Source organism: Lissotriton vulgaris, chromosome 5, assembly GCF_964263255.1.
Source record: "Lissotriton vulgaris chromosome 5, aLisVul1.2, whole genome shotgun sequence".
NCBI classification, from domain to species: domain Eukaryota; kingdom Metazoa; phylum Chordata; class Amphibia; order Caudata; family Salamandridae; genus Lissotriton; species Lissotriton vulgaris.
The window spans coordinates 599,783,415-600,353,376 of NC_141693.1; the positions used below are offsets into that span (position 1 = coordinate 599,783,415).

The following is a 569,962-nucleotide window of genomic DNA, read 5'->3' on the forward strand; positions in this document are numbered from 1 at the left end:
ACAATCCTGTGTAGGGCTTCTCCGAAGTTTGGGCAAACTAGCTTTGGATGTTTGAACCGGCCTGCCCAGGTCGGAGAGAAGCCCGGCCAAGATTCATTGGACCCGTGCAGCGTTCTGGGACGCTGCACTCTAAGGGACAGGAAAGTCGTGTGGAGGAAGTCCTACGGTGTAAGACGCTGCATTTGGAAGTTTACACTGCCCACTTGGGTTCTAACACTTTGAAAATTTCTTCGCTGCTAGGAGCAATCAGAGACAATGAAATATACAAACCACAGAGACCAGAATGCCTGGGGTGTGCCCACGCCCCTCTTTTGGTCACGAGGTGGCAGATTTGAATATTACTACGTGAGCCAGTAGCAGCGGATCATCACAGCCTCTGAAGAAGTGCGCTTTGTGCATGAAACGCGTCAGGCAGTCACACTGGGTGAACAACTCTTTCCAGCGCCTTGCAGCTTTCTCTAAGATACACAGATATGAACAATCCTGTGAAGGGCTTCTCTGAAGTTTGGGCAAACTAGCTTTGGATGTTTGAACCGGCCTGCCCAGGTCGGAGAGAAGCCCGGCCAAGATTCATTGGACCCGTGCAGCGTTCTAGGACGCTGCACTCTAAGGGACAGGAAAGTCGTGTGGAGGAAGTCCTACGGTGTAAGACGCTGCATTTGGAAGTTTACACTGCCCACTTGGGTTCTAACACTTTGAAAATTTCTTCGCTGCTAGGAGCAATCAGAGACAATGAAATATACAAACCACAGAGACCAGAATGCCTGGGGTGTGCCCACGCCCCTCTTTTGGTCACGAGGTGGCAGATTTGAATATTACTACGTGCGCCAGTAGCAGCGGATCATCACAGCCTCTGAAGAAGTGCGCTTTGCGCATGAAACGCGTCAGGCAGTCACACTGGGTGAACAACTCTTTCCAGCGCCTTGCAGCTTTCTCTAAGATACACAGATATGAACAATCCTGTGAAGGGCTTCTCTGAAGTTTGGGCAAACTAGCTTTGGATGTTTGAACCGGCCTGCCCAGGTCGGAGAGAAGCCCGGCCAAGATTCATTGGACCCGTGCAGCGTTCTGGGACGCTGCACTCTAAGGGACAGGAAAGTCGTGTGGAGGAAGTCCTACGGTGTAAGACGCTGCATTTGGAAGTTTACACTGCCCACTTGGGTTCTAACACTTTGAAAATTTCTTCGCTGCTAGGAGCAATCAGAGACAATGAAATATACAAACCACAGAGACCAGAATGCCTGGGGTGTGCCCACGCCCCTCTTTTGGTCACGAGGTGGCAGATTTGAATATTACTACGTGAGCCAGTAGCAGCTGATCATCACAGCCTCTGAAGAAGTGCGCTTTGCGCATGAAACGCGTCAGGCAGTCACACTGGGTGAACAACTCTTTCCAGCGCCTTGCAGCTTTCTCTAAGATACACAGATATGAACAATCCTGTGAAGGGCTTCTCTGAAGTTTGGGCAAACTAGCTTTGGATGTTTGAACCGGCCTGCCCAGGTCGGAGAGAAGCCCGGCCAAGATTCATTGGACCCGTGCAGCGTTCTGGGACGCTGCACTCTAAGGGACAGGAAAGTCGTGTGGAGGAAGTCCTACGGTGTAAGACGCTGCATTTGGAAGTTTACACTGCCCACTTGGGTTCTAACACTTTGAAAATTTCTTCGCTGCTAGGAGCAATCAGAGACAATGAAATATACAAACCACAGAGACCAGAATGCCTGGGGTGTGCCCACGCCCCTCTTTTGGTCACGAGGTGGCAGATTTGAATATTACTACGTGAGCCAGTAGCAGCGGATCATCACAGCCTCTGAAGAAGTGCGCTTTGCGCATGAAACGCGTCAGACAGTCACACTGGGTGAACAACTCTTTCCAGCGCCTTGCAGCTTTCTCTAAGATACACAGATATGAACAATCCTGTGAAGGGCTTCTCTGAAGTTTGGGCAAACTAGCTTTGGATGTTTGAACCGGCCTGCCCAGGTCGGAGAGAAGCCCGGCCAAGATTCATTGGACCCGTGCAGCGTTCTGGGACGCTGCACTCTAAGGGACAGGAAAGTCGTGTGGAGGAAGTCCTATGGTGTAAGGCGCTGCATTTGGAAGTTTACACTGCCCACTTGGGTTCTAACACTTTGAAAATTTCTTCGCTGCTAGGAGCAATCAGAGACAATGAAATATACAAACCACAGTGACCAGAATGCCTGGGGTGTGCCCACGCCCCTCTTTTGGTCACGAGGTGGCAGATTTGAATATTACTACGTGAGCCAGTAGCAGCGGATCATCACAGCCTCTGAAGAAGTGCGCTTTGCGCATGAAACGCGTCAGGCAGTCACACTGGGTGAACAACTCTTTCCAGCGCCTTGCAGCTTTCTCTAAGATACAGAGATATGAACAATCCTGTGAAGGGCTTCTCTGAAGTTTGGGCAAACTAGCTTTGGATGTTTGAACCGGCCTGCCCAGGTCGGAGAGAAGCCCGGCCAAGATTCATTGGACCCGTGCAGCGTTCTGGGACGCTGCACTCTAAGGGACAGGAAAGTCGTGTGGAGGAAGTCCTACGGTGTAAGACGCTGCATTTGGAAGTTTACACTGCCCACTTGGGTTCTAACACTTTGAAAATTTCTTCGCTGCTAGGAGCAATCAGAGACAATGAAATATACAAACCACAGAGACCAGAATGCCTGGGGTGTGCCCACGCCCCTCTTTTGGTCACGAGGTGGCAGATTTGAATATTACTACGTGAGCCAGTAGCAGCGGATCATCACAGCCTCTGAAGAAGTGCGCTTTGCGCATGAAACGCGTCAGGCAGTCACACTGGGTGAACAACTCTTTCCAGCGCCTTGCAGCTTTCTCTAAGATACACAGATATGAACAATCCTGTGAAGGGCTTCTCTGAAGTTTGGGCAAACTAGCTTTGGATGTTTGAACCGGCCTGCCCAGGTCGGAGAGAAGCCCGGCCAAGATTCATTGGACCCGTGCAGCGTTCTGGGACGCTGCACTCTAAGGGACAGGAAAGTCGTGTGGAGGAAGTCCTACGGTGTAAGAGGCTGCATTTGGAAGTTTACACTGCCCACTTGGGTTCTAACACTTTGAAAATTTCTTCGCTGCTAGGAGCAATCAGAGACAATGAAATATACAAACCACAGAGACCAGAATGCCTGGGGTGTGCCCACGCCCCTCTTTTGGTCACGAGGTGGCAGATTTGAATATTACTACGTGAGCCAGTAGCAGCGGATCATCACAGCCTCTGAAGAAGTGCGCTTTGCGCATGAAACGCGTCAGGCAGTCACACTGGGTGAACAACTCTTTCCAGCGCCTTGCAGCTTTCTCTAAGATACACAGATATGAACAATCCTGTGAAGGGCTTCTCTGAAGTTTGGGCAAACTAGCTTTGGATGTTTGAACCGGCCTGCCCAGGTCGGAGAGAAGCCCGGCCAAGATTCATTGGACCCGTGCAGCGTTCTGGGACGCTGCACTCTAAGGGACAGGAAAGTCGTGTGGAGGAAGTCCTACGGTGTAAGAAGCTGCATTTGGAAGTTTACACTGCCCACTTGAGTTCTAACACTTTGAAAATGTCTTCGCTGCTAGGAGCTTTCAGAGACAATGAAATATACAAACCACAGAGACCAGAATGCCTGGGGTGTGCCCACGCCCCTCTTTTGGTCACGAGGTGGCAGATTTGAATATTACTACGTGAGCCAGTAGCAGCGGATCATCACAGCCTCTGAAGAAGTGCGCTTTGCGCATGAAACGCGTCAGGCAGTCACACTGGGTGAACAACTCTTTCCGGCGCCTTGCAGCTTTCTCTAAGATACACAGATATGAACAATCCTGTGAAGGGCTTCTCTGAAGTTTGGGCAAACTAGCTTTGGATGTTTGAACCGGCCGGCCCAGGTCGGAGAGAAGCCCGGCCAAGATTCATTGGACCCGTGCAGCGTTCTGGGACGCTGCACTCTAAGGGACAGGAAAGTCGTGTGGAGGAAGTCCTACGGTGTAAGACGCTGCATTTGGAAGTTTACACTGCCCACTTGGGTTCTAACACTTTGAAAATTTCTTCGCTGCTAGGAGCAATCAGAGACAATGAAATATACAAACCACAGAGACCAGAATGCCTGGGGTGTGCCCACGCCCCTCTTTTGGTCACGAGGTGGCAGATTTGAATATTACTACGTGAGCCAGTAGCAGCGGATCATCACAGCCTCTGAAGAAGTGCGCTTTGCGCATGAAACGCGTCAGGCAGTCACACTGGGTGAACAACTCTTTCCAGCGCCTTGCAGCTTTCTCTAAGATACACAGATATGAACAATCCTGTGAAGGGCTTCTCCGAAGTTTGGGCAAACTAGCTTTGGATGTTTGAACCGGCCTGCCCAGGTCGGAGAGAAGCCCGGCCAAGATTCATTGGACCCGTGCAGCGTTCTGGGACGCTGCACTCTAAGGGACAGGAAAGTCGTGTGGAGGAAGTCCTACGGTGTAAGACGCTGCATTTGGAAGTTTACACTGCCCACTTGGGTTCTAACACTTTGAAAATTTCTTCGCTGCTAGGAGCAATCAGAGACAATGAAATATACAAACCACAGAGACCAGAATGCCTGGGGTGTGCCCACGCCCCTCTTTTGGTCACGAGGTGGCAGATTTGAATATTACTACGTGAGCCAGTAGCAGCGGATCATCACAGCCTCTGAAGAAGTGCGCTTTGCGCATGAAACGCGTCAGGCAGTCACACTGGGTGAACAACTCTTTCCAGCGCCTTGCAGCTTTCTCTAAGATACACAGATATGAACAATCCTGTGAAGGGCTTCTCTGAAGTTTGGGCAAACTAGCTTTGGATGTTTGAACCGGCCTGCCCAGGTCGGAGAGAAGCCCGGCCAAGATTCATTGGACCCGTGCAGCGTTCTGGGACGCTGCACTCTAAGGGACAGGAAAGTCGTGTGGAGGAAGTCCTACGGTGTAAGACGCTGCATTTGGAAGTTTACACTGCCCACTTGGGTTCTAACACTTTGAAAATTTCTTCGCTGCTAGGAGCAATCAGAGACAATGAAATATACAAACCACAGAGACCAGAATGCCTGGGGTGTGCCCACGCCCCTCTTTTGGTCACGAGGTGGCAGATTTGAATATTACTACGTGAGCCAGTAGCAGCGGATCATCACAGCCTCTGAAGAAGTGCGCTTTGCGCATGAAACGCGTCAGGCAGTCACACTGGGTGAACAACTCTTTCCAGCGCCTTGCAGCTTTCTCTAAGATACACAGATATGAACAATCCTGTGAAGGGCTTCTCTGAAGTTTAGGCAAACTAGCTTTGGATATATATATATATATATTCACTGAAAAAACCATAGGTTTCACACCAGTTATAGTTAGGAATTAGCATTTAAAAAACCTATGAAATTCACTGAAAAAACCATGGGTTTCACACCGGTTATAGTTAGGAATTAGCATTTAAAAAACCTATTAAATTCACTGAAAAAACCATAGGTTTCACACCAGTTATAGTTAGCTGGAAATTTTACTGATATAAAACCATTGAAATTCCCACGTTATAGTTAGTCCGACTCACTATAACTTGCGCGTGCAATGCACTGCTGATGACATCACATATTACATCACTCATGACATGGTCAGTGACATCACTCATGACATCACTGATGACACCATCCTTGTGACACAGTGACAGACCTCCTCTCAGTGTAAAGTAACCCTTGAGACACATATTCAAAAATAGAAACTGAAATTTTTAAAAAATGGACATACCTATATCAGTCACAACAAGCACTTCCACTATCTATATACACATCCACTCATTCACCAACAGTTCTATATAGTCACTCATACATATACTCACTCATCATATGAAGAGATACACCTATACATCCTGTTACACACCGACATTCATCCAAAAGTTACTCACACACATATTCACACGTGCAAATAAACTATTGAACAACCATTTATTTGAATATAGAGTTATACACACACTTCCACCTTACTTCTATTGAAAATTACACATATTTATTCTCTTAAACAATCACTTATAGAAACACATACTTATTTAAACAGGAAATCTTACAATCTCTTACTCTCACATATACTCACTTATATACATCAATATTCATATATTCTAGATTAAAACATATGTAGTTACTGATAAAGACACTAGTGAGACAGTCATTCACTCACTAACAAACACATATAGACACTCATCCACCCATACAATCCTGTACATATGCTGTCTTCAAAACACATACAAACAAAGAGTCAGTCACTCATGCATCTATGCGCTAAGTAATACCTCCATCAAACCATATAGACACTCATACTGATACTAATAAAAATAACAAATAACCCATATACATACGCATGTAGCTACTTATCAACACATGTAGCCACTTATACACAAAGTGAAACACTAATATATGTATTTAAATATTTAAAAATAACTCACTAATATTTATTTTTCAGAAAGACACATATTCACTGGATGGTGTCATCAGTGATGTCATGAGTGATGTCACTGACCATGTCATGAGTGATGTAATATGTGATGTCATCAGCAGTGCATTGCACGCGCAAGTTATAGTGAGTCCGACTAACTATAACGTGGGAATTTCAATGGTTTTATATCAGTAAAATTTCCAGCTAACTATAACTGGTGTGAAACCTATGGTTTTTTCAGTGAATTTAATAGGTTTTTTAAATGCTAATTCCTAACTATAACCGGTGTGAAACCCATGGTTTTTTCAGTGAATTTCATAGGTTTTTTAAATGCTAATTCCTAACTATAACTGGTGTGAAACCTATGGTTTTTTCAGTGAATTTCAAAGGTTTTTTTAATGCTAATTCCTAACTATAAGTTTCACTTTATAAATAAGACTGTTAGCACTCTAGTTGTTCTTTTTAACACTCTGGTACATTCTGTCATTGGGCTACAGTTGGGCTACATCTAGTTGAATTTTGGGCTACATTTACAATTTTTGATCTCTGGTGGCCATCTTTGGGCTACATTGGGCTACTTTGGGCTACATTTGGGCTACATTTTGGCTCTAACATATATTAAGCCCAATGTAGCACAATACATATTTTTCTAAAGTTAATGTTTTTTACAAACCCCTTCAGAATAGGGCTACCTGTCCCTACAATTATCCCATTTTTTTTTTTTTTTTTTTTTGGAGAGCGCTCCCGGAGCGCGCCCCGGGGAGCGCCCCGAAAAGCGTATTTTTAAAAAGCGCCCCGGGGCGCGCTCCGGGGAGCGTCCCGTGAGCGCCAATATCGCAAACAAAAACATGATTGTGACGTATCGCGTAGCCGCGACCGCATGATACGCACGGCGTAAGCGCACCCGGAAGTACTCGAGCGAATACGATCGCACAACGTAAACTTCCGGCGCGCTTACGCTGCGCGACCCGGGGCGCGCCCCCGGGCGTGCCCCGGGCGCGTAGCGTAAGCGCGTCGGGTCATGTGAGCAGAAAATAACACTTTTCATTGGTTCATAACAGTTTTAGTTTCATAATGATGAAGCCCCTGGTCTTGTGACCTGAAAATAACACTTTTCATTGGTTCAGGACAGTTTTTTTTTCTAAATGATGAAAGACCCCACCTTTTTTCCTTATTCTGACTTTGTCCTTTGACTGAGGAAGACCTGTTTGTTGCTCTCTCTACTTTTTTGCTCCAAATAATGGCTTCAGTAGTAGCATCAGCTGGTGCATCTGCCCCACCACCACCACCACCACCACCAAGAGGACCAGCTCCAAATTATATTGGTGGTCAAGAACAGGAGGAGGAGGAAGAGGAAGAGGAGGAGGGGAGAAGAAGATGGCTGCCAGAAGAAAATACACCTTACAAACCCAAACCACACATTGTTTGGCAGTTTTTTTCAATTCCAGAGGGGAAAAAAAAAGGTGAATGCGCCCAAGGTGACTTGCCTCATCTGCAATGATGAACTTTCACGGGGCAACCCAAACAAGAAATATTCTTTTGGTAACTATACCATGATTCGGCACATGACAAGAAAGCATCCAAACAACTACTCTCGTGCAGAGTTCCGGGAACTGGCCAGTAACCTCCCCCAGTCATCAAGGACCCCCTCCCAAAGAAACCAACCCACTTCCTCGGAACCAGAAACATCCGAGGTGATGCCTTGCATTCAGCCGAGATTTGCTGATTTTAAAATTACTTGTACTGCTTGTGGCAAGCTTATCTCCTATGGGGAACAAAGTGTTAAGCTCATCGTCCTTGCAGGTGATAATCACAAGTGCCCCAAAAAGAAGTAATTTTTTGGGTTTTTTGTTTTTTTGCTCCAGTTGAGCCAGTTTCAATTCCCTTTTTTTGTTTCTCCCCCTAAAAAATACAAAAAAAATATAAAACTGTTTTGAAAAGCCAAAAATAGTTCAAAAAGTTCAAAAAACACAAAAAAAATATAAAACAACAAAAAGAAGAAAAAAAAAAGTTCTTTTTAGAACTACCTCCAATTTCTAAATCAAAACTTCATTTTTTGAAAACTCTGTCACCTTTTTTCATCATAGTGCGCTCCCCGGGCCGCTCCCCGGTGCGCGCACCGGGCGCTTCCCCCGCGCAAAACGAAAAAAAAAAAATATTTTAAATGCCCCGCGGGGCCCTTTTATAGCCCCCACATCAAACCTAGGGGGTCAAGGGGGGGTCTACCCTGCTCCCTTATGGTCATTTCCCTCTTTGTTTTGCCCACCTCTCGTGTCTCGATCCTACCGAGACACAAGATGGCGGCCGCTCCGGACTGTTTAGAATGTTTACAGACAACTGAGAGCCAATCAGCTTTCTGCGCGCAAGTCGCGTGGCGCGCCTGGAGCGCTCTCCGGTGCGCGCACCGGAGAGCGCCTATAGATATATATATTTTTTTGAACCTAAATTACTCAAAATCCACTGCAGCACATATCTTGAGACATAGCAAAGGCACATCGGGCTACCAGTCCCTACAATTTTGCCAAGTTTGGTGCAAATCCATTCAGCCGTTCGGGCTAAAAGTGAAATCGACCGCCCTATGGAAATTAACATGGGGAAAACGCGTTTTGGGACCCCCCTTTTATCTTGGCCCCCGCTTGACGAATCCCCCCCAAACTTTCAGGGAAGGACCGGGGCGCCGCGAGGCCATTTTCAGGCAGATTCGTCAACGGGTGCCAAAGTTATTCCAAATAGAATTTTGAGATTTAACATTGAAAAAAATCCTAACTATAACTACCTACTGGCGACCGCCAGTAGGTAATATATATATATATATATATATATATATATATATATATATATAATGTACAATACATAGTTTTCATTACTTATTTAATGTTCTATGTATATAGGTGTACTTTAAAAAAAGAAAATGTGTTATGACATTTTTGAAATACTTTTAATTTGAAAATTTAACTTTAAAACAATTTTTAGTAAACAAATGCACAACCAACATAACATATAACCTAATGTAAATGTTTAATAAAAATATAAACATAATTGTAAATAAAATACAGAAATAAAAAAATGAACACACACACACACACACATATATATATATATATATGTTTTGTGTGTATTATATAAAATATAAGCAATTCATTCACATTTGAAGGAACTTCAAAAATAATACAAACAATACATTGATATGGAGCTGGGTTCCTGTTGGAAACCAGATCCCCTTGAGCTCTACCTACAATACATGACCTTCCCAGCCTATCAGGGATGCATCCACTACCACTGTTAATTCTGGGTGGGAAAAGAAGAGTGGCCTTCTGTTGCGCCAATTGCATTTGAGATGCCACCATTGGAGATTGTGAGCCATCTTCTCTGATTTCTGGGTGACATCTGTCAGATTTCCTTGCTGCAAGGCCCATCGGAACTTCAGATTCTAAAGCAGACCCTGCTTATGCCACTAGGTTTTGGGCACAACTAAGGATATTGGAGACGAAGAAGCTTCAAAGTTGTTCTCAACAAGATCAAGGAGCAAGGCTGAAACTTTGGGATTAAAGCCCAAATGTCCTTGATGAGTTGCGGCAGAGGAAAGACCATGAACTGCACCATATCTAGGAAAGTACCAATGATTGGGAGACACTGAGAATGAGTTAAGTGAAACTTTGGCTTGTTGATACTGATACCCAATGACGTCAGGAGGGTCACTATTTTCTTTAGGTGGACTATGACTGACTGTGACCAGCCTACCTTCAACAGTCAATCATTGAGGTAGGGGAAAATTGACAATTCCAACTTCTGAAAGTGCTCAGTGACAATCGATATAACTTTTGTGGGCACCCATGGGTGCTGGTGATGTGGAAGTTGAGCCCAGCAAACTGAAAATGCTCCTGGCCTACCTTCAACCACAGGTAATGTCTGGGGGTCTGGGGTGGGTAGATGAAAATATCTGTCCTGCCGCCCAAGAACACCATCCAGCATTTTCAATTTGTCCTTTTGCAGTGCAAAGCCCAAAATAAGCCACATCGAGTCAGAGTCAGGCTAAATAATTACCAGTTGCAATTTTGTAATCTCATAACATGACATCGGTCAAAATCGGGGTGATGTCAATACAGTTTCTGACATCTGAATCAGCATTGGATTTTCTTCCAGTACCAGAAGCATCTATACTAGTGTCGAAGTGGAAGGGCCTAGTGCAGGTCCCTGAGCCAGTATGGAAGTCTGTACCAGGGTCAATAATGGGCCCAAAATGGGACCCAAGGGGTCAAATGGCATAGAGGACGTATCTGCCCATGTTAACCTGACTGGGGGTCCCTGTGGTTCCTTGATGCACTAGGGGTAGCCGAAAGTATGCCAACAATCTGCAGCATGACCTCCTTGAAGACCTCTAACTGCTGCGGTGTTGCTGATGACCTGTGAAAAGTGGACGCACCTGGATTCATTGGTGAATTTGGCTCTGAAACCAGAGTCTGAGAGGGAGACCGACTCACTTCATGAATCCCTCTCATCTACTTTTTGGATATAATGTGGGTGAATGTGGTTAAGTCCTGCTTCTCATTTTATGTTTGCGTTTGGACTTTGATTTGGATTACAGAGCTCTCGCAAATGATCTCAGTAGTGGGTACGACTCCACTCCTGTGACATGGAGCAGGAGCATGACTTACATGAAGGCTGCCACTTCTTCTTATGGTCAGCAATGTACACCATTGCTTCTCAGTCGCGTATTGCCTTCAGGTGCATGAGGGCACATTTATCGCACTTCTTTGAGTCGTAGGTTGAGCAAGCAGCACCAGAGACCCACATGGTGCGGGTCGTGATTGGCATCTGTTTTCTACAGTGACAGCACAGTTTAAAAACTTGTCATTTTATGAAGGGCCATTGTTCCGTAGCACATTGTATTTATTTTAGAAGTCATCAGGGCACCAACTATGGGGCAAAGTCTTGGGGACCTGTGCTGAAAACATGGCAGGTAGGCATAGCTTTTTGGGTAAGTGCTGCGCATTACCTTGTACACACTGAGAATACCACACTGGTGAGTCACAAGGTTGGGGACATACCAGGCAGATGATGCTCATGCAAAGTAAATGCAAGTTATGCGAGAGCAAACTGAAGGGGGTACAGGGTAGCGAGGTAGGGATGTCAGAAGGGGTTGGAGAGTAACGCTTGTTTCACAAAACCAATGTCAAATACTTGGGTAGGCTCAAATACAACAGGAATCTGCTACTGTGGTTTCCAATGCGCTGGTCCCAAATGCTGTGCTGAGAGTCACACAAAATGGTGACCTTCAAGCGCAGCTGCCTTACTAACTCATATCATTTTTTACAGCATCCACTCCTTAGCAATGGAAAAGAAGTAGTGGTGACAAAATAAGAGGGGCACCAGTCACAGATGGAAAGAAATCACAGCTTTGGAAACTGATGACAACATACGCTGTTGTCACCCACAGCCAGCATGTACAGAAGTGCCTCTAAGAGTGGGCAGGGCAGTATCCTTCCTAACTACCAGGTTGGGGTCAGGTACATTATTGTCCTTTCATTATGTTGAATTATTCCAGGAATTGTGCTCAGCAGCTGGGATCTGTATAACCCCTACAAAGTGCAATTGGCATTGGGGGAGCATAGTTTACAGAAGTCAAGAAAAAGCATACATTACCAATTCATAATGAGATGCAAGCATTTTGACAGAGTCCCTAAGAAAACCCAACCACCATTATCAGTCTGCATTCAAATTATCAAAGTGCATTCCACCTGCTCACCTTAAAAAGAAAATGTGAAAAGACATGAGAACATAGTTGGATGTGATGGAAGAAATGGGAACATAACATCATTTTATATACAATTTAAATAAAATATAGAAATAAAAAAATTTAATAAAATGAGCATATATATATATATATATATATATATTTGTGTGTGTATTATATACAATATAAACAATTCATTCACATTGAAGAAACTTCAAAAATATAATATTAACAAACCCTATAAACAAAAATGAATTTAAAAATGATATAAATTCCTGTTTCATCAACTGTAAGGAAAGTGCTAGACTTCAGAGGGAATAGATTTACTATTCCCACACCAGTCAAAGAAACAGTAAGAAAAGTGTTAGACTTTGCAGGGGTTAGATTTACTATTCCTGCTGCAGTCAACGCAACAGTAGGGAAAGTGTTCAGTGGTTGTCCTTTATTAAAACTACTTCCAGGGAATTGGGGCGTCCGGAGATCTTTACAAACCCAGAGGGTCTATTAAAAGCTGATCTAAAATGGGTGAAAGTCAATTTCGCTAAAATCAGAGAGCAGGAACGGGAAGCGCTGCAATTGAGTAAACCCACGGTAAGGGAACATTACTTGTTAATCTCGTCCTTATCGAATCAACCATACCTTACCATTGTAACTATACCTTTCCATCGCTGGTTGTTGACGAAATTCTGATTTAATCAAATCCATCTGTTGTTAACTGACTCGTAAGGGTGGTGTAGGCCCGAGGACGCTGCCCCCTGTGAATGTGATGGGCTTTCAATCCAAGACACAATGCACTTTACACTCTTTTGTGCTTTTTACAGCGGTGGTAGGAAAAAGTTTATTCTTCCTCTTTTAAAGGATAAGAGATTTTTACAGACTAAGCCAGCTTTACTTTATCTGCAATTAATGGAACTTCCTTTGGTTATGTTTGGGGTTGCAAATTTCTTTGTGGTAGCTGTTCGCAGTAGGAAACTTAAACTGGCGGTCAAATCGGTGCCATAGTACCTAACGCATCAAGTAACAATGTAGTGATGAACTGAGCTGTTTTTAATGTGGAATCACATTTTTAACTTGTTTTTATTATGAAAGGATGTAACATCTGGCACTATTTTATTATTGTATAGCATGCTTTTATGAATTTTATTATTCGAATAAAGTGAGTTTTGACTTGACTTGACATGTTTCTAAATAAAAATTAAAATACAAAATGTATAACTTTAATAACATGTATAACATTGATATTGTTATACCCTACCCCTACAAAACAATACCAGCTTTACATATTACATTACTAATAAACATATAACAGTTCACCTACACATTAAATGAATTAAAACACTAAATCAATTAGACAAATAAAAAATTAAACAATTTAAGTATTTGCCGATCAATTGTCCATCTAAATAACATTACAAAAGAACCATTAACATTTAATAAATTTGAAAGGAATTAGCTTCCCACCATTTTCCCCTATAAACTCAACAACTTGCTTCTGAATTATTTATTGCTATAAAGATAATACAATTAAAATATAAATGTACATAGTCGATTCCCTAGTAGCATTGCATTTGAATTTATCTGCCAAGGTCAGGCATAGGAATAACAGAATTTATGGATGCTGATACTCACACTTTAATATGCCGCAATGGAAAGGGCTTTGAGAACATGCATCCCCACCATATTGTACCCCAGCTCTGCCCGGCCGGCAATCGTAACTTTACGTCCGCCGCGATGCCGCGCCATCATAATATCCCGGGGGTAAATCAGGTTGAGATGGCATGCTGATCGCCACCGCCGGCATGCAGACCTTATGAGGACTTGGAGCAATCGACCCGAATATATATATATATATATATATATATATATATATATATATATATATACATATATATATATATATGTATATATATAAATATATAAATATATAAAGTTTTTTATTTCACATTTATATTTGGTTGTCCACCAGACATCTACATGTGTTAATATACTCAAGTTATAGAACAGTGACCAGATAGATTGGGGTAACGAGAGAAATTCATCTCATTATGCAACGGGTTACCAAGGAGACCAGAGTAAGCTGGCTAGATATATACTTGCTGACACACATCTACTACCAGTATCCACCCCACAGGCATCTGGGGATGATATATGTCATACACAGGATTTTTCATGTTTACAATAAATCAGGATTAAGCTGACAATGCCAATTTGCACAATTTGATATGCATTTGCACTTTATCGATACTTCGATATTAGAAGGATTATTTACCAAATTGTTTACATTGCGTATTTTGCACAGATTATATGAGTCTGCCCATTACATGAAATGTATATCCAAATAGTACCCATGTTCTTTTCCCTTAAACGTATGGTGGGTACTGCGAGTTGTACTTGTGTATATAGAATTTTTTAATTGCAGGATATGCTTGAGAAGAACTTCAGGTACTGGTGATGTTACTCTTGTGGATTGACATTGATGACTAATTTCTACAGAAAGCACGATAAATCATATTTATCATTAAGTCCCATTGGAGTAATCGTGTTAAGGTAAAAGTCTTTGGTGATTAACAATACCTGGTCTTATTGGTACCTGTTCAATGACAAAGAAACGTAGTTGTGAAATAGTATGTTTTGATTCTCTCCAATGATAGACAAGTGGTGATGTTAAGTTCTCATTACGTATCCTGCTTTTATGCTCTGTGATTCTTGTTTTAATTTTTCGTTGTGTTTTTCCGACGTACAGTCTGCCACAGGGGCATTTAATGTCATATATGACGTTTTGAGTGTTGCAATTGCTAGTATGTTTGAGGTTTATCTGTTTTCCAGTGGTAGGGTGGCAACGTTTGCCAAGAAATACGATGCGATGCGGGGCGTGGCCCCTAAACCTCCATCCAAGCCGAGATCAAGCAGGAGGCATAAAGAACAAACAGACTCCTCGAACTCCGCTCTAAGCTCGGAAGTAGATACCGAGTCAGAATCTGAACGTCGCAACCAGGCCAGAGTAGCCAAAACCATCTCCCGGGCAGGAAATACGTTTTTTATGCCAGGAAAGACTACAAACACTAAGGCTCCGCATACGGCAAAACTACACAAGCGATGGGCAAACTACAAGCGACGGCAGAGGCACAGGACGTGGAAGAGGAGGAGGATATCAAAATTTAAAGAGGGGCAGGGGACAAGGGTCTATACATAAATGATGGCAATCAGTTCAAATAATCAAACAATTATTAATTTGACTCCCCTCACCCTCACTACCAACGTAGAAAATATCCTCAATTTGGGACTGAATTTTGCACCACCATGCAATTTCAATTACCCTGCTACCAGATGTGACCTGTACAAGGCGGTTAGAAAGCTCAAACTGCGCACATTTTATGCCCTCAAACCTAAGACCAAAGGTCTAACACAATCATCTAATGCGATCGGCATTATGAACATCCCGGGAAACCCCTTGCTCAGAGGACATTGCTGAGCTATGGAATACAGAAGGGGCAGGATATGAGGAACAACACGTGAAACCATACAACATTGGAGTGGTAGATGACCTTGGTAATCGTAATTCGGCCCTGACCCCGTTTAAAACTCCTTCAGTGTTTAATCCTATTTTGCCACGCGATGCAATTGATATCTTTCACGAGAATACGGTCAAACAACTCAAAGACCTGCATAGGAACACCTGCTCACTGAAAAGGAAACATGACAAGCAGACTCTACAATATGAAGCCCTTGTCTCCCGCCTTGGTAAAGAAAAGAACATTGTCATTCGTGGAAGTGACAAAGGCGGCAACATCGTCCTCATGACCAGAGGAGATTATGACAAAGAGGCATACCTCCAATTTAATGATCGGCAGTGCTATGAAAGAATCAATGTTCAGACACTTAACACTATTAAAGCCGATTACCATCGCAAATTGTTGAGATGTAAAACCACCAAATAATTTCTGATGCTGAGTTCAAGTATTTAAAGGTTGAGAACCCTGTAACTCCACTTATCTATTTTATACCCAAAGTACATAAGGATGTCAGGAACCCCCCTGGCAGACCTATCATCTCAGCCAGGGGTGGTCTATTGGAGCGCACATCGATTTACATTGACTATTTCCTACAGGGATATGTGCGTTCACTTGAATCCTATGTACAGGACACAGGAGATTTCTTGCAGAAAATCCAGCATATTAAATGGGTGGAGGGGGATTGGCTGATGGCACTGGATGTCACATCCCTCTACACCAGCATAGTACATTCAGATGGACTAGCAGCTGTTAAGCATTATCTATCTCGGCGCTCCCACCTGTTCAATGATCACAATACTATGCTTTTACAGATGCTGGAATTCTGCTTATCCAATAATGTATTTATGTACAATAATCTCCTCTACCGACAGCTACAGGGAGTGGCGATGGGGGCCAGCTTTTCTCCGAGCTTCGCGTGCTTGCACATGGGAGCCTGGGAGGAGCTGGTTCTCAAAACCACACATCAGCAGACACTTGAGTCCAACATAATTGGGTGGTATCGATTCATCGATGATCTGTTGGTAATTTGGAGGGGCAGTGAACAACAAGTCAAAAGATTTATCCTTGACATCAATGTCAATGATTTGAATCTTACGTTCACTGCAACATTGAGTCAGGAAGCTGTTACCTTTTTGGATACGGAGATTTTAACGGAAACACGCAGGGGAGATGCGGTAGCCACTAATCACCTCCGCTGACACGGCCTCTGAGGAGATGCAAACAGCGGCATCGAAACGCGTCAGGCCATGGACTTCAAAGGGATATTAAGCTGCCTGATTGGTTTAAATAGAGTTGTTACTCACCTGCAGTGCTGCGCGGCCTCAAGCTTCTGGGCATTTTTGGTTACATATATATATATTGTATCACCTTTAATTTTGTTTTAAAATCATAGCAAAATTATCCTAGGTATAATAGAAATATTTGGAGCATTTTTTTTAGAAAAGATGTTGTTAGATAAATATGCATAATGTTTCTTCAATGTTTATTATTCAACCATGTGACTCGGACCGGGGTGTGCATTTAAATGTCAATCTCACGTAGTCTGAACTACATGTGATCAAGGCCAGCTTGGCTGGCCAAAACGCGTAATGGCAGGTTGTGGGAGCATTGAAGCAGAAAATAAAAATAACTCAATCACTGCCATTGGAGTTCGTGTTTCTCTCCTTCGCCGTTTGGAGGTTGTGGAGTTCTTGGATCTCGTGATTTACAACGCAGTGGTGTGTCTGTCACTGCTCACGAACCCCTTTGCCGTAAGCAGGCCGCTGACTTCAGCAACTCTTTGGATTTCTTTTTTCCGGGAGGAAATTGTGCAAGGCGGCCCCCTGAGCCAAAATACGGATGCCAGCATACCTCAAGTGAAGCGGCGGAAGGGCTGTGCCGTTCAACACACCCTGAGCAGCTCCTAGAGGCAGCGACTACATCCGACATTAATCTCAGGTGGCGAGGTTGTGATTGTATTCAACACAGCAGCTCTTCACGGACGGTGAGTACTGCTGTGTATCTGCCGTTTCTGTGGAAACAACCATGTCGATTAACAGCATGCGAGAACGGGAGACCGAGGCTGAAGAACTTTTTAACAATGTAACGAATAGTACAGCCAACTGCAGCAACATTAATGATAATATTGGGAGAGAGAAGGACAATGATGTGAAATCCTTGTTAAAAATGCTTGAAAAGTATCAAAAAAGCGAGATGATGAAATGGTGGGAACAAATCTCACTACAGAACTACGAGGAAGCAGGTCGCATTCCCAGAGGTTTAAGGATCATGTTAGCCCTGAACTTTGAAAATGTCAATCCCAACATGTTATCTGACTGGGCAACCAGTAACCTGGAAGCGTCCATGAACCTGGTAGGGATTTTGATCAAATACGCCTTGATTGACCGGGAAAAGCTACTCAAACAAATTGAAGAAACCATAGAACAATTGGCGAAACTAAATCAGGATGAGTACATCACCAAACAGAGAAAGAAGATTGATGAGCACATCAAACGCCAGCAGGACCGGATCTAATTAAGAAAAATAAGAAAATTCAATCATGACAAAGAAGACTACGACCTGAGCCAAATATTCACCTTCGCCTGACAATATGACAATGCCAGACGGAAGCAAGCAGAAAACATGCAAAAAACCCCTTCCGTAATGGCACCTGATCAAAGGGCAAGCCCGGCAGCGGAAATATTAACATCCGATACCGCTTCAATGACTAGTGACAGCAACTCAGAAATGGCGGGTGACCAAGGGCGATCTAAAGACACTGTCACAATTATACTAAAACAGGGGAAGAGCTGTATTTTTTAGCCGAGGACCGCCGTCAGACCCTGAGGCTGCGGAATCCTCTAAATGCACCAGGGTCCAGAGAAACAAAAGGCTTAGAGAGAGGCGCAGAGTCAGAGGCGCCAAGAAACAAGAAAACACAATGGCGAAGGCGCTAGAGGACAATACTATCATCAATCTCTCTAAAGTAACTCTCACCAAAGCAGAAAATCAGTTGCTTGCATTGGGACTTTCGTTCTGCTCGGAGAGCAATTTCAACTATGGGAAAACAAGAGTGGACATCTTTACTTACATTAGAAAGTTGAAATTGAAAGAATTCTTCACGATTAAAGGAAATAATGAGCCGACGCAACAAGATACAAGTTCATACGTTCCTACTAACAGCACCAATAATTTACAAGCTTCTGATGCTGCACTCCTCATTGTCATGAATGATTTAAGCAACAAATATGAGGAGGCACCAGATGAGGATTCAACAACATTTTTACAAGAAAAACTTGCTAACATCATCCCAATCCAACCAAGTGCTGGCAAAAGTCTGTTCAAAGGAAAGTCAACCTTCATCCCGATTATGCCGAAGGACGCAGTTGATATAATCCACGAGAGGGTGACGGAGGACCTAAAGAATCTACACTGTATGGTATGTGGTACTAAAAAGGAATTGAAACATCATGACCCTACGTATAAGAACCTCATGTCAAAGCTTAAAACCAATCATGAAATTATTGTTAGTCAATCACACAAGGGGGGAAATATCATTATTTGGTCACGTAAAGAATATGTGATGGAGGCCAAAAGACAACTCAATGATCCTTCCCGTTATCAAATGCCAGCTATGGCAGAGTTTAAGAAAGCCAAAGAGTCCCTAAAGAATCCTTGCTTAATTACAAAAGGCAAGGTTTAATTTCCAATCAGGAATATCTGTTTTTACACAATGAGTTCTCGACCATCCCATATTTATATCTGATTACGAAAATACACAAACAAGTCAAGCCCACTCCGGGACGACCCATTTCTTCGGCAATAGAGGGGGTCAGTGAGAACATAAGCAGGTATGTGAACTTCTATTTGCAACCGTTTGTTCAAGATCTTCCATCTTATCTGAAGGACACAGGTGATTTCCTTAACAAATTGGAAGGCATAGGATGGAAACAAGGGCTGCTGCTGATTACTCTTGACATCGAAGCGCTGTATACCAGCATTGACCATCAGACTGGGATAGCAGCAGTCAAACATTTTCTCGACACCAGACCACTTAACTTTCATTCTCATAATTTGATGCTTTTAGAACTCATTAAGTGGTGCTTGTTCAACAATTATTTTACGTTTGGCAAAGAGCTATTTTTACAAAAATGAGGTGTAGCCATGGGATCCTGCTTCTCCCCAAGCTATGCATGCTTGCATGTCGGCTTGTGGGAGAAGCAGGTTCTCAAAGGAACTCATGCTGTGATTTTTAATACCAGAATTGTCCAATGGTATAGATATATAGATGACGTGTTTTTAATTTGGAATGGCAATGTTGGGAGAGCTCAGGAATTTATTGAACTTCTCAATGACAATGTTTTGAATTGGAAATTTACATAACAAATCAGCGATTCAAGTGTAGAATTCCTTGACACTACAGTATATGTTGAGGGAAACAGTATTCAAACAACACTACACAGAAAAGTGACGGCAGGTAATACGACCTTCCATGCCACCAGTAGCCATCCTCAACACGTCATAAATAGGATCCCCTATGGGGAACTTCTCAGAATAAAAAGAATTTGCAGCACAGTAGAGGACCGAGAAAAATGGTCGGCCGACCATATTCAAAGATTCAAAGAGAGAGGCTATAGTGACACGGTACTCAATGAAGCATGCAAGAAAGCAAAATTTAGGTCCAGAGAGTCTCTTCTAACAGGGAAAACCATTTCCAACGAGGCAGATTTTGCATCTTCCGGTACATCTAATATTCACACCACCCCTAGATTTATCACTACTTTCAGTAAACAACACAAACAAATCAGGGGCCTTATGAATAAAAATTGGCCAATTCTACAAACGGATGGGGTTCTGGCTCCTACCTTACTTATCAGACCCACCATTGCATTTAGAAAGGCCAAATCTATGAAAACAGACCTCAATAATGACAGTACAAATGATTTGAGTAAGAGTACTTGGCTTAAACCTAAGAATGGGTTCTTTAACCCGTTGTGTGCTCATGACGAGCTCAGCTCATCATGAGGCACAGTTGAGCTGCACTCATGACGAGCTGAGCTTGTCACGGCCGTTGGAACGTTCGCACGCGGGGATAATTTCCCCACTGTGCTGAACGTTCCAAAATGGGTGCGGTCGTGACAAGCTCAGCTTGTCATGAGTGCAGCTCCACTGTGCCTCATGACGATCTGAGCTCGTCACAAGCACGGCGGCGCTGCGCGCGGCCCCCCTCTGCCCCATACAGCAGGTGAAAACGCCCCATAGCCAAGGGGTTAAATGCTCCACTTGCAGGGCTTGCAAGTTTGGTGAAAACAAGAGCAAATAAAAAGTCCCATTCAGCCCCAATGAAAGACCCATTATAGGACATTTCAATTGTCGCACGGAATTTGCGATATACGTCTTGTCATGTACATGTGAACTGTCATATATAGGAAGTACTAAACTGCAGGCACATGTACGTATTTTACAGCATCTTTGGGCAATTGTCAACAATGATTCCAGCTATCCGATGGCAAGGCATTTCAAAAATACACATGGAACAATCTTAATTGTTTTAAGTATTTCGTGATAGATGCCATTCCCCCACTACGGAGAGGGGTTAATAGAGAAAAACTGCTAAGACAGCTGGAATTTAAATACATTTTGAAATTCAACAGTAAGGCCCCTAATGGTCTTAATAATAGTGAAGACCTTCACATCTTTTTATGAATTTTTGCTGGTTCAAGTATGTACTCTTTAGTCTCAGAAAACATAGCATGCCAACATTTTACTTGAAGTCAGAGACATCTGCTGGAACTCATTTCCCATTATTCTATATAGGGCGACAATGTGCACGACAGCCCCTTTTTTAAAATTAGTTTTAGAAGATTGTTTTAAATGGTTTCTTTGTGTATCAAGGGAACATTCATGGCAGTCTTTTATCAGATATGCTTTATTTTAATATGAGCGCCTTTCATTGTTGAATCCGAATAATCAAATTGTTAGTTTGTATCTTAGATTATGTGACGAACATACAAGCATTACTATTTGCCATACTCTTTATCTATTGTAGATGAGATGTCCACTCCATGAATTTCCAGAAGTTTGTTGATTGTATCTCCGGATAGGAAAGAACACACTGGGATAACAGATTAACATTCAAATAAGCAGACCAGACCTCCTTGAAAATATACGATTTTTTAATACCTATTTGCACTTTAATTCACAATTTTTTTCATGGTGTTGTTGAAATATGCCCGTCATATACACTGCACCCTTCCCTTGGCTTAATAACCAGGAACCTGTTGTGGGCGTATTTTCCGGAATTCAATTGAGAACTGCGAATTTTGCACATTTGCAATTTTTGTACTTGCATAATTTGCACTATCTTCAATGTATTTTATACTGTAATCTACAAGAAAGGATCATCAGGATCCTTTCCATTACTGCGTCTTGCACTGTACTTGCGTATGTTGCACAGTTTTTTTGCACATCTTGAAAATGTCCTTTTAGCGGGAAGACATCTTGGGTCAGGAAGAAAAAATGACTCTGGCAGATTAACAGTATTTTGAAATGTTTATATTTGGCACTACCTTTAATTTTGTTTTAAAATCATATCAAAATTATCTTAGGTATAATAGAAATATTTGGAGATTTTTTTTTAGAAAAGATGTTGTGAGATATATATGCATAATGTTTCTTCTATGTCTATTATTCAACCATGTGACATGGACCGTGGTGTGCATTTAAATGTCAATCTCGCGTAATTTGAACTACATGTGATCAAGGCCGAAACGCATAATGGCAGGTTGTGGGAGCACAGAAGGTGAAAATAAAAAATAACTCAATCACTTCAATTGGAGTTTGTGTTTCTCTCCTACGCCATTTGGAGGTTGGGGAGTTCTTGGATATATATATATATTTTTTATATCAGCAATGCCCATTCCTTAGTCCCATTTTCAACAGTAGGTGGTTTGTTTTACAGAAGGGGCACACTAGGAGGCAGAAACCTGATAAAAGGGGTGTGGTGGTGGAAGTGGGGAAGAGGGAGGGCCGAGGGTAGAGATGTGCAGAGAGTCTGAGGAGGACAAATTTTAGACCTACCCCCAGGTGCATGCTCCTACATTTTAGATCTTGCAAACGTTCCCAAAATCACTGGGAGGTGATTGTGCTGTCATAAATTTTAATGATCACAGGTTGGTAGGGAATTTATTGGGAACACTACCAAATACCTCCTCTTTTGACTCACAAATGTTTGTATAACCTTTGGGATACTTTTACAGACCTGCGAATAAGATTGCCCACATAATGAAGGAAGGCTGACCTACAGCTCCCCGATTCTTCTATCTTGGACCACCAGAGCCTGTTAGACACGAAATAAGGACCAGTATATTGCTTGCTTTATTAGAAACGATCAGTGACGTGATTGACTGGGCACTGAACCAGAGGTGGCCGACGAGCCACATTTATTGCTCCAAGGGATTATAAGTATGTAGAAATGAGGGAGGAAGGCACCCAGAGGTTAAACTTTATTACCTGGACTGTTACAGGCATAAGATCAAATTTGACTAACCATAATTGGGTGAACATAGTGTGAAAGTATGATATTTTATGCCTTCAGGAGACCTGGGAAACAGGCCCCATTTTTCTAGCTGGCTATCGTTCCTTTCTAACTCCAGATATCCCTCCTAGGGCAGGTCGAGCGCGAGCAGGCCTAACAACTATGTTGTCAAATTCATTAAGAATAAAGGTTTTTGAAGTTTTTTAATAAATCTCCTTTTTTCCATATACTGCTATTTGAAGGCAATATTGATTGTGATTGAATCCTAATCAACTTTTATAATAAAAATGTTGGCGTCAACATGCCAGAGGTAGTTGGTCATTTGCAATCCTAAAGGTTTACAAATTTTATGAGCTGCAGACTTCAATGCTAAGAACTGTAAAAAATTCTGATAGTGCAGTGTGTGGCCTAGTTGATGATTAGGGGGAGACAATTCCTCATTTTATCCATAATGATTTTGGAAATGCTCTTAATAGGTTATTATAGCCTCTGATCACCAGGAGAAATGGTTTTAATTTGAAATTGGAAAAGGTTAACAAAGATAATGTCTTCCCTTTGATAGTGGCCCAAATGCAGCCAGAGATCTTGGAGTGTTTGGAACTCAATCCTAACACATCAGAAGCAGTGAGAGCTTTTGAGGATCTGCTAGGCCATATAAAGCAAAACCTAATAAGGCCATGGTCAAAGACCAAGCGACCTAGTGTGTGTTGGTGTGACTTTGATTGCTCAAAGTCCTTAAAATGGCTGCATGCAGGATTTAAGCAGTGCCCTAGAACCTCCAGTGAAGGATTTGCAAATACAATATTGGAAATCCCAGTATGCTAGAATGAGGACCCTGAAGGAAGAAGCATGGGAGAGTTTGAGATCAGGAGCTGTTAGAAAAAATAGTTGGGATTTTTGGAAAGTGATAAATGCCCAATTTAAAAAAATTGAGAGTGACATGTCTCTAGATCTATATGTAGCAAAAGAAGATTTGGTGGAACATTTTAAGAATATTTTAGGGGCTAAAGAGATTGAGGAGAGCACCTTTACTATCACACAGGTAGCTGACCCTTTTGGTAATTTTAAATTTGATCTATCAGAGATAAATTATGGTTTGGAACAGTGTAGTTTGGACAGGGCAGGCGGCCAGATGGGGTACCTATAGATTTCTTTTTTGTTCATCAAGAGTTGTGGGAGCCGTTAATAACAAATATACTAAATGCCATTGTGAATGTGGGCCCACCAGACTCATGGAATAAAACATCATAATCCCTATCCACAAAAAGGGGGACAAGGCCCTGCCCATTAACTACGGATCCATATCTCTGATAGATGGCACAGCTAAATTAATGGGAAGATTATTGTTGAATAGGCTGGAGGAGTGGGTGAAGGAACAGGGTATTTTCCTAGCTTCACAGTACGGTTTAAGGAAGTGGAAAGGGACCGTAGACCAATGCTTAAATTTTAACCCGATCGTAGAAAAACATACAGTGGCTAAGAGAGGTCAACTATATATGGCCTTCATGGACCTCTTAGCCGCTTATGACTGTGTTGTTCATACCAAACTATGGTCCATTATGGAATCGAAGGGAATAGATGCGACCTTTATATCCTTTGTTTTCTAAATGTATGACCAGGCATCTGCATGCATTCGGTGTGGAAGGAATAGGGAACACACAAGGGCATTTCAGATCATGAGGGGCATCAGACAGGGGTGTGTCCTCGCCCCTTTATTGTTTTCAATCTATACCAATGAGGTGGAGGCCGCCCTTATTGGGTCCACCTCTGACGCCCCGTACATTATTTCAACCCCTCCTTCCTATACTTTTATACACTGACTACTCGGCGTTAAACGCCAGAACAGGGCAAGCACATTAGATCTTGATTGAGGCTTCCAAGACCCTTGTGGAAAATTTGGGCCTAAGAGATAATGAAGACAAAACCAATTTATTAGTAACAGGAGGCCGCCCAAAGAAACTATCACCCTTCCGTATAAATAAGCGAAGACTAGAGGTGGTGGACACTTTCTCTTGTTTGGGGATACTCTTTGATTCTAAATAAACTTGGAATCATATGATAGATAACAGGGCCCTGTTCGTGGAATAAAAATACAACAGCGATCCTGACATTTATTAAGAAAGTAGGGTCCAGGCCCATACCTGAAATTAAGAAAATATATTTAGCTAAAGTCATTTCTGGGGCCACCTATGGGGCTGGAGTTTGGGGCCTGGTGCCTACTCTGTCCCTACAGCATACTAAGAATGGATATTATAAAAGGCTGTCTCAGAGGAAATTTGAGCTTTGCACCCAGTCAGTCAGTCAAATTTACTTTATTCAGTTTATGTGCAAACCGTAAAAGCATACTAAAAAGACATGTAATGTCAAAAAGAGATATAAAACCACAATTTTACATATTAAAAAATTTGTTAAAAATTATACCGATATTTAAATACATAAAAGCAGCCGGAAAATGCAGTTTGGGTAAATTACATCTGGACACAACAATGAGCTAAAACATATATAATTTGAGCTTAACTTATTCTCCTTATGATTCTAACAGCTGCAGATAGGAAGTTAGCAATGTTATAGATTTCCCATACATTTGTAAGCATCTGCAAATATAATAATGCTGGCTTGGCTTGCACAAAACCCTTGTTACCTAAAATCGGGAGAAGAAAGCGCTTCCGTATACAAGTGAGGTGTTCACAAAAAAACATATAGTGCATAATGTCCTGGCCAGAGAAATTGTCACAAGTACAAACTCCAAGGTATTCAACCCTCTTCCAACCTGGGGAATCACCAAGGAGAAAATGAAATTGATCTAATCTAAATCTGATCAATAAAAAAACGGTGATTAATATTAGTGTCCAGATATGGTTCCATGGACAGGGTAGTTTTTCGTAGTAGGTGATCCCTAACTGTCGCCTTTTCCAACTCCCTTTCTACTCTACCCATAAAGGCTATTTGCAGATAAGTTTCTTTCGTCCATTTTATATCTCCCCTCAATAATTTCTCTGGTGAGTTATATAATTGAGCCTACCCAACTCTTCCGTTAGACTTTGGACATATTTAAGCCAAGGAATACAGTGCTCACGATCAAGTGCCATACAATCTTTCAGAATTTCATGATTTAGCACTAGTTCAGGGTTCAGCCAAGTCGCAATCCATTTTAACAAAGGTGCCACGGCAATTGAGTCTTCAACAAAGCCAATTCCACATTCCTGATGGACAATGTAATTGGCTGTTGATTGCGGGACAGATAAGATGTTCCTAAGGAAGCTGTCTTCGACCATTTGTACGATCTTCACATTCTTGATGCCCCATAAGTCTGCCCCATAAATTGCAAGGGAAACACATTTGGCTCTGTATATTTGAAGAAGGGCCTTTATAGGCCTGGCTCCCAATTTGCAAGCAAAACCTAAAACAGCCAATGTAGCTCTAGTCAAAACAGTTTTTTTAGCTAGAATTTGAGATCCCCAGGATCTCTGGTCATCAAATAGAACTCCTAGATATGGAAATGTTGAGACCCAGGTTAGAATATTCCCCTCACAATGAAGAGTTTTGACCCTTGCGGTTCTCCGACCAATGGCCATTACATGAGATTTAGAGAAATTAACACTCCGGTCTAATGATCTCATGAATGCCGCAAAGGAATTTAAAAGTAATTGGAGTCCTACCGCAGTTCAGGCTAAGAGGGCGTCCGCATAAAGCAGTGCCGGGATCATACGTTTCCCAGCACTGGGGATATCTTTACATGAGGCACATAAAGTGGAATCCAAATTGTTAATGTAAAGTGTGAAGAGCAGGGGCGCCAAAACACACCCCCGCCTAACACCATTGACAATAGATATTCCTTCAGTACAATTGCCCAGTTTATCATACCTCACATTAGCAATTAGATCCCTATGCAAGTCCGCTAGGAAGTGGACAATGTTTTTATCAACCCCTAAAGTCAGAAGTATAGTCCACAGTTTGGACCTGTTCACTCGGCCAAAGGCCGAGGACAGGTCCATAAAGGCCAGAAAAAGTGCACCCTTCTTGGCAACTGTATATTTCCCAACCAATAATTGCAGATTAAGGCATTGGTCTATTCTGCCCATCACCTTTCTGAAGCCATACTGCATAACAGAAAGTGTTCCTGTCTCCTCGAGCCAGCCGGTTAGTTGACTTAATACTACTCTTCCTAGGACCTTAACTGAAGAATCAATAAGAGATATGGGGCGGTAGCAGCTAGGATCCTCTCTGTTACCTTTTTTAAAAACTGGGACAATAACAGATTTTGCCCATGTATTAGGCAGACCAAATTGACAGGCATTGACAAAGACATTATACAATATCTTTGACCATGTCTTAATGTCAGATTTAAAAAGGTATGCCGGCACTCCGTCCGGGCCGGGGGCTTTATTGCTCGTCATTTGAGTTATTGCCTCCGATACCTCTGACTCAGTAAGGGATAAGTTGTATTGTTCGATGTTAAGGTCCAGGTTGGCAAACATGTCTTCCCTCTCCATAAACTTGTTTAAAATGACTATGGCAACCCTGTTCCTGAATACCACAGTCAAGTTTGCAGTTGTGCATTTCGTGCACCCATTTATTGAAGAAACAAATTACCTCTTACAAGCTATGGATTACAAATGGTCATCCATGGAATCTCGCATTACCATGATGGAGCAACAAGTTGATGAACTACAAAATGTATCCACCAAAGTGGTCGCCTTAGAGAGGGAGGTCCTTTCATTAAAGAAATCAGCGGAGGACCTTAAAAATCGAAATAGGCACAATAATCCTCGCTTGTATGCTCTTCCTGTAGGTTTGGAGGATGATGACCCTGACCTCTTCTTCAACAACTTCCTCCCAAAGCTTCTTGACCTTCTTGCATCTACAAATCTGAATATCCAAAGAGCTCACATGCTGGGCCCTCGCTTGTCTTCGTCATCTGCTCTTTCCACGCCGCGAGGGGTGATTTTTCTATTTTTTTAATTTACGGACTTGCTACTAGTCTTGAATGCAGCTAAACATAAAAAACAGCTTGTCTGGTCAGGCTCTAAATTGTTTATCTCCGAAGAGGTTTCTTTATCAACAGCTAAACGACGGAAATAATTTATTGATCTCCGGCCAGCTTTAGGTACACTTGGGGTGAGATACGGACTATTTCACCCCTGTTTATTCAAGGTGACTTTGCAGAACAATACTTCTACTTTTGATGATCCGGCAGAACTGAGGAAATTCATTCATTCACACTCCACGACGTAGATGGACATTTCTGGTCCTCTTTCTGCTACGTCCTCCATACCCTGACTTTCTTACCTTTCATTACGTGATGTGGCTCAATTTGCTTTATCTGATGCTTTCTTTCTTTACTGGTTTTTGTTAGTAAGTGTTATGTAACATGCTATTCCTGGTTCTCATTTGTATCTTCTCTCCCTCTATATCTCTGCAGGTATTTATCTTCTTTGACTTACCTCTTTATCCATGTCCTATTTGTTCCACAAGTTCCCCGCTGTGGTGCTTCCACCCTAGTTGGTTGTGCCGTCTTCTCCCTTGTGTCGCCACTCCTCATATTTTTCTCTTGTCTTCCCTTAGAAGGTACATAATACAGTCATTAATACTGTTATTTTCTCATTTGCATTCCTAGTTGAGACTATTGGATGTCATGTACTGTCTTTTCTTACTATCTCTCCTGTTACTCTCCTTCTTTTCCTTCCTTTTTTCTTTCTCCTCTTCTTCTCTACAACACTCTTCTTTTCTCTACTGTTTAATTTGCCTATGGCTTTTATGGTTGATTGTGTTATTCAATATATTTATCAATATAACATTGTTGTTGCTTCACTTGTTCAATATATATCACTCATTCTTGCGCGTTTAGAGTTGTTACTTGGAATGTAAAAGGATTTAATAATCCTATAAAAGACAAAGAATTATCTCTCATTTAGCTTCCTAGAATCCTGTTTTAGCTTTATTATAATAAACTCATTTGTCAGTGTCTGAGGCTCTTAAACTTAAACTCAATTGGGTTGGTTCAGTTCTTGTTTCTCCTACCACCACTAAGAAAAATTGCATTATTTTATGCCATAAAAAGTTGAAAGTTCTGTTATATTACAAGAAATTGACGCAGACGGTAGATTGACTTTAGTTAAATTATTTATTAATGATAGTATCCCTTTAACCATTTTTAATGTTTATGGTCCAACTCAACCAGATTATTTTCTCTGGCCTACTATTACAAATAAGTGCTTGTGACAAAAAGATGATTTTTATATCCTAGGAGGTGACTGGAATCAGATAATGGACCCCTTTATTGACCTTAAGTCTCAGGTACATTTTGTCCCTCACAAACAATTTCACAGTACCATTGAATAGTCACATTTTGTAGATGCTTGGAGATTATGTAACACAGACCAAACAGAATTTTCCTTTTTCTCCCCTCCACATGGTTCCCTAACCCGATAGGATTATCTTGTCCTATTGAAACCTCTGGTTCAAAATCTCATCTCATCTTCAATTGAACCTATTTTGATCTCTGATCATGTCCCGGTAATCGCTGATTTTGACCTGCTCCCTTTGCAGCCCAAATCCTCCAGATGAAGGTTTAATAACTTCCCGTTACAAGACCCAGTCTTCCTCCTTCTTCTCTTTTGCTCAGGAATTCTTCTCTTTCAATGACGCTCCTCCTGTCTCTTGTGCCCTAGTGTGTGGCACTTTTAAGGCTGCTGCTCGTGGTTTCGTCATAGACTTTGTTTCTAGGAAAAAGAAACATACTCTTTTGCAACATAAAGCCTTACTTGATAATATCAAATGCTTGAAACATCAATGTTATACCTCCTCATCAGATTCACTTCTGCAGGAAGCTGGATTTTAATACCATTTCTACTGACAATGCTTCCTCTATTCTTCTTCGTAGTAGCGCCCGATACTATGGAGGCCGTAATAAGGTGGGTTCTCTTCTAGCTAATTACCTCAAATCTAGAAAAGAAAGAACTATTATAAATTCTATTTAGTCAGAAGATGGGAAAACTCATCCACAGGAACACCATCCGTCTCACAACCAGCACCGACAACACCCTGACCAGCGCCGAACACCTGCATTTCCAGATCCACACCAACCCGAACACCACCCTCAGAGGCACCCTGATCTACCGACCCCCTGGACCACGCACACAATTCAGCGAGGACATCGCTGACTTCGTCAGCCCGCATGCCCTCCCCTCCGCTGACTACATCCTCCTGGGGGACCTCAACTTCCATCTGGAGAACAACAACGACCGCAACACCAGCACCCTGCTCGACAACCTCGCCAATCTTGGACTCAAGCAGCTGGTGTCCACCCCCACCCACCTCGCCGGACACACACTCGACGCAGTCTTCTCTTCCAGCACAGACATCGACTTCAGCCACGCCACAGAGCTTCAATGGACGGACCACAGCTGCGTCCACTTCACCTTCAAGAGAACGACGACCCACCACCACCAGCAACAGGCCGCCCGCAGAAGCTGGAACAAGATCACAGCAGACCAGCTCGCCACCTCCCTGAGCCTGCACCCTCCTGCCAGCTCAGTGAACCCCAGCCAGGCCGCCGACAACCTCACGAAGTGGATCAGCATCTGCGCGGACGAGCTCGCCCCGCTGAGGACCCCGACCAGCAGACCCGGCAGCAAGAAAGCCCCGTGGTTCACCGACGAACTCAAGAGCTCCAAGAAGAACTGCCGAGCCCTCGAGAAAGCCTGGAGAAGGGAACCTACACCGGACAACAAGACCTCCTTCAAGCTTGCCACCCAGAAGCACCACCAGCTGATCCGCGCCGCCAAGAAAACAGCATTCAAGGACCGGCTGGACAACAACGCACACAACTGCAAGGAACTCTTCAACATCGTTAAAGAGCTTTCCAACCCCAGCGCAGGAAACAACGACATCACCCCATCGCAAGACCTCTGCAACTCCCTCGCTTCATACTTCCACAACAAGATCGCGGACATACACAACAGCTTCCACAACCAACCAACGCACACCACGACCGAACAACCACCCCCCACCACCACCCTCCACGCCTGGACCCCGATCAGCACCGATGACACCATCCGCACGATGAACTCCATCCACTCCGGATCACCGACCGACCCCTGCCCTCACCACGTCTTCAACAAAGCCGACGCTGTCATCGCACCCCACCTGCGAGACATCATCAACACATCCTTCGACACCGCCACCTTCCCTGAGAGCTGGAAACACGCCGAACTCAGCGCTCTACTCAAGAAACCAACAGCGGACCCCACCGAACTCAAGAACTACCGCCCCATCTCGCTCCTCCCGTTTCCAGCCAAAGTCATCGAGAAGACCGTCAACAAGCAGATGGCCGCCTTCCTCGAGGCGAACGGATCCCTCGACCCCTCACAGTCCGGCTTCCGAGCCAATCACAGCACGAGACCGCCCTCATCGCCGCCACCGATGACATCCGAGCCCTGATGGACAATGGAGAAACAGCGGCCCTCATCCTCCTAGACCTCTCCGCGGCATTCGACACGGTCTGCCACCGCACCCTAGTACAGCGCCTCAGCAACATCGGAATCCAGGACAAGGCGCTGGAATGGATCGTCTCCTTCCTCGACGGTAGAACACAGAGAGTCCGCCTACCACCGTACAAGTCAGAGGCCTCCGAAGTCATCTGCGGCGTCCCTCAAGGATCTTCGTTGAGCCCCACCCTCTTCAACGTCTACATGAGCCCCCTCGCGGCCATCGTACGCAAACACAACCTCAGCATAATCTCCTACGCCGACGACACCCAGCTGATCCTCTCCCTGACCAACGACCCCGCCTCCGCCAGAGCCAACCTGCACGAAGGGATGAAAGAGGTAGCCGAGTGGATGACGACCAGCCACCTGAAACTGAACTCGGACAAGACGGAGGTCCTCATCCTGGGTTCATCACCCTCCGCCTGCGACGACTCCTGGTGGCCTCCTGCCCTGGGCACCGCACCCAAACCGACAGACCATGCACGCAACCTGGGCTTCATCCTGGACTCCTCCCTCTCCATGACCCGGCAAGTCAACAACGTCTCCTCGGCGTGCTTCAACATCCTACGCATGCTACGGAAGATCTTCTGGTGGATCCCCACCGAGACCAGGAAGACCGTCACCCAGGCCCTTGTCACCAGCCGACTGGACTACGGCAACGCCCTCTACGCCGGTACCACCGCCAAGCTCCAGAAGAGACTCCAGCGGATCCAGAACGCCTCAGCCAGACTCATCCTCGACATCCCACGAACCAGCCACATCACCGGACATCTGAGAGACCTTCACTGGCTCCCCGTCAACAAAAGAATCACCTTCCGCCTCCTCACCCACGCACACAAAGTCCTACACGACCAAGGCCCGAGCTACCTCAACAGCCGGATCAACTTCTACGCTCCCAAACGCCACCTCCGATCAGCCAACCACGCCCTCCCGCCGTCCCCCGCATCCGAAGAGCGACTACAGGAGGAAGGTCCTTCTCCTACCTGGCCGCCAAGACCTAAAACTCCCTCCCTCCCGACCTGCGCCTGACCCAAGACCACCTCTCCTTCAGGAAGAAGCTGAAGACCTGGCTGTTCGAGCAGTAGCGGCACCCCCCCCCCCCCCCCCAGCGCCTTGAGACCCTACGGGTATGTAGCGCGCTCTATAAGTGTCACTGATTGATTGATTGATTGATTGAAGGACCATGACATTTTAGACGAACGTGCCTCCTTTTACGAAAATGTATACACTCCGGAGTCTCCTGCATCGTCCGTTATTATCGACTCATATCTCGGCAATGTTTCTCCCTCTTCATCTTCAGGTCTTTATTTTGATACTCTAGATTCAGACATATCGATCCAAGAGATTACTAATTTCTTAGGCTCATTAAAGAAAAACAAATCCCCTGGCCCAGATGTTATTTCAGTCGAATTTTATCTACATTTTTCCAGTATCTTGCTCCCAAAACTCTTTAATCTCTTTCAGTACTTTTGCGCTACTGGTGCAGCAAGTGGCACTTTCCTTGAGGCTTCCATTTGTCTTATTCCTAAAGAGGGTAAAGATCCAAAATTCAGCAAAAATTACCGTTCTATCTCTTTGATAAATGTAGATAACATTTTTGATAAAATATTGGCATTAGACCTTGAATTGCTCTTACCTCATTTAATTGGCCCAGAACAATGTCGTTTTGTCAAAGGCAGACTAACATCTGATAATTCCCGATGATTCTTTAATGTCCTAAACAAAGCCTCTACTTTGCCTTATCCCTTAGCTGCAATTTCTATTGATGCGGAAACAGCTTTTTTCTAGAGTTGATTGGTCTTTTTTATTTAAATCACTCAGAAGGCATGGATTTGGGCCTGAATTCATTTATTTGGTTTCTTTATTTTATACCACACCTACTGCCTCTACTGTCGTCAATGGTCTTATTTCAAAATGTTTTTCCCTTCATCGTGGTGTTCGACAGGGTTGTCCCCTATCTCTTCTTCTTTTTATCTCTGGAACCTTTTTTGTCTTGCATTCGTCACAACACTTCTATTTCTGGGTTTCTATATGGCGACCGTCATTTGAATATCTCTGCTTATGCGGACAATATTTTACTTTTTATATCCAATCCAGAATCTTCTCTTCCCCCTTTAGTACAAGAAATTTCAAATTTCTCGGCAGGTTACAAAGTTAACTCAGATAAAACTGAAATTCTTCCTATAATCAAATATTGCTCTAAACATCATTTTGACCTCACAGGATTTTGCTGGAATACTTAACCACTTGGATGCTAAGCATCTTCTGGAACTTCTATGTAATTTCCTTTGAAATCAATGGAAACTCCATGACGAGTTACCCTTGTCATTAGCACTGAAGGGGTTAAAAAATGAAATACTTAGGAGTATGATTTACTAATTCTATTCCGGACTTGATCACTATAAATATGAAAGAAATTCTAGATCGGCTTTCCAAACTACTTTCTTCCTGGAATCCTCTTTTTCTTTCCAAGTGGGGTCGTCTTGACTCTATTAAGATGATGGTTACCCCTATAGTATTAAATGTTCTTTCAATGCTCCCCGTTCATATCCCATCTTTTTATTTCAAAAAGCTAGATTCCCTTCTTTCTAAATTCCTATGGAATAGTAAAAAATCTAGAGTTTCTTTATCTCATCTTAGGAAATTGAAATCTGTTGGTGGTTTACATTTTCCAAACTTTAGATTATTTCATAAGGCCTTTTGTATTAAACAGGCTTCTTATTGTCTTCATACTGATATGTCCTCTCTCACTCCTTTATGGGTCAATATTGAACATTGCCTCTTCTCCCCTTTCTCTTTTTCAGATATCCTGGCTTTTTCCGCCAAAACTAACCTCACATCTCTCCCACTGTTTAAACACACATGCTCATTACTATGACCCAATTTACAACCAAAGTAAATTTTCAGAAATGCATTTTTACGTTCTCCTCTTTGGCACAATCGCTTTCTTACCATCAACAACAGACCTTTATTTTGGAGCGCTTGGAGATATAAAGGTATCATTTGGATTCATTATATCTTTGATGGAATCTCTTCTTGTTCTTTTCCCCAGTTTCAAACCACTTTTCAATGTCCTCTTTCGTTTTTACATAAATTTATATTATAGATGGAAACCATCTTAGAATTTTTTTATTCTCTTCCCCCTGAAGACTCCGTACATATGCAAAATCCACTTATAAAATTGTTATTGTTATTTCCTAAGGCCTCTCTTATCTATACATTTTTCAACTCTGCTGATCCAGAACAAGCCTAATCAAAGTTGGAGCTTGTATGGGAAATGAGAATGGAACACTGATTTTTGGAACAAGATCTGAATCAGATCGTTAAAAATCTCCAGATCTGCATCCACCCCTCAATCTATGTTTTTTATGTATCATACATTGTATTTTACTCCTTTCTCCATTGCTACTTTTACACACTCTGATAACAAAACTTGCTGGTCCTGTGATTATCCATTAGCTGATTTATATCACCTCCTTTTTTCTTGCCCTCACGTAGCCTCATTTTGGTCACAAATTTGGTCTAAGGTCTCAACTATTATCAATCTCCACACCCCCATAACAAATACCATTCTCTTCATAGGCAGTCTATCAGAGTCACTTGGGTTGATGCCTCATGAACGCTTCGACCTTATGTTAGTCTTAGCTTTTCAGCAGATCACATTTAATTGGAAATGCTCAAACAAACTCTCAGTCAAATCCTGGTAGAACAATTTATGCCATTATCATAGGTTGGATACCGCTTTTGCATCCTATCATAATTCACGGAAAAATAGAGATATATTTTGGTTACCACTAACTGTTTACTTAAATAAAATCTCCAATGTTCAGATATCCTGTAATTGTTCTGAAAATTTCCAGCCTCCATGATTTTTTCTGCTCTATGTCTTTGTCTTTATTCTCTTTTTCTTTTTCTAAAATATTTATTATTGTAATCCTATTTCCACATATCAACCTATATTCCAATTTCTCCGCTACATATTTATGGATATTTGATTCTCAGTTGTAGAATACATTTTATGTCTTCCCTCTTTTTCCCTCTCTCCGCCGATTTCTGTTTTCCTTATAAATCCTAAAAGTTTGTAAACAGCTTTCTACTATTTTTCATGGAATATTTCATCCCATGCATTCTACTTGTCCTTGAATATTGTTCTGATTTTTGCCCAATGTTCTATAATATAATTTATCTCAATAAAGCTTATTAAACTTGAAAAAAAGGCCTAGTAATCTTTATGGCAACATGCTTAAGACAGGTTGGTTATCCAATTGATACAATTATGCCCAAAAGAATGGTGTAGGTGAAATAAAAGTAGTGCACTACTTTCAATGGCAGAGGATACTGTCTACCACTGGACAAATACCATTCATGATCAAGGAAAGATGTGGAAGAGCAATCAAGGATGGCAGAAACAACTGAACTACTCAATCTTCAAATGACTCAGAAGCCATGACTTCTGCTGTTCCACAGGAAGGCAGAATTTTGATCCAGGTTCATTTCCTGGGCCCTTCTCTTTATTTTAAAGGCTCCAAAAGGCTAATGAGCAACAGCTTTGTAAGCTCTAGTCAGATCATGGCTCAGACCCTAGACAGAAAAGCATGCTAAATTGCTTAGTAAGTTGCCACCCTTTAAGCGCAAGAAAAATCTGAGTACCAAGTCACCTCTTTATCTTCACCCCTTTATGAGACCTCAATACTGTCCATAGACCCCAGAGACCATACTTGTTTTTCTAGTTTGCATGAAAATGACTAATTATGTCCTTCTAGAATTTTCTCCTAATACAACTCCCCTCTCCATTATTATCAGTGAAATGACATTTCAGGGTAAAAAATAGGCAACCTAGTAAAAAGATGAAACGCTGTGTCCATTGTGTTTAATAGGATATGGGCATTGGAAATATTTTGAATTTGTTCAGTCTTAGACCAGCTTTTGTCCCACCCCCATTAATTTCACTCTCACCTCCTGAAAGAGGCCTCGCAAAACAGTACCAGCTAACAGGTGTTGCTTAGTGTTCTAGACAACTTCTAATTGAGCCTCACTGCATGCCGGCTCCAGTCAGTAGATTGTGTTGAATCTGGTGGATATTGCAGCTCAAATCTGCATTGAGAGACTGGAGCCTCTGCCTGTCTTGTTCACCTAAGAATTCTGAGAAAAAGCAGACTGCACACTCCCACTTCAAAGTTTATTGCATTGCTTCTGTCTAATTGTCTTGATTCCTGGGCAATTGGTCCAATTCCTGCTGATCCAAAGTGTCACAAATTCCTTGCTGCAAGTATTAAAACAAGTTTAAAAGCCCATCTCATCAGCATGTTTGCACCAATATTATTCCAAGGCTAAAATAAGATATGTTTTATTTCTATAATGTTTTTATTGTTTTTTTTGTGTTCTTCAACACTAATGCCAGTTAGGGGCTTCACTATGTGACTCATTTGATTGTGCTGACTCTTATGACTTATTTGTTATTTTCCTTTGGCAGCAGGTGTCAGATTTTGAACATGCTCAAATGACCCACTGACCCTGATTACTCATCTCTTTGTGCTGACTCTAATTACTTACACCCAAGTGGTTTTCTTGATTTCAGAGTGCTTCTCCGGTCTTCTAAAGATCAAAGCTGCACGTGTTTCCTGACACTCTGCTCTCTTCTGCTTGCTTTCAGTACCCGCTCACCTTCTTCACTTTCGGATAAGATACCATCTTCTGGGACTCATGCAAAAATCCTTCTGGCGAATTGGGAGAAAAACAGCAGTCTAGTAAGGTGGGGAGTTGGGGGCACGTTTAGGTCTGCACTAGTGGTTGGTGAAGTGAGATCAACCATCCATAGCACAAGAGACATATTGGGAACTAACTCCTTGAAAACAACTGTTACAGCTTTTGATTCAGGAGAATCAAGAACTTTGTGGTATTTAACATAAAATACTATAATACTATACTTTGCTCTATTAGCGGGAATAATCAGTTTTTTCTTGTGTGAAATGTAAAATCAATATTTTGTGAAAGCGGAACTAAGAATTACTGACTAACCTTTTTCCATCCAAGTCTCCCTCCCTGCAATACCCAACCTAACTTCCATTCCCTACCCCGCATTTGGCCACATCAATACTTTGGTGAAATATAAAACTCATAGTTGGTGTTGCCAGAAGGAGGGCATTATGAGAGCATCACTTCAGGAACCAGGCCCGACGCAAAGTCTGCATACCTTTTAAGATATCCAACACAATCTGCTTTTATTGACATTAGAAGTTGAAGTACGCTGAGCCCTGCCAATTTGGAAAAATTAAAAAAAAACCCTGACACATCAAGGCTGGTAGCAATGCTTTATTTATCAGAGAAAATCAGTTCTCCCTGTTAGAGTTATTTAACACCTGTAAGTTTGATAAAGACCATCGCAATTTGCATATTTTGCATTCCTTATTTGTTTCTAAGAGCTACAGAAATTTCATATTACGGCTCCTTAAGTGCTCAGCTCCAACGGGATACAGGAAAGAACAGAGGTACTTGAATGGTCAGACTAACAAGGAATAATACAATCAAGAAATATCCTTTTTTTTATTATGAACAACTTTTGTCAGTATGTTAATGTAAGCGTGCCTGAACAGTTTTATAAACTTCTGTGCATGAAAAAAGGTTATATTGGCGAGGAAGTTAAATTGCCTACCTGTGCTATTATCCTTGCTACACCATTTAAAGGCTCTGTTTGGTCTTTGGAAAAGAACTTTGGGGCATATTATCAAGAATGGTGTTAAAATTGTCGCCGGTTTAGCGGCAGAAAACTGCAGCTAAAGCGGCAATTATAGGCTTGATAATATGCCCTGGAGAATTCCAATAGAAGCCCATGTTCACACCAGAACATGGACTTCTATTGGAATTCTCAAGGGCATATTTTCAAGCTCATAATCGCTGTTTTAGCAGTAGTTGTCTGCCGCTAAACCAGCAATAATTTTGAATGCAGTTCTTGATAATATGCCCCTTTGACATAATTTACAAGCCTGGAGAAGAAGAAAGTTAGAACTGTATTCCCAAAGAGTCATGCTGACATCGTAGTAAAAGTCAATATTTTATAGGATTCATAAAAATCACAGGAATTCTTCTGAAAACATCTGATGGGTGCAAATCAGCACAAGTGCTCACATGCACATATATTTAACATGAAGAAATTGCACCGAGTTTACATTTATGCCTGTCGAAAAGGTAATGGTCTATGAAGAGCTTTGTGGAGACATGATTTTCCCCAAATTCTTCTCCAATGAGGGAAACTCATTACCTGGGCATATGAACTTGTGAGATTCACTGGATTTTCTTATCAATTGGGCCGCTTCCATCTCCATGAATTGATCTGGAACTTGCCTGTAGGAGAGTAGGATCTGCTTCTTACAGTTACCTCCACTTTTTGCTGATGTTTCACTGTTTTCGACTTAGACTGACTAGGATCCTGCTATCCAAGACCCCAGTTAAGCTGCTTTCTCCTCTAAATTGATTGCATGTACTTTAGGTACACTCCAGATTGAATACTGGGGTACCCTTATTAGTCCCTAGTATATGGTACACTATGTACCCAGGGCAAAGGTACTCCAGAGGCCTCCCAGGTGCTGCAGCATATGGTATGCCACCCCTGAGAGACCATTCAAACTGACACCATAGGTATGCTACTGCAGCCTGTGTAAGGTGGTGCATGCCCCCCTTACTAAGATATAGGTTCACTATATCTATCCTATATCACTGCACATATAAACCTATCATTCACCCCTACGGCAGGCCTTATCAATCCTAAAGAAAGGAACAATAACAGGAGTAAGGCCCGTTAACCCAGATGAGACCGGGCACAATTTATATCAAACACAATGTCTCAGCTGGACAATATTAAAAACATGTCAGTTTAAGGCAATGGTATCAATCACAAATGGGGAGGGGAAAAGAGGGGAGAGGGAGACTACAACATTGGAAAAGAAGGTATGGATAAACTATAATTTCATAGTAGTTGGGAAGCACTACAGTACATAAATACAACATGACCATAACACACAAAGTGAGCACTGTGCTTCAATCGTAACGTTTGTCAGTTGGGAACCCCTGATATCAGTTATATTTCATGGCATATCCCCATTTTGTTGTTGGAGACAGCAATGTTGTCACTAATTCATAGTTTGATGTGAACTTCATGTACAACACCTACCTAATCCTTAAATTGTTGATAGTGTCTAAACCTAAGCCTTCCAGAGGTAATGGCCAATCAAGAATCCTACATATTTCCTTATCGGTTGGTCCTGTTATTATCCTGTAGGACCAGTGGTGGCTGGTACCCTAAACATTTGATGAGGCAACCACCTAAATATTTAAGGTACCAGTCGCATATGATTACAGACCTTTACAGATCTTTGTCGAAATCGGAGACCCTTGTGTGCCTAATGCCTTTGAGCACCACCTGGTCATAAGTAACTGGAATTTGTCTTTATTAACAAGCAAAACATCTCTTTTTATCCTGTGCCAGCAACTTATCTCACATGGGAACCCATCTCACGACATGGCTGCACGTGGGTGGAGCACTCAGCAGGCAGGTGTGTTTACCCCCGAACACCCACAAATCCTGTTTTACAATCAGCTGACGTAATTGTATAATCAGAACTAGAACCAGTTTGCACCACCACTTAAGAGTCTAGCTATCGTAAGTGCATCAGGTGAAGTGGCACTGAGGCTATGTGTGAAAGGGGCCTATTAATTCCTGTTTTTTCTGTCTTTCATTACCCCACCAAACTAAATGCGGCCATTACCTTTCCTTGTATCATTGTTCCTAACGCCTTTGCAACTTCCGTCAGCACAGACTGTAATCAACCAACTACACAGTTCCATGGTCCATGGCATGTCAGTGGATGTCCAGCAGGTCTGACCAGTGACATGTGCAGTAAGAACAGCACTCATACTGCCAGTGACTTCCATTTACACAGTGACGGTGGCCGCCTACCTAAAGTAGGACGGTGGCCACGAGTGGCAGAGGGCGGTGGGTTGGGGAGGGGAGGGGGTGAAATAAAATAAACATTGAAAAAAACAAAGACTTACCTGCTGCTATGCTCCACTCACGCCTCTTTGCTCCTCTCGTCGCCGTCGGACCAGAAGGGGATGGGGCATCTAAGTGCGCATGTGTATTTGGCTGGCCTGGGATGGCCGAGCAAGCACACATGCACACATATGAGTGCACAGTACTCCTCCCAGCCTTAATTAAGAATACCTTTTGCCAGACCTTCCTTGTATACTGTAAGAAACTGGGTTGTTGGTTGAATGGGGTGTTCACCATGTTCAAGCAACAGCCACATTCCCTGTCAGGGTAATTCATAAAAGTCACTAAATTAACCTGTGCTCAACCCTCATGCAGCTTGGCACAAAAGCAGTCAGGCTTAACTTAGAGGAAATGTGTACAGTATTTATGCAACACTCAAACAGTAGTAAAGAGAAAACAACACATTACAAATCCAACACCAATTTAGAAAAATAGAGTACATTTAAATAACATATTTAACACCGAAACTACAAAAACCCAGTTGTTATTTGGACTAATGCTTTTTTTAAATTTAAGCTATAAAATAGCACCTAAAAGGTAAAAGCGACAACTGTGGACACCTAGTCGTGCAACACTGGGTCAAAGTTGAAAAATATGGCCAGGTGTGATGAGTGGAAGTCGGATTCAAAAAGTGGGTTGGGCCTAGTCCGTGTTTACCTACGGACTTGAAAGAAATTTCGACAACAGTCTTGGAGAAGGTTGATGTTTAGCTTGGCAAGACTTTAGGCAGCATCCAAGGAAGAGGGGTCATTGTCGGGGAGAAGCTGGATAAAATTGAAGACAACATTTCTTCATTTGGACTTAGTCTCTTTTTTGGAAGTCGAAAAGCTCTGGCGGGACAAGGCTGGAGGCTGTAGCTGACAAGAGCTCTACGAGGCGGATACCCCTTTGACAAAGGACCACTGAATAGGATTTGTTGCTACGGAGAAGAATGTAGTGGGACCTGCCACAAGCTCAGACCGACCAGAGATGCACCTTTGGCAGATACGCGAGCAGGTTGGTCCCAGTCGCCTCTTGGTTCTCAGAGAATTAGCCACACAATTTTAAGGCCCAAGCTTTAGATTTGGGCTATCTGGGCACCTTTACCACCATAATTGAGGTCCCAATGGAGGGGCCCCACTTGGGGGTTTGGGACTAACTCAGGCTGGGTCCAGGTGCGGGTTCAAAACGGTTGAGCCTTTTCTGTCCGTGAGGCTTTTATCAGGAGGCTAGCCAACTAGCCTTGGGATTCACTTTGGCAGTCCTGGATTCAGCAGTATAACAGGGCTCAAGAAGCAGGGCAGGCGCCTAAGGGTTCAAGGCAGTATCTAGTCAGCAATGCAGTCCTTCCAGGTGCTGCAAAGCAGTCTTGTGAAGTACACAGCAGGCCACAGCACAAGGCAATCATCTGAGAGTCCTTCTGCAGGCCCAGAATGTGAACTAAGAGTCGGTCTGATGGTGCTATTTTTATATTTTTATATCTGGTGCCTTTTTTGAAGTAGAAACAGTTTTCATAGAGTTCTCTTTGAAGTGCTTGAAGGTTTTAGAATAAAGTTTCTCAGACACCGGACATGAAATGCTTACCAGTTCCCCATCAAACTTATTAGGTCTCAAGTAGGCAAAAAGGAATTTAGGAGACTTTCTCTACCAAAAGTACACAAACAACCTTTTAATTACAATGCACCTTGCTATATGTGCTACTTGGTCCCTAACTGGGGGATGATATATATGCAATAAAAGGGGAGTTTAAGGTTTGGCAAGTGGGGTTATATTGTTAAGTATAAAACTGCATTCAGACTGCAATGGCAGACCTTCGACATATTTTAAGGACCTACTTAAGTTGGTGGCACAATAGGTGATGCAGGCTCACTAGCAGCATTTAATTTACAGGCCATGTGGAAATGGTATACCACTCTACAAGAGACATATAAGTAAATTCAATATGCTAATAACGTTTAAGCTAATTTTACCATGTTTCAAGGGGAGACCACAAGCACTTTAGCACTGGTTAACAGTGGTAATGTGCACAGAGTCATAGAGCCAACATAAGCTAATTTCAGTAAAAATAGATGGGTAAAGGAAAATGTTTTAAGGGAATACCACACTAAGGCTGAAAGGTTTAACAAATGTCACACCTCAGGTGAAAGTGGGGAGAACTAACCAACTCCATGGACCTCTCATCACTAAGCCGGGAGAACATAGACAGACCAGCAGCATTGGAGTGGTCTCAACCAGGGCGGTGTTCTTCCGTCAAGTCCATATAGTCTAGGTAGATGGACCACCGCAACCGTTTTGGATTCTCATCCCCTCATATGCATGGGCTATTTGAGGGGCATATGGTCTGTCTGAACTTGGAAGTGAGTTCCAACCAGGTATGGTCTCAGCTTCTTCAGTGCACAGACCACAGCAAAGGCTTCCCTTTAAAAGGCACTCCACCTCTGTTCCCCCAGGAAGTTGCCTACTAGAGATGAAAGATACAGGTTGGTCTAGGCCCTCCTCATTCAGCTGTGATAAGACTTCCCCAATGCCATACTCTGAATAACGTGTGCAGGATAAAATCGTAGGAAACGTCAGGGGACTTGGGCACAGGGGCTGTGCATATGGCCTGTTTGAGGGTGTCAAAGTCTTTCTGACAGGCCTATGTCCTGATTATCTTCTCAGGCTGCATCTTGGAAGTCGGCTCACATAAGTGGGCATCAATGCTGCCATATCCCTGAACAAAACTCCTGTACTAACCATTGAGGCCATCTTTTTATGTGTTGTTTGTATCAGTTTGTAGTTCCCTAGCCTGATAAAGATCCCATACCTGTATCATGTTATAGGCCTTCTCTCTTCTAAATCAAGATTAAAAAATATAAAAAGAGTATTCAAAGCGCTCCCCTCAATAACATATAATGATCAAACAGGATTTATGAAAGGAAGGTTTCGTCATATAACACCAGACTTCATCATGTATTATCAAATTATAAAAACTTTAGGGCTTATAGCAATTTGTTTTTAAATCGTTACATTTTTTCCAACTCTGCTGAAGCATTCTAAAACATGGTTCAAAACGTATGTTAGATCATATAGCTAGAATGTATGTTAATAATTTGACATCAGATTATTGTACACACGAACAAGCCAAGGATGTCCTCTATCCCCATTATTATTTGTATTTGCAACTGAACCTTCTTTGTGTTTAATTCATAATTCCACACTGAATAAGGACATCACAATAGAAAATGTTAGTTCTAAAAACCTTTGTATTTGTGGATACATTATTATTGTACCAATGTCTACATTACCGCATATAATAAACTTTATAGACCCATATTCAACAGCCTAGATACATATTAAATGTTTTTAAGGCACATTTTTACCAGTAATAGTATATTGTATCCTCACATGATGCCTGATTCTGGCATTTTGTAGTGCAGTTGCTCCTTAAAATATTAGGGTATTTTTTTAAACTATCAAAGATACTGTAAATAAAAACTGTGATTTGAAATTTTGCAAAAGAATTACAGCTAAAGTAAAAAAAATGGTCACCTCTCGCTATCACTTGCTGGGGCAGAATTGAAGCAGTAAAATACTGACAACTCCCCTCCCCCGCCCCAAGTACGGGATTTAATTTTAATCCTAACTGTGCAATTTCCTACTTACTATTTACACCAACTGATGAACTCATCTTGAAATGTATTTGGAATAATTAAAAACTAGAATATGCAACAATGATCTTAAACAATGTACAATTAAGGCAGGATTAGGATTGCCAGATGTATCTAAATACCATTTGACATTTTTAGTAGCAAACAGTGTGTTATGGTCACAAGATACTCACTTAGATATAGAACCTAAATGGCTTACTATAGAAAAATTCTGGTTGATCCTCTTCCTTTAATTGTTTTATACACCCTCTTTCTTACATGTTTTTGTACCCCTATTATCAGTGTGACACGATTAGCACTATTAATATTTGATTCTTGTTTTCATACTAATATTGCTTGTTCCAAAGAAATTTAATTTTTTATAACCCTCATTTGAAGTTTAAGAAAAAATTCTCTTTATGGACGTCGTGGAGTAAAGCATGCATTTTACTTTTCCATTGTATTTGCCAAACGAATATCTTTCCTTTTTTTTAATTATATAAATATGTACACTATACTAAATGGTTTCCCCCTGGCATCACTTGTTCTAAAAGTTCAGTGTCTATACTATCCTTAGTATTTCTGAGAAAAGAAAAGTTGTTAGATTTTCCCGTTGAACAATGGCAAAACATCTGGTTAGATAATATTTCCTGTTCCTCGTTATGAAACTATGCATTTTATTTAAATGCTTTTGCACACCGGAAACAATGTATAAAGCTAATTTGACTGAGTGTTTTTTATGTTGGCATTAAAATGCCACAATTGGTACATTGAGTCATATATTATTTGTTGTCCAATTCTAAATCTGGAAAATAGTCCAAAACATACCCATTTTTGATAGCATCACCTTTTTCGTTACTGTTTGTAAAACAGTAATACCTATCAATTATGAGTAATGATACAATTACTAAAAGGATATATAAAACATAAAGTCAATAACATTACAATGTGATCCGATATTATATTTAATATAATTACCAAAGAGGTTTCCAGAATAATTGATACTCGGGGGTAACTACATTATTTTGCTATAGAGACATTAAAACGTGTTCTGAAAGAAAGCCCATGACCACAAAGGATGAATAGATAAAAGATCAGTACTTTTTAAAATTCCAAGTGATGAAATGAAGAATTTAAACATTTTGGGTTAAGTTATTTATAACGGAGAGATCAATAATACATATTATATCCCATTCTATCCAGCTCTTTATGCCCACGAATATTTTTTTTTATTTTATGTAAAGCTAGCTTTAATTATATCATGTTAGTAAAATTGTATACTTGTTAATTATTCTATGCTAAACCTTGTTATTATTCCGTATACATGTTTTATATGTGTCTGACACATTGATTTATTATATTAATGCAATAAAGAAATTTGAACTTAAATACGTGCTGAAATTGTGGGAAAAGGCACAACGTACCCCAATTTTCCTCTGGGGTGAACAAAAAAAGAGACGTAACCGACAAATCATAAAAACAAAAAAGAGAGAAGATTTATTTCTCTTGCACACACAAACACTCTCTCTCTTAGGCACATGTTGTAATTGTTTTGTTAAGTATTGCTGATGTACATCAGATATCTTTAAAATATATAAAATACACTTGCATAAGTGGCAATGTTCTAATAAGGCAAAAGAGGTCTGAATTGTGTATTTTGTGTACATATAAATATTGCATGCTATCATTTACACCTGTTTATGTGAAGTGAGCACAGTAGGCCCACGTTCATGACACTTCTGATGTAATTTCGTGACCCTTCACAATAAATTATGTATTAACAATGATTATTTTGGGCCCTCCCTTGGTCTTATGTATATGTTAAAGAAATGCATCTGGGACTTATTTGAGAACTTTAATTTTAACCCCAAAATATCTTTTGAGCCAGTGAACACGGTTTCTATAGTTGCATTTATGTTCATTTTTCTACAAATTAAAAGCCCACCTGACGGTCTCCCTCTTTTTGACTGTAGGGCTTCTATACTAAATGTTCTGTACCCTTTTTAGGGCGAGGCCTGCGCCACTTCGTCAGAAGTGGGCGGAGTTTCGAAGCCCTCTTGTAAGGGCTTGCAGAAAAGCAGTTGAAAAATTCCAGACATTCCATTATGCACGAGAGTTTTCATGGTGTTTTTGTGGCATATGCTTTGCGATAGGTCCTGGCAAGGCTGTGTTATAGTAAGGCAGCACGCCATAGGCCGTAGGAATTTCTCAATCTAGACTTCCTCCATATTCTGCGCGGTCACGTGCAGGGGAGCGCAATTATTTATCAATTACAGCTGTCAGGGGGTCCAGGTAATGGAATCCAGATGTTCTGGGCGCGTTCACCAGTCTGCAGTGAGTGGCGCGCATTCGTGCTTGTTCTGTGTTCTCCTTCTACCAAAGACATTACTCGCGTTTCCTCTTGTCATGCAGATCTGGTTTTCTTTACTGACTACAGCTGTGTTTATATAGACGGTGGCTTCAGTTGTGCAGCAGGTGCAGTGGCACCAGTGTGGTGTAGCTATCATTAGTTGAGCAGGGGCAGTGGCACCAGTGTGGTGTAGCTATTATTAGTGCAGCAGGTGCAGTGGCACCAGTGTGGTGTAGCTATCATTAGTGCAGCAGGTGCAGTGGTACCGTGGCTGGTAGCTACCATTGTGCAGCAGGTGCAGTGGCACCAATGTGGTGTAGCTATCATTAGTGGAGCAGGGGCAGTGGCACCAGTGTGGTGTAGCTATTATTAGTGCAGCAGGTGCAGTGGTACCAGTGTGTGGTAGCTACCATTGTGCAGCAGGTGCAGTGGCACCAGTGTGGTGTAGCTATCATTAGTGCAGCAGGTTCAGTGGTACCATTGTGGTGTAGCTATCATTAGTGCAGCAGGTTCAGTGGTACCAGTGTCTGGTAGCTACCATTGTGCAGCAGGTGCAGTTGCACCAGTGTGGTGTAGCTATTATTAGTGCAGCAGATGCAGTGGTACCAGTGTGTGGTAGCTACCGTTGGTGGAGCAGGTGCAGTGGTAGTGTTGCTTAGCTATGATTGTGCAGCAGGTGCAGTGGCATCAGTGTGTGGTAGCTGCCATTGTGTAGCAGGTGCAGTGTTATCAGTGTTACTTAGCTATGATTGTGCAGCAGGTGCAGTGGCACCAGTGTGGCATAGCTATCATTGGTGCAGCATGTGCAGTGGTACCGGTGTGGTAGCTACCATTGGTGGAGCAGGTGCAGTGGTAGTGTTGCTTAGCTATGATTGTGCAGTAGGTGCAGTGGCACCAGTGTGTAGCGTAGTTACCATTCGTGGAGCAGGTGCAGTGTTATCAGTGTTACTTAGCTATGATTACGCAGCAGGTGTAGTACCACCAGTGTGGCGTAGCTACCATTGTGCAGCAGGTGCAGTGGCACCAGTGTGGCATAGCTACACTTGTGCAGCAGGTGCAGTTGCACCAGTGTGGCATAGCTACCCTTGGGCAGGAGGTGCAGTGGCACCACTGTGGCATAGCTACCATTGTGCAGCAGGTGCAGTGGCACCAGTGTGGTGTAAGTATCTTTGGTGGAGCAGGTGCAGTGGCACCAGTGTGGCATAGCTACACTTGTGCAGCAGGTGCAGTTGCACCAGTGTGGCATAGCTACCCTTGTGCAGAAGCTGCAGTGGCACCACTGTGGCACAGCTACCATTGTGCAGCAGGTGCAGTGGCACCAGTGTGGTGTAAGTATCTTTGGTGGAGCAGGTGCAGTGGTACCAGTGTGGCGTAGGCGTAGCTACCATTGGTGGAGCAGGTGCTGTGGTACCAGTTTAGTGCAGCAGGTGCAGTGGTACCGGTGTGTGGTAGCTACCATTGGTGGAGCAGGTGCAGTGGTAGTGTTGCTTAGCTATGATTGTGCAGCAGGTGCAGTGGCACCAGTGTGTGGTAACTGCCGTTGTGTAGCAGGTGCAGTGTTATCAGTGTTACTTAGCTATGATTGTGCAGCAGGTGCAGTTACACCAGTGTGGCATAGCTACACTTGTGCAGCAGGTGCAGTTGCACCAGTATGGCATGGCTACCCTTGTGCAGGAGGTGCAGTGGCACCACTGTGGCATAGCTACCCTTTTGCAGCAGGTGCAATGTCACCAATGTGGTGTAAGTATCTTTGGTGGAGCAGGTGCAGTGGTTCCAGTGTGGCGTAGGTGTAGCTACCATTGGTGGAGCAGGTGCTGTGGTACCAGTTTAGTGCAGCAGGTGCAGTGGTACCAGTGTGTGGTAGCTACCATTGGTGGAGCAGGTGCAGTGGTAGTGTTGCTTAGCTATGATTGTGCAGCAGGTGCAGTGGCATCAGTGTGTGGTAGCTGCCGATGTGTAGCAGGTGCAGTGTTATCAGTGTTACTTAGCTATGATTGTGCAGCAGGTGCAGTGGCACCAGTGTGGCGTAGCTATCATTGGTGCAGCATGTGCAGTGGTACCGGTGTGTGGTAGCTACCATTGGTGGAGCAGGTGCAGTGGTAGTGTCGCTTAGCTCTGATTGTGCATCAGATGCAGTGGCACCAGTGTGTGGCGTAGTTACCATTCGTGGAGCAGGTGCAGTGTTATCAGTGTTACTTAGCTATGATTATGCAGCAGGTGTAGTACCACCAGTGTGGCGTAGCTACACTTGTGCAGCAGGTGCAGTGGCACCAGTGTGGCATAGCTAAACTTGTGCAGCAGGTGAAGTTGCACCAGTGTGGCATAGATACCCTTGTGCAGGAGGTGCAGTGGCACCACTGTGGCATAGCTACCATTGTGCAGCAGGTGCTGCTTAAAGACTCACAGTGAGCCATAAACAGCACCACTGCTGCAATGCTAGTGCACGTTCTTGCACAGGAAGGAATGAACCATGTTGTGCATTCCTTACTGTGCAGGAACTGGTGGTGTAAATTTACTAGGGGGCACAACATGTGCCCCCTTGCATGCACCACAGTGCACAGGGGCAGGACCTCACTGCCAGCAGTTACATGGGGGAAGAACCTCGATGACACAGTTGGCAGTGAGGAAAGTTGTAATATCCTTGGCAGGCCTCAGGGCACCACCAAGCATATTGCAGACCTCAGACCACCGTCGGACTGCTAGAGATTGTTGTTTCCTGGCAATTATGGTGGTGCAATGGCGGTCTGACTACCAAAGTCCTAATAGTAAGTAAGTAAGTAATGAATGAATTTATTGTATAGTTAATAAAAACCATTACAAAAATAAAAATGCATTAGTTTAAATTTGGTCAGTATACATGCCTGTTTTAAAAAAACATTAATAACTATTTATATTCATAAAATATCAGATGTAAGAATATTACTGAACTACATTATACAATTTCCTATTCGTTCTATACAAAATAGCTCTTATTTCAGGAGCTCAATATCAAATTACATCGGTCCATTTGCTAGTGTAAAATGGTTCGCACAGCTCTTCCTACTCAAGATCAAAGTTGATTTGGGTCGATCTACTGCGAGTTATGTGAAGCCATTGAATGGCGCGTGACGGCTGGTGCAATTACTTGCGTGAGAGTAGCAAAAGTTCTTATAGCCTCTTAACGTTACGTCTTGATCTGAATTTTTAACAACCCTTTTCAATGACACCTCTTTTGCTCTCAAAGTTCATAACAAACTTGACTGATCTGCAGATAAATTGTGGATCCGCTGTACACAAAACTTGTATAATGGCAGTTTGACAAGTACGTATTCCATGGTCATTAAATTTTTCCTTTATCCAGCGCCGTCGTTCCTCGTCCAAGTCCTAATAGGGTGGCCAGACCGCCAGTGAGGTGGTGGCTGGACCACTATTGCCACACCCCCACGAGACAGCCTCTTAATCAGGGCCTTAGTGTGTGACGTGTGGTCTCATATTCATGTCAAAGCAAAACTACAGTCCCCAAAATCCAATGGATTGCTCACTCAAACTATACAAGTGGCTGAATGTGATGTTCATGATCTACCACTCAGATGGAAGCTCTGTCGGACCATCATTTTGTATTGGACACAGCGGCGGTTCTACCATGGGGCATTTGGGCGCCGCCCCCCCTGCTTTCTTGCCGTGCGAGAAGAAGACAGAAACAAATGGTAGTTATTTATTTATACCTACCATTTGTTTCTGCCTGCCCTTCTCGCACGGCAGGAAAGCAGTCAGCAGAACAGAACTTCCTTGTTACTCGAGCCTCAGGGCAGGGGGGAGTGGCTTGGGGGAATGGCTTGACCAATGTTGTTAATACTGTCTGTTTGGACAGCCTGAGAGGCTGTCCAAACAGACAGTATTAGCAACAGTGGGCAAGCCGCTTCCCCCAAGCCACCTCCCAATCTCCGCTCTGCAGGATGCAGACTAGGAAAAATGACGCGGTTAGGGCAGCCGGCCGAACCAATCAGCGCCGGCTGCCATGGAGGGAGGGAGGCTGCCTTCAGCCTTCAGTGACGACGAGAGCCCACACGACCATGTCAGACGCAGCAGCGGCATTCTAAATCCAGGACGGCGGGAGTCTGCAGTCTCGGGACGGGACTCGAGTCGGGAGTCAGCGCGGGAAGCCAAGGTAAGTTTTTTATATTTATTTGCCATTTGCCAAACATGTGTTTTGCTTAGCTCACGCGATGAGGGCTAAGCCTAAGGCGTCGGGACAGGAAACGCAGACAAAGGATAGCCCTTGTAGCCGTCTTTCTACAGTACAGAGTTAATGTGACTTGACGAGCACGCCTTATCAGATGTGCGCACACTGGGGCAGGGTTTGCGCGCTTCAGGAGTGGTTCAATTTATCTAACAAATGCCGTGTGTTTAGGATGGGGCAGGATCTTTCAGGGTTGGGTTCATCATGTGAAACCGTGGCCCTAACTTCCTATTGTGCTGTGCAACTTGAGCGGCGAATAAATAGGTGCCATCTACAGGATTAGTACGAAACACAGAACCCGTTTAGAAATGTATAATTGTTTGTAATAAGGCCCTCAGGTAGCAGGCGAACAGGGAGTGTGGGGCCGGCGGGGAGGTGCGCCCAGGAGAGTGAGTGCTCTGCTACAACCACGAGGAGGGCAGAGGCGAAGACGGGCCAGAGAGGGAAGAACGAGGGTGTCTGAGAGCTGCACCTCTCTTGCAGCATCCGGCACCAATCATTGCAAGAGGATCAAACAGCGGGCAGAGGGGACCAGGTGAGGAGAGTTTCCTTACCCCTCAACACCCCTTTCTGGGTAGCTGGCACCCTGTGCTCTGTGGCAGAATCTCCACCAACACTTATATGGCAATATATAAATGGGCGGGTTGAAGGTAAGGGGTTCTCAGCAGCCTTTATGAGTGTCTGTCAGCCTATTTTTACCCAGTGCGGCCAGCCTACTTGCGCGGTGTGGCTGTGCCTTGCGTTGTAAAAGTACGGAGGTTAGTAATAGGTTTAGGGCTGTTTGCTGCACTAGGACTTTGTAGCTGTGTTCAGTTGTGTGCTTCCTGCAGCGTTACCCTTTTTTAGCTGCAAAACAAAACACTTTCTCCTTTCTCAGTGTCAATGTCTGGTTTGATATTTAAGTGGCAGCGCCTTGTTAAAAGACAGGGTAATGGAGGGTACGTGAGCTAGTATGTATGTGCATGTGCAGCATTATACATAATAAAATAAGCATTGTTCTGTATGTATGCTGTGTAGTAAGATTCAGTGTTATCTGGACTGGTGCTGTGCATGTGTTGATTTAGTTGCAGTGTAGCTACAGGAAAATAGTATCTCTCTGTTGTATAATACAAGATAACAGATCTAGTATCATCCTGATTCTTGGTGCAGCTTAAAGTACATAAACGCACCTGCGGTGTAATGTAAGCCCCCTTACGCCATGTGCTGCATTAGGGCCAGCACACTGTGGGTTCTTGGAAAGCTGCTTGCTGTAGGAGTATTAGGGCCCCCTCCTCTCCTCGCCATATTTTGTGGAAAGGCCCTTGACAGGGGAGTGAATTGTGTTACACATTCCAATAACGATGCAAAGATTTCAAAGGCAAATTTGCATTTTGCCTATGGAGCCTTCCGTATATAAATCAACATTTTCGAGCTTTTTTTGTAATTTGATTTGAAGTAGTGAAAGCTGGTCAGAATTGTAGACAGTGACATTCACATTTGAAGCAATTGAATTTGCCTTCTGTGGATTTTCAGATTGCTCTGGGGCGACATTTCCATTTCCATAGTTTCAGGTTACTCTACAATTTGCATACTACAGTAACTGTTGAACATATTAAATGCAGTTTAATTTGGGACAGTTTTTAATGTGTTTAAATAGTTCAAGACCACACGTTCACAATTGCTTTATAAACCTCCTTCCTTTTTCAAATTTGCTTTGAAATGCACAATTTGCCACTGTATTCGTCAAAATTTTCTCTGGGGAAGAAACCCCAAACACCCTTTCTGTTGGTCACCCTTGCGCACTTCGCACGCTCGCGATGTAAGACTCATACGCAACTTTTACGCCCTGCCACTTTCAAATGTCACCAGCCGCCACTGATTGGACATGAGGCTGTTGATGGAAGACGCATAGCATTTTTGTAATAGCAAACATGCTGCTTGCGAACTAGAGAGCACATTTGGGCAAACTGAAGCATTGCATTCTACTTATATTATTTCTCCAACTGTTTTAGCTCTATGGGGGAAAAACAAATAAATAACCAGTTGTTTCTCAACCGTCAAAAAATATTAAAAAAGCTATATAATTATACTGCTTTTTCGCCCAAGTTTTGCAGAGAACATTTTTATCGATAACACTAAATCAAAAACCAGCGACCTGACCATTTCAACTGCAACAAAAAGATGGGAGGCAAAGATGGGTAAGTTTGTATAACCAACAAGCTTGTGAGACCAGCTACAAATCCTGTGTACCTGAAACCAGCATCCGTGGGAAAGGATGACAAATTCTGAAAAGTAATTTCCACTAATAAGAATTCCAATGATAATGCTCTTACCAATACCTGTAGTCCAGAGAAATTACAGCACAGCTCTTTCATTGGAAGACAATGAATGTCATACCAGCAGAATTTCCCAGTTGCCTCTAGCTGTAAACATACCACTCTTTCTGGATTGCAGTCCACTAGTAACTAAGGGCATAACTGAAAGTTTGGCAGATGGGATAATCTGTCAAAATAGGGTGGTTATCCCTTGCACTGTATTACAAGTACCTTAGGGCCTCATTATGAGTTTGGTGGTGCGGGAGTGGGACGGCCCCACTCCCACACTGCCAAACCAGTGGTGAACTGCCCACCAGATTATAGTTTATTCCTGTCTGCCAGGCGGGTATTTGTCATTCCCACAGCGGTGCCTATGAAACCGGCACCACAATGGGAACGTCAAAACCAGTACCTATACAGCTGGAGTGCTGGAATCCATACCTTGCAGGTACTGGGATGCATGCACAGAGGGGGCACAACATGTGCCACCCTGCATACACCCCATGGAGCAGAGACGCAAGGAGGCCCTGTAGGGCTCCCTTTGTTTCCTTACTGCCATGAAAAGCGTGACAGTGAGGAACTTGTAATATGCTTGGTGGGGCCGCAGCAGCCTCGCAAAGCATTTTGTGTGTGGCCTCAAGACTGCCGTGCCATAGCCTGGAAGCTCTGAACACTGCCGTTGCAGTGGTCTTAGGCAACCCGACTGCCTGGGTCATAATAAGTCAGAAGACTGCCACCACCGCGCCTCTGCAAGTCTGGCAGTCTGTGGACCACCAGACTCATAAAGAGGCCCATAGACTTTAATGCACTGGTAACACAGTGGATGGGACATCTGCCACGTTCTTGGGAAGTTTCCCATCTGCCAATCTTTAAATAAGGCCCTGTGTTTTAGGCTGCTGGTTTGCTTCAACATGAGATTGTAATACTAGAGCAATAACAGATAATAAGTATCACAAGAATGATCATAGATCGAACAATTATTTAAATATGTATTTTATTTTTGCTGGGCAAGACAAATGAAGAGGGAAAACACTTCGGACAAATTTTACAAATGCACAACGTACTTGTTATCTTAAAAATGTATTTTATACACACAGAAACAGAAGTTGTTATTAAAGGTATTTAGAAGATAGGTTCCAGTTCAAACCGTTCTCTAGCATCTCTGCTCCAAAGTAGCATATTTATCCATCATTATAAATAAGAGAGGGCTGGATGTCTCTGAGTAGTATTGCAGAAAATACATAATTAGAGGTAGAGTTACTAACCCAACAATCCATCATCTATAGTAGAAGCTGCCACTAAGATACTAAAACACTAGTTAGTTCTTTATAAGCCTTTTATGTCTGCTAACAAAGCTCATAAATCACAATACAAATGGTGTGCAGTCTGCCAAATGAGTCGAGTAAAGTCAGGGGCATGGTTAACATCAGTGCAGCAGAGGCACAGAGTTGAGGGGGGGACACAGCAGCCAAAATAAAGCTGGCATTTACCACTCAAGAGGGAGTAAAGTGGCACATTTTCCTTTCTGGCAAGGGTCTGTTTCAACCTTGCTAGAACACGGAGTACAGCGAACTAGACAGAATAAGGTGACTGATTAAAATATGGGGAAAGAGACAGAGGGAGCAAGGGAAATAGAAATAACGAGGATGAATAGCAAAGTTAACACCACGTAGGAGATGGAAACAAGAAAGAAAGCTGAGTAGATGGTTTGGAACAAGAAGGCAAAGGGAAAGATTTTGGAAGGGAGGGTGAAAGGAAGAAGAGGAGATGGAAGGGAAGGAGATCAAAAGGATACCTGGGTGGAAGAATGAAATGATGGCTTGATTAAAGATACATGGAATGGTGGAAAGATTAGTGATAGTATGGCTAGATGAATGGGTGGATTGAATGGTGAGAGGGTGAATGGAAGTGTGGATGAAACGATGGACTGATAAAAAGGTGAGTAGGTGGATAAAAGGGTGGTTGCAAGAGTAATGGATCGATTGGTGTATTGAGGATGGAAATATGAATAAACTTTCTAGAGAGGGACTGGCTTGATTTACTCAGTGCCAATAATGATATAGCTCAGTGTTGAGGACTTTTTTGCTACAGCCTTGTTTAGAGGTCTTCATAATTATAGTTCAACACCAATGTTTGAAGGGGAGGAATTGTTCGACTCTCACCAATACAGGACTAGGGTGTCCTATTGGAGGCAACTGCAGTGTTTCATATGACGTGCACACATATGAATATCCTGACTTAATAAAAAATGTACAACCGTATAATTTAAGTGTTCTTAATAAGCACAAAGCAATTGGTGTCAGGAAAGTACTGAGAGTCCTCACTCTACAACATATAGAGCTCTTTCTGGAGGCCCCAAGTCAGAATGCACCTGCTTAACAACACTAAGCATCAGAAGGCAAACAACTTCCTAACAGCTCTGAAGATTAACACATACTGGCCAGAAGTGCAGTTGGTGGCAACATAATACATGTGTTTTCAATGAGGGAACATGTCTAAGGACAGGAGGTGGAACTGCTTATCAGAATTGATATGGTCTCCAAAGCAGTACAACATTAACACATTACTTCTAAAGGACATGCACGGGGACAGGTATTTTCTTCACATGATGCAAAAGAAGTGTTATGCTTTCTGGTGCAAAGGAGACATTTTGTAGCTGAAACATTATTTCCATGATTCATGTTTTTTGCTAAACACAGGAAAACCTGAAATCTACAAATTCACAATTATTTAACTGTTACCCATTATTATGACACCATCTCCTAGTCATATGTATATTTTCGTCACTCAGTGATATGAAAAGCTGCATCCTGATTTAATACCATGGCATTGTTCCCATTAGGGTTTGCAGTAAGGGAATACATACATTAGTTCCACTGAACTTTACAGTATTAATATCTATTTTATATGCTAATCCTAAAAAATATGGCATGGATCTCAGTATCCTTGTTCAACATTGCTGATTTAAACGGACACCTCATTTGGCTTTCTTACTCATGTTCATCTGTTCATCAAAAACAACAGCGCCCATATCAAACATTTGACAATGTTTATCAGTGGCATGGTCTCCCGAAGTAGACTATATCCATACATGAAAGAAAAACCTGCCAGGAGACAGCAAATGTTGCAAACACTTTCTACTACAAAGAAAGCACAATTGCCAGTCTAAAGTACCTGAACAACTCAAGATACAATTCTGAACAGGTATATTTGGGGATGGCTTTTTAAAGAAAAAAACAAAATGTGGTAATTACATTCATTAGACAAACTCATTGAAATACATTGCTACCTATAAAGTGATGCATTTTAGATGTTTGCATTCATCAAGTCAACAACCACAAGTAGTTCAACTTGGAGAACACATACAAAGCTGGACACACAAGATTCATATTGATCAGTGGAAGAAGACTGTCCAAGCAGGTGTTGAGACACTGTAGAAGAGGGTCATCTAGTAATACTTAAAAGCCAACACAAAGTAGACTTTGTTAGGACAACCCTACAATCAGGGTAATCTTGCTCAGTAAAATGTAAAAGTGGCAAACTGATGATAACATCACATAAAAAAAACAGTGCAATGACAGGGTCACACAAAAATGTTGTAGTGAGCGAGTGCACATTTGGCAAATGAACACATACACTAGTGATTACACTGCTTGAAAGGGTTGCATGTCAGAATACAGTATACAGAAATATCCTCTGGCAAATTTCCCGCTAAACGTTGCACACTAGGGTTGCATTGCAGAGTCAACTTTTGCTCCCTTTGCAGACGATGGTTAAATGTAAGAAATTAATTGCATGGATAGGTGTATACCAAGCGAAAGTGTCGTTCAGAAGGTTAGGCATGAATTCTTGTGGTTTGCTTCAACATGTCATCCCTCAACATAAATGACTAGGAGGTGGTTGTTGGTACTGGAGACCTTTAAACATTACTATGTGTTTTTTACATATTGTCCGAGACAGTGCATGAGCGTTCATTTGCGAGGTCTCTGGGGAACTAAACAAGCATCTGCAATGCAATAGGTCTCACATTTACGAAAGTTTGAACTACATAGTAAATGACATTGCCTTTTATTCATGTTTTGGTTTTTAGAACATAAATAAAAGGCATTGTCATTTACAATGCCAATAGCTTAAACTCTCGCAAATGCGTGACCTATTGCATTCCAAATGCTTGTTTTATCCTTCAGATAAATTAAAGAGCATTTTTTCATCACATGATCTTCCTGCAGTCTTTTAATGGGAGCTGAGTGTAGGGTGAAGGGCTTATTTTAATAAATTTATTAGGACAAAGTTGGGAGCACCTCCCTTCTTCTCTCCACATCGCCTTTTACATCACATTTTTTCTCATTCTTAAGGCTTATAACCATTCCAAGATCCTTCCTGTGGGTTCTCCTTCGTTTGCAACAGAGGTTCTGTTGCCCCCTTTCCCACCCCTAACATCAATGAGAGAGACAATAACACCCACTGAAATAAGGCCCTTTATGTCGGAATGTGTTTTCCCAGCAAAAATATTACAGAATATTTTTGACACTGTTTTACTGGATGATGTTGTACAAAATATCATCTTTAAATGGGCAAGACCAAAGATACAAATTTACTGACCAGGTCAGAAATATCTACTAAAGATGTAGGTAAAACTGTGAGGCAATAGAATATTGTGGAAAATATCGGACAGTTTCAGGTTTAAGTATGAGCAGGGACACATCTATGAAAGCTAGTGTAGACCACAATTGAAGACAGTAGTAGGTTCCAAGTTCATGATTAAAAAACAGCATTATCATTTCCACTGAATAAATAGTATGAACTGATATTGATGTGGAGTAGTGGGATGGTCGATTTTAAAATAAGTCTAGGGCTGGAATTCTGTCCCTCACTTTGTATACAATGATTGTTCTAAAGAGTTACATTTGCTGCATTGGGCGCAAATGCCAGAGTGCTGTAGCGTGTGGAGATGGACACTGGTCTGGTGGTCGCTGGAGCTTTCAGTTTAAAACAATGTTGGCGGCTCTTGCGGCTTCTCATCCTCACTCAGTAGGACCTTGCACATATCTGAGTTTGCGCGGTGCAGTGGAAATTCTCTTCCTGGGATAATGGCTTTCCTTCCTTTACACACCTTACTGGTCACATTTCTCAATGGGAATGATTCCACCAGGGTAAAGATTTCTCTAAAGAATAAATAAAAATCAAAAACAACGTTAATAATCTATTTTATAAACAAACATGTCTAATATGCACAGTTACATTGTCCGATGGGGCTCAAGAAACAGTTTAGACCTTGCTTAACTTTGTAGCGGCGGATTAGTCAATACAATGTTGCTCAACCTCTCATCAGCCTGGATTTTGGTACAAATTACATGAAGAGGGTTAAAGAGGCAACCTTGACTTTTCTGTCATGCTGCTATAGAATAAATGTTGGTTTGCCGTCTACAAACAAATTTCTATTTCCTATCACTAATGTTTTTCTTAGCGAGAGATTAAAACACAACCTTGACCTCAACCTGAATCAAGTAAAAGAAAATTACAAGCGAAATTTAAGTCAATCTCATTTGACGATATTTTTCTGTAAGATGCTTCTTGTTCTCACAAGATTTACTTGTCTAGTTTTTCAGATATAGACGTCTAAAAGTATTCTATTTTTTCCCAACCAGGACCAGATTCTGTAGGTTCAGCGATGTTCCCGACTGCTTTGTAATACATCACGTTTGATCAGGGGCATACAACTAAGTTCAGAATCATTATTTTAAGGGGTTGAGCACGTCCTATTTGTGTCATCCTTGGGGGCTACCTAAATGTTAGTAAATTTGTTTTACTCAAAACACTGGAAGGACAACAAGGAGAGAGACAAGGTGTCTCAAGAAGAAATATGTTGCTATAGATTGGTTAAAAAAACACTTTATACAGAATGACTGAAAGCAAAACTTGAGTGCACGTATTTTTGTTCAATTTAATTTACTGTGTGATTTTTGGGAAAACTAGGCAATTGCATACCATTACTAGGGGTACGATCTGGGCGTATAGTGAAGTAAAAATGCTGACAATAATTAGTAAAGGTCTATTGAGGCAAATTTAGGATAAACTATTGCAGGATTTCATGCATGATGTATCCTGTTAATCACACTACGAAAAACTGGAGCAATTTGTTAGCTGTTATTTAAGAGCAGGGAAGCAAGAAATTGATGCAGGGGCTAGAGGTTGTGGCGAATATACTGATCAATTATAGGATTTTCGAAAGAAAGCATCATTATATTTCACCACAAAAACCTAGTGCTATGTATAAAACAAAAAATGAAAATAAAAACAATGAAAGCTATTAAGACCTGAAAACAAATTAATGGTAAAAACTGGGTGTTCTAGTTGGGTACTCATGTTTGTGAGACATCAATAAAGCCAAAAAGAGCAGGACAGGGGGAGGACTTCAATGACAATGAATCTACTATGTTGTGTTCTTACTTACAGGATTCAAATGTAAAAAAAGATGAGTTCAGACGGTCACTCCAGCAATGCCCTTTGAACTTACCAAGATCTTTGGATGTCATTTTCACACCAATGCTTAAGTTATTTGTAGCCGTCAATGAAATTTCATATTTACTGAGAGGCTGTATGTTAGTGCTATGGTTTAACAATTGGGCTAGGCGTGATCAATAAAGCTAACTTTTAATAAGTGGTTTGAAAATTAACAATTTCTCCATTACAAACACAGGCTTAAGAAGTAGAATGTCTGCTCTACACAATGCAGTGGCACTTGTTGGAAAGGCTGCTCCGTCGACATGGGAGGGACTAGTGCAGGTGCATTGCACAATTGTGGACTTTGACACATGAAATTATGGGCCTAATTTGGATGTTGGTCGGATCTGTCTCCGACCGAGTTCAATGCAGTTTCGGAACGAACTGACCTAGGGTCGGCGGTCCGAAACTGCAAATTACGATGCGACCACACATGATGTGGTCTCAGACGACCATTTCCCTATGGGAGCTTGTACGGCGGTTGGAAACTGGCAGCCACACAAGCTCCCATAGAGAAATGGGTGTTACTGTAAATCCCTGCATGGTGCCTGCCACACGGTGCAGAGATTTACAGGGGGGCACCATAGGTGTCCCCTCGGCACCCAACAGGAAGTGGCGGAAGAAGGGGGGCCCTGCTAGGGGCCACCAAAGCCGCTTTCCATGCCGGGCTTTTCATGTCGGAAAGCCCGACATGGAAAGCCTGTTGAAAACCAACATCATAATCTCGACGTAGAAAACACAGTCAGTACGGGCTTATGCGCCAGGTCCGACTGACCGATCGGCTCCTTGAACCTGTTAGAAACCAGTCAGATTGACTGGCCGGTTTCAAACCCGACCACCATCATTGTAATATGGAGGTCGGATTTGAAACCTTGTATGTGTCGACCGACAATAAAATAGGCCCTCTGTGTTGTGTGGGCCACATGGACAAGATTTTTTAGGGTCTCTTCACCACCTTCTCCCTTTTTGGTGCACTGCTTATGAATTTATGGTCAGTAGTGTGCAGAGGTAAGGGGTGAGAGTACCTGCAGAATTCAGTGTGCTGTGTCAAACCCATCACTTATCCTAACTATAACCCTCAACCCAACCCATTCCATACACAAATCTAAGCCCTAACTTTAAAACCAACTCTAAACCTATCCATTACCTTTAATCCTTAAGTTAACCACCATTACAAATGTATTGTTCAAAAATCAAAACTATTTTAAATTACTTTGAGAGCCAACAATTTTTGTTAGTGAAAACCATATTAATGGTGTAAAAAAGGAGCTCAGTGGTAAGCAATGAAATTCACCAACCGATTTAATTCAATGATTGGTGCTATTCTCGGTTTCAATGTAATAATATACTGGAAACTAGAATCTACCCTCTGGAGAGAACCCCTCAGTAAGACAAAGAGAACTTCAGATGAGGCCCTTTGAAGGGTGCTTAGCTTGTTGCCAGAATGGCATTAAACTCTGCATGGCATTAAATTCTGCCTGGTATGGTAGAATTACACTCTAAATCAAACCTCTTCAAATTAATTAACACTGATAATAGGACTTGTCCCACTAACATAAGCTGTGAAGCCAGATTCGATGGGACTCTATAGCCTAGCAAAGGTGAGTAAAATGGATCTGAAATGTGCAGTAAAAAGAGAGTTGGTTGTGGCATTGAATAAATAACATTTTGGCATTGAATTAAAAAGTGCAAAAACAGTGGCTAACTTACAAAATGAGTTGGATTCAACCTGTACCTCAACAACAATGACTAACTAGGCTGAACACCTATTTGTATTTTCATTTTCTGTTGAGAGGACATGTGGCCTGACAGTTCAGGCTGGATGGCCTCTAAAACATAACAACCAAGACAGTTCCCCATAGGGTTGCTCGACGTCTACTGTAGTACAGTAAGCAAAAAGAGATGGACTCCAGTCTCAGGTCATTTCCAGTGAATAAGGCCTTTTCAAGCATCCAAATTATCACTTTGTATTGTTGTAGCATACAGTATCTACCATTTAGTCAGGGGCCCATACATTTGAGGCTTAATCAGTTATATCTGTGTGAAGTCACAGGCTCCTGGGATAATTTGCTATTGCGACAGGTGCGGGTGACAGAAGAAAGGACAGGTGTTACATTGTTTATATGAAGGGAGGACACAACCCGGTAGGTGTCTTCAGACATTTTATTAGATAAATCCTACACCAACCGAGATCAGCAACCGCCACCCTTAACCCCCAGCAGCAACTGTCCTCCTCGAATACCTTTGAGACACAATTCCAGGATGACCATGACTCTACATAGAACAGATGACAGTTCAATATTCTAAGCACAACGCACCACTTATCCACTCACTAAACAACAACAAAAACCTGTACAGCAACCAAACCTGAATCACACATGAAAATGTGCAATTGGCAGAAAATTATGATACATAGTACAATTTCATCAATGTTACAAGAAAGAAATAACAATAACTAAAAAGTATAAAAATAATAGGGAAAATATACATGACATTAAGTGAACAATGAAACATGCTACTAAAACAAAAATGGCATACTTTAAACACCACATAGTCTTTCCAATAGATGAGTCTGGCTAAAGACCTTATGGAATGTCTGGGAAATATTCTTGGAGCATGATTGCAACAATGACTAAATAGCGAATTGCTGTGCTCGCATTTACCAGGGATCAGACTTGCCTCAGACTAAACCCATCAACGGTATTGTCAGAATTTCCACCATTCTATTTCACCAATCTAGATATAGGCCACATGTCACCATTATCCAGCCTAACAACATTTCTCATTACTAACTTAATGTTGAATGGACCCATGTAACTTAACTTACCCTTTCGCACAAATTCCGGCTTCATTGCTGATGCCATTTCACCCACCAACCATGGTAGAAACTTTGTACAATTATTTTTTATCATTGTTCTTCTTGTACTTGCTCTGATAGACATCTCTCAACAACTTTCCCTCACTTCTGACTTCATTCATTTCTAACTCTTCATCCAATCGTCTCAATCCTTGAATCGCTCCACTCATCCATGCTGGATTCAACTACATGTTCTAAACTCTTCCTCTCATCCAGAAGAAAGGTGACTTGAATGTTTCACTCAATACATCTGACAAAGGCCTTCTCATTTACACCATGTTTTGCATACAGGAATTCACCACTTGATTCATGTGCTCAGCAAGATTGTTCATTTGGAGAGAATGCAACGCCGTCTTGAGATGAACTATAGACAAATCGTTCAGAAACTTCTGCAACTCTTAAGATGCCAACTGAACACCTTTGCCTAAGACAATTTTAAGAGGGACCCCTTCACGAACAAACTCCTCCATTAAGAAGTTGATGACAACTCTGATGTCGATTGAGCTCACACATTAGGTCACCACCCACTTGAGAATATAATTTACTAATAGTATCACATATCGTTCATTGGGAGGTAAAGGATAGAAGGAACCATCTCCTCCCTAAGTGGCCCTCATGCAAGAGATTCATGATTTTATCTCTTATACCTCTGTGTGGAATAACCCTATTATCGCTGAACAGTTCACTTCCAATCCAACTCAGTTCTTCTTTTGCATTCCAAAATCACCTTATTGCTTCTGATAAAGATGTGAACTCTGCCCATCCCTTAGCTGTGAACTCTTTGAGTTCCCTAGTCTCCTCATTACACTCCCGTGCCACCCACCACCCCTCTTTACTTATAGCACTTTCACTAACCCAGATAATGTGATCAACATCTGAAATCATCTCATCTTTGTCTAATGGTAATCTGGATAGGCAGTTCGCTACCAGGTTCTTGGAACCAGCAATATACTCCACTTGGAAATTGAATTCACTGAACCCCTTCATCCACCGCTTAATCCTGGCATCAGCTCATTATCCTTCCTAATGACAAATACATGAACTAATGGTCTGTGATCAGCCCTAAACACATATGACATTCCCCAAAGATAGAACTTAAAATGTTTGATTACCCATTCACACACCAATACCTCCCTATCGATGACAGAATACTGCTCCTCCGCATCCTTGACCGAATATGACGCTAATGCTATGACACATTCTTCACCATTACACATTTAAGAGTACTGCCCCTAGCCCTTATGGGCTGGCATCTGTAGACAAAATGTTTTTTTAGATACATCAAAGAGCCCCAGGGTGGGCGTTCCATCAATACAGTTCTTAAAGGCTTCAAAAGCCTCCCCACACTCTTTAGACCATACAAATGTCTTTTTTTTTTTAAAGTATGTTTATTATTGCAAGAAAGAGCAGGTTGCATTTACATAACGAAAAATATCAAAGTATACTTTAGTAAACCATTCAATTAATTCCAGAGAAATGAAAGAATAAAAAACATATGTAAAGGTTAGAGGAGAAACAAATACATTTTAACGAAACAAATAGAGTCTTTAACACGAAATACAAAATCACAAATACGTTTGGCCTCATTTTCAAATAAAAGTTATGTAGTTAAGTTTTCAAAATTCAAAAAATTGTTTCCAAATCTTTTCCTTTTTTTTGCCCGCTTTTGGGCCTCTGTGTTTTGCTAGCGTGAGTTCCATTATTCTTATTTCGTTTACCAGACTATACCATTCTGATATATTTGGCGGTTCTTTAGAAATCCATGATCTTGCTATCACTAACCTAATACACGCAAATATTATAGTTATAAGATCTTTATACAAGCAATTAACGTCTTGAATGTCCAAAAGCACCAAATGTGCTGAAAGCAACGGGGTATTAATTTGTTTACTTTTTAAAACATCGATTATACCTTCCCAGTATGTAAGTAGTTTTGGGCAAGAAAACAGCATATGTTCTATTCCAGCTGCTGTCAAATCACATTTCGAACATTTTGTTTTCTCAGTTACTAAATTGCCCTGTGTCCAACTGAAAATTCTTTGCAGAATGTAGTATAGTTGTGTGATTGTTCTATATGATTGTAATCTTAAATTAGAGGAGTGTACTATACAATTTATATGTGATAATGAGGTTGCGATCTGCACCGAATTAATATTCATGCCAAGTCTGTCTGACCATTTAGACGCAATTTTAGTACTATCATCATATTTGCCACGTGACAAATGTTCATAACCCAAACTGATAAGTCATTTTGTTCTTTCAGAGTATAAACATTCTAAAGTATCTGATTGTGTTACTTCCATTATTTTCATTTTGCGTATCAAGTAATCTCTTATCTGTATATATTTAAAATATATATCATTTGTTAGGCCAAATATGATTTTTAGTATGTCAAAATCCAGAAAGCCATTTGGGCCATATAAATCCCCCAAAGTACTAATACCCCTTTGAATCCAAAGATTTCCTGTCCCATCTGAAAATATATCGGGAAGTCCTGGGTTGCCCCATAGTCTAAGTTCAGCATTAAAGAATGAACTTTTATCTATAATCATAATTTGATCCCAAATCTTTTTATTATGTTTAGCCGTCTTAAATTTAACACGTTTGAAATAGTTAGGATCATGTAAGCGAAATAAGAATTGATTACAATCTGGTCCCAGCATGTATTGATGATAAAATAGTGAATTCTCATTTTTCATCAAGCTTCTTATGCGCCGAAAAAAGGTTGCGAGAAAGTATAAATTGAAATCAGGAAAATAAAGAACCCCCTTTTCAATTGGTAATTCCAGACGTTTCATTGCCCTACGTGCTTTTTTATATCCCCATAGGGGCCATACAAACGTCATATCTCTTTTTCAGTAAAGCACGGATAGGCAGAATCGCACTGGAAAATTGGGTATAAATTTGCATTAAAACTCCACCAAGGAAAGATCTCACTTGGTCTTTGTCTTGTGGGGCTGGCGCTTTAAGGATCAAGTCAACCAAATCCAGTTTGGGTTTAATACCCTCAGCAGAAATGGTATGGCCCAAATACGAAACAGCGCTGACTCAAAATTTACATTTCTCTTTCTTCAATGTTAGTCAAACCACAACCAATCTCTCTAACAATTTCACAAGTGTACTATCATATTCACTCAGATGTTTTCCATAAATCAGGATGTCATCCTGAAAGAAAAATATGCCCAAAACACCCCCAAAAACCTTCTTCATGATCCTTTGAAACCATGAAATGCGGATGCTAAACCAAATGGCATCCTGATGAAACTGTAAGCCACCAAAGGTGTGATGAATGATGCAAATGCCTTGATTTGTCATATAATTTAACTAGATGATATGCAGATGAGAGGTCCATGACACTTAACACCCCCAAGCAAGCTTAAATCTACAGAGATGTTGGGAAGAGGCGGACGATCAACCTAAATGTGCTTGTTTAAATCTCTGAGGTCAACACACATTTTGATCTGCTTGCCCCGATTTTTAGGTGCCAATACAACTGGAGCAAGCCATATCAAGGGTTAAATCTCCTTGATTATGCTTTCCTCAATCAATCTGCTGATCTCTCTCTTCTAAGGCTTCACCATGAGATTGGGAACTTTTCAGATTTGGTGAATACAGGGAATAGCGTTTTTCTTTAAAATTATTTCGTGTTTTTGAATATCTTAATAAGACCCACTTTAACACTGAACTCGCTTGGGAAACATTAAAGAATGTCACCATAATCTTGCTTCACTGATACAACCATGACTGGTTGAAAGGCACTGGAATTCAACTTTATCCTCATAGCATGTTGGTAATCCCAACCTGATAAATTGTCACCCTAGTCAGCCACATACTCTTTTCCCAAAGTCTCCTTGTCCATAAACATAATCCTCACGATGGCATACCCCAAAACATCAATCTTGTTACCTCCATAGCTTACAGGACTAATGTCAGATGGGAGTAGAGAAATGTGTTAACCACTAAACTCCTCCTTCCAAATTTGAACACCCACCATGGTATAAGGTGAACTCGAGTCAGCTAGAAGGAATTCAATTTCCCTATAATCTAGCTTAATGTAACACTTCAGCATCATCAAGAGACCCACATCAACTTCACTGGGATTGGGCTTAATGATTAAAACTATCTTAGTGAGATCTTCACTTACTAAATTACCAGCCTGACGGACCCTTGTCACCCTTACAATCATGGGCATAGTGACCCCTTTTTCCCCATTTCCTGCAAATAGAATTCCTGGCATTGCACTGAAAACTATTTGGAGAGTGGCCTGGATTGCCACATCGATAACATTCAATTTTACTATTCTTTGCTTCCTTATTAATACCAATTTGTTTCACTTCGGATCTAATTTTATCAACATCTTCAGCAATTTAATTTATTTCAATATTAGCAGAATCACTCTGCAAAGGGGGAAGTATAACAGGCATCTCATCCACCCACGTGTTTGTGCTCTCTATTCTTTCAACAAAAGAAATAGCCACTCTGAGATCTGATCTGAGGTTTTTATCAATAACTTCTCTTCAACCATGATAATATTGGTGCCTCTCAAAAACTGATCCCTGATTAGCGAATTGGTTCAAAGATCAAATTCACAAGTGCGTGCCAGTGTTCACAAGCAAGCCACATAGTTCCCCACACTTTCACCTTTCCCTTGTGTTCCTGAAAATAAATAGTGGTGCTCCACAGAAACGTTGATCCTTGCCTCAAAATGTTTTCTAATATTAATATAGATATCTCAAAATAATCTCTAGGTTCTCCTGCATTGTAAATGTAAATGTATAGGCATTTATATAGCGCACTACTTACCCGTAGGGTCCCAAGGCGCTTCGACCGCTGCGAAACCCTTCCTGGCTTCCCTGAGAGATGGTCCCTTAATGGGTATCTCCAGGGTGAGACCAGGCATCCCCGGCGGTCTGGTGGGGCCGTTAGTGAAGATGAGGCAAGCTAATGCCCAGAGTTGCCGAGTGTGATCGCTGATCAGAGTGGGCACCGAGGTGAGAGAATTATCGAGTCCGCTGACCCTGGTCCAGAAACCTGCCGCGCCGGGAATCGAACCCTGGTCCCGGGCCGTCCTCTGCTCTCGGGTCTGCCGCCTCTAACCAGTGAGCCACACTACTTCACTGGAAGTGGTTTCAAGGCTGTCATAAATATTGTGACGTTCCACTCCTAAACTCTACATAAGAACTCATTGTTTCCTGGCATGAAACTTTTCACCCCCTATGGTTATAAGCTATGAATCACAACATTTTTCCATCCCATTTCTTCCATAGTATAAGCGGTTCACCTTTATCAGATAAAAACACAGAAGGTCAAGGGATACAGGCTTCTTCCATCTTAGAATGATGTGAAGGTTGAAAGATGTAAAAGTTCAGAAGGAATATGCTTAAAAGATAGGAGACCAATTTAAATATACATGGTAAATGAGTCACCTGTTGAAAACCAACAGTAGTGCTAAAAGATAATAACTCGTCTAAAAGAAAGAGGATAGCGGATAATCACAAGCACCGTTTTCCTTATTCCCAGTAAAGTCACCAGTTTCTCCGAATGCTTGAAAAACAATCACCCAACTCAAGATGACTGCTCCAGGATCCTTAACTCAGGCTACATCCATCGCACGTGTAACAACGCAATGTCCCAAAGCAAGATGGCTGCTACATTGCACGTCCAGGTGATGCGACATCCCTTGTGTGAGTGTTGACACTGCCGCTGTGCAGTACACTACCCCTGAACAAGAGAGGAAACTGGTTCTCTGCCACGCTCTGGCTCCGAATGTGAGCAAAGGCTTCAATTGTGCCTCGCACTGAGATTAAGGCATGCGCATGTCAAGCCACTGTGCAGCACACTACTTCTGAAGCGCGAGCAGGGTCTGACTCTGGGAGAGGTGACACATGTTGACTCTAAAGCCTCAGGGAAGACTCAGTGGTGACTGCGCTTGCCAAATTCTACATTTCTATTCCAGTAGCATTCCACTAAGATGTACCTAGAAGAGATGGCAGACCCATCGTCAGGCAGCGAATGTTCAGCAGTAAGGTGGGGGATTTTCTTCAGGTTCCACAGGAGAAGTTGTTGTAGTTTCAAATGTCAGGCTCCTCCTATGCTCCTTGTCACCAATGTTATGTCATTCGCATGAAGGGAAGGCAAGACCCAGTAAGTGTCTTTTGGCATTTGTCAGATAAAACCTACACCAACCGATATCCACGTCCTCCAGCTTTAATCCTTAGCACCAACTGTCCCACTGGAATTCCTTGGAGACAGCATTCCGGGATGACCAAGGTTCCACATAGAACAGATGACAGTTCAACATTTTAAACACAACACAACAACATACTCACGACTGAGCTATGCAGAAGAATATTTTTTTCAATATTAGGAAAAGGATTTCATTGTTACAACTCCAGAAACAAATTAAACAATCCCTAACTTCAGGCACAATGAAATGTTGTAAATGTGTACTTGTAAATATATGGATTATGTACTCAAAAGTATTTCTTACAAATCAAGGGTATTTTAGAGTTCTAATGTTGACATAGTGCTGGATGAACTAAGATTAACTATGTTTGAGTCACTGTTCGAATTAAATGTGCCATCAAGAGCTTTCACCATAACAGCACTCAGGATATTTGATTAAACATTTTCAGGAGGCCAAGGGCAGCTAGTGGTTGCTTGGTTCAAATTGGAACCACCAAAAACAGCCTCAGTGTGTTTTTAACACAGAAATACAATACCAGGAAAAACGTTTTCTGGATAAGTGTTAATCTCCAGCAGAATCTAAAAAGGAATGAGATAAAATAAAACTACCAGAGACTCCCTACAGTAACAAAAGAAACTAAATGTTAAAATGCTTGCAATGGTCACACCATATCACTTTGACAACCACATTAACTAATAAACACTTAATAAATATTGGTGAATACCAGGCTTAGATAATACTTTGAACAGTATCATTACAAAAAAAAACCTCTCATTAAATTTCAAAGTGGACATACCATGTGGTACCACGTTCCCTACAACCCATGACAGCTGTATATAAATGCACATGGCTTGAGCAATCTCGTAAAAGCTTTAAAATATATAGCAACTGTAGCTTAAGTCATCAAATGTACATGCAACCAAATACATATTGGGAGCACAATTAAGATGCTCAAAGAGAGACTACAAGAACACTTCCACTCTAGAATCTTCAGAAATGAAGAGGTCAGATACCCTCTGGGAAATTGCTATTTTAACTATCATAGTAAGGAACATAAATGTGAACTTCAATCCCCCTGCCACTGCCATGGTTGAATTCTAACCTCAGAGATGGAGGCAGAATACTTATGCTCAGAAAAGTTGAGCCAAAATGGATTGCCAGATTAAGATCAGTAGATATGAGACAGGGCTTGGCTATGTTGAAAGTGGTTGCTTTCTATGAAAGCTCCCAGCAATGGACCGCAGATACACAATGACAGCTATCATCAGGGCATTGAGGCACTCTCAAAGGTGCAGACCCAGATGTGGAAGGCTGGAGAGGGTCTGGCGCCTCTATGACCTTTATGAGAACTACTGTCCCACCATTGTCCAAAAGAAGTGCTTAGGTATGGCAAACATCTGCACTGAGCCCTGCCTTAGCACCTACATTACTATTAGGAGCGTCTCTCTCTGTTCATTACAAGCAGCACTAGTGTTATCAATGTCTTATTACTACCTAGTCACCTTGGTGGTTGTTCCTTCTCCTGATCTTACGAAGACTTTGAGATGAAGATAAATTATTTCTCTCACTAGCTCTTGAGAATTGCAACATTATACTGACCAAAAACAATCATGAATACTAGTTAGTGAGTCCACGGTCTTCAAACAGAAGACCGCATGTCTGTCTCACAAACACCAAGGCTGCTGCTGTTCTCAGTGGCTATAACGGATGGAGAACACTCTTCACCTACAGATAGGGATAAGGGCCCAGGTGTTATGCTGGACCCCCCCTCACAAAGAAACTCAAACATTAGTATGACCAATGGAACCCAAGGTCACTGAAAAGTCTGAAGAAGAAAAGTCGACATGCACAGGTATTTAATGTACCCATCTAGACATGGCAAAGAAAGGCTAACAGAGGTGGAGAGGAGACTAGAATCTACGCCGGACTGGTGTCAGGAATTTTGGCACTTGAGACACGAGCTAACAGACACACAAGACAGTCCATTTAAGGCATCCCCCCAAAAAGAAGAACAAGGCTGCATGCTGACCTACATGGTAGCCTTCATCCCTCAGCTGTTTGTTATCACATTTCTGCTGCGCAGAAAAAGGAGGGACCCCCTCTGGAAGAGCAATAAAAGGTCAGGGAGAACAGAGGAAATACATAACCATCAAAGCAAAAAGTCTCCCTCTGACCTACAGTTATTTTACAATGATATTATTTCCCTTTTCATATGTGAGCCGTCCAAAAACTATTCAAAACACAAGCCAAATCATAAAAATATATTTTTAATTTCTTTTATCAAAACATTTTTTGTCATTTTATTCTCTTTTTTTAAATATATATAAATTATTTTTCTCTTTTTTACAATTACAGAAAAGCAATACATAAATTATTCAAAATCAAGATGTATATAAATAAAAGATCAAAAAGACATAGTAAACACAACACATATTGACCCCGAGAGAGGAAACACTCAACAGACTCACACAAACACTTTCATACCATGTAACCACTTTCCCCAAACACACATTCAATCAGTCTGGGAGGATCTGCTACAGAGTGACATAGTAGTTTCCATAGACTATATCCAACAACTGCACAAGGCATGATCTTGATCAGGCTCTAGTCAAACACATTTCTGCAACACCTAGAAATCCAGAGAGCCCACCGTATACGCCCAAGCAAATCGGATGGAGCGAATACCACCCACCCAGTAATGGGTCCATTTTGTTATCAGCAGCAAGCAGGAGCCATACTACAGGCTGCATGAAAAAAGAATGGCACGATTATCCTTGAAAACATAATCCACATCTCTACAGACTTTTCATTCAACACTAGCACAAAAAGGAGACACTTCATGGTACTACTTCCATATCATTAATGCTGGGATATCAACTATGGCCTGCTATACCCACCCCATAGACTGCTAGACTACATAATACTGTGATCCACAAGCCTTTGAATCCACCTGCATGGAGGTGTCTTTATCTACCACAGACACTGTACAAGACAATACACCTCATTTACATGATGACGGGCTTCCGCCAATGGAGCAAGAGGATGAGTCACAGGGATGGAGAGTCTGTCCAAAATGATGGACTCCCTGACTCAGGAAAGGGAAATGTGCAGATGGCAAATGTTAACCACCACAAAATGAAAGACTGAAGACTTTGAGATAGGCAGTCGCCCCAATTTTAGCACCTAAGGCATCACTGTGATGCACTATGTCCAGACAAAGACCTGCAAACTCTTCAAACATAACTTCATCTATATGTTTAGTGGTTGCACTTTTTGCAATACTGATCTTCAGGTTAGATCTACATTGTCTATATTTGTACCGACCTACCTCTGTTGTGAAGGCCTGTTGACCACCTTTGAGGATATTGTGGGTTTATCCTCTGGTTGAAATTGGCTGGTACATAGAATCCCTGATATAGCTGGGAGGTAAACAGGAGGGAGATTTGTTCTCCCTTCTGTTACCTGCAACTGGACACCATCTGAATAAACCACACATGGAACAACTCAACCACTCATGCTCTTGCCTCTTTGCTATTGTTCAAACTCACAGTCAACCACTTACATGTCTAGTGGGATGCAGTAGCCTCAAAATGACATTGGGAAACCGACCTGACATTCTCTGCCCTTTTAAGCTTGGGATGAGTTGTCCCACAGAGTCAGGATTTAACCCATAGATTAGGGTTAGTGTAGGCCCCATATATATGGAAGAGATTATCCACATCTCCCCCTTCTTTATTTTCACCCACTATTGGTCTTTTATTGCTACTCCCCTCTTTTTCCACATACTTGCTACCTTACTAACTACTATACTAGAGCACGCCACCCATATGGTCAGCTTCCACAACCTCATTGGCCCCTGTGCCCATGGTCTCCTCTAGGAAGATTTGAAGCCTCTCTCATTTTATTACGCACAACACAATTTTTAACTTCTTGTGTGTTAATATTATTTCACTTTCAGTTCCTTTATTTCGATAACAGATATCATAAAAGCATCAAGCAACATTTTTAAAAAGGTAAAATTAAATGAATGCAAATTGTTGTGTAAAACATAGATAATCTGAGAAGTCTACTCGGCCATATTATTGATATTGCTACAATCCACTAATCTGATGCTGAAACAGCTAAATTCTGAGATGACTGGGTAGAAGTTGTCATCAGTAATTCCATATGTTCAGTTTGGAATCCCGTGGTGGAGATGTGACAATGAGAAAATGTGGTCTGATGTAGTGAGGCGATTCTGCTCCACAAATCTTTGCCCCAGAAAGTGCTTAAGTCGTGGTCTAACCCAGAAGATCGCTATGTCTTTGCTATACTCAAACTCTTTGACACATTCATGGAAGTTGGCTCAATCTACATCCCTAATGTTTCTAAGATGATCTTCTGACTGTCCAGAATCCTTGCAAGATTTTGCTTAGTCTATCTGGTGCTAGGTCGAGATTGGATCCCAGCTTTAGACTCCCTCGTAGTCAGAGCAGAAGGAACAGATGCAATGAAAGTGGCAGAGCAATAGTCCAAGATGTATGGCTGAACCACAATCTGGTAAATGTCTGCTGACTTTAACACACAAAAGACAAGACTATGTGTTCCTCTCTTAGCCCACAGCACACCATCATACATTACTTCTAGTTTCCGGTAACAGTACTACTCCATGTGACCCTGTGTTGCATACTGGTGGGATCGTTTGATAGCCCACTTGGGACACGACCATGGCCGTATAAGTACCCCCCATCCCTATGGAGATTGCAACCCATGAAATATCAACAGCTGATGACAAAAGAATCTTAAATTGCATATCTGGGTGTTCAGGCAAACAATGAGACTTCAGTCACCATGGTGCAGCTGCTGTGAGTTGCCTGCAAAGCACCTTGGGGAGGCCTTAACATAGAAGACTCATATAGAATTAATAATATTCCAATATAGATCAAATCAGACATGACAAATTAGTTAGGGATCTCACTCCGCAGTAAAATGAACAGCTAACAACTTCAATATTGTGTCTGCTGATATTGGAGAAGGTAATTATCAACTAATTTTTCACTGACCAGCAGAACGTGCTCTGATCGAAGTATGGCAGCAACACCATGAGTGTGAGGAGAAAACTGGAAGGCTACTTGCTTTTCAGCTGCACCTGGGCAACTCTCAATCGACTAAAGTGGCTTGTGCATGACGAATCGAGGTGCTGATGCACCCAGTTGAGATCTTGGACCTTTGATTCATATTACGAGTCTCCGCGCAGCTCTCACCCACTGGCTAATCCCTCAGAATCCCCTCCTCTTTTTCCTGGACCTGGCTTCTTTTGTTTCTCTTTCAGGAATTGCGTTGGATCTCCTTCCAAGATTTGTCCAGGAAGGTGAGATTGCACTAGCTTTTAATACATATAGACTCAATGTGTGACACTTGGGGAGAATTCCGCTTACATTTTCTGTCCCTTCTGCCGGGATACCCATTGCTCCTATTTGTGTTGGTTATTGACCTGCACCTTCATGGCGATGTTTTTAATGCCATGTATTCTGATATATTGAAGACACTGCTCAATAAAGAAGTATGGCAAAAAAATCTGATGAATTAAACTAAACAGATATAAAACCCTGCTACAAGAAATAATAATATCCAATTTACATTTAGCGCTTCATACAGCACTTATACTAATTCTAAGCATTTTATATATCTAAATTTTATATAAAACAAATCCCTTAGATGGCTAAGATGGCCGCTGAAGTGGAGCCCTAGTGACGAGCTCCGGGGCTAGGGATCTCCAAGTCTGGATTAAATCCCTGAAGAACCCCTAAGCACGTCCTGGGACCAAGCGGAATCTCTGCTCGATGTTTTGAGCTAATTCATAGACCAAACGCACACAGACAACTCAAGACGCAGAAGGGAAGCTGTTACCTGGTCAGAAGACGAAGCTGACTCCCCTCTACGGACTCCGTGGACGACCGACCCTTCACGACGCAGAACACCAGCAGCGGAGCAAACATGGAGATCCAACTTTGCATCGGATCCGAGTGAGCCTGTGGACTCCGAAGAATAATCGGCGGCGGCTCCTGTGCCGGTGAACGCAGACGGGCCATCGCGGGAGGCGGAGCTAGGTGACCGCGCGGACCGGCAGAAAAGGTAGGATCGCCTGCTCCCCCAGCGTGGCCCCACCAGCGGATATAGCCCTGAGACTGCAACCACACGAGAATAAGCACAGGGATAACGAGGACACTGTAATTGATGAGAAACGAGAAGCGGCTCGCCTGGCCTTAAAATGGCGGCCGCTTAGGACGAAGTTAATTCACACGGCCAAAGTGATCTCGCCAATCCCAAACCTCGGGGCATGGACATAGAAAGAGGTCTGGCACCACGAACCAAGGAAGGAAGACAGCCCGGACCCTCCGAACAGACAAGGAAAAGGGACTTGTTAATTCTTAGAATCGAAATGGAAATAGGACTGACGCTGGGATCAAGAGAAAGGAACCCAACTATGTGTGAATACTAAGAGGGAAAGGATTAAGTGAAGCAAAAACGAACCAACCAAGCCCCAGAAATAAAAGTGGAAATAAAGAAAGGACCAGGAAAAATAAAGAAAGGACCAAGGAAATAAAAAGAAACTAAACAGCTGCAAGGAAAAAGAGAGAAAATCCTACCCCTTCTCAGGAAATCGTCTGGGAGGGACTAGGCTACCGTCTGATACTGATTACTCATCTCTAGACAACTAGCTCCCACGAGTAGGGATAGTTAAGGAATATAATTATTTAATTAATCAGCATAAATTGCAACATAATAATAACGTCAAAGAACTGATTGGAAACTATACCTCAAAGAAAATCTATACCTTACATCTAGAAACTACAGCTCTGAGTTACGTGATTTCTGGATCCCCTGGATACACCAGCTAGGGACTACTCAGTGCAAACTGTCTATAAGCCCCTACAGTCCCTCATTGTGAAGCGAAAATGGATGGAGGATTCCTAAGATCGAATGGATTCAATGCAAAGAGCATAGATTACCCGTTAACTCTATCCAAAAATGCTGCCAAAAAATTCAAACACAATACTCTGAGAAAAAATCCGGACATGCTGTTCTCCGACCCATACTTCGATACAGTCAAAGGCATCATGATGAACGACCTGATTTTCTACACTGACAAAACAGCTAAATGGCGTAGCGCCCTGACAGAAATGCTGTTCACTAAAACTATAAAAAACATACCATATGGCACAAAAATAACAACCTCATTAACTAAAAGAAGTAGTACAGATTTATACATTACTATGTACAAAACGGGAATAGTATTGATACAAGCAACCAACAGAGAACTCAAGAAATTTGAGATAACCTTCCAAAACTTAAAGAAATACATAGAAGGACCAAGCTACCAACAAAACTTGTCATTACCAGATGACACACTTGAAAATAATGACCCTAATACGAGAGACACCTTTCGAATGGAGGACCAGATCAACGAAATCGGTAACACCGGAGATTCAACAGAAAACACGAGGGCAGTACCAGAGAACAAGATAGTAATGACAACGCTGACCACTAGCCCTCGAAATAAAGAGAAGAACCAGGCCCCAAGGAAAGAGCCGTTGCCGCTAACGCACAACTCCGCCGCGCCTGAAGATTGTACCCCAGCTCCAATCGAGTCTCTTTTGGAAGTTAACAAAATGAAGAAGGTTGATGATATTGACCCTCTCCATCCTCCCTCGAAGATGAGACTTGAGCCCCAGAGACCTCTATCCACTAAAACACCCCTTACATCCCATAACATTAGAAGTAATGGGGACACCTCTCATAGAACCTCTTATAGAACCAGAACCTATAACCAAACCAAGGTTACTAAGAAAAGATTTGTGGCAATCAGAACAGATTATTCACGAAGAAGAGCAAACTCTAATACCAATCCAGCCATGGCTATCTCACATACGAAATCATCCCGAACTCAGAAACAACTCAATGAACTTCAGAAACTCGTAGATAACCTGGGACAAGACTCGTTGAAAATCTCACAGACAATCGGAAAAATATGGGAGATGGCGATAAGTACGCACACCAAGGTCTCACACATCCAGAATCTGGTACTCAGACCCAACAGACCTAACAGGACCAAGCCTGTGTCAAATGAAGAAGCTCTGGCTTTACTCCGATCTTATGAACAACCGGCCCGGAGTAGAGAAGAGTATATCAATGTAGTACCAACTGACCCCAACAGAACATCCAGAAAGAATGACAGGATAGCAATTCACCGAAATTTACAACAAATTCAGCTAACCGCACCCGAATTTGATAATGGAAAAGGCGTAAAATCTCAGAAACCCCTGAATTGTCTACTACTTAACTGTCGCTCGGCAACTAAACATGCATCAGACATAGCTGCCCTCATCATCAATAAGGAAATTGACTTGGCCATCCTCACGGAAACATGGCTCAATGAAGCATCCTCTCCTACCATGGACCTCTTAATACCACCACAATATAACATCGTCAGATTAGACAGACCAAGGAATGTGGGAGGAGGCATAGCTTGCATCCACCGCTCAGAGATCGAGGTCTGCCAATTCCAATCTGACCCCCTAGAATCCTGTGAATACCTTGGTATCAACGTAAGAACACTAAATAATCAAAGCTGCGCCTTGCATGCATTCTACCATCCACCAGGTGAGAATGCAAAGTTCACAGAGCAACTGATGGAGATCATAACGACCTACTCTAACGCGGATGCCAATAACATATTCCTAGGCGACTTTAACCTCCACTGGGATGACGATAATGACAAACTGGTCAACTCGCTTAAAGAATTCCTCAGTGAGTTAAAACTTATACAAGCATGCAACCAACCCACTCACTCACAAGGAGCGACCTTAGATTGGATTATTGCAAGAAAAGATGAGGTATCAATCCTCGCTATAGACCCATGTGACTGGTCCGACCATCACACCATAACATTTACGATACCGACAATGAAAAAGGGTAGGACCGGGCAACCACGCAAGCTCAAAAAATTGATCCGAGACACAAAAGAGGCTAATATCGAGCTACTGGTTGAAAGGTGTGAGAAAGATCTGAAACCACCTTACAATAAGCAAAATGTAAATGAGTTGACGAATCACTACATAACCGCGATCGGTAATATTGTCAATGACACCATGCCCCAAAAACTGAAAAAAGTTTCAGAGAAACCAAAAAATCCTTGGTTTAATGAGTCATTGAACGAGGACAGGCGCAAACTGAGAATGGCTGAAAGGAAATGGAGACAACATCCCTCCTCCCCGGAGCTGAAAGCCCTCAGGAAAACTAGGAACGAATACAATAAAAAGATACTCAACTCCAAAAAAGAATTTATTAGATCTGAATTGGACAGTGCCACAAACAGACCACGAAAACTCTTTGAGATTTTAAAACAACAATCAAACAAACTAGCCAAAACGGTTCAAGAGAGTACAAAAACTCCCATAAGCTGCGAGGAATTCTCCTCATTTTTTACGGAAAAATCCAAATTGCTAGAGGTTGAACTCTCAAATGCAGCAACAAACCTCATGACCCTTCCTCCACCTAAAAATGAGACCAATGTCTCGACAGAAAATCTCCAAACAAAAAACAAGGCAAAATGGGACACATTTGAATTATATGACCAGGGAAAAATCGCCAAAACGCTGGCGGAACTCAGACCGAACAACCATTATCAAGACCCTCTACCGGGAAAGTGTGTAAGAAAAATCAGTCACACCCTAGTCCCGATCTGGACCGAGATAATAAATGCCTCACTTGCACAAGGAACCCTCCCGGACTGCCTAAAAACAGGACAGGTAGTACCCATCATCAAAAAACCGACAGCGGATGCAACAGACCCGAACAACTATCGACCAGTAACCAACATCCCTCTACTGGCCAAACTCATTGAGAAATGCGTACAGGGCCAGCTAAGTCAACATATCGCAAAATTCTCGCTACTTGACGATTGCCAATCAGGATTCAGAACAGGACACAGTACGGAGACTGCGAACCTGCACATTGTTGATGACGCCCTACAAGCCTTAGACCAAAATCAAACATGCCTATTAATCCTCCTAGACCTGTCATCAGCATTCGACACGGTAAAGCATAAAGTGCTAATGACCAGGCTACAAAACAGGATGGGTCTGACCGGAAACGTGCTGAAATGGTTCAATTCCTTCCTACAAAATAGGACTCAGAGATTCTTGGTGAATCAAGCAATCTCTTCCCCGAGCCCCAACGTAATCGGGGTCCCACAAGGCTCAACGCTATCCCCAGATCTATTCAACTTGTATGTTGAACCTCTCACTGAGATTCTTCAACAATCACAGATATCCTATCACATGTATGCTGACGACACCCAATTATACATAAAGATCGCCTCCCTTGAGGACATTGACCTAATGAACAAAACACTAAAGAGAGCTCTGCAATGGTTAACAATGAACCATCTGAAACTAAATGCTCAGAAAACAGAATTCCTGCTAATCTCACCGACAAGGAGCCAATCGGATGTTAAGGAATGGATTAAATTGGTGACGGCGCTAAACTGCGCCCCGACACTAGTCAACTCAGCCAAATCACTAGGAATTACGCTAGATGAAAACCTCGACATGAAAAACCACATTAACTCAATGGCCAAGAGCGCCCGCTTCCACTTAAATTACCTAAGAAAACTGAAGCCCTTTATCTCAGAATCGGATCTAAAACTGGCTATCCAATCACTTGTTATCTCGAGGATCGAATACGGCTGCACCACATTAGCTGGCCTACCGAAAACATCCACAGCACCACTAAAAGCCTGCCTCAATGCAGCGGCAAGACTCATCACGGGAACGAAGAAATTCGATCATATATCTCCTCACCTGAAAGCTCTAAACTGGCTACCCTACGAAGCCAGAATTCAGATGAAGATGGCCTGTATTACACATAAAGCGGTTCACCACAACACGCCTAGATACCTAGCCAAGAAACTTAAGCTATCAGGAGGTAACAGAACAACCAGAAGCGCAAGAGAGCTCCTATTGCGACCAGCCTTTTTCCGCAAGAAAAAGACCTACAACAGAGCATTCTCTGGAGCTGCCCCCAGAATCTGGAACTCACTCCCGCCAAGCATCAGGAAGATTCAAAATACATTATCATTCAAACGAGAACTTAAGAGCCACCTGATGAGTAAATTCCCTACATAGAGAAACTTACTGACTACTGAGACGATCATTTACGCTCACAGAGGAGTGTCCGCTTCATGAATATTGAAGATCATTACGTGACATCTGATTGTGTCCATGTTCAAGCCTCGGCTTGATACATACTGCTACCTCATATACTTGTGAATTTATAACTATATCTCACAGACAAGTCTATATTACCTCTACCTCACCTTATTTATTTATCCACACTATCCTGATATGCACTGGAATACCTTATAACCCTACCTCACTGAGCTTGGTTTGAGACCAATGCTAATTGCACAGAAATTAAGTTCTTATATATCTAAGCATGTACGTTCATTATTTTGCCTTCTACCTCATATATATTTTGTTGTTATTACTGCTATTACAATACCCAGTTGTTATTCTTACCTGTTAAGCGCTCTGATACCCACGGGTCTTGTACGCGCTATATAAAACACTATAAATAAATAAATAAATAAATAAATAAATAAACACAAGACTGGACTGGCCATTGCCTCTCTAGCACTTCCCCAGTAGAATGCAAAAAGAATAAATAAGGTATACCACACGGGACAAAAATAGTATTGTGTTTGGCAATTGCTTTTACATTCTATATCTGAATTAGGATTTAAGTAGGGTGCTTAGTCTAGGGTTCGCCATCCATTCCCTTATGGAAGCCATGGAACCTGAGTGGCTGTGATGTATAGCTGAAACATGTTGACACTAAAAATCACTACTATATGTTGGTAGGGAAAGTAACAAATCACCACACATAATTAGGGTTCTGTGGAAGAAACTATACAATTTTAATTGTGTGAGTGCATAAGTACATCGGATCCCAGTGTACATCAAGAGCTCCCATATACTGGTTAAGCCTGCCCCAGTATTAATTGTTCTAGGATGAGACGAATCATCCTATGATAAAGCATGCAACGAAATGTGGGTGAGGATTTTTTATCTTAAAAGAAAAAGGACCCTTTTTCACATCTGGCTCTTTTGCTTTATTTGTGTATGCTGTAGGATAGACCAGTGATAGGCCTCTCTCGCCTCTGTGGGGTTTAGTTAGGAATGAAGTCTAACCCTGCATAATTTTTCATTAATTACCTATTTCTCTGCACTATTGGAGATATGCTTGTTAACTCTGGCACAATTATAGTCCATCATTTACATAATTGTTCCCATTATAGGTTTCCTTATGGCTATCTTTGATATTATAGGAGCCTATGTTTGCCATATTGTAGCCCTTCGTGGTAACGTTCTAATTATCCTTGGCAAGCCTTTGCCATACACTTACCGCAGTCATGGCTGATTCTGGCTGGTCTGGCTACAAAATCGGCCTATCTTTGGCTAATTATTTCCATTATTCTGGGTATCTTTGATGTAACACTGGTGAAAATCTTTACCATATGATATAAAGCTACGATATATGAGCATGATAAATTTACATGGCAGGCGGAATCTGTCTAAGTGTGCCATTACTCTAGGTGGCAGGTGAAATAGTCATGTAGATGCTTGCAGGTCGAAAATGTTTTACAAAGAATGAAAATCAAGTATTTCAGGATATAAGTCTAGTTTGGTTGTGGGAACGCCGCGTTTCTGTGTGTGGCAATTTATTTATCAAAAATGATTATGTTAAATTTCATGGTGAAATGTCTACATTTGTAGAAACTGGCATGATAATTTTTCAAACAAAATGACTGCATTTTTAAATAAGGTGATATTGGAGCAAGAACTGCTGATATTGATTCTTTGGTTCTAGGGCACATCTCTCTTGCCACGGTTGTCGTTTCATGATTTCAAGAGGTATTTTATAAAATGTGCTGATGTCTTTTACGATATTACAACTACTGCTGCTGTCTGAGCCCTAAGTAAGCAAGTTAGGTGTAGCATGTCTGATATTTGATTCTGTAGTTTATATGTAATTGACCATTAGCTTTGCTGTGTGAGCATGAAACATTTATCTAGCTCTGCTACAGGCAGCTTGAGACTTGTTTAACCTTTGAATTGCTCTAGATTCCCTTTCCATGTCTGAGAATCTACTTGGGAGGGTTTAGACAAAAAAACAAGCAAAGAATGATGCTGTACAGGCATTTGAAAAACAATAGCCACATTGACCTTGTATAAAAAGATTTTATTAACTTTCTTTATTGCATACAGCTCTTCAGCCAAATGTTAGGGGACTTTACACTACAAACATCCACAATTTTGTCACCATTTGTTTAAGGTATTCCTGGGATCGGTGTGTCTCAACACCACTGGAGAAAGAGAAAGCCTGTCTGACACTCCACAAGAGCATTAAAATACTTAGAAAATCCTTATAATCTCTGTATTTTTTTTACACAATCTACGTGAAAATTATGCTTAAAATGACCAGTTTGTCTCTCGATTTTTTCTTTCTAATTTCCTCTGGGGATAACCCCCCTGAATCCTCCTTTGGGGTCAGACTCACTCATTTCCATGGGTTGGTCAAATTCGAGGAAGGAATTTATGAGTCACTATTTTCAAAGTTCACCAGCCACCACTGAGTATTAGTAAATTTAACATAAGAATGATTTTTCTAATGACGACAGCTCTGCAATAATTCATTTTCAGTTGTCTTAATCATTTACTTTGAAGGTTGAGCGTGGCTTGGTATTGAAGGAAGTGCCCTTTGTACAATATGACCTTAACGCCAGAAACCAGACATTAACTGGCGACGCTCATGTGCCAAAGCCCAGTTCTTAGCCAAGGGACTATTATCGCCAGCCGAATCTGCTAAGTGCGGGTAAACCAGCCAATGTTGTCACAAAGTGTTGGAGGCGGCGTAGAAGGGACTTACTCCAAGTGATGCTTTATCGAGCAAGAAATACAAACATACGTATTCTGTTTTGTCTGAAACATTTGGGAGATGAACTGTTGGCAAGCGATTATAGCATAAAACTGCGCTGGGAGAGCGTGAGAGATAAGGATTGTTTCTTTCTGTGCAGAGGGTCGTGCCTGAACTCAGTTCACCGCAATTCAAGGCTTCCTTTAAACTGCTGCTAATCTTTCTCTCAGACGGAGCAGCCTCTCAGTACACCTCATGCAATGGCGTGATTTCAGCTGGTAAGTAATAAACTGAAGAATATCAGAACTAGTCTTATTTAGGGAGTGAATGTAAAGCACTGTGTACCCTGCAGTTGTAACCAGCCATTGCATGCCATCGTGTTACCAAAATAGGGGGCAGTGTTAACTAGGTGGGGTTATCAGGTGTTCTAGGGTATTACATATGGGACTATGAGTGTCCACTAAGAAATTATGAATTATTGGGAGAAGTGGTCATTTTGATCCCAATGTCCGTGGTTATTTCTCAATCCCACTTGCATTTCATATGGAAACTCCATCTACTTCCAGCAAGTGCAGTACAGATCCACAGATTTACCACCAATCAGATCACTCAAATGGGGCTTGCAACTCTGTTACTGACATGATCCACATTAAAAGGCCACATATGAAGAGTGGTACCATTTCACATTAATGACCGAATCTAGCAAAGAATCACAAACTGAAAATGAGGGACGTAATCTCAAAATGAACGAAAATAATGAAGTTTATGGTAGCAGGTGGTCTGCAGAAAACATTTACCTGAGTTTGAAGCTCGGAGAAAAGTAAGGGAGATAAGCTGAAAAGCAGCGTCACACAAAGGGTGATAAAACTCACACAAATGCATGTGCAACGTGAAACTGAATGTAAATGTAAATGTATTGCGACTTTTATAGCGCACGTGTCACCCGAAGGCATCAAGGCGCTTGCCTTGGGAACCCGTCCTGGCTTTTTCCCTGTGAGATAACCCCTGCTGGGCATCCCCAAGGTGAAAGCCAGGCATCCCGCAGCGGGTGGGCCGCCGTAGTGGAGATTAAGCAAGCTATTGCCCAGAGTTGCAGCGTGGGACCCCATGATTAGAGTAGGCACCGAGGCGAGAATTATCGAGTCCGTGGACATTTTTTGGCTCAGGACCCTGCCGCGTAAGGAATTGAACCTTTTCCCGGGCCAGACCTCTGCATCAGGGTCTGCCGCTCTAATCAGTGAGCCACACTCCTCCACTGAATCCTTCTTGAGATCTAATTTAAATGATACATATTGATACACCTTGATGACACAAACAGTTCGGTTGAATGCTAATTTAAACAGTAAAGCCTGATCGGAAAGGGATAAATAAGTGCACAAAGGTAAAATCTCAGTGCGCAAGTGTGTACTAAGGGAAATAAAATAGGTCCTGCACTTGCAGCTCTCCCAACCTCGCAGAGGCATCGCCGGCTATGCCTATAGACCTGTCTGCCTCTGTGCTTAGCTATGGTTTCCTCGCGTCTGCTATAGATGACAGCTGTGAAGTAACTGTGATGCACGGTGTAATAAAGTGACCCGAGGCAATGCACAAAAGAAGCGACGGCAGTACACACAGAACTCTCGAAACCCGTATTCTGCATATCAAGCCTCACTTACTCTGACTAGACATGAGGTAATGCAAGGGCATTACACAACGTCCTCCTTACGAACAACAAGAATGCACTCAAACACAACGCCAACCACTTAACACACCTTCATTCAAACAAATGAAAACACAACAGAAAGGTATCCTTAGCAGCTACGTGTAATGTGCATCACCCTGATGCACATAGGTAATACAACTCAGGAATATGCATAAACCTTTAACTAGGGCCATAAAACCTAAAACACCTGGACCTCGTTACGATGTGGGAGTTGAGCGGAATTCCAAACGGAATTCCCCTGTGCCTGATCACGATTGGCCTTGTGGTTTCACACTAGGATTTCCCAGTTGTGGGAAAACAGGAACCTATTTTACTGGCTACAAAAACTGGCCTGTAAAGTCTTTTTAGGCTTTTGCTGTAAGAGCAGCCAGGCCTTGTACCCCGGCCCTACCCAACCTCCTTCTCAGGAAGGGGTGAGCATGGATTTCTGCTGCACCTGCTAGTCTTCCACCCTTGTCCAGCCTCTGCTGCACAGAAGCCCCTGTTCCAATTACTTACATGCTCACAGCAGGCGGCAAAATGGGAGCACCCAGCCTAAAGAATTGGGAATTCTGCTTGGCTTATCGCCCGGAAAACCTGGTTTGCAGTTATTTCCCAAGCCATAGGGTTAACTTGCAATTGCATGGTACTGGTGAGGTGTTACAGGGGTGACCAGTGATTTCAAGTGCAAAGGCTGCAACTCACAAGTACCATTCTACTCGTAATAATGGCTCTGGTGTTGAGAGATAACTGCACACAGAAATGTAACTTACAGTAAAACATGAAACCCATTACCAGTTAAATGTAATTACAAACTACCACTTGCGCTAAATCATTAAACAAAAATACCTCACGGATAAATATTGGCGCAGCCTTCACAGAGACTGTAGCAACCATCTGATGAGGAAAATCTGCAGCACCTAGAGCACCTTCCTTTTAAAGTAGGCCGACCATACTATAAAATACAAGCTCTCTGAAATATCAATTTCCTGAGAATATCCTTTCTGAGATGAACCTCAAACTAGTGTTATCCATTCATCCTTTGCTGACAAAACTAGATGTGGTAGATAACAGGTGGGTAACACTAACTAACTTTTAAGATGCCAGATTTACTTTGCTCACTCAGCAAGAATACATGCAGTGTCAGAAGTCTATGGCCTCGGAGTCCACATCCTTCTCAATGATCGCCTTCCCCTTCATGGCACTCAGCAGAACCAGCGCGCATGCAGAACGTGTGTTTAATAAGGTTGCTAAGGCTACAGTAAAGAGTATTGCATTGCCTCAATATAGCTACATGGCCACTGATGGGAAATCTCTATTCACAACCTTCTGATGTACAAGTGACTGGAGCTTACGTTGTAACAGTCACTGGAAAGGGTTTCAATGTGAAATCGCTGACCTGCTCAATGAAATCCTATAGTACACATGCATAGATCTCAAGGTGCCACATACATGTGCACAGTGCAGACCTGTCCCCCTGCGCTGGCCAGTGTACCATTTTCTATACCTATCCTGAAGGTTTCCTTCCATCCCAAACTAAGCCTTTTCACTAGGCACTTCCACCTGGCAAATTTCTTCCATCTTGGGGCCAAGCACCTGTTTGTCTTGCAAGCAAGCGATCCTTCAGACAATTCTACAACTAACTCATATTATTCTACAAGCAGGAAGATCCTGGTAACATCGTGCAGATAAAGATGTACAGATACATTCTTGGAACTTTGGGCTACATGTGCGAAAGTTAGGAATAGCGATTGTCTAATTGCGATTCCCTGAGAAGCATAATTAGGAAATCGCTATTCCTAATGTATGAAACTCTTTTGAGTTTCATTAGTGATTCATAGTGGGTCACAAATAGGCCCACCTCATGAATATTAATGAGGTAGGCTGAAATTTGTGACCCATTAGTTATCGTAGCCACCGTGAGTGTGGCCTGCTGGGGTCAGCAGCCCGCCATGTCTGTGACTGCTTTTAAATAAAGCAGTCTTTTTAAATGGATCCCATTTTCCTTAAAGGAAAATGAGATGCAATTAAAAAGAAAAAAATGTAACTTGAAAGTTTAATTTTTTAAGTTTAGGTGCTCTTAAAACATTTTTTTACAACCATTCTCAAAGAGGAAGGGGTCCTTTTCCATTTGCATATGGGGTACCACCAACTTCCAATTGTTGGTAAATTGCGAATATTTTGCAACCACATTGCAGTCGCAAAAATTCCGCACATACCATTCCAATTCGGTATTAGGAAGGGGCTCTCTCAACCAGCCCTTCCGAATACCAAAATACAAAAGCTAAATTGCGATTTGGTAACAAGTTACAGAATCACGCTTTGGGTTTTATACATCTGTGAATGCATTTTTGAGGCCACAAATGGCATCATTCTGTGAAAGCCCTACCCAAATCCCGATTCTGCATAGGCAAGGCTAGACTTACATCTGCTCAGAGTCAGGATACCCTCCTGTGTGATATTGCACTCTGGAAATACTCATAACATTACATGATGTATGCTAATGATCTGTTCAGGTTCAGTTAAGGCCAATTTCTTACTCTACTATCCACAAAGCCCTGGTGTTGTATTTGGGGGTCATCATTTTCAGCCATACAGTCAGTGTGACAAAGGGACCTAGGGCACGTTATATAGAAGTTACCACTTTGAATTCCTGAGGTTTAAGTCACAGATATTAACATACTCTAAGACAGCTAACACAGTACTTGCAATCATCCCAGCGGGTGCTAGTCTTCTTTCCCTCTCTTCTACAACCGTTAAATGGCAACTTCTGAAGAGCACACAGAACACTAACTAGTACACAATCTGCAGGCCAAGGCTCACTCAATCTTAACCCCTTCACTGCGGCGGCTATTCCGCCGCAGTGCTAAGGATGGGGGGGGGGGCGGAAATATGGGGGGCGGAAATATGGCGGGCGCATGCTGGTGACGGAACCGCTCTGGCACCAGCGTCAGTTGCGCTGTGCTTATGACGGAGCGGTTCCGTCATGGCCCCGCCCGCTCAATAGAACGCTCAGCGCAGGCGCGGAATTCGCGCCGCGCATGAGCGTCGGGCGGGCCATGACGGAACCGCTCCATCCTCAGCACAGCGCCACCGCAGCTGATGACGGAGCGGTTCCGTCATCAGCAGGGGAGGGGTTAAAGACATGGATAGAACCCCCCAGGAAAGAACACGTTTCTCTCCTTGCACAGATACAAAGTGTAACTGAGTTTGACTTTATGACATCCAAGACAGACTGCCACAGGCTTAGGGCTGAAATAAGCATGGCGCATGAATGAATGGTTAGATCTTCACATTAGGATATGAATCCAACAGCCAGTGGAGTGATACATCTATCTGGGTAGCCAATTCTCGATTATACTATAAACAGATCCACCATAATATGTGATGCTATATGTCACATTAATAATTGCAACTCTATATCAGACAAAGGGCCTCACTGCAAGATCCCATTTAATACTGTTAAATGTCTATGCTGTGCTACATAACACTTTTTAAAATAAATAAATAAATAAAATTCATAGGTTAAACTTTAATAGCCGGCAACACTTAACTAAAATTATGCTTGTGTGGCTCACTCACGGATTAAGCTCATTGGTTGGGAACGGTATGCTTATGGCGTGAGGACAGGGCTAACATGCTTAAAGAGCCATCAGTATCTTTTTGAAACAAGGTGGCTATGCAATATAATTGGATTATAAGGCTTTTTCATGAGTGATTTATACCAACACTGGGGGGGGTTGTGTTAGATAGGGGTTTTATAAGTAATTTTCTGCAAACATATATATATATCTATTATACAGTCATGCTGCCCTCAAACCGGCTAGAATTTAGACTGTGAACCTACAATGACCTCTTAATATGTCCACTTATACTGCCATGCTAGGCTAAAAAATAGTAGTACAAACATGGAAATAAGACAAGACAGAAGATAAATGCTTTATCTGCCAAAGGAACGCAGCGTAAGTTGCCCTGAGAGGCAAGTTGTCCTTGCCTTGGGTTGAACTCCTACCTACCTGGCTGAGATCCTGGTACCTGACCTAAGGATAGTAGCTCCTGACTCACTTCTGGGACTGTGAACTGCTGTGGAAACTGCAAACTGCTGAGGGAACCTACCTTCTGAGCCTGAAAAGCCCTAGGAGAATACAGGGTTTGTATACATAGAAATCTGGAGCCAACTTTGAATGGTTCCATTTGCCTACCTCGGGTAGAAGACCTGACGTAGTCTGGCTGTGCACATGCACTGTATTTATGGAACACAGACCAAATGAGTTGGCAGAAAATAGTAAAATATTGCTGCTACAACCATTTAATTGTCACTGAGAGCATTTTAATTGATAACAGAAATGTTATTCTTTGCAGACCTTCTTTAAAAGCCACAGGGGACATTGCAGTTCCTTAGATAACAACGATACAGCTTCCTCAATCAGTAGAGCCTTGTGTACCTGAAGAAAATAGGTCTTAGAAAAATCTGTGCAGCAAATTGAATGTGATTAATATGATTGAGTAATAAACAGTTTTTTAAATGGATTAAGTGTGTTTTGCATGTTCCTTCTTGCCCAGTCTGCACCCCCTGAACAGAGCACCACATGCTGCCTTCAGAGTAGCTTGTTTCTTTTTTAAGTCCTTGCAGATGCATTACCTCATCGTACCTCCCTCGCTTCCCTTCCTTACAGAATTGAGGCATCCCTGCCTCACCAGACACCCATACCCACGTGATTTGTCACATGGGGACTATATATATAGCCCCCAGCCCCCTCATACCTGCTGTAATACCAGATAGATCGAAACCACACCAAAAGGTTGGCCTGGACCATCAGGGAGGGAGGGAGGGAGGGATGTAAGTAAGGGAAGCGAGGGAGTAGGACTCAGAGTAATACAATTACCGGTAAGTAATTAAAGCATTTGAGACTTTCATTCACATATGGAGGACTTCAGACCACTAACAAATTCCATTCAGAGTGTATATGTGGGGTCAGGGAAAACAGCTGCAAGCCCATACTTAGCATTCCTGGTACCCCCATATTCACTCAATGTAGCCTAGATGACAGGAAGTGCTTTTTTTGCTACATGTTTAGGGTTGAGTCTTCGGGTGCATGCACCAGTTTATGCGTTTTGCTTGCGATTCACTGCTGAATACAGAAAAGGGCCTGGAGCTGTCGCATGTTTACCATTTGTGTGCTGCAGCTTCACTCTTCATTCCAGTGTCCCTAATTGGCTAAATAAGCCAAAACGTCACTTCCGATCCTTGCAGTCGAGCAACGGCCAAGCACAATTAATTCAACTTAATCAGTGCTCGTCCGCTGCTCCTGACGCAATTGAGGTACTATTTCTTCCTCCCTTCTGCCCCTGTTAGACAGCTGCTTTCACATATCCTGTACTCCATGCCTTTTGCCATTTATTATCTACAAAGGAAGCAAACATTTTTCTCTCATTTCTGTTTCCCATTTTGAAAGAGATTTATACAGTTTTTAAACGTTCATAGGTGCTAAACGTGTTTTCATGATGTCTTTAGGCCCTACTGTAATATTTTTTTATTTCAGCTTTATTAAATAGGATCATGTAGAGTTTCAAATTCGCATTGGAATATTGCTAAGCCACTGCAGACCTACTAGACTTGAGAATAGATTATTCTGTACATCGCCTACCTGAAGCGAGTAGTGTTCCCATGCATGGGTATTTTCAGTTGTCTGAAACACCTGAATATGACCCACAATGCATTTTTGTGAGGCCATATAAGGCCGCACTTCTCCATCTCTGATGCTCCATCCTGTAAAGTAATTCTCAATTTTCTGCTGGACGATGGTAATATATACAGATCAGTGATTAGGTCTGATATGTCTGCGGTCCTCTGTGCCATCATCCCTTGGCTTTTTCATTTTGTGAAAAACTCTTGACAATAGCCTACAATTAGGCTTTGAAATGATCAGAGTTGTTTACAATAAACCAGATCCTCCTTTTATTAGGCCCTGGAATTTTTTGTTAGAGTTTTGTGAACTCCTTCTGCGATGGATTATTGACTATACATGGGTACTCACAAACATTTTTCCAGGGGCCAAAAAGTTTGGTCTGTGGTGTGACCTAGAGCCACATTGATGCCAGCAGGGTGGTGGTTTGGGGGTAGGGTGAGAGGGGCAGAGCATGTATATCTAGTGAGTAAATTGCACAATGTGAAACCAGAAAACCTCGAATCAGTCCTGGCGATCTCATCGATCCACTAGTGTGATCCTAGGCCATTATTTTATTTCACTTCTCCTCCTTTTTCTTTAATATCACATGTAAGAGGACCTCAAAATACATGACTTTAGGATGTGTGCTATCCAAAACCATCTACTGTGTTTGATTAAATAAACTATGTTATTCATGTATAATAGCAAAGCCACTCAAAGGATGAACATAACCCCTGACTGCCTCTTAGTTTACTAAAGTCATTGTTGTTTGAGTGGGGGGGAAGAATCAATGGTGCTAAATGAATGTTTGAAAACGATCTCTTTTTAGCTCGAAGACTACCAGACAGCACAGCGGCCTGGTTTGCTAAAGACATCTTGGGGACTTTCAGAAAGTTGACCTAGGAATGCATTCTCCCTGTTGCTTATTATTGGGTTTGTAACTCACATTTGTAGGCTTTCTATTTGCTGACTTTCTTTTCTTTAGTATATGCAGCTCGAGTTTGTATCTCCCATTGCCAAATTCTTGTTTACTGTATTCTTTCACAAACTCACTTTCTGTAATCAGGCCTTTAAATCTTGTTCTTATCTTGTTACATTTGATGTGGTTTCATAGACAGATATTGTCATGGTATTAATGTGAATTCAGTTTGGCTAAAGAAATTGTCTTGATCCCAGCACTGCAGGCAGAGGGCGGGAATTTACTTCATAATTTAGATCAGACAGGATTCTGGCATATGCAAGCACATAGCATTAATTTGCAGCATTTAAAAAATGTCCAGAATATAGCAGTGAAATATTCAGAACTACTCTATGCCACTGCACTCTACCGTATACCACTACACTCTACCCTCCACCACTTCACTCGACTACACTCTATGAAACAATCTATTCTATGCCAATATAATGTACACCACTCTATTCCACTCCACTCTACACCACTGCACTCTACGCTGTGCCACTCTATGCCACTGAAGTCTACGCCACTCTACTTGAAACCCATGCACTTTACGCCAATTCACTCTACACCACTTTACTCAAAACAAATGCACCCTTCTCCGCTGTACCTAGGCCAACTACTTTGCACCACTGCACTTAATGCCACTATACTGATTAACCAGTCGCTTCGGGAGGCACGTGTCCCACTTTCTTGGAAGCAGGCACTTTTACTCCCCTTGCTCAAGAAGCCTACTCTTGATGCGGCGCTTCCGGCCAAATATCGACCCATTTCCCTCCTGCCTAGTTTGGCCAAGGTTTGCGAAAAGGCAGTCACCTCGCAGCTTATTAACTTTGTGGAGAAGGCGGGTCTGCTCCACCCGGCGCAATCGGGGTTCCGTGCCTCCTATAGCACGGAGTCAGCACTGTTGGAAGTGGCCGAAGCTATTCGTGACTGCTTGGATGCCGGCGGGAGAGCAGCTCTGGTGATGCTGGATCTCTCGGCGGCATTCGACATGGTCCCCCACTCCCTCCTTCTCGGGCGGCTCACTGCCATCGGCATTGCTGGCACTGCTAGGAGTTGGCTCAGATCCTTTCTGGAGGACAGGTCACAACAGGTCTGGCTGCCCCCGTGTGCCTCGGAGCCCATCCCTCTGTCCACCGGCGTCCCGCAGGGTTCCTCCCTTAGCCCTCTTTTCTTCAAAATCTATGTGACTCCCCTGGTTTACCTGGCGGAGTCATTGGGGGCTAAGGTGATGGCTTACGCGGATGACATGCAGTTACTGTTTACCTGGAAAAGGGGTGAGGACTTGGTCAGCACTGTGCAGCGGTGTCTCTCTTCAGTGTTTCGTTGGCTGTCTAATGCACAGCTTAAGTGCAATGAAGAGAAATCCGAAGTGCTCTTGTTCGGCCGGTTCCCTGCGGACTTTAGAGTCACCCTCTGGCCATCTGACTTTCCGCCCCCCCCCAGTCTGACCAGGGTCTAGCAAAAAATCTAGGGGTCTGGTTTGAGGAGAGCCTTAATTTTGCGACTCACGTTAAGAAACTCACAGGGACTTGCTTTGGCATCTTAAAAACACTGCGAAAATTTCTCCCTCTTCTGCCAGCTGGTGCCAAAGAAACGGTTGTCCGGACACTTATCCTCTCCCGGCTTGACTATTCTAATGCTCTCCTGGTGGGATGTCCGGGGTATCTTACCAGGAAGCTGCAGGTAGTCCAAGGCAGAGTGTGCGGGCCCATCCCCGCCTCCTACACTGGCTCCCAGTTGAGTCTCGTTTTAAATTTAAAATGTTGTCCATTATCCAACGGGCTATGTATGGGCTGGGCCCATTCTATCTTCAGAAGCGCTTTGCCTTCTACACGCCCTCGAGTCAATTGCGGTCTTCTGACCAATTCCTTATACAGACCCGCCGGTTCAAAGGCCACCGGCTGGGGGGCTGTTCCTTCCCTCGCAAAGCTGGCTAAGCCTGGAATGAGCTCCCTCTTGCCCTTAGGATGGTCTCAGACCCGGCAGTTTTTAAGAAGAAATCGAAAACGCTGTTGTTCTGATGCCTTTTTCTCCTCCTGACGTTCTGATTCTTCAGCCGGTTCTGTGGTAGGCTTTTTTGGTAGCAGTGCCGGGATACTTTGAGTAGCTGTGCGCTCTATAAAACTAGTATAACATAACATATACGGTAAAACATTCTACTCTGTGCCACTGTACTCTATGTCACTGCACACTAAGTTACTCTACACAATTGCACTTTACATCACTGCACTCCACGCTACAGGAGAGGTAGGGCTCAGAGGTTAAGTCCCCGGCAGCAGCCCAGCACCCTGTGACTCGGGGCTACAGCTCACTTAATCTTCCTGAAGGCCCCCAGCACCTTGAGACCCTTGGGGGTGATTAGTTCACGCTTTACAAATACGGGGATAATTATTCTACTCTGCACCATTGTACTCTGTCACAGCTCTCTGCACCACTGTATGACACTGAACTCTATGACACTGCAGTCTCACACTCTACTCTGCATGACTGCACTTTATACTTCTGCACTCTATGCCACTCTACTGTACTTTATGCTATTATACTGCACTCTACAGCCTTGTACTCTACAGCACTGCACCACTCTACTCTAGGCCAATGCACTCTACACCACTCTATTCTGCATCACTCCACTCTTTGCCACTGCACTCTAACCTGCACCACTCCACTTTACTCTGCACCACTCTACTCTACGCCACTTCACTCTACGTCACTCTATGCATCAATGCTCTTTCCACCACTGAAATCTACACTACTCTACTCTGCATAGCTCCCCTCTATGCAACAGTAATCTACGCCACTCTAATCTACTTTGTACTACTGCACACTGAAACACTGTACTCTACACCACTTCACTCTATTCTCACACAATCTACTTAATGCCACTGCAGTCTACCCCACTCTGCACCACTTCACTTTATGCCAAGCCTCACTATGCCACTCTATTCTACACCCCTGCACTCTACACCAATTTTCTCAAAACCAATCCACGCTACGCCACTGCAATCTATGCCAATCTACTGAGCACCACTGCTCGCCACTCTACACCATTGCACTCTGTCACTTTACTCTGAATCACTCTAAGCTACTGCACTCTGCACCACTCTACGCCACTTCACTCTGCACCAATTCACTCTATGCCACTCTACACCACTGTACTCTTAAGCAGTGCACTCTCTGCCACTGAACTCCATGCCACTTTACTTAATGCCACTGCACTCTACTCTACTCTACACCACTCCAATCTACTGTGCATCACTGCATTCTGATGCTGCACTTTACGCCACTTCATTCTACACCTTTCTATTCTACTCTGCACCACTCTACTCTATGCCAGTGCACTCTACTCCACTCTACTTTGCACCACTGCACTCTTCATCACAGCACTCAAGGCCACTCTATTCTGCACCACTCCACTCTACTCTGCAACACTGCACTCTACACTAATGCGCTCTACCCCACTTTTCTATGCCATTCGCTTTACCCTGTACCACTGCACTCTACACCACTTCACTCTATGCACTTTACTCTGAAACAATATACTCTATGCCACTGCACCCTATGCCACTATATTCCACACCACTCCACTCCACTTTATGCCACTGCAATCAATGATGTGCTGCTCTACCCTACACCACTCTACTCTATGCCACAGCCCTCTACCTTGCACCACTCCACTCTGAAACAACCTACTCTACGCCACTGCACTCTAAGCTTCTGCAGTCTATGCTATGCCACTGTACTCTAAACCACTGCAACCTACCGCATTGAACTCTGCATCACTTTACTCAAAACTACTGTACCTAAGCCAACTACTTTGCACCACTGCACTTCACATCACTATACTGTACAACTGTTTACTCTATGCCACTGCACTCTACGCCACTGTATCCTATGTCACTCTACACCATTGCACTCTACGCCACTCTATTCTACTCTGCCACCACTCTACGCCAATGCTCTCTGCCCATCTCTGCGCCATTCTATGACCCTGCACTGTGACACTCTACTCTGCATGACTGCACTCAGTACCACTGCACACTACTCTTGACCACTCAACTCTATGCCACTTCACTTCCCTCTACACCACTGCACTCTACACAACTGAACTCTACACCTCTGCACTCTACGACACTCTACTCTGCAACGCTCCAGTCCACTCTGCACTACTCCAGTCTAGCCTGCACCACTCCACTCTATGTAACTGCATTCTATGGCATTTTACTATATGCCACTCCATGCCATTGCACTCTACCCCACTGCAATCCACTCTCCACTTCTCTACTCGATGCCACGGCACTCTACGCTAATTTACATCAATGCACTCTACACCACTTTACTCAAAACTAACGCACTCTACGCCAATCCACTCTGAACACTGTCTTTTACACCACACCACTCTTGGCCACTCTACGACACTCCACTCTATGATGCTCGACTTCATTAAACTCTGCTCCACTGACACTCTGCCCCACTTTATTCCACTCCACTTGACAGCACTGTACTCCACTCTATGCCATTCTAAGACACTACTCCACTCTACAATGCTCTACGCAGCTCCATCAATGCCACTTTACGTCAGCCTGTTCTATGACACTACTCCACTTCGCTCTACGTCACTCTACTCCACTCTGAATATCTACTCCTCTCTATGCCACTCTACTCTACAACAACCTACTCCACTATAAACAACACCATCTATGCCACTCTACTCTGCTCTACATCACTCCACAATATTCTACCCCACTCCACTCTATGACAGTCTACTCAACTCTGACACTGTACTTCACTCAGCTTCCATTCGGACACCCTAGTCACTCAACGACACTCCACAAGAATGTAGGCTACTCCATGACACACCACTTCATTCCACTCCATGCCACTCTGCTCCACTGTACGCCATTTCACGCCACTCCATATCACTCAACTCTACTCCACTTAAAGATACTCCACGCAATGCCACTTTCCTTTACCCCAATAATTTTTAGGCATGCTGGACAGCAACCACACTTATGTGCAACATTGCAAAAACATATTGATAAAGCCACTAGCTCTTGCATGGACGAGAACTACTAGCTTTGCCAATGCTTGTTACAATGTTAATGTGAATTCTTTTAGGCTAAAGAAATGGTCTTATTCCCAGCATTGCAGGCACAGAGCGGGAATTGGCTTCATAATTCAGAACAGACAGTATTTTGGCTTTTTGCAAGTATGTAGCCTTAATTTACGGAATTTTAAAAATGTCCAGATTATTGTAGTGAAATATTCAGAACTTAAAATTTATTGGAGAATCACAGATCAACAGTAGTTTGATACATAAAACTAAAAGCTTGAAGGCTACTGTTTATCAAATTTCATTCTGGAAAATTAACCCATTATGTATTCAAAACGTAATAAACAAACACTGCTAAAGTCAACAGGTATGTTTTTAACGTGAAAACGCACAAAAACACAACTATTAAAAAATGCTGTTTTTATCCATTGCTTTCAGTATTGCTGTTTATTAATTGAATATGACAAATGGCATGATGATTGTGCGTACTTATCCGAAGCAACATAGTCTCTCCTGCATTACAGTGAAAGGACTGTGGGGAAGACAGAATGATCCGTCAAATAACCTGTATCATGAAGTGCGACAGTAATATTCATGTGGGTTGAGACTAAGCTCATTTTGTGGATATTTAAAGGAATTGGTAACAATAAGTCTAATGACAGCTGCACTCAGAAGCCAGAGCTAAAAAAGAGCAGGAACTAATAATAACTATCGCCCTTGGGTACCCAGAATACAAAAGATGGCACATAATGAGTTCTCATGGCAGGTAATTCAAACAAGTAAAATTCAGCTCTCACAGTGTACATATTTTAAAATCCTGCAAATAAGAGCACCCTTTACAAATGTAAATGTATGTATAGGCATTTATATAGCGCACTACTTACCCGGAGGGTCCCAAGGCGCTTCGACCGCTGCGAAACCCTTCCTGGCTTCCCTGAGAGATGGTCCCTTAATGGGTATCTCCAGGGTGAGACCAGGCATCCCCGGCGGTCTGGTGGGGCCGTTAGTGAGGATGAGGCAAGCTAATGCCCAGAGTTGCCGAGTGTGATCGCTATCAGAGTGGGCACCGAGGCGAGAGAATTATCGAGTCCGCTGACCCTGGTCCAGAAACCTGCCGCGCCGGGAATCGAACCCTAGTCCCGGGCCGTCCTCTGCTCTCGGGTCTGCCGCCTCTAACCAGTGAGCCACACTACCTCACAAATCAGAAAATGATACACTTTTAGTATGTCTCCTGTGTAGCATAAAACTGACTGAGTTTGGCAGATGGGATATTCCTTCATAACACGACGTATATTCCAGTCCTCTGCATGACACGTAATATAGTGGACAGGACATCCAGCACGTTTGTGACAGAGTATCCCTTATGCCAAATTCTACATTAGGCAGTGAGTTTTACGTTAATTATTTAATTCAAAATAAGATTTTGAGGGTGCATCAAAAGAAGACGATTGGTGACACAGCATGAGAGTGGTTAAACGCTCCTGTAAGCATAGGAGTATCCCACTCATTCCAGCACATGAGGAAGGCAGAAGAGAGAATGTAACTTCTCTACAGCACAAGAGTCAGAGTAAGCTCATGTGCATGTGCACACAAAAACACAAACTTCAAGTGAAAACGGAAAACGTTAAATGTCACAAATGTGGCCTTAGTAATGATCAATGAAATTTAAGAGGACGAGAAAAGTGGCAGCAACACAAATATATAAAAAAAATAAAACTCAAAAATAGTCTAGAAAAGTATAGCAAACAATTTGACTGCTTCTCAGTTTAGTGGTCTTGTGCAGTGCATATCGAAACATCACAGTAAATAGGGAACAAAAGTGCGGACCCTTGTTTGGTTTACGTTCACAAGCACTCTAAATCAGAGTTTGCAACTACAAACAGAAGTTCCCTATGTATTCAACGCGTTTTCAGCATCAGTAAAATTTAACCAACTCCTAAAATGGGACAGCACAAGGATACTGGGATTTGGAGGGCATCCCATATAAACACTGCATCCATACCCTATGAATCAATGGTTTGCAACCACAATTTCAGCTGTGAAACCTTGAAAAGTTGCAGACTTCCAAGTGGAAAGCTAACTCATTCACAAAAGGGAAAAGGGATCTGTTTGGGTTCCTCCCCATTGTGAATGGTGGAAAAAGTTTCTGGCCTAGTGGTCAGTTGTCCAGGGGGTAACTGCCAATTCTCTAAGAAATGTTTCAAAAAAGCTGTTTTAAAAAAGTTTCTTAATTAAAATGCAATCACAGACATGGTAGTATGCTGGCCATTTCAGGACACCCTTCCTGTGATTGAATCCAATCAGAGTGAGTTGGAATTTACAAACTACCTAATGAACATTTCGATATTTACAAACTACCTAATGAACATTAATTATATAGGTCAGATTGAGGCCCACTCTGATTCGGATTTTTACGAACTGATCTATTATTACATGGGTCAGGTCACAACTTCCATACTGTGCCAAACTGTGACCTGCAGAATGCCACATCTGGCCGAGGTTCGATAAGTACTTATGGATACAGTATAATCTTGACACCGTCACTCACCCCCCTCCCTTCCCCCTCCCGCACTATGCTGTTGTGTGCAGTAAATTCAGAGTCTTACCTGTAAGGAAGTGGTTCTTGAAAGAGCTGGAGGCAAATTTGGGCTGGAGAGCCAAAAAACTTAACAATAGTGTTGAAGTTGAGAGATGTTTCTGCCTCTGTCCGAGTCTTCACATGAGCTTGATAAAAGGGGGAGCTGACCTCTGCTCTGAAATCTATTACCAGACCAGACCTGCAAGCAGAAGCAGAAGAATTTTTTTTAAACTTTATATGGCACAAAGGAAAGTGAAAAAGACCCCATTTGCCACCACTAGGAAATGAAAACATATGTATTATTTCATGTCAGTCTTCATTAGGCGGATGCACATCTGGGAATTGTTACTGACATAGTGGTCTCTAAAAATCAAGCTTCACCATTAACACCTTATTTCTTCCTTACAGTCCAGCAAGTTATGCACCCGGTGCTTAATTTGTATATAAACGAATGAATAAATAAATGTAGGAACCCAAAGTTTTTCCTGCCAGCCCATCTCCTTTGTATTCAAAAACTGGGGTTGCTGATTTCAAAGGATTTCACTCCTTCTTTCTTCCTTCAATTTGTGCTTCCAATCTCCTTTTCTCACTTTTGCACTGAGTTTTTCGTTCCTGCTTCCTCTCATTGCCACGGTTTTCCTCTTTCGCTTCCTCCCTTTTCTACTTTTTCGTACTCTCTTGCTCTGGACCTAAGTTTGATGAAGAAACGTAAGAGCCAGTCACAAAGTGTCGCCCATCTGGGTCCAAGTGCACACATACCGCACTTGTTTAGGCATAGTTAACCCAAAACACGTTTTCTAGGCTGCATTTCTGATTAATATACGATACAGCACGCAGAGTATTGTGCTGTAAAGAAAGTCTTAACTCACAGCAAGGTATTGTCCATTGTGCAAGAAAGGTCGGAGGGTCATTTAAGATGACGGCACTGAGCAGTAAAACTCAATTTAAATGGTTACTTAACGGAACTGGCTAACAGTTCTGCTTTGTGTTAAAATGGGCGCCCTGAATGACCCGGCGCCAGCCATCTAGCGCAGTCTTGGGCACAGTGACACTCTCCTGCGTTTGCTTCTGCGTTCTCTGTTGTGACTTTTCTACAGACAAATACGCGTTTTTATTGTGACTCGACTTTGACCTAAAGCAGAGTAGTGCAAATTGTATGTACCCTTTTATACAAGGGAGCACAATACCGTTCTATGCTGCTTCTTAGTGTCCGCCTGTGGGTTCTTATGGCCTGGATGGAAAATTACCAGACATTTGACCTCCGAAATGTTACGAAAATGAGAATTTTGCGAAGATTGCAACAGGGAAGAACGTATGTAAAACTACAAACCTCACAGAAGATGCAGTGAAGCAAGTCGAAGTGAACCCGGCTTCGTTGTAAAGTGTTCTCTCGCCATTCCTTTTTGTAGATTTAGATTAGGTTTAATGGTATACGTTTTAGCATTTATTGATTATGCTCCCATAAGAGTAGCACCTGGACCGAAGAATATCATTAGTACCATCTCATAACGACAGTGGGAAGACACAAAAGCAAGCATCCATTAGTTGCTAACGTAGGCAAGTACTACACACATCATATTTTTAATTCTGCACACCCCAACCAGATTTTACCAACGACCAGGAGGCGCAGCTGAACCTAGAGGGAGGGCGGTTAACCCCCCTCCAAAGGGCCCAATCAGGAAAGATTGGCGTGATCACAAGCATGGCCTAAAAGATTACCGGGTGAAGCAGTCCCCAGCTTTGTCGCCGTAGGAGTGCTCTGGTCAGGAAATTTCATTCAGGCTCACTGCTGCTGTTTCAATGATTCAGGATATTAAAATATTGCTTGAGATTTCCGACAGTGGTGCAGTTAGTAAAAAAGGTACATGGACAACGGGGGTCGGTGGAGCCACCAAATTGCTCAAACACCGCTAAAAGGTTTCGTTGGTCAATGGAGTTTAGGGTGGCTGAGAACCTAAACCTCATCCCATCTGACAGGCTTCCGTATCACACATGATGAGGTCAGGGAGACAGTAATTCAAGAGCTGGGTCACTTGTTTGACCCTCAACGGGCGAGGATAAGTAGAATCAGTGATGAAATATTAGTGGCAATGTTGGCACCAAGACTGGAAATAATCAGAACCATATAATCAGGAGCTTTATTCAAACGTGTTTGGTGGAGTTCTTCCGTTTAGGAAGGGATAGACGGGACAAATGCAAGGTGTGAGCTAGGTTACTTACAATATCTGACAGAATATGGACCAACCTGGCCATCATCAGACAGCACCCTGTGGTCCAGATCACCTGGGTATATTACATTCGGACCACAGGAATCACAATGGGGTACATCAGGGCGCGAGCATAGCATAAATGAACAGTGGCCATGAGCCATTCCAAAGGTAAAATAAAGACTGCCGATTAGGTAGTAGCATTGAGGTGAAGGCACAAACCGGTAACTAGAGCAGGAAGCAGCTGAGCCCAAAAAACACAGGGTGCCTATTGGTCAGCTTAGTTTGAAGTGGCCAATCGGCGGGGGCCCAGGGTGCATCACTTGGTTAAAAAGGGCATGCTCCTCTACCCCCAAGAGTCATGTGTCTTCACCTTAGATTCTTTCCCCAAGGATTACACAGTTGACAGGGTTCATCTGTCTAGCAGACGTTAGATAGCAGTGATCCTTTCAATAGCATGGGGGCGGGGAAGGTGCAGTCGCAGTGGTGAGGAGCATGTGACAAACACCCATTGGGAAGGTAATAATGGGAGCAGGCAGGAGCTAAGCCCGGAAATACGCAGGGTGTCGAAGTCGTCAGCGTGGTTTAAAGCGACCTATTGGCAGGGGGCCCCTGGGTGTGCCACGAGGGCAATAGTGTACCAACTGATGAGGTTAATGAACTGCGCCCGTTTAAACACCATAAAAGGTCTTGGTGTACATAATTTATGGGAAAGAAGGAACCGCGGAGGGCCTGTGAGTTGGTCGTATAGCTGGTGGGGGTGGGTTAAACCATTTTGAATTGAAGGGGAAATCTGTGAGTGTCAATTACATTGCACAAGCCACAGCTACAAATGTCTCTCGGCTTAATCCCCCCCGTAAAAGGACAAAGAGGTGGAGGCAAGAAGGAAGCACCTATAATGACTGTAAAAATCTTAGACCTTGATTATGAGTGCTTGGGAGGGGTCAGTGATAAACACACCCAACAAAATCCAATTTGCCTGGGATCAGAATGTATCCAATGTGATGATTATCACTTATGAAATATTTAGCCCTTTCACAATGAGTCATTGCAGTGTTTTTTCCTACTATAATCGCAATATCTCTGATTATTTGGGCAGGTTTGATCTGCTGACATGCAGCTTGGAAAATTGAGGGGAGCTAACTTTACCACTGTGGGAAAATATGTCGTGTGGTGCAACTTAGAAGCACACATAATTTGGACCACAGCACTAACAGATTTTGTGCAGGGGTTGAAATTGTGATGAGGACCATAGTGATTTTTATATGAAAACTTTCCCATCCAAGTCACAGAAAGTTAATAATGTATTTACGCAATGTGCAATTCCTACAGAATCAGCATATAATACCTAACTTTTTGCCAATCCCCTGTTCGCAACTAGCTTTCGTATCAACTCCCCAGCAAATTGTTCACACAGACGCCTGAAGTTCTGCCAAGCCATGGGTGACCTTATCAGCTTACCTTGATCTTTGGGTAGCTAGTCATTTTACCACTGCTTGAGACCTAAAAATATTGGTGAGCACTTAAAGAAAAATATGGCGCTGAGGTGTGGGGCTACGCTAATTGTCTACCCTTATAAGTAGACGGAAATCAATTGTGTAGACACCTCCTCTCAGTACTCCCTTTTACCTCGCATTTGTCATGTTGAAGTTAGTCTCCCCATTTAGAAAGTGTTATCTATTTGGATTAATCCTCATGCCTATTTAAACAACTTGACCGTTAGAGATTGTTTATCGTGTAAAAAAAGGGCTGAAAATGTCTTAGCGAGCATATGTTAAACACTACTAAAGGGCTAAAAGTGCCTTGGCCCGTATATGTTAAATAGAGCTTAAAAGAGTGGGGATGGGTCTCCCTATTTGAGAACCTGTTCTCAATAGGCAAAGAGGATTAATTACACGTCAAGCATAGGTTTTTAGAAAGAAGGCATTGAATGAGAGAAGATGTGAAACTTAGTTAACCAACTGTGAGGCTTTTTGATACCCTGAAATCTGTTAATGATATGGAGCCCAATTTAATGCATTAGGAGAGGCCCTTATTATTCAAGTTTAATGTTATGTTATGTTATATGGACTTGTACCGAGCACAGATACTCTGAGGAGTGTCCTGGCGCAAGCCTGAATAAGGTCAGAAACAGAGTCGAATAATACAACTAGAACAGAAGAGTTTTCAGCTTTTTATTAAAGATCATAGGGTCTTTGACACCCCTCGATGCCAATGGCAGAGCATTTCATGCCTGCGCTGCCAGCCGGGCAAAAGAGCTCCCGCCATGCCTTTGGCGATTCAATCAAGGAATCTGCGCCAAAAGTTGGGAAGAAGAACGAGCTGTCTCGCCGGAGTATAGAAGGCAAATCTCTTCTGAAAATAAATGGAACCCAGACCATGGAGGGCTTTGTGGGCAATGGATCATATTTTAAATTATATTCGAGCCTCCGCCGGCAGCCAATGCAGAGATCGCAGATGAGAACGCACACTACACTTGCTGGAAAGGCCTAGCAGGAGTCGGGCAGCCGAGTTTTAGATCACCTGCAACTTATTCAAAATATAACCCGGAATGCCAGCGTACAGTACATTAGCGTAATCGAGGCACAAGAGAATTAAAACGCGAACAACATTTTCCTTCGCCGATTTAGGCAGAAGAGGAAGAAACTTCCTCAGAGACTTCAGGATGGTAAAACAAGAGCCCACCAACTTCTTAACCTGCGATGAGAAGGTCAGGTTCTCATTGAACCAGGCCCCGAGATTATTAACAGAGTCACCCTTAAAGCTAGGTAGGGGAGAACCTGGTGGCCATAATTTCTCTCTCTGAAGTCCACAGGGAATGCGCTCGCTGTACAAGAGGATCTCTGATTTCTCCTCATTGCAGCTGTTACAATCCAACATCTCCTATTCTTACTTTATGGCAACACCATAGCTCTAGTGTCTGTGTTTGTCCTCGAGGTGGTATCTCGGATCCGTCTTTCTTGCAACTTATCTTTTTGAAGAACAAATTGTATAGACTTTTATAAAAAATAAAAAATAAACATACATTTACTAAATGCAGACCTGCATTATGTTTTGTTCAACTGTTGAACTATTAGGAGATCTTTTATAGGGAAGGATATTTTTTTAAATCAACTGCACATTGTCATAATTCTATGCTTTTTCAATTCTATGTCAGACCACGGAGGCTCAGATTATGCTTCTCTTCACTTTACTGGCAAAACAACAGCCAATGAAAACTTTAAGCATAGCATAACCCTGAAGGACAACCCCCTCTTCAGTATGCACCAATCATATAACACAAACTGTTATAAATGTCTCCACAATAACGATAACTTCCTCTTTCTTTGCTGTTGCAGCAGCAAGATAAGTACATTTCATTTCTCAATCTTGGGGAATTTGGGGGTATCTTTATCTGAATTGATATCACTGTATTTATTTCTAGCACTGTTAGCACGTTTGTCAGCAGGCGCGCGCGTTGGCGCAACTTTCTTTGCCGATTTTGTTGTTTATAAATCGCGGGGTTAACTCGGATTTAAGTATCCTTTTGTCTCAGGCTCCCGTTGTGGGTGGTGTTTGCCGCTTTTTAGTGCTCCGGCGCCTTGTGGGCTCAATCCGGCACACTTGGGGAACAGTCCTATTTTTATGCCCATGCTCCGCACATGCGCGATAAGCCGATGCGAGTACATTTACCAATCAGCTCTTCGCGCATCAGCTGGAGTGGGCTGCGAGATCCCCGGTCCCTTTGAACGCCGACCGGAGCGTTTACGGATCTGGGCTCTGCCCTAGGGGAGAATAGGGGTGGCTCCCTCCACTTCAAGTATATATTTCACTGAAAGTTTTGGCACATAGCTGTTAGTTGGCTTACTGTACTGCTTTAGACACAGTTTAGTGTTGTGCTTTAGGATCAGTTTCAAGATGCCTGCATTTATAAGAAAACTCCAGGGTTTCCCCCCCTAAAGCTTCTTCAGACCTCATGTAGCAAGATGGCGTACTACACCGAAGAGGAAGATCGGGGGGTGGAATTTAATGAATATGCTGATTATGAGGAACCCGAAGGGCACCTTATGGAGGAGCAGTTGGTTGAGGCCCTGTTACCCACGTCCATGGCTCAGTAAACAGGGTGCTAATTAAGGCCTTACAACCATTTACCAAGCCACTGAAGAACTATGGCAAGAGAAAGTTTGGTGCTTCGCAAGGAGAATCCTCAGGTCATACCTCAGTGGAGGTCCTTGCTCGGATAGCCCGTAATGTTATGAATGACCATGGCTATATGGGGTCCCTCAAGTCTAATAAAGCGGCGACGACGCAAACGGGGGACTCAGAGGAATCTTCTCCTACCACACCTGACACATCGGATTTGGATAGGGAATCGCAGGCCTCACGACCGGTGACGAAATGGAAACGTAAGTCCCACCATGTGGAAAATAAACCGGTCAATAAAAACCTTTTGTTCTACCCCAGAAACATTATACAATTGAGGACACTGAGTGGCTTCCCTGTGTCGAGGTGGCACATTATGTACAAGAAAATCTCCGGAGAGGTTTTGAAAACTAAGTCAGGGCTACCTTGCGCTCTGAATGTCCCAGACCATCTTTATTGGGAAAAGTGGCAGACATTCCGGAAATTGACCCAAACATGGCCACTTTTATGAAAAAGTTTGCCAAAGACCCCAAAAAGGGACTCGACCAGGCTTGGAGGGGCTGTCAGGATAAACTCCTTGACGTAACCGGTCCCCTGACAAAGATCTTAGATGCCGAGGTCATGGCCAAAGACTCCAAAGCTACATTGGACCCCACAGAGGTTCTGGAGTGGGCACAACGAGCTATGTGTTTCTTAAGGAACGCAAATTGTGCTCTTTCGGCGGAACGGAGAAGGTCTTTCCTTATGCGCATTGATCCTCAACTTGCGGAGATGACGAAAACAGGACCAGGCACGCTGGCCAATGGCATGCTTTTTAGGGACAAATTTGTGAAAGAAATGGGGAAATATGTGAACCCATTCTCCGCCCTGGATAAGGCTCAGGCGAACATCAAGAAAGTATTCCCTACTGGCCTTTTTAACAGGGCCGGACGCTTCAGGGGTCGAGCGACATACCGAGGATTCAATCAGACCTCTCGAGGCTTCATGCAACGTGGCAGAGGTGGTGCACAGCGCTCAAAATTCTACCCTACCCGCAATCGCGGGGACAGAGGGAGACAGCACAGAGGTTGCAGAGGACAGAATAATTCTTCCGGAGATACCTCTTACTCAGGTAAAGTTAATGCATGCTGGGGACACCAAGGTGGGAGATCGGATTTCTTTGTTCCACCACAGGTGGGAGACTCACACTATTTCCTTGGATCCTTCAAACAGTATCAGGGTTTTAGATAGAATTCAATGCCTTACCCCAGCAAGTTCATATTCCGCCTCCACTACATTTTTCCCGAGCAGAGATGTCTTTTATGGACGACGAGGTTCAGTTACTGCTGAAAAAGGGGCTGTCGTGCAAACTACTCCTCATCCGTTGGGTTTCGTAAGTACAATCTTTCTACTGCCCAAAAAGGACAAAGTATTCAGGCTAGTGCTCAATCTGAGGGAATTCAACTCCTGAGTAGTGTATCGCCATTTAAAATGGAAGGCATTCACGTGTTAAGAGACATCCTTTTGGAAAGGGATTGGATGGTGCGTCTGGATCTTTAAGGCGCATACCTGGCAGTGCCAATGTTTCCGCCTCATCGGAGGTTTCTGCAGTACCAGTGGAGAGACCAGCAGTTAAAATTTTCAGCCACGCCCTTTGGTCTCTTCTCCCCCCCTTGGTGTTTCACCAAGTTACTAAAACCCGTACTCTAGAACCTGAGAGAACGGGGTGAGACTTCTAACTTGTTTAGACGATATTCAGATTATGGCACAGAATATGGACACAGTTCTTCTGCATCTGAACTGGACGGTCCAACTCTTACAAGAATTGGGCTTCGTCATCAATGCACAGCAATCTATTCTGATTCCGACACAATCGTTGGAATTCCTGGGTTTTCAGGTAGACTTGATTACAGCTCAACTACTATTGCCACTGAGAAAGAGAGTAGCTATCAAGAAGGAGTTAAGGAGAGCACTTGCCTCTCCGAATATATCTTTGAGGACGCTGGCCAGGTTGATGGGCCTTCTTGCCAATTCAAGCAAATTTCACGGGACCCTTACATTACAGGGCACTTTCAACGTTTGAAGATTCTACATTTACGCACAGGTCTGAGTTATGCAGAACAGATTTTGATCTCCAGAGAGGCCTGGACCGAGATGAATTGGTGGCTGGAGCACATGGATGCATGAAAGGGCAAGGCCATTTTCGCAGCTAGTCATAGAATCCGATGCCAGCAGATGGGGCTGGGGAGCCCGATTCGGCTCGGTGGAGACTGTGGGTCGGTGGTCCCAGGAGGAACTGAAACTCCATATCAACTGTCTAGAACTTCTTGCAGGATGGTTTTTGATTCGGACACTCTCACTGCAACTGGCGAGTTGCTGTATTCTACTGCGAATGGACAATGTGTCAGCAGTAAGGTACATCAATCGTCTGGGGGGTACGAGGTCTCGTCTTCTGGTATAGATAGCCAAAGACTTTTGGCATTATTGTCTGGCCCATCATGTACAGGTGACGGCGGAATACATCACAGGTTATTCCAATGTGGTAGTTGACTGGAACTCCCGATTCCTGTGGGATGCCAGCGATTGGAGACTGCATCCCTCAGTATTCAAACAACTGAATCACAAATGGGGTCCATGTTTAGTGAATCTATTTGCGTCCAGACTCAACACACAACTACCTCAGTTTTACAGTTGGTGACCAGATCCTCTGGCGATCAGCTCAGACACATTTTTTCAATCAAGGACGATGGGCATTCTATATGCCTTTCAACCTTACGTCATGATTCCAAGGATATTGGCACAGGTGCGACGACAGAAGGCGAAGGTGATACTAGTCTCACCATGTTGGAAAGCGCAGGCCTGGTTCCCGGTGACTCTAACCTTGTTGTGTGCACTTCCACTGCGACTGCGGTCATTTCCAGAGATTCTGGAGGACGCTCTGGGATTACCTCATCCGTTGGTGATGTATGGTCAATTGTCCCTCCTGGCGTGGAGACTTTCAAGCGATGGTGGCAAGTGCCTGGAATTTCACAGGAGGCTTTGTTTTTCTCATCATAAGCATGGGCGCCCGCAATCCACAAACAATATTAATAAGCCTGGCGTAGATGGGTTAGTTGGCGTTCTGAACGGCAAGGAGATCCCTTGGGATCCGGTGCCCATTTGATAGTTAATTTTCTTTCAGAACTTGTGGTGTCGGGCCTGGCATATCGGACAGTTAACAACTTTCGTTCAACTATTTCAGCAGGTCATCCACATGTGGATGGTAAACCAGTGGGGAAACACCCCCTGGTGTGTAAAGTGGTGAGAGGCATCCATTTGGTTAACCCTCGACACCCAAGTATTCTGTTTTGTGGGATATTAACGTAGTGTTACGTTTCCTTAAGACTTGGCCAGCTAATGAGGGGTTATGGCGTAAGCAACTGTCATCGAAGCTTACGATGTTATGTCTGGTATCTATCCTGCAGTCGTGTCTTGGACGTTCGTGCTTTGGATATAGCAGGTAGAGTATTTATTCCCGCTAGAGTTTTGTTCACTATCTCAAAGAGGACAAAGACACATTCTAGATGTATTTCATATCCTGCTTTTCCTCATCATAGCAAGTTATGTGTGGTACAATGTTCAAAATGTTATGAGGATTGCACTAGAGAATTCAGGAATGATGTTGCAAGGCAATTGTTCATTTCACTACAGAGACTTTGTCGCCCAGTCACTGCAGCAACTTTAGCCAGGTGGGTTACTTGGCTTTTACGGCTAGCAGGTGTTGATACTTCAATGTTTGGAGCGCATTCTGTTAGAGGAGCGATGGCTTACAAGACCTTTTATACTGGCTCCCATTTACAAGATATTATGACTGCGGCAGATTAATCCTCTGACTCTACGTTTAAAATTTTTTATCAGAAACCTATGGTGGATGTGCCCTCAAGGGTTCTGGAACAACTTTAAACTAGCATAATCTGAGCCTCTGTGGACTGACATAGAATAAAGAAAATTCTAGCTGACGCGATAAGAATTTTAAAATCTATTAAGGACACAGAAGAAAGGATTATCCCGCCCAGGTAATTGGATGATGACACTATAAGTGATAGATTAATTATCGCAAGATTGGTAAAAAGTTCATGTACTGTTCATGATGATGACTTGGTTTTTCTTCCCACCCGTTTGTTGTTATTGGAAGTATGTTCATTGTGACTATTGAATAACATGTTTGTTATGGACAACATTGAGGTTATGAATGGCGTATTACAAATACTATTCTCTTTGCAGGAGAACAAGGCAAACATACTTGAAGGATCATGATGAAGTTCACTGGAAGTCTCGGATATGGAGTAAACTGAATTGGGGATGTTTATCAACTTGGTTGAGATTGACAGGAAGAGTTCCTGTGTTGAAGTTGGCTTGGAGTCGATGATGGAATCGGCAGAGTTCAGAGTTTGTCAGTTAAGTTATGGATTGTGTTGAAAGGTCTTTGGAGACATTTATAACAGTGTGTGTTATATGATTGGTGCACACTGAGGAGGGGGTTGTCCTTCCGAGTTATGCTATGTTTTCATTGGCTGCTGTTTTGACAGTAAAGTAAAGAGAAGCATAATCCTCGCCTTCGTGTCCCTAATAGAATTGAAAATTCTTGTTGAGTCAGCTAGAACAATTTTTATTCACTTTAATTGGACTATTCTTTATGCACTGTTATGAATGCCTTTGACTTTTGAATAAAGTTACTGAACTAAAAGAAACTAAACTGTGCAATTTTGGGTTGGAGCAAATCTAATACGAGTAGAAAACTATTGTAGTGTAGCTGCCTGTAGGAAAGCGAGAAATGTTCTACTCACCACTATGCATCCCAACTCAAATATGAATATTTGCCTACCTAGGGCGAGACAAACTGGAGGTGTGCACAACTGTAATGATAAAGGAGGCCTGTCACACTAATTATTTTAACTAGAAGATCTCGAGTAGAACCCTAGAATCCTGGGAGCTCCACTGAAGACAGAAGAGACAGCATAGAGGAAGAGTGTCCACAATAGCTAGTATAACCTTCTGCTCCAACGTTCCAAGACTGTTTTTTCTGTTTCTCCCTGCCTAATTTAGAACCCTCTATCCTCAGTAGGAAAAATATTCTGATGGCACGATAGCTAGTGATCAATTTGTAAAAGAAGAAGTGCAGGGGTCTAAAATTTTACTCAAAACCCCACGGCCGGCGCTATCAAATGCTGGAATGACGAACACCAAGGCTGTGAAGTCTTGAGTCCACCTCATGCCTCTTTCATCCACCACCAGACCCCACTTGCCCCTTTATTCCATCTTTTCATCCCTGCTTGATTCCTCTCCTACCATTACTCGTCTTTATCTTCCTGTTTCTTTCCTCCTTTTGTGAGGAGAAATAAGTACTGGTCTCGAAACAGAAGAACTAGTAGTCCCTACCTGCAATCACTGGCTCAAATTAACACAGTGGTGCTTCTGAGGAGGGATACCCCTCGTTAAAGGCAATCTTCCTCGGTATAGACCCTGTTCCTAAGCTTGAGCCTATAGCTGAAGCAGAAGACGTTCAGCAGCCACTATAGCCCTTAGGGATGGTGTACAATACAATATCAGATGCATTTATAACGTTTTTCCACGTGTCAAGATCATATGCAGTCAGTCTCTTAAACATGCACATTTGAAATTGCCCTTGAGTGACATACTTGGTTTTGATGCTTGTTCTGGAATCTTGGTCCCACAAACTGACATCGACGTTTGCAAAAATTTCCAACCCAAGTCCACCTTGAAATTCTGCTGTTGCTTGTATTCCAGACTGCAATTGAATCCCCTGCCAACAACAAATAAAGTGAAAATGCAATTCACAGTTAGAAAAAAAATCTGCTTTGTATTGGGTGTTAGTGCATACAAATTATGATACAACATATAAATACATTATTTTGCATTTATACTTTGTGTTTTTTCTTATGGCACTGGCCAGGTTCTGGATGACAAATCAATAAACAGTAACTTACAGTAGTGGTGTCCACGCAGGCAATCAAATAGCCAAAGGAGAAAATTATTTTATACAGGTATGTGCGGCAAAAAAAAAAAACTGTGACAAAATGGTGTCAAAAGAATAATAACATGTTAGAAGGATAGAAACAAGGCAGCAACGCAGAGTGTGTAGACAAAAGATTGAGGAAGGGGCAGGGTAATAACCTTTGTGGACACTTTTTAGCTTGTTAAAGTGGTGAAATTCATAACTGTGTAACAGGTGTTGGTAACAGATGAACTTTGGAGGCATTTTTTGAAGTGTTTATTCAGATGTACATAAATTTGGATAGTCAGAGGATGAGTGTCTTAGAGAGCCTCTCTCTTCATTAATTCTGGACTTTATTACAAGGGGCCTCATTTATGAGGCTGTGCGTCACTTTTACGCTGCTGGTGCGTCACTTTTTGTGACGCACCAGTGGCGTAAAAAATGCGCCTTGTTGCGCCATATTTACAAAGTGACGCATCTAGGTAGATGCGTCACTTTGTAAACCCCTGCACCCTATTATACCTGCACCAGGTATAATGTATGCAAGGGGGCTGTATTGACCCAAGGAAGGGTCGTAGAAGTGGCGCAGTGAAATCTATGAGATTTCACTGCACCACTTTTAGGATGCTGTTGCGTCAAAATCTTGCGCCTGCCTCACAGGAGGTGTAAGACTGACGCAGGCCCTTTCACATGGGGCCTGCCCCATGTGAAAGGATACATTGCTGGAGTCACTTTTGTGACACACTCCAGCAATGCGCCACTTTGGCGCCATACAGATACGTCAGAAATACTGGCGTATCTGTAACTCCTTGCGACATGATGCGTCATATTATAAATATGACGCGTCAGGAATGTCGCAAGGAGTGCGCACTTACAGGGAAGCATCACTGCTTTCATGCAGTGATGCGTCATTTCTCATGAATGAGGCCCAAGGAGTTTAAGAACGTGGAATCTCGAAAAATAACATGATTTCTTAAAAGGATCATAGACTTGAAAACTCTAGATACCAATTTCGGTCTAAAATTCATTCTGGAATAACAGGTATTTCTACAGTGAGGACCATAAACGATAAAATATTTTCTGGTTTGTTAGCATGACAGAGATATAAATGCAAAACACAAATATAGACGACAGAATAACCATTCAGCTAACCAAGTATCATATTTAATCGTATGGCACCAGAAAACGTGCGAACCCCTTCAATACACTCTATACCAAAGAGAAACTAATCATAGTTGGTTTTGGGATATGAGTAAGACAGACAGAAATGCTTTTTGGGAATAAACTATATTTGGTTTGGAACTAGGTCTTAAAAATGAATAACAATTATCATCTATAGACATTTATAACCTCTTGTTTTGCGGTTCAATGTTATTAATGAAAACTCTGCTTGGTGCACGAAACTGATGTTTCTAAAACATATGCGGGCCTAATCAAATTAATGCCTGTTATTTGGAGACCAACGGGGGCATCACCAGAGAACCTTGCCTAAGCCCTGTAAGCCCAGACACCACGCTCACCTGCCTGCTCTCCCCCGCCGCCGCACCAGCAACCGCGGCCGCCGAGAGGGGGGAGCACCAGACCAACAGGGACTACATCCCCCAGGATCCCTTGCTGGGACTCGGGGGACGCCGCCTGCGCGGCGCGGCAAAGTAATGCTGCAGGCGGCGTCCCCCGAGTCCCAGCAAGGGATCCTGGTGTATGTAGTCCCTGTTGGTCTGGTGCTCCCCCCTCTCGGCGGCCGCGGTTGCTGGTGGGGCGGCGGGGGAGAGCAGGCAGGTGAGCGCGGTGTCCGGGCTTGCAGGGCTTAGGCAAGGTCCTCTGGTGATGCCCCCGTTGGTTTTGGTCTCCCGCTCCTCTGCAGGAGCGTTGCGGCTTTATGCGCCTCAGGGCGCGGCAAAGTAATGCTGCAGGCGGCATCCCCCGAGTCCCAGCAAGGGATCCTGGGGGATGTAGTCCCTGTTGGGCTGGTGCTCCCCCCTCTCGGCGGCCGCGGTTGCTGGTGCGGCGGCGGGGGAGAGCAGGCAGGTGAGCGCGGTGTCCGGGCTTACAGGGCTTAGGCAAGGTCCTCTGGTGATGCCCCCGTTGGTTTTGGTCTCCCGCTCCTCTGCAGGAGCGTTGCGGCTTTATGCGCCTCCGGGCACAGCAAAGTAATGCTGCAGGCGGCGTTACTTTGCCGTGCCCGGAGGCGCATAAAGCCGCGACGCTCCTCCCGCGTCGCGGGACGTGCGTGGGCGACGCCGGGCTGAGCCCGGGCAGAGGGCGGGCCGTCTGTGGCCGTCAGAGGCCGGAGGAGGACGGGGCGGGCGCACCCCTCTAACATCTTGATCTAAGGTACATTATCCACCCTTGACCACCTTATCTTGCAGATGAACTGTGGAATATTGACACTATTGTATTGTTTCGTATATGCGCTGGGAGCGCCAGTATATTGTCTTATACTTTATTGTATTGAGCTGCTTTTTCTCTGCTTTGTGTGCGGCTCATTGCATCTTTGGCATTAACAAATGAATGAATGAATGAAAATTGCACTTGTATAGCGCTAAACTACCCGGAGGCCTCGCAGCGCTTGTGACTGATTGCTTAGTGCGAGCTCAAGGTAGTTCAGCAGGTTTTGACATACAGGTGCGTTTTCAGGGCTTTCCTGAAGGACATGTGGTTACTGTTACCTGCCAGAATAGAATGGCTATCTGACTGTATTCTGGGGCTGGGTTATTGCACCAATATCTAACTCTAACATGTCTCCAAGGGGTAGCCGCAGTAGAACTGCAGCCGGGGGAGGTTCAGTGACTGGCCCCATAGACAACTTTATAATTAGGGCCAATGATGCCATAGACCAGGGTATTTTACTTCTGGAACGCAGGGTCTTACAAGACCTAGTTCAAGCTAAACGCTCATCCCTTGGACTTATCGCATCTGCCCCCACACCCAACCAGGCTTCGCTCAGCAATATCGGACCCCTAATTGACGTTTGCGCAGATATACACACTATTCCAAATGAGGTTAACTTAACCGTAAAGGAAAGCGGCCACGATGCCATGATGCTTCGACTTTGCACTTCATAACAATAAGTTGGACCCATAATACTCCGGCTAAGAAAATATTACCTCATCAAAGAAAGTACGAAAAAATCTCTTTGAATTACGGGACAACCGACTATTGTTTACAAGATACTTGTCTCAACACTTGCATAACTACGCTGAGAAAGGAATTTACATACAATTCCCTTAGAGGAAGCATCAGACTAGACAGGAAAACAGTGACTAATCGGCCCTGAAGAAGTCTGTTTGGACGAAACGCGTAGGCACTGGCTACAACATTGCTTTTATGAAGAAAACATTTTGAACAGAATAAAAAGACTACTCAACTATTGAAGACTCCCTAACTTACTTGGATGAAATATTTGGAATGTTGTAACTATATGGTGTTATATGCTGTTTAACCATAATAATTTTTCGTTAGTTACTAGAACGATAAAGAAATAGATCGTTTCCATACATTTGTAGAGTGCTGGACATTGTGTGAAATTGTGTTGTTTGAGACTTTTTAGTCTCAGGGAGACCTAGGGGTCTGGATCTCCTGTCCTTAGCACCTAAAACTCTCAGATATCTAAGTGACACTAGTGGATAGGTGCAATATCTCACAGCCTCAAACCCCTGTGCTCTGTGTGTTTTGTACTATTCCAAATGAGGTTAACTTATCTGCCTCAATACCATTGATAGACTCTGATACAGATATAAGCATGGACTTGGAGAAAACCCCTGATCTGAATATTAATCCTACCCCAGAAGTAACATCAGCAGATAGCACAAGGCAATTAAGAGGTAGACGGGAGGGTGCTATCCAGAAACAAATACCACATGCACCAAAGTCCTGAATTTCAAAGGTTAGGAAACAAGGGTTGACCAAAAGAAAGACTAGGAAAGGTGCCAACTCTTGCCTAAATACAAGTAGGACAAAGGAGACTATCGAGGAAGAAGATAGCGAGGAGCGTCAAGGGGGGATGCAAGATAAGGATGGCAAATTTGATGCCTATACTGCAAATGATCACATGCTAGAAAGACTGGGTGAGCTACTTAGCATTTATTTGTCCCCTATAGAAAGTAGGCTCACCCGCATAGAAAAGCAACTAGCTGAACTAAGTATTCCCATTAAGAACTTATCTAGAGAAGGCGCCCCTATTCGTGCATCAATCAAATTAAGCTCTACTAAGCCTGCCGGCATTAAACCAAGTAATCCCCAAGCGCCTACCACAAACACAGTGCATAAGCCTCCGCAGGTTCCAGCTAAAGGGACCACTACTGACCAGTTAGCACCGAACCCCAATATCATTAAAGTAGCCTCAGAATCAAGGAAGGATCAAAATACTAAACAGTCGAAGGGGATTTCTATGACCCAACCACATAACCCTCCGAATAGTTTACCCATGGCCCAACCTCCCCAAAAAACCACAAGTCCGGTTCCCTCACGTATTAACTTACCACCTGAGTGTGGGGCATACGTGTTGGTCCTAGTTAACGTTTCGAAATTAAGGAAGGACCAAGAAGAAACCCCTACATCCCTTAAAAACAAAACCCTACACTGGTTGATTGCAAACTGCAATTTTCCTATAGAAGGGGCAAGGGAGATCAACCACACTCAAAGAGCGGGCTGGATAGGCCCACTGAGGAAAAAGTTTGAGGGAGACTGTGTAACAATAAGTTTCAAAAATCCCCAATGGGCGGAGAAAACACTTGCTAGTGCTCCATTACCCTCACCATGGGAATTCACTACTACTCTCCTTCCACTAGGCTATTTTTATAGACACTTGATATCTCCCAAACAAAATATGATAAATAATTTTGCCATCCAAAAGCAGGATTTGAACTTTGGAGCTAGGGTCAAATCACCGCTTTTTTCTCAAAATCAAGATTTTAATTACCCAAACGGACATACATTGTGACATCAGGCCCCAATTGCAGTACCTCTTCATTATCCTATGCATTATCCGCAATTCCCAACAATGCCCCAGCACGACTATAGAGAAAGGCCTTACCCAGTTATTACCCCAAATCTATTCAAACCAATAACTGAAGCTAGGCCATTCTTTAACATCCCTACTCACAATCGGTTCGAATACTTCTCTAACTTAGATGAGCAGGACTGACTGGACAAAATGGCTAAAAGTAATACCATTAGCCAAGTTATAAATAACAGCCCTGTGGACCAGCCAGTACTAACTGAAGAACGTCCGGTCCCGAACACTCCTGCAAACAACATGACCACCAACAGTACATTATCTGTTGCTGTTAACATCATCGAGAATAAAACGGGGAGTATCGGGAGTAAGCCTAGTAAGTGTCGCAGTACCCATGGCCTATCAATTCTCAGCTGGAATGTGGCAGGACTGGAATCTAAGCTTCTGGACCCCGCATGGGCCAAGATAATTGACGACATTGATATTCTCATGTTTTAAGAAACGTGGGCTGTAGGGAATTTATACATTGAGGGCTATCACTGCTTCAGCATAACATCACCCAAACCTAGTTTTGGTAGAGCAGTGGGTGGTTTGTTCATCGGGATTAAGATCCTGACAGGTGGTTGAATTAGAGACCTGCATAGCGATAACCCAAATCCTAGAATTTAAGTTAAAGTCAAAGACCACGATTTATTTAATCAATTTTTACAATAATGATTTTTATCATGTACCGAATAAGAACTTCTTGGCATTATCAAAAGCCTTAAGTAAATTGGAATGTTTTTTATTATCAGACACAGAATCAGGGATTCTAATAGGGGGTGATTTCAATGCTAAATTAATAAAGAGAAATGGGTTTGAGAACGGGACTTACCAAGATCAAGCCGAACGCAGGGGTACTGAATTATCTAATATATTAACTGAATTCGACCTTGCTGACGCTATGAGAGTAGGGTATAGCCCCAGTTCCCCTTCCGCCCCAACGTTTATAAGTAGGGATAGCAGCTCCATTATTGATTATATATTCATGTCACCTCTGCTAACAGATTGTATAGTAAAAACTTCTGTGGTGGTGACAGCTTTCAGTGACCATAATCCACTAATTGTAATTTTGAATCTCGCACCGAGCCCAATTTTTATGAATTTAAATGGTGCAAGGGACATTACACCATCAATTGATGGTCTACGATTAAAATGGAGGGGAGTGGACTGTGGGGCAATTCTAGATAAAGTACAAACGTCACACCCGCAGCTGATTGAGTCTTGTATGTCCCCAAGCAGTAACTACGACAAGATAATCACTGATTTTGAAGTACTCTGCTCCTCCATAAAAACTTTCTTGTCAGTCCCACTACCCAAGGAAGGTAAAGAGCCAAGGTGGTTCGATTCAGCCTGTTCCTTGGCAAACAGGGAGCTAAGAAAGGCACTTTCTGCTAAACCTAGGTGCAAAGTGACCGTTCAAGCAGCCAGGAAACATTACAAAGTTAAAATATCTGAAAAGAAAGGCTAATCTGCTATCTGAACAGTGGCAATTATTGGTGACTAGTGCAAATTTGGGTGGTAGCGGCCCTTTCTGGGCCGCCGTTAGAAAAACGAGAGAAATGGGCAAGAAGCTTAACCAAATCAGTTGTAATATTACAAGTGATGCATGGGAGACTAATTTCTCAAAAATGTATGCAGCCCCACCTGAGGAACACCGTATTTCTAATTCAGGACAATTGCGTGGTTTACAGATCGAAGCTCATGAAGTCAAAATAGCCATAAAAGAGAGTCTGGGAAACAAGGCGCCCGGGCCCGATGGCCTTCCAATAGATATTATCAAGCATAACGCTGACTTATGGACACCTATACTTCTCAATGTCTTTAACAGCCTACCATCAGCAGCTATGCCGGCCACATGGGCAACTAGTATTATCGTCCCAATTTACAAAAGGGAGATAGGTCAGAACCAGCTAATTATCGCCCAAACTCCCTTTTGGATAATACTTTAAAAAAATTGGGACGTATAATCTATAATAGAGAACTTGAATGGGGAGAAGATGCAGACTTCCTGGACCCTTGTCAGATGGGATTCCGGAGCAGGGTAGGAACAGTTGAGCAATGCCTGAATCTGAAATTAACAATTGATAAGTACAGCATTGCTAAATCATCCCCTACCTACCTCGCTTTTATGGATCTCTCATCTGCTTTTGACTTGGTGAACAGATCTAAACTTTGGTCAATTTTATCACACAATGGCCTTGATGACACCCTTGTGAGATTCCTTGCCTACCTACACACCGATTTGAAAGCACAAGTACGAATCGGGATGGGCGGAGAAGTTTCAGGAGCCATTGATATAGGTAGGGGGGTGAGACAGGGGTGCGTTTTAGCACCCCTGTTGTTCATCATCTATATTAATGGTTTATCTAATTGCCTGAAAAAAGTCACAACAGATGTTCCGATAATCTTAGGGAAACCCCTACCAGTGCTTCTATATGCAGACGATGCGGTGCTTATTGCCCGCACACCAAATGCTCTTCGTCTGCTTGTACATACTTTTGTTAATTTCATGGAGGGTCTGGATTTGAGGGTCAATTTTAAGAAATCTTTTATCATGTCCTGTGGTCCTGGCAAAAGGAAACTCAACACCATACAGATAGGTACAGATAAATTAGAATCTGTTCCTAAGTTTCCTTATTTAGGGTTGGTTTTCGCTGCGAACGGCTCATGGAGTGGGCATTTGGCCCACACCACAAGCAAGTTCTCGAAAGCCACCAATTCTGTTTTGAGTCTTCCGCGCCCAAAGAAAATTGGTGCCACCAAGGCTATTTTAAAGATTTTTAAATTACAGTGCTCACCTGTTGCCTCGTATGGAGCTGAGGTCTGGGGGTCGGGAAGCAGTCATTGTATACAAAGAGAGGAAATTCGCTTCTGCAAAAAAATGTTGGGTGCCCCTATCTCATCCTCTGATTTTATTTGCCATAGTGAATTGAATCTTCCGTATATAAGTGACTTCATTAGAGCCAGACCAGCACTTTTTTGGATCAGAGTCTGGGGGAATAATGCGGCCGTCCTCACACAAAACATCATAAAGGACTGTTTAAATTGTGATCATGGAATGGCTATTCCTTGGCTCCTAGAAGTTTCTAAATCCCTTATTGCAGTGGATAGAGGCAATTTGTTTACTGATCCTATGTCAATTGAAATCAAGGATAAACTTGAGGTCAAAAATGCACTGTATGCACTTTATAACACTGAAAGGATAGGAAGAGAATTGCAGAAATCAAGTGTTGCAAAATACGTAGGGTACGAACTTTGTAGTCAACCCCTCCCGAATTATCTGTCCCTTCCTATGACTAGTTGGGAGAGATCACTTTTATTTCGCTTAAGGGCGGGTACAGTAAAAATTTTGTTGTCTTTCCCTCTGGGGTATCGCCATAGTGCTGATTTTAATCCATGCACCTGTGATGGTGTTAGCACACAAGATGATTTGCACTTCCTATTCTTTTGTAAATTTTATCTTAGATTTATTAAATGGCTCTTAACTCCATATTTTAAGAAAAACAGACCACTCTCACTTAAAGAATCGTATAGTATACTGATCTCCCTGGATACTGATGAATTAATTTTTCGCACCAGCACTTTTTTAAGATCGGCTATACGAGTGCGTAAAATGATGGAAAATCCCTGAAAATAGAAACTAGTTTTATTGGAGCTTCTCGCACTTTACTGTAACTGTATGGAACTCTATATCTTTGCACTATTTTGTAATTATATGAACCTTATATTATGAAATATTTTTCTACTTTTTTTTTGTATGTTTGTATATTTTAATGAATTGCTGTTTTTATTGCGGTACTTTTATGGAATTCGAATAAAGGTCTTTTGAACTTGAACTTGAGCCTGTTATTTGCAAAAATGTATCGCGCCTACCTCAAACCAATGCTATGTATTTAGCAATTTCACAGGGAACTGCGGAATCTATTTTAATGAATTAGTTATCCTGTAAAATTGTATATGTGGGGCAAAAAAAGTAGAGGACTTGGTGACTCCCCTTTAGACCTGCCTAGGAACATACGCAAATAGGGGGATTTCAAGAGAATGCTCAAATGAAATACTTTACGCAAACCAGGGCTGCACATCCTCCTATGCAATAACCAGAGAGTCTCTGAAGACGTAAGGGATTATTAATTGTGTTGATATCCGCCGAAAAATCTAAGTCTTTGGACTCTGACATCGCCTCCATCCACCTTCTTCTGCAGTTCGCCCACAAGATAAACGGATAATTAACTATGTGCTCATGACTGGCCTGAACACAGAAACGTATTATGTTATTTTACATGATAATAGCTTGTAATTTTACAATACATTTGATTGAATCAGTTTGGATAGACATGGAAGTTTGGGAAATAGGTGATAACTGCACAAGTTGGATGGCTACAAGGGAGGTTTCTTCAAGAGTGGTCAGCTGACTGGAAGTTTCTATTTATCAGAAAACATACTTAGCATAATAGAGTAAGAAAAGATTTCAACTTTCACTTGGCCAATTGTAAATACCAGGGTTAAAAAATCCTTAAAGGAGGAACGGGGGAGGGGGGGCATGGGCTTTGATGTGACCCATAGGTTGACATGATCAGGATTTATTTGGCTATTTCTTTTGTGTCATTGGCTGAAAACACGTCTAAAGATTATGCAACCTTGTGAAATATAGCTGAGAGATATGGTTATCTCTAGGCTACATCATATAGGGCCAGAGGTATCATCATTGTATTTTGCAAGACCTTAATAGTGAATTTTACCGATTCGCTATTAAGGACTCGCAAAATGCAATGTATGTAGGTTTCGCAATTTAAACAGTGATTCCTACGCAGTCCTTATTTGTGAGTCGCAAATAAGGAAGGGCATCCCATTCATTTCTATGGGTCAATCGGTCCATAGAAATGAATGGGATTTGCATCCGCACTTCGCGAGTACCCAATGGGTACTCGCAAATTGCACATGCAATTTCAAGAGTGCAAGGGTGCCAAAAGGACACCTTGTTGCACCCCTGAAATATGCATGTGTGCACATGTGGCGCACATACATGCCCTAAGAGCACCACGTGGTACTTTGAAAAATGCAAAGAAGTGCATTTTTCTAGGAAATTACCACCAACTTGAAGTTGGTGGTAATTTGCGATTCCTTAAGGCCAGATCACAAATTTTGGGTGCTTTCAGAATTGCATTTAAGGAATCAATACCTTAAATGAATTTGCAAAATAGGGAATTGCTAATTTTGCGATTCCTTATTTTGCAATGGCCTTTTGGGATGATACATCCCAAAAGGCATTTTCCCGTTTTTGAACAGGAAAACCCTTGATGCATCTGGCCCATTGAGGTTTATTTAACATGTAGTTTCAGTTCACAAACACTCTCTGGGCATGATTCACAGAACTAACTTAAGACAAAATCCTAAACTTACTACAATTTTGCTATTCACAGAAGGTCCTTACTCATTTTGGTATTCACAGAATACACTTACTCATTATGAGTAAGTGCCTTCTGTGAATACCAAAATAAGTAACTTACTCATTTTGAGTAACTTACTCATTTTGGAATTCACAGAAGGCACTTACTCATCAGTAAGTGCCTTCTGTGAATACCAAAATGAGTAAGTGCCTGCTGTGAATACCAAAATAATAGTAAGTTTAGGATTTTGTCTTAAGTTAGTTCTGTGAATCGGGCCCTCTATACATTATTACTCTTGAATTGTCCTCAAATGTTGAAGGATCTTACTTAATAGAGCAGTGCCTGGTAGAAAGTTCAATTTCTGAAACTTTTTGATAATGGACTAGACAATTGGTGTTAAAGTTTTCTGAGACTAAATTACAAAGGGAAGGCTGGGTTATCAGACCATGTTAGTTTAAATAGAGTACCAGCACCAATCAGATCAGAAGGCAAGAAGATTGGATCTAAATTGTCTGCTGCCTTGTACATGGGAAGTGTATTTTCCTGAAGCAGATTAGTCGAAGGAAGTTGTCTGAATAATGCTTGTTTGAGGTGCAGTGGGGTAGTTCTAGCCAAAAAGCCAAAGAGTAAAGTCCACAAGAAAATCCAAAGGCTCTAAATTTTAGGTAAAAATGAATAAGAGATCCAGGAGTGGAGAGTTACCAGATAAAGCCATGCCCATCATGTAGTATCCCAAAAGGAATCTAATAGATACAAATTTGGATATAATACCCATCTCAAACTTTTCTAGGTCAATTATGTTTGCAAACATGATGTGCTCAGCTTTCCTTTGCTTTAGAACTAGGTTTGTGCTTAACAAATACCAAAACCACATACCTATTCAAGAATCAGTTTGCAATAATGATCACAAACAGTGTAAAATATGGACATGAATTTATAGCTCATGTTAAGATTAGCTAATTGTGTAAATTTTTATAGTTGTGAAATTGCATTTGTGGGTCAGACGCTAGATGCATCTGACTACAACAAGGACTGTTCACCTCCCACTTCTAACTTTCTGTTCCTAGGTTCCCAGGACCTGCCAGTGCTTGATTTGAGCCGGTGGTTTCCGATGCTCGAACCCATATGCAACATTGTGTAATTGTTTTGTTACTTGGTTGTACTGCTACTCTGTAAAGCGCTGTGATTCCTCTGGGTCTAGCCAGCGCTATATAAAATTCTTTAAAATAATAATTTAAAAAAATAAACACCTGTACTTGTGACAGTCTGCCACAAGGTGGTGCTGTCTGGCTAATTTAGAGAGGACCACAACAACAGTCAATTATCAGTTAAATATACATTAAAATGACTATTACCTGCCACACAAGGCAATCATATAGCTTTGGGGGCCTAGAATAGTCCGAATAGTCACACTTGTGGGAGTGTTATGGTTGGAAGTTGTGTTGTTACTATCATTGGCAGCATGGCAGGGACAATGTGTGGTGCAAGCTGCAGTGGCTGCCTGACGAGAGCCCTGGCACTTATTTAGTAAATAACTAAGCACTGCCCAACAATGCAGTGTTTGAACGTGGCCTGGCCTAGCTGCATGTACACTGTGCCCACAAGGCATTCTGAGAAAGGGGCAAGGGGTTCCCTTCCAATATCCTAGCTGGCCAGATTTTCCAACTGAATCGCACAAACTTCAGTTGGCAGGAGCCCACTTCCCAAAGGCCAGAACTTCGGAGTATAAGCTGAAGCTCCAACAAAGCTCACTAAAAACTTCTTTGAGCTAGACCTGGGTGGGTCTGCTGCTGATGCAACTTCTGGAATGTGGAGCTAGGTGCTGCCTGTTCCTTTTGGCTGGGAAAAAGCATGCCACAGCTCTGTTGTCCCATGTGTCCTGTATGAAAGCCCAAGAAGATATGTTGAATTTTTATTAAATATCTACATGTCGAAATTTTTAAACACTATTTAAATCTACTTGTTGTGTAAAGAAATTCACCCGCCCCAACTTATTCCCTAAATCAGTTAGATGGGCTAACACAAGCACATCACTTGTTGTTTTTAGGTCAAGCATTCGAGACCTCTTGTATATACTTTAGTATATACTTATCTTGTATATACTTTGGTATATACTTATATGTGTATGTACTTTATGGGCTCCGGGGATCAGCCCTAAGACTTGTCTGCTTCCGCTTAGGGACTTTTTGTTCTGTTCAACAGCCTCTATTTAACTTTCGTGATAGAAAAGGATCAGCAGAGGCCAGTAAAATACCAGAATCACTTTAGTATTCTCTAGATTCCAGTCCACAGAAATTGTCTTCCATGAGCACCCGTACACAATATTATTTTTTTCAAATCTTGTATTTTCAGTTATATGACCACCGAAGGCCCCGATTTTATATTAAAAACAGAGCTTTGGACCATACCATTTCTCACTGAAAGGCAATATTTCCCTCCATGTGTTCCCATACCCGGCGTGTCACGCAGTTTGGTGCTTACTTTCTCTCTATGTTAACCCCTTGGCCGCGGGGGTAATTCCCCCGATGTGCTGGGGGGCACGCACAGCGCCCCGGTGCTCGTGACGAGCTCAGCTCGTCATGAGCCACGGTGGCCGTGAGCTCATGACGAGTTGAGCTCTTCACAGCCACACCTGTTTCTTTGGAACGCTCAGCACATCAGGGGAATTAGCCCCGCGTGCGAGCGTTGGAGCCGTTATGACGAGCTCAGCTTCAGACTGGAATCTGAACCTGTGGTTAGGACATTAACCCACTCAACTACTCCACAAGTATCTAAACCAGTGACCTACATATTGCACATGGTGCGCAAATCACACAGAACTCTGCAAATGAGCCCATGCAGCATCTAAAATGTTTACCTACAATGTGACAAAACATTGTTTACTTTTCTGCACGTTTTCAATACTTTATTTCCCTTTCTTTCCTTCTGTGATTCAGAGGCCTCGAGGTTCTTGTTTAATTTAATTTTTGTTTTTTTTATTTACATTAGTTTCATCACTCTTTTCTTATATTTCTCTTTCTCTCCGTCTTGGACAGACACTCACCGCTGCACAGACACACACTGCATGTATTCCACCTGCTTAGAAAGATACACGCACTCTGCATCAGATTCACATTACCCACAGACTTCCTATATATGCTTCCAAACAAGTCCACAGCCCCAGTGCTCGGAGCTCCCGCAGAGGTTGAAGGGCAGGGTGTGCAAGTAGAAACAATGAGGCACATCAAAGCAGTGCATGCAGAGGCTGCCGACAAGGGAGATGAGTGCATGGGAGATAAGACCCAGGCACGCAGTCGCCTAGACAGAAGTAGGTGCTCTGATATTTGTTCACTTGAACAGACTGCCGCATTGGGGATGCATGTGGATGAATATCTGGAGAAGAAATGTGTATGCAGTTGCATATTGATAATTATCTGATTTTGGAGATTAGAGGACAAAAAACTACTGTCTCAAACGTTGCGGTGCTCACCTGCTAGCTTTGGGCTTCGCCCTTGCTGGATCAGTGCACTGTCTCTGTTCACATTCCTCCTTAGCCTCTTTAAATGCACAAAAAGTGCCTCTAAAGATGCATTTAAAAGACACCAGTTTTACTGCAGCCACAGCAACCACAAACCCTAGGAACAGTTCTGTCCTTCTTTACCATAACTTATTGTCTAGTTGTACTTCAGACAAAACGGACATTAAGGCCTCTTGCCACCTAAGGAAAACTGTATGTCTCAGGCATCGTGAGATGCAAATTTCCAACCTCAGCCATAGCCAACACAAGCAAAGGCATGGGGCCAGATGTACAAAGGTTATCTGGGGGCGCAAATGGGTTTCTGACCCGCTTGCGCCCGCAAAAAACCTGTGGCCCAAGTAATAATCGTATTTTACGAGTCGCAAATCAATTTGCGACTCGCAAAATAGGATTAGAGACTTGCTATTAGGAAGGGGCGTTCCAAGGACGTCCCTTCCTAATAACGACTCCTTAAGCTATGTATGAATGTTTTGCAACCGCAATTGCAGTCGCAAAACACTCATAGTTTACTACCCTTCTCAGAAGGGTGATAAAGCACTCGCGAACCGGAAGTGGTCCCCTGGTGACCCTTCCAATTTCTGAAGGCGTGCACAAATAATTTTTAAAGGCAGGCAGTGGTCCCAGGGACCACCGCCAGCCCTTTAAAAATGAAACTGAAAAGTTTCATTTTTATTTTTTAAATGCACCCCATTTTCCTTTAAGAAAAACGAGCTGCATTTACAAACAAAAAAAAACGGGTTTATTTCAAAGCAGTCCCAGACATGGAGGACTGCTGACCCCAGCAGGCCACCATCCCTGGGAGTGCCAGCCATTCCTAATGGGGTCGCAAATTGCGACAGCCTCATTAATAAGCATGAGGCATGCAATTTGCAAACCCATTGGGAATAGCAAACAGTGTCTCGGGTCTCGGGCACTGTTGTGCATCCCAATTAGTGAGTCGCAAATGTGATGCAATATGCGACTCGCTAACTGGCGGGTTGAATATCTGGCCTTTGGACACAGTGCCAAAAAGGTTTCTCCATCCCTCCAGAAATCAGATGTCTGCCTGAATAATCTGCTTGAAGACATGCAGCTCCATGGGGTGGTGATCCTTTAGAGCACACTGCCTCCCTGTGATACCACGGATTGTCCTTATATATCATCTGCTCCTGCTTTGCTTCAGAGGCTGGAAACTCTGTTCACCTGAGTAGCCCTTTGCCTCCTCCGTGTACAAGGTACCCTCCACCCCTCAGTATCTGTTGACCATGAGTCTGTAGGGCGCACAGGTTATGAGTTATCCAAACTCAAGGGACCACCAGCCTCTTAACTCAAACAGTGAGAGAGGCTTATCTGTCCAAAACTCACAAATCACATTCCTCAACTTGAGACATTTCTCCTTTCACATGCAATTACTGTTACACTGTATTTCGATTGCCACTGTGTTTCTCCTTGTTTTAGCCTCGTTTCGGTGTGCTTGAGAGCAACAGAATCTCGAAAAGTAAGGTGTGTGAATTCGTAAAGTAGCACAGTTTTGGTGGGAGATAAGCAGTCCTCCATTTTACAGTGACTTGTCCATGACAGCAGTGTAATTGTGAACGTCACATGTGTGTAAATACTGTTTAAGATATTGCATCTTTATACTAAGGGTATTATTTTCTTTTTGAGATCTGTTCCAGTGTTACCAATTTTCTAATGATCACAAATAGTATAAAGTGCTTTATCCTGTGGTGCTAGTTGGACCACTGTGAGTCTGAGTTAGTGTTTGGTGGACAGAGTATTCTATCACAAACGAGACAGAGTACCCTGTCCATCGAATCCTCATTACATCCGCTCTATAAAGAGTTGAGAGAATGTCAGTTTTCCAATTGTGGTGCACCTGTTGGCTCTGGGGCCGGAAAATACTCTAAAATTAGGCTACCCACCTTATTTATTTAGAACAGGTGATCTGATGTCTTTTTTCTGTTCTGTACATCACTACTAGGTCAAATCTGGCAATCAAGAACAGAGAAATAAAAAGAACCCCAACACCCTGGGAAAAATCACCCAGGGTATGGGGACTAATATTTTTTTTCATTTTTATCGAATCAAATTTCCTCTCTGGGAGTTTTTTTTCTGAAAAATATAATTTGTATGTATTTGGATGACTAAAAGGCAGCAGTCCTGCACCAAACTTTCAGTTTTCTACGTAGGAGCCGCCATGCCAGTGGATTGTGTGAACACACAGAGAACGCTACTGGGTTGGCAGTGAACGCAAAACATGCTGGTCTTTGTCCATCAGAGAGGCTGACGTATTTTCCTCGACTACCTCAGCGGACATAGGAAAGATTGCCAAGGCCTAAACCAGCCTCTATGTTTCACTGCATCACTGGTTGTACAGTGTACTGTGACTGGTCCATACTTTTACTACGTGACCGCCGTTTTGACTTTATCTGTAAGCATATACTGAAATAATAAAGGGCTATTTCCTTTTTAAAAACTCACTGGCTGAACAATCACACCTATTTTGCCACTCGGATGTGATGACTGTACCTAGACTCATCCCTACACTTCTTTCTTTGAAGGAGTTTCGGCTTCTCGTTCTATCAATTTGGAAATTGAAGGGAATGGCCATTTTGGGCCAGTTACCCAGAGTCCTGGATGATTGGAACACCAGCATTATCATGTTAGTTATCCCTCCAACTACATGGATAAAAGAAAACGTTTAACAGGCTGCATCAGTGTAATTGTACACTATAATGAAAAAACTGCGTTGTCCTCTCTTCTGTGTGCGGGCATCACTACCCCAGGTCTAGTTTCAGTAGGTTTCTAGGCAGTTCATGCAATTGGGGAGCAGCCCTGGATGCACTCTTTTCAGATGTAAAGCTTGTGAGGTCCAAGACACCACTCACCTTGGTTCCAAGGACACAAAAAGCCCTGAACTTTCAAGGACATGACAATTTTCAGGCCAATCATGTTTTTAATGATAGAACTCTTACTGTTCCTAACCATAAGTCCATAGGATAACACACAATATCATCTGTCCAGCTTTTCAAATTCAGTTTAAGCACTTTCAACTATTTTTCTTTGTTTATCCAAGATCTGTGGACATTTGAAGTTTGAAAATATTTCTGCATTAATGTATCTGTTATGCAGACAACAGGCGAAGTCGACATATTCTGTTTCCACTCCAAAATCCGTTCATGATTACACTTAAACAACTGTTTAAATTACTTGCTATGTAACCTTTTCAAATTGGCCTCCTTAAATGTAAAGTTCTCTTTGTTTGCACTGCTCATTCCATATCACAATATTAGATGTTCACTAAGTTTAAACTCAAGCAAAGTTTAAGCTGCATTCCTGACAGAAAAACCAAGTTAATACTATCCTGCAACTGGCTGTGCCTCACCTGCAGATGGTCAACCAACAAGACATTGCCCTCAACGATGCTGGTGGGTTCTCCACTATTTGCGAAGATCTTTGATACTAAGTCCATGTATCCTTTGAAGAAAACAATTGGGCGTAACTGGACATCAAATAAAATGGCCGACATTCCAGCCATTACTTCTTCTCCCTCGCTTCCTTCTTCTTCTTCAGCTCCTCCTCCTCCCAAGAGTGATTCAAGACCACTTGCTTCAATCGATACCTAAAATAGAAATGGCGCAGGATTAGCAGGAAACCAATGCCTACTGTGCAGCACAAGGCGCAATGTGCTCCAAAGCTCATGGCCATGTCCAGAGGAGACTCTTGCACTACACTTCGGGTCACAGCAGATTCTATTTAAATATATTTCTCAGCGCTTGTAAACCACTAAATATCACTTTCCACGTTCATCAGGATTCAGACTTATTAGCCTCATCAAGAATACTCATCTCAGGCCAAAAAGATTAGTGCTGCTTTGATGGTTTAGTTCAGACGTAATGTTTTAAGACATATGCATTCTTCTTCACTTTAACATCACAAGATTCCACAAGATTACACGTCACTGGGTTCCTTCCGCGACAGTGTTAGAATTTGACTTAACTTTTAAAAACCCAATTGAGCAAAGAGTTGCAATTCGATCACTAATTAAGAAATTATAAGTACCCAATTTGACTCAATCCTTTTCAATCTTAGTTCAGGAACCAAGTTGCATTAGAAATGATACTGAGGTGGCTCTCGTGTGGGTTGGTCACATTCTACTTTTATTCAGAAGTGTAACACATTTTACAGACGAGGTGCACAAAAAAGACGTCTGGATGCAAGGCACTGAATATGTTTCATTATTTCAATGTTTATTTGAGTAAACTAGAAGGATAGCTGAATGAGCTGAAAGTTTGCAGCTTGAGCAACGTGGGGATCGGCAGGTCATGAGTGTGAATGCCGGCAGGGCAGACTCAGCCTTTTATTCTCTCGAAGACAGGTGAATGGACAAAAGTAGCATCTGTTATTTAAAGAGTTTAGAAATATCAGTGTGAATAAAACTCTTGTCAACTTTCTGCCGCAGTCCTTCTGCTCCAAGCGCCTTGTAACCGCCTGGTGTAAGTGCGCTGTATAAATAATTTTAACATAACATAACGTGTGTTATGAAGCGCTATATACACACACAAGTTATTATTTTTAAATGGAGAGATCAAGCATTGCCACCCAGCTGAGATGAGCATTGAAAATTTGTCATATGGTTTTTAGTCGATTGTGGTATTTCTGTTCAACTGCTAGTGTTAGTCGCAGCAGCACTCTGAAATATATAACATAATCAAAAACTCACTGGCTGTCATTTTATTTATTTTCTGTCTACACTAACTTTCGGTTGGTTTGTGACAATGAAGCTCACATGTAAAGAGGCAGTTGGTAACGCCCACACTTTTATAGCTTGTTGTGGGTGTGCGTAGACCATGTTATGTGCATCAGGCAATAATTATGGCCTTATTTCCTATGCACACTGTGGTTTTAAGAAATATTGTGTAGTTTTATTGTGCTCTCCCTAAGACATTTAACGTCTTCTAGAGCACGGGCACTGTAAACTAATGTAAGGGATTGTATAATAATAGTAGTAATAATATTAATAATAATAATAATAATAATAATAATAGTAATAGTAATAATAATAATAATAATAATAATAATAATAATAATAGTAATAATAGTAATAATAATAATAATAAAAATCTTCATAAAGGGATTCAAACCTAATGCCCAACGACCTGTCACAGCTGGCAAATATGGGCCTAGATTTACAAGAACCCTAAATTATTTTCAAAGAAGTTTAGATAGATGCCCATACAATTGGAGAACACTGATTACATAGTTTACTGTATGATACATGGGGTTCCTGCAACGGCCTCTGTAGCAGGTGAACGGTCATGTCCCCTTGCAGCCAGGTTCATCCTTCTGCTCCCCTTCGTCATCCCCATGGGAAGATTGTGCATCACTGAGACCACATCAATTGAGGGACATGGCAGTACATGCAGAGTATGACCAGCCCCCACCGTTGTACTAAACTTACGTATGCTAGGGGTAGCCTTGCTGATGCTGAAGGGTATGATAACTCAGTCACACATGACAAGTGGTAAGACTCCCTTCACTCCAGGGCCACTGTTTTTTTTGTGTTTCAGTTTTGTGAAAAATTAAGAAGGCCCACCAGAACACTAAGACATGGAGGTCCACCCAGGACTAATTTGTGATGAAAGTGTCTCTGCTCTTTCAGAGGAACAACTTTCATCAGAATTACACTGGGAAACTGGCAATGAACCCTAAATAGGGCTGCCAGCAAGTCTGCTGCATGGTGGGCTGGCGCAAGTCTTCAAGGTGAATCAACGTGTGACCTCTGTGGTCTAACTGACCCGGTAAGTCTTTGCTCCACCTTTCTATCCCAGTCAAGGAAACCCATGTGGTTAAGGAAGCTTTGGATACAAAGCCATATTCTGAGTGGCAAAAGTGTAGGATGCAGATGGATGAGGGGCAGCTCACTCATATTCAGGCTTCAAACAACGTTTTAGGTGAACATAGCTCTCAGTCTTCAACGCCCAATCCATGCCTGTTTTCAGGTGTAATAAATAAATGTAAAGTTTGCATGGCTCTTGGTTTTTTCATATATTGGTATTTTAAATTGCATTGTGTTCTCTTCTGATGCTTATCGTATTAATTACAGGCCATGTCCCATTCAAACACATTCATCCTACCTTTAGGCCCCACTGAATAAGTAATGAGGGACATCTAGTCAGTGTGTTGAACCTTACTGGGAGGACCCTCGATCAAAAGAGGAAGTTACTTGCCTTTGGTACCGCTCCTTCTGGTGGAGGTTCTATCCAACTCACCGTTTGAATATTCCACAGTCATCAGACTGGATCCATAACATTTTCAACAACACTCCTGAGCACCTGTACATGCTGTTGTGTTGCTTTGCCCTGACATTGTTCCACTCCGGAAGTGACATACCAAGCAGCATATAAGTGACATGCATATGCGCCAAGATCCATTGCTTTCTAGGCTGTCCGCAGCCCCAGATGCCTAGCCCATTAACAGATTGGTTTTGACCACTGTACAAATCTCTTTTTAAATGAAAAAAAGGAGCCTAGTTTACTGAAAGTCAAGGATGGGAGGGTTGGGGATTAATCTGCGGTTAGATAGAGTAGCGTTACAGAAGGGAAGTAACTTGTTCTTCTGTTACATATTTCTAACCGTGGATTCCTCTTAAGTAGCTATTAAAGCCGTACCCTCCCAGTGATCAGTCTCTGCACTGGCTCAGACCAAAAAGTCCTGCAAGATCGGGCGGGTAAAGTTTTCTTTTCGAAAAACCTGCATGTCCAAGTAGTGCTTTCTGAACATATGAAGGGTTGCCCACGAAAAGGCCTTGTAAATTTCCAGAACAGGCATTACGCATGCCAACACAGTGGTAGTGGCCTTGGCTTTGGTGGACTGAGCTCATAAGCCTTCTTGGACTTGCTTCTCTACTAACATCTAGCAGATTGTGATACAGAGATTGATGTAAAAACTGAGAGATCTTGTAGGCTCTAGCCAATGGAGTCTTTCCTCCTCCTCAAAGGGATGAGGTGGAGCGAAGAACACCAGAAGCGTGAGACTTTGCCCTGTAAAGAAAGGAGTCACCACTTTTGGGAGATAGGAGGTCGGGTCATCTTGAAGACCAAGTTATCTGGAAATAATGTTGTGTACAAGGCAGGCTTTAACATTGGTGGCGCCCTGTGCGACAATGTCTACTGGCGCCCCCCCAATGACCACCTCTACCATGGATTCCCTCACTACCACTCTTTAACATTGCCCCTCAAGTTTCCATAAACACTGTCTCTCTGATTCATTTAGTTTTGTAGCACGACTCATATCAGTGTAAGGCATCAAAGCACTTTACATCACTGTCAGCGGGTCGAGAGCTGTCCTGCAGGTAGCCCAGTAACAGACTTTCCCTCTCGCCTACAGGACTGGGCTGGCCCCTTTAATAACTGTTTGAGCTTGTGTTTCTTTGTATTAAACGAAATACCTGCTCTGTTGTGAATAAACAACACTGACCCTAACATTTAGTCTTGGCTCCGTCCCTCCTTGTAACCAAAGGTTACAATCACACATACATTGCACATAGACAATCATATATGTGTAAACCAGTGTATTGGAAAGGTTACATCAGACAGGACTACAAGGTATAGAGTAGGAGTAACATGTCATCGATACTGGTAGGGAATTTAGTTTAAGAGTCCTTATTCTGGAAAAGCACGAATTCTGGATTTAAAATGTAACACCATTGTTAGGGGTTCTCTTTAATAATAAGAATTGTTTTCTATCCAAATGAACCCTTTTGGCAAGATTAGGATAATGAAAGACTTGACAAAAAACACATAGCTCTAACATATATTTTGCCGTTTACATGCAGCTCTTTGATGACAGTTATTAGCTCGATTTTTTATATTATGATTTTGGTTTACGTGTCAGAAGGAGCTCTCTTACAGAAGCAGTAACCCACTTACCTATTTACATTATATGCAATTTGTTATCTTCATGGTACATGTTCTTAGCAGCAGGCATTTTAACCCGCTGCTCTACTTTTGGATGAGTCAAAACTTCCACTAGACAAACCTCCGTCTCTTTCCAGGAAGACGATTAATCACCAGAGTTATCTTGACATTTTAATTTATGCCTGAAATTTGCTGGCGGCTCGGAACACGGCAGCAGGTGCTTTTTAAATTATAATACACTTGCAAAAAGGTCACCCCCCCCCAACTTGAGTCAGCGCCAGGCGGGGTGGCACTGATGGCATTGCCGTAGAGCCGGCACTGGTTGTGCATGTTGGTTTGAGAGACAAGGCATGGCGTTTAGAGATCCCACCAGGTGGTATACTACCAGGAAAATCCGCTGGTGTTCTAATCACTTCAATAAGTGCAGTGCCTCCTAACGCAGGAGGCACTACACTTACCTCTATCCTGCTTGCTGCAGTACTACAAGGTGGTAGTGTTGTCCATGGGCACCTGCAACAGTCTCCCTCCCTTTGATTGATGACAGGAAGACTTTCAATGCCAAGTAGATGGCCTGCAACTCTAGGAGACTGATGTGGAGCTGAGCCTCCTCCAGAGACCAGATGCCTTTGATCTTCAGCTCTCCCAGATGGCCTCACCAACATAGTAGTGAGGCATCGCTCACCACTGTTAGCTCTGGGTGGGGTAAGAAGAGGGGTCTGTCGCTAATACAATCTCAGTCCAGTAGCCACTACTGAAGGTCATGAGCAGCCTCATCCGAAATCTAGGTGTGGTCAGAGAGATCCTTCTGATGCTGTGCCCAGTGGTACCTCAGAACCCACTGAAAAACCTGCATATGCCACCTAGCTTGCTTGACCAGCATGATGCAGGAGGCCATCAGTCCTAACAGCCTCAGAGGTATCCTCATTCAGATCCAGGGCAGAGGCTAAAATATCTGAATCAAAGCACACATTTACTGGACTCTCTGCTCCAGGGGGAAGCCACAAAAGTACACCTTCTTCAGAGCAGTTCCAATGAAAGGAAGCATCTACAAAGGAGTCAGACTTTGACATGATGAAAGTGAACCCCAAAGATGGTAAGAGATCTCCCGTAGTCCGGTAGTGGGTGACGACTACATCGGATGAGTCAACTTTCAACAATCGGTTGTTAAGGTAGGTGAAGACTGAAAACTGTGACCTCCAAGATGTGCTGAAAGCACCACAATCTTTTTTGTGAACACCCAGGAGGACCAATGAGGCAAAAGCGGAGACAGTGAACTGAAAGTGCTCCTGTCTCAATGTGAACCCTTGATAGCAACTGCCTGAAGGAAGAGGATGAAGAAATAAGCGTCCAGAATGTACAACTTTAACATCCAGTGTCAAGGGTAGGAAAGACTAGGGTTAGAGTGAGCATCTTGAATTTGTCCTTCCTCAGGAAGGAGTTGAGGGGGAGATGATCTAAAATAGAACAAAGGCTTCTGTCCTTCTGTAGCACAAGGACATAACAGGAGTGCCACCCAGTTCCTTCTTCAGAGCCAAGAACCTTCTCTATGGTCCCTTTGGACAGTAGGGCCTGCATTTCCTGCTGCAAGAGATCCAGATGGCCATCTGTCAGCTGCTGTGAGGGTGGTGAGAGATGTTGTGGGGTGAAAAAAAGGAAAGTGTGTTACCCCACTGGGCAACTAGCAGGATCCACTTGTCTGAACAGACTGTTTGCTACCCTGGAAGAAAATGCAGGCTGGATGTCCAACTGGAAGGGCACACTAAAGATGTTTTGTGGCTGTTGCAGTTGGGGTGGCAGGGGATTGAGTTGATTGATGCCCATTCATATGTCTGTGGGTACCCCAGCCTCAACCGTGAAAAGGCTGTTGAGTCAGCTGGGCTTGCTTGCATAGACTGGTGGTACTGAAAAGAGGGAGTGAAACTGCTTGCAAAACTGACGCATTGGTGCAGACAGGCCAAAGGAGTGCACTGTGTACATGATGTCTTTAAAATGCTCGAGGGCCGAGTCTGCCTTCTCACCAAAGACGTGACAGCCATTGAAGGACATGTCCAATAGGGAAGATTTGACATCCCCAGAAAAGCAGGAAGACCTCATCCAGGCATGCCTCCTAAGTGTCTCGCTGGTGTCAACTCCCCAACCAAAGCAATCAGTAGCATCCAACCCACAGTGCATATTGAATTTTTCTGCATTACAACCACCCCAATTGGGATGTGTAAGTGTGGGACTCTGTAAGAATATTGGTTATGATCTCCATAGTAGGCAATTTAAGGTGAAGAACTTCAGCCACTCTTCGCATCAACACTGCAAAAGGGGGGCTTTCTTCCATAGGCAGCCCTGGAGGAGAGACTAAACCAGAGTCCGCAGAAGTATCGAGTTCACTTGCATCGTGAAGCTCATCATACCAGTTGTCCTCAGTGTATGGTTGAGCAGATTCCTTCCTATCATCATAATAGTGATTATCTGTGTATGTGCCAAAAAGATTGTGGAGTAACTGTGCCCTTCTTTGAGGCAAGTGCAAGGTGTCAGAGTCTGATGGTTGCCTGAAGGCTTGGCCAAGTGGGATCACAGCACAGCCTTGGTCGAAATGGAAGCATAGTCAGGTCGGAGACAAAGAGGTTTAGTGTTTTACACTTTGACTTCCAGTATCAATGCTCTGGAGAGGTGGTGTGAGAAGAACCCCTAGTGGAGTTCTAGTTGGAGGTTCTTATGGTTCATAAGAGCCTTGAGGCGCATCAGAGGGAGCCAGCAGCCAGCCGAAAAGACGAAGAATAGTTTTGCTGAACTCATGGATATACTGCAAGGCCATCGAGGGAGATGGAAACTCTGGTTACCCCAGGTTGAGAGTCTGAATCGACTCAGAGCGAGATCGAGTTTGGGAGACTTAGTCAGATGCATGTTTACCCCTTGACGCCTTCTCAGGGTTTCAGGAGTGGCAGGAAGGGGAAGAGTCCAGCTTTTTTTTTTTTACTTACTCAAGTACTTCTACCATGATGAAAATCTGCTGCAGGAGAGACTTTAGCAGTGGAAACGTGACCTTTGATTCAACCTCAACCAGTCCGGGCGTGGAGTCTTCCCTTGCTTGGAAAAGTAGAGCTTTGCCCATGGTCGCGGGTGGTCTTCATTCATCATGGGAGAAATTGTGCAGGTCTTGGAGTCGTAGTCTGACCGTTAGAACTAAAGATAAATCTGGTGGGGATCAGTCCAGACATTTGCTTCCCACAGTTACTGCAAGGTAGGAACCCTGTGGTTTAAGAGGGTGACATTTTGTCTGTGCAAACACAGACTCCTAGGGAATATTCAAAAGGTTAAAATTATGCCTCAGAATATCCCTTATTCAACATAAATATAAGAGCATACATTGCCTCTCCTTGGGCATTCACACTTAGAGATAGTTGGGGAAGGAATTGTGCCACATTTTTCAATCAGGAGGGATGAGTCCCCTGTTTTACAGCTACAAGCAGTGAACAGGGTATTCTTAGTATGAGGTTTTTAATGTACATTTTTTTGGGTGGGAACTTAATTTTACCTTTGCAAATAAATGCCCAAATTATTAAGTATCATGGGGTCTGATGATACAGTCTTGTGTCTTCACTCTTGCCTGATTAATCCAGGGATCTGGAAAAAAAGATCTGAAAGTAGTCCTATAATGTAAATGCCTAAATATTTAAGTAAATGAAAGGTGTGCAATTATTTGTAACATTCAGACATGGTGCTTTAAACTCCAGAGGCCTGACACCAGCACAACGTCTTATTTGAAGGCTTGGTTGGTACGTCAAGTGAGTGCTAAATAAAAAAGCAATGTCTTGAGAGCGCCCAAGACGAGCAATATAAAAAGAGGAAGCCTTGAAAAAATCTGCATGGGAAGGCAGAACTACATTTTGTTATTGGTTCTAAAGATCCAAAATGCCCCAGATGTCGCTGTGTTCAGGTGGATATTCCACATATGGTATGGACTTGTCCAACGATTCAGACATACTGGGCGGCGGTCCTAGAGGACCTGAAGAGAATAACAGGGTGGACGATTTCCGTGGATATGCGCACTTGTCTCCTCGGTTTAATTACCTGTGACCCTAAACGCAAGACAAGCAAGCGGTTCCTGGTTTTGGGGCTTATAACAGCTAGGCGGCGCATATCGATTCACTGATTAACCCAGCGAGGGCCGCTGCTGGCAAACTGGAAAACAGACTTCAGAGAGTGGGAACTGGCCGAGGAGGGGCATATGCGTAGCACTAGAAGAGACGACAAACTACCTGAGGTGCTGCTGGTGTGGGGGATGATGATCCAGGAGATAGAGGGACATGCTCCAAATTCCACACAGGAAAACACTCAAGATAATGGACGGAATGTTGCACAGTGGCAAAAAATTCACCCCCAGTCACAGATCTGTGTTTAATCCATCGTTATTTTGCTAACCAAGCCACCCCAGTTCAGACATGGCCATATGCAAATCAGTCTTGAGCCTGTGCCTCATGGGAACAGCCCAGACCGAACTGCCAAGCCATGTCTTCTGTGGTCCGGAATCAAGCAACCTAGGACCGGTTTCTGGCTATCCTCCTTCATCAGCCAGGATAGCTTGACTCCAGTGGCCTAGTGAGCACGGGACCCACGTCTGGGCATACCCTTCCCACATAGGGTGACCAGTAAAACACACAAGATGATGCACGGAATGTTGCACAGTGGCAAAACATTCACCCCAGTCACAGATCTGGGTTTAATCCATCGCTATTTTGCTCACCAAGCCACCCCAGTTCAGACATGGCCATATGCAAATCAGTCTTGACCAAATTCACCAAATTCCACACAGGCATCACTAGATGAGGAACATTCCACTAGGGTGGTGACCCACAGTCAGGAGGGGAGGCATGAGGAGACCCAAGGCTGATCTTAAGATAAATGGACCTCGAGTTGGTTAGACCCGGTAAGGGTGGGGTGGGGTGGGGTGGGGTGGGGGGTTTGAAGGGTTTTGGGGATTGCCTAGTTAAAGTTTGGAAAAAATGTCGGAATGGAAAGCATCTTCAAGGGAAAGTATATATCAAAATTCTTGCGTTTATTATTGGAATGTTCATTGTGTCAACTATTGTCTACGATATATGTAATTGTATATGAACATGGACAATACCTTTGGAAAAAAGTAATAAAGAAGTTTATAAAAAATAAAAATAACTACATTTTTTATCTCTGCGGGTTGAAATACTAATTAGATTGTTTGGTAACTGGCTGACAGTATTGTTGCAATGAGCTTCCAATAGTCGCACATTTACCCTATTCACTCTCTTGAAACAATCTGAAAATTGTGAACACTATCACTCCCGCTCTATTTACTTACATTGAAAACAATTCCCACCCAAAAAACAGACAAGAAACAGACCTGTGCGGCTCGGAGGGGGTTGTCGTGGCTGAGAATCGAGAAGTCGGAGAGGCTGCGCCTCAGGAGCCCGCTCTCGGTGTAGAGCAGCTCTAGACTGTAGGTGCTCACCATGTCATCTGAGGCTGAAAGAAAATGCAAAGAAGAGTACAATCAAAGCCAGGCATACACAGCAATCTTTCAACCAGGTAGTACATCTACATTATTTCTCAACTTTCATGCTAATTGACCATTTTATTGACCATTTTACGCACATTTAAATTTTACGGCTTCGAGTGATGGAAGCCTACTTTGCAAGACGGCTTCAGATTTCAAATAGATAGAGTTATAGTACCTACCAGACTTTGCTGTTCCTGAGAACAGAATGCCTCATGCACTGCAAGGAAAGCACTCCATAAGAAGGGGATCGACACACTCAACACTGAGTCAGACAGCATCATAACGATTAAGAGGAAATATTCCTTTAGGCTAACTCAAACGAGAATGCCAATTTCAACAAGAAAAGAACCAATAGAATCAATAGGTAAGCGGGCTGACCCAATACCCCTCTTGGTATATTTGTCTGTTACTCATGACGTGAGCTCTAGCACACCACAGCAATATCTCCTTAAAATGACTGCAAACAAGTATTGGCAAAGCCAGTAGGTCTGGGTTTTATCTGCTAAAGTATTCAAAGACAGAGGTGCAGAAATGTACGTTTGGGCATGCCTTTGGAGGCATGTGCTAGCATATGAAAGGTAGAGAAGGTAAAGCATAAAGTAAATTGTTTTGTGTTCTTGAAGAAAACATGGTTTCTCCATTATAAATATTACTGGACCTGTTCCTGTAGTGACTCATTAAGGACTACATCACACTCCAACTTTATCTTGACGTACTTATTCATAAACACAGCACTGATCTCTGCACAGCTATCCCCATCCAGGTTGATCTTCCAGCTGTCCTTTTTCCCTAAATTTTGTATCTAGCAGAATTATACACTCCCTAAACTGCTCATTCTCCAGTGCTCATACGTTTCTTCTTCCAATAGTGGCATTGAGGTATTGTTGCTGTTCACAACATCGCTTTCCAAGGAAACCACCCATTTCACATTTATCCTCCCGGAGGAACCCTGCTCCACCACATCCCCTCCATTTACATGCTGTTTTTTATTCGTTCCAATAATTCCACTAAAATATTGGATGTCGACCACACAATCCTTTTCTGACCACCTGCTAATCACTGTGTTCTTAAGCAATCCATGTATTTTTCCTGTAGTCACTTTCTTTGGCAAAAGTCAAGCCATGCCTAATGAGTTTTCTGTTCCCATCTCTCCATATAAAATTTTAAGCAACATTTTTGTTCAACCTATATTTAGTTTTTAAAAACACAGGAAACATGGAAAAACAAGGTGCAGCTATGTAATTTTGAAAATCAAAACAAACTCTAACAACAGCGATACATATATTTTACCTTTGCAGAGAAGAACGATGTCAAGCACAATTGCAACTATCCTTAGTGCTACTTCGTATCGATTTTAGGTGTCACGGACCGGAGATTCCAAAGCCCCTAAATCTCCTAAGGCAATAATTGTCTTACTCTCAAAATACAGGACACAATGGTCCAGCACACTATTTCCAATTATATCCTAATATTTAATCAGTAATGACAATTATGTACAATGCTTATTCCAAATCGACGATAACAATTCAGTGGAGTTGTTTGCAGTAAATTCTTTACTTCTTTAATTTATTCTTCAAATAAAAGACTGTAGACATAGCCTACGCGTTTCGTCCTTCACAGACTTCTTCAGGGCAGAAAATATAGTTGTTTTTAATCTTTGTCAAGTACTTAAGTCTCTCCCCAATGGCATCCAACTTGATGTTAGATTGCCTTACAAGCGTTCTCTGTCTTTTATATCCAAGACAGTTGCAATAAAATGCTCTTGCACCGGATACTCAGTCCTGAGTCAGCGTTTTCAATCCATAATGCATTTAAAAGCAGGTTTTGGCCGGCTCCATGGCGTAGCGTCCTTCGTAGTCGACATATATTTTACCTGCAACCACTGATTCTCATTTTTCTTGGCATGTCTAACTGATTTCTGTTGCTTTATCTACAAACCCCATTGGGACAAATACTAATTCTAAGTCAATAAGTAAATGATGTCAGACACATTTGTGTTAACTGGCTCTGTAACCCGTAAGAATCTCTGCACTTATTTGGCACCAGGAACAAGTGGGAGTAACAACCACAACCCACTCCCGATGCAGGCACCCTCTCAATAGACCCTTTGGCCAAAAGGACTAGCATTTCCTGCAGTAGGAAGGACTTATGGTACTCCGTCAGTCATTCAAGGGATGGTGGAAAGTGCTGCTGAGTAGCCAGGAAGTGTAGGGCATACACATCCTATTCAGTTTACAGGACCCAGATGTCTGATGTTATGGCCTGTCTTATAGGTAAAAAAACTCGTTTTATCTTGCCTTCAACCAGGTAACTTGCTCCAATAAGGGCACACTAAAGGGGTTTGGCAGATGGGTCTGTGATAGGTGGTAGAGTGAGCGGCCTGCTCTCCCTGACTGTGGGATCAGTTGGTGCCAAGGCCTCAACCACAAAAGGGCTGGGAACCCTGCTAAGGCCGAAGTAATTGTCTTTATGGAATGCCCTTGCCAGAGCCATGGAAAATTCGAAAAGGCTGATGCATTTGGCTTGCTGGGAAAGGCAACCCCAAAGTTCGTTCTGTGACCCCGTTTTCTTTGAAACACTCCACAGCAGAGTTTTCTTTGTTCCCAAAAAGCAGAGTCCTATCAAAAAGCATGTCTATAAGGGATGACAGCACATCGCTGGTGAAACCCATAGAATGCAACCAGGTGTGCTGACGAAAACCAACACTATTGCAAATGGCTCGTCCAAGGGAATCTGTGGTATCAATGCCACATTGGATAGTGAATTTCCCAGCATCATGGCCATTTTGAATTGTTTGGGTCAGTATGGGACAAAGGTCTTTGTGGATTTCTGACGGGAACCTGAGCCAAAGAGTTGCAGAGAGCATGAGAAAAGCGACCTAAAAAGCAGCTGAAATTGATCGAGAGCCAAACTTGTGGAAGAAAATAACATTTTCTCAAAGGTCTCTGCCCTCTTAGAATTCATATCTGGAGGAGTAGTTCGAAAGGCATTTGGGTTTGTCCTGCCGGTGGAAGCTTGGACCACCAAGCTTCTAGGGTAAAGATGCGGAGTCAGAAAAGCAGGGTCGCCAAAAGCAGGGTAATGGCACATCATAATCTGGCGATTCACATGAGGACTAGAGCCAGGCTTGGCCAAGGGCCTAAAAGAGTGTCAGTGAATGTCTCATTCAAAGGCAACAAGGGCTCAGTATTGGTTTGCCCTTTTTGGAGAACTTCAGTTAGCACATTAGTTTTCACCTCCAAGATGGATAGCTGGTGATCGAGAACCTTGGCCGCCCTCCGCATTATCATTGCAAAGGAGGTACTTTCTTAGCAACATGGCATGGAGGTGAGAGTAAGCCAATATTTGAAGAGTTGTCTGTGCCACTGGCGTCCTGGAGGTGATCATACTAGTTTGTCAGAGCCTGTTCTGAATAAGGAATGCAGCGTCTGAGATCTTTCCCACAGAACTCGGATGCTGGGAGGCTCAGGTGAAGCAGGCAAGGGCTGAAGCTCAATGAACACTAAGACCTGCCCCGTTCGAGGTCAGGATGGCACCAACTAAGAGTTGAAGAGCACAACGGGTAGTGCCTCATCGTCGGGCGCCGATGGAATCGGCGTTGATGTTCCAGGGGCCAACGTCGAAAGTGGAGGCAGAATCTGCAAAGGTGCCGGTAGGGGCCCAGTGGGGCATCACAGGGTCCAACTGGCACTGAGGCCGAACTTGTCAATAGAATGCCAGATGGAGGACATCTCGGCTCCGTTGGGCCTGTAGACGCATTAGAGGGCATCAGAAGGGATTTGAAGAGTAGGAGCCTGGTCTCACAGAACTCCTGCATCTGCTTCCTTGCCACAGAGAGCCCCAGAAAATAGGGTTGTGCTGGGAAAAGTTGCAGGATTGTTTCAACACTGACTGACTTCAGGAGCAAGATCAAGAGAATTGACGATGCCATTGCACCTTCTCAGGATAGCAGGAGTGGCAGGAAGGGGCTGAGACCTGTTTGGATTTCTTTGCAATTTCTCCAACTTCTAAACCAGGAATGGAGTTGCCATCGACCTAAAGACTGGACCGTTCTGGACATAGAGCCTTCTGATGACTGACGACAGAGTTTCACCTCGCTGTCCTGAATGGCCAGTGGATTCATAGACGCAGAATCACTGCAGGCCCAAGAGTCATAAACCAACCGCAGGCAAAGCTGATAGGGATCTGTCACAAAGCTTTGCTTGAGACAGTACCTACAAGGTTTAAACTCTGTTGTCTTTGGTAGTGACATTTTTTTTACACACACAGGTTTCATTTAGAATTTTGAGGTAAATTAGTCTCAAAGAAACAATAGGAAGCTCTGGATCTGCGCCTGATGGTTCGGAATGAAAGAAACTGACAGTGCGCTGGAGTGGCTCTATCTTGGCTTTGCATGTCATTTCCAGAGAGGCATGTAGTCATTGCAGGAACCACACAGAGCCATCTACCGGTGTGCAGAGATACTGTTCAAATGTTTCCCATCAAGTCTGACGTCTAGGTACATATTCAATTGGTGAGGAATCTGCAATGAGAACTCTCCATCAGAAAGAGGAACTATAAAAGGAGAATATTTAAAACTAAGCACTGGCTAATCAGTCCTGAAAGCAAAGTGCACACATTTTCAGGCGGCTGTATAAGCATTATGCGGGGACCGAGAAAAAAAAGGAGTCCCAAAACACCAAATCCCCATGCATTTTCCACAGACTTCTTTAAGCAGGGCTACAGCAAAAAATGCTAAATGGAATGACACCAAATTTGTCAGGAAGCTAGATCTTGGTCCGCAGAGTTTGCTTTTTGGGGTTTGGTATAAATCTGTTCAGTAGTTTTTGATAAATTAAGGTTAAAAAAAATTGTAAAACTGGACAGCTGGGTTCGAGGGACCTTTGCGAGTTCCTCGAACTCAGTTTTAAAAAATAGAGCGTTCTTATTAGCCCAGGGAGCTTTTTCCCTTGGCCCGTCTCACTCCTGCAGAAGCAAGTGCTCTGATTATCGGCCAGCAACATGAGAGAAATGTTGCAGGCAGCCATTGCACATTACAGGAGTCGGGGACTTAGTCTCCTGTCCTGAACTTGTATTAAAAAAATTATATAAGGGGGCAGGGTAGAGATACTATGCTCCCTTGAGCCCCATGGGCTGGATCCAGAGGGTCCTCCAGGGGCAATAAAAAAATATGCAGTTTTTGCTGCAATCCTGCAGGACTCTCGACACAAATCGAGGCACAAAGAAAATGGCAGCCCAAGAACGCATTGGTTAACTAATAGGAGGGGGCAGCCAACCCCCCCTTCGCTGAGCCATTTTCAGCCCGGGACCCCATCCCCGGGGCCCAATTTAATTAATTTGAGGAGGAGGGCACATAATCCCCCTCCTTGAGACCTATTCAGCCCTGGGCATCCCATCCCCTGGGGCTCAAAATATTGATTAACCGGAAGGAGGCCCCCCCTTGTGTCTTTAAAAAGCCATGCGGACCCTATTCCCCTGGCTTATACAAAAAGGGAGGGGGACCATGTGCCCGCCCCCCCCCCCCCCCGAAGCCGTATTGAGCCCTGGGGACCACATCCACTGGGGTCACATTTATTAATATGTGTAGGGGGACACGCTGCCCCTCCCTGAGCCTTTTATGTCCCTGGATCCCCCATCACCCGGACTGGGAACCCAAACCGGCCCCGGCAAAGTGCTCGGCCGGCCCCCCGGGGGAGGTAGGTGGTGCGACCGAGCTCTTTGCCGGGCCGGTTTTCGGACGATTTTGTTACAGGGCCGATTTTGCAGCTATGCTGCATAATCGGCCCTGTAACAAAAACGGCCCCCAGGGGCCCAAAACCGGCCCCCACCCTTGCGGCGCATTGGGGATTGCGCGGTGCCCGCAACGGCCAGACCGGCCCTGACCCGGACCAGCTCATTTGCCCTGTCCCATGGTACCCATCCCCAGGGCACAGCAACTTCCCTGCCTGCACTGGCACGGGCAGGGAAATTTGTGTTTGAACCCACCTGGTGAGAGCATTTTCAAAACTCCCCCCAAACAGGAGCAAACACAAATTCTGCCCTCAATGGACGGGACTTTGAAAAATGCTCTCGCCTGCGGGGAGCAGACTTGAAATCGTTTCCCTGCTCGCTCTCATGTTTCCGATTCTAAAAAAGAAACAGGAGTATCTCATTTCCAAATCACCCTGTGAACTAGTGACTGAGCATCAGTGACCTGAAATGTGTGTAAAACCAAATCAATATAGCAACCAAATGAGGGCAATTTGGTAGTGTTTTGCTGCATTGCTTCAGGCCGCTTGTTAGGTGGTACCCAGTCCTGCAGAGCATTCAAAAGCTTGGGTTGTATCACTCCTCTCTTCCTGCTTTAATAATAATCTGTTACATAAACTGATCTTATGATGGTAAAGACGTCTCAGTGATTACAAGGTATAGAATACATGATATCTGAATACATTTATTGAGTTTTATTGATCAATAGTTTTAAGTTTTATACAAAAAAGTATGTATCTCATGAAAAAGGTGTTTACGCCAGTTTTTAAATCCACCACTGCATGATGTTATCTTTATTGTCTGCGTCCCCATTGAAAGCTAAGGGCAGCAATATTATGTAGGCAGCCTTGATTGCCATTGGCTGGGAACAAATATTAAAAACAGATTTGAGGGCAATACTGGCTGCTCGGTAGTACAGTGAAAACCCCTAGACACACCCGTTTCTTCCTACAGATTGTCTGATAAAAGACTCCTTGTAAATGAATGCTAACCATTAATGGAAGACAAGCACTGTTTTGTAAACTGTGATGCCTGTACAGAGATACAGTCTCTGTCCCCGCACATTTTAATTCTGTAGTGAATTAGCTTTAAAATGCCCCACTGGTTCACTGCTATTTCACTCTAGGAATTCACATAGTTCCTGGTGATAAGGCCGGAAAGGTAAAAAACATTTTCATTTCGAAAGCTGCGTGTAACAGCATGCCATTTCTGCTATAGCTTTTCCCTCCAACTGACCCCTAACAATGCTATTGCTATTAAGAATTCTTCATCATCAAGGAAATATGAAAAGTATATGAAGTTTTTCAAACTGTAGGTTAGGCAGCTCAAAGTGGAGTAGGATATATTCATAAAATCAAATACAGACAATGTTTTAAGGCAAAATATATTTTCCCCGGTTGGCCTCCTTTGTTTACTGTCCTTACATTGCCACCATCTAGTATTAGATGGCAACAGCAATAATGCCAGATGTTGAGGGGTACACTGCTGCCTGGCACAGAAGTAGGCGAACAAAACTAACAGCTACGATCTGCTTCACAGCTTCGCCAGCTGCTTTGCCCAGAAATCCACAGGACACACAAAGCGCCAGAGGCACTCCGGCACCATCCTCTAGCCCACATCTTCACATTAGCCTGTTCGGTGTATCAATGCCATTTCAAAGCAAAGAGCTGTTATCCAGACACACACCACGGCCATTTTTTGACAAGAAGCTAAATATGTTGTTCTAAGAGAACTTTGTGGCCATCTAGTGTTTTTTTCTTTTTTTGATCAGTGGGTATTTAACTGATAGGCGGTTGAAACCGAAAACCAGACCCTTGTCATAAACAATCTGACATACTACAGTAAAGTAAAAAAATACGTATAAAAAACTGTTGTTGCTATTAATAGAAACTAATACGTTTTATCATGCTGCTATCCTCTGTTCCCATTGTTTAACACTAACACCTTATATGGTAATCTGCGATATTCCATGTAACAAAATACCTGCCTATCGGCTTTAGCACAGCTTATGGAAAACAGATCAAGAATATGGAATTTGGCCTAACCTTTCCCTGTGAACCGATAAGGCTTCTGCCCTTTAACATTGGCATGACAATATATTCAACACATGCCTACTGAAGTACGCATAAAATGTTGTAAATAGAATTATGTAGACAGCAGGACACGTCTTCAGGTTATTAAGATAGGTTTATTAAGTTAGACAGTATAAGAAAGCAGAGCAGTAAAACCTCACAGCTGACCAGACCAACCGCCAAGGCTGGAATCCACATAGACCAGATAAGAACACTCTTAGGTTAGAAGATCGAAACACTAAGAAAGGACTACAGACACCAAGTAGCCATATTGAACCAAGTAAGAATATACAACAAAATGGTAACACCCAGGCAAACATTTATAAAATTACAAATATGGACAAAATTGAAGCTGGCAAAATAATAAACAACCACTCACAAAAGCCCCTAACAAGCCTTGTCACAATTACATTTTACTATTTTACTACCAGAGCTTGTCAGAGTGGATGATCGAACACCAAAACTCTTGCCTACTATGGTAATCTGCCAGATTATTTGTAACAAAAATACCTTTCTTCGGACTGTAACATATTGTCATAAGTACTAGCTTTGTCATAATGTTTCATAATAAGCAGATCAAACCTATGAAATTTGACGTGTCTTTTCCCTATGGGCCACTGAAGCCTTAACCTCTACCATTGGCTGTGCAACTTCATGTCTGCCTATATTTTATTTAGGAAACAGCCTATAAACCCAAACGTCAGCCAACATCTCTGTTAGACACTGATGTTTAATCACCTTTCCTATAGAAATTGAAACTTAGAAGTGTAGCCAGGTTTTAACAGATTTTCAAGCACTTAACTGGAATGCATAGTGCTCTGAAACTTTAAAAAAAATATGCAGAATGATGAAAAAAACACATTCCAAAACTTTACTCTGTTATTTTTATGACAACATGAAACCTAACAGAGTTATAAGAACTTTACCTGCCATAAGGCCCGTAAACACAGAAGACCCACCAAGCCTTGAGAGTCGGTAATAGTTATTTAATTGTGAGTCTTTCAATACTTGCTGGAAAACGTTTCTAAAAAAAAAACAGAATAGCAACATTAAATTGAGGCATAAACCAGATATTTGTGACACTAGCATTAGCCACAAAAACATATATTTATGATCTCCCAAAGCAATCTGCACTCATCCATCATCCACTTCGGTTACTACTTTAATTAACTCATCTGTGTTTTTTCCGGTTGGGCCTAGGGATAGTGTTAGTTGGTTTTCCAGCCTCATTTAATCGAAATATTTGATAAATTCGAAACATGTGGGGCAGTGTAGCGCAGTGGGTCAGCCGATTTCAGCTACTGGACCTCTTGCACTGTAACAGCATTTGCCCAATCACATGTGCACGCACATCCATCTACAGGGAAGTGTCACTGCTGGTCGGCCAATACTTTACTTTGCCAATAAGTTTCTTCTTTCTATTCTTTAAGCTTTTGTTATTTCTTTTTAGTCATCTTTGAGTGTTTAAGATATGCCTTCAGTTTATATTAATTTACAGCCAACACTACCTGTTGTTTGCTCCTGTAAGATTCATATTTTTTTGTGATGGTTATTAAAACTGAAAATGTTTTCTTTACCTGTTCTAGTTTTTCCTGCTTATTAGGAAGCACTCATGCTGTTGTGTATGTGTAATATGTGATTTTCTTTTTAATTCCAAACTTATATTGAAAACATATGGCCTCCATACATGTTTTCCTTTTCTTTTGGGGCATAGGTATGCAATAAAATAATGTAAAACATTAATTAATCGCACAAGATGTCAAGGATAGAGGAGAAGTGTGGCTCAATGGTTAGAGCTGCAGACCGTGATGCAAAGGTCTGGCCCGGGACCAGGGTTCCATTCCCCGCCTCAGCAGGTCTTGGGCTCAAAAATTCCACGGACCTGATAATTCTTGCCTCGGTGCCTATTCCAATCATGGAGTCCCACTCTACAACTCTGGGCAATAGCTTGCTTAATCTCCACAACGGCCTCCACAAGGCTAAGGATGCCTGGCCTCCACCTTGGGTGTGCCCAGGAGTGGACGCCTCACAGGGAAAGCCAGGATGGGTTCCACAGCGGTATTCGTACAAGCGCTTTCAGACCCTTGCGGGTGAGTAGTGCGCTATACAAGTATCAATTTACAATTTACACTTGTTTGTACAGTAATGCCATCAATAATATCATGTGTGATGTCATATCTGATTTCATGAGTGTGGTAACTGATAATATGATTTGAGATGTCATCAGTGTTGCCAAGTATGAGGTCATGTGCAATGCACGGTAGGCTTGCATTACAGGTGGTCGCATACCTATGTATTGCTGGCCAATCTGGATTTTAGTTTTGCAACCATAATTTTACTCTCTGTTTATTTCGGGGAATTTCTAAGGTTCTTAAACACATAGTAATGTTTTATGAGCAGAAGCAACCATAGCCTACATGTAACAAAGATTTTTACATGTTGTTTGATATACTACATCCAATTTCCATGCGTTTACATTCCAGTATTCGAAACACTCTTTGCTGACAACCCATCCCACCGTTTGGCAAATCCCTTTTGTGTGGCTGTTGGCCTTCGGTTGCAACCTTCAGCCAACACTCTGTGCAGCAAAGCCTGACAGTGCATGACCTTCAGAAGTTCATAGTAGGAGCTGGCTGCTCTAGCCAGGCCATGAGTCCAACACTTGATCAGCCAACCATCTTTTTTGTCGGGTTTGACATCAGGGGCAGTCTCTATGTCCATGCACAGAGGGGTTGGCCTGCACCCAGTCTCTACTGTGGTCTAACTTGTTCTTCATAGCCACTGCTAGGGGTGCAGTCGCAGGGTATAGCTTACTATAAGGTCTTTGTGCTCAAACCACTCCATCAAAGGTTGTGAGCAGCATGTGTTGGGCTGCGCCCACCCTTACCTGAAGCCAATCCTCACTGTGTGGTGTTGGGCGGCAGGACTGCTTCCAAACCATATGAGGCGAAAACCTCAACACGCATCCTAAAGTCCATATGCAGCATGGGTTGGGTACATGGCCTGCAGCCAACCATTCATGATTTTAGAGATCCATTACTAAAGTGATGTCTCTTTATGAACTAAGTAGGCGGTAGTTTATTTTGAAAAATGAACACCAAATAGTAGGAATCAGAAGTAAAATGTGTGCAGGTCTTACAATCGTCCACAGTGCAGAGCACGGGGGGAATGTAAATGGCTCTGCTGTGGACCGCTACTAAGGCGGAAAGGTATTTCTTCACCTTGATGAATGCTGAGAGCGCAGAACATTGTTGATCTTGGAGAGCAGCAATTTAGAAGTCTCGATGTCCATTGACTCCAGAGCCAGGATAATGTTCCTGAAATCGAAGAGTGATGGGTCAGCAAGCAATAGGATCTCAGCAGCTGCCAGCCGAGCATTCTTCTCATAACTTTCTCTGTTCTGGTGGAAAATCCGCCGGAGTGTCTTTTTTACCTAGCTCAAAATGAATAAAAGGGTTATATTTGACCTTCGGAAGACTGGTAGTGCATCACGTTTACCACATTTAAACTGTACATATCAAAATCAGAAGCAACATATGACTGTACTGGCTATGTCACGAAAGGGGCAGTAATAATACTCAAGATCTGCTAGCATGCCCATAACTTTCAGAAGACTGCAATTCCATATCTGAGGAAGCCGCTGTCGAGAAGGAGACTAATAAAGGGCTCCGTTGTGGCTGCTACCGAGAAGCTGGTGTGGGGTGTGGGCGGGGGAAGAAGGGGAGGGGGTGCGATAAAAAAAAAGATAACTTACCTGCTGGCAGCTGCCTCTCCTACATCCTCTTCCTGGCTTCTGTGCAGACTGGAAGCAGGAACCACCCAGGCTCCCCTAAGCCAATCACAACGTTGCAATGCAGCATTGTGATTGGTCGGAGCGCAGTGGTTCAGCGCTCAGCCAGGGAATGGGTGCCTGGGCATGGTCTCCACCCAGGCTATAATGCCAGCCCAAGAAGTGCGGTCAAAAAGTATTGCGCACTTACAGAGTGCCACCACTGCTCCCCCCTATGCTGCCCAGCCTGGCCCGTCCCACTGACTCAGCATGGAAAAATAAAATGATAATAACCTCAAGTTATTATAATTATATTTTTCCTTTATGGCAGTGTTAAAAGCCAGTGGGGCGACGCTCCTCCGCCTTAGCGGAAGAGCTGCCACTGAAAGGACTGATTACAAATTGTGCACTAATCTCGTTTCAGGCGCGAACAGGACTACAAGTCTTGAACAAACTAAACCAAGCAAAGGTGTTTGCCCTGATAAATGGAAATGGCAAGAAGTGCACATTCCAGTATTGTTCAATTTGGAAGAAAAAAACAAGCACAAGTACTGCATTACCACTTACTCTAATGTCTGCAACTTTGAAGTTGATGCAAACTGCCACTTGCTAATTATCACAAATGGCAATTAGCAAGTGTATAATTTGCACCCGTGATCAGACTATGGCTTGTGATAAGGGCACTGCTGAAATGGCCCTTTTTGCAGGGTTATCTCCAAACGTTTTGCTTCTTCCTCCTATTTTGTCCTGACTTGCTGTTGTTGGTTTTAAGACTCTGGGCACTTTACCACTGCTATTCACTGCTAAAGTGCATATGCGCTCTGTGAAATTTGTATTATGGATCGGTGTTTCCATGACTGGAATATTTGATTTACTGGTACACCCCTAGTAAAATGCACTGAGTGTGTCAGGGCCTGTAAATCAAATGCTACTAGTGGGCCTGCAGCACTAATTGTACCAACCATATGAGTAGCCCTGAAAAGGTAACTCAGACTTGCCACTGCAGAGTCTGGTGAACAGTTTGTAACTGTCATGTCGACCTGGCAAGTGCACCCACTTGCCAGGCCCATTTCTTCCCTTTTCTTACATATTAGTCACCCCTAAGGTAAGCCCAAGGTACCCCTGTGGGCAGGGTGCTGTATCTGCTGAAGGTAGGACATGTACTGGTGTGTGTGACATGTCCTGGTAGTGAATTACAGTGCATTTTGTTTTTTTACTATGGAAAGGCTATCTGTCCTATAGCGTAGCATTGGTGTTTATGTATAACATCTTATAAATATAACTTCCCATTGGGACCAGATGGGAAGATAAAGATTAGTATGCCTGAACTCAGAATGTTAAAATTCATCTTAGTGGGAAGGTGATTTTTACATTCTGTGTTTAAAAATACAACTTTTAGAAAATAGGTATTTTCTTGCTTAGCCATCCTCTATGCTAGGATGTGTGTTGACTGTCTGGCCTTGTAGTGAAAGGGGCTGGGGATACGCAGTGGCTTGGATGAGTCACACCTGCAGCCTCTTTTCATGAAGACTGATCCCCACAGACTAACTTTGGGCCCCCGGCACTGTATTGCACCACTGCACAAGGCTGCTCAAGGTGACCTGCTGGTGTTGCTTTGGACTTTGCCTCAAACTCACCTCAAGTCCAGGGATTGGTCTCGTGGGCTGTAATCTACCTGCAAGCCGTACTTGTTTTTCTTCCCATTGAATAACACTGCAGCAACTGAAAACTTCTCTGTCGACTTTTGAAAACCAAAAGAATTTCTCTTGCAAAACGTACTTACCTGATTGTATTAATCCTGGTGCCTGATATATATACAATATTTCTATAAAGATAAGTGTTATTTGTATAAATTGGTGTGGAACTCCTTATTGAGTCACGTGTATCATTTATTGACCGTGTATGTATTTTGCATCTTCCTCCTCTTCAGATTCCCTCAGACCCTCCACTAGGGTTGCTTTGGCACACTCCTCTTGGATAAGCCTAAGGCTGCTCAATTACACTACCCCCTAGAAGAGCACCTTGGGATTGCTAGAGCAAACCCCGCTCCACGACTAAGGGAAGACCTGGAATCTTTGCAAGATATACCTTGTTTTAGTATATCCTATAAAGAGCCAGTTTTCTATAATCATGATATGCAGGGTTTCTTGTGGTTATGTTACTCATTGAAAATTGTATGCATAACTGAGTAATTACATCCACCATGTGTGAATAGTGATTGGTAAGGCTGTATTGATGATTTTATGTGGCACAGAAAAAAAATCTGCATGCAGGATAAGAAGCTAACTGAGTATTCTATTGTCATGATTCCGACTAAGAGCCACAGGTCTCCATAATCACGATCTTGCAATTGAGGTGCATCTGCACAATTCCTGAATATGAAACTAAGAACATTTACCACATTCATTATGACACCACTGCAGGTACATATGACCTGTGGGTTAAGGAAATCCCATTGTTGTTGCTTAATATAGGTGCTCTGTTGGACGACGGGGGTGCAATGCAAGTCATGTTCAACCAAGGGCGCTTAGCACATGAGGAAGATGTGCCATAGAAAGAAAACCTAGGACAACATGTCACCACTGCTGTCTGTAGCAAGTAGATGTAGGCAGCTACACGATTCATTGGTGCACCTATCACCTGGTGTTAAAATCATGATTCGATAGGGTCCGAAATGGCATTGGTGTGATGAACATATTCAATGGCAAAAATTAAGAACCTACAAAATGGTACTGATCAACAGGCAGCAGATGCGAAATCCTTTTCCCACCCACTTACTATCACATGTATTATCTCTGTAGTGAAGAATTAGTGGCCTGCTACCTTCTCCTCCAAAAGCCACCTTATTTTTCCTCATTTAGCCATCAGGCAAGAGCATGCAGCCATTGAGCTTGCATTACATTAAACCCTGCAGTTTCTTTTGATAGTAGTCCCTGTGAGTAAGATGTTAAAACATCATAGCCATGGTTAACAACACACTAACTTGTGATCACATTAGTGGCCTGTGGACGCAGACAGGCAGGGGCTGGGTAAATCATGAGTTGAGATCAATATTGTCCTGATCGATATCCATTAGACCATTGGCATTTTAAACAGGTATTCTGCTGGCACTTTGTTCATTTACAATACCAACATTTTGAAGCCTATCTGGATGTGTTTGCTGAGTACATACAAGCAGCTGGTATTGCACATCTGTGCGCCCGATTTGTTTAAATAATGAAGTTATCATGTGTAATGATCATTCACACATTTGAATCAGATGCCTAATGGTAACACGTGCTGTAGCCTGCATGGCAGATCTGCATGACAGACACTAGGAACCAGCTGCATGACTGTCACCCTCACTACATGGCGTACATTTATTGTAACATGACTTGCTGATATGCACCTACTTCACAAATATAACTCTGTCAGTCAGCACAGAGATTGGGAGCAGATACATGCAAGTCACACAATATAAGATGCATAATGGTATGTGACCCCCTCAAAACGACCCTCCTAAGAATCTATGGTTTAAATATTAATATGCAGCTGACCTTCATCTAATCTTCACTAATATCAGTTTACACATCTAACCTCATGTGACAAATAGCACACATACATTTAAATATGCAATTCATCATGTATTAACCATATAAATCAGACAAACATATTAATTTGTGATATCCATCAGTAACACCCCCCTCTCTTATGTCTTGTCACAGGTCTGAATACTACCCACTGCATGATATGCCATCTAAACAGAGTGATTTTGATTCTCTATAAGGAAAACAAGTATGCATAGTCCACCCAATATGTTTGTGTATCGATCTATTAACTGTCTAGAGTAGGGGTACATTAAGAAGGAAAGATTTTTCGCCCAGTTCTCAACCTACCTCCTCAGTGATGTACTCCCTGTGAAAGCTCTGCAGCGCAGTAAGGGCAGTAACTGACACCGATCCAGTATCTTCCTCTGCATATTCCAGGAGAAGGGGGATTGTCTCAGGGAGCTGAGCATTCTTCAGTGACAGCAGGTAGATGATCTCATCTTCCTCTTCTTCAGATTCCTTCAGACCCTCCACTAGAGTTGCCTTGGCATATTCCACTTCCTGTATAAGGGAGCGATTCCACATGAAGGACAATTACACAAGAGATGCATCATTTTAGTCTCAAGAAACGAGGTTTTTTAGAGAGATGGTGCTTTTTCCCTTCACTCTGGTGAAACATAACAGATGTGTACTCCCTAGTAATTTAGGGATATGTCTGGGAAATAGGCTGAGTATATTCTTAGTTCAGTTTACTATCTGCCTAAGATGGGGGTTATTGTACATATGGTCGGAGAACAGAACTTCTCTTTCTCTTGATGACCCTCGGTTTTAAGATTCAAATCAAAAGTGAGATGGAGGACTGGATGGCTAAATGTGCTATATATGGTGTTCTTGAGATCTAGGCCTCCACACCACAGGTCAAGACCCGTCCCTGTTTACAGGAACAAACGTCACTGCCAAGGTGGCCTGTTCATGATAAGGAAATGGCAACTCTACACGTGCAGAATTATCATATTATGGCATGGTCAACTGGTTTGTTCCTAGATCTGAGACCTTACTATTCTACATTTATATGAACAGAGTAACGGGTAGTGAAATAATCCCATATTCTAATGCTAGCAAGTAACATCTTGGAGGATCCTAAAAATCACACAAAAAAAATTTGTTTTATTTACAGGTGAATAGTGTTTGGAATAGTTGCTCAATCCAATGTTCAACATAAAGAAAGAATAACACATTGTGCTCTGATGCACCGTATTTCCCGGTATTACGTGATTGTTCTGTTTTGAACGGATTACATTTTGAACACAGCAGATGCTTGTCCTGTTTTTCAGTGGACGATTAAATAGTTGAAAAATATTGACTGGCCTTGCTGTGGAATGGTGTTGAATCTTGATAAATGTAAATGGATAGTTTGTACAAAGCAGGGTATGAGCGCTAGGGAATAAAGTGGTTAGCGACTGACTACGCAGCTTGGTGCACTTGAAAAGATACAATTAGAATCCAAATGTTCTGGTTTCACAACTAACAATGTAACCATTATTGCCAATATTGAGGGTGAACAGAAGGTATTATTATGCAGGATAGAAGAGCACAGGCAATTGACTCTAAGTGTGCAAAGGGTAGTGGATGAGTGGTGTGTGTGTATGTTTGTGTATATATATATATGTTCCTGCATATAACAAAAGCAGGGAGGGAGAGAAACAAGAGGATTCAGTCTCCCCTGGTAATTCGTTTAAACAAAATAGAATCCACTCGGAAGGTGGTAGTGATCCCTAAAGTGATGGGTCTATCAACCTCTATAAAATGCGTTTTATAGAGGTTGATATACCCTAATACGTATAATTGTCAACACCACCTTGCACCCTTTTAACAATACCAGCCGAGGACATAATAAATATTTTTTCCTACGAGCCAGGTATTTTTTAACCTTCACCCTTTTCACCTCACCACTCACATTCCCTCTCACACACACAAACACATAGTTCACTATCAGTGCTCCTACGTATCCGTGAGTCGCAGCACGCCGCATCCCGTAGAGGGGTGCGAAGGCCCCGATGAGGAAGCATGACGCCAAGGGGCCTGTTGGTGTGTGAGGGGTATTTAAACAACACTGTGTGCTCCCCATCACTTTAGGGATCACTACCACCTTCCGAGTGGATTCTATTTTGTTTATATATATTCCTGCTCCTTGTCTCTGCCATGGTCCCCGCACTCACAAACGGGTGCAAACAGTCCAGGGGTGGCAGCCCTGCTCAATATCAAGCTCCTTACAAAGTAAAAAAAAAAGAAGCACCAGCACTATTGTCAGGTTAATCCACCCTCTGGATTTATTGGATCAAGTTATTTGAACAAACATGTTTCGGCGTAGGCCTTCGTCAATGTCTATTGAAAATGACGAAAGCAAACGCCGAAGCGTGTTTGTTCAAATAACTTTATCACAATAAATCCAGGGGGTAGATTTACCCGAAGAGAATGCCGGTCCTTTTTTTTTTACTTTGTAAGGAGCTGGATATCAAAACAAGGACACGAAAATCAATGGTGTTTATGTCCTAAACTGGAAAGAGTAGATTTTGAAACTAAGGATTTCATTTAACATGCAGAGCTTTAGGGAGGTGTATGCAAGGGTTTTAAGAAAATGTGACATGTCCGCTGCAAGAGCCACTCCAGAGGTTGTAAGCACTGTGTCTCCATACATCCACCTAGAGAAAAGACAAAACACCAACCTTTTCTCCACAAAGATTCATCTGACACAGCTTGCGAACAACAGCTCCGGTTATGATTATTCCTGTTGTCATCACTGTAGGCTCTGCAACCTTCCCCTTGAGCTTGCTCTGTTGGGAGGAATTACAAAAGGCACATGGAACACAGCAGGATCAGACCCTTACAGAAACCGATGGCAGTAAAGCATTCGAACTGTCCCTACTCCCAGATCTCTTAGAAGAAAGATACCTGATGTCGCCATTAATCGTGCTTGCTATTTAAGATAGGTAAGGCCTGATTTAGACTTTGGCGGATTCCTTAAATGAATTCAGGGTGGCAGAAGACTATGTCCACCACCCTGCCTTCAGACTGACTGCCACATTTAGAGGTCGCTGCTGGCCTTGCAGTAAAATCCATGGGTCTGTATGAACTGCCACCAAAGTTTGGTGTGCGTCTGTCATTGGTAATGGATGCCTAACACAAACTTTTAAATGTTTCTCCCATGGTGTGGGGGTAATTTGATTTTTTTTTAAACTTTTACTGTCCCTCACTGCAAGAACTTTCCCGGTGGTGAAGGAGAGTTGGGAAAAAACAACTCGAAAGAGGGTGGATGATGGGATGGGTAACCTCCAATGGACCTTATCCTGTTGGGCTCTCAGAGAAAGGTTTATACTGGCTGAGTACATTTTATTCAAAATTGGGACAAAGGTTTGGTGGGCATTGTACCCATGCCCGGTTTTGACAGAGTAACCTGCCTGCCAAACTTTAAATCGCCATCTAACAGTTTGGGCTAATCTGATGCCCACCCACTCCCTGGCTCTTAGCAGTTATTGGCCCTTATCTAAATAAGGATACATTTTTGCAATTGTTAGAAATTAGGTTGTTTGTTGACTGGGGTGTAAACCCTGGGCAAGCAGCAACCACAGTCCTAGTTAGGATAAGTAAGGGCAGGCAAACCTTAAATCAACATGTGCTCCCCTTCTGGTAGTTAGGCACAGAGCAGTCAGACTTAACTTAAGAAGCAATGTGTAAATTATTTGTGCAACACTTCAAACAGTAAACAGTGAGCACATCACAAAAAAAGATCCCACACCAGATTAGAAACATAGAACTTAGTGTAATAGATAAAACATGACCAAAGCAACAGACATCCAATTAGTAGAACTGGAGATACCGAATATAAAAGTTTTAATGAAAAATAGTGCCAAAAAGAGCTATTGGGATGTCGGGAGGAGCCTAGGGAGAAGGACTAGGGATCCCTTGTTCATACCTATATCCTGATAACGCTGGTACGGGACGAGGTCGGTCCCTTTAACAATCCAGGACGCTAAAAAGAGGAGGAGTTAGGAGGCGTGACGTCGGCCCTGTGGACCCTATCCGGGGACGCTGGCGGCTTGAAGGGGAGGAGCTTGGCACAGCTTGGAGAACCAGGGAAGAGCTGAGAGACATGGCGGGAAGGGAGAAGACGCCCGATCCGCAGCCCGCTGTGGACCACCCGCCTGGCCGTGCACCGGAGGATGCCGCAACATCTTGTGAACCAGTAGAAAGCGTCGGCAGAGTCCGACACCGTGCTACGGCCCGCCACTCTCCAGGAGGAGGGTGGCTGGAACAGGTGCTTTAGCGTTTCCTGGGCTTCATTAAAACACCGGAAGGGAACGGGTAGCAGAGCGGGAGGTCACCGCTGCTTTCTTCACTTTCTTTGGTTTCCACCCGTGTAGCAGGAATGGTGATTCCCCTCTCATTCTATTTCCCCCCTTCCTCAGTTTGGTTCTCAGTTGCCATCCACTGACCCTTGGTTTCTTTTGTTTTGGGTCTTCCTTATCTTCTGAAGCGAACCTGGAACTCAGTGTGGAGCATTAAAGCTGGAAACGTCCTCCCTACTGTTCTGGAAACAGCGAAGCCAAGAAGGATATTCTTTAGTGGGACCTTGTACTTGCGTTGTTGTTTTTCCTTTTACTTTGGAGAACAGATCATTGGCAATAATGCCTCCCATCTTGACCTTACTGAGTCCGTGTGTGTCCTTAAGGGATCCCCCCCCCCCCATGGTACGACGTGACATGGGGATATCTTGTCGCTGGACTAGGGCAAATTCACAAGTTTGGGGCAACCACAATTGGAGAATGGTCCAGTTAGGCCCACTGAAGAGAGTAACTTAAATCCTGGTTGCGGATGGTTGTGTGGATGGGCGTCAAAGATGCGTCACACAGCAGAGGCGAGGCAAAGGTTCTGAGATGCGATGAGGCTGTAGTGAAAGGTCCTGATGCTCCGTTGTTGAGGATCCTGTCAATGGGCATTGCAATGCTAAGTACGGTGTCAAGGATGCGAGGCCCAGCCAAGGCGATGCCTCAAGTCCGATGAGCAGTTAAGCTATGATATGAAGTTTAGGCATCGTTGACAGATGTGAGGAACTTGCGCTGGGAAAAGCGTCATGCAATGGCGTTCCGAAATCGATGCGTCAGTCCTGATATGCGCCAGGCTACGGCAATGCTAGCCTTTTGTGATGGGTCGAATCCACACAACAGCAGTGATTCGTCGGTTCTGCTTAGGGACACGCTGCTCAGCTGAGGAGATGCATTGGTTCTGCTTGAGATGCACTGCTCTGCAGAGAAGATACATCAGTTTCGCAGGAAAGTACCTAAGGCCCATTACCAAGGGTCCAGGACTTGGGAAACACCACAGATGACTCACAGATGACAGAGTCCAGGTGCAGGGGCTGGAGATTTTTCTATGTCCCTGAGAATTCAGATCAGGAGCCAGCCAACTAGCCCTTGGAGTCACTCTGAGTTCTGGGGTCAGGTTATGCAGGCAGCCCTTTTAAGTATCATGCTTCACACTAACACATTTCAGTGCTGGTGTCTGCATCACCGCACCAAATGCATTAGTCGCGCATAATTAGGGACCCCCGACCATCCCCAGGCATGCTGTAAGAAGGAGCTACAGCAGCAAGCTCACTGTGCTAGGGAAAGCAGGCATGTGAACGTGTCAACAAATTAAATAGATACATGGTGTTCTTGAGCACAGCGCAGCCTGGTAAATCAACACCACATCCAAGATGTCTTTTGCAGCTCATCGTCGTTGTTTTCCATCAAGGTTCCCTTCCCTGTGATCACGGCATGCACATTGATTGGCCTACAAGACTGCAAGGTAGGCCATTCAGGAGGCTTGTCGGCAGCTTTGTTTTTCCTAGCGCACCCGTCTCTGGCAAAGCAGTGCTTTTTCTGCACTTGCAAACTGGATTTGCGCTCAGACTTCTCTTGGACAAGACTATGAGGGAGGAGGCGGATTTTAGTTTTAATTTTGGAGTTGTATATCATGGCCCACCCACACTTGCAACATTCACCTGCCCAGACTTTCACATGTTGGAGCAGAGAGTCACAATTGTCCGCCCGCCAGTTCATAAACATCATCTGCTCATTTGTTGGAGGCTCACAGGAGGGGGACCTGCTCACAGTCACACTTGTCCAGTCACGTTGGGGACCACCTACTGAAATTCTTGCCTTCGAGCATCTAAAAATTGTTTTAGAAAAAAATGGAGTGCATTCGACCATCATTCAATCAGATATTCTTATTCTGTCAGGCCTGGTTACAATGCACCCTGAAGGTTTGAAATAGCAGTTGCATATTACATCACATCATAGGCCTCCTGGAAAAATAGAGGTGTATTCTGTGCATCAGTAGGAGTCATCTTTATAGAACAGCATATGGCGAATCATTATTCATGGAGAATTGTTTCATTTTTCTTTTTGTTTTCAATGAAAGGCCGCATGTAAACATTTGTGTCTGATGCACTTTCAAAGTCAGTTCATCGTTTATATTTGGAATTGAGATTGTGAGGGTTCTGCATCATCAGGTTTAATGCCATTATTTATTGTTAATTTAGGCAGCAATCACTGCATTTTGTGTTTTTCATAATGTTGTGATTATCACTTTTCATTTGCATTTTCTGATGAGTACTTGGTATCATTTTCATGTAGTAAGCATGATGAGTGAGCACAGTATGATTCACTGCAGAGGGTCATGTATTTCTTTTATTTCTTGGCTCAACCTGCGATCATGTGTTTGTAGATTAACTCAGCCGCATGTTTGAAAGGATTGTTTCCACCTGTTGTTTATGATGAGTTAGCGGACTATCAGTTTGCTTGGAGGATAACTTTGTTTGATTTAGGGATGGTGTAATGGTCAGCTAAGCCGCCGACATTGGTGTGAATATTCTGGTTTCCATACTGGATCTTATCTCTACCCATATCGTAAATCGAGGGTTAGCTTATGTTTGGAATATTTTTGTTTTCATGGCTGCTTTTACTCAGGCCACCACTCAGCATGTTCTGGGAAGGACATGGCTTTTGTAGTTCGGACTGGACTGTTCCCATGGGGCACAGGGTCAAAGCTGATTTGCATATCGCCATTGTCTAACCCAGGGTGGTGTGGAGTGCAAAAAAACGATGGATTAGGACCCAGATCTTTTGACTGGGTTGAATGTGTGACATTGATCCTCATTCGGTCCATCACCTGTTGTTTTTGCAATCCCGCTATAAGTGTACTGGGGATGCCCAGACGTGGGTCCCAGGCACTCCACACCACTGGAGTCAAACTAGCCGGGCTGATGAGAGGTGTTACCTCGAAACCGGTCCGGTCCTCGGATGCTTGATTCCGTTCTGGGAAGGACATGGCTTTTGTAGTTCGGACTGGACTGTTCCCATGGGGCGCAGGGTCAGAGCTGATTTGCATATCGCCATTGTCTAACCCAGGGTGGTGTGGAGTGCAAAAAAACGATGGATTAGGACCCAGATCTTTTGACTGGGTTGAATGTGTGACATTGATCCTCATTCGGTCCATCACCTGTTGTTTTTGCAATCCCGCTATAAGTGTACTGGGGATGCCCAGACGTGGGTCCCAGGCACTCCACACCACTGGAGTCAAGCTAGCCGGGCTGATGAGAGGTGTTACCTCGAAACCGGTCCGGTCCTCGGATGCTTGATTCCGTTCTGGGAAGGACATGGCTTTTGTAGTTCGGACTGGACTGTTCCCATGGGGCACAGGGTCAGAGCTGATTTGCATATCGCCATTGTCTAACCCAGGGTGGTGTGGAGTGCAAAAAAACGATGGATTAGGACCCAGATCTTTTGACTGGGTTGAATGTGTGACATTGATCCTCATTCGGTCCATCACCTGTTGTTTTTGCAATCCCGCTATAAGTGTACTGGGGGTGCCCAGACGTGGGTCCCAGGCACTCCACACCACTGGAGTCAAGCTAGCCAGGCTGATGAGAGGTGTTACCTCGAAACCGGTCCGGTCCTCGGATGCTTGATTCCGTTCTGGGCAGGACATGGCTTTTGTAGTTCGGACTGGACTGTTCCCATGGGGCACAGGGTCAGAGCTGATTTGCATATCGCCATTGTCTAACCCAGGGTGGTGTGGAGTGCAAAAAAACGATGGATTAGGACCCAGATCTTTTGACTGGGTTGAATGTGTGACATTGATCCTCATTCGGTCCATCACCTGTTGTTTTTGCAATCCCGCTATAAGTGTACTGGGGATGCCCAGACGTGGGTCCCAGGCACTCCACACCACTGGAGTCAAGCTAGCCGGGCTGATGAGAGGTGTTACCTCGAAACCGGTCCGGTCCTCGGATGCTTGATTCCGTTCTGGGAAGGACATGGCTTTTGTAGTTGGGACTGGACTGTTCCCATGGGGCACAGGGTCAGAGCTGATTTGCATATCGCCATTGTCTAACCCAGGGTGGTGTGGAGTGCAAAAAAACGATGGATTAGGACCCAGATCTTTTGACTGGGTTGAATGTGTGACATTGATCCTCATTCGGTCCATCACCTGTTGTTTTTGCAATACCACTCAGCATGGGCCACATTGCTTGGCATAGCAGCTCGCCAGCGATGTGTGCATGCCCTCTTCACTTCAATGGATTCTTAGAGGTTCATGTTGCTCAAATGGCTGTAATTTCTGATATTTATGTTTCCCTATATGCTTCATTGCTCGATTTTTACACACAAGAAAGTGTCACTCATATCGTTGAATTGTCACTCATAATTTCACTGAAATTATGAAAATGACACACAGCAATTTTAAACCTTGGCAGCTATGTGCAGGTCCAGTCCTTCTCACCCAAGCAGAAGGCAGCAGGTAAGCACAGCAAAGCAGTAGTCAGAAAGCAGTCCGGCAGTATTACAGTCCTTCATCCTGTCAGAGTATCCACAGGTCCATAAGTGTACTGTCTTGGCGGTGTCTGAGGTCCAGTACTTATATCCGGGGGAGACGGGTATGCTCAGACATGGGTCCTGTGCTCACCACGCCACCAGATTCAAGCTATCCTGGCTAATTATGGTGATACCCTGAGGCCAGTCCTAGGGTGCTTGTTTCTGGTCTGGTCTGGCAGTTCGGCTGAACTGTTACTATGGGGAGCAAGGTAAAGACTGATTTGCATATGGCTGGGTCCAAACTAGAATGGCATGGTGAGCAAAAAAAAGTTCAGGATTTTGACCCAGGTTTCTGTCTTGGGGTTGAGTGTTTAACGTTGTTCAGCAAACTCTCCGTCATTTGTTCTTTTTGCATTCTCATAATTGCGATGTGAAATTCGACTTCACCATAAATCTGAATTTTAAATTGTGATTCCAGAGACACCAAACTTGAATCAGTTAAATCTCCCCATTTGTAAATTACTCTTATAAAATGTAATAAGGTATACTAGCGTTATCCTACTGGAGGTATAGGGCCAGCAGAAGTGAAAAATGAATTTGAGATTTTTCACTACCAGGAAATGTAAAACTAGAAATGACATGTCCAGCCTTGTAAATACAGTGTACCCAGCCCTCTGGGTTGTCAATGGCCTACTGCTAGGTATATTTTGCCAGGTCGAAATGGCAGTGTAAACTGCACACACATGCCCTACAATGGCAGGCTTGAGACATGGTTAAAGGGAAACCTAAGTGGATGGCACAATCAGTGCTGCAAGCCTACTAGTAGCATTTAATTTAGAGGCCCTGAGTACAGGGAGTACTACTTTACTAGAGGCTTACAGGTAAAACAAAATGCCAATTAGGGATGAACCAATATTACCATGTTTAGGGGAGTGGTCACAAGCACTTTAGCACTGGTTAGCAGTGGTAAAGTGTGTAGAGTACTAATACCAGCAATCCAAGCTCTGAAAAGTGGAGGAAGAATGCAAAAAAGTTGAAGGGAAGACAACCGTAACCAGGCCAGGTCTAACACTAATCTTTTATTATGAATATCCCAGAGTGTCCAGAAAGAAATAGAGACACTAAAGAAACAGTATCGAAACATCTACTTCAGAGATCCCCAAGTCTATCAGAAGGCATACCCAGAGAATGCTACTAAATTCTTCGAGGCGCTGAATCATATAAAGTTACTTATTTCTTCACCATAGGGTAGGAAGAGCTTAAATATTTCCACTAAGTGTGTAATACAACAGGGCATTCTTATATACTCTGAATGAGATATCCAGGCTCTCTGCTACACCCAATGTCTGCCAAAAATAAGACATCTAATCCTTGCCTGCTCATTAATGATGTTAAAAAAATGTTCAGATTGTACAGACAGTTGTGATGTACGAGTTACGTACCTTCAGTAACTATGTATCTGGTAGAGACAATTCTAGCCGCAGATTTCTTAATGTAGTATTATCCCGAGGCGCGAGACTGGACCAACAAAAATTTTGCCACAGCATCCCTGCACGCCGGGGGGACGGCATCACGTGACTCCACCCTGATGTTGTCCGCGTACGTGACATCAGCCAGGCCACATAAGTCCCACCCCGGCGCGCCTACATCAGTTTTCTTCGGAGAACTTTTCCGCGCCACAACATAGAGCCATCAGAACAAAACTGTGAGAGTATAGGAACAGTGTGCGAAAGAGCAGAAGAATAGACAAAGAATGGTGAGGAACAGTACCATATGGGTAGGTGCCAGACACTGCAGTACTGAAAAGCAGGGAAAAAAAAAGAACACAGCACCACCCTGAGCAGCAACCCTCCAAGTACAGAGATAGCCCCCCTGGGGAAAGAGGAACATACAAAAAAATGTCATGATAGCATTTAGCAAGTCTACAAACCCAATCAAAAACAAAGAAGGGGAACACGTCTGGGACAGACCAGTAATGACAATACTCCCAGACAACCCCATCAAAGAAGGCTACATCCCCCCTAAGGAGCAAAGGGCATGAGCACAGCCAAGTAACCCCAACCTAGAGTATAGAAGAGGGACCATAATGCCTAGTAATTGAAATGGAGGTGGGGGGGAAAGGGAAGTTTGAAAGAAGGCCCCAATCTTGAACAACCAGAGCGTAAAGGCGTAGAAGGACATAGAAACCCATCCTTCAATGGCTAGAAAAGAAGGAATGGAATAATAAACAGGACGAGCATCCTGCCAGGAAAGAAAGAAAGAAAGAATGCACTCACAGAAGACATAGCCCCCAAGGGGAGGCGAGTGCAGAAGACCAAGCCGAAGGTCCTCGCAGAACGGGGAGGAAGGGCGGGTCGTGAAGGAATCTGCGGCTAGAATCATCTCTACCAGATACATCGTTACCGAATGTAAGTAACTCGTACATCTGATAGAGACTACTAGCCACAGATTTCTTAACATAGAATAGATAACATAGCCATACCCAAGGGGAAGGAGGGTCTGCGAGAAGACCTCACCAGCCTGGACTGAACACAGGGCCCCAACAGGGGATGAGTCAAACGGATAGGGAGAAGAGCCCTGACGCCCCAGGCAAAGGGAAACCCTGTCATCTAAAAGACCCCCGACCCCGAGAGGAAGCAGGAATACAAGAAAAGAGGGAGCCCGCCAGCAGGAAGAAAAAGGGCAAGGCGAAAGGAGGTCAGGGCACCCATGCCCAGGCAGGGGACCAAGGATCCTCACCAGACGCCTCCAATGGCCCAAGCAATGCAGAGGAGTACAGAGGAAGAAGAGCAACCCAGAGACTCCAAGCAGAAGGGGTAGAACAAAGGCATGCCCCGCCACTGGGAAACACACCCAGTGAAGAGGACAGCCGAACCTATCACAGCCGGAAGGCAACAGACCAGACAGAACGGTGCCTCAGCAGGAAGGCAGGCAGAAAAAGAAAGGATAGCCCAGGCCCACCAAGGGAGAACTGGCCAACACCCATCAGGGAAAGACAGCGCCCGAGAGGCACAAGGAACCCAAAGACCACCTCAACCGCTAGGGAAGAGAGGTGGATCTGAAGGTAGGGCTCACTGGAAGAAAGTCGAGCACACCGCAGCCTCAGGCAGCGGACAAGGCAAAGACGGCTGCCCCGCTAAGATACAAGGAAAGGCACAATGGCACAGAAGAACAGCAGGTTGGCACCAGCAAACACAGCCAGCAGCAGACAAGACCACGGAATGGTGCACCCAGGATAAGCCAGACCCCAGCTGAAGACAGAGGCCAGGCAGGCCAAAAAGGGCCCGGACACGTCTCAAGGAGGGGCCCGCACACACGGCACACGAACAAAGTGGAACCAGGAAAAGCTACAACGCAAGGTTGCAGACAGCAGACCAGACCAGGCCAGTGACATAGCTACCCCGGAGAAGGACAGACCGGGGCTCAACGCAAGCCATTACAAGGCCATCAGCAAGAGGATCGCACCTACCGTGATGCCACGGAGAGCAGAGGCCCGAAAGGTGACCACACCTCCCCAGCACATGACAGAGCTATATAATAGCTACCAGAACCCCACATAGGGCATGGTACATCCCAAGACATGGGAACCCTCTTAGGAAAAACTTTCCACAGCAGAGGACAAACATAAAAGACCTGCGGAGGATTTGCAGATGGCTTGACCAATCTGCCAACAACATCACACAGAAGACTTAATCTCAGCCAACCACAGCTTACCAAAAGCCAAACACCACAATTCAAAAAGGGCCGGACCAGCAGCCAACAGCACCATAGTCCTAACAAAAAGGACTCGAAGGCGCATTAATCACACAGAACAAAACTGAGAACACCTCCCAAATCAAGACCAACTCACAGGTCACTGAGCGGGAGAAGGAGGAGGAAGAGGAGGAGGAGGCCGAAGGCCCGGCAGGCACCTCTGTATGGCAGAGTCCGCAGGTGCGTGGAACAAAAGAGCGACATCAAAAGGAAGGTCCACCAGCCGTTCCCGAACGTTCTCCGGGAACACACTATCCCGAAGCCAGGCATGTCGACACAGGGCAACCGCCGAAGCCATGGTACGTCCAAGCACCTCTGAAATGTCGGGAGCGGAACAAAGAATAAATGTCGCCAGCTCCCAGACATCCAATACGTGGTGCCTCAGATCAACACAGCACCCTCTTGAGAAATGGCTGACAGAAGGGACTCCGCCGAATCACACAAGCAAAAAAAGTGGCCTTGGCCAAAACACAAAGAGTGTTCAGGGTCCGCAAAGCCGCACTGGTGGAGGCTCAGATATTGGGCCCCCAGGAATCCAGCCAGCGGGCCTCTCGTGATGAGGGAGACAACATGGATAGCAGGGAGGGAAAGGCAGTCTGCAAAAGAGAGCCTCTGGTAGAAGGGTAGAGGGAAAGACACACAGGATCACTCGGTGCAGGATAGTGGCAGTGCAGAAGGAGTTGGGGCACCGGGTCCCCCGTGGCGGTACGGGCCCAGGCCCCCAAAAAAGAAGAATGGAGCAAAGCCTCGAAAGGAAGCAGCAGCTCCCTACCACTAGAGCCCTGATGGAGGACCTCCAGAAGGTGATCCGTGGGGAAATGGGCAGCCGGATCACCCATGCACAAAATTCCTGCAGCTGCGGAAACAGCGCGAGCAAATGCAGCACCAGCCTCCGTAGGGCCCTGCAGTGGAGAAAGCAGCTCCTCAGTGGGCGACGGCTGCAAGCTAAGGCGGCCGTCCCCCAGACCAGCCGGAGGAAGGAAAGGCTAAGTCCGGAAGGGAGGAAGGGGGGCTGAGGAGTGGGGAACCTGCGTTGTCTCCTATGAAGACCGCGGTGACGGCGAAGAGCCGTCCTTAGATGACATTGGGGGAAAAGCCAGGACGCGGTGGCTCGTCGCTGGAGAGGACTAAACCAGCAAGCGCCGAACCTCTGGAGAAGAGGAGGCGTCCGAAGGCGAGTCAACGACCCGATGCTGGCCTTGGGCCGTAGAGTCCGCGACCGGAGTCAGGTCAACGATGACCGGCACAGAAGGAGATGCTGGAGCAACTTCTGCCACAAAGGGGCGGTGTAGTAGACCGGAGCTGGAACGGAGTCGAAGCGGCTAAGGAGTTGACTCGACCTCCGACGAGGCAGCCGCCTGCGCGGAGGGATGAGGGGGGCCCGGGGACACGCCTAACCCTCAACCAGCCTTGAGGCGCCGCAGCGGCACCACTTCGGCCTCGGACAAGGCCGCCGCCTGCCCTGAGGGCCGAGCGGGACTCGGGGACACTCCCCGAGACTTGGCAACCTCCCGCGACACCACAGGGACCCCCGCGGGGGGTTATGGTGAGGTCGAGGCGCCGTGGTCCGGAGAAGGGAACCCTGCAGGGCCGCACACCAAAGGCACCACATCCTCCAAACCTGGATCCGAAGTAGCCGCGCCGGGGCCAAAGCCTCCTGCGACGCCGCAGTAGTCCCCGCACACGGCAAGGGATCCGTGGACGTCCCCGGAGGGGAAGGAGAACACAATGAGGCCTGCAAGGCCGCCGCATAGGCCTCCTTTTGGGCTCTAGTCACCCACACGCTGGGGAACGGCGGATAGGGTGATGACGCGAGGAGCCGCACCACCCGCGGAGAGCCCACGCCCCCAACCAGCCGGGAACTAGCCCTCGGAGACAAACTGTGACACTTACCAACCGGTGAGCGACTCTCTTGCGGCCTGGAAGGAGGACAATGCCGAAGACGGAGGCGGCGGTTCTTAAACCCATTCACGGGGGACTGACGCAGTGACGATGCCGACCTAGACCTGCGCGCCGAAAGGAGCTTCATCCAGCGCTCCCGCCAGGACTTCGGTTTCATCTGCTTACACGCCTCACAATCTGTAGAATCGTGGTGCTCCCCCAAACACCACATGCAGATGGGGGTGAGGATCTGTCCCCGACATCTGGGGCACACAAGATGAGCAAGTCTTAAAGCCTGAAGGCATTTGCACACTGTTCCCAGAAATATGTTTCAGAAACGAAAAAGGAAGGCCTGAAACAGGCCAGGAACACAAACCGGATCCACTTTGCACACGGAAAAGGAGAAAAACTGACATAGGTGCACCGAGGTGGGACTTATATGACCTCGCTGATGTCACGTATGCGGACAACATCAGGGTGGAGTCCCCCCGGCGCACAGGGATGCTGTGGCAAAAAATTTCCGGAACCAGTCTCACACCTGTGGATAAAACTACGTTAAGGAATCTGCGGCTAGTAGTCTCTGTCAGATACCACTGTTAAATCTATATCAGTAAATATGCATTAGTACAATAAGCAGACTTAAGAACCTCACATATCATGCAAATGTAACTACACAATGCATTCTAATGTTTGCCACTTTCAGGAATTATTATGCAGTCAAACATATTACGTAGCTTATCTATGTGTTTCTCATTATTTCCTGCAACATATTCATCAGAAGCTGGGGAGTATGCCTTAAGTTTCGCCATACAATGTGGCAAGGTGGGTGAGTTTCTATTTCTATGTAAAATATTGTCTTCCTTGAAATATTGATCATCACCAAAAAACCAAAGGTCCTCTCTCTTTTCACAGTGATTGGTGTGACCAGTTTCCTGAATGTGATGGCACATTAATATAAAGTAAGTGAAATTTGCTGTCATTGGAATAATTAAAAAAAAGTGGACTGGGTACTTCACATTTTACTAAATGAATAGAAAACAATTGGAAAATCAGAAGAATTTATATTATACCTTGCTGTTTTAGAGATGTTCTCACAATTTGGACTCGGTGCAAGATTGATGTGGTCTGCACCACCACCTCTTAAAATAAAGACCTATGGGTTATTTGTAAAAACAATAATAATAGTGATTACCACATAGCGATTTTGTTTGTGAATCCCTATTTAGAAATCATTATTACTAATGTACATAGAGGCCCCTATGCCTTAAATAGTGATTCGTAGTGGGTCCCAAATAGACCTACCTCATGAAAATATTAATGAGGTAGGTTGCAATTTGTACCCAACAACAATTCGCTGCCATCACAGAAAAGGTGGCCTGCTGGGCTAAGCAGATCATCATGTCTGTTATTACTTTTAAATAAAGCAATCTGTGGTTTTATAAAACAGACTGTTTTCCTTAAAGGAAAATGGGATGTGTTTAAAAAGAAAAAAATTAAACGTTCAAGTTTCACTTTTTAATAGTAGGCAGTTGTCCCTTGGGCTATTGCCTTCTCTTAAAAATATTTTTACAACCATTCTGAAAGAGGTAGGGGTCCCATGAGGACACGTTCCCATTTGTGAATGGGTTTCCTCCATATTTGAGCTGGTGGTAAAGTGCAAATGTTTTGCTACCGCATTTCAGTCGCAAACAATTTATACATAGCAATGCAAATTGGTATTTGGAAGGGGCGCCCTAAACATGCCCCTTCCAAATACCAATTTGCAAACCCAAACCGAGATTCGGTAGGAGGTTACCAAATCACAAGTTGGGTTTTGTAGATTTGAAAATTACTTTTTGCATTCACAAAAGGCTAAATTATGAAAATCGAGCTGTTTGTGACCGGAAAAAGGCTTTCTACATCTGGCCCTATGTTCTAATGTGATATTTACTCCATTTATAATAGACCCTCCTCAACATATACACAACGCAAACAAACTCCTGAACTTCAAAAGAAAAAAACCTGAATACCCACCTATTCTAATTCCCCCCTACATCTGCATTGCTGTCTTGTTTTCTCTTCTGACAAGCTCCTGAACCCAATTCCATTATTCAGTGTGCTAGAACATTAATACACCAGACATAAATATTTGTAAATGTTATCAAACGGTGGATCCATATATCTCTGTTCAGGTTCAGTCTATCCCCTAATTAAAAGTTCACACACTCACAGTTTTTCTCTGATAGATTCCAGTAGGTCAAACCTGCTGATATTTGTCAGGGAAAAATATCTGGGCAAAGACCTGGAAAAAGGTAAAAAATACAGAATTTAAGGTGTTAAAAACTAAAATAAATAGGATGCTTCATTTTCAGGTCAAAACCTTGAACTATATAGCACACCAGATAACCACCTTACCATGGGGTAATCGTAGGCACCGAATATGGTTAATTTCCCATCCTAGTCTGCATAGTTTGGAATCAGTGTCTAAATCAACATATTTAACAGTGAATTTCATCTACATGTTAACATTTTAGAATTGCCTCTTCTCAATTAAAAAGAAATTCAAACAGCATCGATTTTTTGACAGTACAGCTGTCTAACTAGCACACATTCGACCCTAGGGGCATCTTCGCACAGAATAACAGATGACTATTGTTACCAAAATCAATGGCACTCAAAGGATAAAAAACTGAATGGATGCCCCAGAATTTTGAACCTTTGACCATGAGGTCAAACACAGGTTTCAAGAGTGGATGCATTAGTCCACTGCACCTCCTGCCCCGGCATAACCTATTAATACCAATATAGGTGCCGATTAGGATGGCGGAGAGATTGCCTCCGCCGGGCTGGCGGTAGCCACTGCTGGCCAGGCGGGGGCAATCTGTTCGCCACCCTCACAGAAATGACCCCCGCCACATTAGGATGGCTGGGGGGTCCGCGGCGAACGGCAAGACCGTCCGCCGCTTTTACGTCGGTCAAAAGTGCTTATATATGGTAGCTGTGTTTGCGAGACACCGCCAACCATATTACGATGCCTGCGGTCCTATGCCTTTCCACAGCGGCATTGCCGTCCTGGAAAGGCATACGGTCTTTGCTTTGTGGGCCCGTTGCGGGACCCCAGGGAGAAGGCGGGTTGGGGGGTGCACATGGGGGGTACCTATGGTACCATCCTGCGTTTCAAAGTTCAGCAGTGGGTCAGCAGGTGGATGGCAGCTCCTGTTCCTCACTGGGGGCATTGGATTAGCGTGAGGCTGCAGTGACTACAACTGTGGTTTTTATCGGACTACTAGCGGTATTCCTGCATGATTTCGATGCAGACACCCTATTATCTTCTTAACACTGTTTATCTGTTTATGTAAACTTATTTTTTAAAAATACATCGTACTGCGCACTTACTCCCTCTTGTGTGGCCTCCCCAGCCCCGGTCCATCACGGCTGCTCGTTCCGATTGTGTGGAGGGCGGGCGCCATCTTGGGTGTAGCCTGAAGGCTGCCAGACCGCAGTTAGCGGTCCAGCTGCTCGGGGGTGATTCCCATAAATTGACAGGATCCTCAGTGCTCGCTGTGGGTCAGCAGGTGGTGGCAGCTCCTGTTCCTCACTGGGGGCATTGGATTAGCGTGAGGCTGCAGTGACTACAACTGTGGTTTTTATCGGACTACTAGCGGTGTTCCTGCATGATTTCGATGCAGACACCCTATTATCTTCTTAACACTGTTTATCTGTTTATGTAATGCAAATGCTACTTACCAGTATGCATCTGTTCTTGGCATGTAGGGCTGCTGACATTCATATCTGTGCATAGATCGCCGCCTAGTGTTGGGTCCGGATGATTGCACATTGTTGTCCTGGAAGAGTCTTCGAAGTATCACGAGATAGGTGGCTCCTCCCCTGGACTACAGTGCGCATGGGCATCGACTCCATCCCCAGATTGTTTTTAGCCATTGTGGCCAAGATGGAGTGAAACTCAGTGAATGATGACCATGCCATGAAATGATATGTGAACACTGCAGCTGCTACAGGCGCCGGGGAGGAGGGCGGGCGATATGAATGTCAGCAGCCCTACATGCCAAGAACAGATGCATACTGGTAAGTAGCATTTGCAGTTCGTGGCATGTGGGCTGCTGAATTCATATCTGTGCATAGAATACATAGCAGTCCCTCCATTAGCGGCGGCCGCCCGTGCCAGCTGCAGCAGTTTGGAAGTGTCTTGAGAACAGCCTGCCCTACAGCTGCCTGCTGTTTGGAGTGCACGTCTACACAGTAATGCTTAGTAAATGTGTGTGTGGTAGACCATGTGGCTGCTCTACAAATGTCCTCTAAGGGAATGTTACCAAGGAAAGCCATAGAGGCCCCCAACTTTCTGGTGGAGTAGGCTCTTGGTGGAATGGTAAGAGTGCGTTTTGCTTTTGCATAGCAGATTTGAATACATTTCACGATCCACCTAGCAATACCAGCCTTGGAAATAGGGTTACCTTTGTGATGTGGCACAAAGGCCACAAAAAGCTGCTTAGTCTTTCTAAAATCCTTGGTCCTATCAATGTAATACATCAGGGCCCGCTTAACGTCAAGGGTGTGGAGCATCCGCTCCGCCAGTGACTCTGGATTTTGAAAGAACACCGGCAACTCAATGGTTTGGTTGATGTGGAACTGAGACACAACCTTGGGTAGAAACTTAGGGTTAGTGAAAAGCACTACCCTGTTTGAATGAACTTGGAAGAAAGGCTCTTGGATTGTGAGGGCTTGCAGTTCACTAACCCTCTGTAGCGATGTAATCGCTACAAGGAAAGCCACTTTCCACGTCAAGAACTGAATTTCGCAGGAATGTAGTGGCTCAAAGGGAGGACCCATCAGTCTTGTAAGAACCACATTTAGGTTCCATTCAGGAGCTGGTGGAGTCCGTGGCGGAATGACTCTTTTGAGGCCTTCCAGAAAAGCTTTGATGGCAGGCACCTTGAAAAGTGAAAGGTGCTGTCTATTTTGGAGGTATGCGGCCATTGCAGACAGGTGAATGCGAAAGGAAGTATATGCCAGATTACACCTGTATAGATGGAACAGGTAACAGATGATGTTCTGAATAGAAGCATCTAATAGATCAATCTTGTTGTTAGCGGAATAGATGACAAACCGTTTCCATTTTGCCGCATAACATGCTCTAGTAGTGGGCTTTCTAGCCTCCCGAATGATGTCCATGCAATTGGGAGGAAGGTTGAGGTAGCCAAATTCTAGGACTTGAGGAGCCAGATCGCCAGGTTGAGCTGTTGCGGATCTGGGTGCTGAATGTCGCCATGGCTCTGCGTCAGCAGGCTGGGTGTGAGATGAAGCCTTTGATGCGGTACCACGGAAAGTTCCAGAAACGTGGTGTACCATGGTTGGCGAGCCCACGTTGGAGCAACTCGGATGAGGGTCATCGAGTGCTGCCTGAGCTTGCGCGCCACCAGCGGTATCAGAGGTGCTGGGGGAAAAGCGTACGCAAATCTGCCTGACCAGTTCATCCATATCGCATTGCCCTGCGATTGCGGGTGTGGGAACCTGGCGGCGAAGCTTTGGAATTTTGCGTTCTCCCTTGTGGCGAACAGGTTGATCTCTGGATGACCCCACCTATGGAAGTACGGTTGGAGTACTGATGGATGTATCTCCCACTCGTGCATTTGGTGGCTGTGCCTGCTGAGCAGGTCCGCCATTTGATTGTCCTTGCCTGGGAGATGTTCTGCCATGAGGAAAATGTTCCTCTGAATGGCCCACTTCCACATGCTCTGAGCCAGATGAGACAGCTGCGGAGAGTGAGTGCCCCCCTGTTTCTGAATGTAGTACATGGCCGTCATGTTGTCCGTCTGGAGCAACACGACCTTGTTGCACAGATGTACTTTGAATGCCTTTAAGGCCATGAAGATCGCCATCAGTTCTAGTACATTGATGTGCATCTTCTTTTGCTGTAGTGTCCATAGTCCCTGCACAGTGTATTGGAGTACATGCGCTCCCCATCCCTGGAGAGAAGCGTCCGTTGTCAGAACAATCTGCGGCACAGGCTCTTGAAACAGTCGGCCCTTGCAAAGGTTTCGTGGATTCCACCAATGCAGAGAGTTGTATGCCCGACCGCTCACCAACACTAGGTCTTTCAACTGCCCGTGAGCCTGAGTCCACTGACGTGCTAAGCACTCCTGAAGCGGACGCATATGTAGCCTCGCGTGTGGGACTATGGTGATGCAGGAGGCCATCATGCCTATCAACTGCATGAACACTCTTTCTGGAAGCGAGTGCTGAGGTCTGAATCTTTGGATCAGCGACTGAATGCTGTTGACTCTCACTGAATTCGGCTGCGCTGTGGCCGCCAGTGTGTTTATGGTCGCACCCAGATACTGCCGTATGCGGGCTGGAGATGGGATTTTGGGTAATTCAGTGAGAACCCCAGATCGTGCAGAAGGTGAATGGTGTGGGACACGTGGGTGGCGCACAGCTGGGCCGACTTCGCCTGAATGAGCCAGTCGTCCAGATAGGGGTAGACGTGGATGTTTTGACGTCTCAGATGCGCCGCCACCGTCGCCAGGCACTTTGTGAAAACCCTGGGCGCTGTGTTGACCCCAAAAGGCAAAACCTTGAACTGGTAGTGCTGGTTTTGAATGGTGTACCTGAGGAACTTTCTGTGTGAAGGATGCAGTGGAATGTGGAAGTACGCATCCTTGAGGTCTAGAGTTGCTAGGAAGTCCCCTTGCCGAAGCAGTGGGAGAACCTGCTGCAGCGTGAGCATATGGAAATGTTCTGACAGAATGTAAAAGTTGAGAGGTCTGAGGTCTAGGATGGGCCTGAGGGATCCGTCCTTCTTTGGAATCAGAAAGTACAGGGAGTAAACTCCTGTACCTCTTTCCTGCAGGGGCACGAGCTCTATTGCTCCTTTTTGCAGCATGATGTTGACTTCCTGCTGCAACAAGTGCAAGTGCTCGCCGGACATAGGACAGCTCTTTGGGGGTATGTTGGGTGGAGTGGATGTGAGCTCCAGACAATAACCGTATTGGATAAGAGATCTGACCCACCTGTCCGTGGTGATGGACTTCCACACGGGCAGGAACTGCTGGAGTCTCCCCCCGACCGGTGTTGCGTGGTCGGGGGGCAGTGACAAGGTGTTACTGTTTGTTAGCGGTGGAGGACCTGGAGCTGTTATTTCCACGTCCTCTGCCTTTGACGTTGTTGCCACGGTATCCACCCCGACCCTTGTTGGTATAGGAAGGTTGGGTGTTGCTCTTGTAGAATTGTGTTGACTGTGACAGTTGACCCCTTGAGGTGCCTCTATTATTGGAGCGACGAAAAGAGCCACCCCGAAACTGCTGGAACTGCAAGGCACCCATAGACATCTTCTCGAGGGTGGTATCAACCTTTGGGCCAAACAGGTGGTCTGGGTTGACTGTTTGGTTCAAGATGGTAGTTTGAATGTCTGGTTTGAAACCGGATATCCTGAGCCATGCATGTCTACGAAGTAGAACGCTAGTGTTAATTGCCCTTGAGGTGGTGTCAGCCACATCCAGAGCGCACTTAATTGAAGCCCCTTCCCCTCCTGTATCAACATTTCTGCTGCTTCCTTATATTGATCGGGTAAGTGCTGTAAAAGGGTCTCTAGAGTGTCATAGTGTGCCCTGTCATAACGCGCCAGTAGCGCCTGTGTGTTAGATATGCGCCATACGTTGGCTGCCCGCGCAGTCACCCTTTTCCCCGAAGCCTCAAATACTTTTGATTCCTTGTCTGGGGGAGGAGCATCACCCGTAGTTTGAGAGTTGGCTCTTTTGCGTGCATTGGAGACAACCAGGGAATCCAGAGGCAACTGTCCTTTGATGTAAGTAGGATCAGTGGGCGCTGCCTTGTACTTTTTGTCGATACGTGGGTTGATGACTCTTGCTCGGGTGGGCTCCTTGAAGACATCTGCCGCATGTTTCAACACCCCTTTTAGCATTGGCAAAGTCTTTACAGTTTTCTCAGCGACTGAAAAGGTGTCAAAGAGAAAGTCGACGTCTACTGGGTCAGCATGGAGATCAACGTCATGATTGGCTGCCGCCCTTTCAATTAGAGCATTGAAAGCTGCAGAGTCTTCTGTTGGGGAAGTCTTGGCTGAAAAAAGCTGAGGCTCCTGCCCTGAATGTGGGTCCCCAGGATCGCCACCAGCAGACCATGGCTCAGTTACATCTTCTGGGTCTGAGTAGACTGGATAGGAATACTCATCCTCGTTGTTGCCATCACCCTCCTCCACATTAGAATGAGTGGGTGAAAGTTCATGTGCTTGTGGTGATACAGGCTCCATAGAGGCAGAGGCACCAGCAGAGTCCATCTTTTTCTTAAGTGGAATTTGGAAATGCTCCAATTGTGGTTCAGGGGGTATCTTTCTTTTAAGGAGAGAGAGCTTGCCTGTGTCGGCGTCGGTGATCACTTCTCGACGCTTCTCTTCTGCCAGCGGTTGGTGCCGTGGGCTTGGAACCACTAACGATGCCTTCGGCGTCGAAGATATCTTCACGGGCACTCCTGTCCCAGGTTTTGCTGTGAAAGCCTTCGGCGCCGTCTTCGCGGCAACGTGAACAGAATCGGCGTTGGCGTCTTTGCCGGCTTTTGGAGCGGCTTGGGCGGCACAGGGTCCTTCGGCTCGACTGCTGCGGCCCCCTCCCTAATACGTTGAAGGGACTCAGTGACCTTTTTAGTGAACGAGGCGGAGGGAAGCACCGGCTCGAGAGAGTCTTCTGAAGCTGGTTTTGGGATGGCGACCAATGACGCAGTCTTCGGAGCCGACGCAGTTGCCCCCTTGGCCTTGTTGAGTGGAAGCGGGGCAGTGAGAGACTTGGGGTCGTCCTGCTGCTTCTTCGTGTTGAGAGTGGCCTTCTTATGGTCGTCGGCCTTCTTGGTATCGATGCGACTCTTAAGTGCGTCGACCATCTTCGGCGCCAATGCAGCCGCGTCGGTCGTTTTAACATTCGGCTTCGATACCGTAGTCTTCGGGTCGGCCATTTTGGCGTGGCCCTTGAGCTCGACGGCCATCTTGGATTTCTTCGGCGCCGAGGCCTCCGAAGTCTTCGACCCGACCAGCGCGACTAGCGCTTTCGGTTTCGATACGTCTGGCGTCGAGACCGATGGTTTCACATTCGGTTTTTGTACCGTGAGTGGTGCCGTATCAATGTCCGTTGCCGGGCCGGAAGGCGGAGCCGTGGGACGGGAATCAAGGCTTTGGGTAAGGCCCGAAGGCGATCCCTCGGCCTGGGCCTTAGAATGGTGGCTGGCCCCGGAGTCAGTTTGAGTAAGCTCCTCGTCCGAGCTATCCTCTACGGTGGCAAGGGCCCCGTCGTCGTCCCCTACCTCCTCGACGACTTCATCGAAATCCTTGTCTTCCGCGTCGTAGTCTTCCTCGACCTCGGGGCTAGGGGCTCGTCTTTATGCCCCTTTCATCTCCTATTCCTCTGAGGGCCTTAAAACTCTGCAAGGTAATTGGTCGCTCCCGATTTCCACCATTAGTACCATCTCCACCCTTGGTCTCACCCCACCATCACTGCGCCCCGTTTTCTCCCTCCTCTCCCCCCTCCCCCTCTGTCTATTATTTTGCTCAACACCAGGTCGGCGGTGAAACACCACCAAGACCTGTTTGTCCTACTTGATTCCCACAAGCCGGACATACTGTTTCTAACCGAGACCTGGTTCTGTGAGTCCTCCTTGCCATCCCTCTTAGCTGCCCTTCCCCCTGCTTACGCGGCCTTCCGTGCCGACCGCCCGGCAGGCAAGAAAGGGGGTGGCGTGGCGCTCATTGCCAGGTCGGAGTATAACTTCCAACTCCTCCCCTCCACCCCTATCGACTCCACCGAGCACCTTGTGGTTCGCTCTTCCACTTTCTCTCCCCCGCTCATTTGCTTGTTAACATACCGACCACCCCAGCCCACTCCTCTGTTTATGCCAGCCTTTCAGGATCTACTGGCCACGCTGGCGGTCAATCATGCATCAGTCCTAGTACTAGGCGATTTTAACTACTGGCCCAATGATCCCTTTGAATGCCTAGCCTCCAAGCAATTCACAGAACTACTTCAATCACTGAATTTTATCCCCCACATTCAAGTTCCGACACATGTACATGGACACGTGCTAGACCAAGTTTGGTCCCTTAACTATTCCATTTCTTCTATATCAGTGTCCCCATGCCCATGGTCTGATCATGCCCTTATTTCTTTCTCCCTTCACCTCAACCCCGCTACTAAGGTTCCGTTGGCAAAAAACACCTGGGCACGGAACTGGAATCGTGTTGATCTTACCTCACTATCATCTTCCCTTTTAAACTCCTCACCTAACCTGGCGGGCCTACCCTCCTCATCACAAGCTACTGTGATTGATACCTGGCTTGCAGGAGGCTGCAACTCAATAGCCCCCTTACGCCGGATATCAACCAAAAGACCTAAGGAGGCGAACCGGTGGTTCAATGAAGACCTAAAGGAAAAAAAGTTGTCCCTCCGGCGAGCTGAGAGATTGTGGAGAAGGGAATATTGTCCCCTACAGAAAACTCACTACCTCACTATTGCAGGAGTACAAAAAAGCCATCTTAGGAGCCAAAACTGCCCATTTCTCATCTGAAATTCTAGCGGCAGAGAACCAATCGAGAGAAATCTTCACCATCGTTCATGATTTTGCCTTTTCAGAGAGGATCATTCCTAAACCTCCTCCTACCCAGTCCCTGTGTGACTCACTGAATCATTATTTTCTGGACAAAATCTCTAATATCAAGATCAACATCCCTCCCCCCTCCTCTACTTATGTTGATCCCCTCCCTCCCACTGTCCAACCTGGTCTACTCTCGATCCCCCCTCTCACGAGTATTTTTGGAAACACTCCTTAAAGTAAAGTCAGGTTCCCCGGCCGACATCTGTCTGGCCCGCATTCTCCAACGGATCTATTCCGCTTGCACTCAGCCCCCGATCACCTTCCTCAACAGTTCCCTTGCACAAGGGGTTGTGATCCCAGCTCTCAAATCGGCCACTATTGTGCCTATTTTAAAGAAACCTGGCGCCGATCCATCCACCCCAATCAACTACCGGCCCATCTCCTTGCTGCCCTACCTGGGCAAGGTGCTTGAACGCCATGTTACCTCGGTACTTAGCGCCCATGTGCAAGCAACCGGGGGTTTGGCGTCCTGTCAAGCGGGCTTTCGGCCTAGGCACTCTACCGAGTAAATCGTGGTGTCGGTCCTGGACAACCTCAGGGAGGGCTTGGACCAAAACAAACATCAGGCCCTGGTGCTCCTCTCTCTCCCTGCCACTTTTGATACGGTGGACCACTCCATCTTGCTTTCACATATCAGAGCGGCGGGAATCGGGGGCTCAGCCCTGGTCTGGCTTTCGTCCGTCCTGCGGGATCGCACCCAGGCGGTCCGGCTGGGGGATTCCACGGCAACTCCACTCAAGATCACTTGTGGTGTCCCCCAGGGTTCCTCTCTCTCTCCTCTTTTGTTCAACCTTTATATCTACCCTCTTATTTTCACACTCCAGCAGCTGGAGGTCACTGTATACAATTATGCAGATGACCTCCAGCCCGTCTTCAATCTTTCCTCTTCTTCCCACTCTATCTCTAATTTTCAAACCATTATGATTTTCATCAGGGACTGGATGAGCCACAACCATCTGAAGTTGAACCCGGATAAAACCGAGCTGGTCCCCACTGGTGGCTCTTCCAGTCCCTGGAATTCTTCTTTTTGGCCCTCTTCCTTAGGTTCCCCTCCCACTCCCTCTCCTACAGTCAAGACCCTAGGTATTAAAATGAATATTCACCTCACCCTTCACTCACAAATCAGCTCCGTTGTCTCTTCTTGCTTTCTCACTCTCCGCACCATTCGCACTGTCTCCCGCTTCTTTTCCTCCTTGGCACTAAAGTTGATTATGTCTGCCCTTGTGATCTCCCGGCTGGACTATGCCAATGCCCTGTACAACGGCATTCCGGCCTATAGCTTACGAAAACTCCAGCTTGTGCAAAATCAGGCGGCTCGGTTAGTGTACGGCCTTCCCCGCTCCCATCATTCAACGCCACTACTGAAGGCGCTACACTGGTTGCCTGTTCGGCAACGTTCTCTCTTTAAAAACGGTTGCATGGTTTTCCAGGCACGCCAGGGATCAGCCCCTGCCTTTATCTCCTCCTTGATAAAGGAATATGTCCCCACCAGAGAGCTCCGATCATCTTCCCAATCCCTTCTAAAGGTACCCCGCTTTAAGAGGAAAAAGTGGGGAGGGTCCAATTTCTCATTTCTGGCACCCACTTTTTGGAACTCCCTCCCCGACCATCTACGATCGGCCAAACACTACTCCCTCTTCCGCAGAGGCTTGAAAACCTTTTTGTTCAGTCAAGCTTTCCCACAGTAAATCCTTACTCTTCTTATCTCTCTGCTCCTGCCTTCCATGCCTCCTAAGCGCCAAGAAACCGTTTGGTGTACGCTGCGCTATACAAATATTTTAAATTCAAATTCAAATTCAACATGGCAGGCACCGCGCGGTGCCTGTCATGCTGTGCTTTGAAACGCAAAACATGCATTTTTAGCATTGCGGAGGGCGGTGCTTGCATTTAATTGTTAACTTGAAATATCCAGTCTTGGTCCTAACAGTGAGTTTATTTTTCTAACTCTCTCCCCCTGTGAGTTTACTCTGATTGCTCTGTTCCTTTGTGTGTCCGGTGGTAATGAGTGCCTGTGATTCATCTGCGGCTATTCAGCTCATACTTGCATTGGGAACTAAGTTGTGTGCCTAAGAGTCTCCTGCGGCAGTGTTGGATGTCCTTGCATAAGGAGCTCCGTTCAGCAGTGATGCAGATCAGAAATTGATGACGTATTTGAGTGTTCAAGCAGAATTGGCGATTACATGGAGCATTGAGATTGCCTCCGCTCCAGCATTTCATTGAACTACATTCCTCTGGTACGTCTTTCCTGTTGACGCATGCGAGCACACACGGTTTCCCTGGTTAAGAGCACGCAGCATTGTTTCTCTGATGTGATTTCCCTAAATACGTCCATGTTGTCTGATGCTGCCTGATGCTTTCGTGTACAAAGAGTTCTAGTGCGTTCAGGTCTTCTTGATTTCCAACGTTACGTCACTGCATTATTAGTGCATTATTGTGCTTGACTAGCATTTGTGGATTTAATTACGTGTTGGGAAGATCACGATCTTCAAACAACGTACTCAAGAAGTTTCATCTTATTTCTGTCACAAGCCCAAGTTTTCACCATTTGGCAAGGAAAGTACCTGGTTTGATGATTTTTGTTTTTCTCAAGTTTCCAGTGTGCCATTTTGACAGTTTTGGGAAAATGTACTGCAAGTCAAGTTCTATGTTCACCAAGTCATCAAGTGGAAACTGAATTTCACTGTGAGTGTTTTCACTAGAGTTTGACTTTTGTATTCTCAGTCTACGTTTTTGTATCACTTAACCTGCATGTGTTTTTTCAAGGGAGCAGTGCTAAAACTGTTTAAGGCGGCAAAGTCTGTCTTTGTTTGTGTAATTCACTGATTGAGTTTCCTATTTCATGGATGCATGTTAATTGATCTTTTTCTCACCAGGTACATGTATCTCGATCAAGAAATTCCTTGTTGTTACTCCACATTTCTAAATTAAAATGCAACATGTTCAGCCTCCTCCTGCCTCTTTACAGCTTCCAGGTGACCCACCTGTTAGGTGGAAGGTGTAGTATAGGGATTTTATTAAACATTTAGGTGCCTTGGGGGGACAAGGTTTAGTGCTGAACGTAAAAGATTTATTTTAGAGCACAATTTAGGTTTTGAGGGTCAAGCTGTTCTAGAGCATTTACCTCCTCTTGATCTGGTGTAAGGAGAAGGTGAATAAAATGAATTTGATGAAGATGTAAAAATATTGGTGGAACAGTTTGATGTTGAATGGAGTTTGATGGTAGCTAGGCATACGTTTTTCACAATAGAGCAAGACACTGATGAGGGTATTGTGTCATATGCTGCGGTCTTGCGTATCTTAGGCTCTGAATGTGAATTTGAACATTTTACTTCACAGTTGATCAGAGATCAAATTGTTGTTTACTGTAGGAAAAAAAAAAGATTTGGAATTTTTTTTTACTCTGAAAAACCCGTCTCTGCAAGAAACTATCACCATTGTATCAAGCATTGGCATAGCCAATAGGTCTCTCCTTTGAGACCTCATAAGTGTTTAGCCTTGCAACAGTTCGTGTTGTTGCAAAAAGGATATTGTGCTGCATAACTAAATACTTATGAGGTCCCAAAAGCGAGACCTATTGGCTATGCCAATGCTTGTTATTATGTAGTGAGGAAATTATATTTTAAACGAAAATTTATGAATGCCCCTTCCTTCAAAATGCTTGTCAACTCATACCGACATCAATGAGCCCTCTTGCTTCTACAAGATTTTCCTTAGTTTTATTCCCTCCACGATTACAAAAAGCTTCTCACATTTTCCTGACTGGGTCCGAAGTGTGAGGGTACGCCACTGAACGGAAGGTAGAAGCCTAAGGAGATGTGTGGAACATTTTAGCCAGTGCTACTTTTAGTTCCCAGTCCAGACAGCGCAGCTGTCTCAGGCACTTGTACATAAAAACCCACTGTAATACACACACAGAAACACAAGGGCACGCAACTTTGCCTACAGTACTTATAAACATGATCTCGCCGCCAACCCTTCTTCCACTCACAGTGCCTTTTATCAACATTCTCTTGTGCCGAGTTTGCCCTAGATTTGTTCTCTGCTTTGGGATTTCATCAGCAATACAATTAAGAATGCCGGCGACAAATGTAATCACCAGATTCAAAGACTTTCTTGGATATGAAGAGGTGGGGCTGTCACTGAAGCGCAGCTTCTCAGGCATACTGTACACATAGGCAGAGGGGAGAGGGCAGAATAAAGCCTCGCAGGGAACGGATTAAAATATGTAGAAGCACAAACCGACGCCTGCAGCAGAATTTGGAGCAAGTCCTTGGTGCGAACTTGATGCAGTTGGCTGAATGATGCCCGCTGAATTAAAGTGTGACATCTGCGCCCACCATGTCATTAAGTATTAGAAGGGCAATACATGAGAACTACTCCAGCGAATGATTTCCAGGCTTTATCCCGCTCTTCTCCCGGCCAATCCCTTGATGGATAGGAAGTAGTCCCGTGCGTGGCTTCACTCGCAGCGACACCTCAAGTGCTGCCACCCTGCATGCCATTGTGCGCATTGGAAACAGGCAATGATACAATTTACAACCAGAGTCCGTTTCTCATGGGCTTCGTAAATAAGCATGCGAGTGGTGTACGCGCTCACGTGCCAAAGCGAGCCATCTGTTTTGAATTATCGCGCACACGTCTGGGCACGATAATTCATAACAGATGGCGCCCATGTGGGTAACCGCAAGCATTAGGCCGTGGGCGGAGCAAAGGCGGGACATGCACCCACCGTTGCCCAATTGCGTGGTCTTTGTTAGAAAGACGCACGCAAAGGCCAATAGCCTGTGACAAAAACAAAAGCACACGCACAAGCGTGTGGTCAGATTTTTGAAGCCCTTACATAAAGTCTTGCTAGGCTCGACCGAAAAAGCATTGAACTTTCGCAAACAGCTTCAAAAGAGCTTAAACCAGAGAAAAATGTGGTTGGTGTCGTCAATGAGCGCAAAGATTAAGGCGCCAGGCGACAAGGGGAAAATCTTTGGTTGAACCCAAGAATACTAGTAACCCTGTCAAATACGAAAAGACATTTTCTACAAATAAGAATGTGTGTTCTAAGTGTGGGTTTCCTTCTCATTATCCAAATCCTCTTATTCGTCCAGCAAAGAATGCCTCATGGAGGAAGTGTGGTAAGAAAGGGCACTTTTCTAAAATGTGTGGTGGCCGAGGGAAAATCAATGTTGTCTTTTCTGAGGAGGACAAGAGTGACTCAGTGAGTGAAGTTGTGAGTTTCTTGACCGATGTCATTGTGGTAGTCGAAGATGACTCGGAAGAGTGTGTTGATCCTGTGGTGGATCTTATTGTTGATGGAAAGTGTGTTCAACTTTTGGTGGATTCTGGAGCACGTATAACGATGGTCACTGAAGAATTGTTTGAGAGTAAATGGGCGAACAAACTGCTCCAACGATCAGATAGGAGTCCTGTTTCCTATGAAGGAAGGAAGATTGAATTGAGAGGGTTTTTGAGACTACTCCTATTCAAGGATAGATATATTCAGGAAAAGGTTTATGTCGCAAGAAAAGGTCTGAATATTTTGGGATGGTACCACAGGGTCTGTTTGGCATGACTCTTATGTCTGGCACCTCTGTACAAGTAAACAAAATATAAAGGGAGGTAGAGGGGAAAAGGGGCTAAGGCTCCCCCTCCAAAAATCAATTAATCACAAATGGTCTCTGTTGCCTGAGATCAGGAACCTAGCCGATAACTATATTCCTATTCACAACATTCACTGGAGTCGGAATAGTGTATATAGTAACTAAAAAGGAGAATTGCTCTTTTTCCTGGTGTCCCCTCACTCACCAGGGTTGCCCCATGGTGACATGCTTCGTCATAGGGGCCATCCCAGTCCTCTACGGGCTGGGGAGTGCTGCGACTTGCGGAATTACGTAGGAGCACTAACAAAAAGACTATGTGTGGTGCAAGAGTTGTGATGTGATGGAGTGGGGTATATGTGAATGTTTAAAAATACCTGCCTAGTGAGTTTCAAAGACTTTATTATTGCTCCTAGGTGGTAGAATTAAAAACGGGGTAGAGGTGGTAGGGTGCCTAAATGACAATGGGTTTAGGTGTACCTATCAACTTCTGCCTGCCAACATGTTTCGTGCGTCCCCAAAGCATTTCCTCAGGACTACACAGGGACCAGCCCTGTGTTCGCCACTCCTAACAAAAGCCCAAATAAGCTAATAAATGGAAAAATATTCATAAATGCTGCAAAATAATAAGGCATGCATCCGGTACCTACGCAACCTAAATAATCAGGTGGTTCATGAAATGAGGCCTAACTGTGCCCCATGGACTCGGAGGGGTTTAGTATCCAGGCAGAATTTGCTCCTAGGATACCGCACTCGGTCTCACCTAAGCTTCTCCCTCCTGTCCTCTCAGCATGTAATCCGAGGTTAATTTACTTTCTATGACTCCTTTCATCTCAGTAAAAGAGCCCAGCTACGTCGACCCAGAAGTCTCGCCTTTTTAACCTTTCTCTCATATATAGCTCTTTCCAAAGTAAACATTGAGAGTAATTGCGACAACCACTGTTGAAATATTGGAGGCACCAGGTCAAGCCAGGCAGGAGCAATACTTATTCGTACTACAGCCATAGCCAGAAAAAGGAATTGATAAGCCGGATCTTGCACATTACCATTGCTAACTCCGAGAAGAATAAGAGCAGGGGTTAGTGTAATTTTCAGCCCTACTGACAAGTCAAAAAAAGTTCATAATAGAGTCTAGCAGGTTTTCACGGCGTGAGAAAGATGCAAACATGTGTATGAGATTAGCCGCAGGTGCGTCGCACCGCGGACAGCTAGTTCCTACCAGCCCACCCCACTGTGCAATTCTCGCTGGGGTGTAATAAAGTGCAAAAACAGTCTTATAGTGCTGTGCTTGAATCCCAGCCGAGCACATAACTATCTGACCTAATTCTAGAGAGTCAAGAAACCTCTTTGATTCGACACCCACCAGTTCCATTCATTTTACAGCATGTTTGGCCATATCATCGAGCTTCAATGCAACCAGTTCAGCATGTATTAACCTGATAACACCCTTTGAGCCCTGTGGACCTCCAAAACGGACTTTTCTAAGGGGATGGATCACAAATACCATAGTAGACGTACCCTCTAAAAAAGACATGAACCACTTCACACTGATCTTTGCCAGCCCAACCATAACCCTATAACCATGACAGAAAATGGACATCATCTTTAGCTTGAGCGAATCCATCTTTATTCCTCTGTTATTTATGTCTCTAATATATACTCTATGAGAGACCTCTTTGTTTCTCTGTACAAATAAAAAAACATCATCATGTTACTGAACCACTGACAAAGATTTTGTCAATAAAGTCTATAAGGCCATAGAAATGTAAAATGGCAAATTATCAGAATATCCTAATCGGATTACTCAAGCAGCGGCGTTTCTACCCATGTATGAAAGTGCAGTGTGTTCAGAGGATCCGGAGATTGTGTTGCATGCATAATCTTGAAAATTGTCCTGGGAATAATTATTTTTATGTGTTTAAAATATGGGGTTCTGCATACCTTGCAATGCACCCAAATATTTGTCTCAGTTATGTGTGCCACTGACCACATTGCTGCAAAGACTGGAAAGATTACAAGCTCATATTTATCTTTGTTTATAATATTTTAACATAAAACCAGTTGGTTTAAAAGAGGTACTAATTGACAAGCTCGTTCATGACATAAAAAATACCAAAACACCACTGTATCAATGAAAAGCGTGACCCCACATTTACACTGGATATTCATAACTTACCATTACAGTGCTTAGAAGTTCTATTGAAGGGTGGGGAGCAAAAGCTGCAGCATAGAGAAACTTTTCTTGCAGGGATACCTGTTTTTTGTTGTTGAAATCTAGGAACTCAGAAAGGGCTGACAAGGAGGCAGTGGACTGTGCAGCTACTGCAGCATCAATCAGAAAGGGCCTGTAAAACAATACACACATCAACTCAATACCCCTTTCAGCAAAAGCCAAGTTAAATATGAAATCAGTGGCTATGAATGCATTGGGTTTTGCTTTTTGTAACATGTCATGGCTGAAATGTAGAATAATGGAAATTGGGCTATCCGCCAATGGGAATCTGGGTATGTAACCAAAAGGAGCAACAAAGTTCCTAGTGGACTTCAGAGAATAGTACATTTAAAAAAAGTAAATAATTGTTCCATAGGTGTGCTTTTGGTGGAAATACAGACATGTTAGGCGAATGAGTAGGTTTAACAGTGAAGAAAATAAACAATCTTTCAAGACACAATAAGGCAGTGATGGTAGGTGTCCAGTTGTTGAAAGATCAACAAGGTGTTGTTCAAAGGTTATGTTGCATTACTGCAGCATGTTTAGCCTTTAAATCCAGTGTTGGGGATCTTGAAAGAAATTAACTCACTCATGGCCCTGCCCTCTATATTAATCTCTTTTACTTGGGTTCACCAAGGAAGATAATCATATGTAACAAACTAATGATTTGTAGATGAGCACTATGGAATATTTATTTTTGGTTGTCAAAAAATATGCTTTCATACCTTGAGCACAGCAAGAATCTTTAATTTGAATTTGCAGCTGAATGGCAATCAATGATGTTCAGTTAGTTACTGTGTCATTCATGTATTATCATCAAACATAATACATACAATCTTCACATTTGAAGTACATATAACAAAACAACACATAATATATTCAGAATGAATTTAACATTTCAGTTCCGAAATAAGCCTATTTGGGTGAAAATATAGCAGTACAACAGAACAACAATAAACATCTTGAAATTAAAACCACATGACCGCAGTAAAGGGACTAAATACTTCACATGGATATATCTGTAAAAGTTACAAAGTGTTCACAATGTCCTTGTATTTGGATAGATACATAATCACAGGGACAATTATTAGAAGAATCCCCGTTTATCCAGCCTGTAGGAAAAGACAAGAAAAGTGTATCTAGATTGATGATAGGAGTAAAAATACAAAAATTGGGCTCCAAACCTGGTCTAGTCTAACAATTTAATAGTTCATCACCTTTTCTATTCAGTGTAAAGCATAATGTAAATTCCTTTTTCACACAGGACTCATCTTTGGGCGGAAGAGTCCATGAATACGAGAACATTTCCAGTCTTCCTAATCAGAACAAAGTTTTCCTGCATGTTTAAATCAAGGGAAATTTAGGAAATCCGTAAAACTTCAGAAAGCTCATGATAACTTTCCTTTTTAAGACTGTTGCTGGATTACACCCAATTGTAATCCAGAATAGTGAAGAAGCTAAACATAGTTGATCTTCCAAGCATCCACAATTCACTAAGACAAACAGAAGTTGAGGTAGTCTGTCCAAGCTACAATTGCCTAGTATAAAAGTTATTTAAGCTACCTGCAGACAGCTTACATTGTGAAAAGCCAGAAACTGGCCCATAAGTAGCTTTAAAAATTCATTAACTATTATAACTTTCTATCGTACACTTCATCAGCTTGGTATCCAATTTTTTTTGCCAAAAAAAAAAACGCAGCTTGAGTTTGTAATAGCTGTAGTTTCCTTATTTGAAACAGTTCACCCAATTGGTGAAGTTATTAAAACTGAGACTAAGATAGCTAAAGGCCTATCTATACAAGGCCGGTTTTGTGGTTATGAACAATGCAATCTCTAGATCTGAATGTCCTAGGGATCAATGTCATAGTATGCAACTTAAAGAAATTGGTTTGCAAATCTAGATCCTCCATAAACCTAATATAGCCATCCAAACATCTCTGAATGCCAGTCGCTGTCCTTGATAAAAGTATGGCAACATCTGCATAAATCAGAACCAGAATATGTTGATTACAGATTTGTAGGTATATCCTGGTTGAAATTTTTGAGATGGCTCTTCAATTGATTGGAATACAATTGAAAAATGAGTGGGGCAAGAACACAACCTTGCTGAACCCATCTATCTAATTTTAGCTTGCCTGAGCATTCCCACAGGCCCTGGTCTGCTGTGCCTTTACAAGATAGTACAGCACAGTGCTCGCCTGGACGGACACAAGTGTCCCACCATTACCGGAACACACATGGAGGCAGAGAAGGTGAAGAATGCTTTGCATCACAGGCCTGCCCAAACCACAGGACTCTCTGCCTGGGGGCCAGGGCCAGTGTAGCAACAGGGGCACAGCAGGACTTAAAAACACTCCTGCTGCTAGTGTCAATGTGAGCACGATCTCCTACACAGCAGAGCATCACTGAGAAGTTGTGTATGGACTGGAGGCCCTCAGTCAGGGTGCAAAATTATATTTATATTCTAGTCAATGCTTTAAATAAATAAATAAATCAAGGGTCAGCTGAATGTGTCCTAGTATGCTGCGGCACCACCCTGAGCCTGCAGAGCATTGAGTAGAGCAACACGTTCAGTGTCTGTCAGGCATACTGTAAAGTTTTAAAACTACCAATACCACAGTGAGCTATGCAGCAGCCTCTCCATGATTACAGTCTGTGCGGCCTCTTGTCTCCGACCATGTGCGGTCACATGCAGCAGCATGATGAGGCACCATGACCAATTGGGCACAGGCATCGGTGAATGTAGTGTCTTCTGTAGTGTCTTGGGCGAGCCCAGGGGAGAACATTGATGGTGGCAGACATTAACCCCTGAACACTCAACAACAGAATCACAGGGGCAGAGTCCCTCCCCAGAAGAGCTCTTAAATCCCGCCACAAGACGTTGCGGCGTTCTAGAGGTAAGAACACCTTCCCCAGGAGCATGTCCGAACGGCCCCCAATGAAGTCCAAGTCCTGGGTGGGATCTAAGTGGGACTTCCGCAGGTTGATCAGGAAACCGTGGACAGAAAGGACCTCGCGGACCCTCCGGACGTGCAGCCTTCCCTTTGAAAAAGAAGTAGCAGAAATTAACCAGTCATCCAGGTATGGAAACACCCTGATCCCCTCCCGGTGAAGAATGCCACTCAAGGGCACCAGAATCTTGGTGAACACCCTCGGAGCAGACGACAAACCGAAAGGAAGTACCTGGAACTGGTAGTGGCAGCCCCCCACGCAGATTCGGAGAAAGGGCTGAGAAGACAGGTGGACCGGCACATGAAGGTAGGCATCCAACAGGTCTAGAGAAGCCACCACCTCCCCCTGGACCAGCAGCAGCAGAATCTCCTGCTGAGAAAGCATCTTGAAATAGTGTGAGGAATGAAAGAAATCACCCGCATCAAGTGTAAGACAGACCGAAAATCCCCTGACACTTTTCTTACCAGGAACAGAATGGAATATACGCCAAGACCCCTCTGAGATGGAGGAACTGGCCGGATGGCCCCCTTCACGAGCAGGTCCTGGATGCCGGCGAGCAAGGCCTCCCACTTGACCGGTGAGGAAGGCAGCGGGGTAGCATGGAAGTTGTCCAGAGGAGGGGAACTGAAGGAGATGAAGAGACCTCCTCGCATGATCCGAAGAGCCCAAAGGTCCGAGACAGATGACTCCCACGTCGGAAGGAAGTGGCGAAGCCGGCCGCTCACTGGGAGCCCACCCGGCGGGGTCCGGAGATAGTCAGGACTTGGGGGCAGAGGTGGAGGTGGCAGGCTGAGACTGGGATTTGGAGAAGAAGGGGACACCCCGGCCTCGAACCCTGCATTGAAAGGGCGCTCCACCCCTGGGCGTGGATGAGGTGGAAAATGCCCTCTTGTGACCCGGAAAGCGGGCTTTGGAAGACCTGACGGGAGCCAGCATCTTCCGGTCCTCAGCCGATTTCTTGACCATGTCCTCAAGAGAAGATTCAAAGAGCTTTAATCCAGAAAAGTGGATCTTCATCAGTAAGGCCTTCTGGGCAGCCTCTGCCTTCCAGTTGCGCAACCAGATCTGCCTCCGGGCTTGAATAGCAGCGCCGTCAGCTGCGGCCGAAGCACCCAAAGTGTCGAAGGAGATTTCAGACAGGAGCCGAGTTTGTTGCTCCATCAACGCCAAGGTAGGGACCACATCTGCCCCTTGGTCCAACAGCTCTGCCAAGGACTGGAAATCCTTTAACAAGGCCTGTACAGTGTAAGACAGGTAGGCAGAGGCACGGATGGAAAAATTGGCCACCGAGTAATCCCGCTTGGCCGCGGCCTCCACCCACCTTTCAACAGGGTCCGAGGGAGAAGCATCTTCGGAAATAATGGAACCCTGCGAGGAAAGCCGCGCCATCAGAAAGTCCACCTTCACAGAGAAAGGGAAATCCTTGGTAAAGCCCTGGATGGAATTGCGCTTCGCCAGGTACCTCGGAAAGGCCTGTTTATCAACCTCCATTCACTTCCCCTCCAACACCTTCTTAACGGAGTAATGAAGAGGAAGAGACTCCAGTTCCTTACGCTGGTACTGTAAGAAGAAGTCCTCCGAGAGTTCCGCGGCAGCCGGAGCCGGAAAAGCAAAATTCTGTTAAATGCGTAGAACCACAACTCGTAATCTTCTGACCCTAAATATAGTGCCCCCGGAGATCCTCCTATTCCCCCTCAGTGTCAGAAATCCGAGTGGGGTCCAAGCGAGGATGCTTCGGAGAAGAGGGACCCTGACCACCACCGCGCTGCGCAAAGGCAGCAGCCACCGCCGCCTGAATCCTTTCTTGAATGGACTGAAGGGAGACAGACTCAGCAGCACCCTGGGAGGCCGAGCCCTCCCCCACAGGGGCATCCACCTGCTCCATGAGCCGGACAGCAAAGGTGTAGGCACTACCACAAAAGGCAGCAGCCCACTGGAGACCACAACGAGAAATGAAAACCCTGGCCCCTAAATGCAGGCAGCAAAAGGCAGGCAAGCCGTTAAAAACTGACCGGCAACACCTGTGCTGGTCAAGCACCACCCAAACCCCGCCCCCGGGAGGACAAGTTACACTCCTGTGAGAGACAGGACTACACAGAGAGAACCCCAAACAGCGAAGGCTGCGAGGAAGCAAGAGACGCGCAGCCCCGCCGCAGAGTCAAAGGAGCCGGCGGGAGATGGGAGTCTGAACGCGGTCACAGAGACGGAGGAACTCCAAGGTAGGACATACCCCGCCACCGCCTGCCCCAGCGATTCAATGGCAGGTGGGCCAGCGGGTACAAGATGACACAGCACAATGGCCGCCGCCCATCCCAGCCCACAGGGAAGGCGGGCGGTGAGCCCATACGAAAACCCGCACCGTACTCCACACTGAAAGGTAAAAAAAGACCGAGCTGTTGCCCGCCGCAGCACCACGAGGGGCAGGCGGGTGGCGAACACAAAACGCTGACATGGAAAGCCGCCGCCCGCTACAACGGCATGAAAGGCAGGTGGGCGGCGAAAACCGCCCACCATGGAAAGCCATGGCATGGAAAGCCGCCGCCTGCCATTAAAGGCAAGCGGGCGGCGAAACCGGGCACAGGGCTAAAAAGGGAAACCAAAATAGCGACGTGATGCCGAAAGGCACAGTCGCAGAACCCCAGCTGTCTAAAAAACATGCGAGTAAATCCCTAAAAAGCACCCATACCCCAGGAAAACCTCGGCTAGGGCAGGACCGCCACCCGGAACCCACGTAGGCACCACTTATCTGACGCATCTGGAGAGACTTGTGCAGAACATAAAAAACAGGATTTGGAGTTGGACCGACCCGCCTCTTATAGGGGTCATGGGGTGTATGGGTCGGCCATATTGGGAGAGGATGGGAGGCTAACTTTTGCTTTGGAGGTTTCTGGTGTGGAGCTGAAGCTCACTTCGTTAGTCATGTGGCGAGGAAGACTAATGAGGAGGTAATTCTTTTTATGGGCCCCATATCCTGAAAAGGTGTAGTATGAATGCATATTCAGAGATTAGATTATTTGACATGTCTGAAGGGTATCGCGTAGCCAAATATTACTGATTTTCAGATACACAAAGGATCAGCTGGATGAAATTTGCAGCATTTGTTATTATTGAGTAGACACAAAGTTTAGAACAATTCTGATCTGAGTGAGACAAGTTTGGGTGGTATTATTTTCTGGTTTGCCAAGTGAGGGTATATAATATCCTGTTAGTGACTGTAAAAAAGACAGCAGCGAACCTTGAGATGGGCTTCTGGTGGTAAACACTCAAAGCCATTTTAGCAGAGATTACAGTGAGTGAGACTAAGTAAGTGAGACACGCACGCAGCAGAGATGGAAAAACGGGTGGTCCAAAAATCCAAGACTCTAGTGGGGTTAGATGGGTCGGAACCCATTCAGGAACTCTGGGCACTGACTCCATGAAATGGTGAGCTCAAAATCGTTGACCTACGAAGTGTTATTTGGCAGTTTGGTGTTTTGCATTTCTGGCAGATTAGCAGATAATTACATGTAGGCTCTTTCTCACCCTACATAACATCCTACAAACATATTATTTGTTCACATTTCTAATACTCTCCATGCTTACTTTGAATCTAATAGCATTGTTTACTTTGATTCTAAAAGCCTTGCTTACTTTGACTCTAATAATCTTGCTTCTTTCATTGTCTGAAGTAGAGACTTGAAACAATATAACTTGGGTTGTCATTGGTTTTCCAGACCATGTACAGCGACTACGGCAGGTCTTGGTTATTCTCAGTTCTGGTTCATCCTTGTGGACCAGGGCCACAAGAGCGTTGGGGAAACCTGTCAGTTTTTACAGATCTGCAGATCTCACTGCAGATGGTGCTACCTACACCTCTCTGGAGACCAGGGGAAATCTTACCAGAGTGGAATCTTTTGACTAGCATCACGATCAGTGCTTCCCTTTCAGATGCACCACTTGCGAATAACCATTCCAGTGGAGTGAGTTGACCACTGCACCAAATAATAAGCTTAACAGGCAACCAATCCTTTCAATGTAAGAATGGTTTCTGTCACAAAAATAAGTTACTTTTCTTTCAGTGCAACCACCAGTTTCATCAAATGTGCACAACGGAATATAGAAAAACAATGACTTTACTTACGCTATGTCCCCTGAAGATTTCTGTAGGAGCTGAAGGATATCTCTTTTTTTGGCGTGACGCAACATTTGCACAAACGTATGAAAGCGCCTTGTTGACAATGGCTTGGAGAGGTTGATTCTCATTGGTCGCTTCCTGGACTCCTTCAGATAGGTAATCAACTAAAAACAGCACAATGAACAGAATATTAAACACCCACAAATGTGATATCCCAATTCACTGTTACACAGAGCTCAGTGTAAAGTAATCAACGAATTACTACATGGTAAAAAAACAGTCAACTGCTATCCCATGTTGACATGGAACATACATTTCTAACAGCAGCTATCACAGTCAAGTAAAATCATTTAGGAAATATATTTTAAAACTGGAACAGATGGTGCTTAGGATCTGAATCTCTTTGGTATGGAAATAGTGAATCTGGTGCAAACTCCTATTTGAACCAGACTCGTTGTCACAATGTAGGCACCAATTACAATTCCATTTAGTGTTTGCTCATTGCATTTTTGACAAGCTAACCCCAGAATGGGAAATAACATCGACTATTTACATATTATCTCCCATTCTCACGTGTGGAATGCGGTGCAACTTGCGTTCTTGGATAATACCGAGATCTGCACAGCCAATATTTACTGTGTGCACAATGTATGCCCAAGATAAAGAATTTAATTGCGCTCTCGTCAGAATTGGGGCCTTAAATTTACATTCACTACTCCAGAGTGTTTCTCCAATCTCACGAGCATTACATTAAATCAGATGACTGCTATTGTAAATTCTACTCCAAATATAATCAAGGGAAACTGCTGCCAATAAGCACTTACAGCATTACTCAGAATTTCGAGCTCTATGGATTAGAATTTACCAGCCCTAATAACCAAGGCTAAAGTGTTCAGATATGGATCAATGTCTATCAAATAGCACTTTAAATGTAATATATGAGACTGCAATCAAAGTACTAGTGTAGTAAAATGACTTAGAGATGCTGCGAGAGCTGAAAGCAGTTTCAGAGACGCTGTGAGAGCTGAGATGAGATGCTGCGAGATGCTCCTTCCAGCCCCACCCCACTTTTCAGAAGCTGCCGAAAAGCCATCAGCTAAACTGTGTAGGTGCTTGCGGTTCTGTGGTCGCAGCTTCTGTGGCTGCCGCAACTGCCACTGGGGAATTCTTCTCCTATTGCAGGGGTTCCTGCCCACCTGTGCCTGTCGCCTGCAGCCAGTATTGGAGCCTCACAAGAGTTGCGCAGGTGTCTCTTGGGTCCGCAGCGTCACGGCGCCGCATTCATTGTGGTCATTACCAGGACAATACTTGACCTTTTGTCGTGGTTGCCCTCTGCCAGAATGATATCTCCCTGTACCTGCCAATGTGACCACAGTGTGTGTGGCTGGGAATAACTCCACACCAACCATTCAACACTTGGGGGTGAGTAGAGGGAGGAGGAGAGCATTTGGTTTAAGTGTACTAGTAGTTACATAAACATTTGATCAGCATTGCTTCTCTGGGGTGTAGAAAGAGCTGTTGGTGCTCTGTTGTGTGGGTAGAGCCGGTGGTGTGCAGAAGCTGTGGTGCGGCTTGCTCTCTGCTGTGTGCGCCTCCAGCCTGGGTTTACATCTGCAAACAGTCCTAGGCCATTACTTATCAACCTATCTATCTACCAACCTCTGCCTACCATCAGAGGCCTCCTGCAAGCCTCCTACAAGTGGCTAGTGCGATATCTTCCTAAGCCCCATTCTCCACTTACCATGAGTGACCAATGTGAGGAATTGGAGTACGTGTGTTCTACTCAGTGTCAATGGCTGGAGGACAGAGGATTGCATGAAGAAAGAAATAAGCAGCCAAGGCCAGCTAACTGCTGAGAAGGGAGGATAACCTCCACTAGTGCCAAGAACTCTTTGATATGGCACAATGGCATTAGCGAGTAGACGCCTCAAACAGGCGATTCCAAGGCACTCGATAAGAGTTTATAATAGACTACTTGCAAATTACCCAAAAGGAAAGGGCTGCATCCGGATGGAAAATACAATCACGCCAGTAAACATGCCTGGATCTGTCTCGCCCTGCATCTGTAGGATCCACAAAGACCCACTCTACCACCTACTTGAATGCCCGAAATATGAGAAGACCTGCCCTATAGTTTATAACAAACATTTACCAGAAGATCATAAAGGAATTTACACCTATGCCAGCTACTAGAGCTGAGCTGATCCCCATGGCCCTGGATGGCATCCGGCCTAGCACTTCAACCGGGTTTGGAATGGCCCTTCTCAAAAGCGGGTCTGCCCACTCCAGTTTAGACATAACCAGCAACAAAACCCCTAAAGTAGCCAATTTTGAGTCTGCGGTCGGTATAGCTGATCAAAAAGCCCATGCACAAGAACAAACTCTAGCAAGATCCCATGGTAAAACAGGTAACCTGCAAAGCTCAGCGGTCTCAAGACTGACTGAGCATATGGAGTGTTCAATGAAGTTGTGTAAAATCAGAAATGCCTTTTCCCTCAAATCACCTAAATATCTATTCCAGAATGGGGCAATCTAAATCCCTGCAGCAATGTATGACCAACGGGAAGACAATTGCCCAGGCAGTGAGCACTAGACCACCAGCTCCTTAATGTTTCTCAACTATACCCTACCTGATGTACCAGTAAGCGCCACAGCACAATGAAAGGGCATGCACAGAGAGGGCCAGAAATTCCGATATCCCTATAATTATACTTGACAATACATGGGAGACTCTGGCTGAGTCTGATACCCATACTAGGGTAAGCAGCATAGATTCCTTGGGAGGCCCCCATTTTTAGAATTTAAACTTCTAGAGTATCTCAGTTAATCAATAACCCGGTAGCACCTTACCCAATTTGGAGGCCTCACAAAGTTTCGTAATCCCAGAAGCCATGAATGCACTCAACAGAGTCCTGTCTTCAATACTATCAATTCTAGAGAAGACACTAGGTGGGTCTGATCACTACAGAACTCGATACTCTGTGCCTTAGTCCCTGAAGGTAGAAACCAAGATGTAGCCTCACAGACGGAAACCCAAACTGAGCTAGGAAGTTCAGCAGTCCAGAAGGTATCGTCATTTGCCTCCAACCTGACACAATGGTCAACATCTGCCCAGCTTGCAAAGATAGGCTTAATCCACCATCCATTCTAACAGAAGGAGCAACAATTAAGGATTCATAAAACGTCGGAAAAACCATTGACACCCTTGGCAGGGGTAAAGGGGTGGAAATCACTCATAATGCAGAAGGCTGTCAGACAATGCTAAAGGAATCTGTGCCAGGGTTTCCTGGTACTGCACTGTGTAACTAAGGGAGCTCCACACTGCAAACTAACAATGCTAAAACTACAAGTGCCTCCAGAGTACCTGTGAATACTGGGAAGATAGGCAAATAGAAAAAAATAGAAAAGGACCAATGTTACCCTTCCTTTATATTCACAAAAACTCCTAACCACTCTATCAGAGGCTCAAACTATATAAGTGATACAAATAATACCATACGCCCTAAAACAAGTAATTCTTGAAGTATGATGATGGCCGTGGACCAGTCAACTCAAAGAGAAAGAAAAAGCATCTACTACAAGCTAAAAGCAAACAGAATCTAAGAGGAAAAGTTTACCTGCCAAAGGAGTAGCTGAAGTGCCTCATTCGGTGAGGGTATCACTCAGATCTAGGAACACTGATGAAATTTCAAATAAGAGTTCTGTGTCAGAAAACACTACATTGGTTGACCTGAAAGCTGATTGCTGCCTGAAGTTTATTGATTTCTTCCCAGATATTAGCTCTGCGAAGCCCCTAAACAGGACACGATTTTTAGACCTTTTCTATGCAATTCCCAAGAGTGGTCTCTTCGGATGATATGAAGATTGGGAGACTGGTTAACCAGCAATTTGGGCCAGGCTAAAGAAAGAACAATGCCCAATCCTCCAAGGTTGAATTTGCACTGCCCTGTATAATCAGACTGGTGCTTAGTCATATAGATAACTTTCATATTATGGGGGTCAACGTCTTTCCCTACCCAGGCTTTGGCCAAGAAGGAGGATCATTATCAGGAAAGCACTTGCCCCTTATAGCACCCCCTGGACTTGAGCACCTCCCAATCTATAGACCATCTGCGGGGGTATCGAAGAGTGACATATTGATTATTGATTGAGTAGCTCCTGAGAATCTGCATATCACTGCAAGTAAGAATAGCAGGACAATTAATCTCCCGAACCCAGGGATCAACGAGGTCAAGACTAACTGTAAAGGTTGGTCATGGATAGCAGCAGCATTGGCTTCCTGCCCCAGAGAGTCCACCAGAGGACAGTCTAATTGAGTATGGACGAGCTTGCGTTCTTGGATAATACCGAGATCTGCACAGCCAATATTTACAGTGTGCACAATGTATGCCCAAGATAAAGAATTTAATTGCGCTCTCGTCAGAATTGGGGCCTTAAATTTACATTCACTACTCCAGAGTGTTTATCCAATCTCACGAGCATTACATTAAATCAGATGACTGCTATTGTAAATTCTACACCAAATATAATGAAAGGAAACTACTGCCAATAAGCACTTACAGCATTACTCAGAATTTCGAGCTCTATGGATTAGAATTTACCAGCCCTAATAACCAAGGCTAAAGTGTTCAGATATGGATCAATGTCTATCAAATAGCACTTTAAATGTAATATATGAGAATGCAATCAAAGTACTAGTGTAGTAAAATGACTGAGAAATGCTGCGAGAGCTGAAAGCGGTTTCAGAGACGCTGTGAGAGCTGAGATGAGATGCTGCAAGATGCTCCTTCCAGCCCCACCCCACTTTTCAGAAGCTGCCGAAAAGCCATCAGCTAAACTGTGTAGGTTCTTGCGGTTGTGTGGTCGCAGCTGCTGTGGCTGTCGCAACTGCCACTGGGGAATTCTTCTCCTATTGCAGGGGTTCCTACCCACCTGTGCCTGTCGACTGCAGCCAGTATTGGAGCCTCACAAGAGTTGCGCAGGTGCCTCTTGGGTCCGCAGCATCACAGCGCCGCATTCATTGTGGTCATTACCAGGACAATACTTGACCTTTTGTCGTGGTTGCCCTCTGCCATGAACGATCTCTCCCTGTACCTGCCGATGTGACCACAGTGTGTGTGGCTGGGAATAACTCCACACCAACCATTCAACACTTGGGGGTGAGAAGAGGAAGGAGGAGAGCATTTGGTTTAAGTGTACTAGTAGTCATATAAACATTTGATCAGCATTGCTTCTCTGGGGTACAGAAAGAGCTGTTGGTGCTCTGTTGTGTGGGTAGAGCCGGTGGTGTGCAGAAGCTGTGGTGCCGCTTGTTCTCTGCTGTGTGCGCCTCCAGCCTGGGTTTACATCTGCAAACAGTCCAAGGCAAATACTTATCAACCTATCTATCTACCAACATCTGCCTACCTCCAGAGGCCTCCTGCAAGCCTCCTACAAGTGGCTAGTGCGATATCTGCCTAAGCCCCATTCTCCACTTACCATGAGTGACCAATGTGAGGAATTGGAGTACATGTGTTCTACTCAGTGTCAGTGTCAGTGGCTGGAGGACAGGGAATTGCATGAAGAAAGAAATAAGCAGCAAAGGCCAGCTAACTGCTTGGAAGGGAGGATAACCTCCACTAGTACCAAGAACTCTTTGATACAGCACAATGGCATTAGCGAGTAGACGTCTCAAACAGGCGATTCCGAGGCCCACTCTACCACCTACTTGAATGCCCGAAATGTGAGAAGACCTGCCCTATAGTTTATAACAAACATTTACCAGAAGATCAAAAAGGAATTTACACCTATGCCAGCTACTAGAGCTGAGCTGATCCCCAAGGCCCTGGATGGCATCCGGCCTAGCACTTCAACCTGGTTTGGAATGGCCCTTCTCAAAAGCGGGCCTGCCCACTCCAGTTTAGACATAACCAGCAACAAAACCCCTAAAGTAGCCAAGTGTGAGTCTGCGGTTGGTATAGTTGATCAAAAAGCCCATGCACAAGAACAAACTGTAGCAAGATCCCATGGTAAAACAGGTAACCTGCAAAGCTCAGCGGTCTCAAGACTGACTGAGCATATGGAGTGTTCAATGAAGTTGAGTAAAATCAGAAATGCCTTTTCCCTCAAATCACCTAAATATCTATTCCAGAATGGGGCAATCTAAATCCCTGCAGCAATGTATGACCAACGGGAAGACAATTGCCCAGGCAGTGAGCACTAGACCACCAGCTCCTTAATGTTTCTCAACTATACCCTACCTGATGTACCAGTAAGCGCCACAGCACATTGAAAGGGCATGCACAGAGAGGGCCAGGAATTCCGATATCCCTATAATTATACTTGACAATACATGGGAGACTCTGGCTGAGTCTGATACCCATACTAGGGTAAGCAGCAGAGATTCCTTGAGAGGCCCCCATTTTTAGAATTTAAACTTCTAGAGTATCTCAGTTAATCAATAACCCGGTAGCACCTTACCCAATTTGGAGGCTTCACAAAGTTTCATAATCCCAGAAGCCATGAATGCACTCAACAGAGTCCTGTCTTCAATACTATCACTTCTAGAGAAGACACTAGGTGGGTCTGATCACTAATGAACTCGATACTCTGTGCCTTAGTCCCTGAATGTAGAAACCAAGATGTAGCTTCACAGACGGAAACCCAAACTGATCTAGGAAGTTCAGCAGTCCAGAAGGTATCGTCATTTGCCTCCAACCTGACACAATGGTCAACATCTGCCCAGCTTGCAAAGATACGCTTAATCCACCATCCATTCTAACAGAAGGAGCAACAATTAAGGATTCAAAAACGTCAGAAAAACCATTGACACCCTTGGCAGGGGTAAAGGGGTGTAAATCGCTCATAATGCAGAAGGCTGTCAGACAATGCTAAAGGAAGCTGTGCCAGGGTTTCCTGGTACTGCACTGTGTAACTAAGGGAGCTCCACACTGCAAACTAACAATGCTAAAACTACAAGTGCCTCAAGAGTACCTGTGAATACTGAGAAGATAGGCAAATAGAAAAGGACCAATGTTACCCTTCCTTTATATTCACAAAAACTCCTAACCACTCTATCAGAGGCTCAAACTATATAAGTGATACAAATAATACCATACGCCCTAAAACAAGTAATTCTTGAAGTATGATGATGGCCGTGGACCAGTCAACTCAAAGAGAAAGAAAAAGCATCTACTACAAGCTAAAAGCAAACAGAATCTAAGAGGAAAAGTTGACCTGCCAAAGGAGTAGCTGAAGTGCCTCATTCGGTGAGGGTATCACTCAGATCTAGGAACACTGATGAAATTTCAAATAAGAGTGCTGTGTCAGAAAACACTACATTGGTTGACCTGAAAGCTGATTGCTGCCTGAAGTTTATTGATCTCTTCCCAGATATTAGCTCTGCGAAGCCCCTAAACAGGACAAGATTTTTAGACCTTTTCTATGCAATTCCCAAGAGTGGTCTCTTCGGATGATATGAAGATTGGGAGTCTGGTTAACCAGCAATTTGGGCCAGGCTAAAGAAAGAACAATGCCCAATCCTCCAAGGTTGAATTTGCACTGCCCTGTATAATCAGACTGGTGCTTAGTCATATAGATAACTTTCATATTATGGGGGTCAACGTCTTTCCCTACCCAGGCTTTGGCCAAGAAGGAGGAGCTTTATCAGGAAAGCACTGGCCCCTTATAGCACCCCCTGGACTTGAGCACCTCCCAATCTATAGACCATCTGCGGGGGCATCGAAGAGTGACATATTGATTATTGATGGAGTAGCTCCTGAGAATCTGCATATCACTGCAAGTAAGAATAGCAGGACAATTAATCTCCCGAACCTAGGGATCAACGAGGTCAAGACTAACTGTAAAGATTGGTCATGGATAGCAGCAGCATTGGCTTCCTGCCCCAGAGAGTCCACCAGAGGACAGTCTAATTGAGTATGGACGAGCTTGCCCCTGTACTTGCTAACACGCCTCCAATTGGGCTACCCATGGCTAGTGTAACGGGCAGGACAGGCAATTATTATTTGTATGTTATATCTTGGAATATTGCGGGGTTGGGCATCAAAATGGAGGATGAGGACTGAAGTTTATAGAGCAACATGGTATATGCTGCTTCCAAGAAACGTGGAACCTCGAGGGAATCAGAGTAAACGGGTTTCTTGATATTGGTAATCAGGGTAATCAGGCCATTCAACCCTTGAAGGGGCACCCTGAGGGAGGGCTCACTGTGTGGGTGTCTTGTAAATCGAAATGCAAGATAGAGCAACTGGGGGTAGCAAATCTGTTTTCCAATGTACAGCATGTAAGGATTTGGCTTTTGGGCCTGTAGGTGGTGTAGTCAACATCCTGAATGTATACATTCCACAGGGGTGTACCCAGAGGTCCAGGAAATATGGAGGAACTTTGTCTCTTATATCAGTAGTGGCAGGGAGGATGTAGCTAGCTGTAAACCGATAAAGGCAGGGAAAGGGGGAAGTACTTGCTATGGATTTGCGGAGATTTTAATACACAACCATCCGGTGCTCACAATAACAGCAAGGTCTTAATGGAAGATCACTGCTTAGGTATTCCCGAAACAGCCATGAGCATTTTTAAATCTATCAAAAAGGGTCAAGTCACTAATTGACTATATTATAGTTAATATAGTGGAGTGGGAATGGGTGTATGACATAGCAGTTGTCAGAAGAGTGGTGAAAGATCACAATCCTGTGGCACTCTGTCTGAAGTTGTGCTGGAAGTGGTGTGCCAGTGTAAACAAATCCGAGGGGATGTATGAGCATGTGATCACCTCAACTAATAGCAAGAGGAGAATAATATGGAGAAATACTTACTTGAACTCCCCATACTAGAATACATAATGGTGAAGTACAGAGCCATAATCATGAACCCTCTGTTTCATGATGGGAAAATCTTAGCAGCTTATGATGGGCTGGTAAATGAGTTGAAGGCTCTGTGGTCCAAGTCTATCTGTCCCAAAACCGTCATCTCAAATGGATGGAGACAGAGTGCAGGGGTCATTTGGTATGATGAAGAATATTCTAGAATGAAGAGAGGATATTCGTAGGGGGTTGTGTGAAACTGACATCCTAGTACCAGAGGTGGAAAGAGCACTGAAGGCTATGAAGAAACACCAGGCCCAGACCTTGTGCATATCGATATCGATCCTGATGAGCCCCACTTTTGGGCCAGCGTTCCTTCTAAAGTGTTTAAGTCAGCGCTCACTGGCAATGATGTACCCCCTCTCATGGTGCTCAACCACTATAGTACTGATCTACAAGAATGGTGATCAGGGTAGTCCCTCCAATTATTGCCTGAACTCCCTGTTGGATGGGGCAAGCAAAGTCCTGGGGAAAGTTCTGCTCAACTGCCTCTAAGTTTGGGTGGATGCATATAACATTATGAAAGCAGTGCAGGCAGGCTTCCGGGCGTGAATAGGGACTATCGACCAAGCTCTGCGATTGTATATGATCTCATATAAATTTACAGTGTTTATAAAGTCATCATTCTGTCTAATATATGTTGAGCTTAAAGCGGCTTTCGATTTAGTTGACAGAGAGAAGCTGTGGAAATCCATGGTTGATTTAGCAGTCAATATCACCCTAGTTATGGCTATAAAGGCTTTTCACACTAGTAACAGGGCTAGAGGTAGGTATGGCACAGGTGGAAAGAGTGCTGAGCCTTTCCCAGTTGAGAAGAGGGTACGGCAAGGGTGTGTGCTGGCAGCCTTGCTTTTCGGCCTTTTTTTAAATGGTGTGTCAGACTTCCTGGCAGAAGATTCCCTAAACCTTTCCACTATAGCCAAAAAAAGAAGGTGCCGATATTATATGAGAATGACGCAGTCTTGCTGGCGCAAACAGAAAATGCCACCCATATACTACTATAGCACTTCATGAAATACTGCAATAAGAAATCACTCACCATTAATGATATTAAAACGAAGAGCATGGTATTGAGGCCATCCTCAAATTATAAGCGTAATCCCACAATTAAAGGTGTGCCCTTAGAATCCGTTAAGCAGTTTGATTATCTGGGTATTCGATTCTCAGAGAACCTGGGCTGGGGTAGTCACATACTGAAGGAAAGTATAGTCCTGAAACCATTGGCTGGGGCAGTCCTGAGATTCAGACATAAGTGGGTGCTAGAAACATTAGTATTATCCTGCAAATATACAAACAAAGGGCAGTGGCAGCTGCACTCTATGCTGCACAGCTCTTGGGGTATGTGAGTTTATGATCACTCCAAGTAGCCAAGAATACCTTCCTAAGAGCTTTGCTGGGGTTGAGGCCAGGCACTCCCTTATTGGCACTCTATGCAGAGCTCAATTTTACCTGTATATCAGAAGCTGCAGCCCTCAGGCCAGTCCTTTATTGGGTTAGGCTGATGAGAAATCCTAAGGCAGCAATATATTTGAATACCCTTGAAGAAGTCAGCCTCAGCGGTGAGTGTGGGGGGAATACATGGTTGTCTCATGTACAGAATACTCTATACAATCCTTGTGGGCATATCCCAGAAGAGTAGGGAAGGACACAGCAGATCGGATTAAAGATCAGAACTTTGAATGTGTGCAGACAAGGAAGCGCCAGGCACTGAGGCCAAGATCTATCTTGTGTAATTATTTAAGCATTGCCTACAGTTTTCCTTGTACTGGGTATCTCAATATGATATATCCCAAACTCAGGCGAACTCTGTATGTAAAATACTGGCTGGGTATCTGGCCGACAAAGGATTATTTAATCCGAATTCACAGGCTCACTGCTGGCTCTGACCACTGCGATTGAAGGTCTGGCGGTTTAGACAACTTAACCCATTTCCTTTTGTTCTGAAAACATATCATTCTGCACGGAGGGGATGCTGCTTTCTCTTTTCAAAATACATGAGGTAAGATGTGTCAAATCTGCATTGGCACTCTTTATTAGGCCAGATGATATGAATGTTGTTAATTCCATGGCTTTATTTCTATGGGTTGCATGGTCCCGTTTGAGAGAGCTGCCCACCACGCTAGGTATTAACCCATTCATACAACCCACGGGGACTTAAGAACATTCCATAATGGATTGACCTGTCATTGTTGTCTGAACTGCATGCCTCCCCAATGACCCTCTGCATCCCGCCCTGATAGATTTGGTGAATTAACTGACTGCCTTACCGGTATGGAATTTAGTGCTTATATGATATTATGCCATTTAGTTGATAGTACTGTATATTGTTTTAACCCCTTAAGTGCTGCTGACGGCCAATGGTCGTCAGCAGCGCTACCTCCCCAGTGCTGCGCACGACCATTGAACGTCCATTCAGCACTAGTTCTAATGGACAGCGCAGCACTGGGGAGAAATGTTTACACGCAGCTAAGGTGTTAAGGAGGTACGTCTCCGACTAAACTGTAAACGTTTTAAAGTTTCCTTGCATATGCACTTATACAAGTTTGATGAATTTGTCGATTGTTTGTACTGGAACAGAACATAGTGCCCAAATGCTACTACATCGCCCAGCTACCTGTAGTGTATATGTATACGTTTTCCTGCACTTGCACTTTTAGGTATCAGATACATTTGTGGATTGTTTCTATCAGAGTGGTATGGAATATACAGGTAGATTCATCAACACAAATTGTGATCGCAATAGTTGCGAAACAGCTATTGCGATCGCAATTCCATGAACGGCAATTCGTGAAATGAAAAACAACCAAATTGCGAAATCGCAAAATAATTTTTGCGACTTCGCAAATAAAATTTCAGAATCAAGGTGGAACCCCCTTTGCGATTGTGAAATAGTGATTTTCCAATGATTCTGAGATTTTATTTGCGAAATCGCAAAATAATCGCAAACCAAATGCATGAAAAATCCCAATTAGCGAAAAACCTTAAAATCGCTATTTGCGAGGCGCAATTTAAGGAGAACTCAAACCAGGTGGTAACCAAACTAGATACAGGTGCGGGGCTGAACTAACACACTTAAGGAGACACAGTAGGAGCATGAGGACATTCACAATGCCAGGACTCTACATGGTGGTAAGGCGGCGAAGGCTGCAGCCAGGAACAGACGCAGGAACCAGGGGCGAATTTTCCAGCAGCGGATCACACTCCTGGGCCAGACTGACGAGGAAATCTACTCGAAGTACAGGCTGAATGGGGCAATGATTACCAAGCTCATCCGAGTCCTTGACCCCCTGATGCAGCACCCAACAAGGAGGACCAATGCCGTGCCCACCCATGTCCAGGTCTTGTGCTGCCTGCACCTCCTGGCCTCCGGAAGCTTCCAGGGTATAGTTGCAGTTGCAGGGGGGATGTCCCAGAGCACACTGTCCCGCTGCCTAAGGAGTTTCCTGGGCTCCATGCTGACCCGGATACACCATTACATTACATTCCCAACCACCCAACAGGACTTGAATCAAACAAAGCTACAATTTTACAACATTGAGCAATTCCACCATGTAATTGGATGCATTGACTGTACCCACATCCACATCTGCCCACCCACTGAGACAGAATACATGTACCGGAACCGCAAGTCCTACCACTCACTGAACATCCAGATGGTCTGCAACGCAAGGACAATCATCACTGACATAGTGGCACAATACCCGGGGAGCACGCATGATTCCTTCATATTCCGGCACAGCGGCATGCACACATACCTGGCCAGGGGAGACTTTGGCAAAGGACACCTCCTAGGTAAGTACACATGCCCACAAACAGTACATCAAGACCATGTAGCTGCGCATAACAGGCACTGACCCTCTGCTCCTTTCATTCAGGTGACAGCACCTACGGCCTCCGTGAGTACCTCCTCACCCCATACCTCAACCCTAGCACACCACAGCAATGGCGTTATAATGTCGCACACACTCGCACTAGAAATTGCATTGAGCGGACATTTGGGCTTTTAAAGAGCCGATTCCGCATCCTACATAAGACTGGTGGGGCCCTCAAATACCAGCCTGAGGTCTGCTGCCGCATCGTGGCCGTGTGTGCAATACTCCACAATATTGCTACCAAGAGGAGGATCCCTGTGGAGATCTCTGGCAGTGAGTCAGAAGGGGACAACCGCCCACCTGCACATGTGCATGTGCATCATGCACGCGGGGAAAATCCTGCAGAAGGACACAGGCGCCGCAACCAAATCACAATGAACTGTTTCTAGTGCACCCATACCCCTCACACAACACTGCACTCATGCATGACAAATGTAATAATGACATGAGTCGGATTTGCGTGTGACATAAATTCTTATTGTTATTTTCACAATAATGTGTTTTAATTTTTTTTATTTTTAAATACATGATAACTGTATTTCCTCATACAGCCCCATGATAGAGAAGCAGGCATGCTTGTCCTATCAGCATGGCCCTGCTGCTAGAGTTCATAGAGTCACTGGCGCCTCCGGCCGGACGCACCCAGTCGCCTCTCCACGTCCTTCACGCCACTATTGGCCCGTGATGCTGCAGTGGGCCTGGTGCTGCGGCGGCGTGCGGTTACCACCTGCAAGGACAGGCTGCTGTGACTTGATGTGCCCTCACTGGCATCATCCCCCCAACTTGCTTGGCCATGGCCAGATGCCTGCAGACTCTGGGCAGCTGTTGTGACTTGTTCCAAGGCCCTGGCAACGTCCTGGCAGCATTGTACCATCTGAATTTTCATCGCAAGAGAGCGGCGCGAAAGTTGGGAGGTGGCATTACTAATCAGATGGTTGGATCTTGTGTATACTGACAGGCGGGTCAGCAGCTGGCGGTGGCAGCGGTGGATGATGTCCTGCTGGGACACCAGGATCTGGCTGTTCTCCCTGACAGCTGCGGTCATGACCTGCATTCTTTCCGTGAGCTGGCTCACGTTTTACGCTGTCTTATTGAGCTGCAGGTGGATGGCTGCCAAGTGCCGTGCCTGCTTCTGGTGGACAGCAAGCATCCAGCGTTCTATGGCCAGCCCACGATCTCTGACATGTTCCCCCTGCCAGCGCGTGGTGGCACGTTGCGCTGCTGCCTCATTAGTCCGCCGGACTCAGATCGCACAGTGGCTGTGCGCCGTGTCTGCCTCCTGGGTGGTGGTGTGGCCTGTACCACTGACATGGGTGTCACATGGGGTTGTTGCTGTGCTCCTGTGGCTGCAGGGGTGGCCCTGTCCACATGGGGAGGTGGTGGTACTGCTGTTGGTGGTTGTGATGGTCCAGGTCGTGGGGCAGGATGGCCCTCTCCCTCGGTGTCCTCAGGGTTCTCCTCAATGTGGAGTGCCTCGCTGTCTGTGCTGGGTTGTTCTGACGCACATGTGATGTAAATGGGTGCATGATTAATGATATGTATCTTGCACATGGGATGTTGCAACATGCATGCAGGCTTGCATTCCCTGACTGGCTTTAGGGATATCTTTCACTTGACAGGTCTGGCTGTGTGTGGCTATCCGGGAATTATTGTCACACTACAGGTCCCACAATGCAATAGGGCATTTCAGGTGTGCATGGCCTGCATTACTGGGGTTATCAAATGGCTAGCTCTGGAGTCATGGGCATTGTTAGGGGACAGGGTCGCAGTTGCATGGCACTTACCTTGGGATTGTTGGGTGGGTCGGGAGGTGTCCAGCCGGGTGACCCCCACGCAGGCTGCAGGATTGAGGGTGTCCTCCACCAGGTCTTCGAGTGGAGTGTTGGGTGCAACTGCGGGGTCTCCGCCTCCGGTGGCATGTTGCTCCCCCAGCCTCTCAGCAATGCGTTCTTTGGCACGACCTCTGAGGTCGTACCACCTCTTTTTGAGCTCATCAATGGAGCGCTGGGTCACTCCAACGGAGTTTACCTTTGAGCGGATGCGCAGCCAAATGCACCTCTTGTCGGCCTCAGGCACCCTCCGGGACTCCTTGCCAAACAGCCTGTCATGGTCCTTCGATACTCCCTCGATGAGGAACTCCAATTCCTGTTCAGAACATTTTATTTTTCTCTTTTTGCCTGGTGCACTGCTTCCTGGGACATTTTATTTTGTTGTTTGTGTCCTGTTGTGGTGCTGCAGGAAGTGTATTGTGGAGCTCTGGGCTGTGCTTCTTCTACTGTCAAGTTCTGTGTTCTGAACGAGGGAGGGAACTGCTTTCTTCCTGATTGTGATGTCATCATTGTGCTCGAAATGCGCCTTCCCGTTTTTGCGATCTCGCAATTAGCGAGAACGTAATTTGTGATTTCGGTAATTGCGAGTTCGCAATTTTCACATGGAAAATGGGCGATTCTGCGATTTTTGTGCGATTTCGTGAAAATTGCAATCAGCAATTGCGGACGATTGCGATTCGCTTTTTTTAGTCGCTTTTCTTGATGAATCCCATTCTGCGAATTCTAAATTGCGATTCGGTATTTTTCGCAATTTAAAATTCGCAGAATATGGGCTTGATGCATTTGGGGGATAGTGCCTAAATGTTACTATGCCGCCCAATTGACTGTACTGTTTATGTTTTAAAGAAGTATGACTTCTGTTTTAATTGATTTCAAATTATTGTTTTTTAATAATTGTAAGGCTGACAGCTGAATACAAATAAAATAACTTTGAAACTTAGTATAATGACTTGCATCAACACCGCCATCTCCTGAAAGTCCACCGAGATCTAAAGGGAATTGAAGATAGCACTGAACATAGGGATACTCCATACCTAACTGCATCTGGATTGGATCTGGCTTTAGTTAGGTATACAAACCAAGAGCAGCACTGGAGGTGTTACTGAAAACAATCCACATTTTTGCCTGCCGTTACACACTCTAAAAGGAAAAAAATATTTAGCGATTATCTTGATTGTAATGGTAATTGTAACCCTACAGAATGCTCTTTTGAATTAATGCATTGTTTTGTTTCCCACTCCTTGTTTGCTTACATTTTAATGTGTCCTCACGCTCACCCCCCAAGTAACCGAAGGGGATAGAATTCCATATGTAAATAGGGGTCTTGTAAAAAAATTGAATAGATTCTTGACATGTTTATCACTTGATTGTTGATGCTCAATGACGTTTATTAAACCATTCAAGCAGTTTGTAAGTCTCATTGCGCTTGATATTTAACTGTTGTTCATTTATGTGAAATGTATGGTTAACTGGGGAAAAAATGTAATAAAAGTAAAAGTACAAAATCTAAAATGGGAAATCCACCGAAGGCTGTAAGATCCTTTATTGAATTTACAACAGAAAAATTCACTGATTCAGATTTTGCGAGTTAGAAGCAAAAACCTACTATGCTAGATCCACTCCAGTCAAAAACAAAAGTCTTCCCGAGCCTGGCCCTGGACTAGGAGAACCACCCACCTCAAATTAGACAGGGATTACTTGCACTAACCTCTAAGAAATGTTTGCTCCTTTGCATTATTCTTTTTAAACAAGGAATAATCTCGTTTTTCCTCTCAAATGTTATACCCATTCACAACCTTCGTTCCATGCTACATTTTTTTAGACAATCAAGCAACAGTGTTTACAGATATCTTTGGGCTCGAGGAAGTTTGGAATGCTAAAACTGTGAAGAAAAAAAAAACTAGCAGATACTAGAGCCACCACAACCTCATCTTCTTCCTACTTGCTACGTGAGGATAAAGACTAGTAAAACTGCAATTTCAACATACTTTCCAAAGTGAGTAATTTAAGCCATGCCGTTGGAGAGCAATAATATTGGTGGTGCTGTGACACCAGAGGTAAAGGACAACTGACACATATACAGGCACGCACACAGATATACACACGCCCAGACAAAATGACTTCCTCACAGTTCCAGAGAAAAATGCCACAAATGGCAAAGTCGTCACATCTGCAGGTGCCAACAACCAAGCAGTTGATTTTGAGATTAAGCTCAGAAGAATCTCTGTCCCAGAGGGTCTGATTTCTCTATTATTGCTGAAGATGAATGGTATCAGCGGTGGCCTCCGATTTCAGTATTAGGCAGTAATGGCTTGGGAAACTATACATATTTATCTGTGAATGACCACAAGGAAATTTTCTTGGGATAATATTCTCTTTTGATTTATTGGGTTCTATACCAGAAAGCAAACAGAAGACCCTGTACTATGTGGTTTAGGCAATTTCTAAATAAAAAAAATATATATTTTATTTTACACTACTTGTTTTTCAAAGTGTTTATTTCCTTTTGACAAAAGGTAAAAGTCTCACAGCTGCAGTGGTTTTAGATATTGCTAGTAGATATGGCTACAATTGCACTGACCTGAACACTCGGTCCATATGGAACAGCCATAATACATGATTTCTAGGTTTTTCTGAGGATAACACACTTGTTAAAAGCCTCAAAAGCACAATTTTGTTTTCGATTGCTGGTCCACTCTCTTGGAGCATGTTTATGTGTCAACGTCAATGAAATGTAGCCTACCATTATTTCCTGTCAATGTTTGAGACACTGGATCTCTTGCACTGGCAATGCAGAAAAAACAACAGACACAGGCACACCCAAAAACACATATGCAAATGCCAAACTACACATATATAATATTGCTTCTTGTTCTCTTAGCTTTTGTGAGAAATCAGGTTGTTGGTTGAATGGGGGCGACCCCAGTTCAAGCAACAGAGAAAATTCCTGTCAGGGTGAACAACTAAATTAACATGTGCTTAACCCTCCAGTAGCTTGCCACAAATGCACAGGCGTAACTTAGAGGCAATGTGTAAAGTATTTATGCAGCACACAAACAGTTACAGAGTAAAAACACAAGATAAATCCCACGCCTATTTGGAAAAATAGAGTCAATTTTAATAAATTATTAGAGACCAAAGCAACCAAATCCGGTCAGCAGAACTGTAGTTAGGCATGTTTAAACTTTAAAGTAAAAACTAGCTCCTAAAAGATCAAAGCGCCAACCATGGACAAAAAATATGGCCGACCGCGATCGAGTGCAAGTGGGATACAGCAAGTAGATTGGGCTGGGTCAGCACTTACCTTTGGACTTACAAGAAATTCTGTGAAAGAATTCTACGTTCGGACATAGTCTCTTTTTTGGAAGTCGGACATCTCCAGCGGGATGTCGCTGATAAGAGTTCCACGAGGCTGGATATCCCTTTTATGAAAAACTGCTGAACAGGATTTGCTGCTGCGGTGAGGAATATAGTGGGAGCTGCCATGAAGCCAGGCCAACCAGCAATGCACCAAGAGTGGATACATGAGCAGGCTGGTCTTGGTCTTCTTTCAGTACTTAGAGCAATTTTTAGACAAAAGGTTTTTAAGTCCCAGATTTTGCATTTTCGGTACCTAGCCACTATTAATACCACAACCAAGGGTCTAGGACTGGAGGGGCATCACTTGGGGGTTTAGGACTCAGTGAGGCTGGGATCAGGTGTGGGTTCAAGATGGTTGACGCCTTTTCTGTTCCTGAGTATCTGATCAAGAGGCCAGATAAGTAGCCCTTGGAGTCACTATGGTAGCCCTGAGTTCTAGTGATGAAACGGAGCTCAAGCAGAAGGGCAGGCCTCTGAGAGTTCACAGCAGTCTCAAAGTAGCAAAGCAGTCTTATCAGGTGGAGCAATTAAGTCTTGTGGAGTACACAGCAGGCCACAATAGCACGCAGTCCTCTGAGAGTCCTTCTGCAAGTCCACAAAGTGAAAAGAAGAGTGGGTCTGAAGGTCCTATTTTTATACCTGGAGCCTCCTTAGAAGTAGGAGATGTTTTCCAGAGAATTCCCTTTGAAGTGCTTAAAGTTTTCTGACTCCCCTGTTCTGGAGCCAAGCTGGCTGCATGAACAATGCAGGGGTGACAAATCTGCCCCCCGCATACTGCCAGTTGATCGCCCATCAAGGCATATCTAATCCCTTTAATTTGTGCCTGTCTCAAAGGAATAAACAACGTCCAACTGCCAAATACATGTGTTGTAGGCAGGCAGCAGGAACCAAATAGTTGGGCAGGAAAATGCCAACTTTCTAAAAGTGGCATTTTCAAAATTGTAACAAAAAATCTGACTTTACCATTAAAGAGGATTTTTAATTTCTCAGACACCAAGCATGAAGTGTTCATTTGTTCCCAATCAAAAGTTAACAAATATTAAATGTAAGATGGAACTCAATGTTATCCTATGGGAGAGATAGGCCGAGCAGTAGCGAATAATGAATTTAAGGAGTGTTTCACTACTAGGACAGCGACTTACATGCAATAAAACTGAATTTAAGGCTTGGCCACAGGGTTATTTTGACAAGTTGAATTGACAGTTTAAACTGCATTCAGGCTGCAATGAAAGACCTGGGAAATGTTTTAGGGGACTACTTTAGTGAGTGGCAAAATATGTGCTGCAGGTCCACTGGCAGCATTTAAATTGCAAGCCCAGGGTATCTGGTGTACCACTTTACAAGGGACTTATAAGTAAATTAAATATGGCAATTATGTGTAAGTTAATATTGCCATGCTTCAGGGAGTGAGCACACGCACTTTAGCACTGGTCAACAGTAGTAAGGTGCACAGAGTCCATAGTCAAGGAAAAACAAATTTCAGCAATGAAGTGGAGGGTAAAGGCAAAAGGTTTGGGGTGACCCTGCAAAGACTGTGGACTCCAACAGCTTTCACATAAAAAAAGCCTCGTATCTATCAATGTTGTTAAGACTTTCCTTGGCCTTGTTCTCTTTGAATTACCAAGGTAACCAATTTAGTCTTCGAATTCCAATAGATTTGTTTCTGCATAGTATCATGACTTTTCTTAAGAGTTACTTGTTTTTATGCTGCTATATAACATTAATTGTAACTTTATTTTGCATATAGCCAGGTTCTGAGCTGGGATGGTGTAGTGAGATAAATAACGGTGATGGATCAAGCCCTGATCTTTGGACTGGGTAAGAGTGGTCTGCTTAATTCAGACACTCTGTTCATCACCACCCCCTTTTCTGAATCGTTTTTGGCCACTATAGGTGTGGCAGGGTATACTCAGACATGAGTCGCTTTCTCACTGCACCATCAGGATTCAAGCAAGCCGGGCCGAAGACGGCTGAAACGCCAGAAACCGGTCCCCGGTAGCTTGTCTCCTTTCTGGTGAAGAATTGGCTCGGTAGTTTAGTCTGCCCTGTTCCCATGATGAACTGGGCCAGGGACAGACTGATTTGCATATAGCCAGGTTCTGAGCTGGGATGGTGTAGTGAGATAAATAACGGTGATGGATCAAGCCCTGATCTTTGGACTGGGTAAGAGTGGTCTGCTTAATTCAGACACTCTGTTCATCACCACCCCCTTTTCTGAATCGTTTTTGGCCACAATAGGTGTGGCAGGGTATACTCAGACATGAGTCCCTTTCTCACTGCACCATCAGGATTCAAGCAAGCCGGGCCGAAGACGGCTGAAACGCCAGAAACCGGTCCCCGGTAGCTTGTCTCCTTTCTAGTGAGGAATTGACTTGGTAGTTTAGTCTGCCCTGTTCCCATGATGCACTGGGCCAGGGACAGACTGATTTGCATATAGCCAGGTTCTGAGCTGGGATGGTGCAGTGAGATAAATAACGGTGATGGATCAAGCCCTGATCTTTGGACTGGGTAAGAGTGGTCTGCTTAATTCAGACACTCTGTTCATCACCACCCCCTTTTCTGAAACTTTCTAAAAGTGGCATTTTCAAAATTGTAACAAAAAATCTGACTTTACCATTAAAGAGGATTTTTAATTTCTCAGACACCAAGCATGAAGTGTTCATTTGTTCCCAATCAAAAGTTAACACATATTAAATGTAAGATGGAACTCAATGTTATCCTATGGGAGAGATAGGCCGAGCAGTAGCGAATAATGAATTTAAGGAGTTTTTCACTACTAGGACAGCGACTTACATGCAATAAAACTGAATTTAAGGCTTGGCCACAGGGTTATTTTGACAAGTTGAATTGGCAGTTTAAACTGCATTCAGGCTGCAATGAAAGACCTGGGAAATGTTTTAGGGGACTACTTTAGTGAGTGGCACAATATGTGCTGCAGGTCCACTGGCAGCATTTAAATTGCAAGCCCAGGGTATCTGGTGTACCACTTTACAAGGGACTTATAAGTAAATTAAATATGGCAATTATGTGTAAGTTAATATTACCATGCTTCAGGGAGTGAGCACACGCACTTTAGCACTGGTCAACAGTAGTAAGGTGCACAGAGTCCATAGTCAAGGAAAAACAAATTTCAGCAATGAAGTGGAGGGTAAAGGCAAAAGGTTTGGGGTGACCCTGCAAAGACTGTGGACTCCAACAGCTTTCACATAAAAAAAACCCTTGTATCTATCAATGTTGCTAAGACTTTCCTTGGCCTTGTTCTCTTTGAATTACCAAGGTAACCAATTTAGACTTCGAATTCCAATAGATTTGTTTCTGCATAGTATCATGACTTTTCTTAAGAGTTACTTGTTTTTATGCTGCTATATAACATTAATTGTAACTTTATGACAACAGTTGTGTAATTTTAAGACCACCTAGCGGCTTTAAAAGCAGATTAAATGAAAAAGAAAATATCAAATGTTCATGCGCACAGTACTTACTGAGGGGCAATGCTGACATGTTGTCTTCAAAGGTTGCCCAATTATATCAATCGCATGGTATTTCCCTGGTAGAGTTGAAATTACTTCCTGCATGGTTTGTCCAAGCAGCTCTGGAGGGCCCGGCAGCACTGACTGTAGTTCGAGCTTCTGTCTGAAAAAGAAACCAAAACCTCGACATATTTTCCTGTAACTTGTGCTATACAGTCAAATGGTGCTTAATCGGTACTGGTGTTTGCAGGTGGCAAGCACCAGCACTCATTTTTGGGGAATGAGGCGTTTCATCTTTTGGCTTTGACCTGGTACAAGAAAATGGCAGAAAATAGAAAAGGGAGGAGGAAGAGAGCGGGACAGGAGACTAGTGACAAACTGAGAAAGCAGATATGAAAAAGTCTTACATGAGGGAGCAAAAGAGAGAGTAAGTGTCGGGTGAAGGGAGAAAGAGGCATGAGGCGGAATCACATCTAGTAAGTTTTGGCATTAAGCAAAAGAGGCATTCCGAGCACCAGCAGCCAGCTCTTAAAAATAACTTTAGGGCCCTGTACTGATTTGATTTTTGCAGAATCTCAGCCCAAGGGCATTGTGTGGCTCTGCATGATCATCAGTTACATTACACAAGGTTAGAATGATTGTTTTTGCCTAGAATAATAGGATGTTAAGCCAACACCTTAACTTGAACCTGGCCCATAGTTCAAAAGTCGGCAACTCTGGTGGTACCACCACATCCCTTTGTTTTTTGCAAAAAAAAACTCAATTTCAATATACTATCGGTATTATTATGTAATAGCGAAGAGGGAAAAGTACATTAGCAATTCTAGGCGGAAAGTTGCAGCTGGCAGCCAACAATACAACTGATGACTATAGCCAAACATATTAATCAACCAATGCATGATAGCAGCTAATAATCATACAATCGCCTAGCACAGTAAACCAATAAGACATCAGAATCGAGGACTAGGTGTAAGGTCTTGGAGACAACCCTAAAGGAGGGAAAGCTGCACACAGGTTTATCAGTGGATACCGTCCTTTGGAGATTCACTGTAGTTAAATTTCCCCTTGCTCCCTCTGCAGTTCGATTAGTCACTTGATTCATTTCGACATCTTTGATTGAGCGTATTCGCCCTTTTTAATTTTTGCCAGTCCAGATGAAGACCATTGACCCATCTGAGCTTACTACAAGGCAAAACATGTTGACTATTAGATCTCGGAGCAATAGTTTTTCCAAATACCATTATTTTTGTTTTTCACCTTATCAGTAGTACTCGGAATAAATTATTGTGGTAACAACTACATAATATATTCACAAAAATTACGCTGTCTCTAGATATTGCTTTTAACAGTGAGCCAATTCAGGTAAATGTGTGTTCTGAATGAAGAGAAGACCGTATGATGAAGCAAGACACCATAGGAGGGTGGGGGTCCTTGGCCCTTTATACTCATAGAATTTATTGATTAGTTATGGATTTGATATTATTGGGGTTTGTATGTATATAAATATCAATGGAAGAATGGATGAAATAACAGTGTGCTCCTCTCAAACCATCCCCTGTTTTTAGTGTGCAGATAATGATCCCCACTACCAACTAGATGCAACTCTATAGACACCACTGAGGCCCTCATTTGAAGTACTTAACAAATCATGTTTTTGATACAAACTCCTATTTGCGCCTCAAATGGAATTACAAGTCAGGTGCAGAGTGTACATGAAGCACATGTTGTCATCCATTAAAACCTGCTGCAACATATTCATATATGTTGCATGCATTTCCAATTTGCGCACTTCCACATTAAGATAACTCATAAAAGAATTGCACAAAATTATTATTTTCTGCAGAGGTGTAACTAGGAGTCAGGTGCAAAGTGTGCAACCACTAATATTCAAACTCGGTTGTTATGGTCATTAGTGAGTGGCAATTTTCAGCCATAATTTGCACAAGTTATACAGTCAAGCGTTTAGCCTTTTTTTCTTAAACGGTGTCACCTTCCTGCACCCCCCTTACCCCCCCCCCCCCCCAACCACCACTCCTTTTCCAACTACACCTTTTGGGATGGAAGCGTTTTTAAAACGTATGTGACAAACGTAGCACAGGCAACTCTGAATACAGGTAGTTTCATAGGTGTTGTGACCTGGAAGTTCTGTAATTTGGCAGAGGTAATGTAAGAGATTATGGCAAAAGCTAACCAGAAATAAACCCAGTACTTTGAAGTTGTTGACCAAGCTTTTCACTCACATCTTTTGTTCCCAAAGGGTAATTTCTTGCATTGATCACCCTTTCTTTGATTATCTCTATTATGCAACTCACAATATCTCCCCAGGCAAGTTTTAACAGGTGATTCCTTGTTCTCTAGCCATACTGGTTAAACGGTAAAACATATATGCCATTGGGGGTAGTCCCTTCCCAAATCAGAACTGGACTAACGAGAAACAGCAAACATGTTGGAAATATAAAATACTCATTTCTAAAGGACTTCTAAATTGTGAACAAATTAGTAAGGCAGCAGGATTAAAGTAAATCGAAATCAGCAGAAAGATCATTGTGCAAACCTGGATGTGATATTGGCACCAATGGACGATTTCAAAGTCAGAGATATTGTATGGGCTTCTTCTGTGACCACGGACTGGATGAGGGGGCTGTCCATTGAGTAAATGGTCTTGCTTGTAGGTTGCCATTGGACTCCAAATGCCTGTAAATTAAAAGTCACAATATTTATTTAAACTTCTATTCACACTATCACTGTTCAGGTCATGATTGCATTAGCTTTGAAAAGGACCCAGCTACAGCGAGGACATGGCTGTGCTAGAGGGTAGAACAGCATGTAAGTGTGTAAAGTTCGCTCCCCTGAATGAACAAGCATTGGCATAGCCAATAGGTCTCGCTTTAGTCAAGTCAAGTCAAGTCAAAAAATTTGTATAGCGCACTACATACCCAGAGGGTTTCAAGGCGCTTAGGAAGGGGAGGAGGATTATTTGTCAAATATCCACGTTTTAAGCTGCTTTCTGAATGCTAGGTGGTTCTGGGTGAGGCGAAGGTAGGCGGGGAGTGAGTTCCAAGTTTTAGCAGCCAGGTATGAAAAGGATCTGCCTCCCATGGTGGTCTTGTTGATGCGAGGTACAGTGGCGAGGGCTTGGCTGGAAGAACGTAGTTGGCGGGAGGGGGTGTAGAAGGACAGTCGAGAGTTGAGGCAATCTGGTCCGATGTCGTAGAGTGATTTGTGTGCGTGGGTAAGCAGTCGGAAAGTGATTCTCTTATTGACGGGTAGCCAGTGGAGGTCTTTAAGGTGACCAGAGATGTGTTCGTTGCGTGGGATGTCTAATATGAGCCTGGCTGATGCGTTTTGGATTCGTTGGAGTTTCTTCTGGAGTTTTGCGGTAGTACCTGCGTAGAGGGTGTTTCCGTAGTCCAGTCGGCTCGTAACCAGAGTGTGGGTGACTGTTTTCCTTGTTTCGGAGGGGATCCAGCGAAATGTTTTTCTGAGCATGCGAAGAATGTTGAAGCAGGAAGAGGATACGGCGCTGACTTGTCTGTTCATTGAGAGTGAAGAATCCAGGATGACGCCAAGGTTCCGTGCGTGGTCTGTCGGGATGGGTGCTTTTCCGAGGGCTTCCGGCCACCAGGAGTCGTCCCAAGCAGAGGGGGATGTGCCTAAGATGAGGACTTCTGTTTTGTCTGAGTTCAGTTTCAGACGGCTTTGTTTCATCCATTCGGCAACTTCTTTCATTCCTTCGTGTAGGTTAGTTTTGGCGGTGCTGGGGTCATTGGTGAGAGAAAGGATTAGTTGAGTGTCGTCCGCGTAAGAGATGATGTTGAGGTTGTGTTGGCGTGCGATGGCCGCGAGGGGGCTCATGTATACGTTGAAGAGGATGGGACTGAGTGAGGATCCTTGAGGTACGCCGCAGATGACTTCAGAGGCCTCGGACTTGAATGGAGGAAGGCGGACTCTCTGGGTTCTTCCGGTGAGGAACGAGGTGATCCATTCAAGTAAGGGACCTTATAAGTATTTAGTTATGCAGCATAATATCCTTGGTGCAACAACATCAACTGTTGCATGGCTAAATACTTATAAAGTCCCAAAGGCAAGACCTATTTGCTATGCCAAAGCTTGGTTTTTTTTTGTGGTCACTTTGCATTGAACGGAGGTCCTTCTGAGATGCATGTGATGGCTCCTTCATTGGGGTGCTGTATTTAATATAGGTTACCAGGTTTTGAAACCCAGGGCATTTATCAAACAATGAAGGGCTACAATATCGCAACCGTCGACGGGTATGGAATAACTTAAATCAATCAGTTTTTGTAAAGCGCAGTTCGTCACCTTAGAGGGTATCTAGGCGCTATGCTGCGGGCGTCCAGTTGAAGAGCCAGGTCAGAGTCCCGCAGTCAATGACAGCGCTTCTCAGCCTGGAAATGAGAATCAAGGCCCTAAAGGAATATATTCAATGGAACTTGAAGCTCAGCCTCGTGTGTGGGTTTTAAATTTTTTTTTTTTTTTACTAAATTGCTTACTGATAAGAGCCGATAAGTCGTCCTGATTGGAAAACATTAAACTTACTTTTCTTTATATTATGTTGACCATCTCTGAAAACTTGGACATGTAGTCGCCGAAATCCGACGGGACAATTTGGAGGAAACGAGGGAGTCCCTTAGCAAATCCTAGACGCCTGCCTGGTGACCCGAAATGTAGTGCTGCGTTAATTGTAAGCATTAGTCCTACATGGCAGTGTGCCCCTGCCGGTGAGGGGAGATTAGCGGAGACTCTCAGCTCCTACAACGGGCCCTCCCAGATCTGTCCTCATCGGTACGAGGTAGGGTTTTAGGTGAATGGGTGGGCGGTCTCTGCTGCTTCAGAGGTGGGAAAATCACTGCCGCCTTAGACTCGAGCCAGGAGTCCTGGTCCTGAAAACGAAAAGAGCAGCCCAGCCCTCGGGTGACCCGCGATGTAAATTCGCTTTTTGTGTAGGGTTAACTATAAGCGAAGTCGCTCCTCTTGACTCTGTAAGTTTGCAGTGAGGTATAGTAATGTTTCTGGTGACATGGGGTTGTCTTGTAACGGTACCTACTGTGGAGTTTGGGTTTTGGCCGAGGTCACAGTATCTAAATTTCTGTCACTAAAAGAACAGTCTTTCGAGAGATAAGTATGTGAGCGGTTCTAAGTTTATAACAAAAGCACCTGGTAAACCATGTGGTCATTCAAAAAAGAACACTTCTAAACTTAGTACCGAGCATAACACGATCTGTCCATTTACTTGTTTACATTGCGGTTTAGCACACAATTGTTTCGGGGAATCACTACACCCTAATAAAGGTACTAAACTAATTTAGCAGCCCAACTGGTCAAAAATTTTCATAGAACTTTCAGGTTACACTATGGTAATGCTAACCAACATTTGGGAACATCTAGAAAAGTGTTGGAGCCAAGAAAATTGAAAACATCCTCAAAAATCGGACAAAATTACCCGAACTTTTCTCATTACACTACCGAAAACTGTTCACTAGATGTTAGCATTGCAGTTTTACATGGGAAAAAATTACCTACGGAGTCCTTTAGTTAATCCAGTAAATGCAAGTAATCGCGGCTGTAAGGGTGCCCGCGAGATAGCGCCTGTGCTTGTAAGGGTGCGCCCGCATCCGTAACCGCTCGCTGGTGGCCAGAGAAAGCCTTTTGGTAGCACTTCAAAAAGCCAGCTACTAAATGTCTCGCCAGACCAGCGCATGCGCTGGCTCTAGCGAGACCTAAAAAAAAGAGAATTGTGGGTTGGTGGTGGAATGTAAAGTTGCACACCATTAAATTACCTACTTTCCAGTACGGTGGAAAGGTGGAGTGGGGGTATCTTTAAATTTCCATTGCAAGTGGATGGGAGGGAGAACTACATTGTGAGTGGCTGCACAGCTGTAGCTTAGCAGTTGCATACCCCATAGCTTAGAAAGTTTGGCCTTCAGGTGCTCACATCTATCCTTGGTATAGTGCCCCATGACAAATCCATAGACCTGCCACAAAGGCTGTGTACCTACCACAAAGCCCACTAACCAATGGACTGACCACTAGGGGCTCTCAGATAGCATGTCTAGTCAGGGGTAGTAAGCACTATATGATTCAATTCAAATCAAGATTGTAGTGCGTTTGTCTCATGGCTGTCTTTTCCTTGGCTTCCCAGGTGGTGTGCGCTTCATTCTTCAGTTCCCCTGCTCATACGGGGGATCATGCTTGAGGAAGGCCTCATGAATCTATTTCTTTTCAGGGTTGAAGGGGGAGGACAGCTAGGCTTTTAGACTGTTCAAAGAGGCATTTCTTTCAGTGATGTGTACTCCAGCAAGGTGAAAGAAGCTGGTAGGCAGGACAGTAGTAAGTAGTAATTTATTTAGCATAGTTACATAAAACCATTGCAGTACAAAACAGATTAAAAGAAAAATTTGCTAAAACTATATGTTCGGTAAAATCAGCATATCACAATCACAGTTCCTCGGGTCAATTATACGCAGGATATCTTCCTGGTGCGGTTAATTTATTTATTTATTTATTTATTTATTTATTTATTTATTTAAGAAGTTTGATTCTGTTTTCTGTTATAAAATGTTTTTTGCTATCCCGGTATCCTCATGTTCTTATGAAGTCAGCAATGACAGTGGATGATGTAATGTTTAGTCAAATCACACCCCCTAGAGATTAGTTTCTTTGCACCTTCTTTTCCACTGCCTTCATAAATTTTACAAAACTGCAGTTCAGCTGAGGATCATGAGATGAAAAGCAGGCGAGAACTGCGTTCCTTCGTGTGCGTATCTCTTGTTGGTTGAAGTGATGTTTCAGCAGGTATTTCCTTTCGTCCAGAAGTTTCTCGCAGGAGCAAATCAAGTGCAGCATGTCCTCTTGCGCTGAGACGCATAACCGACAAAGGGAACCAACATTTTTTATCCAGCGGGGAAAATTATTGAATGCAGGGTAGCAAGCCTAACCTATACTTTAAGAAGCACATTTTGACGGATTTTGCGTAACCCACGCCAAAGTAGCTCTGTGGTGCTATCGTTGAGTAAGAGTTCAGGGTCATCCAGCTGTGCGTTCTTTTTGAAAGGGCTGCCTTATCTTGGACCCACGATAGTTGTTTGATCGATTTCTTGACCAGTTTTTTAAGTGTTGTATGGTTTACTGGGGTGCCCCAGAGCTGCTTCAATCCCGTGTTCACCAGGCTGCCTGTGAGGAACTTGGCTGCTGGTGAGGACGGATGTTGCGTTAGCTCCGTCCATAAATGCTTGTTTAATGTTCCATGTTTAGATTTCCTCACTTTGTCCCAGGCTGAGATATAGGCTCCCTGTCTTGCCAAATGCCGAATTCTAACCTGATTTGTGCATGTTGAGGTTCGCTTGGGCAGGCTGAAAATAATTCTGTAAGCAGCGGTAATTGTGTTATCGAGGATCTTGGCGTCCCTTCCTCTGAGTACCTCACTCCCATAGGTGATTGTTGGAAGGAGTTTAGCGCGAACTACTTGCGCCAGAAGAAGAGAGGGACCAGAAAGTTTGCTGTTTAATGTTTTCAGTGAAATTGCCAAAGATAGCCTTTTTCCTCGTATACTTGTTCTCTGAGTAGAGAACTGCCCGCCGTTGTCGATCTTCACTCCTAAATATTTGTATATTGGGGTATCTCCAATTCTTGTCTTGTTCCAGAACCATGATGTTAATTTTCTTTTATTCTTACTGATGGTCATCGTCTGGGTTTTCTCCAGATTTATTGCAGGTCGTGTTCGTTTGAATAGCTGTATGTTGCGTTCAGGAGATGTTGGAGCCCTACCTTTGTATGGCTTATTCAGACAATGTCGTCTGCATATAGTAGACAAGGTAATTGGAGTCCTCCTAGCTTAGGAGCGTGGGAGTTACAGTTGTTTAGAATCGGAATAAGGTCGCCTAAAAACAGGTTGAATGAAGTGGGGGCCAGGACACAGCCCTGTTTCAGGCCCTTGTTGGTCGGTATGCGCCTGGACAAAACTGATCCATCCCCTACCTTTATCTGTACCCAGGTCTCTGTATGAAGGTTGATCAGCAGATCCAACAGAGGTCTCGATATCCCCCAACCATTCAGTTTAGACCATAAAATGTTCCGGTTTATGTGATCAAAGGCAGCCTTATAGTCTATAAAGCAGAAATAATGGGCATTTTGTTTGATTCTGTCTTGTCTATGAACATGCCCATGGTCAAAATATTGGTCATTGTACCTACTGATTTGGCAAAGCCTGTCTGGTTGACCGGGATTAAGGATCTCTCTCTGGCTCATGACAACAATTCTTCTAGGAGGATGCCTGCAAAATATTTTGCCTCATTATCGATTAAAGCCACCAATCGATAATTTTGAGGGGAAGCCTTGTCTCCTGCCTTATAGATTGGAGAAATGTTGGAACCCTTCCAGGAGCTGGGCAGGGTGTTGTAGCGTCTTATCTCCAGAAAAAGGGGTTCGAGAGCTGCTGCCCAGCCTTCCACGTCTTGTTTATAAAGAAATGGCGGGATACCATTTGGTCCCGGAGCTCCCTCACTTCTTCCTTTCTTAATTTGGCGCTGGATAGTATTTTGTAATTTCGGCAGATCATCATTTAGAGTCGAGTTATGGCATTCTTTGAGGCTGTTGTCCCTGTTAGGTGACAGTTTTTATGAGTATCCCTCTCACGGTCCGATGTTAACACATGGTTTTTTCCCGTTGCCTGGTTAAAATGGGTTCTGAGGAAGTTTGCCCAGGACTCCTCTGTGATGTTGGATGAGACCCCATAGCGAGTAGGTATAATGAACGAGTTTATCGATTTCCAGAACCTTGCCCCATCGTTTTGTTTGATGTCAGAGTGAAGTCTTGCCCAAAGACTATCCTCCAAGGATTTATTTGCTTCCCACTTTAGTTTTTTTAATGTTGATTTTAATTTCCGTAGATGGTCCTGCTTTACTGTATCCATGGGTTTCTGTTGGAGTTCTCTCATTGTGCGGTAAATTGATGTTTTTGTGCCTCTGATTTTTACTTTGTGCTCTTGAGTGAATTTGCTCGATCTGTCATAGCCTGATTTTGCATGTGGCTTGGGTCTTGTAGCGTAATTAGACATAGTGTTTGTAAATTGTTCCTATTTGGCAGTTTCGCTTGATCCAGTGCGGGCCCCAAAATGCTGTTTTGCCCTTTCAACTAGGGTTTCGTCCGTTGCTGCTGAGTATTTGATTTTTTTAAAGTTAAAAGTGTGGACTGACTCTTTTGATTCTTTGGACGGCTCAAAGTTCGTCTTTACAGTTTCAAGAGTGGTTTCTTGGGGACAATGATCACTATCTCCGCTTCTGCCTATCCGATAGGAACTTATGTGTTGAAATAAGGGTAATGAGATGAAGGTATAATCTAGAATGCTGCTATTTCTTGTTGAGTGAAATGTTGAGGCCGGAGGGTTATCTCCGGAAGTCCTTCCATTTAGGGCCCTGATGTTGAAATGTTCCAGTTCTTCTAGGGTCTTGTTGCTTAGTTTTGTTTGTTTGGATATTTGTGACTTCCCTTGTGATGGGATATCGCAAATTGAGTTTTGGGTCAGGAGCTCATCTTCTTGCGTGGTGCCCATGAGGTTGAGATTGAAGTCCCCAGTAAGCATGATGTTCGTTGTAGGTCTTTCCCTTATGCATTCCTCCATGTAGTTGCATAGGTCTTTGACAGCTTTTCTCTTTTTTCTCGGATGAACGTAGACATTGATTAGAGTGAAGTTAGTATCAGCGATGCCTGTTTTTAATTGTGCCAGGGGAAAGTTTACTACCAGCGAGGCTGTAGAGGATGGTCCAACTTCATTTGCCGTCAGGATGCTTGTAACTGATACATAAGTTGCTAGGTCACCTTGAAGGTGCCCGTATTTAGCTGTCCTTTTTGCGCCGGTGTAAAAGCGCAGGTATCCCTGAAGGTGTGGGGGATCTGCAAGCCATGTCTCTTGAAATGCCACGACGTCGAAAGTTCTAATGTAATGCATGAATTCTGAGTCCGTTATTTTAGAGGCTAAGCCATTGATGTTCCACAAACATATTCTTAATAGGTCATGAAAGCCCTCACTTGTCTTAGGGCCGGTTGGTCAATTGTTGTTATTTAGAGTTCTGGCTATCCATCTTAGGTCAGACAATCCAGCTTTTTGTGTTTTTTCCTCTCTGGTCCGTCCGGAGGTGCCGGTATGTTGGTCGTTGTCTATTCCAACTGGCCCTACCGCTCCTCTCATAACTGAAATTTTGGGGCTTTTTACGATAGCTTGATCTGCCGCCTTTTCCACTGGAATTAGTATTTCTGGGTATCTTGGCTTTAAGTATGGTTTTATTGTGATCCCCCAGTTTTTAAAGGTCTCTGCTTTGGCTTGTATGTTCTGAGAAATTGCCCATGATGTCCAAGTTGCTTTTGTTTCTTCTCTGCCTGTGCCATCTTCGTCTATGAATTCGATGGATACCAGGTCAGAGCTTTTTACTTCTTCCAGAGAGCGAATATGGGATAGCAGCCGTAGTATGTTGCCTCTATTGAGTATGTCAAGTCTTCCTTGCGAAGTGTAGTCTGGGTTAAATCATGTGGCGCCTGTTGCGTTTCTTTGTTCATTTGCGAACCCACTCTCTATTTTAAATTGGCTTGGTGGCATATGTTCTACTAGTCGTGTTGCAGTTGGTTTGGCCTGATTAATTTTAGCTGCAGTGACTCTTAAATCTCGGCCAGGTGTATGCTGATTTGGTGCAGGCGGCTTGGCCGGTTGGTAATTGTCACTGGGCCGATTGGGGTGGCGCGTTAGGTCCGCTGTCACTGTGATAGCTGGTTCTTCTTCTATCTGTGCGGTCGGGATCGCTTGAGTAATTGTAGATAGTTGACTATCTGACGACCCTTTGCCATTCCCCGCATATTTTGGTCCCTGGTTGTACCCAGACTTTTTGCCCGAAGTATGTTCTTGCTCAGTAAGTTGAGGACGATTAGTGCCAGACATCCTGCTACTTTTTGAAACCCGTTTCGAATTGGGTTCAATAATTATTTTGCTGAACCCGCAGAGTTGGAGACATGAGTCTTGTAATCCGGCTTCAGAGTCTTCTTGTGTGATGTGTCCAAGTATTTCCAAGTTCTTAATTTTTTGCCCCTTCCCATCAGTTGGTTGGGTTTGGGCTGTTGCCTTGGCGGGGTCTCAGGTGTGCTAGTGCCTCCCTCAGTCTCTGATATACAGGTGCCACCCTTAGATTGAACTATGCTTTGTTCTGTGGCTGGAGTATTCCCCAAGAGGAGCATAAAGCCTTCGCGATTCAAGTGTATCTTGTGTTTCCTACCTTTGCGCTTTTTAGCTCTTCTTTGTTTAGCATTCATGTTTGTGTATGCTTGTTCTTTCTCCAAGTTTTCAGAGAAAGGAGGGACCGAAATTCCAATTTCGTTAGCCCCTGTTGTTTCGGGTATGTTGAGTGAGGGGGCTCCTGTTTTGGAGTTTCCTTGTTCATTAATTACCGGCACTTCCTTTTTCCTTGAGTTATCTATCTCTTCTTCGGAGATATCGTTGCAGGGGTTAGTTTGTTGGCACTGGGCAGACCTTTTGAGCTGTGTCCACAGGTCGCTCAATATTGTTGGAAGTGTCGACAATTTGTCGATGATTGGGCCGCATCCACATCCACCTCTGTTGTACCTGGTTGCGTGTTACGGCTGATCCAGCTTGTTTTGAAGAAGCGTGTTTAGTGTGCCAAGCTTCCCATCAATGGCGACCACAAATACAGCCAGTGTGTCCAGTAGCGTTAATTGGGTGTCCATTTTGTTCGATTGATAGTTGAGGGCTTCTACCAAGAGTTGTATTGTTTTGAGCAGACTAGGCCAAGCACTTTCGTGCTTTGTGTGTTTTGGGGTTTCTGCATGATTTTCTGAAGTTGTGAATCTTTTATGACCCCTCTCTGACGCCCCTGCACTCGTCGCCGGTTGTTCGTGTGAGCCATCACTTATCGTAATCGGTGTATTAGTGCTGGTCTCACTTCTGCTTTTATCTTGGGAGAATGCAGCTAGTAGATCTTCCCACTCCTCCTTTCCCAGATATGAGGCTATTTCTATCACCTCTGACGGGGAAGTTGATTACCTGTCTGTGTTTGCTGTATCACTCCTAGGACTCGATGTTCTGTTATAGTCAGTCTCTTGTGCAATTTGAGTTGAAGCTAAGCCTCCCAGAGTTGGGTCATTCTCTTCCCAGAGCTCCTTTTCCGTGCTTACGTTTGCTTCCTTGTGGTCGTTAAAGTGCTTAGTTGTTTTTTGGCTTTTTTGTTCGCAGTTCGTTGGTGCGTTGTTTGTCTACAGACAGGTTTTTTGCCCTATGCACTTGGATAAGGTTTGCTTCTAGCACAATTTTCGTTCTCGGCTTTATCCCATTGGTTGTAAAGTCCTGAGTAATGCAACTTTTGTCACTTGTGGTGAGCCACTAGCTGTAGAGCTAGGGCTAGGGCTTCCCTTACTATTGTTGTCTGTCAGTGTACCAATGTACTGTGCTGGCTGGGGGAGGTGAGATGGTTCAATAGGTTGCTGTAGGCCTGAAGATGTGTTGATATTTGAAAGTAAAGTGTCCCCCGCGTTTTTTAAACAGCAAAACTTTGTATAGATTTTTGGTTGGAACATAGCGTGGCTGGTTTTTAAGTTACTGCTCTTTTCTGCTTTTGTTGTCTGCTCGCTTCTTGGGCTGTTTGAGTCAGATTTGTCAATTGTAATATCGATTAATGAGCATTCGCTCTGTGTTGTCTGCCGGGTTTTGGTCGGTGGTTCCCTTCTAATCAATCAAACGCTTTCGACGTTCGTTTGCGTTTTTTTGTGCCTCCTTTGCTCATAGGGGATCCACGAACGCGCCCTGATATCATACTGCTCGGCCGATCTACGACCAGTGACGTCCAGCATACAACAAAGCAGCGGCAGAAGTTCAGTAGGCAGGGCAGTGGGGTAGTAGGGGGGCAGTAGACGGCCTTGATGGTCCAGTCGGTGAAGCTTCCAACTACCCCTCCGGGACACCGCCTTGGCTCCTTGCTCAGCTTGCTCAGCCTAGTTTGTCCGAAATTGATAACAGGCAGGCTGGTGATACAGGCAAGTACTCAGGGACATGTGTAGCTGGGGAAATCTTTGGGACGTGCGTGGCTGGGAAGTCTTTAGGGCTCCTTGGTGTTCCTTCCCCCCTCCTGAATCCTCACAAAGGTGCAGCGGATTACCTCCAAATATTAGCAGCCACATAGGAGTGGCAGGAGGGCCACCTCCGGCCTCCCGCCTTGATCCTCGGACAGGACCAGCCGTCAGTCATTACCCGTGGGCGCCCATGGGCAGTTGACCCTCAGCAGCCAGCAACCAGCAGCCAGCAGTTGGCAGTATCCAGTATGGGTAAAGATGGGATATGAAAGTGAGGTATAAAGGTTAGGTGGCACAAAGGCTCAGCTCAGTGTTGATAAGTGCCTGGAGCCTGGTGCCTGTTGTCCAGCGCTTGGTACACAGTAAAGGGTCTTTTGCAAGCCTCACTTTGCGACTTGCCTTGCTTTGTTTTGGCTGTTTTTTGCTATATTGTCTCTTTGTCTCTTGTGCTCAACTCAGCCCAGCCCAGCCCAGGTTGCAAGCATCAAGCGCTGATGTACTCAGAAGCCAGAGAGCTCAGGCGCATGCAGGGCTCTTACTGCGCTGATGTGTTCAGGAGCCAGAGAGCTCAGGCGCATGCAGGGCTCCCACTGCTCTCACTGCTGTGCCCCCCCCGGGCTCCCAGCAGCTCTCAGCAGCTCTCACCTGTGCCTTGGTCTCGCCGCTGCGCCCTCCATGATCGCCGGCTTCCAGCGTTCGCAGTCAGCAGGTTGTGTCGAGGCGTTGGGGCGCCCAGCGCTGCACAAGGAGATCAGAATGAGTTGAGTGATCCGACCCGCCCACGACGCCCTTTCAGCAGTTTCCCGCGGTCGCGGCAGCTTCCAACAGCTCCAGCCGCGGCTACAACGCGGCTCCAACGGCTCCGATAATGGCCCGGCAGCGGCTCACAGGAACGCAGGTCGCCAGCAGCATTTGGCGTTTGGTGCGAGACTCCCCCTCCAAAACTGACGCCGCAATCACTTGCTAGGACTCCGCAGGACTGGTGAACCATGGGTTACATAGCATGAACATACTTTAAAAAATGATAATTAAAAATCATTATAGAATAAAAAATTATAAGCATAATCAGTTGTACCCACTGCACTAGGGGGAAGAAATTAATAACCAAATCACATAAATAGCTTTCTGTCAAGACTATGTGACTTACGGAGCCGGTGATCTGGCAGCATAAATGGATTCAGTGTATGTGACTTCAGACCATGATCTTTAACTGAGCAGGTCAAGTTATTTGAAACGGTGAATTAGATAGTGCGCATTTCTGCAGTGTCATCACTCCTATTTTTAAGATCCATTTGGAGTAGCCTATATCTAACACGTGAATCAGAAAACAACACATGCATTCTCGAGAGTAACCATCTGCTCGACACATCTCAGACGGGCTTCCGCCCCAAACATCGGACGGAGAATGCCTTGATGGCAGTTACAGAGGAAGCCAGGCGGATCTTGGATCAAGGGGGATCAGTAGCAGGGATCCTCCTTGATCTGAGCGCAGCATTTGATACGGTGAACCACAAAATTCTTCTAAGCCGTCTTCACAATGTGGGAATATCAGGAGGAGCCCTGTCCTGGCTCAAGTCTTTTCTCAGTGACAGAACCTTCCAAGTTTTTGAAGGAGCCTCTGTCTCTGCAAGCTGGCCGCTGGGCTGTGGGGTCCCGCAGGGCTCATCTTTGAGCCCTACACTATTTAATGCGTACATGAGACCGTTGGCTGAGATCGTCCGTCCCTTTGGTATTAAGATCATCTTCTACGCGGACAATACTCAGCTAGTGGTCGCTCTCATGCAAAAGAACTGCCATCAGCCACAAACCAGCCTGACAACCTGCCTAGAACAGATCAAGCACTGGATGACGCAGTCGTGTCTTAAACTTAACGGTGATAAGAACGAGCTGATGCTTATGGGTCCATCAGCTCCCTCCACCTTGGAGCTATTATGGCCCGTTAGACTGGGCACGCCCCCACACCCAGAGACAATATAAAAAGTCTCGGGGTGTGGCTGGACAAAACCCTGACTTTTAACATCCAAGCAACTAAATTGTCTGCGACTTGCTTTGGCCTCATCAGGATGGTGAAAAAAATCCTCCCTCTCCTTCCCTTTGAGGCCAAGCAGATAGTTATGCAGGGTCTCATCCAGTTTCGTCTGGACTTCAGCAACGCCCTGTATTTAGGGGTGCCTGATTACGGTCTGCAAAAACTCCAGCGGATCCAGAACTGTGCTGCACGCACACTGCTTGGCTTGCCACGCAGAACATCGGTGAAGCCGGGATTGAAAACCCTCCATTGGCTCCCTGTTAGGGAGAGAATTGAGTTCAAATCTATGTGCATTTCCCAGCAAGCATATTGGAAATCCGGCTCAGCAATTAACCACACGCTGATCACCCCTTATCAACCCAAAAAACAGCTCCGTTCCCTCCACGCCTTTCTGGCGGTAGTCCCTCGGACTCGGAGATCCAGAACTGGAGGCCGGTCATTTTCTTATAATGCAGCCAAGTTATGGAACTCACTTCCCCTCCATCTAAGATCCAATTCTAATCTGACGAACTTTCGCAAACAGCTCAAAACTTTTCTTTTTAATAAATCAGGTTAACCCCCTGTTTGCTCTTTACTGGAGGGTATTGACTCAGTCTGTCAGCGCCTGGACGCCTCAGGGCAGCAGCCACGCTTAATAAAACTCTTTTTCATTTCATTTCATTTCATCTTACACATGCAGCAGACAACATCCCTAACCTACAGTAGCATCAGACAATGACACTTCTATCCCACACATGCATCAGACAATAACATCCTTAACGTACACGTGTATCAGACAATAACATCACTATCTTACATTAGCATCAGACAATAACATCCTTAACTTACAAGTGCAGACAATAACACTTCTATCTTACACGTGCATCAGACAATAACATCCCTATTTTACAAGTGCATCAGACAATAACATCCCTATCTTACAGTAGCATCAGACTATAACACTTCTATCCTACATGTGCATCAGACAATAATAATGCTTTATGTACAGGTGTATCGGACAATAACATCCCTATCCTACAGTAGCATCAGACAATAACATGCCTAACTTACACGTGTATCAGACAATAACATCCCTAATTTACACGTGACTCAGACAATAACATCCCTATCTTACTGTAGCATCACACAATAGCATCCCTATCTTACACATGCATCAGACAATAACACTTCTATCTTACACAAACATCAGACAAGAACATCCCTATTTTACACGTGTCTTAGACAATAACATCCCTATCTTACAGCAACGTCAGACTATAAGACTTCTATCTTACACGTGCATCTGACAATATTATTCTTAACTTACACGTGTAACAGACAATACCATCCCTTTCTTACAAGTGCATTAGACAATAACATTCCTCTTGGAGTACAATCTTGGAATCTAATATTTTCTTTCTGGTTTCTTAATTGTGAGGATGAAATTATCATCATACATCTATATCTTGGGACCAATACTACATGTAAATTAACTGTTTTTAACAGGTGTTAGAAATGGGGTCTCTGGTTGGCAGTGGTATGCGCCCTGCCCAAGTAGGGACTCTTCCTTCTAGTCAGAACAAGGGAGTTACACACCCAAGGTAACCCCTGCTCACCCCTTGGTAGCTTGGCACGAGCAATCAGGCGTCTCTCGGAGGCAATGTATAAAGTATTGGTACATAACACAAACAGTATCACAGTGAAGACACTACAAATGGACACCACACCAGTTTAGAAAAATAGGATATGTTCATCTAAACCGAACAAGACCAAAATGACAAAAATCCAACACACAGAACTCAAATTATGACTTTTTAAAGGTTTCAAGAAATGTTGTCCATAGAACTCCATGGATGCGGCGATTTTATACAAAGTACCTTAGACTGTCAAAATCCACAAACAAAAAAAGGAGCATAGGAAGGAAATATTGGAAAACATAGGGATGCTCCCAGAATCTGTGTAATACCTAGTAACATATTGGTATTCGTCTGATATGTGAAAAGGTCAGATATCTGGTCCATTATTTGCTGTCCCAACTGTCTCAATAAAAAACATTGCTGTTATAAGTCTCAAGAAGGAAGAGAATATTTGACTTAGCTGTTCTAAGACATGAGATAATTTGCTGATGATTATTGGGGTTTATCAAATCAATTACATTTCAGCTGCTAGCCTTAAATCTAGGGAACCTAGGGAAGTCTATTCATTTATAATTCTAAAGATTTGTTCTGTATACTCACTAGTTGTGGTAAAGGAAATAACTAACAAATAATCATTTGTGATTACCACTTCTGCACTAACCCATTAGAGATGTTTACCCCACCCCAGTATCCCAATTTCTTCAATGCTTCCATGACACACATAGGGTAACCAGAACTCTTCATCTACACCAAAGAGCTTGTGCTCAGTCCTGGAATTTTCCAGTTTAAATGTTTTCTATCCTGTGTAATAGTGAACTGAAGCAAACAAAGACTGCAACTTTTGAAATTTACAGATTTGCTAAAAGGAGCCCCTGAACACAGCACTATGGCCAATGTGCGTGAAGCACGCAAAATATTTGTTTTCGTAAACATATAAAATGTATACAGGCATTTTACAAGAAGATGAAAAACGAAAACTGATAGATTAATTTGAGTTCTTTTACCATGCAAAACATTAATTAAGAATATATAATGTCAAATTAAATGTTGTCGCTTTTTATTTTTATTTTATATGAAAAGTTTTATATAGCGCTGGCTAGACCCGGAGGTATCAGAGCGCTTTACATGAGGATCAGCGAGTTACAGGATACATAGTTATATCAGTTGAATCAGCGAGTTACAGGTTACATAGTTACATCAATTTGAATCAAAGAATCACAGGGGGAGGAGGAGGAGGAGAGGGGAGGGGAGGAGGAGGAGGAGAGGGGAGGGAAGGAGACACGAACGGGGAGACGAGGAAAAACAATGTCAGATGACCGGCTGGGTAGGTGATGGCGAAGGGGCCAGACTCCTCTATAGCTGCATAGGACAGCTCCACCGGGCATCGGCCAAGGATGCTCGGGCTCCGCGGTAGGTAAAAACTGTTTTGGGGTCCGCTCAGGGGTCGTTGTCATAGTTCCATCAAAGGAGGAGGGAAAGAGACACAAACGGGGAGACAAGGAAAAACAATGTCAGATGATCGGCTAGGTAGGTGATGGCCAAGGGGCAAGATTTCTCTACAGCTGCATAGGACAGCTCCACCGGGAATCAGCCTACTTAGTAATACGCATGTTATTTCCCATCCCGTGGTTCCCAGTCCATATTCAGGCCAAACTTGCACTCAAGGTTGCTGATTGCCCAATTTTCCCACAATTTTTCTGCCCCATCAAAAGCAGGCCCTATGTATTTGGAAAATATAGTGAGCAAACAAGAGCTATCATGTGAAATAGAACATGATCTCCTCGACCTAGCATACAGTGATATTTTTAAACCATCTTTTTTTTAAAGATTTCGAAGATAGAGAAAGTTGTCAACGTTACTGCACTGTATTGAACACACAACTTTGTATCTGGATGGATTTGAACTCCCCAAGAACTAGCGTCCTCCCCCAGCCATTTGCCCCTTAGTCTGGAGCCTCTGCTGCAGACGAATAGTATGTCCGTATGGTGCATGAGCTCAGATCCCACTGAGGCCAGTCCATGATAGGAGTTCTAGTTAAGCCAGATCTTTTCCCATTTCCTGAGCAGTCCCTGCCTGTGTACATTACTTTTTCTGCAAGCTTGCACCAGTCCATATCGCGTTTTCAAGTTTCCAGATCCCGTGAGATCATAGACCCCCACGCCTTGGCAATATTCCTTCTCGCTACAGTTAGACCCAAAGTGGACCACACTTTCTGATATTTCGGGACCTCCTCCTCTTCCCACTCCACATACCTTACGGCTAAGCCAGGCAGTCCCTACCCTCACCTGGTAGCTTGTGTAAGTTTATTCCCCATCCTAAGTATGCTGTTGCTTCTTTCAAGATTTTTACCATTGCACTGAGGGGAATGGGCAGCACGCTCAGACCGCATACTGTATAGCTACGCCGGGTACCCTCGTCACCCATCATGTCTGTCTATTTGTAATGCCAGGTCGGTCTGAGCCATGAAGGCCTGATCACTGACCAAGATCTACTAGGTTGCCCAGTAGTACTTTTGGACTCCCAGAAGGGCAATTCATACCAACCCCTGCTGCTCTAGACAAGGCGATCCATGCTGGGTTGTCTTCTCATAGCAGTAGTCAAACCTCCATCTCTATCACTATGAAATATGCCTTTGGACCTCTTAGGGGGTGTTTTACATTACATATAAAAAGCGTGGCAAGTACATTATTATGAATAATGCAGCCCTGCCCAAAAGGTAAAGTGTTTGCAGGGTGCGCCAATGCCAGGCATCACCCATTAGTTGATCCTGCAGCTGGGCCAGATTTCGCACATAGAGGAGCTCAGCATTGTTGGCTTCATTTATACCTATATTATAACAATTGGTTCCTTCGGGTGTACCACATTTCTTTTTACTCACTCATAATTATATGTAGTATATAAAGTAAAGTAAAGATCAGAATCCAACACCAATCATGTATTTATGCACTATTTTATGAATTATAGTCATGCATAAATACTTTTTGTAAATTTCAAGGTAGGCTGTACAATAAGTGATAAAGAGTGCAAATTTGTGACATTTAGTGCTCAGTGCTGGCGGCGCATAGGTGAACAAAGGACTATACAATAATTATATACAAGAAAATGTACAGTAATTCAACTTTGGTCTGCACAGTCTCAGATATACCACTGTATACTACATTAGTTTTCGGAAGGACGCCGGTGCATTTAATGGAGTTGGGACCATGCTAGGAAGGAAGAGGTTTCTCCTCCAGCGTTCGACATCGAGTTAATACCTCCCGAGTGAAGTGGAATTCAATGGCTCTTCAAATCGTATTGTGAAGCATGACTGGGTACAAGATTAATCCCAATACCCAGTTAGGATAAAAGTGGGCACAGCGCAACAATATGAATAACCATCGGGGGAGCATTCCACGCACCACCGACAGACGCACGCAGTTCAAGCCACACCACCATAACAGTTGATTTCATCTGAAGGCTGTTCCTTTCCCTCCCAGTCCTGATGAAGACCCGTGTTTGACGCCACATGTGCACATTTAGAGGGTCGAAACGTCGACAAATAGTTGGATCTGTCTTATCACTACCCTGTGCCGAAAACTGACTAATGTAGTAAAGGTGGGATTGTATCTGTCGGGAGAGTAGGTAATTATTGTTGATCTGTCATAGTGGTAGGTAGCACCATGTTATTTTTCTAACAAATTTTCAATAGCCGCCTTTGTCCAGATAATGGGTGAAAGTGTTTACAAAATGCATGTTCTTCTAATGCATTGTAGGGGTCTAGAGTTAATGAACACATTATAAATCTTTGTATTGAAAAGTAACTCTGTGTGCAGATGACAGCTGACAGCTTGCGTCCAGTATGTACCACACAAGTTTTTGGGATCTGCAGGAAAAGTTTTCAACAGGGCAAAGATTCTACATAGTAGATTCTATGTACTGTGCGCAGACTTGCGTTAATAGACAGAATTATCTCAGCATAACAATTTCTACATAACAGAGGACTGGGTGCACCAGATACTAACCTATGTGCAAGTACTTCTGTTGCTTTAGAAGGTGGGCTATCTGTAAAGTTTTCACCACTGTATGTGCTATGATCTTTATCGCCTTCAGACCTTGGTTATTTTAAGCAAATCGGATTGTATGGAGTGTACATTGTTCTTAGTAGATACTTTTTAATACTCCGTAATTTCATGAGAGTTTCACTGTCTGCTAACAGTGTGGTACAGTGTAACCTCTCTCCAAACATTAAGCACTGTTTACAGTGCTCACTTTTCTACTCATATCAACTTAATTTCTCAATGTAGGTTCAATGACTGTGAGGTGTTCGATACATATAAAAGCTGTCCATAGTAGGGCATTCATTTTAGAACAGACGTTGAGTATCTGAGGGAACTTGGCTTTCTCTAAACAGTTGTATATAGATTGATCACCGTGTGTAATGAGGGTTTTCCATTTATCTGTGGTTGATTGTTAATGTGAACTAGGCTACCCTTGAATTGTTGGTTTAGGGTCAACATAGCAAAAGCTTGCTGCACCTAAGGAAGGGATCTTTGATGAAATTAATGATTGCTTACTTTCAGGCCTAGTGTATAGAGTAAGGTGTCCAAAAGAAGCTTGGATGATGTCATCAGTGTGATTATTTGAGATGTCATAAACGATGGACTAGAACACTTCATGAGTGATATAATATGTGAGGTCATAAGCAGTGCATGGCAGGGGTGCAATTTTAACGATAATTGGTGAATTCCTGTGTGTTTTTTAGTCCAAAACATTAATGCTGTCATTGGCAGATTTACCTCATTATAAAGTTGCTTTACCTTTTGGTTTCACGGTGAATTGCTAAGGTTTTATTTAATCAAAAACATATCACACCAACAATAAACCTTTGCTTTTTTCTGTGAATTTCTAGTATTTCTTTTTAATGTAAAGTAATATTTTATTACTGTTGGCTACAGGACGTGGCCTGCGTCCAATACCTATGGCCAATCCATCTGGTGGTAGCCAACTTCCTCCCCAGGCTGCCAACCCCATGCTGCACACAGTTTTTCGTTGCAAGGCATGGGGTTGGCCACGGGGCCTGGCTTGTAGCCAGGCCAAAAATCCAACTCCCCACAGGCAGCCAGCCAAAGGGAGTCAACCCCATGTCACACACAGCCTTTGGTCATGCATAGCATGGGGTTTGCTGAAGGGCATGTTTTAAAGCCATGTCCTGCTTCCAACTCCCTCACACAGCCAACCCGACGCTGTGCACAGTCTTTGCCCATGCGCAGCGGGGGATTGGCTTTCGGGCCTGGGGATCCAATGTCCGGGGCCAAAACATATATATTAAGGGGATGGGCCATGCAGCCCCCCTCCTTGAGCCTTACTGGGCTCTGGGTACAAATACACTTAAAAAAGGGAAGTGGGCCGTCACTGAGTCCTGTAATGGCTTCCAGCAAAAATGTTCTCATGTTCCTGGCAGCCAATTAACGTGCATGCTCATGTAAGAGTATGACTCATGCACGTGCAAGATACCCTAAGGGGAAAAATGATAAGTGGAATGCTCAATTTTTTAAAATTGGGTCTGAGGCGAGAGTGTCTCGAATCCTAATGAACATATATACTATTATTTTTTAACCTTAATTTTTCAAAACTACTAAATAGATTTACAGTAAATTACGGAAAGCACAATCTGTGTGCCAAGATCTAGCTTTCTGACAAATTTGGTGTAAATCCATTCAGCAGTTTTTGCTGTAGCCCTGCCTAAATAGGTCTATAGAAAATTCATAGGGATTTTGAATTTTTAAGCGACCCTTATTTCTCGGTCCGCACTACGCGGATCACCACGAAACTTTCTATGCAGAAACTAAGCAGGAAAGAGCACTTCTGGGTAAAGTTTTGTGTAGATCTGTTAAACAGTGGCAACATTATTAGCAACACATAACACGCATTTCCTATGGAAACGCTGACCTACCTATAACAACCTAGTTATTGGTGACCACTACTGTGATATATATATATAATATATGCACTGAATATATTATATATATCCCAGTGGTGGTCGCCACAGGTAGTTATAAGTGGGTCAGCGTTTCCATAGGAAATGCGTTTTTTGTAAAAACCAAAGGTTAAAGTAACATTATAGGTCGTTGTGATGAAAAGATCTTCTTTTGTTTCAAATAAAAACCTTAGAAATTCACAGAAAAAAAACAAAGGTCAAAGTATTGTTATAGTTAGGTGAGTATGTCAGCCACAGCATTAATGTTTTGAACTCAACAAAACACAGAAATTCACCAGTTATAGTTAGCAGAGCTAACTATAACTTGCATCCCGCCATGCACTGCTTTTGACCTCAAATATAACATCACTTGTGACATGTTCTATGACATCATTTATGATATCACTGATGACATCTCAAGCCAAAGCCAACCACTGCAGCCAGCCACTGTTGTCAACCCCCCTGGAGAGCCAAGCACACGGGGTGCACAGCCTTTTATCGCAAGCAGCGTGTGGTTGGCTACAGGACCGGTCTGTATCCAACTTCCTACAGGCAGCCACCTGGAAATAGCCAACTCCATGCCAGGATGGCCTTTTCTTAGCCAGCTAGGCACCAATCTCAGTAGGAGAGGAGCTGCCCCAGAACCAGTTTTGAGTAACTACAGAAGAGGAGTTGCTCATTTGCCTGGCCACACCTACTGGTTGGGCACAGGAGCACTGCACAAGGGAAGAAAGATTCTGCCATCCTGGTTTTAGGTAGAAAGAGTCAATGTGGGATTTTATTTTTATAGTAGGGCATACAAAAGCTACTTCGAAAGAGAGTAAGGTGTCCCCGAGAAATTTTAACCTAGTGGTTAGAGAGGGGCCAGGAGTCACCCCTTCCCACTTCCAGGCATAAAGGAGGCACCCCATCGCACTCTCTTCAGAACACATCTGGACCTGTGCAAGAATTTGTTCACAAACAAATTCAAGGTAAAGAAAATAGGTACTCTGTGAAAAAGTCTGAGATAGACTCCAACCAGTCACATACTGTGGTGTTCATAAAAACCTAAGCCACTTAATTAGAATGCTTATTTTTTGCTTTCAGCTCCAAGAACCGATAATAAGCACAGACACAATGCATAGGGAAGAAAGGGAGAAAAAGAACCGCAAAGTTTGGGCAAGGAAATGTGGACGTGATAAATTCATTGATTGATTACATTTCTAAAGTGCACGCTACAAAAAAGTCTCTTTCAGTGTGCTGCAAGGCAGAGGGGGCAGGCTAGATGGTAAATTATGTTTTTGACTTTTTTTATTTACTTGTTTGCAGTCTTCCCATTTACTGGTAGTCTCACACATTACATTGTGTTTACATGTTCAGTATTTTTGATTGTGAATACGCATAATGCCAATTCTTAGCTACAGCCCCATTACTAGTTAATCTTAAACACGCTTATGAGTCTTTCTCTAGTCTGTTTCAATATCTTTCTTATAAGGCAATCATTGCCTTCTAATTGCTGATATTATCTAGTGTACTCAAAGAGTCTATCAAATGCTTCAGACTTTGGATCCCTACATAGAAATGTCAGTTTTAACTCTTTTGGCAAGTGACCATTCAAATACATCTTTTTCTTTTGAGTATATTCTGGTCCCGCCGCCCATTTACGTTGTATCACTATCAATCTACGTGGCAGGATCTGCCCAGGAGCCACAAATCTATATTGCATACGTTTTAATTTTGGGTGTTTGTGTAATTATATTAAACAATGTTCTAATTCGATCATGGATTTCACCAATCTTTCATCTGCCAATCTTTTACAATAGAGTCCCAGTAATCAGCCACCCCAGAGCATGACCCGATCATATGTATACATTCAGAACTCTCGTTATTGCATCTGGGCAGTTGGGATACGCTCCTTGGTATGTTTCACTGAGAACTACTAGTGCCAGGCATTGTATATTTTTATATGTATGAATGTAATCTTTAATAGCTTGATATTTCCCATGTGTAGTCCAATATATGTTTTCATTCCACATTAGTCAGGATACTCTCTACATCTCATTCCCATTTCTCTTTAACCTTTAGTGTCTATTTCGAGAGTCCTCATTGTAATGCCTTGATATGATGCTGTCAGTGGTCCCCTTCTCTCTTCAGCACTGCTGCGGCTAATATAGGTGAATCCAGGGGCTAACTGGGAACCCTCGATAAGTACCACTTGCTGCTTTCCCCCGTCTGGCACCTTGTAGGAGGTGTCCCCAATTCATAATGAAGCACATTTTTACGTCATTTTCATATATAGCTCTCATTTGATACGTGCGTGGCATGAGCCACTTCGCAGCTTCGGCCATGGGAATAGTTTTTCAAAGTCTTTAAGTCCCCACAGTGGGGCTTGTACAGCAAATGGGCCTTTATTTATCACACCTTTTATCACGTTTTGCAATGCACTCCCATATCCCTGTCATTAGCGTGATCAAGTAGGGGGGGTTCAGTGTGCACGGCTTTTGCAAAGTTCATATGCTGCAATTCATTGTTCTTGTGACGACCCTTCATTAATTTTGTTCCATGTTATCTGTTTCTGCCCATCACTGTGGTAGGTGTTGCTTTTGAGCAGCTCCATATCAGAGACTCCCATGTCCCCTTACTTATTTGACAGCGGTAATATACGAAATCTGATTCAATGCCTTTTGCCTGACCAGACTAGCATTGCAAATATTCTACTCAAATCCTGAAATAGTCTCTGGGCCAGTAGGACACACAGTCCTGGGAATGCATATAAGCATATTGGCACAATAATAATTTTTATGGCAACACTGCACATCAAGGAGAGTGTCAATATCGTCCTGACATCTAATTGTTTATTTGATGGTTCCTTCAGGATCATGTTTCACTGTAATTCCTAAATATTTTAGTTGTGCTGAGCTCCAGGTTATTCCTAATGGTAGGTAAATGATATCTGCATCTCCTACTCTACTTGGGTTTTTCAGCAGCCACTACTCATCCTCTTCAGCTGGTTCAGAACATGGTTGCATGGCTCTTTCTCAAGCTTTACCACCCTGCTCCAAAAAAAGTAATCTAAAAAATGTAAATTGGCTTACTCTCAATAAGTGTGCTATGTTTAAGAGCTTCTGTCTTTGTTTTAAACTTCTAAACAATGCCTGTCCAGTGTCTCTTGACTGCTTGTTTGATTGTTATCTTCGTGTCTATACTCTTATATTTACACAGGCCTGCTTGCTTCGCTACCTCAAATTAAAATATTGCTTCAAGGCGGCTGGCCCTTCTCATTTGAGGTGAGGTCTCTTTAGACCTCTCGCCTGTTGAAGATCTGCTTTATATCTGGTTATAAGGGATTTTGTTAGCATTAAGAAGCTGGATTTTCCAGATCCCAGTCCTTCGTCTGGTATTTCACGTCACTGCCAGGACGTCTTTGGTCACCTGCGCACTTTATAAATTGACATAAACATAGGCATGGTTGCACACAAAACTAAACATGGAGAGAATTCCAAAGCGTGGTAGCAACAACAAAAAAAGCTAAGCCGTCCATTCAAACCCTGCCTGTAGTTGGAATTTGGAGGAAGGTGAGGTTGCGGCAGATTCTGTAGACTAGCATCACAAACAATTATAACTTTGCGCCATGTTCGGACTATGCCTTTTGCTGGAACTTTAAATAATGCTACGTTGCCTGATTTGAGACAGTACTCATGTTTATCTCAACTAAATTTTGACACCATGAAATCTGGAGAGTGGGAGCACATGGGTCGAAAGACCATATTAGGTGCCTTAAATTGGACCCTTCTCCGGACAGGCAGTCAGCTCGAAGAGAGTAGTATCGCACAGATGTGATCTAGCTTCCTTAACCTGACATAAATCAGAAAGTGTCATTTTGGATCAGTAGGAAAAAAGTCTGTAGTCTTCGAATAGTAAATCACAGATTCTATCCGGGTATTGACTACTCTGACATGGAGATGAAGGTCCACAAAAGACAGAATTGGGTGCAAACCCATCAAATTATGACAACAAGTGCTGAAGGAAGAAAGAACAAGATCCAGTTTCTGATCAAGTTGTAGATGCTGGGTGCCCCTGTGCTTCATGAACAGGGTGAGTACCTGTGTTCCTGAGAAAACTGAAGAAGTACTGGGTTGACAGCGGTGTCATTCAACAGAATTTGTTTTAATTTCTCTATTCTAGCCTGGCCGAAATCATCTTTGTGTGTAGTCTGTGTTCCTGTAAAAACACACTAGAGTGTACTCAGAAGATATAGCTTCATATTGATATGGAATAGCAACATGGAAAGTATCGCCCTAGGGGTTCACCCACTTCGAATCAAAGGCAAGAGAAACAAATGGGGATTGTGCTACCATTTGATTTCGGGTCTGGGAAAAGATATTAGCCTGTCCAGAACTGGTCCACAACAGCTGTCACTATGGAGCCTTTTAAACAGTAAGGGTGGTGATCAATTGTGCCAACGACATCCACTTAACTAAAGCTTTGCTGAGCAGCACCAAAATACTATGAGGTCAATAACTCACACCTACACTGCCTCTTCAGTTGTCCAATGAATGTCAAGTTGGTGTTATCATTCAGCCGCCACCTAACACTTGGCTCAAAATAAAGACTAGAACGAAGCTCAGAGAACAGCTGAAGTCTCTGAAAACATTCATATGTGCCTTCTCCTTAAAGTACCATTACTAACAGTCCTTGAGTCTACTCCTTCAGTGAACGAAAAGGACCTTGGGATATTCAGTTATGAAAAATGGGCTATAAGACTTTTGCTCCCTCCTAGGTTGCCTACATATGCTTTCATGCAGGGACTAACTGCAGGTAGAGTTAACACAACATGTCCTATCAGCACATGCCAAGTTATTTTCCCAAAAAAGTTGGAACTAAAGGTGTGAGGAAGTAGGGAATGGGAGAATGAGGAGCAACACGTTCCTCAAATGTAGTTTCAAGGCACCCATCAGCAGTAGATGGTAACTACTTACAAACCTTTTAAAAGGCTACCTAGGATTAACCACTTTTTCCATGATAAAAATTCTATAGATTTAAACAGACTGATTTGGATCAATGTGTGAACATTCTTGTATTTAGAGCCGTCAAACAGATTTTAAAAAATTGTCACTCTATATGAAAGCCTTAAGAAAATATTTATTTATTTAGCTGATTGTGTGAAAAAGATCACAATGTTCTGCCTGAGGCGTTTGTGAAGACATGAGATTTTTGGGCCGGGTTCACACAACATTTTGAGCACAAAGTTACATTTAGGCAACCAAAATGACCACTTAGCTCACATAAATTAAAAGAAGTTTACGTCACCAAAGTGCAGTTGCTAATGCACAAATTATACAATCGCGGTGGAATTTCAATGTTCAATGTGGAGCTATGCAACTGATTGACAGTAGGCCTTCCTCCAAAAGTGGATGAATACTCACTCACAAATTCATAGGTTTGGTGGTATTCATGCATTTCTTACAGTTAGATTCCCATCCTGAAAATGTTCATAAATGTTTTAATGTCAAAGACAGCAAGTGCATTTCCAGGATGGGAATGAGGGGGAATGTAAATGTATTTAATAGTGGTGTACAAAAAAAAGGAGATTTCCATGACAAAAAAAGGTTTCCTCATGGGGCTACAAATACAAATGGAAATGGAAAAGCGCATTTTGGCAAACTTCTACATAAAGAATAACCAACTGGTGAAAAATCTGCATGAGCATATTTTGCATATGCATGAATTTTAGGTACGGCCACTGTAATTACGCAGTCAGCGGCTGTAGCATTTTTCCCATAATTATGTATTTGCCACATAAGCCATCATCTGCTGCATATTTTTGAGAAATTACCCAAAAAATGTTTCTAGCTCAAATGGATCAAATGTTACTACAAACGTGGCAACATATGTTTCAGTGCAGTGGAAGGCCATTTGCAAAAGGTGCCTTATTCCCATTCTGTTGCCAATTGCTGTATTTGAGTGTTATACTGTTATTAATGAAGTGGAACCTTTGTTCAGACATTGTTAACGTGTAAAAGAGACACAATAATGCGGTAATACTGTCACAGAATGTGCCTCATTACTCCGCTTAATTTGTCTTTGCTTGCCACATTATTTAGTCCGCTCTGCTTCATAATTTCGGTCTCCTCTTTCGCATTTTTCCAGTGACCCTGATTTAAGACAACCTATGAGTGTCCTAGATTTTTTCGAGCACTCTTCAGATCTTTCTTAGTTCAATGAACGTCAAAAATGTGTTTCAAACTTTGTAGAAATAATACAGGAGAAAATATTCAACTTTCAAAGCCAGAGCTTGTAAACAGGACACTTGACTGAGCTAGTGAATCGTTTTTTTTTCTAATAACCAAAAGGATAAAGTGACAAGAAAAAAATATTAATTTTAAAGTATATAAATTAACGAGGAAGCATGATACTGTCATAACGTCTTATCGACTTGAGGGAATTAGAAATGACGGCAGATGGCGTGGTACTGTATGAATATATAACTGTTTTATTGACTTACTGGATCTGTTTGTCCCACGTGCTCGTGATATAACCAGTACCAAATGATCTCTATCCACGTCACTTAGTTGAATTAATTTGTATGAGCCGTTGCACTATGCACAAAACCTGTTGCACTATGCACAAACTCCGTTTCACTATGCACAAAAATCTGTTCAGAATATGGCTCACTTTCTAAAAGCTATACAACACTTTTACAGCCTTACAAATAAATACACCGAACAGAATAAAAATGAGAGATAAGAGACACACACAAACCTTGCCAAGAAATGGGGCTCTCTGGTTAACTTCCTTGAATTGAGACCTTGACTGTATAAAAAAAGTGAAATGACGCAAGCACCAGGCTCCACCTGTGAGCTGTCTAGGGCTTGCAGGGTTTCAAGGAATTTCTGGATGCGCGTCAGACCAGAAGCAAGGTAAGTGAGTCACAAACTGACACACTGCAAGGCTTTTCTTATCAATACAAAACAAGCATTTGCAATGAAACACGTCTCGCTTTTGCGAGAGTTTAAGCTATTGGCATTGTAAATGACAATGCCTCATATTTATGTTTTAAAAACCAAAAGATAAATACAAGGCATTGTCCTTTACAATGCCAGTACTAGTAGGTCAAACTCGCGGAAATGCGAGACCTCTTGCATTGCAGATGCTTGTTTAAATATATGTGTGGACAACTAATGAACAAATGGCGAACAACGAAGTAACTACAAAATAATAGCAGGAAATAAAACGGCGACTGCTTCTGAGAGAGCATTTGCACAACTGCATTTCAACAGGGCTCTATAGAGTAAATGGGTGGAAGGCTTTACAAAGCAACCAAATACATAACTAAGAAACGGTTATATTATTTTTCCTTTCTTTAAGGGATTTTCCTCGTAGAATTAAAACACACTTCCGTGCTTCGGCAGAAAATAAGACTGAAAAAACCACGAATTATGTTGTATACTATGGGCCGGATCCAAATGAGTGTTCGAACATTATTGTACAACTGAGTGCAGAGACAGACTTAAGCAGCAAATATCTCTCTCTCACTCCAAGCATCAGTGGTATTGCTGCTGGGAGGTTATGACCAAAGCAGTCTACTGCGGATGAAATTTCCAAGACAAGCATTTGCAATGCAATAGGTCTCGCATTAGGAAAGTTTGAGCTATTGGTATTGTAAATGACATTTTTTATTTATGTTTTTTTAGCGAAATTAATAGCTTTGTCATTTACAATGCCAATAGTTATAACTTTCGCAAATGTGACATCTATAGCATTTGTAATGCAATATGTGTTGTATTTACCTGACTTACATGTATTGATATTACAAATAACAATGGCTTTTAATTGTTTTTTAATAATGAATACTTAAATAAAAGTCATTGTAATTTATAATGGCAATAGCTTAAACTTTTGTAAATAACTTTTGTGAAGATTATGTTCAGTGTATTTTATTGTGACGATAATCCAGGAACAGAAGTGAAATATTAACATCTTTTTGTTACATTTGTAATAAAGCTTGAAACATTGAGAGAACATATTTGAACCAGTTGTTGTTGAATGGTTGTACAGATTGATGCTGTGGTGGCAACGAGTGATGCTGTGGCGTTCAGTGATGCTGTGGTAGAGCATAGTGATGTTGTGGTGCCCCTGAGTGATGCTGTGGTGGTGCGGAGTGATGCGGTATGCTATGCTATGTTGTGCTTCCATGGGGAAGTGTCATTTGATTTTAGGAAACAATACGGCAAGGTCACAAAGTGCAGAACTGAGAACTGTTATCTTGTTTTAGAGACTTTGAGGCTTCTGTTTTGAGCTCCACAAATTACTTTGGTTTTCATGACCTCAGATGTACAGTTGTTTGATACAGCCATTTTTAGTCCTATGGTATTTTTGTCAGTAAACGCTTTCTGAAACTGATATTATATATTGTAAATTTGGGCAGTGTGAGGTTTCTGCATGCATATTGGTATATGTATGTATTGAACTGCAAATGTAATTAACATTTCAGCGCATTGACGCCTCATATGGGGGTAGTAAGAGCTATATAAATACAATTACAATTTTGTAAGAATCTATCTCAAATCAGAAAAGCAGACATATTTTAAAACATCACAATAATTTAGGTGCATGTCTTATGGCTTCATTAATAAACAGTTGGTCATTTAATGTCCACATAAAGTACAGCTCCACAGGGTGTGAAATCTCTACCTGCTGGTTCCATAGTAGGATTGATGTACTATTTGGTAAATACTAGTTGTCTTACCTTTTGTGGGTTCTGCTTTTAATTGTGGGGTTCTCAAAGCGCACATTCTGTTAAGGTGGGAAGGAAGCAACAAGACAACTTAGGGGGTTGTGTGCCTGCTGCTGAGCTCAATGGGTAACATACAAGTTACCGGTTCAGACCCTGGAAAAGACAACATAGCCTTTCATCCTTGTGTTGTATCTAGAATGAGTAGCATTGAGATGGGAAATGTTTGCGCCTGGTATTAATAGGTAAGAACAGTTACATATCAGCATCTATATGTGCAAGGTGGCAAGTCAAGTGAGTTATAAAGCACAAGGCACGAACATGTGCCAACTGTGCACAAAGCTATTAGTAGCAGTGGTGGCAAGTGGGCCTATGCACCAAAGTGTCATGGTGTTTAGATGCCGACTCAATTTCCTTGGTGACAGAACCCTACCGTTCTGCCCTTTCTTTTCACAGTGCTTTGTTCAGGGGCACGGAATTATAGGGCATCTTTTAAGAAACTCTTTTGCTAAGGACAAAGTAATTAAGCAGCAGGGGGAGGTGTATGCGGCAGGATTATTCGTTTAACATCTAGATTCAGCAATTTGCACCTGAAAGATGGCCTGCCTCTGTGCAACAACGGGCTAGCCAATCCGCGGCAACATGCATGGTAGCGGTTTTAGTAACTTTGGATCCTTTTGAGGTAGAAACGATTTTTTGTGATCTCAAGTGAAAAATATACAGAGATGGATTATGTGGAAGAGCAACAAATCCATACTCAAGAGGAAACCACTGTGGACACAGAATTGTATCTTTCCAGTGGCCCTGCCCGGAGCATACCTATCACAGGCACTCCTGCTCGGCCATCCCCGCGACTAGGCCCAGAAGTTGGTGCTAATGATTAAAAACCTAAGAGAGCCGAGGACGCCATGGGTGCAGATTCGAGGGCGGCGTCAGTTTGAGCCTGTGGAGGCGGTCGCGGAAGGAGCCTTGCAGAAGCAGTAGTGAGCCGGGAGCTGTGAGTAACCATAGGACGAGTCACCGTGGGCGCTGTCCCCGTGTGGGGAAGGAGAAGTGCGCCAGGCTCCTGCGGTTTCGCTGATGAGTGGTCATTGAAACAAACAACGGCTGCAGAGGCCCGTGACGACCAGACACATGGCTGCAGAGGGTCACGACAGGCGCAGGGCTGCAGAAGGCCACGGCAACCAGGCACAGGGCAACGGCACAGCACTGGACGTGTGCCCGGCCTGCCCAAAGGTATCTGCCTCTGCAAACCACAGGGGCTGGGGTAGTCACTCCAGGAGAGGGCAATGCTCTGCCATCAATTGCCGTGTGTCTACATCGGTTTATAAGCCTACCTATGCCCACGTTTCTGTTTCCTAACTGATAGGGACCGCTGAAGGGGCTGGTAGCACTGGACAGAGTCAGTCACATACAGGCAGAACAGCTGCTGCGACCACCCATAACGGGATGTTGCCGCTGCTACAACCTATCATTCACACCAGACATAAAGCTTAGCCCATAATGCAGAGAAACTACACAGGCCTGGGATACGGCGTTGGCCTTACCAGCAAGACAATGGAGGTAGTCAGCCAGATGCAGAGCAGAGTGAAGAGCAATGTGCCCTGGTACACACTGCCCCGGGTGCCGTAGGTGCTGCTGTGGAGGTTTCCAGCTACTGGCACCGGTGTAGGGTGTCACTGTGGCCAGTGCTGCGGAGCCGACTGCAAAGGAGGAGTGGCACACAACCCCTGCGCACACTACCGGAGGTGGGCGGGCGACAGGGCCATGGCAGTGTGTGTCCGCCTGGACTCGTGGCAGGCTGCGCTGGTGGTGAGGCAAGGAGGCTGGGGGTTTCTGCTGACAATCAGCTATGGATCGGCTGGGAAATGCTGGCAGCCCTGCCCCTTGCAGAACTGAATGGGTGAGCTGCAGCGGTCAGATCAGAGAAGGGCCCCTGATGCCATAGGCCGAACAACTTTACAAACACTGTGCCTGGCCACAACTGCCCTTGTGACTTGCTGATAGAGAGGCGGTCATGAAAATGATAGTGCTGCCCAAGTTTATGTACATGTTTAATAATATTTCCCTCGGACTAACGCATGCCTTCTTTAAAACCATCAGATCCTATATGATCACCTGATCAAGCAAGCTGCCTAGAATTAGCTGGAGCACACTCACATGTCCATATGAGCAGGGTGGGTGCGGTGCCCAAGACCTGCACCTCTATTACATATGCGCAAAGGCACAGTTTGTCCACTACTGGTATTACCTCCCCAAAATACACACTGTATCTGGCTATAGAAAGAGATGATCCCCCACCCCATACCTCGCAGGCCATTCTTCCACATGCACGCATAGATGTCACACAGGCAGAAATCAAATATTCTATACATAAATATCTCACCACAGCGGCCTAACGTGCACTTAGTTTTCGGGCAAACAAGTCCCCTCTGTATGCACCAGCATTGCATTGCTTCACCGCCCGGCCATCTCAGTTACACAGGATTGGTAACATCACCAACACCGGAGCAGCGGCCAATGGCGCGCTAGCAGGGCGGAGCACTGGAGGCAGCCGAAGGGCAGGGGCTACGAATCCTGCGCAGCCGCCGTCCTGGCCCGCCCGTGCACCGTAGCCGCCGTTCCCGTAGCACACCGCAGATCCCGCCGGAGCAGCAGAAAGTTAGCAGGCTGGAAGTTGTCAGCCTGTCCCTGCTCGGGAGTCCCTGGCCGCATCGCCCCCGCCCGCCCATCCATCGGGAGCTGAGGACCCGGCGATTGTCCCCAACAGCAGCGGTGAGGAGCATGTGTGTGTGCGTGTGTGTGTGCCTGGGCACGTGCGTGTTTGTGTGTGTGTGTGTGTGTGTGCCTGCGCGTGTGTGTGTGCGTGCCTGCGCGTGTGTGTGTGCGTGCCTGCGCGTGTGTGTGTGCCTGCCTGCGTGTGTGTGTGTGTGTGCCTGCCTGCCTGCGTGTGTGTGTGTGTGCATGTGTGTATGTGTGTGTGTGTTTGCGCACTTCAGGGAATGTGAGGCAGGAGATGTGCATGGCGCCTGCCTGGACGTGCGTGTCCACAGACCCCAATCGCCACGCGTGCCCGACCCCTGTCTCAGATTCCCAGAAAGTGGGCAACAATAGATACTTCGCTGGATGCAATGCTTCGCATTGCTTTTACCAGCTCGACCTAAAAAACGGACATACTTGAAAAATCACAGAACATATGGATAATATAAACACAGGAAGTCACCAGAGATTTTGTTCACATAATAAATATTTTGCCCCAGCCTACCTCTCTATGATCAGTGGTGCAGCAAGTGTCTCATGGGTCCTAGTGCAAGAAAGGAAATGGATCCCATAGCCATTTTTTGAACTGTGAAATATAGCAATAATCAGTGGACCTCTCAGGCCTCTGTGCCACTGCACCTGCTGCACAAATGGAAGCTACGCCGCTAGTTACAATATTGGCTCCTGATGGATTTATCATACTGGGACCAGATCCTTTCCACAGCAATGCCCTCCCTTTCCCTCCAAGACACTCCAATTCTTCCCTCAATTGCTTGTAACAAGTTGCTGACAAGCACCGCATTAAAAGTAAATATCAGTCGAAACCAGAGAGAGATTCTTCGAATTGAGAAAACTCTGAATCGAGGGCAGGCTAGTGAGGCCTGAGCCTTGGCTTCTGACTGCACCAATTTTTGCAATAGATGGTAAGCAAATTTGCCTTTTGCAGAGCCTCGCTTGGGGTTCATAGCTCGCCAGGCTGGTGACAGAGCTCACCCGCTAACTTGTTATCGCACAGTACAGCGTCCCTGTGGTGGATTCCCCCCCATCACGGAGCACCTTGACTACTCCAACATGGCGGCTGCTGAGATCCCGACCGTAAGTGGACTGTAAGTTCCAGCAGGACAAGCCGGAACACCCTTGCCAGAGACTGCGAGCCAAGGAGGTGGTGCTGAGAGACGGCCTTATTTGTCGGGGACACAGAATGAAGAGAGAAGAACTGCGAGTATAGAAGGAAGACGGAGAACAACCGGGAGCCGAGGACGAGACCTACATTCACTTTGGAGGAGCCGGGGAACCGCTGCAGGCCGAAAGCACGCCTCAGCAATAAGAGGACCACACCAAGGCTGACCGCTTGAGGAGCAACCCTCACGAGTACGGTACTCCAGCGAGCGAAGCCGAGGCTGCGTCTCCCCTCCCGTTCCCAGGAGGGTCGTGGGTTCAAGCAAGTGCCTGGGTTCTTTTTATTTAGGGGCTGGTGGGCGGGGATACCGGGCACCTTACCTTGAGTCATCACGAACCCCTTGGGACTTAGGCACATCATGGGAGAACACCAGGGGTGACGGTAGCACGTTACCTTTCCCTTTACTACCGCTAGGACAGCGGTTTGATACATTTTCTTTTTTTTGCTCTTTCAAGTTCCCTCCCGAGGAGAAGAATGGAGCCTTCCCCGAGAAGAAGAGCCAGACCTGGGGGAACACCAGCAATACAGCCTCCTTATAGAGACCACCTCAACATACATTTTGTTTTTTTTGTTGTCTTCCATTGTAAACCATATCTGTCTGGAACTGCTCCCAGATAAAGGGACATACTCAGGAAGGACTGGGGAACCCTAACACGGAAAGAGGAGAATAAAGGAAACCCTTCCTCATACTACCCCACTTGTTTCTTGCGTTACTGGAGTGGGAGGGCTGGTGTACACTCGGCTTGGCCTAACGATCACAGTTACTCTGTGAGCGTGTCAGACCAGTGTCTGATTTAAGGCTGCGCTGGGGAGATGTGTCCTCCAGGACAGGCTGTTCAATGCAGTCAGATGCAAATAAAATACAATAAAGCACGTCTCTCTGTGCCTACCCAAAAATAAATGTGTCCACCTGTAACGTAACTGGTGCTCTCGTAAAGCCTTCCAAAACCTTCGGGTCAAGTCCTGCTATATAAAACAACAAAAAAACACGATGCCTGACCTGCAATAGCCAGATAGGAGGAGAGAAGAGAGGCCATCACACGCTGTACTGTGTGATGGCCAACTAAAATGTTCTCAGAGTGAAATCGCCGGAAAGAGAACAAAACACACAAAGGAGGGACTTTGAAAGAAATGCACCAATAAGAAGCCAGCTCTTCTGAATGACACAAATAGTAACCAATGGCAATAGGTGGGTTTGCCAAACCCCACAAAACAGATATAACAAGTCAATCGAAACTCGGCCTAAAAAGCCAGTTAGATTGAGAGGTCATGTTAAAAGCATGATGAAGTTAATGTATGTCATGGATGTGTAACGTCCTTGGTAGTAACAAGCTGCAATCAATTTAGGATTTAGCATCCTTGTGAACCGAACAGGCATTTAAGCATGTATGTTAAGTTAACCAGACTTTCCCAATGTTACACCTGCTGGAAAAGCAATGGGAATAAAGGTGGTCGTAGCATCGGATCCGCTTTCTCAACAAGCAATGGCAAAGCCAGTTTGGCTGCCAGCCATTTGGCTTTGCCAATGCTTGCGTTGTTTTGTCATGGTTTTTCCAAAAATGTGTTGGGGAAGATTGTGGGAGTCTTGTCACTCGAAAAAACACACATTGCCATAATAGTCCCTGGTACTGAAGGGAATTACATTGTGTATGATTGTGATCCTTGTGGAAGTACAGAATGCCATCGCTCACATTGACGTCAACCGACATATGAAGTAAGCTGAGCACACTGATTAATTTGTTAAAAAAAAAAAAGCAGGCCTCTCGTCGGGGGCCACTGAAGTTTGCACCACATACTGCCCCTGCCAGCACTACCAATGACAGAACCAACATAACTATTAACATCACACTCCTACAAGTGTGACAATTTGGACTATTTTAGGCTCCCAAAGCTATAAGAATGTCATTGGCAGTCATTTTTAAGAAATATTGAATTAATAATTAACTGCGGTTGTGGTGGTCTCTAAATTAGCCAGACACCGCCACCTTATTATTATTATTATTATTATGTTTCTTACATAGCGCCTGAATCGACCCCCGAAGGGGTATCTCCGCGCTTGCCTTGGGAACCCGTCCTGGCTTTTCCCTGTGAAATAGCCCCTACAGGGCATCCCCAAGGTGAAAGCCAGGCATCCCGCCACGGGGGGGCCGTTGTGGAGATTAAGCAAGCTTAATGCCCAGAGTTGCAGAGTGTGAACTGTGGCAGACTGTTCCAAGTGCCGATGTTTGCAATTAAGTGCTGGTGTCGAGCACTGGAAACCACCAGCTCAAATTAAGCACTGGCTGAGCAACTGCCCTATGCTGCAGTAGGTGAAAACGCAAATGTCTCAATAACAGATTAATGATTGAAGAGTGGTAGCTGAAAGTCCCCTAGAAGTATATTAAACATATAATAGTAAAATCAAGAGGTTTTGGCTAAAGGAAGACCTAAAAATATGACAGCTTTAAAACACTCCAAGAAGCTCACCTTCGATAAACTCTTTAAAAGAAAGCTGACAAAGTGGACTACCAGCTGCTCATTTATGATATGCTCTTTACACAACCCCTTTCCACGTTGCTCCACCTTTTATTTGAATGGACATGAATTTTGCTTTTGTGTCGGACAGGGATGGAGTTGGTAAAAAGATTTCTATACATCTCATTAGGATTTTAGGAATATGCCAGTCGTGGCATTAGCCTTTTCTAACGCAATACTGTATTTGATTACTAGGGACATACCATCCTATTTCTTTGACCCAAATGGGCATACCACTTAGAGTTCAGTTTAGTTTAATAAATGCCTGTACTTAATATTTGAAATAATAAGTGCCAGAGCTCTTGTCAGGAAGCCACTGTAGCTTGTACCACCCATTGCCCAGGTCAGCACTGCCAATGAACACAACTGAGTGACAATTCAGATTATCCCAGACCACCAAAGTTATAAGAATGCTTTGGCGGCAGGTATTAGTCATTTGAATGTGCAATAAATTAATAAACGACTGTTATTGTGCTCATCTCTATACTAGAAAATCAGCACCAACATGTGGCATACTTTCATATCTGCTGGTGTCGACAATTAAGAGCCGTGCTGAGCACCAGAAAGCACCGTCTCAAATTAAACACTTGTTAATGGGCATAAACTGAATCACCAAATTAACCATCTTTCAGAGTTTTTAACACATTTTATCTGATTGATGACATCTTTATAAGTGTTGATCCTTTATAATTGCTGTTGGTTGCAGACCTTTGTTCCTTATGTCTTCAATGTAACATCAATGGATGAACACAGTAGAATAATGAGGGTTAAGTATGGAGCTTTTAAATAAGTTCACCAATAACAGAAATAGCGAGCAATTTTGAAGAATTATGAGGGATTCAGAGAAAAAAAACATATTGGTGTCTCAGTAGAGCTGGAAAAACAACCATGGAGAATATCTCTGTTACTCAGGCTAGCTAAAGACTTCAGACTCAAATATTACAGATATTACAGAGCCTGTCAGGCTTGGCTTGTCCAGTAAGGTTAGCTGAGGCAACATCTAGATATAAAGGACTAATTATGAGGAAACAAGCAGTCTGTGAGGTTTTTGAACATAAGATTCTGAAATGTGGAGTAATCTATTTATTCTTTTACAACTAATTTCCTAAAAACAATAAGGGTCACTACCATAATTTAAATGTCTTACAACAAGTGGTGAGGTTCTGGGTTTTTCGGAACCGATATTATTACAATAACCCAGCGGTGTCAGGGCAACACCCAAAGACCCCGGATTCCCCTGTCTTGGCAAACAGAGACACGGGATACTTCTCGATGACGTCAAAGACCAAAGTTTATTGGCTGCAACCAGGGACAGAGGTCTACGAAGTACACACGGGTAGTTCGACAGAGACTGCACCACATCAATGAACAAAACTCGGTCTTTTATGCCGAAAATTACGCCTTTGGCAACATCACAATTTACATTTGGTGCATACAAACTGACCAATGAACAAGTAGCATTTCAAAAAGTAACGAATGACGACAGTCAAAGTTAATCCCACTTTCCGTTGTCCAGCCCACAAAAACGATCGCACACATGCTTGGTTTCCTGTTCGATCAGGCCGGACAAACCCATCATAAAACCTTCAACCCAGATCGATGAACATATCGTAAAGGAAAGGCAGAAACAGATGGAAGGGAGATAGAGGAGTGGGAACGGTGTGCCATAAAATAGTACACATCCTGCTCTTTGATCTTTATCAGGCCAGCTGCTGAACAAGGAACTGGCTCAGCGGGATTCGCCCCAGGCGAGGAGTCAGTTCGGCTAGGTCAACCAGAAGTCAACTAAGGCGTACGTGTCAAGGACTCATTCGGCCACAATCATCGGGCCTATGTTAGGGCAACCACGCAAGATGGCTGCCACATACAAAATGGAACCCAAGGGTTCAAACTAAATCCTCAAATGCAGAGTGTTCTCCTATATCGATTCATACGAAAAACACTCAGACACGTTACACTCGCCATTTGCGGTCTGTAGAGACCAAAATCGTCCATTTCCGACGATCTTTATAAATCGGGTTTCGGAACTATCGAGCCCAATTCGGGACCACGGAGCCACAGAGGCATTATATTGAAATTATATTGAAATGTCCGTGGTTGCCCCTGGGACTGATCGAATACCAACTGATTTTTATATGCACAAACTATTACGTTGGGATCTATCTCGCACACATATAGGGACTGTTGTGTTATGTCTGGTTGAGACATCTTCTTGGAGAAGAGACAAGATCGTCACAATTTACATCAAAGTGCTACAGTTTGGCATTTTGGAATAATATTTTCATCACTCTATTGAACTCTGTAGCTAATGGTTCTTTAAGGATACACTGTCCATGAGCCAATTCAGAAAGGAAATACTTTGGTATCCCCTAGTAAGCACAGGAAGGGTTTTGTGGTAGATAAAGTAATATGAATTCATATTTGAGGACTTTCATTAACATCACTAAATGTTTTGTGGACAAGAGAGCTTTATTTGTGGCACATTTCGACCCCAAATCAGCCATTGATGAAACTGACCAATAGAAACATTTGATGATCCTTTTGGATTTAGGGTCTAATAGTGGTCATGTGGAGAACAGCAATATTCTAGATACAAATAATTCCACACAAGGGTGAAATATACCCTTAACTGTGAGATGACACATGGAAATATTTGTCTATGTATTATTTTGTATTTATGTCATTTTTCTTTAATTATTGCTTTATACATTTGTTTTGGGTAATTTCTTGGTACAAAATATAAATTGATGGAAAGTCAAGAAAATTGATACCTTCAGTCTGTCCTGGCTGTTTGAATAGAATGTATGATGGTACTTGTAAGCCCATGTAATTGAGAAATTAAAGCTAAAAGTTGCAGAAAGCAAGATGTGATTGACCAACAAGTAGCAATCGGTTAAATATGCACCTATGAGGAAAATAGTCCCACAATGTCCCTCTTTCTTCAGTGCCCTTTAACAGGCCATCATTCTGTACACCACTGCAATGTATTATCACACAAATGTGATATCAATAGCTTTTATTAAACATGTTAATCGGCTTCCACATGTAGATACTAGAAATCCCTAGACAAACATTACATTCAGCAATATTAAAAGAATTGACTAGATTTTTAACATTCAGTGTGGAACTTTAGCATTTCACACAGATGTGACATACCATTAACTGTGAATGACGTAAACCTGTTTTGAATTGAATGAATGTCGGAATATTAAAAAAATTATGAATTGAATCATGAGGCTCTAAACTTCAATATTATCCTGTTTTGAATCCAAATAACAAAGTGTTGAATCTTAATTGGGAACTAAAAGGTAGTGCAAAGGGGATCACTGCACCAGCCCGGTACAGTGTATGATTGATTCGTTTAGAGGATACTCAAGATCAGTGAGAGTACCCCATCTGCACCCAACCAGTTTACCTACAATGTACTCTCATTAACAGGGCAGTGAACAGATTAAGTCAAATGTTACATGTTAATTCTGATCACAATCTAGTAGCACCTCTAGAAATAGTTGTCTTTTGAACAAATAGCTAAACTTAGTGGCAACAGAGTGTTGACCTTTGGATTTTCTAATGAAAATGCTCAACATGACTACTCATGGATTAAAGAGACAAACCTCACCATTAAAAGTTCTGGAACGATTGAAAACAATATACTACAATCTCCAAAAGAGAAATAAATCAACGACTACATGAGACAACACTCATCAGATACCACAGAGTACAGAGAATACCAAGGCAGTTACAAATAGAATTAAGCTCACAGTATGCAAGAACAACCAGCAGTTCTTAGAAAGATGGTTGGCAATCTAAAATAAATGTTCAATAGACTTGATTTTACTAAATGCGGAGGAATCATCCAGGACACTGGAGGAATTAACTATGGAAATAGAACAAACTAAACTCCAAATTTTGAAAAAAAACAATTCTGAAAATTGGAAAAAATAAATCAATGACATCAACATCTAATTAGATCGCTACCCGAATGAGATTAATGAGAGGAAAATTAAAAACAATTCAAAAGAGATAAAATAGATTATAAACTTGGGTAGGTTTAGAACTCGGCTGAAATCAGTGTGAGACAGAGACAATCTAGGATGACTTTGCAAACTCAAGATAGTGATACTTCAACTTCAGATGAAGATCTGAGTGGATGGAATGTTCCCAAAAATTCATTTAAAGTAACTGGACCGATGAGGCAACTCAAGAAAAAATATCACAGAGTTCATTTACCTCCAATGTACCCGCAACAACTCCCAGACCTTTTTTTTTTTACAAAAGAGCCCTTCTGAAAACTCAAGACCCATAGGGGACACAGCTCACAAAAAATCAGGCAGAGTAACCAGGAGTCAAACAAGGAGTGAATAGCTCAAAACCTGGTCATTAATATCTCACAGTGAACCTTTACTTTCACACAACTAGTAATATTTAAAAAGGGATCTTTGGATTTTCCAACATATCACACAAATGTGTTAATCCCACAATGTCCCTCTTTCTTCAGTGCCCTTTAACAGACCGTCATTCTGTACACCACTGCAATGTATTATCACACAAATGTGATATCAATTGCTTTTATTAAACATGTTAATCAGCTTCCACATGTAGATACTAGAAAGCCTTAGAACAACATGACATTCAGCAATATTAAAATAATTGACTAGATTTTTTACATTCAGTGTTGAACTTTAGCATTTCACACAGATGTGGCAGACCATTAACTGTGAATGAAGTAAACCTGTTTTGAATTGAATGAATGTTGGATTATTAAAAAAAATTATGAATTGAATAATGAGGCTCTAAACTTGAATATTATCATGTTTTGAATCCAAATAACAAAGTGTTGAATCTTAATTGGGAACTAAAAGGTAGTGCAAAGGGGATCACTGCACCAGCCCGGTACAGTGTATGATTGATTCGTTTAGAGGATACTCAAGATCAGTGAGAGTACCCCATCTGCACCCAACCAGTTTACCTACAATTTACTCTCATTAACAGGGCAGTGAACAGATTAAGTCAACCGTTACATGTTAATTCTGATCCCAATCTAGTAGCACCCCTAGAAATAATTGTCTTTTGAACAAATAGCTAAACTTAGTGGCAACAGAGTGTTGACCTTTGGATTTTCTAATGAAAATGCTCAACATGTCTACTCATGGATTAAAGAGACAAACCTCACCTCTAAAAGTTCTGGAACGATTGAAAACAATATACTACAATCTCCAAAAGAGAAATAAATCAACGACCACATGAGACAACACTCATCAGATACCACAGAGTACAGAGAATACCAAGGCAATTACGAATAGAATTAAGCTCACAGTATGCAAGAACAACTAGCAGTTCTTAGAAAGATGGTTGGCAATCTAAAATAAATGTTCAATACACTTGATTTTACTAAATGGGGAGGAATCATCCAGGACACTGGAGGAATTAACTATGGAAATAGAACAAACTAAACTCCAAATTTGGAAACAAACCAATTCTGAAAATTGGAAAAAGGAAACCAATGACATCATCATCTAATTAGATCGCTACACGAATTAGATTAATGAGAGGAAAATTAAAAACAATTCAAAAGAGATAAAATAGATTATAAACTTGGGTAGGTTTAGAACTCGGCTGAAATCAGTGCGAGACAGAGACAATCTAGGATGACTTTGCAAACTCAAGATAGTGATACTTTAACTTCAGATGAAGATCTGAGTAGATGGAATGTTCCCAATAAATTCATTCAAACTAACTGGACCGATGATGCAACTCAAGAAGAAATATCACAGAGGGCATTTACCTCCAATGGACCCGCAACAACTCACAGACCTTTTTTTTTTACAAAAGAGCCCTTCTGAAAACTCAAGACTCATAGGGGACACAGCTCACAAAAAATCAGGCAGAGTAACCAGGAGTCAAACAAGGAGTGAACAGCTCAAAACCTGGTCATAAATATCTCACAGTGAACCTTTACTTTCACACAACTAGTAATATTTAAAAAGGGAACTTTGGATATTCCAACATATCACACAAATGTGTTACAGGGAGAGATTACTGCTTTTAAATTGCTGTGTACTCTTAGATTGAGACACTTCTGTGAAAACATTGTGTGTGAACAAGTTTCAAGAAAAGAGGAGAAGGGGACACTGATGAATCTAAAGATTGAGAGCGCTTTAAAGCCCCTATTAGTCATTAAACAATTGACACTTTTGAAACCATGATAAAGAAAGAAATTAAAGAGACCCTAAGCTACAAGACAGTGTATTATTCCAACATGACCAAGATCCCTCTATCAAATTCTGCTCCGCCGACAAGGGAGGAGTATTGGTATTCATGAGTGAAACATTTTACAATCACAATGAGAGTGACTATGTGTCTGACAGATCCATGTACATGATGGTAGATGATAATCCAATGAGGAAATTCACAAACGTGTTTGGAACCATATTAAAAACAGCCTTGCAGAAAGGAACCATCGCTGAGTAAGACAAACAATTTCTAACACAATCCAATTCCCGAACTCCTTCTATAAACATGCTACTCAAATTGATAAGGACATTTAGAACCCACCTTTCAGACCTATTGTATCCACCAAGGCGCCGATCCTTTAACCCATTGGAAAATATATCAATCAGTATCTACATCCCAGCGTTCAATCCATGAAGTCATATATCAGATTAACCGCTGATTTTCCCAACAAACTAGGATTAATTCCAATCACTGAGCAAGAGAATATCCTATTATGTATCATTATGTGAAATCTTTATATACTTTAATAATACCACATGACTTGGGGTTATAGCAATTGAAAGAGTATTGACATATATGACAATAGATGAAGATCTGAAAGTATTCCTATTGGAATTGATGCACTTCACATTATACCACAGTTTTTTTCAATAGGATAATAGGTATTACATTCAATTGTCAGGCACTTTCATGATTAATTGTGCAGCACCTTGTGAAGCAAATGTATTCATGGTAATGCTTGAAGAGGAAAATAACTTTGCATATAACCTGTGGGGAAACAAACTAAATGCCTACTATATATTAATTGAAGACAGGCACGAAGAAAGAGTTGGAAACAGCAATCAAACATCTAAATACAATTGACAATAAAGTACAATTTACACATGAAAGAAGTGACACACACATAACTTTCTTGGATGTGAAAGTTTCTTTGATGAACAAAAGTTTAACCACTAACATCTTTGTAAAACCCACCAACTGGAACAATTTATTAAATTTTTCCAGTTTTCACCAAATTTCTTAGAAAAACCATTTGCCTTATTCCCAACTATTAAGAGTCAGGAAAATAACAGAAGACACATACGACAAAACCAAATCAATAATATGTGATAAGGTCACCAGCAGAGGATATCCACCAGACATCAGAAGTTATGATTGATAAGTTGGGAGGATACTCAGGATTAAAGAGAATGCCCAATCTGTATCCAACCATTTTACCTACGATTTATTTTTGATTAACAGGGGATTGCACATAAGTCAAGTTTATCAATAGCTTTTATCCAATAATAGGGTCAATTTTTCTATTATTTTTAACCTATGATGCTTCAAAGAATCATGATAAATTGCTAATGGAATACCAATGTTTTTACATACCATGAAACCCCTTCTACCAGGATGTTACTGTGTGGCATGAACCTACCCAGCCTATGCTGGGGGAGAGGAGTTGGCCTAATGGTTAGGGCGGTCGACCTTGAATCTGGTGACCCGGGTTTGAGTCTCGGCAATGACGCTGAACAACCTGTGATTCTGGGCAAATCACTTTTTCTCCCCGTGCCTAACAAAAATGAATGTGTCCTCATGTAACGTAACTGGTGCTAAGTAAAGCGCCCTGATACCTTCGAGTCAAGTTTCCACTATATAAAACTCCGTAAAATAAAGAAAAAATGCTAATGTCGGGATGTGGCATTTATAAAACATTCATGGCCATAGTGCCTGAATACCAACTCCTACTCCACCTTTTAATATGTAGCTGGCTTCATTGGCACACTACACACAGGACTTAACCATGCATGCCCATTTCATTCCTGGCCTGCGTAATGTTAGTGGAATGCAACTGTACTCAAAGCATGTCATTGGTTATGATTAATTCAAGTGTTCCATTAGTCCCATTTTTTTCCAGTCACCACTGTTAGTGGCCATGAAGAAATATCTTGAAAATATCTTCATACTGGCTTATCCATGCATCCATGTGGATTCTTGGGAGGGTGAAGTGATAAACCTACTAGGATTCCATTTCTGCTGTCCAGAGTTTTCCAAGGGGAAAACAGCTTTACAAGAGTTGAGCACTCTACAATTGTGAGTGAGTTCTCCACACCTTTAAATGGCCTTATGTCTGTGATAAAACCCTCTGGGAATTCCAGGCTGGTGTAAATAAGGCTTACCACCAAATTTACTTTTGTGAATTGGTGCCAGGCAAATTACACCACCCATCCAGAGATCAGCCAACATAAAATCATCTTTAAAGCAGGAATATGCAAGAAGTGTAAATGCTTCAGCTTTCCTCAATATGTGTGGAAACTTGGGAAGTTGAAAATACAGTGTATAATTCTTTGATTTGGGCACTTCTGTATTTCTTACAGGAAGCAATTAAGGCACTGTCTGACCTATCTGTAGTACTGTGAGGGCATAGATTTCTTTAACATCTTACTTCAAAGACATTTGAAAAAGCCAAATGCTAACAATGCAGTTATGTTGCTACGTACTAATAGCATGGGAAAATGCTCTGTAGAAATGGTTCAATAGTGATTCTTCAACAATCACCAACCAGAAAACCTATATTTTACCAATCCCCATCAGGTTCAATTGGCTTAAATTGCTCTAATGAACTATTACATTCAAACCTGAATACCATGCATCCAAAATGCTAATGCTGAAATCAGTATAAACTTGTGGCTGTTTGTTACACATGATGTTTTCAAATCAGACTCAGACTTTTGTTGGAGAGGAAAATGTCTTTCTTAAACAGTAAACAATGTAAAACTACAAGTATGTCAACAGTAATCAATAGATATATGCTGACATGATTACAAAATATAATTGAATCTGATATTACGTCAAATAGCGGTTTGCGAGACAAACTGTATAGAATGTCTTAAATATTATAACTAGTGCCATCTTTTTTTTTCCGGAGAGATTCTTTTTTTTGCATGGTGATTCCAGCGAGTTTTACCAAAGGTAGAAGATTTCCTGGCAATGTTAAATCAAATTGTAAATATGAAAAAAGATACATCTGCAAAGTGGTGCCCAAAACATTGTAACTATTTTCATATGCTGCTTGCCCGTAGCAAAGTCAGCAGTCCGGTAATGACAGCCAGGATGGAAATGGAGCTGCAGAAGTTACACTTGTGTAAATGGTAAGCAAATGCATACTAGGTAAACAGCCTTGGACTTTTGGCCTGATATAAATAGCCCCCAAGACGACCTTTTTTTAGCGAAACATTTGGTGAACGTAATACGAGAGAGTTTTTATGGCTCCCAAAACCCATGATCTGTATAAACAGTGATGATACCTTATAACATTATGTAAGGGAATAAATAAACATTTCGACAATCCCATTCCCTCCCACTTTCTGAGCGAGATCCACCAATCTGTTGCTCACTTTATGGACGAAAATCAAAAACACATCTCTCCATCAAAGATCCCTCCCAAAATGCCTGAAGATGGGCCAAGTAGCTCCCCTTCTAAAAAAAAAAGGCACTGACAAGAAAGGCTTAAACAACTTCCGACCAGTATCCAGTCTGCCTTTCCTGGCTAAATTGATAGAGAAATTCACCCACATTCATAACTGGTTCACCTGCTTCTTGCAGAAACGATACCAAAGAGTTAAAATAGGCACCACTCTAACTGAGGTAGCGGACCTTGACAGGGGCGTTCCTCAAGGATTTACAATATCCCCAATGCTCTTCAATCTACACATGGAACCACTCACTAAAATTCTTACACAATCAAAAGCCTCATACCACATGTATGCTGATGATACTCAGCTCTACATCAAACTTTCCTCTCAAGAGACCATCCAGAGACAGGATGACACCCTGGGGAAAACACAGGACTGCCTGGCACACAACCAGCGAAAACTAATTCATTCTTTTCACCCCATCCCTTAGATACCAACAACCATACTCTCTTAACATCAAATTCCTAAACTTCACCCAACCATCTGGGACTCCATAACATCACTAGAAATCACACAAGACTCCAATCTTAAAGTGAAAGCTCAAATTCAAGTAGAAAATAGAAACTAAAACCCTTCCTACTGCTTGCAGACCTCAAAACAGCAGTGCAAGCTCTAGAGCTCTGAAGACTAGACTATGGGAATACCACAATTGTAGGGCTACCTAAAGCTAGCCTAGCACCAATGAAAGCACCAATGAAAGCACCAATAAATGCAGCAGCGAGACTTTTTAAAAGGCACATGCCCTTATGATTGCATCTCCCAATCACTCAGAGCCCTCAGCTGGCTTCCAGTTGAAGCTAGGATCCAACTATCGAGGAGAAAAATTAAAGCCTGACTGCGTTGGAGATATTGTCCTGAATCTGCTGCAGCGCTGGGCGAGCGCTCATTTCCTGGCCTGTTGTCGCGCTAAACGAGCGCTCCTCACCTGGGTACCTGGTCCCCCCCGCCGCCGCCTACAACTCGCGGCCGCCGAGCGGGGGGACTACATCCCCCAGAGTTCCCGGTGGACACGCCCACACACGCCAGGTGACGCGCCCGGAGGCGCTTAAATCATCGGCGCTTCCCCCGCACCGCGGGACGCGCGCGGGCGGCGCCGGGCTAAGCCCGGGCAAAGGGCGGGCCCTCTGTGGCCCTCGGTGACTGAGGTAGGCTGGGCTGGGCCCGGTTATTTTCATTTGTTGTTCAGTATATGTCTGGCGGCTAATACGAAGCGATACCTCGTGAAGTTAAAGAGCTGTTCCTGCTCCATTGACATTGATTGTAATCTCCATTAACCAACCTATTTTATGGTTCATTTATATTTTTAAGCTCACTCTTTCTGGAAGAACATTACTTTATAAACGACTTCCTGTGGGAAAATTCTGCAGAAGATGACTAAAAAACTTCACTCTGGGAGATTAGTGGGGGGAAGGACTTGTGCTAAAACAAAATCCAACCCCCTTCGAAATAAATCAGTGAATAATCACCTACTAAAGGGACAATGTCAGCTTTTTGAGTTATGGGAAAAACCAGTGGATAAGAAATCACCTGTTGCTGGAAAGGAAGCTTTATTCTCTGTTGCTCAGGAGGGACATACACAAGTGGTTGATAATTCGACACCCCTCTCCTTGATGATAGAGCCACTTCAAATAGAAACCATTGCGAGGACCTGCCTTGTGCATTCTGAAGATGATGGGGATATTGAGCCTCTCGCTCTTTCCATGGAAGGAAAACAAGCGAACAATCCACCAGCTCCTCAAGCTTCTTCCCCGAATGTTCGGTTAGGTGGGGACTCCTCACTGCTATCCATTGACCTTGAACTTTGTGGCCGTTACGTAAAGGCAGCTAGTTTGGAGGCTTTAGAAACTATTAAGCCTTCTGGGGGTGCTACTCCATCTGGGCTATTGTTATATAGCAGTACTCCTTCTTTAAATGGACAGGATATGTCTGAGTTGTTAAATGTCTCCAGGAGCCCGGTTCTCAATCTTTCCGGAATCTGTCCTCCTGTTGGGGCTGGCGATAAACCTATAACGGAATCTCTGATTGCTCTGGAACATTTGTTAGCCTCCATATTATTTCTTCTGGGGAAATTTGTAGGTAGTTCTGATTGCATCTTGGACTCTGTTACTCAAATACTGAATACATTGCTACAAAAAGCCCCTGAAACGAGGAGCGTTCCTTCCCCCACGGCCGATATTAGCTTGGCAAAGGGGAAAACAAATGCGCTCAGAGAATTCCGGTATAAAGGCACCAGTATCAGTTCATGAAATCAATGCCACGGTCCTGCCAGTAACAGCAGCGTCCAACTGCGTAAATAATTTTGATCTGGAGATAGAGGAAGAAAACAAATCTATCTCTGGCTGTAAAGTGGCACAAGAACTATTCCCAATTTTCATTTCGGAAAATAAAAAAGAGCAATCTGAGGATAAGCAAGAAGTAAAGGAAAAAAACGGAAAACATAGAAATAATAAAGGGAAAAAAAGGAAACCGGTGCGCAAATACAGGAAGAAAAGACAAAGGCGGATAATCTTCCAAAACTCTATAGTCTTGACTGATAATGAAGATAAAGCCACTGATCCTATCCCGATGACCATAAAGGTGGCTAGTGAATCCAGCCTTCCATATCGCGGACCAGAGATCATTTGCAATACTTTGCCTACGACTATGGAAGACCTACCGCAGAAGGGTTGACTTGGTGCGAGTACCTCCCCAATGATAGAGATAAGGAGCTCTATTCCAGATAAACTCGGGTCTCTCAACCCTTTGGCTTCTCCCTTCTATCTTGCAGCCGGGGCTGGCGATCGCCCACTCCCCCCTCTTCAGCCAAAAAATTCAATGTCTTATGTCGACACTTTTGTTTTGGATTTTTTGCCCCTATTTGATGCAGACTTACCCTTAAACAGAGCATGGTTACTTAAATGTTTCAGTGATGTGGAAAGTCTCCACCTTATTCAATCAAGTGACATTGAGCTAGTCTCTTTGCTAGGTGGAGATAGTGTGTCACGCATAAGGGTCAAATTTTATTCTAAAATTATTCTTACTCAGAACTCTTCTCTAACAGAGGACAATAATCGGTGGAATTGGCTGCATAGTGCCTTATCTACTAAGACCGCAGATAACCCCAAATTGTTTCACCATCTTTAACAATCAATTGAAAATTCTTTCTTGGAATGCAGCTGGGATACATAGTAGTCCAGAGAAACTCGAGTTTCTATTTTCGCTGGGAGCAAATGTGATTTGCATCCAAGAAACATGGTGCACTGATAATATTGATGTTGGGAAGGATTACTATGTGTTGGAAGCGCCGGCTGCCCCATCCAAGAAAGGTCATGCCAAAGGGGGAATTGCTTGTTTATTATCTAATAAATTGCACTGGAGATTCTCCCACTATATTGACCCAAGTAACCTCTTTCAAGCTATAACAATAGCAAATCTCCCCAGTTATCTAAAGAAGCCCTCTGTTGTAATTATTAATGTGTACATTCCTCCAGAAGAGCGTTTTAACGTTTTATTGAAGCATGTATTCCAATATATTGGTCAGATTAAAAATGTTTCATTCCCACCAGAAGTTATCCTAGTAGGAGATTTGAACTGTAAAATTTCTAATGCTAGTCTGAATATTTTTAGAAATAAATCCAAAGAAGAGGCGCATTCCCTCTTTCCAGACAAAATAGTAACTAATAAAAGAGGGAAGATTCTGCTGGAAGAATTATCGGCAGTTGAGGGGCTTATTCTAAATGGGAGATTTCCTTCTGATGTGCCTGCGGAATTTACTCATAAGTCCCCTTTTAGGGCCTCTATTCTTGATTATGCGATCTCGGACTATGACATTTTCCCTTGTATCCAGGATCTCATGATAGTCCCCACAACTTTGAGTGATCATAGCATAATTCTTATAACTATTTCTTTAAAACCTCCGCCCACTGCGTCATGGTCCCTCAATAGTAATGATGCTACTTTCCATGCATCTTCGGGTAGATGTTTTTGGAGCCCAACTGCCATTATAGGTGTGCATGCTATTCTATGTAAAACTATATTAGAACTAAATGACTGGCATGGTTCGGAAATTGCTAATTTTGAAAAATTTATGCGGAACATCATCTTAGATGTAAAAAAGGCTAGCTGTCCTAGGAAAAGGGTAGTTTTTCCCAGTGCATTGCGCATCCTGAATAAGGAACTAAATAAATTAGTCCGAGAGCAATTCTTAGGTAGATCAGGTGAACTGGAAAAAGAAATATCAAGGTTAAAAAGAAAGAGAGTTAGACTAAAAGCGAAAATAAAAAAGGAGAAGGAAGATACAGTTTGGATTAACCTGAGGGAAGCAGTTGCGCATGGCAAGACTAGAGAATTTTGGTCCATAATTGGGAAGGGATGTGGCACTAGAATAAGTCCTTGCCCCATCCCTATAGCTGAAGAGGTATGGACCTCTTACATTCGGGAGCTTTATGCAGGGAATGGTATTTCGGCTGAAGATAGTGATCCTGATTTAACATCTGAAGGTCTGATTAATTATCCCACAGAGGAAACAATAGAAACGGCCATAAAGAATATGCGCTCCTCCGGCGCAATGGGTCCTGACGAACTCCCCATGACGGTTCTGAAGCAGGAACCCTCTCTGTGGAGTAAAATCCTTTATCCATTGTTTAAATCCTGCTTTGATTCTGAAACGGTACCCGCATCCTGGAGGGGAAGTATTCTGGTCCCTATTTTTAAGAAGGGAACTAGGGATAGCCCCAGTAATTATCGTCTGATAGTTCTCCTTGACTCAATCTGAAAGGTTTTTGCGAAATGTCTTTTAAATTTACTTTCAGACTGGGTTGAGGAGAACAATATCCTGCCATTCGAACAAACTGGATTCCGTAGGGGGCACGGCACCTTAGACAACCTCACCACCCTACATGTGATATCTGATAAATACACGCAGGTGAGAGGGGGGGTGGTGTACGCTGCTTTTATCGATTTCTCCACAGCGTTCGATAAAGTGGATCGTAGAACGCTGTGGAGAAAATTAGCAGCTCTCGGTTTACCATCTTACCTATTAGATCTTGTTCGTACACTTCATACGGAAACTTGGTGCAGTGTTCTTCAAGGGGGCGAAAGGGGTCTCTCCCACCGAATCCCATCTTTGAACGGCCTCAAACAAGACTGTCTCTTGGCTCCTCTTTTGTTTTCCTTATACACTGTAGACCTGCCTGCTGCCTTGTCTGTCTGTGAGGGTATTGCTCCAGTGATAGGGGGGACCCCTATCTCTTGTTTGATGTATGCCGATGATATTCTTGTTTTAGATTTAACTCCCAAAGGTCTCGCTAATCGGCTGCAAGTTCTTCATGCTTTTGCTGTTTCCCATTTCATGAAGATTAATACATCTAAAAGTGAAATTATGTGCATAGCCGGGAAAAAGAAGTGCCGTTCTGAAAATTTTGCACGGTATATCGGTGGCCAAAAACTAGAGGCTGTTAAATCTTATACTTTTTTGGGGAAAATCATTGCGGCCAATCTGAGTGAGAGGCCCCACATCGAGCATAGTTCACGCAAAGCCCTCGCCCATGGCAAAGGTTTAAATTCCCTCTATCTTGCCACCGGAAAAAGGCACTTCGCCTGTTTACTTGAGGTGTATAGGGCTAAGATTCCCGCTACGATACTATATGGTATCGAACTTATAGAGTTGAAGCATTGGGACTTTTGTCAAAAAATTGAAGGGAAACTCTTAAGATCCCTATCTTCCCTGAATACCGCGTGCTCTCTGGCCGCTTGTAGGCTCGATTTCGGTCTTAGGAGCAGCTGGGTACAGGGACTATGCGCCCTGGTAAGATGGGTGGTTTGCCTGGCTAGAGCTGAACCGGGGACGATGAGAGCCCTCCTCAAAAATGAATTATTGGGCAATTTTAAAGAGTTCTCACAACTTGTAAGGAACTTTAGAATAGCTGTGACTCTTTTAAAGTTAGATGAAAGTGTTCTGTTCCTGCACTCACCAACACAGCTAAAACTCCTGCTAAAACAGGCTTCGTGGGAACTATGCTTTCAGACAGATAAGAATACAATACAAGGAAAAGGGGGTTGTGATCTTCTCCTTAATTCTTATTCTATTAAATTGGCCCAAACCTATGCTACATGGAATTTGCCACATGGCATTCGTAGATTATGGTTTCTTCTACGTTATGATTTAATACCCTTAAATCTACTTTTATCCAAATGGTATGGATCGTCTCCTATGTGCAATTTCTGTAATCTGAGTAATCAGGATCGTATGCATGTCTTGCTGATTTGCCCTGCACTCCGTATATTGCGGCTCAAATGGTTAAAACCAATATGTCTCCGTCTTGGCATCTCTAATGTGAATATTTTTCTTCAATCTTTATACTGGCCTCCTAATGAAATGTTTTGCTTCCATATTTTTAATTTTTTTAAAGGTTTCTTAGCTATTTATTAATATGTTATTGGAGAGGTCTGACATTGCTTTTGTTTGTATATCTGTCAATGGATGTTATTTGATTTAAATGTGTTTATTGAATGTTACTCTTTGGTATGTACTTGTTTTGTATTTGTAGTGTGAATTTTATGTGGCCCTCGTTGAGAGCCAAAACATAATAAAATAAATTGAAATTGAATAGGATCCAACTGGAGGTTGCATGCATTGCGCACAAAGACCTACAAAACTCCGGTCCTAAGTACATGGTGACTAGAATCAAGCTTTCTGGAGGTGGAAGTAATTCTAGAAGTGCCAAACCTGTCATACTAATACCACCCAAATTCCAAAAAAGGAAATCTCGCAGCTGCACTTTCACCGGATCTGACCCTAAAATGTTGAACTCCCTACCACCCTCAATGAGAGCAATTGTCTCACTCGGGCTTTTCAAGAAAGAAGGAAAAGCTATATCAGAAAAACATGTGTCTTAAAAGAACTATTTTGAAACTGTCATCTCACCCTATTTGATATGGTATCCTATTTTGTTATCTATCTCTTCAGAATCTATGTACAGCATAACCCAAGTGACAGGTGTTGTCCTGCAACCCTCATCAGCTCTTTTGTTTTACAGCGCTCTGATACTGTGATGGTCATGTTCGCACTTTATAAAACATAATAAATAAAATAAATAAATCAACATTTAAAAAAATTAAATAACTCAACTTCTTGAAAAAGTGAATGAGCAAACACTTGACTTTTTCGTGCCCCATCCCATTAACTTTAAGTAAAGAGATTAGTGAAAGAAGGAATGTACTTGCTTTGTTAACAGAGGTATGTCCTTGTGTTGCTCCAGTACAGCTGTGTAGGTCTTTTGTCTTTACAACGTTGTTGTGGGAAATGTTATATGTTACCAGGCACTTCCCAGATACATCCACCTGAAAGAAAAAAAACAAAATAAGAAATAAAATAAATCAAACCCCAAATGAAGTATGAATGATTGATGGATATTCAAGGGCGGGAGAGGAGACAACACCAAAAGGAACTGATTTTGCAGAAAGGAAGGGTCAAAGTATGATGCCATTTAGAATGACATTCAAATTAAAAAGACATTTGACTATACTATCAATGCATCAATATAGTGTCATTTGAATAAGGTTATCTCATATGATCCACAATCAAAGAATCATTTACCTTTACTCTTTCAGCCTCAACACTTCAATTATAATTGGTAATTTTGAAGCAAAAATGGCAAACAAAATGATCTCTAGGCAGTCACATACAGCCAAAGTATGATATTAAATTACATTTTTGCATGCATGTGCACGAGACTACAAGCCACATAAATATACTTACAAGGAAAATGGAAATGCATTTAATTTCAATTAAAAGTTGAAAAATAGTGATGACCTTTCGTGACAAAGTTAGAGACCTTTTTTCAATTCTGTTACTTAGTCAAAATTAGTCCCTGAAAGATAATGAAAAGGTGCAATTCTACCTAAAGAAGACATGACAACTTCTGCTCCATCTTAGATTTCTTCCCACATTCAGGTTTTTTTACATTGATGTTTAAGGTAACAGGTGGACAGCACAACAGACATATCTGGCCTTGTGGAGATGTTCTTGGGTACAACCTCCAGCATTGGGCTGCTGATAATTTTCAACCTCCAAAATGTTTTAAAGACCCAAGGCAATAAACTTGGTTGAACCATAAACTCTTATTAGACCAAACTCCATTGTAGGTAAGAAATGACAAGTACCCAGGTTCCAATATGTGCACAAAAAAATAACTGGACGTACTGGACATTTCACGGAACTCCAAAACCGCCTGCACCAATGTGACACTTTTAGTGGATTAAAGTGCTTTCATAACTCTATACTTTGGGCCACATTGTCTTTCATCAATTTTGGGGCATGCTGTGCGTGCGCTGACTTTATTGTCCATTGACGCCACTGTTTTTTAGATTTATAGCCAGATTTGCGTTCTGCTCGAGACACACTATCCCGTTTTGGTGTCACCCAGGTGCAAGAGGCTTTGGAGTTCCATGAATTGTCCGGTACGTCCAGTTAGTTTGTGATCACATAGTTGGAACTATTGCGTCATGGTTACTTTACTCACATTCAAACTATCTTTAACTTCTAGAACCACTGGTTCATAACCACGTGATAAGTTGGAGGAGTCAGCCGTTTGCATATTCTCTCATATACATGTTTTCCGCCTTATCACTAGGGTACTGGTATTCTTCTAACACCCTATTATAAACACTGAAACCCTCACAGCGTGTTTGATGCTTTTCTTGACCCATAGGGAATTTATTTCGTTTGGTTTACATTTTGTTCAGTGTGGCTCAAATGACTTTGTGCGCTGCGCGCTATTCATGCTACATCACAAGTAATGTAGCTTAGAACTCCCCTCACTGTACTATGAAAGTCTTTTACTGCATTATTTTAGGTTTCCGCTTTTCACTGCTCACGGTGGGTCAACCACAGTTTTGTATACCAGCACAACTGCATGCTGGGACTTGGTGATGTCTTGTGTCCTTTTCTTTTTGTTTCTTTTCCTTTTTCCTTGCTTCTTTTCCTCATGTCTAATTGAGACTATTGGTCAATTCTGTATGAGGATTTTCCCAGAGCACTCACACAATAGCCTCCTCTATTTTTGATGCTGGCACGTCAGTCTTAATTTATTGTACATAGCATGCAACAATCTGGCAGTGGGTTCTATGCTCATACAAGTCCTGACTTTTTTCTTATATCTACTGTCTGGGTTTGAACCTGTGTACCTATTTCCAATATTTCCTGTAGGTAATCAGTAATTTTGTTAAATTACAGTTACCCCTGATGAAGGGTCATTCCCATGCAAAATGCATTAGGTCATGTGTTACAGTCATGAATATGCTTTCCGATAGAGGATGCTATTGATGGAGCAAAGTTTCATTCGTACTGAAACTTGCTTGGACTCAGTCCTCTTGAAATAACATGTAAATAATTAATCATCATGTTTTGTTTTACTACAAATTGCATTACACAACATTTCTAGTAAGATGGGGAAGCTTGTCTATGTGCTTTTTCTAACAGTAAACCGAGTGTCCTAAAATGGCTGCCGAAAACGCATGCGCCTGCCACATCTACATGGTATGACTTCTTTTGTTTTTGATGGGAACTTCTTTCATCTGCACACTAGTGCCAAGATGGCTGCTTCATGCTTTCTCATACTAATGCACATGCCTGTATTAAAACTCATGTGTTTAGCTTAACTATTAATTCAATAGCTAAAATAAAGTAATCGGGTTAGAGTAAAAATAAGTTGTATACAGTGCATTCATCTAATTTTGTATTCTAATGTGTCTCTCTTTGACTTTATTAATAGCTCGTATTTGGGCCTGAGGGTGACATGAACAGCCATATTGAATCCGTTCCGCACATGTGCTAAGAACTCTGAGAGACCCCGAGCAGTGGCATTGAACTGCTGCCAGTGACTGTCTTTCCAGCAACGCGCCTGGGAACCACAACCCATAACCTAGGAAAGGAAGACAACTTGCAACTTTATTAAACTTTTTATATTAAAATGAAATAATATTGATGGGCGGAATAAAAACATGGGAAAATAAATTATGGGCGGGAACATTGATCAACTAAATTGAATTGAAATGATCTCATCTTAGTATGGTGTGATGACCTCTCCTTGTCTTTCTGAACAATCAAATGAAGGAAACACATAGAATTTGCAACATTTAGCGGTGGTACATTGCCCAGAAAATGGTATAACTAAGGTAGGCTTAGATAGATGATTTGTCCGACTTGTCACAGACCTGTCACTGACCCAACGTATGCTGAAGGAGAATCGAGAACAGAGGTACTGGCGGAGCACTCTGTCAGAAGAATTGGCGTTTGCTGAGGGAGAAGTATCGATTACCAAGTCGGGGTACCAAATTGCCGTCGAGAGGGGTGTGACGTTGGCGTTGCACTAGTGGAGGTTATCTGTCATGACCTGTCCTGTCCCGTTGGCACCTGATTAGTCGGGAGCCTTTCTTTTGTCCCAGCCCGTGGTCAGGGTTGGTCCTCACACCATTCTAGGTAAATATAACCCATGTGGTATGTTCTTGTGCTATTTCCCTTTCTCACCCTTCCCAGGTACCAATGTCTAAAGGTGTTACTATAATTTCTTGCAAACTCTATGTCTTATTAATTATATTCTTACTTGTAAAATTTCTGATCACTCTGTTGTGGCCCCTGACTCATGAAATGAAATGAAGAAGCACTTATAAAGCGCCTGGTTACCCGAAGGCATCCCAGCGCTAAGGACACTAAACTCATCAAAAATTTGTATAGATAAATTGTTAAAAACTTCTGAGTCTGCGGTTATTTTAGGAAGATAAATTATTAAATGGCAACCTAATATGCTAACTCCCTTTTCGATCCCTAGGACTTATAGCATAGGTGACAAAGATTTGGTAAGTCATGGTGTACAGGTATAAGTCCTAATAAAATAAAATCCTTATAGGCAGTAAGTAGAAGCAGGATTACCGGTTCAAAGGTGTGAATGTTTATGGGCCCAGGTGAGTATGATTAATTGAGCTGGTAATACCACGCTTCATCACTATTTTCATGTTGGCTGCAAGTGTGATGTAACATTTGTAAACAAGCCCCAAGAAACTCACTAAATCTCTTCAGTTGAAGTGAAAACACTATTTTACATTTCTCTTGTATGAATTGTAAAGTACAGAGTCAGCTAACTTTGGATCAGGGAGAACGCGAGACACGTTTCCCAAATCTGGTCTTCTCCCCAGGAGGGGAGATTACAAGCCACAGTGTCAGCTAACCTTGGAGCGGGAGACTGCAAGCCACGCTTTCCAAATCTGCTCTTCTCCATAGGATGAGAGATTACAAGCCTGCTTGCACGAGTCCAGAGGACTACTGCGCCCAGCATCCTTCGTGCACCAGAGTGTATTTAACAACCACGTCGGCCCGGCAGCTTAGAGCAGAGACGTCCTCCGAATGCGCATGACCCCTCATGTCACCCTTCAGTTTTATCACCCTCTGTTTTGTCAGGGAATGATAATGTTTATGCTCGACCATCTACAAATGCTGCTTCATTAGATAGTGGCACCTTAGGTTTTCACTCTGGGGGGTTTGGCTAATAATCGACCAGTTAACATAACAAAACCAGGAGTAAGGCTCGATCTTCCACCAGCAGCCTGCCCTTCTGTTATAGTGTTAGCAAATGTATCAGAACTAAAAATTAACCAACAAGAAACTACAGAGCAGCTAATCCACAAAGCCCAGCATTGTTTTTTTAATTACACAGGGGATAGCCTTTATTTATACAAACATCTTATAATGGCAAAGAGGGTAAGTTTGTTAGGAAGGGAAACTAAAAAGAAAACATCAAGGGGGACTGTAATATTATTAATGTTGACAACCACCACATGGTAGGTGAGTTATTAAGTCTACTACCTAGTACTCTGACTCTCTACTCTGAAATTTGTGCACTCCCTCTTGGCTTTTTTTTATAAACCTTTAATGCCATCCCAAGCTTTATCCTACAAAATAAATAATGGTCACTTGCCTTTACATCCTCTTAACCAATGCCTCTCACAACCCATTTTACATTTACCTCTCAGTAACAGATTTAACTTGTTGGAAGGTGAGGTTGAATACGATTGACTTGATGAGCAGAACTCAGTAGACAATAATGATGAGTATACAGCGTTACATAATGGGTCTTCTGTAATTTCTCTCCCCCCTGTAAATTGTCAACCAAATATAAGCTTGCAGACAGATAGTCTAGTTCTCTCTCAGAACCTGATACACACTGAGACTGTCCTGGTTGCTGTTGCAGTCATTTCCTTGAATATTGCTAGGTATAATCAAAAGAAGTTAAACTCAGATTGGTTGTCTTTGCTAATGCCTTATGACATTGTGTGCCTGCAGGAGACGTGGGAAGTTGATCGGATTCTTTTGAATGGGTATCTCTCATTTTACACGCCTGCTATACCCTCAGTAGCTAGTCGCGCAAATGGTGGTCTACTGACATTACTTTTTAATACTTTCCCTTTAAAGGTTAAAACTTTTCTAAATGCATCCCCATATTACCATATTATTGTTCTAGAGTATTATAAAGAGAGATATTGGTGTCTCATATTTTTACAATAATAATGTTGGTGGTAATCATGCAGTGATTTTGGATCCTTTGGTTAGAGATATTGCCAATTCGGAGAAAGTATATAATAAACCCTGTGACATATTCTGGCTAGGGGATTTTAATTCTCACCCTTGTAATAAGGTTAATACATCAGTATGTAGGCTAGTAGATGAAGATGGGGATCTAGTAACCCATTTTAATCATAATGAATATGGTAACGCCTTAAATAGGCTGTTAATAATAAATAATCTCACAATTATAAATACTTTTGAAACCCTAACTAGCCAGTTAAACTTCACTTTTTCTAGTCGCTCCTACTTCTCGACGCTCGACTATGTTCTGGTTTCAGATACCATAAAGAAGCTCTTTACTCAATTTATGACCAACTTTTATGCTTTCAGTGACCACGCTGCAATCACCTTTCTCATCCTTTCTTTATTAAAAAATGAACATCCTGTTAATTTCCATATTAACCCAGTGATTGAAAGAGAGAATGGGATTGCATTAAAGTGGGAGAGAGCCAACACCGTGAAGTTTGTGGGTAACATAGTCTCCAAACGAGCATCCAAGATAATGACATGTCTAGACCCAATAACTGATAATGACATAATTATAGCAGTCAAACAAATCCTACTAGAAATACAAATTAATTAATAATAATAATAATGAATATGTCCATACGTAATGGCCACAGTAAGGGCCCTGTTTGGTTTGATGATGATTGTGCCCAATCACTTAAGAACCTTCATGTAGCCTTAAAACAAAAACCTAGAGCCATAAACTTTGTTCAAGTGTTTACGCCAGGTTTACGGGAAAGTAAGGCTAACAAATTTAAAAGAGGACTGGTGGGAAAAATTGCAAGGGGCCGCCGTATTAAATAGCTCACAGACCTTTTGGTCGTTGATTAATGCGCCTTTACTGAGAGACAACAGAAGGATGACAACAGCCACACATGTAGAGCAGGAGACATGAGTCGCTCATTTTGAAGGCCTATTTGGAAATACTGAGGAGGCGACTGTCCAACTTCCCCCTTTAAGGTTAGCTGGTACAGGAAGCAGCATCATATGCACCTTGGAAGAAACAAAATATGCTCTTAATCTGTGTAAAAGAGCGAAGGCACCTGGAAACAATGGTGTACCAATTGACTTCTTTCTCGACAACCAAGATCTTTGGGCACCGCTTTTAACAAATATTTTGAATAAAATTGTCCAAACAGGTGCTCCTTCCTCATGGTAGGCGACCGTAATGGTACCCATTTATAAAAAGGGGGATAAAATGCTTCTGAAAAATGATATGCCCATAACGGTATTAGATTCTACGGCTAAGCTAATGGGCTGGCTACTTTTAAACAGGCTTAAGAAATGGGCTCTGGAAAGGATCATTACTATCCCCTGCCAATATGGCTTTAGAAAAGTAAAGGGTACAGTGGACCAGTGCCTAAATTTGAATTTAATTATAGCCAAATATACGGCAGCTAAGAAAGGCCGCTTATACCTTGCCTTCATAGATCTGTTGCAGCATTTGTCTGCGTGGCACAGTCCAGGCTGTAGCAGATCATGGAGGCAATGGGGATTGATTTACAGATTATTCATATAATCTGTGGCCTGTATGCGGTAGCAATTGCCTGTGTTCGTTTTAGCAAAGGAAGAGAATGCACTAGACACCTTACAATCACTAGGGGTGTGAGGAGGGGTGCATCCTTGCCCCCTTCTTATTTGCGCTTTACACAAACACTGTAGAATCTGCTTCGTTAGGGTCCACTTCAGATGTTCCTTATATTAACTCCCGTCATGTACTGATACTCCTATACGCGGACGACAAAGTGATTTGGCACTCACGCTAACCTTTAACACACTATGTGAAATTTATGAACAATTTGGACCTGAAAATTAAATATTCTAAGTCCTTTGTCCTTGTTGCAGGTCCAAAACAGTGGAAATTACCATAAATTTATACTGAAGAGGGAAAATTAGGTGTTGTGGACTCTTTTAATTATCTAGGGATCATGTTCGACAGAGATAGTAAAGTATGGTCACCAATAGGGGTTTATTTAATTCATTGAATTGTGCAATAACTCTGTGTATATTCATGATCTATTATTCATTTTTAAAACACGTATAATCTTTTAAATCTAATTTTTTGTAATACATTTGTGTGAATACATGTATTTTAAATTGTACTATTAACAGAAACTGTGTCTTTGTAGAATACTATTTATGCCATAATTGTGTTGGCGAAATAAAGTTGTTTTTGACTGACTGACTGTATACATTTACCTTTTGAATACATTTTTTTGACTATTTGCAATACACTTTGCTTGGCATTGTGTACTTGGAAGCCTTAGGGCACCTGCAGTGTGTGCTGTGTCTAGTCCACTTTGGTAATCTAGCTTTTCCCCTGACATACCTACTAGGGCTTGGGCAGGGTGTACTACAGCACCACAAGCTAAGTTTGTAAATATTTATTGTAACTTTGAATAGATTGTATAGTCGAGAAAATTACAGACATTGTTCCTAATATCAAGTTACCATCTGTGGCTCTGCGTTTCTTCTGTATCTGTAACTGTGTCCATAGTTTAGTGTACCAATGCATCACCAGTTTCAACACTGAAGTTGTGGCTATTTCTCTATTTCCAAAGATCGCTTATTCCATATCAATAAATGATATACAACCTGTTTCTTCCAATTGAAGGGCTAGAGTAAATCCCCTTTGTTCACTGCGTGTAAATGTCAAATTGGTTCCCATTTCCCACTGACTCAGTTACAGCAATGTTGTCTATCGGGGAATATCGGATGAAAAACATACAAAATTTAGTGGCTGGCTTGGTGACAGAAAGTATGACCAAATCATTGCTGGCCTACCTGGGCCAAGTCCACCTAACAGCGAGGTACTGACCCGAGCTCTCTCTCTTTCAGTCAAACGGCCGTCTATGGTTAGGGCCCACCCTTTATTGGTGCTCAATTGATTTTTATCTCCCAAATCAGCTGAGTCTGTCGTCAAAAAGACCTATGACTATCCCACTCTCTAAGAAAAGCATATACTAGAGGTCAGGCTGATTTTATGACCATTGCCATAAACCCTGACACCACTTCGCTTTCCAACTTGCCCTTTTTAGGTTTCGCCTCGCCGAAAGCTGCGCAGCAGACTTTCGCGCGGGCAAAATCTTATGAGTTACAGTATGGATGTTTGTGCCGCCTCTCTGTTCCATTGGCTAGCTCCATAAATGGAGGCTAGCCATTGGAACAGAGATCTGTCCGTCATGGCCAGACCAGATTCGTGGGCGTTCCCGACAGTTTTTCGCATTTTGCCCACGTCATGTGGCTGAGGGCATGTTTTTTTTTTAAGCTTTTTTTTCGCCATTTCGGAAGTGTCCTTTGCAGGGGTGGGTTGCGCGATGTCCCTCTGTCCATTCCCGCCCCCCTCCCGCTGTCCGTAAGCCCGTTTCCGCCTCCCCCCTCCCGCTGTCCGTGTGCCCGTCAATCTTATGCACATTCACTGTTTGGCCTCTTTGTTTATCTGCCCCTCTCTCCTCCCCAGGCCTCCATCTCTCGTCGTATGGACTGGACTGGAGCGGCTTCTATTGAAACCCTAGGGCTTTGATTATCAGCGGAATCCTTTGCCCCCCTCCCTCCCCCAGCCCCCCGAGATCCCACGTGCCCATCCACTCCTGAGCTTTCCCCTCACAAACCGTGTGTTCTGATGCTTCTGCCCAGTCAGACCAATAGACGTGAGCCAGGATTACAACTAATACAGACAATAAAGATTGTAATAAAAAAAAAAATTATACTAAGTATTCTAAACATAAATTGTGTTACTATAGCGCTTGCAACCTCAGTATTTTTTCCAGGCACTATAAATAACTGATAAAAGGGCCGTGTTTCTCGCCGTAGGTTTCCATTTATTAAGCTTTTGCAACTAGAGTGTCATTAAAAAGGAGAGAAACATTACCAGCTATTTATAGTGCCTGGGAAAAACATACTGTGTTAACAAGCGCTAGAGGGGAACTGTAAGTATGCCACCCAGGCAGGGCCGCCGCCCTCACCCCATCTTTTGAGACGGTGACCCCAGTACATTGTCAGAGAGCAGCAGAACCAGGTGAGTGCCCCTTCACCCCACACCGCCCCCACGCCCTGCACACACCCGCTCCCCTCCAAACTAGGGCCTTTGTGTCCCACCCTGGGGGGGGACGCGTTAAATGAGCCTCCCTGAGGTTCGGCCTGCCCTGGTGAACAAACAGGGGGCCGTGGGCTGACCTCAGCAGCAGAAGCCATTGTCGGGGGGGCCCGAGCTCCGAGCACTGGCCCCCGCGGTGACTAATGGCAGCCGGGCTCAGACAGGAGCCAGCCTTCCTGTGTGCTTTGTGTCTTCACAATACCCCCAGCATGTTTGCTCTTGGGCACTTTAAAGAGGCCTGCGTCTTACAAGACATGTCTGCCTGTTTGCACAGCTTATTTTTTCTTCTCCTTGTCTAGGGCCTGAATTCCTTGAAAATCCTGCTCCGTTTTTTGTTGTTTTAATGTCACAAAACCTGGTTTTTGGCGGTAATTCATTACACAGGCTGATCCGCTAAAGAGCTTTCTTTAGCGAGTGTCGGATCTGTTTACAATCTCGGCCAAAAACAGTAAACATCCAGAAACAGAAAACGGGGTGCGCAAGGTATAACACGGTTGGCATGGTGCCCACTGTCACCAGCTGTGACACAGGAGGCATGGCGCCCACTGTCACAAGTTGTGACACGGGAGGCATGGCGCCCACTCTCACGGACCACTGTCACCCCATGACACAGACGGCATTGCGACCACTGTCATCAGCTGTGACACGGCCATCATGGCGACCACTGTCACCCCTGTGACACGGACGGCATGGCGACCACTGTCACCCGATGTGCAACGGCCAGCACGGCGACCACTGTCACCCGCTGTGCAACGGCCAGCATAGCAACCACTAAAACCAGCTGTGCAATGGTCAGCATGGCAACCATTGTCACCAGCTGTGCAACGGTCAGCATGGCGACCACTGTCACCCGCTGTGACACGGCCAGCATGGCAGCCACTGTCAACCCTGTGACATGGACAGTACGGCAACCACTGTCACCAGCTGTGCAATTGCCGGCATGGCGACCACTGTCACCAGCTGTGACACGGCCGACATGGTGAGCACTGTCCCCCGCCGCTGTGACACAGCCGCACGGCGATCACTGTCACCAGCTGTGCAACGTCCAGCATGGCGACCACTGTCAAAAGCTGTGGAACGGCCAGCATGGCCACCACTGTCACCAGCTGTGCAACGGCCAGCATAGCGACCACTGTCACCCCTTTGACACAGCCGACATAGCGAGCACTGTCACCTGCCGCTGTGACACGGGAGGCATGGCGCCCACTGTCACAGACCACTGTTACCCCCAGAAACGGCCGGCATGGGGTGCACTGCCACCCGCCGCTACACAACCGGCATTCAAACCACTATCATCAGCTGTGACACAGCCGTCATGGCGACTGTTAGACGGACCGGGAGGGTCGGCCGAGGATAGGGGGAGAGGTCTCCGGGGAGAACCGTCTCCAGTGATCGTACAGACAAGTAACTTCCCCCCCACAGACGTACACCACACAAGGATAAGGTTCAACGATACTTTATAAGCAATTCTTTAAGTACGATAGAATGGTACAAGGAGGTCTGGACTCAGGGGTCCCCTCGGTTCTGATCTCTGGATTGGGAAAGGGGGTAGCGGGACAGTCTTGTTACCAATCGGTTAGATGAAATAGCTCTCAATCCTCGAGCTCGGCGTTCTAGATGATCGGGCCGCGGCGGAGCCAGCAGGTCCCGAGATGGTTGAAGGTAGCGACGGTCCGCGGCGAAGCCAGCAGGTCCCGATGAAGGTGGTGGTTACAAACGGTCCGCGGCCTCGCCAGCAGGTCCCGACGACGAAGAAGGTTTCAGAAGGTTGCGGCAGCGCCAGCAGGCAGGACGATAGTTCGCAAGGCAGGGCTACGGCAGCGCCAGTAGTCCGTCAAGGATGAGTTCTCCACTGCGTCTCTCGACTCCAGGATACAACTGCCTTCCTGTTCTGGAGCTGCCCCAGTTATAGGTGTGGCGCCCTTTGATGTCCGGACCCTCGCACTTGGAGGTCGGGAGGTCCGGGATGAGGGAGTCCAGACACCCAGCAGGGGGGTGGAGCCAGCGCCTGGGGGAGCTGGGGGTGATCGGCACTTGGCGGGGGGAGCCATTGACACCTCTTCCTCCCATTGACCTGCCAAGTAGTCCGCTCACCTCCTGGGTGGATGGTGGTGCCGGAATGTCGGGGCCTGGCCAGGCCCAGGGTTAGGGTCGATCGGAGGCCACGCGGCCTCGTGGTGCTGTGTCCAAGATGGTGCCCAGGTCGGGCGAGAGGGCCGGTAGGGGATCGGGCCCATGAGGCCGAGATGTTCAGAGGCAGGGGTCCCAGAGGGGACGGAAAACAGGTAGTGGTGGCGTGTAACACTCGAGGAGCCGGGCTCGGGCCTGGTCGTGCGGGGAGGGAGCGAGCCCTTCATGTGGCCTGTCCAACAGCGACCACTGTCACCCCTGTGACACAGCCGGCTTGGCAACCACTGTCACTAGCTGTGCAACGGCCAACATGGCGGCCACTGTCACCAGCTGTGCAACGGCCAGCATGGCGACCATTGTCACCCCTTTGACACAGCCGACATGGCGAGCACTGTCACCCACCGCTGTGACATTGGTTGCATGGCGACCACTGTCACCCCTTTGACGCGGCCGACATGGCGAGCACTGTCACCTGCAGAGTAGTGAGTGCAGAGTTACTAGGGAGTGCTAGGGAGTACAGAGTGACTAGGGAGTGCTAGGGAGTGCAGAGTGACTAGGCAGTGCTAGGGAGTGCAGAGTGACTAGGGAGTGCTAGGGAGTGCAGAATGACTAGGGAGTGATATTGGCTAGGGAGTGCAGAGTGGCTAGGGAGTGCAGAGTGGCTAGGGAGTGCTAGGGATTGCAGAGTGACTAGGGAGTGCTAAGGACTGCAGAGTGACTACAGAGTGCTTGGGTGTGGTAGGGAGTGCAGAGTGACTGCAGAGTGCTAGGGAGTGCAGAGTGACTGCAGAGTGCTAGGGAGTGCTAGGGATTGCAGAGTGACTGCAGAGTGACTGCAGAGTGGTAGGGAGTGCAGAGTGACTGCAGAGTGCTAGAGAGTGCAGGGTGACTGCAGAGTGCTAGGGAGTGCAGAGTGACTAGGGAGTGCTAGGGAGAGCAGAGTGACTAGGGAGTGCTAGGGAGTGCAGAGTGCTAGGGAGTGCCAAGGAGTGCAAGGGTGTGTAGAGTGACTAGGCAGTGCTAGGGAGTGCAGAGTGACTAGGGAGTGCTAGGGAGTGCAGAGTGACTGCAGAGTGCTAGGGGGTGCAGAGTGACTAGGGAGTGCTAGGGAGTGCAGAGTGACTAGGGAGTGCTAGGGAGTGCAGAGTGACTAGGGAGTGCTAGGGAGTGCAGAGTGACTAGGGAGTGCTAGGGAGTGCAGAGTGACTAGGGAGAGCTATGGAGTGCAGAGTGACTAGGGGGTGCTAGGGAGTGCTAGGGACTGCAGAGTGACTGCAGAGTGCTAGGGAGTGCTAGGGAGTGCAGAGTGACTGCAGAGTGCTAGGGAGTGCTAGGGAGTGCAGAGTGACTGCAGAGTGCCAGGGAGTGCTAGGGAGGGCAGAGTGACTGCAGAGTGCTAGGGAGTGCTAGGGAGTGCAGAGTGGCTGCAGAGTGCTAGGGAGTGCAGAGTGACTAGGGAGTGCTAGGGAGTGCTAGGGAGTGCAGAGTGACTGCAGAGTGCTAGGGAGTGCTAGGGAGGGCAGAGTGACTGCAGCGTGCTAGGGAGTGGAGAGTGGCTGCAGAGTGCTAGGGAGTGCAGAGTGACTGCAGAGTGCTAGGGAGTGCGGAGTGACTAGGGAGTGCTAGGGAGTGCAGAGTGACTAGGGAGAGCTATGGAGTGTAGAGTGACTAGGGGGTGCTAGGGAGTGCTAGGGACTGCAGAGTGACTGCAGAGTGCTAGGGTGTGCTAGGGAGTGCAGAGTGACTGCAGAGTGCTAGGGAGTGCAGAGTGACTGCAGAGTACTAGGGAGTGCAGAGTGACTAGGGAGTGCTAGGGAGTGCAGAATGACTAGGGAGTTCAGAGTGGCTAGGGAGTGCAGAGTGGCTAGGGAGTGCTAGGGAGTGCTAGGGATTGCAGAGTGACTACAGAGTGCTAGGGTGTGCTAGGGAGTGCAGAGTGACTGCAGAGTGACTGCAGAGTGCTAGGGAGTGCAGAGTGACTGCAGAGTGCTAGGGAGTGCTAGGGAATGCAGGGTGACTGCAGAGTGACTGCAGAGTGCTAGGGAGTGCAGAGTGACTGCAGAGTGCTAGGGAGTGCAGAGTGACTAGGGAGTGCTAGAGAGTGCAGGGTGACTGCAGAGTGCTAGGGAATGCAGAGTGACTAGGGAGTGCTAGGGAGAGCAGAGTGACTAGGGAGTGCTAGGGGGTGCAGAGTGCTAGGGAGTGCCAAGGTGTGCAGAGTGACTAGGCAGTGCTAGGGAGTGCAGGGTGACTAGGGAGTGCTAGGGAGTGCAGAGTGACTGCAGAGTGCTAGGGAGAGCTAGGGAGTGCTAGGGAGTGCAGAGTGACTAGGGAGTGCAGAGTGACTAGGGAGTGCAGAGTGACTGCAGAGTGCTAGGGAGTGCTAGGGAGTGCAGAGTGACTGCAGAGTGCCAGGGAGTGCTAGGGAGTGCAGAGTGACTGCAGAGTGCCAGGGAGTGCTAGGGAGGGCAGAGTGACTGCAGAGTGCTAGGGAGTGCTAGGGAGTGCAGAGTGGCTGCAGAGTGCTAGGGAGTGCAGAGTGACTAGGGAGTGCTAGGGAGTGCAGAGTGACTGCAGAGTGCTAGGGAGGGCAGCGTGACTGCAGAGTGCTAGGGAGTGCAGAGTGGCTGCAGAGTGCTAGGGAGTGCAGAGTGACTAAAGAGTGCTAGGGAGTGCAGAGTGACTAGGGAGTGCTAGGGAGTGATAGGGAGTGCAGAGTGACTAGGGAGAGCTATGGAGTGTAGAGTGACTAGGGGGTGCTAGGGAGTGCTAGGGACTGCAGAGTGACTGCAGAGTGCTAGGGAGTGCAGAGTGACTGCAGAGTACTAGGGAGTGCAGAGTGACTAGGGAGTGCTAGGGAGTGCAGAATGACTAGGGAGTTCAGAGTGGCTAGGGAGTGCAGAGTGGCTAGGGAGTGCTAGGGAGTGCTAGGGATTGCAGAGTGACTAGGGAGTGCTAGGGACTGCAGAGTGACTACAGAGTGCTAGGGTGTGCTAGGGAGTGCAGAGTGACTGCAGAGTGACTGCAGAGTGCTAGGGAGTGCAGAGTGACTGCAGAGTGCTAGGGATTGCAGGGTGACTGCAGAGTGACTGCAGAGTGCTAGGGAGTGCAGAGTGACTGCAGAGTGCTAGGGAGTGCAGAGTGACTAGGGAGTGCTAGAGAGTGCAGGGTGACTGCAGAGTGCTAGGGAGTGCAGAGTGACTAGGGAGTGCTAGGGAGAGCAGAGTGACTAGGGAGTGCTAGGGAGTGCAGAGTGCTAGGGAGTGCCAAGGTGTGCAGAGTGACTAGGCAGTGCTAGGGAGTGCAGGGTGACTAGGGAGTGCTAGGGAGTGCAGAGTGACTGCAGAGTGCTAAGGAGAGCTAGGGAGTGCTAGGGAGTGCAGAGTGACTAGGGAGTGCAGAGTGACTAGGGAGTGCTAGGGAGTGCAGAGTGACTAGGGAGTGCTAGGGAGTGCAGAGTGACTAGGGAGAGCTATGGAGTGCAGAGTGACTAGGGGGTGCCAGGGAGTGCAGAGTGACTGCAGAGTGCTAGGGAGTGCAGAGTGACTAGGGAGTGCTAGGGAGTGCTAGGGAGTGCAGAGTGGCTAGGGAGAGCTATGGAGTGTAGAGTGACTAGGGGGTGCTAGGGAGTGCTAGGGACTGCAGAGTGACTGCAGAGCGCTAGGGTGTGCTAGGGAGTGCTAGGGAGTGCAGAGTGACTGCAGAGTGCTAGGGAGTGCTAGGGAGTGCAGAGTGACTGCAGAGTACTAGGGAGTGCAGAGTGACTAGGGAGTGCTAGGGAGTGCAGAATGACTAGGGAGTGCAGAGTGGCTAGTGAGTGCAGAGTGGCTAGGGAGTGCTAGGGAGTGTTAGGGATTGCAGAGTGACTAGGGAGTGCAAGGGACTGCAGAGTGACTACAGAGTGCTAGGGTGTGCTAGGGAGTGCAGAGTGACTGCAGAGTGACTGCAGAGTGATAGGGAGTGCAGAGTGACTGCAGAGTGCTAGGGAGTGCTAGGGATTGCAGAGTGACTGCAGAGTGCTAGGGAGTGCAGTGACTGCAGAGTGCTAGGGAGTGCAGAGTGACTAGGGAGTGCTAGAGAGTGCAGGGTGACTGCAGAGTGCTAGGGAGTGCAGAGTGACTAGGGAGTGCTAGGGAGAGCAGAGTGGCTAGGGAGTGCTAGGGAGTGCAGAGTGCTAGGGAGTGCCAAGGTGTGCAGAGTGACTAGGCAGTGCTAGGGAGTGCAGGGTGACTAGGGAGTGCTAGGGAGTGCAGAGTGACTGCAGAGAGCTAGGGAGAGCTCGGGAGTGCTAGGGAGTGCAGAGTGACTAGGGAGTGCAGAGTGACTAGGGAGTGCTAGGGAGTTCAGAGTGACTAGGGAGTGCAGAGTGACTAGGGAGAGCTATGGAGTGCAGAGTGACTGGGGGTGCTAGGGACTGCAGAGTGACTGCAGAGTGCTAGGGTGTGCTAGGGAGTGCAGAGTGACTGCAGAGTGCTAGGGAGTGCTAGGGAGTGCAGAGTGACTGCAGAGTGCTAGGGAGTGCAGAGTGACTGCGGAGTGCTAGGGAGTGCAGAGTGGCTAGGGAGTGCTAGAGAGTGCAGAGTGACTGCAGAGTGCTAGGGAGTGCAGAGTGACTAGGGAGTGGTAGAGAGTGCAGAGTGACCGCAGAGTGCTAGGGAGTGCAGAGTGACTAGGGAGAGCTATGGAGTGCAGAGTGACTAGGGGGTGCTAGGGAATGCTAGGGACTGCAGAGTGACTGCAGAGTGCTAGGGTGTGCTAGGGAGTGCTAGGGAGTGCAGAGTGACTGCAGAGTGCTAGGGAGTGCAGAGTGACTGCAGAGTGCTAGGGAGTGCAGAGTGACTGCAGAGTGCTAGGGAGTGCTAGGGAGTGCAGAGTGACTGCAGAGTGCTAGGGAGTGCAGAGTGACTAGGGAGTGCAGAGTGACTAGGGAGTGCTAGAGAGTGCAGAGTGACTGCAGAGTGCTAGGGAGTGCAGAGTGACTAGGGAGTGCTAGGGAGTGCAGAGTGACTAGGGAGTGCAGAGTGACTAGGGAGTGCTAGGGAGTGCAGAGTGCAGAGTGCTAGTGAGTGACTAGGGAGTGGAGAGTGACTAGGGATTGCAGAGTGACTAGGGAGTGCTAGGGAGTGCAGAGTGACTAGGGAGTGCTAGGGAGTGCAGAATGACTAGGGAGTGCAGAGTGGCTAGGGAGTGCAGAGTGGCTAGGGAGTGCAGAGTGGATAGGGAGTGCTAGGGACTGCAGAGTGACTACAGAGTGGTAGGGTGTGCTAGGGAGTGCTATGGTGTGCAGAGTGACTGCAGAGTGCTAGGGAGTGCAGAGTGACTGCAGAGTGCTAGGGAGTGCTAGGGATTGCAGAGTGACTGCAGAGTGACTGCAGAGTGCTAGGGAGTGCAGAGTGACTGCAGAGTGCTAGGGAGAGCAGAGTGACTAGGGAGTGCTAGGGAGTGCAGAGTGCCAAGGAGTGCTAGGGAGTGCTAGGGAGTGCAGAGTGACTAGGCAGTGCTAGGGAGTGCAGAGTGACTAGGGAGTGCTAGAGAGTGCAGGGTGAATGCAGAGTGCTAGGGAGTGCAGAGTGACTAGGGAGTGCTAGGGAGAGCAGAGTGACTAGGGAGTGCTAGGGAGTGCAGAGTGCCAAGGAGTGCTAGGGAGTGCAGAGTGACTAGGCAGTGCTAGGGAGTGCAGAGTGACTAGGGAGTGCTAGGGAGTGCAGAGTGGCTAGGGAGTGCAGAGTGACTAGGGAGTGCTAGGGAGTGCAGTAGTGACTAGGGAGTGCTAGGGAGTGCAGAGTGACTAGGGAGAGCTATGGAGTGCAGAGTGACTAGGGAGAGCTATGGAGTGCAGAGTGACTAGGGGGTGCTAGGGAGTGCTAGGGATTGCAGAGTGACTGCAGAGTGCTAGGGAGTGTAGAGTGACTGCAGAGTGCTAGAGAGTACAGAGTGACTAGGGAGTGCTAGAGAGTGCAGGGTGAATGCAGAGTGCTAGGGAGTGCAGAGTGACTAGGGAGTGCTAGGGAGAGCAGAGTGACTAGGGAGTGCTAGGGAGTGCAGAGTGTCAAGGAGTGCTAGGGAGTGCTAGGGAGTGCAGAGTGACTAGGCAGTGCTAGGGAGTGCAGAGTGACTAGGGAGTGCTAGGGAGTGCAGAGTGACTAGGGAGTGCAGAGTGACTAGGGAGAGCTATGGAGTGCAGAGTGACTAGGGAGAGCTATGGAGTGCAGAGTGACTAGGAGGTGCTAGGGAGTGCAGAGTGACTGCAGGGTGACTGCAGATTGCTAAGGAGAGCTAAAGAGTGCTAGGGAGTGCAGAGTGACTAGGGAGTGCAGAGTTACTGGGGAGTGCTAGGGAGTGCAGAGTGACTAGGGAGTGCTAGGGAGTGCAGAGTGACTAGGGAGAGCTATGGAGTGCAGGGTGCTAGGGAGTGCTAGGGAGTGCTAGGGACTGCAGAGTGACTGCAGAGTGACTGCAGAGTGCTAGGGTGTGCTGGGGAGTGCAGAGTGACTGCAGAGTGCTAGGGAGTGCAGAGTCACTGCAGAGTGCTAGGGAGTGCTAGGGAGTACAGAGTGACTGCATAGTACTAGGGAGTGCTAGGGAGTGCTAGTGAGTGCAGAGTGGCTGCAGAGTGCTAGGGAGTGCAGAGTGACTAGGGAGTGCTAGAGAGTGCAGAGTGACTGCAGAGTGCTAGGGAGTGCAGAGTGACTAGGGAGTGCTAGGGAGTGCAGAGTGACTAGGGAGTGCTAGGGAGTGCAGAGTGACTAGGGAGAGCTATGGAGTGCAGAGTGAGTAGGGGGTGCTAGGGAGTGCTAGGGACTGCAGAGTGACTGCAGAGTGCTAGGGAGTGCTAGGGAGTGCAGAGTGACTGCAGAGTGCTAGGGAGTGCTTGTGAGTGCTAGGGAGTGCAGAGTGACTGCAGAGTGCTAGGGAGTGCAGAGTGACTGCAGAGTGCTAGGGAGTGCAGAGTGACTAGGGAGAGCTATGGAGTGCAGAGTGACTAGGGGGTGCTAGGGAATGCTAGGGACTGCAGAGTGACTGCAGAGTGCTAGGGTGTGCTAGGGAGTGCTAGGGAGTGCAGAGTGACTGCAGAGTGCTAGGGATTGCAGAGTGACTGCAGAGTGCTAGGGAGTGCAGAGTGACTGCAGAGTGCTAGGGAGTGCTAGGGAGTGCAGAGTGACTGCAGAGTGCTAGGGAGTGCAGAGTGACTAGGGAGTGCAGAGTGACTAGGGAGTGCTAGAGAGTGCAGAGTGACTGCAGAGTGCTAGGGAGTGCAGAGTGACTAGGGAGTGCTAGGGAGTGCAGAGTGACTAGGGAGTGCAGAGTGACTAGGGAGTGCTAGGGAGTGCAGAGTGCAGAGTGCTAGTGAGTGACTAGGGAGTGGAGAGTGACTAGGGATTGCAGAGTGACTAGGGAGTGCTAGGGAGTGCAGAGTGACTAGGGAGTGCTAGGGAGTGCAGAATGACTAGGGAGTGCAGAGTGGCTAGGGAGTGCAGAGTGGCTAGGGAGTGCAGAGTGGATAGGGAGTGCTAGGGACTGCAGAGTGACTACAGAGTGGTAGGGTGTGCTAGGGAGTGCTATGGTGTGCAGAGTGACTGCAGAGTGCTAGGGAGTGCAGAGTGACTGCAGAGTGCTAGGGAGTGCTAGGGATTGCAGAGTGACTGCAGAGTGACTGCAGAGTGCTAGGGAGTGCAGAGTGACTGCAGAGTGCTAGGGAGAGCAGAGTGACTAGGGAGTGCTAGGGAGTGCAGAGTGCCAAGGAGTGCTAGGGAGTGCTAGGGAGTGCAGAGTGACTAGGCAGTGCTAGGGAGTGCAGAGTGACTAGGGAGTGCTAGGGAGTGCAGAGTGACTAGGGAGTGCAGAGTGACTAGGGAGAGCTATGGAGTGCAGAGTGACTAGGGAGAGCTATGGAGTGCAGAGTGACTAGGAGGTGCTAGGGAGTGCTAGGGACTGCAGAGTGACTGCAGGGTGACTGCAGAGTGCTAAGGAGAGCTAGAGAGTGCTAGGGAGTGCAGAGTGACTAGGGAGTGCAGAGTTACTGGGGAGTGCTAGGGAGTGCAGAGTGACTAGGGAGTGCTAGGGAGTGCAGAGTGACTAGGGAGAGCTATGGAGTGCAGGGTGCTAGGGAGTGCTAGGGAGTGCTAGGGACTGCAGAGTGACTGCAGAGTGACTGCAGAGTGCTAGGGTGTGCTGGGGAGTGCAGAGTGACCGCAGAGTGCTAGGGAGTGCTAGGGAGTGCAGAGTCACTGCAGAGTGCTAGGGAGTGCTAGGGAGTACAGAGTGACTGCATAGTGCTAGGGAGTGCTAGGGAGTGCTAGTGAGTGCAGAGTGGCTGCAGAGTGCTAGGGAGTGCAGAGTGACTAGGGAGTTCTAGAGAGTGCAGAGTGGCTGCAGAGTGCTAGGGAGTGCAGAGTGACTAGGGAGTGCTAGGGAGTGCAGAGTGACTAGGGAGTGCTAGGGAGTGCAGAGTGACTAGGGAGAGCTATGGAGTGCAGAGTGAGTAGGGGGTGCTAGGGAGTGCTAGGGACTGCAGAGTGACTGCAGAGTGCTAGGGAGTGCTAGGGAGTGCAGAGTGACTGCAGAGTGCTAGGGAGTGCTAGTGAGTGCTAGGGAGTGCAGAGTGACTGCAGAGTGCTAGGGAGTGCAGAGTGACTGCAGAGTGCTAGGGAGTGCAGAGTGACTAGGGAGTGATAGAGAGTGCAGAGTGACTGCAGAGTGCTGAGGAGGGCAGAGTGATTAGGGAGTGCTAGGGAGTGCAGAGTGACTAGGGAGTGCTAGGGAGTGAAGAGTGACTAGGGAGTGCTAGGGAGTGCAGAGTGCAGAGTGCTAGTGAGTGACTAGGGAGTGCAGAGTGACTAGGGAGTGCTAGAGAGTGCAGAGTGACTGCAGAGTGCTAGGGAGTGCAGAGTGACTAGGGAGTGCTAGAGAGTGCAGAGTGACTGCAGAGTGCTAGGGAGTGCAGAGTGACTAGGGAGAGCTATGGAGTGCAGAGTGACTAGGGGGTGCTAGGAAATGCTAGGGACTGCAGAGTGACTGCAGAGTGCTAGGGTGTGCTAGGGAGTGCTAGGGAGTGCAGAGTGACTGCAGAGTGCTAGGGAGTGCTAGGGAGTGCAGAGTGACTGCAGAGTGCTAGGGAGTGCAGAGTGACTGCAGAGTGCTAGGGAGTGCTAGGGAGTGCAGAGTGACTGCAGAGTGCTAGGGAGTGCAGAGTGACTAGGGAGTGCTAGAGAGTGCAGAGTGACTGCAGAGTGCTAAGGAGTGCAGAGTGACTAGGGAGTGCAGAGTGACTAGGGAGTGCTAGGGAGAGCAGAGTGACTAGGGAGTGCTAGGGAGTGCAGAGTGCTACTGAGTGACTAGGGAGTGGAGAGTGACTAGGGAGTGCAGAGTGACTAGGGAGTGCTAGGGAGTGCAGAGTGACTAGGGAGTGCTAGGGAGTGCAGAATGACTAGGGAGTGCAGAGTGGCTAGGGAGTGCAGAGTGGCTAGGGAGTGCAGAGTGGATAGGGAGTGCTATGGATTGCAGAGTGACTAGGGAGTGCTAGGGACTGCAGAGTGACTACAGAGTGCTAGGGTGTGCTAGGGAGTGCTAGGGAGTGCAGAGTGACTGCAGAGTGCTAGGGAGTGCTAGGGATTGCAGAGTGACTGCAGAGTGCTTGGGAGTGCAGAGTGACTGCAGAGTGCTAGGGAGTGCTAGGGAGTGCAGAGTGACTGCAGAGTGCTAGGGAGTGCAGAGTGACTGCGGAGTGCTAGGGAGTGCAGAGTGGCTAGGGAGTGCTAGAGAGTGCAGAGTGACTGCAGAGTGCTAGGGAGTGCAGAGTGACTAGGGAGTGCTAGAGAGTGCAGAGTGACTGCAGAGTGCTAGGGAGTGCAGAGTGACTAGGGAGAGCTATGGAGTGCAGAGTGACTAGGGGGTTCTAGGGAATGCTAGGGACTGCAGAGTGACTGCAGAGTGCTAGGGTGTGCTAGGGAGTGCTAGGGAGTGCAGAGTGACTGCAGAGTGCTAGGGATTGCAGAGTGACTGCAGAGTGCTAGGGAGTGCAGAGTGACTGCAGAGTGCTAGGGAGTGCTAGGGAGTGCAGAGTGACTGCAGAGTGCTAGGGAGTGCAGAGTGACTATGGAGTGCAGAGTGACTAGGGAGTGCTAGAGAGTGCAGAGTGACTGCAGAGTGCTAGGGAGTGCAGAGTGACTAGGGAGTGCTAGGGAGTGCAGAGTGACTAGGGAGTGCAGAGTGACTAGGGAGTGCTAGGGAGTGCAGAGTGCAGAGTGCTAGTGAGTGACTAGGGAGTGGAGAGTGACTAGGGATTGCAGAGTGACTAGGGAGTGCTAGGGAGTGCAGAGTGACTAGGGAGTGCTAGGGAGTGCAGAATGACTAGGGAGTGCAGAGTGGCTAGGGAGTGCAGAGTGGCTAGGGAGTGCAGAGTGGATAGGGAGTGCTAGGGACTGCAGAGTGACTACAGAGTGGTAGGGTGTGCTAGGGAGTGCTATGGTGTGCAGAGTGACTGCAGAGTGCTAGGGAGTGCAGAGTGACTGCAGAGTGCTAGGGAGTGCTAGGGATTGCAGAGTGACTGCAGAGTGACTGCAGAGTGCTAGGGAGTGCAGAGTGACTGCAGAGTGCTAGGGAGAGCAGAGTGACTAGGGAGTGCTAGGGAGTGCAGAGTGCCAAGGAGTGCTAGGGAGTGCTAGGGAGTGCAGAGTGACTAGGCAGTGCTAGGGAGTGCAGAGTGACTAGGGAGTGCTAGAGAGTGCAGGGTGAATGCAGAGTGCTAGGGAGTGCAGAGTGACTAGGGAGTGCTAGGGAGAGCAGAGTGACTAGGGAGTGCTAGGGAGTGCAGAGTGCCAAGGAGTGCTAGGGAGTGCAGAGTGACTAGGCAGTGCTAGGGAGTGCAGAGTGACTAGGGAGTGCTAGGGAGTGCAGAGTGGCTAGGGAGTGCAGAGTGACTAGGGAGTGCTAGGGAGTGCAGTAGTGACTAGGGAGTGCTAGGGAGTGCAGAGTGACTAGGGAGAGCTATGGAGTGCAGAGTGACTAGGGAGAGCTATGGAGTGCAGAGTGACTAGGGGGTGCTAGGGAGTGCTAGGGATTGCAGAGTGACTGCAGAGTGCTAGGGAGTGTAGAGTGACTGCAGAGTGCTAGAGAGTACAGAGTGACTAGGGAGTGCTAGAGAGTGCAGGGTGAATGCAGAGTGCTAGGGAGTGCAGAGTGACTAGGGAGTGCTAGGGAGAGCAGAGTGACTAGGGAGTGCTAGGGAGTGCAGAGTGTCAAGGAGTGCTAGGGAGTGCTAGGGAGTGCAGAGTGACTAGGCAGTGCTAGGGAGTGCAGAGTGACTAGGGAGTGCAGAGTGACTAGGGAGTGCAGAGTGACTAGGGAGAGCTATGGAGTGCAGAGTGACTAGGGAGAGCTATGGAGTGCAGAGTGACTAGGAGGTGCTAGGGAGTGCAGAGTGACTGCAGGGTGACTGCAGATTGCTAAGGAGAGCTAAAGAGTGCTAGGGAGTGCAGAGTGACTAGGGAGTGCAGAGTTACTGGGGAGTGCTAGGGAGTGCAGAGTGACTAGGGAGTGCTAGGGAGTGCAGAGTGACTAGGGAGAGCTATGGAGTGCAGGGTGCTAGGGAGTGCTAGGGAGTGCTAGGGACTGCAGAGTGACTGCAGAGTGACTGCAGAGTGCTAGGGTGTGCTGGGGAGTGCAGAGTGACTGCAGAGTGCTAGGGAGTGCTAGGGAGTGCAGAGTCACTGCAGAGTGCTAGGGAGTGCCAGGGAGTACAGAGTGACTGCATAGTGCTAGGGAGTGCTAGGGAGTGCTAGTGAGTGCAGAGTGGCTGCAGAGTGCTAGGGAGTGCAGAGTGACTAGGGAGTGCTAGAGAGTGCAGAGTGACTGCAGAGTGCTAGGGAGTGCAGAGTGACTAGGGAGTGCTAGGGAGTGCAGAGTGACTAGGGAGTGCTAGGGAGTGCAGAGTGACTAGGGAGAGCTATGGAGTGCAGAGTGAGTAGGGGGTGCTAGGGAGTGCTAGGGACTGCAGAGTGACTGCAGAGTGCTAGGGAGTGCTAGGGAGTGCAGAGTGACTGCAGAGTGCTAGGGAGTGCTTGTGAGTGCTAGGGAGTGCAGAGTGACTGCAGAGTGCTAGGGAGTGCAGAGTGACTGCAGAGTGCTAGGGAGTGCAGAGTGACTGCAGAGTGCTAGGGAGTGCAGAGTGACTAGGGAGTGATAGAGAGTGCAGAGTGACTGCAGAGTGCTGAGGAGGGCAGAGTGATTAGGGAGTGCTAGGGAGTGCAGAGTGACTAGGGAGTGCTAGGGAGTGAAGAGTGACTAGGGAGTGCTAGGGAGTGCAGAGTGCAGAGTGCTAGTGAGTGACTAGGGAGTGCAGAGTGACTAGGGAGTGCTAGAGAGTGCAGAGTGACTGCAGAGTGCTAGGGAGTGCAGAGTGACTAGGGAGTGCTAGAGAGTGCAGAGTGACTGCAGAGTGCTAGGGAGTGCAGAGTGACTAGGGAGAGCTATGGAGTGCAGAGTGACTAGGGAGAGCTATGGAGTGCAGAGTGACTAGGGGGTGCTAGGGAATGCTAGGGACTGCAGAGTGACTGCAGAGTGCTAGGGTGTGCTAGGGAGTGCTAGGGAGTGCAGAGTGACTGCAGAGTGCTAGGGAGTGCTAGGGAGTGCAGAGTGACTGCAGAGTGCTAGGGAGTGCAGAGTGACTGCAGAGTGCTAGGGAGTGCTAGGGAGTGCAGAGTGACTGCAGAGTGCTAGGGAGTGCAGAGTGACTAGGGAGTGCTAGAGAGTGCAGAGTGACTGCAGAGTGCTAGGGAGTGCAGAGTGACTAGGGAGTGCAGAGTGACTAGGGAGTGCTAGGGAGAGCAGAGTGACTAGGGAGTGCTAGGGAGTGCAGAATGACTAGGGAGTGCAGAGTGGCTAGGGAGTGCAGAGTGGCTAGGGAGTGCAGAGTGGATAGGGAGTGCTGTGGATTGCAGAGTGACTAGGGAGTGCTAGGGACTGCAGAGTGACTACAGAGTGCTAGGGTGTGCTAGGGAGTGCTAGGGAGTGCAGAGTGACTGCAGAGTGCTAGGGAGTGCTAGGGATTGCAGAGTGACTGCAGAGTGCTTGGGAGTGCAGAGTGACTGCAGAGTGCTAGAGAGTGCAGAGTGACTAGGGAGTGCTAGAGAGTGCAGGGTGAATGCAGAGTGCTAGGGATTGCAGAGTGACTAGGAAGTGCTAGGGAGAGCAGAGTGACTAGGGAGTGCTAGGGAGTGCAGAGTGCCAAGGAGTGCTAGGGAGTGCTAGGGTGTGCAGAGTGACTAGGCAGTGCTAGGGAGTGCAGAGTGACTAGGGAGTGCTAGGGAGTGCAGAGTGACTAGGGAGTGCAGAGTGACTAGGGAGTGCTAGAGGATGCAGTAGTGACTAGGGAGTGCAGAGTGACTAGGGAGAGCTATGGAGTGCAGAGTGACTAGGGAGAGCTATGGAGTGCAGAGTGACTAGGGGGTGCTAGGGAGTGCTAGGGATTGCAGAGTGACTGCAGAGTGCTAGGGAGTGCAGGGTGACTGCAGAGTGCTAGAGAGTGCAGAGTGACTAGGGAGTGCTAGAGAGTGCAGGGTGAATGCAGAGTGCTAGGGAGTGCAGAGTGACTAGGGAGTGCTAGGGAGAGCAGAGTTACTAGGGAGTGCTAGGGAGTGCAGAGTGCCAAGGAGTGCTAGGGAGTGCAGAGTGACTAGGCAGTGCTAGGGAGTGCAGAGTGACTAGGGAGTGCTAGGGAGTGCAGAGTGACTAGGGAGTGCAGTAGTGACTAGGGAGTGCTAGGGAGTGCAGAGTGACTAGGGAGTGCTAGGGAGTGCAGAGTGACTAGGGAGAGCTATGGAGTGCAGAGTGACTAGGGAGAGCTATGGAGTGCAGAGTGACTAGGGGGTGCTAGGGAGTGCTAGGGACTGCAGAGTGACTGCAGGGTGTGACTGCAGAGTGCTAAGGAGAGCTAGAGAGTGCTAGGGAGTGCATAGTGACTAGGGAGTGCAGAGTGACTGGGGAGTGCTAGGGAGTGCAGAGTGACTAGGGAGTGCTAGGGGGTGCAGAGTGACTAGGGAGAGCTATGGAGTGCAGAGTGACTAGGGGGTGCTAGGGAGTGCTAGGGACTGCAGAGTGACTGCAGAGTGACTGCAGAGTGACTGCAGAGTGCTAGGGTGTGCTAGGGAGTGCTAGGGAGTGCAGAGTGACTGCAGAGTGCTAGGGAGTGCAGAGTCACTGCAGAGTGCTAGGGAGTGCTAGGGAGTGCAGAGTGACTGCAGAGTGCTAGGGAGTGCTAGTGAGTGCAGAGTGGCTGCAGAGTGCTAGGGAGTGCAGAGTGACTAGGGAGTGCTAGAGAGTGCAGAGTGACTGCAGAGTGCTAGGGAGTGCAGAGTGACTAGGGAGTGCTAGGGAGTGCAGAGTGACTAGGGAGAGCTATGGAGTGCAGAGTGAGTAGGGGGTGCTAGGGAGTGCTAGGGACTGCAGAGTGACTGCAGAGTGCTAGGGAGTGCTAGGGAGTGCAGAGTGACTGCAGAGTGCTAGGGAGTGCTAGGGAGTGCAGAGTGACTGCAGAGTGCTAGGGAGTGCAGAGTGACTGCAGAGTGCTAGGGAGTGCAGAGTGACTGCAGAGTGCTAGGGAGTGCAGAGTGACTAGGGAGTGATAGAGAGTGCAGAGTGACTGCAGAGTGCTAGGGAGGGCAGAGTGATTAGGGAGTGCTAAGGAGTGCAGAGTGACTAGGGAGTGCTAGGGAGTGAAGAGTGACTAGGGAGTGCTAGGGAGTGAAAAGTGACTAGGGAGTGCTAGGGAGTGCAGAGTGCAGAGTGCTAGTGAGTGACTAGGGAGTGCAGAGTGACTAGGGAGTGCTAGGGAGTGCAGAGTGACTAGGGAGTGCTAGGTAGTGGAAAGTGACTAGGGAGTGCTAGGGAGTGGAGAATGACTGCAGAGTGCTAGGGAGTGCTAGGGAGTGCAGAGTGACTGCAGAGTGCTAGGGAGTGCTAGGGACTGCAGAGTGACTGCTAGGGAGTGATAGGGAGTGCAGAGTGACTGCAGAATGCTAGGGAGTGCAGAGTGACTAGCGAGTGCAGAGTGACTAGGGAGTGCTAGGGAGTGCAGAGTGACTAGAGAGTGCAGAGTGCAAGGGAGTGCAGAGTGACTAGGGAGGGCTAGGGAGTGCTAGGGAGTGCAGAGTGACTAGGGAGTGCTAGGGAGTGCAGAGTGACTGCAGAGGCTAAAGGCAATGTAAATGACAATGCCATTTATTTATCTGTTTTCAAAACCAACACAAAAATACAAATTTTGTCATTCACAATGCCAATAGCTCTAACTTTTCCAAAGGGGAAACCATTGCATTGTAAATGCTAGTTACATATATTGTGGGGCCCACATTTTATTACCAAAGCTTATACATTGCCATGATGTGAGAAGTTGGCCTGGTATATAATGCTCACTAATTCTTAGTGATCACTTTGTACCATGCCAAGCAACCCTTATGATGATGGTTGTAATTCAACCTTGTAGACCAGTTATCCTAGTGGTAACGTGGACAAAGCAGTCTCAGGCTAAACTCTGAAAGGCATGTGAAGCCAGCTGTTATACCATACACAACCCCCTTGAATACCAAATGAAAGGGACACCACACAGATATATATTGAAAATATATATTGATTTATTAACTATAAAATCCCCTGGACTCTTTATGAGCACAGAAGCACAAGCGTTAAATCACAAGACAGTTTAGAATACACAAAAGTTGCACAATATGGATGAGCCCTAGGGGCCACCTAAACCATATACTAAGAAAGTGGTATAAGAGATACCAATAGGAAAGTGAACAGGCCTAGGGCCTCGGGAATCGCTGGAGCTATTCGAGACTAGCAGTGACTAAGTCGGGAGAGGCCCACGGGACTCGGGTGCAGTGTTCAAAGTGCACGCACTTTCCAATGTAAAGTCTATGGTGCGTAAAAAGTACAAAGTTAGAAAGTTAGGAACCTTCCGAGTGACCTAGGGAACTGAAACTTAAGACACAGGCCCTTGAGATGTGTACCAGTGCAGGAGCACCGGCGGAGCTGAGTTACCTCACCCACAGGAAGCGGGTGCACAGGGTCGAAGTAGTGTCGGGTTTCGTCACGCTGGTCGATGGTGCTTGGAGCTGAAGATGCTGCAGGCGGCTCGATGTGAAGAGTTCCGGTGGATCCAAGGGTGGATCTGAAGATGTGAAGACCTGAAAGCAGAGGGGACAGTGTTCAAAGTCACTAGCCAGTGACTACCGTGGAACCAGATTGGAACCAGGCGATGTCGGGTGCATACAGGCGTTGTCTGGTAGCTTCTTTCTGCAGCCACGTGGATACCCGGGGTCGAGGACATCCAGGAGTCGGTCACGAGCTGTCCCACGCAGGCTTCTCGCTGTTGGCGGTGTCGGCAACTTGATCGGAGCAAACAGGCCTTGGCAAAGGCAAGCCAGGCAGAAGTTGAAAGATGCTTAACACTCGGACCAGCAAGGTCAGAGCGGGTGCTCCTTTTTACAGGAGCTTGGGTAGGTCTGGAGCAACCAGACCTGCTGTGTAAATCGTCGGTTTCGTCGCCAAAATGGCCGCTGACCACGTGGCTAGTGGCCGGGATGGCGCGTCGAGTGGCACAATGCAAAAGGGCCCCACGCAGATCGTGGAGATGCTGGAGGGCTGATCTTCGGTGCAAGGGCTGCTCGGTGGTGGGGGTTCTCAGTCCCCAAAGCACAACGTCGAGGATGCCTCAGAAGTTGCGCAGTCAGCTTTTCGAGTGTCTTCCAAGAGGTCCGGTCCCACGTCACTCGGTGCCTCCACGGGTCCCTTCTTTGCAGGGACTGTGGCTCGGGCTCTGAGAGGTCTGGGAGTCTGGTTCTTGTTGGGCTCTGGGCTCGGGCTCCGGCGGGAGGCAGCGGCAAAGCAGACGTCGAGTTGCTAGTTGGTATCTGTGTTCACAGGGTGGCCACTCCTAGGCCACAAGGGAGATTCTCTTCAGTCTTCTGTGCAGCAGAATGTCAAAGTCCAGTCTTCTTCTTCGTGTAAAGTTGATTTCAGGATGATCTGCTGTGCAATGGCACTGCTCCCACTCTTATTCCCAATCTGAGGGGTGGATCACCTACTAGGTTCCTCCTCTGGGAGGAACCAGGAAGGGGGCGGTTACACCCCCTTTCCTTTGTCCAGTTCCGCGCCAAGCCTGGGTCTGGAAAGTCCCAGGACCGGTTTGGACTGGCCTATGCACGGGGACAGCTTGTGTGCCCCGGGCATGTCTGATTCTATTCAGCCCTGTCCTACCCAATACACAAAACCCTGTCTGGGGTGGTGCTCGCACCTCCCAAGGCAGGAAACCCTTTGTCCAGGCCACCATCTCCCGAGTTTCGGTCAGCAGCAGGAGGCCAGACTCGTGTCTGTGGTGGCAGCATCCATTTTGTGATGCTGAGGCTCTGTTTAACTTTAACCGGGGTTAAGGCTACACACATGTCGTGTCCCTCTAGAAGGGTGGAATGCTATCCCCGTCGCCAGAATTGGCGAGGGGATAGTATTCCAATTCGTATGACACCTTACTCGACATGTTTTGATAAAGCCAAACCAAAGTTAGCAAATAACCGCGAGGATTATAATGCACTTAAGAGTATATGGTATGGCAATATCCCGGAACAGCTTAGGGAGTTGTTCCCGACAGCTGCAGACGGGCCCAGCTCATGCTAGAGCACCATCTCACATATTTCCAAGCACTCTGCCTCCAGGATTGATGAGGCCTTCCATAGGAGTGGCTGATAGGAACATATGTGTCCAGTTTAGGATTAGGCACAGACATACTGTACCTAAGCAAGAGGTGATTACACCAACTTACCCCAGCTGAGTGATCAGCCAGTTGTGTCAAATATGGAGGCCAGGCCAGGGGTGGCACAATACATGCTGCAGCCCCTGGTAGGCCTTGGATACACCTATGCCCTGGGCACCTATGGTGCACTGATACAGGGGCTCACAAGGTGACCCAGTTCCAATTCGTAATGCACCTAGAGTGCATTGGCAGTAATTTAGAGAGAGAACAGCAGGCTGTGGGTCTGATTAGCAGGCCCACATCCACATTAAGTCAGAAACCAGTGAAGCAAAAAGCAAAAATTTGGGGTGACCATAGGATAGCAGACCCTACTCTCCTACATAACCCCCCCCCAAACGCAGGGACATTAGACTAACCTTGACCAGTTGTGTTGTTGCGTGTTTATCTAGGGTCCTGATCGATACTGTGACCTTATGCCCCTATTCGGCTATAAATCCATTTTATTCCCTATATTGGCATAACCGTTCAAGTGCGATATTCAGAAAGTCATCTCTGACCTCACACGAACAGAGCCACGTTCAAGGATATCTCTCTCTGCCACTTCCTTTGCGACCTATTAGTGCAATGACAGAGCAGAAGTCACTATCTGATATTCCTAGATTAACACTCCGAGTTCTTCAACAAGATAAAAACTCAGCAAACTGGGAAATCCCCCTTGCTATGTTTTGATTAGTAATAGAACTCTAATGAGCAACTGATAGCTATCACTTCCTAGTGATATCTTTAATTGACGTCTTATGTCCAGCAAACTTGCGTCAAACCCGGCACCTGTCAGGTATAAATACTACCAACGTTGCCTTAAGCAATGAGAGCTGTTGTGCACCCTGTTGTGCATACCGTTGCTGTTGCCCAGCACTGTAGCACTCTGTCGCTGCAGCCTGCTGTCCCTGTGGTGGTGAAGCTACTGATACCATTATCGCTGCTAAAGCGCGAACGATGGTGCAGTACGCTTAGGAGCCGAACAGACGTCCCTCTGCGAAGAGCCTAGCAGATCCAGCTGCCCGCGGACGCTGTCCCCCGCCTCCTCCTCTCGACGCGCTGAAGAAGAGCCGATGCCTTTCTCGTGCAGAGAAATCCAGCTCCGGCGTTTCCGGTCTACCCTCGCGGGTGACAGGGATATCGAGCTTCCCCTGAAGGAGATACCAAACCTCCATCATTCTATTCAGAGGTATGGTGCTGACTAAACCCTTAAATGAGAATTCTTGAAACAAACCTTGGCAAAACCAACTTAACTTAAAGCTACTTACTTACTCCCCTTTCACGTGTTAGGCTTAGGTCAGGCACACTGGGGTAGGCTTAGTTAGAAGCACCAGTTGAGTATTTTAGCCTATTGTATATATGACTGTATATATGTTTTATCACTTTTAACCATTGTATGGCTAAGAAACCATATCAATGATTTTACAGTATTATTTCGCAATACTTATCTTACTGTACGTACTTTTTATCATAACAAGTTTTGCAATTGTGGCAATACATTTCTCTTGTACGAGAAGAAAGACTGTTCAATAAATGTTAACCTTTATTGACAAACGCCCGTCTCTCTATTCTCTACATCTTGTGAAAGTAAACTGCACTAGACTGACTGAGTGAAATACATGTCTATTGTTTCACACGACCCTAGAGATCGACTCTTGATCTGAGGAGCAAAGTTGTCATGTTGCACGGTTGTTGGAAAACTGAATCCCTTCTTGTCTGTGCCAAGGAAGCTGATCACTTCCTATGCAGAGAAGAAAGTTTCCAGTGACCTCTGAGCTAGTTGGTAACACAACCCAATTAAGTTTAGCATAGTCAGTGGAGGCCTGGAATATCCGCAGTTCCACGTCGATACTACTGTTTATGTTATTCCAATGCGCAGGGCCTAGTGGGAAACTAGGAACTACACTACATGGCGCCCAACGTTTGGTAAGGCGATAAACTAACGCAAGACGTTAGAGTAACTCAGTCGTGCATATTTCACACAGACCCCTTTCTCCCGTAAATACTCCAATAGACGTCTGGAGTGGGTGAAAGGTGAAAATCCGCCGACCTTAGTAGGAAGAGATTCCTATGTAAAGCTATGGTTTATTCAACGTTGAAGGATACAGTGTTCCAAAATATTGTGCACCTAATCTTTGTCTCCTTGGAGACCTACTCTGCAAACTTCGCATTTTAACAAATGTCGGTAGAAAATAACGGAACCTCTGGGGCCGCAGTAGATGCGACTCAGCAAGGTCCCGAACAAGCAGACCTGGATGATATCGACATCCCGGTCCACTTAAGAAGATCTATAACTTTAAAACTTATAGAAAACGGACTGACACCTCAAGGTGGTACAGTAATTTTCGTGATAGAGGCTCACGAGTATCGGCAGACAGAGGTATTCTATTCATGGATAAACTTTCCAGCGGTAAACGCTAGAACAAAAGAGTTTCACTATTACAAAATAGAGAAACCTCCGGAAGAGTACGCTCCTTTCGAGGAGATTGAAATTCCACTTAAATTTCAAGAGCACTTGCTCTGGTTTAATGGCGCCCTAAAACACAATGATCACATAACTAGGCTCGGTCCTCTAGGTAGACCAGGAGCCACGTGGCCGGTTCTAGCCAGCTACACACCACATCCTGACATTGCAAGAATGTCTAAGGAAGAGCTGTTAGCACAGCTCAAAACACTAATGAAAATACATAGGCAATTAGTCCAATATGTAATGCGGACTGCAACAGTCCAGCCAGCTGTTAATTCACACCAGCTGACCCCTCACCAGGGGAACACAAATAAAATTACACCACAGAACATACAATCATGTCTTGGTAAAACACCCGTAAAACGGGAACAAATTCCTTTCTGGTTAGCACAGAAAATCACTCAAATATAGGCAGTATTTCCTGATACTACCCCTATTGAGAAACACAGAATCTTGACCATCTGCCTTCCTATGGGAATCGCACCACACGTGGAGGACTGTGACACTTGGGGTACAGTCTTTGCTTCCATTTATACAAAAACACACGGTGTTCCGTCTATGGCGGTAATACCAGAAGTGCTAAAACAGATTCAAAATGAATTTGGTCCAGAGCCCGCTTTAAATCTAGGTATGAAATTACTGAAAGACTTCAAGCAGGTCTCGGCTATATTATTAGCCAACATAAAAGGAGAAGCAGCATCTGTGGCGATTCGCCAGAAGGTGAGGGAAACAGATATAAAAGATCCTGTTGAGCTTGCAAAAATCATAGAAAAATGCTATGAAGAATTAGGTAGAGACAGCTTGGGTGGGAAACCAGTAAAGCCCCAACTGCTCGAAAGTCCGGAAAAATTATTTATTAAAAATAATTCAAACACTCCTAAAAAGAGCTGGGATGGAAATAAACAATCCACTCCCAAGGAAAAAGTTTTCCAGTCCAGAGGAAGGTCTCCTCGACGGAGGGAAAGAACTCCGACTCGAGAACGCCAGTCTCCCCAGAGGGAGCACTCTGAGAAAAGATATAACCTTAGAAATAGGGATAATCTGAAAAAACCTGATAGATATCAAAGTATTGATACACGTCCCTCTCGATCTTCTCCACAGAATTCGGAAAGAAGAGGACGGTCAGACCCAGGAGAGCACACCAAGTCCAAAGACAGGGAACCTGCTCAAAATAAGAAATCTCAATTTCAGAAAAAGAAGGTAGCCAGTATTAGAGTAATCAACTATGCCGAGAATACTGAGGACACAGTTGAAAAACGGGGAGTGGGCATTGACAATGTTGGACAGTGCAGCAGAGATCAGTATAGCGCGCAAGATCTTGATGAGTCATCTGGAGACAGTGGACACGAATGAATACATTCAGGTTAAAACTGCCGACACCAGACTTAGCGAGCCCCATAAAATATACGAAATAACATTGCGTATAGAGGGTGATAAGACTAGGAAAATTAAGGGTCTATTTTGGGATAAGCTCTCAAAAGGCTATGATATTCTGTTAGCTGAAAAAGATTGGCCCCCAGAGTTTGTCAGGGAGTGCCCTCGTGGCGAAGAAGTGATTATGCCTGCCTTCTCGAATCACATTCTGATTCACAAAAAATATACATATGCAAGGAAATGGGCAGTAGCCCAGGCACCTGCATTATATAAAATTCATGTAGGATGGGATGAGGACTCTCCTCCTCACAAAATCCAGTTAAAAAGTGAACCAACTGCCCAACGGCAGTATCCCATAAAGCAAGAAGCTAAAAAACAGGTCAGGGAGATCTTAGATCAACTTGAGTACCAGGGGGTGATTGAAACATGCACCTCTCAAATGAACAATCCTTTGTTTCCTGTCTCCAAGCCAGACAATTCATATTGTCTAGTTTTAGACTACAGACATCTTAATACATGTTGCAAAACTTTTGCAGTACAAAACTCGTAATTGCTACTTGTTTCCCTCTGAGGCGGAAGCCGGAGGTCTCATTGTGCTCCCTTGCACCTTGCATGTATATTTGAAAGGCAAAAACGACTGAGACAATTTACTCTTTTTAAGGCTTGTTAATATTTTAATTGCTTCGTTTTTATTAGATTGTCTCTCTGAGACGAGATCACCTCGCCTAGTTTCGAACTGCCCTCCCTTAGCGCCGCTGTAGTCAGGCGCAGGGAAGCCTGGAATCGAACTTGGCCGCCATCTTGCTTTGGGAAGGCTGGCCGAGAGCTCGGCACCCCTCCCGCCCTCCCAGTGTATTTAAACCTCGTCCTTTCAGTAACGCTGGTAATTGCTACTTGTTTCCCTCTGAGGCGGAAGCCGGAGGTCTCATTGTGCTCCCTTGCATGTATATTTGAAAGGCAAAAACGACTAGGACAATTTACTGTTTTTAAGGCTTGTTAATATTTTAATTGCTTCGTTTTTATTAGATTGTCTCTCTGAGACGAGATCACCTCGCCTAGTTTCGAACTGCCCTCCCTTAGCGCCGCTGTAGTCAGGCGCAGGGAAGCTTGGAATCGAACTTGGCCGCCATCTTGCTTTGGGAAGGCTGGCCGAGAGCTCGGCGCCCCTCCCGCCCTCCCAGTGTATTTAAACCTCGTCCTTTCAGTAACGCTGGTAATTGCTACTTGTTTCCCTCTGAGGCGGAAGCCGGAGGTCTCATTGTGCTCCCTTGCACCTTGCATGTATATTTGAAAGGCAAAAACGACTGAGACAATTTACTCTTTTTAAGGCTTGTTAATATTTTAATTGCTTCGTTTTTATTAGATTGTCTCTCTGAGACGAGATCACCTCGCCTAGTTTCGAACTGCCCTCCCTTAGCGCCGCTGTAGTCAGGCGCAGGGAAGCTTGGAATCGAACTTGGCCGCCATCTTGCTTTGGGAAGGCTGGCCGAGAGCTCGGCGCCCCTCCCGCCCTCCCAGTGTATTTAAACCTCGTCCTTTCAGTAACGCTGGTAATTGCTACTTGTTTCCCTCTGAGGCGGAAGCCGGAGGTCTCATTGTGCTCCCTTGCACCTTGCATGTATATTTGAAAGGCAAAAACGACTGAGACAATTTACTCTTTTTAAGGCTTGTTAATATTTTAATTGCTTCGTTATTATTAGATTGTCTCTCTGAGACGAGATCACCTCGCCTAGTTTCAAACTGCCCTCCCTTAGCGCCGCTGTAGTCAGGCGCAGGGAAGCTTGGAATCGAACTTGGCCGCCATCTTGCTTTGGGAAGGCTGGCCGAGAGCTCGGCGCCCCTCCCACCCTCCTCACGCCCCGCCCAACTTATGTACAAAATCAACACCATCGCCCGTCCGCGCAGCGGGCGGGCGCAGCGGGCGCGCCAAAGGCGCGCCTAAGGCGCACCAAAGGCGGGCCCGTCTGCGCCCGTCCGCGCCGGGACCGGGCCCAGGGCCATAACCCCTGCCTCTCGCATCTCTTACTCTCGCAGCGAGCTTAAGGAGCTGTGCCCTTCTTACGCTCCGCTATGTACCAAACTTGATGTATCGCTCACACTATTGGCATCTCACACACGGTGTTCTTACTGTAATTCCCCGTCCATGCTTGTTATCCCCACGTTGTATAGCAAAACTTGAGCTACTGAGGCTGACACGCATATTTTCATGGCTCTTGTTAATGCGCGGTCACTGAGTAAGCACTGCCAGGATATAGCCGATCTGATTAGTGATTTCAATTTAGATATACTTTATATTACAGAGACTTGGTCTGATGAAGCATCTGCGCCTGACTATGTTACGGCAGTTCCTCCAGGCTATAGTGCCTATCGGCAGGACAGGCCCATGGGAAAAGGTGGTGGAATAGCCATCATAGCTAGAGACCAATACCAAACCCGTTGCGTGCCTATCCCCATTAAAGCATGCGAAGCCATGCATTTTGACATCAAAATGGCCCCCACGTACAATTTTAAGGGAACACTGATATATAGACCCCCTGGCACTAGATATGCGTTTCTCGCAAATCTTACCAACATTACCGAATCTATAGCAACAGAAGTATCCACCACAATATTAGGTGATTTTAATTTTCACTTAGAGCTTCACAGTGATAGGGACACCACAACCCTCATATCAGATCTTGACTTGATGGGCCTTAAACAGCTGGTTACTACCACTACCCACCAGGCAGGCCACACGCTGGATGGAATCTTCACAAACGTGGAAGGACTGTCCATCACTTCTGTTCTCCCTATGACCTGGACAGATCATTCAGTCATTTTTAGCAAACTTACCATTAAAGGTCCGCAGAGGAAAAAAGTGAACTCTGTAACAGAAGGCACTTTCAGAGTTTGGAAGGACATTAACCCTAACGATTTAATGTTGCTTCTCAATACTTCAACCCCGGAACTATCCACCGACCCAGCGATTGCCACCAACCAATTCCAAAAATGGCTGGGTGAAGCTTCTACTCAGTTGGCACCCACTAAATCAATTTCTAAAAACAGAAACACGCCCAAAGCCCAGTGGTACACGAAAGAATTAAAAGACCAAAAACAACTCACCAGGAACAAGGAACGACAATGGCGAAGAACCTATGATACTGAAAGCAAGGACAATTATAAGAAAGCCCTTGCTACTTACAAATTAATGATTATAACAGCAAAAAAGGATTACTATACTCGCCATATAGAAGCTGCTAAAAATTCTAGCAAAAAGCTTTATGATGTTGCAAAAACCCTTGCGGGAAATGCTCCAGACCTCAACCCACCCCCATCACAAACATTATGTGATGCTTTGTCTGACTTTTTCTTCACTAAAGTCAATGATATCTATCAAGCATTTAATCTGGATCAGGTCCATAGTAGTGCTTCCACCTCTCTGATCACTTCTTTGACTAATCCAACCAGTACTACTATGACCTCTTTCAATGCCCTCACCATTGATCAAGTCATGAGCATTTTCAACACGATTAAAGCTGGATCAGCTTTAGATCCTTGCCCCTCTTCTGTACTAGCCACAGTACCAGACACAGTCGTCCCCATCATAACCACCCTCTGTAACATTATTCTAGCATCCGGTTCCTACCCTGACTCCCTGAAAAATACACTGATTAAACCTCTGCTTAAAAAACCTGGGCTAGATAAAAGTGAACTGAAGAACTACCGTCCCATTGCTAGTCTCCCTTTTCTAGCAAAGGTCATAGAAAAGGCTATGAACCAGCAGTTATCAGCCTATATAGATAACAACCATTTGCTGGATGATACCCAGTTCGGCTTCCGCAAATACCACGGCACGGAAACCGCTCTCATTAAAGCAGCCAACGACATAAGAATCATTCGTGACCAAGGTGGTACTGCTGTATTAGTCCTCCTTGACTTGTCGGGTGCTTTCGACACGGTCGACCACAAGATTCTGGTCGACCGTGTCGAGAGGATGGGCATTCAGTTCACTGCCAGAGACCTTCTGACCTCTTTCCTGACCAACAGAACTCAGGCGGTTACACTGGGTCCCTTCCAGTCGGCCGACCTGTTGTTACCGTGTGGGGTCCCACAAGGCTCATCCCTGAGTCCGACACTATTTAATATATATGTGTCGGACCTCGCCAGTGTCATCAAAGCATACGGGATGGGCCTGACCTCATACGCCGACGACACCCAGTTGGTTCTGGCCATAAAGGGAGACGGACAGGAAATGGCGGAGAGATTTCAGGATGGGATGATTGCCATAGGTGAGTGGATGGCAAGAAATTGCCTGAAACTTAATTCCGACAAAACGGAGGTGGTGATCTTCGGCAATCTCTCCCCAGCCTGGTCGGCAACTTGGTGGCCAGCGCCCATGGGCATTCCTCCCTGCCCCACGGCCAAGGTTAGAAACTTGGGTGTCACTTTTGACAACCAGCTCAACTTCATGGCCCATGCGAATAAGGTGGCTGCCAATGCTCATTTTAAGCTGCGAATGGTAAGGAAAATCACTCCTTACTTGCCAGAATCAGCAGCAAAAACACTGGTTTCCTCACTAGTGTTGTCTTCATTGGACTACTGCAACGGTCTGTTGCTCAATGCCCAGAACAGAGTCATTAAAAAATTGCAGACAGTGCAGAATGCCGCCGCCCGAGTGCTTTCAAAAAAACCCAGATTTGCACCCATCTCGGACACGCTTAAACAATACCATTGGTTGTCCATTCACAACCGGGTCAAATTTAAAGCTCTGTGTATTGTCTTTAAATCACTTCAGGACCTAGGACCCAGATTCCTTAGAAAGCAACTGATCCCCTACAATCCCCCGAGAACGCTCAGATCCACCTCTCTTAATCAATTGGTGATTCAACGCAGTCGAACAGCCTCTTGGGGCGATCGCCGCTTTTCAATTGCGGCCCCTAGACTCTGGAACACCCTGCCTATCCACATAAGAACCAGTCCCACTCTTCTTCAGTTCAGAAAAAACCTGAAGACTTGGCTTTTCAATCAGTAATTTTCATCTCCGCATTCCTGTCCAGGGTGAAACTCTAATGCAATTTCAGCGCCGAGACGCCTAAGGGTAATTGTACGTGCTTTATAAATGGCATTAAATAAATAAATAAATAAATAGTGCAGCCCTAATGAATAACATAGTTAGGAAAAAATATAAAACGACATTAGACATATCTAATGGTTTCTTTTGTCAAAACATTGCACCAGAAAGCAGATATTTGACCGCTTTCTCCGCATTTGGGTCGCAGAAAAAATTCTGTCGACTCCCACAAGGGTTCAAGAACAGCCCAGGACTATTCTCAGCTAGGGTAACAGAGTTACTACAAATCTATGATGATGAGGCATTATCTTACGTAGATGATATCTATCTCACAGACGATGACTTGGATACTCACTTGAAAAGAGTGAACGCCATTATACTTGGGTTCGCAGCAGAGGGTTACAAATTCAACTTTAAAAAGTCTCAAATTGCCCATCTGACAGTACTGTTTTTAGGGTACGAATTATCAAGTGAAGGGAAAAGCCTAGCGGACAACTTCTTAGAGAAGTGCGCTGTACTCCAAGCTCCAAAAACGCTGAAGAATTTACAATCCATATTGGGTTTTCTGAATTTCGGAAGAACTTACATCCTAAATTACGCAGAGAGGGTTAAACCTCTCTACGAACTAATTAAACCTGATTTTAAACAAATAAATTGGACTCAAAACCACACAGAAATTTTGAGATCACTGCAAACAGACATGTTAGCAAAAACAAAATTAGATCCACGTGACAACACACGTGATCTTGTAATCCGAGTCATCCCAGGAAGATGCGGATTCACATACCTAACCTCTAATGAGGGAGAAAAGGTACCAATTTCAATTAAATCTCACTTGTACACACAAGCAGAAAAAACATTCAGTCACACAGAAAGAACTGTGAACGCAGTGCAAATCGCATTAGCAAATGAACGAGAACTAGCACACGGCAAAAGGATTAACATCCTCACAGCGGAATCCTCCTTCGAAGCGCTATTCAGCCCAGTAAACCTGCCTACAGTGTCACTGGATCCGAAATGGATACAGTGCATAGATTCTCTAGGAGCGGAAGACGTGAAATACTATTTCGCCCCACAATACGAAGAACTGAATGATTTAGAGTATGAAGAAGAATATCCTCTGCCAATCGAAATTCTGCCTCTCCCACAATATGCATGTATAATCTATACAGATAGCTCTGTACAGCATTTCAACGTAGAGAGAAAATCCTACGATACAGCATGTGCGATCATTAAATGTCGTTGGCTGTGCGGTAAAATCAGACCGAAAGTAACAAAAACCGAATCAGTAAAGTACTGTTCGGTTCAGAGAACTGAAATTAGATGTTTAAAGATGGCGCTTGAAAATGCAGAACGTGAATTCCCGACACTCATCGTGTGCGATTCTCATTTTTGCGTCAACTCTTACAATAACAAACTGCAGAGTTGGATTGAAAACGACTACAAAGATGACACAGGTGCCACAATAAAGCATAAATTGCTCTGGAACGAGGTAGCTCTTTTAAGTAAAGAACTACAAAAGACTCACGTGATTCACGCACAGAGTCTTCAACGTGATGGCGTTCACGTTGCAGGGAATTCATTGGCTAATACAGCCACCGCGGAAGCAACTAAACCGGCTTCCGTAGCCACAAAAAAATGTACAGATAAATATATTGACGGGGAAACCATGCTGGCAGTAAAAACGACCGTAAAAGGCGACTGTGCAGCACTACCCGTAAACTATCCACTCAATTATGCATACGTAATCGATGCAAACTCCGTTCCTTTTGCTCGAATCCCTGGAGTGGGGGACAGAGTAATTCCAAACAGGAGCAGGAGGGGCTTCCTCTTACTGGAAGCACACATGGGGTTGGGTCTGAGACACCAAACAATCAAAGCCTCTCTGAAAGAATTACAATCAGAGTACTGGTGGCCAAGAATGAGCATAGATATTCAATGTTTTGCTCAAAATTGTGAAAACTGCAACAGAGATCGCAGTAATGAACAGGCCAGTGTAGTTTCAGGATCCCTGCTAGACAGCATAAGGCGGTCTATCTGCGCAATCAAAGAAGAGAAGCGCGTCCCAGTGTACACCATTAAGACGAAAAGCACTTAAAAAAATGAGGCCCCAGCGCTCGGCTGACGCTAGAACGGTTATAAAAGATTTGCGAGTCTTTATCGGCACATACGCAATTACCACGTTCCATTCTGACCAGGGTCCTGCTTTCAGCTCTCGAGCTTATAAGGAGGCCATGGCTAGCATGGGAATTGGGTTGCGGTATTCTTGTCCGTCGCACCCCAAAGGGAATAGTGTGGTAGAAAGAAAAAACCGTGACATAAAGCAATCTATAACAGCGAAGGTATTAGGTTCAGGCGCTGGGTGGGTCAAACATTTAACAAGTGTCCAGACTAGTCTTAATAACATGCCAAGAAATTCTCTAAAAGGTTTCAGCCCATACGAACTATTGTTCGGAATTAGAATGCGCGTTCAGGACCTCGATAGTCAGATGTCAGTGGTACAAGAAGAAACAACGCACTTTGATGTAAAGGATCGTTTGGCTGTTTTACAGGAACTGAACGAAACAAGAAAATCCTTAAGCCACACAGAGTTAAAGCAACAGCCACCTACCACTGACGAGGCACCACCAGCAACAGCCCCAGCAAGGCCTGTCTGGATTCCAAAGATTGGGGATCTAGTCAGAGAAAAGATCGCGGTTAAGAAGGAATTTGGGCCTTCTTACAGAAAAGCAGTACCTGTCTTGGCAGTCACCGGAACAAGATCAGTTGTGCTACCGCCCCTTGCTGGTAAAAAGGAGAACAGAGTCGTGTCAATCGATCTGGTAAAACCACAAGCATGTGGCCTATAATCAACAGTAGGCCCAGTGGACTCCCAAGAAACAACAGAATACCCAAACTTGCAACAATCCAAGAGGTTCAAACTGAAAGACTCATCACATTCGATCAGCCTGCAGTGCACAATGAAGGACTATGCAATAATGCCATGGAACTCATGCCTCTTGAAACACAGATTGAAACAGTTCGTCAAGATACAACACCAGTTTACACTAATGTGGCATCAGAAAGTGCTACCGAGAGACAGATTGAAAGAACAATCCCATCAATTGACAGAACTGCCTCTGGTTATTTCATCAACTTCAACAACTTCTCTGAAGATTTAAACGACCCCGAAGTGATGCCAGAAACAAAAAAGTATTCTAAAGAAAATACAACAGGACTCCTTCAACAAATCAAAGAATTATATCTGGATTCACCGTTGATTGAGCATTGGATTATCTCAGGGGTATTCATACTCCTACTATGCCTAATTTTAGTTTTAATTTTAGGAAAGTTTATTACAATTGAATGGACACAGCAAGTCAGAACATCAACCTAGTCCTGAAACCACACAGATCATCACACGTGAAGAAAAGAGAACTGTCAACAGTAAATGTCACAGCAATTCCAATACCTGGTGGGGTAGTATGGGAGAAAACAGACTATGAGATCTATGGTCCGGTCGAAATCCTGAAGTATCCTCATCAACTAAAGGTTTCCTTAAGTGACTTTGTAAAACCGAGTACTTTCTCTGATGATTGGGACTTTAACAGTATTAATGACATGATGTCTGATTTAGTAATGTCAGCTAGATTCACAGATCATGATTATTTACAAGGTTCATCTAGTTATGAGCAATTATTCTGTTACACCCACTATGGGGATCACTACTTGCATAAATCTGCACAGCCTAGAAATGTTTTTATGTATAATCAATGGGAACATTGTTCTACACCACCTAAAAGCAGTTCTAAAGCATTTTTTGAGAAATTCAAATACTTCTCAGGGTTTAACACCAGTAATGCAGAAACGTTTTATTACAAACTATTAGATAAAACAGGAATGAAAACAATGCTGACAAATTCTAAATTGATATATTCAGAAGCATTTTATGACAAAATGATGACATTTGGTTTTGATTATTGGAAAAATAATATTGAAACGAAAACAATCTGGGGTACAAAAGATTGGCAGGTGCAAGGCATTGAAGCACTATTTAGAACCTGCATGATACCAGAACAAATGTTGTTTTTAAATGACACAATACACCAAACATCTTGTCTTGGCCTAGCTAAGATCAAAGACCTTAAAACACCGTCTATACCAAAGCCAATACCTGAAAATGCAACTGCAGATATTGAGTTAGACGTAACACAAATTTTAAATTTGAACAGAACACATCCTGATTGGAAAAAGTGGTTAATATGGCCTACTGACACAAACAGCTGTCAAGATAGATTCCTGAATAAAACACAGGGGTTAAAAATGACCAGATTAGACTCGAGATATTCCCAGAGACAACATCCAGGGATTATAACAACATACAGTGTGGGGAAACTCTGCCTCGAATGGCTAACAACATCCACACTGGCTGAAATTAAGCAACACTTATCTTTACTAAAAGAAGGTGCTGATTTGCGCGATTTCATTCTTGGACCACGCAAACAGCGTCAAAAGCGTTTCATAGCGACCAGTATCTATGCTGCTTACAACGAGGCTTGGAAAGTCAAACAAATTGAAACTGCTGAAAAAATACGAGAAATTGATCGTATTAATTTGGAGAAATCACTTTCTGTAGTAGACAATGGGTTAATGACTCTGTCTTCCAGAATATATTCGTTGGACAATATTGTATCCTCTGCCTTTGATGTGATAGACAGAGATTTGCTTATGTTACAACATGGCCAGTCTCAATTACGCTCTATTATAGAATTAGGCTGGACGCTGCAAAATCTTCGTTCAGGCTATGTGCCTTGGCGTTTAATCAACACAACGTCATTATTTTCCAGTTTTAACCTTACTGATAAACAGATCAGTTTGGCACAGAAAGGAGCAGACTATACAATCCTGAGCATCGAAAAACTCGAGAGATTACCATTGACAATGTCAGAGAGTCCTGTCATTGAATGGATAATACACGGAATTATCACAATTCCGATAACAACTTTCCGATTTAAAAAGTGCCTTGAGTACATACCTGCTGGCCAGTATGAACAATTGGGTAAAGGATATGTAAAATCTGAATGGAAATTACCATACACTCATTCTTGCTATAGTGACAGCGACAAAAATGTATTTCTTAGTGGTAATAACTGTAAACATTCACTAAGCGGTATACTTTTGTGTCAGGGTATTAATTTACACGGAGCATGTGATGGAAATTCTAACAACCTTTCATGCCACCAGCTAGTCACACCTGCAACTCAGATAGAGCCCTTCTTTATGCAACTCGCAAACGGGAGTTACATTCTTAGAACGGATAACAGATGTTGTGGCCTCGTGCCAGGGAAAAGTTATCTAGTAGAAGTAACTTCCATGGTCAAATGCTGTATGCAAGCATTGTTTCCGAGTGGGGCTGCAGACTCAGTGACTCCCATCTGGCCTCGTCTGAATCTCTATTCTATGCGAATTGATACTTTAAGCAAAGTCAAATCTGTACTTTTACAGACAACAGTGCTTATAACGTCATCAAAAGAGACGTATGATCTTCTAGTTGCAAGGACAGCTACTGAAGTTCATGAACTTTTATCAACAAATTGCCCTGTGCATTTCGTACAAATGCTAAGCCAACTCCTTAACATGTCTAGTGCCACAAGCATCCCAGGCATATTCAAGACAGTCTTTACGGGACTGCTAACGCCTTTTCAAGCAATTTTGGGAATCGTTCCTAATTTTGTGCACTCTGTTTTTGGCGGCATACCATTATTTTTGGGACTTGTAGCAGGGATTTTATTTTTGACCCTCCTACTTCGTTATGGCAAGCCTCAGCTCAGACATAGCTCCCATGGGAATGGAAGAGACAATCCTAGCAATGCGCTACTGGGACAGGATAACTAACGTCCTCGGATTGGCCAGGCTGAGAGATCTAAACATGACCTGGTTCCTTTCATTCAGACCTGTATGGCAAAATTGCATTTTACCTGTGCTACGATGTATGCTTTGCGGCGATGAATGCGTGTTGGACATCTGTCTTTCACTTCCATCAGCAGTACCAATGGACGTCGATACTTTGCTCAGTCCAATAACGGCTCACGCATTGTGTTGTCCCCAGCGGCTACCAATCCTGATGACGGCATTTGTGGAGACTCCTGTGCTACAACCAAGTGGTAACAGTGGAGCGAGTGACAAAAGCAACATCATCCAGGTACAACGTTCAATGAGCATTACTGATCCTGCCTTCGATGACAGCAATCATTCTCACACTTGCCAAGTTACAGCGCTATCAAATTTGGTTGAACTGTCACCTGAATTTGTAGACCAATTCTTTGCGAGCCTGTCTGATATGATGTTCCCACCTATACAGAAACAATAACTTTGAGAAGCTTTCCGACACACAGCGTTCCCATGAAACTCTGAATTCGGCCTTCACTTCTAGTCAACAAAGACTGCTAGCAGCGTTGGAACTCTGTTTCCCCGTTCAAACATTAATTCTCTTTGGATTGGATATTTTTCAAATATTGACCTTTTTTTTGGCACGAACAAATCTTTGCTTGAGGTAAAATCTATTCTTAAAGAACAGAAGTTCATACTTCTATTTTTTACACACACCTAGAGACATAACAACTTACATTAGCCTCTAGCACACATTTTGCAAATGCATTTATATGTGATGATTTATCTCGCCCTTCTTCTGTCAGAGATACTTCATGTGTAATTTTAATGCATAATCGTTCATTGATTTCACATGCCATCATTTTTGAATGATTTCTATGCTTCAAAAACGTACAGTACCTAAAATCCATGTATTACAAGTACGCCTATTTCGAATGCATTTATGTATTTTGGGGTGGGCAATGTTACACATGCATCCTATTGCTTTAGTTTTAGTAATTTGATGGACATGTAAACGTGGAGTGGGTGTTGCGTGTTTATCTAGGGTCCTGATCGATACTGTGACCTTATGCCCCTATTCGGCTATAAATCCATTTTATTCCCTATATTGGCATAACCGTTCAAGTGCGATATTCAGAAAGTCATCTCTGACCTCACACGAACAGAGCCACGTTCAAGGATATCTCTCTCTGCCACTTCCTTTGCGACCAATTAGTGCAATGACAGAGCAGAAGTCACTATCTGATATTCCTAGATTAACACTCTGAGTTCTTCAACAAGATAAAAACTCAGCAAACTGGGAAATCCCCCTTGCTATGTTTTGATTAGTAATAGAACTCTAATGAGCAACTGATAGCTATCACTTCCTAGTGATATCTTTAATTGACGTCTTATGTCCAGCAAACTTGCGTCAAACCCGGCACCTGTCAGGTATAAATACTACCAACGTTGCCTTAAGCAATGAGAGCTGTTGTGCACCCTGTTGTGCATACCGTTGCTGTTGCCGAGCACTGTAGCACTCTGTCGCTGCAGCCTGCTGTCCCTGTGGTGGTGAAGCTACTGATACCATTATCGCTGCTAAAGCGCGAACGATGGTGCAGTACGCTTAGGAGCCGAACAGACGTCCCTCTGCGAAGAGCCTAGCAGATCCAGCTGCCCGCGGACGCTGTCCCCCGCCTCCTCCTCTCGACGCGCTGAAGAAGAGCCGCTGCCTTTCTCGTGCAGAGAAATCCAGCTCCGGCGTTTCCGGTCTACCCTTGCGGGTGACAGGGATATCGAGCTTTCCCTGAAGGAGATACCAAACCTCCATCATTCTATTCAGAGGTATGGTGCTGACTAAACCCTTAAATGAGAATTCTTGAAACAAACCTTGGCAAAACCAACTTAACTTAAAGCTACTTACTTACTCCCCTTTCACGTGTTAGGCTTAGGTCAGGCACACTGGGGTAGGCTTAGTTAGAAGCACCAGTTGAGTATTTTAGCCTATTGTATATATGACTGTATATATGTTTTATTACTTTTAACCATTGTATGGCTAAGAAACCATATCAATGATTTTACAGTATTATTTCGCAATACTTATCTTACTGTACGTACTTTTTATCATAACAAGTTTTGCAATTGTGGCAATACATTTCTCTTGTACGAGAAGAAAGACTGTTCAATAAATGTTAACCTTTATTGACAAACGCCCGTCTCTCTATTCTCTACATCTCGTGAAAGTAAACTGCACTAGACTGACTGAGTGAAATACATGTCTATTGTTTCACACGACCCTAGAGATCGACTCTTGATCTGAGGAGCAAAGTTGTCATGTTGCACTGTTGTTGGAAAACTGAATCCCTTCTTGTCTGTGCCAAGTAAGCTGATCACTTCCTATGCAGAGAAGAAAGTTTCCAGTGACCTCTGAGCTAGTTGGTAACACAACCCAATTAAGTTTAGCATAGTCAGTGGAGGCCTGGAATATCCGCAGTTCCACGTCGATACTACTGTTTATGTTATTCCAATGCGCAGGGCCTAGTGGGAAACTAGGAACTACACTACAGTGTCTTCATGTTCTAAGTGGAAGTACCTGGAGAGATCGTCTGCGTTGCCATGGTCAGTCCCTGGGCGGTGCTCCACTGTAAAGTCCATCCCCTGTAGGGAAATGGACCACCTGAGTAGTTTGGGGTTTTCACCCTTCATCTGATTAAGCCATAGGAGGGGCTTATGGTCGGCCTGAATCTTGAAGTGAGTGCCAAACAAGTATGGTCTCAACTTCTTCAGGGCCCACACCACAGCAAAGGCCTCCCTCTCTATAGCTGACCAACGTTTCTCTCTGGGGGTCAGCCTTCTGCTAATGAAAGCAATGGGCTGGTCCTGGCCATCTACATTAAGCTGTGAAAGCACTGCTCCCACTCCCAACTCAGAAGCATCTGTTTGGACAATGAACTCTCTTGGGTAGTCAGGACTCTTCAGGATATGTGCAGAGCACATGGCCTTCTTCAGGTCATCAAATGCCTTTTGACAGATTTCTGTCCACTGAACCTTTTTGGGCATCTTCTTGGATGTCAGATCATTAAGAGGAGTCACAATGGACCCATAGTTCTTAACAAACTTCCTGTAGTACCCAGTCAGGCCCAAGAAAGCTCTGACCTGAGTCTGGGTGGTTGGAGGGGACCAGTCCTTGATGGTTTGGATCTTACTCTCCAGTGGTTGAACTTGGCCTCCACCTACACGGTGGCCCAGGTATACAACCTTACTCTGCCCTATCTGGCACTTTGTTGCCTTGATAGTGAGGCCTGCCTTCTGCAGAGCCTCAAGCACTTCCTTCAGGTGGACCAGGTGATCCTCCCAGGTGGAGCTAAAGACAGCAATATCATCCAGATAAGCTGCACAAAAGTCATCCAACCCAGTAAGGACTTGATTCACCAACCTTTGGAAGGTGGCAGGTGCATTCTTCAAACCAGAGGGCATTACCACAAACTGATAATGCCCACTAGGGGTAGAAAATGCTGTTTTGGCTTTAGACTCCTCAGCTAACCTGATTTGCCAGTAGCCAGCTGTCAAGTCAAATGTGCTCAAATATTTGGCAGAAGCCAACTTGTCAATGAGCTCATCTGCCCTTGGAATAGGGTGTGCATCTGTCCTGGTGACAGCATTGAGTCCTCTGTAATCCACACAAAACCTCATCTCTCTCTTGCCATCTTTGGTGTGAGGTTTGGGGACCAGAACCACTGGGCTAGCCCAGGGGCTCTCTGAAGGCTCAATAACACCTAATTCCAGCATCTTTTGCACCTCAGTCTTTATACAGTCCCTGACGTGGTCAGGTTGCCTGTAAATCTTGCTCTTTACAGGAAGACTGTCACCAGTGTCCACCACATGTGTACACCAGTTAGTCTGACTGGGTGTCAATGAGAACATATGCCTGTATGCCTGCAGAACTTGTCTGCAGTCATGTTGCTGATGCTCAGTGAGGCTGCCACCTAAGGCCACACCATCAACTGAACCATCCTCAGGGTTCTGAGTGAGCAGGTCTGGGAGAGGGTCACTCTCTTCCTCCTGTCCCTCATCTGTAGCCATGAGCAAGCCCATGTCTGCCCTGCTGACATATGCCTTCAATCTGTTTACATGGAGCACCCTGTGGGGGCTCCTGGGAGTTCCTAGGTCCACCAAGTAGGTAACCTCTCCCTTCTTCTCCAGAATTGTATGGGGTCCAGACCATTTGTCTTGGAGTGCTGCTGGGGCCACTGGCTCCAACACCCATACCTTCTGTCCAGGCTGAAATTCAACAAGGACAGCCTTTTGGTCATGCCAAGCTTTCTGTAATTCTTGGCTAGCCTCAAGGTTTTTGGATGCCTTTTCCATGTACTCTGCCATCCTGGAGCGGAGACCAAGTACATAGTCCACTATGTCTTGCTTAGGCTTTTTGAGAGGTAACTCCCATCCTTCCTTCACTAGACACAGGGGTCCTCTTACAGGGTGCCCAAACAACAATTCAAAGGGGCTGAAGCCAACTCCCTTTTGAGGGACCTCTCTGTAAGCGAACAAAAGGCAGGGCAGTAGGATGTCCCATCTTCGCCTGAGCTTTTCAGGTAATCCTTTAATCATGCCCTTTAGGGTCTTGTTGAATCTCTCAACAAGCCCATTGCATTGTGGGTGATAAGGAGTGGTGAACTTGTAGTTAACACCACATTCCTTCCACATAGCTGTCAAATATCCTGACATGAAGTTGGCACCTCTATCAGATATTACCTCCTTAGGAAACCCCACTCTGGAGAAAACTCCAAGTAAGGCCCTGGCCACAACAGGAGCTGTTGTGGTCCTAAGTGGAATTGCCTCTGGGTACCTGGTGGCATGATCCACTACCACCAGTATGAATCTGTGCCCAGATGCTGTAGGGGGATCCATTGGACCAACAATATCAATCCCCACTCTTTCAAAGGGAACCCCCACCACAGGTAGTGGTATCAGGGGGGCCTTTGTTGTTCCACCTGCTTTACCACTGGCTTGGCAGGTTTAACAGGAGCGACAAAACTCCTTGGTGTCTTCAGACATGTGAGGCCAGTGAAAGTGAGGGACAAGCCTGTCCCAGGTCTTGTTCTGGCCTAAGTGTCCTGCTAGAGGAATATCATGGGCTAAGGTGAGAAGGAAACCCCTAAATTGCAGAGGTATAACCAACCTCCTGGTTGCACCAGGCTTGGGGTCTCTACCCTCTGTGTAAAGGAGTCCTTTATCCCAATAAACTTTATGGGCACCTTCAGCATTCCCAGCAGCCTCAGCAGCAGCCTGCTGTCTGAGGGGTTCAAGAGAAGGACAGGTTAACTGAGCCTGCCCCAAGTCTGCCCTAGAAGGTCCCCCTGTCCCCAGAAACTCAACCTGATCAGGTTCAAGTTCTTCAGAGACAGTTCCTTCAGGGGTCTCAAGATCAGTTTCCTGTGAAGCCTGATCCTCACTTGTAGGCAGTTGGGAAGGCGCAGCCTTAACCCTCCTGTTCTTCTTCTTGGAAGGTGCTTGGTCCATTGTTCCAGGATCCAAGACCTGAGGTTCAGAGAGGCACTTTTTGGCCTGTGACCTGGTCACAGCAAGGACATGCGATGATATCCCTAACATCTCTGCATGAGTCCTGTACTCAACTTCTGACCATAGAGAGTTCTCCAGGTCATTGCCCAACAAACATTCTACTGGGAGATCAGCACTAACCACAACTTTCTTTAGGCCAGTTACCCCTCCCCAGGAAAAGTTAACAAGTGCCACACTATGTGTAGTAGTGACATTGCTGGCATTGGTCACCAGGTAATCATCGCCTGGCATGTATTGTCCAGGGTCCACAAAGTTAGGTGTCACCATAGTGACACTGGCACATGTGTCCCTGTAAGCTTGAGCCACTTTATTGTTGATCAAAGGCGTCTGTCTGTATTTGCCAGGGTTACTGGGACTTATGTCAGGGGTCAAATCTATGTCCCCTTCCCAAATCAGAACAGCCTGTGTAAGGGTTCTGACTAGGTCAGAATCTCCTTCAGTTCCCAAAGTGATACCCACTAATCCCTTGGTCTGAGGACCAGCACTGCTAAATGTACTAGTGGGTGCAGGAGCCTTAGGGGCTGCAGTGCTGGGGGCTCCACCCTTTTTACACTCACTTGTCCAGTGAGAGGTGTTCTTACAAGTTTTACACCAGGGTTTCTTCTGACCTTCTTTCTTCTTCTTCTTGGAAGTTTGGGACCCACCCTCTGTCTCAGTTTGGGGCCCTGTTGAAGACTTCTGGTCTTTAGATTTCTGCTCCCCACCCTTCTGGTCTGTTTTCTTCTGGTCACCACCCTGGTTCTGGTTCTGGTTCTTTTGCTTAACTCTGGTTCTTACCCATTTATCTGCCCTCTTTCCCAATTCTTGGGGAGAGGTCAAATCTGAGTCAACCAAATGTTGATGCAACTGCTGGTACTGACAATTATTTAAAATGTGTTCTCTCATCAGCAAATTATACAATCCTTCATAGTCTGTAACCTTGCTTCCCAGCAACCATCCCTCCAGAGCCTTAGTGGCACACTCAACAAATTCAGACCAGTCCTGAGTCTGTGTCTTCTGGGTATCTCTGAACATTAACCTGTACTGTTCAGTGGTTAAGCCTAACCCATCAATAAGAGCACTCTTCAGGACCAGGTAGTTTCTAGAATCCCCATCACTAACTGTGAGGAGTCTGTCTCGGCCTCTACCTTCAAAGGAGAGCCACAGGATTGCTGCCCACTGCTCCTGAGGGATCTGCTGTACTCTGCAGGCTCTCTCCATTGCAGTAATCCATTTATGGATATCATCCCCAGCTTTGCAGGGGGGCACAATCTTACTCAGGTTTTTGTTATCAAAAGACCTGTCTTTATCCTTGTGGATATTGCTGCCACCAGTGGGTTCTATTACCCCACTCTCTCTAGGCTGTCTTGCTCTAGCAAGTTTCTCTTGGGCCAGGGCAATCTCTAACTCTTGTCTCTGGACTCTCAATTCAGCCTCTCTAATTTGAGATTCTCTCAATTTGGTCTCATGTTCCCTTCTCTGAGGGCTAGTCATCCTTCTTCTGGAGTGACCATGAGAACCTCTAGAAGCATGGGAGTTGTCAGAGTCACCTGAGTCCTTCTCCTCCTAGGCTCCTGGTTAAGTCCACCTGGGGGTCTGAATGGGTTGTTACCTGATTCATTCCCAAGTAAGCTTAAGTTAGCCTGGTTCAGTCTACTGACCAGCACCTGACTATTTCTGTCATCATCTGACTCACTGCTTTCCACCTCATCCTCTTCCTCTTCCTCTTCCTCCTCATCTACCTGAGGAGCTCCAGTGGTGGAGGCTTCCTCATCTACCAGGATGATAGGGGCAGGGGTGTCTACAGTGTCATCCTCTGAAGGATGGCCTCCTTCAGCATTCCCTGTGGGGTTTGCCTTAGATGGCTTTAGAGTCTCAGACTGGTCTAAGAGCTCTTTTAGGTGGTCTGTAGTAGGGGAAGGCCCTGTCTTCAGACCCCTTAAGACACAAAGCTGTCTTAATTCCTTAAAGGAAAAAATAGCAAATTTGGATGGTGCCCTTGGAGGGTCACTCTCAACAGGAGTAAGTCCACTGGACCCCTCTGCTCCAGACATTGCTCTAGTGTGGGTGGATGTGTTGCAATCTACCTACACTGGTGTTTACCTACTAAACCTATCTAGTAGTTGTAGCTAGGGTGTGCTACTCCCTTTGCTCTACAACAACTAAGTTCAGTAGAACTTAAGTATACTAGTCTTGTTTTATATGTACCTAGCAGGTACCTGTATGATCTTTCAAATGATAATCTCAAAGATTGTAATGGTAAAACAACAGCAAGCTCAGATCCCAATCCGCTGCTCACCAATGTGAGAAGTTGGCCTGGTATATAATGCTCACTAATTCTTAGTGATCACTTTGTACCATGCCAAGCAACCCTTATGATGATGGTTGTAATTCAACCTTGTAGACCAGTTATCCTAGTGGTAACGTGGACAAAGCAGTCTTAGGCTAAACTCTGAAAGGCATGTGAAGCCAGCTGTTATACCATACACAACCCCCTTGAATACCAAATGAAAGGGACACCACACAGATATATATTGAAAATATATATTGATTTATTAACTATAAAATCCCCTGGACTCTTTATGAGCACAGAAGCACAAGCGTTAAATCACAAGACAGTTTAAAATACACAAAAGTTGCACAATATGGATGAGCCCTAGGGGCCACCTAAACCATATACTAAGAAAGTGGTATAAGAGATACCAATAGGAAAGTGAACAGGCCTAGGGCCTCGGGAATCGCTGGAGCTATTCGAGACTAGCAGTGACTAAGTCGGGAGAGACCCACGGGACTCGGGTGCAGTGTTCAAAGTGCACGCACTTTCCAATGTAAAGTCTATGGTGCGTAAAAAGTACAAAGTTAGAAAGTTAGGAACCTTCCGAGTGACCTAGGGAACTGAAACTTAAGACACAGGCCCTTGAGATGTGTACCAATGCAGGAGCACCGGCAGAGCTGAGTTACCTCACCCACAGGAAGCGGGTGCACAGGGTCGAAGTAGTGTCGGGTTTCGTCACGCTGGTCGATGGTGCTTGGAGCTGAAGATGCTGCAGGCGGCTCGATGTGAAGAGTTCCGGTGGATCCAAGGGTGGATCTGAAGATGTGAAGACCTGAAAGCAGAGGGGACAGTGTTCAAAGTCACTAGCCAGTGACTACCGTGGAACCAGATTGGAACCAGGCGATGTCGGGTGCATACAGGCGTTGTCTGGTAGCTTCTTTCTGCAGCCACGTGGATACCCGGGGTCGAGGACGTCCAGGAGTCGGTCACGAGCTGTCCCACGCAGGCTTCTCGCTGTTGGCGGTGTCGGCAACTTGATCGGAGCAAACAGGCCTTGGCAAAGGCAAGCCAGGCAGAAGTTGAAAGATGCTTAACACTCGGACCAGCAAGGTCAAAGCGGGTGCTCCTTTTTACAGGAGCTTGGGTAGGTCTGGAGCAACCAGACCTGCTGTGTAAATCGTCGGTTTCGTCGCCAAGATGGCCGCTGACCACGTGGCTAGTGGCCGGGATGGCGCGTCGAGTGGCACAATGCAAAAGGGCCCCACGCAGATCGTGGAGATGCTGGAGGGCTGATCTTCGGTGCAAGGACTGCTCGGTGGTGGGGGTTCTCAGTCCCCAAAGCACAACGTCGAGGATGCCTCAGAAGCTGCGCAGTCAGCTTTTCGAGTGTCTTCCAAGAGGTCCGGTCCCACGTCACTCGGTGCCTCCACGGGTCCCTTCTTTGCAGGGACTGTGGCTCGGGCTCTGAGAGGTCTGGGAGTCTGGTTCTTGTCGGGCTCTGGGCTCGGGCTCCGGCGGGAGGCGGCGGCAAAGCAGACGTCGAGTTGCTGGTTGGTACCTGTGTTCACAGGGTGGCCACTCCTAGGCCACAAGGGAGATTCTCTTCAGTCTTCTGTGCAGCAGAATGTCGAAGTCCAGTCTTCTTTTTCGTGTAAAGTTGATTTCAGGATGATCTGCTGTGCAATGGCACTGCTCCCACTCTTATTCCCAATCTGAGGGGTGGATCACCTACTAGGTCCCTCCTCTGGGAGGAACCAGGAAGGGGGGCGGTTACACCCCCTTTCCTTTGTCCAGTTCCGCGCCAAGCCTGGGTCTGGAAAGTCCCAGGACCGGTTTGGACTGGCCTATGCACGGGGACACCTTGTGTGCCCCGGGCATGTCTGACTCTATTCAGCCCTGTCCTACCCAATACACAAAACCCTGTCTGGGGTGGTGCTCGCACCTCCCAAGGCAGGAAACCCTTTGTCCAGGCCACCATCTGCCGAGTTTCGGTCAGCAGCAGGAGGCCAGACTCGTGTCTGTGGTGGCAGCATCCATTTTGTGATGCTGAGGCTCTGTTTAACTTTAACCGGGGTTAAGGCTACACACATGTCGTGTCCCTCTAGAAGGGTGGAATGCTATCCCCGTCGCCAGAATTGGCGAGGGGATAGTATTCCAATTCGTATGACACCTTACTCGACATGTTTTGATAAAGCCAAACCAAAGTTAGCAAATAACCGCGAGGATTATAATGCACTTAAGAGTATATGGTATGGCAATATCCCGGAACAGCTTAGGGAGTTGTTCCGACAGCTGCAGACGGGCCCAGCTCATGCTAGAGCACCATCTCACATATTTCCAAGCACTCTGCCTCCAGGATTGATGAGGCCTTCCATAGGAGTGGCTGATAGGAACATATGTGTCCAGTTTAGGGTTAGGCACAGACATACTGTACCTAAGTAAGAGGTGATTACACCAACTTACCCCAGCTGAGTGATCAGCCAGTTTTGTCAAATATGGAGGCAGGCCAGGGGTGGCACAATCCATGCTGCAGCCCCTGGTAGGCCTTGGATACACCTATGCCCTGGGCACCTATGGTGCACTGATACAGGGGCTCACAAGGTGACCCAGTTCCAATTCGTAATGCACCTAGAGTGCATTGGCAGTAATTTAGAGAGAAAACAGCAGGCTGTGGGTCTGATTAGCAGGCCCACAGCCACATTAAGTCAGAAACCAGTGAAGCAAAAAGCAAAAATTTGGGGTGACCATAGGATAGCAGACCCTACTCTCCTACACATGAAATTACTTTTGTTATGTAAGCACAGTTGTATATAGAGCTGTATGACATATGTGCACCTATATAGCATAGGTCCACTTATAAAGGATCTAAATAGGATGTAGATTTACGGGCCTGAATATTCATGTTTCTTGTTACCTTGAAAAACAGAGAGCAAAATGTACCCATTTTACAATGTAATCCCTGGAGCAGATTTAGGTTTGACAGCATTAACAATGTAATCCCCATCGTTTTTGCTTTACACGGCCACCTACCTCAACGCCTGAATGCAGCTGGAGCTGAAAGAGACTGACGAGGCCTCGTTTCAGATCCAAGGTCTGGCTGCCGCCCTCCGAGGCTCCATAGAGGCCCTCCACCTGGAAGAAAGGATGTGCAATCAGAGATTACAAGTGCTGAGCACCCTGACCCTGTGAGCACCACTGCAAATCATGCTGTAGAATGCGCTTAATTTCAATCTCAAACTTGTGCAGGTGAAAAATGCCTGACGGAACACAGGAGAAGGAAAAAACAATTAATTATTTAAACATACAAACTACACAAAAATAGCAGAGGCTATAAAGCACCACTGCGTACGTACTCCAAATAGTATTAATGCCCTCGTGTAGTCTACCCTCCCTAACCACCGGTTCCCTTGCAGAAACAACAGCAGCTCCAGAGAACAAATATCATCATTTTCTCTGTAGATTAAAAAGGTCTAAGATTTATTGACTGCTGTAAAATGTTGGGATCAGTGTCGAACTGCAACAGAAAATAGCCCTGGACACAGAAATAAAAGTGGCCTCATTAGTGAATTAGAAAGTTAAAAGTGCTCCATGTTTGCATACTAGGGCACTTTTGAACTTGTAAAAACGCACTGTCGAAGTGTTTTACAATGTATAAAGAGTGCATGGGTTTGAACTTGCTGCAGGCAATGTTTGATTAAATATCAGAGACATCAACAATAAAAAAAACAGTCCAGAAGATCATAAAACGGGCCTGAAAGCCGGACCTCCGTTACAGCCTGATTGCGATATGGGCCAATCCGAACTTGGCTGTGATGCAGGGTTCAAGACCATTTTAAAGATGGCTGAAGCTGCCCACTCGCTTTGTAAACAACCGTTCTGCACCGTTGACTATAGCCAAAGGAAATCTTGTACAGGTCTCAGCACTGTGTATGTTATATTTGTGGACCTTCCTATAGGTGAGCCTTCGTGATCTATTAAACTTCTATCTACATACCTACCTGGGTGCTTAAACTACAGCCGAGGTAGCGCTGGTGCACTCTTTCTAAGTGTTCTCTTTAATACCAGAGAGCGCAGCAAATGTTTAGGGAGCGGCTGTGCTTGATTTAACCCATGTAGTGTATTGGAGAGTCTGGGCCTTCATGCCAGAACACGTGGTCGCCTTTGTTGGATCCATGTAGTCTGGGATTACTCCTTTGTCATGGAGGTCTCACTCTCAGCCAATTAGAAGCTGGACTCAGGAATTATCTGGTTCAAATCTAGGTACCGTGGCCCCGATTGCCTTGTCAATTCAATTTTCAATTTCAAAAATCTTTATTCGGATTTAAAAAATCCATAAAAGCACACTTTAAAAAACAATTTGACATTCACAATTACAACTACAAAGGTACAATAGATACTATAAAATACATTATTAGGGCATTTACTAAGTCACGCCTTGTCTAGAAGTGCATCATGGAACACTCTGGCATCCAGGTTGAGCTCTGGGTGCGTGCATAGTTTTCTATTGTTAATGCTTTTAAGACTTCGTTGAGTAATGCGATTGAAAAGGATTGGAATCTGTGACATAGGAATATTCTCTCGCGGCACTCTATTATATGAGGTGTGGCCCAGATAGTGGTGCAGGTGCATGCTGTTTGAGAGGTTGCACACCAGAAAGCACAGCATACTGCTAGAGAGTGGCTGCCCCCTTCGACCCCTCTTTAAAAGTGCATGTGAAGGTTCCTTAGAATGGAATAGGTGGTACTGAGAGTGCAAGATCCTATTTACCGCCATCCGTGTATCGATAAGGGCTTAAAAGGATTGTCCTTATATTTCAATTGGGCATTTTGGCTGCAACCATTGATTATATATATATCAGATGTGACTCGTGAATGTTGGTTCATTAAAATTCAAGAGGTAGCTGTCCATACATCACACACACTTTGGCTACTTAAATTACGGAAACTGACACATCCTTTCACCCGGATCTCAGGAAGTGATGATGCCAAATGACATTGACTATAATATAAAAATTATAGATAATCTGTGCAGCCAAGTGCATACTTCAAAGACAACATGTACTGATAAATCACAGGAAGACAAGTGATTAAAAACAGTGGTCATAGCCACAATTAATCAAAATGACTTGAATTACTCCTTATCTTTGTTAATTAGTCTTGTTTTGCGAGCACTTGTATTTCACTATCAATCAATCATGTGAACCACAGCGGGTAAAGTTGTATTGAAATAACATTTTTAATGCATTTACAATATTGAAACATGGAAACACGTTGAAAAAGTGTATATTCTTTCATTTATTTAATTTCAGAATGTGACCTAAACAGTGTACATTGCACGGGTGGTTGTATTGAATCTATAGAACTGAAAGTGTGGGCTGCAGAATGTAAAGAGTGCTCAAAGGGCACAGTTTAACTTCTGCTCTTGGCACTGGCTTTGCTCTGTAGAGGACATTACCAGTATTTCCTTGACTTAACTACAAAGTGGAATCAAAGAGTGGCTGCCATCTTTGTTCTACGTACACTGACTGAAGCAATACCCACCAGGATCTGTGAGGAGGAAGGTCCCTCATAGGCAGACCTTGTTAACAATCTTTCCATTCCCAAATCGAGTGCCAGATTGTTCATGATCCTATTCGGACACTTTTCTATATTTCTCCCCTGCATCGACCAGTGGTCTTTCCTGCTCCATGCATCCCTAATGCTCAGGGCACAAGTCCTAAAAAGAGAAGAGGGGGGACGCTGTCACTGGAAGTGACGTCATGACAGGAAGTGACGTCACGAAAGGTGCGCTCCGATCTCGTCCCAGAGAGGCCAAAGAGCAGACATGCCAACCCTCCCGAATCAGGCGTGAGACTACCGATTTGAAAGCTAGTCTCCCGCCTCCCGATTCCTTCAAGCAAAAACCCGATTCCTCTGGGGTTTCAGCTGACAGGGCTTTGTATTGTGTAAAGTGCTAATTCTTCCAGCAAAGAGTGGAGATGTAGGGGCTCTCGAAGGGGTGAAAAACCAACAAAGCGTAATTAACAAGGGAATCGTCTTTTAAAGACCTGCGAAGTACTGGGGGGGGGCTGTCTCAGCCCGGGCTGCCACAGGGGGGTGGGGGGGCATGTACTGCAAACAACCTGCTAGGCCAGTGCCCAACACTTGCATCAATCACCCTCTCTGCCATTATGCTCAATGCTTCGGAAAGGTAAGAAAAAAACGTGCATTTGCGTTTCCGATGCTACAAATGTCCGATCCTACAGCAGCACACTTCCAAAGCCCATACATGCCAGTAACCCGATTCAAAGCCCCATTCTCCCGATTTTTTTTTTTATCTCCCACTTTGCTCTCCTGAAATGTTGGCGTGTATGAAAGAGTTAAGTCCAGCCGTTTGGCAGCGGGGACGGTGTCCCCCCCGGTAAAATAAGTGGGCGATGCCGTCCACCCGCGTGGTACCCCGACTCGAGCCCTGCTAATGCTCCTGTCACTTAAACTTCACCTGAACCGCTCTTCAGCCGTAGTCTGATAGGTGCACAAAGTACAACACTTTTGAGATTGGCAGGTTCTGGCGTTTTCCTTTGGTGCTTCTTTTCAGAGTATGAATCTTTCTGGGTGTATACATCGATCATAATCTGGGATTTCTAGTGGTTAAGAGTACATGTCAAGAGCAGCATGCTCTGTGGCACTCACTCTAAGTGCAATTGGCAGCAACATGAAGAAAACATGTACATCATCCCCTGCCAGATGCAACATTTAACCATATGACGTTATCATATCTCTATCTGTAGCTTTTAGGCAATGTTAAAGCCATGCTATGTTGGAGCAAGATTTGTATGCTCGACTGACATGTCAATTTTTTAACTGAGGTATATGTCACTTCTATTGTGCTTGTCTGCACTTTGCTCTCTGTACTGGGGTGAATGTTTGACATTGTTCTGCATTCTGTCCATCAAATGTTGCTTTTGCATTTGTCACCCCAAGTAGGACGGGTATGCTCAGACGTGAGTCCCGTGCTCTCCATGCCACTGGAATCAAGCTATCCAGGCTGATGAGGGCTGAAAACCTGAAACCGGTCCTAAGATGCTTGTTTCCAGTCCAGGGAGGACCTGGCTTGGCAGTTCGGGATTTGCATTTGGCTGGGTTCAAACTAGAATGACATGGTGAGCAAATAAACTACGGATTTAGGCCCAGATCTCTTTACTGGGGTGAATGTATGACAGGGGTCTCCAACCAGTAGCTCGAGAGCTACTGGTAGCTCACCAGCACCCTCAAAGTAGCTCTCAGAGGTGAAGCCTAACCAAGCCAATCTCAGCGATTCTGTGTATATTAAATAAGGTAGTACTGCTCATTTCACTACCCTTAAGAGATACAGACAGCCAAACCAAGTGCAGGGCCTGTTGATAACACTCAACCACAAACTGTGGTGGCCTATCAATCAATCAATCAGGGATTTATAGAGGGCACTATTCACCTGTGAGGGTCTCAAGGCGCTAGGGGAGTGTGTGGGGGATTTGGGCAGCTCAGGTCATTCGAAAAGCCAGATCTTGAGGCTCTTCCTGAATACTTTCAGTGTGGGGCTTCATCTGATGCTGAGTGGGAGTTCGTTCCAGGTCTTGGCATGATGTAGGAGAAGGGTGTGCCTCCATCATAAGAGTATTATCTCTTACGTAATTGTGCCCATTCATGGTATAATTCTGCCATAGCCATAATATTTTCATCCTTGACTATTTTTAGCATACAAGTTTAGTAATTACTTACTTGCTGCCATCACTGGCATATTAAGAGCATGACTTTAGGCATTCCTGACAGAGTGGCAACCGCTTCTCCCATAACAAAGGCCATAATTGATGTATGTTAGGCATTCAGCTGTGGCACAGTGGTTGCCCTGGTTTAACGGTGGGCATTATTGGAATAACAGAGGCATTCTTAGTGTTATGGTGAGGAAGCATGTCCTATGATTCCAATACCTGGGTATTTGAAGCGTAATTTGTCCATGAGAGGCATTTTTACATGGCGGTACTCAATGAAAACAAAAAGCTGATGTTTAGGGACTGTGTATTTTCTAACTTTGAAAACTGATTTGATTGTTAAAGGAAAAAATGATGCTTTTTCAGAAAAGGGTTTTCTTCTGGAAAATTGAGTTTGATTGCTCAAAGTGGAAAGGGATTTTGATTGATAAATATGTGTATTTTCAAAAACTGATATATGCTAATGACAAAATATTGCAATTCTAAAACATATTCAAAGTTGTTAGCTGAATAATAATTCAATTTGAGTTGGGGAGACCTACTGCTGTGGCACACATCATTTAATGATTTGAATTTTACTTGATTACAAGCATTTAATATTGATAAACGTTTTCCTAGCATTCTGCTGAGAACTTCACCTGGAATGTTCGGGTGGTGACTACTGATAATTGTGCTTAGGGTGGTCATAGTTAATTTTAATACATATCATCAGCATTTTACAGTGATAAAATATGCTAGTAGCTCAGCAGGACTTTCCTTGAGCAGAATTAGCTCTCACTACAGAAAAGGTTGGAGACCCCTGATGTATGACATTGTTCTGCATTCTGTCCATCAACTGTTGTTTTTGCATTTGTCTGCACTTTGAGGGGCCATGCGGTGGTGACTTCACTTTTCACATCCTGCTGGCAGCTGTTGAGCGTGAAACTGTAGTAGTGTATTGATGTTGTTTTCCATGTTACTCGCAGGCATTCGTCTTCCTTCTGCCTTTTTAAAGTGGGCACATGCAAATGTGCTCCCCTGGGTTCTGCTCTATTTTTCAAGCATAGGTTTATCAGGGGCTTAACCTTAAACCTTGCTTGCATTGCGCTTCTTGTGCCCTTTCAGAGGCCTCTTTTACACAAGTTTTGTCTAACCCTGGCTTTAAATGTAAATCCAGTATTTGTAAAGCGCGAACAGTTACCCGAAGGTATCCCGGCGCTGAGGCACTCGGGAAGATTAAACAAGCTATTGCCCAGAGTCACATTGTGCTGGGCTGACCTGCCGCCGGGGATCGAACCGTGAGCCCCAGATTCCAGCGTCAGTCACCATGGCCGTGGCGCCACACCTCTTCCCTGAAGGCTTTCTGTTCATTGGCAGGTGGGCCGGGACAATTGGGCAGCTATATCATATTAAGGCAGCTGGCCGAGTGGAGTGCTGTTCAGACTTTCAGCAGTTTGGGTAACTTTTGATGGAGGCACTGTGCTCTGCTTGCTCAGGTAGGTGTTCAAGGCCCTCCTCCACCGCAGGCTCCTGCCTGTGCCTCATCCCTGGTGGTCCAGTGAGAGAGCCTTCTCTTCTGCTGGCCATTAATGTCTGTGCCTGTCTTTGAGCTGTTTCTCTGTCTTTCTGTGCCTGTTTTCTGTCTTCCTTCTAGCCTCCTCACTGTATCTCTATGGTGCCTGTCTGTTTTGTGCCAGTAATTTTACCTGTGTCTTCTGTGCTGTTTTGCAGTTTTCTGTCTCTGTGCTCATTTGCCCTCCGTGCGCTTCCCACCTGGGACAACACCTGGTGGCCCTTCACCCTCGGAAACCCACCCACTCCGACAGACCACACCCAAAACTTCAACATCATTCTAGACTTCTCCCTCACCATGATCCGCCAGATCAACGCCATCGTCTCCACCTGCTTCAACTCCCTCTGCATCCTCCGGAAGACCTTCAAGGGGATCTCTCCGAATTCAGAAATACTGTCACCCACGCACTCATAACCAGCAGACTGAACTACGGTAATGCCCTCTACACCGAAGTCAACAACTCCGTGCTACAAATGCTCCAAACCATCCAGAACACCGCAGCCAGACTCGTCCTCGGAACCCCACTCCATGAGCAGATGACCCAGCACCTACGAGACCTCCCCATCGAGAAGAGAGTAACCTTCAAACTACTCACCTACACCAACAAATCCCTCCACAACTTAGGACCCAAATACCTCAACAATGGAGTCTCCTTCCATGTACCCAAAAGGAACCTCTGCTCCGCCGATCTCACCCTGGCAGAGACCCCACGCATCCGCAAAAGCATAGCAGGCGGAAGAGCCTTCCCCTACGTTGCAGCAAAGGCCTGGAACAAGCTCCCAGGCAACATCAGACACTCCTCCACTCTGCACACCTTCAGGAAGAGCCTCAAGAACTGGCTCTTCAACTGATTCAGGGCTGTAACCTTCCCCCCAGCGCCTTGAGACCATCACAGGTGAGTAACGGGCTTTAAAAAAACATGACTAATTAATTGATTGGAGGTTGTTGCAGACCAACGGTTATTTAGGGGTTTGCACATGGGCACAGTGGTATGTGGTATTACGCTAACAAATGACTTGGTGGGGAATTAAATCTACCTGCACACCAGCTGCCTGCTGATGCTGTTACTGAGCCTGCAACGTACAGCCAGGACAAACCATGTATGTTTTACTGGCAGGAGAACTACGGGTCAACTTTACATAAAAATGCATCTTGTTTTTTTCTTTCTTTTTTTTTCTTTAGCTGTAGTGTAATGTACTGCACTATGGTGCATGCCAAGCTGTTGCATGTACATACAAGTGAGACCAAAATGAAAAAAAGGATCTTTGCACTTAATATTTTGATAAAGACTTACGAACAAGAATTTACCTTTGGTAATACCGTTTCAGGGGGAGACTATCTAACTGCGGAATCCTCACCATGTGAATTTCCCTAGGCACCAGATCGGATCTGGAAATGTTTCATAGCAATTCCCTCACGCATCAGCAGGTGGCTTCATGCAGTTCTGTGTCAAATCCATCCCACCCCGGTTGTGATGTAGGTGCAAAAATATCTGTGCCACCTTCACACACCGACGTCAGTTTCTTTCTGACCTCTGTCCGCACAATCAAATGCAGAGCCAATAGAAATCAGAATTCCAGCGTGCAGATCTGTAAACTGGTATATTATTAATGAACTGCATGAGCCCATTCCACTAAACATGCAAAGGGAGGAGGGGGGTCGGTGAGGAATCTGTGATTAGATAGAGTCTCTGGCAGAAAAAGCATCACCAAAGTTAATAACTTGTTCTTCTGATAGAGACTTCTAACCACAGATTCCTCACATTGTGAATAGAGACCAAAGCAGTACCTCCTGAGGTGGTGGGTCTGTGGAATGGGTCAAACCAGGAAATCCTGCTGGGCAGGTGGCGGACCTGGCTGTTCAGGCAGTAGTGCTTCATGGACATATGGTGGGACACCCACATAGCAGCCTAGCAAATGTCCATGCTAGCGCAGTGGTAGCAGCCTTTTCCCTGGTGGAATACATGTGTAAGCCTTCTTCTTGGCAAGCCCATCGCAGATCTCAATGCATAATACAATTAAGATATGGTTATCTTCTGCACTTTTTACTCCAGAGAAACCAACAGAAAGTTGGTTGTCCAGTTGGTGATCCCTTGTCTGATCTATATAGAAAATAAGGGTCCTCTTATGGCCAGGTAGTGGAGCCATTCTTCCCCCTTGGGGCGGTGAGGTGGAGCATAGAAAGCCATCCAGGTAAGAGAATGTCCTATGTGAAAGGGTATGACTACCTTCAGCAGGAATGCTGCTTTTGTCCGTAAAATAAGTTTATCTGGAAGAATGAAATGTATAGCTTCTTGTGAGGAAGTACTCACCGATGCGGTCCCGTGGGCCGATAATCTTCACAAACGGACTTCCGAGACAACAACATCCAATCCGGATCCATGTCGTCTTTTCCACTCCCTACAGATAGCTGAGAGGCAGAACCCGGAAGAGGACGGCGGCAACCCCGGAAGTGGTCAAAGGAGACCAATGAAAGCAGCGGACTGCGAAGACAGGGGCGGGCATCCAGAAGAAGCAGGAGAGCGGGAGAAGACGTCGGGTTGATCGGCGCAAGGAGAGAAACTATACGGAGAAGACTGCGTGGAGAAGCCCAGGAGCGGAGAACCCCAGTACGAGGAATCGGACGAGCCCTGGAGTGAGGAGTGTTGGATCCCACCGGAGGATGCTGAAGAGCGGCCGCGGACTCAGGAGAGTTTGCAGCAGGAGCCGGTGAGTTAGGGGTTACCACATGAACGGGGAAGCGGGGAAACATACTGGAGGGTAGCGGGAGGATACTGGAGAGTGGCGGGTAGAATGATAAATCATGTTGAGTGAATAACTCCGCTATTTTCACGGTAAACCACTACTTTCACTGTAAACCGAAGCAAACCTGAATTTGACTCGTAATAGTGGGCATTGATTTCATGTGACTAGACAACCTGAATCTATGTTCAAATCTTTGTTAGATAAAGTGAAAGACATTTCTTTAAGGTGTGGGTTCCTCACCGGACTCCTGACTTTCCTTTTCCCTCCCATGATTCTTTACCCTCACTACTCCCCTATTTTAACTTCACGCCCACATCTGCCTTACATTGAACACAACCGAGGTGCGGTGACGGGTTAAAACTTCCCTGATAAAAGGTAAACTAGTGTTCTGACGGCTCCCTCTCTTTCCTCTTTTATGAGCCTCCGGGGAACACCCTTCGATTCCGAAGACGAGGAGCCCGGACCATTGCCAAATACCGAAGAGGATTCACAAGAAGAAGACTATTGTGACGCCCGGACATCTGTTTTACCTGACCCAACTCTTGTTCAAAATAAAACTTTGCCTGTTCGCAAATTCATTCAGCCTCCTCGCCTGTATATTAGACCCGCACTCCCACACTTCTGCACACACAAAGCCTGAAGTTTACTCACTTGCCTGGCAGATGTTATGGCGATAAGAATGCCTTCTTGATGGCGAGTAGGCGGAGAGGACAGGTGAGGACAAAACTAAGGTCCCACTGTGGCATTACAAAAGGAATTGGCAGGAACATGTGGATCAGCACTTTTAAGAAATGCATGCCAACAGGAGATTTAAAAAGGGAGGGCTGATCTGGTAAACATATGAAAGCCAAAATGGCCGAAAGACAGCCCTAACAGTTGCCTATAGCAGGTCCTTGCTGGGCTAATGAAAGCCAACTTTGCATTCAAGGGCTGGATGTTACGGGAGGGACACCAAACCACAAACTTCTCCCAGCGTCCTCCATAAACAGTTTTGGTAGATGGATACCTGGTTGCCAAGATGATCCTAATCACTTTGGAAGGAAGATCGAAAGCCATCAACTATCGTCGTTCAATCCCAACGCTGGGTGGTGTAGGTTGTGTAGGCTCGGGTGTAGAACCTGGTCGAGCTGCAGCAACAGGATGTCCTCCCAAAGGGGCAGTCGGATCAGAGGACCAATGCTAATGGCCAGAAGGACTGGGTATCAGACTCTCACCTCCCAGTCCAGGGTAACTAAGACAACTTTCATGATATTTTGCAGTGTTCTGGTTACGAGAGGTAGGGGCAAAAATGCGTACAGCAGTCCTGAGCCACAGGTCAGGTTAAAGGTATCTCAGAGAGAGAACCGCCTTGGGAACTCCAACCAGTAAAAGGTTTTGGCACTGTATGTTCTCTGCGTTAGCGAAGGGATTGAAATAGGGTTCTTCCCACTGTTGGAAGATGCCCTGTGCCACCTGTGTGCAACTGCCATTCATAATCCACTAGGCACAGTCAGCCGAGTTTGTCTGATCTGGCATTTCAAGATCTCGCCAAGTGCTGGGTGACTAGAGAGATACCCTGAGCATTGGCAGAGGTGTAGAGCTTCCTAGATAAGGACCCATGACCTTGAGCTGCCCAGTTTGTTACAGTACCATATGGCGGTCATGTAATCTGTGAGCACCTGAACCTATTCCCCTTGATCGTCTGGAGGAATACCTTCAGCGTCAAAAGAATCAATTGCAACTCCCTCAAGCTGATTTAGAGGCCAGTTCCCACCAAAGAACAGAGTCCTCTAATATCCAACTCTCCCAGATGACCTCTCCAACTCAGCAACAAAGCATAAATCACAACTGTTAGCCTGGGTGTGGTGGGACAGGGGCCTGCCATCGGTCCACTTGCAGTCGAGCAGCTACAACTGCAGGTCTTGCGCAGTCTCCTTCAACACATGGATGAATTCTGACAGGTTTCCTTGGTGGTAAGCCCACTGAGACTTCAGATCCCACTGCAGAGTCTGTATGTACCAACTGGAGTGGTCCACAAGGATGCAGGAGGCAAAAATGCCCAGCAGCCTCAGAGTCACTCTCACTGAGACCCAGGTCAAGGATCAAAACATCAGGATTATAGTCTGAGTACCCTGAACATTCGTTGAGATAGAGGGAAGGCTTGGAAGAGCACCATATCCAGGAGTCTAAGAAGAAAGGGAGCCATTGTGAAGGACTCAGGGTTGACGTTGGCACACTGATGGAGAAACACTTCAATGTCAACAGGCCAGCCATTGTTTAGAGGTGGCTTACGAATGTTTGACTAAATCTTGCAATGGCAACGCTTACTCAAATGGGAACCTGATACACAATATTTGCAAAAAACAGTGGTTTTCATTGGCATCACTGAGCATCACATTGTTAATGTTGTCTACAATAATGGCTGTAAACACTTAAAGTTAACAAGAGAATAAAAAAGACCATCCTGCCAAAGTGCAAGTATCATAGTACTTTATAAGATAGTGAAGTGTACATATAGAAAAGAGACAAATGCATCATGTCCCCAAGTGAAGGTGAACCACCTTATAACAATAATGCACAAACAATTCCAAGTATGAGAAAACAGTAAGTGTGTTCCAAAATTACAAAGTACTATGAATTTGTTAGTCCTTAGTTATAATGATCCTGAGCCTGTTCCCGAGTTATGCTTGTTAGGTTTGGTGTACTTATGGCGTCAACGACATTTCAACCCTGTATAAAATGTAGGTTCTCATTACAATAATATTATTGTTTACATCTATTACTGCAGAGAAAACTTACATTGTGATGCTTAATGACGCCAATGAGAACAAACTGTTTTTTGCAAATATTATGACCGTTTGAGACAAACTTGCTTTCAGTAGCCAGTCGATAAGGGATAGGAAGACTGGTATACCCAACCTCAGTAGATAGGCATCAAACACCACTGTAACCTTCTTGAACACGCAAGGTGCACTGGTAAGGCAAACGAGAAACACAGAGATTTGAAAAAGCTTGTGGACTACCCAAAACTACAGTTAACATCTGAGGATTTTAGGATGGATATTTGAAATTAGGCGTCCTGCAAATACTGTGCCACCATTGCATGCTGGGTCCAGGGCATACACTACTTTGGCAAGAGTGAACATTTTGAACATGTCCTTCGGGAGGAAGAGGTTTAGAGGGTGAAGATCGATGTTGGGGTGGTGGCCTCCATAGTTTTCTGCACCAGAACATAACAAGAATAATGGCCAGTCCTAATCTCTGGTTCTGGCACCCTCTCTATTGGTCCCTTGGCCAAGAGAGCCTGAACCTCTCATCAGAGTATGGACAGGTAGTCCTCCAGGAAGTGTTCTAGTGTTAGAGGTATGTCTGGGTGACATGATGGGGAGGGAAGGGATTTGGAGCAACCATTGATCAGATGTAATTCTGCTCCACCCAGGGAGGTAAAAGGTAATATGTCCTTGCACTGGGCAACTGTGATCTACCGACAGTAAATTAAAGTGGTTTGGGGCAGCTGCAGGAGGTGATGCTGGGGTTAGGGAAGAGTGTTGTCACTGAGTGCCTGGACACAGCCTGCCTGATCCCTTACCTCTACCCTAAAAGAAGTGAGAGGTTTATTGCTGCTGAGGTCCGTATTGGTGCTGCATCTGCTGACATAACCTTCCAAAGCTTTAAAAGGAGAGAACTTGATGGGGTTCAGCCAAACAGGCAGGTTTAGGCCTAGAGAACAAGCAATAGATTTGGTCTCTTTGAATATTCATAAATCTTAGTCCTCTTTTAGGTCCAAACCGACCAGACATGTCAAAGGGACCTTTGCACATCATTAGCGAAGCCCATGGAGCAAATCCAAGCAAGGCGCTGAAGCAACATGATGATTCCAACTGCCCTTCCAAGACAGTCAGTCGTGTCTGGGAATGACTGAATGGAATACTTCACTGCATCCTGACCATCCATGATGAGGCGCTGCAAACTTGGATGAGTGTCATCTGGGACATCTGGCAAGATATTCACCACTGTGTCCCACAATGCATGTGAGTATATGCACAGGATGCGAGATGTATTGATGGGTCTAAGTGCAAGGCTGACAGAAGAAAACATGTTTGTTAAAATGTCTCTATTTGCTTTGATTCTCTATAAGGTGGGTGCTGTTGGAATAGCATTTGGATTAAGGAGACTTGTGGACGCCTGCACCACCAAGCTCCGGATTTGAAGCTGGAGAAGAAAATCTGGATCTCAGGGAACAAGACTGTGCCACCTTGTTACTAGCCTATATACTGGTGGGCATGATCTTGGCTTTTCCCAGGTGGCCAACAGGACATCTGTGAGGGCTTCATTGATGAGAAGAAGAGATTCCCGATGTGTTTGCCAATGGTTAACCACCTTTGTGAAGACATTTCTCTTTCACCTCTGCAGTAGGCAGAGTGAGGTCTAACACTTCTGCCACATTTCTTATAACTGTTGCAAAAGAGGGGGACTCTGTCACCATAGTTGTTTTCAGGGGGAAATGAACCACTGTCTGGTGAGGAGTCCAAACCACTAGCATCCTGCAAGTACAGGAAATGGTTATCATCATAGAGGTGCCATAAATACAGTCATCATCGTCATCATCATTATCATCATCATCCAGTTAATTTGAGGTTTCAGGGTATGTACAAGAGCATAGGTGATAAGGCTATGACCTCATGGGAGGAGGATTCCAAACTTCAAAGTTTGATAACATGTTTGGGTCTCTGTCCGCGCCAGTGACATCGGAATCAGCATTGAGAACCTGGGTTGCCACATCAGCAGAGGTGCCGAAGGTGTTATTGGGTATGGTGCAGGAACTGAATTTGGTGGAGCTAGGCTCAGAGGAGGGGCTGGCCTGAAAGTGTGGTTGAGGGAGCAGTTGGGGTTGGATCAGCCTGCAGTAACCCAACTTGAGGCCACTTTGGATTCTTAGGGCCTGACTGTGCTACAGAGGGATCTGGTTAGGTTGGGCTACCATTAAAGTGTCTAAGGCCTGCTTGAACTCACAGAGATTTTGAGGAGTCACCAATGGCCTGAGAAAGTCGAAGAGCATCAGGACGTGTGTCGGAACTGGGTCTGAAACAGGGGCCCACCCCTGTGGCAATGGAGGTGCCCAGGGTGTCAAGCAACTGTAAGTGGCGGGAAGAGGGTGTTGGACGTGGCCCATCTGGCAGGTCCGCCCCTGAAGTTTTTTTGGTCTATGTAACCTGGGGAGGGTGATTTCCCCTCTGAGTGAGTGTGAGGAGAGAGCGACCTACCCTTCCATAGGAATGCATGGGGAATGGATGAGTCCTGGGTAGTTCCCGGTGCGTAGGGTGTGCAGGGTCAAGTCTGGTATGTATGAACTCGTGAGATTGAATGCTGCGCAACGGTATATGAGGTATGAGTGTGTCTAGTGTAGAAGTCCCCCTTTTGGAAGTTGGCATATTTGTGGAATATGTGCCTGGAGTATGATTGGCCGGGGCTGGCTGGTGAGCCTGGCTCCCAGGATCTGGGAGGGTCTGCCCCGGTGGTGAATGGAGTGTTTAGCATGCTGATGTGAGGGGAGGAGTGAGCCTGGGTCTGCTTGTGGATTGACTGTCTGGTTTGAGTGTCATGAATGAGGCTGGGTTTTCCCCAGACAATGCTGGCTCCACCCCCTGGGGTGCGGCTGATGTTCCTAGCCTGGCCAGTGTAAAGAATCCCCCATAAACCAGTTCCAGCTGGTTCTCCCCCTGCCTGCCCCTTCAGACCAAGAATGTGTGTATAAAAAGGGTGCTGTGACACTCTGGACTTGTTCTTGTTCTCAAACTTGAATCTACCAGGAGCTGCTGCTGCTTGGGCTCAGGGTTGGTTTGCCTCCCTGGGCCCTGCCCTACTCCTGGACTCCTGATGGTTTTCCCCCTCCGAGGAGCGGCTACGCTCCACCTAAGGTCCTAGACTCCCTATGGGCTTTTGCAACCTTCATCTGGCCTCTGGGGAGCGCTTTTCTCCTGATCCCTAGCGCTGAGAGCGCGGCATCTATACCCTAGCGCTTGGGAGCGCTGGATTCATCGAGCCGGTGCCACCCGGCATTTGCCCTGCCCCACGGAGTTGCCAGACGCCCAGCGAGTGCCTACCTCGCCTACCCCCTTGCATGGCATGTCTACGAGGGAGCCTACTCCTCGCTACCTCCCCGAGTTCACCGCTGCAGCCCGGAGTCGGCTGTGGAGGCGCTGTGCCCGCCTCCCTATCCAGGGCCGCGCTGCCATTGGCGGCCCCGGAGAAAGCATTGCCGCCCCGCCATTGGTCCCGGCCGCCGGGACTCCTGCCGCGTCATTGCGGGGCCGCGCAGGGATTGGCCCGACCTTGGAGGGCTTCCCCAGGCGCACCCGGCAGTCGAGGGCTCTCCCGGAGGAGGGAGCGCCGCCATCGCGATGCCGAAGAGCTGAGGCCCCATGGAGCCGCCGCCTCTAACAACGGGTGAGTGCGGGCGGGCTACGGGACGCTCCTCTGCCTTGGGGGGTGCTGTGGGTCCGCGAGGCCTCCTCCCTGGGCCCCAGAGTCCGGAAGGACTCCCACGATGCTTCGCCTACGGCTCCTCCTTCCTTGAGCCCCAGAGAGGCTCCCTCTTGGCCCCCTTCATCGCTGAGCCCGGCGAGGCTCCCCCTTTGGCCCTCTTTGCTTCTGAGCCCGGCGAGGCTCCCCCTTTGGCCCTCTTTGCTTCTGAGCCCGGCGAGGCTCCCCCTTTGGCCCTCTTTGCTTCTGAGCCCGGCGAGGCTCCCCCTTTGGCCCCATTTACTTCCGAGCCCTGCGAGGCTCCACCGTGTCAATGCCCCACTCGTTCTCGAGCCCGAGTGGCTCCTCCAGTTGGTACTCCTTGTCCCCAGGGTCAGCGAGGCCCACACGACGTCCCTCAGTTGCCCAGCACTTAGTGGGTAACTGCCACGTTTAGGTTTGCCTTGGGCTCCCTGCCATGAACACTGAGACTCTGGGCCCCTTGCCCTAGAAAGGCCGCTGGCCTGTGGATGGCTATGGACTAAGACTAGAGTGATCCCTACAAGTATTCTATGTTGCACCTCTACCGGTGCTCCTGTATGTTGTGTACCTTGACCTCCTTCGCCCCCCCTCTGAATACCAGATGTCCCCTGTATGTGATTCCTAGCAGTGGTCCCTTGGCCCTGCGCTGTACCTTCTTCCCTGTAGCCCCTGCCCGTGCCCCTGGCACCTTGTACAATGTATGTTCCTATGTGTCCTGCTTAATACAGAAACTATTTTTATATATATATGGTGTGGAGTTCCTTTTGTGGGAGGTCGGGGATGTTGTTGTTGGTGGGTGCGTGCGCAAATGCTTCACATGTCCTCCGAGTTAGGCCTGGCTGCCCGCGCCGCGTTACCTAGAGGGCGAGCAGGGGTCGATTTTACATAGGAGTGGTGGTCTCTGACTGGCTGGGGTGCAAGTCCTGGCCGGCCGGGGGTCTCATTTCCTACACTGGTGGCTAGCGGTGGGATCCGGACTTGTGTTTGCGCAGTACCACAATGATAACTGGCCTCCCTACAAAACTCTGTATTGTAAATGGTCGCAAAGAAAAGAGATTATTGTTTTAAGAGTTTATGTAAATGTCCGTCCTATGAAAGATGTGTTCTGGTTAGATGGCCCTAGCTAGGGAGGGTAGATCAACTCCCTAGTACAATGTGTTTTCTGGACTCACCGGAAGGGTGGGATCCAGTGGTGGCAGCATAATTATGTTCAATGTATATGGTCCCTGTCCATTCCTTAGAATAATGATACCTGTGCCACATAGGGTCAGGTCAGATTGCTAAAAAATGTCTATGAAAAATGTTAAAGATTGTTAGAAATACCCGTCCTGTGGAAAGTTTTAAGGGTTACTTAAATATCTGTTCTGTAGAAAAAAATGTACATGTATGCTGAGAGTTAGGTGTCCCTAGCTTGGGAGGGTAAATCATCTCCCTAGTGTAATATGGTTTTCTGGATTCACCAGAAGGGTGGGATCCAGTGGTGGCAGCATAATTATGTTCAATGTATATGGTCCCTGTCCATTCCTTAGAATAATGATACCTGTGCCACATAGGGTCAGGTCAGGTTGCTAAAAAATGTCTGTGAAAAATGTTAAAGATTGTTAGAAATACCCGTCCTGTGGAAAGTTTTAAGGGTTACTTAAATATCTGTTCTGTAGAAAAAAATGTACATGTATGCTGAGAGTTAGGTGTCCCTAGCTTGGGAGGGTAAATCATCTCCCTAGTGTAATATGGTTTTCTGGATTCACCAGAAGGGTGGGATCCAGTGGTGGTTGCAAAATTGAGTTCAAATATGTATGGTCCTTGTCCCTGCCCTAGAGTAATGGTACCTGTGCCCCGAGGGTCAGACTGAGGAAACAGGGGCGGTGGAAAACTGTCCTACCAGTCTAGGGAACGGTATGTACATGAATGTTGAGGTATGCTGAGTAATGGAGTATAAGTTCTCTGGGATGGGGAGCTTGCTGAATCAACGTTAATCTTGTCCTTCCTTATCCTGATGAATGTGTTGGAGGCAGCATGTGTTCCGTGCACCGCTGAATGTGGTTGATGCGTCAGGTGTCCCCCCCCCTTTTTGCCCTGCTAATTGTGTTTGATGCATCATGCGTTCCGTACCCCACTGAATGTGGTTTAGGCGTCAGGTGTCGCCCTGGCTGAATTTATGTTAAGTTGTATCCCGGACAAGGAAGACCTGCTGGCTCGGCCGCGGCTTGCCTTGGGGAGAGCTGAACCTTGAGACCTGCTGGCACTGCTGCAGCTCGTTTTGTTTAAGTTATGGTAGTTGTATCCCGGACAAGGAAGACCTGCTGGCTCGGCCGCGGCTTGCCTTGGGGAGAGCTGAACCTCGAGACCTGCTGGCACGGCCGCGGCTCGTTTTGTTGAATTCATGTTAGTTGTATCCCAGACAAGGAAGACCTGCTGGCTCGGCCGCGGCTTGCCTTGGGGAGAGCTGAACCTTGAGACCGGCTAGTACTGCCGCGGCTCGTTTTGTCGAATTTATGTTGAGTTGTATCCCGGACAAGGAAGACCTGCTGGCTCGGCCGCGGCTTGCCTTGGGGAGAGCTGAACGCTTAGTTCCCAGGTGGAAGACCAGTGGAGGAAGGAAGTTCCAAGACTGTTAGGAAAGTGTGTTCTGAGGGTGTTTCTCCTGGGAGAACGCGGAACCTCAGAAGTAGAGGTAGGGTGGGGCATTCTTGCCCGTGACCTCTGGCAAGCCTGAGGGTGTGGACCCTAGGTGGAAGGAACAGTGGTAGTCGTGGCTACCCTGAGAAAGGGAGTGGAGAAGGGCTATTGTGGGCCCGGGGTTACCACCCCCCACTTCGGATTTGCAGGGACCAGTGGTATCTGGGTGGCCTAGGGCCTGGTCCTAGTCACGGACAACTAAGGCGTGCCAGGGGGGTGGCCTGGTTGGACCTATGTCTTTCTTATTTTTTTTTATTTTTTTATTTTTCTTGATTTTTAGCCCGTGTGTGTCTATCGGCCCAGGTAGGCATCGAACTGGAGGGTGTCTCGGTGGCGCGAGCCACGTCCATGTTCTACCGCCCTGCAGCAGGGAAGTCCATCACGGTAGTGATTGGTCTACCCGGCGTTTGGGCTGGGAGGGGCATGTGTTGGACGTGGCCCATCTGGCAGGTCCGCCCCTGAAGTTTTTTTGGTCTATGTAACCTGGGGAGGGTGATTTCCCCTCTGAGTGAGTGTGAGGAGAGAGCGACCTACCCTTCCATAGGAATGCATGGGGAATGGATGAGTCCTGGGTAGTTCCCGGTGCGTAGGGTGTGCAGGGTCAAGTCTGGTATGTATGAACTCGTGAGATTGAATGCTGCGCAACGGTATATGAGGTATGAGTGTGTCTAGTGTAGAAGTCCCCCTTTTGGAAGTTGGCATATTTGTGGAATATGTGCCTGGAGTATGATTGGCCGGGGCTGGCTGGTGAGCCTGGCTCCCAGGATCTGGGAGGGTCTGCCCCGGTGGTGAATGGAGTGTTTAGCATGCTGATGTGAGGGGAGGAGTGAGCCTGGGTCTGCTTGTGGATTGACTGTCTGGTTTGAGTGTCATGAATGAGGCTGGGTTTTCCCCAGACAATGCTGGCTCCACCCCCTGGGGTGCGGCTGATGTTCCTAGCCTGGCCAGTGTAAAGAATCCCCCATAAACCAGTTCCAGCTGGTTCTCCCCCTGCCTGCCCCTTCAGACCAAGAATGTGTGTATAAAAAGGGTGCTGTGACACTCTGGACTTGTTCTTGTTCTCAAACTTGAATCTACCAGGAGCTGCTGCTGCTTGGGCTCAGGGTTGGTTTGCCTCCCTGGGCCCTGCCCTACTCCTGGACTCCTGATGGTTTTCCCCCTCCGAGGAGCGGCTACGCTCCACCTAAGGTCCTAGACTCCCTATGGGCTTTTGCAACCTTCATCTGGCCTCTGGGGAGCGCTTTTCTCCTGATCCCTAGCGCTGAGAGCGCGGCATCTATACCCTAGCGCTTGGGAGCGCTGGATTCATCGAGCCGGTGCCACCCGGCATTTGCCCTGCCCCACGGAGTTGCCAGACGCCCAGCGAGTGCCTACCTCGCCTACCCCCTTGCATGGCATGTCTACGAGGGAGCCTACTCCTCGCTACCTCCCCGAGTTCACCGCTGCAGCCCGGAGTCGGCTGTGGAGGCGCTGTGCCCGCCTCCCTATCCAGGGCCGCGCTGCCATTGGCGGCCCCGGAGAAAGCATTGCCGCCCCGCCATTGGTCCCGGCCGCCGGGACTCCTGCCGCGTCATTGCGGGGCCGCGCAGGGATTGGCCCGACCTTGGAGGGCTTCCCCAGGCGCACCCGGCAGTCGAGGGCTCTCCCGGAGGAGGGAGCGCCGCCATCGCGATGCCGAAGAGCTGAGGCCCCATGGAGCCGCCGCCTCTAACAACGGGTGAGTGCGGGCGGGCTACGGGACGCTCCTCTGCCTTGGGGGGTGCTGTGGGTCCGCGAGGCCTCCTCCCTGGGCCCCAGAGTCCGGAAGGACTCCCACGATGCTTCGCCTACGGCTCCTCCTTCCTTGAGCCCCAGAGAGGCTCCCTCTTGGCCCCCTTCATCGCTGAGCCCGGCGAGGCTCCCCCTTTGGCCCTCTTTGCTTCTGAGCCCGGCGAGGCTCCCCCTTTGGCCCTCTTTGCTTCTGAGCCCGGCGAGGCTCCCCCTTTGGCCCTCTTTGCTTCTGAGCCCGGCGAGGCTCCCCCTTTGGCCCCATTTACTTCCGAGCCCTGCGAGGCTCCACCGTGTCAATGCCCCACTCGTTCTCGAGCCCGAGTGGCTCCTCCAGTTGGTACTCCTTGTCCCCAGGGTCAGCGAGGCCCACACGACGTCCCTCAGTTGCCCAGCACTTAGTGGGTAACTGCCACGTTTAGGTTTGCCTTGGGCTCCCTGCCATGAACACTGAGACTCTGGGCCCCTTGCCCTAGAAAGGCCGCTGGCCTGTGGATGGCTATGGACTAAGACTAGAGTGATCCCTACAAGTATTCTATGTTGCACCTCTACCGGTGCTCCTGTATGTTGTGTACCTTGACCTCCTTCGCCCCCCCTCTGAATACCAGATGTCCCCTGTATGTGATTCCTAGCAGTGGTCCCTTGGCCCTGCGCTGTACCTTCTTCCCTGTAGCCCCTGCCCGTGCCCCTGGCACCTTGTACAATGTATGTTCCTATGTGTCCTGCTTAATACAGAAACTATTTTTATATATATATGGTGTGGAGTTCCTTTTGTGGGAGGTCGGGGATGTTGTTGTTGGTGGGTGCGTGCGCAAATGCTTCACATGTCCTCCGAGTTAGGCCTGGCTGCCCGCGCCGCGTTACCTAGAGGGCGAGCAGGGGTCGATTTTACATAGGAGTGGTGGTCTCTGACTGGCTGGGGTGCAAGTCCTGGCCGGCCGGGGGTCTCATTTCCTACAGAGGGAGAACCATGTTTTGAACTCATGCTTTTTACTTTTCATCGACTTACCTGAACTACGTGACTGCGACAATATTGCACCCTCGACTTTGACTGAGAACGTACACCTTATTTGATTTCCTCCAAAGTTCCTAGATGGTAAGTTTGTTTTTTGGTTCCTGATGGCCTTTTTATTCATCTTGGTGCAGCAGTCGGAAGACACTGAGTCGTGACTGGAGTGGGGGCCCCAGAGACAGACATTTTAAGATGTCTGTCACCACCATATGACGGTGGCAGTCATGGCTTAAGCCCTGCAGTTTTAAGAGATATGATGCACAGTGAAAAAATCTCAGAGGGTACAAAACTATCAGTGTTGACAGGATTTAAGGACCTCTGGATCCACGTCAGACACGGTAAGAAAGCAACTGAGGCCAACAAGCGGGATTGGCATAGGTATAGTTGTGCCAACAACACATACAGGGTGGGTAGGATGTGTAGCCTCATGATGCCACCTACTGACGCGTGAGGGAATTGCTACTGAAAACTTTAGGATCCAGTCTTGTGCCTTGGGAAAATCAAAAAGTGAGAAATCTGCGGTTAGAAGGCTCTATCAGAATGTAAGGTTTGATGGTTGTCACAGATTTATATTCACCCATTAGACAAATATTGCCACTGTTGGCACATAAGTCTTCTCTAACATGGGGATATTCTTAAATACTTTATGTGACTTTGTCTTTTTCTGCTCCATTTCACCTTTATATCTGGATTATAATGTTATAATGTTGCTCGAGCTCGAATATCAAGAGGAGTTTGGAAAAACAGGAACAGTTTTGTTTAATGAAATAATGTGGCCAGTAGACAGTTACAAGTTCGAGGTCTGAGGACTGTCTCAATTTACATTGGGTTTGCGGAAGTCTTTTATACATTTTCTCATCAAGTAATAAACTTATCCGGAATTCCATATAAGGGGAGGAATGTTTGATGCTGCCTTAGAGTCATAAATTAATGGTCAAACATAACTACAGGTGGGGCTCAACCTTGCATGGACACAGTGTGGCCAGTGGTGAATGTGTCCAGATGTCTGGTGTGTGGAGCTCATTATCACTACATGTGCTAAGTCCTGATTGGCTATGTGTTACTAACTCATGTGGCAACTGACTTGATGGGTGTTTTTCGAAGCGCATGTACCCCCATGGGACATGTGTGCTATATTTGGGGGCAATCTCCCCTGACCATTGTGATGTTGCTGCGCCTATCAGTGGGATTGATCAAGAGTTTCCTGCCCGCGTTTTTGCCTGACAGCTGCGCACCCTCTCACCTGTGACTTATCAATTAGTGATGCAAGGCTAGGTTGCAGGGCCTACCTGACTACTTACTTGCGTGTTGAGGTACCTGTGGAGTTCGGGATGGAAGATTCTATTTCAAGGTCAAAAAAGTCTTTATTCGATATTTCATCATAAAAGATGGGAGATTCTATTTATAAGGACAATAGTTCATTTTTGTCGACAAATGCATCAATATCCATATTAACTTTAAGATAACCCATTTCAACCTATATTCATCCTCTGAGGGGAGCTCTTTTAGCCCAGGCTGCATTCAAAGCCTTGGATTCATAGCAAGGCTTCCTTGCAGAGCTTGGAGGCGCGAGGATGTGAGAAAAGGGTGGCAGGTAAGTCTAGGGAAGCTTTTGTGTTAAAGTTGGATGAATGCTTGTAGTTGGAAAAAAGAGAAATCATTTCGGTTTCATTAAAGGCAATAGACCTAATGATAGATGTAAAAAAATGTATATACTCGAGTTACAATGCACTGTGTATAGCCTTTTTAATATAAACCATAGTTGCTCCTGTGATGAGTCAATACTGTTTATCATCTCACCTTACAAATCCCTCAGTTTCTATATGGCATGTGTTGTAAAATATACATACATGCATTAGCTTAGGCTAGATAAATGCATTGTTAATATAGCTAGCATATTCTACAGATGCACAGGGTCACATGAACATTTGGGGTGGTTTTAGCTTCTAGCCATTGATGGGCTCCGAGGAAACAAATTACGAACTGGAACATTTAATATATGTGTTTTCAAATATAACGAAGCATATCTTCGACATAATCAGTATACATTGTTCAAGATATAGAGGCACATCAGTGCCAGTTTCGCTATATATTTACCATCAAATAAAGGCTATCTAGTCTTGAAGGTTAACAACAGGCATAAACAGAAGGACTAAAAGGCTGGAAAACACGGATTGGAAAACAGAGTCAAATTCAGTTTTCAATTGATATAGCTCTAGGCCCAACCTGGTCAATATAGAACTTTTTCTATTCCAAAAGAATTTGACATGTCATACCTTTCCTGAATTCCAGTGGAAGATGACCGGCAGTGCAATATTCCCGAAGTCCTCTCCACCCAGCAGATCTTCAGGAGACAGACCCATGGAGACATTTCCAGTTTTCTCGTGTTCTGGCACATGGTGTATTTTGAAATCATGAATCTGAAGATGAAATGAAATCGAAGCGAAGGGCGGTTATCCACACAAAGTGCCTCAGGATGGTAACCTAAGTCAAAGCATTCACCATCTAAATGCTGCACGTGTAAATTATGAAATGTTACTAACACAACTTAACATTGTGGGTGACCACAAATAATGAAGGAGTGGAGCTCTATTATAGAGGACTAGAATATGAAACAGCCCACAAAACAGGGTTAATAAATGTAACATATTTCATGCTCTAGAATACAGACCTATGTCTTGTGTAGCCCAGCTCACTTTGTTGGAATGAGTATGGAGCCTGATTTAAAGTATGGGTGCTCCTTTACAAATGTTGTGGGTACCCTGTCCATCTACCCTTGTCCGCCCTCTCTATTTGGGATCAGACCGACTGTCATCTTTCCAATGAAGGAACCCATACTGGTTCCTCAATCCAGAAGCTTACTCCAACAGACAGACGGAGTAGGGTCCACCTGAGTAAGAACATCAGACCACCTGCACTACCCTATTTAGAGCAGGTGGTCTGATGGGGTTTTACTTTACTATCATTCAAATCTGGGAAAAATCTAGCAGTGCCAGACAGAAAAAAAGAGAAAAACGACCACACCCTCACTGAACACTTAAAGAATAGGGAGTCATTAGTTTCTTTTTTTTCAAAAACTAAGCCCCACTTTAGGAGTTTTTTTTTTAAACAAAAAAGTCTGGTGTGTGGCCACCTGAAAGACGTCCGCCGTGCACCAAACTTGCAGTGCATTTCAGAGGAACTGCCATGCTGCCATGCTGTCAGTGATAAAAATGTAAATGTGGCAGGTGGTAGTCTGCTAGGGCAGCAGACCTAATATCCTTCACCACTCTGACAGACGGTGGGCCCCTCACCAAACTTCAAATTATACCCATGGTCTTCTGCTTCTAGTGAAATAGAAAGGTTTAGGTGCTCAGCAGGTCAACACTTCTCTTAAGTGAGTATTCCAAAATAAACTGGATTCGGATTATGTAAATTACAATAGGATCAGACAACAATGTCAATTTTAACTTAATACAAATGTACATATTTAATACAATCATTCAACCAATCAGTACTTGTTGAGCCCGCAAGGGTCTCAAGGCGCTGGGGGGCAGGTCAGACTGTATGCTGCGGTTCAATTGAAGCGGCAGGTTTGAGTTCCTTCCTGAATCGTGTTGGAGATGGGGAGAGCCAGAAGTTGGGAGGCATGGTGTTCCATGATTTGGCAGCGAGGTAGAAAAAGTATTTTCCTTTGTTCTTGGTTTCGCGGGTCCGAGAGATGGTGGCGTGGGCCAGTTGGGCAGAACGTAGGTCTCTGGTGGGTACATGGAATGAGAGGAAGTGGTTCGGGTATACTAGTCCTGCGTTGTGGAGTGCTTCGTAGGCATGTGGGAGGAGCTTGAACGTGAGTCTTCTGTTGACTGGGAGCCAGTGGAGTTCTTGTAGGTGTTCAGAGATGCGGTTGGGTAAGTTGAGGACCAGTCTGGCTGTGGCATTCTGCATGTTCTGCAGTTTTCTGAGGAGTTTCTGAGTGGTGCCTGAATAGAGTGCATTGCCGTAGTAGAGTCTGCTGTTGATGAGTTTGTGGGGGACCATCTTCCTGGCCTCATTTCAATATTTTGTCAGTGTCCACCTAGGACACTGCCATTTTATATTTTGCTTTGGGGATGTGGGGAAGCCCCAGGGCCCCCACGACCCCAGCCTATTCCCCAGTTGGCACCCGTTGAAGGTCCCATAGGGATTCATTATTTTTGGCTCCGTGGTGCCTACCCAGGGCAAAAATGGCTCAACTTTTGTTGTGGGTCACAGGGTGAGCCTCAGAGTCCCGGCTGCCCCTGCCAGCCGCATTATTGGTGGCTGGCGTGAGCCGGCAGATTTCATTTGGTTCTGCCCAGGTAGGAGAAGAATTTTCTAACTTCTCCAGCCCGGGTGGAGCATAGTTCTCTTCACTGTCTAAGGGAGTACAGGCAGGGTTTGCCGCCACTCTCCCAGGCAGGAAACTACAGTGTCCTGGGGGTGTACTCCCCGGGACACTGTTAATTATCGGGCCTTGGGGGAAGGGGTCCCCAGAGCGGATATAGGTTGAGGGGGGTGCACGCCCCCTCCCTTTAAAAATAATAACAGCCTCGGGATTGGGTCCTCAGTGCTTACAAAGGTAAGGGGAGCGGGGCACACACCCCCTCGCGTTTTATGTTGATACAGGCCTGGAAAATGGGGTCCCCTTTGGCTTGAATAGGCTCGGGAGGGGTAGCTGTCCCCCCCCCTCCCACCCCCCCCGGTCCAGGACAACCCTGAGGGGTTAATTTGTTTAGAGCACTGGAGCCAGGTCGATTTTTATTTTGTCACGGTTCTACTGCAAATTTACAGCAAAATGATTTAAAAATATGCATTGGTCCCTCTGGAACACACACATACCAAGCCTAGGGGGGCAGGGTATCCCTACCTTGCCCTCTCATATCTTTTTTTATTTTTTTCCCCTAGGACTCAGAACCATGTACAGAGTCCGAAGATGACTTCCACTATATTGTTGTTGATATGGTGGCATCAAATTAGATCTCGTCTCGATACCTGTCGGGTTGGAGGATCCTCTGCAGCATGAAATATACAACAGTTTTTAGCCATCAAGAATACTATCTGGATGAAGATCTAGCTTTCTGCAAAATTTTCTGTAAATCCTTTCAGTCATTTGTGTTGTAGCTTTGCCTAAAAGTTTTAGGACCACCTTTTTCTCTGCCCCCGTTTGACAGATCACCCAGAAATTTCTCAAGAAGGAGGTGAATTGGAATAGACTTTTGTTTGGAAAGTTTCATGAAGATTCATCAACTGGTGCAAAGTTATAAGCAAACTTAAAAATGCTTTTTCTATGGAAACACAATCCTAACCATAACTACCCAGTGGTGGCTGCCATTGTATGATTAAAAAATAAGTTTTGATTTTAGCTTTATGCGTTCACATTGGATGTATGTGGTTAAAAACATTTCAAAGAACAGTTAAATCAAAAATACTTATGTTCTTGATGGATTAGGCAATTGAAACCATCATTTTCAACGAGGTACTAATGACATTATATTTCTGGTAAGGAATGAGTTATGTAGAGTCCTCAATTTAAAAGGCAAGCCTGATTGCTTAGCTTGTAAGTGCACATTCACTTCATTGCAGTGCAGACGGTGATAGAGGAGGCCTTATTATGAGTTTACACTTGAGGTGGGTGAGCCTGTTCGAAGGTGTGTGGCACTCTAAAGGTGTATATACATGGTTTAAGTTGTCCCTATCTGTTTTGCGGTGCTCTGAGATCGGGAGATCACCCACTCCCCCAAATGTTTGACCGAGGTCAACAGATAATCAATTCTTTTGTTCTTAAGCACATGCTAACATTATTGTTCATTAACGTATTCAAGTAGTTGCATTCAACTAATACAATTTCAAAATTCTTGGTCTTCTTATATTTGTTCTTAGAATTCTGGTCTCAAGCCTTAAGCCAACACCTGTTTTGTTGCATCAGGACAGTACCCGCAACTTCCTCAGGCTGGTGTACGTTTACTTTTGTCTTAGAGCCGGTTCTACATGCGTCCGGGTTCCTCTATTCGCTTGTAAATCGAGTAATCCTTCCTGTGTTGTCTATCAAGTGTTCCCGTATCTGTGGTAGATGTATTATGCTGGTATATGCTCGGTAATTTCTCCAACTGTATCTACCGTGGGGCACGTGTCCAAGCCATTACGGTCTTCTGGCCACTGCTGCCCTTGCAGGAGGACTGCCAAGCCCATAGTGCGCGCACCCTCCGAATTCTGAGTTTAATCCAGGGCAGGCAGGTGGTGCTGCAGTGGTCTAATGGCAGCAGCTGTGTTAGGCTCACAGGAGAGGCTTAACAGCAGACTGCTGCCGTGACAGCACCTGCATTACGTTCCTGCACGGTGTGGCATGCATCATGGTGTGCGTGCCACACCGTGCAGCAATGGGGTTGCAATTCCAGGCAGGCACAACATGTATCCCCTGCATCCCTCCCCAGGCCCAGAAGTCGCAGGGAGCCTTAGTGGCATCCATGCCACCCTTTACTAGGAAGGCTCACCTCCATGAAAGGGGCGGTGGAAATGCAAATCAGAATACGCTCGACGATGCAGCAGCGGCACTGCCAGCATATTCCTCTCCCTTTCCGCTGCACCACCACTGCCACCATCATTAGAGTTGAAGCGTGAAGCTCAGATGAAACTGATGGCACCAAATTTGATGGTTCCACCCAAGTGGCACAATGAGACTCAAAAATAGGTTTAGATTTGTTAATGATGATATTGGCTAGCTGGGGAGTCAACTTAACCAATTGCAGTGTGTTCCACCAACCTTTTCTTGTTAGTAGGACTGAGGTGTTGCCAGCTCTTTCCACTTGAACAGGAACAGAATAGGTGGATTGACCTTTAGTGACTTTCATGGGACTTTTAATTAGTACCCAATCACCCACAGTAAAGGATTGAGACTTTACACTGTTCCTTTGATGAAAGTATCTTTTCATGTTAGTTTGAGCTTGAGAGACTTTGGTAAAAATTGTCCCATCAGGGGGATTAGCAATATCAATCTTTCATCTAACCAGGAAGGAAACAAACTAGTAAGAGCCCCTCTACCTCTAGGCAAACCGAAAGGTGTAACACCTGTGGTGCAATTTGGGGAAGTGAGTGATAATTAATCAATAACAATAAATACTTCATGTGATAAGGTAACAAAATGAACCAACCTTAAAAGTCTAAACCCAATTTTCCCCAAGCCACTTTGGGGAAATCTACAGGATGCAATGGATTATTATGCGTCCTTCAATGCTTGTCGGTGGTGAGACATTCAGGACATTTATCATTCCAAAATCTTACCTGAGCATACATTCCTGGCCACCAATAGTATTGCTTGATTTTCATGATGGTTTTGGTGGAGCCTAAATGCCCTTGATGAGAATGTTTAATGATGGAATCCCTCATCTTTGCTGGAGGTACAATTAAAACCCCTCTCATGAGCAAACCATTGTCTATGGACAGATCATCTGCAACTTGCGAATAAGATTTCAAAGAAACATTGAGTGTCCTTTTTTCAGGCCCACCTTGGACAACATACTCACAGACTTTACCCCAAGTCTCATCCTCTTGGTAAGCAGATGACCACTCCGACTCACTCAGACCTGAACACCACTCAAGGTTGATGGCATCTATAGACACCACACTGACAACATCATCTACAAAATCATCCCCTACTTCGTCTTCCACAGGCATGCATGAAAGGCAGTCTAACCATAAATTCTTCCTCCCGAGACATGTTTGATTTCAAATACAAATTCTTGTCATTTGGACACCAATCTTGTTAAACGTGCCAATTAAATTGTTATTTTTGCAGTTAGTTAAAATATGCACAAGGGGTTTGTGGTCTGTTTGAAGAATGAACTTACGACCCCAAAAGTACATTCTAAACTTGAGGACAGCCCAGACGCAGGCCAACGCCTCTCGCTCAATTATGCTATACTGTTTCTTACACTGCTTCAGGGCACGAGATGAAAAGAAAATAGTGTTTTCCACTCCTCCCTGTTTTTGGCTTAAGATAGCACCAAGACCCGTTTGGTTTGTGTCACCAGTTATGATAGGTATGAGGCCTTCTGGAAAAGCACTCAATGCAGGGGCTTGTTCGATAAGTAGTTTGACCTGAAGAAAAGCCGTTTCCATGTCTTGAGACCATATGTATTTAGCTCCTTTCTTCAGAAAAGACCGGAGAGGATCCACGGTTTGAGCATACATGGGAACAAACCTGGCATAATATTCTGCTAGGCCAAAGAAGGAGCGTAAAGCGACCATGTCAACAGGAGCCTTAGATTCTTTGATGGCTCTGATGAGTGACATTTTAGGTTTTATGCCTAAACTAGAAATAGCGTGACCCAGATAATTTACCTCATTCGTGGCAAATTCACATTTATCCTTCCTGATTGTCATGGTTTTTTTTTTTTTTAAGTGTCTAAAACTATGCTTAGTAAGAGATTGTGTTCTTCCAGGGTATCAGCATGAACAAGATCATCTTGATAAGCCTGGACACCCCTGAGATTGCCAAACAGATGGTCCATAAGCTTCTGAAAGATGCTTGCGGTGAATGCCAAGCCGAATAGCAATCTCGGGTACTTGTATGCTCCGAAAGGGGTAACGAGTGTAGTGAGTTCTTGTGACTCTTTGCTTAAAGCAACCTGGAGGTAGGCAGACCGCAAATCGATAAGTGAAAACCACTTAGAGCTACCTAAGTTAGCCAGCAGCTCATGTATCTTGGGAAGAGGATGACAATCTATAAAGATGTAGGCGTTGAGACTCGTCAAATCAGCGTTTGATTTCCCCAGATTTTTTGCGAGCAATGACTATAGGTGCAACCCAAAGTGAGAAGTTCAATAATCCCTTGGGAGCACAAGTTTTGTAACATGACCTTGAGTTCTTCCTTAAAACTGAAGGGAATAGGTCTCACCTTGGGTACAACTGCTTGAGCAGGAGGTTTGAGGCTAATGACATGCTCAAAACCTTTCACACTGCCTACATATTCACGAAAAACCAGCTCAAAATGTGTAAGTAAGTTTCGCTCTGGATCTGTAATGTTACATATGTGACTCATGGGAACTTCGCCTAAAACAATGGGATTGTCAGAACCTGGCTTCAAAATATGCCGATTTTAGCTAAATCACGCCACCCAATGATGTTCTTGCCCTTGACTGCATTAAATACATTTTTGTTAAAGTCTCTCTGCCCAAACAAATTAGTTTAGCCGAAAAGAATCCAAGCATGTCTATACCCTTTTCGCTGAATGCCTTAGGATTTACATCAGAAAGAAGTAGATCTTTGTCCCAGAATTCATAGAAAGTAGTGTCTTACCTCTGCTCCTTCACTCGTTTTCACTCGTTTTTTTACCCTTTCTATCTTTCACCTTTCTGCTCTTTTCTGCATCTCTGCTCTTTTGTGCTTTATTTCTGCTTATTTTCCCTTTTTTCTTTATCCCTTCTTTCCTCCCTTTACCTTTCCCCGCCGCTGCTGCCCCCGTGGCCCCTCCCCCCCCTCCCCCCCCAGCACAACCGGCCCAATCCAGCTCCCCTCCCCGCCTCCCAGCTGTCCAACCCTCCCCGACCCCTACTTAATGGCGGCCACTGCGCGGCCGCACGGCGGCCGCGGGCTGCGGGCGCGCCGCTGGTGCACCGAAGGCGCGTCAAAGGCAAGCATGTCTGCACCCGTCTGCGACCCGTCCGCAACCAGCACCAGGAACCCTGGACCTCCGCCCGCCAACGCTACGACCCAGCAGCACTCCACGCACTCAACCCAGGCTGCAACAACAACTGCAAGCTAGCATCACCAGCCGACACCCATGGACCCTTCAGCTGTCACCGCTGCCGGCACACCTGCAGCACCGCCAAGAACACGGATCCAGCACAACCCGCCCACAAGAACACAACCGAACCGAAGACCCTGCAATGCATCCTCCTCAACGTCCGATCCCTCCACAAACACGCAACAGAAATCTGGGACCTCCTCGACAGCACCACCCCAGACCTCGGGACCGGACATCGCCATCGCCATCCCCCAAGGATACAAGATCTCCAGGCAGGACCGCCCCATCCACCCAGGAGGAGGAATCGCCATCGTCCACAAATCCAGCCTCCGCCTGAGCACACTCCCTGACGAGTCCACAGAACTGATGGAACACCTTCACTTCAAGATACTGGCCAGCCCCACCACCGCCCTCCGAGGAACCATCATCTACCGACCCCCTGGACCCCGGGACCCTTCGCCAACTCCATCACGGACATTATCTCCCCGCAGGCCATCGCATCCACCAACTACACCCTGCTGGGAGACCTCAACTTCCACCTCGACAATCAACTGGACCCCACCACCACATCCTTCCTGGACAACCTCCACAACATTGGACTCCGCCAGATCGTGACCGAGCCCACGCACTCAGCAGGACACACCCTCGACCCCCTCTGTACTACTGGAAACTCCATCACCTTCAGCCACACCACCAAACTTCCATGGACCGACCATCGTTGCGTCCACTTCACCTTCAGAACACCCACCATCCACAGACACCAGCACCTGCTTCCACAAAGAAACTGGACCAAAATCACCGACGACCAGCTCACATCCTCACTCAACAACTCCACCCCAACCATCGCGGAAAACGACGACCCCAACACCGCAGCCCGAACCGCTGCATAGATGGATCTCGGACAGCACCAACGCCATAGCCCGCCTCAAGAAAAACAATACCCGTGCCAAGAAAGCCAGATGGTTTACCACCGAACTTCGAGAGTCCAGGCGCACATGCCGCCGCCTTGAAAAGGCCTGGAGAAACACCAAATCCACAGAAGCCCACAACAACTTCAGAGCCGCCACCAACGCCCACCGTCAACTCATCAGAGAAACGAGGAAAAAAGCGATTGAAGACAGAATTTCCACCCACGCACACAACAGCAAGGAACTCTTCAGCATCATCAAGGAGTTTGCCCAACCAACCAGCGAGTCTACCGACATCCCTCCCTCACAAGACCTCTGCGACAAACTCAGCATCTTTTTCCACCACAAAATCAAGAGCATCTACGACAACTTCAACGAAGACAACCAACACACTGAACCCTCACCAACCACCCCCGACACCCGGAAACCAGCGATTAATGACTGGACAGCCTTCACCACCGAAGACACACTGAAGACAATGAAGTCAATCCACTCAGGGGCCCCCACGGACCCCTGCCCCCACCACATCTTCAACAGAGCCGCCACACCATCACACCCATGCTCCGCCAAACCATCAACCGCTCCCTGGCGACCGCCTCGTTCCCCGACGACTGGAAACACGCCGAGGTCAACCCCCTCCTAAAGAAACCCTCAGCGGACCCCACCGACCTCAAAAACTACAGACCCATCTCCCTGCTCCCGTTCCCAGCGAAAGTCCTCGAGAAAGCCATCAACAGCCAACTCGCCACATTCATTGAAGAACACAACATCCTCGACTCCTCCCAATCCGGCTTCAGAAAAAACCACAGTACGGAAACCGCCCTCCTCGCTGCAACAGACGACATCCGCACCTTACTGGACAAAGGAGAAACAGTAGCCCTCCTCCTCCTCGACCTATCAGCGGCGTTCCACACAGTCTCCCACCGCACCCTAATACGCAGACTCTACGATGCAGGAATCCAGGACAAGGCCCTCGACTGGATCTGCTCCTTCCTCTCCGACAGGACGCAGCGGGTCAGACTCCCCCCTTTCCTCTCGGACCCCACACCGATCACCTGCGGAGTCCCCCAGGGCGCCTCCCTCAGCCCGACGCTCTTCAACGTCTACATGGCTCCACTTGCCCCCATCGTCAGAACCTATGGACTCAACATCGTGTCATATGCAGACGACACCCAGCTCATCCTCTCCCTATCCAACGAGCCCAACACCGCCAGACGCAACTTTTGAGAAGACATGGAAGCCGTCGCCAAATGGATGAAAAACAGCTGCCTTCAACTAAACACCAACAAAACAGAAGTACTCATCATGGGCCCAAACCCCGACGCCTGGAGCGACACCTGGTGGCCCACCGCCCTCGGAAACCCGCCAACCCCCACAGACCACGCACGCAACCTGGGAATCATCCTGGACTCCGAGCTAAAAATGGACCGCCAGATCAACTCCGTCTCATCTTCCTGCTTCCACACCCCCGCCTCCTTCGTAAGACCTTCAAATGGATCCCCCTCGAACACCGAAAGACAGTCACTCACACCCTGGTCACCAGTAGACTCGACTACGGCAACGCACTCTACGTCGGGATAAACAAAAACCTCATCCGTAAGCTACAGAACATCCAGAACGCCGCCGCAAGACTGGTCCTCAACCTGCCAAAACACTGCCACATCTCCCAGCACCTGCGCACACTCCACTGGCTCCCTGTCGAGGCGAGAATCACCTTTAAGATGCTCACCCACGCACACAAGGCCCTCCACGCCGACTCAATTTCCACGCACCCCAAAGGACCCTACGATCAGCCCAGCTTTCCTACGCCGTGGTCCCCCGCACCAGAAAGACCAGATCGGGAGGCAGCTCCTTCTCCTTCCTCGCGGCCAAAGCATGGAACGCCCTTCCGCTCCACCTCAGACAGACAACATCGCTCCCCATCTTCGCAAGAAACCTCAAAACCTGGCTCTTCGACAGACCCCCTCCTTGATGGAATGTTCCCCCCCCCCCCCCCCCCACCCCTAGCGCCTTGAGACCCTTACGGGTGAGTAGTCGCGCTTTAACAAACTCCTGATTGACTGATTACCTCATTTGCCAATTGATTTGAAATTATGTAACATTTGGCTGAAGCACTTTAAATTATTTAAATTATTTCATGGACGATGTTTTATAATGAAATCTTTTATGGCCTTTGGCCAAAATAAAGAATTTGTTAGATAAGATAAGTAGTGCCTCTTAAGATGGTGATGGGAGAGCCAGAGTCTGCCATCATTTGCAAGTTTATGCCGTTGACGCTGGCTACACAGGTGGGACCTTTGATTGATGCATCTATGGAATTACATACACCTATCACAATTACATTGCTAATGGAGTCAGTGCACTCATCTAATTGTGTATCAACTGAACTGACTATAACGGTGTTTCTACTTCGGCACACTGATTGAAAATGACCACGTTTTTTGCAAGAAAGACAATGTTTTTCTGAAGCAGGTAATCCAGAAAGGTTGCCAATGTGAGTCATAGATCCACATCTGAAACAGAAGGAGCCAGTTCTGTTCGTGATTAGTTTAGTATTTTTGTACTTAGCATTAAGGGTGCAAACAGGATCATACAGATTTGGTATCTGTTATGGATGTACTGACAGAAACATCAATGTTTAAAAGTTTAGTTGAAATGAGAGAAAACTCAATGCTCCAAGCCAAATCGATGACCTCATCAAGTTTGGGATTTCAACAACTAAAGATTCTTTCTTGAGTTGTACGTGATGCACAGTTGAATACAAACTGGACACGTATGCTAGTGTCGACAGTAAGACCAAATTCACAAGAGGATGTAAGAATCCTGAGCTCTGCTATGTATTCTTCTACGCTTTCATCTTCAGCGTGTTTGCGTTTGAAGAATTTATGATGCTCCAACATTATGCTGGGTTCAGTTGCAAATTGTTTTTTTAAACGTTCAAGAGCTTCATAGTAAATGTTCCATTGCAAATCACCAGACTTGTGAGTAGGAGCTTGAATAGGAGAAATATTGTTTTCAATTTGTTGGGCAGCTCATCCAAGACTCCCAAAAAGTAAACTGAACTTTCTTTGAGGACTGTTGTCGATGGCAGAATGCAGAAGTATGTAAACACTACAATAAGACGTCATGATTACGAGGACATGCTCAAATGTATTGAACCTGGGATTTTGTTGCATATGGTACATAAGCATGTTCATGATGTATATATTTATGGATAACATTAGTTTAGGTGCCTATTTCGCCTCAGGTGGTATGGAATTCTCTGACGATACATATTCGGCTCGACTCTAGAGTCTTGCTTATTTCCACTAAAAACATGGCTTTTTAACCATTAAGTGCAGTTTTTATGTGATGCCACTATATTTACCCCTTCTCAGTTCCATGAAGCTTCATTGTTAAGGCGCCATGCAAATACTAAATTAACATAGCAATGTGTAATTAATTTAAAATTCACAAATTACTGCAACACCTGCAAATATCATTTAAATGGACTTTGAGTTTTAAAATATTATTATACTATTATTCAATGTTTACCCACTTCCCTACTACATTTTAACGGAATTGGGGTGTCTTGGGTGTACTGCATCCTCCGGGTACCATGGTGATGGAAGATGTACTACAACCAGACTCTAGAATGTAGAGATGGTAGTCAGTTATTGCATGAAGCCTGACAGGATAAGGTGTACCTGTTTGCCTCCAATAAACCAATACTTTGGATACCTTAATATGAATACTCCTTCTTTACAGGAATATTTGCAAAATCAAATTTAAATGTACAAAACTCTACCCAAAATTGCCCACTTATGTTTTGAATTGGAATTTGGAAAGAAAAAGGGTTGATCTGATATTTCTAGAGACAGGATGGTAAGACTTTAAGCTGGAAGAATAAACCACACTAAATAAATACACCCATATTTAAATAAGCCAACATCAGCTCATTCAAGCTGCAGCATCATGCCTCACATATGTTTCCAAGTCTGACTGCTGACTAGCAGTATGCTTATTATTTATGGTTGGGAGGCACAATGCACCTACCTGATCAAGCTTTGCAGATTTGTTTGTTACTTACCTAGGTTGTGGAGCCTCCCGAAAATACGGTTATGCCATCTCCAACCAGTAGGTCAGGAGAAGTCACCATGTCACAAACAGTATATGACGTTTGGTCAATAATATGCAGGGTCCAACAAGCTGCTCTGCACAAAATATGGAGGAAGGCTCCTGTAGTAATGACTCTGAGGCATGAGTTCACAGGAGACACAAATTTAATTGCCTTCCAACTCCACAGCTCCCTGGAGAAAAATTGTCCAAAAGCAACAGTACAGCTTAACACCAACATTCTAAGCATAGACCAGGCTATGTCATAATAGGTGACACAGAGCTGCACATAACCATAGAATACAGCATACTACAGCTCCGTGCCTAGTTTACCAGATGCTGCATAGGAGTCTTTGTGATTATGCTAAAAGAGAGTTTTTCATTACTAGACATCAATCAATTAAAAAATAAGGAACCAGGAATGGTGGGTGGATTGCAAAACGTTTCCTTGATTTTCTTTTTATTAATATTTAAGTTCTATAGAGGTGTAGTATGGGTCATTTCTATTAGTAAACAATGTTTCTGCGTTTCCAGTATGTAACTAGCAGGGAGTTGGTGGGGGGAAGCGGTGCAATAGAGATAGTTACAACACTTACCTTAACATGGACTAGCTGTTCACCTGGATGGCTAGCGTTTCTCCACAAGAGGTGGACCTGAATTGCTGCTTCCGCTTTCAGGCTGCTTTTTCTCACCGACGGCTGAGAAATGTGTCCTATCTGGAAGTCCACTGTGTAGTGGTACTGATGCAGAACTCCAGGTTGAAAGGAAGGTGGGTCCAACTGACCTACAAAGAAAATTACAAGTAATGCCTCACTTGTTTTTTAAGGTAGTCAAAGACAGACCATCAAAAGGCTCACATGCTTAACAGAATACACGCAAAGCCAATTTTGATCAAGCATAGATCGAATCCTCAACTTTTTATCTAAATGTATTCAGTAATGTATCATACAGAAAAGTGTTATGTCTAGATTCTAAGCTGTAGAATTTAAATTACAGTGGGCCCCTTTTATTTATTGATTTACTAATAACTGCCCTTTCCATTCTTGCAAATTTTAATTGACTCACAAATATTTTCAACTGGTCCCAGTTGCTGGCATATGGGTTTCTGGAATGGCTATGAGGAAAGATCCCTTAGATTCCAATTCTCCCCAGTTGTCTTTATTGGGATCAACAGGTGTCTCTTGCAACTTCTGAAATGAAGGGATGAGGAAATAAAAAATCAACCAAGAAGGTTGAACCCGCTGGTTATTGGGGAACCATTGGCAAGGACGGACGGGGGGTCCCTTTGGGGTCCACAAGCCACCTCCACAGCGACAGACACTGCAGCAGTTTTGAGGTATGTGGAGGGGATTTGGGGAACACATGTTGTATGTTTGCACTGCGTCACTGCTATACATGGCCACTACTCACTACTCACACACTGGATCATAATTGTCACACATACCAAAGTTCTGGGATCCATCAATGCCGGTTCCAATAGATAGGGTGTGAACCCAGGCGGGGGATCTCCGGATAGTGAGTTGGAACATCAGAGGAGCGCTAAACAAAGTAAAAAGAGGGGGGCTATACTCCAACAGGCCAGACGTTATCATGCGGACATCCGGATGCTTCAGGAGATGCCCTTAATGGGAACCAAAGTGTTGTGTCTCCTCAGATGTGGCTATATTCAAGGGTTCCACTCAGGCTTTACCAGGGGGTCTCATGGGGCTGCAATTCTAATCCATCTTAGGGTCCCTTACAAACACACTAAGGCATGGACAGATGCCCAGGGGAGATACGTATTTGTTAGGGGCACCATTTATGAGGAACAGGTGGTATTGGGCTGTGATATGCCCGCCGCCTCTATCTTGGGCATTAGTTGAGCGCCTTATGACTCAGTGGGCGGGTATACTGCAAGGATTAGCAATAGTAGGGGGGACTGGAATTAAATGATGGACATGGCCAAAGATAGATGGAGAGTAGTGGGATACTCTAATGCTCATCAAGCTACCAAACGGACCTCCATGGCAACAGAGTTGGGCTGGACAGATCCATGGCGGCAGTTACATAGTAAGGAGCAGGGGTAAACTTATCTCTCGACGACGCATGATTAGTACTCCTGTAGTGATTATATATTTGTACCGTCTGGTGCCGCCAGTAGAGTGAGGGCCGTTGAGATCCTCCCAAGAGGTTTGTCAGATCACACCCCAGTTGTCCTTATGGTACAGTCAGGTCATGAGAAATAGCCTTTTCGTTGGCGTCACTCCCCCTGGCATCTGCAGGATGAGAATTATCGGGAGCATATAGGGCAGGCAATCAAGCAATATTTGGACACAAACATGGGGATGGTAGCAGAGGCTGAAATTCTGTGGGAGGCCTTTAAGCTAACCATACGGGAAGTATACATTTCATTCTGTGTGGCAGCGCATCAAACTTGGCGGGAATCGCTTCTGAGATCAGAGGCCCATATAATGGATCTTGAGCTGAGCAGTAGTGGGAGAGGGAGGGAGTCTAGTGCGCAGACAGCTGGTGTTGGCACAGCAGACTCATGCCAATATTTTGATGGATGAGGCCCATCTATCATGGCTGGCATCCCGCAGCAGAATTTACCAATTGGGTGACACGTCCAGTAAACTACTACATAGGCTGTGCCAGGGGGCCTGTCAGGGGCTCGGTGACACTGATGGACGGGTGTAGACTTTAACATCTGTTCCTTTCCATCCCGTCCGCAGGACTCCTATGGGCCCTTTAACTCTGCTTGGATTTCCCCGGAGACTCTGCCCATAACCCTGATGTCAACCGCCGGGAGCCAATCCGCTGTAGAGGAGGCGGATAAGGAAGCTCTGCCCGAGTCTGAGAGCGCTAACGCCGGAGGAGGACCGGAAATCGAGGAGCCGAAGACGACCAGCGTTGCGGTTTTGGATCTCGAGAAGAAGCAAGACGAGGACCCGGAAGACGGGTAGCCCAGCGGAACCGGTACGCCAGGAGGCCACCGTCACCACGAGCCGTCCCGCCGCACTTCTGGAGAAGTGTGGCTGGACAAGCTACGGAGCCGGATACGGGGATTTGTCTTTTCACGGGGTGGGACGGGGTAGGGGTGGTTGACGGTGGTCACTGGGCAGCGTATGTGTGTTTGTTTCACTTACATACTCCCGAGCACTTTTACGGAGCGGTAACTCTGTGACAGCTCGTCAATACTGGTGGCAGTCCCTGGTGATCCCCTCACTTCCCCGCTCTCCTCATCTGTACATAGTACCCAACAACAAGACAGTAATCCTGGGGTATTTTGTTTCTTTTCTTTCCTTCCTTGCCTTGGCCGGTGTGGAGAGTTATCCGGAACCCTGGGGAAAGTCTGAAAGTTGAAAAGAAGAATCCCGGAAGAACTCGGACTGCACTGACTGGACTTTGTAAAACCCATCTAGGAGACTGGTGTAGACTCCCTTTTGGCAGACATTATTTTATAAAATAAAGAATCACTTGAGACGCTCCGCCTTTGGTCAGCTCGTTATTCGTCCTAGCCCATTGCAATGGTCACAAGTGGCGAGCCAGATAGGAGCCAAGAGTGAACCACCATCCGATACAGAATGGAAAACTTAATCCATCAGATGAAGGAGGGGCAAGCAAAGCTAGAGTGGGCTTTGCAAAAGACTTCAATACAGGCTGAAGCTGTTAGGACAGCCTTCACCCAGGCTATTCAGAACCAAGCTGATAATCTCCTCAAATTGGCGGAAGGACAGACTCAGCATATGACGGTCCTAGGACAGGGAAGGACTAATGCCCCGCCTCCTGGTACGGTGGTCCCCCTACAAAAATTCATCCCCGGAGAGGATCCTTTGGCTTTTTTCCTTAATTTTGAAAGGGCTGCTAGGGCCAGCTCATGGCTTGGGGAAAGATGGCCATTCTATCTAGCCCCCCCTCCAAACCGGAGAGGCTCAAGCAGCCTACCAGATGGTCAACAGGGATGGAACAACCGTCTATGCCACAGTCAAACAATACATTTTGGATCGGCTAGGGGTGGACAAAGAAACCCATAGGTTGAGGTTCCGTCAGGAACGAGGGACCCCAGGGGACCTCCCCAAGACTTTGTTCTACAAACTAAAGGAAGCTGCTGATCTCTGGTTAAAACCACAAGAGGGCAACATGGAAGAGGTCATGAACAAAATGTACCTAGAACAATTCCTAGAGGCTCTTCCTTATGGCACACAACGCTGGTTAAAGCAGCATGCCGGATTAACGCTAGAGCACGCCATAGAGATGGCCACCTCATATGCCAGGGCTCAGGGTAGACTTTATATTAGAGAACCCGAGAAAACAACCAAGAGTATGACAGCCCTGAGGTCCGACAAGAAGACGCAGAAAGTGATAGTCGAACCACCACGCCCCCGCTTTCAACGACCAGAAGTCCCCAGCGTCTCTGGACCCCAATGTTACGGCTGTGGGGAATGGGGCCATATCGCCTGATACTGTCGAAAGAAAAAAGAGAATGAAGATGAGCCCATGGATGTGAGCTATGCCCCTCGCTCTATTCTGTATGCCCAAGAAACGGGGACGGTGTTTTACGTGAGTGTGACCGTAAACAGGACTTCCATTAAAGCTTTATTGGACTCCGGGTGTAAGCACTCCGTGGTTAGAAAGAAACTAGTCACACCCTCTTGTCTTATACCTGGAAGAACCGTTCACATCCGATGTGTCCATGGGGACGTCAAGGAGTACCCCGTAGCTAGAATCACACTCTATTGTTCGTCAGGGAAGGGAACGGAAATAATAGTTGGGATTTTGCCCGACCTCCCTGAGCCTGTCATCATAGGCATCGACAATCCATCTTTTACCTCCCTTATGTTAGAAGCACTACAACCCCTAAAGAACCCACATGATTCCCTCCTTTCCTCTGAACCCTGGGCAAGAGACACACATTTTAGAACAGCTCAATTGAACGATGCTAACCTTACTAATGCATGGCAAACAGCCCGTGATGGTCAGGATCCCCTCTCTCGAGCATATCCCACTTTTATCGAGAAAAACGGTCCTCTCTATAGGCTGGCAAAAGCCGATGCCAACCCTCAGTTGCTGGTTCCAACTGGTTTTCGAGATCAGATCCTGTTCTTTGCTCATGCTCATTTATTGGCAGGCCATTCAGGGGCGGAGAAGACAGGAAAAGCCATATTACAACACTTCTTCTGGCCGGGTATCTATGCACAATCCAAAAATATTGTCAGGAATGTCGGATATGTCAAAAACGTAATCCATACACTTCACCCCCTGTATCCCTGAATCCCTTACCCATCATAGGCACTCCCTTGGATAGGTTGGGGATGGACCTCATTGGGCCTTTACCCAAATCAGGAAGGGGACACCAGTACGCCCTAGTGTTGGTGGATTACGCCACCGGCTATCCGGAGACCTTTCCCCTCCGAGCAGCCACATCCTCAGCTATAGCCCAAAGACTAGTAGAAGTCTTTTCACATATGGGGTTCCCTAGGGAGATCATCACCGATCAGGGTACCCCGTTCCTCTCTCGTCTGATGCATCAGGTCTGTAAACAACTAAAGATCAAATATATAAAGATGTCTGTTTACCATTCCCAGACCGATGGACTGGTTGAGCGTTACAACGGCTCCCTAAAATTAACCTTAAAGAAACTATTGTCTGGAGATGGAAAAAACTGGGATCAACTTTTGCCACTAGCCCTTTTTGTTCTCCGCAGCCAGACCCAAGCTAGTCTGGGTACTTCCCCGTTCGAGCTGTTGTTAGGACGGAAGCCGAGAACCCTGCTAGAGATCACAAAAAACAGTTGGGAGACTGAGGGAGCGCAAGAGGCAGAGGCCCTTTTAGACTATACCCGTCAATTGCAAACACAACTCCATAAACTTAGAACCCTTGCCCATGACCATCTGGCCATTGCCCAGGCAAAACAAAAGACCTTTTATGACAGAGGGAAAAAGTGGAGGGAACTAAGTGTAGGGGACTGGGCTTTAGTCCTACTATCCACCTCTACTCACAAATTAAAAAAAGAATGGCAGGGACCCTTCAAAGTCATTCGGAAGATAGGGCGTACTACTTACCTCTTGCAATTGGGAGAGAGTAAAACCCAAATGTATCATATAAATTTCCTAAAGAAATGGCTTGGGAAACCCCCATAAACGGTTAACGCTGTGTCTACAACCACGCCTCACACAGTTAGAGACACCCCGACCAACTCAGACCTCTCAACAGAACAGAAAGAAGAAGTCCTTTCTCTCCTCTTCCGTTTTTCCGAAGTATTCTCGGATCAACCTGGGAGGACCCATCTAGCTGAACACTTTATTCTTACCCTTCCAGGGGTTGTAGTAAAGCAAAAACCTTATCGCATCCCCGAGGCCCGAGGCCCGACGCTTAGCCTTTCAGAATGAAGTGCATGTTACGGTCTGAAATAATAGTTCCCTCGCATAGTAACTGGTGCTCGCCGGTGGTCCTTGTACCAAAACCGGATGGTAGCATCCGGTTTTGCATAGACTTCTGAGCCGTTAACCGAGTGTCTAAACAGGATGCCTATCCTTTACCCAGGGTAGACAAATTGCTAGAACGCCTTTGTGAGGCCAGGTACATCACAACAATCGACCTCACCATAGGATATTGGCAGATACCTCTAGCCCCCGCTGATAGGGAGAAAACAGCGTTCTCTACTCCATCTGGCCATTTTCACTTTACCGTCTTCCCCTTTGGGTTGCAAGGGGCCCCAGCAACCTTCCAAAGGGCCATGGACACACTGCTATCTCCTCATTTGGAGTACGCTTCGGCCTATCTGGACGATATTGTCATTTTTAGTAAGACCTGGGAGAAGCACCTTCTTCATTTAGACAAAATACTCACCAGTCTGCTATCTGCAAATCTTCACATCAATGCCAAAAAATCTTGAGTGGCCTTTAGGAAAGTTAAATATCTCGGTTATCTTTTGGGGGAAGGTCTTATAGAACCTCAAACCGAGAAAGTAAAAGCCATTCAAGCTGTACCCTACCCTACAACAAAAAAACACCTCCTGGCTTTCTTAGGCCTGGTAGGTTATTACCGTAGATTTATAGCCATGTTTGCAGATCTGGCAGGGCCTCTCACTGATCTCCTACGTAAGTCTCATACCTCTCCCAATTTGCCTGCCCCCTCTGAAAAGGAACTGGTCGCCTTTCAGGCATTAAAGACCGCTCTCACCTCCTCCCGTGTACTCATCTCCCCTGATTTCCAAAAACCTTTCTTACTGCAAATAGATGCCTTGGGGGAGGGAATAGGGCCGTTCTCTCACAACAGGATGAAAAGGGGGCCGATTCTATACATCAGCAGAAAGCTTTTTCCCCAGGAACAGGCCGATTCCACCATCGAGAAGGAATGCCTTGCCTTCATCTTGTACACCGATCACGCTCCCCTGACCTGGCTTCAACGGAACAAGGGTCACAATGAACGCATCCTACTCTGGTTTCGAGCATTACAACCATATCAGATTGTTGTCCGAAATCGGAAGGGTGTGGATCAGGAGAATGTGGACTTTCTTTCCCGCTTTCCGATTTCCTCCGATCGGGAAAATCCCGGGGGTGGGATGTGTCAGGGGCTTGGTGACGCTGAAGGACGGGGTGTGGACTTTAACATCTGTTCCTTTCCACCCCGTCCGCAGGACTCCTATGGCCCCTTTAACTCCGCTTGGATTTCCCCGGAGACTCTGCCCATAACCCTGACGTAACCGCCGGGAGCCAATCCGCTGTAGAGGAGGCAGATAAGGAAGCTCTGCCCGAGTCTGAGAGCGCTAACGCCGGAGGAGGACCGGAAATCGAGTAGCCGAAGACGACCAGCATTGCGGTTTTGGATCTCGAGAAGAAGCAAGACGAGGACCCGGAAGACGGCCAGTCCAGTGGAACCGGTACGCCAGGAGGCCACCGTCACCACGAGCAGACCTGCCGCACTTCTAGAGAAGTGTAGCTGGACAAGGTACAGAGCCGGATACGGGGATTTGTCTTTTCACGGGGTGAGACGGGGTAGGGGTTAGTTAAAGGTGGTCACTGGGCAGAGTATGTGTTTGTTTCACTTACACACTCCCGAGCACTTTTACTGAGCGTTAACTCTGTGACAGCTCGTCAATACTGGTGGCAGTCCCTGGTGATCCCCTCACTTCCCCGCCCTCCTCATCTATACATAGTACCCAACAACAAGACAGTAATCCTGGGGTATTTTGTTTCTTTTCTTTCCTTCCTTGCCTTGGCCAGTGTGGAGACTTATCAGGAACCCTGGGGAAAGTCTGAAAGTTGAAAAGAAGAATCCCGGAAGAACTCGGACTGCACTGACTGGACTTTGTAAAACCCATCTAGGAGACTGGTGTAGACTCCCTTTTCGCGGACATTATTTTATAAAATAAAGAATCACGTGAGACGCTCCACCTTTGGTCAGCTCGTTATTCCTCCTAGCACATTGCAACGGTCACAGGGTCTTGCACCCCCAGGTTCTTCCCAGTATACTTGGACCAAATGGAAGGGCTCCCAGTGACCCCTACCTAATTGCAGAGAGCTTCGCAAGTTACTTTGCAGAGCTATACACACCTAAGGAACTTCTACAGGAAGGCATGATACATTGCTTTATAGATGACTTACCGCCCCAGGCCCTCTCAGACGAGGCACGGGCAGACCTAGACCTCCCGCTCACCAAGGAGGAGCTTTGCACAGAGCTGGGGGGTTTGAATTCAGGAAAAGCACGGGTCCTGATGTACTCCCTTGCAAATTTTTCAAGAAATACTTCTCTAAATTTGCGCCCCATTTACTCAGAGTTGTAGACTAAGTGAGAGACCGAGATCACCTTCCACAAGACTGGAGACAAGCGGTAGTGGTCATGTTTCATAAACCAGGCCAGCCCCCAGACCGACACGCCTCATACTGCCCCATTTTACTGTTGAATGTCGAGGCCAAAATTGTAGCCAAAGCATTGGCCAATCGCCTCCAACCCCATATAACCAATTTGATCCTTCCTGACCAAGCCGGCTTAATGCCACAGAGAGCTACCCGTCATAACATCCAACGAGCGCACACTGCCATAGCCACCATCCAGGGAATAGCACAGGCCGCCATCTTGTTGGCAGATATCGATAGGGCATTTGACTCCCTCAGTTGGGTGTACCTGTTTCCACTCCTGGACTACCTTAACATGGGCCAGCGACTTTTGTAATTTTTAAAATTGCTGTATAAGGACCTTACAGCGTCGGTGCGTGTTGCGGGATCCACCTCCTTCACATTTCCGATTTGATGGGTCAGCCGTCAGGGGTGTTCCTTGTCGCCATATCTTTTTGCCTTGGCTTTGAGTGGGCTCCCAGGCTCTCGGAACGCATTGCATTATATGCCAATGATGTCGTATTCTTTTTAATGGACATCAACAAGACAGGACTGAGGCTGCGCCGCATCATGCAAGTTTTTGGGGAGTCCTCGGGCCTATTTATGACTCCCCGTAAATCTACCCTGAGGGTGCTGGGGGAAATGGCTGGACCGGGGCCTTGGGCATCGGCAGTGCAGGCAACAACGGAGGGAGTGAAATATCTGGGAGTTTTCCTATTGAATTTGCCAAGCCTGGCACGGGACAGATATATTATCCCGATATGGGTGTGGGTAAGTGAGGAAATGAAAGCTTGGTAGCACATGGCTGTCTCCATTTATGGCAGAGCAGCTAGTTTTAAAATGGTATTGTTGCTGCGTCTTCTCTACCGATTGCAAAACCATCAATACCCAATTCTCTCCATGTGGTTTTGCCAGGTTAATGCGGCATTGGGGCAATTTCTGTGGGCGGGGGGCATCCAGAATTGCCATGCGGCCTTGCTTTCATTCGACGTATTGCGGGGGGTTGCCTACGTCGGATGCCCAATTTTATTATATGGAATCGCACCTGCTAACACTGAATGAATGGTGGTAGGGGGATAGGAAGGACCCCACATATGCAGTTGAGCGAAGGTGTATGGGAGAGTCTACCCTCCATACCATATTGTACTTGGCGCCCCTGTGCAACTCTCTACCGCCGGCCACGCGGGTGGTATCCCAGGTGTGGAAACAGTCCCACCGTAAGATGGGGTGGTGGGACAAGCTGACCAGTAAAACCCCACTGTGGCATACTGGTCAACTGCCACAGCTGGCTGTGCTACCTGGCTTTCATTGGTGGGACAACGTAGAAATCTCTACATTAGGTGATTTGATGCAAGGTTCTGCCCTGGAATCTTTCCAAGGCCTCCAACAAGAGTATCAAATGCCAAAAACTCAATTTTATAAATGTCTCCAATTTTGGCACACAATTTATCCTAGCATTTCAGGGATAAAGGCTCTCCTCTAATTTAGTCCTATTGAAGCCAAGCTGTTTATGGGCGATCTGCAGGACCATCAAATCTCAAAAATATATCAGTCACTGGTGACAAATAGCTCTACCACATTAGACAAACTTAGAGAAGCATGGGTGGGTGATCTGGGCCAAATAGATGGTGATGATTGGATGTATGCACTGGCCTCCCCTTGGGGGGCAGCGATATCAACGCGGCTGTGTCTTATCCAATATAAATACCAACCCTGGGTTTACTATACCAGGCTAAGGTTGTGCAGTGTGGGTCTAGTGTCATCCCCGATATGCCTACGGTGTGGTCGGGAGGAGGGATCCCTCATACATACGACATTATGGAGGGTATTGGGGTTATTGATTTACATATCACACAAACCTCGCACCGTACAGTATATATACATCCTGTAATGTTTGAGTGCAACCGGGTGTAGCTAGCAGAACACCACAACAAATAAGTTATAGTGGATAGGGCCAGGCAAAGTTGGGGCAGGAAAGGAGGGATGGGATAGTTGCATTCATGTGATACACAACTCTTTTCTATTATGGAGCAGTAATGCTGAAGTGCTCTGGGACACAGAATAAATTGGACTGTATACGGACGAAATTATATGATAAACATGGACATGATTGGGATGGCCAAGCTATTGGATGCACTTGGATACATTATTGTATTCTTAAGAAACCCCTTTTTTTCCAGCCCAGACTGCACTGCGACTTTATTGTGATGCATATATGTGTGTAATTGTAATAGGCTGTAACCAATGGGATGAAAACGAAAAAATTAATAAAATGTGTTATTAACAAAATGGATGGTATTGGGGGTAATATGAAGAAAAGGCACCTGTAACTGTTTTGGCTGACATTGGCTAAAGGGATACAGCAAGGTTGTGCAAGGCATCGGTCCCACCTTCTCTTTCGGCATGGAAGAATGGACTTTATTTTTGTATGGGATTTGAGATACCAATATTTAAGGCCTGGGGATGCCCGCAAAAGCATCCCAAGATCTGGAAAAGATGGGCAGACTACCGGGGACTACACCTGGACCCAGTGCCCTCAGCAGATGCATCAGTATCCGTATTGCCATGCGGGCTTATTGGGTGAGGGACCAACAACATAGTGATGGAATTCATTTGTTGGGGTGGGCGATGTGGTTGCAAACGAGACCCAGTAGTGGATTAGTGCAGAATACGTTCATGTTGTCTTGTTTTACATAGGCATAATTATGATAATGTATAACCTAAATGTCAATGACAATGCTCTGCAATGTATAATATGGCAGGTGTTTCCTGTGTTAAGGAGCTCTGCATTGTGCTTGATCTTTGACACAATAAAATGTGTTTATAAAAAAAAAAAGTTGACCTCGAGATTTTGAGGAACCCCAAAACTATAAGAATTGTATTTAAAGAATGAAATATGCCTTTCAACTTGAATCAAACATATTATGCTTCCAAAGTAAATTTATCAAGGGCACAGGCACAACCTGTACCCATTTTAAAGTACTTTCAACTGATTGTTTTGGCATAGCTGTAAAACATTTTTGAATCTTGGCAAAGCTGACTCAGGCTTTCATCCTTCAGTATTTGCAAAATAAAGTACAATACATTGGGCAATTTGAACACCTGATATTTATAGTGTTTAGAAATAGTAAGAGTGCAGTATGAAGCTTCATTCAAAAACTAGTTATTATTGCTACTCTGTGTGTTGAAATTATGGCAGTGCATTATTTATATCTTTCTTGCAAAGGCTAGAATGCATTGTCCTGCATGGTTCATGCAGATAGGTGAGTTATTGTCCTATGTTGAATGATGTATTGCAACTGCAGTTGACTAGCCTTCTCCTCAAGATACTGAAAGGTCTGTTGATGAATATATTATGCTGATCTTTTTATGCTATTTTGAATATGCCATAACTTCATGTTTCTGTGGTTTTTCATTGTTCATGGTTTCGTATTATGAACCCCCGTGTTTTCCTTGTTTTGTACAATTCCTTTTCTACAAGTAATAGCAGCCCGTCCAGACGTTGTCCGGGTAGGAATTGCTGTCGGCCAGTAGTATATTGTTTTGTAGGATTTCGTTTAGATAGCATTTCTTATCTGTGACAGGCCTGTGAAACGCTCCGATTCACAGTGCACTGCTGATGCACTCAAGAGTGCACGTTCAGTCGTGTGTGAACTTGAGCTTCCCTACTTTATTTTTCCTTGTAATATTATATAGCGCGAACTCCACAACATGGCATGAGCACAATTTACATTACAGAAGAACACATTCATTTGCGGTAGGCACGGGGAGACAAAGCGATTTGCCTGGAATCACAGGATGTTGAGATGATGCTGAGATTCGAACGTAGCTCCCCAGCTCTAAAGTTCGCAATTCTAGAACTTGTGGTGGGAGGTGTGTCTAAAAGTGTATGTCAGTGCTGGCCATCATTGAGAGAGACCTGTGCATTTTTCAAATGGGTGGTGAAAAAATATGAGTATGTTGCTGGAGATGTGGGCCGCCGTGCCACCAATGTACTTACCGGGGAGGGTAAACACCCATTATTCTGCAATTTGCTTTCCGCATACCATCACTCCGCATACTTTAATTACGAAAGTACAATGACTCCGCAGTGCCATTATAACGCATGGTATTACATTTTATATGCTTTTACCACGCATACATTTACAACGAAATTCGTTGTAAATGCATGAATGGTAAAAGCATGTTTTTTTTTAATGTTTGGATAAGGTAAGTATGGTTATAGGTATATATGTTTTGGGGTACTGAGGTATATGTTTTGGGGGTGTTTGGGTATTTTAAGGGTTCAGATATAGTTTTGGGTTATGGGGTACAGGGGTAGTTTTAGGGTTTAGGGATAGGTTTGGGATTTGGGGTATAGGGGTATTTTTAGGGTTATGGGGTAGGTTTGGGTTTTGGGGTACAGGGTTATTTTAAGGGTTCAGTGATAGGTTTGGGTTTTGGGGTACAGGGGTATTTTTAGGGTTCAGGGCTAGGTTTGGGTTTTGAGGTTCAGGGGTATTTTTAGGGTTCAGGGGTAGGTTTGAGTTTTGGGGTAAAGGGGTATTTTAGGGTTCTGGGGTAGGTTTGGGTTTTGGGGTACAGTGGTATTTTTTGGGTTCAGGGTAAGTTTTGGGTTTTGGGGTACAGGGGTATTTTTAGGGTTCAGTGGTAGGTTTGGGTTTTGAGGTACAGGGGTATTTATAGGGTTCAGGGCTATGTTTGGGTTTTGGGGTACAGTGGTATTTTTAGGGTTTAAGGATAGGTTTGGGTTTTGGGGTACAGTGTATATTTATAGGGTTAAGATGAGTTAGTGTTTAAGGGTGTTGGGGTATTTTAAGGAGTAAGGGTGGGTTATGATTATGGGGTGCAGGGGTATTTAAAGGGAGCAAGGAGGGATTAGCACATGATATGAGACATGGCATGAAGGACGGAACGTACCACACGCCCACAGCACACGCCCACAGCACAACGCAGACACGCCCACAAGGGACTACTTTGCTGGCACATTCTTTTACCTTTTAATTGTATATGGTGAGCGTCTGCATATCCTATGTCCTTCTGCTGCAACTGCCCTTTCCAAAGCTGTATTGGGTGTTGTGATTGGTGCTGTGGTTCCTGAGATTACCCGCCTCAAAGGTTTGGGCTCTATCTTTATTATATTAGTATGTATTTTGTTCTCTGTAGTTGTCATTGGTTTAAGCTGTGCACGGTGGGACACTGTTGATTTGGTGGTTCCTAAACCAATGACAAGCCTTACACTATTTATGGCTCCTGTCTACAGGATTATGCCAGAGGCTATACAAATACTTGATGCTTGAATTTGGGGATGCCTACGATTCTTATACTTATGGAAATGTAGATAACTCAATGTTTCTTCTGTATTTACTTACATTCACAAATTAGTTCCTGCAAGCATCAAACTCAGCTTGACTCCTAATGACAAAGGATGTGTCTTCCTATCAGTTCTGTATGGCCCTTGAAAATAAGCTTCAAATTAAGCACCTTCGGTTAAAGAGAAATGTTGAGGAAGCAAACTCCAAGCAGAAGGACGTTTTTGACAGTCATAACCTTGGCGAGGTCAATTTTCATGTAGGTGATGTTGTATGTATCAAGGAGGTTGGTTATGTGAAGAAAGAAGGTGAATAGTTCAAGGGTCCAATGGTTGTGGACAAAATGTGTGGTAATGCAGAGAAGATGGTTTCAATTGGATGGAATTTCGGAAGAGTGGGGAGAAACAAGGTTGGTTACAGATCAGGCAATTTGAAAAGTGTTGATGGGAGCACTGCGAGTAGAACTGAGAGAAGTGTGTGTCTAATGGTCAGCAAAGTGCCAGAGTTGAAGTTCGCAGGAGCAGTAGAGTCAAGAAAGTGCCACTCAGATTCAGAAGTAGCACCTGGTTCATGATTTGTTCTATTTTTGATTATGTAATCATTTACTTTTATCTTTATACTGTATTCAAGTTTAGGAGGTTGTTGTCTCCTTTCCACCCTTGCTATAAAAGGAAGTTGTCCTATTATTTTTTGTGTGTGTTTCCCTAAGGGGTGAAGTAATGCATTGTTCTTGGGTTGCCGAATATGGGGATGATGGGGATCCTTAGTATGTCATCAGCAGAACTTTTCCACTAGAATAGACTGTTTTAATTGTGATATCTGGAATGTGGGAGCAGGATTTGAAAGCAGTTGGAGAGTGGCTGAAGAGAGCTGCACAATGCTCCCCTGGTGTGGCAGTTTCCCTGGAATAAACATACTCAAATATCACATTTTGTGCTGTGATTACTCTTTATCCAGTTGACGGAACACAACAATGGTCTGTGGATCTCTCTCTTGCTACTGGGAGCCTTGCAGTCTATACAAACACAATGGATGAGGGTGAAGCTTGGCCCACATAAGTACCTATCAGGGTGTTTGCACAAGTCAGGGTCAACCAACAAAGGGCTGAAGCACAGCTGTAGATTGGTGCCTTGTTGTTCAGCATTAATAGAGGGGATGTAGGGAAAGTGATCAGAAGAAGCTAGTAAAATTGCCCAAAATTGGATGCTATCGAGCTCAGGGGCTCCAGTATGCAGATGAAAAAGATCAAAAGACCAAAGAATCTGAAGACACGAGGAGCTCACAAATTGTTACCGATAAAACCAAAAGATTCAACACCCAGAAAAGATTCACATAAGCTGTCTCAGGTGTAGCAACTGCAATACTTAACTTTTGTCAGTAGAATCCTTCTCATCTTTAAAAAAAAAAAATCTTTCCTGTGTGATTTACAACCGAGTTACTTTATTCTCACCTCTTTTTTGTACCAATTAATTTCACCTGCTTCCCCCATTCTATTTCTTCCTCCCTTGTCTCTTATCCCCATTTCAAAAATACACCTTTCTAATATGTACTTTTCTTTGACATGTCCTGTTATCTGATGGACTAAGATCCTATGACACCAATCAGTTTCTGCCTTTGATCGAGTTCTTACGTCCCCTATATATTTACTCTCCTCTCTTCTTATTTATATTAGCTTCCTCCCTATCCCCCCATCACCTGCCTTCACTTACCCATCATCGCCTTTCCCTCTTTAAACCTGCTCCTCCCCTCTGTTGTTTCTTTTCAATTCCACCCTAGCCACCCTCCCCTGCCATCCTTTTACCCTGCTTGACTTTGCTATTAATTTGCGGAAAGAGAGAGAGAATGGAAACATAGTCAGTTTAATTACGTCACTGATGAAGTTGGATGAAAACAATGGCGCGAATAGGTTTTTTACTTAATACTAATACAATTAATAGTTCCGTTATTGGTGGGGGCAAAATGGCACAGGTTCATGCAAGTGAGCAATGTGTCCCTTTAGCAGACAGCCAGATACAATTATTTTGAAGGGGGTTTGGAAATAACTGGTCGTCCTGATATCCCCTTTCTACAACATACGCTCTTCTTCGGCTTTTACTTTGTGTAGAACTGACAGAAAGATTCAATGTCCTTCTGCAACGCTCACTCTCCAACTCAGGAAATTGAAATTGCTGCTTGTGGCATGTCATAGGCAGGAGACCCTCTGTTAAGCCAGGTCCGGTACTCGATTGGGCTCAATGTAATGCTTGGGCAGCCAACTTTCTCGGGCCAAGCTCGGGTTGGACTGGAATTGGGCTTAGCCAGGCAGCTGAGGCAGCATTTCTAAGGAGTTGTCTCAGCTATATGTGATGAACAAGGCTCCCTGAAAAATATTATATTTGATGCTATAGGTAATGAAGTTAAAGCAAATCGAAATTCATGGCAACTACCCTTGAGACATGATCCACTGGAGTTAGAACGACATTTTTTATTGGAAGCAAAAATCTCCTCGGGGCTTTTAAGTAAGTTGTCAAAAGGTGCAAGGGATGCAAAATCGTGTGCTCTCAATCGTGATTATTTCAATACTAAACCGAGCTTGGAGTCTCATTTGAACAAAGTTACACAATTCTACTTATGTATTGCTATACCAGAGGCAAATTGGACATCAGATTATCAGCCATAAATTTTCAGCTTTCAGTGTTTGGAAGAAACAGGGAAACGGTCTGAAAAGTTTGCAGGCAGTTGCAGTTTAGGTCACTATAAGATCAAATCTTTAGAACACATTATGTAGATATATTAAATTCTACTACCCGAGCGAAGACTGGTTCCGTGAGCAATTTTGGCAATAGAAAAGATTTATATGGGCCCTGACTACTACAAGTGAGGCTGAGCGGAACTAATGCATAAAATTCTGCTCTACCAAGTTAGAAGTTGGTTGTTGATTCCACAACCAGTTTTTTAGGGTGCAGGAAAACCATAACGAATTCTTCTGGCAGGCAAATCTGGCTGAAAAATTTGAATGAGACTTTGGCTGCAGCAGCAGCAGCCCCAGCCGCATTCATATTTAGGTCGAAGCCTACCAGACATCGCATTTGTCCGGTTCCGAAGACAGATTGGGGACACACTGAAAGCTTCTCAGGCAATGCATTCCTACCATTGCTCATCCCTGGCTTTGTTTTGTACCTCACATTTGCTAGCCAGCCGCGGCCGGTAGTGGGAGTACCGGCTGGGCGGTGACGTGGGGAGGGGCAGGGTGGGGGTAGTAATAAATATTACCGAGAAGTCACTGGTCATAATGCTCACAGCCTGCATCACTGAAGCCCACCATTCTCCAACTTGGATTCCAATTCAATACTGGAGAACTGTACTTCGTATTTATCAGGAATCTGGTACAAATAGGGGAAAAGCTCAGTATTTCCCAAACTTTTATATGAGTGACCTAGAGATAACTGTATCCCACGGCATTTAAATACTAAAAAAGGATTTAATAACGAGAAAGGAGAATCGTCATTTCTCCATTTAAATGAACGCATGCTTGGGGTTGCTTGTGAGATGAAATCCCTGTGAACTGAGTATATATAATGTGGCACCGTGGAATTATAAAAATACTTTGTGTGATTGTGACTTGGTTTTTCATACAATAATCATTCATGTGGTGCATGGTAGTAAGAATGCTTCCAAAAAGTATGTCTTGGAAATATAAAACGCAAAAAACGATATTTAAGGACAATGCTGCCATCTGCTGGAGTACATAAATATTGTTTGTACATACACGGAAATGATTCTTGGCAAAAATACAAATGTGGGAAAAGTCTTTTATTTTTTCGCGATGTTGCCAGTGTATTATGCGGACAATTTCACTTTTAAGTTTTAACTTATATATATATTTCCGAAACCTTTCTGCCTGAGAAAGGAATGAGCCGCACTCCTTCCGATGATTCAAAGATTTTATTTCCAAAGTGGCATTTCCTTCCTAATGCATTATATATATATATATATATATATATATATATATATATATATATATATATATATATATATATATATATATATATTCCAACATTTCATCCAAGCATTTAAACAGATATAATAAAGAAAGGAGAAAAATGGTTCTTTAAAAGTTGGTACCAACACAGACTGCATTAATCATAGTGATGCATTAATCTAATATAAATGGATGACACTGAAATAAGGCACTATGTAGATAGGTTACAGGAGTTATAATTGAGATATGAATTTGATGATATTTTTTGGAATGAATCAATTTTTGGAATGACGTGAAATGAAATTACCAATAATACACAAAAAATGCAAAAGAATGTTAAGAAGTTGTGGGGGTGGTGGGCATTTATGTCTGTGAGGTTTCAATCATTCAGCGGCTTGATTTAAATAATTGGTATAGAGGGTATTCTCTGAGCGGGATGAAGTATGTGTGAATGCACGCAGCCGTCAGGCTGCAATTGCCGATCCACGGCAAGACTGAACCTTAATTAGGTCTAAATTTACGTCATAGTCTGCAGATCGTGACTGTCATTATGACTATGATATATCTAGTTCGCACTTCTGAGCCCAATCTAGAGAATACTCCTCAAAACACACCACATAGGAGGGGTCATCACGTGACTACAATTCTAGTCGCGCCTGCCGATACGGCGAAATGTCTTGAAAATCCAAACATTGTATGAAATTTTGTTTCAATGGTACATTTAAGTGTATGCATTGAAGCCGACTTAGATACTCTAAGATGGCGCTACTTTAATGTGGCTGGGAATGAGTCCGTCTTCTATGTTTTTGACCAATCTTGGTTTTTTAAAAAAAATGGAGCCGCGCTCCTCACTGTTGAATCACTGTCGAAGGGACGCTGTCCCGAAACGCGTTTGCTTGATTAAAAACTTATGGCTGTATTACTCGAGCCCGGGAGTGCTGTGTCTTAGTTCCCGGCCCGGCTGGGTATGGGAAAAGAGGATTGGAGCCGCAATATATATATATATATATATGCAATAAATTACAGTTTGTTAACTGGCCTGCTGCCGAGTGATCCTTTGAAAGCTGAGCCTTTGTGGAAAAACAAATCAACACGACAGCTGTGTCGTGAAAGGAGCACCGCCTCAGGATGGTAGAGGGGCCGGTCTGCAGGAACCTTCCCTGATGGAAATGGCGACAGCAAGCTGCTACCAATGCAGGGGGAATCCGAAAACCGGAGCACACTGAAGTGCTTTTAAAACACAGTGAGTGAACATTAAATGCGCTGTGAAATTCTTTAATTAATTGGACTAGCAGAACCCATTGTGGGCTTTACGTGTGGCAGCAATGACTACAACTCCCATAAGTGTCTAGGGATCACATGCTACAAAGCACCCAGGCTGCATCACTTAAATGTTAACCTGGACTGCCTTTAGAACTGCTTTGCCAATTGCCCCTGAGGAAAGTGCGAAGTGCACTGAAACGCGTTGGGCTGGATGTAAGAAATGACGGAGATTGGATTCCTTCATGAAATGCAATAAATTACAGTTTGTTAACTGGCCTGCTGCCGAGTGATCCTTTGAAAGCTGAGCCTTTGTGGAAAAACAAATCAACACGACAGCTGCGTCGTGAAAGGAGCACCGCCTCAGGATGGTAGAGGGGCCGGTCTGCAGGAACCTTCCCTGATGGAAATGGCGACAGCAAGCTGCTACCAATGCAGGGGGAATCCGAAAACCGGAGCACACTGAAGTGCTTTTAAAACACAGTGAGTGAACATTAAATGCGCTGTGAAATTCTTTAATTAATTGGACTAGCAGAACCCACTGTGGGCTTTACGTGTGGCAGCAATGACTACAACTCCCATAAGTGTCTAGGGATCACGTGCTACAAAGCACCCAGGCTGCATCACTTAAATGTTAACCTGGACTGCCTTTAGAACTGCTTTGCCAATTGCCCCTGAGGAAAGTGCGAAGTGCACTGAAACGCGTTGGGCTGGATGTAAGAAATGACGGAGATTGGATTCCTTCCTGAAATGCAATAAATTACAGTTTGTTAACTGGCCTGCTGCCGAGTGATCCTTTGAAAGCTGAGCCTTTGTGAAAAAAAAAATATATATATATATATATATATATATATATATATATATATATATATATATATATATATATATATATAGAGGACCAAAAGACGCTTCTTCTGGAGTGCTGGGACCCGTGGGAGTTGGCGCAAATGCCGGCGAAGCAGTCCGGTAATTCAAATGATTCCAAGGAAAACAGGTTAACGTTGCGCTCTCAGGAAAGAGACAAGCGAGTCCAAAGTGTAATAGTAGCAGTTTATTACACAACGCGTTTCAGCATAAAAGCCTTGTTCACGTGTAACATTAACACAAGTGACACCGGTATTTAAACATGAGTTTTCGCGCTATATCCAAACAGCAACATAAGTGTAGGACTAATCCCCGTATGAGAAAGCTAAATGGCAGACATGTTGGAAAGGTATAAAGGTCCAAGTAACAACTAAGTGTTATCTGCACAGCAAATACAGGGGGTCTGTTGAATATGCTGGCATAACCAAAAAACTTACCCAGTTTTTCACTTGTAGTACCACCTTTGTGGTTTATGCCATAGAATGTACTTGTAAATTATGGTACATAGGCAGTACCAGTTGTGCTGCCAAAAAACGGATACTTGAGCACCAGAGAGCCATTGTGAATCACGACCCCAAATACCCTGTGGCACGCCACTTCGAAGAGAAACATTTTTCCAATATTGCAGAATTCAATTTCTTCGTATTGGAACATGTACCTAAAAATCCCAGGGGTGGTGACAGAATCTTGAGCCTTAGACAACGTGAGTCCAGACTCATCATTGAGTTCCAGACCAAATTCCCGGGTGGGCTCAACATGGATGAGGAATTGGCCAGTCACCTCAGGGAGCCATGATGTGCCAGATTACATAATCTGTATTGTATCGATATCATTTGATTCATTGTGCTGCTTATATGTATAACCTTGATTCTTCTTCTGCCTTATGTCTCATGACATAATTTTATCTTGCATTGAAACTTTATTTATGTTTTTTTGTTTCACAGGAGGAAAGGTTGAGTCTATCTATGAATTCACCAGCACAGACTCAATATTCCCTTGTACTCCTGGTATCACTTGTTTTGCACCATGGGACTCACGATTTGTAGATGTATTTTCCGCCGGTTAGCTAACGCACTCTATCCTGTATTAGACCAACATGCATAAGTAAGATGATGTATACTACCTTGGCTACATGTTTTGGACCAATACAAAACCGAGGGTCTATGACACTATCTCCTTGCCTGTTATAATAGGTAAATGTGAATTGTGTATTTCACATAGATTGTTATGTTTTATCTAAGCTTTACTCAAGCCTCTACTGTGCTTTTGTTCATCATTGCTGGTTGGTGGTAACGGTGCTTAATCAGATAAAGTAATAGGTTTATCCCTGATTATGATGTAACTATTACGCGTTGTTTACATTTTTTGACATTTGGAAACCAATGTTATGTATTTTACATTGATTGTTATGTACATCATTCCTTTTGATTGATTTGTACACCATTGTATGCACTTTAGTAATGCGATGACGAGCACACCACCTTCATATGTCCGCCATACTTAAGTGGAGTCACAATATTGCTACCTTGCTAGTTTTGTGGACTGATTACGATTGCATATTATTTATATCCTCGTTGGTTTGTTACCGGTATGGGCAAGTACACCCCGAGATTATGTTGTATCCTTACATATGTGATACCTGCAGATAACACTTAGTTGTTACTTGGACCTTTATACCTTTCCAACATGTCTGCCATTTAGCTTTCTCATACGGGGATTAGTCCTACACTTATGTTGCTGTTTGGATATAGCGCGAAAACTCATGTTTAAATACCGGTGTCACTTGTGTTAATGTTACACGTGAACAAGGCTTTTATGCTGAAACGCGTTGTGTAATAAACTGCTACTATTACACTTTGGACTCGCTTGTCTCTTTCCTGAGAGCGCAACGTTAACCTGTTAACCTGTTTTCCTTGGAATCATATATATATATATATATATATATATATATATATATATATATAATACAGCATACTGATTATTATTTTTAATGTGTTGGTTTGAAATAATCCCCTTTTTCATCGTTGCACATATTTATTTGCACATGTATTGGCATATTATATGTCTTCTTACCGACTGATTTTTAATACAAGATGGTATTTGCAAACGTTTAAAATCTATGTAACGAACTGACATCATGAAATGAATTTGGAATGCTTCTTTAACACATTTTGAACATTGAACAATGATATTAGGATATGTAATTTCACGATTAGTAGAGCACCCAACAAAAGCTTCAGAAAGGTGTGCTGAGTCTTTTTTCGGTTGATACTGTTGACTCATGTCATATCATCTGACGTTATTGTGGTTTTGAGCTCAGAATGGGTGGTGCTCTCTCATGTGATCAAGGTCACGGCGGTGACCGAAACGCATCACGGCGAGCTGGAGCAGAAAAATTGAATAAACTGATTTTGCACATAACTGGAGTCCGTACCATTTCTTAGATCGAAGTGTGGATAAAAGTATGTATATATATATATATATATATATATATATATATATATATATATATATATATATATATATATTCAATGAAAAAACCATAGGTTATAGACCATATATAGTTAGGAATTAGCATTTACAAAACCTTGAAAATTCACTGAAAAAAACCATAAGTTATAGACCATATATAGTAAGGGATTAGCATTTACAAAACCTTAATTTACTCACACAAAACCATTGAAATTCGCATATATAGTTAGTTGCACTAACTATATATCGCGCACCCGCAATCCACTGCTGATGATGTCACATATTACATCATTCATGACATGGTCAGTGACATCACTGATGACATCACTGATGACATCTCAAATGACATCACTGATGACATCACTGATAACAACACCCAGTGACTGTATGTTACTGTAAAGTTAAAATATGTCTTACATATTGAAGAATGAGTGGATGTATAAGTGTCTGGATGAAGGATTTAGTAGGCGCATGACTGTATGAGTGAGTGATTAAATGTGTCTCACTGAGTGCATGGGTTAGTGACTAAACTGTCTTAATTTGTGCATCATTATGTCTGTTGTTCTGTAAAATGCTGAATGTGTTAATAAGTAGCTATATGAGTAACTATATGGGATATTCATTGGTTGCCCAAGTATTTGTATGGGAGACTGAGTATGTGTGTGAGTGGCTGGGAGGTGTATGACTCTGTGCATAGATGTGTGAGCAGTTGATTCACTAGATGTATGGGTTCAAAAGTGCATGTGGAAACAGCTGCATGGGCGGTTGACTGTGTGCATGAGTGTATTGGTGAGTGAATGGATATCTCAGTGCTAAATGTCAAAGTAAGTACATATGTAAAACACAGTACATGTGAGAGTTGACATATATAAGTGTGCATAAGAGCCAGTGAATGTGTGAGTGGCTGTATGGATCATTGAGAACTTGTATCAGGGATTGTATAAGAGAGTAAATATGTGTTAGTATATGTTTGAATAAGTAAGGTGTGTATAACTGTATAGATGAGGAAATGGAGGTGTGATTGATTCTTTGCATGACTGACTAGGTGTGTGAGTAACTCCATGGATAAGTGACAGTCTGTGAGTGTCTGTTTACACTGATTGTATCTAAGGTTATATTAGAGTCAGAAGAGGTTCATCGTAGTATCACATGAATTATATCATCAGTGATGTGATCAGTAATGTCATTTGAGATGTCATCAGTGATGTCATTTGAGATGTCATCAGTGATGTCATTTGAGATGTCATCAGTGATGTCATCAGTGATGTCACTGACCATGTCATGAATGATGTAATATGTGACATCATCAGCAGTGGATTGCGGGTGCGCGATATATAGTTAGTGCAACTAACTATATATGCGAATTTCAATGGTTTTGTGCGAGTAAATTAAGGTTTTGTAAATGCTAATCCCTAACTATATAGGGTCTATAACTTATGGTTTTTTCAGTGAATTTTCAAGGTTTTGTAAATGCTAATTCCTAACTATATATGGTCTATAACCTATGGTTTTTTCATTGAATTTCAATGGTTTTTTAATAGCAAATATGAAAAGCTTTAAAATGTCAAGTACGTGATAGGTAAAAACATTTTCGTGTTTATGCATGCTGATGTGCTTTGAACGCTGCCCCCTCCCCCCCTCTTTTCTTTTAGGAGTATTCTCTCTTTGCAGATAGTGAAGGGTAGGTAACGCAGGCCTTTGCCCCCATTATAATCCGTCGTGCCTGCTTCTCTCTCCATTTGATTGATTGTTATCCAAGCATTTACTGTTTTAGAATTGGTTCTCTTTGGTTCATTCTCTATTTACAAACAAGCACAGAGTCGCAATACTCTGTTTAATCTTTGCAGATAGTGAAAAATCGTTAAAAAAAAACAAAAGGAATCGAGCAAAATCAGTAGGCCACTAATGGGATCTCTTTTTGACCTCGCTAAAATAGAAACATTAGGAACAACCCCTCATGAGAAATACGAAACTAGTGAGATGAACTGAGCTCGACACCATGATGGCTGCAAGACAGCTCGGCTCCGCCACCCACCCCGCCCAAAATAACGACAAACCCTATGCAAATATTATAAATATATACAACACACCAGCAAAGTAACAGGGTAAAACGTTTTATTAAATAACTATTTACATGGCAGCCTGCTGCAACATCCATCACTGTTCCTGTCGAGGTAGCATAGCTAGCGGCCTAGGGGTGGAGGACCGTTGTGCAAATTGCCCGGGACGACACCATGCGCCAAGACTCGTCCCCAGTACATCCAGAGCTGATGTCCGACAAGTTGTGTGTGAGGATGCCTTGCTGATGCCGCCACCCCCACCACCACCTTTTTGTTGCCTGATCCGGCTAGCTCAATCGATCGAGCATGAGACTCATGCACTCTGATCTCCTTGGCCTCAGTCAAGCATCAATAGTAAGATTTTCATACGTGAGTGTAGGTTCATGGTTTTCCATCCACAGACTAAAAGCCGGGAGTGGGAGTGAAAGAACCATAACTAGGTAAGAAGGAAGGCAGACGCTGTGGGAAGGACTCTGGATATGGTATGTTCCTTGGTCCCTCAGTTGCTTGGATGTCACTGCCTTGCACAAATGGCATAAGTCCTGGATGTTGGGTGCCATAGTTGAGAGTTCTGAGCAGCGCTTGTAACACTGTCTGAAGCTTATTTGCACCTGCTGCAGCTTCACTATTCTCAAAGTAAGTGGGGGCTGTTTGTGGACCTGACTGCATTGGAAAACAATGTGATGCGGTGCCTCCCTGAACCGCTTGACGGAGGCCCCCGAGTGGCGGTGTGATGGCGCAGACTCGGAGGGGGCGCTTGGCTCCGACCCCCTCCCCAAGTCTTGTTGCCCTGGTGTGGCCTGAGATCGCCCCCGACATAGGCGGCCGGCTCCCGGGGTCGAGCGGAACTTTTTGCCTTTTGGGGACTCTTCCATTCTGAACATTGTCCCACAATCCGTTTGACCTGAAGACACGTCCTGCGGTGCCCTGGTCCGACCATCACATATACCTGCGCCAGGAGACGGCGTGGTGTGCACTAGAAGGGAGAGGCGGCGCGAACGAGCCTCCCCCACCTCCCCAGGTGGAGGTTTCTCAGGTACACCCCAGCGCTTCACGCAACCAGCTGAGTTGCGCCCGCTCTTGCGGCTACAGCGTCTCGCCCACCATCCACTTGAATTGCGCCCACTCTTGCGGTGCAGCGATAGGCGGCTGCCACAGGACTCTCAAAATGGCGGCCGGCTCTTCGGATTTAGGCCTGGTCCACTAAAATGGCCCTGGGACACCTTCGAACTTGGACGCTTGACTCCTAGGGCATGGACCCCATTCCAAAAAGCATCCCCTCAGCCTTGAAGATTCTACAAAAGTCACCGGGGCCCCCGACTCCCGCAGACTTCCGGTGGCGAGCGACTGCCATGATTGCTCGCGGAATGGCCACGACGTAGCCACGGGGTGCTCTCATGCTGACGCCAGCTTCAATCTGAAACATCCAGAAACACTGTAGACTACCAATTTGATCAGTTCCGGTGGAGCCCCAACGTGACCCAGTAGAGAAGAACTTGCCCTCCCCTCTTTGATTGATAGTTCTTGTTGCCTGTCCCTTCTCTTGTCATTTAACAGAACTTTTTGGACTGCTGAAAGGGGTTGTGTTCCGACTGCTGGTTGGTGGAGACATTTTGACTATATTCTGGACCTGCGTTGTCACGTAATGCGTCATATGACGTGCCGCGTTGGCGCACCCGGAAGTGCTCCGGTGCGCGAGGCGCAGCTTCCCGGAAACGATCCAGAGCACGGCGCGCATCGCGTAACGTAAGCATAACAGGTCATGTGACTTGTTAATAAAACTTTTCATTGGTTCATTTTACTTTTGTTATTCTAATGATGAAAGGCTTGGTCATATGACCTAAAAATAACACTTTTCATTGCTTTCGAACATTTTTTTTTCCCAAATGATGAAAGCCCCACCTTTTTTTTACTCACTCTGACTTGTAAAGCAAAGGACCCAGATGCATTTACAGTTTACCACTAACAATGTTCCAGGCTAATGTATTTTCCCGGGAAATTTACAACTGTCCTGCAAGTAAAATATTCCTATTTCGAGAAAAAGGGCGTTTCTTCGTCCCATGAGGGAGCCGTTGAAGAAAAGAGGCTCGGCCTGCTGTCTTAGTCGCTGATAGGCATGAATTTCGGATTCTTATCGATCACTTTATGTTGCAGGAGAGGAAAACACAACAGCCCTTGACCATTTATCTTTACTGCGTTCCTGCGTATTATACCTTTTCACTGTCATGTAATCGGGCTGCTTTATTTCACTTGCCTTTTACTGATTCGAAAACAGTGGCTATTATTCAAAACTTTACCAATCTAGGTACTACTACCATGTTTTGTTTTAAAAACCTTTATTGTGAAAATGTCAGTATACAAATACGGGCCTATAACCACGTGGGCCGGCCACGGAGCAAACTGGAATCGTATATGATGAGGGGACATTTACACTGTAAAAGAACGTAACGGGCGGGCCATTAGGTTGCAAGAACTAAGGTGTCTAACAGTTGCGGAATCGGTGGACGTACATTTTATAATTAAAGTACGACAGGGCCAGTTACAATAAAATTATCTAGATATACATTTGCGGGCAAGTACCATGGGTGACGTTAATTTGAACTTTCAATAGTACAGTAATCAATAACACATCAGAACTTAATATCAATAGGGATGTCCAAATGTTCAATCAGTACTCGTCCCCGCCCGCCATGTGCTTCAAAACTGCATACGTATCTCGTGATATCAAGGTTGGGCAACCAGTACACAACAAGGAGTTACGAGTCCCATTTATACCGGCGCCATTTTGGGCAAGGCCGGGCAGGTCCAGGATATAGTCAAAATGTCTCCACCAACCAGCGGTCGTACCAGAACACCTTTCGGCAGTCCAAAAAGGTTCCGTTAAATGACAACAGAAGAGATAGGCAACAAGAACAATCAGTCAAAAGAGGGGACGCTTTCGTGAATGGGGCCCATGCCCTAGCAGGCAAGCGTCCGAGTTCCAAGGTGTCCCAGGGCCATTTTAGTGGACCAGGCCCAAATCCAAAGAACAGGCCGCCATTTTGAGAGTCCTGTTGCAGCCGCCTATCGCTGAAGCCGCAAGAGCGGGCGAAACTCAGCTGGACGGCGAGTGAAACGCTAAGAGGCGCCCCACTGCAGATGAGGTGCCTCCACCTGGGGAGGCGGGAGAGGCTCGTTTGCGCCACCCCCCCCCCCCCTTCGGGCACCCCACGCCGACTTTCGGCGCAGCATTGTAGGATGGCCACACCAGTACAACAACTTGCTGGACACCACCGCGGTGCCATCCGGATCTCGTCGCGTTGTGCTGCCTTCGGCCTACTGTAGCCGCAAGAGCGGGCAAAACTCAGCTGGACGGCGAGTGAAACGGTAAGGGGCGCCGCACTGCAGATGAGGTGCCTCCCCCCGGGCACCCCACGCCGTCTTTCGGCGCAGCATTGTAGGATGGCCACACCAGTGCAACTTGCTGGACACCACCTCGGTGCCATCCGGATCTCGGCGCGTTGTGCTGCCTTCGGCCTATTCGCACATCGGGCCGCTACTGACGCCGCCTCACGGGCCAACGGATTTTGTACGCTTTTTATATCCCAAAGCCGCATAACAGGTCATGTGACTTGTTTATAAAACTTTTCATTAGTTCATTTTACTTTTGGTTTCCTAATGATGTAAGGCTTGATCATATGACCTAAAAATAACACTTTTCATTGGATTGAAACATTTTTTTTTCCCAAATGATGAAAGCCCCACCTTTTTTTTTCTCACTCGGCAATCCAAAAATGTTCCGTTAGATAACAACAGAGGGGACAGGCAACAAGAACCATCAGTCAAAAGAGGAGAGGGCAAGTTCTTCCCTACCGGGTCACGTTGGGGCTCCACCGGAAGTCATTGAATTGGTAGTCTACAGTGTTTCTGGATGTTTCAGACTGAAGCTGGCGTCAGCATGAGAGCACCACCATCTCGTGGCTCCGTCGTGGCCATTCCGCAAGCAATCATGGCAACCGCTCCCCACCGGAAGCCTGCGGGAGTCGGGGGCCCCGATGACTTTTGTAGAATCTTCAAGGCTGAGGAACGCTTTCGAGAATGGGGCCCAAGCCGTAGCAGGCAAATGTCCGAGTTCAAATGTGTCCCAGGGCCATTTTAGTGGGCCAGGCCCAAATCCGATGAGCCGGCCGCCATTTTAAGAGTCTTGTGGCAGCCGCCTATCGCTGCACCGCAAGAGTGGGCGCAACTCAGCTGAATGGCGGATGAGGCACAGTGCCGCAAAAGCGGGCGCTAAACAACTGGATGGCGAGTGAAACGCCAAGGGGCGCCCCACTGCAGCAGAGGAGCCTCCAGCTGGGGAGGCGGGGGAGGCCCGTTCGTTCCGCCTCTCCCCCCCGGGGCGCCCCACGCCGTTTTTCGGCGCAGCATTGTAGGATGGCCAGACCAGTGCGACAACTTACTAGACACCACATGGGTGCCGTCCAACTGGATGGTGACTGAAACGCTAAAGGGCGCCCCATTGCAGCAGAGGAGCCTCCACCTGGGGAGGCGGGGGAGATCCGTTTGTTCCGCCTCCCTCCCCCGGGGCGCCCCACACCGTTTTTTGGCGCAGCATTGTAGGATGTCAAACCAGTGCGACAACTTACTGGACACCACCTGGATGCCGTCCGGATCTCGGCACGTTGGGCTGCCTTCGGCCTATTCGCACAACGGACCGCTACTAACTAAAAGACAAACCAAAGCAGCTCATTGTTGCTTTGAGATGGATGTTGCAGCAGGCTGCCATGTAAATAGTTGTTTACATTTTTTTTTTTTAACGTGTTTATTTTTTTGTTGCGTTGTATATATTTATAAGTTATGAAAGTGTTATAATCCTACTACTTTGTTGGAGTGCTATATATTTTTAATGTGACACATAATTGTGAAGACTTTGATGTACAAAAAGGCATCCCTGGAATCTTCCGCTTCAGGCTCGGTCCCACACACCCTTACAGTGAGAATCCCCTCCCCAATCACGATACAGGATCGTTATCAGATAGTAGGAACGCGTGTGGTGTGACGGATCTCATGAGGTGGGGGCCTTGATCTACTGTAACTCCTTTGAAGAGGGGTGATTCTTTAAAGTTGGGGCCATAAACTACATCTGCACGGCTAGGTGATAGCCTGGGACCGGCCTGGACAATCAGACACAGAGGAAGAGGAGTGTCAGAGGGTGCGGTAGTGAATAAGGTGAAAGGGAGGTGTCGGGCGGGCACAGGGTGTGATTCTCAGGGAAAAGCAGCGCAGATGGGGGGAGGTTTATGGCCCATGCATGAGAGGGAGAGCGGGGGTGACCAGTGCATGGGGGAGATGCTTGTGAGGGTGGGGAGCCATGCTGAGGATCGGCGGCGTGCAGAGAGTGGGTCTGGTCAAGGCATCTAAAATGGCTGCCGTGCACGACATAAGTGTGGCATTAGAAAAAAGGCAAGATGGGGCAGACAATGTTTATCAATACGGATTAATTTATAACAATTATTTTTAACAAAATATTTACTCGCAGTGACAAAATGGCGGTCAACACTTCCTGATTTCCTTCGAATCGAACGTTAACAGACGTCACGCAGCAAAAAAAAAAACCCTCACGCGCAGCCGCTGGAAGACATGTATCAACATATATGAGCATCCAGAGCCACCCTCAGAAAACATAGGGGGTCAGGATACGTCTCCCGTACACCCTTATACCCATTTCTCGCATTGTTTTTCCTTCATCTTGTAAGTTAATTAAAACGAAACACAAAATGGCGAATTCCCGTTTCGCGTCCCTGTTCGCGAACCGGGAAGCGCTTATACCGCGAAAAATCTAATTTTTTTTATTTGCCCCACGGGACCGTTTAATAACCCCAACATCATTCCTAGGGGGTCAAGAGGGGTCTACCTTGCCCCCTTTCATTAAATTCCCCCTTTGTTTTTCTCCTCCTCTTGTCTCTCGATCCTACCGAGAGACAAGATGGCGGCCGTTCCGGACTGTTTAGAATGTTGACAGACACCGGAGAGCCAATCAGCTTCGCTTCGCAAAGCTCCGTTACGCAAAAATTACGAGAACCAGAGCGCTACCCGGGACGCTGTCACAGATATATCTGTTTTTTAAAACGTTAATTTCTCAAAATCCACTGGAGCACATATATTGAGACCCAGCAAAGGCACATCGGGCTAACAGTCCCTACAATTTTGCCAAGTTTCGTGCAAATCCATTCAGCCGTTCGAGCTAAAAGTGAGGCCGAAACGCCCTATGGAAAAATGAATGGGAAAAACGTGTTTTGGGCACCCCCCTTTTTTCTCGGCCCCCCCTCGAGGAAACCCCCCCAAATTTTCAGGGGCTGCTCAGAAACAAAATGTGCCATTTTCCTGAAAATTTCAGCCCGTTCCGTCCACATGCCAAAGTTATTAGACATAGAATTTTCAAAAGTCCCATAGAGAAAAAATCCTAACTATATATACCTACTGGCGACCGCCAGTAGGTAATATATATATATATATATATATATTTCACTGAAAAAACCATAGGTTTTAGGCCTTATATAGTTAGGAATTAACATATAAAAAACCATTGAAATTCCTCCTATATAGTTAGCTGGACATTTTATTGATATAAAACCAATGAAATTCCACATATAGTTAGTTGCACTAACTATATATTTCGCGCATCCGCAATCCAATGCTGATGATGTCACATATTACATCATTCATGACATGGTCAGTGACATCACTGATGACATCACTGATGACAGCTCATTTAACATCAATGATTACACCACTGATGATATACTTCATGTGATAATACAATGCACCTCCTTACACTCTAATATAACCTCTGTTACACCTAGTGTAAAATACAGAGTATCATTTTTGAAACTATTGACACACCAATACCCTTTACTACATACGCACTCACTGATTCCTACGTCTACACACACATTCATTCATTCACCCATAAGGTCACTCGTACATACAGTCACTCATCATTACAACACTATCATATGCACTCATACACCTATGCAGACACTCACACACTGCCACTCAACCATGGAGTTACTCACACACCTAGTCAGTCCTGTAAAGAATCAATCACACTTTGATTTCTTCATCTATACAGTTAAACACAGAACAGCTTACATTTTCACAGATATACTAACACATACTTACTCACTTATACAATCAAATCCTTCATCCATACTCTTATACATCCACTCATTCTTCAATATGTAAAACATATTTAAAATTTACAAAAACACACACACACTGGATGATGTCATCAGTGATGTCATTTGAGATGTCATCAGTGATGTCACTGACCATGTCATGAATGATGTAATATGTGACATCATCAGCATTGGATTGCGGATGCGCGAAATATATAGTTAGTGCAACTAACTATATGTGGAATTTCATTGGTTTTATATCAATAAAATGTCCAGCTAACAATATAGGAGGAATTTCAATGGTTTTTTATATGTTAATTCCTAACTATATAAGGCCTAAAACCTATGGTTTTTTCAGTGAATTTCCAAGGTTTTTTAAACGCTAATTCCTAACTATATAAGGCCTAAAACCTATGGTTTTTTCAGTGAATTTCAAAGGTTTTTTAAATGCTAATTCCCGGCTGGCCCAACGAAGGCTTCCCCCAGGCAGGGGGAAGCGGAGCAACTTACCCGCATGACTTTCAAAATAATTAGTTGAACACCTAGTATTGGCCCTAAAAGTCTGGCACCACGTCTCAAGGCTACTCCATATTTTCATCATATGAACGACAGCACGACAGCAGCACAACCGTGCACCGCCAATGGACCACACGCAGCCGCACCGTAGTCATACTACATACTACTACCATGTGCTCTTTCTGATCCTAAACTGTGACAGTAAGGCGCACTGCATGCTGGGATCGCCATTGAGCTGTGACAGACAGGTAGCAGTAGTGTAATATATATATATATATATATATATATATCAATGACTCAAAACATTTATTTATTTATTAGTTAACCAAATTAAGGCACAATGCTTTTTACTAATTATAATACTTGTATCTAAACGAATGATTAAGATGAAACAAATACTTTTACTATGTCTATCATTTTGCACGTCCAGTGAATGTCGTTACGTATGCACTTGTCACTTTAAATTTGAAAAGTTTTGTCTTACCGAAACATTATGACGGCACAAGCAATAAAATAAGTAAAGACTGGAATCTGGGTCCGTGTCCGTGTTTGCAGCGCAAGCATAACCACGCGGAGTTTTGGATATAATGGGCGGTTTTTGTTTCGCACGGCCACATACGGACAGTCCTGCCAAGTATCACGCATCAGGCATGACACTAACGCATTTCAGTGTGGTGTTACCGCATCACCGCACTGAAATGCATTGTCACGCATTTTTGCCCTGACCTGACAGCTCTGAAACTGGCTGCCTTAATCTCTGCCAGGTGCCAGCACGCGCGCTAGTGCCTCTGACACCTGGGTGCCGTGCGCCCAACCCGGGCGCAGCAATTCATTGCCAGCAAGCTCCGTATCTAACAGTTCAAGATCTGACGTGCACTGACTGCTCTCAGTGCTACAATGTTACATTTTTGCTCTGCCCTGCTTCCTAGAGCCTCGGGCGGGGCCTGCCCCTCGCCTGGCTGATGCAGTTAAATTGTGTATTGGCAACTTGGCCGTGGCGCCATGTGGGGACGCGACGTCACGTCCCGCGCCGGGAGTTAAATTGGAGGTGGAGGCCTGCTGCTCATTTATGGTTAGCGGGTGGCGCCGGAATCATGGGTCAGAATACTTTGGGGGCAGAATACTTCTTTCCGAGCCGGGGGCGAGTGAGAGTGCTGCAGCCAGTGACTGAAGTCACGTCACATTACAGAGTAACACCGATTGCAGTGGGGGGGGAAGTACAGGCAATAGGCAGAGTCGTGGATACTTATCTTCGCACCTCAGCTGTCTGGCCGCCGGGGCTCCTCTCAGCAGGACCAATAGGCCCTGCTTTCACCCGCCGTTATTTAACTGCACAACAAAAATGGCTGCTGTACACAGAAACATCAAGATAAAGATCAGGACCAGCTGGGTGAGTTCGCCCCCTCCCCGGTTCCACTCCCAGAGTCACTGGCACCAGGCAGCATGTCGGCAAGCGGGAAGGCCTGATCCCAGCCCATGGGGCTCGACCTCAGCAGCCGCAGTTTATTCTGTAACCTGTTCCACCAGGGAGATCTGCATCAATGGTGTGCTCAGCAGCTAACATAGTAAGTGATTAAAGTGTGACCTGTTTATCGGCATCCTAATGTACTTTCCTTTTTGAAGCGCGTCAGCCAGCAGCCTAAAATTACATAGAGCACCTCTGCATGCAGTCAGTCTGCACAAAGTGGAAGTCAGCAGCCCTAAAATGCTTAATTATCAAGCCGACTGGCCTCTCTGAGTGAGTGTAACCTTTAAGGTCTTCTTAAAGTTCTGGACCAGCAGGCAGTTTGATCCGAGGGCGCCGGCGTTGCCTTTATTTCTCTGGCCTTGGGTTAATATCCTGCTGCGCAGTGTTGACCCACTACATCTTGAACAGTTTTATAACTAGCGCAAATTCGACCGAAGATGTTGTTGCAGTGCTATCATAGTAGGAAATACTAACCAAGTTTCTATTTTTAGACATTATGCTCGAAAAGCTGCATTTTACCTTTGGAGCATATTGGCATCGCAGCCTGTGAACCTTCGGAAAATACTCTAGCATTTAGAAAATACAAGCGTCCTAATCTTCTATTTATAATGTGGTTTGAGAAATGAAAGCATTTTTTAGGCGCCAGAACTGCTTTAACACTCAGACTGTCTTCTGCCAACATAACAGACACGCATTCGCCTCTGCCGCAGCCTTCGTGGTTTTCTTGAGGTGATGTTACTCGCTGGTTAAAATCAAATCTTAAATTGGTGAAAAGTGGATTACTGAACACCTCGAGCAAGTGAGATAAATGCCACTTGACCCCTGTGATTGGTAACTTTGCTGGTTAGTACTTTAATTGACTGAGCCCTATTAGGTTTTACAAATACGTTTTTTTCAAAAATCTGTAAATTCCATGTTATTGCCCTCCCCCGTTTTCGGTCTTGGCAGTAAATTGTACTTTAATGTCAAAGGTGATTCGCTAGAGCACTGTTGTTTCCAGCTGGTGGCATCCCTACACCTCCAAGCTGAGTTAAGTGATGCCTTTAAAGCCCCGTGAACTTGACTTGTTCATTCATTTCCTCAGTTTCATAGGAAGAGTTTCAGGACCTAGTTGTTAAGGGGGAGGGATATTTTTACCACAGGATTGCATCATGCACATTTCTGCCCCGGTTGTGAAGTGGGATATAAGCTGGCCGTAAAATTGTTTTAAACGTAATTCTTCCAGCAAAGTGCTGCCAGTGAAGAAATGTAGTTTGTGTTTAAGCCATACACTTCATTCCATAGGTCATGAATGCCCGTTTTAGAGACCCCCCATTTTTTTCATTCCAGGAAAACCCCTAATGTCAAGGTCTTCCATTTCTGGTGCTTTGCATAAGTTTTAAGATGATCTTAGTTTCTTGTTGCTCAAATGGGTGTAATTGCTGCTATTTATATGTTTCCCCTCCTTTTCATTGCTTGATTTTGCGCGCGAGAAAGTGTCACTCATAGTTGATGAAATGTCACTCATAATTTCACTGAAATTCCTAAAATGTCACACATAGCAATCTGAAACCTTGGCAGCTATGTACGGGGCCCCCACTTCATTGAGAGTCTACTCGCAAGCGGGACACTTCTGCAGAGAATGCTTGGCTTCTTTTGGATTCCTGGAAGGAAATGCGAGTTTGACCCCCCGAAGCCCCTGGCATTTCTAGAAACCTTACTGCACCACTGAGAGGCACGGACTCGGTGGAGACGGAGACTCACGGCAGCAGCGAAGGTAGGAACTAATCGGGAATTAGGTATGATGAGAAAACCAGCGGTAGCACACAGAAACGCGTGATTGCCTAGATAGTTTTTGGAACTGCTACACAGCGACATACAAATATTGCACAATGTCAGCTGACATGGTTAGAGACCGGGACAGTGGAGAAGTGTGGCTCAGGGGTTAGAGGCGGCAGACCCGGAAGCTGAGATCGGCCCTGGACCAGGGCTCAATTCCCCACCTCGACGGGGCTTGGGCTCAATAATTCCACGGACTCGATAATTCTCGCTCCGGTGCCTACTCGACTCACGGGTTCACACTCTGCGACTCTGGGCAATAGCTTGCTTAATCTCCACAACGGCCCCTCGCGGCGGGATGCCTGGCTTTCACCTTGTGCATACCCTGCCGGGGTTATCTCACAGGGTAATACCAGGACGGGTTCCCTAAGCAAGCGCTTAGATGCCTGCGATGTGGGTGATTTGCGCTATATAAATACTTGTACATTTACATTTACATTCGGGGAGGCTGCCGCAATGGACATGTCTGACAGCCCTCAAAGTATGATAGGTGTAAAACAATCAGACGCCAGTAGAAATATAAAATACAGACTCCCTGGCACAACGAAGGCTTCTCCCAGGCAGGGGGGAGCGGAAACCACGTCCACTCGGCCCCGCCCACAACCAGGCGGCGGCCATTTTGAGGCGGCTCGGGCCGGCAGTGATCTCGGGAATAAAACGAGGGGTGCGCACCCTCGAAATTAAAATAAAAAGCATTAAAATAAAAGAGAGAAGCCCCCCAAGCCCCCCCCCCCCAAAAAAAAATCCGAAAATTCGCGTGGGTGCGCGCACGCGTGCGCGCTTATAGATATATAATTAGTTTCTCTTTTACTTTTCTCAGGAACCACTGGAGGGATTTACACTATTTTACCAAAAGCGTGATCTGCGTAACAGACACTACCATTTTGACAAGTTTGGTGTAATTCCCTTCAGCGGTTCAAGCTGTAGCCGTGTCTAAAGGTCCTATGGAAATTAACATGGGGAAAACACGTTTTGGGACCCCCTTTTTACTCAGCCCCCACTTGACGAATCCCCCCCAAACTTTCAGGGAAGGAGCGGAGCGGAGTAAGCCATCTTCTTTGAGAAATTTGCGAAGATTCATCAACCAGCGCCAAAGTTATTCCCAATAGAATGTTGGGGATTTCCTATGGAAACTAGGTCCTAACTATACATACCTACTCGCTACCGCCAGTAGGATGGATGGATGGATGGATGGATGGATGGATGGATGGATGGATGGATAGATATATATATATATATATATATATATATATATCAAGAACTCTCCGAACCTCCACTGCAGCGCAGCAGCAGCGGTGAACAGCGGGAAACAGACCCCAATAGCGATGGCAGGTAGAATGTTATTTCCTTACTCCATGACACGTTTCGAGCACAGTCGTGCCCTTGTTCACACACTAAGAGCCATTCCGCCATAACATTTTTAAACTGCTGGGTGCGCACCCTCCCGTGTCACATGACCATAGACATAGAAAAAACCTTCATCAATGCCTTAACATCATTCAATTGCAGGGATAAAAAGTATTTGTTTCAGCGTGCAAACTAGAGATTATAGACATTCTATTATGAAGAAATGTAAAAAACAATAATTTGACATCTCCTTGAAAGAAGGGTAAAATAAATCGGGTTAAAAACGACAAATGCTGAGACTTATCACTAGAAGATACATAACTAAATATATATCCAAATTGTGTGTAAGCCATAAATAAGCTAAAATCTCACTGATTAAAATATGTATAAAATATATAAAAAAAATACATATTGAGTTAAAAACAGCATACTCAAATTCAATGACATTGTTACTGAAGTGAGCCATGACACATATTAAAATAGCGCTACAAACCCTTTACCCCGTTGCGTGCTGCCGTTGGCCGACGGAGGCACTACCTCGCTAGTGCTGCCGTCGGTCAACCGCCAACGCGGCCCCGCGAACCTTTTAGAACACCCGCACTGCGCCGAAATAACGGCCGCAGTTAAGGCGTTAAAATTTATTTTCTTAATAACATAATCCAAGATGTCTCGCAACTGCCTAAATGAAAGTACATTGGACACTGCTATTTCAGCCTAAATGCTGCCTTTGTATACCTTGCCTCTAAGTTTCAAAATGCGACTTTCCTTTGCTTCCAAATGAGTTGCTTTAAATTGTGTCATCATCTGCAATGTGCATTTGATGTTTAGATGTCAAAAGTGCGTTTAATTTAACAAATTGCAGTCCATGGTCAACATGTAAAGTGCTAAATGTGACAGAAAGTGCAATATATCTAGTGCTAACTTTAAAAAAAGGTACTTAGACCTGAAAAATACCCCCTAATACCCAATTAACACTTAAGTGTCTAGAGTGAATTGCGGCTAAAATCCCATGTAAAAACTTATAAAAAGGTGAATGAAAAATTTCTAAAAAGCGGTATGATGTAAAAAGTGTTATGTTAGCAAAAAAAATACTGTCAAAGACCAATGATCTAGGTACTTAACATTTATACAACTGGAACAGTAATTATATCACAAAAGGGAGCACCTGACATAATATTTACAGAAAATTGGGCACATCTTCCGTTGTGTTTAATCCATATGGGACCTTGCTGTCCAGCTCCAGAATGGTACGAGTTTCAAGTTGTCTTAATAGTTTTTCCCTGTTGCCTCCTCTTCTAAGAGGTGGGATGGCATTGCTCACAAAATACGTGAGGCAACTTAGATCATTGTCATTTGTGCTCTCAAAATGTCTTGCTACTGGGTAGGACGTATCGGTGTTATCTATAGCCCTGATATGCTACAATATCCTGACATGCACCTGCAGCATGGTACTTCCCACATAACGCAAACCGCAGGTGCACGCCAGGACATACACAGCATACTCCTTCCTACAATTGAAGTTACCTTTGATGACAATGTCCTCATCTGAAAATGGAGTAGTGTAAACAGAAGTATTAATACCAAACTTGCAGGCACGTCAGAAAGAACATTTAAAAAAAAACCTGCCTTGGTTTTAGCCATGTGCCTGAAGAGTCTAACTCTGGACTATTTTTAACCAATGTGCTCCGCATGTACTTTGCCTTTCTGTAAGTGATAGTCGGAAGATTAGGGAGACGGGGTCCCATCAACCCATCTGTTAGTACAATAGGCCAATTCTCTCTTATGATAGATTTGATTCTCCTTTCTTGCCTGCTATATGTTGCGATTGGAAGTATGACGTTACAACGCATACATTTACATCGCGCTACATTACATCGCGGTTTTCACAATGCAAGTCGTTACAATGACTTGCGTTGGAGGGCGCTGGATTTAGGAGTAGTATAATTTACTATTCCAACTCAAGTCTTTGTACAGTAGGGAAGGTGTTGGATAGTAAATTATACTATTCCTTGTCCTAGAGCGCCATCCAGTGCAAGTCGTAGTAACGACTTGCGTTGTAAAAACCGTGATGTATTGGCATCGCAATCTAATCCCCGTGTTGTAAACGATGTTTACCGTTGTGATTAGTCTGGGGTTATTTTCCATCTCAACTTCCCCTCCCACTTTTTCTTTGCTCTGTAGGAGAGTCTCTCTTAGACTGCCCTGTGATTTGTTTAGGGCTTGTGTCAACACCTTGTCATTGTAACCTCTTTCCTTCAGCCTCTGCATGGTATTCTGTGTACATTTTTCAAATTCATCAGTGGTGTTGCAAATACGCTTGAGCCTGAGTATTTCCCTGTAGGGAATACTATCTATGAGATGTTTCGGATGGCTGCTGCTAGCGTGCAAAGTGCTGTTCCCTGCTGTGACCTTTCTGAACAGTGTTATTTCTAATTTGTTGTTCTCCACCAGGATTTGCACATCTGAATATTCTATTGTAGTACTGCTTATCTAGGAGGTAAAATTAAAATTCATAGAATTATTATTATAGGTAGCAATGAACTTTCTAGCATTATCCTCATCTCCCTTCCAAATAATAAAAAAATCATCAATATAATGTAACCAGTACACCAAATGCTGATCATAGATACCTTGGTGGGTTTTCTTTAGGACCTGTTCCACCCACCAGCCAACATGCAAGCATGCATAGCTGGGGGAGAAACAGGATCATATGGCCACGCCCCTCAATTGCTTCAGAGTATCTTTCAAGAAGTAAAAGAAATGGTTGTGCAGACACCATGAAATCAAATTTAAAAGCATTTTGTTGTGTTCATAAAACTCACAAGATCTGGTCTCGAGAAAATATTTCACTGCATTTAGTCCTACCATGTGATCAATACTCATATACAGTGACTCATTGTCCAAAGAAATTAGTAAAAAGCCTCCTTCCCAGGTGATATCCTTGATCTTGTTTAGAAAATCTCCTGTGTCAGTCACGTTACATGGTAGTTTCTTTACAAAGTCTTGTAAAAAAAAGTCAACATACTGGGAGATATGTTCACCGACACTGTTGATGGCCGAGATGATAGGTCTCCCTGGTCCTGGCCAGATATTTTTATGCACTTTAGGAATTAGGTACATGAAATTCTATATTCATGAATTTGTACTCATTTGTTGAGATTAAACCTTCCCTTTTGTATTGCAACAGTTGTTTTTTTTAGACCTTCTTTGGCTTTATTGTATTCCTTTATATTTGTTTTCATGTAGCAGTCTTTGTTGTCCAGCTGTCTCTTGGCTTCTGTAGTGTACTCCTTTCTTGGCCATACCACAATATTTCCTCCCTTGTCTGATTTACTGACAATTATTTCATGATTTTCTCCCAATTTCTTCATGAGTTGAGCATATTGTTGATCCATGAATTTTTTCTTTGGTTTGTATTTCTTCACTTGAGCATATCATTTTTGGATATTTTCAATTACACGTTCATGAGAAATATCCACTGAATCTTTGGGCATAATAGGAAGAAAGGTACTTTTAGGTTTGAATGGACTGACACCACCGCCTTTTTGGCCAATTTTTATTCTTTGTAATTTGGCTTGGGTACTTACTTCGGTATTGTCAATCATCTGCTGCATTCCATTTTCCTCTTTATACAAATCCTGCAATACCAGCAGGGCCGGAACATCAGAGACTTGGAGCTCGGCTGTATTATCATGATCCATTGCTTGGGTTACTTTAGATGTTTCCAATCCCGACTTGATTGTAAAAAAAAATATATATATTTGAGTTTTCTAATGAAACAAAAAATATCAATTCTCGTGTTTGAATAATTAAAAGAACTTTCTGGACAGAAATTGAGTCCTAGGGACAGGAGCTGTTTTTCTGCTTGTGTCAATGTGACCTCTGACAAATTAATGATTGTTTGTTCCCCCAACGCTGTTTTTCGCGCCATTGTTGTTTTCTCTTTTGAGGCATATTTTCGGTACTAGCACCTTGCCTTTCTCCTTGCATTGCTCTTTTTTTCTGTTGTTTGCTTGTTCCGGTTTCTTGGTCTACGCGTTTGTCGTCGGTCTACCACTAAAAAGTCAATTTCTTATTCCAAGCTTAAAACCTCCATATCACTGTTACCTTCAAGGATATCTCCATCAAGTGTTAGGAGTCACTTGTCATTGATTCCCCATCCCCATCCGTTCCCGATGCTTCCTCACCCTTGATTGATTCTGATTGTGCCTTTTGTGGGGTTTTGCCCATTCTTCTGTCTTCAAATCTTAGTCTTTTAGCATGTTCAAACTTCCGTGCAAATGTGTAAATTTGCCCTTGCTGGTAGTCTATTAGATCACGTACAAAATGTATGTTCTTTTCGTTTCTTAATTTTCTCCTCATGTTTTTTAAGCCTTTCAGTGATTTCCATGCGGGTTTTAGCAATGTAATCTTTTAAATCCGATTTGTTGAGCTCCTCATTTATTTGTCTATTTCTTTGATTAATGCTTGCCGATCTATTACTTATAAAATACAATTTACCAACTACACACTTCTTTGAGTCCTCTAATTTGAGGAAAAAACCAAGTGATACTCCTGGGTTAATTGGGTATATTTCACTCGTACCCTTTTGCTTTATTATTTTAAGTTTTTTTACTATTTCATGTATGAAAAGGACACTTGACATTTTGCTTCATTTACACATAAACACAATACATTTCTACAACAAAGATACACCATTTATATATACACAAATATTTTTTGATATATACACAAACATTTAGAGCAACATATTAGGCTGCTCACGCTTTCTTGAAAAGACAAAAATCACGCTTTGGACTCAAAGTTTAAATAAACAACAAGTTAATGCAACCAAAGTTTTTTATACAAAAAAAACAAAAAATAATTCTGTGGTCTATTAGGCAACTGATGTCTATTTCCTTTATGTGCCGACGAGTTACAAACCTGATGTATTCGCTTGTCGGGTTCTCCTCAGGGCTCTGTCTTTTAGGTTTATCTAAAAGTGTATAAAACAAAAAAAGTTTTGACTTATTTTGTCTATATCTTGTATGCTTCCCTCCATCTAGTACTAGTGTCACTGTTATTTCCTGTTTTCCAGCTGTCGCCAGTCAGCAAGTATTGTTTTGTATTCGACTGGGTTTCTTTAACTTTGAACCTATAAACAAGTGGGGACATGTTGTCATTCTCCGTTTATCCCTGACAGTACGATAATGCACATACTCTGGCTGGACATACCTCAGATTGTCGGTTTTGTTCTTTTTATAATCTTCTGTTTATGTCCTGCTTTTAATGATAATGTTTATCCTTGCTGGTTGTTCACAGCCTAGAATTAATAAAACATTCATGTAATTCTCTCTAATGATAGTTTAAAAGTAGCAGCGTTCGCTACTCTGGTCGGCATACCTGGTATGTTTTGAATTTCCTACTTAAGCTGCAGTCGCTCTGCGTGTTTAGTCAAGCGGCTATTCTCATTCTGGGCCAACAGTCGTTCTCCTGTGCACAGAAAATTATTTTAGGTTCTGGGCATTTCGTTTGGGCAAAAGAGACTATTCCAATATTCTGCATTACAACTACTTGATTTTGCGGCGATCCGGTGACTTCCTAGTCAATCTGTGGATGCGGTGGGCATCTTTAGATGGGAGTTTTAAACCTTGACACGCGTGGTTTGGACCCGCGCGCTCTGTGGCGGCCATCTTTTAGTAGGTTTTAGTAGTTCAAGTGTGTTCTTGTTCTCAGTGTGCGAAGCCTTAGTATTATAGCAAGGGAAGATGATTTACAGTTTATTACAAAGAGAAGGTGAATTACAGTTTTAGATTCATTACACAGGGAATAACATTTATAAAATTTACACAATACACCAAGTTTTCGGTCACTTGCTTTCTGACTAGTGCAACCGTATTCCGGGGTCAGTGTTTTTTCTCTGTTTTAGTGTGTGTATTTCTGATTGTTATAACCTTGATACTTCAGACAATTAATTTAAACCAGTAAGTGCATTGAATTTTAATATCAAGTACGCCTCTTTCTGTGACAGGATTTTATCAGGGTCCATTGGTCTTGATTGTTGCAAAACATACAAGATTGACCACTTAAAATCATTTTCAGTGTGATTGTTTTCTATGAAATGTTCGACCATGGGAGCGGTTAGAACTTTATTCTTTAACCATGATTTATGTTGGGTGATGCGTATATTGGCTTGCTGTGTTGTCTTGCCAATATAAATTTTTGAACATGGACAAACAATTACATACACGACATTGCGTGTTTTGCAATTGGAAAAACACAGATGTTTCCACCTCACACTTCCATGTTGGAATTCCTTCCCTTCCATTGTGTTCCCGCATGCCGCACAAGAGCCACATTTGTGATGTCCCTCTATGGGTCTCATCCCCCACTGGGACAATAAGTCGCTTTTAGGTTTGGGTAAAGCAATGTCTGCCCGTACTATTTGTTGCCCAATGCTTTTGTTTTCCCGGTACGCAAAAAGCGGACCTGGAAAGGGGCAGTCCAGATTTTCTAATAGATGCCAATTTTTTAGGACCACCTGTCTCAATTTATTAGTGTAAGGCCCGAATGTAGTTACGCAGACTAGTCTGTCTAATTCGGGTTTTGTTCTAGTCTGCAAAAGGCATTCTCGAGGCGTGCAACGTGCCCTCTTGAATGAATGCATTAACAATTTGTGGGGATACCCTCTGTCTTTTAATTCCTCGCAGAATGTGTCAGCATGCCTTTCATAATCAGACAGCACCGTACAATTTCTTCTAATACGGAGCAATTGGCCATGTGGTAAGTTGGCCAATTGGTAAATGGCAACATTGTGTTTTTATCAGTCTTTTTTCTATAGAGGGAAGAAATTAGCCGTCCTTCTGTACATGTGATTTCCACATCTAGGAACGTCATTTTCCTATCGCTATATTCCATTGAAAATTTTATATCTTGGTGTTTGGCATTTAGCCATGCATGGAACTCCATCAACTCGGTGTGGCTCCCCTGCCACAGGAGCCACACGTCGTCGATATAGCGTAACCTTTGCTTAATGTGTCCACTGTATGGGTTGTCATTGTCAAAAAACCTTCTTTCATATTCCGCCATGTACAGTATAGCCATCTCTGGGGCATAAGGGCATCCCATAGCAGTACCTTTCGTCTGCATAAAAAATTGCTCATTAAATCGAAAATAATTCTTCCTCAAGGCTATTTCTGCTAGTTTTAAAATAAAACTAGTGGGAACTCGGTGTGGTCTTTCACAAGCTTCCAGATATAGTTCAATTACATCCAGTGCCTCGTCCTGGGGGATCTGGGTATAAAGGGACGTGACACCCATTGTCACTAGTAGATGCAAGGTTGGATTAAATTCAGTTCCCTCCACTTTCACCAAAAAGTCCATTGTGTCTTTTAAGTATGATTTGACTGTGCTCACAAAGGGTTTCAGGAAAAAATCTACATATTTTGCAAGCGGTTCCAGACAAGAATCGCACCCAGAGACAATGGGTCGTCCTGGGGGCTCATTCAGATTTTTATGAATCTTTGGGAGGAAGTATAGGATGGGAGTCCTTGGGAATTTTTTGATTAAAAATTAAGAATTCACCTTCTTTTGCACCCACATAGCCATTTTCCATCCCTACTCTGACAATGTCAGCTATTGCTCCCTGTATACTTTTGACAGGATCTTCTTGAAGAGTTCTATACCAGACTTTATTGTCAACCTGTGACCGTGCTTCTGCAAAATATGTATCCCTTGGCCAAAGGACGACTGCACGGCCTTTGTCGGCCTGCTTGATAACTATTGACTGATCTTCCCTCAGGTTTTTTAATGCAGTTCTTTGCCCTTTACTTATGTTTTGTTGAATGTATTTTTTGTTCTTTTCTAGTTTGTCTATTGAAGATAACATGATTTGCTCAAAGGCATAGATCTGTTTTGGGATTTTTTGAGTAGGTATGAAATTTGATTTGTTTCGTAGCCCCGTAGTCTCTTTTTCAATCATTGGTGGCTGATTAGCAAAAAAAGCCCAGAGTCTGATTTTACGACAAAACTCAAAAGTTTCAAGTTTCATTTGAGTAAAGTCTGTTTGCTGGCGTGGGACAAATTTGAATCCTAAATTCAATACAGACTCTTCGTCTTTCGTTAATGTTTTAGGGGATAAATTAACTACTGTTGTGGTTGCCCTTACGATTTGTAAAAGTTCCTCCTTGTCCGCATCTCCCATGGTACCTTGAACCTTGTCTTTGCTTGCTGGCCTTTCTCTAAAAAAGACACCTGTTTTTTGTTTTGATTCCCACGTGTAGCTGAACCTGACGAATCAGATGAAGAAGAGGTTTCAGAGAAAGTTTTAAATCTGTTACGGGATCTTCCCTGGTAATTATACAGTGCCCCCCGTGAGTCTGCTTGTGTATAGTACTCGTCTTTTAGAAAAGGGTATACCTTTTTTGTGGATTTTTGGGAGGGTTCGAAACGCGTCGGCACATTGAGAAGCAATTGACTTGGAAGTCCTTTAGACTAATTAATTCATGTGTGGTCATATAGAGCGATTTTTTGCATAGAGTATTTTTTACTTTTTTCCTTGCATTAAGTTGTTATGGATAGTAAATGAACTTGGTGTCAAGATAGGGCATCCCACAATAATTGATGTCTGTTGATGAAATTGTCTCTATGTGATGAATTCTATCTCTATATATTGTTTAATGTTGTAGAATATATATGTTGTTTTGTACAAATTGTAAATATGTATGTATAGTGTTTTTTCTTAGTTGAAACAATACAGAAACATTTAAAAATAATGAAATAAAATAGGTATGAACAAAGTATACCTTACAAACTCCAATTGATATTGGTTTGTAGTTCAATGTCGTGTATGTAATTGTTTGTCCATGCTCAAAAATGTATATTGGCAAGACAACACAGCAAGCCAATATACGCATAACCCAACATAAATCACGGTTAAAGAATAAAGTTCTAACCGCTCCCATGGTTGAACATTTCATAGAAAACAATCACACTGAAAATGATTTTAAGTGGTCAATCTTGTATGTTTTGCAACAATCAAGACCAATGGACTCTGACAAAATCCTGTTACAGAAAGAGGCGTACTTGATATTAAAATTCAATAGTGCACTTACTGGTTTAAATTCATTGTCTGAAGTATCAAGGTTATAACAATCAGAAATACACACACTAAACCAGAGAAAAAAACTGACCCCGGAATACGGTTGCACTAGTCAGAAAGCAAGTGACCGAAAACTTGGTGTATTGTGTAAATTTTATAAATGTTATTCCCTGTGTAATGAATCTAAAACTGTAATTCACCTTCTCTTTGTAATAAACTGTAAATAATCTTCCCTTGCTATAATACTAAGGCTTCGCACACTGACAACAATAACACACTTGAACTACTAAAACCTACTAAAAGACGGCCGCCACAGAACGCGCGGGTCTCAACCACGCGCGTCTAGGTTTAAAACTCCCATCTAAAGATGACCGCCGCATCCACAGATTGACTAGGAAGTCACTAGATCGCCGCAAAATCAAGTAGGTGTAATGCAGAATATTGGAATAGTCTCTTTTGCCCAAACGAAATGCCCAGAACCTAAAATAATTTTCTGTGCACAAGAGAACGACTGTTGGCCCAGAATGAAAATAGCCGTTTGACTAAACACGCAGAGCGACTGCAGCTTAAGTGGGAAATTCAAAACATACCAGGTATGCCGACCAGAGTAGCGAACGCTGCTACTTTTAAACTATCATTAGAGAGAATTACATGAATGTTTTATTAATTCTAGGCTGTGAACAACCGGCAAGGATAAACATTATCATTAAAAGCAGGACATAAACAGAAGATTATAAAAAGAACAAAACCGACAATCTGAGGTATGTCCAGCCAGAGTATGTGCATTGTCATACTGTCAGGGATAAACGGAGAATGACAACATGTCCCCACTTGTTTATACGTTCAAATTTAAAGAAACCCAGTCGAATACAAAACAATACTTGCGGACCGGCGACAGCTGGAAAACAGGTAATAACAGTGACACTAGTACTAGATGGAGGGAAACATACAAGATATAGACAAAATAAGTCAAAACTTTTTTTGTTTTATACACTTTTAGATAAACCTAAAAGACAGAGCCCTGAGGAGAACCCGACAAGCGAATACATCGGGTTTGAAACACATCGGCACATAAAGGGAATAGACATCAGTTGCCTAATAGACCACAGAATTAATTTATGGTTTATTTTGTATAAAAAACGTTGGTTGCATTAACTTGTTGTTTATTTAAACTTTGAGTCCAAAGCGTGACTTTTGTCTTTTCAAGAAAGCGTGAGCAGCCTAATATGTTGCTCTAAATGTTTGTGTATATATCAAAAATATTTGTGTATATATAAATGGTGTATCTTTGTTGTAGAAATGTATTGTGTTTATGTGTAAATGAAGCAAAACGTCAAGTGTCCTTTTCATACATGAAATAGTAAAAAAACGTAATATAATAAAACAAAAGGGTACGAGTGAAATATACTCAATTAACCCAGGAGTATCACTTGGTTTTTTCCTCAATTAGAGGACTCAAAGAAGAATGTAGTTGGTAAATTGTTTTTTATAACTATAACCTATGGTCCAACCGGCTACATGTCCCAGGACCTGACTCCCCCTTTTTTCAAATGCCAATCTATTACAGCATACTTGATTAAATTTTGACAAGGTTCATTGAAGCAGCCAAATTGCTTTCTCCCCACTCTTAGCATTTCAGGATTTGGTTCGTCAAAACTGCGCTTGCAGATATTTTAGGAAGATTACGAATAGTACATCTGCCGCCGCTTCTCGTTCTCTTTCTGTGTTGGTGGACATGTTGCCTAGTAAGATAATTGCAAATGGAGACAGGCGTCCTCCGGCCTCATACACTGCCCGTGTCTATCACCTCCCCACCTACGCACAAATGCTGAATGACTCACCACCTGATTCCTCCTTCGGAGGGTCCTCCGACCCAGCCGCCGTCGTCCTCTGGTTGGTGTCACCAATCACTGCTGCTGTAGGGGCTGCTGCTGTGAAAAATTAATTCGTATTGATAAACATTATCTGCGCCATCTTGCCTTTTTCCCAATGCCACACTTTTGTCGTGCACGGCAGCCATTTTAGATGCCTTGATCAGACCCACTCTCTGCACGCCGCCGATCCCCAGCGCGGCTCCCCACCCTCACAAGCATCTCCCCCACGCACTGGTCACCCCCGCTCTCTCTCTCTCTCATGCATGGGCCGTAAACCCCCTCCACCTGCGCTGCTCTTCCCTGAGAATCACACCCCATGCCTGCCCGACACCTCCCTTTCATCCTATTCACTATCGCACCCTCTGACACTCCTCTTCCTCCGTGTACGATTGTCCAGGCCGGTCCCAGGCTATCAACTAGCCCTGCGGATGCAGTTTATGGCCCTAACTGTAAAGAATCACCCCTCTTCAAAGGAGTTACAGTAGATCAAGGCCCCCACCCCATGAGATCCGTCACACCACACGCATTCCGGAAATCGGCGGAATGCCCTGCTGTTCCTACCGTCTGATAACGATCCTGTATTGTGATTGGGGAGGGGATTCTCACTGTAAGGGTGTGTGGGAACGGGCCTGAAGCGGAAGATTACGGGGATGTCTTTCATACTTCAAAGTACCTTTATTGTAATAAAGAATGTCTTCCTGCAATAAATGCGTTCCAGGCCTCAGAGATGCAGTTAGAGCACCTCGAGAAGATTCCCTGTTGGTCTGATCTGATGTGTTCTCCTCCGGAGAGAATAAACCCTTGTTTCCTGCCTTCCAGTCTCCAGCGCCTGCCTCTTCATTGATTCATACTTTGTGGGTTAAGAGGCGACATCGCCGGGCAATACTTAAGGTTATTTAGTTCATTTATTGCCTTCCTGTTTTACACTGCTAAATATTCCTCTCCGGAATTCCTCCTTTTGCTGTGGTTGTAGGCGTCTGCGAACGTGCAGAAAGGGGGTCTGTTATCGGAAGCAACTAACTTCCGCATTTCCCATTGCAGCCAAGAACTCTCCGAACCTCCACAGCAGCAGCAGCGGCGAACAGAGGGAAACAGACCCCAATAGCGATGGCATGTAGAATTTTATTTCCTTACTTCATGACGCGTTTCGAACACAGCCGTGCCCTTGTTTACACACTAAAAGCCATTCCGCTATAACATTTTTAAACTGCTGGGTGTGCACCTTCCCGTGTCACATGACCATAGGCATAGAAGAAACCTACATCAATGCCTTAACATCATTCAATTGCAGGGATAAAAGTATTAATTTCAGCGTGCAAACTAGAGTTTATAGACATTCTATTATGAAGAAACTTAAAATACAACAAATTGACATCTCCTTGAAAGAATGGTAAAATAAATCGGGTTAAAACAGACCCATTATGAGACTTATCACTAGAAGATACGTAAATAAACATATATCTAAATTGTGTGTAAGCCATAAATATGCAAAAATCTCACTGACTAAAATATGTATAAAATATATATAAAAATACATATTGAGTTAAAAACAGCATACTCAAATTCAATGACACTGTTACTGAAGTCAGCCATGAAGCATATTAATGTACACCCTTTAAAATTCCATTTCTTAATAACATAATCCAAGATGTCTCGCAACTGCCTAAATGTATGTACATTGGACACTGCTATACCAGCCTATATACATATGCATACAATTAAGGGCAAGGCTTAAATATTTATGCATACAAATCTGTGCTTAACATACTGCGTCGCCCATCTGGTATTATTTACTGCTTCAGTCATTGTCTCAAGATATATAATACAATAAGTAACACCACAACAAGCCAAGACTATTGGCTTTGTCAGCGGTTGTTGCATAAAATAAATATACTGTGGCTTTGCTGTATATAATATTGAAAATGCTTTAGGTATTGTGTGAGAGGTTGTGGCTTAAGGGGTTGTGGCGTAAAGGGCCTGAGCTGCCGACTTTGGAGCTGGGAATGACATTCGTGTCTCAGTGTTGGCTCAACTCCCTGTCATTCTGGGCAAACCGCTTAATCTCCCTGTGCCTACTAAAAAATAAAGGAATATGTCCTAGTTGATGCTCATGTAAAGCACTTCAAGTTCGCACACTACAGACTGCAAAAAAGTTACATCAAAGGCAGTTAAGAAGTTTTTTCCAAGCTGAGGTGGAAAAATAGAGAGCCCGATAGAGACCCAGCAGGACCCGGCCCATTTTAGGCCCTGAGTTTACTTCTACCTCCCTAAAGTATTTACCTGTAAATGGTCGTTCGTTTGAAGCGAATCACAAAAGGTAGGTAGACCAGCAATTGCCTAGCTGCATGGCTACGTTTCAGGTAGTTCTCACTCAACGACTGCCAAATGTTGCAGAATGAAAAGTCTTCAGTCTTTGAGCCTGATTTAGATGATGGCGGACGGTTACTCAGTCACAACAGCGAGGGATGTCCAGTCCGCTGAAATATAAATCCCATAGGACAAAATGGGATGTATACTTAGGCGGACGGGATATCCGTCACCGTTGTGACAGAGTTACCCATCCGTCAACATCTAAATCAGGCCCTTTGTGCTGCTGTAATACCTACCAGTGCACTATTTCACACCTAGAATTACAGATACCAGAGGTATTGGTAGTTTTGAGATTCGTAATTACCGCACACAGATTTCGGCATGTCATTCAATAACTCTAGGCCTGTTTGTGGGGACAAGTCCCTCAAGGTAACACCTGGAGAACGTATCGCTAGAAACAAATCTGTTACTTTTACATGCAATATTTAACACATGCAGCATCACCACATGAAACACTACGCCAATTCCGTAAAAACTCCTATTTTCACTCCAATCAAGGTTAAAAGGCCTCTTGTGATTTTGGTCCTTAGTCTAGAACAAATATTCTGTTGTACATTTGTGCGCTCTGTTTTTTCTTTGCATGGAACCTTTTTGTCCATGTTAAGTTCACTACTTTCCAGCGCCCTCTAACAAGGGGGTTGATTGGTGAACTTTCCAACTTACAGCGTTATCGATGTTTGTGAATATCACAAAGTTATGTTTTTCTTTGAAGGAACCACATTGGCAACATCCTTTTCTCCCTCACACCATAGTTGAAGATGTGGAGGCTATGAAAACTAGCAGTTTTTCTGCTGTGCACAGTCTCCCCTGCACCCTTGAAACTCCACTGGTCCTGACTGCATGAAGCAGCATTAGGCATTTGACGGGCAGGAACAACATCTACACATAAGCAGTGCTTTATATGGGCCAGTACTCACCGGTACGGAGTACCAGCACTTTTTAATTATCGCCTCTTCAGTACCGGAACTCATTCCTAGGACAAGAAGAGTACCGGTACTCATAGGGGGCCCTTGCCTTGACACAGGTGGTGCGCTTCAGGTTCTCGTGCCTCAGCAGTACTTTAAAAACGACCAGCTCTTATTTTGCAATCCTGAGCAGAGTTTGCACAGGAGCGCCAGAACAGCAGCTCTTCTCACCTTGACACAGCAATGTTGTCCTGCATCTCTGCAACTCTTCCAGCAGTGGTGAGGCGGCAGGGTGTTTTGTTTACCATGTGATCCTGCACAGTAGGAGTTGAGAGTCCACCATACAACTAATAGAGATAGTGTGGGGCGCATTATTCAGAGCAGTACAGCGTTTTAGCATGCCATTGTTTTAAATGACTGTAAATGTTAGTTCATCAGCAATTTAAATTTAGCATTTTTACTTGAATGTAAATCCCTGCCCTTGCTGCCAATTTTATGATTACCCTCAAACAAAAAACACTTTAAAGGCAAAACAATTTTTTTTGGTTTGGTGCATTTAAACTGCTTGTTTCGTACGGGAAACCATGTTTAACCCAAATGCGACAGACAACTGCATGGAATGCTTGACACTTTCAGACAGCTATGGATTTTGCATGCTGGGACTTGTAGTTCTCCTTTCGCATTATAAGTAAGGGTTTCTAAAAAATCCAGCATGCAAATCTTTGATGACAAAATTTAGAGACGGTTTTGAACATACTCTTATTATTAATATTAGGGTCATTAAGGTAGAAGCAAGACGGGTCTAAAATTCTTCAAGCACTTAGGATCAAGGGTGGGCTTTTTCAGTAACGGGGTCACCACCGCCCGCTTCCATTGCGAAGGAACCACTCCAGAGGTGAGCGACTAGTTGCAAACAAGCCAAAGCGTGGGAAAGAGCTCAACCTCAAACTCCTTCCAAATTTTTCAGTGGAAGCGGATCGAGTGTGTAGGTGTATATGATGGAGAATGCCATAGATGCATCAAAAATGCTGTAGAAGATGCCTGGACTGGTTACTGACTGGCACGACACAATACAATCCTGAATCAAGCATAACTCCTACGTTCCTGACTTTGTTTGAGGAGACAAAAAAAAACACTGGAGTAACCAACCACTGAAACATTAGCAGTACAGTGTCTGCTGGTCCTGTTTTGACTTCACTGAAGAATGGACAATTTGGACTCACCCACTGACGAACATCTTAAATACAGTTTTCCATAACACTGCCTTAGTTCCTTGGGGATTATGAGGTGGACTGGGTGTTAGAAATGGGATTTTTGGTCGGCTAGGACATGTGCCAAAGTTGGGCAGAAACCACCACTCTAGTCAGGATAAGGGAGTTACACTCCTAGAATAACCCCTGCTCACCCCCTTGGTAGCTTGGCACGAGCAGTCAGGCTTATCTTCGAGGCAGTGTGTAAAGCATTTGCCCATAACCAACAGTAATACAGTGTAAGTAGTACAAAAGGACACCACACCAGTTTAGAAAAATAGCCAATATTTTGATATACTTAAGACAATACCAAAAACTTTAAAAATCCACAATACAGTACCTAAAAATCTTCAGTTATCAAAATATGCTTCGAAAACAGTTCCTTGATGTCGATAGCTCCATCCGGGGCTATTGTGGTGTCATGAACAAACAAATCCAACCACTTCTGGCTGACCGCAGCATTGCGGGCCGGCTGCGGTGTCGGGAAGACCCGCATACAATACCTTTTAGAAATGCAGGGCATTGGCAATATCTTGTTGAGCTTCCGAAACCCCAGCACCTGCAGGTGTCGGTTCCGGAGGTCGGTGCAGGAGTCGTCAGGCCCTTGAATTCACATGCGTTGCAGATTGAACTCCTCTCGGATGAAGTAAGGAGCGCTGGCGTTGGCAGACGTCTAGTGCTGCGGTGCAAAGTGCAGCGGTGCGGCGTGAGATGCCCTCAGGTCGCGGTGCGAGCAGCGGCTCGGTGGCAGCGCCTGATGGCGGAGTCGGTGAGACCAGGATCGTGATGCAAAGTGAATGCTGTGCTCATCGTGGTGCTGGCAGGTCACGGTGCAAGCAGCGGCTTCGGTAGGCCATGGCTGCGGTGCGGCAGGAGGGAGTTCGTGGGGTGTAACTTTACGAGCGGTGCCCTCGAACCACGGTGCAAGCAGCGGCGTAGATTTCAGCGTGGAGCGCCGTCGTCAGGGATACCAAGGCATCTTCGTGAAGTGAAGCGGTGCCCACAGGTTGCGGTGCAAGCAGCGGCTCGGTGGCGGCGTCAGCAGGCGTCGTCGGTGAGACCAGGGTCGCAGAGCGGCATTGCGGCGGTGCCCTCTGCAGTGCCTTCAAGACACAGAGTCAGCAGCAGAGTCGTAGACGGCGTCGGGTTTATTTTTTCTTTGTTGCAGCAGAAAACACACAGTCCCCAGTACTGAGGACAGAAGAGCTTGAAGTCTTTGCTGTTCCGAGACTTCTTGAACAGGGGGCAAGCTCTACCTCAAGCCCTTGGAGAAAGTCACAAAAGTAGATTGCAGAAAGTTCAGTCCAGTCCTTTCACTGCCCAAGACAGAAGCAGCCACTGCAGGCCAACACAGCAAAGCACAAAGCAAAGTGGTAGTTCCTCCTCACAGCTTCTCCAGCTCTTCGTCTTGGCAGTCTTCTTGATCCAAATATTTTCTAAAGTTCAGGGGTCTGGGCCCCAGTATTTATATCCCAAAATCCTTTGATCTCTTAGTGTCTGTGCCCAGCCAGAACCAGTTCTGCCTTCTCTGGTGTGACTTCCTGGCAGGAGGTGGAGATGGCATGGTCAGGCTCCCACTGTCGTCATCACTGTGATGTTTGGTGAATATTTAGACCGATTCCAACATAATCCCGTCTTTTTTTGCAGGACATTGAACTTTTTTTGAACTAGTGATTATAAGAGGCATTATCACACACAGTGGTGGGGGATGAGGTTCTTTCCTTGTCTTGTGATTCACCCTTTAATTTTTTCACTTTTAGTAAGACTTTGCCAAGTACCTTGAGAATTGTTGACATTTTTGTAATGAGAAAGTTGATACAATGTTCATTTCAGTTTTCAGACCCCTGATGAAGAGCTCCACAAGCTCAAAATGAATTGGGTACAGAGAAGATTAACCATCGTCGGATGTCTAACAATTGTTATATGATTATTTCTAGCAAATTCATTTCATGTTGATGTTGAAATGTAACATGAGAGTTTTTTTGTAATTCTGTGAAGTAAATTTGAAGAGTTTAAACAGGAAAAAGATTGATGATTATTTTTGCATAAATTGTTTAACTTAAGTGTTGTTCGTTTTGAACCACAAATTGCAACAGTGCATCGAGGTTAAGTGTGTCTCACACTTAAGATAGGACTTCACAGTAGGCACGGTCAGGACAAACGTGCTACCTCAGTTGCACGATTATGTTAAAAAGTATACAACCCAAATTAGTTGTTTAAAATTTTTTATAAAATAAGGTGTGCTTCTCTTAGCCATTCAACACATGGTCAGAGGCAGACCAGGCCCTTTGAGGTGCAAGGAAATGACCTCTCCCTTCCCCAATTGCACCACCAGGTCTATTCAGCCCTTTACTGACCCACCTAGACTATCTGGAGCCACTCCTGCTCCCAAGCCTTCGGTCATCCAAAACCCAGACAGGCAATCCACATTCCAGCAGAGGCACACGGGATGACTGGGCAAGAAAATAGTGGTATTTTCAAACACAGAATGTAAAAATCACCTTCACTAAAAGATGCATCTTTAGATTCTGAGTTCTGGCATACTAAACTTTATTTTCTTACCTAATTCCCCGGGCCAGTTATGTTTATAAGGTGTTTATAAACAAACTTCCAATTAAGTCCTATGGGAACAGGTAGCCTTGCAGTAGCGAAAACAAAAAAGGGTGTAATTCGCTCCCACAACATGCCACATACACCAGGGCATGTCCTACCTTTCACATTCACCACATCACGCCCACTAGGGTACCTTGGACATACCTTAGGGGTGGTGGACATGTAAGAAAAGGGAAGGTTGGGGACTGGCAAGTGGGGGCACTTGCAAGTTCACATGGTGGTACCCGACCGCACACGGTCTCTACAATGACAGGTCTGAATTACCTTTTACGGGCCGTTCGTGCGGGTGTCACAGTCCAGTGCTGCAGCTCATCAACGGCATTTGATTCACAGGCCCTGGCACACACAGTGCACTTTACTAGGGACTGACACATAAATCAAACAGGCCAATCATGGCAACACCAATCCATAACACATTTTATCACAGGAGCACTTGCACTTTACCACTGATCAGCAGTGAGAAAAGTGTGCAGAAACACTAAGCCAGTAAAAACAGAGTCCGAACCAGGAGGTCAGAAAGCTAAAACTCAGGGGAAACACGCCAAAAGATGCTAAGTCTCACACTGGGTCTCACCAGTGCACAGTTGGTGCCCTTTGCTGTGGTTGGTGATGATGTTCACATAGGTTAACATAAACGTACATAAATAGGATGAGGAATCCTTGCAAAAGGCAACAGAACAGAATTTCACCTGCTGGCTACAGAAGTACTGTCACTACTAAAGGTTGTCCCTTCTTGTACACAGCAAGTCTTCATTTGGAAGATGGGGATGTAGTGATCCAAGACCGAAGGCTGTGAAAAGATGAAGGCACAGGCATGGCCCTAGATCCTGTAGTCCGTAGAGGTCTACTATGGGTAATCAGAATAGCGAACAATCCTAATGAGGTCTATAGAGAAATAGTCTACTAAAGTATTTGGCTAAGAATTGTGGAAGTTCCTACATGTACAATATATAAAAGCATACAAATAATAGATGGAGGGATTGGGGTAGGGAAAATGGAAGGCAGGGAGAAAAGAAGGAATGTTTACCTTGTACAGGCAAATACTGACTGCCAATAGGACTTGAAAAGAGGGTTACTTAATAATATCTTAATTGGAAATTGTAGTGGAGATTAACAAATACATTAATTACATTGAATTTATTTACAGTCCAAATATGAATAGGTTTACGTTTTTACCCCCGTAAAAGCAAATCATCAGACTGTGGTCTTAAAAAGGGAGGGGGGGTAAGGGGGGGTGTTAAAGTTGTTTGAGTGCTGTGATCCTCAAGTTTGTAAAATGTGAGAGAAATTGCTTCAAAACAATATTGACTACTATTAAATGTAACACATCACACTGAGGTAGGGCAAGCTCCAAATGTTAAATGAAGTATAGGGCAAATGGAAATGGTACAGGGAAGCTGTCCCTGTCACAGAAAAGTCATGACTCAGGTGCCTAGAATAATTGGGTTTGCCGCTTTCAGTAAAGCGGAGCATTTTCCCAGCACATCATTGTATATAGCTGCTGTTCACATGGAATTATTTTGATAATGGTCGACTTGTACAAACTGTGGCAACCTTGTATGTAATATTCACATTGCCACTTAGGTTTAGGTTTGCTTTGTCACTTGGGACACCATGCACAAATGTTGTTTTGATGTATAATGTTTACTGCTAACTTTATTGTTTAAAAAATCCATAAAATATATTACACTGGAATCGGTGCGTTAGTGGTTCCTTTGCACTCTGCCATTATCTAACCCTCTATATTGCGATTGTGCTTATGTATCATAACCTCATAGTATATCATTCCACAGGAATCACTGTTTTTCATATATAACGATTAGCCTGGTTCCTTAGTGAGTAGGGTTCCTCTCTGATGACTCTTTTTTGGGAGCGGTGGATCTGAAAGGAAAAAATATTTCCAAGGAATTGTTGCCTGACATTCTTTCTCATGTACGAGGGAACATGGGGTTTCCTGATGCTGCTGTAGCCAGCACTTCCCAGGATGCTGTTCGGCCACAATTTTGGAAGCCTGTAACTACATCTTTTCCTATCCATCCCTTTGTGATAGATGTACTCTTGAAAGAATGGAAGGACCCAGATCACATCATGATGCTGGGCTTTATGTCCAAATTGTATCCTTTGCAAGACATGGAGGAGTCGTTTCCTGAGTCGGTGCATGTGGATTCCATTGTCACCAGTTTAGTGGGTCGTCCTTCTATGGCGGATGATAATATTCTGCGTGATGGTGTGATAAGATGATTGACTCTGCATTGGGAAAATCTTATGCAGGCTCTCACCCTGATATCCGTTCTGCTGACTACGGGGCTTATGTCACACAATCCATGTTAACTGACTTTAAGACTTTGTTCTTAACAATGCTGGGGGGGCAGTTGTCTAGACCTGCAGGAATCCATTATATTTTGGTGAAGGTGGAATTTTGGTATAGGATTGTGAACTTTCTGGTGCAAACTCATGTCGAAAGCAATCACAACCCGCTGGTTGCCACTATGGATTGGTGCCAACCGGCAGAGGGACAGGATGTGACAAACCGCCTCCCTCTGATTTAATTGTTATTAATGGAGGCAGAAGAATTCCCTGGGGAACATTTCTACAGTCACCAGAGGCAATGGCCTCCCCTTATAATCTATTATACCCTTTTTAGTTAAGACAAGTTTAATTGTAGATAATAGCGGTGCCACTGACTTCTTAGAGGTGTTGGGGGAAAACCATTCGGCTGTGGTTAGTACCCTGGCTGAGGCCTTTTTTAGCGTATCAATCCATAGAATGAAAGAACAAAGGAGTAACAACCCTTGGTATAATAGGGCATGCAAAGAAGCAAAGAAGGCCCTCTTGTCAAAACTTCGAAAGGGCGACACTCATTGTATTAGGGAGGCAAGAGCTTTTTTTAAGAAAACTATTTTAGAAGCAAAAATAGAATGGGAAAATGATAGATGGCAGGCCATTAAGAAAGCCCTAGACGATTAAGATCCAAGAGGGTTTTGGAACCAGATGAAGAATGGAAGACTGGAGGGCAGGAATGCAATTGAGCCTAATCTAGGGGAGGAGATCTGGCGATCCCATTTTGAGCGGTTGTATTCTAAAGCGCAAAAAGAAGCCGCTGAACCAGGACCTCCTGTTAATGATTGTATCATTGTCCCTCAAGCAGATATACCGCTTTGTTCTTTGGATAAGATCATAACGGCCTTGGCTAAAGTACTCCCAAATAAAGCACCCGGATTGGATAGGATCCCTGGTGACCTGTTCATATCAGAAGTGGCAATCTGGGGTCCGTATTTATAGTGTCTTTTTAATGCAATTCTCCACGGTTTGAAAGCCCCCCCCCCCCCAAACGTGGGCAGGTGGCGAGATTATCCCCATTTATCAAATTAGAACTGGCAAATTATAGGCCAATTAGCCTAATCGATGTAACTCAAAAGATTTTTGCGCGTGTTCTTTTGGCAAAATTGCAAAGCTGGATGGACGACCATAATATACTTACCACCCTACAAGCAGGTTTTAGGTCCAAAACCTCAACTATAGAGCAGTTGTTTAGACTACAACTTCTCTATTGGAAAAATATCATGCTGGGGGGAGGTTCTCTCTACCTAACATGTGTGGATCTCAAATCCGCATTTGATATGGTGGATCGAGACCAGTTGTGGGGTTTACTGCTTGAAAAGGGGGCCCCAGTTTACCTCTGCCAACAGCTTAAACGCCTGCATAAAGGTACCTTTGCCAAAATAAAATTTGGGAATAGCGGGAATCTTTCAGCTCCATTCCCTGTAGAGAAGGATGTGAGACAAACGTGTGTGCTTGCACAAACTCTTTACTCCCTCTTCCTAAATGGGCTAATTAAGGATCTTCTAGCTGTTAAGGAAATAGATTCACTAAAACTTGCTAACCGCAGAATACCAGCATTAATGTTTGCGGATGACACTCTGCTCCTATCTAAAACACCTATGGGGATGCAGCGTGTCTTAGATGAATTTAGCTTGTTTTGTAAGAAAAGAAATCTTGCTGTCAATATACAGAAAACAAAGTACATGGTCTTCCATGCCGACTCCACTAACTGGTGGGAGAGGGCTGGTAACCAAGGGAGTGTAGGGGATGTTTGGCACTAAAATAAGTGGGGAGAAATTAAATATTATGTTTAGGAATGTTGTAATTTTTCACTTGAGGGATAAGGGTTGAAAAAGTGCACTGTGTTAATTTTTAGTTGCTGCTTAGGAATCAGTTCCTTTGTCTGACAGACATTCATTTATTATTGTAGATACCCCTGGGGAAGGTCACATTGACCGAAATGCATTGGGTGATTTTAAATGTAAATGGAGGATTCGAGTTTCCCGACATGTCTGTGGATTAGGCCCGGATGGGCAATTCCTTTGCAAAAAAATGCAAGAAACTTTTGGAACCTCGTACCTTTGACGTGAAAGACAGACGTTGAGAAATGAAAGAAATAAATGGATTACCTTTTGGAATATTTTTGAGTATGTGTATAATGTTAAACACAAATGTATATAAAGCTGTGCAACTCTTTGTGACTCGCACAGCACGCGTCACACTTTTTGCGGTATTCACATATGTGCACTCGGGACGGGGCACAAAAGAGTGTATGCACGCTAACCTTGAGAAAGTAAGAAAGAGAAAAAGAATCAAGAAACAACAATAGGGGTGTGCTTCGAGTCATCTTCAGTGACTCCACTAACTGCCCACATCCTAAAATGGACTCTAGATCCCTAGAAAGGGTCCCTGTCTTTGACAATTTAGGTTTTACCATAAATGAGAGAATGGATTGGGGGTCGCAGATTACCAAGGCGAATCTAAAATTAATCCAAGCGAGTGGGGGATTTTAAAAGTTTACAGAAGTTGTGCCGTGAAGGTTATCGGCCCCCCGGTCGAAATATACAAGGTTCAAACTAGGGGTGCCACTTTATACGGTGCTGAACTTTGGGGACATTGTTCAATTATTACACTAAGTGTGACGGAAAATAATTTTCTCAGGCAACTCTTGGGTCTTCCACAAAGCACCCCTTTAATCCCGCTAAGGATGGACCTGGCATGGCCCCCATTGCTGACTTGATCACCTCCCGCCAACTCCTCTACTGGCGAAGGCTATGGAGCACGCCAGAGCTGGAAGACTACAGAGAGGAACTTAAATTGGTTATGTCTATTCTGGGAGCAGGGAAGATCCCCTGGCTGTCCTTTATTCGGGATACTTTTCGTAAAATAGGGAGAAATGACTTGTGGTCTGCACCTGAGGAATAATGTCCCACCACCTCGAAACAATCACTAACCACTGCCTTGAAAGAATACAGATTGATAAGTATCATTCAATTGACTAACTCTTCTAGCCTAACCTCTAGGTTTTTGGATGTTAAGTCACATTACAGCCTGGAGCCAGTATTAGATTTGATTCAACCTCTTGCAGCCAAGAAACTGTTCTTTCAATTCCGGCACGGAACAGTACCCCTCTATGCGTTTACTAATAATTGGCTGGGTGCTAATAAACTATTATGTCCTGGGTGTAATGAGACAGAAGAGACGGAGATCCATGTGATCTTTTTTTGCCCTGCATATCATATGGCTAGATCTAAATGGATTCTCCAATTATGTAGGAACTTGGGAGTAAGAAATTACAGAGAGGTCTTTAGACTATTAAAGTATGACACAAACCAGATTATTACTGTTGCTATATCAAAATACTTATTCGCAACGTGGTGCAAACACAGATGTTTAGTGCGAAGCTAGGTCAATGAATTGAGATGATGTAGTCCATACCAAATCAATTTCCCAATTTTAAATGTTATAAATTTATGATTATCTATTTTAATTCTGTTTTTTAGTTTATTTATATTTTTTTAAAAAATAATTAACTCCACTTGAGATGTTTGATTATGCCTATTTGTCCTCAAGGGTTAACTTTTAGTGGGGTCTGCTTCTCCCTATAATGCCATCCCTTAGTAATTTAGGGTTAAATGCAAGTGAGCAACAGTTGAAATTGTTTGTACCCTTTCTATGTCATTCTATGGTGTTGTATTATAAACGTTGTATTATTGTGCTTTTATGGCAGTATCTACCGAAATAAAGTTTGATTGATTGATTGAATAATGTACAGTAATCATGTGAAATATATATTAAGATAGATTCAAACATGAAAAATGTTCCTCACACAATTGTGGTAATGGTTCCATTAGGGTAGGACACCAGTTTAGCAGTCTTGAGCTTTCATTTATCAAACTGAATGTTAGTCTTGGTTCAATGACTTTGCACCGGCATGGCGTCATGAGACCAACATGCTAATGTATTGTTCTGCTCCTGGGAATATTTATGTTTTCATTTCATCACACCCAAGACATGGAAAGACCTCCCTCAACCCATCAGAGCCTCCTCCTTACTTCTCGAGTTGTGCAAGAAGCTGAAGACCTGGCTCTTCGTATAAGCACCTTGGGTACGACACACCTACACACCTGTCCAAGTGCCTGGATACCCTAGATCAGTGCGCTATACAAATCAACATAACACAACATAATATTATCTAAATAGGGTTATGGTAAACTGGAAAATGTATTCTGGAGCTATCTATTAGAAATTGAGTAGTCTCCTTGACTCATTCCTTAACACATGAGATTCCCATCAAAAGAATATAATGTGTAGCTTTTTGGCAGAATAAAAGAAAATGGAGCTTCCTCGGAATTTGAAGAGGGAACTTTACAATATTTGTTTTTAAAGGTACGATACTTATTTAAGCATTCATCTGTAGTTATCTCAAAATATTTACATTTCTGTCTGTATCTTATATATCCTTCTTGAAAGATTAAATATTAATACAGTTGGTAAAGTGACCTTCAAAGATATTGTACAACTGGCTAGCTACAAGATGGATCTTTGAGTAAGCGACAGTGGATCAAGAAGTAATTCCTGCCTTGTGAAGCCAAGCTCATCCATAGTCAACTCTATCCCGAACCTTATCGATTCCCAATATGCTAATTTAATTTACATTTTAAACTGGATTTCAAAGTCATTAGAGGGTGGAAGGTAAGGCATACACTGACCATAAACAACCACTATGTGCGCGAAGTGTGCATGATTTAAATCCAACTGTATGTGTTTGTCATCATTTTGGATACCAACACTTTCGATTATGTCCCAATTTTGTGTAAAATTATGTAAATAATATTAACAATGTAAGAGATACTTTGATACCAACACTTTCGATTATGTCCCAATTTTGTGTAAAATTATGTAAATAATATTAACAATGTAAGAGATACTTTGATATTTTTAGCTACAATTGAAATGTGTAATATAGGTTATAGTTTTTAAAATGTTTTATTTTTTAAAAAAATGTTTCAAATATGGGATTTTATTTTCCGTTGAAGTACTGAAAACAAATAATAAAGAAATGTGAATTATAATTTGCCCTGTCAAGTTTAACTTGGGTCTCAGGAAGAGACCTTTTAAACTGGCCAGCCTTTTGGCCAAATATACTTAAAAATACCCAGAAAATAACTGTTTTATGCTGTTCCATCCTGGAGGATGTCCCAAGCAAGACCTATTTTTATAGGCCTTAGGGGTTCGTTTGTGAGATGACACTAATTAACTGAACGAATTTAACATCATCTGCTCAAGGTTTTTCTTTTACTTTAATTATTGGGTTGTTCATCCACACCAGGTTTTAAAGAGGACGGAATTACATTTGCAAATAGGCATATCACAGAACGAGCAATGACAAAGGTTCTTCCTAGGTAGGCTTGACACCTAACTCCACGTTGTCAGGACACCATGCCTTCAGCCCTGGGATTTTCTGTTGTAACTATTTAGCAGGCCTGTTAGTCCAGTTGCCTAAAAGAGAGCAATCCATGCCTATAGATCCCAGAGCACAGGAAATGGTTACATAAACGCCCACTGATAATCTGGTATAATGACAGCAAGGCACTAGGTGGCCACGCTATTGGCAGGTGAGAAGAGGGCATATTTTTTCGTGAAAAAGAGTGGATATGTTAATGGTCATTCGCAGAGCCATCACTTTTTAACTTACCCGTTTACAAATAAAAATGTATCTAGATGTGTTCACTTGTTTCATATTAAACATTAAACAGCATACCTAATTAGTTACTCTTTAAAAAGTTAATAATAATAATTTAATTGCAGTCTTAATTTCCTTTTGTTCCTGACCCCGCCACCACCAAACCACACTCCAGAAAAGGAATCTGATTTTGTAAAAACTACGTTTTTGACGGAGAGTGTGTGTGTGTGTGGGGGGGGGGGGGAGAGGGAGGGGAGGGGGTCACTTTGCTGCAACTGAAGCCATTTCGGGATTTGCCCATATGTAAAATTAATATGCATAGGACCATTTGCAACACTGAAAACCCCAGCTACTGTACGGGTACCGTTACCGTACTCATGGTACCCAGCCTTAAAGGTAGACAGAGCAACTGTTGACAGTGAACTAACATGGCAGCCCCGTTATTTGATAGTTTACTATCCCCATGGCTTTAAAGGGTTCATTTCTACCGCAATGTGAAGGCCAAGAAAGCACAATGTCCTAATTAGTGATGGATATGGGACACGCAACGCATAGTTTATGTGAATGACTATTTATCGATACTGTACATTTTTTTCAATTCATTGCATTGGATACATACCTTTCGCTGTGCAGGACAATAAAAGAAAGCAGAGCGCCAGTCTTCCTAGATGTGCCCAGGAACACATGGTGCTTGTAGGGCTGAGTTGGGATGGTGCAGCCTGTGACCGGATAGAAGAGAAAGAGAGCGAAACAGGTAAGAGGCAGAGGAAAACTCAGCTCACAGTCAGCAATGCGCAATGACCCTCCCCTTTCCAGGAACTCACACTGATAAGAAAATCAATTACATCAAAAAGCCAGAGGAAACACTACATCAGCACCAGGAATCGGGCAGAATTTTCACGAACCAATTTAAAGTTTGGCAATTTGGAAACGGGCTTCATTTCAATAGAGAACACGGTCTCGTCATGACAGCGATTGCATTATTTGGAGTCGGTAGGGAGGTTTGTTGACATTGTTGGATTAAGCTCAAAGTACAGGAAAGAGTCATCGCACAACCCTAGCCAAAACGTCGCTCTCACGGCGTAAACCGTTAGTTGAAAACTACTCAATACAATGCTACAAAGTGAAAGTGAACACGAGCAGCTGTAGCCCCTCCCACCCTGGTCTAATCCATTCAGGAAGGAGGGCAAGGGGTCTGCCTTCTTAAAGAGACCGGGCCAGGATGTAACTTTGTAGCCTGTACAGACTCGTCCCTAGGAGGCGGCGGTAACTTTGTGAGCGAGTGGTTTCTATGCACTTCGGAGACTGAAAGAAGGGCATATTGCACAGTTAAAGGATAGTTTATGTGACACCGTATGTTTCAAACCAAGCCTTCCCCGTGGAGTTGCTGTTCTAAATTTCTAAAATAAAATCAATGAAAAGAGCTAAAAAAACAAGAAATCCTGCAGAACACTTACTGTAACAACACTTTGTAATTCTTTTTTTAAAACACATCTAATAAAACTCGAGTGTTTACGTATCTACGATGGCACTCTGAAAAATTCTGAATCAGCACAGAAAAATGCATTCACCTCACACTTTGTAGCTATTCCTCTGTAGTGGGATTCAGATAGTTAGTGAGGGGTCACTTGTTGGGCATCTTCCCACAGTAATTAGTTTCGTTTATTTAGCCATACATGTCTGTGCTAGTGCTTCCATTCCTATGGTTTGTGTCCATCCCTGCTTATTGAAGATAACACAGCATGGAGGCAGTAGGGTTTCTGGAGGGAGGCCGGACAAGGCCTGTGCACCAGGGCTATTTGTCCTGCCCCCACCCCTTTGCCTCCGCACCACAGCTGTTGAATGTGCCAAGAGGCGGCACAGACCAGACACTGCAATCTACCATGCACATTTATCCGTCCATCTACCGTTCACTGTCGTTTGAGACAATCCACAAGCCTACATGTTTGCTCAATATCTTAAGTCTGAAAGTCAAGATTACTGGCAATTATTGTTCCTGCTTGAGACATATCGGAGTTTTTTCTACTGACAGTTTCGACCACTGACCTGATCAGTGTAACTGCTCTCCTCTGCGCAGCTTCATCACTAAGTGTTGCCCCCTGATGCCTCTGGTTCCAGCGTGTTCGAGGCCCTCCTCCAACGGCAGGTTCCTGCCTGTGCCTCATCAATGGTGTTCCAGTGGGAGAGCACTCTGCTCTTCTGCCTCTCTTAGCCTCTTTCTTTTTGTGCCCTCTTTTTCTCTTTCCTTCGTTTTGCCCTTTTGTCACTTTTTACTTTGTCACTTCTTACTCTCCTCACTCTTTCCTTCGTTTTCCCCCCACCACTGCCCCTGCGGCCCCTCGAGTGTGTCCTTAACACTCCCAGCTGACTTGTCCTCCCCTGATCCCAACTTAATGGCGACCGCTGCATGGCAAGAAGAGCAAGACCACTGACCTGGTCAGTGTGACTGCACCCCTGCGCATCTCCACCACTAAGTGCTTCCCACTGAGCTCTCAGTTTGCAGGGTGATCTACGCCCTCCTCCGTCTGCAGGCTCCTGCCTGCACCTCATACATGGTGGTCCAGTGGGAGAGCATTCTGATCTTCTGCTGTCCTGCCTCTGCCTCTTTGCTTTTGTGCCCTCTTTTTATCCTTCCTCCGTTTTGCTCTTCTGTCAATGTTCACTTTTGCACTTCTCACTCTCCTCACTCTTCTCACTCTTTCCTTCATTTCCCCCGCCACTGCTGCCCCCGCGGCACCTCCCCCCTCCAGTGTGTCCTTCCCACTCCACCTCCTAATTGACCCATCCTCCCCTGGTCCCTACTTAATGGTGGCCGCTATGTGGCAAGAAGAGCAAGACCACTGACCTGGTCAGTATGACTGCTCTACCCCCATGCAGCTCCACCACTCAGTGCTGGCTCCTGAACCCCCTGAGCTGTCTGTTTCCAGTGTGTTCGAGGCGCTCCACCATTCACAGGCTCCTGCCTGCACCTCATCCCTTGTGGTCCAGTGGGAGAGCACCGGTTCCTCTGCAAGAGTGTCGGCTAGAAGGTTGGCGCGGCTCCCTCTACGGAGAGGACATCGACTACGAGGTGTCCTTGTGCCGGGTGAATCCATAGATGCACACGCTCCATGAAATGCGGGTTTCTACAAGGCGGAACCCGGCATACTTATACTAGATTAAAGAAATGACCATCTAGTAGTGTAGATAGTTTCACTTGGTCCTGTAGAAATGCTGAGTATCGCTTAGAACACAATAGCATGAAACATGTCGACCAACATTTTTTAGAGTAGGTTTTTGTTTTCACGGACCTTTAAGCCTGATAAAGCAACCACTCTCCTTGTTTTTAGTGAGGTGGGTTACCACTTCATTAAAAATTTCTCTGTGGACTACCCAACCTCTTTTAAAATCACCTACACACATCTACACCCCTCACTATCATTCCCTAGGGCCCTCACACCCACAGCACCATACAGCAGGAACAAAAGATCCCCGCCAAAGAGCCCCTTTATGGGTGCCCGTCGGGTATTGCACCGCCGATCCGATGAGGGGCGAGCCCATATGATGATGCATGACACCTAGCTTGCTGGGTGTGTGAGGTCTCTAGTTCCAAAAAGGAGGATCCCCCTCCTGTGTGCCTTCACTCACTTTCATTTTTCAACTGTCCTTCTTTAGTTTTTGATCCAGGGGGAACTGCGCGCTCCTTTTTTTTTTGGACCCAGTGGGAGAGCACTCTGCTCTTCTGCTGTTCTGCCTCTGCCTTACTTTGCCTTTTTCCTTTTGTGCCTTCTTTTTCTCTTTCCTTCATTTTGCCCTTCTGTCACTTTTTACTTTTTCACTTCTCAATCTACTCACTCTTCTCAGTCTTCCCCCGCTGCTGCTGCCCATGCGTCCCCTTTCCCGTCAGTGTGTCATTCCCACTCCCGCCTCTCAGCTGACCCACCCTCCCCTGATCTCTACTTAATGGCTGCCACTGCACACCAAAGGCAAGCCCATCTGCGCCTGTCCATGACCCGATGGTGACCAGCATCACAGATCCTGGTCCTCTGGCCAGCCACCACTACACCTCCAGAGATCCATGATCTCAACCCTGGAAGCAAAAACAACTGCCAACTCTCGCTACCGAACAACACACACATCCCTCTCTCCTGCACACCTTCAGCCACCTCTGTACCCAAGCAGCATCTCCCAACCTACTCTACATCACTGCTCACAAACCACTCAACTGCATTCTCCTCAACGTACGTTCCCTACACAAACATGCCATAGAAATCTGGGACCTCCTTGAACACCTACTCACCCAATGTCACCTTCCTCACCGAAACCTGGACCAATGCCAACTCTGCACCCGACATCGCCACCGCCATTCCCGGCAGATACAAGATCTTGCGCAAGCTCCACCCCAAACATCCAGGAGAAGGCATCACAGTTGTTCACAAAAGCACCTTCCACATGACCACCCTCCCGGACGACACAATGACCCTCCACTTACAGATCCAGACCAACCCCAAAACGACTCTCTGCGAAACCCTCATCTACAGGCCCCCCAGACCCTGAGATCCCTTTACTGACACCATCACCTACCTTGTCGCATCCCATGCCCTCGCATCTGCAGACTACATCCTACTCGGAGACCTAAACTGCCACCTGGCTAACTACTTCAACTCAAACACTACCTCCCTCCTACAGAACCTCACCAACATAGGACTGAAACAACTAGTCACCACTCCCATGCACACTGCGGGACACACACACACTCTTCCCCGTCTTCACCAGAGGAAACAGCGTCTGCTACAGCCAGACCATGGAACTCCTCTGGACAGATCACCACTGCATCCACTTCTTAAAAAAAACAACGTACACAAGCACGACCACTGCCTCCCCTGCAGAAGCTGGAACAAAGTCACCAAAGACCAGTTCACCTCCTCCCGTTGTTAGCTCCCAACCACGACTACGTCATGCACAAACACCGCAGCACACAACCTCTACCGCTAGATCACCAACTGCGCCGACACACTCTCCCCTCTCATGAAAGCCACTGTAAGATACATCAAGAAAGCAAGCTGGTTCAACCCTGCACTTCAAGAATCCAGACACTCCTGCAGACGAATGAAAAAGACATAGAGGACCAACAAAACCCCAGAAACATGTGCTGCCTACAATCAGCCACCACCGCATACCACCAACTCATCAAATCAAGAAGGAAGAACTCCCTCAAGACAGAATCCTCACCAACGCACACAACACGAAAGAACTCTTCTCCATCATCAAGGAATTCGCCAAACCCTGCAGCGAAACTACAAACATACCACCCTCCCAAGGCCTCTGCAACTGACTCAGCACCTTTTTCAGCTACAAGATTAAGATGATCTACGACAACTTCGACAACCAAGACCAACTCACAGCTTCCGCTTCCCGCTAATGCGATGCCACCCAACAGACCCTGCTGAAATGGATCCCGCTCATGACAGAAAACACCTTCAGACCATAAAAAGCATACACTCCGGAGCATCCTCAGACCCCTACTCACACCACAACTTCTACAACTTCTGCCATTTCACCTGAACTACCTCGGGTGATCCTTCGAGATCGCCACCTTACCCACTGACTGGAAACATGGTGAAGTCAACCCTCTCCTGAGGAAACCCTCTGTGGGTGTGGTGGACCTCAAGAACTTCAGGCACATCTCACTACTGCCCTCTGCAGCCATGGTCATCGAAAAAGCCATCAGCACCCAGCTAGCAAACTTAATCGAAGCTAACACTGTCCTGGACATCTCCAAATCCGGATTCCGAAGCAATCACTGCACCACGAGCCCTACTTGCTCACACCCATGACATCCACTCCCTCCAGGGCGAAACTGCAGCCCTCATCCTCCTGGACCGCTGGGCAGGATTCAACACTGTTTCCTACCACACCCTAGGCACCAGACTCCACAACGCTGGCATCCGCAGCAAGGCCCTCAACTGGATCCGCTCCTTTCTTTCCTGCAGCACTCAGCACGTCAGACTATCTCCCTACCTCTCAGAACCAAAAGAAACCAACTGCGGAATGCCCCAGGGCTCTTCCCGCAGCCCCACCCTCTTCAACGTCTACATGGCCACCCTCACAACCATCGTCAGGAACCACAGGCTCAACATCGTCTCATACACAGAGGACATCCAGCTGATTCTCTCTCTCACCAACAAGCCCAACACCACCAGGCAAAACTTCCAGGAAGGGCTGAAAGAACAGCTGCCTGAAACTCAACTCAGAAAAGACAGAAGTCCTCATCCTTGGCTCCACCCCCTTCCACATGGAATGACTCCTGGTGGTCCTCGGCCTGTTGGAAAATCGCCCACCCGGACAAACCACGCACTAAACCTCAGCATCATACTAGACTCATCACTCACAATGAACCCCCAGATCAACACCGTCTCCTCGACCTGCTTCAACACCCTCTGCATGCTTCAAAAGACCTGTAGATGGATCTCAACAAACCCAGAAAAACTGTCACACATGCACTCATCAGCAGCAAACTACTATTACATCGTTCTCTACGCCGGAATCAACAAGAAACTCTTTCGCAAACTCCAGACTGTCCAGAATCCCACAGCCAGACTGATCCTTGACATTTCCCGCTGCAGTCACATCACCCAACACCTCCGCAATCTCCACTGGCTTCCAGTCCTTCAGTCGAACTCCTCACCCACGCATATAAGGCCCTTCACAACACTGGATCCGCATACTGAACAGTTGCCTCTGTTTCCACGCACCCAAAAGACACCTCTGATCAGCCCAGCTCTCACTGGCCACCTTCCCATGTATTGGCAAGACTAGAACGGGAGGAAAGTCCTTCTCCTACTTCGCAGCCAAATCCTGGAACACCCCCTGCCTCTACCTCAAGCAATCTCTCACATTGCTCCGGTTCAGGAAGGACTTCAAGACCATGCTTTTTGGGTGAGCCCAGCACTCAACGGCGCTGCCCCCCTCCCCTCCAGCACCTTCGGACCTTCACAGGTGGGTAGTTGCACTTTACCAATCCTGATTGATTGATTGATTGACCCATCATAAAGTAGCAGAGAAAACGTGTACTTTACAGATCACAGAACTGTATTTTTTATGTGAATACCTCAGTGGGTTACTGCTTTTGTCAGAGAAATCATTTTTCTTCTTGCAGATCACAAGTTACAATTCTTATATAGCACTGTAGGACTTGGCCCTTTTTGGCTAAAGTCCCCTACACTTTTTGCTTTTCCCCTAGACCTTTTTCATGCCATGGTGTTGCCAACTTAGATGCTTTGGACACTTTGCCACTGCTAAACAGTGTCAAAGTGCAAGTGCTCCCTGTATAAAGTGTAATAATAATTGGTTGTCCATGATTGGTATGTTTGCCTTACTAGTAAAGTCCCTAGTAAAGTGCACTATGTGTGCAAGGGCTGGTAATGTAAATGCTGCTAGTGGGCCTGCAGCACTAATTGTGCCACTCACACAAGTAGCCTTAAAAAGGGAACTCAGGCCTGCCTTTGCAGTGCCTGCACGCAGTTTGTTAAACTGCCATGTTGTTCTGACAAGTGCACCCACTTGCCAGACCTACCCTTCCCTTTTCTATGCACATCCGACACTCCTATGGTAGGTCCAGCATACCCCCTGGGCAGGGTACAGTGCATGTGAAAGGTAGGACATGCACTAAGGTGTGTACCATGTCCTGACAGTGAAATAATCTCCATTTCGTTTTTCACTGTTGAAAGTCCATCTTGCCCATAGGATAGAATAGGCAGGCTCTGTAATATGTTTTCCAGCCTATCTTCCCAAAGGCTTAAGATGGAAAGGGGAAGTTTAGTGTGCCTAGAACCAGAATGTAATAACACATCTTTTTATAAAGGTGTTTTTTGCACTGTGTGTTTAGAAGCCACTCCTTTAGAAGTGGCTGGGTTTTTGTGCTCTAACATTTCTGTGCGCCTCTGTCTGGTTGTGGATTGACTGGATTTGAGAGTGATTGGATCTGTGGAATGTCTTGTCCCAGTGGAGGAGGTGAGACAGCAACAGGCTGACCTGCATCTGGAGTGTAGGTGGAGGAGGAGCCCCTAGAAGTGAATAGGCCCGTGTTACTGCTATAAAACAATTGCCCCATCTCCTGCTGAGTGATTTAAAATCCAGATCCCCAATAATCAAAGGAAGAAGGTGTCACTGGCAGGGAGGCACCCAGAATTGGTTTGAACAGGTGTGAGAAAGTGCCATCTTTCTTGTACTGGTATGCCCCCACTTTTTTCTGAACTGCTGATGTACTTTGACTGAGTGTGCCCTGGGTTCCTGCCCACCAGGTACCCATGGCCTGTGTTCCTTCCCTAAAAACTGTTTTGAAACTAAAACCCAATTGGCATCTCTGGCCCCCTATCAGTCCCTAGAAAATGGTACCTTAGGTACTGAGAGCATGGTGACCAGAGAAGACCCCTGAGGACTGCAGCACGTATTGTGCCACCCTCAGGGGCCCTGTACCCTGACATCCACACACTGCCTTTGCAGGCTGAGCGTCTAAGTACAAAACTAAACAAAGAGTCGACATGTCATACATCCCTGTGTGCCATGCCCACAGAACCCACTGCCCTGGCATACTTCAGTCACCCCACTAGCTAGGTGGCCTATGCCAGAGGTGTGGGCACAGATGCATGAGCCCTGTGCCCCTACAGTACCCAGGTGGTAAAAAAGGGGGTGGTGATGGACGGAGCATCTGAACCAATCAAACACTCACACCCAGTCAACAGATCTGGGTTTAATCAATCACCGTTCTTTAGCCCACTCTGCCACCCCAGTTCAGAAATGGCCATATGCAAATCAGTCTGACCCTGTGCCTCATGGGAACAGTCCAGCCCGAACTGCCAAGCCATGCCTCCCTGGACCGCAAACAAGCTTCTGAGGACCGGTTTCTGGCATTTCAGCCGTCTTCAGCCCGGCTTGCTTGAATCCAGTGGCAAAGTGAGCAAGGGACTCACGTCTGAGCATACCCTGCCAACTTATGGTGAACAAAGTGGTACAAAAGGGGGTGGTGATGGACGGAGCATCTGAACCAATCAAACACTCACACCCAGTCAACAGATCTGGGTTTAATCCATCACCGTTCATTAGCCCACTCTGCCACCCCAGTTCAGACATGACCATATGCAAATCAGTCTGACCCTGTTCCTCCTGGGAACAGTCCAGCCCGAACTGCCAAGCCATGCCTTCCCTGGACCAGAAACAAGCTTCCGAGGACTGGTTTCTGGCATTTCAGCCGTCCATCGCCTCCACCCCCTTTTGTACCTACAGTACCCAGGGCCATTCCTGGGCACTGTAAGTGCAGTGATTCCATTAAGAGTATATGGTGCTGAGAGGTTGTCATTACGAACTCCACAGCACCATAATGGCTACACCGAAGACTGACAAGTTTGGTACTAAACTTCTCAGCACATTAAACCCGCACTGATGCCAGTGTGGGATTTAATGTAAAATGCACCAGAGGGCATCTTAGAAATGCCCCCTGAAAATCAAACCTACAATCCACGTCTGGGCTGAGTGGCTGCATAGGCTGCCACACAGCAGACATGTTTCTGGACCCCTGGGTGGAGAGCCCCCCGCTCTCCTGGGCCTGCAACAATGCACATCCTGGGTGAGGTGCTAGGTCTCCTCCCCCAGGATGGGCGGGGGGAAGCTTCAAAGGCATGCCACCTCTGGGAGCTTCTCCAGACCATTTGCTGTACCCAGCAACTGGCCCCCACCAATTCTGACCCCCACTCTGGCGGGAAGACTGGCGGGAAAAACTACGTCAGGAAGGCGGGTGTGCCAGCCTGTGCCAACCCCACCCCTCAGGTGGGGGAGCGAGGTGAAGCATGACCCCGGGCTCCGGCCATTTCGAAGATGGAGAGCCCTGCCCAATCACAGCAAGGCTCCTGCCCCCCTCCCACAGGGGAGGAGTAGGCTAGGGGGTGTACTCACCCCAGGACAGGGACCTATTGGTCCCTGCTCTCACCCTACCTGTAACGCCCCTAAATTCAGTATTTAGGGGCTCCCTGAGCCTTCCTTCCTCAGATCCCGATAAGAAAAGAAGAAAGAAGACCAAGAGGAAGAAGACCCGCCGTGCTGCTGCTAACAACAGGACGACAACAACTGACTTGGCCCCAGCTCTACCGGCCTGTCGATCCTGGAACCTGCTCCTGCCTAAATCCCGGCCACTCCTGCGGACAGCAACCTTGTGACACCCAGAGGACCTGCCTGCCTTGACCCTCTTAAAGTCTGGGACTCCCATCAGCAGAGGCTATGCTGCAAAACAACCCCCCCTGGTGCCAGCCAGGAAGCTCTGGACCAGCCCACTCTGCACCCTCCGAGCACGGCCTGTGCCCGAGTGATCCACGACCACAAGGACGTCCCCCCGGCGACTGGGACCCATAGTCCAGTGCCCAAAGACCCTCCTCGACGAACCAGACGATGCCTGCAGACTCAGAACCAGGGGCCACCCCAACCGCGACCAGTTGAGGGTAAGCTTTTTCGACACCCAAAGCACCCCTGCACCCGGCACCCTACAGCCCCCTGTGCCCCCCTTTGGGGTACCTACCTGTGCTCCAAGATCCCAACTTACCTCTTGATGTGCTGGTCACCCCTAAAGAGTCTCCGCCCCCCAGCCTGCAGTCTTTGTTCCCTTTTTACCTTTTCCATTGGATAACATTGAGTGCCTGACGGTTCAAAAGCACCCTGCACCCAGCCGCCCGAGTACCGCTGGCTTTGCAACCTTTGTCCTATCCTGCTTGGTCGTAAGCAATTGACCAGGAGCCCAGCTCCCACAGCTGCGTGGGCTGCTTGCCAGTAGCCACCAACCGGAGGCCCCCTGTCCACCATTGGATAACATTGGGCCTACCTACCTCTGTACCCGGCCATCCCTGCGCCGCTGAGGGTGAACCAACTGTACCTACCTGACACTGGGGGACCCCTGAGCCCATGCTCAGAACCACAACTTCATCAGTCGAGTACTCACCAGGAAACCGGTAACTCACTTACCTGCCATTGAATAACATTGACTGGTTTGACTCGAAAAATCTTCTGTCTACTTTTGAAAACATACAATATTCATATTAAATCATCCGAATTCCAAAATACTCACCTGTGATCAGGAGAGGAGCCAGTACTGTACCCTGTAGCCCAGTACTGAACCGCAAAAGTAATCCCTTGCGGGTTTACTAGTAACTTGTATTTTCTCCATAGGAATCCAATGTCTGCTTTTTTATGAACTTTCTTCTGTGTCTACTTATGAAAACTAGAAATATTCTTTACAAATCATACGAAATACTGAAATGCAATTACTTACCTGTTTTAAGTTGAGACCCCAGTGCTGGCCCCAGGAGCCCTGGATTACAAAAGTAACGAGATCGTACTTTACCTGCAACCTGAATTTTCTCCCATTGGATAACATTGCCAGATTTCTGTTGAAAAGTTTCTAAGTGTGAACTTTTAAAATACCTTTTAATTCCGGAAAAATCCCTACAATACCTAAAACATTTTTGCTAAACTGTTTTCAGCTTAGACCCCAGGACTGAACCTAGGAGCCAGTCCTGGAATTACCAAAGTAATCTACAAAGTAATCAACTGTGTTTATATAAGGAAATCCATTGAGCTCAATGCTAAGTTGTGTGTAGAATTGTGTTGCCTACTGCAACCCCTGTACCTATTGGATTTACAAAGTTTATTGCCTTCCTGCAAAGTACTCATCTGAGATTGATAACAGTATATTTTTATACCTGTTGGTTCTAGAAATAAAACAACTATATCTTTTGATATAAAAACAATTGGCCTGGAGTTCAGTCTTTGAGTGTGTGAAACCTTTTGCTGACTGAGTGTGTACAACAAATGCTTTACACTGTCCTCTGGTACTGCCTTACTGCTCAACCAAGCTACGACTTTAGAAAGTAAGGTCACACCTGGCTTTAACCTCTGTTATACCTCTGAGGTTTGTGGACTCTATACACACTGTACCTTATTCTGGTCCAGTATTTATAGAGCCACTTTCTCACAACAGGGGTCAGTGCCCACTGAACACAAAGACTTAAAAGCCATGGAGGAGTATAACTATGAGAGCTGAAGCCCCTGAACATTGGAGAATGGCTTGATCAAGATTGAACAAGACTGGAGCTACTTTGTGGTCAAGAGGAACTTTTGCACAGGAAGAAACAAATGAAGAGCCTTAAGGAAAGGACTAGCCCTTGCTGTGTGTTCTGGGGCTGGCCTGCAGTTTGCTGTTTTAACCAAGGAAAAGCTAAAGGGACGATGCTGTTTACTGTGTCCCCCTGCTTGAAATGACTTTGTCGTGCTGTGTCATGAAGTAACTTATCCCCAAGGGCTCAAGGTGAGCTGGCTCCCTGTTGCGGAAACTCAGGAACACAAAACTTTCCAGGAGAGTCTCAGCGGCGCTGTGTGCGTGTGCTTGTTGCAGCCTGAGACCCTCATAAGAAGTGCCCTGTGATCGTGGGTACCTGGAGTCCAAGCGAGAATCAGCGACGCTGTGTGCGTGTGCTTTTTGCAGCCTGAACCCTTAGAGAGGATTGTCCAGTTATCGTGTGCACCGGTATCCAAGTGAGTCTCATTGACGCTGTGTGCATGTGCTTTGTGCAGCGTGAGACCTTCGTGAGGATTGCCTTGTTATCATGCACACCCGGAATCCAAGTGAGTCTCATCGACGCCGTGTGTGTGTGCTTTGTGCAGCGTGAGACCTTTGCGAGGATTGCCTTGTTATCGTGCACCTGGAGTCCAAGTGAGTCCCATTGACGCTGTGTGCATGTGCTTTGTGCAGCGTGAGGCCTGCATGAGGATTGCCTTGTTAACATGCACCCTCAGTTAAAGTGAGTCTCAGCTATGCTGTGCGCATGTTCTTCGTGCAGGCTGAGACCTTCGTGTGGAGTGCCCGGTGGTCGTGCACCCGAATCTCAAGGGAGTCTCAGCGATGCTGTGTGCGGGTGCCCTGTGGCAGCCTGAGATCTTCGTAGCAGTAGCAGCCTGACCGGCAGCCCCGGAGGAGCTGAGATGCTGGCCCGAGGCCGCTGTCGCAAATTCACAAAGATTGCATTAGAGGCCCAAGTTGCTGGACGAGGAGAGGAGAGTGAGTTTGCGCCCCCAGGTAACATGTGTCGACTCTTGGGGTGGGGTGCAGGCTCAGAGGGAGACGCTCTCGACCTCTCTCCATTCCGGCAGCGCGAGCCTCTTCTTCGGCTCGTATCACAGCCCCTATTGCCAAGGGAGTTGCAGTACTGGGGCCGGAGTGCAGAGCTGCACTTTTTGTTACAACCATACCTGTGTTGAGGGCAACTGTTGACAGAGGCTGACTGCGAGTCAGAAGGCGTAGCGGAGAACCTGCTTAAGGCACTGTGATCAGTGCCGGCGTGTATTATGCAATATCTTATTTCTGCATAACGGAGTACCTGATTCTCGTATTACACATTGCATGATTTCTGCATAACGGAGTACCTGATTAGTGTTTGACGCATGTCATTATTTCTGCATAACGAACTACCTGATTGTTGTATGACGCAGTGCATTGTTTCTGCAAAACAAACTACCTGATTAGTGTATTACTCATTGCATTATTTCTGCATAACAACGTATCTGATGGTTGTATTACATATTGCATTATTTTACATTGCAAAATGCCTGGTGGTTGTATTACGCATTGCATTATTTTAACATTTAAAAGTGCCTGATTCTAGCATTACGAACTGCATAACATGGTATTAGGATTACAGAGGAATGTTTAGAAGTGCTCATTAATATCGTCAGAACTTACAAGGGCCTGCTGGCCTAACAACCAGCCAGGAGAAATATTATACTCATATGTTGGATTTATATTGTATATCTTTTTGTACAAACTTTATAATCTTTTTTATAAAACTTGTGCACCTTTCCCAACCATTTATCACAACATACATTTATTAGGGGGGTAACACCCCAAACAGCCCCCCTGAAACTACACCCCTGCATATATTCATTTATCGGTAGAATAAGGGGTCGTGTGACAGGGTGATGCTGTTGGAGGTGGTTGGGGCTTCGGTGAAATCTTTCAGGATTGGGAAGATCTCTTTGCTTTTGTTGGTGTGATCACTGATACAGTGTGCAAGTGTGGCTCTATTGGTATAAGCGTCTCATACAGGATTTAAAGGTTTTCCTATTTGCCTTGTCTTGGCTCAATCTCCATCTGCACTAAAGTTGCTAGCAGTGGTCTTTTGGCACCCTGAGTTGGTGTGGGTCAGGAATGCTGTCATTGAGCAGACCATCTAGTGCTAAATTTGAAAAAATAAAATAAATATGTGAAGCTGCCTAAAATTTTTCTTAAGAAGCTGCCAGCCAATCCCACCAATTATACCACCTACTTATATCACTGGTATATCGCTTGTATCACTGCCTGTACCGAGAATTTCAAAGCCAAATTGCAGAGAGCAAGCAAAGTGAGCAAGCCGATTTCTTACAAGTTGTGTTCATTGATGGTTCTCTTTGCTAGAAAATGTTTCCTTTGACTCTTTCAATATCACAAAAGCTGTCTAATTACTTCATATACTCACTTTTCTATAGATTCGTATTTTCAATTTCCACATATGTGACCATCGCTCCCACAGGAAAACATTACCCATTGAAATCACCACCTGATCTCGGTTCATCCCTCACATATGAGCATACGACATGCTTATGAGAGTTCAGGAGATAGGCCAATATGCCAGGTGCATAACAAAGGCCCCCGCAGCCCCGCGGAACGGAGGGATCCTGCAATCTAGAGGGGCCCCTCAGCACAGTACCCGGTCCTGAGAGTTCCTCAGTGTGGTCGGAGAGGGCCCCCTCCATGTACTTTGCACTGCAGGATGGCACCCTCAAATTTCGTTACGCCACTGCAATATTTCTGACATTTATGCCTTTCTTTTCACTCCCCTGCAAGACACTAAAATCTGCTACGAGAGCCAAATGGGAGAGGGAAATGAGCGCACACTTTCAAAGGCAAAGAATAGAGTGACATCTTACAGCGTGCTCGGACTCCCGTCCTTAACACAGCCAGTAAGGAGATGTTTCTGAAGATTGCCCACTACTAGTATTTCACCCCTGCCAGGATCTCTCAATCGGATCCGAGTGGAGATGGCAATTGTTGGAGTCAATGTGGGCAAGAGGGTATCCTTACACATTTGCTGTGGCAGTGCCCCAAATTAGAAACCCCTTGGGATGGAGTGCTGGGGGCAGTAAACACAATGTTTAACACTGATATTCCTAAATTTCCCAGTTGTGTCCATTTGGGTTAATCCATTGACATATCCATTGAAGACCAGTAGCCAGAGAGCCATCGTTATGGCTTTATGTGCCGCTAAACAGGTTCTTCTTTCAAGATGGAGCACTGATGTCATACTGGTACATTTAGACAGGTTAAATACACTTTGGGAAATACTGGGAATGGAGAAACTAACTGCAGTAGCCTCACGCACGGAGTCGGAGGAGTTTCATGAGCTTTCTTGTCTGCTTCATTTGCGGATCCTCTGATTGACCTTGCCAGAGGATCCCCCCATAGACATTTCATTTCACTTTCAGCCAACATCTGTTCTGAATGGTATCATATTCTTACCTCATTCTCCCTTCCCTGTCCCCCTACTGTCTCCTTTCCTCCTCTGGTTCCATGGGAACTTGCTCTATTGTTACGCCCAGGGCTTTATAGTTGAATAGATCACCACTGGCCAATGAATGTAGGTGGGTTATTGTTGTACCCCACGTTTCCTTTATTGTGAATAACAAGATCTCTAACCTAATGAACAAGAAAAGGGGGCAGGGTAGAAATACCCCGATCTCCTAACTCTGGCCATTGGGCCCCTTTGGTCCTTCAGTAATTTTCACCCAAAATCACAACCGATTTGTGAATTCAGTGAAAATGTTTAAAAAACAAGTGCGGTCTCCCAGCTTGTTCATAATATAGCACCCCTGTGGGCGAAGTCCCAGGCATGTGGTAAAAAAGAAAGAGGCTGCACAGGTCCCCCCTCCAAAAGGCTCATTTGGGCCCAGAAACCACCACCTCCTCAATGCTTTATAATTATAATTGAATAGGGCAATGCAGAACACTCAAGGGAGCCCTAGGGACCACCATCTCCCCAGGCTTGATTTATAAGATGGACGGGGTCCCAAAGACCCCCCCCCCCCCCGGCTGTTTGAAGCCCCGAGGACCACCACCTCCCTGGCGCTAAAATAACGTATTTAAACGGGGGCCCAGGGCCCATCATCGGGGCCTATGAATTTTAGAAAATAAGGAGGGGCAGCGCAGCCTCCACCCCGGGCCATATGCATCCCAAGTGCCCACCACCTCCCCAGGGCCAGCCATGCCAATTAAAGGAGAAGGGCAATGTGGCCCCCTTCCTGGAGCCACTATTGGCCCAGTGGACCACCACCATCCCAGGGCCAGATCCCGTTATCTACGGGGGGTGCCCACTAACATTAACTCTGCTCCCAGCAAGCAGGAGTTGTCAAAGTTCTCCTGTTTGCCTGGAGCAGAGTTTTTATCTGTTTGTCTGCCAGCTGTCTGGTGGGCAGGGAAACAGATGAAACGATTGCTCCCACACACAAGGAACTGCATATTTGGCCACTCCCTGCGTGCAGGACCTGGGACTGCAGGTTCTTTGAGGCTCCCCCCACAGTCCCCAACAATACACAGTGGGTGCCCTGGGTGGGGCTAGAGCTCCTGAGTAGACATGGCAGGGCAATGAGGGTGGGGTCCTCCGCGCCGAAATCAGCATGGGAGGGGGCATTGCAGTAAAGGGTAAAACAGAGGGCAGAAAAAACAGCAGATGAGGTGAAACTGAGGGCAGACAACAAGCAGGAAAGGCAAAACAGAGTAGAAGAGGGCAAAATAGAGGGCGGAAAAACAAGCAGGAAAGGCAAAACAGAGGGCAGAAAAACTAGCAGAAAAGGCAAAACAGAGAGCAGAAAAATTCAAAGGAAAAACAAAGAGCAGAAAAACAAGCAGGGAAATTAAAACAGAGGGCCGAAAACTGAGCAGGAAAAGGCAAAACAGAGGGCAGAATATCGAGCAGGAAAGGCAAAACAGAGGGGAAAAAACAAGCAGTGAAAGGCAAAACAGAGGGCAGAAAAATTAGCACAAAAGGCAAAACGGATGGCAGAAAAACAAGCAGGAAAAGCCAAACAGAGGGCAGAAAAACAAGCAGGAAAGGCAAAACAGAGGGCAGAAAAACGAGCAGAACAAGCAAAACAGATAGCAGAAAAAGGCAAAACAGAGTAGAGGAGGGCAAAACAGAGGGCAGAAAAACAAGCAGAAAAGATCAAAGAGGGCAGAAAAATTAAAAAGGCGAAACAGGGGGCAGAAAAATGAGCAGGAAAGGCAAAACAGAGTAGAAGAGGGCAAAATAGAGGGCAAAAAACCAAGCAGAAAACAGCAAATCAAAGTGCTAAAAAATGAGCACAAAAGGCAAAACAGAGGGCAGAAAAACAAGCGGGAAAGGCAAAACACAGGGCAGAAAAACAAGCATCAAAGGGCAAAACAGAGCAGAAGATGGAAAAACAGGGCAGAAAAAACAAACATAAAAGGCCAGAGGGTGGGAAAAATGAGCAGAAAAGGTAAAACAGAGTAGAAGAGGGCAAAACCGAGGGCAGAAAAACAAGCAGAAAAGGCAAAACAGAGGGCAAAAAAATTAAAAGGCAAAACAGAGGGCAGAAAATTAGCAGGAAAGGCAAAACCGAAGCAAAAAACAAAATAGAAAAAGGCAAAACAGAGGGCAGAATTTCGAGCAGGAAAGGCAAAACAGAGGGGGAAAAACAAGCAGAGAAAGGCAAAACAGAGGGCTGAAAAATTTGCACAAAAAGCAAAACAAAGCAGAAAAGAAGTGTCGTATTTTGACGATGGCTGGGTTAGCGCTTAGCTTTTGCGACACGATTCCCGCTTAAATTAGCTATACGTAGAAACGCCATTTTGTATGTGCTAGCGGCCATCTTAGATCATGAGCGGCCTCGTGGCCGGTGTGTCCCTTAGTCCTTTGTCCGTTCCATTGACCACTCGAGTCTGCCCAGCAACAGGCTATTTTTAGTATTGGTCAAGCTCACACATGCGCAGTTCACACTGACCAGTCACTCCTCAGGAATGTGCCGCAAACTGACCAGTGGGTTTGAAACCCTCCAATGAGCTGGCAGTATTCCAAAATATGCCCTTATATGTACATAATGTTCTGTAACTTTGTGCCGCGTGTACGTTTTATTACCTGTAGAATCATATAAAAGAAAGGGTCACACCGATGTTCGGTGTGATACCTCTTGCATTACCGAAGGGTGCTGTATGAGTGTACCACCACCCCATGGGGTCTTAATAAACTTGTTCTTTGACTTTTACAGTTTCCGTGCCAACAGTTCTTGAATGTAAGTGGGTTATCTTCGGAACATGTAGGCCTTGGGAACCCTGATTACTTCAAATTGGCGACCACGAAGGGACTCATCGGCGACTCGGATGCCCGAAGGAGAGGTCGTGACGAAGGCTTGGAAACTCGCCATGGACGCGCGCTGCCACGAGTGACCCGAGTCTTGGCTGCCACGGTGTTTCTTCCTTCCCTTCCGATCTGACCTTCCAGGTGGCGCCGGTCTCCGACTGAGTTTTCGAGTGTCTGCGTTGCTGAGAAAGTGCCGTTTGGCTGATTTGGCTTACAAGACCTTGGCAGTTGGAATCTGGACCTTTGAGAATTTGGGTAAGATTTGTGATCGGTAAGGTAGTCTGTGGACGCTTACTGAAGTTCTATGATTTTGTGATCGGTAAGGTAGTCCTTGGACGCTTGCCGAATTAAGACCTATGACTTTGATGTGAGTTAGCTAACATTTGTGAATTTGTGAATTTGTGAATTTTGAACTTATATGTGTAGTGCACTTCACATAGGCAGGCATGTAGAGATGTTTCTCTAACTTTGTTTTTTTCCCTTTGAGCGGCACATTTGTGTGAAGTACTGTAAGTGCCTTTTTATACGGTGTCACGCTTTCGTGATACTTTTTGAACATGCCTGTTTTTAGCACACTTCGAGGGATGTGTTGTCTCGGAAATGGTACCACAATTAGGTTAGCGGAATCACAGCCGGCTCCCCCAGAGGGAACACCGAATCGTGAAATGTATATTAAACATGGCCTTCCCCCTATTATGTACAGCAAATTATGTCATAAGTATACAAAGGCCGATCCTGAATTGCAATGGCCTCTACATGGGTCGTTCGATTTACATAAAGTACAGTTTGCAGAGCAATGTTTGTTTCAACGCAGGTCTAGACAAAACATGTTTGATTGTGTGCGAATGTGGGAGAAAGCGGTGCGTGAGCGAATGAAACGTGAAATTGCCTTGGCGGACAAAGAGCAGCGCAAGGCTGCTCGGGATAAGGCTTTACAGCTTGAGGAAAAAGAGGCTCAGGAGAAGAAAGAAAGGGAGGAACGGGAACGTAAATTGCAGACGACTGGTCAATTTCCTATCCGCCGACCACTTTATCCTGTCCTTAATAATGAAATTGATGATTTTTCTTTGTTAGATCGATCACCGCCTCCGTATGTTTCGCCGACGGCTCCAGTTGCGGATTCAGAGGACGAAGGGCAGGATAAGTCGGATCAGAAGGGTGTATCCGCTCTCAGGTTTACTGCGGCGAGGTCCGCTCATTTACGTAGTTGGGCTCGTAAAGTGAATAAGAATTGTGTTACTCAGGATCAATTGATTACGGAAAAGAGGGCGTGGTCGGATCTTGAATTAATGTATTTTCTGTCTAGTTTGGCGGATGAAGTTGTTGCCGCATATCGGGAACTTTCAGACACGTTAGAACCTAAATCGTTGTCAGTGTATCGTGAGAATTTGGTTAAAGGTGTATTTGATCTTGCAGATGTTGACGACTTATTCAAGCAACTGATCCAGCTGCGAGACGAGACAACCGGATTGCGGGAGGAGCGGAAAAGGAGGCAAAAGGAGTCCGAATCGGAAAATAATGGGCAGATTAAGGAGTGTTCTCTCCGTGGTTCAGATAAGAGTTCTGCATTGCATGTTATGCCTATGCGTGAAGCCGCGCCTTTGTATGTGCCACCTAAAGGGGAAGGTACAGATGATGATAAATCATCAAAGGATGCGAAAGGGTATTTTGTGTATAACTGGGTATATACGCCTTGGAATAGAGCAGATGTTATGGCATTGAAAAATTCTTTACCTGATCTTCGGAAAAACCCAGCGGCATTTTATGAAGGGGTGGAAGGGGTGGAAGGGGCTATTTCGTCTTGTGTGATGACTCTTGTGGATATAGATATGTTCTTTGGGCTAATTCTGCCACCTGATATGTTGCACTCCACACCACTTGGAGTCAAGCTAGCCAGGCTGATGAGAGGTGTTACCTCGAAACCGGTCCGGTCCTCGGATGCTTGATTCCGTTCTGGGAAGGACATGGCTTTTGTAGTTCGGACTGGACTGTTCCCATGGGGCAACAGGGTCAGAGCTGATTTGCATATCGCCATTGTCTAACCCAGGGTGGTGTGGAGTGCAAAAAAACGATGGATTTGGGCCCAGATCTTTTGACTGGGGGAGTGTGTGACATTGATCCACATTCAGTCCATCACTTGTTGTTTTTGCAATTGCCGCCCTAAGTGCGCTGGGGATGCCCAGACGTGGGTCCCAGGCACTCCACACCACTTGGAGTCAAGCTAGCCGGGCTGATGAGAGGTGTTACCTTGAAACCGGTCCGGTCCTCGGATGCTTGATTCCGTTCTGGGAAGGACATGGCTTTTGTAGTTCGGACTGGACTGTTCCCATGGGGCAACAGGGTCAGAGCTGATTTGCATATCGCCATTGTCTAACCCAGGGTTGTGTGGAGTGCAAAAAAACGATGGATTTGGGCCCAGATCTTTTGACTGGGGGAGTGTGTGACATTGATCCACATTCAGTCCATCACTTGTTGTTTTTGCAATTGCCGCCCTAAGTGCGCTGGGGATGCCCAGACGTGGGTCCCAGGCACTCCACACCACTTGGAGTCAAGCTAGCCGGGCTGATGAGAGGTGTTACCTCGAAACCGGTCCGGTCCTCGGATGCTTGATTCCGTTCTGGGAAGGACATGGCTTTTGTAGTTCGGACTGGACTGTTCCCATGGGGCAACAGGGTCAGAGCTGATTTGCATATCGCCATTGTCTAACCCAGGGTGGTGTGGAGTGCAAAAAAACGATGGATTTGGGCCCAGATCTTTTGACTGGGGGAGTGTGTGACATTGATCCACATTCAGTCCATCACTTGTTGTTTTTGCAATTGCCGCCCTAAGTGCGCTGGGGATGCCCAGACGTGGGTCCCAGGCACTCCACACCACTTGGAGTCAAGCTAGCCGGGCTGATGAGAGGTGTTACCTCGAAACCGGTCCGGTCCTCGGATGCTTGATTCCGTTCTGGGAAGGACATGGCTTTTGTAGTTCGGACTGGACTGTTCCCATGGGGCAACAGGGTCAGAGCTGATTTGCATATCGCCATTGTCTAATCCAGGGTGGTGTGGAGTGCAAAAAAACGATGGATTTGGGCCCAGATCTTTTGACTGGGGGAGTGTGTGACATTGATCCACATTCAGTCCATCACTTGTTGTTTTTGCAATTGCCGCCCTAAGTGCGCTGGGGATGCCCAGACGTGGGTCCCAGGCACTCCACACCACTTGGAGTCAAGCTAGCCGGGCTGATGAGAGGTGTTACCTCGAAACCGGTCCGGTCCTCGGATGCTTGATTCCGTTCTGGGAAGGACATGGCTTTTGTAGTTCGGACTGGACTGTTCCCATGGGGCAACAGGGTCAGAGCTGATTTGCATATCGCCATTGTCTAACCCAGGGTGGTGTGGAGTGCAAAAAAACGATGGATTTGGGCCCAGATCTTTTGACTGGGGGAGTGTGTGACATTGATCCACATTCAGTCCATCACTTGTTGTTTTTGCAATTGCCGCCCTAAGTGCGCTGGGGATGCCCAGACGTGGGTCCCAGGCACTCCACACCACTTGGAGTCAAGCTAGCCGGGCTGATGAGAGGTGTTACCTCGAAACCGGTCCGGTCCTCGGATGCTTGATTCCGTTCTGGGAAGGACATGGCTTTTGTAGTTCGGACTGGACTGTTCCCATGGGGCAACAGGGTCAGAGCTGATTTGCATATCGCCATTGTCTAACCCAGGGTGGTGTGGAGTGCAAAAAAACGATGGATTTGGGCCCAGATCTTTTGACTGGGGGAGTGTGTGACATTGATCCACATTCAGTCCATCACTTGTTGTTTTTGCAATTGCCGCCCTAAGTGCGCTGGGGATGCCCAGACGTGGGTCCCAGGCACTCCACACCACTTGGAGTCAAGCTAGCCGGGCTGATGAGAGGTGTTACCTCGAAACCGGTCCGGTCCTCGGATGCTTGATTCCGTTCTGGGAAGGACATGGCTTTTGTAGTTCGGACTGGACTGTTCCCATGGGGCAACAGGGTCAGAGCTGATTTGCATATCGCCATTGTCTAACCCAGGGTGGTGTGGAGTGCAAAAAAACGATGGATTTGGGCCCAGATCTTTTGACTGGGGGAGTGTGTGACATTGATCCACATTCAGTCCATCACTTGTTGTTTTTGCAATTGCCGCCCTAAGTGCGCTGGGGATGCCCAGACGTGGGTCCCAGGCACTCCACACCACTTGGAGTCAAGCTAGCCGGGCTGATGAGAGGTGTTACCTCGAAACCGGTCCGGTCCTCGGATGCTTGATTCCGTTCTGGGAAGGACATGGCTTTTGTAGTTCGGACTGGACTGTTCCCATGGGGCAACAGGGTCAGAGCTGATTTGCATATCGCCATTGTCTAACCCAGGGTGTTGTGGAGTGCAAAAAAACGATGGATTTGGGCCCAGATCTTTTGACTGGGGGAGTGTGTGACATTGATCCACATTCAGTCCATCACTTGTTGTTTTTGCAATTGCCACCCTAAGTGCGCTGGGGATGCCCAGACGTGGGTCCCAGGCACTCCACACCACTTGGAGTCAAGCGAGCCGGGCTGATGAGAGGTGTTACCTCGAAACCGGTCCGGTCCTCGGATGCTTGATTCCGTTCTGGGAAGGACATGGCTTTTGTAGTTCGGACTGGACTGTTCCCATGGGGCAACAGGGTCAGAGCTGATTTGCATATCGCCATTGTCTAACCCAGGGTGGTGTGGAGTGCAAAAAAACGATGGATTTGGGCCCAGATCTTTTGACTGGGGGAGTGTGTGACATTGATCCACATTCAGTCCATCACTTGTTGTTTTTGCAATTGCCGCCCTAAGTGCGCTGGGGATGCCCAGACGTGGGTCCCAGGCACTCCACACCACTTGGAGTCAAGCTAGCCGGGCTGATGAGAGGTGTTACCTCGAAACCGGTCCGGTCCTCGGATGCTTGATTCCGTTCTGGGAAGGACATGGCTTTTGTAGTTCGGACTGGACTGTTCCCATGGGGCAACAGGGTCAGAGCTGATTTGCATATCGCCATTGTCTAACCCAGGGTGGTGTGGAGTGCAAAAAAACGATGGATTTGGGCCCAGATCTTTTGACTGGGGGAGTGTGTGACATTGATCCACATTCAGTCCATCACTTGTTGTTTTTGCACCTGATATGTTGCGGCAAATTCGTAAAAATAATGATGAAACGATATTGGGGGGCACATGGAAAGAAATTAATGCTGCAGATTTAGACAGGGAACCAGCATGTAAGCCTTGTCAGTTAATTCTAGATCTCCAGGCAGCTATTCTGACTAAATTAAAGACGCTTGTTCCCTCTAAAAAGATTGATTGGACTATGTTGACGTCGTGCAAACAGAAACCCGATGAAACGGTCTCAGACTTCTTTACACGCTTTGAGGAGGCATTTCATGATTACAGTGGTCAATCTTTGACAGACGATACGGGTCGGCATTTGTTTGTAGATAAGTATGTGGCTAATCTCCTACCGGAGATTGCGAAACGATTGAAGTCGAGTGAAAGTTCCTGGGCCACGGCGACCCCTGCGTCCTTGTTAACTATGGCTCAGTATTATGAGCGTCAGGAATTGGAGGCTAAAGAAAGTGTAGAGAAAAAGGTGAAGGAATTGAAAACGAAGGTGATGTTGGTGCAGGTTCGGGGAACACAGGGTAGAGGGAATGATAGAGGTAGACGGGGTGGAGGAAATACGTCGTATGGTCGTACGGACATAGCGGAGGATCAGTGTGCTTATTGTAAGGAGTTTGGGCATTGGGCCGAAGATTGTCCGGTACTCCGTGAGCAGCGTAGTCAGCGTAGTCGAGGAGGCGGAAGGTCAAGAGGAGGTTATACGGGAGCGAGAGGTGGCGGAAGTGATCGTGGAAAGGTTGAGGAGAGGGGCCGTGGCCAGGATGAACGAAATATGTTTGATAGGCGGAATCAATATCAGATTTTGGAGGGAGAGAATGTGGAACACCAGGATTATGTGCATGCATAGGACTGCGTAGGATGGGGTAAGGAATCAGTTGAAGTGCCGGTAGATCAGCAGGGTCCATATGTAACAGCGGGTATTCTGGGTTCTACTGATCAATTTCTAGTCGATACAGGAGCTACACGTAGCGCTTTGTCGAAAAACTTGGTTCCGAGGGCTCCCCTGTCTGGCGAAATGATTACATGTGTAGGGTTTGATGGCACACCCTCCCCCAGCCCATTGTCCAAGCCCCTCGCACTATGTCTTGACAAATATTTTAGTTTTGGTCAATTCTTGTTATCACCCCATACTCCAGACAATATCCTGGGTATTGACTTGCTTAAATATTTTCGAGCAACAATTCGTTGCGCTCCTGAGGGAGTGCGGGTTATCCTGAATGACAATTATCCTGACCCCGACAGGTTTTACGCCATCTCCGATATTTCAGCTTTGGCCTCTCTACCGCATACGTTATGGGCGACCTGAGATACGGATGTGGGAGAGATGCGTATTCCACCGATACATATTACTGTTAAGGAGGGGGCCCCTCTACCACGAGTGCCACAATATAAGATTTCGAGAGAAGGTGAAATTGCATTGACACATATTGTTCAGGATCTGATTTCTGCAGGGGTTGTGGAGGAGGTCCCTTATAATGTTTGCAACAGCCCTATTCTTCCGATCCTTAAGAGAGATACTGACGGCAAAGTCTATCGCTTTATTATTGATTTGCGAGAGATCAATAAAATTGTCATTCCCCAATACCCGGTGGTGTCCGATATTACGACCTTGCTTACTCTGGTTCCACCAACGGCCACCACGTTTAGTGTAATTGATTTAAAGAATGCGTTCTTTTCCATCCCTGTTCATCTTGATAGCAGATACCTGTTTGGCTTTACGCTAAATAATAAATCGTATAGATTTTGTCGTGTTCCCCAAGGATATACTGAAAGCCCTAGCATCTATAGCCAGGCTTTGAAAAGGCAGTTGGATTCTTTTAAATTGCAGTCTGGCGTTGCTCTCATCCAGTACGTGGATGACCTTCTGCTGGCTGCTGACTCTTATGCACAATGTGAACAGAGTACACTTGCGTTGCTTTCCTTTTTGGCACAGAACAATCATAAGGTTTCGAAGAAGAAGCTTCAATACTGTAGACCTCAGGTGACCTACCTCGGTCATCTGTTGTCTAAGGAGGGGCGTGCATTAACATCTGATCGAATTCAAGCAATTTTAGACACACCAGTCCCCCGCACGCAGAGAGAAGTGCGTGCCTTCATAGGGTTGACGTCTTTCTGCAGACAATGGATTATGGGGTTTTCACATATCATAAAACCGCTGCTGGCGTTATTGTGCAAAGCCACACCAATGCCCCTTGAGTGGACAGATGAATGTCAGAAGGCTTTTGAACAGTTGAGGCAGGCCCTTTGTTCCGCACCCGTGTTAGGCACACCAGACTACACGAAACTTTTCACATTGTACGTGCATGAGAATGATGGGTGCGCATTGTCAGTATTAGTGCAATTACACGGGGATAAGCAGAGACCATGTGCATACTTCTCTGCCATTCTGGATCCTGTAGCACGAGGGTTGCCGGGGTGTTTTCGGGCGGTAGCAGCAACAGCAGTGGCCATACGACAGAGTGAGGGAATAGTGTTATCACACAAACTGTTGGTATTAGTTCCTCACGCAGTAGATGCCCTGCTAAACCAAACAAAGACCCAATACCTCACGAGTGCACGGCTAACAGGATATGAGCTGACACTTTTGGCGCCACATATTACACTGAAAAGATGTGCTACTTTGAACCCTGCCACTTTATTGCCCTATCCGGCCGAGGAGGGTCAGGAAGAAAAACATCATGATTGTGTTTTCCTGACCGAGGAACAGACAAAGGGTCGTGTCGACTTACAGGATGTCCCACTTCCAGATGTGGATGGGGAACTGTGGGTTGATGGATCGTGTTTAAGGCTGCCAGATGGTACGACTTCCGCAGCCTATGCGATCACGACACTTAAGACAGTGGTAGAGACAGCTAGGATACCACAAAAGTCGGCTCAGGCAGCAGAGCTGATAGCCTTAACAAGAGCCTGTGAACTGAGTGCTGGTTTATGTGTGAACATATACACGGACAGCCGGTACGCCTTCGGAGTGGCACATGACTTTGGGCTACTCTGGAGAGAACGTGGGTTTTTGACATCTCACGGAGAGCACATTATGCACGGAGAACTAGTGCGTGATCTCCTAAATGCGCTGCTAGGCCCAAAGAAAGTAGCGATAGTAAAATGCAGTGCCCACAAAAAGATTACGGATAAAGTGGGTCAAGGAAATGCCTTTGCAGACAGCATAGCGAGACAAACGGCTATGTCCCGAACCAGCTCCCCCATGTACGTGATACAATCACAGGCTGAGCGATGGAGTGATGCTAGAGCAGAAATATTGGATATTCAAAAATCAGCTACTGAATCTGAACTTGCGGCATGGGCAGCAGATGGGGTACTAGATGACGAGGGTTGCTGGAGAAGCAAAGACATGGAGAAGTGGAAATTGCCTGCAGCTTACTTGCAGGCGATGGTCCAGATGACACATGGACTGGCGCATGTCGGAGCTCTTGCAATCACTCAGCTTTTAGCATGAGTTTGGGAACATCCCGAGATTGCTAATACTGCGAAGAGAGTAGTGCAGACTTGCCTGGTTTGTTTACAACATAATCCTGGAAAGGGGACCCATACTCCGAAAGGAGGGTTCGTTCCACCTTCTGCGCCATTCGAGGTACTCCAAATGGATTACATCCAACTCGAGCGCTGCAACAACATGAAGTACGTCCTAGTGGTGGTATGTGCCTTTAGCAAATGGGTTGAGGCCTTCCCCACGAAAGACAATACGGCTTTAACAACAGCTAAGGTGTTGCTTAAGGAATTCTTTCCTCGCTTTGGAGTTTGTAAATTTCTGTGGAGCGATAATGGGCCTCATTTTGTTGGGAAGATTGTGGAATATGTACTGAAGGGGTTAGGGATTCAGCAGAAGTTCCACGCTGTATTCCACCCTCAGTCAGCAGGTCTGGTTGAGCGGTACAATGCTACGTTGAAACTCAAACTGGCCAAAATTGTGGCGTCTACATCGTTGAAGTGGCCAGATGCTTTGCCGCTAGCGCTACTCTCTCTTAGATCAGTACCCCATTCACGAACTGGCCTTACGCCTTATGAGGTGGTGTTTGGGCGCCCCATGAACATTTGGGGGGTGCCTAAGCCGCGACTAATACATGATGTGCCTTGTGTTATGATGAATGATTATTTGGCACGATTAACAAATGATTTACTCTCTATTCATCAACAGGTTCGAGAAGCGCTCCCTGACAACTCTACTGGAGAGGGCCATGATCTTCGTCCTGGGGACCACGTCATGATTCGGTCGTTTGAGAGAGCAAGCAGTTTGGAGCCCAGGTGGAAGGGCCCCGAACAGGTCCTCCTTGCAACCCGAACCGCTGTACGAGTGACCAACAGGAAGCGGTGGGTGCATTCGACACACTACCGCCGTGTCTCTTCGGACCTGGTGACTCCTGCTGTGCTGACCGACTACAAAGAGATCTTGGAGAAAGAAAAGAGCCCAGCTGTGACGTCGGTCGAAGTTGAGGGAGCCTTCCCGGACCACACTGTTGCCGGACGAGAACGCTATAACTTGCGTCCTCGATAAGAAGATTTTTGTATTTTTAATGACTGGTTGGTTACCGCTCCAGGTTTGTGAAACGGAAACCGGGAATTCCAAGGGGGGGGATCAGTTCTGCCAGTGTAGCGACACCCGTCTTGGCCCGGAGAAGAAAACAACGGCTACCTCGGAGTTCAGCACCACATTTTTCTTTTTTAGGTATACACGCATGTGTATGTGAACCTTTGTGATTAAAGTCGAACTATTGAGACTCAGCAAAGGTTTTCAGAACTATGGCATTATCAGCAGCACGAGATAAGAGACTCTTGGGTGCCATTCTCTTTGTCCTGACTATTGTAGTGATTGCGGTAATAGCCTGGGTAGTCGAACTTGTGGTACCTGCACGTGAACATTTGCTGCCGACTACCCCGGCTCCATCTGAACATTTCCATTTCACCCTGCCTTATCATGAAGAACGGCACCGACAGACTTATCTGAACAATAGTTTTATTCAGATCCTACACCATACACACAATATGACAAATACTTCAAATTGCTGGGTGTGTGGGATGTTGCCTGGGCATCAGAAGAAAGGGGGTACTCCACTCATCCCTCTCCCGTTTTCACATAATGGGTCCTGTAATGCATTTTATACTCTCCTCTTTACTTTGAGATGGCCCACAAAAGGGGGAGTGCTTTTCCGTTTAAATAAACTGTGTCATCATGATCGGGATGGGTATCCTCAAGCGGAGAGTACTCGATTTGAATATGAGGAGTACCGCCCTGACAATGTGTCTGCTTCACGAATATATAGCAACCAGCGAAATGTCAATGTATCGAATGCGCATGTTATCAATGTTATTGCTACCAAAGCAGACCTATGTATACGTAATAAAGGTGTAATTTCTGTTGGGAGAAGTGAATGTAACACCACACTCACGTTTGATAGTCCTACTGGTATATCGTTTGTCACCTCTTGAAATACTTACTTCATCTGTGGAACGAAGGGTTATCATCAGCTTCCTTTGGGATGGTCAGGCACGTGCTATGTGTCTTTTGTATTGCCGCCTGTATTCATTGCCCCACCAATGTATCACAACAACAACATCCTCTATCACGACTTTGTTTTAAACCGCGATAAACGCTCCCTTGTCTTGGATGATGTTGATCAAACAGACACTACCTTGCAACAATATGTGGACTTCAATTTGGGTTTGTTCTCTTTCGTTGGGGCAGCTTTGAACAGTCGAAAGATCCGACGACTAACTCGTGTTGTTGAGGCTGTGGCTAATGATACCGCAATTGCACTTGGAAATATCACTGAAGAAGTACAGATTTCTAGAATTGTTGCGCTTCAGAATCGGATGGTTCTGGATGTAGTGTTAGCTGACCGTGGGGGGGCATGTAGAATCATAGGAAGTAGCTGTTGCGTTTACATACCTGATAATTCACCATCTGTATATGAAGCTATCACTAAACTACATAAGATAGCGGCTGAAATACATCCAGATAATGGTACTTGGACTCTGTCAGGATGGTTCTGGTCAACACTCACTACCTGGGGATGGAAACTGTTAACGATTCTGTGTGTTATTGTGGGAATTCTGTTTTCCATTTGCTTATGTATCCAGTGTGGCCCAGTTTTTTGTTCTATGTGCTTGTCAGTTTGTGTACCATTGAGACGAGCTCTTGCCCATGACAAAATGATGCTTCATAAAGAAGTAACACAAATAATGCTAATTGACATAGAAGATGAACACCCTGACTATGTCCACTATGAGGTAGCTTCAGCTAAACGCTAAAAGGGTCGTCTGTCGTATTTTGACGATGGCTGGGTTAGCGCTTAGCTTTTGCTACACGATTCCCGCTTAAATTAGCTATACGTAGAAACGCCATTTTGTATGTGCTAGCGGCCATCTTAGATCATGAGCGGCCTCGTGGCCGGTGTGTCCCTTAGTCCTTTGTCCGTTCCATTGACCACTCGAGTCTGCCCAGCAACAGGCTATTTTTAGTATTGGTCAAGCTCACACATGCGCAGTTCACACTGACCAGTCACTCCTCAGGAATGTGCCGCAAACTGACCAGTGGGTTTGAAACCCTCCAATGAGCTGGCAGTATTCCAAAATATGCCCTTATATGTACATAATGTTCTGTAACTTTGTGCCGCGTGTACGTTTTATTACCTGTAGAATCATATAAAAGAAAGGGTCACACCGATGTTCGGTGTGATACCTCTTGCATTACCGAAGGGTGCTGTATGAGTGTACCACCACCCCATGGGGTCTTAATAAACTTGTTCTTTGACTTTTACAGTTTCCGTGCCAACAGTTCTTGAATGTAAGTGGGTTATCTTCGGAACATGTAGGCCTTGGGAACCCTGATTACTTCAGAAGCAGTAAAGGAAAAACGGAGAGCAGAAAAACAAGCAGAAGATGGCAATACTGAGGGCAGAAAAACAAGCAGAAAATGCTAAACAGAGGGAAGAAAAAATTTGTAGAAAAGGCAAAACAGAGTAGAAGAGGACAAAACCGAGGGCAGAAAAACACGCCGAAAAGGCAAACCAGAGGGCAGAAAACCATGGAGAAAAAGGCAAAACAGAGGGCAGAATAATAAGCAGGAAAAGCAAAACAGAGGGCAGAATATCGAGCAGTAAAGGCAAAACAGAGGTAAAAAAAAATCAGAGAAAGGCAAAACAGAGGGTTGAAAAATGAGCAAAAAAGGCAAAACTGAGGGCAGAAAAACAAGCAGGAAAGAATAAACATAGGGCTGAAGAACAAGCAGAAAAAGGAAAAACAGAGCAGAAGAGGCCAAAACAGGGGTCAGAAAAGCAAGCAGAAAAGGCTAAACACAGGGCAGAAAATTTTAAAGAAAAAACAGAGAGCAGAAAAACAAGCAGGAAAGGCAAAACAGAGGGTAAAAAACTGATGAGAAAAAAGGCAAAACAGAGGGCAGAATATTGAGCAGGAAATGCAAAACAGAGCAGAAAAAGGGCAAAACAGAGGGCTGAAAAACGAGCAGAAAAGACAACATGGAGAGCAGAAAGTTAGCAGAAAAGGCAAAGAGAGAGCAGAAAATGAGAAGAAGGCAAACAGAGGCCAAAAAACAAGTAGAAAAAGGCTTAACAAAGGGCAGAAAAATTAGCACAAAAGGTAAAATAGAGGGCAGACAAACAGCAGAAAAGGCAAAACAGAGCAGGAGAGGGCAAAACAGCCTAGAAAAATGAGCAGAAAGGCATAAAAGGAGGGCAGAAAAACAAGCAGAAAAGCCAAATCAGAGATCAGGAAATGAGAAGAAAAAGGTCAACCAGAGGGCAGAAAAACAAGTAGTAAGACAAAACAAGCAGAATAGGGCAAGACGCAGGGCAGAAAAATTAGCAGACAAGGCAAAACAGAGGGCAGAAAAGGCAAAACAGAGCAGAAGGGAGCAAAACAGAGGGCAGAAAAACAAGCAGAAAAGGCAAAACGTAGGCAGAAAAATGTGTAAAATGGGACAGAAAATTAAAAGGCAAAAAAGAGGGCCAAAAAAGTAGTATGCAATGGTCTTCCCACCTTTTGCCAGGATGATGGGCAGCATACCAAACACTCCCAGCTCTTTTCTCGCTGAATTTGGCGATGTGTTCTTGATGCAGAGAAATATGAGGACATCTCCATTAAACAAAGAAGCACTTACTTCATATAGTTAAGAGGCATATAGTTAAAAGGAAGGACCCCTGTTGGGTGAAAATTAAACTCTTTGTACACTTGTTGTCTTCATCATAGGAGTATTCATGTTATCACAAATGTCTGGATATAAAGGCATGAGGAACAATCACATTGCCAAAATGCACACAAGGTCACTGTGACCTTTCCTTGTGCTCCATCACGCAGCTATAGTGTAGAATACATACTGGACATTTACCCATGAGGTAGTAATTTGGATAAAGGGACAGGTGCAGTTCTGTTGTGTCCCAGTCACTGACACAGCTACTGACACACCCACATAGACACTTAGATACCCAGATACCCAATCACACACTCAGGTACTCACACCCCCACAGAAAGACCCACCCAGACACTGATACACCCACTCACAGACCCACTCATACACCCACTCACAGACCCACTCACAGACCTACTCAGACACTCTCAATGTACTCATAGAACCACTCAGGCACTCATGCATCCACTCACAGATGGACTCAGATACTCTCACAGTCACTCACAAACCTACTCAGGCACCCACTCACAGCCACACACAGACCCCATCAGACACCCATGCACCTACTCACAGACCCACTCAGACACTCGTGAACCCACTTGCAGAACCACAGATTCACTCTCACACGCACTCAAAGACCTACTCAGAGACTCACTCACAGACCTACTCAAAGACTGACACACCGAGTTACAGACCCACTCAGACACTCATGTATCCACTCACAGACATGCTCAGACACACACACCAAGTAAGACACTTATGCAGCCACTCACAGACCCACTCAAACACTCACACACCCATCAAGATACTCATTTACTCAAACACCCACTGAGACACTCCTGCACTCACTCTCAAAGGTTATAGGTTACACAAAGGAAATAAAATTAAAAACACCTTAGAAATTTACTTAAAAAAGCCAAAGATTACAGGGATGTTATAGTTAGGAAATTGCATTAACAAAGTACAAATACCCAAGAAAAATAAAGGCTACAGGAACGTTATGGTTAACAAATAACATTAAAAAGTCTTAGAAATTCAGTGGAAAAACAAAGGTTACAGAGGCGTTATAGTGAGGAAATAGAATTTAAAAAGCTCTAGAAAATAACTAAAAAAACAGATACAGGGATGTTATAGTTAGGTTCAGATTTTGCTGTTAGAAAACTAGTGACATTCAGCAGTTATACTTACCTAAGTGAACAATAACGTATGCCCATCAATGCATTGCTTGTGGGCTCACATACTACATCACTCATGACATATATATATATGTATGTATTTAACATATATGCACATACAGATAAATATGCATGTGTATACTAATATGTATATGCATATATGTGTATTTAAATTACCTACTGTCGGTCACCAGTAGGTAGTTACAGTTAGGATCAAAGTTTCCTTGGGAAAAGCATTTTTTGTTTTGCTAATAACTTTGGCACCGCTTGAAGAATCTTCACAAAATTTTCAAAAAACGTCTCCTTTTTGGTTATGTTGCTGTTTTGAAAGTTTTGAGGTGATCCGCCAAGTGGGTGCAGAAACAAAAGGGGATCCTAAAACACATTTTCCCCATGTTATGTCTATGGCAAATTTTTTATTTTATGAGCACGACTACAGCACGAACCGCTGAATAGAATTACACCAAATTTGGTAGAAAGCTAGATGTTGATCAAGAAAACGTGCTTTTTTGTGATTTGGTGTAAATCCAGTAGTTTCAGAGGTATTAAAGTTAAAAAAATATATAGATAACTGGGACCACAAGTCCTACTAAAATTTTATTAGCTGCCATCACTTCAACCAGGAAGTGTTGGCAGCCATCTTGGGACTCGGCTTAAAGTAAACTAAATAGTGTTAGTGCAAGAACGCGCCCTTGCCTCACCCCTCTATTCACTGCAATGCGATCAGTAAGTTCTCCTGTGCTACCACATCTCACTTGTGCCTAGTTATCAATATGTAGCCCCTCTATGATATTTAGCGGGTGACCAGGGATCCTGATCTCAGCAAGGGCCCTCCACATTGTTTTTCTAGGGATGAGGTCAAAGGCTGCCATACAAGAAACCCTTGCCCAGGGTAATAGTTTTCCAATGCGGCAGTTACAATCTAGACTTTTTTGCGCTATCTATGAGGCTTATTGTTCGACGACTGAGCGAGGAGTCACATGAGCCTTTTTTTAACTATGGGGATGATTTTGGCCACCCCCGCGTGGGAGGAATTGGGCCACTTTTCATGATGGGAGTAAATACTATTGAAAAGTGGAAACTCCAAACACCAGGTTCATTCAAAAATAGATCGCCAGGGGTTTTATCAATGCCAGGGGCTTTCCCAAGAACAATCCCTTCTATGGCTTTTAGCAGTTCCTGAGCTGTGACCTCATATGGATGCATGTCTAATGGTTGTCTCATGGTCTGGAAAAGACCAACGCAAAGCTTCATTTTCACTCACACAAGCACTGCATGGTTTGCTTGGGGCCTCGAGTAGGCCCTTCTCAGATGGAGTGGACATCCTATCCCTGCAGGGTTTCCGACCCTTGTCCTTTTCTGGTCACAACACATTTTTTACTTGTCCATGTTTTCATTTGTCCTTTGCTTTAGAAATCTACATAAGGATATCAGGGGTAGAATCCTCATTGGAAAGCAATCAGTTTGAAGAAGAGACTGACTAGTGCTCTCGGGTTGGGCAGTCAGGTCACAGGATTGCTTGACGAATGATAAAAAAAGCAAACTATGTGGGTTGATCCAGCTAGTTTATTCAATTTTGGGTTGGTCGTAAACTACAATCAATGTGTCTTTTGAGATGAAAGATGAAAGACATCAGATTTTAATATGTTAGCGGTAATGACTGAAAAAGCTGTCCACCTGTATGTATTGCGTATGACTATTATCAATAGTAGTTTGCATACTATCAAGTCCTAGTAAAGCTTATGTTTTGCATATTCACTACTTTCTGTGCATCACTAATGATGTCTATAAGTGTGTAATTGCCTCTGTAAGGGATGCACCGAGCTGTCAGTACGTGTATTTCTATTTCTTTTTTGACATCTTGGAATGGATGGCCTGAGAATGCATAGCAGAATCTCTGTGCAGGATTTAGTACAGTAGTGGGAATTTGTGTGAATAGAGTTCGTGCTGTAGGTCCTTTGTTGGTGTGTAAATTCATTATAAGTTTATCTGTTTATGTGTGGATCATTGAATGTGGTCAAAGTGGCTGCATGTGGAGGATGTGTTTGTGTAAGGGAGGGGCAAATTAGTGCATCTTTGTGGTTGACATGTGTACATCTCCCACACTCTAATGTACATATACACACGTACATCAGTCTATGTTGTTGTACATGGGTCATTATACATTTTTTTGTGCTTGAAAAGCTTTATTAGCATTTTTGTTAATACATCAAGACATCAGCAGTATATAACGAGAATATAAATTGAACAGAATAACAAAGAAATTGGCTGATGTCTAGAAGAAAAGAATAAAAGCAATTTGTGGGGTTTATGTAAGATAAAAATAAGGGGAAAGGGGGAAGGGAGGGAAGAAGAGGGGAAGAAAAAGGGGAGAAGGGGATGCTAATACTATGTTATAAGAAATAAAACAGAGAGAAACATATTAGATTAAATACTGTAAATTAATAAATATAAATTGTCTAGTGAGTAAATATATATCTTAGCTAAACAGGGTAGATAATGAAGAACAGAGATAAAACCGTTCAAGGTGGTTTAAAGTTTTCCTAAGTTATATGTGAAGGATTTTGTAAAACAATTTGATCTAGATATGAGGTGAGAGGCAACCAGAAGAGATTCCTATTCATGGTTGGTTTGCAAGAGGAGGCAAAGGCAACATTGAGTCTATGAAAATGACAGAGGGTATTCCACCAATGTTGTATGGAGAGTTTTGTGAGATTTTTCCAGTTAAAGGATATATTTTGAAAAGCCAAAGCAAGCAATAAATCAAAAAGACCATGGCCATGTGGAGAAAGATCTAAAGAATTAGAAAGGCTTCCAGCAAGGAGGAGAGGTATAGAAAATGGAATGGTAATAGTAAACAACCAAGAGATATAATACCAATCCTACTCCCAGAATTCGGAGAAAGAAGGACAGAGAAAGAAAAGATGAAGGAGGTCAGCATTAGAGGAGCCACAAGTCCAGCAGTTAGAGTCAGCAGAGGAAGAAATGCGTGCTAGGGAAGCATGGGTGAGATAAAGTCTGTGGTAACAGAAAAACATAGATTGGGTAAGAGAAGCGGAGCGAGAGATTTTTAGAGATCTAAACCAAAGTTTATCCCAAAAGGTGATCGACCGTTCACATCCAAGATCCAATTCCCACGAAAGTTCCAATTTAGATTTAGCGCAATCTGGATTAGGAGCTGAAAAGAATTTGTATATAAGAGAACCCTTGGGGAGAGTAAGGAGTATTTTAAGAAGAGGATGTTGGATATCAGATGAAGATGAAAGGGGAAGGGAATAGTATATATCAAGAATGATCGTCATAAGAGTGGTAAACTTCTGTAAAAAAGAGCAAGGACAATTAAACAAGGATTGGACACGAGGAAAGGAGCAAGGTGAAACTCCGTCAAAAAGCTGATTAACCCATAAAATACCCCTTAATCTCCACGCCTTCCAGAAGATGGGTCTATTGTTGAGGAGGATAAGTGAGTTATGCCAAATGGGAGAGTTCAGAAAGGATACACAGGAAATGGTAGTGGGGTGGACCACATGTTTCAAGAGGGAACAAGTATGTCTAAATAAGGGGAGGGATGTACGAGAGGTTTTAGCAGAAAAATGGATAACTTCCTTGAAGGGAAAGGGTAATAATAAGATTTGTTCAATGTCAAGCCAAAGAGGAGTAAAGGGGATGCTTCAGATATAAGCCATCTTGAGGCATGACGCAAAGAGAAGGATTTATGATAAAGGTGAAAATCCGGGAAGTTTAAACCACCATTAGATTTTGGCTTCCGAAGAGAAGATAAGGCAAGTCTAAATTTTATATTCTTCCAAAGAAATCTAGAAAGACACAAGTCTATGTTTAAAGTAGATAGAGGGGATGTGAACGGGGAGCATGGAGAGGATATAAATTAAAATTGGGACAATCATCATCTTAATCGAGTCCAACCGACCCCACCAGGAAAGAAAAAGAGGGTTCCTTTTTCTTTTTTTAAAATTATTTTTATTCAACTTGAAAACTCGGCAAAATAGCAATTAACAATTATATTTTCATGGATGTTGTTATGAGAAGACAAAAACAAATAGAAGAAACTTTGAAAAATCATGTATAGCTTAATGCATCACAGAGGAAACTGAGGAAAAAGAATACAATAAACCTTTATTCCAAACAGTTCTGCATTCTCAATTATTCATCCATTGCGTGAATGAAGCCCATATCTGTAACCCCCGCTCCCGCCTCCTCCTACATCCCCTCAGAAACACAGCTGATTCTAAATTGTGAAGAGCGAAAATCCTTGCACTCCAATTCACAAAAGTGGGGGCAACAGGATTAATCCATTCGGATGTAATACATGTACGTACTAATGACATTGCAATATATATTAGAGCCGAGATATAACTTGTACTAGCCAGCAGAGCATCGATCTCACAGCCCAAAATAACTAATTCAGGAGTTAAAACAACCGGAATATTAAGACTTAAATTAATAAATACTTGAATATCTTGAAGGAATACATCAAGTTTGGGGCAGGTAAAAAACATATGGACATCATTCGCTGCTACTAACCCACAGCCCGGGCAGACGTGCCCGCCCCTGCCACCCAATTTAGCAATTTTAGCAGGAGTATAATAAAGATCATATACAGCCATATAGCTTTGGGAACGTAAACTCCCTGAGATTAGCACCAAATTTGATAGCTCTAATGCATGGGAAATGTCTATGCCTGCCTTGCCTAGCTTACTCATCCATTTAGCATTGTGGAGGGATAAATCATCAGGGAAGCCTGAGACTAAGTGCTGATACAGTGGTCCGATACGAGCCCGCTTCCAAATCAAGTCCATTAATGTATGCTTATCAAACAAAGTTGGAATTTTACGTAACAATTTATCTAAGTAGCATCGGATCTGCAAATATTTAAAAAATGCATGCGTGTCTAGGGTGAACTTCTCTTTTAAAAACAGAAAGGATGCCATATTCCCTTCTTGAGTTAAGTCCCCTGGAACAGTAATACCACAAAGTCTCCAGCGAATTGTGGTATAATCTTGAAAAATAGAGGGTGCAGTCTAGCTGCCGCGAGAGGGGTATAGAAATTAATATTGGGGATTGACCATTTCCTCCGTACCTCCCTCGACACTGAGTACATGGAGAGGATAACTTTAAATGTCGGTTTTTTATAATAGCTGGGTTCTAAGGCCGACAGCAGAGTCCCCTTAGCATCCTCTCCGAGGCCATAAATGGAGGGTCTACAGCATATTGGTATTACTGCTCTCTCACCAAAAAGTGGTACTGCAAAGTGCTGGAGCAAGGCTGTCCAGCTATAAAGCAAAAGGTTGGGGACTGACCACCCTCCCCTATCCAGAGGCAATTGCATCCATTTTGCCGCCCTCCTGGGCTGATGGTAACCCCATAAGAACCTACTGCAAGATCTTTCTGCGCGGGCAAGGCTGGATTGAGCAAACTCAAGCGGAATGGTCCTAAAAATATAAAGAAACTTTGGTAAAATTAACATCTTTAATACATTTTGCCTTCCAAACAGAGATAAATGCAAATTGTCTAATCTTTGTAAGGTAGAATCAACTGTGGCTTTAATGGGTAGGAGGTTAATATCGGGTATCTCATCTACTGCAGCTGTAATTCCAATCCCTAAATACATTGCACTTGCAAATACTGGTGCCTCTGACGGTCCCATGGCCGCAGTTTGGACCACCTGAGTCTTCTGTGCATTAAGCTTATAACCCGAACAGCGGCCATATTGTTCCGTTAGGTTTTTAGTTGTGTGAAAGGAGGCTGAGACATCACTTGTTAGTACAATAATGTTGTCGGCATATGCTAAAGCTTTAAATTCATATGTGTTAATCCTAACCGGCAATATGTGTGGAGAGCGCTCAAGTGTACTTAGAAATTGATCTATATACAGTGCAAATAGCAGGTGCGAGCAGGAACAACCCTGCCTGGTGCCCCTGCTAACTTCAAAGGGTCTTGAAACCAAGCCTGAGATGGATAAAGTTGCTTGGGGTGCAATGTACAGTGATTGCAAGGCGTGAATAAAATTGGGGGAAAACCCCTTCCAGTACAGGACTTTCCACAGAAACTCCCAGGCAACCCTGTCAAACGCCTTTTCGGCATCTAACAGGATTGCACCGAGGGGGATCCCATAGTTTTAGCCCAATCCAGAAGTGCTCTGACACGGCGGACATGATACGCCGTGTCCCTACCTGGGATAAACCCATGTTGTCAGATAGAGACTAGTGGCGATATTACTGACCCTAATCTGGTAGCCAAGATCTTTGCAAAGATCTTGCTGTCTGAATTAATCAGTGATATTGGACGAAATGAAGCAGGGTCCAGCTCAGGTTTATCCTTCTTTCTGAAGAGAATAATAGTCGTACAGCGACAAGAGTCTGGTATTGAACCACACTGTGCCTCTCTGAGGATTGTTAAAAATTCCTCCCGAATTACAGACCGGAATGTGGAATAAAACTCTAATGGAATGGAGTCCGGTCCTGAAGCCTTGCCCTTGGCCAGAGAGTTCAGTGCCAGTTCGACCTCCTCCCATTCTATTGGTGCCACGATAATTGTATTCTGAGAATCTGTAACCTTCATAGAATGAGCTCAGATACAAAGGTATCAAACTCATGGTCTAAATTGTAATCACTAGGTCCCTCGGTATAAAGAGAGCCATAAAACTCATAAAAAACATTTAGGACCCCTTCGGGAGTGTCATGAATTTGGCCCTGAGCGTCCTGTATCTTGACAATATGACTAGCCGCAGCCCGCTGCTGAAGTCGTTTGGCTAGTACCCTGCCTGCTTTTTCCCCCAGCTCAAACATCATTGAGCGGAACTGTAAATATTTGGCAGCGAGTTCCTGCCCAAAAAATTTGAGCAAGGAAGACTTAATACAGGCCACGGGTGCTTGAATTGATGCTGTATCACGTCTCTCCTTAATCGCACCCATGAGTTGGACCTCTGCGAGGCGAAGTGCGTCAATGGGTTCATTGATTTCCTCCTGAATCTTTTTTCTGGCGGGAAAATGAAAAGCACTTTGTCTCGCCACGAATCGCTGCCTTAAGTGTGTCCCAAACGGTGATACTTGAGGCTGAGCCTCTATTAATTCCGCAATCCACGGTCTCATGTGATCTAAATATGGCTTTTCCGAAAGAAGCTTTCTCTCGAAAGTCCAAAGTCTTGGAACCTTCTTTATATTATTTAATGTACAGCTTATAATCAACGGGTTATTATCGGATATAATATGAGGTGAGATTGAAATTAATGTAGTATTAGCCAATTGATCCGATACAAATACATAATCTAGGCGCACCATTTTATTGTGTGGAGCTGAAAAGTATGTACAGCCATCTAAATGCTTATGATGGTGAAACCAGAGGTCCGTCATGCAGTGTTCCTGGACTAGAGCTTGCAAAGCCCTAAATACTCTGGGTTTCCTACCCACGTAATTTTGCCCCCATATGAGATTAAAATCAGCAGAAAGATTAATATTAAAATCGCCACATAGACATATAGGCTGAGGCCATAGGGCAAATTCTACATTTAAATGATGAATAACTGTAGGGTCGTCCAAATTTGAACTATATACCGTACATATAGTCAAAGGTATACCATTAATCAGAAGTTCAGAGAAGCCCATCGACCCCCATTATCTTGAGCAGTTCTTGTGCAGGATCCCAAACCTTGCCTAGCTAATAAAGCCACCCCTCTTATCATCAATGACTGTCGGGAGCACCCTATTAGGTCGAATCCAGAGATTTTTAAATGCTCCCGGTTGTTCCATGGCACATAGGTTTCCCGTAAACACAGTACCTCTAGGTGTAAAGCCTGAATCACTCTAGTGAACAGTGCTCTCTTTTTCCCATTTTTCAGGCCACAAACATTATATGATGCTATACGGATTTTACCCAACACCATTTATTGTTTTATGCACAAAAATCTGATTGTAGCCGTAATATTCAACGCGACTCCATGAACAAAAACATTTTTCAAGCTTATTTTTTTATGCGATCCCAAACCACCCCCCACCCCCACCCCAACGCAACCCCCATCCTGCCCCCCTCCCCTGAAACCCACCCTGCTTAGACCCCCTCACACCGCCAACCCCCAGAAGGGACAATATGACCGAAGTCCAAATGATGGGGGAGCTAGCATGAGACAGAAACACCCCCACAGAGTTACTGCCAATTTACCCATACTAGAGGACTTGCCCTGGGAGATGTCAAAAACACTCTCATAGATACATCACTTATGAAATAACCTTAGCATCCCCACAATAGGGAAATGCTCCCCCAAAAAAATCTGACAGGAGAAAAAAAACACAGCTAGAGACTTAAATCCATACAAATTAGCTTGCTAGACTGGGACCAAAAAAGCCTTGGCCTGGATTTCTGATTCAAAAAATGTTGTCTTGCCTTGATAGATAATTTTGAGTTTGGAGGGAAAAAGTAAAAATACCTGCGCCCCTTTAGATTGAAAAGGGGCGATAAGCTGGCGAAGCTGCCACCTCCGCTTAACTGTAGCTGGACAAAAATCGGGTCTTACAAAAAATTGACAGCCCTTACCTACTCTTTGTCTATCAGGTCTAGCTAGGTCGTAAATTCTTTCTCTAGCAAACATTTTTTGCATGCAAATTAAAATAACGCGGGTCTATTGTCAGTTTGACCAGTTCGTTGTTTAGGTTTAAACGGGAACCGATGGGCACGTTGAATTTCTAATTGCCAGTCCCATTCCTTAACCTCTGGAAAAGCTTCGGAGAATAATTCAGCCACAAACCGTCGGGCATCCGATCCTTCGATGCCATCGGGAACCCCTAGAATTCTTAGATTGTTTCTCCGAGCCCTATTTTCAATATCCGCTAGTTTCCACTGGACATCGGCTTTGTGGGATAGGAGTAGATCTACTGTAGTTCTTTGGTTGACCATATCATCCTCCAGAGTAGAAATCCGGGTTTCAGCTTTGGCTACCCTAGTTGTGATGTCTGCGCAGGTTTTAATCACTCTGCGGAGAGAGTTTTGGACCCTACGGCATGCCCCCTGTGCCCGGGCACTTTCTTGACGGGTCTCCTCGAGGTGGGCCAATATTGTCTGGTATATGATTGTGAGTGTCATCTCCCCCTGGGGCGGACTGGAGCTAGGATCAGAGCAGTTCGTAGCCGAGGTATGGGGATGAGCTTGTGGCCCAGCCTGCACAGAGAATGAATAATCCCAATCTAGGGAGCCAGATTTGGAATCTTGGGGTGCTTTGCGAATTGTAGACAGGCCCGTCATTGGTGCGCCAGTCACCCACATCGCTATCCTCATCATCGGTCCAGTCCCTATCTAGTCCGTTATTGTCCACAGAAGAGCCTGCTTGCTCTGATGAGGACAAAAAGTTGTCTCCATCTACGATCACCCTCATTGATGATTGATGCACTTGCTGGGGTGACTTGCAGTGTCTCTATGTGGGGCTGAACAAATTGAGGGTCCGTAGAAGACACCACCGGATAGGTAATTGCTGCTGTTGTGTGTATTTTAGAGGCAGAATCCGGGGGAACTACAGCTCCCAGCAGCCCACTGGGTTGGGAGGTCACATCCAGCAAAGTGTCCGTGCAGACCGGAATTAGAGTCAATGTGGTATTACCACCAGGCGCCCCTCCTCAAACTGCTTGACTTTGCACACGGCAGCGCCCCCATCAATCTCTTTGGGTAACGCTGACGTAAGCGATAACAAAGGTGACAAGGAAATAGTGTCTGCCTTACCAATTGTCGTTATGGAGGCACTGGAATCAGCAGTGAGTGTATTTTGTATTCCAACCACAGCTGGAGTCTGCGGGCTCTGCACCGTTTTGTTTCCGCCGCCTGTCCGTGAGTGGAATATTGCTGGAATCGGCTTCTTCAAACCTTTACCAAATGCCGCCGCCGCAGCCCCAGCAGTGTCTGATTTTTGACTGCTTACGGCAGAAGGAGTAGCCAATTGTAAAGCTGAGGATTGGAATGCAGAGGAGCCGTTTTTCAATGAAGCCCAAGGTGGGTTCTTGGTCTGCCCTTTCGGAGGCATTGCGGGCTCTGCCAGACTTCACCTTCGAGGCTGCTGGGACAAGCACAAGCCGCTCCCAGGAAGACGCCGCGAAGTGAAGATAATAAATGAAAGGCAGCGTCGGTAAGTGGGAAACCAGTGGAGCATCTCCTGTAAGAATCTAACGGCGTTACTGTGTATATATTGTTTTAATTCAAACAGATCCGCGCTACAGAACAAAGAAGATCAGCAGGTCATCTGGATGGGGAGAAACGCTGAGACCAGCTCACTTGGCCTGAGGAACGGCCACCATCTTGCCTCCGAAAAAGAGGGTTCCAAGAGGAAAATGATTTCTCAATTCGAGATAGGGCAGCGGACATATTCAATTTAATGGAACAGGTTATGGAGTTACAGAACCATATGCCTAGATATTTAATTTTTGTATTATTCCAAGCAAATCCAGTGGAAGAGAAGAAGTGGGGAAGACACAATTTTGTGAGAGGGAGTATTTCAGTCTTGTCTGAATTGATCTTGTAACCAGGAACCTGTGAAAAGGAATTACATTCAAGTAGTAAAGGAGGAATAGATGTCTCAGGAGTAGAGATAAATAAAAGAATATCATCTGCACATGCAGAAAGTTTCAATTGGTGATCACCATAAGGGAAACCGGAGATAGAGCCATTCGTACGGATAGAGGTCAAAAAGGTTCATGGGCTAAAACGAAGAGAAAAGGAGATAAGGGACATCCTTGACAAACACCACGTTGGAGAGGAAAGGAAGATGAAACACGACCATTAACTAAGACCGAGGCTTTGGGGTCAGAATACAACAAGGAAATAAGTGATATGAATTTCGGACCGAAACCATACCAGTGTAACGACGAAAACAAAAAGGACCAATCTACTCTATCAAAAGCTTTCTCTGCATCAGCAGAGATGGCCGCCAGAGGAATAGAAAGAGAGGAGACTTTATTTGAACTTTGAGAAAGAGACAAGAATTATCGGAAGTGAGTTTGCCCTTAATAAAACCACATTGTTCTTTACCAATAAGATGAGACATGATAGGATCTAAACGCAAAGCAAGTAATTTAGCTAATAATTTATAGTCAACATTAACTAAAGAGATTGGACAATAATTTTTACAAAATTGAGGATCACGACCATCCTTAGGAATGAGGCAGATAGTTACCTCTTGAAAGGTGCCTTCTGCCTTACCAGTTAAGTAAAATTAATTGAAGAGCATTAAAAGTTTGGGGAGCAACAAGTCAGAGAAACGTAGGTAGAATTCAACAGAAAAACCATCTGGTCCTGGCGTTTTTTCTTTAGTGAGGGTATTTAAAGCTTTGGAAAGTTCATGAAGGAAAATATCATTTTCAAGTTCAAGAAGGTTGAGATGAGAATTAGAAGGAGTAGGGAGATTATCCAGATAAGAATGGATGAAAGAGGGAGCGGGAGCAGACTCTGGTGTGTAGAGGTTTTGATAAAAGAGATTAAATTCATCAAGAATTTCCTGTTCTTTATGAAGAAGGGAGTTATCGGAGGAGTAAATCGAATCAATAAGAGTACTTTCTTTATGTGTTTTAAGCTAATTTGCTAAAAGTTTCCCTGCTTTATTACGGCCACCATAATAACGAGCACAGCTACGAAGGAGTATTGAAGATGCATTATCAGTAGAAGTTTTGTTAAACTCAAGTTTGGCACGTATCAATTCTGGTGGAATGGAACTGTGTGAGGAGGTATAAAATTCATGTTCCAAAAGCTTAATCTGAGCTAATACAGCTTTCCGTCTCTGAAGAAAGCATTTATTTTTCTTAAAGACAAAGTCTATGATGAAAGCCTGCGCAGTTGCTTTAAAAGGATCCCAGATAATGTGGGGGGAGGTGTTAGGGTCGCAATTAAGGAGGAAGAATTCATTCTCAAAGGAACGAAACAAAGAGGAGAATAAAGGATCGGTTAGAAGGGAATTGTTGAAGCGCCAACGGCAAGATTTTTGATGAGGAGGGAGTAAATCAAGGTCTGTTACAATTGGAGCATGGTCAGAGATAACTATAGGTTCAATAGAGGAAGACAGTAAATTTTGAGACAAAGATTTCGAAAGGAAGATGTAGTCTAGACGGGAAAGGGATGCATAAGGAGGAGAGAAAAAAGAATAGTTAAGAGCATCAGGATGAGATGGTCACCAAGAGTCAATGAGATGTATTTGAGAAATGGTGTCAAGAAAGTGTTTATGAGACTTATTAGGAAGATAACGAACTGTCGATTTGCAGTCCAGAAAAGGGTCTACAATTTCGCTGCAATCACCACCCAGAATAAACAAGTCATCTCGAAATTGAATACATTTTTGCGTAATCAAAGGCCAAAAAGAACAATCAGGCTGTTTAGGACTATAAATATTAAAAACAGTTAAAGGAACAGGATTAATTAACAGTTTAGCTAATACCCATCTACCTTCCTTCTTTTTATTTCTTTTTTTATTGATAAAGGCATCGCAATATGAACCAACAAAATACATCTGAGCAAATAACCATTTGATATAATCCTTTCCAGAAAGTAAAGAACAATAGAAATATATAAATAAATAAAGAATCAATGGAGGATTTTTGCCTTTTTCTGCCTAGCGGTTTTAAACAGTATGTATTATCATTCAACAACATTTCCCCATATTGCCATACATTCGGTCATTGACCACATCCCTCTTGACCCAGCCAGTGAGAGTTCCATGTCATAGATCTGCCTCACTAAGATCCACCAATCCATCACAGTTGAAGGTTTTTGGGATGTCCACACCCTAGCTATTGTTAGTCTTGCTGCTACTAGTAAAATAGTAACCAAGCTTTTACAGTTTATATTTCTATAGCTATATTCCAACATAACTTCAGACATCTCTAAAGGTACTCCTATCCCTAATTTTTGGTGTAAAACATTCTCTACTTTCCGCCAAAATGTTGTCAATTCTGGACACAACAGAAACATGTGCTTAATATCTACCACATATAACCCACATTTCGGACATTTGTCCGCTCATTATTAGCATTGTTACGCAATGACCATTTTACAATTCTATCCAGAGTATAATATAACAAGCAGATCGTACGATGTTGCTGCAATCTCAAATTAGTTGCATGTACAGCCTTATCTATAGTATTAAGAGCCTGAGACATTGTACCTGTCGTCACCGATATCCCCAAAATCCCACTCCACCTTTCCACCAATCTATCACAGTCATCGGGTCTCCCAATACTAAACCATTTATATGCTCTACTTATCATAGATTTTGATCCCCCCAGCATAAAAAAGGCCCCATATTTCAGAGTCCTTTGTATTCTCCAGCTTTAATTGTTTAAAAAAAATCTCGAATCTGGTAGTACTTAAAGAGCATAAATCCTGGTAACTTATATTTTTCCTGCAACCTTTCAAATGTAACAAAGCCATTATAATCATATAAATCTCCCATACAAATGACTCCACTATTATCCAATTTCTTTCCAGCCAGATCATGAAATATCTTAGGTAACCCTGGTAACATGAGATATTTTTGCTTAACACAATTGAGCACCAGGTAAAAACCTCATCTTGTATAGTCTTAAATTTGACCCTTTTAAAGTAGTTAGGATCATTAAGTCTGTACAAAAACATGTGACTCTCTTCCCCCAAAATAAGCTTATGACTAAAAATGGAATTGGCTGGATTAATAAGGCTGCGTAGTCGTGTGAAACAAGCTGACCAAAAATATGATTTCAAATCTGGGAACTCTAGATAACTCTGGCAAAAGGGAAGTTTTAGCCGATCTATTGCTCGTCTTGCCTTCCTATAACCCCAAATAAAACTGCTTAGTACGCCTTTCAATTTTTTGAAAAACTATATTTGGGACACAGAGAGGTATGGCTCGCAGGAAACAAAGAAAAAATATATGTAGAATTTTAATTTTAATAATATTTTTTATGACCTGCTCATCTCTTAATAGTTCATCATAGTTTAATGTTAATATTTGATCAATCCTTGCTATTATTTTAACCCCTAGATAAGTAACAATCGGGCAAGCACCAGGTATAAATCTCTCTGGTTTATGGTTAAGAAGAACTTGTGTCTTATTGACATTTAATTTATAACCAGACACTGATCCAAACTGTTCTGCTGCTTCTGTTATTATATTTATTGCCTCCCCCGGTTCTGTTGAAAAGACTGCAATGTTGTCTGCATAGGCGACTACCCTCATTTTGCAACACAACTATAAACGGCTCTAATTATAATGCAAATAATAAGGGTGACGAAGGGAATCCCTGACGGGTGCCACATAATACTGGGAAGTTAGATGACTGGAGATCTAAATAAGCCAATTTAGCACAGGGGTTCTCATAAAGTGCTTGCATCTGTAACAGAAATTGTCCCTTAATTCCAAACGCAGTCAACATAGCCCATAGAAATTTCCACCCCACTCGGTCAAACTCCTTTTCTGTGTCTAATAAAATCATACCGAGTGGGGTGGGATTGCTATTGGCAATATCAAATACACTTACTGCAGTATTTATATGCGAGGTAGTATATCTCCCTTGAATAAACCCATGTTGATGGGGGGAGACTAAGTTGGGCACTACTGGGACTAAGCGATTAGCCAGGATTTTAGCGTAAATTTTCGCATCCGCGTTTATCAATGAAATTGGTCTAAATGACCCACATTCCTCAGCTGGTTTACCTTTTTTTAAAAAGAATATTATTTTGGTTATATGCCACGAATCAGGTGTTTTTCCTTTAGTTCCAATATCCTTCATAACCTGGCTAAACGGCTCCATCATAATATCCTTAAATACTTTGTAGAATTCTAGTGGTATGGCATCTTCTCCCGAAGCCTTACCCGAAGGTAGCCCAACCATTGCTGATTCCATCTCATTATCTGAAATACTTTCTTCCAAAAGATCAGATTCCTCACCCCCCATCTTTTTGACAGGATTATCTTGAATATAGCTATAAATATCCTCTTGTGTAGGTTGTATCGTAGGGGTATATAGTGTTCTTTAGTAAAGAGCAAATTGTTCTAAAATCTGCTTTGGTTGCTCATATTTCTTGCCGTCTATACCCCTTATTTCTTTGATATGAGCCTTAGCCCGATCATCTGCAACCTTAAATGCGAGTATTTTACCTATATTTTCCCCAAACTCGTATTGTGTTACCCTATCTTTATTGTATCTGGCGACACTTTTTTCTCTCCATGTCTTCTTCAAAGCTGATCGTAATTCTATTAACTTAAAATCTAACTGTTCAGTATATCCTAATCCCTTTGTAATAACCTCAGCATGCTGAGCCTCCACCTTACGAATCTCGAGTGTCGTTGTATTCAGTATATTTGCTCTTTTCTTATTTTTTTGCCATATATATTGCTGGGTAAATCCTCTAATGACTGCCTTACAAGTATCCCACACTATTCTAGGGGCAACAGTTCCTACATTTTCCCTGAAAAAAGTCTCCAGTTGGCCCCTGGCCACAGTCACATACTCTCGATCAGTCAGTAGATATCTAGGAAACGAAAATGGTCTCATGACCCTATTCACATCTGTAATTTTAATTATAAGAAGTATGGGGTTATGATCAGAGGTCACTTTTGCCCAGATTTCCATGTCACTGGACCATACAATAGAATCAGAGGACCAGGCCATATCAATACGGGAATATAACCTATGTGGGGTTGAGTAATAGGTGTGCCCTGGTATGACAGGGTATAACGTTCCCCAAACATCCCTAAGCCCCTGCAACCGCCCTAATTCTCTTAATAACGCTCTCGTTTTTCTCATTCTCTGAAAAGCCCCTTGTCGCGTTGTATCAATATTATAGTCCATGATACAATTAAAATCTCCCATCACAACTCTCTCCCCCTCCCAATTTAGCATCTCTATATTTATTGTCTCAAAGATAGCAGATTCGTCAATATTTGGGCCATACAGTACGTGAAATATGTAGCTCTTTCCTTTTATCTTCATCTGAGCCATTGCCCACCTCCCACCCTTATCTGCCTTCGTATTACCCATCAACCCCTCCGCCCTCTTATGTCTCAAAATAGCAACCCCTCTTATAGAGGCACTTTGCGTAGTGCACACTACCACCTCATACCCTAGCTGCTTAAGTAATCTGCGATCTTTATATGAAAGATGAGTTTCAGTTAACATGACAACTTGAGGATTATACATCTTTAATTCCTCTGCCACCAATTGCCTCTTAATCTTACTGTTCAATCCGGCCACATTCCATGTTAAGCATTTAAACTTAAATTGCTCCATAAGAAAAAAAAATCCTAGCATTGCTACTCCTCCAGCCCTCCATTATAATTGCTTCGTTGTATGCCTCCAAAATATTAGCGTTTTGGCTTCCTATTGTTCTGCCTTTATTTTTTCCGCCATATTTTTGTCCCCTTCCCCCACACCCCACGCACCCCCCCTCAGAACCCCCCCACCCCCACCGCTTCTCCATAGAGGAGGATTTCTCTGTCTAACCAGCTGCTGTTGGTTTGGGCAGCCATTAGAGACGCTGCAGTGGTAACCCCTCTTCTCCTCCAATTTCTCATTATATCAGTACATTAGATAGCGCTATATATATTTTTAAATAAAGATATGCATATTCTGCTTCATAGCATAAAAAAAGGGTGTGTGAAAAGAAAAGAAAAAAAGAGAAGAAGGCCCTTCAGCTTGTTAGATAAAGTACTACGTATCCTTATACAGTTTGCCCACTGCTAATTTACAAACAGTACTCTATTCTACTGCTTCCTCTGCAATTCCCGACCTCCATTTGGCTAGCATCTTTTCAACCTCCTGATAGTCCATGAAAAAGTATTCATGGCCATTCTTAAGTGCTTTCAAACGTGCTGGTTCTTGGAGAAACGCCTGTCCTCCAAGAGCTTTGATTGGATCAATGTACTGTCGTAGTTTCCAGCGTTTCTCCATAGTGATCTTACTTCGATCCGATCTGACAAAGAAAGTTACTGATTCTGTTGTGACTGGATTGTTAGGGCGCGCCTTCAATGATACAGCATGTCTTAGCAAGAACTTTCCCATATAAATCAAGAATGGCCAAGGATATTGACTACCCTTATTCCGTTGTACTAATGGCAATCTATGAACCCTTTGCTCTTGTGAGTCCCAGTCCCAGTCAGATAGATCTGGAAACGCCTTTTGGAGAAGTTGGACCATGTACGCCCTTGGGTCTCCCCCCTCTGCCCCTTCTTGAATACCAAAGAGTCGAAAGTTTTGTCTTCTTTGTCGGTTTTCCATATCCTTGACTTTAGCTTGGAGGCTTGCGATCTGGGTTTCATGCTTATTTACACTGATCTCTATGCTGGAGGACAATTCTTCAGTATCCACCACCCTTTGCTGGAGCTCTATCATCTCTTGCGTAAGACCTCCCAGCTTACCAGCCAGCTCACTTAATGAGCGCTGCATCTTATCATTGTTGGACAGGCCACATGACGGGCCGCTCTCCCCCGGCTCGACCAGGCCCGAGCCCAGTCACGCAAGCACCACACACCACCATTGCACGCCCTACGTCCCCTCAGGGACCCCTGCCCTCGAACATGATAACCTCGTGGGTCCGATCCACTGCCGGCCCATGCACCCAGCCCGGGCCGCCATCTTGGACACCTCGCCACGAGGCCGCCTGGCCCCCGATCGACCTCAACCCTGGGCCTAGCCCAGCCTCAGACAATCCGGCACCACCCTCCACCCAGGAGGTGAGCGGGCTACTTGGCAAGTCAATGGGAGAAAGAGGTGCCGATGGCTCTCCCCCCGCCCAGTGCCGCTCGCCCATCGCCTCCCCGGGCGCTGGCTCCACCCCCCTGCTGGGTGTCTGGACTCCCTCATCCCGGACCTCCCGACCTCCAAGTGCGAGGGTCCGGACATCAAAGCACGCCAGCCCTATAACTGGGGCAGCTCCAGAGCAGGAAGTCAGTTGTATCTTGGAGTCGAGAGACGTAAGAGGAACTCATCCTGGACGGACTACTGGCGCTGCCGTAGCTCTGTCCTGTGCACCATCGTCCTGCCTGTTGGCGCTGCCACAGCCGTCGTAACCTTCATCCTTCACCGTCGTCCGGATCTGCTGGCGAGGCCGCGGACCGTTGTAACCGTCATCTTCATCGGGACCTGCTTGGCTTCTCCACGGCCCGTCGACCATCCTTCATCCATCTCGGGACCTGCTTGGCTCCTCCACGGCCCGATCAGCAACCACGCCGAGCTCGAGGATTGAGAGCTATTTAACTCATTGGTAACTAAGACTGTCCCGCTACCCTTTTTCCTCAACCAGAGATCAGAACCGAGGGGACCCCTGAGTCCAGACCTCCTTGTATCATATCGACGTAACCTAAGAATTGCATATAAAGTCTCGTTAACCTTCAATCTTGTGTGGTGTCCGTCTGTGGGGGGGAAGTTACTTATCTGTACAGTCGTTGGAGACGGCTCTCCCTGGAGACCTCTCCCCGTAATCTCGGCCGACCCTCCCGGTCCGTCTAACATTGGTGGCCAGCGGCGCGATCCGAATCACCGCATAACGTACAGAGAGTAGCTCACCCCACAACGAACAACAATGTCGACTAAAGAGAGCGGATCAACTGAGAAGTTCCAAATGGAAAAACTAGAGGAATACAGCCATCGTGAACTAAAGCAGTTCTGCATCGAACTAGGTATCGCTACCACCGGACTAAGTACCAAGGACGATTTTAAGCATGCCCTAGAATCTTGGGCAGAGACCGGGGATGTCGAAGCCCCTGAGCAAAGCACCGCGAAAAATACCAACACGGCCCCTGAGGGGCAAAGAACCAGTCTCTCGCAAGACGAGATCCAAGAAAGAGAAAAAGCCCGACTACACGAACTCGAAATGGCCCGACTCAAGATGGACATAGAACTCAAATTGGCCGAGCAAAAAATAAACTTAGAGCACCTTCGCCTCCGAGAAGAAAGAGAGGAGAAACAGAGGCAAAGGGAGCTCGAGGAAAAAAGACTAACGTACGAGCACGAACGGAACCTAGCCGAGATCAACCTGCGCAAACAGAATAAAGAGTTAGGGGTGCCCGACAGACCGTCCACCCCAGGGACCGCGGAGAAAAAAGTGCACATCCCCAAGGATGTGGTCCGAGAATATTTTCGAGAAGACGACATCCAGCAATGGTTTAAGGCCTATGAAATCGCGATGACTGCGCACCGGATCGATAGAGCCGACTGGGGAGCCGGCCTATGGGGCAAATTCCTCAATGAGGGCCGCGATACTCTGTTACAGCTCCCAGACCACCAGATGACCTCCTACGACCATATGAAAGCGGCCCTCCTCACCCGCTATGGCCTCACGCCCGAGATGTACCGTCAGAGGTTCCGAGACTGCACACGCATTCCAGGTACAACTTGGGTGGACTATGTAACGTACTTTAGCCGAGCCTTCGAAGGCTGGATCAGAGGGAACAACGTCACGACCTACGAGCAGCTGTTCAATCTGATGGTATGGGAGCATCTGTCCAACAATTGCTTCATTGAACTACGCCAACACCTCCTCGACAGCAAGTTAACCGATCCCCGGCAGCTCGCAGCCGAAGCTGACCGGTGGGAGATCACCAGAGTGGGCCGGAATGGGTCCTACGAGCAGAACAGGAACAACAATGGTCACTACCGACCCAGAGGAGGAGGAGGGGGCCAGGGACGAGGAAGAGACAATACTCCGGCCGCCCCCGCTACCAGCACCACCCCCCCGGCCAACCGGGGCAGCACCCCGGCGCGACCGGGATACAGAGCCAATGTTACATGTCACCGATGCCAACGAGTCGGCCACTATGCAAACGACCCAAGCTGCCCGCAGTATCAGAGTCCAAGACCCCGCCAGGTGGCCGCCGCGGCACTAGGGGAAGAACAGATCTCCGAGGAACAAGAAACAGGCGAGCAAGAGTATCAAGAGTGGGAGCCAGCCGCCATGACTCTCGCGTGCTTAGGGGGAAGAGACATGGTCCCGCGGGTCCCCCTACCCGCTAACACCCAGAAGTACAGCCAATGGGTGAGCATCAATGGACAACGGGCCGAAGCCCTTCGAGACACCGGGGCCAGTGTGACAGCCGTCCGCTGTCATCTGGTGACCCCAGAACAATATCTACCGAACGTTCTCTGCCCTGTGCGATCAGCCGACAACTCGGAAAGTCTGTGTCGGATGGCCTGCGTCCCCTTTGAGTGGGGAGGGGTCTCCGGCATGTTGAAGGTAACGGTCCGAGACGACGCCCCCGTGGAATGCCTCCTCGGAAATGACCTGGAAAGCTCCCCGTGGGCAGCCGTGGAGCGAAAAGAACACTTGGGGATGTTGGGCGTCCCAGACTGGGCGTGCGTCACCACCCGGTCCATGGCCGCCCGTGCCAACCATCACCCGGAAGAACCAGAATGGCCGGCGCCACCGCCTCCGGTCGCCCCCGCCGAGACCCCCGACCATGGCATCCCCCTCGAACTTGCTCAACCTTCCGACCTCGCTAATCTTGATCAGTGGGCTCAAGAAGGGGGACCCACACAAGAACAATTTCGTCAGGAACAGAAGACCTGTCCCTCCCTTGAGGGACTCCGACAACAAGCGCTCGCCCAAAGCGCCGGGGATACCTCCGGAACTCATTGGGTCTACTGGGACAATGATCTATTGTACAGCGAGCAACGAATCGCCGAGCTGGGGGCCAACCGAGTACTAGTGGTGCCCCTCCGCTTTAGAGACTTCCTGCTAAACCTGGCCCACGATGTCCCCCTGGCAGGGCACCTGGGACAGGATAAAACCTACAGCCGCCTAGTGACCCACTTCTTCTGGCCCAAAATGAGAAACGATGTGCACCAGCATTGCCGATCTTGCCCCACGTGCCAAGCCAGTGGGAAGAGCGGCCGCAAATTAAAGGCTCCCCTGCAACCCTTTCCAGTAGTCACGACCCCATTTGAGAGGGTCGGGATAGACATTGTGGGACCCCTGGACCCGCGTACAAGACAAGGCCATCGCTTCATCCTGGTACTAGTGGACCACGCCACCCGCTACCCTGAGGCTATTCCTCTCCGGACCGTGACAGCCCCAGTGGTCGGCCGGGCCCTGATGGGGATCTTCTCCCGTGTGGGGTTCCCCCGAGAAGTCGTCAGTGACAGAGGCACGAACTTTATTTCTAAATATATGAAGTCCCTCTGGCAACAGTGTGGGGTCACCTACCGCTTCACGACCCCCTATCACCCCCAAGGAAACGGACTTGTTGAGCGGTTCAATCGCACGCTAAAAGGGATGATCGGGGGATTGGAAGAGCCCCTCCGTCGCCAGTGGGACGTGCTGCTGCCGTGCCTCCTCTTCGCCTACCGGGAGGTCCCACAGAAGTCCCTAGGCTTCAGCCCCTTCGAGCTGCTCTATGGGCACCCAGTACGGGGGCCACTCAGCCTGATCAAAGAAGGCTGGGAGATGCCTCCGGCCAAGAGTCCTCCAGATGTCTTCCGGTACCTCCTCACCCTCCGCAACCAGTCCCGGCGGTTCAGAGACCTAGCAAAAGCCAACCTAGAGGCCAGTCAAGAGGACATGAAGAAATGGTATGACCAGAACGCCTCATCCATTGAATTCGAGCCGGGGCAACAGGTCTGGGTAATGTCCCCCACAGAACCGTGCGCTCTCCAAGACAAATGGACGGGACCCTTCAAGGTAATCGAGCGCAAGGGTCCTGCCACCTATCTGATCGATATGGAGTCCGCCCGGAATCCGCTCCGAGTCCTCCACACCAACAGACTGAAACCCCACTTTGCACGAACAGAACTCAGCCTCTTGATGGCCACAGACAATGGGGTTGAAGACGACTCCGAGCCTCTCCCTGACCTCTTGCGGACCCAGGAGCAAGACGGCTCCGTGGATGGGGTCCGACTCTCGGAGACCCTCACCAGAGAACAACGGCAAGAGTGCCAAGCCCTCCTATCACGGTTCGCCAGTCTGTTCTCCCTCACCCCAGGTGTCACTTCCTGGTGTGTGCACGATGTGGACACCGGAGACAGCCCTCCTATCCGCCACCGGGCCTACCGCGTACCTGATCGGGTACGGGCCTGCATCCAGGCGGAAGTAGCTAAGATGCTCACGCTCGGGGTCATCGAGCCCTCAGACAGTCCATGGGCCAGCCCGGTCGTACTGGTCCCCAAAGCAGCCGCCCCCGGAACCACACCAGAACTCCGGTTCTGTGTCGACTACCGGGGCCTGAATGAAGTCACCAGAACGGACGCACACCCCATCCCCCGGGCAGATGAACTGGTCGACCGAATGGGCGCTGCCCGCTACCTCAGCATCTTCGACCTGACGGCAGGTTATTGGCAGATCGGCCTCACACCCCGAGCACAAGAACGCTCTGCCTTCTCCACCCCCGATGGCCACTATCACTTTACGGTCATGCCCTTCGGCATGAAGAATGCCCCAGCGACGTTCCAACGGCTCGTCAATCAGGTCCTGGCGGGGCTCGAAGAGTTCAGCGCCGCCTACCTGGACGACATCGCTGTGTACAGCCACCATTGGACCGAGCACCTCCACCACCTCCAAGCAGTGCTGCAAGCCCTTCAGCGAGCTGGCCTCACGATCAAGGCCAGCAAATGCCAAATTGGACAAGGGTCGGTGACCTACCTCGGACACCAGGTGGGAAGCGGCCTAGTGGCCCCCCTACAGCTGAAAATTGCCGCCATCCAGAACTGGCAACCCCCTATCACTCAAACTGAGGTGCGAGCCTTCCTGGGCCTCACGGGCTACTACCGAAGGTTCGTGAAAGACTATGGTACCATCGTGGGGCCTCTCACCGAACTCACGTCAAAAAATCAGCCCAAGAAGGTGAACTGGACCCCAGAGTGTCAAGCGGCATTCGAACAGTTAAAGGCCGCCATGTGTTCCGCTCCTGTGCTCCAGGCCCCAGACTACAGCCGGGAGTTCGTCGTCCAGACGGACGCCTCCGACCAGGGCATTGGGGCGGTCCTGTCCCAAGTGAACACCGAAGGCCTCGATCAACCGGTGGCCTTCATCAGCCGGAGACTCCTACCCCGGGAACAACGCTGGAGCACCATAGAGAGGGAAGCCTTCGCTGTGGTATGGGCCCTCAAGAAGCTCCGGCCCTACCTTTTTGGCACCCACTTTCGGGTGCAGACTGACCACCGACCCCTGCAGTGGTTGATGCATATGCGGGGGGAAAACCCAAAATTGCTACGCTGGTCCATCTCCTTACAAGGTATGGACTTCACAGTCGAACACCGGCCTGGGTCCGACCACGCCAACGCCGATGGCCTGTCCCGGTTTTTCCGCCTCGACGAAGAGAGTCCCCAAGAGGATGGGTAACTCTCCCCGCCTTCAGCTGGGGGGGACGCATGTTGGACAGGCCACATGACGGGCCGCTCTCCCCCGGCTCGACCAGGCCCGAGCCCAGTCACGCAAGCACCACACACCACCATTGCACGCCCTACGTCCCCTCAGGGACCCCTGCCCTCGAACATGATAACCTCGTGGGTCCGATCCACTGCCGGCCCATGCACCCAGCCCGGGCCGCCATCTTGGACACCTCGCCACGAGGCCGCCTGGCCCCCGATCGACCTCAACCCTGGGCCTAGCCCAGCCTCAGACAATCCGGCACCACCCTCCACCCAGGAGGTGAGCGGGCTACTTGGCAAGTCAATGGGAGAAAGAGGTGCCGATGGCTCTCCCCCCGCCCAGTGCCGCTCGCCCATCGCCTCCCCGGGCGCTGGCTCCACCCCCCTGCTGGGTGTCTGGACTCCCTCATCCCGGACCTCCCGACCTCCAAGTGCGAGGGTCCGGACATCAAAGCACGCCAGCCCTATAACTGGGGCAGCTCCAGAGCAGGAAGTCAGTTGTATCTTGGAGTCGAGAGACGTAAGAGGAACTCATCCTGGACGGACTACTGGCGCTGCCGTAGCTCTGTCCTGTGCACCATCGTCCTGCCTGTTGGCGCTGCCACAGCCGTCGTAACCTTCATCCTTCACCGTCGTCCGGATCTGCTGGCGAGGCCGCGGACCGTTGTAACCGTCATCTTCATCGGGACCTGCTTGGCTTCTCCACGGCCCGTCGACCATCCTTCATCCATCTCGGGACCTGCTTGGCTCCTCCACGGCCCGATCAGCAACCACGCCGAGCTCGAGGATTGAGAGCTATTTAACTCATTGGTAACTAAGACTGTCCCGCTACCCTTTTTCCTCAACCAGAGATCAGAACCGAGGGGACCCCTGAGTCCAGACCTCCTTGTATCATATCGACGTAACCTAAGAATTGCATATAAAGTCTCGTTAACCTTCAATCTTGTGTGGTGTCCGTCTGTGGGGGGGAAGTTACTTATCTGTACAGTCGTTGGAGACGGCTCTCCCTGGAGACCTCTCCCCGTAATCTCGGCCGACCCTCCCGGTCCGTCTAACAATCATTATCTATCCGCACCTGTGAGTAATGTTACTGTGATTCATGTCTTTGTTCGCTGAGAAGCTGAACTATCAACCCAAGTGATACGTCCTCTTGGTTAGCCCCATTCTCGATTCCTGATCGTGCAGGCAGCTGACTCAGATCCCCGGTCCGGATATCTCTATCCCTCTTGCTAGTAGTATCATTATCGTAGAATATAGCAGAGGATATCGCAGAGGATGTAGCTTGGTCTAGCATATCTTGTTTAGGGCTACCAGATGTTATTGCTGCAGTTGTTTCTACAGTAATATCAATATTACCATTCACAGGGCCTCCATCTGTCGGGCTGGTATCTGATATCCGGGGTGCTATTGATTTAACACCACCCTTTGCCTGCACCCACTTCCGCAGGGGGCTATTATCAGGTATAGCTTTAATTTTTACAGCAGATTGTACACATCCCATTTTTTTAGTTTTATTCTTAGACTTTCCTCTGCCGTTCTTCCCTGCCGAGCCTTTACTCATTTGAGATGGGGTTCTAGCTGTGACATCTTTCAATTCTTCAAATTCCTCATCAGGACCTGAATCCACAGTTGAGTCTATATTTTCAATCACGCTGTCAATAGCAGCACACATCTTTGCTCCCAGCTCTGAGAACGCAGTCGAGTCCATAGTTGTATTAGAAGAGGGTATCTAAAGATTTAGTGTGTCTAGTGTGTTTGCTGCTGCATCTAGCGGATCTGGTTGGTTAACTACATCAGGCATTCCAGAGCAGTTCAGAGATACTGTATGTTCTCCCCCTATAAGTTCAGCAGCCAGTGTCAGCTTATCCACTATTGCACTGGGTTCTGTACGTTGTATTTTATTTATCTCTTCTGTCCTTTTAGCAGGGGCCGGATTTAAAGTTGGAGTTAAGGCTGAAGCTGGAGCTGAAGCTAAAGCAGAAGCTGAATCAGAAGCTGATGCAGAAGCTAAAGTAGAAGCAGAAACAAAAGCAGAAGCTAATTCTAGTGCTGGTATATGGCATAAGTCCTTATTACCCTGCAGAAAGTCTATGTTACACAGCGGATTTGTTAAGCCTGGGGGTATGGTAGCGTTGTTCCGAATAGCTGTCTTCTGTTCTTTCTCTTTTCCATTTTTAATACCAGAGTTCTCAGACCCCCTCCTTTAAAGGCTGCATACCACGCACAGAATAACTACTCAAGGTCAGACCTGTTTGTTTTTCCTGTCACAGCTTCTTCTAACCCATTTGCTCCGTTTGCTCCATTTGGGTTCACTTCTTCATGAGCAGTTAACTTGCCAGCTCGTGTAGCCCTGGCTTGATTCTTCTGCGCCATCTGTGATTGCAGTAAAGCCCGGGTCCCAGCCTCCCTCAGGACCCCCTGTGCAGCAGGAGCAACAGAGACCAGCAGACGCGGCCAATCGAACACCACTCGGCCTGAGACCCGCACCGCCGGAAGCCGCGCAGCTCGCAGCAACCTCCAAGCGTGAGCCCCGCCTGTCCATCACATCCACTCCTCTCCGCACATGCCAGGGCGCTACACCTGATGTCAGCCGATGTCACCCAACAAGTGCAGGTAAGTCTGTTATTGGCCTCTAGCTCGTATCTTGTAGCTCACATCGGGAAAATAGTACTGAGCGCAAACGGTGTGTGGGTATCTCCCTAGACAGACTAAACAATTCATAAATATGTCATGCAGCAGCCTAGCAAGTACAATGTCAAACAAACAAAACTATAAGGAAAAGTGAGAAAGCATTCTCTGTCTTTTAATGGGACTGATAAAACCCTTTACAGTCCAGGAGATAACTCTGAATGTAAAAACATAAATCTAGAAAAAACAGAATTTACAATAATAGAAACATCAACAAGGGTAACGATAAATAACAGGGTAAATGGATAGTGGAGGAAGAGGAAAAAAGGGAGAGAAGAGAAAGAACAAGAGAAGGAGAAGATTAGAGATTCATATGGAGAGTGAGAAGAAGCGAACATAGGAAGAAAAGAGAGGAGTATGATCATTGGAGGAAAGGTAGAAGGAAGGAGAAGAAGGAAAAGGAAAGAGAGAGAAAATACGAGAAAGAGACAGTACGTATCCAAAAAGGATGACTGAAAATAACATACATGAGGGAAACAAAAAACAGAGAACGGGGCAAGGACAACGCACAACAAGATGAACCACCCGAACCTAGAGAGTACAACCTCACCGGGATGAGGGAAATAGGAGAGCGACCATATGAGATGAAGAGATAGAAACAAATCTGTATGAATGAACAAAAGAGAAACAATTAACATTAAAATAATATATAGAAAAATATATAACAAACTGCCGTGTAACAAGAAATGTGATAAGCATAAGGAATGGACTTTGCATGAGAAATATCTAAAAATGTCAGAGAACAAAACTAATATTTAAGAAACAGAGCCAGTGAGAAAACATCGACAGGAACTTTTACAAAGAAAAATATTTGAATTTTCAAACATTTGAAGAGTTAGAGGTGCCCATTACATTGGTAGTATGAATAAGAATAAAGTTCTTAAGTTCTGCAGGATCTTGGAAAGTCCACATTTCGTTTTGGTATGTTACTTTGAAGATACATGGGGGAAACAAACCATATCAGGCGCCAATAGCACGGAAAGGAGGAAGGAGATTCAGGAATTTTTCCTTCTGGAGACTGTGGCGTTTGATCTTGAGATAAAAATACCTTCTGACCAAGCCAGGAAATTAGCTTTTTAGGTCTAGCTGCAGATAGAACTGAGAGTAGATCAATGAACTTCAGAAAGAGAATGATGACACCACGTGGCTTAACTGGAGCTGTTGAAATAGGTGTACGAGGACAGAGCCCATGAGCTCTTTGAATGCTGAGCGATGTAGTAGATGGCATATCCAGGAGTTCCGGTATAAAGGAGGAGAAAAAAGATACAGGGTTGTCACCTTCCAGGGATTCAGGTAATCCGTAAATAGGAAGATTGTTCCTCTTGTTTCGATTTTCTAAATCCTCATTATGTTGCTGAAGGTTGCGGACTACTTTTTCTAAAGATGAGATTCGCTGAGAATTATCATGTATCTCTGAGGCTTGCTGTTCCAATGAATATACTCTACTTTCCATTGTAGCCCATTTTTCTTCAAGAAATTGCATTTTGTTATTTGTTTCGTCCACAAACAGGCGCAGTGCGTGAATCTCATCCAAGAGTAATTCCATAGAGATGGAAGAGGATTAAGATTTGTCCGGAGATGGAGGGTCATGTTTCAAACTTTTCGAAGTTGAGGTAGATGGAGAGGATTTACTTGAAGTAGATTGCGATGAGGAGCAGCAATTAGAATTTACTCCAGCCATCTGCAAAGCAGTAGAAGAGGAGTCTCATGTAGAAACAGAAGGAGGAGATACGAATGGACTCTGTTGTGATGGAATAAAAACAAACTTCGGTTTGCGCAGTTTTCCCATAAATAATTGTCTCTCAGAAAGCAGAGTAAACATTGCACAGATGTAGTAGGAAACATGTATACAACTTCACCAAAAGAATCAGCAAAGGATTTGACTAATGGTGAGTTATACGTGTAGCATCAGCACAAAATAGAAGAACAGGAGTGGAAAAATACTGACCACATGATGGAGAAATCAGAGCTGCAGCCTTAGCATATGAAGAAAATGGCGGAGAACATCCATCCTGTCTCATGAAGCCAGTTGATTTTGAAAGTAATCTGGTGTCAGACAGTTGAAGAAATGATTTGGCTGGGATATAAAGATACCTCTGGGAATGATGGTAACAGAGCTGTGGGGACTGCAGCAGAAATAAAGCAAAATATCTTGGCAGGAAATAATATAAGCAGCAAGAAGCGCTCTGCTTCACAAAGATATATGGGCCTAAATAAGGCACATCTATTTGTGTCAGTGCTTACTGGTTTGCAAGAGATTAAACACACAGCCTCCAGATACACAAATCTAGCGTGTATCATCTGTCGGTCTACCTCTAGCTTGCTCTCTGCTCTCTCTTACATTGACATTTTCACTTTGTTGCTGGGATTGGTGCATGCCAAAGGTTTTGGTTATATCTGGCAGCCCCCAGGCTGCGTTGGTCTACCTACCATATGCACGGAGTTGAATAACCTACAGGCGTCCCAAATCCACTACTTCATACCTTACCTGAAGAAGAGCATACTGGCATTGATAATCAGTCCTGCCAAATACTCAGCATGTTGTTGGTGAGGTTCCCACTGCCCAGGTTACCTCACACGTGGAAGCATATGGATTCGTAAATTAAAGGTTTTTATTATACAACAACCTAGACATATGTAGCAAAATGGTAAGAAAATTGCAAATACATTGGAAATAACAAGGTAAATTTACAGAAAGAACAACGACTGGCAAAGCCCACAGGGCTTGCCTTTTGGCTTTGCCGGTGCAGACCTATTGGTTTGCGAGTGCTTTTTGCATTTCTTTTTTTAGTTTAGTTTATTATGCATGATTAATAAAAACTGTTGCATACACGTATCATGACAGATTCATTTACATTATACGAACTAGAATAAAAACACAATTAAAACTATCATAAAATGCAACATATAAAAATTCACATTTTAGGTCTTTTGCAACTCATCAAATTTAAAGTGTCTGTGCATTGAGAGGTAGACTAACAGGTGCATTGTCAAGTTAAACAATCAACAAAAGCCACAACCCAGCTAAGTTGTTATTCAATGTCCACTTGTAATTGTCATTTAAGTCTCTCTGCCACTATGTCCAAAGTTTTGTAAATCAGCAGTTTAGCTGTGTTTCCACCCAATTAAAGCACAGCTTTCCAGCCTGCCTGCAGGTCCTAATGCTGCTCTGTTTGAGCATTGGACAGAGCAAGGTGCGTCTTATGTCCTTTAGGTTGGGGTGGATGACATGCACAAGGTCCTCATTTCCTTTTTCGCAAAGGCGGCAGTTCTGCTCTCCTGGTCTCCTTTTCCAGGGCGGCAGGTGCGGAAGAAACAATAAAATGGCAAAGAAAAGCTTTAGGAATTTTTCTTTTATTCTCCTTTTAACTCCTGTTTTTAAATAAAATTGTGGTTTTAGGGCTTTGCAGTCACTAAGCACTGTCAGGCCATAAGCCCTTTTAGCCAGTGTTTCCTTATCTTACGTAATGGATACCATTCTTGTTGCTTTTGTTATGATCTTTTTAGAGCTCTGGTGTTCCGTAGAGGTTGCCCAGAGGTTGGCCAGTCCCAGCCGTTTTGGAGAGTCAAGCAAGTACTCCCTAGCATGTGATTTTCCGCGGCATGGCAGCTAATTCCAAAGGTGCGAATTTAAGGTTCCTACCTCAGCGCCTCTGATCTTATGCCAGCTTTTTATATATATATGCTCTCCTCCGTTCCACTGATTATGGTGATCCGTTGTTGTGGGCATTTAGAAAAGGCTTTGGATAGGCTGGTTTTGTTTCAGGTTTTAGTCTTATCCCCCACTGTAAGAATGTATTTTCTTCCTCCATGATTATGTTAGCTGTCTCATTAGTATTCTATGTTGTCTTAGTTGCTTCTGGACACTACTGGTTGTTAGTTTGTTGGAATTCAATTGAGAGCAGATCTGCTGAACTTGGTTTTGCTAGGCTTGCAATGGAATTTGGTGGCCACAATATGTTCCCTCTTTTAATTTGTCCACTCTTCCCCTTGTTTTTTATTAGGGAAAGTATATGATTGTATCCATGTCCTTTGAGTCTTTGGCCGCAGTTTCCTGATGAGGAGTTGCTTCAGAGTGTAGAGGCCTTGGTGGAGTGGAATGGGTCTTTTTGGCTCCTTGATTGGCATTGCTGGCTCGTAGGGGGGCTCGGGTGGTGCCTGATCTTTTTCCGGCATGTTTCTACCTTGTGCTTTCTCCCATGGTGACCTTTGTGCTAATTCTCTAGGGTTGTTTGATGGCTCATTTCTCAGTTCAGTTCTTGGGCTTTATGCCATACTGGTAGCCGTGCTTAGTTCTTGTTTTGTCGAGGATGACTGTTTACTTGTCTGGTTGTTCCCCAGTTTGCTGTCGCCTTTCATGGCAGTTTGAATTAATGACTTTGGTATGTGCTGCATGCTTGGATACAGAGTGGCGTTAGGCCTCGTGATTAAACGGTCTGTCCTATCATCCAGAGTAGAGGTTAAGGCATGCCTGACGGCCTCAGTTTCCACTGGTGTTCTCAAGGGCTGGTCCTCTCCACAGTGGCCAACAACAGCTACCTTCCTGTTCCTGCTCTTCCTGTTTTTGTTTGAGACACTCTTTTGTGATCTAGAAAATGTCTTTGCCTGCACTCTCTTTGGTTGGAGTTAATGGTGTGAGACCTACTGATAATTGATGTAAGATAGTGGGAATGTTCCCGGTGTTTTGGTGTTCGGTCATCGTTAAGTCCGTTTTGAGTGTTACATCTTTCAGGCCTTTACTTTCCTCAATTGTTTCAATGGAGTCATGCGATGCGGTGTTTGCTTTTAGTTCTGATAGGTGGTTTCCTAACATTGATGGCAACCAGGATAGTTTGTCAATTATTGAGGTGCAATTCCAGTGATCCGAGCGTTTTGTCCTGTCCAAGGGTTCTGCAAGGGGAGGTAGGTTTGGAGGTCCCTATAGACCTTAAGGTCTTTGATTCCCCCTTGTTTTGGCGTGTTCATAAGTTCTGTGCCCAGCTGGCTCTTTTTGCCACAGGTAGATGTTTTGTAATCCTGGGAGCTTCCCCAACAGATCCAACTAGGGCTCTGTCCCCTGGCGGGTTGTTGGCCTGGGTGTTTATTCAAGTGACTGTTTCTGGCTTGTCCGTATCCATGTCCATATCCTTGTTCTTGTCCTTATCCTTGGCTTTGTACATTGTAGCTGGCAGTGGTCCAGTTGAGTTGGATACATTCTTTGAGGGGTATTCTAGTTTCCCCGGTTGTAGAGGGGATTGTAAGCCCTTGATATCCTCATTTTTTGGGTAGATGGCTGTGCTAAGATCTTCCAGAAATGTATTTTTTTTAAAGATTTTCGGATGGAACGCACATAGGTTCTTCTTGTTAGACACCCCTTCACTATTTATAAGCTCTTTTGATTCATCACTTTTAATTCAATCTTCAAATGGTTTATAGATTTGAGTTTTATTGTGGATGCTCGACTGCAGGCATCGCTAAGATCAATATAATTGGTGGTGGAACAAATGCTGATTTCTATGCAATCTTTATATAAGGGATCCCCTTTTATATCGCTTTTTTATGTCACTTTTAGCGATATTCTCTCCCTTAGTTATATTTTTTACTTTGGCTTTGTTAGATATATCCTTACTCTGCCTGACCTCATGGCTGTCGGGTTTGGTTGTTTCTATTTTCTTGGCAATTCGTTTAGCTATCCCTTTGATCTCTTTAATCGATTGCTTGTTGTTATTCTTGTTGTGCTTGTTGAGCTTGTTATGCTTATTCACTCATCAGTGATAGTACTGATGTGGGGTTGGCTTTGAGTTGGCTTTTACCCCCGCACTTCCTCCTGGTGGGGGGACTGTGCGGTGTTGTGCGGGGGAGTTGTGGTGTCTCCGGTGATGCCTGTTGGAAACCGCTCAAAAGGGGGGCTCCCCTTAACAGGAGCAGTCTGCACCTGCCAAAGCGTTTCTGCTCCTTAGACAGGTCACAAGGCCTCTAACTGCCCTTTCCCACCCCTGCTCTGCCCCGCCGGTATCAGTTCTGCTCGCTGTCTCTCTGCCTTGCTGCTATTCTAGGAAGTGCAGCAAGAGGGTCAGGCAGAGGCACGCCAGGCAGGCAGAACAGGCAGGTACGAGGCGAAGTGATCAGTCTCAGCAATAGGACAGTGCAGTGCGGGGGGTGACTGTTCAGAGCAGCGTAGCAATGGCTCAGCGGGGCAGTGGAGCAACAGAACACGCTGGCCAATGCTCCTGCTCCCGCTCCCGCGACCTCCACGCCCCCTCTACCCTGCCCGGCTCACCTTCTCCACTACCTAAAGCGCTGGAACCAGGGCTGGGGACTGGGTCAGAGCAGTGAAGAGCACTAGCGTCAGGGCACCAGCACTGTTGGTATGGAGCGTTAGCGGCACGGGCTGATGTAGTTCAATGAAAACAATTAAGGCTGTTGCTGTATTGATAAAGCGTAATGACACAGTGCCCATCGTGATTGGTTTGATGTACTGTTACAAGATGGTAAATGTTCATCTGGAAAAACGAATTGAAAAAGCATGCAGAGTGCACCAAAGTGTTTTATTTATTTTTATTTTTAAAGTAGTGACCAGGAAGAAATTTGTAGCTGCTGTGGTCTCAAAAAAAGATTGAAAAAAACATGCATTTAGTAAAGAACAGGCCAGTCAGGGGGGATGCAATGGTCAAGCAGCAGAGGGAATGGGGAAGGACTGAGTAATTGGCAATGAGGTTTGGGAGCAGCTGGGGGTAACACAGGACCCAAAAAACAACAGAGGAACAATCGTAAAGAACATGGAAACAAAACCGAGTGTTACGGGGTGGAGGGAGAAGAAGCAATGGATGAGCAGGGGAGGGAGAGGAGCAAAACAGAGAGTGCAGTCTTTCAAGGAAAGCTGCAAGAAAAAGTTGTTGCCTGATGTGGCGATGTGGAAGAATGCAATGCATCCATCTAAAGATGTCGAAGAATCTGTGCTCCAGGGATGGGACGAGCACAAGAAGAGCAAGAAAAGCCACACCCTTCTCCCCATCAGTACATGATTATCTAGACACCTCCTCACATGCTATCCTCACCCTTCCTTACCAACCCCCATCACTCCTCACCACATACCACCTACCCCTACAAGTCTCATACCCACTCTGCGCCCCATCCCTTCTCACACACTGTGCTGGTCATAGCATGGAGCTCACAGGCACACACACCTACAACATCATTTACCCCCCACCCTCTCAAAAAAATCGGCCAAACGATTCAAACACGATTTCATAAAACATCACCCTGAAACTCTCTTCGCTTACCCTTATTTCTCACCACACAACGGGATCACAACCACGGATATCATTCTCCGCACAAAACAAAGAGCGCAATGCAGGAAAGTTTTCTTACATGCACTTTCTCCACGAGGAAAACCGCACATGGGTTTGTTATTTTTATTTCCCCCTCCCAGCTCTTCTAAGCCACTGCAACCATCACCATCTACAATAACAGTACTATCCTCATTCAAGCCACTGACCGCAGTCTAAATCTCTTAGACAACATCTTCCCCATCATTTAAAAACTAGTGTCTAATCCCCAAGTCGCCACCCAATCTACTCCCATCTCCAGCACACTAGATGCCTCATCTCCCATCCCGTCTGACAATCTTGCCCCCTATCACCCCATCCACTACCCACATCTGACTCATACGTTACCTCCACCCCGATTACCCCTCCCACCAACACACCTCACTTCACTTCACCTAACACACACATCCTTCCTGTCAGCACATCGAATACAGCATGCACTCCCCCATTAGATATTGAATCCCCTCAGAGCATGATCATAGCTCCCCTCCTACCTAACCTCATCCCCCCTAGAACCATCTCTCCCATTACTTCTGCCTTGCCCCATAATGCTACGCACTACACTTCCTCACCACTTCTCACCCACTCCCCTCCAAGTTATTTGTTCGCACATAATAGGACACCCCGCTGCTATTCTGAAAACTCACTGCCCTCAGTACACACCCCTCTCCCAATTTCCCCTCCCACACACACTTCAGACAACCACCCCCACAATTCAGCTATCTACCTACACAACACATCCATCCACTCCATAACTTTGCCTCCAACACTACTCATATTTGCACCTGATCACACACCCAACCGGACCACTACACAACCATCCATGTGCTTAGCACATCCATCTACACCCATAACTCATCCATCCACATTGGCAACATTGACGCCAACACTACGTTTACCTGCACTTGATCACACACCCAACCTAACCACTCCACAGCCATCCACATGCATAACAGAGTCACCAACCTCATACATAATTGCACCAGATCCAAGACTGGATGAGATTTTGACCGCACTGCACCAAATCAAAAAGGAACTCCAATTTAAGGAGGTGATCTCGAAACAATCAAGGCACACTACTCATCCAAGAACATCTACTTCTAGAGAACGCCCGAACCACCCTACTCTAACATCAAAATTTACTCTACCTAGTTGGAAAACAGTTCCCTCTTGTAACATCTTAACACGCCCAATGCGTAGCACCAATCCGTTCTCTGAGAGCAATCTCCTCTCTCTACTTCATTCTTATGAACCCGCTCTTACGAACACCTTAACTCCCACTCAAATGCCCATTCCTACCATCCCACTCAACCCTTACAGGTCCTCTATTCAAAACAATAGAGGTATCATTGATAACAACGTAAGAAGAGTCCCTCTTATTCAGGATCCCACCACTTCCCTCATCACACCCCGTCTCAGATGCATACTCCTAAATTTTAGATCTGCCTCTAGACATGCAGCGGATATAGCTGAACTCATCATCTCACAGGAGCTAGACCTGACAATAGTAACCGAAACCTGGCTAACGGAATCTTCCACTCCACTCCTCGACATTCTAGTTCCCCCTAACTATGACATTATGAGACTGGACAGAATCAATAAGATAGGGGGTGGTAGCCCCTGTATACATCGTAGCAACATCAGTGTAAACAGAGCCAAATCCCCTGTTTTCCCCTCCTGCAAATACATATGCCTCGACCTTAGCAGTAACGGCAAACCAATATGCTCGCTACACATCATTTATCATCCACCTGGGGACAACCTCATCTTCACCGAACACATCATGGATATCATTTCAACGAACACCTGGTGGCAGAATACCCAAATATTCTTGGGCGACTTCAATCTCCATTGGAACAACCACAACGACGCAGTGGTCAATAGTCTTAAACACTTCCTTGATGACGTAGCCCTCACCCAAAAGTGCAACAGCCCTACACATAAAAAAAGCTCAATCTGGGATTTAATAATCTCCAAAAGTGACATCATTCAGTTGGAGTCGATCCAACCCTGTGACTGGTCAGACCACTATATTACCAACTTCTTTATCAACGAAACTTTGAAACTTAACTCAGTTCAATCCACAAAACAAAAGATTTGGAAAAGAGGCCTGACAAAACTCAACCCTAACACATTACCCTCTTCCTTCTACAACCGTCTTCTTCCCCCTGCAAGCTCTTCTTACATCCATGATCTCACCAACCATTACCTCAACTCTATGACCTCGATAATTAATGAGGTAGCCCCCCTACAACTAAAGAGAGTTTCCACTAAAGACTCTAAGATCTGGTACGAGGATAGACGGTCTCTCAGATCTCATGAACACATTTGGAGATCAGTCCCATCTTCTTATCACCTCAAGTTACTAAGGAAAAATAGAAACACCGATTATTGAAAGATCAAGCGCACGAAAGCTGACTTCTTCAGCCACCAACTAGACCAAGCGAGAAATCGTCCAAAAAACTCTTTGAGTTAATCAAAAACCAATCTAAGGACGCTCCTCAATGACCTCAAAACTCAGCCCGCTTGCAAACCAACTGTGAAGAATTTTTTGCCTTCTTGAATCAGAAAACTGACAACATCAAGAAGGATCTCCTAAATAACCTATTACTACACTCCGGCCCGCTTACGAACACCTCACTTCCACCCCCAACCGCAACACAAAAAATCCCCTCAAAGGTTGATTAAAAAAACGACGCAGCCTGATCATCCTTTGCTAAATATACTGAAGAAGCTTTAGGCAAGATTCTTAATAACCTGAAGCCTGCCTTACCGATCCTCTCCCTGCAAATGCTGTTAAAGACTTAACCCCATGGCTTCTGCCTCTCTGGACCAAAATCATCAACAGTTCCCTCCAACAAGGCTGCATCACGGGCACCCTCAAAATCAGACAGGTTTCTCCCATCCTAAAGAAACCCACAGCCGACCCTACTGACTTAAATAACTATCGTCCTTTCTCCAATATTCCTACCTTGGCCAAACTACTGGAAAATTGCGTTCATCACCAACTGACTAAACATATTGATCACTTTGACCTTTTTAACATAACACCAATCAGGCTTCAGAGCAGGTCACAGCACCGAATCAGCCATGACACACATTATTGACGATGCGCTACAAATCCTGGATCAGAACGGATCATGCCTACTCATCCTGCTAGAATTATCACCAGCTTTTGATACGGTTAAACATGAGAACCTGATAGATCTTTTGAAACATAGAATGGGGCTATCTGGATCAGTGCTAAACTGGTTTACCTCCTTCCTCCATAACGGAACGCAAGAATTCAAGGTCAACAGCACTCTTTCCAATCCAATACCATTCACGTTGTGGGTCCCACAAGGTTCCTCACTATCTCCGACATTGTTTAGCCTTTTCCTGGAACCTCTCACCGAATTGCTCGATGTGTCTAACGTACAATATCATATGTACACCGACGACACACAACTTTATCTTAAGATCCACTTCCTAAAAGACATTATAGTGCTCAACTGAACGCTCAGGAACACCCAGATTTGGTTGGCAGAAAACCATCTCAAATTGAACGCTCTAAAAACCAAATTCCTCCTTATAGCTCCACCCGCCAAAGTCCCCATTATGCAAGACTTGTTCAAACATCTTACTGCATTCAACGTTCAACCTAACATTGTAGACTCAGCGAAATCCTTGGGAATAACTCTTGACAGCAAACTCACTATGCAGAAACACATTAGCAACAAAACAAAGGGAGCAAACTTCCAGATAAACACACTGAGGAAGCTGAAACCCCTACTGCCAGTCAACGACTTCAAGCTGGCAGTACAAGTGCTAGTTATCCCTTGGGTGGAGTACGGAAGTGTATCTCTGTGTGGCCTTCCAAAAGCTACAACAGCACCCCTAAGAGCCTCAATAAATGCTACAGCGAGACTCGTCACTGGTTCGAAAAGAAGTTCACATATCTCCCCAGACTTAAAAGTCTTGAACTGGCTACCACTTGAAGCCAGAACTTACCTAAAAGTAGCGTGCATGACGCAAAAGGCCTTACACCACAAGGCACCCAGCTACCTTGCACAGAAATTGATGATCTCTGGTGGGACAAGAGCCTCAAGAAGTGCTGAAAACCTGTTACTGAAACCTCAAAGATTCAACAGGAAGAAAACATATAAACAAACCTTCTTTGGGATGGCGCCCAGGATATGGAATTCACTTCCCCCAGAAACCAGACTGAATGCTTCTATGTCTTTGTTCAAAAAGGAAGTAAAAGCGTTCCTCATGGCAAAACTCACCTAATCATAGACTATTGAATCTCGGAGACCAATCATTCCCTTACCATTAACCCTTACTTCGACAAGGGGCCTTCTAGACTTTCTAGGCATGCTATCTGACCGCGACCTAACTCAACGGTTCCTGTACCCTACTGTCTCACTTTGCACTATTTGTTAGGTATATTTGAGGTGCCTGCATTTATTCATTTGTATATAAGGCCTGACTTGATGAAAAGTACCCAGATATCCGCAAGGATCTTGTTCTCGCTATATAAGACCTTCAAAATAAATAAATAAAATAAGCAAATCAGAACGACATGAAAGCCAACCAATAGTTAGCAAAGGCTGACCAACAGCCCATTGTAAGTACTGGAATTATCTATAATAGGTTTTCAATAACAGACAGCTAAAAGTGGTCAGTAGAGATCTAAAAATCTGAGCTTTTAAGTCTCTGTGCATTTCCTACATAACCTAGCCCTAATTGGGCTGTTAATCTGTCATTTGGAAAGATAAAATACAGATGCCATATCTGAACAAGGTTTGCTTGCCGCCTGAGCTGACAAACTCACAGATTATGCCGAGCTATTTCTGGGAAAATTACGAATGTCCTTGTAGATGTTCCTCACAGTTAGATCATTCTTCTTTGCCTTCCAGAAGACAGAGTATCTCGCACTATTTTTTAGCAGTTCGCACTGGTATGCATGAATGTGCTCTTGTGATCATGGGGGTGAGAACAATTGCTTAAGAAGCCACATCAGGTTACACTCGTTGACAGGAATTGTTATGTTGGTCTCATATATCTTACTAAAGGCCTACAATACTGAACAGCACTAATAATCATAGAACATTGACAAACTATGGCAATTGCTGCTAGTATAACATGAACATGACAGTGTGGTAACATATGTCATTAAGCAAAGTAAATATGCAAATGACAAAATTTAGAGGTCGTGGCCTTCTGCCATAGGTCACAGAGGCCTGACATCTTAGACATAAGTGAATAGGAAATAACAATGTGCACATTAGGATGGTGCAAAGAGGATCGGAAGATAAGAGGTAACCCAACCAACCATTTTCTCTAGCCAGCTCACTTGTGGTGGAGATCAGTCGTTAATGAGGTGAAGAGTGCGGCCTTGCATTTCTCCTCTTAGACCACCTTTTCACACTCAATTTTAAATCACGTATTTGTTATTGTGTGGCTTGATGGTTGTAGGCGAAAGGATGGGAGGTTATCTCCTGCTCACCTACCGTTCTCTGGGCCTTTTTGGGAAAAACGGTTATTTAGCTTCTCCCACCCTCAGTGACGTCCTTGAACAGGCAGAATTTAAAAATGGAAAACAACTGGTTACTTTTCCATTAATCCCCCAAGTATTGTGTACTACAATGCAACATGTGTGGAGACAAGTTCGAATAACAGGTACACCCAACCAGCCTGCTAGAAAGAAAATGTGCAATTATGTTATATGTATAGCTATTTAGAACAAATCTGCATTCACCTTTACCACACACCATTTGCCAGGTGCCACGTTATGAGCTAATGATTTTATTCCAGGCTGGAACGAGCACACAGTAGGCATGGAGAAGACATGTGTCATGATGCAAATACCCAGGGCTGGCTTATTATGTAGGACTTTGTGACGGTCACAGTGACCCTCTCATTACTGTGCCATTGCACACACACGGCTCATATTGATGTTGGCTCGAATTGTTCAGTTTGCGTCTTTTTTTCATTTAGCTTCAAAATCCAATACTCTTTCTGCCGACATCGAGGCCAGTTCTCAAACCAGGTGTGTTAGATGACGCCTGCGTGTCAGCACTGACCCCCTGCGCTTGCTTAATCGGCGTTGGTATTTTAGGCGCTGTGTGCACGAGGGCCACCTGCAAGTAATTGCTTACATCACAATCATTTAAAGAGGGGAAACCAGCAAATTAAAGTGAGATCTAAGAAGAGGGTCTGACATATATGTAAGAGTGAGAGCCCCTTGCAAGCCATCAAATTAAGTGGAAAGTAAATCGTCCATCAAGCGTCAGGTAAAAATACACCAACGGCTCTTTAAAAATTCAAAATTGTGTACTCATTTAACTGAGTTCTCGGCTGTATGGGTTGCTCTTCCAGTCTAGGTTTTTGCTTTGCATTTGGGACGTCTAGGCATGTTTACCCAGTCTTTGTCAATGATGGCTTTATTCAAGGGTGAGGTGGTTAGTTGAAAAAATCACTAGCATAATGATCCTTTTGGAACACTTTCACATCACTCCAAAGCACCTATACAATCAGCTTGCCTAAATATCCCTCCTTCTCTTCTCAGGTGCCAGCTCTGGCAGGAGGATATGAGGGTGCTTTTCTTATTAATGACAAATTAAAGCTCCCCTGATGGGCCAGGAGAAGTGTTATCAACCAGAGGATGTTGTTGCTACTCAACTGGATCTTTTTGAGTAACCTACAAAGCAAGCTGTAAAGCACATTAGGCTTTATGTTAAAAAGAATACGGGTGTTAAAACAGAACCACAAAGGTTTATTAAAGGATTCAGATCATCACAGAAGGAAAAATTAAATGTTTAGGCATCAGTCAGTTCACCAATTTTCATATAAAACATGATGTTCAGAATAATATGCTGGAAATAAACAAAGAGAACCTGATATAGTTCAACTCTAATGAATAAATCAAACTTATAAATCAGAGGTTAGGCGACACAGTGATCAAGGGAGAGTGAGCCCCAACCCTCAGAAAAAGGGCTTCTTCTTCTGGATAATACAATGAAAACAAACATGAATACAATTGTATATGGGTCTCACAATGTGGACCTGCTAGAAGCCACCATGACTCCAATATGTGAGGCCTTGAGAAAATTAATTCAAAGTTGAACATTCTGCGACAGAACTCCAAAGAAAGGAAACATCATTCTGTACCTGGGAAAGTGACATTACATCTCTAAGCAATGTTTACCAAGTTGCTTCTGCATGAACAGTCTGTGTGCAGGGAGAAACAAAAACAAACAGATAACATACTGAAAAGATGGTTGCAAGCTGCACCAACCATTTTGAAATCGAGGCCAACATTAGCCATTACTAAAACAAATTGAATTTGCTCCATATACATATCATCTATTTTCTTATAAATACTATTGTACCCAAAAACCTTACTCACCACCGTAAGGCTCGTCTAACATTCTAGCTCGAGGGTACAAAAGGACCCTAAACTGAGAAAAAGCCATGCATCTGGCTCAAGCTTGGATTGGTCCTTCAATGGCTTACCCACCACTAAGAGGATTAAACCAGAGTTAACTGCGGATTTATATGTAGTACTTAGATGAACAATATTTGCATTAAACTGTGTGGACCAGAAAATCAGGCTTCCCTTCATTTTTCCTATTTTAATATTTTAGTGGTTTGTACCCTCAGTTTGACAGGCTGCACAATTCATGAATTGAGGGTGGAAATGTAAAGCAATTTGCTACTGGTGGAGGGTTACAATTTTGTGGGAACTTTGAGTTGGCTGGGGTGTGGATGTACTGTGTTTTTGACTGTTGTATTGAAATGAGGCTCTTTCATAAAAATAATAAGGACCATTTTAGCACCGCACACATAAAAGTGAATTTTCTCAAAATCTACAAATAGTACAATAAAATCCTGCTCATGTTTTGAATTGAACGCACAGTATTGAAAGGTTCATGTATTCCACCTGAATGTGGTTCTATAAACTGCAGATGAACTGCAGTAGTCATTCCTGTAATTACAACCCAGGAAACATCAACACAGGAGTACAAATCCAACTAGGTTTGTATAGAAGGCCTTCACTCACCAACCTGGTTGGTGACATGCTTCATCAGTGGCCCCACAGGGAGAGGCCGAATGCCTCCCCAGTGTGCTACAATGCTAGATTTACTGCCGAGCAGGTTTTTGTGAAGTGATAAGTGAGTTAGTGGTGGTGTTAAAGTTAAAAATGTCTAAATTGTATCACGAGAACATTTTTTATTGGGTGATCAATTAGACATAATAAAAACAATGTGTAGGAAGAAAGCCAAATAGATTGTTTGACTGCTTCCTTCTAAGTATAATCGAGTCAACATGTTTCTGCCATGTGTGGTGTATATTTACTAGGCATTCTTCAGGACCAAACGTGGACTAGACCTCAGCGGTATATGGGCGCGCTAAGGCCCACCCTGACCTGAGGGCGTGTGTGTGAAAAAATGTGTAAAAAGTGCAAGAAAAGTAAATTCCTTTCGAAGGTAGCCTCAATCTCAGAGGAACCAGTTGCACTTGCAGGGTGAGAAAAAGTCACACCATGGGTCACGGATGGGGGGTGGTTTCGAAATTGGCACACCGCCCTTGTCGCCAGGCATCCACTCATAACCTGCTTCCAACCCTCTGAAACTGGACTGGGACTTGGGCTTTGTTGTAAGTCGTAGAGAAGAATATTAGATACAGTCGAAAAGCATCCTTGAATTAGCAACCCTACAAACTTAATAAAACTGTAGATTATGACATTAAATTCTAAATTTCATACCATTTGGAGGTATGCTTTTTGAAAATGAATAGGGACTTAAGCAGGCCTGTACCACTAGAAAATCCTACACGTACCCTTTAAAGGGTGTGTTGACCTTGATACTCTCTTTTCTGAGCGGTAATTTCAGATAACAAAATGTGCATGGTACATTATCAAAGCATTTCATTTGAAGACTAGGACAGCCTAAAAAGTTCATAGACCAGCTCCATTTTGTTATGACTTTTGTATACAATTAATTACAGTTGATCAGTTGAAATTGTTGAGAAGGTATCCTATGGGCGTCTCGCGTGTCTCCATAACATTACCTGCTCTTCCAGACACATAAAGCATCTTCTGCTTTTTTCATGCTCATGCACTGTTGTCACATGATATGGAAATTTAGATGGGAACAGACAGCTTTAATTCATTAAGCCTTCCTATGAAACACATTAAGAAATCCTCCATCTTGTTGTTATTCTTTCATTACCCCTGAAACTGACGGGTGGGGGCTTTGTTCTCTGTGCTTTAAAAGAGGGGCCCTGGGAACAGTGTCCTTTCAAACAACGAGAAAATGTTATGCAGAGCTTGCAATTTAAACAGTGTGCCAGAGGACCCACTCATACTCCTGGGCACACCCTTGATCTTCTTTTTTTCAATACAGAATCCATTACCATCTTAACATTTAACATGGATGGATCATTTTCTGATTACGTTCTCTTTTAACCTCCTAAAAGGGGAAAATAGCTCTTCCATGCCCTCAATAAGCATGAAAAGGTCATGGAGCCTTATAAATCCAGATTTCTTTGCTGCTCATTTTCCCGCCAAATGTTCATAACGAAAAGAGGGCACTCTTTAATCTTGTAGATAATTTAAACATAGAAATTACAAATACATTAGACCACTGTGCCCCTCTTAAAATGATAAAGACAACTAGAGATCTGCCTTCCGAAAAATGGTATTAGCCGGAGCTAAGAAAGATGAAAATATAATGTGAATCTTTGGAGTATAGGTGGAGACAATCCAAAAATGCATTAGACATGTTAACATATAAGGAGGAGTTAAAAGTGTTATAAAGTACTCAAACATTTAAAGAACGCCTATTTTGTAAAAAGGATTGAGGAAAACAGTAGCTCAGCCAAAGAGCTTTTTTGGAATATTGAATGAACTTCCCAACCCAAGAGGCCTCTCTTAACCAGTTACCCCCTCTAAAGTTCACTGTGAGAAAGTTAGTGACTTCGTTAATGATAATGTCTCAAAATTTTACTCAACATTTAAAACACAACCAGCATTAGAGGAGACAAACTGGGAATCTTGAGATCCTCATCAGGGTGCAACCTCTTATCTAGGAATGTTTTAACTTATCTCAGAAGCTCAAGTCGAGAAATTAATGAGAGAGGTGAAATCGTGATCCCCGCTGGACCGTAGTCTGCACTTTATTTACTTGCAGTTAGCAATGTCATTGTGTCCCTACCTAACACAGATTTTCAATTGGTTATTAGACGAAGAAGTGTATCCGGATTAATGGAAAAAAGCAGAGGTATCCTGACTGGCAAAAAAAGCAGGCATAGATGTCTGCATTGTTTTGGATTATTGGCCAATTTCTCGACTCCTATACATGTCCAAAGCTTTGGATAAACTGATCAACAAACAACTGATTTCATATCTTGAGACTAATGTTCACCTAGACTCCTCACAATCAGGCTTGAGAGTGAAGAATAGTATGAAGGCCACACTCTTAGTGGTGTTCAATAACATCAGACTATCAGGGCAAAGCTGCTACTCTGATCCTACTAGATCTGTTGGTAGCATTTGATACTGTGTCACACAGCCTTCTGATGAAAAAAATACATGAAAATAGACTTCACTCTACAATGGTTCAGCTAAATTTTAAGAAACAGAGTTCAGAGAGTACAGCTGGGCCATTTTACATCTTGCCCAAAACAGTCAATTGCGTAGTCCCACTGGGATCATTGTTGAGCCCGACACTTTGTCATGTGTATGCCTCTCCATAAGCTAGAATTGTAAAATAGTCAGGATTCAACGTCTGCTCATATGCGGATGATACACAGTTGATGATAGCAATAGGGGAAAGACATAAGGACACTAGAGACAAATTCAATATACATGCAAGATCAAGTAAAGGCTACTTGTGGCAATCTTTTGCCATCTTAAAATTGTTAAGGCGACTTTTTAAGTGTATCCTGGACAATCGGAGGAACACTATAGTTCAGGCTCTAATAAGAGGCAGACTGGACTATGGGAATGCCTTGTATATAGGTATGGCAGACTACTTTTTTTCATGACTGCAGGCTACCCAAAATGCAGCGGCCTAGTTGATCTGCAAAAGGAGCTTCTGATTGAATCTGGAGGGGGCGTCCATGTACTTTGCAGGAGGGCTCCTCAAGTTTCATTACACCACTGGCTCAAGCTAGTCTTAAGCAAAAGCCAAGATTGGCTGTGCAGCCTACTTAGGAACCTATCATGCCGGTTTGCTTGCCTGGCCTCCCCCTAACTCGTGCACAGCATGAGTTCATCAGGCTTCTTTATCCCTGCCCTTGTCTGGGGGGTCGAAGATGGTGAGGCAGAAAACAAACACCCCATGCCAGGCTCAAAAGCCCTTCTTAGGTGCCAACAGAAAGGAAGGTAATGGCTTCCCGGGATGGTCCTGTGGGGTTACTGGAGTATACGCCGCTCAAGGGCGGAGGTGGTCTTTTTAACCAACTCCATATTAATAATCTGGAAGCGCTACCTCCCTCTCCTGTTGTGCTGCTGAACTCAGAATGCACTGCAAAGGTCCGATGGGTACAACGTCGTGTGTCTCAGTCTTACCTACAGGCCAGGTTCTTGTCACAAGGCACCTCAGCCTTCATTCAAAAACAACAATTTATGGACAGAATGCAGAACATTCAACCCAGTACAGAGATCTGGGCCTAAATCCATCGTTTTTTTGCACTCCACACCACCCCAGTTCAGACATGGCCATATGCAAATCAGCATTGACCCTGTGTCTCATGGGAACAGTCCAGCCCGAACTGCCAAGCCATGTCTTTCCTGGACCGGAATCAAGCACCCTAGAACCGGGTTCTGGCTATCAGCCGTCTTTAGCCAGGATAGCTTGACTCCAGTGGTGTGGAGAGCATGGGACTCATGTCTGAGCCTACCCATCCCATTCGGGGTGACAAATGCAAAAACAACAATTGATGGACAGAATGCAGAACAATGTCATACATTCACCCCAGTACAGATATCTTGGCCTAAATCCATCGTTTTTTTGCACTCCACACCACCCTAGTTCAGACATGGCCATATGAAAATCAGCCTTGACCCTCTGCCTCATAGGAACAGTCCAGCCCGAACTGCCAAGCCATGTCTTTCCTGGACCGGAATAAAGCATTCTAGGACCGGTTTCTGGCTATCAGCCGTCTGCAGCCAGGATAGCTTGACTCCAGTGGTGTGGAGAGCATGGGACTCACGTCTGAGCATACCCATCCCACTCGGGGTGACTAATGCAAAAACAACAATTGATGGACAGAATGCCGAACAATGTCATACATTCACCCCAGTACAGAGATCTGGGCCTAAATCCATCGTTTTTTTGCACTCCACACCACCCCAGTTCAGACATGGCCATATGCAAATCAGCCTTGACCCTGTGCCTCATGGGAACAGTCCAGCCCCAACTGCCAATCCATGTCTTTCCTGGACCGGAATCAAGCATCCTAGGACCGGTTTCTGGACAGGAAGTGGTACCAGCAATAACACATGACGCAGGAACACTTTTTAGATGGACGTTGGTCCATGATGTCACCTCGCTAAAGGCATGGAGGATATATGCAAGCTTGTTTTTGAAAACGCAACAAATGCTGCCAGAAATAAAACACATTTGAAGGGTCTCTTTATTGTTCGTTCTACATCTAAACTTGTCCAAGTTTTATGGGGGGGGCTGCTGAACCTCAGGTACCCCTAATTTCAGAGCCACTGCCGACAATGAAGTCTGCGAGTGCGCAGTTTGCTGGCAATGGTAGCCCCAGAAGCCTGCACTCAGCCTCCTCATCACTTGGGGAGAGTTGGCAGAGGCATGGCATACACATGTGCCAGAATGTAACCTGTTTACTCTGGAGGCAGGGGGATGCATATGCTGTGTGTTCAGTTGCCAGCCCCTGCTGATGACTCCAGAAGGCTCACCCAATTATGGTCGAGATCATCTTGTGGGAAGAGGTGAGCCCACACAAGACCCCGGTCACAGCAGTGACAGATGCCGGTTTGTAGGTGAACATTGCAAAGGCCAGGTCTCATTTTAAGGAACAAGGGCCTTGCGATGCAGAACAACCACAGATACGACTACATCTGAACAAAAATTGCTGCCACTTTTACAAAGACCATTGCACACAGAAAGGCCTAATATAAACATCAGACGCATCACATTACTTGTATTCCCTATAAGCAATAAGCACATGGAAAGTCTCATGCTGTGTGCCCATGTGATGTATAGCCTGTCCGCCATATTACATGTGCCATAGGATTTAATGCACTCGTAATAAGGAGAACAGGATATACACCAATATCTAAATCAGACTATAAATAAGGCGCTAACGTTTCTTTGGTGAGAAGATGCGTCTTCGTAAGTATTGTCTGACATCCCAAACCAATAACTTTTTCATGTATTATTATTTACAGGATGGCAATGTCATAGGGCAACTTGTTTTCTGGCATAGTCCAAAAGTAAACCTGGTATTAGGATTTGTTGTCGAGTCCACATAAATCCTGCAGTATAATGATGGGTGGCAATGGAAGGAGCCATGAAATGAATGACCAGCTTATCCTAGAAAAATGAAAGACGAAGTTTCCAAGGTGGCTTTCAAACTGGGTGTTTTAAGGATGATGAAATGACCTGCTGAGTGATGGAAAGGCCTTAGTAACACTGAAGGGCAGTGCGGACTCCAGCTGCTTTGTTTAGTGCAGAGATTCATGGTACCCTGTAGGCCCTGAAGATGACAACGTGTTAACCCCCATTAGATGTACCACCATCATCAAAAGCAGGAATATTTCAAAATTTCCATATTGCAGTTTACAATTACATGGTGGAATTTCGGTGAACGCTATTTTCGATTAAATCCGATGAATTCCTGGATATTGGCAGCAAAAGTACTAAAATATACAATATGGTGTGGCAATGTTATTAAGCAGCGTGAACAGTATTTTTGGAAATGTTATTAATTGGAGGTCATACAACAGGATTGCTCGTTTTTACCTGTTTGGTTGACTTTGATGCAGCGCTACTCCGGAAATATTTTCTAAAGCCATACCACCTTTCCCTGAAGTACCAAATCCTACATTACTCATCAGTGGGGCCCATGACACTGCGAGTCACTCATACACACTTTCATTCTACTTCATGGATTGGTGAGACTCGAAGGAGAGCTGCTGGATCATAGCGGAGTGTCTAAATCAAAACGAAATAGTTATACTATTTACACCTGCAGTTTAATGAATTTTAACATGGTTTATCAAGGAGATATTTATTCAGACACACCACCATTATGGTCAATGGATCTGCTAGTAAAAATTAGGCTAAGGAAAATACAAGACCAGCTTAATTCTCCATTTATCCAATTGTTATTCAAAGCAGAGTTTAGCATGTCTAACAGTTAATTCGCTTTATTTATTTCTTTATTCAAAAATAACCTTCCAAGAGTAAAAGTTTTATCCCAAACAGTTATATTCATTTATTTCAAAGACTTCAGAAATAGACATTATCATTTTTAGGTTATAAGACACGAGTATTAGAAAAGGAAAGATAGCTCCCAAAGTTAATTTTCTCCTAACTTCCCTAACTAATGACCTCAATTAAAACTCAGTTCTCATTCAAAGAAAAATAGAAAATGTATTTCAAGTCTTATATCTCAGGAAAATCAGCATCCCAACAGCATCTCAGGAGGAAATCGAAAGAGTTTTTTTCTTAAGAAAAGTCACGTCTTTTTATACCCTATTTCACTAACTTTATCTATCTACAAAAGTAACTTTCAGTACAAACTCAAATCCTGATTGGACAATTTGTGGGTGGATGAGCATCACCTCATCATTCTAATATTCATTTTCTGTAGCATCAGCTGAAATGAAAGAGTTCTTTGTTTTAAGAATGTCCAGCCTAGTCACGTCCTCAACTGGCAATATTGAGTTCCTTTCCCACGATTTACAATAGAGACGTCCATATTTGTTGGCAGTCATCTGAACTTTCGGGGCATGTTGTCCTTGAACCTCTCTGTTCAGGCACAGGCAGCTCACATTCACTCTTGGTTCCGGCTGCACATGCGCAATACATCTTTCTTTCGGAGTTTACAGAAAAGTTCCATTTTAATGTAGGCCTCACTGGCCAGAACGGGAACTATCATAGAAACAAACACAAAGAAATGTTAAATATTGAAATATAACCCTTCTGTTTACCTCCCCCATTCTAAGGTGTTCCCTGTTAGTTGTTACCTAGCAAATAAGCAACACATATGCATGGTATGCTTACCTGTCTTCATGTCTTGCCACGAAATACATAAACAGAAAGCACATTTATGCTGCTTTCTATTAATTTAACACCATGACAACATTACTAAATTAGTCAGTTATATTTTTCCATGCTAGCAGATTAATATTTCCACGTGTATTTATGTGTGCATTCTATACTTCGTTGATTAGTATACCAAACCACACAAATAATAAAGGTTACAGTTAGGAGGAAATGACTTCACGAGAGGTATACAAAATTTTGTTTCTTCACCTTGCTCCATCAACTTCGTTGCGTGTGGTCACTACAAATACCATTTAATACTCGGCATACAAGAGGTGGGTTTTCTCTACAAAAGTAAGTGCAGAAGTACTAATCATTCTTGAATCCAATACTGTGTGAAAAACTGCACTGAATTCAATCAATCAGGTAATTTGTAAAGCGCGACCACTCACCCATAGGGGGCTCAAGGTGCTGGTGGGGCGAGCTGGTCTGTGGAAGGCGCTGTGGCTCAATGGAAGAGCCAGGTCTTGAGGTCCTTCCTGAATTGAGGCAGTGAGAGTGATTGCCTGAGTGGAGAGGCAGGGTATTCCAGGTCTTTGCTGTGATGTGTGAGCAGGATCTTCCACGGCTGTGGGTTTGCGGATAAGTGGCACGCTGTTTATTAGATCTGGCTTTTCATAGAATGGTCGGTGTTTCGGCCTTGTCACTGTCACAGGAGGCTAATTTTTTTCCTACATTTATGGGGCTTTGGTGCTCTGTAAAGCAAAGCTTTGTTGACGCTGCTTTTGAATCCATTCTCAGGCAAAGTAACTCTTGAGCCACAATTTGATCCACCCTGAAGTTTCAGCAGACTTTCATTGCAAAGTAGACCTTATCATTAGGTGCGCTCCTCTGCGAAACTATGGTGAATTTCCACCTTAATGTTACAACCATATTTTACCTTGATTCGAGAGATGTAGAAGCGACCTCTGTAACTTTGGAATGTTATTAAGTGGAAGTGTGGAAATAGGTCAGTGAGGTCCACCTAGCATGAGTGCTGCGAGCAGAATCAGTCACAGAGTTTAAATCACCCTGAGACATAGAGAAACAATTGTACTCCGAGGTTAAAGACAAGGTTTAAGACTCGGTAGCTCTTAAGTTCCAGCAAAAAGCATGGAGGTAGGAAATTGGGTTATTAATTGGGGTGTGTAATTAGTGTGTTTCTTCTCAGGAACACAGAACAAACAAATTTACGGCGTGAGATGATGGACCCGTAAAACGGCTATGCTGTTGACAACAAATGGGTCTGGATCAAAGCAAGGTTGGCTGTGAGTTGGCATGGACTTGGGTAAACAACGCAGAAATAGGCGTAGGCCCGGTTTGATTTTGGCGCACTTGAGGGAGAATTACATGTTCAAATTGTTTGACCTGGAACTGCTGAAAATTATAAAAAGGATTTATTTGGAACAACCATTGGCAAAGGCAATAAGTCTCGCCTTTGTGACCTATTGGCTTTGCCAGTGCTTTTTGATATCTAATGCTGGGCCTCATCAGTAAAAAGCAAAATGCTCTTTGTTGATGCAATATAGCATCAGCAGAAATAGAGGCCCAATGAAGCCCCCGCATTGTTCCTTAGGTGCGTCCATGATGTATGAATACATCCGTCACCATGCCTCATTTAATGATCTATCATAGTGATTGCCATATGCATCGGTAAATCATAAAACATGTCATTTCAGTAGTGTGAAAACATTTTTTGTACAATAAAGCTGCTGGTCTCACCCCAAACAATAAAACAAAATATATCAGATGGCAAGGGCCTCGGGGAGCAAAAGAGGAGTGGTTGGGAGGAAGCAATAAGTTGTGAGTGATGGGCAACGGAGCATCTGAGACTCTTGAAGCTGCATTGAATGGGGGTCGGTGTAGATTCTAAAGAGCCAGGGTGGGGTGGGATAAGCATTGGATGAGGTTAGGGGGAGGGATGAGAGAGCAACACAAAAACTATGGGGGTGGATTTTTGCGGGTGGGAAGATGCACACGAGGAAGATTGCAAGAAAACATATGCACTCACATTCACTGCTGAAAGAAAAAAACAAGCATTTGCAATGCAATCGGTCTCGCCTTTGGGACCTTATATGTATTTAGCTGTGCAGCACATTAGCCTGGGTGCTGAAACATCAACTGTTCTTTAACATGGAAGGAAAGTAGGTACCAAACTGCTTGACATGCCAGGTATGGAAAGACATGGAGAGAAATAGTGCCTTTCAGCAGGAAATGGTATAGTCCAAATCTCTTTTTTTAATATAAAGTCAGGGCCTTTGGTGGACATATCACTGAAAATACAAGATTTGAAAAAAATATTATTGTCTACGGGTGCTCGTGGAAGACAATTTCTATGGACTGCAATCTAGAGAATGCTAAAGTGATTCTGGTATTTTACTGACATCTGCTGGTCGTTTTCTATCAAAAAAGTTAAATGGAGGCAGTTGCCAGAAAAATATAAAAAAGAAAGTTCCTCAGCAGAAAGCAATTCTGGTATTTCACTGACCTCTGCGGGTTGTTTTCTATCAAGACAGTTAAATAGAGGCAGTTAAACAGAAAAAAGTCCCTAAGCGAAAGCAGATAAGTCCTAGGGCTGATCTCCAGAGCCCACAAAGTACATACACATATAAGTATATAATGAGTATATACAAAAGTATATACAAGAGATCTCGAATACTCTACCTGAAAAGAAAAAAGTGTCCCCTAAATGTGAATAGTGGAAGGATACAAGTCAGCCAATCAAAGGGATGTGACAGAGACCTTGCTTCAGAGTAGGGACAAACACACAAAGAAGAAGGCAAACCATTGAATAGCAAGCAAGCACACACGAGTGACAATGGAGTCAAACAATTGCAAGCAATAGGCAGGCTTTAAGACCTGTGTACAGTTTTGGTATGGGGAGCATGAGGCTTTCACCTCCAAACACCTAAAAGCTGTCTAATAAGTGAGACCTAAAAGGCAGCATTGACTGTCAATTCTTAGAAAGGACAAAGTCCAAATGTAATTTACAGATCCACTTTATATCATTGCATTACAAGTTTGGTGTGGTTAAGGGTGAAATAAAAACTATGCTCCCCAGACCCTAAAAAAATATCAAAGAGCGCTTCCTATCATGTTAGACATGTTTTGTACTTTGGCAAGTAGGTTTGTCTTTGCGCAAGACATGGAGCCTTAGAAAGACGTTACATGCATCGCTCTATTGAGTTAATGGGCAGATCTCTTTAGGAAAGAGGAAAGGAGTAAGCAAAAGAAAATGCAAAGGCTTAGGTTTGGGAACAGGGTTGGTACTGCCATACGGCAACCCAAAACTAGAACAACAATGAAGCTGCAGGTCCGAGTAGATTAGAAGAGATGCTCATGGAGTTCAAGTTGTGGAGAAGAAAGCAAAGTTTGACACCAGAAGCAAGAAGGTCTGTAAAGATTGGTGCGTTAAAAATCACTTACCACTTTCTCAGTTCAATAGAGTTCGGAGGATCTGTTCAGATGAGGCTCAAAGTAACAGAGAAATAGAGATTCTATCTCAGGATTACAGACAAAGCACAGTGTTAAATGCAGCAAAGCAAAAAGCAAGTCAGTTACAACGTGCAGATCTGTTAAGAAAAGTGATTAAACCTTCATTAAGGAGGGAAGTTTTTGTGCTTAAATACTCCACAGCAGCTCCAGCGATTAAAAAATGTGTTTTAAAACGCTGGGATATCATAGAGCAAGAAGCGGATTTTAGAGAGGTATTCATGGATAGATCAATTTTTGCCCATACAAGATCTAAGAAGTTTAAAGAAACTCTAAAGAAAGGACAAGTAACTCGTTCAGACAGAGGCGACAAAGGCATAATGAAATGCTATAATTGCGGTCATTGTGGAAATGTTATGGTGGGAGACTGTTTTACACACCCTCACAAGGGGAAAATTATTATACTCAGACACACAGCTGACTGATTCGAGCATGGTGGTGTATGCGATTAAATGCCCGTGCGGATTGGTATTCGTAGGGCGTACGACCAGAAAAGTAAAAATCCGGATGACGGAGCATAAAGGTATGATTAGAACTGCAAATCCTAACTCATGTTTAGCTGTACACTCCGGTGAAATGAAATTCACCATACCGCAATTACGTTTCACAATTTTGGAAAAGGTGTTGGAGTCCGAACATGTTAATGCCACCCGATACTTATCACAAAGAGAGACATTTTGAATATGTTTTTTAAAGACCTTGGTACCTAGTGGGCTGAATGATAACATTGAAATGTTGTGTTTTTTATAATAATTATGTAATATTTGCAACGGTATCATTGTAAATGTTTTGTATATACTTTGAATGATGTTGTTTGTCTGGGTCACTGAACAATGAGTTTTACAAGGTGTTTAAGATGAGGAAAATGCACACACACATAGGTCACTGGCACAAGTTGAGTTCAATTTTTAATTTTTAATTTTTGATATAGCTAGTAAAAATAGAACACATTATCCAGTCTTTAGGTTTGGTCATCTTATCTTTCTGTCATTCAGTAAGGCACCACAAGGTATCTTTGACTAACCAGACATCAGAGCCAACATGTAAGCAGTGCACTCTCAAAGCGGTGTAAGCATTCAATAAAGTTTTCTAAATTGACATCACACAGCGCTGAGCACATTGCTAATTGTTTCACGTAGAGTGAGCGATAGCAACATAGTCCGTTTTCTATTTTGTTTACGGAAACTATTCAAAACGCGGAAGTAACTAACGTGTTTAGTCAGGTTACGATACACGTTATTTATGTGGCGCGCACACTTGTGCGTGAGAACATACCAACGTGGGACGAAAAGCGAGGAATTGGTGGCGTTCATGAAAGAGGTATGGGCGGTGTCATAAGTTATAAGGCATCACGCCTTTGGAGAGAGGAAATTAACATGGCAGTAGCTAATGGATGGCTTTTCATTTATCTTTGCAGAATAACTCACACTGACATTGAGTCCTCGAGAGTTTATTGTTTCGGAGAATTGTATGCAGCAGACCAAAGTAGGTGGTTACCAATGGGTAAGCACATAGCGGTTCAGTTTGTAGAGTGAGCATTATGGAATAAGACTATTTATCGCTCCTGTCCCTCGGGCTGAGTGGTCGCTCCCCAGTGTCCCCTCGTGACACTCGGTATCGTTGTGCTGCTTTTCCTCATAAGAACTGCCTAATTACAATTGCCTGCTGTGTGCCTGCTTGCCGATTTAACTTATTTGCACTTTCATTTATTTCATCTGCTGCTTTGACTGTTTGTGCGCGTTTCTCCCTAGCGCTCCGCTGTGCTCCCCCCTCCGCCTCCATTTTGTTGTTATTGTGATCCCTGGAGCCCGCCCCGCCTCCCAGCTGAGCCGCCCTCCCACTGACCAGATCAGCGCTCCAGTACCTGTTAGCGCCGTGACTCGCTCCTGTCCCTCGGGCTGAGTGGTCGCTCCCCAGTGTCCCCTCGTGACACTCGGTATCGTTGTGCTGCTTTTCCTCATAAGAACTGCCTAATTACAATTGCCTGCTGTGTGCCTGCTTGCCGATTTAACTTATTTGCACTTTCATTTATTTCATCTGCTGCTTTGACTGTTTGTGCGCGTTTCTCCCTAGCGCTCCGCTGTGCTCCCCCCTCCGCCTCCATTTTGTTGTTATTGTGATCCCTGGAGCCCGCCCCGCCTCCCAGCTGAGCTGCCCTCCCACTGACCAGATCAGCGCTCCAGTACCTGTTAGCGCCGTGACTCGCTCCTGTCCCTCGGGCTGAGTGGTCGCTCCCCAGTGTCCCCTCGTGACACTCGGTATCGTTGTGCTGCTTTTCCTCATAAGAACTGCCTAATTACAATTGCCTGCTGTGTGCCTGCTTGCCGATTTAACTTATTTGCACTTTCATTTATTTCATCTGCTGCTTTGACTGTTTGTGCGCGTTTCTCCCTAGCGCTCCGCTGTGCTCCCCCCTCCGCCTCCATTTTGTTGTTATTGTGATCTCTGGAGCCCACCCCGCCTCCCAGCTGAGCCGCCCTCGCCCCTCCCCCTCCACTATCCATATATGACAGTTCTTCCCGCGCGCAGCGTTCACGCGCAGCGACCGCGCCCTAGTCGCGCCGAAGGTGCGCCAAAGGTAAGCCCGTCTACGCCCGTCCGCGCCTGGACCGCGCCCAGCGCCAGACCCCCTGCCCCTCGCGCTCCCCAGCCCTCCCGCATTACCTACGATGCCGCCACCCTCCTAGCCCTTAACCCCGGTCGCGCCCCCAACTGCGTCCAAGCCGCTCCTGGACACACTCATGGACCTTTCTCTTGCCACTCCTGCAAATTCATCGGCACCGACAACATCCCCGCTACGACCACACCACAGATTCCCGACCCTAACCACCTACAATGCATCCTTCTCAACACCCGATCGGTCCACAGACACGCCATTGACCTATGGAATCTACTAGACACCATCTCTCCAGACGTCGCCTTCCTAACAGAAACATGGATGAACGCTTCCTCCGCCCCAGACATCACCATTGCCATCCCTGAAGATTATAAGATCACACGCAAAGACCGTACCGGCCACACAGGAGGAGGAATCGCTATCGTCCATAAAAAATCAATCCCCATCTCTACCAGCTCTGACGTCAATCTCGCCAACTCTGAACACCTTCACTTCCAGATCCACATCGACCCCAAGACCACACTCAGAGGCACCCTCCTCTACAGACCACCAGGACCCCGCGCAAAATTCAGTGAAGACATCACCGACTTCATCACTCCACACGCGCTCCCCTCCAAAGATTACATCCTTCTGGGAGACCTCAACTTTCACCTTGAAAAGAACAACGACCGCAACACCACCAGCCTCTTGGACAACCTCGCCAACCTCGGACTTAAACAACTGGTCACCTCCCCCACCCACATCGCGGGTCACACACTCGACCCCATCTTCACCTCCAGCAATCATGTCTCCTTCAGCCATACTACGGATCTCCTCTGGACTGACCACAGCTGCGTTCACTTCACCTACAACAAGCCGAAACCCATCAACCACCTCCAACCAACTCTGCAAAGAAACTGGAACAAAATCACCATCGACCAGATCTCCTCATCGCTCCTTCTAAACACCCCAGCCCACTCTTCTAACCCAGACCAAGCCGCCGCCAACTTCACCCTATGGTTATCCAACACCGCCGACACATTAGCACCACTGAAAAAACGTCAAAGCAAACCTGGCAGCAAGAGGGCCTCATGGTTCAACGATGATCTTAAGAAGTCCAAGAAACTCTGCCGCTCCCTTGAAAAGGCCTGGAAAAAAGACCCAACCACCAGCACCAAGGACGCCTTCAAAAACGCCACCCGCATACACCACCAACTAATCCGAAAGGCCAAGAAAACAGCATTCAAGGATCGACTAGACAACAACGCCCACAACAGCAAGGAACTTTTCAACATCGTCAAGGAATTTACCAATCCCTCGGCCAACTCCAACGACATCACCCGCTCTCAAGCCCTCTGCGACTCCCTAGCCTCATTCTTCCACAACAAAATTGCAGACATCCACAACAGCTTCGACAACCAACCCGGAGACCAACCCACCCAACCATATGATGAACATTCTCCCCCCTTGAACACCCTTAACGACTGGACCCCAATCTCCACAGAGGACACCATCCGCCTGATGAACTCCATCCACTCAGGATCCCCCACAGACCCATGTCCTCACCACATCTTCAACAAAGCAGACTCCGTCATAGCACCGCACCTCCGAGACGTCATCAACTGCTCCTTCAACTCCGCCACCTTCCCGGAAAGCTGGAAACACGCTGAACTCACCGCCCTTCTGAAAAAACCCACAGCGGACCCCACCGAACTCAAAAATTACCGCCCCATTTCGCTCCTTCCATTCCCGGCCAAAGTTATCGAGAAAGCTGTCAACAACCAGCTCGCCGCTTTCCTCGAAGCCAACAAATCCCTCGACTCCTCACAATCTGGCTTCCGAGCAAAACACAGCACTGAGACCGCCCTCATCGCAGCAACAGACGACATTCAAACTCTACTGGACAATGGAGACACAGTCGCCCTCATCCTCCTCGACCTCTCGGCAGACTTCGACACAGTCTGCCACAGCACCCTTTTAAAACGCCTCAGAAACATCGGAATACAAGGAAAAGCACTTGAATGGATCACCTCGTTCCTTACCGGAAGAACCCAGAGAGTCCGCCTTCCACCATTCAAGTCCGAGGCCACTGAAGTCATCTGTGGTGTACCACAAGGATCCTCACTCAGTCCCACCCTCTTCAACGTATACATGAGCCCCCTCGCGGCCATCGCCCGCCAACACAACCTCAACATCATCTCTTACGCGGATGACACTCAACTGATCCTTTCTCTCACCTATGACCCCAGCACCGCCAAAACTAACCTACACGAAGGAATGAAAGAAGTTGCCGAATGGATGAAACACAGCCGTCTGAAACTGAACTCAGACAAAACAGAAGTCCTCATCTTAGGTACATCCCCCTCTGCATGGGACGACTCTTGGTGGCCGGAAGCCCTTGGAAAAGCACCCATCCCGACAGACCACGCACGGAACCTAGGCGTTATCCTGGATTCTTCACTTTCAATGAACAGACAAGTCAGCGCCGTATCCTCATCCTGCTTCAACATTCTTCGCATGCTCAAAAAAACATTTCGCTGGATCCCCACCAAAACCAGAAAAACAGTCACCCATGCTCTGGTCACGAGCCGACTGGACTACGGAAACACCCTCTACGCAGGTACTACCGCTAAACTCCAGAAGAAACTCCAACGAATCCAAAACGCCTCAGCCAGGATCATATTAGACATCCCGCGTAACGAACACATCTCTGGTCACCTGAAAGACCTCCACTGGCTACCCGTCAATAAGAGGATCACTTTCCGACTGCTAACCCATGCACACAAATCACTCTACGACATCAGACCAGAATGCCTCAACTCACGACTGTCCTTCTACACCCCCTCCCGCCAACTACGTTCTTCCAGCCAAGCCCTCACCACTGTACCTCGCATCAACAAGACAACCATGGGAGGCAGATCCTTCTCATACCTGGCTGCTAAAACATGGAACTCACTCCCCACTTACCTTCGCCTTACCCAGAACCACCTAGCATTCAGAAAGCAACTTAAAACTTGGATATTTGACAAGTAATCCTCTTCCCCTCCCTAAGCGCCTTGAGACCCTCTGGGTATGTAGTGCGCTATATAAATTCTTTGACTTGACTTGACTTGACTACTTTATAGGTACTGTTTGTCATCTGGTCATTAGGATTTTTAGTGTTTTACTACATGTGAGTGTTTGGGGATCGACAAACACTCACACGGAGCACATGGTTGAAGGGCACTTTTAGGTTTAATCGCACTTAAGATGAGTTTGTTTCACATACACTATGAGATTTTCTAAACACACTATTAGGGCACACTGTGTTGGATTCCTTGTTCAGTGAGCACGATAAATATTCGTTACCATACGCTTGGTGAGAGCGTTCGGGTCTATCCCTTGAGACTAATGTATTAACAGCAATAAGTTGAAATTTTTTTGTGATTACAGGGAATGTTTCCATTGTTTTTAGTATTCCCCTGACGAAGGTACTTACCAAAATGCATTGGGAGTAGTGAACACCCTATGATCCTTATGGATGGAACGTCTTCTATGCAATGACAAAGAATCAGAACAAGTTTATAAGAATAAAGACAAGAAAAGGAGCATCCCAAACAATTGATTTGATTACGTATAAGGAATGTTTTATGTTACACTGTTTTGAGTGATATATTTGGATTGTATTAGAATAATTGCATTGTATGTAAATGAGTAAAATTTACAAACATATTTAGCACCGTAAGGGCTTGTGGAAAGTGCATCCCCCAACAAACAGTTTCGGTTTTCTTTGAGTTTTATACCCGACAGGAGCTAGTCAGGATTAGGGACAGCACCTGATTACATTTGAGTATAATTGATTCAGTGATTTTTTAAACTTTTTAAGGTGTGCAGGTTATCACTCTTATTTGATTAAGATTGGTAGGTTGCCATTCACACAGATCAGACCTGCGGTGTAGGAAAGAACTGTGTTTGCATACTTTACAAGAATATTATGGCGAACTGTAGGTTAGAACTTAGATGCAGTAGTGAGGTTTTTGTGCAAGTGTTGCTACTCTATATACAAGAAGGCATTCAGGTCTTGAATAAGGTACATTAAAAGAGCTGCAAGAGGTGCCACTGCTGAAATGGCACAGCATGCAGGACATCAGGCTCGAGTTCTTCTACAGGTAAGAGAGGCGAAACTTAATTATGGTGCATCAGTTGAGTTGGATCCGGGCCCCAGTGTTGACTAAGCCAACAATGATGTATATTGGGACTGAAGTGTTTTGGCAGACCTGTGTGCTGAAACTATAATCCTCATTGGAACACCAGATGTTAGCACAGGCTTTAAATCAGGATTATTGAAAGTTATGTACAATGTGTGAAGATCTGGTCTTAAAAATCCAGGACTATCAGGAAAAATGCAAAGAAACGTGTATTCCATAAATAAGAAACTCCAGCCACCAGCCAGGTGAGCACCTAGTCAACTATCGCCTCACACACATTCAACTATATACATTCCACATAGAATTCTCTGCAGCAGCAGAGATTGCCATGGACATAGGCAAAGGAAAGCAGAGTGCATCTATATACAAAAGATAAGAGAACAGATAAATTGCAGGATATTACACTCCTTCCTCCCATATGAAAGCACACATGAAGAATGCTATTAGTTCTCCCAATTTCATAACGAAAAGTTACATTGCAGGATATCACACAAAGGTTCCAGAACTAGGAACCGTGTGTTTCGTCCACAATTGGTCGAGGTACATTTAAAATGACTCAGAAAAGCCTTATCAAATGAGGGTATATATAGAGCAACAGAGGGGGCAGGTTGGGACTGGCACACATTAGGAGGGGCTTCTGTGGCACTCCTGATAGAGCGTCAGCAGGGTGAATAGGGATGTGCAAGCCACAGTACTTAAATGAAAAGGGCAGTCCATTGGGGTACTGAGGAACATTAGCAGGGCTTTGTGTGACAGTGCCAGTAGAGGATTAGCAGAAGTAAGTCTGGTGCTCTTGTGGGAGTACGGAATGTTAGTAGAGCCTGGTGTAGTAGCCCCTGTGAGGTGTAAGGAGGCAGGGTGGCAGTCCCAGTACTAGAATAGCAGGATTTGTATTTTTATTTTGCAATTTTACATAGAGTGAACTCAACCCAAAGACATTGGAGCACTTTTCATGAGCACCAGATTACATTACACAAGGTCAGATTCATGTTTTTTTAGGCATAGGGAGCTTAAGTGGTACACCCAGAATCACAAGCTGTAGAGGTGAGGCAGGGACTCAAACCTGCCTCCCAGTTCTAAAGTTGCAGGTACTGAGGCAGGACCATGTGTAGAGGCCCCAGTAGTGCAGTACCAGATAGGATGTCAAGATCCCAATCCAAGAAAAGTAAGTTTGGACCACTCTAGGCCTGAGGTGTAGTAGCAGAGCCTGGCGTGGCCGTCAAAGGACACCATTGGCGGAAGGGGGTTTGAAGATCCCAGTACAGGAACAGCAAGAAATCAAAGTTGAGAACAAGGTATATTCATACATATGGCCTAGAGAAGCAGTCCCAATAACTGAGGTGGTTTTTGGAGTACTGGAAAAGGAAGGGTGTCTGGGTTGGAAGTGAGGTATATTAGCAGGACCTTTGAGGCAGAACCATTAGGGGCATAATATCAAGGACGGCGTTAAAATGATCACACCAGAACATGGACTTCTATTGGAATTCTCAGGGGCATATTATCAAGCCCATTATCTCTGCTTTAGCAGCAGTTTTCTGCCGCTAAACAGGCAATAATTTTTAATGCCGCTCTTGATAATATGCCCCTTAAAGCGTTAGCTGAGGAGTGTGACTCGAGGGTGAAGTGGATACCCCTCTACTGAATTAGCAGAATGTCCACACAGAGTGAGATATATGGAAGGACCTTGCATGACAGTGTCTGAGCTACATCAGCAGAGTGGAGGTGTGGAAGGAGAGGTGTCCAGATTGTGAGTGGGGTGTGATTTCAGGGTAAGGAGAGGTCTTCCAGTTAGAGTTGAGGAATGGTACCAGAACATTTTGCCAAGAACTAGCATTAGAAGAGTTGATGAGTAGCCAGGTACAAAAGAATGGTAACTAGGAACACACCTATACTGGAAGTATAGGAACAATGAGTCCTGAGTTGTACTGGGAAAGGAAATGGCAAATTCAGTCATCCCTAACAGCTCTCCAGACCGATGAAACCGATTCTGCCTTTCATCTTTATTCATCTACAGATCCTTTTTTCCAAGACTCTTTTACTGTGAGTGCAAAGTGGAGCTTTTTTCATACACTGACCCCTGTATGCGTGCAAAGCTGCCACTTTCACCTGTTTGGAAGATAAGATGAGAAGCACTAAGGCTGGGGGAGCACTTTCAAGGAGAACCAAATATAGATTGGGGTACAGAAAGTGCACATGTAAGAGAGCTCAGGAGAAGGTAGGGCGAAAAGTCTGGAAGGTTAGGAGGAGATATGTACAAGGTATCGCTTCATCAAAGTCGGAGATGAGTCCACCTGGGCAGACAAATGAAGAAAGCTGTAGAGATGCAAGAACAAAGAATGGTGGATGGGAACTCTTTAGTCAAATATGTTAAGATGTGACAGTGTTATTTGGGAAGAAGGGTCCGGAGAGCTTTAAGTGGAGGATGATGTTTAGGGGTGGTGGAAGTGGTAAAATCTCCCTGTCAGAACATTGCTTAGGGTTACTTGAAATGTGCACCTAAGCTGTAGAATATCTTAAGCTCTGCTTTCTTTCAATATAGCAGCATTTTTTAAAACACTTGAAAGTCATGAGGGGTCTCTCTCCCAGGATGCGCTCTCATGGAGGAGAGGAGACTGCCTTCTCTGAGCAGGAAGGTTTGAGGAGGGACCAGGGTGATGTGGACTGGTCACGTTGGCGGCCACTTAGCCGCTGCATACCTGTAAATGAGAGCATGCACAGGGGGATATTCATGATGCCCCTGTGTAATGATGAGCTCATTAACTACCTACCTTGGTAAAAGCTTTGAGGGCTCTGTAATGTAATGTAAGTCGGAAATTGTAGAGCTCTGACTGTCAATCCGCAAGGAGTATCCTGGCGCTGGTTGATTGGAGGTGAGAGAGGGTCCTAGACGTGCTAGATAAGTGCAAGACATAGTGCAAGACATAGTGCATCTGAGGTGCTATATATCCATGTCTTTAAAGCCTTCCTGAGTTGAGTTTCTGTTTTCTGTAGTCTTAAATTGATAGGTAGTACATTCCAGGCTTTGGTCCTCAGAGCTGCCACAGTTTTTCCTCCTTTTGTTATAAATCTGAAAATGGGTGGTTTAACGAGGTTGGCTGTCGAGGACTTAAGAGTCCTGGTAGTGTTGTAGGAGGAGAACCGTACTTAGGCCCTAATTTAAGCGTGGCTCTGTAGGTGATTAAAAGGATTTTAAAAAGGATTCTCTTATGTATCTGTAGCCAATGGAGGACTTTTAATACAGCTAATGCTGAAGCCCTGCATGGGAGCTTCAGAACTAGACCCGCCTCAGCGTTTTGGAAAACGGCTATTGCAGTAGTCCAGGCGCAAGAGAATCAGGGCCACTGCCACTGACGTCTTTGCGGAGAGTGGAATACGATCAAATAGTTTTTTTAATGATTTGAAGAGACTGAAGCAAGTCCCAGTCATGGCCGAAGTGTGCAGAAGGAAAGAAAGTGCGATATCAAACTGTATCCCTAGATTTTTGGCAACCTTGACCATGTCAGGCGGGGGTGTAGTTCCCTCTGGCCACCACATGTCCGGCCGGCATGATACATCTTTCCCAATGGGGAGGATTTCAGTTTTCTCTGTGTTACATCTAAGGTGGTTATCCTTCATCCACTGGATGACTTTGGATAGGCAGCATTTGAAATTAGTTTCGGCATCTGTGGAGATGTTATCGAGGGATACGATCATTTGAGTATCATCTACATAGGACATTACTTCAATCCCGAACGAACTTATGAGAGAGATGAGCGGGCCATATAAATGTTGAACAACAGTGGGCTCAATGATGAACCTTGTGGGACTTCTGTTGTTATGTGTCTTTCCGTCGAGAGGAAAGTACCAAGGGTCACCACTTGTCTGCGGTTGGTAAGAAATTATTTTATCCATTCCAGAGCAGTACCTGAGATGCCGCTGTTGTTTAGGAGCAGGCAGGGCAAAGGAAGGCCTGTATCATTTTAGATAGTGCATAGATAGTCGCCGGCAAGGCCGGACCAGCCTACCGGGCATTGGGCATTTCCCAGGGAGGTTTGAAGGGTAGGGTGGCGCTTTTGCTACTGGGGGCTCTGTAGCAGTGCCACAGGTTTAAAAGCAATGCCGAGTTCTTTATATAGCCAACAATTTACAGGCAACAAAAAAATTGCCAAGCAAACTCTGGTGATTAATGACCTGTTGATCGTAATTTTGTGTACTGGTAGTTTTGACTCATCTAAGGTAGCGGGGAGGGTTAACATGCCTGCCACAAAGAGTGGGTACTATGTAGATCACAGAACAGTATTTTATGTGCATAGCTCAGTGGGTAACTACGTTTGTCACAGAGGTCCTTTTGTTACTGTGCAGTTCAAAAGTTACAATCATAATATAGATTAGAAAGTAATGTTTTTTTACCAGTCTGGATTTGCATGGGTATAATAAATTCTTATTAGTAAAGCAAATTCTAACGACTGTGTTGTGTTCTGAATCCTGAGTTTGTGCTTCCTCAGACAAAGCACTCTTAAAACATGCCTACCAGTATAGATGACGTGTGAATCCTACACCTTGAAGTCCCCTTTGTCTTATTTAACATTTTCTATACACTGGTTTACACGCGTATGATTCATTGTCTCTGTATGTGTGTGTGATGTAAAATTCCCTAACCCCCTACACTGGTAGGGGAGGTGCTATACAATAAATGAAATACATGTGAAAGAGGGGCTCTGAAGAGATGAGAGGCACTGTTTTAGGGTGATAGTGAGGGAATAATTAGAGAGCACCAATAAAGATTGCCATATCTGGGTGCACTTTAAAGTCTTCATTTACTATGCTTTAAAAGCGAATATAGTTGTATATATAATGAAAAATGTGCTATAGAATGCACAATTTCACATTTTTTCCCCCACATTTTCTTGGAGGGTGAACCCACAAACCCCAGTGTAGTGGTCAGGCTCGCTATGGGCCGTATGGGGGCTGGTCTGACAACATTTGTCAGGACATTTTTGGGTTCCCCGTCCGGCACTGGTTGCCAGAAGCAAGCAGAGAGAGCTAAGAGTAAGATATGGGAAAGTTAACTGGAAGAAATTGTTAACATCGGTTAGCTCTGTTTGCTTCTAATAAAGAAGGCTTTTTCACTACACAAGCATTGAGGGTGGTCCCTCTCCTATGAAGACCGCACTTCCGACTTTATAAGAGCTTTCACTTGTGGGACGACTTCAAGAGCCCCCATGGGCAAAAATAAATGCAAGTGCAGTCCACTGACTACCATCAGCACGAAATACATACTGGTTGGACTGCTTCAAGAATTGCTTAAATGCATATATTTACCAGAGGACTGCACGGACCATTGTAAGTGCTTGCTATTTGTCATTGTCCAAAAAGCATTAATATAAACCTATAAAACTTAGTGGACAAACAATAGCTTTCTAAGTACAAAGCCTGTTGCTCTGCAGTAAATGTTTTGTTTATTTCCATGAACTTTATTACATTTTCTTTGGTTTGCTCTATTATATTTAGCTTTTATCCTGAGATCAATTATCAGCTTTTATAAAGGTTAGACTAGCGGTTGCTCCCGTTTCAAAGTGATGTTTACAAAGTAATAATCCTCTTGGGTACACCTTTCATCATTAACATCTCACAACAATCTCAAAATATATTTGCAGGCATTTGTCTCGTCGAGTATGTTCACGTGCCTCTGTTTTGAATTGTGATTAATTCTATTCCTTCTATCTCACTCAGGCTGGAAAAAAACTGGAATGTCCTGAGCTTTTTGTAATTCCGATCTTGGGTGTGTGAGAGCACTGAACCAAATATCCAAATTTCCCTTCGATAGACCTTTTTAGGTGCCTTGGAAATGAGAGGAGTTAGTATCATCCAAATGTTTAATTTACAGGGTAGCCCGTTTGGCTACACAGTGATGGCCCAAAAGTTAATAACTGGGATTAAATGTAGGTGTATTACAAATTCAAAGCCACACTGATGTATACAATCTCAAGAATTTATTGTAAAACTACAGAATCACTACTGGCAGGCTAAATGATCTGACAAAATGTAATCTTAACATGAAGCATACAATGAATTCAGTAATGGCACAATCTGGTGATCAGTATATGATTTCCGGTCCTCTTGCCTATACATGAGTCAATCTAAATGACTAAAACTATGCATAAACTAAGTTGCATAGGTTAGGGAAACTGTAGCTAGATCCAGTACAGTAGGAAGGTGTCAGCATTGTAACGACGTTTGTAGAAGCTCTACAAAGCCAAGAGTATTGCATAACATAAAGCCGCACAACAGAAATATAACAAATAGGTTATACCCATCTGAGTCTAAAGGGGATCTGCCTAAAGCTAAAGTATGGCCATGTAAGGGTTGGGGGTGGACTGTGGGGCAGAAGTGAGAACAGGACACGCAAAAGGTGAGATTATGTACTTTTACTCCTTCTTTTGACCTCATCACCCCTTTGGGGAAAAGTCATGCCAAACAAAGTCAACACAAATGTCCCGGTACAAGGCAACAAATGGGTGTGGGACAACTTCCTCCACTGTTACTCCAGCTCTTCTTCAGTTTCTTGGGGCCTTGTGGCAGCTGGGAGTCTGTCGTCTCTCTTGGCCCAGGGTGTGGGGAAAAGAAGGAAAATAACAACCCTGGGTTAACGCAGGATCTCTGTATCTCTTTGCTGTGAAAGTGTAACCACCACCGGACGTCGTGAAGTGAGGAAGGGAAAACATGAGGGAATTGCCATGATGTGGAGTTCAGGCCACACACGCCTGCATTTGCTCCCTGTGCCTCCCCATAACCCCCACCAAAATGACCCCCTTAGTCATACTCGCCTTAAGCAACGACCCGTGTCCAGGGCCCTGGCGTTGGGACAGGAGGTGCCCTCCCCCTCCTGCGGGCCGCCGGGCTCAGTTACGGTGTAAAACACTCTCTCCTTGGTCTTCGTCCTCCCGTCTCGCACTTCTTCTTCCTCCATCCTCGTCCAGTCTCTCTCACTACTCGTCTCCACCGTCTCTATTGTCTCCGCCTCCGTTCTCTCCTTCTCCGTCCTCTCGCCTTTTTCGATCTTCGGATCCAAGCCTTTTTGGCCGTCCCTTTCCGATGACGTCATGAGCTTCTCCCCGGTCCTCCGGGCTGCCACTAGACCGCTGGGTGTTTCCTGCTTGTTTGGTGGGTCAACACCACCCATTGGCGCCCCGTCACCTTAATCCTCACAGGCCACTAATTAAAACTTTACAGAACATTTGAGAATTCCACATCACGCCCAAGTACTTTTCCACTTTCTCAGAGTAGAACTTGACTGTCTCATTCAATACTCCCATCTCTTGGTCTGAACATCAGGCTGTCCCTAGATTCCTACTGTCTCCATGAATTGGTGTCATCCCTTTGTTTGTTAGTGCCTCATATCCTTGCCAAAAGTTCTTCTCTCAAGTCTTACTATCCTTTATACACAATGTGCCTTTCACTAACAATGAGATCACATGAATACACCTGCAAAGGAAATAAAACATTGCAACCGAGCAAACTTTCAAGTTGAAGGTTATACATTAGAGTCCAACTGCTTAAGGCCTTTAGTCTAGTTAACATAGCAAAATACTTTAATACATATTTAAATGCATGGTTATTGATACATGCACAGTTATAAAATAAGTGCAGGATACTATTCAAATGAATACATGAACTATATAGAGTTAACAAAATTACTCAAATTACACAAATGCAGAAATATATCTAAACTACAGTTTGGTATCATTCTAAGAAAAACCTAGGTATGCACACTCATGTAAATTTCTGTATTATACAGTGAATGCACCTTCAGTATGTCAGTCATGTGCACCACTTTTCCTTAATGATATTAAGGTACACAAATATATAGTTCTACATGCACGTATATATGGCATAGTCAAGCCATGAAAGGGTGGGGTCAAATTTACGCTGTTATAGTGGTATTCATACATTTTAGGAAAAGCCTGTCGAAGATATTTACGGTTCTGTTCAAGCTGGGATTGGAAACAATGTATAAAATGTTAATGTATGAATGAGCTATGTCTACACTAATGTGGAGACAGGAGATCAATAAGAGAGCGAGTCGCCAGAATACAACTGTTGACTGCCATCTGAAGCCTTTCTGTTTACACAATGTGGGGGTCTTATAAGTGAAAATGTGGTGATATTTGTCTCCTAATTCTTTGGAAATCTGATAACGATATACTATAATATGAATGAAAAAAAAATTAGATTGATCTAACATTGCCTAAATAAAACTGTATAGCTCTTTAAAAGCTTAGAAAAGCTGTCTAAATATTGTACATATTGCACTAGACATCTACAATACTATTGTCTATCACAATTTTAATGCCTGTTAATATTACCCGGCTAAATTATACTATTTATTGCCCTCAAATGAATGAAAATCAAAGCTGCCATTACCTCTGCGTCAATTCCTCGTTCTAGTTGTTATATCATGTGCGGCATCCACACCATGGAGAACAGGTACTTCATCGACTACCTGTTTTGTAGTATCCTTTGGGAGACTTTGACCCTTTAATTCCTGTCTCTTTATGGGTGATCTTGCTTAGCTTGGTCCAACTTCAGTCCTTTTATACATGCTGCTTAGTTCTTCTGTGGATTGTGTCCCTGACTTATGCAAACTTCCTTGGTCATTGTGGGACTTGTGACCTGGTTCTTGGAAATGTGTGTGCCCACGCCTCCCTCCTGGGCTTGTCTGGGGCTATTTGGTGCTGGTTCTAGGGTCTGTCCTTTCCTTTTCAGGCTCCCTGCTGGGCTTTAGGTTATGATTGTGGTCGCCTATTCTGATGGAAACATGGTCCGACACTATAACTACCTAGTGCTGATGGAAACAATTCACTGAAAAAACAAAGGTCAAACAATGTTATAGTTAGGGTACAATGTCAGTTAAAAATACTATTTTAAACAAACAAAATCACTGAAATTCACCAGTAATAATTATCTCAAGTAACAATAACTTGTGCCTTAAAGTAACAAGAACTTGCAACCTTGTCATGCACAGTGTTATCATCAAGGATATCATTTCAGATGTTGCAGTGATATTATTAAAGATGTAATTGAACATGTCATGAGTGAGTCAATTAGCAGTGCATGGTAAGGGCGTGTGTTTAGATAGATAGATAGATAGATAGATAGATAGATAGATAGATAGATAGATAGATAGATAGATAGATAGATAGATAGATAGATAGATAGATAATGCTTAATGAGTTAATGTGTAACATGGACCTATACTACAAATGTTTTGGTGGTGTTTAAAAACCATGACATGACACTAAAGGCAGGTTAGTTTATTAATGTCACCTGAACGCCAAAATTAGCTTTGTTACTTGGGTGGAAAAAGGATGATGTGTGATTTGCACAACTGTGATGCAGATTTAACATTAAAGTAGGATAGATGGAAGTTTGGGGTTTGGCCTGTACAGTTTCTGGTATTTACTGGGTTAACCAGGAGTGCTTGAATCAAAAGCGGAATGAATTAGGGGAAGGACACCTGCATTTTCCACACACACAGAACTTGCTGCACATGCATAAGGTTGATGAGAGATGTTTAGGATTTAGAAACAACTTTGTAGAGACTGCCCCTTGTTTCCTTTTACTGATTAAAGTTAAGTATGAGATTGACTAAATTCCATCTCACACAGTTTAAGTTTTTACAAAGGTCTTATCTCATCCCACAAGTCTTCAGTAAAATGTATACCTATCAGGCACATGGCTTTCAACATGTGATCTGGCCATGCCGGATTTTGATGGATGATTGGAGACAAGTGATGGACAGCCAGAGGCATCGAGAGAAAACTGAGTTATAAGCATCAGCTCCCAACAATGAGGGCCAAAGCCCAAAATCTCATATTTGGTTTTCAAATTAATTAAAAATAAATTAGGCTGTCCATCCTACAGCCACCTACTATCCATCATGGCCGCACAGTTAATGCTTTCTGTCCCTTATGGTAGCAAAATTATGAGGGGTAACGAAATCTCAATTATAAATAACATCCAAACAAAGGTTTATAAGAAAGTCTTCCTCATTCAGCAATCAGCATCACCGCTCAAGTCCGATTCGAGTTTGGTTTGATCAATCAAATATTCTAGAGTAAAATTGCTTTTATTAAACTATGTGGAAGTATCAGAGCATCCACAACCAACTCTATCAAACACCTGTGGTGGAAAGAAATAGAATCTCAAAGAAAAAATAAAATACAGGGTTCCTGGGGCTGCTATTTAGCAAAGGTTATTGAGGGTCTTTCCACCAAAGAAATTTAGAACTCAGGCATGGGGAAACAGCCCTTAACAAAGCATTTAATCTGTCAACAAAACTCCTGTCTAGCATAACAGATGAAAACAGCTTATTACAAAGATGGCATGCCTGGACAATGATTAAGTCATATGGTACCAGGAAACCTCAGCCTATTTATCAGCTCATTTATAAACCATTTAAAAAAATCAATTCATGAATGTATGTTTTGGTATGTGGGAAACAAAGGATCTGATCCCCCCTGGAAAGACCAGCACCAACATCAAGACTGCAGATTGTGCAACTACAAACACTAATCCCTAGCACATATCCTCTGTGCATGTCCGAAGTTACTAAAACAAAGAAAGATTCTTTTGAAAGAAATATTCATTAATATGAACATATGAACATGAAGAGAAGCTGTAATCACCTGGTTAGGTGGGTCTTCGATTCCTCTGGTCTGCAGGGGGGGGGGTAAACATTTTTAATGTGTATCTAAAGGAACTGAATCATGAAAACCAAACAATCTAAGACATTGTTTTTATGAAGAAGATGGATGTTATGATGAGGATGACAGTTATGTTTGCAGCACTTTATGGACAATATAATCTGGTCTTGATTTTATTAAGTGTAGAACAATCATCAAAGATTTTACTAACGTTTTAAATAATGTAATTGAAATGATATGGTGTAATGGTTTTAAAAGACCGAGCATTTGAATACATTTGACTTGGACAGCCAGAGACATGCCATGGATGCAGTGGTACTTCGCTCCTAAAAACAAACCGAAAAATTTAGCTTTCGCTGTAAATTTGTGGAATTATCCTCTTTTCAGTTAAGAGGTGCATGATGAAAAAGCCCCTGTCTGTTAAAAAAGCAAGGTTTAAGCAGTATCATGAAATTACAGTGTCAGTTGGGGAATAGCCAGGTATTAAGCAGCTTCTTGAAAATGGTAAGGTCCGTCACAGTTCTGAGGAGTAGCGGAAAAAGATTCCAGGATTAGGCTCCCAGAAACCCAAAGGAACTACCTCTAGACCTGGCACGTTGTATTCTAGGGACGGAAGCACGGCCACAGTTTTCCTGTAGTCCACTGATAGAATGGGAAGAAATTTCCTCAGCATGTGCAGATGGCCAAAGCAGGTGCCTACAACTGACTGGACTTGTGATCTCATCGAGAGAGTAAAATCCATCATAATGACAAGTTTTTTACAGTATTTTGTGCAGAGAGAGGAGGTGACATATCTGCCGGCCACCAGCCTCTCCATTCTTCTGACGGTGGGGAGCCAAAGAAAACTATTTCAGACTTTTCTGGATTACATTTCAATTGATCCCTCCTTAGCCATGTAAACACATTGGTGGGGCATGTTCTGATCTTCTCACTCTCAAAGTCCACTCCCTTGTCCCAAGTGAAGAGAAGCTGTGCATCGTCAGCATTTTAAATTATTTTTGCCTTACACTCTTCCGCCAGAAGGACCAAAGGGGGCATTTATAGGTGGAAAAGAGTGGGGCTCAATGCAGAGCCCTGAGGAACCCCCACTTTCAGGCTGGGGATGAGGGCCGCAAAGGGAGGGGTCTAAACTTCCTGACTTATGTTGTCAAGTAAGGAGGTAAGCCATTATAACACAGAGCCACCTTGTCCAAGGTCTCGTAGCCTCTCCAGGAACCTGTCATGCAGGACAGTATCAAAGGCTGCTGATAGATCTAGTAGAATCAGAACAGCTTTGTCCCCCTGATTGAGCTTCTCCTTGCCATGCTCCAAGACCTCCAGTAGAGAGGTTTCAGTACTATAGTTCGCTCTGAAGCCAGATTGACTAATGTCAATCAATCAATCATTTATAAAGCGCACTACGTACTGCAAGGGTCTCAAGGTGCTGGGGGGGGGGGCTACTGATCGAACAGCCAGGTATTGAGTATCCTCCTGAAGGTCAGCAGATCTTGGGTCTGTGGTAGGCTCAGTGGGAGGGTGTTCCATGTCTTGGCAGCAGGTAGGAAAAGGATCTCCCACCGGTGGTTGTTCTTCGGATGCGCGGGACGGTGGCCAGTGAGAGAACGGCGGTGCGTAGCTGGCAGTTGGAGATGTAGAAGGAGAGCCGTCTGTTGAGGTAGGCTGGGCCAGTCTTGTGGAGTGCCTTGTGTGCGTGGGTGAGGAGCTTGAAGGATATCCTCTTGTTGACAGGGAGTCAGTGCAGGTTTCTCAGGTGGGGGTGATGTGGCCGTGGCGTGGTACGTTGAGGATTAGTCGTGCCGAGGCATTTTGGATGCGGTGCAGTCGTTTGATGAGCTTGGTCGGGGCTCCCGCGTAGGGGGCATTTTCATAGTCAAGTCTGTTGCTGACAAGAGCCTGGGTGACGGTCTTTTTTGTATCTGTTGGGATCCATCTTGCGGAGCATGCGGAGGGTGTTGAAGCAGGAGGAGGAGAAGGCGTTGACTTGCTTGGTCATTTAGAGCATTGAGTCGAGGATGATTCCCAGGTTCCGTGAATGGTCGGTGGGTGTCGGGGCTGGCCCCAGTGCCGTCGGCCACCAGGAGTCATCCCAGGCTGAAGGGTTGGAGCCAAGGATGAGGACCTCCGTCTTGTCTGAGTTCAGCTTCAGACGGCTGGTCTTCATCCAGTCGGCGACTACCTTCATTCCTTCATGGAGGTTGGCTTTGGTGGTGATGGGGTCCTTGGTGAGGGAGAAGATCAGCTGAGTGTTGTCGGCGTAGGAGATTATGTTGAGGTCGTGCTGTCGGGCTACTTGTGCGAGCGGGGCCATGTAAATGTTGAACAGCGTCGGGTTGAGGGACGATCTCTGGGGTATGCCACAAATGATCTCGGAGGCTTTGGAATGAAATGGGGGGAGGCGGATTCTCTGGGTTCTGCCGGAGAGGAAGGAGGTGGTCCAATCCAGAGCCTTGCCTCGGATCCATGCGGTGAGGAGGCGTGCGCGTAGTGTGCGGTGGCAGATGGTGTCGAAGGTGACAGAAAGGTCTAGGAGGGTGAGTGCTGCAGTCTCACCATTGTCCAGCAGGGTCCTGATGTCATTGGTGTTAGCGATGGGGGCAGTCTTGGTGCTGTGGTTGCTGCGGATCCCTGACTGGGAAGGGTCCAGCATTCTGTTTTCTTTGAGGTATCGGGTTAGTTGTCTGTTGACGTTTTTCTCGATGACCTTGGCCGAGAAGGGGAGCAGAGAGATGGGCCGGAAGTTCTTGAGGTCTCTTGGGTCTGCCTTAGGTTTTTTGAGTAGGGCGTTGATCTCGGCTTCTTTCCAGATCTCTGGGAAGGTCGTGGTCTCGAGGGAGAGATTGATGACGTTGCGCAGCTGGGGTGCGATGGAGCTGCTTGCTCTGTTGAAGACGTGGTGCGGGAATGGGTCTGACGGAGAGCTGGAGTGGATTGTGTGCATGGTCTTGATGGTGTTATCGATGCTCACGCTGGCCCAGGCTAGCAAGGGGTCATGGTCGATGGTGTGCAGAGGGTCTTTTGTGTTGCTGTCTGTTGGGGCTCTCTAAGTGTTGAAGCTGTTGTGGATGTCTGATATCTTGTAGTGGAAGAAGGTGGCGAGGGAGTCACACAAGGCTTGCGACAGCGGGTGTCGGTGTTGGAGCTGGGGTTGGAGAGTTCCTTCATGATGTTGAAGAGCTCCTTGCTATTGTGTGCATTGTTGTCGAGGTGGTCTTTGAAGGAGGTCCTCTTGGCCGCCCTGATGAGGTGCCCTTGTGTGCTGCGTGGCTGTCTGGAGTTTGTTCACTGTGCCATTTCTTCTCTAGTTTCCGGCATGCTTGCTTGGAGGCTAGGAGTTCTGGGGTGAACCAGCTGGCCCTCTTGCTGGTGTCCCTGTGGGGGGGTTTCTTCAGCGGGGCCAGGGTGTTGGCGCAGTCCTCGATCCAGCGTCTGCGGCTGTGGGCAGCGTCATCGGTGTTGGAGGGTTCGGTGGCTGGGCTGAGAGCAAGGTTTGCGTGTAGTTGGTCTTCAGTGATTTTGCTCCAGCAGCGGCGGGAGATCTGTTGGGCGGTGGGCTTCTGAAAGGCGAAGTGGATGCAGCTGTGGTCGGTCCAGAGGAGTTCCGTGGTGTGGCTGATGGAGACGTGCGGGCTTGAGGAGAAGACGGGGTCGAGCTTGTGGCCAGCGAAGTAGGTAGGCATTGTGACTAGTTACTTCAGTCCGAGGTTATCGATCAGGGTTGTGTAGTTGTCGTCAGGGCGTGCGTGCTGATCAAGTCGACGATGGAGTTGCTGAACTGGGGGTGGGGTCCGGGGGGTCAGTAGACAAGGGTGCCTCTGAGGGTGGAGTTAGGGTCTGTGTGGATCTGGAAATGCATGTGTTCGGCGGTGCTGAGCACATCATCGGTGCTAGTCGAGACCCTGATGCTGTTCTTGTGGATGATGGCGATGCCTCCTCCGTTGGTGCGGTCTCTGCGGGTGATCTTGTAGCCGTTTGGGATGGCTGTGGCGATGTCGGGTGCGGAGGAGTCATTAAACCAGGTCTCTGTCAGGAAGGTGACGTCCAGGGATGTTGTGTCAAGCAGGTCCCAGAGCTCGACGGCATGCTTGCGTGCGGAGCGCGTGTTCAGTAGTATGCATTGGAGGTGGTTGGGGTCTTTCATGGTGGGTTATTCATCAGCTCTGAGGCTGGTGTAGCTGCAGTTCCGGCAGGTGAAGGGGCCGTGTGTGCATTTCGGGGCGGCCTTGAAGCAAGTATGGTTCCGTCCGGTGTTGAAAGCATGCAGAGTGCTTGCGTCGTAGTGGGCTGGGTCGCCGTGGCGGGTGCGGGTGCCAAGGGGTTCTGGTGGTGGGCGCGGTCCAGGCAAGGACGGGCTTGCCTGCAGCAGCCGGCCTGTATGGGGAAGTGGGAGGGAGGAGTAGCTGGGAGGCAGGGACAGCGAATGGGCAATGGGCCGTCAGGGGGGCGGGGCCGCAGGGGACGCAGCAGTGAGGGCGGTGAGGAACCACAAAGGTAACAGAAGGAAAAAGGGGCACAAAATTGAGGGAAAAACGAGTGGCGCAGAAGGCGAAAGGGCACAAAAAATTAGTGGAACAGAGGGCAAAAGGGTCACAGAAACAAGTAATAAACGAGTGGCACAGAGGGCAGGGCACAAAAAACGAGTGGACAGAGGGCAGACGGGCACAAAAAACGAGTGGAACAGAAGGCAAAAAGGGTACAAAAACAAGGGAAAAATGTGTGGCACAGAGGGCAGAAGGGCACAAAAAACGAGTGGAACAGAGGGCAGAAGGGCACCAAAAAACGAGTGGCACAAAAGGCAGAAGGGGCACAAAAAACGAGTGGACCAGAAGGCAAAAGGGGCACAAAAACGAGGGAAAACAAGTGGCACAGAGGGCAGAAGGGCACAAAAAAACTAGTGGAACAGAGGGCAGAAGGGCACGCAAAAATGAGTGGAACAGAAGGCAAAAGGGGCACAAAAATGAGGGAAAAAAAGAGTGGCACAGAAGGCAGACGGGCACAAAAAACGAGTGGAACAGAAGGCAAAAGGGGCCCAAAAATTAGGGGAAAAAACAAGCGGCACAGAAGGCAAAAGGGCATAGAAATACCGGAAAAACGAGTGGCACAGAGGCAAAATACATAACACAGAATTACATGGGCAGCTAAGAACAGAAAGCAGAACGGGCAGATAGGCACGGGGGCAGCAATGGGAACATAAGGGAAAATCGGGCAGAGACACTGAGGCAGCGAGGGGAACAGAAGGAAAGACAGGGCAGATAGAGCACGGGGACAGTGAGGGGAACAGAGGGAAGAAAAAGGGGCATGGACCATCTACAGGCAGTGAGGGAAGACAGACAACAGCAGTCACAGACACAACAATAAAAATACAGGCAATACAATAAAAGCAATAAAGCAGAGGATGAACAAACCTACCTAAGGCCTACCACTAGCCACCAGGGATGAGGCGCAGGTGGTAGCCTGCGGGTGGAGGAGGGCCTCGAACTTCCTCAGCAGCGGCAGTTGGGGCAGGGAGACGCAGGCGGTGCTGTGCAGAGGGGGAGCGACCTACCTAAAGGAGGTATTCTTTTCAGCATAATCTGAATTCACAAATTACTCCAGAGCCTTAGAGAGAGACAGCAGAAATGCAAAGGGTCTGTAGATTGCTAGTACTGTAGGATCAACTGAAGGTTTCTTGAGTAGCGACAACATTTTTGCGTGTTTCCAAATGAAAGGCATATAGCCAGCAGCTAGAGCGGATCTTGGGGCATATTATCAAGGGGGTTTATCTCTGCATTTTTGGCTTTAAAAGCCAAGAAAGCGGAGATAAAATTATCTCCCTATTACCTAGCTGTCGCTAACACCAGTTAGCGACAGCTAGTAGGAGATAGCGACCATCTTGGGCCCCACTTTGCATGTCAGTGATATTTATCACTAATGACATGCAAAGTGGGCGTGCCAAGATGTTAGGGACTGGAAACAGTCGCTAACATCGCTATCTCCTATTACCAACTTATGGAGATAATCGCGCTAAGCGCGAATATCTCCAAAAGCTAACACCTGCCCTGAGCAGTTCTTAGCCATGTTATCCAATGGGAGGTGGATAACATGGCGAAGAGCATTAGCTCAGTAATGCATGAATATCACTGACTTTTCAGCGATATTCATGCATTGCGGCCGATTTTTATCGCATTTGCGATAAACCTTGGTAATACCAAGGTTTATCTGCGATAAAAATCGCCGCAGCTCAGCGGTACATTTTTGACGCTAACCAAGCAATAGCGATAATTATCGCTATTGCTTGGTAATATGCCCCTGAGTACCTTATTGACCAGAGGATTTACGACTGTGGCCACCGAAGATAGCAATTTAGCTGGACAAAGATCGGCAGGGGAACCTGACTTTAGACCTAAACATAGTGCTTCACTTGTTACAAACCTCTGGCCCTTCCACTGAATTGTAGAAAAGAGATCTGAGACAATGGTTGGCTCTGGAAGAGGAATGTATGTCTAAGGTTAGAAATAAGGATGGAGGATGTGTGGGAATGAGATGAAATGACTGCTATGTTGATTGCTAATGGAGAAGAGATGGAGTCTTTGCAGGCAAATGAAAGTTGTTACAGTTCACCACCCATCCGTAGTCTAAAGAATGCAGATTTTTTACTAAGACTTTTAGAGATACATATTTAAAAATATTATATAGTTAGATATTAAAAGATCTTTTAAAGAGAATGCTGTGGTTTACAGTCGGTGTTCATTGGCAAACGCTTAAGGACTCGTTGGTGTACTAAATTTGCTACCCACAACTAAGATATATTTTTGCTGGCATTTTGACATCTGCGCTCCTCATTTCCCACTCGATGATGCTGCCTTTCTAATTTAAAATCAATAAAAAACTTTGAAATATATAGAATTCTACGACAATTATATTTCTAGTCTTGTAAGGAACTTGACTTATGATTGCGTGTACAATTATATATTTCTTGAAGATGTAAGGATTTTCTCCTATTTAATTTCGAGTGCTAATGTGGTTGGAACTGTTGAGAAGATTTCAAGTGTGGACTATGTTTCACTGGAGAAGAATAAATTGTTTATCTTATTTGTTGATGATCACTAGAAAGTCTATAGAGACACAAGAATAATACCATGTATTAAATGGATTCGTTTTAGGAGAAAAGGCAAAAAGTCTGTAACGTATTTATTAAAATTTAAGAAATTGAAAAATGTGTTTTAACTTATTTAAAACAAATATAAACCTCAAATGAAATAAAAACATACAGAGGAGCGTGTAATTTCTCTTTTTTACCATCATGCTACTCTTTTATTAGTTCTTAGACATTTTATTCTACTTAGTGACTGCTTCGGTTACAAAGCGTTGATTGTGAATCACCAGTGCACTGCAACAGAGGTGCATTATTCTACTTGCATTACTATACTTTTTGGTGCTCGCACTGCTGAGCATGGGGAAGTGATGCCACCACTCATCTTGCCTTGCCGGCCCTGCACCTTCTCCTAGCACAGCCAGCAGCACTGATAATCAGCTGCCAGCTTGAGACCATTGCCATTCCACACACACCCAGCGTGTGCCCTGCTTCCCTCATAAACCAGTAAGCCCCTCCAACTTTGTGATGGGCACGTACATGTAGTTCACCCAGGACGGCTATGCTCAGAAAAGACAGAGGAACCTGGTTCACCCAAGTAAATAACACACAACAATTTGGAGAGAGCATACAGCAGAAGAACACATAGGAGCCCAGGAAGCACCTCAGCTTGGTCCCCACTGGATTCAAGCTACACTGGCTGATGAGGGGTGATACACCACGAAACTGGTCCCAGGCTGCTTGTTTCCGGTCAAGAGAGGACCTGACTTGGCAGTTTGGGCAGCACTGTTCTCATTAGGAGCAGGGTCAAGACTGATTTGCATATGGCTGGGTCCAGTCTGGGGTGCCATAGTGAGCAAAAAAATGATGGATTTAACCCAGATCTTTTGACTGGGAGAGAATGTTTGATACATTCAGCATTTCATCCATCGTTTGTTGCCGCAGCAAAGGAAGCACCTCCAGGCATTTGCCTTCTGTACACAAGGGGGGAGGAGGGGTCATAGCACTGGTCCGGATGCTCTTTAAGCAAGAAACAACTTTTACAACGCAGTCATCACATTGCACTACATTTACAACGCAGTCATTGCATCACAACGTCCTTTACAGCGCATGTCTTACAATGCAGCCATTACATTGCATGTCCCTACAACGCATGACACTACAACGCATGTCACTACAACAGAGCATTACATCGCATGTCATTATAACGCATACCATTACAACGCATAGTACCCCTACACTATCCAACACTTACCCTACTGTTGCACCCCCTAGAGTTAGAATAGTAATTATTACCCCTACACTATCCAGCACTTACCTTAAATACAATGTAATGGTATGCATTGTAATGGTATGCGTTGTAAAGGTATAATGCGTTGTAAATGTAGTTTAACATTTTTTTGTAATAGCATGCAATGTAAATGTATGCGTTGTAAGGGATGTTGCAGTGTAAAAACTGCATTGTAAAGGCATGCGTTGTGAATGCATGTGTTGTAACATCATACATTCCTTTAAGCTCTCCCAGACCAGCGGGTATGGCATTGCCTGGTCTGGGTGTACTAGGAGCTCCACTGAGGCAGGTGAAGTACCTTCATCCAAGGCTAGAAGTTGTATCAGCACAAGTCTACTCTTCAGTAGTTGTTTATTACAAGGGTGGTGATAAGACAAGGGACAGTGAGAAGCCTTGCGGCCAAGATTCTGGAGTGATGCTGTAAATCTGAGTATGTACTGAACATTTTTGATTAATTATATATTGAGAAAGAAGGGTTCCCTGCATGGGGGCAATGATATCCATTTGTTGGCTCTTGGTTTAGCATGATGCAAGATGGAGAATGGCTATAGCATTCCAGATAGTGGAATTGTATGGACTCCTGTGGCGGTTGGGTGTTGGTCCAAACACTGAAGTGCGGAAAGATTGAAAAAAAACTGTCTTTAGAGATTTAATTAGTACATTGTTAGCAAGGGGTTGCTGATTAGTTCTACCTTTTGGTAGATAATATGGGTGAAGGGGTGGGACTGCCGGTTATGTTCATGTCAGGCTCAGTTCTTTGGAAGAGATGCTCCAAAGATGCCCTTCATCTTGCAGCCCTGCTTATGAGTTTTATATTTCACTAGAATATCAATGTAGCCAAACGAGGGGGCATTAGGGTGGGAACTGCAGGGAAGGAGACCTGGAAGGAAGAACGTTAGTCAACAAGTCCAGAAGTTCAGTCCCTTATGTTAAATACTACAAAGTTCTTGATATTCCTGAAAAAAAGCTGTAACAGTTCTTTTCACAGTTCATTGAGAGTTCAAAAAACAAGCCTAGATATCAAAAGACAAATCTCTACTGAGGGAGGAGTTAGTTCCCAATGTGTCTCATACAATGGTTAATAGATCTCCCCTCACCAACCAATAGTGCAGACCTAAACATGCCTCCCAACTCGCCACTTTACTGGGGTGCTGTTTTTTCCCAATTCAGCAGAGAAATTTCTGCTCGAGTGCCAGAAAGCTGTACCTCATCCGAACACTGAAGAAGGTGACCAGGGACTGAAAGCACACAGTTAGAGAGTACGGTGTCAGGAAACCCATGTAGCCTTGAGCTGAAGGAAGACCGGAACAGCTCTCTAAAATTGAGAAAACATTTCAGGTATTTGGCTCCTCGATGTGGCAGCTTCTTTCAAAACCAAACATGAAAAGCAAGTGCAGTTGAAAGGAAACAACCCCATTAAACAGAGGTGTCTTCTCAGAAGGCGGTGTCCTCAAGCATGTCTCAGAAGTTGAAACTGCTGCCAAAGGGAAACAACAATTAAGACAAACACCTGCCACCAAAGGTAAAAACAAATGTGTCCCATAGTGACACCACTTACTTTCATGAGTGTTAAAGCACACAAAACACTTACAATAAAGACATTACAGCAATACAACACATCCTGTTGTTTAAGGATTGGAAAATTATTGGTACAAACATGTTGATGATATGGACTTTTAATAATTGTTTTAATACTTGCTGCAAGGTGTGTGTGACAGTGCAAGGTGAAGAGGTTTTTAGGCAGGATTTGCAATTTTGCCTGTCCCTGATTACTGCTTCAGGAAGGCTGTGAACAACCAGGAGATCTCACACTCGTGTGTGCCCTTGATTTGGATACACTTGCTTGGAGCCAGCAACATTACAACCTCCTGTGGCACACATCACCTTGCAGAAAAGCTGTGCCTGAGAAAGAGCCAGAAAATGAGATCTGATAGAGCATCAACCCAAACCAGTTCTGACTCCTTAGACAGCGGATCCAGATTCCCTGTCTGGGAATTCACATGGAACAAAATCCAGCCTTTCTTCAGTTTCCTCTGTAAACTCCCACAGCATCATGGATAAATCCAAAGGCAGAGACAGGCTGAAGGAATGAGGAGCAGCTCGAGGATGAAATCAACAAAGCCTGTACTGTGTCCATAAAAGCCACGAGGCAGGAGAGAATGCGCTCACGCGAAGAGAGACACGAGAGAGGCACATGGGCGATATAGCAGGCATGTTGTAAGGCATACTGGTGCAAATAGAGGCCTCAAGGTGGAGCTGCCACTTTGACATCAATATAGCTGTCGTGTTCCGACAGTGTGGGCGACGGACAGTAGGGCGCTAGGACCCTGTGGGTCCTCAGGCAGAGTGACCAGGTCACCGGACACCAGATCCGGTGACGAGACAGGAAAGGGGACAGACAATGACCAGGACATGGACGGAGACGGATGTGCTGACCAGCAGCTGCGCGAGGGGCTGACCAGCAGCAATGAGAAATGCCAATAAAGAAATGTGAGACTAACCTGAGTCCCGTGTTTGGTGTAGCCCCCGACACGCACACAGAACACGACAACTGGCGACGAAGGTGGGATAACGGATTGACGCGTGGATCGACGTGTGTCCAGCACGTGCACCATTGTGGAAAAACCAGGTGCCCACCCTGGATGCGCCGCAAGTAACATGGAAGACGGCGGGAAGAGCGAAGCGGGAGCCCACCAGACGGCGACTGAAGAAAGCTGCAGCAGATCGAGGTAAGCGCTAAGAACAAGCGCGGGCCTTTGAAACAAGGCGCGAGGTCCCGCGAGAGCTTAGGAGTCTCGGCGGCCATCACCAAGTCAGGCGGCTGAGCCAATCAAAGAGGAGAATGAGTGAGGAGGCCATGATGAGGTCAGGAAAAGCGAGATTTCGATCGCGAAATCTCGCGAGATAACGGCGGCCATTTTAAATGGGACATTGGAGAAATAGGCCATAAGAAACAACGGGGCTGCCATTTCAAGGCCAGGCAAAGAAGAAAATAACTGAAAAGAACATTGAAAAAGAGATAATTAAAGGAAAGGAAGAGAAATAAAAGTAAACAGGGGTAGAAAGGGACAAAAGATCCCCACAACAAAATAACAAAGAAGAAAAACAAGGGGGCAAAAGAAGAGAAAAGAGAAGAAACAAAGTACAAACACAATTTAGACGCCAGAGAAAAAGATAAAGAATAAAGAAAAAGGAGCACAACATAGCATACCAAAAGAAACAGAGACTCAAGAAAAGATCATAGGAAACAGCAGAACAGCCACTTCAAAAACAGGCAAAGGACAAATAAGAAGAATAACATAAGGAAAAGTGAAGAATAAAGGATGAACAAAGCGCAAAAAGGGCGCACAAGTGAAAAAGGGCAACAAGAGAAAGAAAGAAGACAGTGCAATAAGAAAAAGGAAAACAATAAGTGAAAGGAAGAGAAAGGACATAAAGAAAAAGACAAATCGACAAAGAGAAAGAAGAAAAAGAAAGACAAAAGAAAGGAGCAGAAGAGAGTAGAAGAAGCCAGAGAAGGCTAAATAAAAGACAGAAAAGAGAGATAGCACAGAAAAGAAAGGACAAACAAAGGAAACAAAGCAGAACAACAAGAAAACAAAAGGAGAGACATAAATACAGTAAGTAAGTCGCAGGAAAGGAAATAAAGACGAAAAGACTAGGAAAGCCCAGGCACAGCGCGAAACAGGAAAAAAAACTGCAAAAAAAAGGGCAGAACAACACAAGAAAAGACAAAGACAGCAAGAAAAAGCTGGATAAAAAGGAAAAAGTAGAAAAGAAGAAAGAAGATAAAGAGAAAAGAAGAAAATAAAGAGGAAGAAAGAAGATAAAGAGATAAGAAGAAAATAAAGAGAAAAGAAGAAGAAAAGAAGAAAGAAGATAAAGAGGTAAAAAGAAAAAAAGTATAAAAGAAGAAAGAAGATAAAGAGATAAGAAGAACATAAAGAGAAAAGATAAAGAGAAAGGAAGAAAGGAAAGCAGAAAAGAAGAAGAAAAGAAGGAAGAATAAAGAGGAAAGAAAAGAGAAAGAGAAAGGAAGAAAGAAAAGAGGAAAATAAAGAGAAAAGAGAATAAAGAAAAAAAAAAAGGAAAGCAGAAAGAAGAAGAAAAGAAGAAAAATCAGGACCGACTAGAGGACAGACGGGATGAAGACCGCTCCTGTGTAGCTAATAAAACGAAGATTATAACAACTAACCTGTGTCCAGTGGTTGGTGTGTATTGCCGCCACGATGGACACAACATCTGCACAGGCCAGGCAAAGAAAAGAGAAAAGGAGTAACACGAGAGGACTTTGGCGCAGGAGAAACAGCAGCAAACAGGCGCCACCCAGGAAATAAAGGCAAGAGGCACCGCATGGCCAGTACCAAATGGGTTGAGACAGAAACAATCTGGATAATAAGAAAACAAGTTCTCCAAAGAATCACTGGCGGTGACGAAAGTGAAAGGGTCGATGATAACGGCTGCCTACGACCAACGACGAATAAAAAAGAGACAGAGAGCTTTTCAAGGACAAAGAAGGCGGAGAAAGAAGAAATGGCAGCGACAACTGCAGCCACATGGAAGGTAGAAGATAGAGGACAAAGAAGCGATGGAGACACTAGATTCACGAAGGACATGCAGCAAACAATAGAGACTGATTAAAGAAATGTAGAATGACAAGTGCTCTCTCTCTCTCTCTCTCTCTCTCTCTCTCTCTCTCTCTCGTTCGTTCACCTCCATCAATATAACTGTGAATGGTAAATGTGTCACGAACATTTGTTTGCAACAAAGGGGGAGATGTCGTGTTCCGACAGTGTGGGCGACGGACAGTAGGGCGCTAGGACCCTGTGGGTCCTCAGGCAGAGTGACCAGGTCACCGGACACCAGATCCGGTGACGAGACAGGAAAGGGGACAGACAATGACCAGGACATGGACGGAGACGGATGTGCTGACCAGCAGCTGCACGAGGGGCTGACCAGCAGCAATGAGAAATGCCAATAAAGAAATGTGAGACTAACCTGAGTCCCGTGTTTGGTGTAGCCCCCGACACGCACACAGAACACGACAATAGCCAGCTCAGGAAACGGGTGAAATTGGCCCAAGGAGACCAGCCAAAGTAGCAAATCCTTTCAAATCAGTACCTGAATGCAGCAAATATTGCATGCAGCAGTGGATGAGAAATACATAAAACCAAGACAATAAGCTTCCCAAATTCCCTGTTTTGAAGTTTCTCTTTTCTGTCAAAGGCACTCCTAGGTTGTCTCATCCTCATCGCCAAATGTGAAGTTGAGGTGTTTCCAATAAGATTCAAGAGGTGTAACTTAAGAAAAGATGCTTTAATGCAGGACAAAAGAAACTTCATCCACTTAGTACTATAGAAGAGGGATCTGATAACAATAATTTCTTCCCGTTCTTCTTCACCAAAGAAGGTCAGCATTCAAAGGATTGCTGTGTGCCCAGTGCTTGTATCTGCATAAACAGCTAGTCTCTCAGAGGTGAGATGACATCCTTTGAAGTCTATAACTTGCTGGAGACGCCAAGGTCTGCCTAAGCAACCTGGAAGCCTTCCTGTCTGACCCTAAATGAAGAGACGCCCATTGTGTTCCTGTTATGAGGAACACCTAAACGTAGCTGAATACTGACCGGGGGTGTAGTATGCACTGATTTTAAATGGGAGGTGTCCCCTGCTCTCCCATGGCAGTTTCTGCTGTGAACTGCATAAGACATTGTGCACCAAAATTGACACTTTCTGCTGCAACTTCAAAGGCCTTATTCTGCTAATGCCACTAGAAGTGCCAATACTGAAGGAATTCTGTGTCAGGCTGCAATCCACAACTGCCTAAGATGAGGGCTTGTGTGCATTGGCCTGGAAGTCACAAAATCAAAAGATGGGCAACCACCATCACCAGCCTCGGGTGCCGCAACTGCCGAAGATGAGCAACCACATGTATTGGCTCCAAAGACCACGTCTGCCAAAGATAAACATCCCGGAGGCAGCAACTGCTAAAGGCAAACATCCACCTGCATCGTCCCAAAAGTCAACATCTGCCAAGGACAAACACTTGCCTGCATCTGCCCAGACGTTACATAATGATGGGGTGACCTGAAAATCCGAAGGACCTGGGTACATAAGCATGCGAAAGGCACACAACAGTCCTCTGCCCTCCGGGCTTCCCATCTGGCACGTCTTTCCGCTCAACACTCATTCAATGTGCCCGACGCGTTTCAGGGTTAAAACACCCCTTCCTCATGGGCTAGCAAACATATCACCCGGAAGAAGGATTACTTGCATATCCGTTTTTTTTTATTAGTTACCAAGCCCCCAGGTGGGCGTGTGCTAAGTGCATCATCTCACCAAAGTTATCTGGGACTTGTAGTCCATAATGCTTAACCATTGTTCTCCTTATAGTAAGGTCCAGTGTTCAGTTTTAATTATGCTCAGTCTTTTTGATACCTTCAGTAGGCTGTGATGTGGTCGGGCGCGCCTTCAAAACCACAAGAGTCCTGTGCAGCTGCGGTGCGTCCATTGGGGTGTAGGGGCGGAGGCCCACTAAGCCCTGGACGCACTGTGGCACTGCAGCTAAGCTTACCAGGCAGCAAACATAATTATTACACAGCGGGCGCGGGAGTGACGACACGGATCATGTCATCAATGTCAGGTGCGTCGCGGTCGGAGTGCGCAGAGGGTGGGGGGGGCGGGGATGCTGGTCTGCTGAAGCTGCTTGACTGACAGTCTGCAGCAGGCCATCACTGTGTGCATGAGACTACCGGGCTGAGACTTGCCCGCATGCGTCGATGCCAGCAAAACACTTTAGGCATGGAAAAGGGGTCGGGGGTGCGGCTTCAGCCAGGCCGGGTTTTCAAAGGCTGCCCAGGGCGAGTACACAGTGTGCCCCCCTAGCCAATCCTGGTGCTGCATGCAGCGCCAGGATTGGCTGGTCCACCGCGCAACATCTATTATTGGATGCCACGCGTGGGTGGGCGGGGCAGAGTGGCGCGACCCTGGGCAGGAGGAAGTAAGCAGACCCCGGCGAGAGACCCTCAGGCCCGGTGTGTGAGCACCCCCACAGCCTCCCGGTGCCAGTCATCCCCTGGAGGGGCTGCGAGACTCGAGGAGCAGCAGAAGTTGTGGAAAGTTTAAGTTTCCAAGAAGATGCCGAAGACGGTGAGTGCGGCGATCGGGAGAGGGCCGCACCACTCACACTGATAGCATTTCAAATCTTCACCTGTGCAAGTTTATGGGAAGGGTGTGAGGAGAGTAGAACGCCGCATGTGCAGGGTCAAATGAAAGTGGAAGTGTACTCATGTGTGAGCTAACGAGACACAAACTACTGTAACGACACACCTGTATGAAACGATGACAGGAAACACAGCGCATTAAAACACTTCCTCTGGAGCTTTGCGTTGCATGAGCTGAAGCTGGATCGGTGCACCTGTACGAGTAAACGAGACTGGGGCACTCTGCACATTTAATCTATGAAAACTGCCACACTGCACATGCATAAGGCTAGATTTGAAAACAAACTGAAACATTGCACACATGAGTCAACGAGGCAGGAATGCTGCACATGTTTGAACTAATGTGACTGGAGTACTGCCATGTATTAGTCAACGGGACTGTAACAATACACTTGTATGGCTTGAAAATACTGGAATACTGCAAATGCACGAGCTACCGGACATACATTAGGCCACACCATAGTTACTGGGGAACTATCGAGACTGTGGAACATTTCAGGTGCATAATTTAACAGGACCGGAACTCTGCTCACGTGCAAGCCGAGAATGAAGCACTGAATATGCATGATCTAACCTGGCGTGGAGCAGTGCACATGCATGATTTTAATCAGACTAGAACACTACACGTTTACGAGCTTGTGCGAGTAGGTATGAGATAACCAAGACAGGACATTTGACATGTATGTTCTATTCAGATTGAAACACTGCAAACGAATAAGCTATGCAGATTAAAAAACTGCACATATATGAGCTAGAGAGAATGGAACACACGACAAATGTGCAAGCCGAGACGGATACACTGAGTAGCTATGAGTTAGTCAACAGTATACGTTTAGATAAAAACTGCGTAAATCTGAGCTAATGATCCAGGGGCACTGCGGATGTTTGATTCAGAAAAGGGGGTGGTGATGAACAGAGTGTCTGAATTAAGCAGACCACTCTTACCCAGTCCAAAGATCAGGGCTTGATCCATCACCATTATTTATCTCACTGCACCATCCCAGCTCAGAACCTGGCTATATGCAAATCAGTCTGTCCCTGGCCCAGTGCATCATGGGAACAGGGCAGACTAAATTACCAAGCCAATTCTTCACCAGAAAGGAGACAAGCTACCGGGTACCGGTTTCTGGCATTTCAGCCTCCTTCGGCCCGGCTTGCTTGAATCCTGATGGTGCAGTGAGAAAGGGACTCATGTCTGAGTATACCCTGCCACACCTATAGTGGCCAAAAACGGTTCAGAAAAGGGGGTGGTGATGAACAGAGTGTCTGAATTAAGCAGACCACTCTTACCCAGTCCAAAGATCAGGGCTTGATCCATCACCTTTATTTATCTCACTGCACCATCCCAGCTCAGAACCTGGCTATATGCAAATCAGTCTGTCCCTGGCCCCGTGCATCATGGGAACAGGGCAGACTAAACTACCAAGCCAATTCTTCACCAGAAAGGAGACAAGCTATCGGGGACCGGTTTCTGGCATTTCAGCCTTCTTCGGCCCGGCTTGCTTGAATCCTGATGGTGCAGTGAGAAAGGGACTCATGTCTGAGTATACCCTGCCGCACCTATAGTGGCCAAAAACTATTCAGAAAAGGGGGTGGTGATGAACAGAGTGTCTGAATTAAGCAGACCACTCTTACCCAGTCCAAAGATCAGGGCTTGATCCATCGCCGTTTTTTATCTCACTGCACCATCCCAGCTCAGAACTTGGCTATATGCAAATCAGTCTGTCCCTGGCCCAGTGCATCATGGGAACAGGGCAGACTAAACTACCAAGCCAATTCTTCACCAGAAAGGAGACAAGCTACCGGGGACCGGTTTCTGGCATTTCAGCCTTCTTCGGCCCGGCTTGCTTGAAACCTGATGGTGCAGTGAGAAAGGGACTCATGTCTGAGTATACCCTGCCACACCTATAGTGGCCAAAAACGATTCAGAAAAGGGGGTGGTGATGAACAGAGTGTCTGAATTAAGCAGACCACTCTTACCCAGTCCAAAGATCAGGGCTTGATCCATCACCGTTATTTATCTCACTGCACCATCCCAGCTCAGAACCTGGCTATATGCAAATCAGTCTGTCCCTGGCCCAGTGCATCATGGGAACAGGGCAGACTAAACTACCCAGCCAATTCTTCACCAGAAAGGAGACAAGCTACCGGGGACCGGTTTCTGGCATTTCAGCCTCCTTCGGCCCGGCTTGCTTGAATCCTGATGGTGCAGTGAGAAAGGGACTCATGTCTGAGTATACCCTGCCACACCTATAGTGGCCAAAAACGATTCAGAAAAGGGGGTGGTGATGAACAGAGTGTCTGAATTAAGCAGACCACTCTTACCCAGTCCAAAGATCAGGGCTTGATCCATCACCGTTATTTATCTCACTGCACCATCCCAGCTCAGAACCTGGCTATATGCAAATCAGTCTGTCCCTGGCCCAGTGCATCATGGGAACAGGGCAGACTAAACTACCAAGCCAATTCTTCACCAGAAAGGAGACAAGCTACCGGGGACCCGTTTCTGGCATTTCAGCCTTCTTCGGCCCGGCTTGCTTGAATCCTGATGGTGCAGTGAGAAAGGGACTCATGTCTGAGTATACCCTGCCACACCTATAGTGACCAAAAACGATTCAGAAAAGGGGGTGGTGATGAACAGAGTGTCTGAATTAAGCAGACCACTCTTACCCAGTCCAAAGATCAGGGCTTGATCCATCACCGTTATTTATCTCACTGCACCATCCCAGCTCAGAACCTGGCTATATGCAAATCAGTCTGTCCCTGGCCCAGTGCATCATGGGAACAGGGCAGACTAAACTACCAAGCCAATTCTTCACCAGAAAGGAGACAAGCTACCGGGGACCGGTTTCTGGCATTTCAGCCTTCTTCGGCCCGGGTTGCTTGAATCCTGATGGTGCAGTGAGAAAGGGACTCATGTTTGAGTATACCCTGCCACAACTATAGTGGCCAAAAACGATTCAGGAAAGGGGGTGGTGATGAACAGAGTGTCTGAATTAAGCAGACCACTCTTACCCAGTCCAAAGATCAGGGCTTGATCCATCACCGTTATTTATCTCACTGCACCATCCCAGCTCAGAACCTGGCTATATGCAAATCAGTCTGTCCCTGGCCCAGTGCATCATGGGAACAGGGCAGACTAAACTACCAAGCCAATTCTTCACCAGAAAGGAGACAAGCTACCGGGGACAGGTTTCTGGCATTTCAGCCTTCTTCGGCCCGGCTTGCTTGAATCCTGATAGTGCAGTGAGAAAGGGACTCATGTCTGAGTATACCCTGCCACACCTATAGTGGCCAAAAGCGATTCAGAAAAGGGGGTGGTGATGAACAGAGTGTCTGAATTAAGCAGACCACTCCTACCCTGTCCAAAGATCAGGGCTTGATCCATCACCGTTATTTATCTCACTGCACCATCCCAGCTCAGAACCTGGCTATATGCAAATCAGTCTGTCCCTGGCCCAGTGCATCATGGGAACAGGGCAGACTAAACTACCAAGCCAATTCTTCACCAGAAAGGAGACAAGCTACCGGGGACCGGTTTCTGGCATTTCAGCCTTCTTCGGCCCGCTTGCTTGAATCCTGATGGTGCAGTGAGAAAGGGACTCATGTCTGAGTATACCCTGCCACACCTATAGTTGCCAAAAACGATTCAGAAAAGGGGGTGGTGATGAACAGAGTGTCTGAATTAAGCAGACCACTCTTACCCAGTCCAAAGATCAGGGCTTGATCCATCACCGTTATTTATCTCACTGCACCATCCCAGCTCAGAACCTGGCTATATGCAAATCAGTCTGTCCCTGGCCCAGTGCATCATGGGAACAGGGCAGACTAAACTACCAAGCCAATTCTTCACCAGAAAGGAGACAAGCTACCGGGGACCGGTTTCTGGCATTTCAGCCTTCTTCTGCCCGGCTTGCTTGAATCCTGATGGTGCAGTGAGAAAGGGACTCATGTCTGAGTATACCCTGCCACACCTATAGTGGCCAAAAACGATTCAGAAAAGGGGGTGGTGATGAACAGAGTGTCTGAATTAAGCAGACCACTCTTACCCAGTCCAAAGATCAGGGCTTGATCCATCACCGTTATTTATCTCACTGCACCATCCCAGCTCAGAACCTGGCTATATGCAAATCAGTCTGTCCCTGGCCCAGTGCATCATGGGAACAGGGCAGACTAAACTACCAAGCCAATTCTTCACCAGAAAGGAGACAAGCTACCGGGGACCGGTTTCTGGCATTTCAGCCTTCTTCGGCCCGGCTTGCTTGAATCCTGATGGTGCAGTGAAAAAGGGACTCATGTCTGAGTATACCCTGCCACACCTATAGTGGCCAAAAACGATTCAGAAAAGGGGGTGGTGATGAACAGAGTGTCTGAATTAAGCAGACCACTCTTACCCAGTCCAAAGATCAGGGCTTGATCCATCACCGTTATTTATCTCACTGCACCATCCCAGCTCAGAACCTGGCTATATGCAAATCAGTCTGTCCCTGGCCCAGTGCATCATGGGAACAGGGCAGACTAAACTACCAAGCCAATTCTTCACCAGAAAGGAGACAAGCTACCGGGGACCGGTTTTTGGCATTTCAGCCTTCTTCGGCCCGGCTTGCTTGAATCCTGATGGTGCAGTGAAAAAGGGACTCATGTCTGAGTATACCCTGCCACACCTATAGTGGCCAAAAACGATTCAGAAAAGGGGGTGGTGATGAACAGAGTGTCTGAATTAAGCAGACCACTCTTACTCAGTCCAAAGATCAGGGCTTGATCCATCACCGTTATTTATCTCACTGCACCATCCCAGCTCAGAACCTGGCTATATGCAAATCAGTCTGTCCCTGGCCCAGTGCATCATGGGAACAGGGCAGACTAAACTACCAAGCCAATTCTTCACCAGAAAGGAGACAAGCTACCGGGGACCGGTTTCTGGCATTTCAGCCTCCTTCGGCCCGGCTTGCTTGAATCCTGATGGTGCAGTGAGAAAGGGACTCATGTCTGAGTATACCCTGCCACACCTATAGTGGCCAAAAACGATTCAGAAAAGGGGGTGGTGATGAACAGAGTGTCTGAATTAAGCAGACCACTCTTACCCAGTCCAAAGATCAGGGCTTGATCCATCACCGTTATTTATCTCACTGCACCATCCCAGCTCAGAACCTGGCTATATGCAAATCAGTCTGTCCCTGGCCCAGTGCATCATGGGAACAGGGCAGACTAAACTACCAAGCCAATTCTTCACCAGAAAGGAGACAAGCTACCGGGGACCCGTTTCTGGCATTTCAGCCTTCTTCGGCCCGGCTTGCTTGAATCCTGATGGTGCAGTGAGAAAGGGACTCATGTCTGAGTATACCCTGCCACACCTATAGTGGCCAAAAACGATTCAGAAAAGGGGGTGGTGATGAACAGAGTGTCTGAATTAAGCAGACCACTCTTACCCAGTCCAAAGATCAGGGCTTGATCCATCACCGTTATTTATCTCACTGCACCATCCCAGCTCAGAACCTGCCTATATGCAAATCAGTCTGTCCCTGGCCCAGTGCATCATGGGAACAGGGCAGACTAAACTACCAAGCCAATTCTTCACCAGAAAGGAGACAAGCTACCGGGTACCGGTTTCTGGCATTTCAGCCTTCTTCGGCCCGGCTTGCTTGAATCCTGATGGTGCAGTGAGAAAGGGACTCATGTCTGAGTATACCCTGCCACACGTATAGTGGCCAAAAACGATTCAGAAAAGGGGGTGGTGATGAACAGAGTGTCTGAATTAAGCAGACCACTCTTACCCAGTCCAAAGATCAGGGCTTGATCCATCACCATTATTTATCTCACTGCACCATCCTAGCTCAGAACCTGGCTATATGCAAATCAGTCTGTCCCTGGCCCAGTGCATCATGGGAACAGGGCAGACTTAACTACCATGCCAATTCTTCACCTGAAAGGAGACAAGCTACCGAGGACCGGTTTCTGGCATTTCAGCCTTCTTCGGCCCGGCTTGCTTGAATCCTGATGGTGCAGTGAGAAAGGGACTCAGGTCTGAGTATACCCTGCCACACCTATAGTGCCCAAAAACGATTCAGAAAAGGCAGTGGTAATGAACAGAGTGTCTGAATTAAGCAGACCACTCTTACCCAGTCCAAAGATCAGTGCTTGATCCATCACCGTTATTTATCTCACTGCACCATCCCAGCTCAGAACCTGGCTATATGCAAATCAGTCTGTCCCTGGCCCAGTGCATCATGGGAACAGGGCAGACTAAACTACCAAGCCAATTCTTCATCAGAAAGGAGACAAGCTACCGGGGACCGGTTTCTGGCATTTAAGCCTTCTTCGGCCCGGCTTGCTTGAATCCTGATGGTGCAGTGAGAAAGGGACTCATGTCTGAGTATACCCTGCCACACCTATAGTGGCCAAAAACGATTCAGAAAAGGGGGTGGTGATGAACAGAGTGTCTGAATTAAGCAGACCACTCTTACCCAGTCCAAAGATCAGGGCTTGATCCATCACCGTTATTTATCTCACTGCACCATCCCAGCTCAGAACCTGGCTATATGCAAATCAGTCTGTCCCTGGCCCAGTGCATCATGGGAACAGGGCAGACTAAACTACCAAGCCAATTCTTCACCAGAAAGGAGACAAGCTACCGGGGACCGGTTTCTGGCATTTCAGCCTTCTTCGGCCCGGCTTGCTTGAATCCTGATGGTGCAGTGAGAAAGGGACTCATGTCTGAGTATACCCTGCCACACCTATAGTGGCCAAAAACGATTCAGAAAAGGGGGTGGTGATGAACAGAGTGTCTGAATTAAGCAGACCACTCTTACCCAGTCCAAAGATCAGGGCTTGATCCATCACCGTTATTTATCTCACTGCACCATCCCAGCTCAGAACCTGGCTATATGCAAATCAGTCTGTCCCTGGCCCAGTGCATCATGGGAACAGGGCAGACTAAACTACCATACTGCGGATGTTTGGTCTTGTAACCGTAAGGCCCGTCGGTGATGCGGGCCCGTCTGCAGCGGTCCCGGGCCCCACCCGAATGACTCTTGCATTATTATAACATCTGGGCCCCCTGCCGCCGCTGGCACTGCTGCCCTACGCCCGTCTCAGGACAGTCTCAGAGGCAGAAGCTCCCCAGGACAGAGGTAAGTGCCTTGTGTGTTGTGTGCAGGGGAGAGGCACTGGATTCTAAAGCTGTGGCACTCCAGGGACTTTTAGAGCATATGTAGCCATATGCACTCGGCTCCCGGCTGTGGATCGATGCATGGATTCTGTTTCATATCAGAAGTCTGACGAAGAACTGTAGATTGGCACTTGCCGCTAAGCACATACAGTCGAATTACATGTATGGAAAGATGCATTGTGTTTTGGACCCGTTGTGACACTTTTCACAACTAGCCCATGTTAATGAGACTGGACTTACTTGCAGGTGAGTCTAAACTAAGAGCTTGACGCATGCCCAGCAGCCCCTGCAGTGCACGGGTAGGGGGTGTAGGTAGAGCCCTCCTCCCCCCACTATTCATACCCCAGGACTGTGACTATATGTGACATATGGGAGTCTCAGGCGCCCCTTCACACACTCCACATGGGACTCATCATTGTTACAGTCCCCCTCTGATTGCAATGAAAACCGTCCAATTTCTACAGCAGATGACGAATCCGCAGGCGAATTCACCTGTGGAATCCCCACCACCACGCAATGCCTCTGGTGGAATCCACACCATGCCTCCGGTAAAATCCACACCACCACGCCATGCCTCCGGTGGGATCCACACCATGTTATGTTAAACAAACAAACCATGTCTCCGGTAAAATCCACACCACCACGCCATTCCTCCGGTGGAATCCCCATACCATGTGTAGGAAGGTGGATATCTGACTATGGTTGCCCCCAACTTTTTGCCTGGTGTTTTGCTGGTTTTTCGACTTAGTTGACCTGGGGCCCTGCTATTCATGACCCCAGGCCTACTGCTCTCTCTGTAAAATGGATTCCATGTACTATAGGTACATATCTAATTGGATACTGAGTAACCTTATCAGTCCCTGTACAGTGTACTATAGGTACCCAGGGCATAGGTGTACCCAGGGCCTACCAGGGGCTGAAGCATGTATTATGCCACCCCTGGCTGGCCATCTAAACAGACACAACTGGCTGCACGACAGCTGGGGCAAGGTTGTGTAATCACGCTTTGCTTTAGATATAGTTCCCTATATCTAAACCTAAAATGGACACATATATTCCTATCAGTCACTCCTATGGCAGGCCTTATCAATCCTGAAGGCAGAGTGCTTGGAATTATGTGAGATGGTGCTCTGGCATGAGCTGAGCCAGTTTGCAGCTTGCGGAACCAAGTCCTAATAGCTGTTCTTTGATAACGCTATACCATATACTCTTAAGTGCATTATGAACCTCGCGGTTAAATGCTAACTTTGGCATAGCATTATCAAAACATGTCAAGTAAGGTGTCATACGAATTGGAATACTACTCCCTCGCCAATTCTGGTGACGGGGGTAGCATTCCACCCTTCTAGAGGGACACGACATGTATGTAACAGTGAGCCCCGGTTAAAGTTAACTCGAGCCTCAACATCACAAAATTGATGCTGCCACCACAGACACAAGTCTGACCTCCTGCTGCTGGGAGTCCTTCCAGCGAGGGAGGCTTGGACAAAGGGTTTCCTGCCTTGGGAGGTGCTAGCACCACCCCAGACAGGATTTTGTGTATTAGGTAGGACAGGGCTGAAAGGAATGAGACATGCCTGGGGCACACAAGGTGTCCCTGTGCATACTCCGGTCTAAACCAGTTCCTGGGGCACTCCAGCCCCAGAGCTGGGGCAAGACCGGACAAAGGATAGGGGGTGTAACCACCTCCCTTCCTGGTCCCACCCAGGGGAGGTACCTAGTCGTAGTGCAGACCCCTTTAGCTGGATAAAGGTAGGAGCTGGCCCCATTCCAGATTAGATTAATCTTGACAACTTCCACGAAGAAATCTTGAACTTCGCCCTCCTGAATATCAGAAGACTGAAGGATCTCCCCTATGGTCAGGGGGTGACCATCCTGCTCCGCAGGCACCATCAAGTTCCTGTGCGGTTTGCTGCAAGTCCTTCCTTCCTGGAACCAGACGACCCAGCTTGACGAGACCCGGACCTCCAGACTCCTCTGACCTCTACCTACATCCACAGCACAGCTGGGACCCGTGGGTGCGACGAGCAACTTGGAGACGGCCATCTTGAAGAAACCTGCACAGCGCTTCCAGCACGACCGCCGAGGGATCCTCGAGTGAGTGCACTGGGGTCTGAGAAGCCCCACACCGACGCAGCTCCTGCATCAAAGACCAGCCCCCCAGCATCCACGTGATCTGCGTGAGGCCCTTTTGCCTGGTTGCTGCTTTTCCTGTTGTCTGGTCACTTGCCGGCTGGCTAGTGACCTCTGAGACGACGACCCGAAGATTTCAACACTGCTGGTCTGGTCCCCCAGACCTGGCCCTCGCTTCCTTGTAAAAGAGAAGCACCCCGGGCCCTCCTGGTCCGCACCAGACGCCATCTTTGTTCCACCGCGTGAATGAATGAATGAATGAATTGTGTCTTATATCGCGCTAACTTAGCCCAATGGGCGTCACGGCGCGTGGCTTGCACTTGCCAAGGCCTGTTGACCAGATCGACGATCCAAGACCGCCAGCAGCAGCAGACTACGTGGGACAGCTCGTGCCTCCAGCCTGGTCGTAAAGAACAGCTCCTGGTCCGCTCAGCTACAGAGAGAAGCGTCCCTTCTTCCACCTGATTGCGGCAACAGTATCTGGTTCCCTCCTGGTGCCAGCACCGTCACTGGCTAGTGACCGAGAGTCTGTCCCCTTCCCTTTCAGGACATCTTCTTCCTAGTTCCATCCTTGGAACCACCGGACTCCTCCATCTGGCCACCTGCCAGCAACTACTTGTTTTAGGCTTCATCAGGATCAACGCAGCAAACCCGACACCACTTCAGCCCTATGCACCCGCAGCCTGTGGGTTAGGTAACTAAAGCTTCTAGGTGTGAAGTCAGTGTTCACTATCCTAGTGTCCAGGTCCACTGTTGTTTTTCCTCCATCCAGCCGGGTTCGTCCGGAATCCGTAACTCTTTAAACTGTAGCATCCATAGACGTTGGTACGCATCTCGCGTGTGAGTTTCCACTCTGCACGTGAGTCCCGTGGGCTTCCTGCTCCTTACTTACCTAGTTGGTAGCGTAGTCCCAGCGATCCTCCAGCCTCTGGATTTCCTTACAGTATTTTCTTTCCTCGCATTCCATTGTTTCAAGTATATGGTTTGTCGTGCCCCTAGGGCACCATTGTAAATCGTGCAGCTTAAACGTATTTTTCCTAAGAGTTTGTCATGTGCTTAGCCCTCTGACCTCATAAAGAGTTCAGAGGTGTATGTTAGTTAATAAATACTTGTTTATTTTCATAACAACCTGTGGGGTGTCCTTTCACTTGGTATTCAAGGGGTTATATGTGGTAAAACAGCTGGCTTCACATGCCAAAAGAGTTTAGCCTAAAGACTGCTTTTGTCCATGCTACCATTAGGATAGCTGGTCTATAAGGTTGACTTACAACCAATCACCATAAGGGTTGTTTGGACTGATACAAAGTGCTCACTAGAATTAGTGAACATTATATATCAGGCCAACTTCTCACATTGGTGTGCAGCGGTTGGGATTTGAGCTTGCTGTTGTTTTTACCAAATATAATCTTGAGATATCATTTGAAAGATCTCATAAGGTACCATAGGTACATATAACAAGCTTATAAATACTCTGAGTTCTACTGAACCAGCTGTTGTAGTAGAAAGGGAGTAGCACACCCTGACTACAACTCCTAGCAAGGGATCAGTAGGTAAACACATAGTGTAGGTAAGTGCACCACTTACACCTCACTAGAAAAACATGTCTATCACAGGAGAGAACTCAGTGGCTCCCCTTGTGACAGTTGACCCTCCACAGGTCATGTCAAGATATGCAGCCCTTAGCTTCCAGGAGATGAGACACTTGTGTACCTCCAGGAAACTAAAACAGGGTTCTAACCCTACAATTAACTTCCTGATAGGTCTCTTAGAGACATTTGATGCCAGAAGGGCTTCTAATCCAGGCCCATCTGATCCTACAGAGGAAGACATACCCCCACTAGAGGAGGACTCCAATTTCCTTGAAACTGAAGAAGTGGAGGGAGATGGAGACTCATCTGATGGTGAGGTAAACCATGGTCAGGGAGGAGTCAGCAGGCTTACCAGGACCAACTTAAGCATACATGAGAATGGAACTGGGGGACCCCCAGGCCCACCCTCAGGCAGGCTTAACCTTGGGAATAGACGAGTTAGGTCTCTCTCCAGAGGCTCTAACAGATCTGTTCACACCCATGTCTCTCAGGCATCTTCTCAGGGAGGGATGACATCCCCTTAGAGAAGAGAGCATGAAGCTAAGATGAAGGAAGTCAATCTGAGGATTGAGAGGGAAGAACTTGCCCTTGCCAAAGAAAGCCTTGCCTTTGCCAGAGAGCAGAAATTGAGTGGGGCAGACCCCACTGGTGGCAGCATTATCCCTAGAGATAAAGACAGGAGTTTTGATACTACACACCTGAGTAAAATAGTGCCCCCCTTTAAACAAGGGGATGACATCCACAAATGGATGACTGCTTTGGAGAGGGCCTGCACTGTCCAGTGCATCCCCCAAAGTCAGTGGGCAGCTATACTGTGGCTCTCCTTTGAAGGTAAAGGTAGAGGTAAGCTCCTCACTACTAGAGCTGAGGATGCTAACAATTACCAAGTCCTGAAGAATACACTGATTGATGGGTTTGGCTTAACAACTGAACAGTACAGGTTGATGTTCAGAGACACCCAGAAAACTCAGTCTCAGGATTGGACTGACTTTGTTGATTGTGCCACTAAGGCTCTAGAAGGCTGGCTACTGGGAAGTAAGGTAACTGATTACACATGATTGTATAATCTAATTATGAGAGAGCAAGTCTTAAATAATTGTCAGAACCAGTTATTACACCAGCACCTGGTAGACTCTGATCTGACCTCTCCACAAGAATTGGGTAAGATGGCAGACAAATGGGTCAGAACCAGGATTAGGCCTAAGAACCAGGGTGGTGACCAAAAGAAAGAATCAACCAAGCCTCAAGAGAAGGGTGGGAATAAATCTTCAGATCAAACCACAGGGCCCCAAAAATCCTCAGAAGGGGGTGGGTCCCAGAATCCTTCCAATACCCAAAAGAAACCTTATTGCCATACCTGCAAACAGGTAGGCCATTAGAAAACTGACAGCAGTTGCCCAAGGGCCAACAAAAATAAGGAAAACATACCCCCAAGTAACACTTCCAAGCCTCCTGTTACTACTAGTAGTAATCCCCCAGGTGGTGGGAGTGCCCCCAAGAATTTGGGTGCATTTACTTTGGGAGTTCCTGGGGACTCTGGCCTATCCAGGTCCCTTGACTTAGATACTCTTGTCTGTGAGACTGGCATGGGATTTGCCAACTTCACAGCTTGTCCCAATACTTTGGACAAGTACAGACAGGAGCCCCTCATCAATGTTATAAAAGTTGAGGCCTATAGAGATACAGGGGCTAGCATCACCATGGTGACTGAGAGCCTAGTCCCCACAAGGCAACTTTTACCTGGGGCCACATACCAGGTGAACAACATTGATGGAGTGCAGAGAGATCATCCCATAACAGTGGTCAATCTCAGCAGGGGAGGTGTCACTGGCCCCAAGAGAGTGGCAGTGTAATCAAACTTTCCTGTAGATTGCCTACTGGGGAATGATTTAGAGATCTCAGCCTGGGCTGAGGTAGAGCAAGAAACCCATTTTAAAATGGTAAACCTCCATGGTAAGGTTAGTGGGACAGTGATAGCCACAGCCCCAGTCCAAAATGTCCTCCCTGAACAGGTCAGGAGGGCTGTGCCAGTCACAGCCCAGTCTCAGACAGATTCCTTCCCTGAACAGGTTGGCAAGGCTGTGATGGTAACAGCCCATACCCAAACTGAGTCCCTTCCTGAAAAGGTTGGTGGAGTTGTGATGACCACAGCTCAAACTCAGACAGATAATAGTGTTGTGAAGCGTGAAACTATGGATCACTCCACTCAGACAGAGAGCATTGAGGAGGAAGAGAAATCTCCCTCCCACCAGACTTTAGGAAAGGATCAGCCTCCTCAGGGAACAGATCTGACCCCTTGTGAAGAAACTGCCCCAGAGGTCGTCAGGCCTAGCCTGGCAGAACCCCTGATGTCAGTGGACCCTTTCAAGGTGGGACCCAGTCTGGAGCAGGTAACCTGCCCCTCTCTACCCTGCCTCAGTCAGCCCGGGGCTGTAGAGGTCAGGGAGGCCAGTGGTGGATCCCAAAGGTATCCCTCTCCAAAAGAACTCCCCAATCAGCAGATTAAGGGCACTGAAGCTAGCAGGCCTAGACAAGTGAAAATAAAAAAACACTCCTGAGGGATCCCCCTTAAACTTAGTTAGGGACCTCCCACAGATGGACACTGTTGGGCACAGCCAAACCTGGGACATAAAAACCCCAACCTGACCTGTCCCTCCAGTAAGCCAAACAGAGGGACTCAGCCTCCAGCTTTAGGTAGCCAGAGGTTGACCCTGAGAGCTCACAGCAACCGAGTCCTGGAAAGAAAGGCACATATGGTGGATAGTGATTGGAGGAAGTTGAGCCCAACATTAGTGGAGTCTCACTTCAGTACTCCATCCCAGCACCAGCCTTTTACTTTGCCAAAACACACCACAGGTAGAGATTCCCTATGGTGGAGACCCTCAGATACCCTTAGGGTGAGGGATTGCTTAGTGGACCATGAGATAGGGGGTAACCATGCCAGTGCATATACCGCCTCATATGGCCACTCAGGCAATATAGGCTTCCCTGGTCAAGGATAGCCTTATCTCCTTTCATTTGGGGGGGGGGGGGTTATGTAGGAAGGTGGATATCTGACTATGGTTGCCCCCAACTTTTTGCCTGGTGTTTTGCTGGTTTTTCGACTTAGTTGACCTGGGGTCCTGCTATTCAGGACCCTAGGCATACTGCTCTCTCTGTAAAATGGATTCCATGTACTATAGGTACATATCTAATTGGATACTGAGTCGCCTTATCAGTCCCTGTACAGTGTACTATAGGTACCCAGGGCATAGGTGTACCCAGGGCCTACCAGGGGCTGAAGCATGTATTATGCCACCCCTGGCTGGCCATCTAAACAGACACAACTGGCTGCACGACAGCTGGGGCAGGGTGGTGTAATCACCCTTTGCTTTAGATATAGTTCCCTATATCTAAACCTAAAATGGACACATATATTCCTATCAGTCACTCCTATGGCAGGCCTTATCAATCATGAAGGCAGAGTGCTTGGAATTATGTGAGATGGTGCTCTGGCATGAGCTGAGCCCATTTGCAGCTTGCGGAACCAAGTCCTAATAGCTGTTCCATGATAACGCTATACCATATACTCTTAAGTGCATTATGAACCTCGCGGTCAAATGCTAACTTTGGCATAGCATTATCAAAACATGTCGAGTAAGGTGTCATACGAATTGGAATACTACCCCCTCGCCAATTCTGGCAACGGGGGTAGCATTCCACCCTTCTAGAGGGACATGACATCTATGTAACTGTGAACCCCGGTTAAAGTTAACTCGAGCCTCAGCATCACAAAATGGATGCTGCCACCACAGACACAAGTCTGACCTCCTGCTGCTGGGAGTCCTTCCAGCGAGGGAGGCTTGGACAAAGGGTTTCCTGCCTTGGGATGTGCTAGCACCACCCAAGACAGGATTTTGTATATTAGGTAGGACAGGGCTGAAAGGAATGAGACATGCCTGGGGCACACAAGGTGTCCATGTGCGTACTCCGGTCTAAACCAGTTCCTGGGGCACTCCAGCCCCAGAGCTGGGGCAAGACCAGACAAAGGATAGGGGGTATAACCATCCCCCTTCCTGGTCCCACCCAGGGGAGGGACCTAGTCGTAGTGCAGCCCCCTTTAGCTGGATAAAGGTAGGAGCTGGCCCCATTCCAGATTAGATTAATCTTGACAACTTCCACGAAGAACTCTTGACCTTCGCCCTCCTGAATATCAGAAGACTGAAGAATTCCCCCCTATGGTCAGGGAGTGACCATCCTGCCCCGCAGGCACCATCAAACTCCTGTGCGGTTTGCTGCAAGTTCTTCCTTCCTGGAACCAGACGACCCAGCTTGAGAGACCCAGACCTCCAGACTCCTCTGACCTCTACCTACATCCACAGCACAGCTGGGACCCGTGGGTGCGACGAGCAACTTGGAGACGGCCATCTTGAAGAAACCTGCACAGCGCTTCCAGCACGATCGCCGAGGGATCCTCGAGTGAGTGCACTGGGGTCTGAGAAGCCCCACACCGACGCAGCTCCTGCATCAAAGACCAGTCCCCCAGCATCCACGTGATCTGTGTGGGGCCCTTTTGCCTAGTTGCTGCTTTTCCTGTTGTCTGGTCACTTGGAAGCAGGCTAATGACCTCTGAGACGATGCCCCAAAGATTTCAACACTGCTGGTCTGGTCCCCCAGACTGGCCCTTGCTTCCTTGTAAAAGAGAAGCACCCCGGACCCTCCTGGTCCGCACCAGACGCCATCTTTGTTCCACCGCGTGGCTTGCACTTGCCAAGGCCTGTTGACCAGATCGACGATCCAACACTGCCAGCAGCAGCAGACTACGTGGGGCAGCTCGTCCCTCCAGCCTGGTTGTAAAGAACAGCTCCTGCTCCACGCAGCTACAGAGAGAAGCATCCCTTCTTCCACCTGATCGCGGCGACAGTATCTGGTTCCCTCCTGGTGCCAGCACCGTCACTGGCTAGTGACCAAGACTCTGTCCCCTTCCCTTTCAGGACTTCTTCCTAGTTCCATCCTTGGAACCACCGGACTCCTCCATCTGGCCGCCTGCCAGCAACTACTTGTTTCAGGCTTCATCAGGATCAACGCAGCAAACCCGACACCACTTCAGCCCTATGCACCCGCAGCCTGTGGGTTAGGTAACTAAAGCTTCTAGGTGCTGAAGTCAGTGTTCACTATCCTAGTGTCCAGGTCCACTGTTGTTTTTCCTCCATCCAGCCGGGTTCGTCTGGAATCTGTAACTCTTTAAACTGTAGCATCGATAGACGTTGGTACGCATCTCGCGTGTGAGTTTCCACTCTCCACGTGAGTCCTGTGGGCTTCCTGCTCCTTACTTACCTAGTTGGTAGCGTAGTCCCAGCGATCCTCCAGCCTCTGGATCTCCTTACAGTATTTTCTTTCCTCGCATTCCATTGTTTCAAGTATATGGTTTGTCGTGCCCCTAGGGCACCATTGTAAATCGTGCAGCTTAAACATATTTTTCCTAAGAGTTTGTCATGTGCTTAGCCCTCTGACCTCATAAAGAGTTCAGAGGTGTATGTTAGTTAATAAATACTTGTTTATTTTCATAACAACCTGTGTGGTGTCCTTTCACTTGGTATTCAAGGGGTTATATGTGGTAATACAGCTGGCTTCACATGCCAAAAGAGTTTACCCTAAAGACTGCTTTTGTCCATGCTCTATAAGGTTGACTTACAACCAATCACCATAAGGGTTGTTTGGAATGATAGAAAGAGCTCACTAGAATTAGTGAACATTATATATCAGGCCAACTTCTCACACCATGCCGCCGGTGAAACGCACACCACCAGAGGGGTCCTGTGACAGATAGGTTACCGGCTGCATCAGAGTCTAATAGAGTATCTGCTGCATACATAAGCATTATTTTTCTCTCATCTGTTGCCGGATGAAATAAAAAAAACTATTGTTTCTTTAATGTGCATGGCACAACGAAAAAACGAGACAATGGCGTTGGTCTATCGTGGTCATGCGGATGGTCTTCATTATGCCAGCCACCTTTATTTATTAAGACAACAGTAGCCGACAAAAAACACCTCCCATAATAAAAGATCGCCAAAAAACTCACTAATGGGCGTGTCCTCGTCTTCTAGCTGGCTTTGTTGTCCTGATGTTATCTTTGTGTCTTGTGTTATCAGTTCGTTCGATTGCATGCCCTCAGTTTTTTATAGGGGGCATGTGTCTGGCTAGGATGTCCACACATGGCATGCTGAATGGTGAAAATCATGATGGGGTCTGAGGCAAGGTCTGTTGCAGCTTAGTCATCAGGATACTAGTTGTCTGGGCGTTTCAGCACGTAAACGCTACCAGTAATGTTAAGAAGCACAATGGTTGAATGGTGGACCATGCCATGACAATGGTTAAGTTCTCCCCACTATGCTTGTTTTCATCCTTTAAGGACTGAGGTGAGGGTGTGAACCACCACAGTGATAATATGGCTCAGACTTGTGCCTGAGGGTAGAGATATAGGACCTGTTCTAGGTGAAGAGTTGGTGTATGGTAAAGTGTTTACCACTGCTTACCTTTATGGGATCCTGCATAACCTCATTGAAATATGTTGTTTGTGGTTGTGTTCAATTGGTGGGCTGGCTTTGGATGTGGGCTATATGAAGGAGAGTCTGCAAAGGCATGGCCTGTGTTACCAGTATGTGTGTTTTTGAGGTGAATGTCAGCATTAACGATCTAGATAGGTATGGTTTTGTCAATCTCTGTAACCATTGATCTGTGAGATGCTTTAGATAACAGTTTACGGGAGGGTCTCCTGCAAAATGTGAACACTTAAAGATCAGGGGTTGTCTGTGGCTTGCATGGTTTTTGACAGCTTGTCTATTGGCACCATAACCAGATTTCATACAATTCATCAAAAGTGAACTTACAAACGGTAAGAGACAGTAACCCATCAAGTCAATTTTCAATAATTCAGGATTTATACAGCGTTGCCAATCACCTGACAGGGTATGCAGGTGCATGCAGCTCCCTGAATGCTCATTCGAACATCCAGGTCTTGAGGGCCATTCAGAATTCAAAAGTGAGGTGATGGTCCGGAGCTGCATGGGGCGGTTGTTTCAGGTCTTTGCTGTGGAGTAGGAGAAAGAGCATCCTCCACTTTTGCTCCGGTAGATGCAGGGAGTGTGTGCATGTGATAGGAACTGTAAAACAGTGAAGGTATTGGATCCAACGTCTGCCCAGCCTGGATCTCAACAATAGGAAAAAACAGAACAAGGTGGCTGGACAGGAAGATTTGACAACACAACTAGATGCCACGTAGTCAATATATCCCACGTGAACAAAGGGCAAGAATCCCAAAACAAATTTATTTTTCTTTTTTGAACTCAAGTTTTTTTAAAGATTTAGGGACACGAGCACAAACAACACAACTGTTACGACAGTGGTTTCATGGAAACAGTATCTACAAATGTACAGTATCTACAAATGTACAATTTTTTACAAATTTACAGCATTAACAAACATGAATCAAGCGACACAGTTAGGCAAGACACACTGCCTAACTGTGTCGCTTGATTCATGTTTGTTAATGCTGTAAATTTGTAAAAAATTGTACATTTGTAGATACTGTTTCCATGAAACCACTGTCGTAACAGTTGTGTTGTTTGTGCTCGTGTCCCTAAATCTTTAAAAAAACTTGAGTTCAAAAAATAAAAATAAATTTGTTTTGGGATTCTTGCCCTTTGTTCACGTGGGATATATTGACTACGTGGCATCTAGTTGTGTTGTCAAATCTTCCTGTCCAGCCACCTTGTTTCCTCCATGTGATAGGAAGGCAGAGTGAAAACCTCTTGACTTAGCTACCATTCAGGATAAGATCACTCAATGATTAGCCACATGATTAAACCATCTTGCCAGGCCCAGACTGATACCAATTATCTCAGAATGTCTGTGGGTGTTGCAGTTGATATTGGTAATCCTTCTTTGGTAGGCAACACTCACCTGTTGTACTCCTAGCATTTATTGGAATGAGATCAATGCCATGCAGACAAACGTTTTATGTTATTCATTTAGGCAGGGATATGCCTGTAACCTAAGCTGTATCTTTCTCTTTCCGCTGCTAAAATGATCATACACATGTTTTTTATTCTGCCTGTGTGTGAACCTACAAATTGGGTCATTCCATTAGTTGAAGCCCGTACAAGTATACTCTTCACATAGAATATGTTTAAGGCAATGTTTGGGTGGGTATTTCATTTAGGGGCATTACTTTGACTATGAATGCAGAGCTCCTCAAAGCCTCGTAGTCCGTATTATCCATTTTAATCCCCTGGTTACTGAGATGTGGTGGCCTCAGGAAAAATTGTAATAACGTTTTTATAAAAGTCAGTCGGACTGTCTCAAGGTAGTCTTCACGCAATTGATCCTTAGACTTGACTACAGGGTGTGAGAGTGAGGCAGATTTCCTTCTGGTAGTCTTCATTATTCCTAGTCCTAATATATACCTTTCGTCCCTGTCATTACTAGTGAGGAATACCAAAGAAATCGGCCTTCATATCGAACATAAAGGCAACATATATTTTATCAGGGCTCACCCCAATAATTTTTCATGCCATACATTTTTAGATTACCATAGTGTTGGAAAATACCATCACCAAAGTTTCTCCCTTCAACATCCAAGCGTCTATAATGAGTCTGTAATGAATTTAAAAAAGTGTGAGGTGTGAGAACAGTGGAAAATGTAAATCGCAATGGTATATAACCTGTTTGTGCCCATGGCCACTCTGGTGTATTGTCTTTTGAATTTAGTTTGATTCTTGGTGCCTAATAACATGTACAACTTTCTCCCCAATTCCAAAATGCCTCATCATTAGTTGTCATCATGTCTTGTATTGTGTCCATGTTGTACACAGGCCTGCTCAGCTTTCTGGTATCTGATGTTTAAAGCCTCCTTCTCATGTTTGGCATCTCTAAGTGAGGTTTCACAAATGACTAGGTCAGCATCTGAGACTTTATATTTGTTGTATCTTTTTCAAAGTTATTTTTTGTTCCTTTCAGGAGAAGGCTGTGCAACTGCTAATGAGAGTTTTGGTTTCTGTTATGTGTGCCTCATTCGAAGCAATATATGAAGAAAATATTTAGGTCATGCAAATTGGGGCGTGGTTTGCCTTATTTGCTCATTGCTAGGGGGCTTGTCGCTGCTTTCACAGTTTTGTACTCTGATTACTGTGTCAGATAAACTTGTGCAGACTTCCAGAAAGAGTGCAGGGGGGTAGAGCAGGCCCCTGAACCCACTGTAGGTACACAACTGCACTCGTACACTCTAGCCCTGGCCGATAGCCAGATTTGGAGACTCGAGGCCCCACATGACACACTGCAGGGAGCCCCCATCATTTTGGATGAGTGGGTTCATGCTCTCTTCCAACAGGAAGTGTGCTTCTCTTGGGTCATTTATATGCCAAGTTTAGGTGGATCATGACTCATCTGGTGTGCAAAGGGGCTGCACATTTCTTTCAAACACAAGCGTTCTTTATAGCTTTCAACTGTGTTGGGCCAGAGGATGCTATACTCAGCTTGTAAGTGAGAGCAATGCTCACGCTCCTCCTGTTTTATTGGGCTGCTCAGATTATTGATAAATGTCACCTGTACACACTCTGCAGTGAATGTGCTATGAATAGGCGGTGCTTTGGGTGTGAGTGAAAGAGACTGCTTATTATAAGTTAAAAGGTTGAAAGTTGTTAGAAAAACAGAACCGATGCCAAAGCAGTAAAATCAGGTCATCTTCAATTTAATGTGACTAAAGAGCACACAATGGCTGCCACAGTGCCGCCATATTTTTGTGGGCCCGCTGCTTCAATCTTTCCCTTAGCCTGTAAGACTACACTGCTTCAGAGTTGGCCTTGCTACAATATTTATGGTTTTGCGGTTTTGCTGGTGGGATGTGCTCACTTTTGGGGTACATCTAAGATGTAAACAAAGACGGACTGTAAAAACTGGCTGCAAGTACTTAGGCCTCAAACAGCCTGACAGCAAGCTCCCTGCAGGAATACAATCTGCATGAGTGTGTGTGTGTGTGTCTGTGTGTGAGTGTGTGTGTCAGTGTGTGTATGCTAGATCCTTTATTTGCCTTTTCAAAAGAATAGGCATGTGTGGTAGCGAGCTGGCACCTCATGTAGTGACTGTGGAGAGTGGAATCTATCTAGATATGTGTGTTTGAGCGTGTGTGTCTGTGTCTGTGTGAGTGTGTGTGTGGATTGATGTGTGGGTGTGTGTGTGAGTCTGTACGTGAAAGCATGTCTCTGTGTGTGGGCGTGTGCTTGTAATGTAATGACTGCACTTTCACTATTGCCTTATTAACATTCCTGGTTTCTCAAATTTGCTTGAAAATGCACGATTTTTCTTCTCTTTTTTCAAAATTTTCCGAACCCCCCTTATGGGCAGAAAGGCACAAAAAACTAATGGGACAGAGGGCAAAAAGGCACAAAAACGAGTGGGACAGAGGGCAGAAGGGCACAAAAACGAGTGGAACAGGGGGCAGAAAGGTACAAAAAACGAGTGGGACAGAGGGCTTTGTAAAGGCTGTCTCCCAACTGCTGTGCAACTTCTTCTACTTTTAGAGCTGAGATTTTTCTTCTTTTTTTTCAAAATTTTCTTGGGGAGGGGGTTATCCCCCAAACCCCCCTTAAGGAGTTCGGGCTCGCTCGATGCGCTCGCTCACTACAGTGCTGTATGCAAATCACTTTGCGCCCCACCACTTTCAAATGTCACCCACCGCCCGACTCCTGTGCTGAATTACTTCCAATCGTTTGGATGTACAAGCCTCGTTTTGCTGTCATTCCTTCCTCCTACAGCAAACGATGGCGCGCTTTCCACGGCCAGGCCACCGTGCATCAATGTGTTTCACCAAAATGCCATAAGCATACAAAAGGCACACGACAGTCCTCTGCCCTCCGGGCTTCCCATCTGGGACGTCTTTCCGCTCCAGCAAGATTAATGGGATCCCCTCAAAAATACATTAGGCCAGGGACAGGGAGGGGAATGAAGAAACACAGCAAGAAAAACAATTTTCCCTCAATGGCCACAATATTTTAGTACAAATATATGCTTTTCTATTTTTTACTCAACATACAATTTGGTATGGGTGACAAATACACAACAGTCTTATTTACTTTCTCTAAAAGAGTATACATTTTTTTATTCATTATTTCCAAGTTATTATTTCTTTTAGTGATAATCCTTTTTCATACCGACTCAGAAAATAGAATTTCTTTTTTTTAAAGAGTTTTTTTTGTTTTTTGATTTATGATCAATTACATAATAAATGTATAAACCTCAAATGTGCAAATACATTGATATTTCATTCAAGAAAAAAAGACATAAATATATACATAATACAAAATACAGAGCTATATACAAAAAAAGTAAATTCACCAAAATAATTATACCCCTGGTAACCAACAATCTGTCACAAACATACTCACACAGTCATACCCTCACCACACTCATAACAACAACATCTGAAAAAAGGGACTGGATCCAATTGGCAGAGTTTTTTTTTTTTTTTACTACCCTGCCTTTACCCACGCTCACCACCCCACTCCCGATCCGTGCCAGCCACCACTGATATGACCATCTGGAAGGTTCTCAAACCTTGGGGAAAACACTTGTTAATGCACTCTCTTTCGCCCTTCAGAATTAACAGGGGCAAATTGTTGATCTGAACCAAATGACAGGAAACAAAAATATTGTTTTTGGTCGGACGTGCATAGTGGAAAACAACACCAATACCCCAGTAACAACGAGAGCAAGCCTTGCATTGGTTCATGGAATGCTGGGGAAAGCTTTTAGGGATTTAATGCAAAACTACACCAAGGACCTAGGAACAGCAAGAGCAGTTAATCGATTGGTTCATTAGATTTTGGAACGCTTGCAGGGATGCAAGCACAATGGAATTAAGGGTAATAAAGAAGCATCAGTCATGAGGGAGCTGGGGGAACACTAGCTATGAGGGATGCTGGGGGCACATTAAGCATGAGGGTGCTGGGGGAACACTAGACACAAGGGATGCTGGGGGCACTTCAGTCATGAAGGAGTTGGGGAAACAACAGTCATGAGAGATGCTGGGGAAACATCATTCATGAGTGTGTTAGGGAGGACATCAGTCATGAGGGAGTGAAGGAGGACATCAGTTATGATATCATAGTGTGCTATAAGGTGCCATAGGATAAAACAACCTGCGTTCAGCACGCTAGACCACTACACAGAGGTTGCAAGAACGGGTTGTAACAGAGAGGGAGCAGGAGGGGGTTGTGACAGAGAGGAGCAGGAGGGGTCTTGGCACAGTAATGGTTACTGAGCTATTTGCCACATCACAACTTTACTTAGATTATTACCCAGCGGTGATGCCAATCTTAAAATACACTAGGAATTAAGAAATGAAGGGGTAAAGGTGCGATGGTGCTTAACATTTCTGAGTGCTTTAAGTTTTAATGAGAGAAGTAAAAAAGCTGTACCTTCAGAATGGTGAAAAATCTGGACATTCTGTGGGTAACTTTGACACAATGGCGCCCTGCTATTGCTTGTCCTGGTAAGATGGAGCCCATCCATGGTGCAAAGCTTGAGCAAGCATATTGCTGATAATTATTTCCCTGCTGTCTGAATTTGAAGCATGATTGTGCCTACCTCTGGTGTACAACTGGGTCTGGAATAATATTAGAAATGTGTGCATTTTATTACGTACGTTCTGCAGTCTGAGTCCTCTGCCTGTAACATTAGTGTAACCTGCCTACTCATCCATGCAGTCACGTATTCAACCATTCCTCCATGCAATCATTCATCCATATACTCTATCAACTGTGTGTTAACTATGTACATAATCACTTTCATTCCCTGAGCTATAAACCAATGACCTATTCACACAAGAACACACACAAATAAGCCAATCAATGAAGAAGCACTTTCAATTGTAAAATCTTCAGGCCTATCAGCGGTGCCAAAAGGTCAGGCATTTTTTGTATCTGGAATCTACACCACCACACACACTCAATGAAGAAGCAGATTCACTTATTAGCCTAAACCATTTGCTCTACCAGTGCTTGTTTGTCTTTTCGTTGTCTTTGAAGATAGGGACCATTCAGTTATAATTACTCCATATTGGGTCTCATCTATGTGGTGCACTGTGTGGTCACAGGAGGAATATCAGACAGGCAGCCATATGACAGACAGGCCTGCTGTTTAAATGACTCTTACTAAGACCTGCACAAATTTCAGAGACCTGTTTCCCAAGAACCCAGTGATTCTGAAGGAAGAGTCTGCTGAAGCAGAATAAATCATGCCAGATATACTTAACATGTCCCTAACTTCTAAATTTCTCTCAGGGGTGTGAGGAAATTTCACCATTCTCAGTTCATTGACATATACTCCACAATCATATAAAAGAGACATTGTAGACCTACAACATGATTCTAATAGTTAATTTTCCTGAGAACTCAAAATATACAGGTCAAATATCCAAATTAAAGTTCGGCTGAATTAATCTGATGCAGTCACAGGTTGGTAATCCAAGTTAAATCATCAACGTAAGTCCATCAAATCACGGATAGTATTTTATTTTATTTTCTGGATTCAAGCTCTCCAAATTCCATATACAGAAGTCATTGGATTAATCAGCCAACACGTGTTTCGCCATGTTAATTATTTACACATCGACTTCGTCAGGGCTGAAATCACAATACAAATAAATATCAGTGTAGTTCATTTAAGATAACATATACATCTATATACTATAATGATTTGAGGAATCCCGTGATAAGTAGAAAAGAAACCGGCAGAACCAAGAGAGCATACACCCGAGTTTGTGTGCACGTCTCCATTACGCCATCACCAAATAATATGATTAGGTTTCAAGCATTCAAGAGGAGGTAACAGACAACTTAAATTAAGAAGGACAGAGGTTTTGTGGTTGATGAGATTAAAAGCTGTGGAACTAGGTTTAAATAATGACCAAAAGTTTCAATACTATCTGGGAGATGAATAAATGTGCAATCTGTGACGTTATAAATACTAACTGTATTTTTGGCCGTTTTTCAGAAGTGGCATACAGCCACTTATTAATTTCCGAACTATCTCAATTGTAGATCTATGATTGAATGTATTACAATGTGCTATGGAAAATGTTTATAGTTTGAATTGAATTTGAATATTCTCCACCTCGTGAATCTATTGTATTCTAATATTTAATGTTGATCTTTGTTTATACTAGAGACTGTGTGTTAAGAATTCTTTGGTGTTTTTATGAAACTAAGAAAAGTGAGAATTTGAGGATGTAGCTATATATTTCACCTTAACTCCCATCTGTCATTTTTATCTTCTACTCTGCTGTTGAGTGAATGAGACCTTATTACTTTTGCATCCCAAGATAATAATTATACATTTATGTAGATTGACTTAGTGGATAATATAATATGGTGCTTTGGAACTGGTCAACAATGAGGACATATAAATACAATATAGTGCAGGCTGCTTATGGGCAGGATAATTACGATGAAATAAATAATACAGTGCAAATAACGAATAATATAAAATAATGCCCTTTATTTTACGCGTCCTTTACAGATTGTGTGATACTGTACTATTACGATGATAATACAGTGAAGGCGGACACTTTTCCTTTTGAATTATAAATTTAATAATAAATGTCCGATTTTGTCGACTATTTGATATATCTGAATATCTAATCCACTGTGAGAAGACGCTATGATTAAACAGTGTGAGCTTACACTAATTAGATCGAATAGATAACGTCGCGTTGAAAGACCAGCATTTAAGTATATATAACATACTAATAAACCCACTACGATATGGCGTTTAAAGATTAAGTATATTAACAAGAGTCCAATATAGCGCACTAATAAACCCACTACGATATGGCGAATCCAATATGGCGCCCGGATTTGACGTCGATTAGAGAGTGCATTCGTGCACCAATTTACTAAGCCACTACAAGATGGCGCGTGGTTTTGGGAGAGTATAAATTGGAACTTCAATATGGCGCCGGTGCAGGACGCCGACCAGAGTGCGCGTTCGTGGATAGACGAACACGAATCTAGATATAGGTATGTATGAGTACTTCAACGAAGTGAGAGTTATTTAATTGATTGGTTACAATAACGTATTTAGAGAGATACTGAATTATAATTTGAACTTGATCATTATTACAGATCGAGAGTGTGACGACCACAATGGATAATATGTGAGGACTCCTGTTCAGATTACACTTAGAGAGTGGGGTAAGTCTCATGTGGATAATGAATGGTGATATAAGTTGCTACATTAATTATGCTAAGGTACTTATCTAATTAAAGTTCTTGGGCTGCTTAAATTACAGGGTCACTTGACTTCATAATTGGAAGTACAAAGTAAACGAATTTCGCAAAAGTGAATTTATCGTTACATGTGGATTATGGTAAATATTTTAAAATGAACCTTTGCAAAATACCCAAGTTGATTCATTCTTTGGGTGGTGACTGATAACTCGGTATACTTAAAAAATCGTATAATGGTGTAATACGTGACTAATAGATTAAAGTGAGGTTACACTCACGATGGGGCCAACCATCTAAAATATAGAGATAGGAGATAGCAAATCCCATGTGGGGCTCTATTTGGGGTACTTTAAACCCGCAAAATTTCTGTAACACAAGGATGAGTGTTCTTCGTTTATAAATATTAGAGTTACTTTGGATTGAATGCTTGAAAACTAATCATATTATTTGGTGATGGCGTAATGGAGATTCCAGCAAACAAATACTGGTGCCTAGGGTGATACACTTATGAGGCAATAAGTGTGCAGCTAGAAGTTATTTGACATACACTCCAGGAGGGGAGTGATACCCAAGTGCACAGTTGAAATTGGAGTTAACATTTAGGCGGTGCACAACCCGACACACGAAGGTAATGGAGACGTGCACACAAACTCGGGAGTATGCTCTCTTGGTTCTGCCGGTTTCTTTTCTACTTATCACGGGATTCCTCAAATCATTAGAGCATATAGATTTATATGTTATCTTAAATGAACTACACTGATATTTATTTGTATTGTGATTTCAGCCCTGACGAAGTCGATGTGTAAATAATTAACATGACGAAACATGTGTTGGCTGATTAATCCAATGACTTCTGTATATGGAATTTGGAGAGCTTGAATCCAGAAAATAAAATAAAATACTATCCGTGATTTGATGGACTTACGTTGATGATTTAACTTGGATTACCAACCTGTGACTGCATCCGATTAATTCAGCCGAACTTTAATTTGGATATTTGACCTGTATATTTTGAGTGCTCAGGGAAATTAACTTGTTTGTAGACCTACTGGGTAGGTTGTGATGGGTGTTGGTGACCACACCTTTCCTTAGAAGCACCAATAACATAATCTGTGAATTTGTACTATACCCCTATTTGCAGAGCGCCCTTTTGACTCTCCTCCTCTCCTTTAATTCCACTGCGGGAGTGATTTTTCATGCTGTGGGTGACGCGTTACCCTCAGCCAACGTTGGTGAGTACTATCAACCACCTTGTAGCGTAACATCAATATTACATTCCTACTTGTCATCCACACTTAATAGCATACTGTGTCTCGCCATAGGTGAAGGACAATTACAAAGCGAGGGTAGCAGTCCTAAGAAGCCATTGGGCCCATCCCAGTGTTTCTCTCTCCCATTCGTCTTCTTCATTCTTTCCCCTAGAGTCTTACACATAGTGCTTGTTCTACTGAGTACTTGTATTCAGACTCATGGAGAGTTACAGTGTTGGCATCCATATAATAGAATCCTAGCCATATCTTGTGGTCCTGTTTGATACCTTTAGCTAAGACTTCATGATGGAAGTTCCAAACTGCTACATAGTACTCCAACCTGTGAAGTTTCATAACTTTTTCAGATTTTGAAAGAATCTTGTATGGAGGAATCTCATTGGTCTGGGAGAGCTGCAAATCACCCTGAAATCCAGGTACACTAATTTAAATCTTTGTGAATCAGCAAGTGATTCACCCAGTTCCTATTAGCCATAATAACTGCTCATGGCCACGGTGTGAAGTGTTCTACTGTTGGTTGAATTCCTGCTACTATACTTCATCACAGTCCCTCGTCCACTCATCTACACATTAGTGACTGTTCTGCTACTGATGAGCCAACTACTCTCACTTCTTCTACTGCACCACTAGCTCCATTTTTTATTTGCAAAAAAGTAAAGCCTTTTTAGTTCTATCCCTTGACGTAACAAGCTGCTTTCCAATTTTAATTTCACTCCTCACTGTGGCTTACAAAAAATAGACTTGACTGGGAAGAACAGCTGAGGTCAGTGCTTAATTTGTGTTGATAGCTGCAGATGCTGGGCCGCGGCACCATTGTGTGGATTAGGACGTATTTCTCGTCATCAGATTTTGAATCAGACCAAGAGAGAGAAGAAACAAAGAAAGAAATAGGAAGAGAAAGATTGGAAAACAGTGAGAAAAGGAGGAAGTTAGGATGACAAAGAACCAGCAAAAGTGAGAAAAAAAGGCAGGAAGTGTACAGTGCTGAAAGAAATAGGCATGAGGCTGAACCAAGTCGGAAACCCTGATATTCAGCAACCTTCAGCTCCTGGAAAAAAAACTTTGAAACCCTGCATTTATCATTTGTTTGTGTTTTTTTTTACGAAGTAGACTCTAGCAGGACTGCATGCACTGTGGGGTTGTTTCCTCATGGCTAAAATGACATTG

General features: G+C 44.9%; 1 protein-coding gene across 5 annotated transcripts; it reads right to left on the bottom strand.

Annotated features, from left to right (window-relative positions):
* Window positions 1-54,168: 54,168 nt before the first annotated feature.
* Window positions 54,169-424,478, bottom strand: LOC147711306 (microsomal triglyceride transfer protein-like). 5 transcript variants are annotated; one of them, XM_086922041.1, is made up of 20 exons: window positions 424,185-424,355; window positions 423,980-424,079; window positions 408,182-408,271; window positions 360,807-360,994; window positions 347,745-347,888; window positions 324,533-324,634; window positions 269,519-269,635; window positions 217,327-217,466; window positions 214,785-214,935; window positions 193,390-193,547; window positions 186,282-186,450; window positions 156,108-156,215; window positions 153,730-153,942; window positions 149,307-149,518; window positions 147,012-147,109; window positions 138,110-138,231; window positions 128,208-128,444; window positions 110,624-110,748; window positions 98,666-98,836; window positions 54,169-58,356 (listed from the first exon to the last, which is right to left on the bottom strand). In XM_086922041.1, exons 2-20 carry the CDS (start codon window positions 424,044-424,046, stop codon window positions 58,179-58,181), a joined length of 2,790 nt encoding a protein of 929 aa, XP_086778167.1. In that variant the 5' UTR covers window positions 424,047-424,079; window positions 424,185-424,355; the 3' UTR covers window positions 54,169-58,178. The 5 variants fall into 5 exon arrangements, with proteins under 5 accessions (XP_086778167.1, XP_086778168.1, XP_086778169.1 ...); XM_086922042.1 differs by having other exon boundaries at window positions 424,206-424,327; XM_086922043.1 differs by having other exon boundaries at window positions 408,182-408,268; window positions 424,185-424,319.
* Window positions 424,479-569,962: the final 145,484 nt, after the last annotated feature.

What these genes read in the sequence shown, in the direction of transcription:
- LOC147711306 (XM_086922041.1), bottom strand. Translation starts at nt 424,046, where the DNA reads ATGTGTTCCTGGGCACATCTAGGAAGACTGGCGCTCTGCTTTCTTTTA. An exon ending in TCCACTGGAATTCAGGAAAG is followed by an intron (nt 324,635 to 347,744) that starts GTATGACATGTC and finishes CCTTTCTTCCAG; the next exon opens with GTGGAGGGCCTCTATGGAGC. An exon ending in CAAGAACCACTTCCTTACAG is followed by an intron (nt 58,357 to 98,665) that starts GTAAGACTCTGA and finishes TTTATTCTTTAG; the next exon opens with AGAAATCTTTACCCTGGTGG.